Source organism: Dendropsophus ebraccatus, chromosome 4 (genome assembly GCF_027789765.1).
Source record: "Dendropsophus ebraccatus isolate aDenEbr1 chromosome 4, aDenEbr1.pat, whole genome shotgun sequence".
NCBI lineage: Eukaryota > Metazoa > Chordata > Amphibia > Anura > Hylidae > Dendropsophus > Dendropsophus ebraccatus.
Window position 1 is genome coordinate 75,295,221 of NC_091457.1, and position 576,716 is coordinate 75,871,936.

Genomic DNA, 576,716 nt, shown 5'->3' on the forward strand with positions numbered 1-576,716 from the left:
GTCGACTGTTCCACTGGTACCACTCCACCATTGTTTGGATGCCATGGATGACATTTGCACACCATCAACATGCATTACGGGTTCTTTCACTATAGTGGCACCATGGCCTGGGTGGCCTTGTCCTTCCCTTTAGTGGTTTGACCCTTATCTTGAGTGCATAAATTCAATAGAAAAGTAGAATTTTCCATCACTACATTATTCTGACCTCTATACTGCTGTCCAGTGTGCATGGGATGGCATCCAGGTAAAAATGTACAATGCCCTTGTATCATTGACCACATCTCTTATAAATTTGCTCTCTATTCCAAATAGAGCATCTGAAGATACAGTATAAATTAAATATTGCTTACACAGTTCAGTGTTTCATCCACTGTCTTCAAAAGTCTGCGCGTGTGTTTTTCATGATTTGCAAGAAAGAATAAGGTTCTTACGTGGCCTTCAGCGGCATTGAGTTGAAATAATGAATGAAGAATTTGGACAGACAGCCCCATGGGGCCACATTCTGAAAGATTTCTAAGGCTCTAACCCATTATTTTCAGATTCAAAGTGTCAAGTCCCTCCCGCTGAAGTTCAATGTACAAAACTAGCGAGGAGAGACGCTGCCCGTCTGCCTCACACTGTGACCTACCTGATCTGGGTCACCTCGTATGGAGAACGTAGCCTGTGAGACAGAGAGAAATAAGTAATTAAGATGTATCTAGGACAACATGTACTAAACAAGTAAGAAAGAACAAACTTACAAGTAACACACAACATCAGCATATGGCTCATATTATTCTGCTGTCTTATTTCCCTGGAAATAGGAGCAGAATATTTATATTTATATACATCTATCATAATATTTACCTTATGCAAGAATGGTATATTTGCATGAAAGCCCAGATATATTGATGCATTCATGACTTTAAGGAAGAAGGAGTATACTACTTTACTATATACGGCCTTAAAGAAATATTATATATACAGTGGTGCCTTGGATTACGATCATAATTCGTTCCGGGACCACGCTTGTAATCCAAATCCACTCTTAAACCAAAGCAAATTTTCCCATAAGAAATCACTGATATGCAGACAATTGGTTCCACACCCCAAAAATAATTATTTATTATTCTGAATAACATGTAAAACAGGTGGAACAAACATTCAGAAACAGCAGAATATGTGATATTATAAGTTACTGTACAGTAATGGAGAGGATGGGAAACACAAGGACTGATAGAGACTGCAGGGAGCATGAAAGAATGAGCAGGATAGATGTGGGCACATACATGCAGCACTCTCTGTCCGGGGAGAGAGGGGTTACAGCTATAGAGAGATTACCTCCACAGTCCTGTCCCCTGATGTAAGCCCCAGCCTGACGTGGATCTGCCATGATTTGGAAGGTGAGGGAGAATTCCATAGTCGGACTACAGTGCTGTAGACCCCGCTATGCAGACCATGCCCCTCCCTCACTCACGCTCCCACCCAGCACAGGGAGCTCTTAAACCAAAGCAATGCTCTTAAACCAAGTCACAATTTTGAAAAACTGTGAGCTCTTAAACCAAAACACTCCTAAACCAAGTTACTCTTAAACCAAGGTACCACTGTATATATATATATATATATATATATATATATATATATTGTGGACATTTGACGGGAAAAGTGCTCGAGGGGATGTACATCTCACCCAGGTTAATACATAGCGTGAGATGGTGAGTCCAGGAGGCATCGGTGCTCAGCAGTGTTATGCTGCTGAGCTATTATTTATTATTGCTGGGCCTGGACTTACATGGAATGGCAGGTAGGTTTTGGTAGTGGGACTTGCCATTCCCTTCCCCCCGATCCAGGTCAGGTTTTGGGGTCAGGTGGTTCTGACCCTAATCAGCCTGACAAGGTAAAAGCCCTGCAGAGGATCCAGTGTTTGCTCTCAGCCAGGAGTGATCAGCCTGGGTGTCTGTTTGGGAGCAACCTGGGAATAAAGCCTCTGCTGGAGCTTGTGTATACCCTGCGGTATCCAGGTGAAAGAAAAGTGTTAGATAGGTGAGCTAACCTGTTAGTAAGCGCCCAGATGGGCAAGACCTTTTTGTTTGTTTTATTCTTAAAGCACGGTGCTGCTGTATTTTGTTTGATGGACTGTTTATGCTGCAAATAAACGCCAAGCTGTTATTTTACAAGTCCAAGTCTTCTGTGAACTGTGTCCAAACACACCATCCCCCGGGAAGATCCCTACAATATATATATATATATATATATATATATATATATAGCTTTATAGAACCACGAGAAAAATAGAACAAGAAGGAATAACGGGGGTATGAATTTACAGGTACATAAGACATGGGACATTAGGGAAAGATGTATTTGGATTTAAAGGAATGGGGGATATCTAGCTTATAAAGGTATCACAGAAGCTAGCAGTATTAGACACTTTAAAGCGTATCTGTGGTCTCAAAGGTTTTTAAAAACTTTAATAGTTGATTTTAGTGTTCTTAACCCTGTTATAGAGCCCCTGAGAGTCCCCTTCATGGGGTAGACACACACAGAACTTCCTTTCTCCTTTTCCTCTGGCCAGCCAAAACACATATTCCTCTCTGTTATGCCATGACATAGTGCTGGAAAAAGGGCACTGGACTAAATAGGCTGGCATTGTGTTGGGCTGATGACTTATACAGTACAGTACTATAAAGCATGCAAGGGGAGAAGGAATTACTGATGCACTGGGTTTGCAAGGTGCTATGTGAGCAGAAAGGAAAGAAACAGCAGCATCACCATGACAGGAGGGTCACACTAAGCACTGAGCTGCTACTGTTGATGCTGCTGAGAAAGTAAAGTTAGGGTGAAGGGTTACACTGCAGCACTGTGGACATACAAAAGTAGGTATACCGGTTCTGTATTTAAACAAGAAACAGCTTTCTGTAATTTGTCTTCCTTCTGTTACTGGAGAATTATGGGAGGTTGTTGAAATGACAGTGTCCATTTAAAGGTAAACTATCAGCAGGTTTGTGCAAACGAACCTGCTGACAGCTTCCTGCAACAGTATACCTCATCTTTCCAGCACTGGTCTCCTTTCCTTAGTCGGTCCGGTCGTTTTCAATAACTTTAATCAAACAGAAATATGTAAATTAGTGCATTAGGAGCACTGGGGACATTCCTTGACTTGCATGAACCTGCTGATAGTTTCCCTTTAAAAATCATATACAATAATAATAGTGTTATGTGGAAACCTGTATATATGATTTATAGAAGTAATTAGTATATCTTTATAGCTTCATAAGTACAAATCTATAATATCTACAAAAAACAACAAACTGCAGACTGCTTGTACAGTTGACCGAAACTATTTGCAATAACACCTTAAACAAACTTTACTATAAAGCAAAAAAACTACTGAAACTTTGTTTCTTTTTATGTGTTGGGGTAGGCCAAAACCTTTTTTTATTAAATAAAAATATAAAACTGATAAAATACTCGAGGACCTTGCCTTTGAAACAGCATACATCTGTAGAGGTCACCGAATGCCAGCCACCAATTCAGCATGGGCATGTCCTAGTTGTTTAGACTTTCGGTGCCCCTTGACTGACAAGCCTCCCCTTGGCAAGGCCCTCCCAAATGCCCCGAGCTGTGACAAAGATAATAAATAACATAAATGTATAAAAATGTATAAATACAATGCCAAAAAGTTTTAGGTTGGAGTTGGGGGACCTTTCCTTCTTGGCACGTATGGTCTAACTGCAATGGACCTGCCTACCCTACTAACTATATACTCCCTTCCAAACAAGTTGCCCCCCCCCCCTGCCCTCCCCATGTGACTTAGCTCACAGAGCCTAACTTTAATAAAGGAGAAATCCATCGAAAATTGTTATTAAAGTTTTATATTGTCCCCTAAAAGTTATACAAATTACCAATAAACATTTATTACGAGAAATGCACATAAAGTGCTTTTTTCCCTGCACTTACTACTGCATCAAGGCTTCACTTCCTGGATAACATGGTGATGTCACTTCCTGGATAAAATGGTGATGTCACTTCCTGGATAACATGGTGAAGTCACGACCCGACTCCCAGAGCTATGCAGGCTGTGGCTGCTGGAGAGGATGACGGCAGGGGGACACTGAGGGACACAGGGCACTGGAGGGACACTGAGCATCCCTCTGCCATTATCCTCTCCAGCAGCCACAGCCCACACAGCTCTGGGAGTCTGGTCGTTACATCACCATTTTATCCAGGAAGTGAAGCCTTGATGCAGTAGTAAGTGCAGGGAAAAAACACTTTATGTGAATTTCCCATAATAAGTATATATTGGTGATTTGTATAACTTTGGGGGGCAATCCAATACTTTAATAAAAAATTTTAACCAGACTTCTCCTTTAACTCTACTAACTTCATTAAATGGCCAGACCCCCAGTCAGAGGTGCTTGCTGCCCAACGGGCTTTCTAGACGATATACATGAACCTAAGTTATATGGCTTTTAGTAGTAATTGCTATGTAGCTTCATAAGTAAAAAAGCTTTATAGCTTCATAGGAGTGAGAGGAAAAAGCCTTTATGAGAACTATGGGCTTATGGCTCAATAGTAACATATGACTATAGATACCTGTATATGGCTTTAGAGGAACAAGAGCTATGTACATTTATACAAATGGTTAAAGCTCTCTTCACATTAGCTTAGGAAAACTGTCAGATGCTATTTACACCCCAAAGTGATGACTTTGTTAAATAGGTTTTAGGTCAAGGAGGCTCATGGTACCTTTCATAAATCTGTCTATCCATAATGGAGAAAAACTGCTTTTATTATCTGGTGCAAAGTGTCAAAAAAGCCTTCCCAAGCCCCTGAAGTGCTGAGGGCTGTAATATCTTCTTGTTCACCCATGTCAATCAAGGGGACACAGGGATTGGAGGGAGAGGGAGGAGGCATTACTGCTTGCGGCCTTTCAGGAGCTTGGGAATGCCTCCTTGACTCTTAGAACCACTGAATATAAACATTTTAATTTTATGAAAGCACAGACAGATATATTAAAGGTACCACATGTTTCCTTAACCTAACAGCTATATAACAGTATCAGCAGCTTAGAACCTGACCTGCAGCCGACACATTACTCTTAATAACAGAGTTATGTTAGCTATTATTGATCAGTCTCTGAACAGCTTGATAGTTCCCATTGATGTAAAGGTTTTTATTGGGGTTGTATAATTTTTGTGGCAAGAATACCACTGGAAATATGCTATTTCTGCTGTCAAAAATACTGAAACCCTTAAATAAATAGTAATATGAAGCTTGACATGAGTAATGTATATAAATTTATAGATGCACAGCATTGGACATTATAAGAACAAGGGGGTCAAACAGGACCAGGACCAAGGATTCCCTCTCAGGACCAGTGCAGGTGTGAAAATTGCAAGGTTATTCAGTGTGCTTATAACGTTTGTACCAGATACCATGCTACAAGTATCTTCACTTAATGGTGAGTTTATTTGCAATGCGTTTCAGCCAATCCCTGTAACAAGATGGCCTTTCTCAAGCTTAAACTTTAATAGCAATGAAGCTCCCTTTAAACTGTTACAAGTTAAAAAAAAGCAGTTGATCACTTCCGTGTTGCCTGGTACAAAGGAGCGGCACAACAAGTCCCATAATGCAACATGAACATACTTAGAAATAACTATATAACCATATACAAGTGGCATTATTAAGGAGGATAATATGTTTTGTTATGTTTATTAGCCGATCCAGTGTGTTGGGTTGAGACTTAGTGGAGATTGGGACCACAGTGAGGAGTCTATATGCATTGCTAGACAGTATCGGCTCCAGCAGCGGTGCATGCGTCCTGCCTTTGGAAAGTTCAAGAGCAGTCGAGTTAACTAGACTGAACACTGCGCAGCCCGTACAGCAAAGAGCCTGCGCTGCGTAGTCAGGAGTAGTCGCGCAGACATCGCCAGCATGTGTGTGGTGAGCTATACGATTCATCACACACCTTTTGGAAAACTCATCCTCCCGATATCATGTAAAGCTACATGATGCACTCTGAATACCCTTGCAATTTCCACACCTGCACTGGTCCTGAGAGGGAATCCTTGGTCCTGGCCCAGTTTGGATCCCTACTACTACACTTCTATACACCATTCTACTGGTGTCCCTGACCTGGCTGCAGTGTATTTCCTATGAAGCCTACAATAGAGGTGTACCTATTTTATAGCACAACCCTACTAGGTGAGTGGTTATAATCTAGACTTCTCACCTTTGAGTTTCTTTTTAAATTTAATACACTAGGAGCACCCCAGCAGGTGATTGGGGGCAGGGCCTAATTAAACACTGGCGTACGAGTATGCTGGTGTAATTAAGTGTCCCTTGTGTACCCTGGGTGTATGATTTAACAAGAACAAGAGATGTAATATTTTATGTCAATGGGATATATACTGGTATAGTAACTAGACCTATATAGGGTTTATAGCAGAATAGAATATAGGAGCCAATATGGCCTCTATTGATATATTCAATATGGCTGCTGTTGATAGAGGTGTGACAAATCTCTCATCTGGACTTCAGCTAACCATTACAATTCATTATATGTGATTTTACCGTAGCCAAGAAGCCCATTACACATCATCATGTTAGATGCCAAGGGGTGATAACAGACAACTTCAAAAAAGATTAACTTTTTATATTCCCCTATTAAAATTCACTGGCCCGAACAGAGGCGATCAATAGCTAATTTCTATTTCCATAACAGAGCAGCACATAATGGACATGTCGTGTGTTTGTGCTTTTATTTTAAAAAGTAATTACTGGAAGGACATTCATCTAATAGATCAGATTGTGAGGAAAAAAAATTCAAATCATTCCGACAGGTTGTTTATGAAAGTCAATACAACATGCTTATGGTAAAGTGACAGGATGGAAAGCAGATTAACAACAACCTTTTCTAGCTGAAATGTATGTTAGGCTGAGCATGGAATGCCTGAGCAGGAAATATTCCCATTTTAATAAAATGAGCAGACAAATATTGAAAACCAATTAAAAAGGAACCTGTGTGAATCAGACCTTTCTTCTTCACTGCTGTCCTCTTGGTACGGAGTAGAATAAATGTTCATAAGGGTTACTGAGACTTATATTTGATATCTCCAATTTCCTAAAGATTGGAGGAATTTTCATCTATTATTAAAAGTCAATGTCCTTCACTCCTCATATTCAATCCATTTCATGTTCCTGTCTCCTGCATCTAAAAAACATCTCTAAAATAGCCTTAAAAATGATCCAATAATGAGGAAAATAAAAATAAAAATAAAGACCTATACTTAATTTCCATCAGGGGATTTGAACCAAAGAATGGGCTGCTGGCAGATCTTTAGACAGGTGATTTACCTTTAGACCACAGCTCCAACATACAGTATTTGGGGTCAGTTATTTAACTATATCTGAGTGTTTTTTTTAGATTTAAACTGCCTATAGAGGACGGATCTGCAATCAGAGACATTGGCTGAAAGATGAGTGAGCAGGAGGCCGGGCAGCATTGATTATATGAAGAAGAGGGAGGAGAAAGGAGTGGTGAAGTGTGCCAGAGTTGATTAAACAACTCCTGTTTTACCCTTTATTACAGTAGGAGACCTGAGATTGTACATAATCCACCAGGTGGTTGTGCTAGTTCAGCAAACAGGTGTGATGGTGATAACTTCTTTGTGTTGTGGCTGGCTGTAATCCCCAAATGGTCGGTGACCTTCCGGGTTGTGATGGGTCCCTTGGGCTCTTGTCACAGTAGTCCTGAGTGGCAACTGACCCACCCAGACTATCGGCACTACTACTCACAGAAAAGGGAAAAATTACCCAAGGTGTGCATCGAGTGTGTATGGGTGCTGATGCGTATAAATGATGACAGAGTCCCAGTGATATCAAAAATAGAACAGCGTTACTGTGCAGTCTTTCAATAGTACAACACACTTTAGTAAAATAGATAAATCTTCACACAGACTTTAGTGCTTAACTTGGTTGTGCTTGAGGAGGTGCTTGAAGTAGAAGAGAAGAGAGGTAGTTGTAGCGTTGCTTGGAAAATTAAAAGCAGAGTAGAGGAGAAGAGTTTGTTGAGGGAGTCCCAACCCAGTGTAGCAATGTACTCTGCTGGAACTTTGAAAAAATATACTGTAGTGAGACGTTTACTTGTACCTGTGTTTAGACTCTGTCTGACCGCCTTGTGCCCCACAGTGTCGAGTGACCCATCCTAATAGGGTGATACAAGCCCCAGTCCTGGTTATCTGGGTGAAGCTAAGTTTCCTGGGGTATCCCAGTTACTTGCACTGCCACATAGGATACATAGATCTTCCTTGGTAGCTTTGTCCTATCCAGGCTAGTTCCTCTGTCTCTTAGAATACTCTCCTGCACCTTTTAGACTGGTTCATGGCATGGGTCAGGATGTTCCTAGACTCTTTTCCCTTTCTAGTGCTTACCACTGCATAGCAGAAATAGTACAGTATATAAGAGAAACAGATCACTGATCTCAGGGAGACCAGCCAAATGACAACACTGCCGGCTGCTAGTGAAAGTGCTCAATGCAGTGAAGTCTTAGGTGTTTTGCCCCCTGGGAAACATGAATAAGCAAAAAAAGAGCCCGTGGAGCCTCATCAAAGAGTCTCAAAACACAGGACTAGCCAGATATACCTCCAGGAAGGACCCAGCCAAGGGGCAGCTTCTGTTAGGAAACCACCAAAACCACCATATTAAGTGGCCCTATAAGAAAATGTAATGACAAGGGGAAAAGGGTCCTTCCAGGAGGGATATCTGGCTAGTCCTACATTTCGAGATTCTTTGATGAGGCTCCACAGGCTCTTCTTTTGCATATAGCAGATATAGTAGAAATACTGAAATAACTGGTTGTTTATTGCTGGGTTCACACTACGTATATTTGAGGCTGTATGTTTGAGGCTGTATAGCAACCAAAACAAGGAGTGGATTGAAAACACAGAAAGGCTATGTTCACATAATGTTGTAATTGAGTGGATGGCCGTCATTTAATGGCAAATATTTGCTGTTATTTTAAAACAACGGCTGTTATATTGAAATAATGGAAGTTATTTACCGTTATATGGCGGCCATCCACTCAATTTCAACATTGTGTGAACAGATCCTTTCTGGGTTTTCAATCCACTCCTGGTTTTGGTTGCTATGAGGACCTGACATGAGGACCAAATACAGCCTGAAATATACATAGTGTGAACCCAGCCTATAGCTGCATCTTTACACACTCGTCTTAAACTAGACTGCACTTCTCACTTTCTCCCACACAGAGCCAACCAACTCCTTCTCCAGGAGGGAGTGTCTGTTGAGAGCAGGGATAGGCAGAGAAAGAGGAAGTACCTCCTACAGGTCCACAACGAACCCATGACACAACAACAACAGTAACCCCTTACCTTCCTCAGATTAAATAACTAGACTTAGAAGTAATAGTGACACCTAGTGGCAAAGCTTCAAAGTACTCTTCATCACCACTCAACCTGGAGTGAGAACTTTGCAATGGGTGCCTAAGGCACTTAAAAGTGGGGCACCACAGAAGGACTAGTCCTGCCATGCATAACAGGTTCACCACTCTCATAAACAGACAGACAGTTGCTTGTTAAAAGGGGCCTGTTTAAACCCAGTTATTGTTAATGCAGGGCCAAACTAATGATCTCTGGATTGTTCATATGTCCCTTTATTTACATAATTTTAAACTGCATATCCTGTTTACACGGAGAGACGTGTAGTGATTTTTAGGGACAGCAATTAGCCAATATAGCTGGTCTTTTACATATGCCAGTAATCAGCCATTTTTAGACAATAATCGAACCTACAGTATTCCTATAAATGACCGCTAATTTCTTAGATTGGTGCTTTTTTAAAGAGCCACTGTGCAGTCAGGGCCAAATAAACCATTGTTATATTATTCATGTAGCCTTTTACTTCCATCTATTATGAGCCGCATATCACCTATTACACTGAGACATGTGCAACCAACAAAAGAGAATTTTTTTTACAATGCTAAAACCATGAGAACAGCTGAATTGTGATTTTGCGTTCATTGGCTGATCGTTGGGCCTATTAAACAGGGCAATATCAGACAATTACTACCCCTTTCAATAGAGCCCTTAGGACACCTCTTGTCAATTACAGTGCTACCTGTCCAGTCTTTACAGTTTTCATCCACTTCTTTTTTAGCCAATGAAGGACAATTGCCCCAAACTCCGCTTATCCGCATATTTGCATGTGGTATCCCACCACGGGTGTTGCTATTGGTTACACCTTTCATAAAAGCCTGTACTTATTGTAAGCCAGTGGTGATTAATTAAGTGATAAATTTTCGCCACTAGATGCCGCTATTACAGATGTGTGTATTTAGATGCTGCACAGATGAAGTATGGAAAGGGTTATTGTTTATTTGTATGTCACATGGATCTGTAAACCTATAGGAGTCTCTTCTTCTGTCCTATCATCTCTCACTTTACTTCTTCTCCTGTGCTATCATCTCTCACTTTACTTTTTCTCCTGTGCTATCATCTCTCACTTTACTTCTTCTTATCCACTCTTCACCCACTCACAGCGCCCTTTAGATACGCTGGAGATAGGAAGTCACATGGGTAGAGGAAGTGTGAAGGTCTTTTGAGTTTTAGGGGAAGGACACAAGCTGGAAAGCTCCCTACAGTGGTCCCTTAGGACTCCCCGTATGGGTAAGAAGCAAGACAAGATACAGCTAACAGTTTCTCCTCAGCTTACTCTACACAACACTATGCAGTGTTAAACTCCTACAGGAAAGGACAAGTCAGAGATCATCTCAACCCAGGCCGTAGACTAGGAAAATCACAGTGCAGGACAGTATCCACTAAAGCCAAAGAAAGCTAGAAACTGATCCGGATAGAGCAAAGTTGCTAAGAACGTAGGAACTCTATCTCGCAGTGCGGTTGTCAGCAAGGAAACCTCAGCCGTACGCTCATCCCAGGTAACAGGGTCTTGTGTCACACAAGGAGGACGGTTCAGCCGACACTGTAGGGAATAAGGTGGTGCAAAGACCCAAAGGTCAAAACAGAACAAGTATTTTCTTCTCCTTCTAAAGTATTCTTCTACCTCATCCTCCAACATCCTGGCAGAGCACAGTACTACTTGGGTTGGGACTCTCACAACATCCTCCTCTCTGCTCCTCTGATTTTTTGTATCTATTAACACGCAACTCAGGCGGCACAACTGTACTCATCTCTATACTCCTATCACAGAACTGAATCCTGTATTACCAAGTGTCCTACCGAGTGTATTATCAAGTGTTTTATCAAGAGAAACGTATCCTGCCTATGTACAGCTGAAAAATCTGCTGCACCTCAGTACTTTCAAAGTAGACTAGAGAATACTTATGATAAAGAGACTCTATGATTCTTCGCCCCACACTGACACAGTGTACACTACATCCTTGGGAGACATTTCCCCTTTCTGTGGGTGGTGGTACCGATATTCCTGGAGGGTCACTATACCACTCCAGCTCACTGTGATAACCCAAGGGACCCCGTAGCAACTCGGCAGGTCACTGACCACAGGGGAAGAAGGTGTAACCGGCACTGGTTTCACAACACAACATCTCAGGGTCCGGCTACATCTCGGCCAACCACCACCTAAGTGGCGTCACACCTCACCATCTAGCAAGTGACCGGTCGTTCCTCCGACATAACACCTCCGGGGCTCCCCACAGAATAGGTGTCATGAACAGGATACAAGCCTTGTTGCTGTCTACTACTGCTAGGCTAAAGAACTGTGTATGGTGTGTGATTTACTGTATAAGGATTGCCAAGAACTGTGTGTTCTTTTGTGACTTGCATTGACAATAAAGACTAAGCACCAAAACACCTATTGCCCTGAAGATAAGTGCCCCAAAGAGAATTGCTCTAGCAGTACATGTAAAAGTGTGGGAGCTCTCCCTGTTGTTTCGGGACTGTATCCTGCATTTATTACATACGCCACAACTTTTGAACAGCCCGCCAGCCATAACGCGGGAAAGCTGCTCCAAAGAGCGGTAAGACTCTTCCAAAACCACGTCAAAGTTTCAGCACTGCCCCCTAGCGGAACCCAGGAGTATCAATTTGTTTCTGGGAGGACCCCTGATGGTGAGACACCTCCTTGCTTGCACTTCTGGCGCGGCCATTACTGTGGAGGCTGACGCCCATGTACGCCCCCTGCGCTCCACCGGAAGTGACGACTTCACCTTCAGTTGCGACAAGATGGCGAGCGGAGAGCAACATGTGATGGACGCTGAGACACAGGTTATATCAGAGATTGTGGAAGTCCTGGCCTGCTGGTCAGCTGCCTCTGGAGAGAAGCGAGTGAATACTGCAGCAACAGTTCCTGCCATCACCGGTCCAGCACAGTCGCTGAGACCTCCGGCTATGCAGCCGATCCCCTGAGGGGAGATACCAGGAGGAGAAGGAGAAAGCCATTTCTTCAGGATCCGGGCCCCTGATCAAGACAGTAAACCATACTCCGACTTTACTGATATTGACGAAGGTGAGTATGTGGCAGAAGCTGCCTTTAATGATGATGCATGGCTATCCCGGCGCCACTGCCCTGTTTCAAGACTCCGGCCCCAGCAGAGCCACTAGGCCCCAAGCCTCCTGAGGCGTGACCACCTCCACTACCTCCACTGCCACAACGAGCTCCCAAAGATAAGTCACAGCAGCTCCTGGACATTCTAAGAGATGTTATCCCGGCTAAGCAGCCACCCTTCTGTCATCCGGCGGCAGAAAGGGAGAACACAGTGGCAGTGACAGCTCAACCACCGCAAGCCAGCAATACAGCTACCCGGCGGGTAACCGCATCAGAGCTGGAGAAAGAGTTCATCCGAGGATTTGACCAACCACGCCCTGGTGAGAAACACTTGGAGAGGCGGAGAACCACTGTGATATCCTTTGAGGAAAAAGGCTTTGGGGTCATCCAAGATTCGTCACCGGGCAGTCAAAAGATCTTATATATATCCCTGCAACCCGCCATAACTTAAAGGAGGGTGAGATCATTGACTATATGCCATATACATTTGAAAGGAAAAAATAGGCAGCTGCTGTTATCAGACCTAAGTTTAACATTCAGGAGCCGTTTAAGCCCACTGCATCACAGGACTGGAACAAAACCTGGGTAGCTTATCACCAGCGGAAAGCCGTGGAAGAACAAATTGTTGTGGCTACTATCACAGGTTCCAAAGCTCCACCATCAACAAGGCAAGATGTCAGGAGGAGACCCGCTGCTGCAGCCACTGCTGCAACTCCTGCTGAAGCTATGACAGGGGTCTGCACCGTGTCTCAAGTACAGCCCCAGGTCACTTAAAATGTTGCTGTGACCACAACTCCAACACCAGTCACCACTAGAGCTACAGCCTCTACTATGACCAAGGAGTGTATTTTCTGCAAAAGAATTGGACCCAGGAGATTGCATCCGGCTCAACCCAAAAAGAAGTCTACAGCTGCATCCCTGGCCTCTCGACGCTCTCAAACCTACTAAAGAGTGTCACCCAAGACACTGAAGAGGACGCTATGCTGTCCTTTGGGCAGTTCGGCTGAGCTGCTCTGTTGAGCCACGTTGGCTCCTATTGTTCTGTGTGTCCCCAGTTGCAACCATCCCTGTTCAAGATCCCTGTACCCGGCCTAGCCATGATTCCCCTTTTCTTTTCCCCACTTTCTTGTGAGGAACAAGCCTCGTTTTACAGAACTGATGCATCACAGCACCAACTAGGGTGTAAATGGACAGATGCATCCAGTACCAGATTTTGTTGTGGACAATTGTATTATTGCCCAAACCAAAAAAGTTTTAATTGTGCACTTAGAGTTTTATAATATATAACAGTATTTTATAACCCATGCTGTGCCTTAACAAACGTCCAGCCTTTTCCTCAAGGGGTTAAGCCATGGTTGGCTTTTCTCAAGTGGGGGGGTATGTGGTGTCCCACCACGGGTGTTGCTATTGGTCACACCCTTCGTAAAAGCCTGTACTTATTGTAAGCCAGTGGTGATAAAATAAATGATAAAGTTTTGCCACTAGATGCCGCTATTACAGATGTGTGTATTTAGATGCTGCACGGCTGAAGTATGGAAAGGGTTATTGTTTATTTGTGTGTCACATGGATCTGTGTACCTATAGGAGTCTCTTCTTCTTCTGTCCTATCATTTCTTACTTGACTTCTTCTGTCATATTATCTTTCACTTTACTTCTTACGCACTCTTCACCCACTCACATCGCCCTTTAGATACACTGGATATAGGAAGTCACATGGGTAGAGGAAGTGTGAAGATCTTTTGTGTTGGATGTTGTAGGGGAAGGACGAAAGCTATAATGCTTCCTACAGTGGTCCCTTTGGGCCCTGGCCATCTGCCAGGTTCCCTCACGCTAAAGGGTCAGTCTTAGTCAGGTCCCTGTATGGGTAGGAAGCAAGATAAGACACAGCTAACAGTTTCTCCTCAGCTTACTCTACACAACACTATGCAGTGTTAAACTCCAACAGGAGAGGACAAGTCAGAGATCATCTCAACCCTGACTAGGAGAGTCACAGTGCAGGACAGTATCCACTAAAGCCAAAGAAAGCTAGGAACAGATCCTTATTGTTAAAGTTGCTAAGAAGCTAGGAACTCTATCTTGCAGTGCGGTTGTCAGCAGGAAAACCTCAGCAGTCCGCTCATCCCAGGTAACAGGGTCTGGGTCTTGTGTCACCCCAGGAGGACGGTTCAGCCGACACTGTAGGGCATAAGGTGGTGCGAAGACCCAAAGGTCAAAACACAGGCACAAGTATTCTCTTCTTCTTCTTCTTCTAAAGTATTCTTCTACCTCATCCTCCAACATCCCAGCAGAGCACAGTACTACTTGGGTTGGGACTCTCAAGACATTCTCCTCTCTGCTCTACTGATTCTTTCTATCTCTCAACACGCAACTCAGTCGGTACGAATGTACTCTTCTCTATACTCCTATCACAGAACTGGATCCTGTATTACCAAGTGTCCTACCGAGTATACTATCAAGTGTATTATCAAGTGTTTTATTAAGAGAAACATATCCCGTCTATGTACAGCTGTATAATATACTGCACCTCAGTACTTTCTAAGTAAACAAGAGATTATTTATGATACAGAGACTCTGTGATTCTTCGTTTCACACTGACACAGTGTACACTACATCCTTTCCCCTTTCTGTGGGTGGCGGTACCGATAGTCTAGTAGGGTAGCTACACCACTCTGGCTCACTGTGATAACAACCCAAGGGACCCACGGTGTAACCGGCACTGACGTCACCGCAACATCTCAGGGTCCGGCTACATCTCAGCCAACCACCACCTAGCAAGTGACCAGCCGTTCCTCTGAAATAACACCTCGGGGGCTCACCACATGCATATCTGTGCAGCAGATTTATCCAAGGGTGTAAAATATACACTGGTTTAAACTGCCCACAGCAACCAATCACAGCTCTTCTTTCAATTTACCAGCACTGAAAGCTGAGCTGTGATTGGTTGCTGTGGGCAGTTTACACCAGTGTATATTTTACACCCTTTGATAAATTTCCGATCTATGCACAGTGATCACTAACTGGGGCATGAAGAATAAATGTTGATGCTTTCAATTTACTCTATGGCATGCCACCTCAATAATAATAATATCTGTCCTTATGTCTTATATCTGGTGAAGAAAATACAGAAAATTGGTCAGCACATTCAATAGTAGTGTAGTGTAACTAGAGGTGCAAACATAAAAGTACAGCAGCACTCTACAAACACTAAGATATTTACATAACATAGATATTTTTTTATTGCAATACTGCTATGGAAAAATTAAGGTTCTTAGCATAGCATTTGATCAAATAGTTTGTACCATTGCATCCCGGCAAGGTTACCTCAGACATGGGATGGACCCTGCACTATAGATATGCCTCTCTTGGGCTAGCACTAAGCCTACAAATTCTAGGCATCTAGGATCCAGTTTTTCCCAGCATAAATCACCCATGGGGGATGGGTGGGGTGCAAGATCAAAATGGGAGCAGCCACTCCCTCCACATCTGGTAGTGTCTGGTAGTTCTCCAAAATCCATGACTGAAGATATTTTACTGAGGACTGCAAAAATTACAGACACATTTTATGCACTCCTTCTTCCTTATAAGTTCACAGTTACTGAATGCCCAGTTCTAAGTGACATCAGGGAAAAAAGGAATCTCAGATACATTTATCTGGTTTCCTCCATATGACCCAGTGGCTTCAAGCCTCACTGATGTGAAGAACAATCAAAGGAAGGAAGTGGACTGGGTGGGATCAGGCATATTCCAAAGTGGAGCACGCTGGATATTTTGGAATTCACAAACTCCTGGACTGACCTGTATCTTTTGTTCCTTTGGGGTCCTGTGACGGTTGGATTATTTTTTTCTATTTTTAACATTTCAAGCAGATTGAGACTTTTTGGGGGCTCTTCCTATCACACAGGTAAGTGGTTTGATTTAATATGAAGCATGTTGATTTATTCTAATATTGACTCTTTGTTTATCTACAGTATACAGTGACCATGAGTTGTGAGGGCTGTATCTTGCCCTGTTCAAACACGACAACTCTTTTTTAGCGCTTCTTTTAGGGTGCCTTCACACCTACCGTATCGCAGTAGAAAATCCGCTGCGGATCCGCAGCAGATCCGCAGCAGTTTTAACTAAATTAATGAACACAGCATTAAATACGCACTGTCAAATCCGCTGCGGATCCGCAGCAGATTTGTAAGTGCGGATTTAGTGCTGAGTTCATTCATTTAGTTAAATCCGCTGCGGATCCGCAGCGGATTTTCTACTGCGATACGGTAGGTGTGAAGGCACCCTTAATGTGTATTTATGTTGGCCATCATTCTGATGGTTGGCCCTTTGGTTTCTGGTACGGCTGCCGATTCTTGCCACTGAGAATCATTCTCATTAGTGATTGCAGAGATAACTAAGAGATTCGCTAATCTGCTCATCAGTCGGCTGCCTTTTAACTAAGTGTCACTCCTCCCGGGTGCTGGGAGAAGCTGGATCCAGTCCCATAAAACTGGGAGAAGTTTCCCAGGACTGGATTCAGCTTTTCCAGTGACCATGGGAGGAGTGGCACGGAGCGGCATGGATCGGCACTGAGTTAAAAAACAGCAGGCTGATAAGTCGACTACTGAACTAACAAAGCGATTTGCTTCGTTATTACTATTACTGTATATTTGCTCATCACTAATTCTACTTTCTATGTGAAATACAGTGCTGGAGGGTAAACTAAGCATTACATGATCTTTAATCTCAGAATGTTTCAATGATTTCATTGGCTACATGTAGAGCTTTACAGATGGATCCCAATCACAAAAACGGCAGTGGTCCAGTAAGGGAAGCCCCATCTATGAATTCAACAAGCAGAGCATAGAAGGAAGGATTGTCCAAGAAGCATATTAGGCTGGACTTGTATTGGGCTTTTTTGAAAGAACAAAGGCAATGTGGTTTTTCAGGTTATGTGGCAGCACAAATCACAACATATTTTATCCAATGTATTGATGTTCTACCAACTTTTAGACAGATTATTTAATCATAACATTTGGAGGTACTGGCCCCAATGAATCTTGCGAACAAGATTATATATATATATATATATATATATATAGTTATGTAATGCCATTTGGGCATTCGGACTTTCCCCAGTTGCCTGTAGTCAGAGGAGGCCCACAGCTTTTGTTAGAGTGCAGGACATGTGAAAAATAAGAGAAAATATAGACTCAATAAAAAAGGAACTGGTGGATCCTGGTGTAAAGTCATTCAGCTGTAAAGGGATGTATTGTCTTATTCATTGCAAGCTAAATAGACAATCCACCATGATCATGAGTATTCTCACAATAATTTGGATTTTCAATCCTACTGTATTACTCCAAGGCCCAGATTTATCACACTGATTTATTTTTCATTTTGTGAAACAAAGTGGAGCTATGATTGGCTGCTATCTATCTGAGGCAGAAATCAGACACATATTTTTTTTATCCTAGACGGATATATCTGAGTCAGATTGTCACATATAGTCACCATGTACGTGTGAACACACATGGAATGCATTCCAATGCCCTGTTTACGCAAGGATTTTTTACAGCTGTTATTTAATACTCGAAATAACGGCCATTGTTTTGAGTATCAAATGAGGGCTGTATAGTAATAAAAAAAGACTGTGTGAACAAGACTTTATACTGGTATCATAATTAAATCAGGATATCACCCTTTTGGAAATATATGGTATACAATAACCAACCAAAGCCAGTTGGGCCATCATGACTTGCTGATTTCAATATAAAGTACAAAAGCAGATGGCTTTGACCTTGTGACTTAGACTAGTGAAGTGACCAGACCCAGAGCAGTAAAATCACTTCAGTCTGATCCTGTGACAGTGTCAAGTGTCACCCATTGTCTGGGTAAAGCAGAGAAAATATTTATGGAATCATTCTGCTGTCTGGTCTTCAAGCAAGGCTAAATCATTAGTTTCAGAAGTACAGTACATAAAGGAATATATATATATATATATATATATATATATATATATATATATATATCTCACAGTGCTCCTTCTAATATTGTTATTTTGCTAAAGGGGTATTCCGGATTTGGTAAAAAAAATAAAATTTGAATTGTTATTGTTTGTAGATCATGTATTAGAAGACTATGCAGGTTGCCTGTTATCAGTCATGCTAACAGTTCTCTCCATATCACAGTCAACTGAACTCCCACAATGCACTGCTCTCTGAAAACAAGAAATTACCAGAATTCTCAATTTATCTGTAGATAATTAAATTATTAAGAGAAAAGTAAAGAAAAGAAAAGTGTTTACAAAGTGACAAAACATTTTATGTAGATTCTGACTGGAAAGTTGTTAAAAAGGCAAGTTACTCTTTAAATTGCTTGGAAAGCCTTAACATTACTGATATCAGAGAGATTGGTAAAAGAAAGCATAACAATATAAAGTCTCCTGGTATAGCAATTATTCACTAAAGGTTACACAAGGTCTGGGACACATCCTGCTTTTGTTTGAAAAGAACAGAAACAGGATATTTAATATAACGGAGCTTGAATAGATTCAGAATCGGAGAAACCCAGCTTCTTCTGAAAAGAAAACACCTGAAAATTAACAGGAAAAACTGATTAATAACTGATTCATACAATTACTAAGGGTCCTTTTAAAGCAAAAGATGTCTGACAGATTTTTTCAGTCAAAGTTAGGAACAGACTATAAACAGGGAACAGGTCGTAAAGATAAGACTGAAATTTTTCCTCTTTTCAAATCCACTCCTAGCTTTGGCTAAAAATATGTAAAATACTCTGTCAGACATCTTTTGGTTAATAGGGCCTTAAGTAAAGATTTATATTTATAATATATATATAAAGTTACTCTCCAACTGTTGCATATACATGTTGGGATTTGTAGCTTTGTAACAGAAAAATTCACCACCACCCCTATTGAAGACCATTAAAGGGAAACTATCAGCAGGTTAGATAAATCTAATTGGCTGATATCTCCCTCTTGGCCTTGAGATGCTAAGGATGAAGTTAAGTCTTTTGATGCAACTATTAAAAACACAGAAATGGTGCCAAGGATAAAGTTAAGAGACTTACCTTCATCTTCAGCATCCAGTGCACAAAGGGGGCATATAAGCAGTTTAGATTTGTCTAACTTGCTGATAGTTTCCCTTTACAGCATATTGTATGATGACTATATTGATAAAAAGCCTTTTATGAGCTTTGTTAAAGAGAATGTGTCATTACAAAATGTCATAGAGGGAGATTTATCAAACATGATTTAAAGGGGTTGGCCACTTTATAGTAAAATAGGTCAGTACAAAGTATCAGTAAGTGTACTCAATGTAAATACTGACAGCAGCTCCCTGTGTACCTCAGAGCTAAAATCAGACTCCCCTTCACCAGGCTGTGCTGCCCTGCTCTATTTTGTTTCAGTCCATAAAAGGCTGACATGGAGGAGCATGTGACCATGCCCGGTCCCCTGTGTCCTCCATAGACACATACAGGCTCAGTAGTGGACACTGAGGGGCGGGGCATGGTCACATGATCCTCCATGTCAGCAATCTTATGGACCAAAACACCACAAAGCAGGGGAGCACAGCCTGGAGGAGGGGAGGCTGATATTAGCGTTGTGAGGTACACAGGGAGCTACTGTCAGTATATACAGTGAGTACACTTACTAATACTATACACTGAGCAATTTTACTATAAAGTGGCCAACCCCTTTAAAGCAGACGTGTCAAACTTAGGCCCTCCAGCTGTTTTAAAACTACAATTCCCATCATGCCTGGACAGCCTAAATTAAAGCTTTGGCTGTCCAGGCATCATGGGACTTGTAGTTTTGCCCCAGCTGGAGGGACTGAGTTTGTGAAATTAAAGTGAAATCGGCTCAGTTGCCCCTAGCAACCTATCAGATCTGACCTTTCATTTTCCAAAGAGTCTGTGAGGAATGAAAGGTGGAATCTGATTGGTTGCTAGGGGCAACTGAGCCAGTTTCAATTTACACCATGTTTGATGAATCTCCCCCATAATGCTTAAATAAAGTTTATTGATAAGATACCATTTACAAAAGCTATTGCTCAGAGTTTATCCTTCTCTTGCCTAATGACTACTGCTCAGGTCACAGAGCATGCCTAGAAAACACTCTCATTCTAGTGAATAGGGTCTGGGCCAGACTGTTGTGTCTATGTCCATACTAAGTACTTTAGCACTACGTGCTAAAATCGTATTTCTAAATGTTGTTAAAACAGTTCAAGCGAAATGGCTGCCCTGATAATTTTGTTCTAAAAATGGAATTTAAAATTTTTTTAAAATTTTAAGCTGCTAGGTGTATGTTAAGAAAATGATGACTGGTCTCAACACGTAACAGAACCATACAGGTCCTGACCCCAACTCCATTTGAGATCATATGATCTCCATGACTGTGTCTAGCACGATTGCAATCCAAGATGACGGCAAGTTCAAATCAATACCTGACAAAACATATGGATAAGAGCAATACCATTTTTTTACAGGAGACAGTTAAATATCAAAAGGCAACACACAGCCTTAAAAGATTCTTTTATTTGTATGAATCTGTTTGACTCGATTCCAGCCATGTAAACCGGCACCAGTATGCTTGACAGCTGGCTGACTTTTACAGTAAATGCTGAACAACGAGAGCAGTAAATGTGCCCATATATCAGGTAAACATTACAGGTTACAAGCAGCTTGTTACAGCTAAACTGTGATAGCGGTATCATTTTAGACCAGATGGCAGCAGACAAGCCAATCATTTTCACTTGAAAAACTTTTCAACTTTAGTTTTCATTAATAGTTGCGCATATTACAGAGGGATATATACCGTATATATGTCAGTTTAGGCTAGGGCTACACAGCGACTTTGCTTGTGCAACACAAAGGTCTTATAGGTAAATAAAGGTGCTATACTGTGCATCATGGGTGACAGTTTACTGGGTACTAACCCCTTAGTAACCATGCATATGTGTTTTTAAGGCGGTCACTAAGGGGCTTTAGGAGCTGGGATCATGTGAGCTTGAATGCCATGACAGCTGGCCTCCTGCGCTAACTAGGAGGATTGGAGAACTCTCATGTTGTGATCAAATGAAGACCATGGCATGTAACTGATCTGGAGGTCTCACTTACCCCATCCACTGTCTGGTAACATGATCACCAGCTGCTGATGTGATATTGTCCTGTTCGTTACCACCCCAAATTTTGAAATAAAAAAACTATGAACGGTGTCCATCCGCCTCCAAAAAGGAAACAAAACAGCATAAAAAAAATTTATGTTTTGGAAAATGACACCAATAAAAACTAGTAAAACTTAAAACAAAAATACATAAATTTGATATCAATAATATAAATCGTACTAACCCAAAGAATTAAACTATAGTGTTATATTTCCTATTTCTTTAGTGGAGAGCCATTGTAAAACGCTAAACCACAGCCATTGTAAACACAGCCGGTATTGATCATAAACATTCATTCCGGACGTTGTTTTACAACACCGACTGTTGTTAGCGCTTCTCAGTACGTGCATGCTCGTATGCCACTTATTGTTCCCGTACTTTAATTTGGCTAGGGGAACGCCGAAGGGCTGCTCTATCTCTCGCTTGTTATTTGCCCCTGCAATTGAGCCTTTGGCTCTTCGCATGCAACAACATTGCATGGGCCATTACCCAGGTATCATTAATGGCATAAGGTAGGATAGGGTAGGCCTGAACGGAGATGATCTTATATTATTTATGTCCAACCCCACTGTTGCACTGCCCCGGTAATTGACCTTATTGAAGGATTTGAGCAATACTCAGGATTACATATAAATTGGGACACATCATTTTTTATGCCACTTGATTCTTCCTAATGGTGGCAGTGGCTTCGGGTCTTCGTGTAGTGTCCTAGTTCAAATATTTAGGTGTTGTTATTAAAAAGGTGGTGGCCGGGGTCGACAGTAATGCGGTGAGTATACTGCACCACACTTCGGGGGGAGGGGGTAACACGGGGAAGGGGGCCATTCACTTAAATAACACACATTACAAAGTTGTATAACTTTGTAATGTGTTATTTAGTGAATAAATGTATAGTGCCGCACTACTTCCTTAAAGTGTGGGTGAAGGCTGGTATACTGCTTAATAGAGAACATCCTTTGCATTCTTTTTAGGCCTATGCCAATAGAGGGAAACATAGACCAGACTCTCAGGTTTGGAATGCTGCTAAGCGACTAGCAAAATACACAGATATAATGCTGGACATATATACATTTCAAGGGTTTAAATCATTCCAACAACTGTAAGGGTGCCTTTACACAGAGAGATTTATTTCACAGATTTTTGAAGACAAAGCCAGAAACAGACTATAAACAGAGAAGAGGTCATAAAGGAAAGACTGAGATTTCTCCTCTTTTCAAATCCATTCCATTCAAATTTGCCAGATACATCTCTCTATGTAAAGGCACTCAAGATTCTTTGAACCAACCTAGGCAACCTTTTTGATGAATATTTGTGCCATGCTATATCAGTTCAGTTTGATGTACCGAGAAAATCTATATGTAGATACCCTCTGATGGGGTCTTTAAGACTCATGGATCCGGAGGAATCATTTCTACCTTGTACACACATCTAATGAATACCAGGCTACATGGAAAATGGACTTAACCACAGTATGACTTAATAAAATGGGTCGCTGCGACTTTTGGCATATGATGTGGGATTGTCCAAGCATTAGTGCCTACTGGAGGAAAGTGGTGGCTCTGGTAGGAAAGGTTCTGGGTCAATCTGTTGTATTAGAACCCAAGGGATGAATGTTAGGCATATTTGATGAGACACAGTTTATGCATTATGAAAGAATATTTCTACAAGAAGTACTTTTCCTAGCTGTAAGGCTATAGCTGTTTGGGAAATGGATCCCTGAACACCCACTGTGCAAAAATGGAAAGCACTGGTAAACACAGCTTATGAAAATCTAGTGTTTAACTAGTTTAACTAGTGCCACAGGGTTGTTCCTCCAGGCAAACTTTTTTGATAGGCAAACATGGTATGCTATGAACATAATCACAAGTTGTGCATCTAGCAGGATCAGGCATGGGACTCTTTTATTTTGTTACTTGATTTATTGTATGTAATGGTTTCTTGAAGGAATTTGCATAAGTCAAGATTGACTTCATTTTTTTCCCATTTGACTCCATGTACATTGTAAAAAAAAAAAATCTTTTTTCTGTAAGGGCTTAGTCACACATCCCGTATATTGTGGGCCCTGTGGACGGGGAAGCCCTGTAATGGAATGTCTCCCTGACCAGCATAATATATCAGTATCCCGCCGGGAGAGGGGACACTTTTTGAAGGTCTTTCCTGTCTGTAGGGCCCATAATTTATAGAACGTGTAAATAAACACTGGTAAACAGGGGTAAGGGAAAGTAACCAACACATTGTACATTTTTGCACAGCGCCCCTGCTTTGATACTACTCAAATGCACAGCAAATTCAATAATCCAGCACTACTATTGTACCTACGCTAAAAAAATGTCATCCTTAAGTCACCATACCCTTGAGCTTCCTTTCTAGGAGGGAAGGAAATCACATAGAGATAGACATAGTAATACTGTACTCGAAGAGTGGTCACCCTGAGAAAAAGTATAAGGTGATTGCTATGTGTCTATGTTGCTACTTAAAGTGTACCTGTCAGGAACTGTGGCACATGTAGCTACTTAAAGTGTACCTGTCAGGAACTGTGGCACATGTAGCTACTTACCATCAGAGTATCCATTTTAGGTATCTATTGAGACACAGTACCAACCCAGTGTGGCAGTCTCCATGAATACTCTAACCTCTGGCTGCAAATGGATTACACGTCGTAATGGGTCTAGACTTTGTTATATGTAAATTTTTTGTCCTATTACAGACATTGGCAATCAGGGGCAGATTAAGGGTACAATGGGCCCCAGGCTGTTCAGAAATTGTGGGCCCCTTGTTAACCATGATGGAGCTTGTGGCTCTGCAACCTGGATGGCCACATGCTGCAAAACAACAACTCCCACCATGAACTATCAGCAGGACATGGTGAGGGTTGTACTTTTAGTAGGTTAATCTCACCTTTCCTGGTTCCTATTGTGGTTTATGCTCTGGCCTCTTCTACTCTTCTACTGAAACTTTGCAATGGTACAGGTTTAGAATCAGCCTGTGCTATCAAATATCAATATGCTATCAAAGTCTATACTGAGACAGCCTTCTTTTGCCTTTAATACAAGTCACATGTACGAGACCAGTTTAGGATAGGAGACTGTATCTGAATATCTATTTGTTATCTGCAGATCATTAATGCCTATAGTACTATGTCATCACATTAGTACATGGCCATCAAAGACATATTTGAAATATCATAAACATGAAAGAAGTCTCCAATAATGTAAACCTATGAGACAGTGTGTTTAGAATGAATAACAACATCAGAGTCTTTGGGAACTACAGATTATACAAAGACAATGAAACTTTGGATACTGAATTCTTCTAAGCATACAACAAAGAAGCCGGATGTGATGGAAGGTAACGGCCATTCCAGAGTTTCCTGTTTTTCTTAACTAGTGGAAAATGAAAACAGGATGTGACCTAGCTGTTGGCACTGACCTTCTACCAGCACCTGGAGTGAGATAGGTGTGGGGCAGATGAGGGCAGGGTCAATTCATATCATTGAACAGCATCTACAGACAGAAGTAAAAGACTAGTCACGTTCCGGTATGGCTGGTGAGCGCATAGTTTTGGAAAATCGCAACTGACCTTACTGTAAAAGATTCATGACTCATATAGTGACCTGGTGACACCGGAAAAAGGTTTCAGATAGGAAACTTTCTAATGTAATCTGTTTGTATTAGACAAAGTGAGTCAGGAGCGTACAATGAAGACAGAGGGCTCTAGCGCAAAATCAAAATAGTTGTCCTTTCTCATATACGTCTTCAGCCACCATCAAACCAGATGTCTTATCATTGTAAGGCAGGACAGGGCTCCACAGCAAAAGTGAAATGGTCGTCTATCATCACAATTGTCTTGAGCCACCCTCAAAACAACCATACTCATATACTCATACTCATACAACCATATATATATATATACTGTATGCTATCACTGTATGTTCCCACTATTGGAAAAGACAGCCATCTATTAATAATGACAGTCACAAATAAGGATCACGATTATTATTTTTAGCCATCGTTATTAATAGACGGCCATCTTTTCTGATAAAATCCCATATTAGGACCACAACCTAAATCTAGTGTTTACATCCCCAAGGTGTCTTCTGTTACTAAGCTCATAAAAAACATTTCTGACCCACTGATTTACAAATAGGAAGTCTTAGAAATGATTCCCGAACTAATCTAAAAGACATAAATAGTATACAGGTGTAGATCGGCACTAGACTAGTACTGTGTCTTATACAACTGCAACTATAATGAGATGTGCAGTTCACAATGACTGAAGAAAAAGTAGCTTCACTCTCCATTCAGCTGAAGAAACGTTCCTTTATTCATATAAACGTATGCAGACGGGGTGCAGACGTGTGGGCAGATGCCAGCAAGGTGGAAGTCACAGGCTGTTTCGCTCTACAGAGCGCTTCTATGGACCACCTGCATTCTATAAAGCAAAACAGTCTGTCACTTCCACCTTGCTGGCGTCTGCCCAGCTTTTCGGCGGAGTACCCCTTTTATTGCGTTAAGTCATTACAATCTGTAGGCTTTTTAGCTACAAGGTATATTATAAAGGTAAAGTATTACCTGTAATCAGTTATATGAGTATTTAATGTATAGAAGCAAATGGGGTACATTGAAATCTCTGCATAATACCAAATTGCTTAACAGTTTGACCTCACACATTAGTTATAGCAGTAATCTGACATTCCACATGCTTAAAATGTACTGAAACCATAAAATGCTGAATTGTGAAACTGTATGAAGAATTCTGGAGCCTGAAAGCCAAATGTCTCAAAATCAACTAATCAGCGGCAGACACTGAGGAAGGAAGTATGGGGAACCGAGTGTGAGAGGACGTCAGTTTTGGGATAGTTATTTTTAGTTGTATCTGGAGATGGTACACATCTCATAGGAGTCATTCTCCATTTAAAACTGTTGCCAATATATGTGGGTTATATCTAGTGGCGCCGCAATGATGAGGCGACCTGAGTCGTCTGCCTCAGGCGGCGCCACCAGCTATTATCATGGGGGCGGGCCCGGGCGGCATTCAGTGGCAGATTATAATATGGGCGGTTCGGGCGGCCGCCCACATTATAATCCGCCACTGATTGTACCATGTACCGGAGACCCCCGCGCCCGGACAACATCTGTAATTAGATGATGGGAGCGGGGGAGACTGTATTCATAAGCGCCGCACTGTAATGAATCAGCCGCGCGGTGCTGTTACTACAGCGCGGCACTTATAAATACAGTCTCCCCCGCTCCCAGCATCTTATTACAGATGCTGTCCGGGCGCGGGGGTCTCCGGTACCGGCATTCCACGTCCGTGATCCGTCAGGATCACGGAACATGGGAATGCAGCCTTAGTCCCCCGGCTGATGTGCGGCTGCCGGGGGTGTCCCATCCTCGGCAGCGCGCACATCAGAGAGCTCCCTGTGCGCCGAAAGTCACAGCCACAGGCGCACGGGGAGCTCGCTGATGCGCGCGCTGCCGGGGACAGGACGGGACACCCCGGGAAGCCCCACATCAGCCGGGACCAGACCAGAGAGGCTCAACGGGGGAACGGATGGCAGGTGAGTTGTGTGCTGTTTTTTGTTTTTGTTTTATCTGCTGTGCAGGGGGGGGACCATATATAAGGGAGAGGGGAGAGGGGGACCATCTATAAGGGGGGGGGGAGAGGGGGACCATCTATAAGGGAGAGGGGAGAGGGGGACCATCTATAAGGGGGGGGGAAGAGGGGGACCATCTATAAGGGGGGGAAGAGGTTGACCATCTATAAGGGGGGGGGGAGAGGGGAACCATCTATAGGGGGGGACCATCTCTAAGGGGGGGCAGAGGGGGACCATCTATAAGGGGGGAGAGGGAAGAGGGGGACCATCTATAAGGGGGTGGGGAAAGAGGGGGACCATCTATAAGGGAGGGGAGAGGGGGACTATCTATAAGGGAGGGGGGAAAGAGAGGGACCATCTATAAGGGGGAAAGAGGGGGACCATCTATAAGGGAGGGGAAAGAGGGGGACCATCTATAAGGGAGGGGGAGAGTGGGACCATCTATAAGGGAGGGGGGAGAGGGGGACCATCTATAAGGGAGGGGGAGAGGGGGACCATCTATAAGGGAGGGGGGAGAGGGGGGACCATCTATAAGGGGGGGAAGAGGGGGACCATCTATAAGGGGGAAAGAGGGGGACCATCTATAAGGGAGGGGAAAGAGGGGGACCATCTATAAGGGAGGGGGAGAGGGGGACCATCTATAAGGGAGGGGGGAGAGGGGGACCATCTATAAGGGAGGGGGGAGAGGGGGACCATCTATAAGGGGGGGAAGAGGGGGACCATCTATAAGAGGGGGGGGACCATCTATAGGGGGGAAGAGGGGGACCATCTATAAGGGGGGGAAGAGGGGGACCATCTATAAGGGGGAGAGAGGGGGACCATCTATAAGGGAGGGGGGAAGAGGGGGACCATCTATAAAGGAGGGGGAGAGGGGGACCATCTATAAGGGAGGGGGGAGAGGGGGACCATCTATAAGGGAGGGGGGAGAGGGGGACCATCTATAAGGGGGGGAGGGGACCATCTATAAGGGGGGGAAGAGGGGGACCATCTATAAGGGAGAGGGGACCATCTATAAGGGGGGAAGAGGGGGTCCATCTATAAGGGGGGAAGAGGGGGACCATCTCCTAAAAGATCAGCACCCTCCTCTCCTGACATCCTCTGTGCTGCTGGGACTTCTCCTAAAGGATTAGCACCCTCCTCTCCTGACCTCCTCTGTGCTGCTGGGACCTCTCCTATAGGATTAGCACCCTCCTCTCCTGACCTCCTCTGTGCTGCTGGGAACTCTCCTATAGGATTAGCACCCTCCTCTCCTGACCTCCTCTGTGCTGCTGTGACCTCCCCTATAAGATCAGCCCCCTCCTCTCCTGACATCCTCTGTGCAGCAAGGGACCAAACATTATGTTTATTGGGGACAGCAGTGGGGGGGGGGGGGGCAGTAGTGGATTATAATGTGGGCGGATTGACGGGGGGGGGGGGGGCGTCATCCTATAGTTCGCCTCGGGCAGCAGAGAGACTAGAATCACCCCTGGTTATATCAGGCATTTGTAACTGATTGTTAGACAACGTTATATGTTGTATGAGGTAAAATGGACCAAATCTATGAAACAATCTAGAGAAGTATGCAGCACACCTCCATGTTTTTGAGGATGATCTACCAAACTGGCTACACAAATAGACCAGAAAGGTAGTCATGTTCCCACAACGTCTTTTTAGATTTAAAATAAAGTTCATGGTCCTTATTACAATTTCAAAATAACGGCCGTTGTTTTAAAGTAACAGCAATTATTTCCTATTAAATGGCGGCCATCCACTCAATTTCACCAGTGTGTGAACAGAGCCTTTCCGTGTTTTCAATCCACTCCTGGTTTTGGTTGCAAAATACTGAGCAAAAATACTGTGAGGGAACGTAGCCTTAAGCTACAATAAATCCACAGGTGACGCAGTTTCTTGTAGATACAGTATGTTACTGAAACTTCAGAAAATCTATCACCACTTCACCGTGGAAACATGTGACCATCTCAGTAAATCTGGGCCTTTCACTTTTGCATTAGCAAAGCACAGATCGGTACGTTTTGGTGTGGATTTAATTTGAAAAATCTGCTGCATTATCACAGCAGGCAACTTTGCCCTAAACCAGGGATGGGGAACCTTCAGCCCTCCAACTGTTTTAAAAGTACAATTACCATCATGCCTGGACAGCCAAAGCTTTTGCTGATGCAAACAACCTCCAACTCCAGACTACACGGATTATGGGGCGCAGGTCCAACTTGAGATCGAGGCACAGTGAGTAATAAAAATATATTTTATTGTATTGTGGAGACTCAACGCGTTTCGGAACCGCACCGGTTCCTTTCTCAAGAGTCATGAGATCATGACTCTTGAGAAAGGAACCGGTGCGGTTCCGAAACGCGTTGAGTCTCCACAATACAATAAAGTATATTTTTATTACTCACTGTGCCTCGATCTCAAGTTGGACCTGCGCCCCATAATCCGTGTAGTCTGGAGTTGGAGGTTGTTTGCATCATTGTTTCCTGTTGGATATCGGGAGTGGCTGCGGTCCTTGATATATACGCTGCAGAGTGTTGTGCCTCCCTTTGCACAACCACATCAGGTGAGGGTTGCCGTGCACCCCTATCCCTTTTTCACCTTGCCCTTCTGATCCTCGCCATGGAGCGCTGTCGCCCTTTGTTTTTTCTAAAGCTTTTGCTGAGGCTGTCCAGGCATGATCGGAATTGTAGTTTTGCAGCAACTGGAGAGAGGAAGGTTCCCCATCCCTGCCCTAAAAGCTAAGTAGATTTTCTGATTTTGGTTTTGGCAAAAAACTCAGCTTATCTGCACTGTGTAAATATACCCTGGTTGTTCAATATATTCTGCAGCACCACCTACTGAGATAGTAATTAATACACAGCTCCCTGTGTCCAGGCAAATCTATAAGTTGTCTGTTGATTGCAGCATCTAAGTAGTTAAATGTCAGGCGCTGCAGTCATATTACCGACTTGACCCCACCTGACCCATGCCATAAGTGTTTGTCATGGGTCAGGAAGGGGTTAATAGAAGTAATGCCCCAGGCAATATATATAAGCTAAATACCTTGACAAACATTAGCCCGTTATATTATAATTGATGTTTTGATGTGACTGATTATTCCACTATTTGAAAAGATATAGACATACTTAGGGCCCTATTACACCTACAGATTATCTGACAATTTTTTTTTAAAGCTAAAGCCAGGAATGGATTTGAAAAGAGGAGAAATTTCAGTCTTTCCTTTATTACCTGATCTCTGTTTATAGTCCATTCCTGGCTTTGGCTCAAAAAAATCTGTCAGATAATCTTTTGGTGTAATAGGGCCCTTAGGGCCTATTCAAACGTTCTGTAAAACACAGAAGTTACGGAGGGGTTAACTTTGCAGTGGAGTCTATTGCCGTTTAGATTGATGTATCAATACAATGCCGCGAGCGGGAAAGTGTTTAAATCTTCACGGCACTGTAATGAAACATCCACGTGGCTGCTACATTACAGTGCCACATGCTGTGACCTGTGACAAGATAATTTTCTGCACAAAGTACTAGGCATCAGCCCACTGTTACCACATCTTCCTCCTGCTATTCTGATTTCTCCAGGATTATCAAGACTATTTAACCTTAATTCAGAAGGAAGCTTGCAGCATGAGTTATGAGATCTGAGTTTAAGGGGAAACTATCAGCAGGTTAGACCAATCTAACTGCTGATAGCTCCCTATTGGTAACAGGGCACCGAGGATGAAGGTGTGTGTGTGTCAGCTGGGGGTGAGCCAGATTGGTGTTCTGCCCCACCCCCAATGCTCCAACGGTCTTACTAGACCCTGAATTGAACTACAAACTGCATCAAAACTCTGCTGAGGATAAAGGTAAGAGACTAATCTTCATCCTCAGTGCCCTCTGCGCAAAAGGTAGCTATCAACAGGTAAGATTAGTCTAACCTGCTGATAGTATCCCTTTTATTGTAACCAGGCAGAGAATGTTTGGATAAATTGAGGGGACAGAGATTATCTCCATATCTTCATCTCAGAGATTTATCTCCATAAAAAGGGGAGGTATGTGGTGTATTTGCCTTTAGAAAACTTTAACTCCTAAAACCATGTTTCAAAATAACCATTAAGCTTGTGTCAATTAGGCTAGGGCTTAGGGTTATATAATATATATTTGTTATATATTAGTGCTGTTTTAGGCCCACTTCTGAACTCTGAGCCTCCACAGAACTACATATCCCAGTCACAAAGCATCCAGTATACAATGCACCTAGTGCAACAACCCTACAACTACAACCCCCAGCATTTACTGACAGTCTACACTATCCCCCCCCCCCCCACCGCACCCACACTGATCTAGATTTAACTCTATCTGCTACACCCTTGTGCCTTACTCAAAGGGGTTATCCAGCGCTACAAAAACATGGCCACTTTTCCCCCTACTGTTGTCTCCAGTTGCACAGAACCATTGCAGAGGCACATGTAGCCCTTATGGATTCATATTACAGACCCCTAGGCATTGTATTGCCATATGGTGCCTCTATGAGAAGAATAAATTCATAGTATGACATGCAGTGATGGTACAATATAGGCCGATAGAATCTATGGGTGCCATATTACACATTTGTACTACATATATGTTTAAAGTATGGATTTGCATAAGATGTAAGGAATGTATTTTTAGGGGGGGGGGGTGTATTAGCAAAAACACATTTTTTGTGCCAAATACTGGAATACTGGAAACTGTTTAAAGAGATGAGCACCTGCTGCAGTATATGATGTGCATACAGAGTAACTGAGGATATAATTTGGACTGACCTCATTATGCAGCAGCCCTCTAATAGTATGTGTGAGCATCTGTCTCCAGAGACAGATGGCATTGTGAGATCCCATAAAATTAGTTGTATGGCTTACAAACCATACTGGTCCCCTCGTATAATATTCCGATAGGTGCGTGCTTTTATCCGAAATTGCGTCCACTAATTGATTCATGGGTTGGCAGAGATTAGTCTTGTTGTGCTTATTCAAGTGATTTAGAATGGCTGTCTAGTTTATTTCCCATTGCACTTGTGCAAATAATAATATTCATAAAGTAATGCAAACCTGCAATCACTTAAAGCAGCTGTCCTTTTAGAAAATAGCTTTGCGGTTACATTAAGCATTTGTTTTCCAACTGATAAAATTAGGCTTGCTTTTAGTTTTCCTTCCATGTACAAATAACCATTTATCCTGGTTTTCTGTGCTGTTGTCTAGCAACCGCTTATAGTAGAGACAACTTTTATTGCTTCTCGGGATCGAAGACAGAGGGGTCAGAATTTGGCCATACCTACAGGCATTAGCCTCGGCTTAGCTATTTACGCTGGTTTTAGGTTATCGTGTGGCATAAAATGCATTAAGCTGCCACAAAGAAGACTATAAAACATGGATTTGTCCATGCTGTTTTCACCATAATTCAGGCTTTGTTCTTCTCTTTCTTGAATACATCATAACTCTACTATTTATATAGAAACTGCGGAGAACTGAATGGTTCCATCTCTATATATACGCATACAAGCTTTATGTGCAGTGAGTCACCTATTCCAATGACTGTGTTGAGTATTGTATATATCAGTACTAATCAAACCTGGTTGGTGAAGCCAACTGGGCTTGGGGGGCCCATGGTGAATATCCTCGACTCTTATGAAGCAAAAATAGGACCATGGGGCCAAAGAGCATAGATACACCTGAATCTAGACTGACTGCCACCAAATCCAATTCAAAAGCTACACTTATCAAACATGTATGGCATCCCATTTAGATATGCCATATCAGAAATGTTTGTGATATACATTCTTTCAAGGAAGTGTCATTATGGACAACCCTTTTATAAAGTCCTAAGACCCCCTAGCAAAAAGATAATTAGCTGATAATTTCCCCTGCAGATACAGGGCTGTTGCATAGGGGTCATTTAATCAAATACATGGATGGCACAAGTCCACTGCTTGTTAGTGGCTCTCAGCTTTGGCTCAATAGGAGTGTCCCTCTGTGATTTTCTTATACCTTAAAGGGGTTATCCAGTGCTACAAAAACATGGACACTTTCCCCCTACTGTTGTCTCCAGTTCAGGTGTGGTTTGCAATTAAACTCCATTTACTTCAATGGAACTGAGTTTCAAAACCCCACCCAAACTGGAGACAACAGTAGGGGGAAAGTGGCCATGTTTTTGTAGCGCTGGATAACCCCTTTAACAGGGCACAATGACAGCAGTTTTTCTGGTAGGACAACTACTATTGGCATTCTAAATGACAAATGAAGCTAGGTCAGGGTTCAGAAGTAAATACAGACCTGGGACAGCAAAAAACGGCGAAATCCCGCCTTGCTCAGTGTCCTGCAGTGTCTGAATGGGAGGGCACGTGCACCTCCGCTTCTTCCTCTCTCCGCTCAAAGAATTAACATTTCCTCCCTTTCAGACACTGCAGGGATTCCGACGTTTTTGCTCAGAACTGGGCCTTAACGTGGAAAAGAGTACTGAATTTCCCAATAACAGGTCAATTGTCAGTCCTCTTTTGATTTGTTATAGGAAGATGACTTTTGTGCCTCTCTAAACATATAATTAATGATTAGGAAGCAGCACTTAACCCACTTTAATAAGATGCAAATGAATGAAAATAGGCAATGATAATGTGAATTATAAAATGTTTACTCCCAGTCCCATATCTAAACTACATGAATCTTAATCAAAGCACCAGACCCCCTCTGATTGTCCTTTTAATTAGCTTTTAGGCTTTATTTTAATTAATCTACATATTCCACACCTTTCATTTGCATCTTATTAAAAAGACCGCACAGATAACAGTATGTTGAACAGGAGATGAAATGTGATAGCAAGTAATTTAGAAAATATAATTACAAGATCAGATATCTTAGGATATTAATATAGTGAGGGATTCAACAAGGGATGGTCACTTTATTACTAACAAATGACATAGCTGATTGAATTACATCCTTATATCCTGCCCTATTCATTTTCCACCTTGACTATTGCAGCACAAAATGGATTGTACACAAACTGCTTGTCTGTTTATCCTTATCCACAAAACTCTCCTTGCAATTTTTACTTATTTTTCCACTTTCACGTCATGCCGTTCCATCTGACAAAGGCCTACCGTCATTGTCTCCCCTTACTGCAGCCCCACAATTCCATTTCTAAGACTTTTATTGTGCTTCTCCAACATTATAGAATAAACCATCTCAGGCAACAACCACCTCAGCTGCCGAATTTCATAATACCTGGATGCTTTGTGGTCCTTTCCTGGCATTCAGTGATCAGTTACTCTATTATACTATTACTTGTTGAGAACTCTCTTGGCTTCTTGACTAAAGAGCAGTCACAAAAAGTGAGACGCTCTTATTCTGGAGGACCAGTATTGCACTACAAATACAACCAATAAACTTGATTTAACACTAGGTATAGAAATCTTCTACGTCCTGGATACTCAGACAGATATATAAAACATAACAAGCTTCTACTTATCCTAGCAGCTATCTAAAAGTGTCTGCTGTGGCCCAGGGTGCTGAGTGGGGGTATTTCCGGGCACTTGTCATAATGCCAAGAGTGGTATGACATACACACACACATACCCCGGACACACGGGCACTACACTTGAAAAAGGGGTAGTCCAAGTGGAAAGTAAAGGTGCAGGTGCAGTGACACAAAAATAGGACAGAGCCCATACAGTATCAGGTTGGGTAAAACGAGCCCCAGGCCTTTACTATTGGGTGTAGCAGACTTCCCAAGACCTCCCAGGAGAGCTGTAAGTTCTTCATTAAGATACTTCAGCTTGCTTGCTCTTTGTCTTAGTGGGGATCAGTTCCTTGCTTGGGTACTGTCCTAATAATATAGGAGAAGGATCCCTGGGGTTGATAAGGTGTACCCTAGAGAATGGGTACCCCTCCTGTGGGTTTAGAACACTGGAGTATGTTTCTGGAGTTGTCTTAGTCCCTCCATACCACTACTGACAAAAGACCTCCCACCAGTAAACCCTTTGTGCTCCTACACGAAGTGGTAGAAAAGAATGAGAAACCTACCCAGGAGGAAAAAAACTTAGTGGACCACCCATACCAGGACACTACATGTCCACAATTTGGGGTTATGTTCACATACTATACTTTTTATAAAAAGAACGGCTGTTGTATATACGTAGTGGGAACATTGCCTGGAAGTGAATTGCAGATGATAGATTCCCTTTAATTTTCCCTGTGGAGATACTGCAGGGGGATTTTCTGCCAGGTTTTTCCACAGGTTATAGATGATAGATGTGATCAGATTATTCTTAATAGAATGTACGAGTAGAAACTACCATACTTTGCCCATCAGCTTGATGCATGCCAGTTCCAATGAGACAATAATCAATCCTATATGGAAATAAAAAATATCTGCAGTAGCCACAGAAGTGGCAATGTTTCAGCCCTCAGTGTCGTTGGGTTTTGCCATGCCTTACCGGTATCTGACTTTTCGGGCATACAAATAAATAGGAACCTGCCTAAGAAGTAGGCATCTACTTTAATAACCCTTGTCCATTAACATATAGTACTGCATTCTAAACTATAAATAAAGGGCTTTTTAAAGGGGTCTGGAGAGGACTTACACAAAGGAGAGAGAGCCTGGTAGAAAACTCAAAAAGGGGACGCCATGTTTCTGCAGATATATCTGTTTGGTTCCATTTTTGTAGGAATCCTTGTATTAGGTTGTAATAATTTAAAAGCAAAGCTCTTTTTACTAGGCAAGTGCTTCTCTATTAAACACGCTTCTGCCGTCAGACTATTAAAAGCCGCCTCTCTATGTTGAAGCTGTAGCCACTTGGCAGTTTGCTGAATTGATTGATAACTCCACATCATATTTAACATTTCAGGTTCAGAACAGTAATTAAAAGGTGAATCCTATTAAGCACAGACTGTATAATAGCTGAGAGAGAATAATTTCTTCAGAGAATTATCTTTGCTGTTGAAATTAGCAGTCACACTGAAGAAAACGTCCTGGATTACCTAATGCTCATAGGAAAATTTCACTTAGCATAATTATAGAGAGCTGAAATCCTGCCAGCTCTCTTCCCACTCTCTTCATATCTTACAGAACAACGTCAGGAAACCACAGCTCAAAAGACATACTTTCACCTTTCCAGTTACCCCCAACAGTGGGGGTATCACCAACACTCATCGGGAGGTAGTGCACATTCTCTTTGTATTTTAGACACCCATTGTTTTACTATTCTATATAAAACAGCCCATTACTGGAAGAAGAACTCATAAAATCACAATGCTTTTCTTATGCTTTGTTGACCTTTTAGCACATTTTTATTAAAGAACTGAACATTGTGGGGTTTTTTGTAGCATGTAATTAGATCAACCTTTACCTTTAAAGGTCTAGCCACTTGTACTATGTCAAAGCACAGACTTACAAAGCATGATGAAAATCTGACAAATTTTAGTAACTGAGATGACTGAACTATTTTAAGGGCTGGTCTAGAGTAAAGTGGTTTCACGCTTTCATCAGAGCCCAACTGAAGCCCTGGTCCATAGAAAGTGCTTCATTAATAAAAATATATTGATTGTTTATCATAGAATCTTTAATGAAATAAGTCCACTTGTCTTTCTTCCCCAGGTTTGTGTATGAACCCTCTCTGGGAGAAACCAATCTTCTCATTAATGCAATGGCCACCTTCTGCTGAGACTTAGCTTAGGTATTATCTTCGATAATTTGGACGCATCGCATTATTTGGGGACAATTTGGTGACTTCAATCTGTAAACGTCAATAGGCTGCTGACTCATGAATCACACAATTAATGGAGGTGGCCAACATTTGACAAACCATTCGTTTTTAAGGCACAAAATCAGATTTACTTCTGTACACAGCAAGTCTAAGAGGTTATTGTATGCAGTACACTTGATCTTATGAATATGGCTAGCCCTAGGTTTGTGTGCAACCTTAAGGGCCTCTTACTTGGGCCAATTATCGGCCAGGAGAGTTTCTTGCGGCCAAAAATCGGCCTGTGTAAAAGTAAAAGCAATCAGCAGAGGTCCGAGAACATGCCTGATCCTCAGCTGATCATGTCTTTAGAGCAAGCTTTAAAAGTTATTGTTATAAGACACACATTTCCCTGTGTTAATAATAATGACAAAAGCAAACATATGGCACACATATGAATATATCCCTTCTGTCAGTTTCCAGATCACACAGCAATGCATACTTACCTAGTGCACTGCTACTGTGATCCAGCATCCTGTTCTCCAGCTCTCCCATCCAGCCACTGTATCTTCAGACTGCTGCCTCCTCCGCTGTATTTGAAAGCCCTTTAACAATGGGCCACATCTCATAGCTGAAATGAACTAATTTGCTTATATACCCTCTGCTATCTTGATCTTTTGTGGGCCTAATAATTACTTGGTGGATGAGAACATAGGAAAGAAAAACTAATGATGTTACCGTACTGTGCTAAAAGATGAGTTCTGTCTACAAAAACTAAAACATAATCATATGGAAGATTATGAAAGTTCACTGTCTTTGGCTATGTTTACAGGATGTTTTTTTCTGTTTTTTTAATCCCCTCCCCTATGCACAACACAAGGCACTACGCATATAGATATATATACAGTATATGTTCTGTGCTTTACTGGTGGTGCACTGATAACCCCTGACCTCTGCATGGAGCTCTGCACATTTTCCTACTTGATTGCCAGCTGGAGAACAGAGGTCAGAGGTTATCAGAGCAGTGAGGCAGAGATTTCTGTCTTCTGCTTGTTAACCTTTTTTTGTGTTGCAGCATGTAAGTAAACATTGGGTCACTTACACACTGCAGTACATAAGGGGTTAGGCAGAAGGACACACACTCTTACCTTCTCCCCTGGGCCCCCTTTCTGCACAGGCCCCATAGCAACTGCCCACCCTGCCTCTATGGTAGCTTTGCCACTGTTTGGGCCCCACCCTCTTTTTCCAGGCCCCTTGTACTGTATATTATATACAGTACTCAGGGGAATGAGGCTGCCCAACACAATCCTGGTGTCCAGCAGCCTCTGGAGAGAGAGCAGTGATTGCTGTCATTGCTCGTTTTGCTTCTCAAACCCTGAGCAGTAATAGCAATCACCGCTTACTATGCTGAGGCTGCTGGATTCTGGGATCATGTCAGGCAGTCTCTTATACTGTATGTACATGGTATTATATTATACAGTATACATGGTATTTCACTTTCCTGTTGTCATTTATATCTGTCCAGTGGCCCTTTAAACTTACAATGGAGCCACCCAGATGGAGGTTGCTGCAAGTTAGTCGGGAAGTGATTAGAGGGAAACTCAGAAGTGAACCAGAGCTTGATATGAAGCATGATGTGGCGTGACTGCTTCCAGGTTGTCTTCCCCCTTACCTGATGTCAGGAACAGCAGAGTCCAGTGTCGGACTGGGGTACCTTGGACCCATCAGGGAATTTAATTCCAGGGGCCCACCCTTCATATACCAGATATAACCAGCGCCAAACCTTCACTTTACTATAGCGAGTTCGCATGAGTTTGCATTGTGTATATGACCATCAATGCCAGTTCACTGCTAGTAACTTGTCAGTCACTCTGTGACCAGGAAAAGTCCCATGAAAGTAACAAATCTCAGGCAGGCAGGGGTGTTTGGGAACATAATAACAAAAGTATACTTACTCGAGCCCGTGCCCTCGTAGCGCTTCCTTAACCCCCTTAAGGACTGAGACAATTTTTGTGCTTTCGTTTTTTTACTCCTCATGTTTAAAAGGCCATAGCGCTTCCAATTGTTTTTTTATTAAATACATTTTCATGCCGCGCATGTTTGTGTCCTAATCACATTCTGCGGCATACGTGCGTTTTTATGTTACATTTTTGGCTGGTTCCGCTTTCATCTTTTGAAGAAGTCGTCTTTTATCTGCCTGGTCCGGGTCGATGTCCCTGCTACGATTTCACACAAAAAAAAAAAAACATAACAGAAAAATGTCCCATGGGTATTGCCACTCCATTCTCCACTGACTATGAGCTAACATCTGGTCACAGCGTTTTTGACCCGCAAAAATGCCATATTTCTGAAAAATGCCTAGTCTGAATCCGGCCATATAGTACATGAGAACATACCCCTCTCCCAAAGTTATTTACAGGATAAGGGATAACAAGACCCATAGAGAATTATTGGAGCACCGTCCCCACTGTTTATTTGAGGGGAACATGTTCCCCACAATTTCGTGACCACTGGGACCCCTACCAATCAGCTTGATATCGTCTATCCGGTGGATTTTAGGGGGGGGGCAGGTACCTAGGCCACATCTGGATGTATGTGTGTGGGGGTGCAATACTTTCCCTTGTCCCTGATAATGCCTACACACACAAGAGCCACCGGGTTGTGTATATATGATGTATATTTGTGTTGGTGTCCATGTTGCTATGATATGCTATGATTGGTGTGACCCTGTCACTTGAAAAAAACTTTTGACACACCTTGCAGATGTAGGTATAAACATTGCGATGCATGTTTTTTCTTCAAGAGTTCTACTATCCACTGCTCCATCCTACTTGCCCTGATTGTGCAGGTGATAGATCTGTGTAGCAGGCAGATGTCCAGCTTTATGACTCTGCAATATGTGATGGATCCCCAACTCCCAAGCATAATAAATTACTACAAGGAACGCAAAATAAAGACACGACACAATGAAATCAGGTGTCAATGGGTCCCAATTTTATTTAAAATTACATGACACTGAAAATGGCAGACCCCCGACTCACAAAGAGTCACCATCCAGCACTCAGGCGAGGAAAAAACCCCTGTGAGGGAAACCTCAAGGGAGCCATGGCTGGAGAGCTGCCCCTCCCCTGGGCTTAGAGGGTAATACCATACTATAAATATAATCTGGATGTGAGAGAAATCTGGCTGCAATATCACCTTATTGATGGCTAGGTGGCTGTAGCTCTTCTCCCTCACAGATCCAGGTCCACTTCTCAAGAAGGTGACGACTCGATGAAGGGGTAGTCTAAAGCAGACCACCCCTTTTCCCCTGCTAGAACCTCCAAATTCCATCAAGGGTAGGGGGCAGTAAAGTATACAAGCTCAAGGTCCTCTGGCGCATCCAAGATGGCACTGATCAGGGCGCGGTGCATTGCTTTATGGAACCTTCTTTATGACATAAGCGCTTGTCATCACAGTGCACGGTTACCATGGTAACTGCAGGTAAACACATCTAAAGCATTAACCCATTAATTACTGGTAATGAGCTTTACTGCAGATGTCACTAAACACACTTGTAACCAAGCAAACAGCTTATGGTTAGGCCACACTAAGATCACTAAATAATATGGTTTCATATGGCCCATAGCAACCAATCACTGCTGAGCTTTCGTTTCTCAAATTACTTTGGTAAAATAAAAGCTGAACTGGGATTGGTTGCCATGTGCAACTTAGACAGTCTAACCTGCCCATAGCAACCAATCAGAGCTCTGCTTTCATTTAATAAGAGCTTGTTAAGATATGAAAGGTGAGCTGTGATTGGTTGCTATAGGCGAATCTCTGGCAGGTTGATAAAGCTGCTCCATTGCTGAAAAGTTTATGATGATGATGATGATGACTGAAAACACATGGCATCAAGCTTCCCCATAATGCTTTGTAGTCAGCCCTTCCTCCATACCTCCCAACTTTTTGGAGGGACACTTGTGGTTCACAGAAATGTCTATACATTACAATTCACAGCCTTTCCTGTCACTCAGTTTAGAATCCACCAGTATATGGTTATATACAGCAGATTTGTTAACATGAAGGAGACTGCTGACAATCTGATGTAATTGTATGTTTGAAGGGCTGCCGAAGAGTATAATTAATAAAGCTGTTGAGATGAATAGGGAAGGAGGGGATCCCTACCTGGAGAGTACAGACAAGCAGTATGGCTGGCATGTAAAACTACACTTCCCAGGCTTTCATAGGAAATCTGTAATCACCCGATTAGTTGATCACTGGAGACACTGACTGTACAAAAGAGATTGTTTAAAAATAAAATAGTTCACAGTATTAAAGTGGTACTCCAGCAAAAAAAAGTTTCAATTATTTGTAATTTATTTCTATACAAAAAAAAAATCTGCAGTCTTTCATTACTTAGCTGCTGTATGTCCTGCAGGCAGTGGTGTATTCTTTACAGTCTGACACAGTGATCTCTGCTGCCACCTCTGTCCATGTCAGGAACTTTCCAGAGTAAGTTCCTGACATGTACAGAGGTGGCAGCATAAAGCACTGTATCAGACTGGAAAGAATATACCACTGCCTGCAGGACATACAGCAGCTGATAAGTACGGGACGGGTTTTAAATAGAAAATGTTTTTATTCTCTGGTACAAATAGGCAAAGAGGCTTCTCCAACCTAATAGCTAAAAGATAGAAAGTCTCCCCTCTCTTCCCTCCCTGCTTCATTGACACCTGCTGGTTCAAGTTTGGGATGGGGAGTTTTAGGGGTGTGCACAAAACGTGTACATACATATTACATACAAATATGCACAATGCATACACCCCTCATACACAGATAAAGAAATGCACATTACCTATATGCATACATAGTACGCGCACTATACGCACATCTAAAAAAATGCACATTACATATATGCATATATAATACACACATGCACCATACACACAGACTCACATAATATACATACTTTATATCCACACACAGATTTACCTCTGTTACAGGAAAGCACCGGGTACAGCTCACATGATGTCAGATTTGCAGCTCCACTGTGCAGGCTGCAGCTCCACTCCCTCCTCTCCTCCGGTGTCCCAACTGCCAGCAGCAGCATATAGAGCAGATGGGGGTAGCCTGAGAGGAGGAGGTGGTGGAGAGTCCCAAGGGAGAGGAGAGGGGCTGCCCTAAATCTGCATGCTACATGCTGCTGCCTGTCACCCTAATCACTCCCTGCCATTATATAATATTATGAAACCCCAGGTTACTCCATAGAGGCAATGAGTGACTGGGTGAAAGGTATGTGCTGGATATGTCGTCCTGGAGCTGCTAGACAGGGAGGCCCACCTCCTGCTCAGGGGCCCACCAAGGGGTAGGGCCCACCGGGGAATTCCCCTGTTCCCCTGTGGGCCAGTCCAAGCCTGGCAGAGTCTGATACTCTATGGGGGAGATTTATCAAAGGGTGTAAAATTTAGACTGGTGCAAACTACCCACTGCAACCAATCACCGCTCAGCTTTAGGCAGTGCTGAAAGGAAAGCTGAGCTGTGATTGGTTGCTGTGGGCAGTTTGCACCAGCCTAAATTTTACACCCTTTGATAAATCTCCCCCTATATGTCTGATACTCTAATAGGCATATGCTGCCCAGAAACCACATTTGTTTTTAGTATGTTGTCACACTTTCCAATAAATTACAAATTTTCTGACGTGGCATTATAACTACTTCTCATGTCAAAAATAGTCTTACTACTGAATTGCAAATATTCCTTTGCAATGACAGAGATAGTTACACTACTGTAAAAACTCGTAAAAACTCATTTCCAATGCCAGGCATTGTCACCCTACAGTAAGGACTCATTTCCAGTGCTAGGTATAGAAAAACTAATGAACTGTAAAGATTCTCTTCCAGTGTCAAATATAGTCACAACACTGAACTGTAAAGACTTTTTTCCCGTGTCAGATATTGTAAGACTCTTGGGCTATGTTCCTACAATGTCTTTTTAGGTGACATTACAGCTGTTACTTTACGACAGCTGTAAATAATGATCACGATCGGTATTAACGGCCATCATTATGAAAAAAACTGTTGTTTTTCGCCTTGAAAAGAAATGGAAACATATCCTTTTTAATTCTAAATATAGGTATACTATATCTGGCATTAGAAAGGAGTCTCTGTAGTTTGTATTAACACTCAAGCACTGGAAATACTCTTTCTTATTGCCAGATATTGTCACACTGAACTGCAAAGCTTCATTTTAAACACCAGGTATAGAAATACTTGTGAACTGCACAGATATTTTTTTAGTGACATGACAGTGATAATGACTCTCTTACAATGCCAGATATAGTAACCCTTCTGAATTGGGAATCATTATTTCCAGCGCAAGATATAGTGACACTTATATTAAATGTCCTTCAGTTCCTATATTTACTTCGATGTTAAACAATCCCGCTAGACAATTTAAAGCCAGCTGTATTTATTTTCCCTTTTGAGGATATTATTAACATTCCTCAATGCTGAATTTTTTAGGAATAAAATAATGGAGCCACAATGAGAAATTGCATATTATAAATATTCTCAGAGGAAAGAAAAGGATTACTGCCAGATTGAATAAATATCACAAATATTATCTTTATTTTCTGTAAAATACTCCTGGGAAATTCAAGAAATCCTGAGTACCAAAAAAATAAATCCATCAGTCTAGAGAAAAAAAAAGTCTCTCTTTTATAGAGCTTTAGAAATGGAGAATCCTAGATCTCACCTCTGGAAATGGCAGATTTATTAATTGTCTGGTTAGTCTTGGCGCACAGTAATACCACTAATAAAACCGCACCAATTTTTCCCATTGACTGCAATAAGCGGTCAATATTAGAGCATGTTTAACCTTCCATTAACCTTGTGTGGAAAAATCCAGAAGCCAATACTTTCCGTTTTATGAAGATGGGTTTATTATGAACCAGTCAGGTTTATTCAGCTTAATAGCCTCCGCTGGGAATTGTAAATGAAATGTCTTTCAACAAAAATTTCATGGCCGCCTCCACCGTTATTTTTGTAAATACTCTGCAGGGAATTCTCACAAAGGTAAATCAATTCTACTCTATGTACTCACAATAGATAGCAGATATATTGTTGTGTTTCCACTAATTTCCCTAAAATTGGGTTGCCACCATATAAGTCAGATTGCTAAAAATTCTATCCAGTTTTTTTCTCAGAAATTTGATTCTATGGAAGCTTGATATTACAGCACCAGTATTATCATCAAAATTTCCCCATATTCCTAAATGGCAGACTAGCCTCTTTATTAAGTTACTCCTATCCTGCCTCTATATCGGCTTCTGATTCCCGCTGTCTGCAGCCTCCGTAAACAGGGTGGATACAGCATAAGGACCGCCTGGAAAACTGGGATACAGCCTATGCCAATGTCTGTATCCCAGTTTTCCGGGTGGTCCGTAAGGCTGTATCCACCCTGTTCACGGAGGCTGCAGACAGCGGGAATCAGAAGCCGATTGTTCAGGTTAATACGAACCCAAACTTCGGCAAATTTGCTCATCTCTAGTGTATGTCCCTTAATGTATGTGGTACCTTTCTTTTAGCATTCGGTGCAGTAGTTTTATCTCATTCTTTCCCGTAACGTCATCAAGAAGCAGGAGGCCAGGCAGCAAACAGGGAGGAGAAAGTGGTGGCGAGGCATGCGTCACGAACAACCCACCACTACAAGTTACGGGAAAGAATAGGATTTAACTACTGCATCGAATGCTAAAAGAAAGGTACCACATACATTAAGGGACATACACCTTCAATGCACTGTCAGCACCTCGGGACCATCCCAGGTGCTGACAGATTCCCTTCAATTGCAAACCACACCTAAACTGCAGACAAGAGTCATGTTGTCTCTGGAAGAAAGTGGTCATGTTTTTGTAGCACTGGATAACCCCTTTAAGGCAAGCTGTATGATCGCCCTCTATGAAAGCTATAAAGTTACAGATTTTGCATAAAGGGCACGGGAGCTTTAGAAAGCCTCAGGCTGGGCTATATGTCATATTAAGAAAACTCTATTCATTTCTTTATTATGGCCTGACCATGTTTTGATACCCAGCTTTCCTGGATGCCCTGCTTGGATGCCCAGCTAGGTAAAATCTGCTGATGAAACTATAGAATTCTGTTGCCCATATCAGAGAAGATCTGTATTGCTGTAGGGGATCTAGTCTGTATTAGTTTAGTGGGTCTGGTGACAACATTTTTTGAAGAGTCTGACCTGAGAGCTGTATTTAATTTGGGTGTTATAATGGGGAATACATGCCCTACTTGTAATTCAGATTGCAGAATTGTGCTGTAGGTCTATGCATCCTTTATTACATCACAACACCCTGCTGGCTAGTACCAGGTGAATGGCTTTTTATGCTATTTTGTATTCTGCAATCTACAAGTACAACCAGATCCTTCCCTAAAAGTCACTCTTGTTTTATATCCTGAGTATTCCATGGATTGCACTGTACTACAAGGCATGGTGTCATCAAAAATAGAAACTGCGCTGATAAAGAGGTAGTTCGCAAAAAAAAAAAAAAAAAACTTTAAAATCAACTGGTACCAGAAAGTGCCTTTTTGATTTACTTCTATAAAAAATTTCTCAGTCTTTCAGTACTTATCAACTGCTGTATATCTTACAGGAAGTGATATTCTTTCCAGTTTGGAGAGCAGGAGAGGTTTCCCATGAGGATTTGCAACTTCTCTAGACAGTTCCTGTCACAGACAATGGTGTAAGCACAGGACACTGTATCAGACTGGAAAGAATACATCACTTCTTGCAGGACATACAGCAGCTGACAACTATGGGAAGACTTGAGACTTTTGAAAAGAAGTAAATTACAAATCTACATAACTTTCTGACACCAGATGATTTGAATGAAAAAAATAAATTGTGAAAACATGGCCACTTTCCTCTAAAAACAGCACCGCTCTTGTCCCCAGTTTGGGTGTAGTTTTTTGTGATTTTGCAGCTCACCCTAAAGTAAATTTATCACCTTGATTCTTTTTACGCTATACAACAAACCCCTGGATATAGGGACAATAGTTTGGAGCAGATCCTATTCACATGAACAATAGAGGTTTTTAGTCATGCTCTGTGGCCTGTGCAGCTGATGTTTAACGGGGGGAGGGGGGTAGCTGAGCTCTGAGCATCAGCTAATACAAAGACATTGTCTTATCTATAGATAAGACACCTTTCATAAGGCACCTTTCATTGCAATTCTACTTGTTATAAGGACACTACTGGAAGTCTCAGCTAGATGTGCTCACCTGATCTCCCCAACCATACTCTGGTTATCACCTGAGACATTCATACTGGTGTGTATAGGCATCATGATGTGCTGATATCCCTCCAATGCCTTATACAGCCAGCCTCTCCTCAAAATGAATAGTTACGGAGGACAACCTACTGCAGGATGATGATTCTGCTTGATATACATGTAAATAACCACTTTGTCTCCTTTACAGGCTGCTGAAGATCCAGCCATGATGAAGTTACTATTGCTTCATCAGCTGGTTATCATTAACATCTTCTGTCATGTGGTCTTGAGTACTAAAGGCACCGAACACCGAGAGAGTCAATACATCGAGATCAAGCACCGTGTGAAGAGAGAGTGGGTGTGGAATGAGATTACTACGCTTGAAGAGCAAACAAATATTCCATATTTAATAGGAAGGGTAAGAAAATAGAGGCAGTGATATATCATATGGTAAATAATCAAATAAACAACCTGGATCCAATATGAGCTAAGATCTATTCATATCCAACCAGTAGTATTCTATATTTAGAAGTTAGTATACAATATACTAAGTTTGTCGAAATAGCAGGCTTTTTCATTGGACACTCATACTATACAAGGTTTCATCATACACAAGAGTATCAGAAACTGAAAATTCAGCACAATAACCTATATCTTGCACACTAAAAATAAAATATGGACATTTCTACCTTTAACAAATGGATTAAAAAAAAAAAATTGCTTGGCACTGTAGAGAAATGACATCCACACAATCTACTTGGACTTCATTTCTATTTCCTTATTTTAATGAATATCGTCCATATTCGGACTATATCGGCCGTTACAGCCAATAATCGTCTTGTGTAGTAGAAGACAACGAGCACGCGACATGAATGATGTCAGTTGATCATTGTCTGTCGTTGTCTTTCAACATGTTGAAAGACAAATGCCTAAAATAGCAATGATCTGCTGCCACCGCACCGATGAATAGGAGCGGCGGCAGCAGACCACAGCTATCTACTATAGGCTGTGCAGACGATCTAGTGATCAAACAAACAAAACAAACAAGCACTGACAGCACGTTTGCTCCTCTGCATCTCCCTGTGTAATAGGGGCTTTAGACTGACCAATTCTGTATATATTATGCCCACTTTCCTAAGATGCCAGGCAACCTATCATTATGTTATTGATTAGGAATGGGGGGGGTGACGTAAACTTACAATAACATGGGGAGAACCTTCCAACTACATGTGTAACGCAGGGAAGACTTGTTTTTTTATGTTGCCTTGTGGTTGTTGGATGAGTTGCCCCCAAATTTTACACACTTATGTCATGTATTTCCTTGTGTTTGCACTTTTCGCAATGTACCTGACTATCACATGTTAATCCTGTAAAAAGAAACCAACAGCAGGTTCGTACAAGCGAATATATATGTGTGTTGGTTTGAGGGGCTGCCATCTAATGGTCATTTTGTGGTAAAAGTGCAAGAAGAAGTGTAATTACAGTATATTAAAAACATGACTTTGGAAAATAGGAGGTCTCCTGACTATCTAACATTTCTCAAGGCCAGAGGAAGGAAATCCAGTCTAGATCACTCATGTGAGGAGGTGTTGGGAGAAGCCTGACTCCCCCTTCTCTGGTCTAGGACTCAAGAAACCCCTTAGCTACACATGGAGCCACAAAACCCCAGCAGAGTAAGAAGTAAATATCCAGGAAACATTAGCCACAACCAAAGGAATGCCTTGTTAGAGTTCTAGTAGTTTATAGAGCTACACCTTCCTCGTAACAGTAAGTTTAGAGAGCTACATCTATAAGAGAGCTGCATCTCAAGTAGCCAGTACCTTGCAGATTTATGTGTTACAGAATGTTACTGCCCTTTTTGTGGAGGAATAGTTTGTGGACTGTTCCTGTAATGCTAGGCCCTACTACAGGTTCAACAAGTTAAAAAGGATGACACCGCCAAGTAGGCAGCCCTCTAGGACATCACTGACGTAGACGAGAGGGTAATATTGGGGAGAAGAATTAAATGAAGGCATGGAAGTGCATCTCCCATGGAGACTGAAAGGAGACCACGTTTATGCGCCAATATAAGAATAAATCAACCTTTTTATTTTAATAATGAATGTTTAGTAATCTATTTTGTTTTGATTTTCAGCTTAAATCCACTAAGCTAAACAAGGATGCACAGTACATACTGCAGGGAGAGTTTGCTGACACACTCTTCAAAGTTAAAAAAAACACAGGAGACATCTACGGCTATGAGAGGCTGGATCGGGAGGAGAGAGCACAGTATACCTTGTCAGCTGTGCTTGTAGATACAAAAGCCGGGAAAACTATAGAGCCGTCTGCGATGTTTACAATTAGACTCATTGATATAAATGACAATGCTCCTGTTTTTACACAAGAGTCTTACAATGCATCAGTCCCGGAGATGTCTGCTACAGGTACGTACTCCAATCACCAAAGTACAACAGAATAAAGCTAGAAGAATGCTGAAATAATACCATCATACAAAGCCTTAATGGTAGCATCTCTGGTGGCCCAGGTGTAGTTACACATATTTCACTCTCAGGTTACATTAGAGCAGTAGTGGATTATAATAGGGGTGTTTCAGGTGGCAGCCCGGGGCCCTAAGCTTCTGGGGGGCCCATGACCACCCAAAACGACTTATACGTTCAGTGGTGTACTGTCTCCTGGTTACACTTCCGCCATGATTTGCAAAAAAAATCTGTTTTTTTTTATGGCAATTTTGCACAAATCAGGACGTCATGACATTATTTATCCTATACTACGAACGCCAGGCTAGTGCTGCCATAGTTACAGTGGGGTGGGGGGGCCCAGGCCCCAATCCCGGGGCCTATGGTAAAGTTAATCCGCCCCTGCATCAGAGGCCTTTGGGAAACAGTCCCTGGACGGCTGCCAAGTTTGCCTCTTCTTAAAACAGGCTCTGTCAGTTAGATAAAACCTTGACCAATGACCTGGTGATATTTTTTGTGGCAGATGATGCAAAATGTGTTTTATAAGCAAGGCAACATTGTAGCCTATTATATTACAGTGTTTCCATTTATGTATACTAGATGTCTTGGTGACCACGATTACTGCTGTAGATCCAGACGATCCCACAGTGGCTGGACATGCCAAAGTAACATATAAAATCATGCAAGGATATGAACATTTCAAAATCAATGAAAATACAGGTGAGTGAACACATAATGGTGGGAGAGGGATTTATTTATTTGAGAAGTACATCATTTGGCTATGTTCAGACGCTGTATGAGGCCGGCCATTCCGTGACCCGGCCGGATCGCGGACTGGCCAGTCTCATTAAAGATCATCCCGGCCGGTATTGCGATACCGGCCGGTTGATCTTTAGCGCCGCTGAGTTCTGATGCAGGCACATCCGTGCGCGCCCACAGTAGAACTCCCCACTGCACACCATGTAGCATGCGTCCGGAGCTGCTCGCTCCATTGTGAGCACTGACAGGGTTTTCTGCGGCCGCTATTCAATGAATAGCGGCCACAGAAAACTGACATGTCAGTTGTTTGCGGCGCTGCTAGAGATCCCGGCCGGGAACAGGTAATGTATATTTTTGTATTAATCATGCCCGTTGCTGCAATTGGCAACAAAGGCCGCACTTTTACGAAAATATACGTTGTGTGAACATGGCCTTTATCTGTGAACCTAATATCATATAGGAAGGTCATATTAAAGTTTTGAGTGATTTGAGGGATGTAATTCAATATTTTGATACTGTAAACATCTAAATTGGTTTCTATATTTCTATAGGTGAAATCTATACATTGAGTTCTTACCTAGACAGAGAGACAAAAGCTAGTTATGAAGTCATTGTGCAAGCCAAGGATTCTCCAGGACTTAGCGGAGGATTTTCAAGCTCGGCTACAGTCATCATCCACTTGAGTGACATCAATGATAACTTTCCAACTTTCAAAAAGAGTAAGTAAACCCCGACATTTAATCCAAAAAGCTGGGGTGTCATTAAACGACTTGGATGCATAAAACTTTGAGGCAATGTTCCCACACTGTCAAAATTATGTTTTTCTTGGACAGACATCATTTAACGAAAAATAAGGACTGTTATTCCGCAAATAATGGCCATTGTTTTGAAAGTGGCGGTTGTTGTGAAATAACGGCCACTATTTGGGTGAAATTCAGGCCATCCAAAAAACGGCTGGCCAACCAAAAAAAAAAAGTTGCGTGGCTGTGGCCTAAAGTAGAAAAGTGTACGCCAATTATGTTAAGCAAAATTCTCATGGATGACGATTTATATTCTTGGTCTATCTGCATGACTTTTTACACCAAAGACAAATAGGCATATTATTTAAACCAAATTGTGTTATTATATTTTTTTTTCAACTACACAAAATAGAATTTAAAAACAGCATAAGGGGGTTGCGAACATGTTGGTGTCTGGGCAGCACAGGTAAAGATGTTGTCCATTACCAATATACTAAAGTGACCAGCACAATAAGATATAAACACACATAACTTGAATCTAAGTTATATTGAAAATAGGATCTTCACATCATAGAGTAATCAGTAACAACTAATGCTATGTTTACACAGACAGATTTATCTGGCAGATCTTTAAAGCCAAAGCCAGGAACAGACTATAAACAGAGCATTGGTCATAAAAGAAAGCCTGAGATTTCTCCTCTTTTCAAATCCACTCATGGCTTTGGCTGCCAAAATCTGTCAGATAAATCTCTCTGTGTAAACACACCATAAGCCATAGCAATTGTAAACATATCCATTCAGTGTTCACCCATAGTGCTGACCTAGTATAGATAACTTTTCTACATAACTTAGTTATAATCCCACCTTACTAACCACAGAAAAGTTTTTTGCTTTTAAGAAAAAAAAATTCCTACCAACAACATGCAATTATTCTTCAACCTTTTATCTCTGAGGCAGGCAGAAGAATTGGAGGTGGCTGAACTGAACTTCACCATCTCACTGTCAACCTCCAGTCTCCAGTTTTCTTCTTGTTTCTGTGTCATCATGACCCAGCAGGAACTACCCACTCAGCCAGTCAGTGGTGCTGCAGTAGAGTTTTACCTCAGTCACTGGCTGGTTAAACTTCTGAGTGAGGCAATCTCGCAGGACCAAGAGCTACAGAAGACTGGCAGATGACCATGGTTGGCACCACTGTGCTGCGGGTGCACAGGGTGTCATGGCTGTGGCAATTTCCCATGGTCTGGACCACGGCCTCAACGCTTTTGCCTACACTGTGGTTCCCGAGGACATGCAGGGGTCCAACGCCGCTGTTGCATCGGCCCTGCAGGGCGCCTTATGTCTTTTCACTCCTGTCCGATCTCCTTTGTGGCGGCATGCTCGTCCCTGCACCTCAGGGCATACGCGGCCAGCTCAGTTAATTTTAAAGGGACAGTGTGTCCCTAACTGGTTAGTTGCAACAATCACCTCCACTATAAATTGCACCTTCTGACCTTCCTGGTTGGAGCCTCTGCATGCTTCCATAGTGTGTGGTCCCAGCTCTTCGAGACTTCTGCCGGTGACTCCTAACTGTGACTCCTACCCGTGATTCCTGCTGTTCCTGGTTCCAGCCATCTGTGGTTTCTGCCTGTGACTGCTATTCCGGCTCCTGCTGGGTTCCAGCCTGCATGCCTACCTGTCTTCAGCTGCACCTCGCCCGTTGCTGCTAGCAAGACAAGAAAGGGGTAGTGACCTGGGGATCACCCCACTGCCGCAGCAAGTCCATCCTGCCTTGCGGTGAGCACTGCTGTAGACCAGCGGCCCCTTAGACTCTGCTCCCTGGTGTGGCTTACGTCATTGCTAGCAGCGGTACAGCGGATCCACAACTCCAGACATTACATTGCAACATGCTTTTTCTACCAGTAGATCTGTAAGCAGCTATATGCAAATCCTATACAGATATACAGTTGTCACATAAGAAAAGTTTTAAAAACCTAAAGGAAAGTTCTTTAGGATGTTAATGAACTTTTACATCCATGTATTTCACAGAACTGTACACATTTAATGCCTCTGAGGATATGAGAGTTGGAGAAGTGGTTGGAAAGCTTTCAGTAGATGATATTGATGAACCACAGAACAGAATTGCCAAGTACACTTTTATGAAAGGAAAATATGAACAATGGTTTCAGATAAAAAGCAATGCACAGACCAATGAAGGAATAATCATCCTGACAAAGGTAGGAAAAGTCCTCTCAGCCCATATCTTTGACCATCACTTCCCTTTACTGATGTTAAACATGTCCCTCTCATTTCAGCCTTTGAACTATGAGAGTATTAAAGAGTTCAGAATGAGCATTGAAGTCACCGATCCCTCCATTGACCTACGAGTGGCAAAGCAGCAAAGGCCAAGTAGCACCACAGAAGTTGTTATTAATGTCTTAGACGTGGATGAGCCCCCTGAATTCACCAAACCCTTCTACGTGTTCCAAGTGAAAGAGGACATCAAACAGAATTATATTGGTTATGTATCAGCTACAGACCCCGATATTGCCAAAAGGGCTGTGCGGTAAGGCCAATTTTGTAAAGTAAATTGTATAGTATCATCCAGTGCAGTAATAATTTAGTTTTACACAAACAAAAGTTGCTGGATGTCTTATACCACATTCACATTGACACCTAAGAAAATCTGTGTCTTCATCTTAATCTTCTTCCAGAAACACATATCATCAGTCTAATTCTTTTCTCTGGACCCCAGCAGCAATACTAGGGTACCATAGAATACTAAAGTATCATAGAAGTTGTGACTGCTGCCCCAGTGTCTTAAATATATATACACCTCTGCATAGCAGCAATTTAATAGTTACAAAAGTAGGCATACCCTTTCAATTCACTGATCTTATCATCTACTATCTCTACTTGTCCTTTATATGCTTAAGGCCTATTTACATGGGCCAACGGTGAGGAGCAAACGAGCGCTGTTAGTGCTCCTTTGCTCCTCGTTCCCTGCTCACTGACGCCGCTATTGCACGTGGCAGCAGCGAGCGTGTGAGTCCGGGGAGGGCTGGGGGGAAGTGCGGGGGGCTGCCCCGGTGATCGCTAGATCTTCCGGGCAGCCCATAGGATATAGCAGCGGTCTGCTGCCACCATTCCTATACCACGGAGCGACGGCAGCAGATCGTTGCTATGTATGTTGAAGACATGTTGAAACATGTTCAACATGTTGAAAGACAAACAACTTCAATGATCAGCCAACATGAACAATGTCAAATGATCCTTGCCTTCTATTCCACGGGACGATTATCGGCCGTGACGGACGATATCGGCCAAATACGGCCGATAATCGTTCCGTGGAATAGGGCCTTTAGTCTTGGGGTGGGGTTTTCCCTGAAAAAGACAAGCATTTCCTTTCCGGACCCTAAAGAATGATGTGAACATAAAACCCTACCGACACTGATGTTCCTTTGCATTGCTAAATATTCATCAATGAATCAACCATTACAGATTGGATTAACATCTGGGTTATAGGCTGAAGTGACTGCATAGCATGTCAGTAGCCACAATCATTTTGTAAAATATTCCTTCCTGTCACTTTTAGGTATTCTGCCAAAACAAGCAAAGATGACCCAATTGTAGTGAAAGAGGAAAATGGAAGTATTTATGTTAAGTCGCTCGACAGAGAGACTAAAGCATGGCACAATATAACTATAACAGCTGAGGAAATTGGTGAGCATTTTATTTTTGTGTATTGGGTGTACTGCAGTCATTTCAGTAGCCTCATTTATAGGGAATGCAGTGCAATGTCACCAGCAAGTTATGGTAACTGGATGCAACTAAAGGCCGTATTACACAGCCCAATGACTTACTGTAAGTGAGCGCAGATCAGCTAGATTGGCACTCACTTACTGAGCCCATATACGGCCCAATCATCATGCAGCAAGGACTGCACAGACTTTGTTAGCGATGTCCGTGCAAACCTTGTAAAATAATACATTTATGCAAACCTCTCCAAGCCGCCTTTTCCTGCTGGCTTCAGACTGAAGTGACAGGCCGCTAAGCCAGTCATTGGGACAGTGCCCTGGCCAGTGATTGGCTTAGTGGCCTCTCACTTCAGCCACTGCGAGGAACGGGCCAAAGCCAGTATGACATCAGGGAGGATGTATCAGGTTTTTTTTTGTTTATTTAGCACAGTCAACAGTCATCAACCGCGCATCGCTATTACACGTAGTAATGATTATAGGTCATGACCAAAAAAATACAATCAGCCAATGATCACTGTTATCGGCTGATCATTGTCTTTATTACACGGAGCGATGATCTGCCAAATCGGCCTGATTTGGCAGATTATCACTCTGTGCCACAGGGCCTTAAGACCTAATTTATATAAAAGCAGGAAAGGTTGCAAACAACTTTGGTTTATGGTTGGGACAACTGTGACAACAGTGCGCTAGGTCATGGTAAATGCTTAAAAGTGTAGTGAAGACAGGACCATAAAAGTGAGGCCCTTGGCTACATGACCACCCCAATAATAGTGCTAATATGAGGAGATGAGTCTTCAAGATGTAGTAGCACTAGTAGAGGGGAATAGCCTCCTGGGCGATATCAGGAAAAGAGCTCTTGAAAGTTCCATTGAAGACAGTAAGGGTATGTTCACAAATTGGGCGGAATTCCGAGGCCCCATTTGCTCAGTGTTAACATACTCTAAGACAGAAAAGCAAATGTACATCATTTCAATGGTTAGATATTTTCTAACAATAACTCTTTGTTGCAGACTCTCCAGCTAAGAAAGCATCATCAGTAACCGTTTACATACAAGTGCTGGACGTCAATGACAACGCTCCTGAGTTTGCCGAGCCCTATGCTCCAAGAGTGTGTGAAAATATAGCTAATGATTTCGTAAGTGGTTGTGAGTTGCCTGAGCACATTATATATTCCTGCTTATTGATAGGAGTCAGTGGCAGTGCAGTGTAATTCAATGGTTCTAAAGGCCCACTGTTATACAGAATGGCTACATAGAGGCATATATGAAAGGTATAGATGTATATATAAAAGATTCCATTTGTCTTTTTTTCTTTTAAATTGCTAATATCAAAACAAAATGCTTGAGAATGCTATTGAGCCGAAAAGTTGCATCTGGATGCAATAAATGTCACCATTCACATTTGGAGTGCTGTCTCGGACAATTTTTTTTTTCCTCTTAAATTGCTGTCATCATCCTGAGCTTCCAGAACCATAGGGGTCTAAGGCCCCCAGACCTATTCTGGTTATGAGTAGTCTCTTTTATACACATGCATCTTCCCAAATAGTCTTATACTATTTGCCTTGCATTAGGTTTGTTTTTGGAGGGGTTGTCTACCTACATAAGGGCCAATAATAAAACAAATAGGTAAGGTACAGAATGACCTTTTTTATTATTTTACACAATTCTGAAAACATCTGCTTTAGCCATGTCCTCATCCAGAGTCTAAATTTTATGTTTTTGTCCGACTTTTGTACCCTCAAGTCTGGGATGTCCCCCAAGCAGGCAGGCATAGAATCCTTTGGAGCCAATAAAGGGCAACGACACAAGACCATGGAGCTCAATATCTCCATGTACTCTACAACAAAATCATAAAGAAATATCCACAATGTAAACATTTGCACTAGTACCAGTATATGTGTGTAAGTGCCACCAGCAGAGGCCCAATCAATGTTTCTTTTCATTATTGTATGGGGGAGAAAACAGGACAACCCCTTGTAATTAGGTTTGTGCTTCACTGCTGCATTAGGTCTTCTGTAAAGCTTAACAGAGTAATAAAACCTAATTCTATTTGTTGATATCCTTGTAGGTCATCTTAACAATATCTGCAAAAGATAAGGATGAAATGGTCCCGGGGACGAAGTTTACATATTATTCAGCAGAAAAAGAAAACAATTTCACAGTGGTGGATAATCACGGTATTGTGCTTTTTTCAACAATTAGGCTTCAGTGCACAAACAGACAGAAAACTAGAGGATGTGGTTTTGTAAATGGAGAATTTTGAATCTTATACTATGGACAATGGGATCTCAATGGGGCTCCTAGGAACTGCTGGTAACCTCCATCTACAGTGGTGCAGCAGGCATTTCCCTTTGTAATACATTTGTCCCAAGTTCAACTAGAACAGAGCTCAGCAAATGGTGAATTTGGAAACCTTTTCTTAAGACACAAGAAGGAAGGGAAAGAACAGTGAGAAGTATGAGAGAATTATATTACTGAGCACAAGATGAGTAAAATATGATGGTATCATCATAATCTCATTTATATAGTACCAACAGGTTCCTCATGGCAGCTGTGTGATGAAAAGATTTTGTCAATGTTCATTACTAATTTCTTGCTAAGCCAAAATGCACACTCTTAAAGGGATTGTTTAGAAGTAGATGCTTAAAGTGTTCCTAGCATTGAAAGAAAAATGTTGCAGAGACATATAGCAATAAGAAAGTCCAACAGCATCCAATATGGTGAAAGGTCCTCAAATCTTTATTACACATCAAAGTACAGAAAAGTGATGTTTCCACCATGCCAGGTCTTTATCATGCCCTGCCAGGTCTCTATCATGCTAGGATGCTGTTGGACTTCCTTGTTGCTTTTAGTTGAACCAAGCCTTCATTTTGGGATTGTTTGTGTTCTAACCTGGCCTGTTGAATATTTTCCTATGGCGCTGTTGGACTTCGTATTTTTATCATATGTTGTGGAGACATGTCAAAAGTTTTGATTGTTCAGACGCTGATATTCCCCCCAATCTACACAGCTGAGTACATCTTTCTCCAGGTTGCTGTGATCTCTATCTCTCTGCACAAAACGATTTCCACAGACTTAGAAGAAGATCACAGGGAGCGAAACATTCAGTTGTGTACTTCTCAGTTATATCTATAGATCACGGGGAACACACAGACCGACCAATCAAAACTTACACAGGAATATTGACTATGATGAGGAGTAACCTGTAGCCAAACAGCTCTGGCGGTGGCTTATCTCTCACAATAAAAGGGATCAGGCAGTCAAATTGGGTCACTTAGTGAAGTAGTTGTTTAGTCTTTGTAGATAAACCAACATCACCTTTATGTTTCACTAGACTGGTACTGTATAAAATCTTCAGCATTATCTCCTTAGAGAGTCATCAATAAATATCACTCTCATCCAGTTCTTTAAATTCCAAGACTGATTTTCTTTGGCCCATTATAAAAAAGTTTTTTTTCTGTATAGGTGTTAGTACTGGATTTCTTTTGCCATTTCTATATCTAAATCCTATTTTATTCAGAAGATTTCTTACAGTTCTGTTATAAACTTTGACCCGTTTCTACCCATTTGTTCTTTATTTGTTTTCTTTCTATTTACAAGACATACCGCTTTGCGTTTTTCATCCAGACACTGACATTTTTATTGGTCTGTCTGTATATTTTCTTTCAGACCCGTTCCCTTTTATGCATACTTGCACCAAATTTTGCCTACAGCTGACTAGGAACAACTAACATCTATTGCCCCAATCCATGTTGGATTTCCATCTTGAAGGAGTTTTATAATCTTTTCCTTTTTTCAATGGACAACTCTCCTGTTGGGGTCATGTTTTCTACCAATTAGATTAGCCCACAGCACAGTAAGGTCTGTGAAATTAGTTACCATTTACTATCATTTTATCTTTTGCAGATAATACAGCAAAAATCATTGTCAAGAATGGAGCATTTAATCATGATATTGCCAAGTTCTACACCCTGCCAATTGTGATCTCTGATAATGGGACACCATCCCTAAGCAGCACCAATACTCTGACCATCACTGTCTGCAAGTGTAATGAAAATGGGGAATTCACATTCTGTGAGGAACCTCAAATGCTTGCTGCAGTATCGTCGTCAACCATTATCATTGTCTTATGCAGTCTGGCACTAATCCTTCTGTGTGGTAAGTTCTTATGTCAGGTTTAATGTCACTTTCGGCTAGTTTGACACTTATATTTGTTCCTTTAAGTGAGCATTCGGCTGACTATTCAGTAAAAGTAGATGTTTTGGAACTCTCTTTGATGTAACTACCATACTGTGCATGGGATATAAGATAATTATTTCAATTAGTCATAATCGTTTCCACTATTATTAATATTATTATTAATATTATCTTATAGTGGGTTTGTATTATGTTAAAATAACAGCCATCATTCCATTTATGGGTAGGTTCAAATGACCAAATACATTCAGTGTTGGAAGTAGTGCTGGCTACTATAGCCATCACATTCTATGAAAATACATCCTTAGAGGACAATAGTAGGATTCTCTGGCCAGGGCATCTCCATTGTGAGGTCTTGTTTTATAGTGCAAATCCTAAAAATATCAAGTTTAATGAAGATTGTGATATTTCACTTACTGTGACGATGACATCTTGACTTTGATTTCATGTTTCATTATTATAGTGCTTGCAGCATTTCTGATACTGAGGAGAATGCGCAATAATGGCCCCTTGATGTTAGTCAAGAACCCTGCAGAAATCCATGAGCAGCTAGTGACCTACGATGAGGAAGGAGGAGGAGAAATGGACACCAATGGATATGATGTATCTGTGCTCAACTCTGTGCGTAGAAACATGGTTAGATCAAAGCCAGACATGGAGGCTTATCCCAGCATGTACGCCCAGGTCCAGAAACCAGGCAGAAATGGAGATATGTTTTCCATGATTGAAGCAAAGAAGGATGATGCAGACAATGATGGAGAATGCCTCCCCTATGACACTCTTCACATATTTGGCTATGAAGGCTCAGAATCGATTGTAGAATCTCTCAGTTCCCTGGAATCTGGATCATCAGATTCTGAAATTGACTATGATGTATTGAATGAATGGGGACCCAGATTTAAGATGCTTGCTGACCTCTATGGCCTTGAACACCTGGAAGAGTTTCCATATTAACATGCTAAGTAGACACCCGAAAAATATATTCACCCATACACTTACATTAATAGAACATCTACATATTCTGATACTCAAACTACAGATGGGAACCACCAGTGAGGTGGAGAACAACTGGGTTATTAGATGGAGCCTCCATTAAGTAAAACATTAAAGCATACCTATTGTTACATGAAAAAAATCATTCTGTGGGCAGCTATAGATGTATATCAGGTTGTGTCCAATGTGAATTTCTGGGGTACTGTCCTCTCTTTTGCATCATTTCTGTAAATGTACATTTTACCTTTATAACTGTGCTGAGTGTCCTGTGCTGTATGTTCTAGCCAATCCCCCCCTTGTTGCTCCCCCTCTCACAGAATGTAATTTCATACAGGCATGAGAAGAGAATGCAGCTGCACCTCCCTCCTCTCTGTCTAGCATTTAGTATTTATTGTTTTACTAAATTGGGGACTGAGAGTGCATCTGAACATTTACAGACATACTGCAGGAAGGGGAAGAGGAGCTATAGGCTGCAGGAAGGCTAGAAAGATGCCAGTCTCCCTAATATATATATTACAAACATTTATATAGTCACATGTACTACTGAATTATACAACAACATTACAACAATAGGTACACTTTAAGAAGGATTAGGAACTTGCTGAGGTTAGTCTAAGATGGGATTTGGAGGTACAGAGAGTCATTTTCACCAAATAACTGAAATTATATGACCAAGTTCTGTACAATGACAATGCGCTGGCTGGTATGTGTACAAATAGGGTACAACCCACCATGATTCTAATATTATTTTTCAAGTTTAATGGCTATTCCCACATTCCTACATTCCCTTTTGCATGTTGCTTGAAGATTGCTCCATTTTCTGGTGTGATTGGTCCTCTTCACCAGGTACAGTAGGGCTGGCAACAGATCTGCTGTTCTGTGCTGGGCTCAGCTACACCAACTCCGGACAGCTCCACAGTGAAGTGTGATGGATTACTGCAGAGATAAGGTGGCAAGCAGGGGAGCCTGTCCACACACTGATGGGCGCTCCCAGATTCGACAAGGCAGTAAATAATCAGCCCAGCCACTGCTGATAACACAGAGGGGGTCAGGAACATAGACAACCGCTATAAACAGAATCAGACACATCAGAGGGCCTAGGAGGGAGCCAGAGCTAAAAAGGTAATAAGAACCAATGGTAAACTTTCTTATCTTTTAATTACCTAATATTTTAGATACACTTATGGAGATGGGAATACCCCTTTAAAGCCAATTTCTCAAAAGCCTTAGAACATTTTCTTTCATATTTTCCCCTTCTTTAGAAAGTTTTTCATCCTCAAAGTGCATATTTTCTTTGGCTGTATGTAATGAAACGGTGGTCACCCTGACAGACCGTCTGATGGTTGCTAAGCATCCTGTAATGTTGAAGCCAAAAAAGTTCAATAAGGAGATACTGATAGAAGGAAATAAAAATAGGTTAAGCAAAAGTGATAACTTAATGCAACAACGAAAGCAAAGAATTGGTATTATAGGAATGAATACCATTTAATGTTACTAGGTAATCAATTAAAGTAGACCCATTACTACCATATAATTAATATTATGGGATGAAGCAATATCATTGAGGCCAACATATTTTGCGGTCTACATGACTTTGTTGAAAGGCCTACAGTATTTAAAGCAGATGGAAACAATGAACAACCTTTGCAACTTTGTATGTATATAGGATATTTTTTATTTTCTCATTTGTATGTTGGGTAGTTAGCAACATTATAAATGTATATTCTTCTATTGTAATACACTGCATTATATACACCCTGATAGTTTCCATGGAGAACAGAACTAATCCTCTGGTGTAGTTTATAGTACCATCTGCTGGCTAGGACTCGGCACTGCACCACAATAACTTTTTTATTTCTATTATACTAAAAAAGCTAATAATAACAAACAAAACCCAAAGCATTTATATTTGTATATACATGGTCTATAGGAGAATGTGAACTGGAATCCATTGTTCTTGGCCTTAGTGATGTGAAATAGATGACAAAAGGGAAGATGTCTCACAGACAGGGCTGGCTTTGTGCGATCACACATCATACCTACCTGATAAAGGGGATGCCACTATTACCATGTCACCTAAGGGAGATGTTGTTTTTGATAGGCCAATTTCCACATCAAACACAGCTCAGTGTCATTGTCCAAAATCCTGGTTCTATAGACAGGCCACTTCTTTAGTTTTTGCGCAGTTCGGCTCTGATGTTCATATTAAAGTCCCCTCCATGTTGCCAGCAGCACAGAGAGCTTCTTTTTCCGACATAGTAATTTATTAAGGATTGTATAGCAGTATCAGTACAGCACTGTTATTAGATTACTTTACATATGGCACTGTTATTAGATTACTTTATGGCACTGTTATTTGGTTGCTGTAGGTTACTGTTATCTGAGTACTGTACTGTGGTATTTATTTGACGTCAGTGGCTGTTGTTACAGCCATGTCATTGGCTGTATTAAACCAATTAAAGTGATATTGTCACCCCCTTTCCATATAAGAAGTTCTCAGCACCATTCCTAAGCTTTTGTTGTGGATATCTCATATCTTCCTGTATAAAGTAATTCTTTGTGGTCTCTCCCCTCAAAAATGCATGTTATTGTTGGTGAACAGTGCAGTAGGGGCGGGGCTTAACTGCTGTGGAACCTTATATCTCCACCCACATTGGCACCATAGGCGTCCAGGCTCTGCCCAGGCCCTCACGTTGAATTGGGCCGACCTAGATGCCTAAGCCCTGCTCCCTCTGGATCGACCTATTCCAATGGCTGTGAGGGGGTGGAACTTAGATCAGATGACGTCATGAAGGGGGTGGGGCTTACAGCACCAATGTGTGCAGAGATATGGGGTTCCACAGTATTTGAGCCCTGTCCCTACAGCACTGTCCACCAACAATAACATGCATTTTTGAGGGGAGAGACCAGAGAGAAGACGGTAAGATATGAAATGTCCACAATATAAGATTAAGAATGGTGCTGAGAACTACCACGTGGAGAGAAAGGCGCTGTTGCACATCGCATGGCTTACAATAATGCCACATGATACACTATTGCCACTTGTATAAGTATCTCAAATAGAGAGCGAGAGAAAGAGACAGAGAAAGATAGATAGACAGACAGACTTGGGACATGTTCACACGTCCATAGTTGCAACAGCGTCATTATTACGGAGCTTACGTTGTGCTGAAGGCTGATAGAATCCCGGCCTGAGTGTATACACATAGTATACACTCCAGCCAGGATCTCTAGCGGCGCCACGAGAAACTGACATGTCAGTTTTCTGCTGACGCTATTTATTAAATAGCGGCCACAGAAAATCCTGTCAGTGCACACAATGGAGCGTGAGGCTCCGGCCGCACGCTCCATTGTGACCAGTGGGGAATTCTGATGCGAGCGCACAGGGATGCGCCCGCATCAGAATTCAGCGGCACTAAAGATAATTCAGGCCAGGTCACGGAACCTGGCCAGGTCACGGAGTGTGAACATAGCCTTAGGCTACATTTACTCAGAGAAATTTATCTGACAGAATTTTGAAACCAAAGCCAGGAACAGACTATAATCAGAGAACAGGTCATAAAGGAAAGGCTGGAATTTCTCTTTTTAGATCCATTCCTGGCTTTGGCTTCAAAAATCTGTCAGATAAATCTGTGTATGTAAACACAGCCTTAGTCAGGTAATGATTATATAGGTGACCATCACAGATACAGTTATGTAAAGAGTAAAGCACCCATATGTCCACCACATGGGTCTTCTAAGAATGACAGCAAGCAGAGATCTTAATAAATGCTAGGAACTGATACACAAATTTTATTTTCATTATGCAATGAATAACCTTTATTTGATAAAATAGTAATACCCCAGTAACACCTCTATAACTTTCAGAAAAGTGTTAACCCTTTCCGTTCAATTTTTATCTCTACATTTTAGTATATATTACCGGAACCAAGACTGTGAAATATGTGGTTAATACCTAGAGTGCCATTGGTAGGCTATTCCAGGGAAGCATTCATTATGCACCATATAAAGTTCTTTATAGGTGCTGTATACAGTTTTCTTATGTATACGCAATGCACATTTGGGTTATACAGCTGTAAATCCCTCTATAAAAACCATGCACTTGGCTGGAGGGTAAGACCTGTATATCGGGGTCTTGATTTACTATACACCAAAGACCTCATTAAGTGCAACTATCGTCCAATTTACTGGCACTTTTATTAAATTCTTCCAAAATTAATGACCTGTGCAGCCATATTTTCCGTTTTATATTCATCCTCTTACTGAGAATTGTCAATCTGCTTGAGACTATTAACACTATATATTCATCTCTTCTTCCTCAGGGATACTTATGTGATTAATTACTTGAATATAGCTCTGCTAACCATGTTCCCTTGACATTTAACCACTGTAAGAAGACTGAGGCACAGATATAATGAGATGAGGTATCTTGTCCAACACAATGACATAACGTATAGTGCTGATCTCGCCCCCGCATTTTACACAACATGGTCTCAAAACCTAGTGGAATTGTATATACATGTTTGGATACTAACTCTTCTCTTTATCATATAGGATCATATTAATGTTTTATGTATTACGTTTTCTTAATGTACAATATCTGTACAGCAGGAGTGTGCAGAAAAAGAACAGTTTGGCTTTTTTTGTATTGTTTGTAGAAAAAAAAATTAAAACAAAATGTAGAAGATCTACTTTGAAGTTATTTAGTACATGAGACACACAGAGAAAGAAGTAGAAACAAAACATAGTACAGAATCACTGCTCTTAAAGAGATTATCCAGAATTGGGAAAAAAACACAGCTTCTTTCTTGCAAAAAAAAAAAAAACAGCACCACACCTGTCCTCGGGTTGTGTGTGGTATTACAATTCGGTTGCATACTCTTCAATGGAATGTTCTCTTCATGTTAATACATTAGAATCAATAGAGCTGCGTCATAGAGGGTTGGGGTTTCCTCCCACTGGAGGCGGGCCCGTCTGTCTCCAGTGCTTCACCCCCCAGCCGGTGCTCGAGAATAGAACGGCGCCGAACACAGAAACCGGGCCGCGGTTCAAAAAAAGGACTGTATCGGAAAGAACCACGGCACTTCGGTATTTGCAAGAATAAGTGAAAAGTTTATTTTTAACAAAACGATATACGGTATTTTACTCCGACCATACATAGAAAGTATAAGAGCTGAGACCAGGTGCAACGTTTCGGTCCGCTATGGACCTTCCTCAGGCAATAGGGTCTCTTGAAAGCTGTATGCAGGGAGAGAGATCAGGGAGAGAGAGCCGTGGTTCTTTCCGATACAAGATTTATGGGTGAAGAACCCATTTACCACTGAGCACCGGCTTCCACATTTAAGGCAGAGGTGTGCAGCACTGATCCGATATATACCAAAAAAAGGACTGTGGCATTGGCTTCCTCACGCCGTTGCCGTTCTATCCATGAGCAGAACTTAAAGTGAATATACCTGATGGTACATCCGCTTTGATTACTGTGTGTCACTTACAGGCTGCAGCACAGAAAGGATTAAGGGGGAGGTGCTCAGCCACCAGGTGTTGTGCCTATGCTTTTAACTATAAGGGCTCCTAAAAATAGAGTGCATCGACAGAGCAAGAAACCATTGGCTCCACGCCATGCCAGTCATTTTGCCTCCAGTCACAAGAGGCTGCTCCCTCCCCAAGCTCCCTGGCTTGCAGTACCTCAAGTAAGAGGAGACACTGGGTGACTGTCCAGGAACAAGGTGAGAATGTGTCTGTGTTATTTTTTATTTTTACAAAGGGGGATTACTTGCTGGAAGAATTGCCTGGGGAGGGGGTGGGTTAAAAACTACAGGAAGGAATTACCTACAGGGTCTTAGTACAGGGGTGACTGCCTACAGGCAAGGGGGCTTACCACATGGACCTGCCTAAAGAGTGGGGTACTATGTACAGGGGGGATTACCTAGGTGGGGTGGGGATTTTTTCTACAGGGGTATTGACTACAGAGGAGGTTAAGGGTCCTATTACATGAAGCGATTTTTAACGACTAACGATAAACGATCGCAAACAACATTGTTTATCGTTAATCTGAAATCGTTTACCATATTACACAGAACGATAATAGTTAGTTACGGTTGTTACTAAGATCGTTATTGCGATTGTTACTATGATCGTTTATTCCTTCTGATCCAGCAAAACAATGGTCAATGGGCAATTACACTGAACGATTAGTGAACAAATGCGGAAATTGAGCGAATGAATGTGGAATTACAGCAAATGATTAATAGTTTTAGGTTCAGATCTAAATCAACGATCAATGACATGCGACGATTTTTCAATCGTTGTCCGCAATTACACAGAAGGATTATCGATTAAATTCGAATGATATAACGATTTTTCACACGATAATCGTTCTGTGTAATAGGGCCCTAACTAAAGGGGGGGGAGGTACTACAGGCTCAAACACTATGAAAATAGTATCTGAAAAATTTTCTATTTATTTATTTAAAAAAAAATCTACATTTAAATTGAGAATCATTCAACATGTTAAAAAGGAAATCTGAGACTATTTTTTGGGCATATCGCCCAGCCCTAGAACAAAAAAATTGGGAAACTATATAATATGCCAAACATCTAAACAAACAATCACAATAAGGTTTGTCCAGAACAAGCCCAGATAGAAATATCATACCACAATAGGAATGGTTACCACAGGGAACCACCACACTTTTGCTGGAAAAGCTTTGTCAGTATATTGAGTATTTGTATTAGACATAACCAATGAGGCAGTACTAGTAGTTCTGTAGATTTCTAGGCCACAACAACTTTACAGACACAAATCAACATAAAATTAAACAATCTGACCACTTCCCTGTACTATACAGTCAATCATCTCAAGATACCTCTGAGAAGAATATTATGGGATATTCAGAGCTGTTCAGAGCAGTTCAGGGACTACTGACCAGAGTGGAACCAGCTTGGGAAAGGACCACACTGAGTGAATAAAGAAGCAAGCATCAGACTCGCATCTAAAACAGAAAGAGGAGGCACTCTTGAACATATTTTTGAACATGTATCCTGTGTATAAATTTAAAGCAAATCTGTACCAGCATGTAGCCACCCCTAAACCGTGTTGTACAGGACCTCACACCATGTTCTGTCTCTGAGGTAAGGTATGGATGCTGTAGGCCATGCCACATTGACTCTCTGCCTCACTGCGCCGCAGAAATAAAATTGGTTTTCCTCCAAAATAGCAGCCCCGGGAGAAAGGTCAAGCGCTGAACCAGAAATGGCGTGAGGACTTGTACAACATGGTATTGGCGGTTTGGGGGAGGCTACTTGCCGATACAGATTTTTTTTAAATGCCGCCTGGTTTCCACGCTTGGCGGTGGTCTTTTCCAAAGCACCAGGCCGCCCGAGTGTGACAAAACCCCCTCTCTTCTGTGACATGGCTGCATTAGAATCAACAGTGGCACTTTAAGGTGGAGCTGGAAGCCTAAACCTTGGCCAGCAGCAAAGGTCAACCTTTGTTGCTAGAAGAATAAGCAGAGACAGCACTCCATAACGCAGACAACTTACAATGCAAAAAGGAGCTTGGACGGTGAAACAAAGTTAATGATTAAAGATGAGCGAGTAGGTTGTGCAATGAAGAGAGGCACAACACTCCGAAACATGTGATCCAACCAAATCCCATGTGACCGCAGCTCCTCCTATGTGATCCCTCCAGAATATTTTAAGATACCAAAAATGTCCTCCATTCCAAAACTGGTGGAGAGCAGCAGAGTCACTTATTGATTCTATTTGGGCTGTATACATTATTTTTAATGGAACTCAAGTGTGGGGTCTGCTGCATTATTGAGTGCTGTTAAAGCAAATGTACTATCAGGTACATTGTTTTTTTTGTACATTAGTTGATCAGTGCTGGCACAGGGATCACAATGGCGTTTTCCTTTTTTGGAAACACTACCCAGTTACCTTGGCTCGGAGCACTGGAGGCAAGCCCGCCACTCCCAAGTGTGACCATATCCCCTCCCCTATGTGATATGGCTCCATTAGAATCAACCAAGCTGCAAGTTGAGCTGCGATACCAAACACGACCTATGGAGTGTTTCTGTTTCTGAATCACATGCAAATAAACACTGCTCCTTTATACAGCCCCGCGCCGAATCCCCCCGCTATGTCTTTGAATAGAGGAGCTCACGCACCGCCGCTCTCCGCTTGAAGAATTGACATGTCGCAGAGGCGAAGAGAGCGGAGGTGCGCAAGCCCTCCCATTCAAAGACATTGCAGGAGGGATTTGGCGATTCCGTAGTGTGAACGGGCCCTAAGAATCAGGCATCACACATACAGATTGCAAACTTTTAGTAGTAATTTTTCGTCAACATTCCTTTTGATAAATGACATGAAGAATCACCAAAACTTCTTTGTTTTGAAGAAGCGGAGCTGATAACAGCAGGGTTTCATGCAAGATAAAGCAATTAACATATGCTACAATTCCACTGATAAGCATGTAAATCAAGCCTGACTGGCAATTGTCGTCATTTCATAATGCCATGACCATAAATCAACACATGGTGGCAGTGTTCTCTATGTCTCCCTTCTCTGTTGTAGTTTAGAAGTGATTGAAATATGACAGAAACCAATCTAATCAATCATTGCAGCAGAGCAGCCATTAAGCACCACACAGCAAACTCATGCCATTTTACATTTACGTTTCCTGCATACTGATATTATATCATCTTCCTGGCTTTCATTTAATTAAATCTCCAACAATGTGACTTTTATATAATAAAGCAACAAACTTTTTATGTAGCATTGGTGCTATAAAACCCAATATTCTAATACATCTTTCTTCTATGTACATTTATTGCCTTTTTGTTATAATTTATGTAGTTTAACATATTTGTAAAATAATAAAGATATTTTTCTACCTGGAAACCATCAGCAAGCAAGCTAGCTGAGGACAGATTTTATTGTAATTTAATATTTGAGGCACAACATTTTCTACTAAATATCTGAAGACTGGCAACTTCTAATCCTGCATGTTCAGGTTTGGAGGAACCCAAGCGTGCTTGAGGTTCGCCCATGTCTAATGCTGAGTATAGTCTTTCAACATAAATAATAGATCTGTCAAAATCAGCTGACCATTTGACCATTTCTAGGCCACGAAATGATACCTTTGAGTCACCAAGGTTAGGGTACAACATTAACACTTACACTGCTCTATAGACAGGATACAGGTGTATGTGGTGTACACCCCTAGTATAGTGCCTGGTGTTGGCAGGTTTTAGGACTTTATAAAGAGAGTAACAAATCTGATGACCCAATAAAACCTTATATGCTATGAAAATATATAAATTGTTTATTATGCTTTGTTTTTGTTTCCTATCCTGCGTAAATTATCCTGTGGCTATTGAATTATGTCCATTACTCTAGAATGACCAATAGGTGGCACTGTATAACATAGATGGAAAAATAAGATAAAAACCAGGTAGTATGTATAACTAATAATAAGAGATGCATTCTTTGTGATGTGGTCTGATTTTACATAGCACCTAATGTTCATTAAAGATTATCCCCCTGATCCCTAACTAATGCAAAAGATGGTGCAAAACTTTAAGCATGATTTTACCTTTGTAAAGAGGACACTGAGGGGTGATTAACATGTTCTGTGCACAGCCTGCAATTACAGACTTTGTTTCCCATCACCATTATCTATTATGATGCCGGAGGCTCCAAAATAGTTTAAAGGCATACTATTAGCTGGTTAGATTAATCTAACCTGCTGATATCTCCCTATTGCGCAGGAGACTCCGAGGATTAGGGTATGTCTCTTACCTTCAGCCTTGGCGCCATTTCTGGGCACTTAGTTGTTTAAACCTTGGTTCAATGAGGCCAATAGGAGCAGTGCCCCGCCCCCATAGCAACAACCCAGACCAACCTAGGCCGGCCCGCTCCATTGATTATTATTAGAAGCCTATATCTAGCCTGCTGATAGTTCTTCTTTAAATCTTTGCGTTACTGATAGTCAGTTCCGTAACACATTTTTACATAATTGCAGACAGGCTGTGCACGGGATGTGTGAATGACCCCTAAAGATCCCCATACACTCTACACCTTTGTCAGGCGTACCCGATGTGAGTGACAGGTTTGGCCATCAGTTTGAGGTGTGTAATGCTCTTCACAACCAAGCATTGACAGATGAAATAGGGGTCTGGCGAGATTCCCAACCCCCACCCCACCCCCACCCCCAGTGCTCCAAATCCCCATATTTAAATATTGATTAAAGTGAAGATTTTGCAAGAACAGTGTAGAGCAGTCATGTCAAACTCTGGCCCGCGGACCAAATCTGGCCCGTGGAGCCATTATTTTTGGCCCACCAGGCAATTCAGAGTTTGAATTACATCTAGCCCACCATGCTACAATATAAGAGACTATGGGGGAGGGCTGGCTACTATATGAGACTACTGGGGAGGGCTAGCTACTATATGAGACAACTGGGGAGGGCTGGCTACTATATAAGAGACTATGGGGGAGGGCTAGCTACTATATGAGACTATTGGGGAGGGCTGACTACTATATGAGACTACTGGGAAAGCTGGTTACTATATGAGACTATTGGAGAGGGCTGGCTACTGTATAAGAGACTATTGGGGAGGGCTGGCTATTCTATAACAGACTATTGGGGAGGGCTGGCTATTATATAACAGACTATGGGGGAGGACTGGTTACTATATGAGACTATTGGGGGGGCTGGCTACTATTTGGACACTATTGGGAGGGCTGGCTAATATGTGGGGCAATTTTGGTTGGGTTGGCTACTACAGTGCTAGGAGACGCACACCACTGACAGTGCCAGGAATGCCGCACGCTGATCTGACAGTGCCAGGATGGCATCATTTGTGCTTTAATAATTATCAAGGTTGGCCCACGACTTTGTCCAATTTTTTAATTTTGGCCCACTATGTTTTTGAGTTTGACACCCCTAGTGTAGAGGATATGAAAATTACCTTCAGTCTCAGCATTCTGTGTGACAAGAAAACATAACAGCAGTTTAGGGTCTTCTAAACTGTTAGTTATCCTCTAAGGCGCACACTGTTGGAGTAAAAGTAGGCAGAGTGTAACTGAAGCAAAGATTTAAAGGGAGAGAGTAAGACATATGACATGATGTGGAAGATTGGACATGTTATTACCAACCACACCTGACATGCACAGATTCCAACAATATATTTGTGTGTGTGTGTGTGTACAGTATATAAAAGATTTATACGTAATAGTAAAATACCATAATGTGCTTGAGTCCCTTGTGAGAAAAGCATGTTACAAGACCATAATAATATTTTTATTTTATGTATTAGCAGACAGGTCAGATGTGCAAGGTCCCTGAAGGGCAGTATGTTACATGGAGTGGCTCTAGACCACTAACTTCACTGCCTGCAAATGACAGCTGGAATGCAAGGCAGTCAGGACTGGAAAGGCAAACACTTTGCTGGTACTGTTATATGCTTCGAAATAGGGCCAGGTGAGTATGGCCTAAATCACCATCACAATTAATTGAACATATAACCTAGATTATGCTTGTTAAATGATTTTGCACCTTTTATGAGCCACACACTTTTTAAGCAAGCCACACCCATATGGGCTTGGCAAACTGCAGAATTAGTTTAAGGTTATGTTCCCACAGCGCAAGAGACCGGCCGGCGCACATCAGAACCCTCCACTGCACATTATGGAGCAAGCTGCCGGATCCGCTCACTCCACAGTGTGCACTGACATGGTTTCCTGCGGTGGCTAATATGTCAGTTGTTTGCGGCGTCGCGAGAGATCCTGGCTGAAGCGTATACTATGTGTATACGCTCCAGCTGGGATCCCATAGAGGAATAGTCACTGTATGTTTTTGTGAAAAGTACAGCCGTTGTTGCTGATTACATACGTTGTGTGAACATAGCCTCAATTTGTTTCAGTGCTGGTACCCTCTGACCTCCCTGATACAAATGTCTTCTGCCCAATTGGTGGTCACCGTGCCAGACATAGCCACAACCAGACCAGAGCTGGAGACATCCCTGGTGTCAGGACCACCAGCTGCTGCTAGGTGCATAGAGTTTAGATAACTTTCTATTGGGATTTGCAGGCCACAGGGGTATAACTGGCTCCAAAACATGACAGTCATAACTTGCTTTATAGAAACTGGACATATTAGGAGTCAATATGTAACAGTGGGATCCTTCTCCCCCCTCCCCCTATAGTGCCCTCTTATCCCCCCTCCTCCCCTCACTGCAGATGCTGCTCCCAGGGTGTTGCTGCAAGAAACTATAGTGTCCCAGTATGGGTGGTTTACTAAGTTATTTACCGCCTTTCTGAAAGTACCTCTGTCAGGTATCACATCACACTAAAGGCCCTTTTTCACAGAAAGATTATCTGACAGATTATCTGCCAAAGATTTGAAACCAAAACCAGGAACAGACTATAAACAGAGATCAGGTCATACATGAAAGCCTGAGATTTCTCCTCTTTTCAAATCCATTCCTGGCTTTGGCTTCAAATCTTTGGCAGATAATCTGTCAGATAATCTTTCTGTGTAAAAGGGCCCTTAGTGTCTCACTTTTCCCCCTGTACACACCTGCAGTATGTAAAGGTTTAGCTTAAGGGTACAAACCCACACACCGTATACGCAGCTTATTTACTGCTGCGATACCCAGCAAATACGCAACAAACACGCAACAAACACGCAGCAGATTAGATCTAAATAACTGGACACAGCATCAAATCGGCACCACCAAATCTGCTTCAAATCTGCTGCGTTTTTGCTGCGTATCTGCTGTGTATACGGTGTGTGGGTTTGTACCCTAAGGGTACAAACCCACTTGACGTATTTGCTGCGTGAATCAGTCTTAAAAATAAGCAGGCAAAACCCAGGTTGGCTTTATACGATTGTTCTGCATTAAAATACGCAATTGCGTATTTTTGAAGCGTGAAGCTTGTTGTTAGCAAAGCATCAGTTGTTAACAACCTGTGTGAAAAACGCATGTAGCTTCACGCTTCAAAAATACGCAATTGCGTATTTTAATGCAGAACAATCGTATAAAGCCAACCTGCGTTTTGCCTGCTTATTTTTAAGACTGATTCACGCAGTAAATACGTCAAGTGGGTTTGTACCCTTAAGGACAACTCCCACAATTTTTTTAGCTTATTTAACACACATTACAAAGTTATATAACTTTGTAATGTATGTAAATAAGCGGTCTGACCCCCTTCCCCCACTTTCTGAAAAGCATGCTAAAAGGTGGCTTGACAGTGAGTGCAAAATGGTGCAAAAGATCATAACAACAGGCAATACAGGAGGCCAGAGGTGCAAACACACAACAGCTTGAGGAAAGTCTATGACAACACGCAGAATCAATACAAAAACTCTGAAAGAAAAATAAAATTATTTCTCCACTAGTTTTAGCCAACTCCAAGATGCCTTCCAAGACAGATCACTCTGAGAACTATGGAACCACATAAGCACAAATAAGAAAACAACCTACACATTCAAGATAACAAGGACCTACAAAGATATCGCAAAGGAAAAAAAAAACAAAAGTCCAAAACAAAAAAAAAAATAATGACAAAACAAAAGACTATGGAGTAAAAACTCAAAGATTTCCAATCCTCTGCATACACAAATAATAGTGCATGAAATAAAGGAATCTGATTCATAAGGTGTAACAAACAGACATGGGCTTAGGTGGAATTCTACCAGAGAGAATTGACTACAGCCACCATAAATATAGATTTTAATAGTAAAATGTGCTGAGTGCCAGCGTCTCCAATGCACGTCTGCACAGAGAGGATTTTGACGGCGTATTCTGCCACCAGCAAAAGATAATAGTTGCACTTTAAATTTGTTCACCAGAGGAGGCAGTAGGCAGCAAAAGCATATGTGTAAAAATGTAAACGGGTTTAACGCTTTGATTGCCATTACCTAAATAACAGTAGAAAAGCACAAAGCACATAGTAAACACTTCGGCCAGGATCCCTAGCAGCGCCGCGAGAAACTGACATGTCAGTTTTCTGCGGCCGCTATTCATTGAATAGCAGCTGCAGAAAACCCTATTAGTGCACACTGTGGAGCGAGCAGCACCAGTCGCGTGCTCCATAGTGTGCAGTGGAGAGTTCTGATGCAGGCGGGCAAGGATGCGCCCACATCAGAATTAAGCAGCGCTAAAGATCGTCCGGCCAGGATGATCTTTTCAGAGACCAGCCGGCCATGCTCTAGCTAGTCTGACTGCGCTTTTAGGCTGGGTTCACACACTGTATACTTCAGGCAGTATTTGGTCCTCAAGTCAGGTCCTCATAGCAACCAAAACCAGGAGTGGATTGAAAACACAGAAAGGCTCTGTTCACACAATGTTGAAATTGAGTGGCTGGCCGTCATATAACGGTAAATAACTGCCATCATTTCAATATAACAGCCGTTGTTTTAAAATAACAGCAAAAATTTGCCATTAAATGACGGCCATCCACTCAATTACAACATTATGTAAACAGATCCTTTCTGTGTTTTCAATCCACTCCTGGTTTTGGTTGCTATACAGCCTCACAAATACAGCCTCAAATATACATAGTGTGAACCCAGCCTCAAAGGGGTTATCCAGCACTACAAAAACATGGCCACTTCCTTCCAGAGACTTCCTTCCTTCCTTCCTTCCACTCTTGTCTCCAGTTTGGGTGGGGTTTTATAACACAGTTCCATTAAAGTGAATGAAGCTTAATTGCAAACCACACCTTAACTGGAGAAAAGAACGGTGCTGTTTCTGGAAGGAAGTGGCCATGTTTTTGTACCACTGGATAATCCATTTAATGTTCTAAGAGGTGTGCCTCCTATGTGGATGAATCTGCTGCTTTCCAGTATAGAAACTGTGAGGTGTTCAAGTTCACTCCAGTGTCCAGCCTCACAATGGCGCCTAAACATCAAGGACACCCTACATGAGGACAGCTCTTCCTTTCCTCTGGGTTACTTAACATGCCATAGACCTTTATAGCTACTATAGGCAACACTAGCATGTGCTGCTCCTGCCAATAAAGCCTCTTTGGATTTTTTTAGATATGAGAGGGGAAAATTCTTTTTCCTTTATTGAACAAACTCAACATTAATAAATATTATATGATCCTTTAAGATAACCATTTCCCTCCCATTAAGTCTTCCTGTTTCTCATGCGCCTCGGAAGGGAAGAATCAGTTGATGAATCAGATTGTTAATGTATTCTGTGCCTTCTTTCATCTCCAGACTTCTCATTGATTTCACATGTAAAGTACTGTTTTACGGGAAGAAGCGGAGGGATCCTTTGTCATATAACATCCCCCCCCCCATCCTTACGCTTTAATCATTGGCAGCACACACCGAGCACATTCAGCCTCAGTCTATTTGCATTGTACACACTACTGGTTCCCCCCCTTTAAATCAGGGACATGATAGGTTTGCTTTGATCCTGTCTCCAGGAGGGCAGTGTCCATATTGAATTTAAGGGGGGAGTTTAGTCTCGTACATTTCCACAAAGGAACACTGGAAACACCTTTTTCCCATCTGCTCTTGTCATTTCTTTCTATGCCAGATACTGCTTCTTCCTTCTACAGCCTGGGACTAAGCTCCATGGGGACAGGAGAAACTGCTCTTCACTGCTGGTAAGAGAGATGTTGATTTTGATAGCTGGATTACGTGGATAATCTATTGTGCATGAAGATTGTATACTGTAGGCCTTAAGATGGTAGGATTTGGCCGGTTAACCCTTGCAAGGCCTCTGCAGAAAGCAAACATCCTTTTCTATACAGTGATGGCTGTAAACATTCATAGAATGCCATAAACAATGAAATGCAAATGTAGGACCTTGTGGAAGGGAAGGTTTAGAAGCACACGCTGGATGATCTAGACTCCTATATTGCATTATTTCATGCATCAGTGTTTGTATACACCTCCCTTTTTTCTGATTTTATGTTAATAAAGTTCCATCATTTTACTAAGCTTAATGATTTTCAAAGATTATATTTCTATTTCTTCCCATTATCAAAATCACTGTTTGCTGTTAGTGTAAGGTGACAACTCCAGACATGTCTGCTGCCAGAAGTTTAAACGTGGGGTTCTGAGATCCAAACAGTCAAGTTGTCAAGGCAACAATACCATGCCAGCAGCCAGGAGGGGTCTTTTTTATCCCCCTGCAGAGATAACATGCCACCTTTACATGTGACTGTACCAGCCAATCACGCGACTTCTGCCATGGTCACATTACGGTAAAGAAAGACCTTAAAGGACAACTCCGGCATGTTAAAAAAAAAAAAACTGAATTGAAGCTCCAGTTGGTGGCTTCATTTTTTATTCACTTCCTGGTTTGGGCTTTCCCATGATGCACTTTGTCTCCTGTGATGTCTAACTGCCTCTACAGAACTGCTTACAGCTTGCTCAGCCAATCAGAGCTTAGCAACCAGTGTCATCTGACAAAGGGAGGCTGGCCTAACAGGGCTTAGACCCGCCTCCCTCTTGATGATGTCATTGTCACAAAATGGCTGCCACAGAGCAGCCTAGGGTCAACAGTCATTAGATAAGAATGAGTTTACTTCACTTCCTGGTGGGGGGTTGAGAGGAGAAAAGATAGGGAAGGGGGGCAGATAGGTGATTGAAGCATATTACAAAGTTATATAACTTTGTAATGTGTTTCAATTACTGGGGAAACGCTTTTCGCTCGAGTATCACTTTAATAGGAAACCTGGCACAGATATCTGAAAGTCATGTAAAATGTTTTAGTATTATAACCTAATAAAAATAATGCTGGAAAACACCTAATACTTACAAAGTATTTTTCACGATTGAGGGTTTGCTAAAATAGTATCTAGTCTAGACAATTCACTGTTAGCTAAACCTCACAAAATACTGCATAGACTAGATACAATTAAAACAAACCCTCAGCTGTATTAGGTCATATTAGGTCTGCACAAGTCTTTAACCACTGGATGTACACAAAAATTTTCCCATTCACTGGCAACAAGAACCAATCTGGCAGATTGCAAAAGTATTGATGCATCAAGTAAATAAAAAAGTTGTAGAATTTTTTAAAAATACAACTGGTATGTAAATCAGAGTAAATCAGGCGGAATACCATGGTGGAACTTTCCACCGCGTAATCCCGCCCGCCTCAGTGTGCTACAGCCTGTCTATGGGAGAGCGTGCGCTCTCCCATAGACAGGCTATGGCACACTGAGGCAGACAGGATTCCGCGGCACAATTACGCCTGATTTGCTCAGTGGGAACATACCCTTAAAGGTATGTCCCTTTTGTGCACAGAGCACTGAGGATGAGGTATGTCTCTTACCTTCATCCTTGGTACCATTCCTGTGCAGGTAATAGTTAGATCCTTATGCTAATTGGGCGATTTCGAGCACAGGGGGAAGGGCTACTACCCCCAGAGCACCAAGCTACCCCTGTTACCGTGTGGGGCACCCCCAGTGCTCCATACTGCTCAGTTACCGTAAGGATATAATTACTAACTGCATGGGAATTGTGCCAAGAATGAGGGTAAGGGACATATCAGCTAGCGAAATACATGCTATCTCCAGCCAATTTTAGTGGGCTCTGCCACCATAAACTTTATGTTCATTAATTTCCACTGCTTAAATGGTGCCAACATGTCCAACTGTACTGAGATTGTCACCGATCATATCATTTCAAGAGAAAACGATAATTCGTCAGTAGTAATATCGTCATGTAAAAGGCAGTGTTCTTTATCCATTTTAATAAATAAGTCCCTTGAGGCTGAAAGGTGTAAGCCTATCACACTTTTGTTTCATTTGGATGTATCTTTTTAACATAGATTAATAAAGAACACTACCTTTTGACCAGATATTACTACTGCTATAGTTTTCGGTATTGGTTCCTGTTTTCTCCATGCATTTGTAAATATGGGAAGGCGTGGGTGAGCTGCTGTTTGTTGCCTGTCAGTAAGTTTTCTGTATTCATATCAGTTCCTCATAATTGTATTTCCTGTCTCTAACATGCACATTAGGAGCAATAGAGTCAAATTACATGTTAGTATGTGTTTGAAGTGTATTGACTGCTCTTTTAATTTAACTATGGCAAATTGCAAACATTTTCAAATGGGTTGTTGACTTTGGATAAAACATCTTTGATAGATTGGTCCCCCAACAATAAGCTGTAACCAATGGGAAAACCCAATAACAAGTATTCAATCTACCTGCACCCCTGTAAGAGGGGACATTTACACAGTGGGGGACATTTATCATGCTAAAAGTTTTATTTTTTTTGTCGTAAAAGGGGCAGATGTGAATAAATTTTTTAGCAAACACCTGTTTTGTGAATACATTTTCGCAATTGGCCCCTCTACGCTCGCTGGGGAGGGGGGGGGATGGGGGGAGCGGACTCTGGGTGCACTGAATTTATCATTTTTCTCACAGAAAAATGATGAGGAAACCTATGCCAGGTCTGGGCTGGCGTAGGTTTCATTCTGTGCACACAGGGGATTTATGTAGAGGCAGTGCGCCATTACATAAATCAACGAAGCATCAGCACAGTGGGGACATTTTTAAGCCCCTTCTAAAAAACGCCACATATAATAAATGTCCCCCAGTGTCTATTTGAAATCAGTCAACTATGAGTGTAATCCATGGATTCTTTGGGTCCTCCAAAGTGGGAGATTTTCACAGTAGCTGTTCTCTACTTTGAGTAATAGATAATGACCCTGGCGGCCCAGTGATTCACAAACTGAGTGACCCACTGGGAATTTGCCCAGCTCAGCAGATTGTCCATCCAGGCATGTAGATGAGTGTGCTAAATTGGAGATCTTTCTTCTATTTACTCTGAATTTTCTAAAATGGATACTTTAATAAATTCATCGCATGATAATATTATGTGTTCTGATCTATTTCTTGTCTTCGCGTTTTTCAGCCCAGAAATATAGTTAATTAACCAAATAGAACGGAAGAGACACAAACCTTGAGTGACCTTCCAGCTCTTCTAGCTCTTACATGTCAATCAAGGTGACATGCACAAGTAAGTGTACTACTTGGATTATAGCAGTTGTCTGGAATACAATACAAGTAGGGGCAATCCCACAAGCAAAACATCGAGGACACTTCAAAGGGGATTCGTTAATAAAAAGAAAAACACAGGAAGAGGGGGAAATGGGGGTTATCTATCTATTATCAATTCATTTAAAAATATCAGTGGAGGTTACACAACATCTTAGTTGTAAATCTGGATAATCTCCAGAAAAGGGTGGCTAGAAAACACAGCGAAGGTTTGAGGCATAAAGACGGGTATACAAACAATGTGTGATCATAATTGTTTGACCATGTAACCTTTCTTATGAATGCCCTTCCACTGAAGATAACTTCCTAGTATACTATGACAGTGAAAAGTGGTAAAAGGCCCATGTACTGTTCTCATTGTAATGATGCAATATATCATTAAGTCTGTTGGGTAGATCCGTAACTGACTGAGACACATTGTGAAATCGCACCCATAGTTCATCACCTCAGCATTGATGCAGTGGTCAATAGACACATGTGTGAACAACAAATTATATCACAATTTACCCCCCCCCCCCCCCAAGCTGTTGCAGAATCACAATTTCTCTTTAAATAAAACCAACTTTTAAACTAAATAAACCCCCAGTGATCATTAGCTATTGCTGAGGAGAAAGGGGCCAACTGCTGTGGAAATGTAGTATTACAACCAACCATTGATTTAATTGGCCGATTGTAGAAGACTGTCTGTCTATATCACAGACACTTTATGTAAGGCCTCTCTGCTCCTAAACATAGAAGCCCTGAGCAGGGGACTCCACTCTCTGGTATCCAAATGCCCTGTCTGGAACTATGGAGAAGGGTTGTCTTCCTGAGACAGCCCTGTTAATGGAATCCTAGACTGGCTAATTTGCATTATTGACATGTGTCTGCCTTCAATGTACCACTTCTATTCTTTATAATCACTTTCTAATAATGCCAGGGGAATGAGGGGAAGTGAGCGAGAAAAATCTGTAACAAGAAGAGTGCCCATTACAATGAAAAGACGAACACACAATAAACAAGACAAATTCCCTTCAATCTTAAGAAGCACAGGCCCCCTCCTTCATCTCCTCTCAGCACTGGATTCATTCTAAAACTTGTTTTGGAGCTTAATGTGATAATTCCCAGGGTGTAGAAGACAGCAAAAACCAGCAGATGCCAACTTATCCCTCCGAGTATTTCTAGCAAGAAAAGCTATTTTTTCACGTAATTAGTAGGGTAATTTTATAATGGAATTAATTAATGGCAGCACTTAGCAGCTGGCATGAAAAAATTACAAGTGTAAGGATTTGCATTATCTGTGACTCGTAATGTCCAAATGGGCTTATAAAATAAGAATAAATTGCTGTACAAGAAAAATAATTGCAAAGACATCCCTGTCAAAGAGAGGAGTCACTCTGAATAAAAAGTAAAAAGACTCAACTTTGACTTTGATGACATCATGTATGTCTATGTTGTTAGCTCTACTAATCCGTTCAAAGGATACAATCACAAATGATCCCCAATCACCATTGATGATGTTTGATCACAAATATTTGTTGCTCTATTCAACTTTTTTGCTTCTTACTAACATTCCTGAGACACTCGAAAAGGTCCAGGAAGCTATAAGGAGATGTTAGACTGGGTCCTCAGATTTATAAAATGTTAATCCTATTTCAAACAATAATCTGATGAATTAGGGGAAACCCCCGACTGTTAGAAGAATCTAACCTGCTGATATGTCCATATAGTGCACAGAGTGCTGAGGATGAAGGTAAGGTTCTTAACTTCATCTTCATGAACCTAATATTGGAGGTGCACAGTGGCTGGATAAAGTGCAAGGAGTGCCAATACACTATCTTAGAAAATCCATATAATCATAGCCAAAGAAAAAAGTCTAAAAAAAAGTGCACATCACAATTTAAAATTATAATTTACTTTATTGAAATAGCAGACTAAAAACAAACTGTATACAGAATGTAAAAATGGCCCGAGAAGGAGGCTTACAATGTATTGCCTTCCCTCAACCACCTCCCCTCAATATCACATAATCAAGAGACAGGGAAAGTGTGCACCATGCTTCATGCACTGGAATTCAAAATAACAAATGATGAATACATATAGAACATACATGCATCAAGTGACAAAGTGCAGCAAGTACAGTGGTAAAGTTATACACTTAATTATATAAGCACAATAAAAACAGGTGCAAAAAACAACCTCACCAATGGATTGTAATAAACCCAGTAAAAGGATGAAGAGTGGTCCTGGCACGACCCTTCCCCACGCCCCTCGTCAGTATGAACCTGACTCCATTAGGGGTCTTTATTATGTGATATTGAGGTAAGGAAATTGGAGGAGGCAATACATTGCATGTAAGCGTGTCCTTGGCTAGTAAGGTAGGGTTGATATTGTGTCCCTTCTCTGGTAACTTTTACATTCTGTATAGTTATTATTATGATTATTATTATTATGATAGTTCATTAATAGAGAGCCCTTAATTCCAGAGTGCTATACAAGCGATAGGGGTAACAAACAGGAACAATTCAAGATCAAAACACATTACATGAAGGCAAATGGCAGACTGGTACATGCGGAAAGAGGACCCTGACCGGGAGGGCTTAAAATATATACAGTTTGTTTTTAGTTTGCTATTTCAATAAAGTATATTTTAATTTTACATTGGGATGTGCATAGTTTTCTCTATCTTAGGCTTTCTTCTTTGGTTATGATTAGAGATGAGCGAACCTGACGGATTTCTGGTTCGTACAAACTAGAAATCTCAGCATCTGACTCCCACTGTCTGCCGTCTCAGTGCAGCGGGTGGATACAGCGTAAGGAACGCCTAGAAAACTGGGATACAGCCTATGCTATAGGCTGTATCCCAGTTTTTTAGGCGTTCCTTACGCTGTATCCACCCGCTGCACGGAGTCGGCAGACAGCGGGAGTCAGATGCCGAGATTTCTGGTTCGTACGAACCAGAAATCCGGCATGTTCGCTCATCTCTAGAGATGATCTTATCTTTATCCTCGGCGCCATTTTCGCCATCCCTCACCAAGTGCACCAAAACAGCTCATTAACATAGGAAATAAACTGCTAATATCCCAAAAACTGTGCCGAACTTCATCCTTATTGCCTTGTGCACTATATAGACATATAAGCAGGTTAGATTTTTCTCACGAAAACAGTGTCCCTGGCCAACTGTTTCTACACAGTAAGGTCACAAGTAACTTGATCTTGACCTTAACTCTCCTGCATTACAGAGTGCAGAGACAGCCAGGGAAACTATTTACATGAGCTCTCCAGGAGCTTTAGGTTATACCTCTGTATTAGGGATCTAATTGCTATGGATGGGTAATTACAAAATGAAAGTACTGTGATCATTTCATTTAACTTTATACAAAAAGAAAAAAAAACTTTTACAAAAATGAAAAGGTATTAATAATACCTTATTGCTTTATCACAATTGGCTCCACTTAGAAAAAGTCTTATCAACCATTTATGCGATTGAGCCCTAGGAATTAAAGTTCAGCTTCATCTTTCGTGTTTATCACCAGTGTTCTGAAGCATAACCAGTGTTATCTTTGGGAACAAATCGTTTCAGACAAAGTGGGGGAATGGGTTATCAAAAGGCTGGAAGGAGCAATTAAAAATATCTACCTCTAGTCAAAAATGAACTCTCAAGGTTCTTTCTAATCTCGCTGTTCCTGTCACTCAAACAACTGATAGACACATTTCTAAATCAGAAAGCACAATCTTTCTATATAGCCTGAAGATACTACTCTATATAAAAAAAGAGCCAAAGAAAGAATGCTATAAAAGGGCCAAAGCAGGTAGAAATAGATCATTTAAAATGTATTGAGGACAATGAAGAATAAAATAATAAAATATATAGGTTTTGGTCTCATGTAACAGTAGAAATGACAAGGTACTATAGGTTATACTGTCTACAAGAACCTGCTGGAGTCTATGGTACTTCTATCTTAGGTCTTTACATGCCATGTCTATGGGGTCACATTTTTTGCCGATTCTGTCATTTGATGTCATTTTTTCAGTAGGGGTTACTTAGGAACATTGAGAAACACTGGTCAAGGTGACATAATCCAAGTAATTGTTGATCAGTCAATGTAAGAATCAACCCACTAAATGTTAATGTTGTAGGTCTGATGCCGTGTTTATACTAGGACAAAAGTACACATTCGGTGCACTTTGTAGAGATATAATGGAACACTTGACCAAAGCTCATCTGTATACTAGGTGTTAGCGTCGAGTAGTGGCAAAGGGCAGTAAGACAGGACAGAGACAGTGAGCCCTAGCTGAACCCGCCCACTGTCCCTGCCTACTTGCCACGGACAGCCCTAGGCGGCTGTGGACAACCACAAGGACAGTCCCTACACTGATAAAATGTAACACACAACAGTGACAGACAAAACAAACACAATGGGCCAGAGTAGACAATCCAGGTCAGGAGGCAATCCAGGTAACGTCGGGAGGCAAAAGTCCAAAATCAAGATTTTAAAAAATAGTCAAAGTCCGACGGTAAGGTCAGGGCAGGCTGCAAACAGGGAAGTCAGGAAACAAAGCCAAAGGTCAGAAATACACAGACAATAGCAGAGGTATAAGCTGTAGCAGAATATAACTCAATAGCCAGTATTAGACTGCTGGAGTATCAGACTACTTATAATGGACCTGGAGCCTCCTGAATCCATCTGTGCAAGTAAATCCTTTCAGACAGAGGTACCTGTCCATCAAGAGAAACAGCATCAAACAGCTAAAGGAATCCAGAGCAGAGTAACTCCTTCATTGCCAAAACCTGACAGGCAAAAGGGGTGGGGCTAAATAAACTGAGACAAGTCCAAGGCTCAGGAGACAGTGCCTTCTGCGCCGCACAGCTCGAATAGAGGAGCGCAAAGGCACTGTCCTGACACTAGGCTAATGCATACACTTTTTAATTTTTTTTATTCTTCTGCTTACTAGTAGACTTTCAATGAAGCACAAGATGAAAATAAATTAACAACGAAAAATAATTCTGCCAAACTGTAACCACTTATTAACCATACTGCTATTAAATTAAAATAAAAACACTATATACAGACTGCTATGCCTGCATACAGTGATAGATACCAGCTCTATACAGTCTCAGAAGACCATCTAAGACAGGGGTGGGGAACCTCCGGCCCGCGGGCCGCATCCGGCCCCTGAGACCTCCCGATGCGGCCCGCGGCTCCCCTGTGACACGCGCTGCTCTGGAGGAAGGAAGGAGCCGGCGCACACAGCATCCTCTGTGACAGCTGCCGTGCTGTCTGTGTCGGCTCCTTCCTCCTCCAAAGCGGCGCGTGTCTTCAGTCTCCTGCGGGCCGCGCGCGATGACGTCATTTCATCGCGCGCCGCCTGCAGGAGAAGACCGGCACAGAGGACCTGGGAGAGAAGAGGACCTCGGCGGAGGTGAGGTGAGTGGGATGTTTATTTTTTTTTATTTGGGGGTTAAATAGGCTACCAGGGACATGACTGATGGGGGGGGGACAACTAGGCTACCAGGGACATGACTGATGGGGGGGGGGGACAACTAGGCTACCAGGGACATGACTGATGGGGGGGGGGACAACTAGGCTACCAGGGACATGACTGATGGGGGGGGGGACAACTAGGCTACCAGGGACATGACTGATGGGGGGGGATAACTAGGCTACCAGGGACATGACTGATGGGGGGGGGGACAACTAGGCTACCAGGGACATGACTGATGGGGGGGGGGGGACAACTAGGCTACCAGGGACATGACTGATGGGGGGGGAATAACTAGGCTACCAGGGACATGACTGATGGGGGGGGGGACAACTAGGCTACCAGGGACATGACTGATGGGGGGGGGGACAACTAGGCTACCAGGGACATGACTGATGGGGGGGGGGACAACTAGGCTACCAGGGACATGACTGATGGGGGGGGGGGACAACTAGGCAACCAGGGACATGACTGATGGGGGGGGGGACAACTAGGCTACCAGGGACATGACTGATGGGGGGGGGGGAATAACTAAGCTACCAGGGACATGACTGATGGGGGGGGATAACTAGGCTACCAGGGACATGACTGATGGGGGGGGATAACTAGTCCACCAGGGACATGACTGATGGGGGGGGGGGGGGATAACTAGGCTACTAGGGACAAGACTGTTGGGGGTTAACTGGTCCACCAGGGACATGACTGTTGGGTGTTTACTGGTCCACCAGGCATATGACTGTTGGGGGTTAACTGGTCCACCAGGGACATGACTGTTGGGGGGGGGATAACTAGGCCACCAGGGACAAGACTGTTGGGGGTTAACTGGTCCACCAGGGACATGACTGTTGGGGGTTAACTGGTCCACCAGGGACATGACTGTTGGGGGTTAACTAGGCTACCAGGGACATGACTGTTGGGGGTTAACTAGGCTACCAGGGACATGACTGTTGGGGGTTAACTAGTCCACCAGGGACATGCCTGATGGGGGGGATAACTAGGCCACCAGGGACATGCCTGATGGGGGTTAACTAGGCTACCCGGGACATGACTGTTGGGGGTTAACTGGTCCACCAGGGACATGCCTGATGGGGGTTAACTAGGCTACCAGGGACATGACTGGGGGGTTAACTAGGCTACCAGGGACATGACTGTTGGGGGTTAACTAGGCTACCAGGGACATGACTGTTGGGGGTTAACTAGGCCACCAGGGACATGACTAATGGGGGTTAACTAGGCCACCAGGGACAGGCCTGATGGGGGGTTAACTAGGCTACCAGGGACATGCCTGATGGGGGGTTAACTAGGCTACCAGGGACATGACTGAGGGATTAACTAGGCTACCAGGGACATGACTGTTGGGGGTTAACTAGGCCACCAGGGACATGACTAATGGGGGTTAACTAGGCCACCAGGGACAGGCCTGATGGGGGGTTAACTAGGCCACCAGGGACAGGCCTGATGGGGGGTTAACTAGGCTACCAGGGACATGCCTGATGGGGGTTAACTAGGCTACCAGGGACATGACTGATGTGGGTTAACTAGGCTACCAGGGACATGCCTGATGGGGGTTAACTGGTCCACCAGGGACATGCCTGATGGGGGTTAACTAGGCTACCAGGGACATGACTGGGGGGGTTAACTAGGCCACCAGGGACAGGCCTGATGGGGGTTAACTAGGCCACCAGGGACAAGACTAATGGGGGTTAACTAGGCTACCAGGGACAGGCCTGATGGGGGGTTAACTAGGCTACCAGGGACAGGCCTGATGGGGGTTAACTAGGCTACCAGGGACAGGCCTGATGGGGGTTAACTAGGCCACCAGGGACATGCCTGATGGGGGTTAACTAGGCTACCAGGGACAAGACTGATGGGGGTTAACTAGGCTACCAGGGATATGCCTGATGGGGGTTAACTAGGCTACCAGGGACATGCCTGATGGGGGTTAAGTAGTCCACCAGGGACAAGACTGATGCGGGTTAACTAGGCTACCAGGGACATGACTGATGGGGGTTAACTAGTCCACCAGGGACATGACTGATGGGGGTTAACTAGGCTACCAGAGGCATCACTGGGGGGGTTAACTAGGCTACCAGGGACATGCCTGATGGGGGTTAACTAGGCTACCAGGGACATGGCTGGGGGTTAACTACAATAGCAGGGGCACTAGGCTAACAATACCTTGCCTTGCCCTGGGTGCTGCAAACCCCCGCTACTAACTGCCGCGCACGGTATGCGGCCCTCGAATGATTTTATTAATGCCCGACCGGCCCTCGACATGGAAAAGGTTCCCCACCCCTGATCTAAGAGATTACAGTGCAATTGCATCCAGTTACTCACAGGTAACATCTTCTCTGATCGGAGTTGGTCATTTATGCTTTTGCGCAACAATCTGGCATGGGCTGCTTGGATGATTTCTTCAGGACCTGATGGACAAAAATTTTTAGACTCTGCACTTTTTCAGCCTTCTGCTTACCTTTCCTCCCATCTATAGTGCCCTAAATAGTAATAATTCTCCCTGGATGTCCCGAACAGTAAAGTAGGTTGGCAGGTCATCTCAACAACTGGTATATTCCCCCTGTATGTTTCTCCCTAATGTTTTTTCCAGAGATAAGCCCCTAGTAGTTAGTTTCCCTCTGTAAATAGGCTCTCAGTAGACAGTGTCTCCCTGTAGATAGGCTCCCAGTAAGCAATGCCACCCCTGCAGATAGCCTCAGTAGGCAGTGTCCCCGGTAGGTAGCCCCCCATAGACAATGTTCCCATATAGATATCCCCAGTAGGTCGTAGACTGCCCCAGTAAGTGCCTTCCACTGTAACTATCCCCAGTAGGCAGTGTCTCCTGTAGATTGCCCCCAAAAGGTAGTTTCACTCTGACTTTATTGCCAAAAAAAACCAAAACACTAACCAGGGTTTCCCTGCAGCAGTCACTGGCACTCATTGACCATCTTCAAGGCCTCAGACAGCTTTCTGCCTGCAGCCACTAGAGGCCGGGAGTGTCTCTTCCTCTGGGACACACCATGAGAGCATCATGGAGAAAGAGATGCTCCAGGCCTCTTCTAGTGGCTGCATGCAGAAAGCTGAGGCCTAAAAGATAATTTCCGCTTTTCACTGCATCACGTTAGAACAGGCCTACATTGAAAAGTGCTGCTCACCCACATCATCCACATGTGTATGGGCATCTGGGGAGCACCCATACAGTTTAAAGGGATTCAAGGGGGTGGTAAAACCATGAAACAGCTGAGGTGAGCTGTTTTAAGGCTACTAAGGCTTCAATACAACAAAATGGTAAGTACAGTACAAGAGGGACCTATTAACTTCAACATACTTCATTTATCCCTACAGAAATTCAATTAAACCAGAGTAACCCTTTTCTGGAGTATTTTGGTTACATCCGAAGCAGCCATGACCCTGCACTTCCTGTGTCCCCATTGGTCCTGGCCGGAATTGTTATTGGACTGGTTCTCTTTCTGTCCTGTATTACTATCATCATTGGAAGTCTGAGGAAAGATGGAGGTGAAAGAGACTGGCACCTGGAGAATATGAGCTATGGTAAGCAAAGAGTCAGCTCGGCTTAAAAAAACTGAGCTGGATAGTCTGTTTATTAACGGACTCTAACTGATGCAGACAGATGCCTGATTGATCCCCTTGACTTGAGTAGGGGTTTGGTGGGTTTCTTTCTGGTGTCTATTTAGTTAGTTATTTTAGTGGGGGGGGGGGGCGGGAATACTGCTTGCAGCCATTTCAGAACCCTTGTAAGGGTGCGTTCACACCTACAGGATCTGCAGCAGATCTGCAGCAGATTTGATGCTGTGTTCAGTTATTTAAATGAAATCTGCTGCAGAAAATCAGCTGCAGATCCTGTAGGTGTGAACGCACCATAAAAGTGTAAAGCTAACCCTATATTGTTATTTCCAATGTAATTGTCGTATGCTAGCTGCATATGAGTGCTGTGAACTGTCTACTCTGCTGACATCTATGGGGACATTTATCAAGACTGGCAGAATCGTAGCCAGTCTTAAATAAGTCACACACCCTTTTCTCAGCCGGATTTACTAAGAGGCGCATACACGCCTGGAGCAGGTGTAGATTATTGCCTGGTTTACGCCCGTTTCCAGGTGTAAACTTTGATAAATTAGGAACAGGAGGAGGCCACGTCCCTTTCCTGCCTTGCCCAATCTGTTCACTTATTTTTACCTCTACAATAGTGGTATCACCTCCTCCTACCCACGGTGCAAATTAGGAAAGTATGCTGGGGCAGAGGCTTGGCTCCTGCACCTGCAACATTGCAGTCAGTGACCACAAGCACAACTCCCAGTTGTCTCTAGTATTACACACTACATAGACCATATAAATAGCATGTTTTTTGTCAAGTGTGCTTGTGTTTTTATTTTTATATGTAAAGTGCGCTTGTGGTCTACTCATAGGTATATGTAAGGTTTACCTAATGTCTCACACAATAAGATGGTGGAAAGGTGCGTTTACTTGACATCAAGGATGTCACATTTAGGCTATGTTTTCACAACGTCAAAAATAGAGAAAAGGCGCTCAATTTTGATTTGTAAAAAACAACCGTCTTTGTCGCGATTTAACTGACAGCAAGGGCAATGCATTAAAGTCAATGGAAAGACGGACGTCCAATGCGCACAATGTATTGAATGACGGACGTTTTTGCTGCGGATGGCAAAATAATGAACATGATCATTATTTTCGGACGTCTTTTGCATACAGTGGACATTTTTAATTAGTTGTTCACACCGTTTTTCACCGTTCTTTCTCCGTCTGGGGAGGCCAGACATCTAAATGACGAACGTCATTTTAGACTCAAAATGACGGACGTCATTTTGACCGGAGCATAGAAAACGTTGTGTGAACATAGCCCTAATGAGCATTTAGAGAAGTTGAAGTTGAACAGTCATTGCATATTGACTGATGTTGCTTCTCCACGTGTTGATGTATCTACTGTGCAGCTTTGATGTGGGCAATTGTGGTCAAGTAAACAACTATGTTTACCACGTCTTATACAATGTCTTACAGATGGAATCTCCTATGCAACATCTTCATTCGGTGACTTGCGATCTGTTTGTACAGGGGACATTTCTCCAACCATAGAATTTGACTCATACCTAGAACTTAGTGCATCTTATCCTGATTATCCGCCGTGGTAAGGAAAAATTTGTCTTCTTTAACAAAGCATTAGGTAATGTTTGCAAATCTTATTATAAAAAATCATATATAAGCCTATGTAATTATCCAGGGCAACATCTGATGCCAAGCCCTACGTGCATAACTATTAGTTAGGCACATATGACTGATAATTATGTCATTAATATCTGTCACTGTTTCTGATATGTAGAACTTTATCTCTGTCAACTCTGTCATACAACCTCTGGGATAAAGAGCCATATCATATTAGACACCACATCTGCCCATACAGCAGATGGATGTTCTCCAATCATGTCCTACAGGGAGCTTTAAGTTGCTTCGTACATGTGTCAAAACTATGTCACTCCCGCTGCCAAAAACTACAATTCCCCTTATGCCTGGACAGCCAAAGCTTTGGTGGTCCAGACATGATGGAAATTGTAAATTTGCAGTATCTGGAGGGCCGCAGGTTTGACATTTACAACCATACCATCTTAAAAAGGTCCGTTGTAGGCCGAAAGTTTGAAACATCTCATGTTACCATTCTATTAGTTACTTTGGCCTACAGTCAGGGTAATAGCTGTAGGAGGTTCTGAAGAGGCCCTGGTTCCTGAGGGGGGCCGAGAACTAGTTTTGCCATACCAGTTGTATTATAAACTGCATATGTAGACAGGGGGCCTGGTGTAGATCTTCCAGGAGGTTCATGTTGTGCCTCTGCCTGCACTAAAAAATACCCGGTATAACATATATGGCAGGTCTTCTACTATTAAATTGTCCAGAATTACTGGGGAAAATTGTCATCTATTAAGTGTCATCTTTCATGCAGCTCTTTCCTGTATAACATACGGCCTTAGAATAAGACGTTAATTGGTGCAGGTAGATACCAGGATGTTAATTGTTTAATCGACTTAACCTTAACGTTTGGAATAAATAGTGCATTCGATTTTTTTATAGTTCAGTGAGACGGAGAATGTAGCATTTAAGTAAATCACAGTTGACAGGCAGGATAAATGGACATCACGCTAATATGTCCTATTAAGAGAATAAATGAAATCCCGGTGTGGCTGGTATTTTAGCGCTCATCTGCTTTATTTAATGTGAAATGGACAGGGAAAGATGAGATGCTCAGACAGAATATTTCTTGTTGCCCTTCACGGCGAATTTAGTTTCAGTTAGGAGGTCGCAGGATTTAATATAAGAGGGATTTTGATGGTTGGGTACAGCGGCCACATTAACCTAATGATAGGGTGAATGGAAAATTGTAGGTCACAATGACCTTTATAGAGATTTTATTAGTATTATTATTTATTTTAAAGCACCATTAATTGCAGGGCATTGTACATATAAAAAAGTGGTTTAAGAACAAAAAAGACAAAAACAGTACAGTAAACAGACAGACAAGACAAGTACAGTAAACATTAACTAAATGAGTGGCAGACTGGTGGCAAGAAATGAGGGTAATTATCAGCTAAACAGCTTCATATTGCCCTGTTTATTAGGGGTAGTGATCAAAAAGCCGATCGGGTCATTTTGACGTGCCAAAGAATCATCTGCCATCAGTGGAACAACTCCCTGTGTAAGGGTGGGTTCACATTGAGGAATTCTCACAGATAAACTCTGCGGAATTCCGCCGGCTGTACGCTGATTCCGCATTCCGCCGAAAGAATTGACATGTAATACTTTCTCACATTGCTTCTGATCTTCCCCCCAACTAACCTCTCTCTGTGTCCTCTTGTTCTTGAGCTCAGTTTTTTACTAAAAACACTTCCCTTCTGAAATTTAGTCCTTTAACCCTTTCCCGCACGAGGACGTAACTGTACGTCCTCGCGCGGGTGTAGGCGTTCAGAGCGGGGCCGCGCGGCGACCCCGTTCTGAACCGCGGCGGTCCCGGGTGCCGCTTGTAGCCCGGGACCACCGGTATTAGCCGTGCCGATCGCCGTGCCCGCTAATACAGTAATCAGATGCAGCTGTCAAACATGACAGCTGCATCCGATTACCGGCTGCAGCACTTTCCTGGGGTCTAGTGGGGGAGATCGCTCCTCCGGAAGCGATCTCCCTGTCTGATGCCGGCCGGGGACTCGTCCAAGATGGCGCCGTCCCCGGCTCGGCACTCGTTTGTATTCGGCTGCAGCAGCCGAAAGCAAACGAGTGCCTATCTCATTGATCTTTGCTGTATATCTATACAGCAAAGATCTCAATGAGAGATCAAAGTGTATATACTAGAAGTCCCCTAGGGGGGCTTCTAGTATATGTGTAAAAAAAAAAAAAAGTGTTGTTATTAGTAAAAAGCCCCCTCCCCTAATAAAAGTCTGAATCACCCCCCTTTTCCCAGGTTATAAATAAAAGTAAACAAAAAAATAAATAAATAATCATGTTTGCTATCGCTGCGTGCGTAATCGCCCGATCTATTAATTAATCACATTCCTGATCTCGCACGGTGAACGGCGTAAGCGCAAAAAAATCCCAAAGTGCAAAATTGCGCATTTTTGGTCGCATCAAATCCAGAAAAAAATGTAATAAAAAGTGATCAAAAAGTCGTATATGCGCAATCAAGGTACCGATAGAAAGAACACATCATGGCGCAAAAAATGACAGCCCCATAGACCAAAGGATAAAAGCGCTATAAGCCTAAGAATAGAGCGATTTTAAGGAACGTATATTTGTTAACAATGGTTTGAATTTTTTACAGGTCATCAGATACAATATAAGTTATACATGTTATATATCGTTTTAATCGTAACGACTTGAGGAACAAGTCAGTTTTACCCCAGGGCGAATGGCGTAAAAACACATTCCCCCCAAATAAAAGAAATGCGTTTTTTTTTTTTTCAATTTCACCACACTTTGAATAATTTTCTGGTTTCGTAGTGTACCAAATGCAAAAATTCAGCATGCCATTGCAAAGTACAATTAGTGACGCAAAAAATAAGGGCTCATGTGGGTCTATAGGTGTAAAAATGCAAGTGCTATGGCCTTTTAAGCACAAGGAGGAAAAAACGAAAACGCAAAAACGAAAATGCAAAAACGAAAATTAGCCTGGTCCCGAAGGGGTTAACATACTTACAGGTTTCAATCTTGTCCCCCTTTCCCTTCTTTCCTCCAGACTATACAGATTCAAATCCTTAAAGTGACACTGTCACCCCCTTTGTGCATTCTGACATCTCTACACAGGTGTAAAGGGTAAATTTAGCGTTTTTCATACCTTATTTCATATCATACGTCGTGGTGCTTGTTCAAGTAAAAAGTGTCCTTTTATCAACTGCAGATTGTATTAAGTGGGCGTGGCCTCGCGGCATTAGCGCCACTTAACCCCGCCCACAATGGCCCGGTTGGCCCCGCCCCCTTGACGCCCATTGGTTGTCCAACGTAAAGGGGGTGGGGTCTAGACCTTTCGGCCAGCCTGTTCCAATGGCCGGCGAGGGGGCGGGGCCAACTGTGCCGTTGTGGGCGGGGTTATGTGGCGCTAATGCCGCGAGGCCACGCCCACTTAATACAATCTGCAGTTGATAAAAGGACACTTTTTACTTGAACAAGCACCATGACATATGATATGAAATAAGGTATGAAAAACACTAAATTTACCCTTTACACCTGTGTAGAGATGTCAAAATGAACAAAGGGGGTGACAGTGTCACTTTAAGTCTTCCCTGATATGGTTTATGTCTCACACCCTTCACCATTTATGTGGCCTATCTTCCCATTCTATTTTATCAATGTCCTTTTTTTAGGTGAGGATATTGATAAAATAGAATGGAACTTTGTGAAGGATCTTTAAAAGAGCACTGATCGCTGAGATTGATGCTCATTTACAGATGGGCTTAGGCCATCTAATAAGGCAGTTAAAGTTTATCTGTTGCAAAAAAAATAAATCAACAAGGGTTGTGATCACAAGCAGTTTTGCAATATACTCACTTTGTTCTATCTTTTTCTATGTTTTCTATGTTTAAATCAGCATTATATGCAGGTGTATATCAAATGAGGGCAATAAGCATAGGCTAATGATATGATTAATATTTGCTAATTATATTATTAACTATGCATGCTTAGAAGGAGACTATGCTCTATGTTATGCAACAATTCAGTTAGTAAAATGTCGCGGTGTGGTTACAGATGTTTTGGTGCTTTGACAGGAGAGCTGACCATACCATGCAAGCACCTCCAAGATTCTCTGCTACTGCATGTGGATGCGCAGTATCTGTACACATGTGCAGTGAAGAAAGACACCTAGCAGCCATATGTGTAACATTGACTTAAACTTAGAAGATGACTATATTGTAGAACTGCAATCACAACCCTGTTGATTTCTTTAGAATAAAAATCATGACAGTGCCTCTTTAAAAGACAAAAGGTTATTAAAGAAGCTGTATAGATGGTATTGGAATGGCAGCATGGTTATTGTAGGCTTTTCATGTTGCTTTAGAAGGTTTCAAAGGTAGTGGATGGTCCGGTGTTGTGGCAAGTTCCAAACTACGTGAGATGCACTTGGAGGATTGAAGGTTATGTGTTGGGAGATTATCGCAGAGAGGTGTAAAGGGGACATGTGGTGGACATTGTTGTATAATTTTTGCAATGTAGCCAGGTGGAATGTGACCTTCAAGGTAGAAGAGGATTGGTTAAGAAGGATAGAACTGTTGGTCCGTTTTCAAGGTTTGTATGTAGTATTGCAGCTCTCCTCCTTTGGGGTCAATCAGTAAAGATGCAATTCCACACACAACCTGAGAAGAGACGTGGTGCCGTTTTTTGAAATAAGGTATATTTCTGTAACCTTGGTTAACCTCTTTAACTTTTTTTTTTTTTTTTTTTAAACCAAGGGATATGTTCATCTTCATATACATGACTGGAATTTTACCTTATTGTTGGTTGTATGTCTAGCATGAGGCATTTTGTGCACAGCCATATTCTGGATCTGTGTTGGATTATAACATGGCCCCTATAATCTGATGGTTTTATATGGAAGTCATGACAAAAAAAAATAGTGACATGCCCCAACAGATATTTTCGTCTTGTAGGGAGGAATACGGCAGTATACAGTATACAGTATGATCATAATATTATAATAACATTGACCAGTATGGGCCTGATATGCTGCTGTACATAGTATGCACACTAGATAGATAGATAGATAGATAGATAGATAGATAGATAGATAGATAGATAGATAGATAGATAGATTGATTTCCAGGATTTCCATTTGAGGGTGGAGTTGCATTTTCCTAAACCTATTAACAATATCATTCCATGTCATTGTTGGAGACAGACATGTTCTTCCTCCTGCCCTCAGAGGTAATGTTCTTCAGTTCATCAGCCTGACGTGCGCTGATGTTTGTTCGCCAGACATTTACTCACTGAGAACAGGCATCTTTATTTGTTTTGCAGAGTCTATGGAGCATCTGCTGGCATGAAGTAATCATCTCCTGTATTATCCTGCAGCATATTTTAGACACACAACATCCTAATTGCTTTTAGACGCCTGTCCTGGATAGCTTCACTTCTAAATTTACTGTCCATCTGCTTACAGCTGCAGACAGAGCTGCTTTTAATAAGATCATGAACAGAAAGGCGAGGAGGCAACGGCTGCATCTCAGCTATACACAGGGTTCCTCTAAGGATGTAGAAAATACATCTAAAAGCAGGTAGTACACTGCCAAAGAGGAATTGCTGCTGCTATCTCCACCCTCCTATGATAACAGATTTCCAGTGAATAAACGTAAATAATTGCCTCATTAAGAGTTATATAATTGTCTAATATACCCGTATTTTCCATACGACTGGGCGTATAAGACGGCCGCTAACTTTTCCAGTTAAAATATAGAGTTTGGGATATACTCACCGTATAAGACTGCCCCTCCCTCAATGCACACCAAATAAAAATTAATAAAAACCATCAGACAGCAGCGAGATCTGAGAGGCAGAGAAGGAGATACAGTAATTCCGGTAGGATACAAGGGCGGCCAGACGGGTGATAGAGGTGTTTTTTTCTGAACACAGCGCCACTCTACTGTATCTCTTTTTTAACATAACCCGGATGCCTGCAGCTTGCACTGCTCTTGATACGGTCGCAACATTCATCGGGGATGCAGCTGTTTTTTAGCTCCACCAGATGCGGTGACCGCAGATTCTTCAGTCTGGTTCCGAGATTTCTCAGCACCCGCCCAAGCGTATACCCAGTGTATAAGACGATCCCTGACTTTTTAGAGGATTTTCCTGGGTTCAAAAGTAGTCTTATACGCAGGAAAATACTGTACTTCTTCACAATTTTCAAGATTTGTGCTTACTTTCATTGAATATGAACCTTGGTTTTTTAAAATGACAGAATGAAAGTTTGTCATGTTTGTGTGATGAACTCTTAGGTGTAGGGTTTATAATAGTCATGGTACAATTATCAGTTCCAATCTGCTGCTTCTCTTCACAAAGCAATCATACTATGTTAAAGGAGTATTCAGAGCTCAGACTTTTCTGGCATTTGTACAAAATATGACATAAAAGTCTGACAGATTCAGAACACAACAGATACAGTTACCGGTACTACTACCTCCATCGGGAAGGAATCGTTAGAAGGATAGGTGGAGTATTGCACTTGTAGTCCACACTTCTATTGATGGTGCGCACTTGTCAGAAGTCATGTATCATATTCGCGTAAGACAGAAAGAAGAAGAGATGCAAGGGCACTCACCATTCTGTGCGATAGTCTTTATTGTAGTGTGAACTTCAGTTTACATACAGTAAATGCAGCAGGCGGCGAGGATGCAATGCTGAAAGTGTTTGGCACACTGAGATAGAAATCCCCCTTTAAAACCTTAAAGGGGTTGTCCAGGATATTTTAATAAACTAGCATTGCATTGACCTCTGCGGGTGTTGCATATTCTACATACACTTCTATTTTTTATTTAGAGAACTTACTGTGTTCTCAGGCTTAGTCACATGACCACTCTGCCTGTGTTTACTTCCTGTGATGTCACGTTCCCTTTCTGTTTCCTGTTCCTGCCAGTGAGGAAATAGTGAGTCATCAGGTGGGCATGGTTATGCATCCACATTTCTCTAGCCACACCCCTTACACCTAACTAACATCTAAGGTCAGAAGAAACTGCAGCAGTAAGGACAGCATGACAGACTACAATCTCTGTACAGCACTGCAGCATAGGTTGGAGCTATAAACAGTAAATAAAGGAAGTATGGGGGTAATTTATCAACACTTGTGCTAAGGAACAGGGAAGCAGTTACCCATAGCAACCAGTCAGATTCTAGGTTTAATTTTTTAAGGCCTTTTTAAAAATGAAAGAAGCAATCTGATTGGTTGCTATGAGTAACTGCTCCCCTGCACAGGCTGTGATAAGTCTTCCCCTATATTGTTACTATTGTAGTGTAAGGATGTACAGTGTTAGGGAAGTGCTGCTGCTGTGTAATATGGAGAGGAGAGAGGAGACTTCACCTTATGACAGTGACCATTATATCTATAACTTGCTGAGGTAACATAATCCTGGTTCAATAGGAAAAAAATGTTGGACATCCTCTTTAAAATGTGTCTGTCTTCTGTAAGATCCAATGCACTACCTAGTGGTGGTTGATGGCAGCCAGAATGTCACAATTTAATTCTACTGAGTAAATTAATTAGCTTAGTAGTAGTAGTAGTATTTATTTTAAAGCACTCATGATTCTAGAGTGCTACGTTTAGCAGGCTGCTTACTTTACTTGGCTGGTTTGTTGAGGGCAGTTTAATCTGAACTTCTCTGATTATGGCCCTGAAGTTCTCGTATGGTTGTCCTAATCACAGTCTACTGCAAATCATGTTCCACCTGCTAAGAACCAGAGGGCTTAAACCTTTGCTTACTTGATCTACTATTGTCTTCCTAAACCGTACTGTGTATCTACTGAGCAATAATTTATTTGAAGAACCATATCAAGATTCCTGGGCAATAGAAAGGATATGTTTCAATGTGTATTTCTTTTCTTCTAGCTATGAAGACTGTGTTGGGCCAGGGATCTTGGGAATACACCTCCCAGCAGATGATCCACCACCATATTCCTTACAAGATCCAAATCTTAGTGATGGGTTCTCATCACTTCATACCAGCACTGAAGAGATTCCGCTGAGTTCACAAACTAACACGGAACACTTCCAGGTCTCCTCAGCAATGTCTACTGTTGACCTACGAGTTGTTCCACCAATCCAAAGTATGGCCAAGAGAAATCTTCACCTTCCTATAATACCAATTGACATGCTGAAAGACATCTCATCACCAGGCATTGTTGTGTCAGAAGAAAACCAGCAATGTCCTTAGTTCCTTAGTAGCACTGTGTCTTGTCTGGGAAGAAGTTATTATCTTTCTTATGTAGCAACTATACACTTGTGTGACATTGCAATTCCAAGTATTCCTTTTTAGAAGTGCAATTAGTTTATATCTAGCAATAAGCACGTGCAATAGTTCAAAAAACAAATGTTATTACACCTTATTGAGGGCTAATAAGAACCAAAACTGTCCAATACTATTTGCACAGTGTCACGGATTAGCCTCTGTACGCCATCACAATGGAAGTGAATCACAGCCATCATTACGTGACTGAGGTGTAGACTTTCAGCTTAAAAGGAGAACTCTGGGAATAATGTAAAAATCCAGGGCAGGCAGGTAAGTATAGAGAAGCACAGTGTCATTGCAAATGGATCCCCGCCAGCCTGCTGTAGTTCCCAATTTTGTGACTGAGATGGAACACCTGCAGTCACTGACTGACTGAGCGGGTATTTCCTGCTGGTTCGTGATGACACTGGAATCCGGGGGAAACTGGCAACTGGAGCACAGGGATGGGTAAGTGTAGTTTCTTTATTATGTTACTACCACATCCTGCCGTTCTGGATTTTCACTTTTCCCCGGAGGTCTCCTTTAATTCAAAAGGTTTAAGAAACATATTCCAATACTGTGAAGGAATTATTAATATTTTATTGTCCTACCATTTTTTAATGGCTCAGAAGTATTTGGATGAAGACAGAGAGGTTTTATGGTCCAGTTTGGCAGGTTACCTCTTTGTTTTATGACATTTTAAGGAGATAGAAGGTCTAGTGTTCATTCCAAGTGATGCAGGCTGAAAAAAATAATTCTATAGAATGATAGCAGAAACTTACCGAGTGGCCAAACCGACTGCCATACTTAGCCAACACCAAAAGGTCCAGAAGAACACAGAAACAGCTACAGTCAACATCTAGACAAGTCAAGAAAACTGTTAGGGTGGGTTCACACGTACAGGATCCGCAGCAGATCTGCAGCAGATTTGATGGCGCAGATTTCATGCTGTGTTCAGTTATTTAGATGAAATTTGCTTCAGATCCGCACATTAAATCTGCTGCGATACGGTATGTGTGAAGCTACCCTTAAAAGGGGTTATCCAGTGCTACAATAACATGGCCACTTTTGCACCACTCTTGTCTCCAGATGGGGTGGGGTTTGAAACTCAGTTCCATTGAAGTAAATAGAGCTTAATTGCAAACCACACCTGAACTGGAGACAAGAGTGGGGCAAAATTGGCCATGTTTTTGTAGCGCTGGATAACCCTTTTAAGATGTACCTGTCGTGATTGCCTGCAGTCGGATCAGTGAAGATTTCCTCTCTTAATCCAGAATTTTGGGGCTCCATGTATATGAACACATAATGAGATATTAATTCACCTGACCACCATTGGATCAGAATGTGGGTCGTGGATTATAGTCTCATTGCATGTTTGTGTTTATGGACATCTGAACTTCCAGATTAAGACAGGAAATCTCAGCTGATCCAGCAGCGAGCTGCCATAAAAGGTACACTTTAAGGTGGACATCATTACCAGATATGATAATTATCAAAAATATTGTCAAAGTCTTCAATAAACAGAGGCCTTTATGATTGGCATACAGAGAATGTATGCTTCGATTCAAACCAATGGTAACACTAAGGAACAAAAAGGCCAGGTAAACCATCTTAAAAAAAGTTCTGCTACATGTTAAATTTTCTTTTTAAAGTAAAGACTTGAAACAGCTGAAAAAAATTACATATCCCTAAAATAGTTTCTGATTCATTGAGGTGGTGTACAAAGACTTTAAAGGGCATTCAGGCCATAGGATAAAAATCTATTGTGCCGTGTCCCTTACATAATAAAAAAGGCATACTTACCTTGCTCCGGTGCCCCGCTGCTCCCCTGCAGCTTGAAATTGGCTCTATCCTGTCCCTCAATCTATTCCTCTTCCCTCTAAAATGAGAGTTCAGGAGCAGGGACTGCTGGTTCAGCCAGTCACTGGTTGCATCAGTACCCGTCTTGGAAGAATGATGAAGATGAGAGGACCAGAAGAGCCTGGAACTTCTGGGAAACAACACAGGATCAGGACTAGGAAAGTGTGTTTTTTTTCTATTTTGTAAGAGGATTAGCACAATATTATTTTTAACTTAGGGAAAAAGGAATACCCTTTTCATGATAATAATTTTGTCACTGGACTTAACCATATAAACACAATAATTTTATACACATACACAGCCACACACAATTATACATTTTTACGGTCATCTAATATATATATTGTCATGTTATCCTTCCACATGGTCATCTTATATACGTACACGCTATTTTTATACACTTATGCCATCTATACATACACATTTTCTGGCTACCAAAATAATGGAGGAGAAAAATAAAGGATTTATTAACAAAACAGGCTCTTGTGTTATGGTTATGGGTAGAAGTGACCGGGGATTAGCAGGAGAGGGTATGGTTACAGAGGCTAGAAAGGAGTCCTTAGCTTAGATTAGTCCAATAGCTGCACAATGTTTCTGATTGATCCTAGAAACATTGCTCTCCTATGGGGGCATAGTTCATAGGGACATAGTTTTGACCACATACATTTCTCTACACATGGGAACACAGCCTAATCAACACCAGAAAATTTACATAAACTATAGTAGATGGCAACTCTTAATAAATGATGGTCATCTTACACGAAACCATTTTCGGTGAACTGTAAAATGCTGGAAATGTTTAACCTATCTCAGTTACTAAGGTCCACAGCAGGGATATGGAACCTTTGGTCTTTCAGCTGTTGCAAAACTAAAATTCCCATCATGCCTGGACAGCCAAAGCTTTGGATGTTCAAGCATGGTGGGAATTGCAGTTTTGCAACAGCTTGAGAGCTTAAAGTGTCGTTATAACTGTCGTTATAACTTTCGAAAGTGTCGTTATAACTTTTAAAACCTAAAGCAACAGTAGATTTGCAATTTACATTCATTTTTTTTTTTGTTATTATGGAAAACACGGCACTTCCTGATTTGTTCAGAGTCTAAACACTGGAAGTCCTGTGTATCCCAGGCCATGTGAGCGCTCACAGAGAAGGTAGTCATGTGATTGATGGACGCATTGAGCCGTGACTCTCTGTTCTGGCCAGGACTTCATGTATTTAGTTGTTGTTGTTGTTTTTTTTAACCAGCACAAGTCTAAAAATCTGCCTTCAGGAGACTGGACCTGGCTTTCTTGTAAGTATAGCTTTGTTTTACAGCATGATAACAAAAAAATAATGAATGTATATTGCAAACTATTTGAAAGTTATAACGACAGGTACACTATCCCCTTTCCTGATCTATATAAACTAAGGGCTGTATTACACGGGCCAACATTTGCTGTAAGCGAGTGCCGATCTGCTAGATAGGCGTTCGCTTACCGAGCCTATTACACAGCAGGATGATATTGTGCAGCAAGGGCAGCCCTTACTGCATATATAGAAATGAATGAAGTTTTACTTACATCTCTACCAGGGCTGGCCTTAGGGGTGTGCGAGCAGTGCAGCCACACATGGCGCTGTGCACTCCCAGCAAAAAGGGGGTGCCACCTGCGGCCCCCTGAGGCCATTAAACCGGCCCTTGCCTCAGCACAGCAGCCTTGCTGAGAGACAGGACATAGAAACAGACATGTGACTGCAGCCTGACACCATCCCCCGCCCCCCACAGCGTAACCCAGCCAACAGATGTCCCTAACCCCCGCCCCCCCCTCTCGACGAAGATAGATGAGCAGTGTTATCCTCCTCCACCTCCTCCTCATGGGCAGACATCCTCCACTGCTACTTCTGTGTGGGTGAGTATACTATGTATCTGACTGTGTGTTAGTGGAGTGAGTGTGTGTGTGTGTTAGTGCTCATGTATGGCTGAGATAGAAATAAAAATCCCAGCATGCTCCTGTGTGGCTTTGGTAGGACAACAGCTCCCAGCAAGCTCCGGTGTGGATGTGGTAAAACAACAACTCCCAGCATGCTCCTGTGTGGCTGTGGTAGGACAACAACACCCAGCATGCTCCTGTGTGGCTTTAGTAGGACAACAACTCCCAGCATGCTCCTGTGTGGCTGTGGTAGAACAACAACTCCCAGCACGATCCTGTGTGGCTGGGGTAGAACAACAACTCCCAGCATGCTCCTGTGTGGCTGTGGTAGAACAACAACTCCCAGCATGCCCCTGTGTGGCTGTGGTAGAGCAACAACTTCCAGCATGATCCTCTGTGACTGTGGTAGAACTACAGCTCAAAGCATGCTCCTGTGTGGCTTTGATAAAACTAAAACTCCCATCATGATCCTGTGTGGCTGTGGTAGAACTACAACTCCCAGAATGATCCCGTGTGGCTGTGGTAGAACTACAATTCCCAGCATGATCCTGTGTGGCTGTGGTAGAACTACAACAACCAGCATGCTCCTGTGTGGCTGTGGTAAAACATCAACTACTCCCAGTATGCTCCTGTGTGCCTGTGGTAGAACAACTCCCAACATGGTCCTCTGTAGCTGTGGTAGAACTACAACTCCCAGCATGCTCCTGTGTGGTTGTGGTAGAACAACAACTACTCCCAGTATGCTCCTGTGTGGCTGTGGTAGACAAACAACTCCCACCATGATCCTGTGTGGCTGTGGTAAAACAACGCCAAGCTTGATCCTGTGTGGCTGTGGTAAAAAAACAACTTCCAGCATACCCCTGTGTTGCTGTGGTAGAACAACAAACTCCCAGCATGATCCTGTGTAGCTGTGGTAGAACTACAGCTCCTAGTATGATCCTGTGTGGCTGTGGTAGAACTACAACTCCCAGCATACTCCTTTATGGCTATGGTAGAACTACAACTCCATCATCCTAAGCCACCCCCAATGCTCCTCCCCCAGACCAGAGACAGATGAGCAGTATGATCCTTCACTCCACCTCCTCCTCATGGGCAGAGACATTGTCATCTTCCTGCGGCAACGGCTCCCTGCCAGGGCCAGGACAAAAGGTAGGCTGGAGTAGGCAATGGCCTAGGGCACCAAATGTCAGGGGGCGCAATCTGGATGGTTAAGTAATTAATCTACTTACTCATCCATGTTGCCCCTGCAGGGCCAGCATCAGCAGCCCCCACCCGCCCTCTACACTATAACTATGAGTGCTCGTAATGAGCGCTCATAGTTACATGTGTGGTGCTCGACCAGTACTTACTAGGTTGTCCCTGGTGACACCACTCCTGTTGTGGTTGGTTGGTGGTGCAGTACAGCTCAGCCAGTGATGAAAATGTCATGACACCAGTTCTAGTTCAGCACACAGGTGTGGCGGCATACCTGCTTTTATGTTATGGCTGGCTAGACTGTTCCCCTGAAATGGTCGGTGACCTGCCGGGCTGTTATGGGTCCCTTGGGCTCTTGTCACAGTGGTTCGTAATGAGAAGATGACCCACCTGGACTGTTGGTACCGCCAGTCTCTGCACTGCAAGATAGAGTTCATAGAGCTTTGTTACGGTAGCTTTGCTCTATCCGGGTTAGTTCCTCTGTCCAAAGAGACTGCCCTGCACTTTTCAGAGAGGTTCACGGCGTGGGCTAGGGTGATCTCCAACTTGTCCTCCTGTTGGGGTCTAACACTGCATAGTATCTGTAGTTACAGTCTCAAGAGGAAAAGTCTCTGGATTCTCCATACACTCACTAACAAAACTCGACCTGGTTAAGTTCAGCAGGGATGCCTGTTCTGTGTGTATCCTAAACTGACATTATACTTCTTCTCCCCAAACGACTTCTTCCTATAGGGTGTGTAAAAGCCCTTGTGAGTGGTGGAGAAGAGAGTGTGGGGAGAAAGAAGTATACAGATAGGTCAAAAAGAAAGAAGCATCTACAAAGAAACAGTAACCCTATAGTGACTTCAGCTGTGCAATACATAAATACAGATTCATAAATAAAATACTGACATCTAGTGGTGAGACTCATAAACGTCTTCATCACCACCTTACAAGGTGTTATAAGGCTTTTGCGACAGGTGCCATACAAGGAACACCCGTGGTGGGACATCAAACATGCAGCAGCCCCAAAAGAGCGTGAGCCATCGGCTCCCTCCCTGTCAGTTGCACTTGTGGCCGCAGGCAGTGCTTTGCCTGCGGTCACAAGAGGCCGCTCTCTCCTTGCTGTGGCGGCGCTCGAGTCACATTACTGGAGCGCCGGGACTAAGGATGGTCCGAACCTGCCGAGGTTCGGGTTCGTATGAACCCGAACGCTCGGCAGCAGATTCCCGCTGTCTGCCCGCTCCGTGCAGCGGGTGGATACAGCGGAAGGGCCGCCTGGAAAACTGGGATACAGCCTATGGCTATGGCTGTATCCCAGTTTTCCTGGCGGTCCTCCCGCTCTATCCACCCTCTCCACGGAGCGGGCAGACAGCGGGAATCATTGCTGAGAGTTCGGGTTTGTATGAACCCGAACCTCGGCCAGTTCGGACCATCCCTAGCCGGGACCACAACGGGGGAGTGACCTTGTGTGACCGCAGGCAAAGAACGGCCTATAACCAAAAGAGTGCAGAGGAGAGGAGATGCCTGGACTCAGGCAAGTATTAGTGATGTTGTTTTTTTTGTTTGTTTGTTTGTTTTAGAGGATGCCAGGTGCCTGCTATATGGGAGGAGGGACACATAGGGGATATATATACAACTGGGGGTATACATACAACTGGGGGAGCACACATTGGGCCTATTTAAAACTGGGGGAGAAAACTGGGGGTCTATATAAAACTGGGGGAGCACACAGGAGTTCTATATACTACTTGGGGCAGCACTCAGGGTGTCTATATAATACTGGGTGCAGCGCACAGGGGGTATATACTACTGGGGGCAGCATTGGGACTACTACATTGGGACTGCACAGAGGAGCCTTACTACTATACTGGGACACAGAGCATGCCTAACTATTAAGTGGGGGCACAGGGACACCTTAAAACTATGGGGGCACAGAGAGGTGTAACTACTATATAGGGTTACAGGAGACCTAACTACTGTATGTGCTGGACCACAGCCGGGGGAACATTTTAAGGTTGCCCACGCTAGAGAGAAAAAGAAAAAGTGAATGACTCTGATGAGAGAAGACGCCCCCTGTGAGTCACTGGATGTAACTGCACTCTGTTATAGAGTCTGTACTGATAGTGGTCATGGTGTGGCGGTATTATTCAATCATATCAATGGTGATATCTTTCTGTTCTGTTCAGAGGCAATGTGTAATCACTGTATGGTTGTAAGAATGTTATAAAATAACTACTGTATGTATTGGGGCTCTTAATACAGTGTGGGGGTTCTTTCAGGGCATTATACTGTGTGTGGTGACCAATTATGATAACACTGGGTTCATGGTGGGGGGCACCATTTGCCTTCTCTGCCTTGAGCACCAAAATTCCTTGTCCCGGCCCTGCCGTCCATTACCACACTGTTCTGTTATATATATATGGCCACTAGGTGCCTCCTTTCCTGTGCTCCATGCTCCCTCTGTGCTGATATTTGGTCTTTTCTCTGTTCAACATTTTAACGACCAAGGACGTAAATATATGTCCTTGTGTCGTTAAGGGCTTTCAAGGGGGGCTGTGCGGTGCCCCCCCTCCTAACCTCTGTGATCCCGGGCGCTATCTGCAGACCGGGAACTTGGCTATTAGTGGGCACGGTCCAATCGCCGTGCCCGCTAATTAGCTTTTTAAATGCAGCTCTCAAAATTGACAGCTGCATTTAAAATGCTGCCTTTCCTGGTCGCAGGTGGTCTAGTAGAGGGATCGCTCCCCACGACGTGATCGCATAGGAGCGATCCCCGCATCTCTGCTGGGCCGGGGTCTGCGACGTAATGGCGCTGATCCCAGGTCGGCATTCTATTGCTTTCGGGTGCAACAGCCGAAAGGAGTAGAGCACAGATTTCAGGGATCTATGCAGTATATCTATACTGCATAGATCTCAGGGAGAGATCAGAGTAGTGAAACAAGAAGTCCCCCAGGGGGAATAACCCTAACTAAGGGGAATTCTAGTATGTGTGTAAAAAAAATTTAAATAGATTTTATTAATAAAAAAATCCCCTCCCCTAATAAAAGTTTAAATCACCCCCCTTTCCCCATTTTATAAATAAAAATAAATAAATAAACATGTTTGGTATCGCCACATGCGTAATTGCCCAAAATATTAATTTATTTCATTCCTGACTCCTCACAGTAAATGGCGTAAGTGCAAAAAAACCTCCAAAGTGCAAAATTGTGCATTTTTGGTTGCATCAAATCCAGAAAAATTGTAATAAAAAGCGAAAGTACAGATCATGGCGCAAAAAATTACACCTCACAGCCCCATACACCAAAAGATACATTTATTTTTATTAAAAGGTTTTAATTTTTTAAAAGCCATCAAATAAAATCAAAGTTACACAAGTTACATATTGTCGTAATTGCACTGACTTGAGGAATAAATATAACATGTCAGTTTCACCCTAGTGCGAACGACGTAAAAACAACCCCCCCCCCCCCCAAATAAAAAAAAAATGATGTCTGCCATTGCAAAGTACAATTAGTGTTGCAAAAATAAGGGCTCATCTGGGTCTCTAGGTGGAAAAATGCACGCGTGATGGCCTTATATACACAAGGAGGAAAAAATTAAAATGCAAAAATGAAAATTGGCCCGGTCTTCTAAGGGTAAGTAAGGTAGTTCGAGTAAAATTACCATCAAATATCTATCTATCTAATCATTATCTATCTATCTATCTATGGCTGCGTTTACACAGACAGATTTTTCTGACAGATTTTTTATGCCAAAACCAGGGACAGACTATAAAAAGAGAACAGGCCATGAAGGAAAGATTGAGATTTCTTCTCCTTTCAAATCCATACCTGGCTTTGGCTTCCAAAATTGGTCAGATAAATCTCTCTGTGTAAACGCACCATATCTATCTACTATCTATCTATTTATTATCTATCTATCTAATCATAACCTGTCTATCTATTATCCATTATCTATCTATCTATCTATCTATCTATCTATCTATCTATCTATCTATCTATCTATCTAATCATTATCTACCTAAGTACCTATCTATCTAGTATCCATTATCTATCTATCTCTCTATCTATCTATCTATCTATCTAGTATCCATTATCTATCTATCTATCTATCTCTCTATCTATCTATCTATCTATCTATTATCCATTATCTTTCTATCATCTATCTATCTATCTATTATCCATTATCTTTCTATCATCTATCTATTATCTATCTATCTATCTATCTATCTATCTATCTATCTATCTATTATCCATTATCTATCTATCATCTATCTATCTATCTATCTATCTATCTATCTATCTATCTAATCATTATCTATCTATCTATCTATCTATTATCTATCTATCTTTTCATATGCAAATTACACCTAGCAATGATCTGGTATCTGATTGGCTGTCTGGTTTCTTTATGACATCACAGAGTGACATCAGCCACACATGATGACATTCATGAATGATAAGGCGCCGATGATCTTGGAACTCTTCAGAGTTGGAATAGGAGTATAGGTGTAAGTATCTCCCCCTCCCCTCCCCCACCCTATGCTAAGCCCTCTGCCCCTCTAAGCCTGGTGTCCCCCAAATCTCACAAAGTAGAGAACTAACATTGGGGAGTGATCCGCTAGATCCATAAAAAAACAAGAAACCGTGCTAAAAGCTCTTGTTGTATAACAGAGTATCACTTTGTTTTCTTTGAAGGTAAAAGCCTGTTCACACTGTCACAGTCTCTATGTATATCCATTGCAGTCACCAGGACACCATGTGTCAGCCTGTAGGGGGCGCTGTACCCATCACAGCCACATTTACTTCCTCCAGTCTCCACAATTTTTCATATTTCTCACCATAAAAATAATTGATGGATTAGAGATTGGGGAGATTTATCATGCTGTCCTATAGTAAGATGCTTTTCACTGACCCTAGCAACCAGAGCTCCCATAGCAACCAATCACAACACAGCTTTCATTTTACCAGAGCAATGTGAGAAATGAAAGCTGAGCTGTAAATGGCTGCTGTGGGCAACAAGGACAATCTTACTGTAAGATAGAGCCATAAATCTCCGGCAAGGTAACTGCTGCGTGTTTCTGGTGCTGCCCCCTGCTGGTCTCCCTCTGTTTCTGCTGTGCTGCAAGTTGTTTGTCATTACAATGACACTAAGTTACTTTTCCCTGTTTTCTTGCTACAGAAATGGTGTACAGTGTGCGACTTGCACTGTAAGTATCATCCTCTACCTTCCTCTGCCATCCACCATCTTCCACCATCCTCCGCTATCCACTATCCTCTGGCCCCCTCCATCCACCATCTTCCACCATCCTCCGCTATCCACTATCCTCTGGCCCCCTCCATCCACCATCTTTCACCATCCACCAACCTCCGCCATCCTCTTCCATCCACCCGCCATCTATCCTTCCCACCATCGTCCTGCCAGTCTCTCCACCAGCCTCTCTGACATCCCCCCCCACCATCCTCCCCGCCCTCCCACTATGCTCTCTGTGATCCCCCCACGCTTCCCGTTTGTCCGCCATGTAAACAATAGCATTCTACAACCAACATGGGGAAAGGGTTGGGTGTTTTACTTATATTGAACTTCTCAGTAAATCTCATGTTTTTTTTTTACAGCTGATGATCCAGAACCCTGTGTCGAGGACCCTGATGAGCTGTGAGTATCAACTCCCCCACCACACACACACACACACACACCATGTGTGTGGTAACATCACAATGCCCTGCCTCATGGGACCACATATGCCCAATGGCCACTTATCTACTAGTACCCTATGCCACTTATCCCCTTATACCCCAAGGCCTGTGTATCACTAGTTGTGGAAGACTTGTTAATATGTTTCGTATTCTGGTTTCTCCTGCAGATGGCTGTTGGTTTTGCCTCCGTACCCTCAGGTCATCAGGTATAGTGGAGTCTTCCTTGTAGAAGGAAAAAATTCCAAACTCTGAATATTTTCTACAGCTAACCCTATATAGCTGCTAAAAGAGATTACTAATCATCGTTCTCTTCTTTCCTCTATAACAGGATTGATAAGTCCAAGATTGACGAGGACAATGGACCTGACGAGGCCTGAGTATCACTCTCCCTTCTACCCCCTCTTCCCCCATGCCCATCTCTCTTCTTATACCCTATGGCCACTTATCTCCTTATACCCCATGGTCACTTATCTCCTTATACCCCATGGCCACTTATGTCCTTATACCCCATGGCCACATATCTCCTTATACCCCATGGCCACTTATCTCCTTATACCCCATGGCCACTTATGTCCTTATACCCCATAGCCACTGATGCCCTTATACCCCATGGCCACTTATCTCCTTATACCCCATGGTCACTTATCTCCTTATACCCCATGGCCGCTTATTTCCTTGTACCGCATGGTCACTTATCTCCTTATACCCCATGGTCACTTATCTCCTTATACCCCATGGTCCCCTATGTCCTTATACCCTATGGCCACTTAACCCCCTTATACCCCATAGCCACTTATCTCCTTATACCCCATGGCCACTTATCTCCTTATACCCCATGGCCACTTATCTCCTTATACCCCATGGCCACTTATCTCCTTATACCCCATGGCCACATATCTCCTTATACCCCATGGCCACATATCTCCTTATACCCCATGGCCACTTATCTCCTTATACCCCATGGCCACTTATGTCCTTATACCCCATGGCCACTGATGCCCTTATACCCCATGGCCACTGATGCCCTTACACCCCATGGCCACTTATCTTCTTATACCCCATGGCCACTTATCTCCTGGGTAGTGTGGGTAGTTGTATGAATCACTAGTTGTAGAAGTCTTGTCAATATGTTTCTTCTTCTGGCTTCTCTTGCAGATGGCTCTCCTTGGTGCGTTCAGCTCCTTATGCTTTCAGGTATGGTGGAGTTTTCCTTGTAGGAGAAAAAAAATCCAAACATCTGAATATTTTCTGTAGCTTCCATTTATGTTATGTTATCCTAACCAGTTTTGTTCTCTACCAGTGGTGGCTGTAAGAAAAAGACCTGGCGGCCCACTCTGGAGACTATCAGGTAAGACCCCATACTTTTTTATCAGTCATCACACTGTTTGATCCTCTTACATTGACAATAGAGACTGGGATAATGTCTCCCAGTCTTTAGATAGTTAGATATAAAATGATATATGTTTTATGTACAATAGAGGGGAGACCAAAAAGGACTTTGAAAGAGAGCTGAAGAAGGAACGCAGAGAGCAGAAGAAGGAGCGTCGAGCTCTGAAGAGGGAGAGGAGGCTGGCTATGTAAGTAGAGAGATGCAATAGACTAACATACAGACACATTATAGATCACACCACCACACCTTACTGCCCCAATAGAAGACACTGATACAAAACCTATCTGCACACACTATATATTTGCACACACAGGTGCCATCTAGTGGTGCCAGTCATGGGGCATATCCTGCTGCACAAAGATGCCACCAGATGTGAAACGCCTGCTGGAGAGTCGGTCAGTGCACTCCTCCCCCGGGGTTCTCTAAAGATTCTTAATGTCAGCTTTCTTCTTGTTATTCCCTAGGATAAGAGCCTTCTTCTGCTGCTGCCGTCCGAACATCGTGGACTGAACTGTGAGTATACAAGATCCTTCCTGTAGTCATTCCACACTATACCGCCCTTACCTACTGCTCAGAAATGGAAGACAGCAATAGAATTTACCACCCACACAAGAGATATGATCAGCCGCTGAGTGGTCGTTTTCCCCCTCCTCGGCTGATCGCTGAAACCTTTACCCCTGCCGATTATTGGTCGTATGTTTTTAGCAACACTCCTTGCCAATAATTGGCCCGTGTAAAAGGAGCTTAAGCCCAGCACATTGTCCTACACTTACACAATTAGGCTATGCTCACACAACGTATATTTTCGTAAAAGTACGGCCATTGTTGAAATCGGCAACAACGGCCATACTTTTTATGGAAATATACGTTGCCTTGTTTTCTATGGGATCCCGTCCGGAACGTATACACATAGTATACTAGTATACGCTCCGGCCGGGACCCCTAGCGGCGCCGCAAACAACTGACATGTCAGTTTTCTGCGGCCGCTATTCATTGAATAGTGGCCGCAAAAAAACATGTCAGGGCAGACTATGAAGCTCCATAGCGTGCAGTGGAGAGTTATGATGTGGGCGCGCATGGATGCGCCCGCATCAGACTTCTGCGGCCCAAAAGATCATTAGGCCAGTACTGCGGTACCAGCCGGGATGATCCTTTCAGAGACCGTCTGTTCCGTGACCCGGAACGGCCAGTCTCTTACGACGTGTGAACATGGCCTTAGAGTGTTGCTTGTTTGCATTTTAAGGCTGGGTTCACACACAGTACAACTATTTGGTGTCAGTGAAGTTCATCCCAGCCGGTACCGCAGTACCGGCTGGATGAACTTCATTTCTGTTGCAGACAATTTAAAGTGCGGCCAGGGGCTGCACTTTCCATTGTGTCAACTGTCAGTGTTGTGCGGCCGTTATTCAATGAATGGCGGCCGCACATAATTGACATGTCAGTTTTTCCCGAGGCCGCTAGGAATCCTGGCCGGGATTCCATTAACTTGCAACTTGCAACAACAGCCATGATTAATTGAAAACTTACGTTAAGTGGATACTGTGTTGCTGGGGCCATTAGAAGCTGCTATACACCATAGACCATATAGAGGCAGGAATTAGTAGAGGGGTGGAGACTGTATGGAGTGCCCAGAAATGGACGCTCTATAGTTATGGCTGGTTGCCCCCCACATATCGGCCATTACTGTGTTGTTAGAACTTGTGAAATTTTTTTTTTACAGCTTGTTCAGTTCTAGTCTGTAGGAAATTATTAATTTCTCCATCTCGATAAAGAGCCATGAGATGTGAGCTGTAATAGAAGTATAAAGTATCCTTTACCTCTTTGCTTACCATCATTGTTTGGTGTATCTCTGCTCCATGCAGGTTTATAAAAATCTTCACCATCTGGCATCGCCATCTGCAATTATCTGGCACATTTAAAATATCAGTTTTACCATCCATCTGTACCATCTGGCATCTTTACCATCTGGCATTTTTAACAACTGGCATTACCATCTACCATCTGGCTTTACCATCTTTAACATCTGGAATTACCATCTGCCTATAACATCTGGCATTACCATCTTTACCATCTACCATCTGCCTATAACATCTGGCATTACCATCTTTACCATCTACCATCTGCCTATAACATCTGGCATTACCATCTTTACCATCTACCATCTGTCTATAACATCTGGCATTACCATCTTTACCATCTACCATCTGCCTATAACATCTGGCATTACCATCTTTACTATCTGCCTCCTCTCCGCATCTGGCAGGCACTGCTAATACTGTGCTGAATATACATTGGCTGGCAAGCACACAGCGCTGGCCCATGAGTGATGGCCGACAGTCTGTTTACATACACATGTACTTCATCCGCTCTGGATTTCATGCTGCTGTAAAACCTTTAACAATTGGTTGTTAATAAATCTTTAACTTCAGCTGTATCTTGTGTTACTTGCATCGACGCTGCTCATATTAAACTTAGTCTCATCATCTAAATGAGGGAAGGGGCAGAGCTGCCTTTTCCATTGTGCAGGAAGCTGTCACCCTTAGGGACGTATTACACAGCACGATATTTAGGAGCAAGCGAGCGGCAACCTGTCAGGTCAGTGCTCGCTTGCTCCTCATTCTCCGCTTGCTGTCAGTGCTATTACACACACCGACAGCAAGCGGCATAGAAGGGGAGGGGGAGCTGACGGAGGAGCTGCCGGAGGTAACCCATAGAAGATAGCAGTGGTCTGTTCCGACCGCTCCTGTTACACAGGACAGGGGGCCATTAAAGGCTGATTGTTGTTGCATGAGCTTTTACACAAAACGATTATCAGCTGCAACGGCCGGTAATTGGCCAGGTAATAGTACCCAGAGGGGGCCCCAGGGACGTCTTAACAGAATTATGGGCCTGTGGGCAGAGCCGGAGTACCCCTTTAAGTCTAAAGGCTACAACAATGTAGAGCCCAATCACAATCCGACATGTTTTGGGCGTTCACACGATCTTACTCATAGATCATCTTTTTTTTGGGGTGCACATTTTTCTGGTACAATCTGACAGTTAATAACTTAGTATTTTCTGGACTGTCCCTGTAATGATGTAGTGTAAGTTTCACTGCAAGTTTGCAGCGAAATCCGCTGCTGATACCTCTCCTGTCAGTGTCAATGTGCTTACATGTAAGTAAGTGCCGCCTCCATTAACCCGGGCTGCCTGGAAGATACTTTACCTACTCCACTATCTGGCCGCATCTGAGGCTCCCAGAGGTCCCGCACAGCCAATCAGTGCACGGCCCCGTGACAGTCACTGATTGACTACGCAGGACTTCCGGGAGCCTCAGATGCGGCCGAAGCGTGCAGCAGGTAAAGTATCTTCCAGGCGGCCGGGGGATAATGGTGGCGGCATTTACATACTCGCCGGCCCCTGCACTGTAACTATGAGTGCTCGTAATGAGCGCTCATAGTTACATGTGTGGTGCTCGACCGGTAACTTATTAGGTTATCCCTGGTCATGCTACTCCTGTGGTGGGTGGTTGGTGGTGCAGTACAGCTCAGCCGGTGATGGAAATGTCATAATGCCAGTTCTAGGTCGGCACACAGGTGTGGGGGCATACCTGCTTTTATGTAATGGCTGGCTATACTGTTCCCCTGAAATGGTCGGTGACCTGCCGGGCTGTGATGGGTCCCTTGAGCTCTTGTCACAGTGGTCCGAAGTGGGGAGATGACCCACCCGGACTGTCGGTACCGCCAGTCTCTGCGCTGTGAGATAGAGTACATAGAGCTTTTTTACGGTAGCTTTGCTCTATCCGGGTGCCCTGCACTTTTCAGAGAAGTCGTGGCGTGGGCCGGGGTGATCTCCAACTTGTCCTCCTGTTGGGGTCTAACACTGCATAGTATCTGTAGTTACAGTCTCAAGAGGAAATGTCTCTGGATTCTCCATACACTTGTGTCACCAACTCACTAACACAACTCTACTGGACTGTCCCGGAAAGGGACCCTGGCCTAAGCCAGGCCCTGGTTAAGTTCAGCAGCGATGCCTGTTCTGTGTGTATCCTACTCAAAGAAACTGACGCTACACTTCTCCCCAAGCGACTTCTTCATACAGAGTATGTAAAAGCCCTTGTGAGTGGTGGAGAAGAGAGTGTGGGGAGAAAGAAATATAGAGATAGGTCTAGAAGAAAGAAGCATCTACAAAGAAACAGTAACCCTATAGTGACTACAGCTGTGCAATACATAAATACCGGTTCATACATAGAATACTGACATCTGGGGTGAATCTCATAAACATCTTCATCACCACCTTACAAGGTGCTATAAGGCTTTTGCCACAGGTGCCATACAAGGAACACCTGTGGTGGGACATCACACATGCAGCCATCGGCTCCCTCCCTGTCAGTTGCACTTGTGGCCGCAGGCAGTGCTTTGCCTGCAGTCAAGTGAGGCCGCTCTCTCCTTGCTGTGTCAGCGCTTGAGTGACGTCACTGGAGCGCTGGGACCACAATGGGAGAGTGGCCTCTTGTGAACGCAACTGGGGGAACACACATATATAATATAAAACTAGGGAGAGCACACATTGGGTCTATATAAAACTGGGGGAGCAAACAGGGGGTCTATATAAAACTGGGGGAGCACAGGGGGTCTATATACTACTGGGGGCAGCACACAGGGGGGCTATATAATACTGGGGGGAGCACACAGGGGGTCTATATAATAGTGATAATAGTATAATAGTAAATCTGATGCCGAGAGTTCAGGTTCATACGAACCAGAACCTCGGCAGGTTCGGACCATCCCTACTACAGACCCTACTGTTTGTACGGGGCACACTTGTAAACATGCTCTGTTACCTGTGCAAAGGCCATTCCACGCTGACCTGCTATCATTTTTGCTATCTACTGGTGTCACCTGTTGCTAGGAAATATTGGAAGCTTGATTTCAGGATACTTTTATGATATATTGTAAATTGAAAAATGAAAGGAGAGATCCTGCAAAATAAAAAAAAGGGAGGAAGGCAGAGGGTGTGGGAAACTAATAAATAAAGTAAACTTATACATCTTCGAGCCCCACTCCCGGGTCTCTGTCGGGCTGTGACGTTGCAGCTGAAAGAGCTAGGTACAGGAAGAACCCAAATTCCAGCTGAAAATTGCATCCTGTGGCTGTCAGTCTATGGAGGAACAGAGACAGGTGAATTTACTTTGTTTATTATTCCCCATCAGACCCCCCCCCCCCCCCGCCTTCCTCCTATTTTTGAATATCTTGAATGTGACATGCATGACCTCAGTAAAACATTCTAATTAATTGCTCTACATTCCATGCTTTAGGATTTCTGCATGGAAAATCCACAGCATTAACATGGGGAATGGTTACTGCCTCTGTAGGTGTGGAATCCAAACTCATTATCATTCACAGCAATTCTGGAAACACATCAGACATTGTTTATTCAGTAACATCATTTATGTTTGACCTGTCTCAACTACTCTGATGAATCGTAGTTATAAGGTTTGACACAAGTGTACTTTGTTTCTTTATTACAGCTGTGCAATATAGTGCTAATGTTAGTCTTAAGGCCCATTTAAGTGGCCATATAAAATGTATTTATTACAAACTGCAGTATGGGCAGTATATGAAGAGTTTCAATGTATCTAAATCTGTATTAATCTGTATTTGCATTTATTTTGCATCTAATTTTCAAAGTGTAATTCAATTTCCTGTGTAGAAGAATGTGCACTGTATAGAAATATTGATCCTTTATAGATTTAGTATCTAGTATCTTCAATATCTGTAGCAACGAACAGTTGCTACAAAGTAACTATATAACTAATACACATTGCAACTGGAGTCTATGATACTTTCTCAGAGTATTTTAAGTGAATTCCCAGTGAAAAATGACAGCTTTGGCTCTGCTAAGGGACAGCCTAACTTTCACTTTTGCTTCAGCCTTCCTGGCCTGTTGATTGACACAGAACATGTCCTATGTGGCTGAGCAAATTGCACACACCCAGCCAATGTTACAGAGGGAGCTGGAGGCAGAGCCTGAGAGCTGTAACTTCCTCATGCAGAACTTAGCAGGAAGGAAAGCCACAAGCTGAGCTCTAATAACATGAGCATTGCAGACAGACAGAAGCTCTACCAAGATTACATCTCCCACTATGAATCCAGGAGCCATGAAGGCAATGTGACATTGTGTGACCAGAGGCTGGAGTGCAGGGGGGAGGCTGAGTGCTGGGACTCCCCTGCACTACTGGCTGAACCCTACTCCCAGCTGATCAGACACAACTTACAGAGCAGACATGAGCAGCACAGGGTGGAAGTACTGAGGCGGATGATGAAGGGGTTTGCAATCCTGGAGCTTATCTGTGTCAATTTATTTCTATTGCCATGGAGGAAAGAGATCAGGACACTAAAGGTAGGAAAACAATGAGATGCAAAGGCAGCCGGGAAGGGGGGGGGGGCACATAGAGGGGATATTGCAGCATCTAAGTAAAAATCATGTGTTATTCTGATATTTATTTATTTTTTAGGCCTGGGCCACACTGCAACTTTTACTTATTGAGCTATAGTTGTAACCAAAGCAATACACTAAGTTATGTGTAACCTTGTGAACTACAGCAGTCACTATCCAGCACTTCAAACAGTGTCAGTGCAGGCCCTGGCCTTACACATCAATGGCAGCTGTTGCAAAACTACAACCCCCAGCATGCTTGGAAAGCAAAATGCTGGAGAGCCTCACTTTAGGAACCACTGATAATGAAAGCTGTAAATTGGCCTTAAAGTGGTCTTCAATATGGTATTGGGGTTGTAGAGGAATAAGGCTATATTACATGGTCTAGAAAAGGAAGCAAGCGCCGACCTGTCAGGTCAGCAATCGCTTCCTTCTTGTTACCCACTCGCTGTCTGTGATATTACATGCACAGAGAGCGACCAGGGGGAGGTGGTGTGCGACGAACTGGGGGAGGGGCTGCCCGGATGATCCTTAGATTAACGTAAGCTTGATTTTTCAACCTGATTGTGATCTTTTTTATTACGCCAAACTATTATTGCCTTGAAATTGGCCAAGTACAGCCGATAATTATTTGGTGTAATAGGGCCTTTAGGAAATGTGGCCCTGTTTATTTTCCAAAAACCTGGCCACACCTGTCCATTTGTTGTGTCTGATATTACAGCTCAGCTCTATTGAAGTTAAGAAGCTGAGCTGTAATATCACACAACCTGAGGACAGGTGTGGCATTCTTTTGGGAAGCAAGCTATACACAGACAAAAGACATCCACATATTTAAACTGCAAACTGTAAGGTATAAGCCCACTTGCTACTTTACAGCCACCCACCTCATTCTAGAGGGTCCCTAACCTAAAAGGTGTGGCATTGTGTGATGACCACCTCAGCACCTACACCCCCTGCTGTCAGAGTAACCCCCTGGATGTGGACCATGTAACTGCAAAGACACAGCAACAATGGAGATTTTTTTGCTCTGGTACCAAAACTTTATGCATTTGGCCCAGGCGTTCTTCAAGTCGGTCTGTCAGCTGCAATTCTTATTCCAACTTCTCATACTGTTAGGGTATGTTTCCACTACAGAATATAGGTGGAACTTTCAAATGGAAGCCGTGCAGCGGACTCTGCTTGAAGTTCTGTCTGTCCCATTGACTCAATGTTATTCTCAAGCTCAATCTGCCGACCGCCCAAAGAATTGAGCTTGTAAATATCATTGAGTGGATGGGACAGGCGGAGGTACAAGCAGAATCTACTGCACGGCCTCCGCTTGAAATTTCCTCCTGTATTCCGTAGTGGGAACATACTCTTAGGCTATGTTCTCCCAGCAGTATTTTAGCTTGAAATGAAGGCCATCTATTGATAATGACGGCTGCAAATAATAATTATGAACATTATTTGCGGTAGTCATTTTGTGCTAAAATCTAAACGTAGGAATATAGCCTAAGGCCATGTTCCCACTCTGTATGAAGATAGGTCGTTGTTTGACCTGGCCAGGTCAAACAGCGGCCCGTGTGTGATGTTTACCCAGCCGATACTATAGTATCGGCCGGATAAACATCACTTTATTTAAATTGGAATGCGGGCACACACTTCAGCCATTGAGCACAATTAGCTGAGAGCCGTACTTTACATTGTGGGCACAGGCTATCTTGTGCGGTTGCTGTTCACTGAATTGCGGCCGCACAAAATAGACCTGTCAATTATTTTGTGCAACTGCAATTTGCATGAATGAGGCCTTAGGCTGTGTTTTCTTGTATGTGTTCAAATATGTTCAAAACATGGTAATATCGGGCAATAGTTCAGAGATTTATCAGCAACATGCACGGCTATTGGGGAGAAATTGGGGCGTGCTTTTAAACGCACATCTGGAAACACATGCTTCTTCCGCATGGTTACCTCAAATTCTTACAACTTGTGTACCCCTTAAATTAGTTCTTTACATATTTTTTTACATTTATCTCTTTACAGAAAAGCTTGGTGTCAAAATAGTTGCCATTACCATTACTTTCTCAAAATACACTACTTCCTAGAAATTTAGTTAGTAAACAAAAAAATTATGATGATCGCATGCAGCCGAAACCACCTCCATGCGTTCATCAGCATGTGGCAGTGCGGCGTGAGGTTTAGTAGTGCACATTTAAGAAACTGTAGGAAAGACTAAACAAATATAGCTGAGGCTGGGTCCACACACACAGCATTTTGGACTTTATAGGTAATGTTTCGAAGTCCCACAGAAAATGCAAGAAGTGCTGGCCATGCATGCACACTGCCACTTTACCTATTTGTCCTTTATTCTCAAGTTTGAAGGGAGAACCCCGCAGTGAGACCCCCACTAGCAAGCAATTTTTTTTCCAGATTTTCATTTTGGGATAATGAATTGGGTTTAGCTGCAATAACAAACATAGTCCAAAAGAAGAAGAGACTTTTCCTTCTAATTTCATACAGTGCCTATAAACTGGAAATAATAGTTGTACAAGTTCAGACAAGTGCAGGAGACCAAAATATTATTTTGTTCTACATATTCACTTTTGTTGAACTTCATGTCTTTCTGTAGGATTCATTCACTAAAACATAATTTCCACTTACTTCTGTATGTTTGATAATGTGGAATCTCTGATGATCTGATACCCCACCTGCCTCATTTACATGCGCTTCCTAATGACAACATGTATTGGTAAAAACAAAACATGACAGCCGATGATGACGCATATCTAGAGCACATCAGTGGAACTGAAAAACATCTTTTAAAGGGGAACTCCAAAGGAAATGTATTATCCCCTTAAATTTCTTTTAAATCAAACTATACGAACTTATAGCTCACAGACATAGTTTTGTGAAATTCCCTTCTACAAGTATAAGACGTGATCAATGAAGTTCTGCACTGTCTCAGACAATATAATTCAGGATGTGAGTAGTGCACGGCAGAGGATTCAGTCTTTAGGTGCAGCTGCGTAGGTCTACACTAGCAATGAGCTTCCAGATGTCAATATTTTCCCTGCTTCTATACCTTCTTTCAACCTTCCATTTGAAAGATAAATTTTCATTGTAAAACCTACCCTCACATACAGTCCACCACAGTGGCAGCACAGTGTTCCCCTAGAAAACAGTGCCACCGTAAGGACCTGCCTTCCCACAGTTGCTATACCTGCAGCACCCAAAAGGGTGTCACTTCTTTGGGCAGAGGGCGGAAATTGGATGCAAATTGTAGTTTTGCAACAGCGGGGAAGGGGGGTGCTCAAATTGTGTACTTCTTCAAAGGTTTCCCAGCTCCCGGCATGATATTGATGTAGCAGTCAGTGAGGGGAACTCAGGGAGGATAGAGGTTATGCTGAATAAATAAAGATATATTCTGTCACAGGTCAAGTGGTAATAACTCTCTCCCCCTTCCTAAGGCAATTACTGCCACAGAGGCTAAAGGTACTCCGGGCCAGGGGGCTTTTCTGGCTATGGCCGGGGAGGAGGTGGATGAGGGCAACAGATCGCGCTGCCTGGCCACTTCCTACCCACTTCCTGGTTTCTCACGCGGGCTTGAGACATGATACTTCAAGCCCGGCCAGCCAGAAGGAAATTCCCAACTCCTGTACACTACATTGATACATCATGCCAGCAAGGAAACAGTCCATTACAGGGCTTCTTCGTACACAGGGCCCATAATTTACGGGACGTGTGAATAATCCATTAGGCTGTTCTCCCACACAGTATTTTTGCTCAGTATTTTGGTCAGTATTTTGCAACCAAAACCAGGAGTGGATTGAAAACCCAATAAGGCTATGTTCACACACTGTTAAAATTGAGTGGATAGCCGTCATTTAATGGCAAATAACAGCTGTTATTTCAAAACAACGGCCATTGTTTTAACATAACGGCAATAATTTCCCATAAAAGGATGGCCATCCACTCAATTTCAACAGCGTGTGAACATAGCCTTATTGGGTTTTTAATCCACTACTGGTTTTGGTTGAAAAATGCTGACCAAAATACTGAGCAAAAATACTGTGTGAATCAGATTTAAAGGGATTTTCCACAGAAAAATAATTCATGGCCTATTCATAACTTAACTTAAATGTGATTTGCTGTCAAGCTACCTTACCCTTTATAATTATTTTACTTATGACTTTTATGAATACATTGCTCATGGTACCTATTAACATATGAATACCTGATGTTTCGTAAAGTCTTTTTCACACAACCATAAGAGTTTTGCAGAATAAAAAGATGTAGATCCATGTTTATTAAACATGGTGTAAAGTGAAACTGGCTCAGTTGCCCCTAGCAACCAATCAGATTCCACCTTTCATTCCTCACAGACTCTTTGGAAAATAAAAGGTGGAATCTGATTGGTTGCTAGGGGCAACTGAGCCAGTTTCACTTTACACCATGTTTAATAAATCTCCCCCATAGTCCGTAAAAACATCCAGATTGAATCTGTATTGCATCTGTATTTGTGAATCCAAAAGGAAAAAGGAAGTGCTCTTAAAAAAATCAATCAATCATAAACATAGTTTATACACTTACTATCCCTCCTGAGTCTGTTTCCGTTTGAATTTTCCGCTGTTTGCAGGTCCTTGAAGCTCCAGTTGGTATCTTCATTTTATTTTTCTTCCTGGTTTGGTCTTTCCCATGATGCACTTTGGCTCCTGTGAGTCTAACTGACTCTGTAAAACTGTTAGATGGCTTACAGCTTGTTCAAACAATCAGAGCTGAGCAACCTGACAAAGGGAGGGGGGTTTAACAGGGCTTAGACCCGCCTCCCTCTTGATGATGTCATTGTCACGAAATAGCTGCCACAGAGCAGCCTGGGGTCAACAGTCATTAGGTAAGAATGAGTTTACTTCACTTCCTGGTGGGGGGTGGAGGGGGGAAAAGATAGGGAAGGGGGCAGATAGGTGATTGAAGCATATTACAAAGTTGTATAACTTTGTAATGTGTTTCAATTACTGGGAAAAAGCTTTTTGCTTGAGTACCCCTTTACTTAAAAACAGAATGCTTGAAATAATGTCGCAAGCCTATCCCAACCCTAGAACACCCAGGGGTTGCCAGGCAAACAAACCTCAAATATAGACAGTGTAGTGATGGAATCTGTATGCCGTCTACATTTTTGACAGACCCATCAACTTCTATGGGTGAGTCTGTTCCGTAATTACGGACTGCATAAGTGAATGACCTGTTTTTACCATGAAAATCTATGGGATCAGCTAAGTCGCTGTGTGGAGGCTCCATAACTACCCCTGAACCTCCAAGAAGAGTGGGATGCCATGCCTCAGCACAGTGATTTTCAACCTTTTTTGAGCCGCGGCACACTTTTTATACTTAAAAAATCCTGGAGCACACCACCAACCAAAATGGCACAAAATGACACTTAAAACAGTACATATTATACATATAGTTAATAATATAGATTCTAAATGTATTTATACTCACTCAGTGTGAAACCTGAGCCTGTTTTCTTCTCCCCCCTGCTTCTCTCCTGTGCTTCTCTCCCCCATGCTTCTCTCCAACAAACTTCTCTCCCCCCTGCTTCTCTCCGCTGTTTCTCTCCCCCATCCACATGTTTCTCTCCCCCCTGCTTCTCTCCCCTGTTTCTCCCCCATCCCCAGGTTTCTCTCCCCCATTGTTTTCTCCGGTTTCTCTCCCCCCCCCCCCTTCCTCCTCACCTCCTCCGAGATGGTCGCGGCTGCTGTCCACCTCACCTACTGGCCGCCCGTAGGGCCCGGACGTGCTCCTCCAATCAGCGGAGACCGGGAGCGTGGTGCGCTGCGCAGCGCACCACGCTCCCGGTCTCCGCTGATTGGATAGGAAGAGCACGTCCGGGCGCTACAGGCGGCCAGTAGGTGAGGCGGACAGCAGCAGCGGGGCGATCTGCAGGGGCACCATAGTTTGTGGAACTTTCCCTGCGGCACACCTGACCATGTGTCGCGGCACACTGGTTGAAAATCACTGCCTCAGCAAACATAAGTCAACTTGTGAACAGCATTAGATGTTGTCAAGCTGTAGTTGATGCTCAAGGGAACATTACAAGTTATTGAGACATTGACATTTTATGTTGGGGTATACCCACCACTGGTTCAATAAATAGTGTGAGATGAGGAAATCACTATTGCTGCTTCTACTTAAACGCCCTACTTACATATTATAATATCACTGTACAAGTTTCCCCTGAAAGCCAAATATCTTTAACTTCTTGTGAGTAGTGTATGTAGCCCTGCAAAGACATTGGGGCTAAATCACGAAGCTGATGGATTTCTACTTTGTAGACTGTAAATGTGGAGTTTTCAGCTTCTGCCCACAACATAAAAGTGGGGGTGCAGATATATAATAAACATTGCTTACTTTTCCATTCAAATGTTTTTTAAGAGAAAAACAGCCCTTTGGTTTTCATTGTGACTCAGTTTTATGTTTTTATTATTATTATTGTACTAGATTCTTGTTTATAGCAAGTGTTGACTACATTACAAGGAAACAAAAGCTGCATTCATGCTGATATAAACGGCCACTTGTGTGAAATACAAAATAAAATCTGTCCATATAGTTTAAACATCTATAACATGGAGAAACCAAACTTTGTGTGCTATGATTTTAGCCGCTTTTTAGTTATTATTCTTTATTATCAGCCACAACAGACTAGCGCTGGCTCTTTGTTTGACATGATTGACAACCTAAAGATTCATGTAGTTCTAGGCCAGAGATCCACTGTGAATTTTAGCAGTGCTGTAAAATTTTAAAGGGCTATCCAGTTTTAGAAAAACATGGCAACTTTCTTCCAGAGACAACACAACTCTTGTCTCAAGTTTAGGTGTGGTCTTTAATTGAGCTCCATTCACTTCAATTCAGTTGCAAAACCGCACCCAACCAGGTGACAAGAGTGGTGCTGTCTCTGAAAAAGAGTGGCCATATCATTCCAACGCTGGATAACCCCTTTAGCTATTGCAGTTACACGTATATGTACTTGGTTGTATGCAATCTTGTGTACTACAGCTGTCACTCAATAGATACTATCAATCTTCTAGCACTAGAAAATGTAACCGTGTAAGGGGTGATTAAATGGGTTCTCAAGAGAAAAAAAAGTTTTTAAATAAAGTGGTGAACCAACAAAACACAGTAATCACTGAACTCAAGGAGATCAGTGAAAAAATTCCAATGAAGTGCTCAATCAAGAGTCTCCACTGAGGCCCCAAAAAATTTAAATATGCAAAACAAGAGTCCATGGAGCCTCGGTTGCGAGTCTCAAAACACGGGATAGCCAGATATCTCTAACCTGTTGCCACGGGGTGCCTCCATGATGGGGAGAGCACCACACCACCCTGATAGATAGCCTTTAAGTCCCACTCGGTTGTGAGTATTGGAACATAAATAGGAAAACAACAGGGTGGCCCCTTTTTGTCAATGTCTAACTCAAGGGGTGAGTAAGGCAGGCATCCATCCACAGACAGCCGTTTCGGGGTATTTGCCCCTCGTCAGTGTGGAGCAGGATTCTGGCTGGTTGGGGCAACCAACAAAACAACCAACCAACAAAACACAGTAATCACTGAACTTAAGGAGATCAGTGAAAAAATTCCAATGAAGTACTCAAGAGTACCCAGAATCCTGCTCCACACTGACGAGGGCCAAATACCCCGAAACGGCTGTCTGTGGATGGATGCCTGCCTTGGCAAGCCCTTGTCATGATCGCAATACTTGTACCTTGAGTTAGACGTTGACAAAAAGGGACCACCCTGTTGTTTCCCTATTTATGTTTTAATACTCGCAACCGAGTGGGAATTAAGAGGCTATCTATCAGGGTGGTGTGGTGCTCTCCCCATCATGGAGGCACCCCGTGGCAACAGGCTAGAGATATCTGACTATCCAGTGTTTTGAGGCTCACAACAGAGGCTCCACGGACTCTTGTTTTGCATATTTAAATAAAGTGGTGTCTAAAAGTTATGTAACTTTATGGCACCAATTGAGTTAGAAACATTTTTTTCCCTTCGACGTACCTCTTTAAATGGAGAGATATAAGCAATTATTTAATACTAACTTAGACAACCTTTTCATATGACAGCTACCATAGAAATGACATGATTAAGGCATATCCTCTGCTGTACCACATCATCTTTAACCATTTTAACCAGTGTCACGTCCTTGCCTGTTCAGCTATATTCACTTTGTTCTGCTATTTTGTGGGGATCCCAGAGGTTAGCCACTCATCAATTACACACTCTTGTCCTGTCATGAGGTAAAAAAAGTACTTTTAGCCACTGTGGAGCTGCAAGTCTCATGATTTTTTGCATTATGACTTTTGTGCATTATTACTTTGTTATATAGTATCTGAGAAAGTTGAAAACTTTCCAAGGCTCCTGAATGTCTGGAAAATAGGTCTAGATTCGCATACACCATACATGCTATTATTGCTTTTGAAGATGGCTGATTACAATATAATTTTTATTATGTAAACATATTATTTTCTTGCAGAAATTTACGGGGAGTTTTGTGTATTTTGTTGAACCTGTAATCCCAGAGGATATCATCACGCAAATTCTCCAACGAGTGGGTTACTCTATAGCATCAGACACAGAATATACCATCAGAGGCAAAATAAACACAGAGGAGGCTAAGCGGACTGCCTTTGAATTGTACCTGGCCAGAACTAATTGTAGAAAGTTGCTTTGGCTCATGAATGAAGACAGATTTGTTTCTGTAAGTCTTCTGGTCAATGGACCCAGCACTGAAGCACACAGTGCAAATAAACATACTGGTCTTGGTGGGGAAAATACCTGCAAGATCACTGGTGTCCATGACATTGATAGAGTGAATAATCTACATTTTCAAAGCAATGTCACAGGTGATAATGACACTACAACAAAGGTTGCTGACCTGACCATAAATCATGAAAGCAGTCAAGATGTCATCACTGATATTTCCAAGAAGGATCCATGTTACTATATCAGACACACAGACAGTGATGAGTTCCTTGAAAAGTACAGTGATCTAAACTTAGCCCAGAAGCCAATTTTCCCATTACACATAAAACAAAACAAGCCCAAAGAGTGGGCAGCACCAGCTGTAGAACCCAACATTAAACCTCATATCCCAGAAACCATTGCACCAGAATTTGGATCAGTCATATCTGAGAGCAAAGACATTGCCGAGGTCACTTGTGACATGCATGGTGACAATATTGATGTAAGGACTTTTACTGATGAACTAGAACCTCCAAAATCTCTTATACTTCATGAATATCCTGCAGAAGTCATTGTGCCCACTAAGCAAGAACGTGTAGTGACAAAACTGAAGATGCAGAACGTGGCTGTAGAGTCACTGGCATACCCTGTTGAGGAAACATTACCACCAGATTCAACAAAGTTTACTAACAGCAGTGATTTGGGTAGAAAGGAGGTAAAATGGGCATTCCTGAATACTAAGGAGGGCACAGAGAGCTTTGCCAGCCCAATATCTTCTGATTTCTCCATGTTGAATATCTCCAGTAAGTCAGCTATCTGGACTCCAGGTACAGAGAATAGGCTCAGAGAGCCACCAAACTCCACATACATTCCACCAATAGGGCCCAAAAGTGAGTTTATGGGATTGACAGATATCAAACCAGAAGATGATCACTTCCAGATCCCTTCTCCACCAGGAGGTACCCTTCTGGTTAATGAGTTCAAAATTCTCGAGGATACCAAGGAGGACTATGTGGTGATAAGTAGAAAAGATCATCTCCAAAAATGAGTTCTATCATTAAAAAAAAAAAAAAAAGTTTTAATTTAGATGAATATTCCAACGCATATATTCCAATCCAATTTGATTGCAGTTTTAATGACGTGCAGGACATCTAATAGCCTATGGTCGGCACTGTTTTTATTTTGTTGATTTTGGCATTTACTTAAACAATACCTATATTTTTAACAAAGCTAAAGCAAATGTACCATTAGGTACATGGCTTTAAGATGTTTACGTGAATAGACCAGCTCAGTCCTTTTATTGAACCACGGCTGGTTTTAGCACACAGCGCCAGTCTATACTAGGGCACCTGCCTGGCCTGAAGCACCATTGATTCTAATGGAGCCACATCACAGAGGAGAGGGGTTTCGTCACATTGGGGCCCGGCAGGGGGCGCCTCCAGTGCTTTACGGCCCGGGAATAGATCATCACTGTGCGCAGGAACTGGGCCATGGTTCAAAAAAAGAAAAGCGGCACTCTATTCATGTAAAAATCTTAAAACCCATGTACCTGATGGTACATTCGCTTTAAAATAAAATTTGGTCAGTGGTCTAGGTGTTGAGATTCATCACCAATCACTGGAACGTTGGGGTAGACATATTTGGCTGAGCTCTGCTTATTTTCGCAGACGGCCACAAAGCTCAGCAGTCTGTGTTCTGACCCTTTATTTCAGCAGTGCCTTAGCACGTGGATCACACTGATCAAAACTTGTCACCAGGACAGGCCAGAAATTTGTAGAAAATATTGGTATCCTTTCAAGGAAAACAAAGATCATACTGTGTTATGTCTAGTGGACTAACTGAGGTATATTGAAGTTATCTTTTCAGTATATTAAAACAGTACTGAGAAGGTACCATTGTTCCCCACAGCATCCAGTAAAGTATTTTTTTTCTTCTAGTAAAGTTTTATAAATGAAAGGTGAACTCTGATTGCTGTATGTGTAAGGACCATACTCTAAAAACTATTGATACATGAGGCGCTCTGGAGTCAAACACCCTTTAAGAATAAATGAGGCTGTATTTAAATATGCAATATCTCGAATGAAACTATATGGGTGGGTTGATTTTATCCTGTGAGGGACCAATGATGCTTATGGGGGTCCTAGACATGTAGATACTCATTAAACACAATGTGAACCATCTGCTATGTTAATGCTACAATAAACTATCTTTCTAATGAAAATGCTGTCAGTATTGTTTTTCTGATTCCTGACACTCAAAGGACTAATATATTTATATAAATATACAAGTGCGATTAACATGGTCACTTGTTTTTTACTTCTTTTAAGTACAGTGACCCCTCAACTTACAATGGCCTCGGGTCACAATATTTTCAACATACAATGGTCCTTTCCGCACCATTGTAACTTGAGACCAGATTCAACATAGAATGCTACAGACAGTCAGGACCTGCGGCACATATGAATAACTAAATGATTGACCAATAATTGTCTATTTTACTGGTTAGACCCCAGTATTACTGGTGTGCATGCAGTGATAAGCTGCCTAGTACCTCCTCTCTATAGTACAGTGAGATAATACATTTCCTGTACTGCTCTTTACCTGTTCCAAGATGAGTTATGGTCTCAGGATACAATATTTTCAACATACGATGGTCATGCCGCTACTAATTCATATTGTAACTTGAGGGACCACTGTATATGGCAATATTGTCTTGTACTAATCTAATATTACAGTCTGTAATATACTTGCAGGTTTCTACTATAAACAGACTATAAATTTATTGTCAGACTTGCCCATAATTACTTAGTTGACATCCTAAATTATAAAGGTTATTAAAGGGGTTATCCAGCACTACAAAAACATGGCCACTTTCCCCCTACTGTTGTCTCCTGTTTGGGTGGGGTTTTGAAACTCAGTTCCATTGAAGTAAATGGAGCTTAATTGCAAACTGCACCTGAACTGGAGACAAGAGTAGGGGGGGAAAAGTGGCCATGTTTTTGTAGCGCTGGATAACCCCTTTAAAGAGGTATTCCCATCTGGGGTAGTTATGCCCTATCCAGAGTATGCACAGGAAAAGCTGAATCCAATCCTGGGAAACTTCTCTCAGCTTTTCAGGATTGGATCCAGCTTTTACTGGCATCCTGGTAGGAGCGGTAGGAAGCAGAGCAGCGCTGAAAGGCCGGCGACTTGTTGAGCAGAGCGCAAATCAAATGTTTTGCTTCGTTTAAATAAGTGATTCGCTCATCTCTAATTGCAATTATTAAGCAAAAGCCAAGAGCAGATTATAAATGAAGGACATGTATAAGGTTAGGGTTACACTGACTTTTTGCAGCACCACAAAAATTCTAACTATATCAATACATTGGGGGAGATTTATCAAACTGGTGTAAAGTAGAATTGTCTTAGTTGCCCCTAACAACCAATCTCCCCCATTGAGTTGAATGCAGCTGCCACTCAATAAATCGGGTGGTGAGGCTGTTGACCAACTGCCACAATCATTAACCCTTTGAGGACCAGGCCCAAAATGACCCAGTGGACCGCGCAAATTTTGATCTTTGCGCTTTCGTTTTTCCCTCCTCCCCTTCTAAGAGCTCTAGCACTTTCATTTTTCTATCTACAAGGCCAGGTAATGGCTTCGTTTGTTACAGGAATAGTTGTACTATGTAATGGCGTCTTTCATTTTACCATAACATGTATGACGGAATCCCAAATATATTATTTATGAAGATATAAATTGGTGAAATCGTAAAAAAGAATGCAATATGGTAACGTTTGGGGGGTTCCTGTGTCTACGTAATGCACTATATGGTAAAAGCGACATGATACTATTACTCTATAGGTCAGCCCGAACACAACCATATGCAGGTTTACGCAGTTTCTCTGTTATTTTTTTTTTTTTTTAAATGAAATCCTTTTTTTTGGCAATTAATTATAAATAAAATAGCCCTATTGTGACACTTATAACGGTTTTATTTTTTCACCTATGAGGCTGTATGGGGTGTCATTTTTTCCGCCATGATCTTTAGTTTTTATTAATACCATATTTGTGAAGATCGGATGTTTTGATCACTTTTTATTAATTTTTTTTTTATATATATAATGTAACATTAAATTGGTAATCCACGCACTTTTTTCCCTCTTTTCGTGTACGCCGTTCACCATGACGCTTGTTATATTTTAATAGATTGGACAATTACACACGCTACGGTATATTATATGTTTATTTATTTATTTTTATATGTTTAACACTGGGGGGTCCCGATCGGTAAGTGACAGGGGACTCCACCTGTCACTCACACTTAAACTCTGCAGCGTGTCATTACAGGTGAGGTCGCGGCTGCTGATTGCAGCCACTGCCCACCTGCTATGAAGCGCGCTCCGCTCCAGAGCACGCTTCATAGCCAGAGAAACACCCAGGACGTATAGTTACGCCCTAGGTCGTCTGGGGACTCAAGTTTTAGATGTAGGTAAAAACAAGAAAATTTCTTATTGTTCCAATGTTTCTTTAAACATAATCCAGCCAGACAATATGTGCATTAGAGAAATTGCATTGTAGTATCGCTATGTGGCGATGTTTCGGTCGGATCCACCAACCTTTCTCAAGCCTTTATAGCTGTGTATATGCTCAATGGTAGACGTGGTGTCTGCTGGTTGGCCGATGCAATGGACATATACTATCGACAATACATATCAGTCAGTAGGACACACCACACACAGTGCTATTCTCATCTGCTCTTGTTGTTGACTGATAAATCTTGTAATTGGTAAGCAGAAGCTGGCAGGAGCCCTGCATCTAAGGCTGGGTTCATACTACGTTTTTGTAATCAGTTTTTTTTCATCTGTTTTTTGCAAAAAACTGATGCATTTTTGTGCATCCGTTTTTCCATTGACTTCCATTATAAAAAAAAGGATCAAAACGGATCAGTTTTTTTAACTTACACAAAAACGTAGCTGACTCTACTTTTGTGTACATTAAAAAAAACGGATCCGTAATTTTTTACAATGGAAGTCAATGGAAAAACGGATGCACACAAATGTATCCATTTTTTTGCAAAAAAACGTATTGCAAAAACGTAGTGTGAACCCAGCCTAAGGGTGCCATTACACCAGAGATGGGGAACCTTCAGCCTTCCAGCTGTTGCAAAACTACAATTCAAAGCCAAAGCAACAGCTGGAGGGCCAAAGATTGCCCATCGCTGCTTTAAACAGAGATTTATCTGACAGATTTTTTAATGGTGCGTTTACACAGACAGATTTATCTGACAGATTTTGGAAGCCAAACCCAGGAATGGATTTAAAAAGAGGAGAAATCTTAAATCTTTTCTTTATGACCTGTTCCCTGTTTATAGTCTGTTCCTGGCTTTAAAGATCTGACAGATAAAACTTTCTGTGTAAACACACCATAAATCAAAGCCAAGAATGGATTAGAAAAGAAATCAGTCTTTACTTTATGTCCTGTTCTCTGTTTATACTTTGTTTCTGGCTTTGGCTTAAAAACATCTGTCAGATATATCTGTGTGTAAAGGCACCCCAAGATTCCTGTCCACCACTAAGCTTTGTCTGCATTACTACTAAGCCATCCATTTACCCCTGCCCGGGTTCTGAATTACATTGCTCTTCTGATTGTAACCCCTGCCTGGACCAGTATTGATAAGGAGCCTCCTTTTCCTCCAAGGTTGAATCTGCAGCAACCATAAGGAGGTTGGGCCTGCTGGGAACTTATAGATGAAGGTTTAGGAGCTGGCCGCATACAGCACTCCAATCTGACAGCTGGCTTCTCTCCTGCACGGGGCTGTGTGAACTATACAACTTTCTATAACCAATAACGTACTATGCTGTAAAGTGCAAGGAGGGTGCTGTGCTGGGGAAAAGCCGTCTCAAGCTGTTCATGGACTGGCCCATGTACACCAGCCCATCTGGCCTTTGTCTGAATTGCCATATGGGCAGGTTGGTTAAAATTTTGTAGCGCTACAAAAAGTCCAAGTATAGCCCTCACCTAGCAAAGAAAGAGACTTTTCCTCTTTCTAAATCCACTCTTGGTTTTATATTGAAAAATTGCAGGTACAAAACCTGAGCATGTAGACACATTAAAGATTACAGTATTTGTGTCTAGATTCATTTCCCAGAAAAAACATTACCAGAATAAGCAAGAAATGCTGAGCGAGAAACTGAAACCTACAGAATTGTCAGTGCAGCTCTGGTGCATAATACAGGATGTAGTATAAGATAATGTATGTACAGTGCACCATTCTTCAGCCTTATAACCAACAATTGGAAGCTTCAATAAAACTATTTTAGTTGTAAAATATCTACGTGTTCAAGCTTTGTACTTGTATAACTTTAAAGCCATGGTGCTGTTTATAGAACTGTTGGGACTGTACCTTCCTGGTCTGTGGTGAGGGTGAGTACATCAGACAGGTTTTACAGAGCTGGGTAAACGCTGTGGTAATTTATAGTGTTTTGGTTATTTGACATCGTTTTGCTATCATCGTAGGATAGAAACAAGACTAGTGCCCAAAAGCTTTTAAACAGATGTTATGTTTATGTAGTTCTATGGTGAAGGCTTTTCAACACCTTCATTAATATGCACAACAAGATTTATGGAACAAGGGGCCAAGCAACTTCGGGGAAACTATAGATCAGACATGTAAAATTCTCATCAGAAAAAGCACAACTTTATTAACTGTTCAGAATTTTTAGTCCTCCAAAATTCCTTATATAGAAGACGCAATAAAGAGAAAAATAAGTATGCAACTACAGTTTCACACACTTATTTTAACCTTATTGTCGGCTGTTTTTCTGTTAATTTTTCAGCCTTTACAGCTTTAAAAACGTAGGTGTGTGTACAAAAAAAAAAATAGCGGTATACCAAGTGTTTATTTGTCCAACAGTGATCATTCCCAATCCTTCCATACACTTGTGCATTTGTCTCAGTTGAACATTCATGTGGTATTAGTTAGTGTGTTAGGGTCCATTTACACAGAAAGATTATCTGACAGATTATCTGCCATTTGAAGCCAAAGCCAGGAATGGATTTGAAAAGAGGAGAAATCTCAGTCTTTCCTTTATGACCTGATCTCTGTTTATAGTCCGTTCCTGGCTTTGGCTTCAAATCTGTCAAATAATCTTTCTGTGTAAATAAACCCTAAGTTATAAGCTGCTGCTACATTTCTCTGGTCACTTTTCTCTCTGACATTAACTGCTGAACCCTTCTCTGCCGCTACATTTGTAAGGGACAAGGCGGGAGGCCCTCCATACACAGTCAGGAGGTTTTGACACCTTTGAAATATAACTACAATTTACGGATGGCCTAAAGTGAAGTCTCCTAAAACCACTACTTTATTTAGGCCAGAATTTCTGTTCCATTACATACAGTGGCCTTCTTTGAGAGGATCAACCCTCTAAAACACCATTATAATATCCCACTTTAAACTACTGCACAACTTTCAGATCTCATAAGATGTGATTCAGATGTTTAGGCCCAGTCCCTGGCCTATGGAGTTTTACATATATGGGGCTATAATCTGTACATACCTAAACTTAGCTGTGATTTTCATGACTGAGAGGGGTAAATCACATTTAAAACCTACTGTGATCCCACAGTAATTACAACTCAGATCTAACAAAGTTCTGATGTATTTTATTGTACAATGACTGAACTTTTCTTTAACACATAAATAAACATTGTATGGAATGTACAAACAATATCAATGTAAAGATTTAAAATAAATGGACTAAAAAAAACAAAAGAATGGAAAGTTAAATAAATAAATAATATGGTTTCTGTCCTAAATCCTATTAGGCGTAAAAGACGCTGAGGCAAAGAGATTGGTCCACCACAGTACCATCGAGAAGAAATACTCCCTGGTAATGGTCTGATTTATCACATCTGCTGCCTGCATGGCGGCCTGCAGCTACTTTATTGCTGCATCATGCTGGTAAGCTGGCAATTGTTGTCAGATAATCTTTCCTTTTAGTTTTCTCAAAACTGCTTTCTCAATACAAAATGGCTGCTTGCATTATGTATCGGCAAGTAACACATTGTAACCTATGTACATGAGGCATTAAGTGCTTGTATCAAGTAGCAAGAATCTTTCCACGATTCTCTTCATAATGCTGAATCATCTCCTCCATATTCTTATCTCCATCTATCACCTGAAAGAGAGAGGAGACCAATACTTAGAATGCTGCACACATGGGAAATAAAATGCAGTATGTAGGGAACCTGAAGAACCTGTGTGTCCATCACATGTTTGTATGCACTACATGTAAACCAGGAAAGTTTCTGCTAAATGACAGCAGGCAGATAACTCAAAACCCATACAGAAGGTATGTTACAAAATTAGATAACTTTCCAATACACAATGAATTCATTTTTTTCTCCTAAAACAAATAAACCCCTTTAAGCAAACAGTGTGCTAGTAATACTATTATGTGGCTTTTGCACCTTGGCTAACAGAAGCAACTAGAAGAGAACATAAAAGTTTGATGAAGGCGAGAGTAACTTACAAGAACCGGTGCCGGCACTGGAAACGAGCTCTGCTTAAAAAGCCACTCTTCATAGAGGCTGTGTATGGCATACAGGTATTCCTGGAAGAGAAATAAAAAAACATTTACACCTCGGGCCAGGGCTTTCAGTGCTGCTTGTTATTAAAAATAGATGTGAATAAGAGCATCAGCCGGATATACAGGCCTCTTATCTATTCCCAGTATACCGTGCACTCCATGACCATGCAATTCCCACCACCCCAGGCTGACCTGAACCCTTGAATTTTCCCCTGATCATTAGCTCCTGCCATACAATTCCCTATTATTAGGTATAGTGAAGTGTACCAGTCTGTCACTCTGATCTAGTTACATGGCAACTACCTGCTCCATTACTGCTCTCAAAAGGGCCAAGACCCCTTTTATTCATGGCGCTGCTTAAAAAAATAAAGAAAATCAACACAGTTACTATGTCGGCTTCCACAGAATAATAGGACTTTAGAAAAGGCATATGCAGGGTCTACAGCAAATAGGTTTGCAATTCAAAGGAGATTGTTCACTTTTTTGTGAGCTCAAAGCTCTTCGAAGGTGTAAGGTCTATTATTTAACTACTGCTGCATATATCAGTGCTGTTTCTAGCATCGATATGTGCAAGCACATATCATGACATATGAGACAAATGAAAGCACACAAGCTGCAGATGATCAGTAGAGAAATGTTGTTTCTAGTTAAATTATTACTATCATTTAAGAAAAAAAAAAACAGTCGATGGTTTGGCCTTCAGTTAGTGAAGGTGTATGGCAACCTTAAAAGCTGATCTTCAGATATAGCCAGAGATCAGCTATCACTAAGGGTCCTATTCCACGGGCCGAGGAGGGCCCGATCAACGATGTAAACGAGCTGCGATCTGCTAGATCGCCGCTCGTTTACTGGGCCTATTCCATGGCCCGATGATCGTTGAGCATCATACATTACCTGTCCAGGCTTCTCCGCGATGTCTTCATCCCCGGGTCCCGCGCACTCTATCTTCAGAATGGCCGGTCAGCTAACAGGCCACACTCAGCCAATCACAGGCCGCGGCGGTCCCGGCCTGTGATTGGCTGAGCGCTCCGTCAGCTGACCAGCCATTCTGAAGATAGAGCGCTCAGCCAATCACAGGCCGGGACCGCCGCAGCCTGTGATTGGCTGAGTGTGGCCTGTCAGCTGACCCGCCATTCTGACGATAGAGTGCGCGGGACCCGGGGATGAAGACAGCACGGAGAAGAAGCCTGGACAGGTAATGTATGCTGCAAGGACAACGATAACGATGTCCTTGCAGCCCTCGCTCAACGATCATCGGGCCGCTCGTTTACATCGTTGATCGGGCCCTCCTCGGCTCGTGGAATAGGACCCTAAGCCCTGTTAAGCCAGCCTCCCTTTGTCAGATGACTCAGGTTGCTTAGCTCTGATTGGCTGAGCAAGATGTAAGCCATCTAACAGTTTTACAGAGTCAGTTAGACATCAGGAGACAAAGTGCATCATGGGAAAGACCAAACCAGGAAGTAAAGAAAAAACAAAGACACCAACTGGAGCTTCAGTTCATTTTTTTTTTTTTTTATCAGGGCCAGAGTTGTCCTTTAAGGCAAAGTTTTACATCTGGTTAAAAATGGATCTGTCTTGGAGGTAAAGCATCGTGGATGAAGTTTGTCCCCATGAGCTACCGCCAGTACTGTGAGTCACTGATCAACTGGAGATAAAAGGAGAATATGACATTAGAATAACTTGGCTGCTTTTTACCAGAAAGAGAGCCGCTCTTGTTTATAGGTGGTGTATGGGGGAGGACCGGAGGGATAACTGTTGGCCGGATTATTGAAGCTGTATGCATACCTTACATTTTTTCTACAGAAGAGACTGAAGGCAAACTGAGAAAAATAAAAAGGTTCCCGGCAATGGAGTTTAGTACTAATAAACCATACACAGTGGAGTTAGGCTCCAAGGAGATCTTACCAATGGTATCACCCGCTCTTCTTCTCTACACCTCATCTTTAGTCTCTGATAACAGGTTTCAGGGGATGTGCGAAGGTAAACTGCAAAAGAAAATGCGCCAGATTTATTGAAAGTGTTTTCCCAGCTCTTCCTAGTTTGGTACGGGGGTGGGGGCAAAGATGGGATGCAGTAGTGATGAGCTAAACCAGCTTGGCATTGCTGTGCTTCCCACTGAGGTTACATGTGTCTGCGGGCACAATCAAAGCCCTTGATGGGTGTGACCTCAGAAGGAGAGAGGAGAGTGTGGGAGTGAAAAGCGATGTTTGCACAAACTTTTTCCCCCAATCAGCTTTTGGCTGCATGTCTTCTGTTACACAGAGAAAAGTGTGGCCGACAGCGGACTTTTTTTTTTTATATGTTTAAAATGAGCAAGAAGCTGGCAAGTGAGCATTTGCTAACTGCTAGCTCTATTGCATGGGAAATATCTGCCTAATTTGGTGCTTTAGTCCATTTAGCGCTGTTCTGTGGTGCTGAACAAACTCAACGACAGAGGCTCTGAACTGAGCCCTGGTAAATGTGTCATCCTAGCCTAACTATGTCTTTTCTAACACACAGTATTCAGAATGATAAAAATGGCTGTGTATTTACTGCCGCCCACAGTGGACACATTCCAGGTGTACCATGCATAGGAAACATAATCGGCATTCTATTACAGGAGCGCAGGACTGATGGGCTCCTATAGCTCTTATAAATCTATCACATTTGCCTGCTGTTCTTCTCAGTAACAGTAGTTCAGTTTTTCCAGTCTACTGTTTCAAATGTACAATGCTTGGCATACTCACATGACTATATCACCTATCAGACTATAAATGCAAACAGATGCTGGATAACCTAATAATCTCGTCGACTTCAATGGGTACAGAACCTTTCGCAAAAAAAAAAAAGCCTGAAATAGATGTTGACACAAAATGTTCTACAGATTTGACGACCCCTACTTCTTGCTGGTCAGTCTACTTTTCTGGTCTTAAGAAATTCATCAAACACTGGATTATTGGATATTCAACTGAAGGAATGTTACAGTACCAATGTGAAAATATGTACCAGACTGCCCAGCATGACCGCTTACTTACCTATCAGGTCAACAGAAAGGTCAATATTCTTTGTGATCCAATTAAACCACTCAGTTAACACTACGTATTCCACTTCAGGCATCTTTCCACTGCAAAATACAAGAGGGCAGAGGTGGTGAAGGGTTATTGTTTCCTAAGACATTTACTACAGCTCTCTGTGCACCGATCTGCTCCCCCCATTTCATGAATATTGAGGCAGCACTCCACAGTGACGTCAGTCCAGCTGCGGGTACATACGTGACTTAGGTTTTTGAAGAGGCAGCAAGGGCTGTAGTGCCAAAACCAGTGCACCAAACCGCCTAATTACCATATTAATAAAATAGAGCATTGTAGGAAAACGGCACAGAGGAAGATGGTAAGAAAATACCTTCTCCCTTACTTTCTTCTGCACTCTCGGAACGTAACAGGAGGTTAGATTCTTCTAGTCACATAGTAGTCATCAGAAGTGAATAAGGAGGTCTGGAGTTTCCCATATAATGGATCACTCAGTAAAGGAACTTGCTAAATAAAGACAACAACAAAAAAAAGCTTCCTCTTAAAGAGACCTTTGAGCTACTAAAACATCTAGTTGGCAGCATTCTGCTCCCTGTTCTGCTTTCTGGTGCTCACCTCTGGCTTCTGTGTATCTCAGAAATAAACCTTCCTAGATAAGGGGGGCTGCAAGTCGTGATGATTGCATGTGGGTGAAACCATGCCTGCAATGTCCAATAACTGCAGACGGGCAAAATTTAATATGGGTAAAGTTAGACTTCTAAGGTTAAGAGGTAGCTTCACACGTACCAACTCACAGCGTTAATAAGGCTGCGAGTCGGCTAGGTCCTGGCAGATCTCTTTCACTACATAAACGCAGCGGTCTGAATGACCGCTGCGTATATGTAATTCTGCTGGCCGCTTAACCCCTTCAGCTGCCGCCCGGTTCCCGCTCTGTATACATTACCTGTCCTCGCTGCACGGGGTCCCAGCGTACTGTTCTCCCGCCCCCGGCTAATCAGTGTGTTGCCCTGCCGCAGCCACTGATTGGCCGGGCGGGAGAGCAGTACGCCGGGACCCCGTGCAGCAAGGACAGGTAATGTATACAGAGCGGAGTGGGAGCCGGGCGGCAGCTGAAGGGGTTAAGCGGCCGGCAGAATTACATACACGCAGCGGTCTTTCAGACAGCTGCGAGTATATAGTGACAGTGATCTGCCAGGACCTAGCCGACTCCCAGCGTTATTAACGCTGCGAGTCGGTACATGTGAAGCTACCCTGAAAGGGACGCATAAAATGAGCTTGTTTTTTAAAAGTAAAAAAAAATAGATACAGTATAGCCATAGGCTGTATCCATGTTTTCCAGGACTCCTTAGGACTGCATCCAACTTCTTCAGTCACCAGTAATCAAATGCTGAGAGTTCGGGTTTGGATGAAACCAAGTATACTTGAGATTCACTCATCTCTAATGAATTGAGAACACTAGAGATGAGCAAACCTCGAGCATGCTCAAGTCCATCCGAACCCGATCGTTCGGCATTTTATTAGCGGTGGCTGCTGAAGTTGGATAAGGCCCTAAGGCTATTTGGAAAACATGGATATAGTCATTGGCTGTATCCATGTTTTCCAAACAACCTTAGAGCTTTATCCAACTTCAGCAGCCCTACGTCCGCATCAGTGCAACCAAATGGAACCAGAGTATTTCACAAGGTACCAAAGCTCCATGAGGCCTGGCGCCTCGAAGGGATTACACATACATCACTACCTGCTTAGTGCACATGTGGTACTTTTTGTTTTTACAACGTTTTTTAAAAACCTCAATAGATATTAACTTGGTATGATAGCAGCTATAAATTACGAAGTTAGAAACACCGGCAGAATTCTTCAAGGGAAAAGCTAAGAACGAAAAAACCTAGAGCTGGGCAAGTAAAGGGCATACCGCTTGTGATTTTGATTATTAACATACAATGCCTCTTTACTGATACTGTTTGTAAGTATGATAAAACAGATCTTTTTATGATTATTGACTAACCTGGTGGTGATCTATACAGATGCTTCTGTGCTTACATTGGTTTACATAAGTGCTGATACAACAAAGATCTTGGGGCAAAAACCCTGTTGGTGTCCATTGAGCTACTGAATGGATCAAACGAGTATAGTGTTCGGCTGTGTTGGTGTTACAGTGCATGACAGCACTTTCTGGTAACGAGGCATGCACCTGTGTCAGGATAGGTTCTTAACCTCCAAACATAACATACGTATGTTCCTCAGCTCTGACAAGATTTATTTTTATAACAACAAACAACCACCACAGATGAACTGGATAACAAAGGAAAAATACTCTACCTTCTGTAAAGGTTTTCCACAAATATGTACTTTGCACTATGGATGGACCTCTCCATCATTTTTACTGGAGCATACTGCAAAAAATTACACAGATAAAAGTCAGCGTGTCAATGCAAACCGGTCAGTAAACTAGACTTCCCTTCCCTTTACTAAGTGATTCATGGATATACAAGTGCTAAAACTGGAATTTTGCAGCAGGTGTGACAACATAAAAACTATTCCATAAAGTTATTCAACAAAAACATTTAGCACCTGTCTACAGAAGAGGTGAAATGTCTTGGATCACTGGGACCCCAACTATGAATGGGAAGGGGGTTTTGAGCCCCCTGTTGGTCCTTACTGTGGTCGGTGGTAATCAATACTGTGGTATGAATCCTTTAAATGTAATTGTGGGTTGCTGGACTTGTGTAAGGGAGATCTATCTTCTTTAGTGCTACAACTAAGCTAATATACTTACTGATGGCTTGGTGTGGGTATCCAACATGGTGAGCTGAACATAGGTCTGCAGTGTTAACCCCCATCTTGTTGGATCCACATACATTAAACCCTAAAAAAAAAAGAAAATACAGTGAATGTGGATAAGAGACCAGACGCAGTTTAGACATTTTTTATATACATTAGTTTAATAGCTCTAACTTTTTTGGTTGTGGGGCTACAAACATGATTTTTATTTGGGTATGTTCACACATACTGTATCCGTAGCGGATTTTAAGCTGCGAGTGTGCAACAAAATCCCCCGCGGATACCTGGCCATTCACTTCAATGGGATGACATACTCGCAGCGGGATTGTCATAGCCAGCAACCTTAACCCCCGTGGCCTGGGTACATACTTTACTGGGTCCCTGCTCCGGCTTGCTTTGGGGACTCTAGGCGCTCAGCCAATCAGTGCGTGACCCACCGCAGCATAATGACTGGCTGAGCGCCGGGAGTCCCTGAAGCAAGCCAGAGCGGGGACCCAGTAAAGTATGTACCCGGGCTGCGGGGGTTAAGGGAGCTGACTTTGACTATGACAATCCCGCTGCGAGTATGTCATCCCACTGAAGTGAATGGGCAGGTATCCTCAGCGAATTTCGCTGCAAACTCGCAGTATAAAATCCGCTGCGGACACGGTACATGTGAACGTACCCTTAGGGTAGCTTCACACATACCATATCGCAGCGGATTTGACTAAATGAATGAACACAGCATTAAATACGCCCTGTCAAATATGCTGCAAATCTGCTGCGGATCCGCAGCAGATTTGATGCTGTGTTCATTCATTTAGTCAAATTTGCTGCGGATCCTCAGCAGAAAATCCACTGCTGTACAGTATGTGTGAAGCTACCCTTAGGGTGTGTTCCCACATACAGGATCTGCAGCAGATTTGATGCCGCAGATTTGAATCTGAAGCAGATCCACAGCAGATTTCATGGTCCAGATTGGATTTGCCTTGAATCTGCAACTTTAAATCTGTGCCATCAAATCTGCTGCAGATCTTGTACGTGTGAACCTACCGGATCCGCAGCGGATTTGACGCTGCGAGTTAGCAGCGAAATCTGCTGCGGATCCAGTACTGTGAATTTGAATGGGTCCCATACACGCAGCGTATCCACTGCGTGTATGGGACCGGTCCCTTTAACCTTTGCGCCGCCGTCCGAAAGCTTGCCCGCCCGCAGCCCCGGCCCGAGCATACATTACCAGCTCGGTGCCGCGGCTTGATTCAGGCTCCCGGATCCCCTCGCTCCTCTTCAGCCAATCAGGGCTGCCGTGCACACAGCCGCGGCACCTAGCTGGTAATGTATGCTCGGGGCGGCAGGCGGACTGGGGGCCGGGCTGCGGGCGGGCAAGCTTTCAGCCAGCGGCACAGGGGTTAAAGGGGCCAGTCCCATACACGCAGCGGATCCGCTGCGTGTATGGGACCCATTCAAATTCACAGTACTGGATCCACAGCAGATTTCGCTGCTAACTCGCAGCGTCAAAGCAGCTGCGGATCCGGTAGGTGTGAACGTACCCTTAAGCTATTTTTTAAATTTTAATCACATAGTGTTGTTTACATTGCATTTTTGCAGTCCATTTAATGGATCTATTTTTAAAATATTACTTTTAACTCGCCCCCCCCCCCAAAAAAAAAAAAAAAAAAAGGTAAACCATGGTTTTGTATACATGAAATTTATGTCAATAGAAAAATGGATTCAAATGGATGCACACAATTGGATCAGGTTTTTTTTCCATGAAACAGGTATGTTAAAGGGACTGCTAAATATGCAATGTGAACCTACCCTTACCCTAGAACAGACCACTTGTGTTTATCATTGTCCACCAATAATTTTGATATTCCATCAATCAAGCTATTTCGGTGTAATTGGTCTGGTCTAGCAGCATGACAATAATTGGCAGGGGTGGTCTTTGTTGAGGAAGGGGTTATTTTAGGCATACAGTATATTTTACCATTTTGTAATTTTTATACTCTTTTCCACTGTAACCAGCCTAGTTTCAGTGTCTGTCACTATTAGGACTCATCTAGGTCTAGTTAGACTAAGAAAGTCTTCACTGTGGGAACATTTATTAAGACTGGCATACTCGTACCATCAGGTGAGCCAGGGATATGGCTGGCATACGCCATGGAAAAGGGGCGCCAGGGACGCATGTTAATAAATGTAGCCCTTGGAGCTTACGGCCTGAAATTGCACCATACATAACTCTGCAGGATATAAAAACCTGAACAGCAGTCTTTAAGGAGTTAAAATACTCTAGAAGAGAGACATCTATATGAAAGTAATGATCTACCCAACCATGAGGGCCGGTGTTCCTACACAGGATTCCTGTCTTCCAGAGACTCTACCTATAAAGAAATATGATTGTACAATAACTCACCAGAGGATTGTGGCCTTGGACGTTTCTCCATTTTGCTACAGGTTCTGTCAAAACCTTAGAAATAAATGAATGTATTAAACACTCGGCAAACAATCACAGCAGCTCTCTATGATACAGAATATGTCTTCTCTATCTATATCTGTAAGTATAGCTCTAGAGAGAACAAGGCAATGGATTTTTTAAGTAGGGCTTGTTGATATTCCAGTCCGGGCAGCTAGTCTATTTCTCTGTATCACCACTGCCCATTCTACTCTTTGTAATGATTGCTCTATACGTAATGAGTCTATCTGCAGACTCATCACAGCTGGGCCCATACTAATAAATTCTAAGGCAGCACAAGTCTAAAAGACCCTCTCACAGGGGCCGGTTATCAGCAGCAAGCTTTGTGCAAACAGATGTGCAGTCAATAGCAATATGTTTTAACAGCCGCACAAACGATACAGAGATCAATCGTGTGGCCCGGCCATTTGATTAGTTGTGCTGTGTAAAAGCACTGCAATTGAATACCAAGCTGTTGAATAACTGGAAAAAGTCGGTGATAATGCCTCTTAATCCTGAGTATTTGTTTCCAATGGATTATGCGCATGTACTTAGTCAGACAGAAAGTTTTCGGTACCTGGGAATTCAGATAGCTAGAGATATTCATCAAATTCATGTTTTGAATTATAGATACAATTGAGAAGATGATGTATGGCAGAGATTTCCATTATCAAGGGCGGACAGAATTATTCTGCTGAAATCAGTGGTTCTCCCAAGATTGCTGTACCTATTCTCGGCAGCACCAATTTGGTTAGAAGATAAGGAAATTAGGAAAATTAGATCTTTGTTTAACGCTCTCATTTGGGGAAGAAGAGTAAGGCTGAAATTGGAAAGGTTCCAGATATAAAAAAGTATTTCCTTACATCACAGGTCTATTGGCTTATAAAGAATGAGCATAGTCATCTCCTGAACTCCATAGAGTATGATAAGAAGTTTGAGCATATGGATATTTTCCAGATTTTAGAAACCGGGTGCTTAGAGGAGAAAATGTTTCAGGGGAATGTAATGATAAAATCTTTAGTTAAAACTTGGAACGAATTTAAAAAATGTTTACAACTGGAAGGGGTCCTGGACTTCGCACCTCTTTGGGGTAACTATAAGCTACCAGAGGTAAATAAAATGGGGGGATTAAGAGCTTTACAGATTGCTGGGATTAATATAGTGGAAGACATCAGAGCTAGGGGAGGAGGTGTGAAGTCGTGGGAAGAGGTTAAGGTGGAATTCAAGATTAAGCCCCAGAGTTGGTTTGAGTTTTTCAAATTAAAGGATGTCCTGATGTCCACACAGAGAGAATGGTAAGATTTTTGCCGGGTCACATGTACTAATAGAGAATATAAGGAGTAAAAAGATTAAAAAGAAAGAGCTTAAAGTGGTGTACGAACATTTGAATAATGAAGAGGAGGTATGGTATAGGAATAGGGAGAAGTGGCATAGAGAGATAGGTCAGTTAGAAGAAAGTCAGTGGTTGGACATAATGAAAAATGTTAAGTTTAAGTAAGCTGCGGAATCCGTGGCCAGTGATCCCCTGGGATTCTGTAGTGTGGACATACCCTAAAAGTGTCAGTGATCACCGGGGAGCATGGAGAGGTAAGGATAACATTTAATATTCTATTTACACTATTACACGTAGTGATGCGCAGTTGACAATTTTTAAACATTCACATGTAGAAGCTGCATTGTGGAACAATACAGTTTTCTTAATATTACACAGACAGACCTGTGCTTTATGCCAACGACAACCAAGTAGTTTACCCATCGTTTAAAAAGTGTATTACATGGTGCAATGACTGTGTGACATTCGTTCGTGCAGTCCTTTACCTCAACAAAAAATGGTTTTTAAACCTGCTTGAAAAAGGCCATCAGCTGACTGACAAGTGTTTCCTGCAAATCAGCACAGGCTGATCACTAGGCCTATTCCACGGGGCAATATCACCTATTCCCTCTACTCGATCTGGAAGAACACACACCATTAGTTACAATAATTCAATCTTTTGAGGATTCAATGTTTTATGTCAGGAGCTGTATAACCTACAGGTCCAAAGCAACAGATGGCTCATCCATTTGGCACTAGGCCAATCCATACAGATGGGTGCAGGTCTGTGTATGAGACTAATGGTGCGTTTACACAAAGATTTATCTGACAGATTTTGAAAGCCAAAGAAAAATTTGAAATTACTACTGTGGTAGACTCAGAGGATGGTGCAAAATTATGTTTATTAAGTGCACAAAGAGTATATACAAGTATTACAAATCTGTACAGTAGAGGGTATAAGTAAGAAATTGGGCTAAGGTTTCTGTTGCGAAGGTAGCCCTGTAAGACCCTGCCTAGCATAGATGAAAACCGCTGGGTCAGACGTCCCTTAGCCAGACAGAGGATGCCCCTACACTAGAAAACCGTCATCAGGCTGTCAAGATAAACTGCAGTCAGGTATTGGTGTTAGGGGAAATACAGTATTGCCGTCTGGTGAGGTAGAACGAATCAGAACATGCATTTAAAGGAGGACATTTAGTCTAAACAAATTTTGGAGAGACAATTAATCAGGGTTGTTCCTCTTCCAACGTGTTTCCCCTATGTGGTGTGCATAGGTTCATCAGGGAGTATTGTGGAGATAGTGTATATATATGTTGTCCTCCAATGAAAGTCTGTAGTATCTCTAATGAGACGCTGTATGGATGCTGAGAACAAAGATGGAGGTCATTGCAGGCTGTGTCACACACTGCTAGATAATAAAATTAAAGGTCTTGTAGAAGCACCACTATGATAGGTAGCATCGCTCTTATTGGATAATCAAGTTAAGCTTTAGGTGGTCAGCACTGTAGGTACATGGTGATGACTGATGGTTATGAGTGAAAATTGCAGCCACTGTATATGTATGCCAATGGGTAATGGTGCGTTTACACGTAACGATAATTGGCCCGATCGTACGATTAACGATGTCTGAGTAACGATTTTTTTTTCATAACGAGCAGCGTTTAAACGGTACGATATAACGTACGGAAAATTCGCTTAACGTACGGAACGCTTAAGCCTATCTCACACATTGGTTAAATCGGCGAACTACTGTTCACACGGAACGATTTGCGAATTTTTTTGCGAACGACGAACGACGATTTGATAACCTGTTGAAAGATCAAAATGAGCGATGTATCGTTCGTCGTTTGATCGTTCGTTGCGTTTACACGTACGATTATCGTTCGAATTCGATTGCTATCACGCAAATTTGTGCGATAATCGTTACGTGTAAACGCACCATAGGACAGGTAATGGATCCCAGAGCTGGGAAATGCAGTGCAGGTTCCTTTAATCAGCTCACAGGTGCAGGCTACAGCCTTTTACTGATGATGTCCAGGGAGGTGTTGATTGTAGGGATATGGGCAGCTGGATAGGGTTAGGTGTCCCCTGTCCAAATAGCAGTGGAGGAGTCCAGTGGAGAATGATGTTCAGAAATGAGACATCCTCCTGGGGCGCGAGGTCCGTGTCATATTTTGGAAGCCAAAGACAGGAATGGATTTGAAAAGAGGAGAAATATCAGTCTTTCCTTTACTGACCTATTCACTATTTATAGTCTGTTCCTGGCTTTGGCTTTAAAGGGGTTATCCAGCGCTACAAAAACATGGCCACTTTTACCCCTACTGTTGTCTCCAGTTCAGGTGCAGTTTGCAATTAAGCTCCATTTACTTCAATGGAACAGAGTTTCAAAACCCCACCCAAACTGGAGACAACAGTAGGGGGAAAGTAGCCATGTTTTTGTAGCGCTGGATAACCCCTTTAATAATCTGTCAGATAAATCTCTCTGTGTAAATGCATCCTAAAGGAGACGTCTAGCAGTTTAAAAAAATCTGGCAGGGGCAGGGGTGAACATAATAATCAATCATTACTTACCTCTCCCCCTGCCCACAAAGCACCACGTGACAGGCTCCAGGACCCTTACCGGAAGGCATCCTCCACCCCCTTCCTGAGTTCTGACGACGTCACGACATGGGAGAAAATGCCAGAACCAGCTGATCGATTGCCCGCCCAGCTAATCAGTGACTGAAGCAGTGTTCCATCCAAGTCACTGACCAGACAAGCAGGCAGGTTATCAACCAGGTCATGACGTTGGCTGTGAAAGAGATCCCGGAGCGGCATTCCAGTGTAAAAAGGCGGAGAGGTGAGTAATGACTTCTAATTATGTTCCCCCTGCCATCTAAATTATTTTTTTTAAAACCCCTGGACTTTAAAGGATGGATTCTTACAGCGACAGCAAACATGGCTCACCACACGCACACACATTATAAGGGTGTTTACATTTTTTTTTTTTTTTTTTTAAAAAACCCAAAAAACCAAAATCCCTTACTATACGACATTTCTGTCTCATGACACAGTGGCCTTGTAGGAGCATTGAAGAAAGAGCATCATGGTACAGAATTACCTCAAGATTAGCCGTATTGGAGAAATATTCTAGACAGCTGGTTTTTCCACTTGCAATGTTTCCTTCCACACAGATCTAAAATTACAATAGATAAAAAAAACATATGAAACATACTTCTATTCTGATATATGAGCACTTAAAGTGTAACTGTCATTTAAAATACTTTTGCAGAAATCAATATTACAAGCAATTTTAAGAAATTCTGTAATAGGTTTTATTAGGCAAAAAAAAGCCTCTTTCTGTACTAAAACAGCTGTTTCTCAACCTGGTGAGATAATATTACAAGATGTGGTGTTTTGCAGGGCGGCCTTTTCTCTTCTCTTTGCTTCCTTACCCCGCCCCCTCGTGCCCTCCATAGACCATAATGGACACAGAAATCCTGCTTCTTCTGAACCTATTACAGAAATTCTTGAAGTCTACCTGTTGTTATAACTTTCAAAATGTAACATAGTAACATAGTAAATAGGGTTGAAAGAAGACAAGAGTCCATCAGGTTCAACCTAGGAAAATCCTACTGTGTTGATCCAGGAAGGCGAAAAACCCCTATGGGGCAGAAGACAAACGCCCCACCACAGGGAGAAACTCCCCCCCCTCCCCCGACTGCAATGGCAACCAGAACAATCCCCGGATCAACGTATCACCAGAAATCTAATGCCCATAACTTGTAATATTATATTTTTCAAGAAAATCATCCAGGCCTCCCTTGAACTTATTTAATGAATTGGCCATGACAACATCATGTGGCAGAGAGTTCCACAGTCTTACCGCTCCTACAGTAAAGAACCCGCGTCGATGCTGATGATGAAATCTTCTTTCCTCTAGACGTAGAGGATGCCCCCTTGTCATTGTTACAGACCTAGGAGTAAAAAGACCACTACAAAGATCTCTGTACTGTCCATTCATATATTTGTACATTGTGATCAGATCGCCCCTAAGACGTCTTTTTTCTAGCGTAAATAACCCCAAGCGTGATAACCTGTCCTGGTACTGTAACCCACCCATTCCCTTAATGACCTTTGTTGCCCTCCTCTGCACCCGCTCTAGTTCAGCTGTGTCCTTCTTATATACCGGTGCCCAAAACTGTACACAGTATTCCATGTGTGGTCTGACCAGTGATTTATAAAGAGGCAAAACTATGTTCTCATCTTTAGCATCTATACCTCTTTTGATGCACCCCATTATTTTATTAGCCTTGGCAGCTGCTGCCTGGCACTGATCACTAAAGTTGAGTTTACTGTCCACCAATACCCCCAGGTCCTTTTCGGAAGTAGTTTTACCCAGTGTTTTATTATTTAGCACATAACTGTACTTATTATTTCTATGGCCCAAATGCATAACCTTACATTTATCCACATTAAACTTCATTTGCCATTTCTCCGCCCAAGCCTCTAGCTTCTCCAAATCCCTCTGTAATATGATATTATCCTCCTCTGTACTGATTACTTTACCCAGTTTAGTATCATCTGCAAAAATGGAGATTCTACTCTGTAGCCCCTCTACAAGATCATTAATAAAAATATTAAAAAGAAGTGGACCCAACACTGACCCCTGTGGTACCCCACTAGTAACTAAAACCCAATCTGAATATGTTCCATCAATGACCACCCTCTGTTTTCTATCACACAACCAGTTACTTACCCATTTGCATACGTTTTCCCCGAGTCCCAGTATCCTCATTTTGTAGACCAACCTTTCATGCGGCACAGTATCAAATGCCTTTGAAAAGTCCAGATACACAACATCCACAGCCTCCCCCAGGTCCAGTCTATAACTTACCTCTTCATAGAAGCCGATCAGATTAGTCTGACAGGACCGATCCCTCATAAATCCATGCTGGTGCTGCGTCATAAGATTATTTTCATTAAGATACTCCAGTATAGCATCTCTTACAATCCCCTCAAATACTTTACCTACTATAGATGTTAGACTTACAGGCCTGTAGTTTCCAGGATCACTCCTTGACCCCATCTTGAATATTGGTACCACATTAGCTATGCGCCAGTCCTGTGGAAGAATCCCTGTCGTAATAGAATCTTTAAATAATAGGAATAACGGTCTGTCCAACACAGTATTTAATTCTTGCAAAACCCTAGGATGGATACCTTCTGGGCCCGGTGACTTATGGATTTTAATGTTTTTAAGGCGTCTTCCCACTTCTTGTTGTGTTAGGCAGGTGAGATTTATGGGAGGATTAACATTATCCCTAGTCATGTCGTCTGTTATGGGATTCTCCTCTGTGAATACAGTAGAGAAGAATGTATTTAGTAGATTGGCCTTTTCCTCTTCCCCCTCCACCATTACACCCAGATTATTTTTGAGGGGACCAACATTTTCGGTTTTAAGTCTTTTGTTATTTATATAGGTGAAGAACATTTTGGGATTTGTTTTACTTTCTGTGGCTATCCTTCTTTCTGTTGCTATTTTTGCTTCTTTTATTTGCGTTTTACACATTCTATTCTTCTGTCTATAGTTGCTCAATGCTTCCCCACTACCTTCTTGTTTTAGTAGTCTGAATGCTTGTTTCTTATCATTTATTGCACCCCTTACAGCTGTAGTTAACCACATTGGATTTCTCTTATTTCTACTACGTTTATTCCCATATGGTATGTGTCGTTCACACGATTTACCCAGGATGCTCTTAAATATGTCCCATTTCTCTTGTGTACTTTTATTTCTGAAGGCATTGTCCCAGTCTATGTTCCCAAGGTCCTCTCTTAGTTTTTGGAAATTAGCCTTCCTGAAATTTAATGTTTTTGTAGCCCCTCTGCTAATCATTTTATTGAAGGATAATTGAAAACTTACTATGTTATGGTCACTATTACCTAGGTGACCCCCCACCTCTATTTTTGATATTCTGTCGGGCCTATTGGTTAAGATCAGGTCCAGAAGGGCCCCCCCTCTTGTTGGTTCCTCTACTAGTTGGGAAAGGTAATTATCTTTTACTATTTCCAAAAACACGCTTCCCTTCCTGGAGCTGCAGGTTTCTGCTTTCCAGTTGATATTTGGGTAGTTAAAGTCCCCCATAATAATGACTTCCCCCTGCTTCGCTGCCGCATCTATTTGTCTTATAAGAAGATTTTCTGATTCTTCCACTATACTTGGAGGTTTATAACTCACTCCTATAAGAATTTTATTATTCTTTGTCCCTCCCCTTATTTCTACCCAAAGAGACTCCACATTATCATCACATATATCCTCCCACAGAATAGGCTTAAAGTGTCACTGTCGTGATTTTTTTTTTTGCAGAAATCAATAGTCCAGGCGATTTTAAGAAACTTTGTAATTGGGTTTATTATCCGAAAAATGCATTTTTATCATGAAAAAGCAGTTTGAAGCTCTCCCCCCTGTCTTCATTGTTCTCCTATGGAGAGAGCTAAAGAAAAGACCAAAACAGGACAACAAAGAGTTAATCTACAAATCCCTCACGGGATATCTCTACTGACCATCACCAGTGACCTATCTGAGCTCGGATTACAGCTGTCACCCAGCTCCGTGCCTGTAATCCTCTGTTATCTGCTTTCTGCTGCCGGCTAACTCCCTCCTTCCTCCTCCCCCCTCCCCTCTCCCTAGAACAGACAGGGGACGTCTCCTGCAACAAGTCACAATTTTCAGATTTTTCAGAGTGGATGAAAAAGAGGAAGGAGGGGGGGACCTGGGAAAAGGCTTTTTACATGCAGATAATGGCAGATTTGGCTAATAAACCCAATTACAAAGTTTCTTAAAATCGCCTGAACTATTGATTTCTGCAAAAAAAAAAAATACGACAGTGACTCTTTAAGGCATGATTTAACATATAGACAGACCCCTCCCCCTTTCTTATTTTTACGGTCATTTCTGTATAGACTATAACCCTGGATATTAACGGCCCAGTCATAGGTCTCGTCCAGCCATGTCTCGCTTATCCCCACTATATCATATTTCTCTTCAACCATTATGAGTTCTAATTCCTCAGCTTTATTAGTGAGGCTTCGAGCATTAGTATACATACATTTAATATATTTGTCCATATTCCCTTTCCTTTTATCACTAGTGACTATTCTAACCCCTCCCGCCGCTCCACCCCCAGTTCCATAATCTAGGCCCAGCTCTCCATCTACTCTGTCTTCACTTACTATATTGTAGTTGCCCTCCCCCCCGGTCCCTAGTTTAAACACTCCTCCAACCTCTTAGCCATCTTCTCCCCCAGCACGGCTGCACCCTCCCCATTGAGATGCAGCCCGTCTCTACCGTAGAGCCTGTAACCGACCGAGAAGTCGGCCCAGTTCTCCATGAACCCAAACCCCTCTACCCTACACCAGCTCTTGAGCCACTTATTTACCTCCCTAATCTCCCGCTGTCTCTCAGGTGTGGCTCGTGGTACAGGTAATATTTCGGAAAAAATCACCTTGGAGGTCCTAGTTTTAAGCTTCCTGCCTAAGTCCCTGAAATCATTTTTAAGGACCCGCCACCTACCTCTAACTTTATCATTGGTGCCAATGTGCACCATGACTGCTGGGTCATCGCCAGCCCCTCCCAGTAATCTGTCAGCCCGATCCGCGATGTGACGAACTCGAGCGCCAGGAAGGCAACACACTGTTCGACGATCCCGGTCTTTGTGACAGATTGCCCTGTCTGTCCCCCTAATAATTGAGTCCCCCACTACCAGTACCTGCCTGGCCTGCCCTGAACTCCTGTTTCCCACCTTACTGGAGCAGACACCCCCCTGGCTTTCAGAGGCAGTGTCCTGCTGCAGCAATGCCACCCCTGAATCAACATCCCCCTCATCCGCCAATTTGGCAAACTTGTTGGGGTGTGCCAGATCAGGACTGGCCTCCCTCACACTCTTCCCTCTACCCCTTTTTCTAACTGTGACCCAACTAGCTGCCTCTTCCTCCTGTACCTCCATGCTATCACACTCTCCCCCATCTACCCCTTGGAGCGCTTGCTCAGTGAGAAGCAGACCCCTTTCCAGTTTGCCAATGCATCTCAATCGTTGCAGCCGCTCATTTAGATCCAGGATCTGGGCTTCCAAACCAGCAACATGCACACATCTCCCACAATGGTATGCACCCTCGATCGGTTGATCAAGGATTGCATACATCGCACAAGATGTACATTGGGCCGCATTGTCAAACATGGCGCTCATTTATATGGGGATATTATGTATAAAGAAAGAAAAAACAAACAAGCAACAAAAGCAAACAATGTGTTCAAAAGCAAATAAACAATTTGTTTTCCTCTAAAACTCCCCGAATCTAAAGTCCCAGAATATTAAAGTCCCACACTTGAGACAAAAACACACTTCAGATCAAAAACTCGCACGCTCCAAAACTCGCTCACAATACAATATAGAAGTACTTAGCTTGCAGAGTTTGTTGCTTCTGGCTCCTGTAAATCAACAGTAGATGTGATATAAAGCCCTTTAACCCCTTAGCAACCCATGACGTACCTGGTACGTCATGGTGCCGCGGGGGGTGTTCAGAGCAGGGTCCCGCCAGGACCCCGCTCTGAACAGCACCGATCCCGGCTGCAATCTGCAGCCGGGCAGTGCCTCTATTAGCTGGCGCGGGTCCCGTTGCCGCGCCGGCTAATTAAGCACTTCAATGCAGCTGTCAAACCTTACAGCTGCATTGAAGTGCTTTATGCACAACATCCCTGGTGTCTAGTGGCACGGATCACCCCCGCGATGCGATCGCGGGGGGGAGATCTGTTCTTCTGGCCGGCCCGGGCCTCAGCGTCGGAATGACGCTGATCCCGGCTCGGCAATAGATTGCTATGGCCTGCAGCAGGCCATAGCAATCTATGACCGATCTGATGGATCTTTGCTGTGTATATACACAGCATTGATCTCTATGAGAGATCAGTGCTGTCTACATACAAGACCCCCAGGGGGGCTTCTAGTTTATGTAAAAAAGTGTTTTTATTAAAGGGGTTGTCCGGCGAAAAAAAATTATTCACAGAATAACACACATTACAAAGTTATACAACTTTGTAATGTATGTTATGTCTGTGAATGGCCCCCTTCCCCGTGTCCCACCACCCCCACCCGTGTACCCGGAAGTGTGGTGCATTATACTCACCGCATGTCGTGTCGTCCACGGTCTCCGATCGTCAGCAGTGACGTCTTCTTCGGGAGCTTGGCGGATCTTCCCGAGTGCCGGCCGCCCTCTGCAGCGTCATCCGAAGCTCAGCCGCGATTGGCTGAGCATAACTGTGCTCAGCCAATCGCGGCTGAGCGGCTGATGACGCGGCCACGTCATCAGCCGCGATTGGCTGAGCACAGTTATGCTCAGCCAATCGCGGCTGAGCTTCGGATGACGCTGCAGAGGGCGGCCGGCACTCGGGAAGATCCGCCAAGCTCCCGAAGAAGACGTCACTGCTGACGATCGGAGACCGTGGACGACACGACATGCGGTGAGTATAATGCACCACACTTCCGGGTACACGGGTGGGGGTGGTGGGACACGGGGAAGGGGGCCATTCACAGACATAACATACATTACAAAGTTGTATAACTTTGTAATGTGTGTTATTCTGTGAATAATTTTTTTTCGCCGGACAACCCCTTTAATAAAAAAATCCCCTCCCCATAATAACAATGGTTTGAATTTTTTACAATCCATCAGATAATATAAAAGTTATACATGTTATATATCGTTGTAATCGTAACAACTTGAGGAACATGCATAATAAGTCAGTTTTACCCCAGGGCGAATGGCGTAAATGCAAAACTCCCCGAAATCAAAACAAATTCGTTTTATTTTTCAATTTGACAGCGCAAATGATTTTTTTCCGGTTTCGCAGCATATTTTATGGAAAAATAATGGCTGTCATTGCAAAGTACAATTTGTTTCGCAAAAAATAAGCGCTCAAATAAGTCTCTAGGTGAAAAAATGCAAGCGCTATGGACTTTTAAACATAAAATGGAAAATGCGCAAAAACGAAAATTGGCTTTGACCTTAAAGGGTTAAAGGGGTTATCCAGCGCTACAAAAACATGGCCACTTTTCCCCCTACTGTTGTCTCCAGTTCAGGTGCGGTTTGCAATTAAGCTCCATTTACTTCAATGGAACAGAGTTTCAAAACCCCACCCAAACTGGAGACAACAGTAGGGGGAAAGTGGCCATGTTTTTGTAGGGCTGGATAATCCCTTTAAGGCTATGTTGACATGCCATTTTTCATAATGCAATGATTTGCACTGAAGTCAATGCAAACAATGGCCATTGTTTCACACAATGTATTGAAATAATGTTCATGTAATTTATTTCTGGAAGCTGTCCATAGACTACAATACAATTTTTCATTAAAAACAAGGGCCGTTGTTTTGAGTGCCAAATAACGGCCGTCGTTCATACATAGTGGAAACTTGGCCTAAAGTTACAGGCCCAAATCTGTAGGCTGCAATAATCTAGAGCCTGGTGACAATATGCAGTGACTGTCTGAGCAAACAGTTCCTGCACAAAGTCCTCATCTTGGACATAGAGAACAAAAAGATCGCTTTGGCGCTATAGGGGGCCTTTAAACAAATGTGGCACGGTGCTGCATATTTTAGAAATCAGGGAACAGCTGATACTTACTGTGCTTTTAGCTTTGGGAATCAATCGATTACCTAGAAAAAGAAAATAAATATTAATAAATTCCAATCCTATAGAGGACAACTATACTTAGTTATTAAAGGCTACAGTCAAGTGCCACCTTATATTAGGATAGATACAAAATACTTTTGCTTTCTGGAAACGGTTATGCTATTCAGAGCATCTCTGACAGGAGGACTCCGCTTCTAAGGATTTCAATAAGAACTGTGTAATGCCTCATTTTACTTGTATTCTAGCCATAGTTTTTCCCATACATATCTTTTAGGGTGCCTTCACACCTACCGGATCCACAGTGGATCTCACTTCTGCGGATTCGAAGCGAGAACCGCTGCGGATCCGGTATCACCCCTATGATAGCACATATTCGCAGCGGGATTAACATCCCGCTGTGAATATGTTCTTTAACTCCCTGGTGCCCGCAGCCCCGCCGTCGCATCCCCCCTTCCCCGGCGGCGGCACATCCCTCCCATCCCGGCCACATCCCCCCATCAGCCCATATCCTGCCCGCCGCCGCGAGCATACATTACCTGCTCGGCAGCACGGCTGCAGTGAGGCTCCTGGCTCCGGTCCCGCTCAGCTGACCTGAGCGGGACCGGAGCCGGTGGGCGACGGCGGGCTGGGGGTGGGCTGATGGGGGGATGTGAGGGATGCGACAGTGGGGCTGCGGGCACCAGGGAGTTAAAGCACATATTCACAGCGGGATGTTAATCCCGCTGCGAATATGTGCTATCATAGGGGTGAATTGATACCAGATTCGCAGCGGTTCTCGCTTCGAATCCGCAGAAGTGAGATCCGCTGTGGATCCGGTAGGTGTGAAGGCACCCTAAAGGGGTATTCTGGTGGGAAAAAATGTTTTTAAATCAACTAGTGTCAGAAAGTTATACAGTTATACAGAATTTGTAAATAATTTCCATTTAAAAAGTCTTCCAGTACTTATCAGCTGCTGAATGTCCTGCAGGAAGTGGTGTTTTTTTCCCAGTCTTACAAAGTGCTCTTTTTTCAAACCACGGCCTGATTCCCGCGCGTGGTGCCGGTCTATTACCAAGCAATGGCCCAGGCTGAGGCACTGGAGAGGGGCCGGCTTGCTCCCAGTGGGAGGAAACCCCCCTTCCCATTGTGATGCTGCTCTATTAGAATAAATGGAGTCGCATCATAGAAGGACAGGCCAGCCCGCCTCCAGTGGTTCAGCCCGGGTCAGTGCTCGCTAATAGATGGGCCCCATGTGCAGGAACTGGGCTGCGGTTCCAAAAAAAAAAAAAAAAACTGACACAGGGATAGAACGGCGCCATGACGGGGAAGCCGGTCCCGCGGTCTGTTTTTCGAACGGTTCCCCCGTACGGCGCCGTTCTTTCCACGGTTACCGTCCGGTGCTTAAGACGTAGGCCGGCCCGCCCCCAGTGGGAGGGAATTCCCTCTACCATATGACGCGGCTCCTTTGATTCTAACGGAGCAGAGAGTGACGCATGCGGAGGCGCACGAGCCCTCTCATAGACTATAGCACACTGAGGCAAGTGGTTCTCTCCGCCACATTTACTCGGTGTGAACATACCCTAAGGGTAGTTTCTCACACACCATATCGCAGCGGAGTTTATGCTGCGGATGCGCAGCAGATCCGCAACAGATTTGATCTAAATAACTGAACACAGCACAGATCTAAATAACTGAACACAAATCTGCTGCAGATCCTATAAGTGTGAATGCACCCTAAGGGTACAAACCCACACACCGTATACACAGCAGATACGCAACAAATACGCAGCAAATACGCAGCAGATTTGTTGGTACAGATTTGATGCTGTGTTCAGTTATTTAGATATAATCTGCTGCGTTTTTGCTGCGTATTTGCTGCGTGTTTGCTGCGTATTTGCTGCGTATCGCAGCAGTAAATACGCTGCTTATACGGCGTGTGGGTTTATACCCTAAAACAGAAGCAGATGGAGCCAGCAATGGGCAGGTACTTGGCAGTTGGCTCTGAGGTACAATGCATGATGGGAAATGTAGTTTGCTGGCTGGCACCATCTTGGATATACATCAGCTTTTAGAAAAACCTGTAGCTCGGAAACGGGGGCAGCTAGAGAGAGGGGATATGGCAAAAATACACAGGGGGCCTTAAGTAAGACCAGCAAGATTTGAGAACATTTCATGTTTTAGCTCTTTACTGGAATACCCCTTTAAAGCAGTTCACAAAAAATTATTATTGTCATGTCACACATTACCAGTATAGTCATGGTATACGCTGGGAAATGGACAGAATACCGCAGCAGACAGGCAGGCGAATCCACTAAATACTGGGCTCGGTCCATGCATAATGCTTGGTGCACAGGCGGCCAGTACAGGATGGCACTGGTGCACAGGCGGCCGGTACAGGATGGCACTGGTGCACAGGCGGCCGGTACAGGATGGCACTGGTGCACAGGCGGCCGGTACAGGATGGCACTGGTGCACAGGCGGCCGGTACAGGATGGCACTGGTGCACAGGCGGCCGGTACAGGATGGCACTGGTGCACAGGCGGCCGGTACAGGATGGCACTGGTGCACAGGCGGCCGGTACAGGATGGCACTGGTGCACAGGCGGCCGGTACAGGATGGCACTGGTGCACAGGCGGCCGGTACAGGATGGCACTGGTGCACAGGCGGCCGGTACAGGATGGCACTGGTGCGGTACAGGATAGCACTGGTGCACAGGCGGCCGGTACAGGATGGCACTGGTGCACAGGCGGCCGGTACAGGATGGCACTGGTGCACAGGCGGCCGGTACAGGATGGCACTGGTGCGGTACAGGATAGCACTGGTGCACAGGCGGCCGGTACAGGATGGCACTGGTGCACAGGCGGCCGGTACAGGATGGCACTGGTGCACAGGCGGCCGGTACAGGATGGCACTGGTGCGGTACAGGATAGCACTGGTGCACAGGCGGCCGGTACAGGATAGCACTGGTGCACAGGCGGCCGGTACAGGATAGCACTGGTGCAGTCCCACACAGCAGCAGTCAGTCAGCTGTCATGCTGACATGCTAAGACTTGTAGGACCAGCGGAACCTGTGTGTGTACAGGGCGCAGAGGCAGGCGCGGTATTTACCTTGCCCGTCGCTGTGGAATAGGCGCTTCATTGCGGGCCGCAGTGTGTCCGGTGACCGCGGTAGCACAAACCGCAGCCTGCCGCACAGCTGGGCCGTCATTGCTGGGAATGACATGTCTGGTGAGCAGGCCCGCTGCACATGGACGGCGCATCCGGCTGACAGAAACTCCCCCGACATCGTCACACCCGGCGGGGAGGAGACGGGGCTGAGAGGCCGGCCCAGAGCCCGTGCTCCGGTGTACGGTCACCGGAATCTTCACGTGGCGTAAGCGGCCGCTATTACTGTTACGTGAGGCGCTCAGCCTGCAGGGACATGACCCGGAGCAGAGCCCCCCAGGAGAGCCCGGGCCCCACACCTGCCGGTACATCACCTAACGTCTCCCTATTGTGCCCAGTCAGGTGGGGGGAAGCCCAGACGGCGCATCACCCTGTGCCCCACACCGGCTACACATCAGGGGCAAGACCCTAATGCTCAGCCCATTTCTGAAGGGCTGTGACTGAACTGCAAGTCAGCAGGGCCTGCATGTCTGAGGCTATGTTCACACAAGGCTATGTTACTGCACTCAGCCAGTTCCTGTTTCACAATTGATTTGTGGGCACAGACTAATCAATTAGCCATTCACTCCAATGCAATGTGCGGCCGCGCTTCACATTGCCTTGTGTGAACAGCTGATGTTTCCAGACGCTGTTCAGTGAACAGAGTCCAGAAGTAATTGACAGGCAAATTATTTTAAAGTGACTGTACCACCAGGCCCAGGCTGAAGCACTGGAGGCGGGCTGACCCACCCTTAGTGGGAGGAAACCCTAGCCACTCTATGACAGGGTTCCATTGATTCTAATGGAGTCATGTCATGGAGAGGCTGGAGTTTCTTCCCACTAAGGGTGGGTCGGCCTGCCTCCAGTGCTTCAGCCTGGGCCTGGTGGTACAGTCACTTTAACGCCCGTTCTAAAGATCAGGGGTTAGAATAAGGCTAGGCTCGACAACGTCAAAAAACGTCCGTTTTTGATATTTTAAAACGTCCGTTTCTGCCTTTATTAACTGACTGCCATGGCAATGCATTGAAGTCAACGGGAGGACGGACGTCCAATGCACACAACGCATTGAAAAATGGACGTGTGCATTGGACGTCCGTCCTCCTAATGACTTCAATGCATTGCCATTGCAGTCAGTTAATAAAGGAAAAAAATGACGTTTTTTTGATGTGTGAACCTAGCCTAACGATGTATGAACACAGCGGGCGACATTGTATTGACTTCAATGCAATGCCGCCCCTGTAGTAAAGAACGGATGCTGAGGCAATTGCAATCAGCGTCCGTTCTTTACTTAAAAAGAACGTTGTGTGAACATAGCCTATATCTGTTTTTGCACAACAGAAGCTACTATGGAAGTCAATGGGTCAGGATTAGAGATGAGCGAACCTCGAGCATGCTCGAGTCGATCCGAACCCGAACTTTCGGCATTTGATTAGCGGTGGCTGCTGAAGTTGGATAAAGCCCTAAGGCTATGTGGAAAACATGGATATAGTCATTGGCTGTATCCATGTTTTCCAGACAACCTTAGAGCTTTATCCAAGTTCAGCAGCCCCAGCTAATCAAATGCCGAAAGTTCGGGTTCGGATGGACTCGAGCCCGAACCCAGTTCGCTCATCTCTAGTCAGGATTAATCGGGTGACACACCTCCTATGTGTTCTTGCAGATCTGCAAATACAGCTGCATCACTGATGCCACACCGGTGCTTTCTCTTGGATATCACTGATGCCACACCGGTGCTTTCTCTTAGATATCACTGATGCCACACAGGTGGTTTCTCCTGGACATCACTGAAGCCACACCGGTTGTTTCTCCTGGACATCACTGATGCTTCCCAGGGCCCAGAAATACACTAATACCTTAGTATCCCAACAGGATCAGGGGAGAAAACGGTCAGCTGGCGGTTAAAGAGGTGTGCGGACACCAGGCCCGGATTAGCAGTCTGGCACACCGGGCAAATGCCTGGGGGGCCGCCTGGTCTGTATAGTTAAATTTTTTAATTAATATAAACAAGTAGGGCAGAGGCCCGCGCCGCTGCCGGACACTGTGCGTCCGCTTCCAGACTCTGACGGAAAAGGGGGGGGGTCCCCACACAAGGGGAGCCACAGTCACTGACAGACACTAAAGGGGGGGGCATCCCTGAAGCAAACGGACACTTTCAGCAGCCGCGGCCTTCAGTATCTGTTAGGCTAGGTTCACACTGCGTTTTTGCAATCCGTTTTTTGCAAAAAAAAAAGGATGCATTTGTGTGCACCCGTTTTGATCCGTTTTTTCATTGACTTCCATCCGTTTTGATCCTTAGTTTTACAATGGAAGTCAATGGAAAAACGGATCAAAACTGATGCACACAAATGCATCAGTTTTTTTTCATCCGGTTTTTATCAGTTTTTTGCAAAAAAAAACGGATGAAAAAAACGCAGTGTGAACCCAGCCTTAGTGGCCGCTGACAGTGTCAGATGGCTTTGGGGCACTCTGTCCCTTTCAAATCCCTATTGGAATCCGGTCCCAGTATTGGCTATTTCCACATACAGGGAGCTTCTGGAGCTGGCGACCTCACACACAGCTCAGCTGCCTGTCCCCGAAGCTCTCTACGCCAGTCCCAAATTCTTATTCGGCCAGTTTCTTATTCACAGGATTTTTCTTTTTCCTTTTTTAGCTATTATTCTTACAGAAAAATTATAATAATCATAATCTACCCATAAATGAGGTGCCCTGAAGGGAATGGACATAAATATGGCCAAAAAGACTCCACGGTTGGCAGAAAAATGGGCATCAAAGTGAAAACACAAAATTGTGATTTAAAATTAAAATTGACTTTTGGCCACTGATCTCACACTGCCAGCATCAGGGATGTCCCGCATCAAACCCAAAACAGTCCAGCCTGGCCCAAAGTGGTTCTGGGTGTTGAAACGGGCATTAAAGTGAGCAGATGGACATTTTTTTCTTGATTTGAATAACTGGTGTTTTCAAAGGGTTAAATGAGTTTGGGCCACTGATCTCACACTGATAATACACAGAGAGGGATGCATCAAACATAATACACAACTCCAGTGCTCCTAGCGGTCTAACTGTACAGTGGAGAAATTGCCAAACTGCACGGTCACCGTACTGAGGATGAAGGTAAGAGACATAGCTTCATCCATGGTGTCTCCAGTGCAATAGGTACATATCAGCAGGTTAGATTCGTCTAACCTCCAGATCGTTCCCTTTTAATGTTTATGACTACAGATGAGCGAACCGGGTTCGGGTTCGAGTCCATCCAAACCCGAATGTTCGGCATTTGATTAGTGGTGGCTGCTGAAGTTGGATAAAGCCCTAAGGCTATGTGGAAAACATGGATATAGTTAGTCATTGGCTGTATCCATGTTTTCCAGACAACCTTAGAGGTTTATCCAACTTCAGCAGCCCCAGCTAATCAAATACCGAACGTTCGGGTTCGGATCGACTCAAACCCGAACCCGGTTCGCTCATCTCTATGGACGGCCTTGACACAGAGATATTTATGAATTCATAGTAAAATATTATCAGATGTTTAATTTCTTTCAATTTCAGTGACAAAAACTGCCAGTTTTCATTTAATTTCAAGCTGAGCATCCTTCTCTGTGTAGTATCAGTGTGATGCAGGGTCCCCCCTCTCTGTGTATTATCAGTGTGATGCGGGGTCCCCCCTCTCTGTGTAGTATCAGTGTGATGCGGGGCATCCCTCTCTGTGTATTATCAGTGTGATGTGGGGTCCCCCCTCTCTGTATTATCAGTGTGATGCAGGGTCCCCCCTCTCTGTGTATTATCAGTGTGATGCGGGGCATCCCTCTCTGTGTAGTATCAGTGTGATGCGGGGTCCCCCCCTCTCTGTGTAGTATCAGTGTGATGCAGGGCCCCTCTCTGTGTATTATCAGTGTGATGTGGGGTCCCCCCTCTCTGTGTATTATCAGTGTGATGCGGGGTCCCCCCTCTCTGTGTATTATCAGTGTGATGCGGGGTCCCCCCTCTTTGTGTATTATCAGTGTAATGCGGGGTCCCTCTGTGTATTATCAGTGTGATGTGGGGTCCCTCTCTGTGTAGTATCAGTGTAATGCGGGGTCCCTCTCTGTGTATTATTAGTGTTATGCGGGGTCCCTCTCTGTGCATTATCAGTGTGATGCGGGGTCCCCCCTCTCTGTGTATTATCAGTGTTATGCGGGGTCCCTCTCTGTGTAATATCAGTGTGATGCGGGGTCCTCCCTTTTTGTGTAGTATCAGTATGATGCGGGGTCCCTCTCTGTGTAGTATCAGTGTAATGCGGGGTCCCCCCTCTCTGTGAATTATCAGTGTGATGTGGGGTCCCCCCTCTCTGTGTAGTATCAGTGTGATGCGGGGTCCCCCCTCTCTGTGTATTATCAGTGTGATGCAGGGCATCCCTCTTTGTGTATTATCAGTGTGATGCGGGGTCCCCCCTCTTTGTGTATTATCAGTGTGATGCAGGGCCCCTCTCTGTGTATTATCAGTGTGATGCGGGGCCCCTCTCTGTGTATTATCAGTGTGATGCGGGGTCCCCCCTCTCTGTGTATTATCAGTGTGATGCAGGGTCCCTCTCTGTGTATTATCAGTGTGATGCAGGGCCCCCCTCTCTGTGTATTATTAGTGTGATGCGGGGTCCCCCCTCTTTGTGTATTATCAGTGTGATGTCGGGCCCCTCTCTGTGTAGTATCAGTGTGATGCGGGGTCCCCCCTCTCTGTGTATTATCAGTGTGATGCGGGGTCCCTCTCTGTCTATTATCAGTGTGATGCAGGGCATCCCTCTCTGTGTAGTATCAGTGTGATGCAGGGTCCCCCCTCTCTGTGTAGTATCAGTGTAATGTGAGGTCCCTCTCTGTGTATTATCAGTGTGATGCGGGGTCCCTCTCTGTGTATTATCAGTGTGATGCGGGGCATCCCTCTCTGTGTAGTATCAGTGTTATGCGGGGTCCCCCCTCTCTGTGTAGTATCAGTGTTATGTGGGGTCCCCCCTCTCTGTGTAGTATCAGTGTGATACGGGGTCCCCCCTCTCTGTGTATTATCAGTGTGATGCGGGGCATCCCTCTCTGTGTATTATCAGTGTGATGTGGGGTCCCCCCTCTCTGTGTAGTATCAGTGTGACAGGGCTCCAGACTAAAAAATTTACCTAGGAGCCATTGGCTCCTAACCTGAAAAATTTAGGCGCCAAATAGAATATTTGGTCGCCAACATTTTAAACCATGTAAAATTAATGTTATGTTAAATGGGACTTACTGTGTGCAGAGGCCGCGGCAGCCTCCTCCTTTAGATTCTTTCTTTTCTTAGTTTGAAAACGTTCAACATGGAAACTTGCAACTTGACAACCATATACAGTCTGACGCAGTACTTCAGCCTCACTTGGCTAGCCTTTTAATGAGGCTTACTCTTCTGAACTTGAACTTAAAGGGAACCTGTCGACCCCCGTGCCGGGGTGACAGGCTCCCAACCCCCCGTTAGAGCCCCCTATATTCACCTCATGGCGCCGGGTCCCGCTTCTGAAGATGGTCGGGTCACGGAGATCTCAGCCGCTGCAGCCCGGCGTGCGCTGAGAGATGAGTCCAACGCTCATAGAGAATGACGGGAGAGTCCAGCGCTCCGTCATTCTCTATGAGTGTTGGACTCATCTCTCAGTGTGCGCGTCGGGCTGCAGCGGCTGAGATCTCCGTGACCCGACCATCTTCAGAAGCGGGACCCGGCGCGATGAGGTGAGTATAGGTTCTAACGGGGGGTTGGGAGCCTGTCACCCCGTCACGGGGGGTGACAGGTTCCCTTTAAAAGCTTGCAACAGTCTATACATACTGAGCTAGACTTATGACTGCAGCCATAGTGACCCCCCACAAGATGTGTATATAGATAGATATATCTCTCACCTAGTGACTAATGCAAGTGACCCCCTACAATACAGACACCTGAGGGGCCCTGATAATAATAATTGTGCATATATCTATCTCCCAGTGTCTGCAGCCAGTTTGCCCTACACTTATAGATGGCCCCCTCCCCTTATAGATGGCCCCCTCCCCTTATAGATGGCCCCCTCCCCTTATAGATGACCCCCTCTACCCCCCTTATAGATGCCCCCTCCTCCCCCCCATTATAGATGCCCCCTCCTCCCCCCCATTATAGATACCCCCTCTTCTCCCCCCCATTATAGATACCCCCTCTTCTCCCCCCCATTATAGATACCCCCTCTTCTCCCCCCCATTATAGATACCCCCTCTTCTCCCCCCCTTATAGATGCCCCCTCTTCTCCCCCCATTATAGATACCCCCTCTTCCCCCCCCCCCATTATAGATGCCCCCTCTTCTCCCCCCCTTATAGATTCCCCCTCACCTTATAGATGCCCCCTCTCCCCCCCCCATTATAGATGCCCCCTCTCCCCCCCCCCATTATAGATGCCCCCTCCTCCCCCCCATTATAGATGCCCCCTCCTCCCCCCCATTATAGATACCCCCTCTTCTCCCCCCCATTATAGATACCCCCTCTTCTCCCCCCCATTATAGATACCCTCTCTTCTCCCCCCCATTATAGATACCCCCTCTTCTCCCCCCATTATAGATACCCCCTCTTCTCCCCCCATTATAGATACCCCCTCTTCTCCCCCCATTATAGATGCCCCCTCTTCTCCCCCCATTATAGATACCCCCTCTTCTCCCCCCCATTATAGATGCCCCCTCTTCTCCCCCCCTTATAGATACCCCCTCACCTTATAGATGCCCCTCTCCCCCCCCCCCATTATAGATGCCCCCTCTTCTCCCCCCCTTATAGATGGCCCCCTCTCCCCCCCTTGAAGATGGCCCCTCTTCTCCCCCCATTATAGATGCCCCCCCTTCTCTTCCCCCCATGCTAAGCAATATTTAAAAAAAAACAAACACACAAACTCACCTGACAACCCGCTCCCCCGGCGATCCTCTTCTTCTTTGGACGCTGTCCCCGGCTGATGCGCGGCTGCCGGGGGTGTCCCGTCCTATCCCCGGCAGCGCGGCGCGTCAGTGAGCTCCTGTACGCCGGGGCTGTGACTTCTGACACAGGAAGCGTCTCTGACGTGCGCTTCCTGTGCCGGAAGTCAGGGCCCCAGGCAGCTCACTGATGCGCCGCGCTGCCGGGGATAGGACGGGACACCCCCGGCAGCTGCGCATCAGCCGCGCATCTTAAAGAGACAGCGCGCCGCCGCCGGGGCCAGTCGCAAATGGCGCCCAGATTAATAAATCTGGGCGCCATTTGCAAAAAGTCAGTCGCATTGGCGACCATTTTGGTCGCCATCTGGAGCCCTGTGTGATGTGGGGCCCCTCTCTGTGTATTATCAGTGTGATGTGGGGCCCCTCTCTGTGTAGTATCAGTGTGATGCGGGGTCCCCCCTCTCTGTGTATTATCAGTGTGATGTGGGGTCCCCCCTCTCTGTGTATTATCAGTGTGATGCGGGGTCCCCCCTCTCTGTGTATTATCAGTGTGATGCGAGGTCCCTCTCTGTGTATTATCAGTGTGATGCGTGGCATCCCTCTCTGTGTATTATCAGTGTTATGCGGGGTCCCCCCTCTCTGTGTAGTATCAGTGTGATGCAGGGTCCCCCCTCTCTGTGTATTATCAGTGTGATGTGGGGTCCCCCCTCTCTGTGTATTATCAGTGTGATGTGGGGCCCCTCTCTGTGTAGTATCAGTGTGATGTGGGGTCCCCCCTCTCTGTGTATTATCAGTGTGATGTGGGGTCCCCCCTCTCTGTGTATTATCAGTGTGATGCAGGGCCCCTCTCTGTGTATTATCAGTGTGATGTGGGGCCCCTCTCTGTGTATTATCAGTGTGATGCGGGGTCCCCCCTCTCTGTGTAGTATCAGTGTGATGTGGGGTCCCCCTCTCTGTGTATTATCAATGTGATGCAGGGCCCCCCTCTCTGTGTATTATCAGTGTGATGCAGGGTCCCCCCTCTCTGTGTAGTTTCAGTGTGATGCGGGGTCCCCCCTCTCTGTGTATTATCAGTGTGATGTGGGGCCCCCCCTCTCTGTGTATTATCAGTGTGATGCGGGGTCCCTCTCTGTGTATTATCAGTGTGATGCGGGGTCCCTCTCTGTCTATTATCAGTGTGATGTGGGGTCCCCCCTCTCTGTGTATTATCAGTGTGATGCAGGGTCCCCCCTCTCTGTGTATTATCAGTGTGATGTGGGGTCCCCACTCTCTGTGTATTATCAGTGTGATGTGGGGCCCCTCTCTGTGTAGTATCAGTGTGATGCGGGGTCCCTCTCTGTGTATTATCAGTGTGATGTGGGGTCCCCCCTCTCTGTGTAGTATCAGTGTGATGCAGGGTCCCCCCTCTCTGTGTATTATCAGTGTGATGTGGGGTCCCCCCTCTCTGTGTATTATCAGTGTGATGCAGGGCCCCTCTCTGTGTATTATCAGTGTGATGTGGGGTCCCCCCTCTCTGTGTATTATCAGTGTGATGCGGGGTCCCTCTCTGTGTATTATCAGTGTGATGCGGGGTCCCTCTCTGTGTAGTATCAGTGTGATGCAGGGTCCCTCTCTGTGTAGTATCAGTATGATGCGGGGTCCCCCCTCTTTGTGTATTATCAGTGTGATGCAGGGCCCCTCTCTGTGTAATGCGGGGCATCCCTCTCTGTGTATTATCAGTGTGATGCGGGGTCCCTCTCTGTGTATTATCATTATGATGCTGGGTCCCCCCTCTCTGTGTATTATCAGTATGATGCGGGGCATCCCTTTCTGTGTTTTATCAGTGTGATGCGGGGTCCCTCTCTGTGTAGTATCAGTGTGATGCGGGGTCCCTCTCTGTGTAGTATCAGTGTGATGTAGGGCATCCCTCTCTGTGTATTATCAGTGTGATGCAGGGTCCCTCTCTGTAGTATCAGTGTGATGCAGGGTCCCTCTCTGTGTAGTATCAGTATGATGTGGGGTCCCCCCTCTTTGTGTATTATCAGTGTGATGCAGGGCCCCTCTCTGTGTAATGCGGGGCATCCCTCTCTGTGTATTATCAGTGTGATGCGGGGCATCCCTCTCTGTGTATTATCAGTGTGATGCGGGGTCCCCCCTCTTTGTGTATTATCAGTGTGATACGGGGCATCCCTCTCTGTGTATTATCAGTGTGATCAGTGGCCCAAAGTCAATTTTAATTTTAAATCACAATTTTAGACATACAGTGGTGCCTTGGATTACGAGCATAATTAGTTCTGGGACTGTGCTTGTAATCCAAATTCACTCTTAAACCAAAGCAAATCTTCCCATAAGAAATCATTGAAATGCAGACAATTGGTTCCACACCTCAAAAATAATGATTTATTATTCTGAATAACATGTAAAACAAATGAAACAAACATTTATAAATAGCTGAATATGTAATATTATAAGTAACTGTACAGTATAGCAATCAGTATGTGGAGTATAATGTATAGTAAGTGCATAAAGCTAAAAAAAAAACAGCCGCAGTTTGTACAGTAGATAGAGAAAGGGTGGATGGATGGATGGATCCCCATAATGCACGGAGCATTAAGAGACTGCAGGGGGCATGCAGGAATGACCAGGAAATATGTGGGCTCATAATGCAGCACTCTCTGTCCGTGGAGAGAGGGGTTACAGCTATGGAGAGATTACCTTCACAGTCCTGTCCCCTGATGTAAGCCCCAGCCTGAAATAGATCTGCCATGATTTGGAAGGTGAGGGACACTTCCTGGGTCAGAGTACAGGGCTGTAGCCCCCACTATGCAGACCATGTCCTTCCCCCACTCGCGCTCCCACCCAGTACAGGGAGCTCTTAAACCAAAACAATGCTCTTAAACCAAGTCACAATTTTGAAAAATTGTGAGCTCTTAAACCTAAATGCTCTTAATCCAAGTTACTCTTAAACCAAGGTACCACTGTATTTATGTCCATTATTTTCAGGGCACCTCATTTATGGGTAGTTTATGATAATTATAATTTTTCTGTAAGAATAATGGCTAAAAAAGGAAAAAGAAAAGTCATGTGAATAAGAAACTGGCAAAATAGGAAGTCAACTTCAGCCACTACAAGGACCAGAGCCTCAGGAGGAGAAAACCGCTGCTGAGGAGCCATGTGAGAGGTTAGTGGCCTTTTTTTATGTTATTTTTTTGTTACACAGGGGGCTTTAGACAGGCTAGAAAGATAGGAGACATATATGTGGTATCCCACCACGGGTGTTTTGTGTCTCTCCTTTGCACCTCTCAAAAAAACTTCTTACTCTAGGTTAAGTGGTGATGAAGGTATTTTTAAGGTTTCACCACTAGATGTCAGTATCTTTTATATGTGTATTCTTATGTATCTTGCACAGGTGAGGAAGGTAACAGGTTAATGTTTTCTATGTACCATGTGTTCAGTTATAGCCTATAGGAGTTGCTTTTTCTCAGCCTATTATCTTTCTTCTTTCCACCACTCACAGGGTAGTAGATTACTTAGCCCCTATAGGAAGTTGTTACTTGGTGGGGGAGGTGTAGCTTCAGTCTTACCCAGATTCTCGTAGAAGGACACAGAGCAAATTTCCCTACTGTAGCCAAGTCAGGGCCTGGCTTAAGGCAGGACCCTTGTCCGGGACAAGAGTTCAGTTGAGTCTAGTCTGGTCAGAGTCTAAGAAACGTGTGTACAGATGCAGCTAGAGATAACCACTTCTTCCAGTACTTCTACTTTATCTACTATGCAGTGCTAAACACTACAAAGGGAGAAGAGTCTAGGAACATCCTAGCCCACGCCGTCAACCAGTCTAAAAAGTGCAGGGCAGTATCCTAAGAAACGGAAACTAGCCTGGATAGGACAAAGCTACCAAGGAAGGTCTACGTATCCTATCTTGCAGTGAAGGTAACTGGGACACCCCCGGGAACTTAGCTTTACCCAGATAACCACGTCTGGGGCTTGTATCACCCTATTAGGATGGGTGACTCAACACTGTATGGAACAAAGTGGTCAGACCAAAGTCTATACACAGGTAAAAGTAACTTCTCACCCTACAAGTATTCTCTAAAGTTCAGGCAGAGTACATTGCTACATGTGGTTAGGACTCCCTCAACAAACTCTTCTCCTCTACTCTACTTTCAACTCTTCAAGCACCGCTGCAACTACCTCTCTACTATACTCTACTTCAAGCACCTCCTCAAGCACAACCAAGTAAAGCACTAAAGTTTATGTGAAGATTTATCTATTTTACCAAAGTGTATTGTACTACTAAGAGACTGCACAGTAAAGCTTTACTATTTCTATATTTCTGGGACTCCATCATTTTTTAGGTACACACCAGCGCCCATACACACTAGCCACACGCATTTTGTTATTTTTCCCTTTTCTTTGTGTGGCAGTACCGATAGTTTGAGTGGGTCAATTGCTTCCCAGGACTACCGTGACAAGAGCCCATGGGACCCCTCACAACCCGGAAGGTCACCAACCATTTGGGGATTACAGCCAGCCACAACACAAAGCAGGTACTAACATCACACCTGCATGCTGGATTAGCACTGGCGTCACAACACTAACATCTCTGGCTGAGCTGTACAACAAAACCAACAACATACATCAATTAATAGATAGATATCCAAAAAGTAGTAGCGCTCCCAAGTAAAGTAAGAAAAAGGTGATTTATTCAGCTAATGAAAAAAAACAGCAGCAACCTTTCAATTCAGTCCTTGTGAACCATTTTAAATCCAGTAAACACATAGCCAGTGGGTTGGGTTTTTATATGCATCAAACCACACATAATTATATTAAGTATAAATCATCAATAGAAAACAGTGACAGTGTAACAAACATAATGAGGAACACAGTTCCATACAGGGGCGTAGCTAATGTCTCCTGGGCCCTGGTGCAAGAGGTCAACTTGGCCCCCTCCCTACCTTGACCAAGAAATGCTATTGGTATAATCTCGAGACTGATATTACCAATAATACCAGGATATAGGAAATATTATCACCATAGATATTACCGCCATACTGTCACTTACCAAATCCTGTATACTGAGACCAATATTACCAATAATACCAGTACAAGGGGAAATATTACCGCCACACCACAACCACTACCATCGTCACCATATTGTTACTGACCAAATCCAGTACACTAAATCCAATAAAAAACTGTACAAGATTACAAGTAACAAATAACACTGCCACATACTGACTAATACCACCACATAGTGACTAACACCACCTCTGCTACTGAATGACTAACACCACAGCTGCTACTGAATAATCCACTGTACACAGATCACTATCACCTGATACAGTCATATAGAGGTGGACGCAGCTCTACACAGGCTGTATACACCAGTGATTTTCAACCAGTGTGCCGCGGGGAAAGTTCCCCAAACTATGGTGCCCCTGCAGATCGCCCTGCTGCTGCTGTCCGCCTCACCTACTGGCCGCCTGTAGCGCCCGGACGTGCTCCTCCTATCCAATCAGCGGAGACCGGGAGCGTGGTGCGCTGCGGTGGGCCGTGATGCACGCATCCAATCAACGTGTGTGCTACGGCCCGCCGCAGCGCACCACGCTCCCGGTTTCCGCTGATTGGAGGAGCACGTCCGGGCCCTACGGGCGGCCAGTAGGTGAGACGGACAGCAGCGGCGACCATCTCGGAGGAGGTGAGGAGGAAGGGGGGGAGAGAAACCTGGGGATGGGGGAGAGAAACAGGAGAAAACAATGGGGGAGAGAAACATGGGGATGGGGGAGAGAAACATGGGGATGGGGGAGAGAAACATGGGGATGGGGGAGAAACGGGAGAGAAGCAGGGGGAAAGAAACATGGGGATGGGGGAGAGAAACAGCGGAGAGAAGCAGGGGGAGAGAAGTTTGGTGGAGAGAAGCAGGGGGGATAGAAGTATGGTGGAGAGAAGCATGGGGGAGAGAAGCACAGGAGAGAAGCATGGGGGAGAGAAGCACAGGAGACAAGCAGGGGGGAGAAGTATGGTGGAGAGAAGCACAGGAGAGAAGCATGGGGAGAGAAGCACAGGAGACAAGCAGGTGGGAGAAGTATGGTGGAGAAAAGCACAGGAGAGAAGCAGGGGGAAGAAGTATGGTGGAGAGAAGCACAGGGGGGAGAAGAAAACAGGCCCAGGTTTCACATTGAGTGAATGTAAATACATTTAGAATCTATATTATTAACTATATGTATAATATGTACTGTTTTAGTGTCATTTTGTGCCATTTTGGTTGGTGGTGTGCCCCAGGATTTTTTAGGTATAAAAAGTGTGCCGCGGCGCAAAAAAGGTTGAAAATCACTGCTATACACCATATACATTACAGTGCAGTTACATCAGGTGAGTCACAGGGGACATCTTCTCTGATCAGAGTTCTTCCCTTTTCATCTTCTCCATCTGTCCTGGGCCATTATGAGAACTTCTCCGAGCCACGAATCCACAGAATCTTCCAGACAAACATATTAGGCTCCTCACTCTGACACCATCCTCATCTCAAACTGCATATCTGTATTGGCCCCTTTACACCCTCATTTAGTGGGTAGGCTGACTCTATGTGATCCCCCTTATAGTATATGCCCCCCTCTGTGTGGTCCACTATAGTACATGCCCTATTGCATACACCCCCCGTGTAGTTCTCATTATAGATGCCCCCCCCCCATGTATCCCCCTTATAGATGGCCCCCATGTATCCTCCTTATAGATGGCCCCCATGTATCCCCCTTATAGATGGCCCCCATGTTATCCCCCTTATAGATGCCTCCCCCATGTGTTCCCCCTTATAGATTGCCGCCCATGTATCCCCCTTATAGGTGGCCCCCAATGTAATCCCCCTTATAAAGTCCCCCATGTATCCCCCTTATAGATGACCCCCATGTATCCCCCTTATAGATGGCCCCCATGTATCCCCCTTATAGATGGCCCCCATGTATCACCCTTATAGATGTCCCCCATGTATCCCCCTTATAGATGGCCCCCTATGTATCCCCCTTATAGGTGGCCCCCATGTAATCCCCCTTATAGATGACCCCCATGTATCCCCCTTATAGATGACCCCCATGTATCCCCCTTATAGATGTCTCCCATGTTTCCCCCTTATAGATGACCCCCATGCATCCCCTTTATAGATGGCCCGCTATGTATCGCCCTTATAGATGTCTCCATGTATCCCCCCTATAGATGGCCCCCTATGTGATCCCCCTTATAGATGGCCCCTATGTATCCCCCTTATAGATGGCCCCCAGTCTGTGCAAAAAAACTAATGTTACTTGATGTTACTTTCGGCACAGTGGGCGCTTGTTATAGATGTTCGCTGTGCCGGAAGTACTTCCCCGTCACACACAGAGGTCACTGGTGATGTGCTGTTGGGGGCCCGTCCCAGCCTCCCTCTTGTAATCGCAAACAAAACCCTGCTTACGGTCACAAGGGGGAATGGGAGGGGGGCAGTGCGGTGGCAAGAGGGGGCCTCGCGGGTTGCCCTTGGGGGCGACCGCGGTAGCTGCACCACTGGTTCCATATACAACAAGTACATGCTAATGTAATAATGTGGAAACATATATAAGTGCAAAATACATATAAAGTTAGTATAATTACTAATTAGATCAACTTATGAACACATGATAGATTATGCTCACCAGCCAATGGACGCCCCACAGGCCTGGTCCTGTGTTCCACACTTACATCGCTGGTTTCCTTCCTCGATGATCTGTACTCTTTTGTTTATGCTTTTCTTCATCCATTGGCTGGTAAGCATAATCCATCATGATATGTGGGGTAGGAGTGCCAGGGCTGATTTTCAGTGCCAGTCCGGCCCTGGCAGACAACAAGGTTAGAGGAATAGGGATTCCTGTCATAATAACAAATCACGGCTCTAGGGTGTTCCCCACAGTGAAGAAAGGCAGGGGCAGGGTGACTGGACATGCCGCGCTAGACGGTGTTACAACTCTGAGCCAATTCAAACTGGCTGGCACTGAGTTCTAACAGGACAGAACGATGAGAGCTGCACCAACTGCAGGGACGCCTCTCTAGGCCGCCCTCCCGACCGCTTACCCAGCAGCCGCCAGCCATAGCATTCATCTGCTGCCGCTGCTTCTCCCCACATACTTCTGCTGGACTGCCCCATCTGCCCCATCTCCTGCCAGCTAGCACTGAAGCACGGGTGCACAGAGTCCCCACAACTGGTGTAGCTCTGTCAGAGGCCAGTGCAGCAGGTTCATATGGCTGCCCTGCTCCTGCCTCTCCGCCGTGGGGAATCCATTTAGAGCGGGGTATTCCCACTCCTTTAGGGTGGGACACACAGTGAGGAATCCACACTGAGAAGTTCTAGCAGACATTTTCACCTGTCCCATAGACTCCATTCTATGGTCGAGAAAATTCTGCCATCCGCCGAAAGAATTGACATGTCAATTCTTTCAGCAGACGGTGGAATCCACCTGTGCATAGAATGGAGTCTATGGCACAGGCGGAGGAGCAATTAACAGAATCTGACGGAACTTCTCTGCGCAGATTCCTCAGTGTGAACTTATCCTTACACTATGTAGTGGTGCAAGATGCATCAGTTAACACTCTTTGGGCTGGGTGCCCTGCACCTGATCCATGCAGTGTATAAATCATTTAAAAGTAACCAATCAGCACAATTGGGCTGATATGGTTCCCAGCTGCACAGAATAGCTCTGCTGTGCAGCTCCCCAAAGCTACTAGCTAGCGATAGCTTTACAGCGGAGAAAAAGTAGTTTTATTCTGGGACACAAGGTCAAGATGGGCGGCAACTAGTCATCTGGGCTCTGTGGGGATGATTGACAAGCAGAGAGGCCACCAACTGGTCTCCCCGCACTGTGCGCTGACAGGCAGAGAGCGCGGGCTAGTCACAGGCTGCTCCCCGCCCCTCTTCCGTCCTTGCGCGGCATAATAAAACTACAATTTCCCCCCTATGTAAAGCTACTACTGTAGACGTGGCTGGTAGCTTGGGGAGCTACACAGTAGATCTATACTGTATAGCTGGGAAACATATCAGCACAATTGTGTCAATTGGTTCCCTTTAACCCCTTAAGGACAGAGCCTGAAATGGCCTTAAAGGGAACCTGTCACCCCCCACTAGAGCCCCTTATACTCACCTCGTTCCCGAAGTCCCATTCCTAGAGCCGATCCGGGAACGAAGATATCATCGCGGGAAGCCTGGCGCATGCGCTGCTGAGATATGTCCGACGCTTATAGAGAATGAATGGAGCTGTCATTCTCTATGGGCGTTGGACTGATCTCAGCAGCGTCGGACTCGCCTCAGCAGCGCGCGTGCTGGGCTTCCCACAGTGATGTCTCTGTCCCGGGACCGGCTGAAGAAGCGGGACTTTAGGAACAAGGTGAGTATAAGGGGCTCTAGCGGGGGATTGGCCAGGCTCTGTCCCGCAATGGCGGTTGACAGGTCCTCTTTAAGGACAGAGACAAATTTTATGAATATGACCTGTGTCACTTTATTCATTAATAACTTGGGATGCTTTTACCTATCCGGCTGATTCTGAGATGACCAGGCTCATTTTTAAAAATCTGACCTGTCTCACTTTATGCGCTTATAGCTCAGTGATGCTTTAACGGATGCTAGCGATTCTGAGATTGTTTTTTCGTAACATATGGTACTTTATGTTAGTGGCAAAATTTGGTCACTGTCTTGTGTTTTTTTTTGTGAAAAACATCAAAATATCATGAAAAATTTGCACTTTACGAACTTTGAGATTCTTTGCTTCTAAAAAAAAAGTCACATGACAAAAATAAGTTAGTAAGTCACATTATGAATATGTCCTCTTTATTCTGGCTTCATTTCGTAAACATATTTCACTTTTTTAGGGTGTTATGGGGCTTAGAAATGTATCAGCAAATTATGAAATTTTCATGAAATTTCCAAAACTGATTTTTTTTAGGCACCAGTTCTTTTTTTAAGTTGATTTAGGAGGCTTGTATATTGTAAACCCCTATAAGTGACCCCATTTTGGAAACTAGACACCTTAAAGAATTAATCTAGGGGTATAATGAGCATTTTAACCCTACAGGGGCTGGAGGAAAGTATTCACAATTAGGCCGGAAAAAAATGGATAATAGAAATTTTCCAATAATATATTTGTTAAGATTAAAGTATCTCATTTTCATAAGCAACATGAGAGAAAATGCACCCCAAATTTTGTAACGCAGGTTCTCCTGAGTACAATGGTACCCCATATGTGGGCGTAAACCACTGTATGGGCACACAGCGGGGCTCAGAAGGGAAGGAGCAACAATTAGCATTTCCAGTTCAGATTTTGCTGAAGAATTTTCTGAGCGCCAGGTGCGTTTGCAGTTCCCCTGTAGTATCAGCAGAATAGAACCCCTGCAAAAGTCACCCCATTTTGGAAAGTACACCCCTCAAAGAATACATCTTGGGGTGTGGTGACCATTTTCACCCCATAGGTATTAGAGGAAAGTATTCAAAACTAAACCGTAAAAATGAAAAAATTGAATTTTTCCAATAACATGTTTGTTTAGTTTGAAATTTCTCAATTTCACGAGGAACAGGGGAGAAAACTCACCCCAATATATGTAACGCAAGTTCTCCTGAGTAGAACGGTAGCCCATACGTGGGCATAAACCACTGTATGGGCACACAGCAAGGCTCAGAAGGGAAGGAGTGTCATTTTAGTTACAGGCAATATGTGGGTGTTTACTGGCTATCTGGGGTGGTAATGGACAATCTCAGGGTGTTTACTGGCTATCTGAGGTTGCGAAAGGGAATCTGGTGTGGTTATGGGCAATCTGGGGTGGTTACGAGCAGTCTGTGCCAATCTGGGTAGGTTACGGGCAATCTGGGGGTGTTTACTGGCTATATGGGGGGGTACGGGCAATCTGGGAGTGTTTACTGGCTATCTGGGGTGGTTACGGGCAAACTGGGGGTGTTTACTGGCTATCTGGGGGTGTTTACTGGCTATCTGGGAGTATTCACTGGCTATCTGGGGTGGTGACGGCAATCTGGTGGTGTTCACTGGTGATCTGGGGTGGTGACCGGGAATCTGGGGTGGCGACGGGCAATCTGTGGTGGTTACGGGCTGTCTGTGATGGTTACAGGCTGTCTGGGCGGGTTATGGGCAATCTGGGGGGGTTACGGGCAATCTGGGTGGTTACAGGCAATCTGGGGAGGTGACGGGCAATCTGGGGTGGTTACAGGTAATCTGGGGTGGTTACGGGTAATCTGGAGTGGTTACAGCTAATCAGGGGCGGCTTTTGACTTTGGTGACAGGGGTAAAAAAAGTGCCGGCACCATTTGGAACAAGCCCCATGCTCTCTGCCACCTCCGGTGGTGGAGAAAATGGAGCTTTGATCATTTTTAGGAATCCATCACTGTGAACAGAGTCTGTTCAGTGATGGCGGCGGCCATCTTGGATCAGATGGCCACCCAGGGAGGGGAGGGTCAGTGACCAGGTCACTAGGGTTAATTCTGGGGACGGGGGGGGACATGTTTTCATCTCCTCTCACTGTGGATTCACTGTGAGAAAAGATTAAAGCGTTCAGCTGCGCTGGCAATGCCCGTTACCGGTGGCCGCCGTTATACTGGTAATAACGGCAATCGGCGGTAAGGGGACTGGCCGGGACTGACCCCACATTCTACCCCAACCCCTCAGCTACCTCCGGTAGCTGAGAGGAGGGGGCTGCGGGCATTACCGGGGCCGCTGCACTATTCTGCGCCATCGCCATAAAGAGCTGATGGCAGCAGAATAGAGCCCATTAGTGAACGCCGTAAAAATCCGTATCGGCGGTCAATAATAACATAATACATGTATTCTCTGGGTCGCTACAGTTACGGCGATACCACATTTGTATAGTTTTTTTTTAACTATTATCACTTTGGCGCAATAGAAACTATCTTCCTAGCAAAAACCCACAAAAACTGTCGCCACATTGCAAGATCCATAGCGTTCTTATCTTTTGCGACAGAGCTGGTTTTGGGCTTATTTTTTGCGGGAAGATCTGTAGTTTCTATTGATACCAAGTTTTATATGTATATGACTTTTTGATCTCTTTTATAACGTATTTTCTAAAGCAGATTGATAAAATACAGCTATTCTGGTACTGTTTTTTTTATTATTTTTTTACAGCGTGTGTCGTGCGGTGTAATTATTGATTTAGTTTTATAGATTGGGTCGTTACGGACGTGGCAATACCAAATATGTATAGGATTTGTGTTTTTGATCACTTTTATGTCAACTTTTATTGTGTATTTGTGTATTGTGTATTGTGTTTTACTTTTACACTAGTGTACATTACTGTACACTAGTGTAAAATACTTAGATCACTGATACAATACACTTCAGTACCTAATGTACTGCAATGTATTGTATCATGCCTCATGCTGACAGGCAATAGCCACGGCCACCCCTGTCAGCATGAGTCATCTCCATGGTGACCCAGGGGACCTTCATTAGGACCCCGAATCACCATGGAGACCACCATGACACTGGACGACACCGCGGGACATCGCAATCGCGTAAGTGAACCGCGGCGCCGACCGGGACACACCGCCACCCGTTAGATGTCGCTGTCATGCTTTGACAGCAGCATTTAACGGGTTAAACTGCTCGGAGCGGAGAATCCTCCGCTCCGGGCAGTTACAGGAGGGTGTCAACGGTCTCACTGACTGCTGATCACCCGCCCTGCTGCCGCCGCCAGGCTGTAATTTATTCCAATGCGCCTGCCGTTAACCTCTTAAGGACCATGTCGTACCGGTACGTCATGGATCACTGTCACCTAAGGACCCATGACGTACCGGTACACGGGTCCTTTAAGAGGGCGCCGCGGCCGGCCGGGTCCCGATCGGGGGAGATAGCCTGCTATAATACATAGCAGGCCATCTCTCCCTGTCGGCATGGAGGGTTGTTAACCCCCCCCATGCCGACGATCGCCGCTATTGGCTGATAAGCCCATAGCGGCGATCGGAACCTTTCCGGGCCATCGGTGGCCCGATGACCCGGAAAAAAATGGCGGTCGGTGCTGTCCGAGGACGGCACCGACCGCCATTACTGTAAAAAGTAATGGTGGTCACGGTACCACCGTCCCGATCGCCGTGAACGGCCGGCCGGCCGTTCACGGCGATCATAGTCCCCACAAGTAATAAATAACTGCTCCGGACCCCTCAGCTAGGTAGCTGAGCGGTCCAGAGCAGGTATTTGTACATTACTCACCTGTCTCGGGGTCCTGATCGGCGTCTTCCGGGTTCCCGGCGTCCTCTTCATCTTGTCGGGTCTTCGGCTTCTTCCGTGAGTCCCGACCGGCTTTTTTCGGCTCCAGCGTCGTCTTTTTTCGTATTTTTCCGGCTCCAGCGTCGTCTTTTTTCGGATCTTGCGCTCTGCTGCCCCCTAGCGGCTGATAAGTGTAATACACGTATCAGCCACTACAGGGATGTTCAGAATGTAGTAAAAAAAAAAAAAATTTTCCCGATTTTTTTTTTTTTCTATTTTCCGCACCCTATCGCCGCTGAGTGTTGATCAGCATCGCACGAAAGTGCGCTGCTAATCAGCAACTCCTCCTTTTTGGCGTAGGGTGGTTTTTTTTTATATCCTACTGCCACGGTCTGCTGATAAGTGCCGAACATAAGTGCGGCATTTATCAGCAACACCATTTTTGGCGTAGGTTTTTTTTTATACTTACTGTAAAAAACACGTAAAAAAACACTACATTACACCACACTACACTACATTGAATAAAGTTTTACACTACACCACTACATACCCCATATACCAATCCCTATATAAAAGTGGCCCCCGGCGTGTTTTCGGTATCCGTTATTATTGCCTCCGACACTGAAACAGCCAGTGAGGATGAATGGGGGGTCCTTCTTTCCTCCATTCATCCTCATCCTCCTCATCATCCAGTGACGTGTCTGGGAGTAGCGTAGCGTACGCTGCCCCCCAGACACGTCTTTTCCGCCAGTACCGTCCCAATAAGAGATGACTGTATGGTGTGAAATTCTACACACTCTGTGAGCGTACCTCAGGGTACACTTACAGATTTAGGGTACGTGCACACTGCGGAATGGCGAAGGATAACCCTTCGTGCATTCCGCAGCTGGCACCCGCCGGCGGACTGATGCAGGCGCGCGTCTCCGCCCGTGTCATAGACTCCATGTTATGCACGGGCGGATTCCATCATCCGTCATTCCATCAACACGTTGGACGGAGAGTGGAATCCGCCCGTGCATAGAATGGAGTCTATGACACGTGTGGAGACGTGCGCCTGCATCAGTCCGCCGGCGGGTGCCAGCTGCGGAATGCACAAAGGGTTATCCTTCGCGATTCTGCAGTGTGCACGTACCCTTAGAGTGTATGAAGGAAGAGACACCCGAATCCAGCCCCCAGATGCCCACTCCCCCCCCCCCCCCATCCTCAGAGTTAGTGGGAAGGTCGTTCGGGAACTGATCTTCCCACTGCTGGATAAAGGTTACCACCTGTACGGGGATAACTTTTATACCAGCACCCCCTCTTCTGGTCCCTCGCTGAGCTACTGTAGCTTGCGGCACGATCCGTAAATATCAGAAGCAGTAATAGCGCCCTAATATTTAGCAGCCATGGAGCGGACCCAGCGCTTCTGGATATGAAGGACCCCGTATCGCACCAGGACAACATTTTCCAGGTGACGTCCCCCACACTGGAAAACAGGAGACCCCAGAAGAAGTGCAGAGTGTGGCGTAACAGGGGGATCAGGAAGGACACCATTTTCCAGTGTGACACCTGTCCTGATCACCCCGGCCTCTGCATACTGGATCGCTCCAAGGCGTACCACACGTCATTGGGGTTCTACATTTTCTAAATTCTGTCCCTTATTCCTATTTCAGGGGTCACCCTGATCCAGGGTTATTCTGATCGCCATTATGGAGTCGGGAAGGAATTTTTCCCCTGTGATGAGGCTACTGTCGTCTGCCTTATGAGGGTTTTTTGCCTTCCTCTGGATCAACACAGGTTGAATTTGATGGACTCCTGTCATTTTCAACCTTATAAACTAATAATTGGCCTAATACCCCCAAATAAATTAGAATTGTCCCTTTTCCCCAGCTAAATAGGTATGGCCGCCATTCCCATTAGAGGATGCCATGATGCAATTACAAAGCCTCTGTGCGGCCAGGACAGTAGAAACCCCCCACAAGTGACCCCATTCTGGAAACTACACCCCATAAGGAATCTAACAAGTGGGGCAGCGGGTATATGGCCCCCAAGTGATGGCCACATTTGGGACGTGAAAATGAAAAAAATGGTATTTTTTATTTTCACGGCACATGTTCTACACATGTGCCCATCACTAGTGGGGTCCATATGCTCACTGCACCCCTTGTTAGATTCCTTATGGGGTGTAGTTTCTAGAATGGGGTCACTTGTGGGGGATTTCTACTGTCCTGGCAGCACAGGAGCTTTGTAATTGCGACATGGCCTCCATCCTCCATTCCAGCCTCTAAATAGCGCTCTGTCCTTTTGGTGACTTGCCCTGTGCCCATATGGCACATTATGTCCACATGTGGGGTATTTTCGTGTAGGGGTATTTACCCTACACGTTTTGCTTTTATTTTCTTTTTTAACCCCTTGTGGAAATGGAAAAAAATCAAGGCTAGACCAACATTTAGTGTAATTTTTTTTTAATTTTTACTCTAAATCATTGATCTTGTCTTGATTTTTTCATTTTCACAAGGGGCTAAAAGATAAAAAAAACACAATGTGTAGAGCAATTTTCCCTGAGTACGGAAATACCCCACATGTGGACATAAAGCGCCATGCGGGTGCAGGGTAAGCCTCCAAAGGGAAGGTGCGCCATTTGGTTTTTGAAGGCTGGATTTGGATGGAATGGATTTCGAGGGGCCATGTTGCATTCAAAAGGCCCCTGTGTTGCCAAGACAGTTAAACCCCCCCACAAGTGACCCTATTATGGAAACTACACCCCTCAAGGAATGTAACAAGGGGTGTAGTGAGCATATGGACCCCACTGGTGACGGGCACAAATGTGGAACAATGTGGCGTGAAAATGAAATATAAAATTTTTTACACTATAATGTTGGTCTAGCCTTGAATTTATCATTTTCACAAGGGGTTAAAAGAGAAAAAAAAACACAAAATGTGTAGAGCAATTTCCCCCGAGTCCGTAAATACCCCACATGTGGACATAAAGCGCCATGTGGGCGCAGGGCAAGCCTCCGAAGGGAAGGAGCGCCATTTGGATTTTAGAGGTTGGATTTGGCTAGAATGGATGATGAACGCCATGTCGCATTTACAGAGCCCTTGTGCTGCCAAAACACTGTAAACCCCCCACAAGTGACCCCATTCTGGAAACTACACCCCTCAAGGAATCTAACAAGGGGTGCAATGAGGATATGGACCCCTGGATGACGGGCACATTTGTGCCATGAAAGTGAAAAAATTAAAATTTTCACTTTCATGTCACATTGTTCCACATTTGTGCCCGTCACCAGTGGGGTCCATATGCTCACTGCACCCCTTGTTAGATTCCATGAGGGGTGTAGTTTCCAGAATGGGGTCACTTGTGGGGGGTTTCCAGTGTCTTGGCAGGACGAGGGCTCTGTAAATGCGACATGGCCCTTGAAATCCATTCCATCCAAATCCAGCTTCCAAAAGCCAATTGGCGCTCCTTCCCTTTGGAGGCTCGTCCTGCGCCCGCTTGGCACTTTATGTCTACATGTGGGGTATTTCTGTACTCGGGAGAAACTGCGCTACATGTTTTGTGGGGTTTTTTTTCCTTTTATCCCTTTGTGAAAATGAAAAATTGAAGGCTAGAACAACATTTTAGTGTAAAAAATACTTTAGTCTTTTTTCAAGCCATATTGTTCGGAAAATCTGTGAAGCACCTGTGGGGTCCAAATGCTCACCGTACCCCTTGTTACATTCCTTGAGGGGTGTAGTTTTCTAAATGGTGTCCCTTTAGGGGTGTTTTTTAGGTTTTGGCACCCCAGAGCCTCTGCCAACCTGAAGTGGTACAGTCAAAAATGACCAAAAATAACGGAGCCATTGAAATTCACTAGGCGCTCCCTTATATCTGAGGCTTGTGGTTGCGTCAAATAGTGCAATACGGCCACATATGGGGTATTTCTATAAACTGCAGAAACGGGGCAATCAATATTGGGGTGCATTTCTCTGGTAATAAGCTTATAATTATGAAAAATATTGGATTACAATAAAATCTCTGCACAGAAAATTAAAATTTTCAAATTTCTTACACACTTAGCTTTTATTTCTGTGACTCCCCTAAAGGGTTAAAAAACTTTCTGGATGTGCTTTTGCAGAGTTTAGGGGGTGCAGTTTCGGAAATGGGGTGCTTCGTGGGGCTTTCTAACACACAGGCCCCTCAAATACACTTTAAGGCTCGGTTCACACGTTGTAAGAGTGCGGCTGTATTTGCGGCTGTAATTGTGCGGCGGTATTTTTGGTGGTTCGTGTGTATGCTTGGAAGTATAGGATATGCGGCTGCACAGTGCACACTATGTATGAATCTACGGCCCTATCGTAAACGGACCCGTAAAAAATGAACAAGACCATTGTTTGCGGCTGAATATGCGGCCGTGGATTGACAGGCGGTCCGTACAGAGTACTTCAAAAATAGCCGGCAATGATGCCGAATGCCGATGCCTCTAATAGTTAATATATTAAATTAATCAAACACATTTTCTTTGTAATCAAGACACTTTCGTTGATCAATAATTTATTTCTAACGAATCCATCATTTTGCAATTAAATATACTGTTAAAAAAAATAGATATATAAATAAATGTATATTTATCTATATATTTATTTTTTGACAGTATATTGAATTGCACAATGATGGATTCGTTAGAATTAAATTGACCAACGAAACTGAATTTATTTCAACGAAAATGTGTTTTTTTAATTAAATATTAATTAGTACAGGAAGCTCTATAAGCCGTTAATTCATATGCCGGCAATAGAGCATTCTGTACTAATCATCACTTTACTTTAATGAAAACATCAAATGTTTCTTCTAATTATGTTGTGACAATAACATTATTAGAAGAAACATTTAGAATTATATGTGCGCTCAGCTGATTGGCTGTTCGGCTGAGCGCACATATAATAAGCCGGTCCGCAGCACACTGACTTCATTGTGCTGCGGACCAGCGAAGAGGACGCATCGGGGTGAGTATAGAGCTCTCCCCACCCCCTCCCCGGCACTGCACCCCTCCCAGCAAGGAAGGGGGGTCACTTAACCCCTTCCTTGCTGGGATGGGTGCAGTCTGACATCAGTCTGGCCCCCAGGGGGTTAAGGGGGATGCAATACATCCTCCCTTAACCCCTTGGGGGCCAGACTGTAAGCAGCGATCTGTAAAGATGCTGCATACTGTAAGGAGCACAACACCGCTCACAATGATGGGTGTTGTGCTCCTGTTTGTGTGTTTTTGTGTGTTTCTCCCTTTTTGTTTTTCAGATATCGGTATCCTGGGGATTACGTCGGATTCCATGGACTACGTCGATGACCAGCGTTTTTTTAATGTTTTTTTTAATAAAATGGTCAATGAGGGGTGTGGGGGTGTTTTTATTTGAATAAAAAAATTTGTAAACTTGTGTCTTGTCTTTATTTCTTTACTTTATAGACTTAGTAGTGGAAACCGTCTAATAGACGGAATCCATTACTAAGTTGGGGCCTAGTGTTAGCCGGTATAAAATGGCTAACACTAACCCCCCATTATTACCCCAGTACCCAATGCCACCAGGGGTACTGGGAAGAGCCGGGTGCCAGTGGTCCCGGAGCGTCAAAATTGGCGCTCCTGGACCGGGCGGCAGCAGGCTGGTAAGATTTAGGCTGGGGAGGGCCTAAACCAATGGCTCTTCCCACCCTGGTGTTACCAGGCTGCTGTCGCTTGGTTTTTAACCCGGCTGGTTCTAAAAATAGGGGGGACCCTATGCGTTTTTTTTTTTAAATAAATAAATAATAAATAAAAAAACGCATAGGGTCCCCCCTATTTTTATAACCAGCCGGGTTAAAAACCAAACGACAGCAGCCTGGTAACACCAGGGTGGGAAGAGCCATTGGTTTAGGCCCTCCCCAGCCTAAATCTTACCAGCCTGCTGCCGCCCAGTCCAGGAGCGCCAATTTTGACGCTCCGGGACCACTGGCACCCGGCTCTTCCCAGTACCCCTGGTGGCATTGGGTACTGGGGTAATAATAGGGGGTTAGTGTTAGCCATTTTATACCGGCTAACACTAGGCCCCGACTTAGTAATGGATTCCGTCTATTAGACGGCTTCCACTACTAAGTCTATAAAGTAAAGAAATAAAGACAAGACACAAGTTTACAAATTTTTTTATTCAAATAAAAACACCCCCACACCCCTCATTGACCATTTTATTACAAAAAACATTAAAAAAACGCTGGTCATCGACGTAGTCCACGGAATCCGACGTAATCCCCAGGATACCGATATCTGAAAAACAAAAAGGGAGAAACACACAAAAAACACACAAACAGGAGCACAACACCCATCATTGTGAGCGGTGTTGTGCACCTTACAGTATGCAGCATCTTTACAGATCGCTGCTTACAGTCTGACCCCCAAGGGGTTAAGGGAGGATGTATTGCATCCCCCTTAACCCCCGGGGGGCCAGACTGATGTCAGACTGCACCCATCCCAGCAAGGAAGGGGTTAAGTGACCCCCCCTTCCTTGCTGGGAGGGGTGCAGTGCTGGGGAGGGGGTGGGGAGAGCTCTATACTCACCCCGATGTTGTCTCTTCGCTGGTCCGCAGCACAATGAAGTGACTGTACTGCGGACCGGCTCATTATATGTGCGCTCAGCCGAACAGCCAATCAGCTGAGCGCACATATAATTCTAAATGTTTCTTCTAATAATGCTATTGTCATAACATAATTAGAAGAAACATTTGATGTTTTCATTAAAGTTAAGTGATGATTAGTACAGAATGCTCTATTGCCGGCATATGAATTACCGGCTTATGGAGTTTCCTGTACTAATTAATATTTAATTAAGAAAACACATTTTCGTTTAAATAAATTCAGTTTCGTTGGTCAATAATTTAATTCTAACGAATCCATCATTGTGCAATTAAATATACTGTCAAAAAATAAATATATATATAAATATACATTTATTTATATATATATTTATTTTAACAGTATATTTAATTGCAAAATGATGGAATCGTTTACATTTAATTATTGAACAATAAAAGGGACTTTATTAGACAGAAAATGTGTTTTATTAATTCAATATATTAACCATGAGACACATCGGCTATAGTGCAGAGGATCGCAAACCCCGGTACTAGCGATTCATGTAAACTGTTTCCCTGCTTTCCCAGATGCATCCAGAGGTGTTTCCATCACTTTCTTAACATTTTATTTGTTATTTTTAGTTGAACCAGATTTCCAAGTAAATGACCGTATGTTTTGAGCCGCATGTCTATTTTTTCCCACGGCCGGAGTTTCATCCGCACATTTACAGCCGCATAAAAAATACAGCCGCACAGTTACAGCGTGTGAACCCAGCCTAAACCTGAACAGTTCCCTAAAAATATCTGATTTTGAAATTTTACTGAAAATTTGGAAATTTGCTGCTAATGTTTTAAGCTTTCTATTGTCTATAAAAAATGAAATATAGTTTAATAAATGCCGCCAACATAAAGTAGACATGTTGCTAATGCTATTTAATATATAATTTATGTGGTATAACCATTTTCTGTATAAGCAGAAAAGTTTTAAAGTTGGAAAAATGCATTTTTTCACAATTTTTCACGCTATTTTGAGTTTTTTCATAAAGATTCGTTATAAGTATCGACTCCAATTTACAAGAAATGTGAAGTACAATATGTCACGAGAAAACAATCTCAGAATCAGACGGATAGGTAAAAGCATCCCGAAGTTATTAATGAATAAAGTGACACTGGTCAAATTCATAAAATTTGCTCCGGTCCTTAAGGCCATTTCAGGCCCCGTCCTTAAGGGGTTAAAAGGCATACGCATCGGAATAAAGCCCATTAGTGGCCGCCGTGAATATACGTGCGGCAGTCACTAAGGGGTTAAAGTGTCACTGTCGTAAAAAATTTTTTTGCAGAACTCAATAGTCCAGGCGATTTTAAGAAACTTTGTAATTGGGTTTATTAGCCGAAAATGAATTTTTCTCATGAAAAAGCAGTTTGAAGCTCTCCCTCCTGTCTTCATTGTTCTCCTATGGAGAGCGCTAAATAAAACACCAAAACAGGACAACAAAGAGTTAATCTACAAATACCTCACCCGTTATCTCCTCTGACAGTCACCACTGATCTTTCTGAGCTCTGATTACAGCCTTCACCCAGCCCATGCCTGTAATCCTCTGTTATCTGCTTTCTGCTGTCGGCTTACTCCCTCCTCCCCCCTCCCCTCTCTATAGAACAGACTAAGGGTGCCTTCACACGTACCATATTGCTGCGTTTTTAACGCTGCGTTTTAATTTTCACTTGATTTTCATGTGAAAATCAAAACTCGCATGTAAAAATCGCACCAAAAACGCAGCGATAAAAACGCAGCGTTAAAAACTCAGCCGTACGGTACGTATGAAGCTACCCTAATGGTGCATTTACACAGAGAGATTTATCTGACAGATTTTTGAAGCCAAAGCCAGGAACAGACTATAAACAGGGTGCAGGTCATAAAGGAAAGACTGAGAGTCCCTGTCTTTTCAAGTCCATTCCTGACTTTGGCTTCCAAAATTGGTCAGATAAATCTGCCTGTGTAAACGCACCATGAGCACGTCTGATGCACCAAGTCACAATTTTCTGATTTTTTTGCAGTGAATGAAAAAGAGGAGGGAGGGGGGGACCTGAGAAAAGTCTTTTTAAATGCAGATAATGGCATATTTGGCTAATAAACCAAACTACAAAGTTTCTTAAAATCGCCTGGACTATTGATTTCTGCAAAAAAATAAAATACGACAGTGACTCTTTAAAACATTAGCAGCAATTTTCCAAATTTTCAGTAAAATTTCCAAATCAGATATTTTTAGGGACCTGTTCAGGTGTATTTGAGGGGACTGTATGTTAGAAAGTCCCACAGAGCACACTGTTTCAGAAACTGAACCCCCCAAACTCTGCAAAAGCACATCCAGAAAGTTTTTTTTAACCCTTTAGGAGAGTCACAGAAACAAAAGCTAAGTGTGTAAGAAATTTGAAAATGTTAATTTTCTGTGCAGAGATTTTATTGTAATCCAATATTTTTCATAATTATAAACCTATTAGCAGGGAAATGCACTCCAAAATGTATTGCCACGTTTCTGCAGTTTACAGAAATACCCCATATGTGGCCGTATTGCGCTATTTGACGCAACCACAAGCCTCAGATATAAGGGAGCGCCTAGTGAATTTCAACGCCTCCGTTATATTTGGTCATTTTTGACCGTACCACTTCAGGTTGGCAGAGGCTCTGGGGTGCCAAAACCTAAAAAACACCCCTAAAGGGACACCATTTACAAAACTACACCCCTCAAGGAATGTAACAAGGGGTGCGGTGAGCATCTGGACCCCACAGGTGCTTCACAGATTTTTAGAACAATATGGCGTAAAAAAGGAAAAATTCTTTTTTTTTTTACACTAAAAGGTTCTAGCCTTCAATTTTTCATTTTACAAAGAGATAAAAGAAAAAAAAAACACCAAACGTGTAGCGCAGTTTCTCTTGAGTACGGAAATACCCCACATGTGGACATAAAGTGCCAAGCGGGCGCAGGATGAGCCTCTAAAGTGAAGGAGCGCCAATTGGCCCTTGGAAGCTGGATTTCACTGGAATGGATTTCAAGGGCCATATCGCATTTACAAAGCCCTTGTGCTACCAAAACACTGGACACCCCCCACAAGTGACCCCAATCTTGGAAAATACACCCCTTAAGGAATCTAACAAGGGGGGCAGTGAGCATATGGACCCCACTGGTGACGGGCACAAATGTGGAACAATGTGACTTGAAAGGGAAATTTTTCAAGGAGTCCATATCCTCACTGCACCCCTTGTTAGATTCCTTGAGGGGTGTAGTTTCCAGAATGGGGTCACTTGTGGGGGGTTTACAGTGTTTTGGCAGCACGAGGGCTCTGTAAATGCGACATGGCGTTCATCATCCATTCTGGCCAAATCCAGCCTCCAAAATCCAAATGGCGCTCCTTCCCTTCAGAGGCTTACCCTGCGCCCACATGGCGCTTTATGTCCACATGTGGGGTATTTACGGACTCGGGGAGAATTGATCTACACATTTTGTGTGTGTTTTTTCTCTTTTAACCCCTTGTGAAAATGAAAAACTTAAGGCTAAACCAACATTATAGTGTAAAAAATGTAATATTTCATTTTCACGCCACATTTTTCCACATTTGTGCCCATGACCAGTGGGGTCCATATGCTCACTACACCCCTTGTTACCTTGAGGGGTGTAATTTATATAATGGGGTCACTTGTGGGGGGTTTCAACTATCTTGGCAATACAGAGGCCTTTTAAATGCAACATGGCCCTCGAAATCCATTCCAGCCAAATTCAGCCTCCAAAAACCAAATGGCGCTCCTTCCCTTTGGAGGCTAACCCTGCACCTACATGGTGCTTTATGTCCACATGTGGGGTATTTTCGTACTCGCTCCGAGCAGTTTAACCCGTTAAATGCTGCTGTCAAAGCATGACAGCGGCATCTAACGGGTGGCGGTGTGTCCCGGTCGGCGCCGCGGTTCACTTACGCGATTGCGATGTCCCGCGGTGTCGTCCAGTGTCATGGTGGTCTCCATGGTAATTTGGGGTCCTAATGAAGACAAGACAAGATCAATGATTTAGTGTAAAAATTAAACATTTTTTACACTAAATATTGGTCTAACCTTGATTTTTTTCTATTTCCACAAGGGGTTAAAAAAGAAAACGAACGCAAAACGTGTAGGGTAATTTCCCCTGAGTACGAAAATACCCCACATGTGGACATAATGTGCCATATGGGCACAGGGCAAGCCACCAAAGGGACAGAGCGCCATTTAGAGGCTGGAATGGAGGATGAAGGCCATGTCGCAATTACAAAGCTCCTGTGCTGCCAGGACAGTAGAAACCCATCACAAGTGACCCCATTCTGGAAACTACACCCCATAAGGAATCTAACAAGGGGTGCAATGAGCATATGGACCCCACTGGTGACGGGCACATATGTAGGACATGTGCCGTGAAAATTAAAAAAAAACTTTTTTTTTCATTTTCACGGCGCAAATGTGCGCGTCACCAGGGGGCCATATGCCTGCTGCCCCCCTTGTTAGATTCCTTATGGGGTGTAGTTTCCAGAATGGGGTCACTTGGGGGGGGGGGGGGTTCTACTGACCTGGCAGCACAGAGGCTTTGTAATTGCATCATGGCAAGTCTCTAATGGGAATGGCGGCCATACCTTTTTAGCTGGGGAATAGGGACAATTTAAATTTATTTGGGGGTATTAGGCCAATTATTAGTTTATAAGGTTAAAAATGACAGGTGTCCATCAAATTCAACCTGTGTTGATCCAGAGGAAGGCAAAAAAACCCTTGTGAGGCAGACAACAGTAGCCTCATCACAGGGGAAAAATTCCTTCCTGACTCCATAATGGCAATTAGAATAATCCCTGGATCAACGTGACCCCTGAAATAGGAATGAGGGACAGAATTTAGATAATGTAGAACTCCAATGACGTGTGGTACGCCTTAAAGCAATCCAGTATGCAGAGGCCGGGTGATCAGGACAGGTGTCACACTAGAAAATGGTGTCCTTCCTGATCCCCCTGTTACCCCACACTCTGCACTTCTTCTGGGGTCTCCTGTTTTCCAGTGTGGGGGACGTCAACTAGAAAATGTTGCCCTGGTCAATACGGGGTCCTTCCACTGGCGTAGCTACCATGGGGGCAGGAAAGGCGGTCGCTATGGGGCCCGGTGTAGCAGGGGGCTCGGGCCTCCTTGTGAAGACAAGCGTCCCAATGATGCTCCCCGGACTGAGAGAGTACGCGATCCAACAGCGCCTCCCCCCCCCCCACACACACGCGTTGTCAGGCGCGTGGGCAGTCCAGAAAGGGGCAGGGGGGAAGGGGCGTTGCGGTGTCGGGCCGTAGAGGGGCGGTGTGGGGCGCGCGGAACACGCATGCTGGAGAGGGGTAAGCAGGCTGCAGAGGGGCGGTGCGGTGCCGGCGGCCTCCATCCGCTTAACAGCGCCGCCGCTGAGCTGCCCCAGAACCTTCCACTAGGCGTCCCTCTCCCCTTTCGGCCAGACTTGGAGCTCCCCGGTCTCTGGAAGCAGCCGCAGGGACCACAGGAAAAGATGATCGCGCCGCTGCAGGTCCTGGAGCTGTACAGGGGATCGCGGGGTTAAGTGCAGACCTCCGTACCGCTGTACAGCTGCAGGACCTGCAGCGGCGCAATCATCTTTTCCTGTGGTCCCTGCGGCTGCTTTCAGAGACCGGAGAGCTCCACGTCTGGCCGGGAGGGGAACGTGTGTGTGGAGGTGAGAGGAGGAGGAGGTGTATGTGCCCTCCTGCTCCAATCACCCCCAGCTGCACCAGTTACCCTCAGTGTCTCCCCTCAGTCACCCCAGTCCCCTAATTTCCCCTCAGTCACCCCAGTCCCCTAATTTCACCTCAGTCACCCCAGTCCCCTAATTTCCCTTCAGTCACCCCAGTCCCCTAATTCCCCCTCAGTGTTCCCCCTCAGTCACCCCAGTCCCCTAATTTCCCCTCAGTCACCCCAGTCCCCTTCAGTGTCCCCCCAGTCCCCCCATTCCCCCTAATTCACCCAGTCCCCCTCAGTGTCCCCCCCATTCCCCTAATTCCCCCAGTCCCCCTCAGTGTCCCCCCAGTTCCCTTCAGTGTCCCCCCCTCAGTCCCCTAATTCCCTGTCAGTGTCCCCCCATTCCCCCTCAGTCACCCCAGTGCCCCTCAGTGTCCCCCCATTCCCCTAATTCCCCCCAGTCCCCCCCAGTGTCCCCCCAGCCCCCTTCAGTGTCCCCCTTCAGTCACCCCAGTCCCCTAATTCCCCCTCAGTCTCCCCAGTCCCCTTCAGTTTTACCCCATTCCCTTTCAGTGTCCCCCCAGTCCCCTTCAGTGTCCCCCCTCAGTGTCACCCCAGTCCCCTTATTCCCCCTCAGTCACCCCATTCCCCCTCAGTCACCCCAGTCTCCTTATTCCCCCTCAGTCACCCCATTTCCCCTCAGTTTTCCCCATTCCCCCTCAGTTTCATCCCAGTCCCCTTCAGTTTTACCCCATTCCCATTCAGTGTCCCCCAGTCCCCCTCAGTTTCCCCCCAGTCACCCTCAGTCATCCACTACTACACCCCATATCCACTATACCTCCACTACTACACCCCTTATCCACTATACTTCCACTACTACACCCCATATTCACTATACCTCCACTACTACACCCCTTAGCTCCCCAACACCCCCCCCCCCCTTCCCCATACACATACTCACTTTGCCCGACGCAGCATTCCATTATTCTCCCAGCTCCATGGTGCATGAGTGGTATGCCGGGGAACTGCGCCAGGCCAGGTGAGTGTGTGTCTGGGAGGGGAGGGGGGGGGCCCCATACAGTTCTTTGCTATGGGGCCCCATGAATCCTAGTTACGCCCCTGGGTCCTTCATATGCAGAAGCGCTGGGTCCGCTCCATGGCTGCTAAATATTAGGGCTTTATTACTGCTTCTGATATTTTTGGATCGTGCCACAAGCTACAGTAGCTCGGGCAGCGAGGGACCGGAAGAGGAGGTGCTGGTATAAAAGTTATCCCCGTACAGAAGGTAACCTTTATCCAGCAGTGGGAAGATAAGTTCCCAAACGATCTTCCCACTCACTCCGAGGATGGGGGGGGGGGCGCACCTGGGGGCTGGATTCGGGTGTCTCTTCCTTCATACACTCTAAGGGTTCGTGCACACTGTGGAATGGCGACTGATAACCCTTTGTGCATTACGCAGCTGGCGGACTGATGTAGGCGTGCGTCTCCGCTCGTGTCACATTCCATTCTATGCACGGGCGGATTCCGCTCTCTGTCCAAAGTAGGGCTGGGCGATTAATCGAATTAATTCGCCCAGAATTTGAGAATCGATTTGACTTTTTTGGAAAATCGAAAATCGATTTTCCAAAAAAATCATTGGATTTGGGCGCGCGGGCGGGCTGCTCGCATCCTCCAGCTACTGAAACAGCGTGAGGAGCGAGAGCGCCCAGCAGCGTCCTATGTCCCCGCCTCTGACCCGCCCCCATAGCCGGACGTGTACGCGCGCTTCCTCCCGGCCGCACATGGAGGTCCCCGGAGGAGGCTGCAGATACTGAAGCATCGGGTGATCGCTGCGGGTGCTGGAGCTGTACAGCAGCGACACTATCACCCGATGCTTCAGTATCTGCAGCCTCCTCCGGGGACCTCCATGTGCGGCCGGGAGGAAGCGCGCGAATATGTCTGGCTATGGGGGCGGGTCCGCTGCGGGGAGTAGTGCGGGCGGGAGGAGAGCGCAAGTGCCGGTGGTGTGCGCCCGCGCAGAGCGGGTACACCAGGTATGTTCCCTCCTGCCCCGGTCTGCTCCATGCCCCTGCCGATCTGCCCTATTCTCCCCCCGATCTGCCCCATGCTCCCCCCAGTGTGCCCCATGCATGTCCCCCAGTGTACCCCATGCCTTTCCCCCCTAGTCTGCCCCTTGCTCCCCCCAGTGTGCCCCATATTTGCCCCCCCAGTGTACCCCATGCTCTCCAGCCCAGTGTACCCCATGCCCTTCCCCCCCAGTCTGCCCCATGCTCTTAGCTATGTCCCTGACCCTCATCTTTACCTGTACTACTACTACACCCCTCATCTTTACCTGTACTACTACTAAACTCCTCATCTGTACCTGTACTACTACTACACCAGGCTCATCTGTACCTGTACTACTACTACACCCCTCATCTTTACCTGCACTACTACTACTGCACCCCTCATCTGTACCTGTACTACTACTACACCCCTCATCTTTACCTGTACTACTACTACACCCCTCATCTGTACCTGTACTACTACACCCCTCATCTATACCTGTACTACTACTACACCCCTCATCTATTCCTGTACTACTACTACTACATCCCTCATCTATTCCTGTACTACTACACTCCTCATCTGTACCTGTACTACTACTACTACACCCCTCATCTTTACCTGTACTACTACTACACCCCTCATCTTTACCTGTACTACTACTACACCCCTCATCTTTACCTGCAACCCTACTACTACACCCCTCATCTGTACCTGTACTACTACTACACCCCTCATCTGTACCTGTACTACTACTACACCCCTCATCTGTACCTGTACTACTACTACACCCCTCATCTTTACCTGTACTACTACTACACCCCTCATCTGTACCTGTACTACTACTACACCCCTCATCTTTACCTGCACTACTACTACTGCACCCCTCATCTGTTCCTGTACTACTACTACTACACCCCTCATCTGTACCACTACTACACCCCTCATCTTTACCTGTACTGCTAATCCTCTCATCTGTACTACTACTAATACACTAGTACATAGGGCACATATTTGGGAAAACTACTTATATGGGGCACACAATGGGCTTGTCTACTACATAGGGGCACTGGAGGAGCACTGTTACACTGGGAAGCAATATGGTTGTTGTCTCAAACGTCTATAAAATAGTTTCTGATGCTGCAGGGAGAAAAATGTCCTGTTTGTTTAGCAAAAAGAGAAAATATCGAGATTTAAATCGAGAATCGTCCAAAATTTTAAAAAAATCGAGATTTTATTTTTTGGCCATATCGCCCAGCCCTAGTCCAAAGAATGAACGTGTTCATTCCTTGGACGGATGACGGAATCCACATGTGCATAGGATGGAGTCTATGACATGGGTGGAGACACGCGCCTCCATCAGTCCGCCGGCTGGTGCCAGCTGCTGAATGCACGAAGGGTTATCCTTCGCCATTCCACAGTGTGCACGTACCCGGGGGCTCGGTTCACACGTTGTAAGAGTGCGGCTGTAATTGTGCGGCGGTATTTTTGATGGTTCGTGTGTATGCTGGGAAGTATAGGATATGCGGCTGCACAGTGCACACTATCTCTGAATCTACGGCCCTATCGTAAACGGACCCGTAAAAAATGAACAAGACCATTGTTTGTGGCTGGACATGCGGCCGTGGATTGACAGGCGGTCCGTACGGAGTACTTCAAAAATAGCCGGCAATGATGCCGAATGCCGATGCCTCTAATAGTTAATATATTAAATTAATCAAAGACATTTTATTTGTAATCAAGACACTTTCGTTGATCAATAATTTATTTCTAACGAATCCATCATTTTGCAATTAAATATACTGTTAAAAAAAATAGATATATAAATAAATGTATATTTATCTATATATTTATTTTTTGACAGTATATTGAATTGCACAATGATGGATTCGTTAGAATTAAATTATTGACCAACGAAACTGAATTTATTTTCAAGAAAATGTGTTTTATTCATTAAATATTAATTAGTACAGGAAGCTCTATAAGCCGTGAATTCATATTGCCGGCAATAGAGCATTCTGTACTAATCATCACTTTACTTTAATGAAAACATCAAATGTTTCTTCTAATTATGTTATGACAATAACATTGTTAGAAGAAACATTTAGAATTATATGTGCGCTCAGCTGATTGGCTGTTCGGCTAAGCGCACATATAATAAGCCGGTCCGCAGTATAGTCACTTCATTGTGCTGCGGACCAGCGAAGAGGACACATCGGGGTGAGTATAGAGCTCTCCCCACCCCCTCCCCGGCACTGCACCCCTCCCAGCAAGGAAGGGGGGGTCAGTTAACCCCTTCCTTGCTGGGATGGGTGCAGTCTGACATCAGTCTGGCCCCCCGGGGGTTAAGGGGGATGCAATACATCCTCCCTTAACCCCTTGGGGGTCAGACTGTAAGCAGCGATCTGTAAAGATGCTGCATACTGTAAGGAGCACAACACCGCTCACAATGATGGGTGTTGTGCTCCTGTTTGTGTTTTTTTTGTGTGTTTCTCCCTTTTTGTTTTTCAGATATCGGTATCCTGGGGATTACGTCGGATTCCATGGACTACGTCGATGACCAGCGGTTGTTCTTTGAATTTTTAAAATAAAATGGTCAATGAGGGGTGTGGGGGTGTTTTTATTTGAATAAAAAAAAATTTAAACTTGTGTCTTGTCTTTATTTCTTTACTTTTTAGACTTAGTAGTGGAAGCCGTCTAATAGACGGAATCCATTACTAAGTTGGGGCCTAGTGTTAGCCGGTATAAAATGGCTAACACTAACCCCCCATTATTACCCCAGTACCCAATGCCACCAGGGGTACTGGGAAGAGCCGGGTGCCAGTGGTCCCGGAGCGTCAAAATTGGCGCTCCTGGACTGGGCGGCAGCAGGCTGGTAATATTTAGGCTGGGAAGGGCCTAAAACAATGGCTCTTCCCACCCTGGTGTTACCAGGCTGCTGTCGTTTGGTTTTTAACCCGGCTGGTTATAAAAATAGGGGGGACCCTATGCGTTTTTTTTTTTTAAATAAATAATTTAAAAAAACGCATAGGGTCCCCCCTATTTTTATAACCAGCCGGGTTAAAAACCAAACGACAGCAGCCTGGTAACACCAGGGTGGGAAGAGCCATTGGTTTAGGCCCTCCCCAGCCTAAATCTTACCAGCCTGCTGCCGCCCGGTCCAGGAGCGCCAATTTTGACGCTCCGGGACCACTGGCACCCGGCTCTTCCCAGTACCCCTGGTGGCATTGGGTACTGGGGTAATAATGGGGGGTTAGTGTTAGCCATTTTATACCGGCTAACACTAGGCCCCAACTTAGTAATGGATTCCGTCTATTAGACGGCTTCCACTACTAAGTCTAAAAAGTAAAGAAATAAAGACAAGACACAAGTTTAAAAAATTTTTTATTCAAATAAAAACACCCCCACACCCCTCATTGACCATTTTATTTAAAAAATTCAAAGAACAACCGCTGGTCATCGACGTAGTCCATGGAATCCGACGTAATCCCCAGGATACCGATATCTGAAAAACAAAAAGGGAGAAACACACAAAAAAAACACAAACAGGAGCACAACACCCATCATTGTGAGCGGTGTTGTGCTCCTTACAGTATGCAGCATCTTTACAGATCGCTGCTTACAGTCTGACCCCCAAGGGGTTAAGGGAGGATGTATTGCATCCCCCTTAACCCCCGGGGGGCCAGACTGATGTCAGACTGCACCCATCCCAGCAAGGAAGGGGTTAACTGACCCCCCCTTCCTTGCTGGGAGGGGTGCAGTGCCGGGGAGGGGGTGGGGAGAGCTCTATACTCACCCCGATGTGTCCTCTTCGCTGGTCCGCAGCACAATGAAGTGACTGTACTGCGGACCGGCTCATTATATGTGCGCTCAGCCGAACAGCCAATCAGCTGAGCGCACATATAATTCTAAATGTTTCTTCTAATAATGCTATTGTGATAACATAATTAGAAGAAACATTTGATGTTTTGAGTAAAGTAAAGTGATGATTAGTACAGAATGCTCTATTGCCGGGAATATGAATTACCGGCTTATAGAGCTTCCTGTACTAATTAATATTTAATTAAGAAAACACATTTTCGTTTAAATAAATACAGTTTCTTTGTTCAATAATTTAATTCTAACGAATCCATCATTGTGCAATTCAATATACTGTCAAAAAATAAATATATATATAAATATACATTTATTTATATATATATTTATTTTACCAGTATATTTAATTGCAAAATGATGGAATCGTTTACATTTAATTATTGAACAATAAAAGGGACTTTATTAGACAGAAAATGTGTTTTATTAATTCAATATATTAACCATGAGAGACATCGGCTATAGTGCAGAGGATCGCAAACCCCGGTAATAGCGATTCATGTAAACTGTGTTCCCTGCTTTCCCAGATGCATCCAGAGGTGTTTGCATCACTTTCTTAACATTTTATTTGTTATTTTTAGTTGAACCAGATTTCCAAGTAAATGACCGTATGTTTTGAGCCGCATGTCTATTTTTTCCCACGGCCGGAGTTTCACCCGCACATTTACAGCCGCATAAAAAATACAGCCGCACAGTTACAGCGTGTGAACCCAGCCTAAATCTGTAAGTGTACCCGTGATCTCTTATTGAGAAGGTACTGGCGGAAAAGACGTGTCTGGGGGGCAGCATGCGCTACGCTACCCCCAGACACGTCACGGAATGATGATAATAAGGATGAATGGAGGAAAAAAGGATCCCCCCCATTCATCCTCACTGGCTGTTTCGGTGTTGGAGGCAGTAATAGCTTATGCCTCCGCCGCTGAAAAACACCCTGGGGGCCATCTTAATATGGAGATGTTAGGAACCGGACAGCAGGACAAGACAAACAGTGAGCCCTAAGCTCAGCCCCGCCCACTGTCCTCTACCTATTTGCCACAATCCGCCCTAAAATGGCGGCGAGCAACTGGGCGGCAGTCCCTGCGCTGGCTAGGTGGGACACAAGGACAAGACAGACAGACAAAACACAATAACGAATGGTCAACAGTCCGGGTCACAACAAACGGGCAGCAAAAGTACAAAATCACAATCCGAAGGCAAAGTCAATATACAGGCAGTATGGTCAGGGGCAGGCAGCAAACAAGAATAATCAGAAAGGCAAAGCAGGGTCAGAATCAACAGAGCAAGAATAGAAACACAGAACCAGGCAGAGACAAGCTCAATATCTGGCAAAGATATCCCAGACTGAGGTAGTTATATAGGAGGCCAGGGTTCTGATCCAGAACATAATTGGACCATCCCCCTGAACTCCAAGCACAGACAGCTGAGAACAAAACAGATCCACTGGCAGGAAGACCTGTCAGTCACAGCAGAACCAAAACACAGATTAATCCTGACCTGGCCAGACAGAACTCAGCAGGTAAAGTCGGGTGTGTCTCTCAAGGTGAGCAAATAACCAGTGTTCACACACTACAAAACAAAACACAGAAACAGAATGCAAGAAAATCAGCACCTTCTCGGCCGCACAGCATGAGCAGAGGGACGCATGACGCTCCGCAAAGATACCATCCTGACAGGAGATTAGTATATGGGGTATGTAAATGTGTAATGTAGTGTAGAACTTTATTTCATGTAGTGTGGTGTAATGTAGTGTTTTTAAGTTTTTTTTTACAGTAAGAAAAAATATACCTACACCAAGAAAGGAATTGCTGATAAATGCCGCACTTATGTGCGGTACTTATCAGCAGACAGTGGCGGTAGGATATAGGGGGGAAAAAAGACCCTAAGCCAAAAAGGAGGAGTTGTTGATCAACGGCGCACTTACGTGCGATGCTGATCAGTACTCAGCGGCGTTAGGGCGCATAAAAAGAAAAAAAAATTGTAAAAAAAAAATAAAAAACTTTTTTTTAACCTAAAGCAACTGATCAGTGTATAATATACACTGATCAGCCGCTAGGGGGCAGTAGAGCGAAGCTGCCGAAGAATTCCGAAGATAGACGACGGAAGAGCCCAAAGAGCCGATTTCCGGAGTTAGACGACGCAGACCGGACGGGAACCAAAGTTAGACGACGCAGAGAAGAGGACGCCACGGGACTGCCGATCTTCGCTCCGGACGCCCAGATCAGGTGAGTATAGTGCACCTACACTATACACACCTGTTCTGCACCCCTCAGCTACCTAGCGGAGCGGTGCAGAACTCGGTGACACACTTTTTTAACTCTTTGATCCCTGTAATCGGCCAGCCGGTACTGGCTATACATTATAGCAGGCCATCTTCCCAGATCGCTGTGTGTGTGTGTGTGTGTACCTACAGCGATCGGGGAAACATCGGGCGTTAATGTATGCCCGTTTGCGTTAAAGCCCACCCTGCGGGGGCGTACATTTACACCCAATGTCGTTAAGGGGTTAAACACACTTAGGCTGCATTAACACGTTCCTTGTTCCACATGGAACACAGACGTGGAATGCATGTAACTGATTCTCCCCCCGCCCAGGCAGTATCTGTGATAAGATGCTGGGAGCAGGGGAACAGATATGCGCCGCAATGTAATGAATCAGCCGCGCGGCTCTGTCATTACAGCATGGCGCATATCTGGCAGACATTTACAGGCATTCCACGTCCGTGTTCCGTACAGAACGTGTGAATGCAGCCTTACATTGTTCCCTATGGAAACACACAGCTTGGATCTGGAACTGCTCGGTTCTGGAACAGCCTTCTGGAGCCAATTGTGTTCTGGGACAGAGGTATGACTACTGATATTGATGAGGCCATAGTAAAAATCTTTGTTGCCCATAGCAATCAATCAGAGTTCAACTTTCAAATAATTAAATAAAAGCTGAGCTCTGATAGGTTGTTTCAGGATTTTTTTCTAAAATAGGTTGAGCTGCAGTTTTAGGCTATGTTCACACTACGTATATTTGAGGCTGTATAGCAACAAAAACAAGGAGTGGATTGAAAACACAGAAAGGCTCACATAATGTTGTAATTGAGTGGATGGCCGTCATTTAATGGCAAATATTTGCTGTTATTTTAAAACAACGGCTGTTGTATTGAAATAATGGAAGTTATTTACTGTTATATGGCGGCCATCCACTCAATTTCACCATTGTGTGAACAGAGCCTTTCTGTGTTTTCAATCCACTCCTGGTTTTGGTTGCTATGAGGACCTGACATGAGGACCAAATACAGCCTCAAATATACATAGTGTGAACCCAGCCTTAACTACTTATCAAGGATACCTTTTATCCTACATGTGGGTAGTGCCAGTGCTGGGCTGAGCTATGGGTCAGTCACTTTAGTCACTGTTGGTGCTTCCTTATTCTGGGAGTATGTGGGAGGACCCAGCACTCAGACCATCATGTGCTTTATGCTCTGCCTGTGATTAAATATAGTGTAATTCTTAGTTCTACCACTAGATGTCCCAATAACCAAAAGAATGATCAAAGCCTGTATTATTCTATTTGTATGAGGTTCCTCGGACTGACTTTATATGTCTGCAGCTCCTGTTCATTTCCATAGACCATGTTACAGTTCCAATGTGACCTCTAAAGGTTCCCATACACTTTATAATTATGTATTGCAGCAGGTTCAGTTGTCAGTATAAAGTATATAGGTGTATAAGTGTAAGTGTAAAGTCTTCCGAGACAGACAGAGGGATGGTTGTCAGACGTGATGAAATTTCAATGCCCAATCCCTTTGTTCCTGGAGAGATAAGCCGCCACCAGAGCTGTCTGGTGCTGCTTACCCCTTCCCATAGAGGATACAGGAATGTCCAGCCATGTGAAACTTTTATGTGTATGGGGGGGAATCATTCAGCCATCAGATGGCTACTTTAAGATGATGGGCACTCACTTTTTTTTTTTTTGCCTTTTTTTTTTTTTTTTTACTTTAAGGGTGCGTTCACACCTACAGGATCTGCAGCAGATCTGCAGCAGATTTGATGCTGTGTTCAGTTATTTAAATGAAATCTGCTGCAGAAAATCAGCTGCAGATCCTGTAGGTGTGAACGTACCATAAAATGGTAATTTTACATCTCAAAAAAGTGTCAAACAAAAACATTTTCCCAATAAAAATGTTACCCCATTTCTCTTCAGCACAGTAAGCTGCTCTCACCTGTTCAGAACGAAATCTGTCAGATGGGCGGTTTGATGGCTCAGTCTCCAGCCTTTATATCTCCTCTGCTGAACGATTTTCTAAGCTTATTTATGACCAAATCAAAGTAGGCTTCTTTTATACAGGCCAATCATCATCAGGCAGGAGATTTGTTTAACTCAAAATACTCATTTAAAAGCAAATCATTTTTTAAATGAAAAGAATAAAATTCCCAGCTGCCTCTGCTCTGTTGGTTCCCACTAGTCCTGCAGCAATGAAATCGTGTACATCATTACATGAATGCTGCAGCCTGTCACAGTACCAATATGGCACAGGAGCAGATCCAGCAACATTTCCAGCATGTCTTCGCTGTGTTACACAGATAACACCCACCTGCAGTAGCTGGGGCGAACATTACCTTGATCTGGAGATCTGGACCATTAAATTTCTCAGATACTTCAGTCAATAGAACTGTGGTGGTGCAGCGGTGCTCCCCTCCTGCCAGCAGAGAGACTGACAGGGCTGCATTTAATTGTTTGCAATCCTGATTAGAGCATGTACAGTTAAAAAGCCAGCGTCTGATGGCCCAGGCTGACAAGCAATGCTTCCAGAATTCTGGGCAGTTTCCGGATGCACATCCAAACCTATCCTGAATTATGGATGCCCCCAGAGGGTTCTATGGGACTTCCATGCCAGAATTCTGGACATTTTCAGGACATGTGTCATAATTTCCAGGCCCATTTTCAGGCACAGTCCCCCTTCAGGAAAAATCCTGAAGGGTGTCTGTGCCCAATAGAACCCTATGGGTCTGGAATTGTTCCTGATATGTGAAGGGGCCTAATAAAGCTATTTCTTGGTAAAGTTGACTTCAGTGGAGCACATTATTATATGATTATATGATTATTCCATCAGATGAAAATTCCTAACAGAAGAGGCCACATTACATAAATCATTTAGCAGATGAGTCAAGCAGGATATGGATATTTTGGGCACTTCCTCGCTTACCCTATGAGTTCCTCTTTTTAGTGTCAGAGAAATGAAGTGCGGGTGCAAAATGCTGAGCCCTCTGCTAAGAAACATTTACCAGTAAGGGTAGCTTCACACGTACCGGATTGGCAGTGGATTTCACGCTGTGAGTTTGCAGCGAAATCCGCTGCGAATCCTGGTAGTGTGAAGATCAATGGGTTACATACCCGCAGCGGAATTTTCATTCCACTGCAAGTATGTAACCCAGCCCATTTTACCCCTCGCCGCCCGCAGCATACATTACCTGCTAAGCGTTGTGGCAAGTGAGGCTCCCGGCTCTTGTTGGTCCCGCTCAGCCAATTGGTGCACAGCTGCAATCCGTCCTGTGTGAAGCCACCCTAAGGGAAAAGGGGGGTGATTTGGACTTTTATTAGGGGAGGGGATTTTTTATTAATAAAAACACTTTTTTACTTTTTTTTTTTTACATGGACTAGAAGCCCCCCTGGGGGACTTGTATATAAACAGCACTGATCTCTCATAGAGATCAATGCTGTGTATATACACAGCAAAGATCCATTAGATCGCTCATAGATTGCTATGGCCTGCTGCAGGCCATAGCAATCTATTGCCGAGCCGGGATCAGCGTCATTCCGACGCTGAGGCCCGGCACGGGCAGAAGAACGGATCTCCCCCCCCCCGCGATCACATCTGCAGCTGCATTGAAGTGCTTACACGTGCAGCCAGGCAGTGCCTCTGTTAGCCGGCGCCGGGATCAGCGCCGTACAGAGCGGGGTCCCGGCGGGACCCCGCTCTGAACACCCCCCGCGGCACCATGATGTATCAGATACGTCATGGGTCGCTAAGGGGTTAAAATGTTATTACATAAGCAAAGTTAGACAAATTCCTAATATACACTAATTATGGGCAATGCACTTATAGTTCTAGTTCCCTCAATTTAGTGAATCAGGCAGGCTTCAATTTCTCAAAACAAAACGTGACGTCACAAACCCTCGGTATACCTGAAGGGTCCAGCAGGGGGCGCAGTATATGTAGTGCAATCCATCCACCCCCACCCCCCATGCTGCCCAATGCCTGTGCATCTCCCTCCCCGTGCCCTCATCTCCCTCCCCGTGCCCTCATCTCACTCCCCATGCTGCTGGTGCTTGTGCATCTCCCTCTCCGTGCCCTCATCTCCCTCCCCGTGCCCTCATCTCACTCCCCATGCTGCTGGTGCTTGTGCATCTCCCTCTCCGTGCCCTCATCTCCCTCCCCGTGCCCTCATCTCACTCCCCATGCTGCTGGTGCTTGTGCATCTCCCTCCCCGTGCACTCATCTCACTCCCCATGCTGCTGGTGCCCGTGCATCTCCCTCCCTGTGCCCTCATCTCACTCCCCATGCTGCTGGTGCCTGTGCATCTCCCTCCCGCCCTGCTCTGCCCGGTGCCCTGGGTGAGCAGCAGACAACAAGCACGACAACGGGCAGCCCGAGGAGGGAGAGTGATGCATGGGCATTGAGCAGCATGGGGAGGGGGGGCGGGGATGATTCTACTACATATACTTTCAACATAGACTTCTACTTCTATACTTTTTGAGAAATGCCTGCCTGATCTACTAAATTGAGGGAACTAGAACTATATGTGCATTTTCCATAATTAGTGTACATAAGGGTCCATTTACACAGAAAGATTATCTGACAGATTATCTGCCAAAGATTTGAAGCCAAAGCCAGAAACAGACTATAAACAGAGATCAGGCCATAAAAGAAAGCCTTCCTGTTTTCAAATCCATTCCTTGGTTTGGCTTCAAATCTTTTTGTGTAAATGGACCCTAAGGAATTTTTTCTAACTTTTCTTGTGAAATTACATATTAAAAAATAGATTTTGCCTGGAGTTCCCATTTAAGGAAATTAAGTAGAGATGAGCGAACCAGGTTCATCCGAACCCGAACAATCGGTACTTGATTAGCGGTGGCTGCTGAAGTTGGACAAAGCTCTAAGGTTGTCTGGAAAACATGGATACAGCCAATGACTATATCCATGTTTTCCACATAGCCTTAGGGCTTTATCCAACTTCAGCAGCCCTCGCTAATCAAATGCCGAATGTCCGGGTTCGGATGGACTCGAGCATGCTCGAGGTTCGCTCATCTCTAAAATTAAGGCATTTTGGGGCAAAATGTGCTGCCCAGTGTCAGAAAGTTTGATCTTAGCCCCTAGATGACCCAGGGCCCGTATGTCACGGCATTGCTAGGGAAGTTCAGAGGGGGGTCACACGGCGGCTCTGCTCTGAACCGCCGCAATCCAGGGTGCTTTATGCAGCCCGGGACCGCGGCTATTAGCGGGCACGGTCCGATCGCCGTGCCTGCTACTTACCTTTCTGAATGCAGCTGTAAAAGTTACCTGGTCAGAAGCAGTGCATTCTTACCAATCTATAAATTTCTGTGCAGTAAGTTTCCAGAGCTGTAGGAATGATACAAGGATCGTTGGTGCAGCCATGTAAAGGCACTGAAGACAAGCGCCAATTCTACTGATTATTTGCAGCCAACAAGGCGCACTAGCTGTAAATATGGCAGCTGTTGCCTGGCACTGGTCACTAGTGGTAAGTTCACTGTCTGCCGATACCGCTAAGTTCTTCCTGGGAGCAGTTTTATTACTTTGCACATAGTTGTACATTGTTGCTGGCCTCCATATACAACAATCTAAAACTGGGCAAAGTGGAATAGCATCTGTAATGTGAGAAGCATGCATCCCCCTCCTACCTATATGCCATGTGTAGGATACTGTACTGTTATGTATACCGTTAGTCCGTCACTTTCCCAGGCTCCTGAAAGACAAATGGACCTCTGATGTGTGACTGGGTAGAGAGGCTTAGGCTGGCAGCCGGACGCATCGTGTGTGTGTGGGACCCGGGAGCGGAGCTGCAGCAGCCTGCGGGTTGTGCACAGGATGTGGGCTCCGGCAGTGCAGGGGTTAAGGCTGCTAACTTTCACACATGTTGCACTTTTTCTCTTGCACGTTTCCGCGTTGTCACAGTTTCCGCTCCCCCTTTTTCTTCCCAAAAACACAAGTCTCCTGCCCCGCACACAGCATGGATGACCCGGAGAGCGGCGAGCAGCCCCCGGCCACCAGGTCCGTCCTCAGCGCCCTCATCCCGGGCAGGGGGTTCCTGGCATCAAGGAAGGGACAGCTGCTGCTGGCTGAATGGGTGAGTGCCGCGGCATCCTCCTCCTCACCATGCATCCATAGGACTAGTACCCCTACCATGCATCCATAGTACTACTACCCCTACCATGCATCCATAGGACTAGTACCCCTACCATGCATCCATAGTACTACTACCCCTACCATGCATCCATAGGACTACTACCCCTACCATGCATCCATAGGAATAGTGCCCCTACCATGCATCCACAGGACTACTACCCCTACCATGCATCCATAGGAATAGTGCCCCTACCATGCATCCACAGGACTACTACCCGTACCATGCATCCATAGGAATAGTGCCCCTACCATGCATCCATAGGACTACTACCCCTACCATGCATCCATAGGAATAGTACCCCTACCATGCATCCATAGGACTAGTGCCCCTACCATGCATCCATAGGACTACTACCCCCTACCATGCATCCATAGTAATACTACCCCCTACCATGCATCCATAGGACTACTACCCCTACCATGCATCCATAGGAATAGTGCCCCTACCATGCATCCATAGGACTACTACCCCTACCATGCATCCATAGGAATAGTACCCCTACCATGCATCCATAGGACTAGTGCCCCTACCATGCATCCATAGGACTACTACCCCCTACCATGCATCCATAGTAATACTACCCCCTACCATGCATCCATAGGACTACTACCCCTACCATGCATCCATAGGAATAGTGCCCCTACCATGCATCCATAGGAATAGTGCTCCTACCATGCATCCACAGGACTAGTGCCCCTACCATGCATCCATAGGACTACTACCCCCTACCATGCATCCATAGTAATACTACCCCCGACCATGCATCCATAGGACTAGTACCCCTACCATGCATCCATAGGACTAGTGCCCCTACCATGCATCCATAGGACTACTACCCCCTACCATGCATCCATAGGACTAGTACCCCTACCATGCATCCATAGTACTACTACCCCTACCATGCATCCATAGGACTAGTGCCCCTACCATGCATCCATAGGACTACTACCCCCTACCATGCATCCATAGTACTACTACCCCCTACCATGCATCCATAGGACTAGTACCCCTACCATGCATCCATAGTACTACTACCCCCTACCATGCATCCATAGGACTACTACCCCCTACCATGCATCCATAGGACTACTACCCCCTACCATGCATCCATAGGACTACTACCCCCTACCATGCATCCATAGGACTACTACCCCCTACCATGCATCCATAGGACTACTACCCCCTACCATGCATTCATAGGACTACTACCCCTACCATGCATCCATAGGACTAGTGCCCCTACCATGCATCCATAGGACTACTACCCCCTACCATGCATCCATAGTACTACTACCCCCTACCATGCATCCATAGGACTAGTGCCCCTACCATGCATCCATAGTACTACTACCCCCTACCATGCATCCATAGGACTACTACCCCTACCATGCATCCATAGGAATAGTGCCCCTACCATGCATCCACAGGACTACTACCCCTACCATGCATCCATAGGAATAGTGCCCCTACCATGCATCCATAGGAATAGTGCCCCTACCATGCATCCATAGTACTACTGCCCCTACCATGCATCCATAGTACTACTGCCCCTACCATGCATCCATAGTACTACTGCCCCTACCATGCATCCATAGTACTACTGCCCCTACCATGCATCCATAGTACTACTGCCCCTACCATGCATCCATAGTACTACTGCCCCTACCATGCATCCATAGTACTACTGCCCCTACCATGCATCCATAGTACTACTGCCCCTACCATGCATCCATAGTACTACTGCCCCTACCATGCATCCATAGTACTACTGCCCCTACCATGCATCCATAGTACTACTGCCCCTACCATGCATCCATAGTACTACTGCCCCTACCATGCATCCATAGTACTACTGCCCCTACCATGCATCCATAGTACTACTGCCCCTACCATGCATCCGTAGTACTACTACCCCCTACCATGCATCCGTAGTACTACTACCCCTACCATGCATCCATAGGACTAGTGCCCCTACCATGCATCCATAGGACTACTACCCCTACCATGCATCCATAGGACTACTACCCCCTACCATGCGTCCATAGTACTACTACCCCCTACCATGGTCCCCTACACAGCTGGTACCCAGCAGGTTATCTATACCAATCAGTATACGGCACCCATCAGTATACATGCCCTAGCTGTATATCTGTATCGAGTAGTATATCTGTATCCATCAGATAACTGTCCCCATTAGTATATTTCTACCTATAACTATATCTGTACCCATCGGTATACTGTACATGCCCTAGCTGTATATCTGTACCCATCGGTATACTGTACATGCCCTAGCTGTATATCTGTACCCATCAGTATACTGTACATGCCCTAGCTGTATATCTGTACCCATCAGTATACTGTACATGCCCTAGCTGCATATTAGGTTCTGGTTGCAAAATACTGTGTGACAACATAGCCTTAGGGTGTTAGCCACTCTATGTACATATGTCTGGAAGCTGCTTTTCTGGTATCTGAGCAACTAAATCCACCACATGACTACACTCTTTTTACCACTAAATCCTTCCCTGTCCTGGGGAGGGGGTGGTCTCACTCTGTCTAGTTTGCCCTAGACTAATCAGGATCCCATCCTAGTAGGTTTTGACTTTTTCACATGTGGGAGTTGTCCGGTCAGAATAAACTATGTATTGGGAAGTTGGTTTACTAGGGCAGCTCTGTGATACCTAGTGGGTATGATGCATGGGTCCCAATAATTAGAACTAGACCCCTGCATTATACTTACTGGGTGCACATTGTTGCCTCAGAGACCTAGATCCAGGCCGCAATTGTGTCTCTCCATCACTGAAGTCAGATCGGCTGGGAGAGTGCCCAGACAACCTCTACCACATTCACTTTTCGTCTTTATAATCTATATAGCAGATAATTCTACGGACACTTTCATCACAACAGACTCCTAGCCTAGTCTATGGGGGGGTATAACAAGCTAATGATCTCTGATGTGACGTCAGAGACAATTCTACAATATCTCTCGATGTTTGTCACTATCTGCCTCTCCTCCTGTGTGGGCCCAGCTCTGGGCTGTGACCCAGTATTATGTATAGACATAAAAACATATCTATACTGTGCAACTATCGTTACATACCACACAGTGCAAAAGATTGATCAAGGTTGAAGCAAGGGGAACAGCATTGTAGTTGCCCATGTGACCAGTCAGAATTAAGATCTTAAAGGGGTACTCCGGCCATAACCTAAAAATACCCCCGGGCCGGGGTACCCCTTTAAAGGAGAAGTCCAGCGAAAATGTTTATTAAAGTATTGTATTGCCCCCCAAAAGTTACACAAATCACCAATATACAACAGCCACAGCCCGCACAGCTCTGGGAGTCGGGTCGTGACATCACCATTTTATCCAGGAAGTGAAGCCTTAATGCAGTAGTAAGTGCAGGGGAAAAAGCACTTTATAAGCATTTACCATAATAAGTGTATATAGGTGATTTGTATAACTTTTGGGGGGCAATACAATAGTTTAATTAAAAAATTTGCTGGACTTCTCCTTTAATTTTACAGTCCTTTTGTGGCTTATATAAGAGGCCTCTGTGGCTTCTCTCTGCTGCATCTCTGATCTGTAGCTTTCCCTTGTCTTGGCTGCTGAACCTCATCAAACCTCCTTATTATCCTGAGTAATAATGCAGACAACATGTGTCCCAAGGAGGGGAGCATGCAGGAGTTCACTCCTTCCAGATGGAAAATGCATCCTCTCGTACACATTCTCGGTGGACCTGAGGGCATTAGGGGCTGGGGGATTAGACAATGAGTGACCACACCCAGCCCAGCTGTGGCTTACCACAACCCTGTAGTGACTGCTGGTTACATTTGTTCTTGAAAAAGCTGGGTGACAGCTAGACAGAAGAATTGTAGTTGCTAGGGATTTCTAGGATATGGTGAGCGGCCATCCAAGCTGAGGGTTAAAAGCTGCAGAAATCGAATGGGATGACTTTACTGATATTTGACTGTGGTTATTGCTTCAAAGAACATGGGAGGGCCAGTCTGATGGAGTCCTTCCACTGGAGCGCTGCCAGTTGTGATATAATGCAGTTCATCTTGTGTGTCTCATGCTGTGCAGATGACTTCATATGTAAGCCATTGAGAGCAGTCTTTTGTGTTGCTGAGATGAGTGTATTCTTCTAGAATCAAAGTACACACAATATGTGCTGCATCTCACTTTATTTTTTTAATGTGTGTACATAAAATAATACATGTGTTATGGTGCAAGTTTAATCTTTAAACTGAGCAGACTTAATTTTTGAGTTGGGTTAGTTTTATATCCTCATGATGTTATTCACATTGAGTTGTGGGATACTGGGATACCTTGATATTTTTAGTCCCTGCTTTGGGTGAATAATGGCATAATCTGTGCACCTGCAAAGTGGTGAACCCCTTCTATTGCAGCAAATAGAGAGATCGGGCACTCACCAATTCGGCCTCAAGGATTAATTTTCGAGTATTGCATATCTATCTACAAGTTATGCAGGACGCGTTTCGGCGCTAGACTTTTTCAAATCCTGCATGATTTATGAATATGAATACTATTCTTGAAGCAGAATTGGTGAGTGACGGATCTCTCTATTTGCATGACCTAGGTACTAACAGGGATTTTATAATGCAAAAAACACTTGTAAGACTAGTGAGCAGCCTAGAGTTAACCACAAACGGTAAAAAGTATAGATGGTGTTGTCAGCATTAAAGAGGTTATCCAGCAAAAATCTTTTTCTTTCAAATCAACTGGTTTCAGAAAGTTATATAGATTTGTAACTTACTTCTACTTAAAAATCCCAAGTCTTCCCATACTTATCAGCTGCTGTATGTCCTGCAGGAAATGTTGTTTTCTTTCCAGTCTGATACAGTGCTCTCTGCTGCCACCTCTGTCCGAGACAGGAACTATCCAGAGCAGTAGCAAATATCCATAGAAAAATTCTCCTGCTCTGGACAGAGGTGTCAGCAGAGAGCACTGTGTCAGACTGCAAAGAAAACAACCTTTCCTGTAAGACATACAGCAGCTAATAAGTATAAGAAGACTTGAGATTTTTAAATAGAAGTAAATCACAAATCTATATGACTTTCTGAAATCAGTTGATTTGAAAGAAAAAGATTTACACTGGATATACCCTTTAAACTCAGTAGTGTAACTTGCTTAGTAGCTCCAGACAGAAGCCTCACTGAATGGATATCCTAAATGCTGATTTCAAACATTGCCCTGATGGCGTGTCCAGGGTTAACATGTCTTGTGTCCTATATGTTATGTCCCTGAGGGTCTGGAAGCTGTATAACAGTATACCATGAATATTCAAGCAGTGTGCCAGGAATCCTTCCTCCAGGGTGAGCCAGGTCACCAGCTGTCCTACATCTGTGGTGGTCCCAAGTGTTGGACATAATGTGCTGCATGGTTCTTCCACCTCTCCTCTTTTTCTGTGAATTCAGTGGCTTCACCCCGCTCGAGAAATTCACTGTCAAATATTACCTTTTCTTGTCTGCTCATCACATCATCTTCATGATTTTTCCCTTCTTTGCCCTGGAACTCACTACTCCTATAGCTGTATCCATGATTTTAAAATTCCCTTGGGCGGCATCCAACTTCTGCAGGCTTGGGGAATCAAACACTGAACATTCAGGTTGGAAGAACGTTACTGAACCTGAACATTTTGACAGGTCTGCATAACACTACCTGCTGCCATATGCACAGCTTCTTTCCTCCCTTCCCTCCCTATCCTTCTCTACTGTTTCCTACCCCCTACCCTTGTACATGGTCAGCCATTGAGGACAGGATCCTCTCTCCCCTGTATCAGTCTGTCACTTGTGTTTATTACAATAGCTTTTTTTATCTTTTATATACGCTATACATTTAATCCTTAGACTAGGGAGAGATCCCTACCCTGTCCAAGAGGCACAATTTATACACAGAAAAGTGGAGACAAGCTCCAGATGCCTATATTAACCTTGGGGGTTTTAAAACTTAACTTTTATTGATTTTAATATATACAAAAGATAGTGCTCAATTATACATTACACCAGTGAAAAAGTGTTTTAAAATATGTGTGAGTCGACATACATTTAATCCTTTGGTATTTCATTTGTAGGTGGTGTCATTGATCACATTCATCTGTTATGTGGCATCGACTGCTGTGGGTCTCATGACTGTTCCTCTCATAGAGTTCCTCTGGGCTCTCTTCACATTTTTTGCTTACTCTACAAAACTAAATGAACAGCTCAAGGGAATTTTCTGGCCATTGCTGGTAAGTGTCCTGACATCTGGGCGTTCCCATTCTACAGTTTTGCTTCCCCTCCAAGTCTGGGAAAGATTAGTGTACTCTGAATGTTAAGAAGTTGCATTTACTTTCATGGTAGGGTACATGGTGACATTAAGTGATACGATACAGTCTCACATAATGTTGTCACTTTTCCAGCCTCACAGACTGCATTTATTCCCCCAATCCCTGTACAGAACAATGTAGAGTTCTTTTCTATGAAAAATGACTATGTAGCTGTAGCCTAAAGGCTCAGGCACACATACAGGAACCCTGTACAGCAGCAGACAGAGTCCTTATGGTCATGGGTTCTCCATGTGCCGCCCTATGGTGCCTCTGTGGACTTTATATCCGCCCTAAATGTAATGTTGTTGGTGACTAGAAACATCTATATTACATCCAGTAATACAGTACTACGAACGTAAGGCTATTTTCACAGTGCGTTAACTGTGTCCATGTGCTTAGTTAGGGTATATGCACACTGCAGAAATCACGTAGATAACTTGCCAGGATTTCGCCGCTCCTCCCTGCACGCTCCCGCTTCACTCTCCGCCCTTCCCTTGGACTCTATGCTATGCAGATTCCGCCGTCCACCCAAAGAATGAACAGGTTTATTATTCGGGCGGACAGCAGAATCCGCCTGACCATGGAATGGTGCCTATGGGACCTGCGAAAATTCAAGTGGGAGCGCAGGGAGGTTGAGCGACGGAATCCGCGGCAAGTTATCCACCTGATTTCGGTAGTGTGCATATACCCTTTAGGGTAGTTTGCAGTGAAATCCGCAGTGAATCCTGGTAGTGTGAAGTTCAATGGGGTTACATACCCGCAGCGGAAGTTTCATTTCGTTAAGAGTATGTAACCTGGCCCCTTTAACCCCCCGCAGCCCAGAGCCTGCAGCATACATTACCTGCTCAACGCCGCGGCTGCCTGTGAGACTGCAGTGCACTGATTGGCACGAGCGGGACCGACACGTAAAGGCACCCTTAGGGTGCCTTCACACCTACCGAATCCGCAGCAGATCTCACTTCTGCGGATTTGCAGCGAGATCAGCTGCGGATCCAGTATCAATTCACCCCTATGATAGCACATACTCGCAGCGACGCAGATAGCACATACTTGACATCCCGCCGACGCATCCCCCGCCGCATCAGCCCATCCCCGGCCGCATCCCGCATCCCCGGAGGCATCCTGCAGCCGCGCCGCCGAGCAGGTACTGTATGCTCCCAGCGGCGGGCTGCAGGATGCGGCCGGGGATGGGGGGGATGCGGGCTGCTGATGCGGCCTGGGATGGGGGATGCGGCGGGGCTGCGGACAGCGAGGGTTAAAGGACATATTCACAGCGGGATGTCAATCCCGCTGCGAGTATGTGCTATCATAGGGGTGAATTGATAATGGATCCCCAGCTGATCTCGCTGTGAATCCGCAGAAGTGTGTCTGTATTATGCCCATTTCTTGTGGTCTGTAATACAGAGCTAATGTTATGGCTGTATAATATTTATTTTTAAAGCGTCCTTGATTCCAGAGCGCTATACAAGCAATAGGGGGTAACAAAAAGAACATTACAAAATCAAAACATGTTACATGAATAGGGTAACTGGTACATGGGGATGGAGGTCCCTGCCAGTGAGAGCTTACAACCTACAAGGTAAAGAGAGGGAGATAGAAAGTAAATGGCAGCCAGTCAAAATGTGGTGCAGAATTATTGTAGGTTTTAGGGTAGTATAAAGAGATGGATTTTCAGGTTGGTTTTGAAGGTCTGGACAGTGGATGAGAGAGATGTGTTGGGGTACTAAGTTTGAGACTATCGAGGAGGTTTGGGCAAAATCTTGGAGGTGGTTGTGTGAGGTACAAACAAGGGCAAAAGGAGGGGGTAAATACGAATACATCCGCATTTCATCAGTTTCATCTCGTTCTTTTTTTAGGATCCACAGGGACAGCCAAACAATATAGTCAGCTATCTCCAACAGCACCTATAAAGAATGAATGGAGTGGCAATGTGTATGGGCATCCTGTCACTCCATTCTGATTGGAGACTTTGGGTGGGTGTCCATGCAGTCCGACCCCCACATTTGGTTGACCAGCTGTTGCATAACTACAACTCCTATCATGTCTGGATAGTGAAAGTCATATCTTTAGTTGCCCATCCATGATGGGAATTGTATTTTTGCAACAGCTCATGTGCCGAATATTTCCTATTCCTGCCCTATCCTATAAAGATGGGAACAGTAATGCTTCTCAAAACTAAGTTTGTTAATTTCTATCTAATCTGGGAAACACTGTGTGAGCTAAGTACATCAGTAGTGGAAATGTCTCTCCTTTACTGAAGATTTGCCGCTGTCTTAGGCCAAACTATTATCGGCCTAAATGGGCAGTAATCGGCCAAGTATGGACGATAACTGTTTTGTGTAGTACGGCCTTAAGCCCTAGCAATAGCCTCTCACTGCTGCTTATCTCTCTCTGAACCAAAGGGAAAATCACGGCCGACCACAGCTGTGGGATATATTGGATTTGTTTGCTTTTACAGCCTCTAGATATGATCAAGAATTTCTGTTTTTTGACAGCAAGCATATATTAAAATGATGAGAATTTGGAACACAGGGAGGGGGGTATTAGGACATTTTATACATTGTCCTTAATTCATAAATGTTCTGTAGTAAGATACGCCAAACTTGTTAAGAGGTGACAGCCTATTAATAAATCTGACCTCCTTTGGCTGTGCCTGTGCAATATATACCAGGTACAAACACGTCTAGGTTTCCTCTATAATTAATGGACATTGTGAATTCTATTGCCTTTGTTGGCCACAGGACTACATGCCCTGCTCACATTGCTCTGTCACTTTAAAAATGGAGGTACAACACATCGCAGTTTTGTGCATGTAAAGATTGTGCAAAAATATGATGTTTGTATGAGAGAAAACTGAATGACATGATTTAATATATTCCCCCTAAAGTGTATTGGAGAACACTTTATTACATATTGACTATCATTTTACGTAAAAATTTTAAGCTCCGGTTACATAGCAACTATTACATGTTCCCCTGAGAAATCATGGAGGTGAAGGTGGTGCGGCACTGCCGGTGACTGATGGTAGTTTCCTGCAGTGCCTATTGTAAGTCAAAGGCCTAGCAAATAGAAAGAAAATAATTTTAGTGTTCCTTTGGCTAGGAATTAGCAGCTGAAATTAATAAAATAAATGTGTATGCCGCATTCTCCTGTATCTGGACCATATATGTAGGCCTAGATTGTCTTCTCTGCTCCCTGGGTTGGGGGTCCTTTAAGACTAAATATTACTGTTACCCTGTGACAGATTTTGGAGCTGGTGATTTATAACACCATTAAATGTTTGGATTATAGTGCATTAGCCTACCCTGTGCCCCACCACGTGTCTGTGCATTAACCCTCTCATGTGCTCTCTCCTAGGACTTCATCCGCTGTGTCTCTGCTGCCGTCATTTACTTTGTGATATCACTTGTGGCTGTATCAAAGTATTCCTGTGCAGGATCAAAAGCTGCTGCGGTGAGTTCTCAGGTCACATATTAGCTGCCATCACTTGTCAGTGTATTTTTTGGATTCAACTTTCAGGAAATGTAAACTCAATGTTGCTTGTCCATGAACAGAGGCTTGCTATTGTGTCTTCATTGCTTGCTGCTGTGGTGGTCAGGACCATAGTTACCATTTGGCACTGGAGGTCTAATGCCCATGGTGGCGCTCTGCAGTTGGAGGGGTGGAGTATGGGGCAACCTATAGTAATAAACATAACACATTTTTTATTTAACTCCCTCAATGCTACTGAATTTTTAATAGTAAAGGATGCTTGGTTAGTGCACTAATCTGCACAGACAACTACATCACTAGGGAAGCACTGGTGCTGTTCTGGCAGCTAAAGCAAGAGCCTATTTCCATTTGGAAATACATTGGAAGGGTATGGCCATGTATACCGTGGCATACCCAAGCTGGGTCATTTCGGTTAATGGACCAAATGGGAGCTACTAGTAATTATGTTTGGGGTGTTTCCTGAACTTAAACTCTTATACCGTTGGTATATATTTACAGAACCTTTTTGACAGGTTGCCAATATATACCACTTAATGTACAGACAGAAACGGCACCATGCCACTCCTCGCCACAATTAAACAAGGAACTGACTGACTCTTTTTATATGCTGAATAAGTAAGGGAGATTCTGAGCAAAAATCCTGAACAATAATCAATTTATCTGGAGCATAGGCCTCTGGATTTTATTGCCTATGGCTGCCACTTTATGATCTGCGGAGGTGTAACCACAGAGACTGGACAATCCTAATTCTGAAGGTGATGCAGCACTTATTTAGCGCTGTGCTCTCTAAGTTTTCCCTTCACAGCAGTTCCTGGTCAGAAATCAGTGATTTCTTAGATTGTGACCAATTGAGGAAACAGATGGCATCTTTTTCTAATAAGATCTATTACAAGGGTTCCTGGCTTACGGTAGTTTATACTACTGATATATTTAGAAATGTATTTATTATAAGAGAAGGCTTTTAATCTATATAATATGGGATCACATTAAGGGTGGTTTACACCAGTTGTGACATTGTTATAAGTCTTAAGTAATCTTAATGGAAACCTGAAGGTCAAAAAGATGTTTTAATCAATGTTCTGGTCCTCATGTGACATCATGTTATCCTCCACTTTTTTCATTTCCTAGGTACTTGGGTTTATTGCAACAATTGTTTATGCATTTGACTTCTACATCATCTTTAATGATCTGATCGAATTTCTCAAGAAGGGAGATTCTGCAGATGAGCAACCTCAGAGACAGAAGTCAGATGGTATGTACATTATCCTTTGAGGGCATCCCCAGCCTACAATATATTTATTTAGCATATAGCTTCTCAAATGTAAATTATTATTTTTTTGTGATAGCCTATCCATAGCTGGCCACAGTTATGGTTGTCACCTGCTTTCTTAGGATCCTGAAGGGCAGATCTGCCTGTTAAAGCACTGATGCCTGACCAACACCTGTATTACTATATACAGATTTACCATTCAAGAGTCTGGCAGAGCTGAATAACGCATTCCAGGATCTGCAGTGTCGTGTTGGGAGTCACTCTGCTTTTCAAGGAACTAGTATCAGTATGAAAGAAGTGAACTGGGTGAAAATTCCAATAGAAAAAGCAGCAAGAGGCAGCACTCCGATCAAATCCAAAAAGGCATGGTAGGGTTTATTCACTCATGTGAAAGCAACATTTCTCATTGAGGGTTAAGAAAGACTTCAATGAGAATCTGACTTTTCACTTTCACATATGGTAGAATTAACCCTACATTGCTTTTTCTCATTACGAGCACAGAGATTTCTTGTGTAAAAAAAGAATGTGACCTCCATTGCGACCCTCTCCGCAGAGGCTTAGGCTGTGGCCTGTCACATATTTCATTAGACACAGGATGTATAAGGCCGAAGAGGTCTGATCAGGAAATGAGGATACTGTGCTGAAGTCAAAGCAGATTGTACTAAGTAAAACAGGAAGTATTCAATTATAAGGAAAGCTTCTGCCAGTGGTCATTCTACTCTGAACAGTCAATAAGAAAAAGATTCTGTCAAAATGATCTTCTGGTCTGTCACAAGACACATGGAAATGTTGTGTGAGATCTTCACCCACCCCTGACATCTATAGTAAAAGGCCTCAACAGATGGATTAAAGGGGTAAAAATATTTTTCTTTCAAATTAACTGGTTTCAGAAAGTTTTATAGATTTGTAATTTACATCTATTTAAACATCCCCAGTCTTCCAGTACTTATAAGCTGATGTATGTACTGCGTGATATTATTTCCAGTCTGACACAGTGCTCTCTGCTGCCACCTCTGTCCATATCGGGTAGTGTCCAGAGCAGGAGAGGTTTTCTATGGGAAGTTGCTACTGCTCTGGACAGTTCCTGACATGGACAGAGGTGGCAGCAGAGCGCACTGTGTCAGACTGGAAGAAATACATCACTTCTTGCATGCCATACAGCAGCTGATAAGTACTGGATACGGCATACCCCTTTAAATGGCTTGTAGGAGAGTTCAACCCCAAAATGGAGCCAAACTGCAATATAAGCCTATAGTCCATAGACAAGTGTGGTGCCATTTTTGGAAGGAGTCAACCGTGTTTTATTTCCTAAAGTTACCTATCTTAAAGTCCTGAGGTGCGCACCCACTCACTCCTGCAGACATAACTGCATGACTTTACAGAACAGACAGTACTTGTCTCCATTGTATTAGCATTTATGTACAGGGCTACAATAAACTACTATACAAAAAGTCCTAATGATAGATGTCAATTAACCCTAAACAAACGGCCACTGTTGTGCTTTCTTCCCAGATGAAAATACAGACTCTGACTCTGACTGATGGGCCTAGTCGCTGTCCTCCCAATGAGAAGTGGAGATATTTTCTTTCCTGCCCCTGTGGATACTTGCGGTGAACACTGGTCTCCACACGTGATTATTGTCCCATCTCTGCATAAGAGTTCTGGACTAATTGTATAGAATATAGTGCGGACTAATGAAGAGGAGATGGCAACCAGCAAGATGATTGTGGATCTCATTTACTCCAATGGAAGTTACATATATGGACACCGGTTAGCTGAGGGGACACTGACACCGATATCGCCTGCACAGACAGTGAGAACGTTCGATTCCAGTGTGATTTTATTCTCAGTAATTTTATATTCCCAGAGCACTTTCACATTTCCCCCTTTTCTAGTTTAAGGGGATGGAACTAATGACAATCTATTTTATATAAAAGTGCATAACACCAAGGAAGATAAATGAATAGCAAGGGAAGTCATAGGATTCCTAGGATAGGATATAGTATTAAATCATCCTACATTTTTAGCTGAACCTCAGCGTGCTTTGCAAATACAGTATATGTTTAGATGGACGCACAAGTGCTGCTGCCAATGTGTGACACCATTCCTTGTCCATGGGAAGATCAATCGGCATATGGCAGACACATTGGAATGAATGTCACCAGCAGAAACCTAGTATTGTAATAGAAGGTCAATTACTATTTTAAGCTATGGCTTTATGAATTAAATGAACATTGAAAAGCTGTTTACTACAATGTACATTACTATAGCTGCCAAAAGTAAAACCAGACAGTGAATAATATACTTTAAGGAATTGTCCAGACATTCACTCAAGCCTGATTTGACGTCATGTTGTGGAGAGAACTGTCTACCAAGCAGAGTGTCTGAAGGCCTATTCTCAATAATAGGAATCATGAACAGCAACCTGTCCAGTCATTGTGCTATTGCATGTCTCCATTTCCAATGATCATGCAGGAAAGTATGACTGGATATCCCTTCAAGATCAGTCATTATGATACATTTGAGGATAGAGGTGCTTTTACACCCTTCACCAAGGTAGGTACAAAATTTACACCATTCTGGCCACTAATCTTCAAGTGTACCCAGTTGTAGGGAGCCAATAAAACAATGGTAGCAGTATGCACACATTCTCTACACTACAAGTGAAGCTGTGTTCAGACACAAGTATGTTAGCGTCTTTATTATACCTGGAGCCCTTGTGATCCAAATGTCCAGTCACCATGGGGTTTTATCCTGATTGCGGATGGTTTGTGCGTTTACAAAGACAGATTTATCTGACATCATTAAAGCCAAAGCCAGGAACAGACTCTAAACAGAGAACAGGTCATAAAGGAAAGACTGGGATTTCTCCTATTTTCAAATCTAATCCTGGCTTTGGCTTCAATAATCTGTCAAATAAATCTCTCTGTGTAAACACACCCTTAAACCCAGACTTTGATCGGATTGCTGGATATTCATTATCCAAGAAGGAATTGGACCCCAACATGTAAATGAAGAAAACCATAAAATCCCAGATTTACTAAAATTGTCAATCTTACAGATTAGGGTTTTAGTGTCTGATCCCGCAACATTTACCGTGTCTGATTGCTCTTAGTGTACTGCGGTGTTTGTTTGTTTTTTTACTTGTGACTACTTGTGCCATTCTGCATCAAGGGGTACTCCAGTGAAAATAAATTGGGTTCAAATCAACTGGTGCTGGATAGTTATACAGATTTGTAAATTACTTGTTTAAAAATGTTAAGCCTTCCAGTACTTGTCAGCTGCTGTATGTCCTATAGGAAGTGGAGTTTTCTGCTGCCACCTCAGTCCATGACAGGATCTGTCCAAAGCAGGAGAGGTTTTCTATAGGGATTTGCTACTGCTCTGGACAGTTCCTGACATGGATAGAGGTGGCAGCAGAGAGCACTGTGTCAGACTGGAGAGAATCCACCACTTCCTGCAGAGCAGACAACAACTGATAAGTACTGGAAGGAGATTTTTAATTAGCTTTTTGTTTTCATAAATCTAAATCTAAACCACTGAACCACTGATGGTAAGTTCCTTTAAACTTGCCAGGAATGACTTTTACCTGTGAAAAATTATACTGAAAAGCCTTGTACAGTGATCAAGGGAAACTGTCCAGTGAAGAATCAAATCTGTGAAGGAATGGGGTGCAGACATAAGATGTGGCATATGCAATAAGCCTTGTTACAGCTGACAGCTTATATTCCACTTGAAAAAATATATATTTTTGCACTTGAGCAATTTTGTACAATAAAATGCTTACAATTTTACTGTATCTGCGTATTTCTATGCTTCTACAAAGTAGACCATGATATCCATCTCCTGGGTCCCAGAAATCAGCTGTAAGGGTACCTGGCAGAAACTATTTAATCTCCCTACAATGGACTGTGTGGTGCTGCCTCTCTCTGTAAGTGTTCTCCTTTACACAAGTATCCTAAATGAGCGACTGTTCTATTTTCTATTTCTATTATCTCAGAATTCCCTAAGGCTGCGTCTTCACATATGCATTTAGAACACAGTGGAAATCCCATTCCCATTTCTCCCCCAATAGCCACATAATGTTGGAGAGCTATTGGGGGAGAAATGGTGGTATGGTCTCCACTGTATTCTGAATGTAAATGTGGAAAAAACTTCTATCAGAAACTTTCTAAACTAGACAATTCCTTTACATCGGCATTGAGAAAACAAAAAGTACACCCAACTGTATTTGATTCTTTATTACACGTTACAAAAAGTACTCTGGTCTCCAGATTGTACCAGCACACAAGGAGGAACACGCATCCAGTCTTAAAGGAGAACTCCAGGCAGCCTTGTTAAAAAAAAAAAAAAAAAAAAAAAAAAAAAGGCAAGGTTAAAACAATGCAAGGTTCTTACCCATGTTCCCCCCAACACTTTTCATGTGGTTGTACTGTAGTCTCGCTCCTCTGATGCAGTTTGTGTTTGCTCCGTATCTCTTGCTGTTCTTCTTTCCATGCACTGCTATCAGACTACATTACTCAGTAGTCTTTGCGGTGCACGTTAAAAAAAATAATCCTGTTTCTCCCAACCACGCCCCACTTCACATCTGCATCTTCAGTCTGTGCTCAGCAAACAAACTGAATGTGAGACAGTGATCACATGATTTGTCTCCTGAGGTGGGTGGGGAACAGAGACAGAGTGGATGGCAGGAAGGCCAGTTTTCTTCACTTCCACGATGTCAATCAATTACCAGAGCGGCAGAACTGTGCAGACACTAATACATAATATTGAGACATCTATATAATTTTCAATGTATTTTTTAATAGGAAAACATTTTCCCTATCCGGAGTTCCCCTTTAACTCTTTACAATAATAAACAAGTATCGGATGATTGACAAGTGCAGATCGATACAAAAGGCACACGAGGTGAGACAATTCCAAAAACTAGAAAATAGAAAAAACCAAGGCATACACAAAGCGCAATGATTACATCCAAGAGACATGTACCTTCATACAAAACATAGATTACAAAATATTATATATAAGCACCATGTAAAATGCTGTTATGTATCTGCTCCACACAGAGGGGCAGTATCGCTATTATACATGTGATGCTGGCTGGTAGGGGGCGCCGTTACTTTCCTCAGTGCTACAGGGAAAGCTAGGTCTCCAGCCATCTGAGAGGTTGATATGAATGTTTTGAATAAACCAGTCCACTGCAAATGAATGACAGATTTTACACCAATACTAGTATCACAACTTCAAGATGGCTTATCGTTACATACAACAAACTTTAAAGAGCATTTCTCTTACGTTATTACAATAGATTTCCTGAAAACACAAGTTCTGCTATTTCATTCTGTCTTTTCTAACTAACCTCGGTCTTCATTAAGGGTTGTGAAAGGATCTGAATGAAACGTACTGTGTGTGTGTGTGTGTATATATATTATTATTAATATATATATATATATATATATATATATATATATATATATATATATATAGGCAAGGACTGATAGACAGTCTGTACTAGCAAAAGTACAGCACCGCACTGTCTCTTAAGAGGAGGGTGGCACAGCTGGAAGCAAGAGATGCCTCTGCAGTTGACGTCATGGCACAGAACGGCAGCACTGGAATGCTGCTGTGCAGTAATGTCAGACTTCCAGTGGCTGAGGTCCGTTCTAAGTAAGCTTTGCCAGAGTACCTCTTTTAAGGCTATGTCCTACACAGTAATATGATGCCAAATAATACACTAGGATACCAAAATACTACCGTAATCTTGAGTAAAAAGCAAATCTGAACAGGTAAAAAAAAAAAGTTTCTCTCAAAAACAGGTCATGAGCATGATTATTTTGACAGTTCTAATTATGGCCATTAATCTATACAGTGTGTGCACTGCAATCCATTTCTTATTGACTTCAATCAAATGCACCATATTAAAAATATGGCTGTATTTTTACCTCAGAATTACGGCTTTATTTTGATATTAAAGTTTACTGTATGTGAACATGGCTTAAAAAGGGGTTGTCCAGCGAAAATTTTCGTTTCTTTCAAATCAACTGATATCAAAGTTATATAGATTTGTAATTTACTTCTATTAAAAAATACTCCAGTCTTCCCATACTTATCAGCTGCTGTTTATCATGCAGGAAGTGTTGCTTTATTTTCAGTCTGACACTGCTCTCTGCTGACATCTCTGGCCGAGACAGGAACTTTGTCTCGGTTTTCTATGAATCCCCATAGAAAACCTCTCCTGCTCTGGACAGTTCCTGTCTCGGCCAGAGATGTCAGCAGAGAGCACTGTGTCAGACTGAAAATAAAACATTTCCTGTAGGATATACAGTAGCTAATAAATATGGGAAGACTTGAGATTTTTTATTAGTAGTAAATTACAAATCTTTTTCTTTCAAATCAACTGATGTCAGAAAGTTATAACTATTTTTGCTGGACAACCCCTTTAAAGCTGTACACACAGACAATATAAAAAGGATATTGACACCACTGGGGATTTTACTGAAATGCAAGTAGTAACATTCTCTGTAACGGAGTTTTATAAAAAGAATAAATCCTATTGAGTGGAATCTGTCCAGACCTAGTCAGACTGCTTGAGCCCCAGAGCAAAGGTCTAAACGTCCCCTAACATTATCAAACTGCTCAGGAGAAGATGGCAGTGTCTGTAGGCCAAGACAAGGACAGATTGCATTTTAATGGGATTTTCCACCTTACCCCATACAGCAATAGATTGAGGCTGCAGCAGCTGTCCCACACTCTTAACAAAATCCATGTATTTCAGTAAAAAAAAAAAAATTATATTATAATATATATATATATATATATATATATATATATATATATTATATGTGTCCACAACCTTTAAAAAAAGGATTGCTCAAAGCTTTATTAAAGCAACCAATTTTCTGTCTAGGTCTTCCACCACCATAGTGTGCACCAATTCAAGCAAACATTTCTTAGTTTTTTTTCAACCAAAACCAGAAGTGGATTGAAAACACAAAACTATGCAAATCTATTATAATTTTAACCTGTCAGTTCCACTCCTGATTTTGGCTACAAGTACCGACCAAAATATGAGGTGTGAACATAGCCTAAGGCCCCGTTCCCACTGAGCAAAACTAGCGAAATTGTCCACCGCTGAATGCCGTTAGACTCCTGGGAGGCGCGCGCTCCTGCCCTGTCCGCGCCGAAGAAAAAACATGTTCATTCTTCAGCGCGGACAGAGCAGGAGTGCGCACCTCCCATAGACTCCCATTATGAGCGGGAGGCTAATGGCATTCCGCTAGTTTTGCTCAGTGGGAACAGGGCCTTAAACATATAAGAAGCTGGAAATATTTGGTCCTGTTTTTCAGACAACATCCTGAAACCATAATTGTGCACACACAAATAATGAGTAAAAGACACTGTATAAGCCAGCCTAAATATCCACTCCAAGTCCTGCAGGCCTAGGCCTTATTCATACCTCAAACAACTCTGTCTGCAATTACATACAAAAAATAGGATCAATGTATTTCAATGGCTCCATTCATCGTTGTGTACAGAGCTGTGATCCCTCAAAAAAAAGAAAAAAAAAAAAAAAAGGGACAGGCCCTAGTGAAGACTGAAATTCAATAGAACCCTATGGGATCCGTATTTTTGCGGATGCAATAAGAATCTGTTCTGTAAATTTTCAGCATGACTAAAATCCGTGGCATATTGTTTCCACAGAGTTAAAAAAAAAAATCTGTATTTTGTGTGCAGATTCTGTAATAAGTATGTGATGTGTAAATCCACCTTGAAAAAAAAAAACAATCCTAATGCGCTCTGAGCTAAAACAAAGGGGTCACTTTTCCCCAGAGAACACACACTTGGTACAGCGCAGCCCTCCAGCTGTTGCAAAACTACAATTCCCATCATGCCTGGACAGTCAGAGTCAAAGCTTTGGCTGTTCAGGCATGATGGGAATTGTAGATTTGCAACAGCTGGAGAGCTGAGAGTTTGACATCATTGGTATAGAGTATGTAACCAGTTTAAGACACTGGCATTTGGGTTTAATCATCATACCATCTTCTGACAGGTTATCCAAGACTATACGTTTAAATCTCATGAGAATTATGTGTTAACACTTAAAGTGCATGGAAGACTGTCAAACCACAAAGACTACGGGACGGGAAGCAATATGATCAGCGATGAATGTACGTATATGACTAAGTGACTAGAAAGATAAAAAATAATGAAATATAAAACTAAGACTGTAAAAAGTGTATAATCAATTCAGAACTGCCCCTATATCTTCAATACTATGCCTGCTGCCTGTTTTCTCTCTTAAAGAGGATGTCCCACCAGGTACATCCTCTTTAATCTGAACCGACGGATCGAAAGGCACAGTCACGGGGAAGCCGGTGCCGCGGTCCGTTCTTCGGACCGCGGCCCAGATCCCGTGCACAGTGCCGTTCTATGCACCGGAACCGGCCGGTGCTCAAGCACTAGAGGTAGGCCGGCCCGCCCCCAGTGGGAGGGAATTCCCTCCCCTGTATGACGCGGCTCCCTTAGAATGAATGGAGCCACGTCATACAGGGGAGGGAATTCACTCCCACTTGAGCACTGGCCGGTTGCGGTGCATAGAACGGCGCCATGCACGGGAACCGGGCCACGGTCCGAAAAACGGACAGTGGCACCAGCTTCCCTGTGACAGCGCCGTTCGATCCGTGGGTTCAGATTAAAGAGGATGTACCTAGTGGTACATCCTCTTTAAGGAGCCCCGCTTTTTGCTCAGTAATTAAACCAGTTAGAATCATAGAGGTCAATGAAGTTAAAAGGAATCTGTCTGTGGCAATTCACTTTCCAAACTGCTGACACTGTAAGATAGATATTTGGACCAGGAGACACATGGTACCTTTCATATATCTGTGTGTGCTTTCATAACCTAGAAAAATGCTTTTATTCTATAGTACAAAGAGCCAAAGAGGCTTTCCTGAGCTCCTGAAGAGCAGTAAGCTGTAATACTTCCTTACTCCCCCCCTATACCTGACCCTGCTTGGGACTCAGCTTCCAGGTGTCAATCAAGCAGGAAGGGAGAGGAAAGGATGCATTCCAGCTTGCTATGTATCAGGAGCCTTGTACCAGACAATAAAAGCATTTTTCTACATCCTGAAAGCACAGATAGATATATGAAAGGTAGCATGTGTTTCCTTGACTTAACAGCTAACAGTGTCAACAGTTAGAAACATGAATAGCAGCTGACAGATTCCCTTTAAAGCAAACGCACCAGCAGTAAATTCGCTTTAAGATTTTCACATGGATAGAAGTGCGCTGGTGCGGGGAAGCCGATGCCGTGGTCCTTCTTTTGAATTGTGGCCCGGTTCCTGTGTAAGGCGCCGTTCTATTTCCGGGCACAGGGCCAGGGGTGAAGCACTGGAGGCTGGCTGGCCTGCCCCCAGTGGGAGGAAACCCCCGCCCCTCTATGATGTGGCTCCATTGATTCTCATGAAGCCGTGTCATGGAGGAGCGGGGGTGTCCTCCTACTGGGGGCCCTGTCCCCAGGAATAGAACGGCGCCTTATACGGGAACCATTCCGCGATTCAAAAAAAGGACCGTGGCACTGGCTTCTCCACACCAGCGCTGTTTTATACATGTGAAAATCTTTAAAGCGAATGTACTGCTGCTACATTCGCTTTAAAGAGTCATGAAAGTCATAGTCATGTGCATTTCATTCTTGCCCCATTGATGTCAATAAAAAAAACACATAGCATCGATAAGTATGAATTTTCCTTCAACTGCTACGGAGTGCTGGTCATGTGTAGGGTTTAATCTGTAGTGCTATGAAAAAGGGAATGTCGCTGATCCCTGCAGATCCGACCTCTGTAACCCATGGCTGCTGCTGAGGAAAGCTATGTCTAGCCATACATGTAGTATTATGTTCTAAGAAATCCAAAAAGGAAGGCCAGGTAGTGTGGACCTATTTACACAATGAAAATTTGCTTTTCTTATCTAAAATGTGACTTTTTTTTTTGCACAACTACAGTTAAATAAACCGTAAAAATAATAATAAGTTACATCTCCTTCACAAAACCAAATTGTCTATTAATAGTGACATACTTCATTTTTAACAAACCAGGTATAGTTTATCTTTGTTTCTCCAGCTTTTTTTCCCCCCCTCTCCTTTTAGGACAGGGGTGATGACTAATCCTTCAAATTAAGAGCAGATTATAGTAATGATAAATTCCCTTTAAGCTGATGAACAGTGTTAAAATATTGCTTAAACTGTAACTCTCATTCCATAGTGTATTGCATATGTATAGTGGTATCATATTGCTATGATCGCTGTGGTATAGAAAAGCAGTGAGGGGCAATTCAGTTGTACAGATCAAAATGTACAGATCTTGTAAATAAAGAAACAGCGTACTTATTTAAAATCAAATCCCCTATTATGTGATCATAAAATGTTAAAACTGATACCTGATCCTTGTTAATCTACCAGGGGGATAAAAGCGAAAATGAACATTTCTGCATGATGTCTCCTCCTGCCCAGTACTCTGGAAGCTCATTGTTATCACAGGGATTTCATTTATAGTCTGTGACACAAACAGCTGAATTCTGATTCGGATTGGGCCAATCTAAATCCAGCCGACAAGTCATTTTATGTCCTTATGTGGGGACATATACGGAATAGCTTCTCTAACTAAAGGACTTGTACCCTTAGCCTTCAGTAACATATGATGGGATTAAGATTTTTTTCAATCAACTTGTGATTTTCAGAATATTTAAATTAAGTTAAATATTAACAAAAAAATTAAAAACCGTCATTTTTTTCTTTACTACTATCCTGAAGCTTCAGACTTCTTTTCTGCCACCTCATCCATCACTCCTGCATTAGTCCAAGTGTTCTAATAATGATCAGCGGAAAACCTAATTAAATAACAGGATTAGAAGGGATCTAGTTAAAAGATAAGGACAGAAAAATCTCATCATCTGTCAGAGGGAAGGAATAGTAACATGCTGGGACTGAGGTCACTGGAGAGCTGCTGGTCCCAGGTTTTGGTCCATTATCCATATAAGAACAATCCATGGCAGGATCTAAGACATTCACTACTCGCACAGCGGCCCATCTACCCTTATAAACATTAAGACGGGAATGTGGTCATGCCATTTGGAATCTTCTGAAATTCTGTCTTTGTTCCCAAAAAACTCCTTTGTAAGGTACACCTGCTTCCAGGCACTCCCACATCAACAAAAGAACCATTCACATGGATGGAACCCTCCCACAAGGTCCCAAAAGATCAGGCATCCAAGCGCTGGATCTCAGGACGGCAGTCTACGTCTCGTGACTCGCTGCGTGCCCTCATGTAGTCGCTGGATTGACGCATGTTCTGGGAACTACTGCCAAATTTCCATTTTCTGAATGCCAAGTAGGTGTTCACAGAATAGGAGATAGTGGCCAAAAAGCCAAAAACCTATAAATTTAAGGGAAAAAAAAAAAAAAAAAAGTTGAGAATGCTGAAGTTAGTAACATTACCTCATTGCACTGGACCAGATGTTTGTCCCACAGGTTGTTCATTTTAGACAATCCTTTCAATAAGATTAGATGGGCCTATCAATGGCTAGTTCACAGGGTATACCACTGCCCCCCCCCCCCCCATATCTACTGTGATCTGCTCATTTTCTCTGCAGCGTCACTGCTGGTGAAATCAGACCATTTCTATGTAATTCTATGGGCTGTCTGGGTCAATCGAGGACATGCTGAGATTTCCAGACTGACACACTCTTTGTAGCAGTTTTCCTCTCCGAGTCCCTCTGAACAAGCAGTCTGATCTGCAGACATGTTATAAAGCTGGATGAGCTAAGCAGATGGATACAGTATTACAAGAGGAGATTCATTGTAACTCATTGAAATCCCTGCTTATTCTGAGCTTAGGAGCCCAGTAGGTGGTCCTAACTAATGACTGGAAGCTATACATTTGTACGCCTGTTCATACAGAGTAAGATCGCCTACAGGACCCCTAAGTCCAGCATAAGCAGGGAATTCAAAGAATACATTAGTTACAAGAAATCTTTTCCTTCCCACAAACTATGGAGCAGATTTAATATTAAAAATGCAGCAGAACTCTGGCACTGTTCGTTCACACTGACGTACATGTATTTAACCACATTATGTGCTGTAGAAACTTCCACTGCGTCTAAAGTGGTGTGGGCTTGTGAGCTCTGGTGCCATTTAAAGGGAACCAATCAGCACAAAGATCTATATGACGCTTAAAGTGACACTGTCACCTCCTTTTTGCGAGTGGGCGGGGCCTTGCGGCATTAGTGCCACTTAGCCCCGCCCACTGCGCCATCGTTGGCTCCGCCCCCTCGTCAGCCATTGGAACAGGCTGGCCTAAAGGTCTAGGCCGCACCCCCTCTAGGGCGGCCCACCAATGGGTGTCAAGGGGGCGGAGCCAACGGTGTTGCGGTGGACGGGGTTAAGTGGCGCTATTGCAGTGAGGCCCCACCCACTTAACACAGTCTGCAGTTGATAAAAGATCACTTTTTTCTTGAACAAGCGCCATGACGTATGATATAAAATAAGGTATAAAAAACACTAAATTTACCCTTTACACCTGTGTAGAGATGTCAGAATGCACAAAAGGGGTGACAGTGTGACTTTAAGAATGTTGCTAATATTGCTAATCATACACTGCACAAACATCTCACTATTCCCTGTATCCCTGCCATCTTACTTTTATTAGCTCTAGTGCTATATGTGAATCGGTCTGCACTGGGCGTCTCAGAGAGGTGATAACGTAGTTGGACAGACCCAGGACCATGACTAGTTAGGGACCACCCTGAAGCCTAGTTCAGACCGATTTGCATACAGCGCAGGATTTCGTAAAAGTAAGATTGCAGGACACAGCGGGCAGGGATACAGGGAATGGTAAGATGTTTCTGCAGTGTATGATTAGCAGCATTTTCAAGCTTTATATTGATTTTTGTTGATTGTTTCCCTTTAAGCCAACTAATAGGTGTTGGAAACTTTGACAAGACAGTGTGGCGATGCACCAGAATTAGCAATCATTTGAGCCACTACAATAAATCTGGCACATTCAGACACTGTTCAGCTCCTCCTGCTCTAGAATATGCCTGCATGATTGGACTGAATTTACACGGCAGCACGTTCCCTCATTTAAAAATGTCATACGGACTCACATTGCAGGAGCTCATCTATACTTAGAAACAAGCGGTGGTCTCAGCACTAAGACCTTTAGCTTTTTTTTTTTTTTTTTTTTAAATGAGTGTAACTTTTAACTAGGAATTTCCTAGTACAGTACTAAAACCAGAAAACCTCTTTGAATTTATAACAGGAGATATAACTTTCTCAGACTCCTGAACAGCAAACCACTGCAATCTAGTAAGAAGTCAATGAAAGCAGAGTCACAATGCCTGTGAATGGACCATGTTGTCATCACCTAACGTTCTGAGAAGGGCAGATGTCACCGCATTATGAGAACTTGGTACTAAGAGTCAAAATCATATCAGAGACAAAAAGGCACATAGCTATATATTTAATAGTATCCTTAACTTCAACTATTGAGTGCAGCTCACTTGCTATTTGTAGATGTTTCTAAAGAAATGATTACAGGTGAATACCTACACAGCCACCAGGTGGCAGCAGAGACCGCTGTGTACGGCACATTAGGGGACATCTGTTATACTGGATAAGCGCTCAGCATCTGTTGCCAAGTAACAGAATACTTCCAGAGTGTAGTTAACTATTAATGCACCAAACTCCTCAGTGATAAGTTCTTTCACGTTTCAGGAGTTGCCTGTTGCTGACTACTTTTAATATCTTTATATCTTAATATAAAGATTCCACTGCTATCCAACAACTATAAAATGCAGTAGAAAAGCAATGAAATGCCCTGTGCTGACAGTGTTGCTATTGCACAGACATTAATAGGTTGACTGACTAGTCCTACCCATACCGCCATATAGATGAGCAGACGGGTTGCAGGAAGGGTTAAAGCACATTCCTTTTTGTCTTTTCACTGGAAAAACTTCAGAAAGTGATTTTCTTACCGCTGCTGAAATTTCCGCCCCAGATTTGTGGTTTAGAGATGCCAAAATTACAGAGGCAATGAAGAAAAACAGAGTGCTCAGCCCAGTGTTCACCAAATCCTAAAAAACAAAAAGACATAGGAGACAATGAAAGAATGCAGTGTTTATACCCGAGAAGCATTGTCCAACACAGAAGACAGCAATACGTGGGCAGACGTGGCAGAACAGGGTGCCAGCGCGCTCACATTTCATGCCAGAATTTGTCCTCCCGGTGGTCAGCACAATGTGACAACGCAGAAAAGAAATCCAGAGGTAAACGGGAGAAGAGACCACTGAAGGTCTGAGCTTGGATCATCACTTTTCAGAATGCAGTTTAGAGAAATCTATAGGTAGTGACACATGGGAAAGCGCTCTATAGCTGTGTGTGTGATCCAAGATCAGTCTCAAGCAATGTTATATGATGCTGCAGATCCACGTGAGAAGATCACATCGGTGGAGTCTTGTTTCCTGCATCAATTCCAGAACCGTTTTATATAGAGAATTCACCACTCTTTGGCACTACCCAACTCTACCAATGTGATCAAATATAAAAGCCTTGAATCCTGCCTCAATTGTCGAGCAATAGGGTTCTGCAGAGACCTTTGGCACAGAGATTTCTATGACAACATTCATAGCACTGATGTGAATGGACCCCCTGACAAACCTTCTAACCAATATAAAAAGAAAGGAATTTGTGGTGTTATATGTCAGCCATTGAATTTTAGGAACGTAGATAATAATGGGTGTTTCTGCTGTAGACTCCATTCTGGTGCTCGCTTTCCAACATGTGTAGCTATGATGGATTGCAGCAGGCATTACTGTGTGGGGTGATTCATACTAGACAGAACTGTCATGTAGAGATCCACAGGTTCCACAGCCTCCAATAGGGAGAACATGGCTAGGATACAGCATGCTGCTTGTTGTATATTACAACCATAAAAACCTATTGCACAATCATATCTTTTTTGCACATCATTAAACGCCCACTGCTGGTTGCTGCCACTTCTGTGAGCTCCTGGCTTAAGTTATCTTCAGCATGGGGCCCCAACGGGAAGCAGACACATGCCTTCCATTATATTCATTAACAGGCTGGGGCAATGAATCCCTGAGAGCTCATCATCAGTTTATGAGGAGCACAACCAGATACAATGACATGCATTAGCTCATCCACAGAACATTACTATAAAAATGTGGGGACAAAAACAAAGAAATGAAAGCAGAGTGCTGTATACTGAGAACGCCATGCCCTTCCACAGGCGACAGAAATATTACACACATGCCTAAGTGCAGTCCTCTGAATGCTGCCCACATCACAGGCACCGACCATGACGTGTTCAGCGGACATGAGAATAAAAGACAAGTCAGCAGAAATCCTAAGACCGCCAGCCTGCTCCTCACCACTCTCTGCAAAACAGAACCCAATGTACTGCAGAGCCGAGACTTCCTGCTCAACATCTGGGCTCACAGCACAGAGGGATTCAGGATGGAGCTCTGCGTAAACAAACTAGTGGGATCATGTCAATGGGCCGTGCAAACAAAGTTTCAGCACAGCATAGAGAGACATTCTATAACATATTAGCGGCCATACTGCCCGTTAAAGAGAGTCTTTAATTTTCATGATTTCTACAGCGGATTAGGTCCAGGGGAAAAAAAAAAAAAGTTTTTAAGTGTCATCCATGAATGGCAGAACAGGGGAAAGGCAAGATCCTATCCAGTGACTGGTCTGATCTGCAGGAAGGATAGAGAACATAATGGAAGCCTTCTGGGACAAAAATTTTATTTACTCTGGATTGTAGAAAAAGTCATCAACAAAAAGGAGGAGGATCTATCCATATACTGTATGTGTGTACATATATACGAGGGGGGACATAACTAGTTATATTGGGGAACCAGATCTAAGGTAATGCAGCAAAAAGTGGTCGACCTTTGTGTTAATACTGGTGAAATGTTAGTGGCACTCGCATTTACTCAGAACCCTAAAATATTTTATTTGTTAGCCCTAAAATATTTTATTTATATAAAATATTTTATTAATTATTCTAAAGAGTTGGACATTTTCCTTAGTTCTTTGGGTTGTTTAATGCAATGCTTAGAGCTGAAAATGTATCAGCCAAAATTGATCTATGGATTATTAGAGATGACATATACAAATCTGTGAGGTAATGTTGAATGAAGAAAATACATGTAAAAAAATAATTTTTTAGTTTACCACAAAAAACCTCTGGGTACCTGGGGCCAACCTGGGGTACAGTCTGGGCAGATCAGTACAAAAGTGTAAAGATGTAAAGAGGTAAACTCCCCCTTTTAGTTTCAGCAAAGTGAAGCCCCTTCTCATTATACTTAAGTAGAGGATAATTTTATTAATTACCAAAATACCCAATAGGTGGATGGATCCAACTGAATGACCTACATGATCACTAGATTGAGGTTTTTGGTGTTTTATTTGGGGGGGGGGGGGGGAGACCATGCAAAACTATGAACTGGACACCCAAAATGCAGCACATTGGAGAGATAGAATGGATACAGCAAAACGGGTTGTCCAGCAGAAATTTTAAAAGGGGCAGACTTGGCGGAAAAAATAAATTAGCAGTCAAGGATGAGACACAGGAAATGGAAGTTGGGGTTAAGACAGGAATGGAAAGTGGAGATCAGTGAAGACCTGTTGAGCATCAGAACAGAAGGGGGATCATTCTTTCCCAGAGTGATGCATCTTGACCACACACACTAGAATGTATAAGGGACAGAAGAAAACCATGTAGACTTTTATATATAGTATAGTGAATGTGAGAAGGGCTTTCCAATGACTTACCGTCAGGATCCAGTTGATGTGAGGGACACGCTCGTGCAGAGACAAGCTAAACATGAGCAGCAGCACACCGGTCACCACAAAGGCGCTACAGCTGACAAACTCAAAGAAATACAGGCCTTCACATGGCGAGCACTCCATGATAGTCTCAATGCAGATGAAAGAGAGGAGAGACAAGACCTAAAGAGCAAAAGAAACAAAATAGGTCTGTTAAAGACTCTTTATTTTATTTTTTTTTTTTGGGGGGGAAACCCCTTTTTTTTTTTTTTAAAACTGTTTATTTAATTTTTTAAATTTTTTCTTATCAAAAAGCAACATAACAAGGATCAATCACAGAGAAATGCTTAGACATCTATAAGAAGCACATATCAATGTAGAAGGAGTACCAATTTTTCAATATTGACAATATGGTAACGGACGGACAAGAGCGGCCTAGTAAATGGGTACATATTACTGCTTCTCCTCTCAGTACTCAGGAGAGAGCACCTGTTCGCCAAAGGTGAAATGGCATAGCAAATCTCTGTAGTCAGACTATGTATTTTGAAACAGAAACACTGAAAAAACTGAACCAAACATACATACAAACATACAAACAAACAAACCCACAGACAGGGGGGAGACAGGGAAGAAACATTAGGAAGAGGTTAGGATGCCCAGGGTCGTGTCCCATGGTTCCCATATTTTCTCAAACTTTTCTACCCTATTGTCGTTCAGTGCAGTCAAGTACTCCATCCGCCTGATATCCCTAATCCTCTGGACTAGCATATCTCGGGATGGGGCCTGTGTATTCTTCCACATGGCAGGTATCGCGCATTTGGCCGCTGTAAGGATGTGCAGGAGGAGTCTGGCTTCAGGTTTTCTCAACCGTTTAGGTGGGACATTGAGTAGGTATGTCAGGATATCTAGTGGAAGTCGTGTGCGCAAGACCGAGTGTAATAAGTCTCTAACTACTCCCCAGTATTGTTGTATTAGCGGACACTCCCAGAATATATGTATCAGCGTGCCTGGCACTTGGGAGCATCTCCAACATAGGGGAGACGTAGCCGGGAACAAGCGGTTCAGTAAATCAGGAGTATGATACCAATGCATGAGGAGTTTGTATTGGTTCTCCTTGTAACTGACGCATGCCGAGGCCTTCGCCGCTTGGGACCATATAATTTGCCATAGTGTGAAAGGGATGCTTCTCCCCAGGTACGTCTCCCATTTGGACATGTAGCTCCAGCCTCGGGAAGGGTCATTAGGAGGGAAAGCTAGCAAGTTGTGTATACTGGTGATCAGTCCACTAGTAGACGTGTTTAGTTTGCACAACCACTCAAAGGGGGAAGGCTTGGAGAAAGGCCTGTCTCCGCACAGGGATGTTGCATATTGGCAGAGGTCGTCATAAAAGTGACAAGCCCTCGGGGGCAAGTCATATCTATCCTGAAGCTTAGAAAAAGGTAAGATAGTCCGCTTTAGAGGGTCTATGATGTCAGCAAAGTGGAAGGTTTTTGCACGTAGCCATGGGTCGACTGCTTCTGCCACCATACTGTTAGGAATGGCGGGGGTGTACAGGAAGGAGGTCAGGGGGGAGAATCGAGACTGTAATGCAAATTTATCCTTAGCCTCCACCCATATTTGTCTAGTCAGTCGCATGGGGCCTAGCATATCTCTATCTGGGATGTCTAGGAGGGGGTTCCAGATTAAGACCCCTGGATGAATGGGCGCCAGCCACAGCTTCTCAATCTGCGTCCATTTCGTGTACGCCCAAAGAGACGTCCACGCTGGGACTCTGCGGAGGTGAGTTGCTAAGTAATACCTATGGACATCTGGGAGTCCCAGACCACCATGTTCTGTTTTTGCTGTGACAATCTGAGCTGAAATTCTATGACGCCCATTCCTCCAGATGAATTTTAGGAGTACCTTCTGAAAAGAGGACATGAAGTTTTTGGAGATTGGGACAGGTAGGGTTTCGTACAAATAAAGAAGCTTCGGGAGGATGGACATTTTTACGGCCGCTATCCTTCCCAGGAGGGATAAGGGGAGAGAGTTCCATTTAGAGAGAAGCGCCGTCACTTCTTGCAGGAGTGGCGGGAAGTTAATTTTGAATAAGGTGGAGAAGGAGGAGGTTATGTTGGTTCCCAAGTACCGAAGGGCACTGTTTTTCCATTTGTAAGGGAAGGAGTATTGTAACGTCTCAGTCAGGGAAGGTGGAAGATTAATTGGCAAGGCTTCCGTTTTTGTCTTGTTGATTTTATAGCCCGATAACCTCCCATACTCGTCTAGGATGTTGTGTAAGTTAGGGAGGGAAGTATGGGGGTCACGTAGGGTCAACAGGATGTCATCCGCAAATAAAGATAATTTAAATTCTTTCTCATGGATCAGTATCCCTTTAACATCAGGGCTTAGTCGTATGCGAGCTGCCAGTGGCTCTATACAGAGGACAAACAGCAGGGGTGATAGGGGGCACCCCTGTCTGGTCCCATTATGTATGGATATGCGAGGGGACATGGCATGGGGGAGGCGCACTTCGGCAGTCGGGGAAGAATACAGGGAGCTTATTGCGGAAAGGAAGGGCCCGGAAAATCCAAAGGTTTTCAGTGTGGCCATCAGAAAGGGCCAGCCCAGCCTGTCAAAGGCTTTTTCCGCGTCTAGGCTCAGGAGGAGCCCTCCAGTCCTGGTTTTATTAAGGACGTCAATTAGGTCTATGGTTCTCCGTGTGTTATCCCCCGCCTGACGATTAAGCACGAAACCCACCTGGTCCTTATCAATGAGTTTCGGAAGGAGCGCTCCTAGTCTATTCGCCAGTAGTTTTGTGAAAATTTTAAGATCCGAGTTTAACAAGGAGATGGGTCGGTAACTGGCACAGTCTGTAGGATCTTTATTTGGTTTGGGCACGACCGTTATGTAGGAGTCAAGCATTCGTTGTGGAACAGGGGAATCGGAGAGGAAAGAGTTAAATAGGGGCAGGAGGTGCGGGGATAACTCAGTCGTGAAGGTCTTATAGTACGAGTATGGGAGGCCGTCAGGGCCTGGGGATTTCCCATTAGGGAGTTCCTTAAGTACCTCCGCAAGTTCCTCATGGGTGATCGGGCTGTTCAGGGTTGTCAGGTCCTCTGGTAAGAGGGTTGGCAACTGACAGGAGAGCAGGTAGTCCTGAAGGGCCCTCGCTCTGTCGTCCGGGCCGAGTGGTAGTTGGGAAGGCAGAGAGTATAGATTAGAATAGTAGTCAGCGAACAATGATGCCATACGTACTGGGTCGTATGTCAAACCCCCAGTGGGATCCTTAATGGCAAATGGCGAATTCATACATCTATTATCCCGGAGCTGGGCTGCTAATAGAGAGTGCGCTTTATTGGCTTTTTCGTAGTATTTATGTCTCGTGTAGGTCAGTAACTTTTCTACCTTCAGTATCGCCAAATCTTTCAGTTTTGCACGAGTTTCCACTAGCTGCCGGAGGATACGAACCGATGGGGAGGAGATCATTTGGGTCTCCAGTGTTCTGACCCTTGAAGCTAGGTTCTGCGCCTGAAAGTTTGCATCCTTCTTCAGCTTAGCGGAGAGTGCTATACAGTGCCCTCTAAGAACCGACTTATGGGCCTCCCACAGGGTTGCCTGTGAGGGCACACTGCCTACGTTTAATTGAAAGTAGTCATTGATACATTTTCTCAAGGAATCTCTATGGGCTGATTGTTTCACCAGGAGCTCGTTAAGGCGCCAATGGCAAACCCGACGAGGGGAATGTATATCCTTGAGATCTAGGACCACCGGGGAATGGTCTGACCAGGTAATCCCCGGGATGTCAACATGATCAGTCAGTCTCAGGCCCAAGATATTGCCAAAGAAAAAGTCAATGCGGGTATGGGTTAAGTGTGGGTGGGAGAAGAAGGTGAACGTCTTCTCGTTAGGGTGCGTCACCCTCCACAGGTCAAACAGGTCATGTCTCCTAATCAACTGTCGGAATTTCTGAGACGTGAGGCTTACTGTCTGCGGGGTGGGGCCAGGGGTCTGAGGGTGGCGGTCTGTCGAAGGCGAGAACGGGACGTTAAAATCTCCTCCCACCAGGAGGGTTGGAGAGGAGAGTGTGTTTGCCAGGGCGCTGACTTTATTAAATACTGTCGCTAGAAATTTCACCTGACCCGTGTTAGGGCTATACACATTACAGAGGATCACCGGGGAACCCTGTAGGGTACCAGCCAAAATAATGTAGCGGCCTCCTGTGTCTACATCTGAATGTGTGACCAGGAATGGGCATGATTTGGAAATCAGGATCGCTACCCCTGCCCTCTTTCTGTCTAATGTTGCTGAGTAGGTTGTCGGAAATTGATAATGGGCAAATTTGAATGTGCATGACCTATCATGGTGCGTCTCCTGGAGGAATACTATGTCCGCTTTTAGAGCTCTCAGCTCCCGAAGAAGAAGACGCCTCTTAACGTTTGAGTTGAGGCCCTTTACATTAAACGTAATCAGACGCACCATGACAGGGCACGAACAGATAGGATATCTCGCATACCTTGTGGACTACCAAGTGCGGGGGCCCGATAGGGGTAGGGCCGGTCCCATCTCCAGGCATAGGGAACAGCTGGGACTCGGAGGAAGGATACCTCAGTTCTAATAGAGAGGGGGGGAGGAAGGACAAAACATGAATACCACATAACAACATAAAAACACCACAGCCAGCAAAACAACAACAACATTTCTATTGTTTATGTGACCGTCAACTCAGTCGGACAGTCCCTATCCAGACAACCGTAGCAAATGTATTATATTAAAGGCCCTCTGAGACCCTATAAGGCCACCCAGGGGCTAGGAGGTCTGAGATAGGAAGGGGGGAAACGAGGCAGATGCCCCAGCTAACAGACACTTTACTGACTAAAGATTTGTATATACGAAAAAGTAAAAGGAAACACTCTTTCTACATCCAGCTCAGAGCTAACCCGCAATAAACAATAAAATTAAAACAGAATTAAGGCAGTTAAATGACAACTTGGAGAAAGTAAGGGGGGGACCCCTTTATGGTTAGGGAACATCCGCCATCAGACCTATCGATATCCAGTTCAGCGGGGGTTGGACCTCGGGGGGGATCGGAGGTCCGGGGGGGAGCGCAGCTGAGAACCCCGCTTTTTTCTTTGGCGAGTTGAGGACCACACTGGTCTGGGGGGAGGTGGTGGGGGGATCAGCTCCCAATCCGGTAAGTCTGGCATCGGAACATCCAGGGCAGAGCAGAACTGTTCCAAGTCCTCTGCAGAGCGCAGGGTCAGGGTCGCTCCATTTCGCCGGACGTTGAGGCTGAAGGGGAACCCCCAACGATAGGGGATATTCCGATCCCTAAGACATTGTAGCAATGGACGTAGTAATCTGCGTTTCTGGAGCGTCACCCACGACAGGTCAGGAAGGAGCTGAATGTAGGTTCCACGGAAGCTAATATCATTCAACTCTCTGGATTTTTGCATAATGGCTTCTTTAAGCATGAAATCAGTCACACAGCAAATTATGTCCCTTGCTTGGGAGTTTCCAGCTCTAGGTCTGAGGGCTCTGTGAGCCCGGTCTAGCTTTATCTCGTGGTCCCGTGGTGTACCCAGGATTTGATTAAACAAAGCCGAAAGAATTTCTCTCAGGTCTTCAGCATGTGGGGATTCAGGGAGGCCCCTAACGCGTATGTTGTGCCTGCGCCCCCTATTATCAAGGTCTTCTAGGTGGCGTTGGTAGTCCCCCAAAGCATTATGTTGTGCCAGAACGGTGGACTGTAGGTCCATTATGTAGGATCTGGTATCATCATGTTCAGTCTCTAGGGAATCCACCCTGTTTCCCACCTGCTGCAGGTCATGGCGCAATGCTGCTATTTCCCCTCGGCATGCTGCTTTAACTTCTTGTATTAGGGCCTTAAAGTCCTCTTTGGTGGGTATATTATTAAGGTATTTACTCAGGGGGTGGTCAGGGGCCATAATGTCCTCATCAGACTCTGACTGCCGCGACCCCCATGTCCCTACAGTTCCTGCATGGGGGGACTCAGTGTGCTCCAGTGCCTGTGTGCTGTCCTCAGAGCCCGTAGAGAACCAGTCTGGGGGGGAGGAGGACGGTGTAGGCGGGGGGGTCACTCTAGGGCCCTTGGTCTTATGTGGGGGCCTGGGCGGCAGTGGAGGTTGCTGCGGCGGGGCAGGAGGGACCGGGTCCTTTAAAGAGGCGGCCGGTTCCTCGGCTGTAATGGCGGCCGCCACGTGTGGGGCCGGGTTACCTCGGTCCTCGCCGCCGTCACCAGATGCCAGGCTGCCGTGGTCGGAGGCAAGATGGGGTGAGTCCAGGGCTCTCTCGGACGTCTCCACTGCCTCCGAGTGCCGGGTTGGAGAGGGAGGATGTTCCGCAAGCCGCTGCAGCGCCTGGCGCCCTGCCGGCGCCATCTTGGAGTGTGCGGCGGCCTGGTCCGAGACCAGGAAGGTGTCCAGGGGACCTGAGATGACGGCTCCCGGAGCCGGAGGCTTGGTGGCCGTCTTCTGGGAGCCTCTTCTGGTCATGGTCAGAGTGTGTGGGGTCCCGATAACTGCGGGTAAACTGCCTGGCGGGTCAGCTCTGAGCGGAGCTCTGAAACGTGCGTCCGCTCACTCCGGCATCTAGACACGCCCCCCGTTAAAGACTCTTTATACCTCTGATAAATGCAACTGTATAGACATAGGGTAACAGCTGTCATCCATAGAATGCCCTATCTGAGGGGAATATCTGGATATCTTGTTATATAACTGCAGATACCAGATGTTAACCATTCTTATAACTATTTTTAATTTTAGGTAGAACTTGAGGTGGCAGAGACAGAAGTTTTATGTCTGGAGTTACGGGTCCTTGTGAAGTTTTTGTTTCTCTAGGGAATGTCTGGAAAGGACATTCACTGATACGTCACACACACACACACACACTAGGGGAGAAGTGTCAATCCTACAGAACTGTCACAGCCTGGGTTTATCATTTCAAGATAGCACATTTCACCATTGAAGATGAATCCCATCGTGGGCGCCCTACAACCTCGACAGACCCAGCAACAAGCTTATGTCCCTGCCATCTCCACTTCTACCAGAAATTAATTAAAGTTATAAAAATGGTAAACATCTGATATTTCCAGAATCACAGTATTTGCACATAAGATATCAAACCATAAAAAGAAGTGGCGAATATATATATATATATATATATATATATATATATACACACACATATATACACACACAGCCCAACAGATGCCAACAATTTCCCCCTTTCCCCTAAAAGTGTTTTTTTAGTTTTGTTGTAAATGCTGCAAATTTTCGGCATGTCATTTCTACTGCTGAGAATATGCAGTATTTCCAACAAGGTGAAATAGTAGCCTAAAGTGGCTACCAAACTTGTCATTTTGATCATCTGCCAACAATTACACAACCTTGAAATGTAAAAAAAACAAAAAACACGAATGCCAATTTTGCCAATGTACATAGGCCTCTCGTATGTCTAACCATTACAGAACAAAGATGGGATTTCTCAACATTTGCGTTTAGCACACTATCCCATTCTATATCATAATAGAAAAAGATATATGTCTTTGCAAGGAATAAAAAAAAAACTGGTTTCACACTCCTTATAAATAATATATGGTCTGCCTTTCAGAAAGACCTCCCGAAGGAGTCTCCATCACAAAGAATTAAGGTTCCCTGACGAAGGAAGCAAAAAGTCAATATTTCCCTTCTGGAGTGTCAGAAAGAATACATCACATCAGCGAGAGACTGACTACCCGCCTGTCATCTATAGACACAGCCACTAACCTGGAAGCTATCTGAGGTGCCACAGCAAAGGTCTGAACACTTCATATACAGGCGGCGGGAAGTCAATGTAACATTTATTGGGCTACTTGAGAGTGCAAACTTAACACGTTCGTTTCTCACAAGGAGAAGTTCCTGTGAAACGCTCATCAAAGTGTTATGGGAAATAGTAGCAACATTTACCATAGAGGTGTATTAAGCAGTGCTCACCAGCACAATGTAGCCTCCTAACAGCTGGAGGGTCCCAAGCTGCAGACCTGGACTGGAGAAGTAATCTCTCCATACTTCACCTTGTAAAGGGGGCTAGTTTAGATTAGGGTAGCTTCACACGTACCGGATTCTCAGCGGATTTGACAATGCAAGTTTGCAGCGAAATCTGCTGCGAATCCTGGTACCATAAACTTCAATATGGTTACAGCACAGCAGCACTGATTGGCTCATGGGGACAGACGGGAGGCGGGAGCCTTACATGCAGCCACAGCACCGAGCAGGTAATGTATGATGTGGGTGGCAGGGGGTTAAAGGGGCCGGGTTACATACTCACAGTGGAACGAAAACTTCACAGTACAAGGATTGGCAGCGGATTTCACTGCAAACTTGCAGCGTGAAATCCCCTGTGAATCTGGTACATGTGAAGCTACCCTTTAAGGGGTAGTGCGGTGCTACATATTTATTCACTAAATAACACACATTACAAAGTTATACAACTTTGTAATGTGTGTTATTTAAGTGAATGGCCCCCTTTCCGATGTTGCGTCACAGATGTGGAGACAAGTGTTCTTGACTTGTAACTTCCTGACACTTCTTACATAGTCTGTGGATATGCCATAAATGTTACTGAGATGGAATACCATTTCACAGGTCCGGCCACTGTCTGGGATAAGCATTTATAGCTACACTAAACATTTCTAATGCAAACTGCAAATGTTGCAAGGAAATACACAAAGTTGTAACATAAACATGTGGATCAAACATGACGGGGAAACTACTGTCACTTCAGGTGACTGAATCACAAAACTAAAATCAGTGGGGAAAATGTGAACCCTTATAATTGGCTAATTCTCAGAGAGACTCAAGCAGGCGCGTGATGAGGGAGCGTGGACAGGTAAGCATTTATTGCTGGCACGGCACCTAATTAGTTAAATGTGGTTGTCACTACATTCTGGCAATGAAATGAAAATCTGCTGTGAGAATGCAGAGCCATAGACTATAATGGTACAGAGAATTGCAGTGGATTTCACTGTAAAACTTGCAGCATGAAATCCGCTGTGAAATTGTTACATATGGGGGTGCTCTAAGGGTACGTTCAGACTGAGTAAATCAGTGTGAACATACCATAAAAGGGTGAAAAAAAAAAAAGTTTGGAAATTATTCACTGTATCATAATCTGCCATCTAATGAAAAGTAAGTACTTTGTATATGGAGTAGACATTTTTCCCCCAGCTAAACCTCTTTAGTGTTATAAGTGCAAATCCCCTGCATTTCAGCACCCCATATGAGTTTACATTGGCTCTTTATTTCACCTTCCACATCTAAAAAGACAACAGACTAGGTAGGAAACTCTCACTATGGATCACGTTACCAGAGCATGAAAAGAAAAAAAGTCCTGCCAACATGACAAGCATTGTAGAGATTCGGGTGGACAGTCCTACACAGGGGGGTATAACATGAGCCATAGTTGATGGGACTTATGTAAGGTGTGATGTAAATGATTCAGCCCACACCATCTTGTTGTATTCTAATGTCGATGGCCTAAGGCACTCTACAAAAGAGGATAAGTGAACGCCCTATGGAAGGAGAGCATGCCGATAAACTTGGTTATCCGGCTCTACTGCTGGATTTCATGTAGCATCTTCCTCTGGTAAATTCTGTGAAAACTCTATATTTTAGCAGATTTACAAAGGCTGTATCCAACCTTGGCACTATTCTGTTCAGTTTAAATATCCAACCATTTTTTTTTAATATGTTGAAATGATTGTGTGACCTTAAAGGGGCATTTATTCACATTAATGCAGATACATAGAAGTGGACGGGCGACAGCCTGTTTCGCATGCGTTCCTGCACGCTTCCTCTCGGCATTGATGTAAATAAATGCTTTACTGCTTTTATGAAGTACAAGTGGTGAGTGCCTCATCTTTCTGCCACCTGTTCTATGCATACTTTGTTATATGGACTATACTGGATGATAGAACACCACCAGCAGTACAAGGGTCCTAGGAATAGTACAGGTGGTCCAGCTCCTCTGCAGTAGTGCCGAGAAATATGCCCATGGTGAGAAAATAACAGACTATTCTTACCTTTCCACAATCCCCCATCCTCCTACAGAATGTTCGGGTCCCTGGCTGAGCGATACACTTCAGAGACTGACTAGTCTGGAGGTGACAGCCCACTTAGCAGAAATGAATGCCCTTGTTGCGATCGAAAGAGAGCACAGTATGGATCTTCTCTCTCTCTCTCATGTATATTAGTCACAACTCAACAATACTCAGCGCAGGCCTATTAAAAATGAATAAATTAAACTACCCCTTATACCGTAACTTCCCCTAGTATGAGCTACTCCCAAGTGTTGGCACCTAGCTAAACCAGAGTTGTTCCTACTCTACTTCAAATCTCCAAAAGAGGACCTATTTAAACCTTTACTGCTGGAAAATTGACACAGCATCTATAAAGTATCAGAAGTCCTTCCAAGACCCAGAATCCCTTTCTGCTCCAGTGATCAGAGCAGGGAGTTGTGCAGGCATAATCCATGTACAGCAGATGGGTTATAAATATTCTCTCTGGATGTTTACAGCGTATGGTCTATTGATTCTCTGAGGAGGAAGGAAACCTGTTATTATGTTCTCAGAAGTTCCTTGAGAACAGCTCTCCTGTGTACCCGTCACTGCTGGCTTCATATACTGGTAATGGTTGTGGCTCTGCACAGATTCACTTTATTTCCCTGAAGATATATATTCCCATATTATAAGGAAACTGACTGTTCAGAATCACTAGTATTGCCCAGACACATAAATACAGTAGAATGGTGCCTATGTTTTTTCTGTCCAGGTCCATATTATATGTAAAAATTATTTTTGTTCTCCATTCAGTGTCCACGAGGAATGTCTGACTGATGGTGCCACCATGCCGTGCCCGCCCTGCTAAGTCCCAATGCCCCCTGGGTTTTCTTGCAGTAGGATTGACAAGTGGCATGCCTTCTGTAGCCAAATATATACCACTCCCTGAGTCTGTGTTCACACATTGCAGGTGCATGTACCATTGTTGTACATCATAAATACAGCTGCAGTACTGTGACAGTACTGCAAAGAAACTACAACATGTCAACACCGCCCAGCAGGTGCCATTGTAACAAGATTCCCAATATTACACCCTTCACTGTCAGTGGCTTTGGGGCGTATTCACATGTTTAGGTTTTTAGTTGCAAATACTGAATAGAAAGCCAATAACAGATCATAAATGTATAAGGCTTAGTTCACACTGTTTTTGTTGTGTTTTTAAAACCAGCTTGTTTGGTTTGATTGGTGTGCTCATTGAAAAGACTTGGAAGTACATCAACTAAAATAAGAAAAATACTTAATGTTTATCCTTCAATCATCCGCACGCAATGATCAGGAAATGTGCCCATCCCTCCACATCTCAGGAGGCTTATTTAGAAGAAGTGGAAAAGCTTGAAGTGAGCACCGAGGAGCAGACGGGTTCACTCCCTGGACAACACCCTCAATAGACTGTATAAAGTGGTATATATCCTAATCAAGATCATCTCTGATTCTTATGTCCCTTTTAGATATGAGCAAACCGGGTTGGGGTTCGAGTCGATCTGAACCTGAACGTTCGGTATTTGATTAGCGGGGGCTGCTGAACTTGGATAAAGCTCTAAGGCATGTTTTCCAGACAACCTTAGAGTTTTATCCAAGTTCAGCAGCCACCGCTAATCAAATGCCGAACGTCCGGGTTCGGATCGACTCGAGCATGCTCATCTCTAGTCCCTTTACAAAAGTTGGTGGGTATGACTAGAGCAGCATGCTATTATTTCACCACCGCTGCAGAATACGTTGTCCTCTTATGCGGTCAAGTGAGCGGTCGAGTTCCGTTGCCTGCTTGCTTCCATTGAAATAATAGGTACACTTAAAACGCTGCCACCATTGTTCTAGAAACCACAATGTAAGTGGCAGATTTGCCAGCCCAACAGTTTTACAGACCCCACTGACTACAGTCACGTTTCCACAAATGCGTTCAGAATGTGATCTGAATGCTATGAAAACCGCTAATACAAGAAACATTTTGGAGCTTTTGGGGGATGGGGTAGATTCTGGCAGACTTAAAGGAGAAGTCTGGTGAAAATGTTTTATTAGTGTATTGTATTGCCCCCTAAAAGTTATACAAATCCCCAATATACACTTATTACGGGAAATGCTTATAAAGTGCTTTTTTCCTTGCACTTACTACTGCATCAAGGCTTCACTTTCTGGATAAAATGGTGATGTCACGACCTGACTTTCAGAGCTGTGCGGGCTGTGGCTGCTGGAGAGGACGATTGCAATGGGATGCTCAGTGTCCCTCCAGTACCCTGTGTCCCTCAGTGTCCCCCTGCCATCATCCTCTCCAGCAGCCACAGCCCGCACAGCTCTGGGAGTCGGGTCGTGACATCACCATTTTATCTAGGAAGTGAAGCCTTGATGTAGTAGTAAGTGCAGAGGAAAAAGCACCTTATGTGCATTTCCCATAATAAGTGTATATTGGTGATTTGTATAACTTTTTGGAGGGCAATACAATACTTTAATAATCAGTGGTACCTTGGATTAAGAGAAACTTGGATTGAGACTGTTTTGCAAGAAGAGCTCACAGTTTTTCAAAATTGAGACTTGGTTTAAGTGCATCGCTTTGTTTTAAGAGCTCCCTGTACTAGGATGCACAGTTCAGGTACCAGAACATCAAATGCTGATTGCTAAATTATTACTTATAGCACAGGTGATTCTTATTAAACATTGGTTGATATAGAAGAACCCCCTATATACGAATGGTTACATTTGGTAGATAAGATCAGAGGTTACGAAAAGATGTATTTCTTAAATAGTGTTAAGGGAAAGAGAAGATTTGGAAAAATTTTGAATATTTGGTTAGATTCGTAGGTAACTGTTAAATTGTTTATTTTTTTTTCTTTTTCTTCGCCTCGCTCTACTCCCCTTGGATTCACCACAAGGGATAGGGTGGGAAGGTGGGGTTTGTCGGGAGGTAAATAGTTTTTTGTTTGTATTTGTATACAAGTCAATCTGGCTTATAGAGAATATGATCTGTTTATGTATTAGTAGGGTTTTCACATTGTTTAGAAACCCTATTTTGTTCTGCATGTTCCTTGTAACTGAATTTTTTTCTATGGAAAACTTAAAGCGACTCTGTACCCACAATCTGTCCCCCCCAAACCACTTGTACCTTCGGATAGCTGCTTTTAATCCAAGATCGGTCCTGGGGTCCGTTTGGCAGGGAATGCAGTTATTGTGCTAAAAACAACTTTTAATCCAGCAGCACTGTTTCTAACGGCCGGGGCTTACATTTGTATATGGATTAGGCTGGCACACCCTCTCAGTCCTTCCTCCCCACCCTCCTCATTATTAGGAATGATCCAGGAACATTAACTGCTGTTTGAGCTTTGCACAGGTGTATTAACGATCCAGCCCATGTTCATTATACACACAGGTGGGGAATAGGAAGCAATCTGCCTGAAGCATTCCTAATGATGAGGAGGGTGGGGAGGAAGGACAGAGAGGGTGTGCCAGCCTAATGCATATACGAATGTAAGCCCTGGCCATTAGACACAGTGCTGCATGATTAAAAGTTGTTTTTATGACAATAACTGCATCCCCTGCCGAACGGACCCCAGGACAGATCTTGGGTTAAAAGCAGCTATCCAAAGGTACAAGTTGTTTGGGGGGGGGGGGGTCATATTGTGGGTACAGAGTCGCTTTAATAAAGAAGTATTTTAACAAGTATTTAACTGGGTGGGAGGGGGAGTGGAAGTGGGGTAGGGGCATGGTCTGCATAGCGTTGTCCACAGCACGATACTCTGACACAGAAAGTCTCCCTCACCTTAGCAGATCCACTTTAGGTTGGGGCTTGCATCAGGGGACAGGACTGTGGAGGTAATCTCTCCATAGCTGTAACCCCTCTCTCCCCGGACAGAGAGTGCTGAAATACTGTGTCCACATCTGTCCTGCTCATTCCTTCATGCTCCCTGCAGTCTCTGTCCGCCCTTGTGTTTCCCATCCTCTCCATTCCTGCTATAATTTGCCTGCACTTACACTCAGCTATACGCACTGCTGCTATAATGTGCCTGCACTTACACACACCCCTTCCCCATTGCTGTCATGTGACCACACAGACCTCTGACAGCAGCCCTGCTTCTCTATTGTAGCCTGTTGTACTACGCTACTGCATTATGGGGATCTGCAGTACCATCCTGTATCTACAAACTGCTGCAGTATTTTTCAGGTTAATGCAGTTTTACCTGTTATTCAGAATTTGAAAAAAAAAAAAAAAAACATTTTTGGGGTGTGGAACCAATTTTCTGCATTGCAATTATTTCTTATGGAAAAATTTGCTTTGGTTTAAGAGCGATTCGGATTACAAGTGTGGTCCTGGAACGAATTATGCTCGTAATCCAAGGCACCACTGTGTGTATGTGTGTAATTATATATGTGTGATATTATAAGTTACTGTACAGTAATAAAGAGGATGGGAAACACAAGGGCTAACAGAGACTGCAGGGAGCATGAAGGAATGAGCAGGGTATATGTGGGCACATACATGCAGCGCTCTCTGTCCGGGGAGAGAGGGGTTACAGCTATGGAGAGATTACCAACACAGTCCTGTCCCCTGATGTAAGCCCCAGCCTGAAGTGGATCTGCTATGATTTGGAAGATGAGGGAGACTTCCTGGGTCAGAGTACAGAGCTGTAGACCATGCTATGCAGACCTTGCCCCTCCCCCACTCGCCCTCCCACCCATCATAGGGAGCTCTTAAACCAAAACAATGCTCTTAAACCAAGTCACAATTTAAAAAAACTGAACTCTTAAACCAAAACGCTCTTAAACCAAGTTACTCTTAAACCAAGGTACCACTGTATATAGAAGTAGATTAACATATATCAGATCAAGAATGTAAAAGCAAAGTTTTGATATTTTTAGGCGGCAATTGCACTTTTTATTTCGGTCAGGGTTAACCTGCAGTTCAGCATTTCCAGATCAGATTTCCTGCTTCAAGAAAGGTAAAGATTGTGTTTAATTTATGATGTAACTAAGATAAATCTAGCATTAGCATTGCTCATGCTGCGTTTACACAAAACGATTATCGTGCAAATTCGCACGATAACGATCAAATCTGAACGATAATCGTACGTGTAAACGATGCAATCAAACGACGAACGAGAAATCGTTCATTTTGATCTTACAACATGTTCCAAAATAGTCGTTCGCAAAAAATTTGCAGATCGTTCCGTGTAAACAGTCGTTTGCCGATTTAACCAATGTGTGAGATAGGCTTAAGCGATCGCAAAACGATCCAGAGCGAATTTCCGTACGATATATTGTACCGTCTAAACGCTGACCGTTGTGAAAAAAAATCGTTACTCCGACATCGTTAATCGTACGATCGGGCCAATTATAGTTTTGTGTAAACGCAGCATTAGATTTGCTAATTGGGGGGGAGGAAACTGGTGCAGGTGAGCATAGTCTATTACTTTTAACATCAACACTATATCAAAGTGACTATATTTTTGCAGCAGAATGGATCACAGTCAGAAAGTTGTGCCATAGACTTTAGGAGTAATCAGTATTGAAGCAGATTTTAATGCGATATGGTACATGTCAATGGACCCTTAAAGTGACACTGTCACCCCCTTTGAGCATTCTGACATCTCTACACAGGTGTAAAGGGTAAATTTAGCGGTTTTCATACCTTATTTCATATCATATGTCATGGTGCTTGTTCAAGTAAAAAATGGTTGGCCCGACATAAAGGGGGTGGGGTCTAGACCTTTTGGCCAGCCTGTTCCAATGACCGGCGAGGAGGCGGGTCCAACTGTGGCATTGTGGGCAGGGCCAAGTGGTGCTAATGCCACGCCCACTTAACACAATCTGCAGTTGATAAAAGATGACTTTTTACATGAACAAGCACCATGACGTATGATATAAAATAAGGTATGAAAACCGCTAAATTTACCCTTTACACCTGTGTAGAGATGTCAGAATGCAAAAAGGAGGTGACAGTGTCACTTTAAAGCATACCTGTCATTAAGTGTGCAGTTGTTCCTGTTTATGGAAGACCGTGCAGGAGTCCTAATCTGATTCAATAGGGCTTGTGCACGGAACTCATCCTACATGGTTGTACCCAAGGCCGGCCTTAGGGGTGTGTGAGCAGGGCGCTGTGCACTCCCAGCAGGAAGAGGGCGCCAACTGCAGCCTCCTGAGCCGCCTCCGCACAGCAAGAGACAGCAAGGAGAAATCTCCTCCCCTCGGAACATGTGACTGCAGCCTGGCCCCATCCCTCGCTCCCACAGAGTCTTCCAGCCAACAGATGCCCATAACCCCTCCCCCCTCCGGATTGAGAGAGATCAGCAGTGTGATCCTCCACTCTATCTCCTCTTCATGGCAGAGACATCCTCCACTGCTACTTCTGTGTGAGTATATGTATCTGTCTGTGTGTTAGTGGAGTATGTGTGTGTGTGTTAGTGCTTATGTGTGCCTGAGTAAAACTACTAGTCCCAGCATGCCCTGACAGCCTGTGTAGAATAGGGATGTCACGATACCAAAATTTTGAGTTCGATACCGATACCAGCTTTCGGATTTCGATACTCAATACCAATTCGATACTAAATAAAAAGTTTGAGAAAAAAACACGTAAAAATACAAATATAATTTCCCTTTTCCCTGACTACAGATATGTTCCCCCCATGCACAACATTTTTATTTATGTGACTTCTTGATCACTTTGTTACATTTTATAGTTCGGACAATTCACATGTAATGGATACATGTATGTTCTTTTTTTTTTTTTTTTTTTACTTTTTTTTTTGAAAAAAAAGGGAAAAGGGGGGATTATTAGAACCTTTATTTTTTGTTTTATTTTAAAACACTTTTTTTTACATTTTTTATTCCCCTCTAACCTCAAGCATACCTCCCTGTGCACAACAACTCCCAGAATACCTTCTTGTGGGGAGTTGTAGTGCACAGGGAGGAATGCTAGGAGTTGTAGTGCATAAGAAGGTATGCTGGGATGTTTTGAAAGGCTGCTGCCGCGCAACTGCAACTCCCAGCATACCTCCTTGTGCACTACACCTCCCAGCATAACTCCTGGTGAACAACAACTTCCAGCATAATTCCTTGTGCTTTGCAACTCCCCACAAGAAGGTATGCTGGGAGTTGTAGTGCACAAGGAGGTATGCTGGGAATTGCAGTTGTGCAGCTCCTGACACAACTCTGTGCAGCATACATTCTTGTGCACTACAACTCCCAGCATGCCTCCTCGTGCACAAAGAGGTATGCTGGGGGATGTAGTGCATAAGGAGGTATGCTGCTGGGAGTTGTAATGCATTAGCAGCCTCCTGGCACAACAACTCCCAGCATGCCTCCTTGTGAACAACAACTCCCCACAAGAAGGTATTCTGGGAGTTGTTGTGCCACTGTATCGGTGGGCCTCGCGGGAATGGAGGGGCGGCGACAGGATTGTGGACCCGGAGGTTGGGGAACTGGCTGGTGTAAGGGACCGCTGCCGCAGCACCGGCGGGTCCCGTATTTGGAATGGTTGAATGACTGCTGCCCGCGGGATTGCGGGCCGCAGTCATTAGCAGTGAGGGGCCGATCCATATGCAGCAGACTCGTGCTGCATATGGAGCGGCTCTGCAGGGGTTAAATGCCGCTGTCGGTTATGACAGCGGCATCTACCCTTTAGGGCAGGGGTACTCAACAACTTTTAGTGAAGGTCCACTTACCGGGGTCTATTGTCAGGTGAAGGTCCGAGCTGAACATCAGTAGGAAACGTGTTTTGTTACTTTGTCACAAACGTTCAACTATTTATATACAAAATTGCTGCTTATTAGCGGGAAAATTGGCATTTTTTTCTCTCTCACCAGGCCTTTGATATTAGGTACAAAGGGGGTGACTGCCCTGGTAGTATATAGCCCCCCTGTTGCTCCCCCAGTAGTGTATAGCCCCCCCCTGTGCGCTCTCCTTCAGTAGTATATAGCCCCCTGTTGCTCCCCCAGTAGTATATAGCCCCCCTGTGCGCTCTCCCCCTATAGTATATAGCCCCCTGTGAGCTCCCCCCAGTAGTATATAGCCTCCCCGTGTGCTCTCCCCCTGTAGAATATAGCCCCCTGTGAGCTCCCCCCAGTAGTATATAGCCCCCCTGTAGTATATAGCCCCCTGTGCGCTGTCCCCCAGTAGTATATAGCCCCCTGTGAGCTCCCCCCAGTAGTATATAGCCCCCCTGTGCTCTCCCCCTGTAGTATATAGCCCCCTGTGAGCTCCCCCCAGTAGTATATAGCCCCCGTGAGCTCCCCCCAAGTAGTATATAGCCCCCCTGTGAGCTCCCTCCTGTAGTATATAGCCCCCTGAGAGCTCCCCCTGTAGTATATAGCCCCCTGAGAGCTCCCCCTGTAGTATATAGCCCCCCCATGCGCTGTCCCCCTGTAGTATATAGCCCCCTGTGAGCTCCCCCCAGTAGTATATAGCGCCCCTGTGCTCTCGCCCCAGTAGTATATAGCCCCCCTTGTGCTTTCCCCCTGTAGTATATAGCCCCTGTGAGGTCCCCCCTGTAGTATATAACCCCCTGTGCGCTCCCCCCAGTAGTATATAGCCCCCTCAGTAGTATATATCCCCCTGTGAGGTCCCCCCTGTAGTATATAGCCCCCTGTGCGCTCCCCCCAGTAGTATATAGCCCCCTCAGTAGTATATAGCCCCCTGTGAGGTCCCCCCTGTAGTATACAGTCCACCTGTGCGCTCTCCCCTTGTAGATGCCCCCCAGACAGAAAAAAAAAATAACAAAAACAACTCACCTAGCACCTCGTTCCCCGCTGTGGCTGTCCTCGTCTCTTCCCGTCGGTCCGGGCCCCGGCTGATACGCGCTCTGTAGGGATGTCCCGGGGATTCCCCAGCAGAGCGCGCATCAGTGACCTCAGCGTACGCCGCCGGCCTGCACTTCCGGGAAGGACAGGCCGCCAGCGTACACTGAGGTCTGTGGTGCGCGCTCTGCTGGGGAATCCCTGCGACGTCCCCAGAGAGCGCGTATCAGCCGGGGGCCGGACCGACACTGCCCCCAGCCCCACAGGCGTACTGACATCTAAGGACAGTACGCCTATGGGGCGGGAGGCAGTGCGGTGGGGAGCGGGACCTCCTAACCGCCCCGGGACGGACCGGATCCGGGGCGGTTAGGAGGTCTGACCAGGGGTCCGGACAGCTGGCCTCCGCAGTCCGGGTTCGGACCGCGGTCCGCCAGTTGAGGACCCCTGCAAATAGCCGGCACTAGTGATCGCTGTGTGCCGGCTATTTAAATTTGGCGCCGCCGGGAGCGGAGAGCTCGCGGGCGGAGGAGGGGACACCAGGGGGCAGGGGGCGGCACATAGAGAACACGGCCGGCGCTCAGGTAGCTGCCGGCCGTGTTCTCTGCACCATACTTCATGTTAATCTGCACTATTATGCAGATTAACATGAAGTATCGATACCAGGAAATCCTGGTATCGAACCGTTTTTCTGACCGAAATATCGATAGTAGTATCGATATTTCGGTGCATCGTGCATCACTAGTGTAGAACTACTAGTCCCAGCATGCCCTGACAGCCTGTGTAGAACTACTAGTCCCAGCATGCCCTGACAGCCTGTGTAGAACTACTAGTCCCAGCATGCCCTGACAGCCTGTGTAGAACTACAGCTCCCAGAATGCCCAGACAGCCTTGTGTAACTACAGCTCCCAGCATGCCCTGGCAGCCTGTGTATAACTACTACTACTCCCAGCATGCCTGTGTAGAACTACTACTCCCAGCATGCCCTGGCAGTCTGTGTAGAACTACAGCTCCCAACATGCCGTGACAGCCTGTGTAGAACTACAGCTTCCAGCATGCCCAGGCAGCATGTGTAGAACTACTACTCCCAGCATGTCCTAACAGCCTGTATGTGTATAACTACTACCCCAGCCTGCATGTTTATAACTACTACTCCTAGCATGCCCTGACATCCAGTCACCCCCAGCAGCCCCAGTTCCCCTCAGTCACACCCAGTCTGCCCCAGTCACAGGGGGAGCACTGTTAAACTGGGAAGCAATACTGTTGTCTCAAACGTCATTAAAATAGTATCTGCCACTGTGAGAAAAAAAAAATTCTGTTTAATTAGCAAAAAAATATTTTTAAAAAATTGAGATTTAAAATCGAGAATTGTCCAAATAAAATTTTTATTTTTTGGCCATATCGCCCAGCCCTACTAGCAGTATGCCCCTGTGTGGCTGTGGTAGAACAACAACAATTCCCAGCATGCCCCTGTGTGGCTGTGGTAGAACTACAACAACTCCCAGCAGGCCCCTGTGTGGCTGTGGTAGAACTACAACTCCCAGCATGCCCCTGTGTGGCTGTGGTAGAACTACAACAAACCCCAGCATGCCCCTGTGTGGCTGTGGTAGAACTACAACAAACCCCAGCATGCCCCTGTGTGGCTGTGGTCACAGTGTGTGTATAAACAGTGTGTGCCCGTGTAAGCAGTATATACAGTGTATGTATAAGTGTCTGTATTTATGTGTATATGTGCCTGAATGTTTGTCTGTGCTTGGGTGTATGTATGTGTTTGTACATATGTGACTGGATGTATGTGTGTGTGTGTGTGTGTGTGTGTGTGTGTATATATATGTCTGTAAGGCCTCTTCAGCTTCCTCCCAGCCCGTCCCCAGCTTAGCTCTTGGAGTCCATGTGCCATGAGATGCGATGGTGGCACACATGTAAAGTTCATAGCTTTTCTGGTGACTTCTCTAGCGATCTGTCATGTCCTCTCTCCGCAGTTCTACTGTACATCAGTAATACCGTAATAAAATATTATTGGGGAAGCTGGGGACATCTGTGGGATGTGACCATAGTAGTAGTAAGTGGCTGCAGTCTGAGAGTTTAGGATCCTATAAATGAGGCTGCCGGCTGCCCAGTAGAATTGTCAGTGCTGAGAGAAGAGATGACAGATCCTGTGCGGTGAGACACAGAAGTAGCTGGATAAAGTGTGAAGGTTACCATACTATCACCACCGCATCTCACAGTACATGGGCTCCAAGACATAGGCTGGGGATGGGATAGGCAATCAGCCTGGGGGGGGGCCTGTAAAGTGAAGCTGGCTCAGCTGCCCCTAGGGACCAATCAGATCCCACCTCTCATTCCTCACAGACTCTTTGGAGAATGAAAGGTGGAATCTGATTGGTTGCTAGGGGCAACTGAGCCAGGTTCACTTTACACCAGTTTGATAAATCTCCCCCATTGTCTCAGTAACGTACAGCTAATAAATAATCCATATGCCACCACTTGTGTATCCCACTTACAAGTATAAGATAACACAGAGAAATTGGTGAGAAAAGATGCCACATGAGAATAGGGAGTTTACTTGTTGAGGGACTGGTATGGCTGCCCATGTATCGCCCACTGCCACATGCACATGCCAGAAGATGCAGTTACTTGTTTCTGGCAGCGTCACTTTATAGAAAAACTTCACCGTTGTACGTGGGAGTCTTCTCCTGCATTGGACAGACGGATAAAGCCAGAGACACATCAGGGGATCCTCAGAGGAGAGAAGGTGCTGGACGAGACAACAATCTATGTTTAGCTGTAGAATGAGGCTAGGGACCACTGTTGCAAAACTACCACTTATCAAGCTTTAGCCTTGGCCATCTTGGCATGATGGGAGTTGTAGTTTTGCAACAGCTGGAGAGCCAAGGCTCCCGATCCCTGCACTAGAAGGTAAACACTTGCATGTTGCATGCGGTCCAGTGCTTGGCTGATGCTGACAGGCTGGAGCTTCTGCCCATGACACATGCAGACACAGGAATTCAGCACAAGATGAATGTGTTCCTGAGTGTAAAGGAGCAGGGCATGGGCTCAGATGGATCCAACTACACATTCCTCGTCTGGGCCACTCTTCCCTTTGTTCAACCACAAGCCATTTATTTCTGGAACACAAGAGGTTTTCCTCCTCCAGCTGCTGGAGAGTTTAGCGCTGACTTGTCAATGTCTTAAATGCACAGACAGCAACTTCCTGTCACAAACATTACGGACAGCGGCTGGGTGACAGGCAGGCTTCTGCTCTAACATGATAGTGATAAAAAACCTAATGCAGAAAGAGCATCTAGAACACTGGACTCTACTCAGCACAACACCTACATAGGTTAGTTTTCTATTACAGGTGTGTAGGCTAATTTTCTATTACAGCCAAGTGTCCTAACCTGGCCACAGGTGACCCAAACTGACAGCCAAAAGAGGGATCTATGATGAGAGTTCAGGTCCGTAAACCCACAAGCTGGGATACTTGGACATAATGCACTTGGGTGAATGCACTTGGGTGAAAACTGGTCCTAAAGGGGTTATCCATACATGACTGCTTTCCTCCAAAAACAGCACCACTCTTGTCCTCAGTTTGGGTGTGGTGTAGCAGATTACTTCCATTGAAGTGAATAAAGCTGATTTGTAATAACACATACAACCTGGGGACAGGAAAGGCACTGTTTTTGAAAGAAAAAAAATTACAGTACTTTTGCATTTTTTAATCCTGGAAAACACCTTCACTCAAACTGGGTTCCTTGAAAAGAAAAAGCCCTCCAAAAGCAGGATCTACAAGACCCCAATTATATCTTAATGATTTCAGACCAACTCTTCGACTTGGGACAAAGATGATAAATTCTATGGAGGAAACTTACCACATACTAGGGGGCTCCTTTCTTGTATATTTTGAGAATGAAGGGTCCTGGGAGAGGGGGATATCCTTGAGTTTATGAAGTTTCAAATGGGAGCTCAGAATTATGCACCTCAAAGTTTATTTGGCTTGTGATGAAATTCCTGTTAATGTTGTCACCAAGTTTTTACAGACTTCTACTTTCTCTGCTGAAAAGCACATTTCACTTTCATTTTAAAGGGTTTTTCCTGTTTTTTTTGTTTTGTTTTTTTTTTGTTTTTTTACAAAATCCCCAGCGTGAGGGAAGAGAAAAGAAAAAAGAAAAACAGAGAAAAATCCAGCATCGCCAGCATTTCAGAGTACCCCACTAGCTTCAGTGGTGAAGTGCAAGAGGAACTGTACATGACCTTTGTGGCTAGTCACTAGCTGTACAGTGACTAGGAAGGGGGAGTGTATGGTTGTTGGTTTGTTTTTCAGAGAGCCATCAAAAAAGCACAAGAATGTCTTTCAGAGGACCTGTGGCCTCTGTGAGAAATGAGCACCATCAACATCCATCTAGAAACACTGCTCCACAGATCTAAGGGCTTTTTATTTAGACCCCACAATTACTGGCTATTAGAGCCTATAGGCTGTGCACCCAATATGTATATTAAGGCCCTATTACACACACAGATTATCCGACAGGTTTTTTTAAGCCAAAACCAGGAATGGATTTGAAAAGAGGAGAAATCCAGTCTTTCCTTTATGACCTGTTCTCTGTATATAGTCTGTTCCTGGCTTTGGCTTCAATGATCTGTCAGATAAATCTGTGTGTAATATGGCCCTAAGAGCCCAGCGTCAGCTGGGTGGTCAACACTGCTCCGTTCTTGTATGTTCTGCATTTATGGATGATCTTGGGCTGGGGGAAGGATACATCACTACAATATGCACATGTATTAAGTAGGCAGCCCAGTAGAAACCGGTGAGTAGGCTGGGGAACATCCCAAGGGCAACAAAGCACCCAATTTACATGCTTTTAAATAAATAAATTATACAAAAATGGTGGGACAGGTAAGCTGAGAACCATGTATACAGGCAAGTAGATGGCTCTCTGCTAGTTTGTTTTTTTCCTTTATAAAACTAGCTAATACCATTCCACACAGTATTTTTGATAAAACTTTGCTAGTACTTTGTAGGGAGGGTAGATGTTGTTCACACAGCATGAAACAAATTCGCCTCAGTTGGGGCCAAAACCTTTAGGACCTATTCTTATCACCATGATGAAGAGGCAGCAGCACAGCAACACTAGTGCTGGAGTTCCCCTTTAATAAGTAATGCTGAGGGGCATTATTTTAGTTCACTGACCCCAGATTTACATTTTGCTTTGCTGACAGGTCAGAATGCTGACTGTAAAGGGACCCCTTGAACACGGCTTTCCAAACAATCCCTGATACGAGGAGGAATTTGCTTTCAACATAAGCTGTAATTGTTGCATTTTTGTAGCCTGGGAGTTAATCTAGAGCATATTCATCATCAGACATAGGAATGCTGCCCCATGACTTTACATTCTGACCCCTAAAAAGGGCACAGAGTTCACAAGTGCTATCTAACTCCAAGCAGGCGGCAATAACACTGTGCCCCATAAGGAGACAAGAAGAAGAAATCCACAATGAGACCAAGGCTAGAGCTATATACTGCACACCATGCCGTAGTGACACCCAGCCTATGAGGCTAGCTCTAGTGTCCCAAGTAACCATAGGTGGCCCATCTTACTGCTGCTGTCAGCACTGCAGGAAGCCAAAGTCACTATGCGGCTAGAACATGAAATCCAGACCAATTATCCATCAGGAGAAACTCTAAATAAAAAAAAGATGTCATTCATTACCATGCAGCATTACGTATGTGTTGGTTGATCAAGAGTTACGAGCCTCCACTACAGTATGATACCATATACTCTGGCAAACTTGGTGGGCTGCTGCACTTCCATCCCTCTCATACAAAAGCTGTAGCAGGGAGACTGCAGCAGCATCCCCTTCAGCTAGAGATCTTTAGGGCCCTATTACTGGACGATGATCATTTGAAAAATTGTTATATCGTTTAAATTTAAACGATAATTATTCTGTTTGTATACATCGCTTGTGTCATTGATCACATCTTTTAAGCGGACCATAAAATCGTTAAATCGTTCGCTAATCTTTCTGTGGATATGTGCTCTTAATATTCACTACATTTACACATCGTTCGTTCTTTGGCTGGGATGAAAAAAGTAAACGATTGTAGTAGAGATGGTAAGTAACGACCATGGTTCTGTATGTTACGGGGAATGATTTCAGGTCGTTCCCAATCGCTTATCAGTAATTGTTAAAAACAGTTTTGTCTAATAGGCCCCTTACATGTACTACTGATTAGTGGAAAATATATCCCCATAGACACAACCAGCGTCAGTGCTACACATGAAGGGCTGCTAGATGCATCCGTCTGTCCCACCGCTGTTAGGTAAAGATGTCAATGTCTCCTCTCCTTAGGCTTTTCATCTTCGTTCCTGTACTTCATCGCTCATGAGCAGCTTTTATTGGCTAGCCAAAATAAAGTATAACTCTTTAAATCTTTGTTGACACTAAAGTATTTACTGCATGTATCTCCATTCTCTATGGTATCCGGGAAAGAGTTGTGACCCAAGATTCCAGAGCTGCCCTGTTACCCGTACATGTGGCATCCCTGACTAGTTCTGCTGCCCCCAGCTTTCAGGAAGGTGCCACTCAACTTTCCCAGAGGCAAAAGGAACTTGAAGAATTTATACACCTCTTAAACGGGGGAATGCTCTTTAAACCTGTTATGCCTGGTGCTGTCTTCCTTTATCCACCATCTAACCTGCAGTGAAACTTCACCATTCCATCGTAACATTCCATGTTTTGCCAACACAAAGTTGTAAATAAATGGTGGAGGTGTGCGGGACAAGGTCTGGGAAGGACAGCACCTGATCACACGCTTCCAGGGTCACCCTGTACCAGAGTCAATGACCTCAATGACAAATACAGCAGAAACAGGCGGGAAGCAGGAGTGGTTGGCACTGCCTCCTATCATAGATCAGGGCAGGTGCAGCACGCCCAGACATTATTACCTGTTCATAAACAAAGCATTGCCAATACGAATTGCCTGAGACCATCCCTAAATGTAATACACTGTGTGCCACCCTGTGACTATGCCAAGTACTAACAAGTCTATGCAGCCATTTGTTACATATGTGGGAGAAGGCAAATGACAGATAAGAGGGCTGATCACTTATGGGGGGGGGGGGGGGGGAAGGGGTGAAGCTCTGGGCAGTGGGGACCCCACACACCACCATCCATCTAGTAACCTGGTATGGGGGGGGGGGGTGAGCCCTGGGCAGTGGGGACCCCACACACCACCATCCATCTAGTAACCTGATATGGGGGGGGGGGGGGTGAGCCCTGGGCAGTGGGGACCCCACACAACACCATCCATCTAGTAACTTGGTATGGGGGGTGATCCCTGGGCAGTGGGGACCCCACACACCATCCATCTAGTAACCTGGTATGGGGGTGGGGCCCTGGGCAGTGGAGACCCCACACACCACCATCCATATAGTAACCTGGTATGGGGGGTGAGCCCTGGGGACCCCACACACCACCATCCATCTAGTAACCTGGTATGGGGGGGTGAGCCCTGGGCAGTGGGGACCCCACACACCACCATCCATCTAGTAACCTGATATGGGGGGGGGGGTGAGCCCTGGGCAGTGGGGACCCAACACACCATCCATCTAGTAACCTGATTAGGGGGGGGGGAGCCCTGGGGACCCCACACACCACCATCTATCTAGTAACCTGGTATGGGGGGTGAGCCCTGGGGACCCCACACACCACCATCCATCTAGTAACCTGGTATGGGGGGTGATCCCTGGGCAGTGGGGACCCCACACTACCATCCATAACCTGTTGCACATGTAGTGGGCTGTGCATGCCCCCTCCTCCAGCCCAGCCCCCCACACTCACCACTTGGCTGCATTTCAGGACCCCAAAGAGTGAGCGGATGTAGTCCACATCGCAGTGGATGCCCCTCCAGCCCCGGTTCTGGCGCACAGGCTCGGTGGTGGGCTGGTAAGGGCTGCTGGCCCCGGACACCATAGAGGCTGTAGATGCCTCCGCCTCGAAGCCATCCATGTCCTCGGCCACTCTCATGCCTGGGGCTCCAAGAGCGGATCAGTGCAGGGGGCCACACTTCCCACAATGCATAGCGATGGGCAGTTGGCAGACCACGTCACTGCAGTCCCAGGAGTAGGTTAGGAGCCCCTCCGTGATGCCCACATGTCAATCATCCACGCATCTGCAGCAACCTGTAGCGCGGCGACAACCATAAAGCAGCGGCCAGCAGTGCAGAGCGCAGTCGCAGAGCAGCGGCCGCTCCGGCTACAGCACCACACCCCCCTCCGCCGGGCTCCGGACGAGCTTTGCCCCAGCTCCGCGCTACCCTGGGCCCCGGTTCTCTCCGCGGTGACGCGCAAGTCGCAGCGCGATCCCGATACTGACGCGCTCTGCAGGTAAACGGAGCCCCAACCAATCGCAAGCGAGGCTCTTTGTGACGTCACAGTAAGGCTGATCACAGTAGCTCCGCCCATACGCCCAGCGTGACTCCTTCTTGCCCTGTTGGTAGGCAGCTGGCACGCCTGGAGGTTGGCATGTTCCAACCACGGGATCAGTAGTGATGGTGACAACAGGTTAATGGCAGTGGAGCTGCACTGGTTTCTCTCCACAGAAATTCATGGATTAAAGTTTTCGCAGATTTCTATGGACTTTAATGGGATTTTCCTCTATTACCAAGCTTAAACCTGTCGGTGTAATATTCTTCTCATAGGCGGTGTATGTCCAGCTATCCTTTATGTGTAGCGTGTGCATCAGTTATAAAATGTCGCACACCACATAAGAAATATGCACAAATCCACACTCGGAAAACTTGCAGCTAAGACTGCCCATAGCTTGTGAAAAAAGTCAGACATAATAAAGGAAGCTAGCCATGATCTGTCAGCAGGGGCGGCCTTGGCATTTCTGGGGACCCTCCCCCGGTAGTTCTATTATAACCCTTATACCACCATACAGTGATAACATTACCTCAAAACTGCTCTGAACAAAACAGAAAGATATCCCCAATGATACCGTTACATAATACCGACACACCATGACCATTATCAGTGCAGATCCTATAACACAGTGCAGTTACATCCAGTCACTCACAGAAGGCGTCTTCTCTGATCAGCGTCTTTTACTTTTTTTGTTTGTCCATCCAGCGTGGGCCACCCTGTAGTCTTCCCCTGGCTGTGAATGCTTTCTCCAGAATCTGCCAGAGAAACATTCTAGGCTCCAACACATACAGTAGTTAGGTCACCTGTACCCCTATACAGTAGTTACACCCCTTTGTGCCCCCACAGATTTAAGGTGTCCCTGTACCCCCATTTAATTAGGTATGCTCTGTGCCCCAGTATAGTAGTAAGGTATATAGGCACCTCTGTGCAGCCCCAATGTAATATAGACCCCTGTGTGCTGACCCCAGTAGTATATACCCCTTGTGTGCTGTCCCCAGTAGTATATAGACCCCTGTCTGGTCCCCCAGTATACTATATAGACCCCCTGTGTGCTGCCCCAGTTGTATATAGACCCTGTGTTTTGCCCCCAGTTATATATAGACCCCCTGTGTGCTGCCCCCAGTTGTATATACCCCCTGTGTGCTCCCCCACTTGTATATAGCCCCCCCTGTGTGCTCCCCCAGTGGTATATAGACCCCCTGTGTGCTGCCCCCAGTAGTATATAGCCCCCTGTGTGCTCCCCCATTTGTATATAGACCTCTGTGTGCTCCACCAGTAGTATATAGACCCCTGTGTGCTCCACCTAGGGCTGGGCGATATGGCCAAAAAATAAAATCTTGATTTTTTTAGAAATCTGGACGATTCTCGATTTAAATCTCGATTCTATTATTTTGCTGAATAAACAAAATTTTTCTCACAGTGTCAGATACTATTTTAATGATGGTTGATACAACTGTATTGCTTCCCAGTGTAACAGTGCTCCCCTGTGACTGAGGGGGACTGACAGGGACTGGGAGCAGCTGGGGATGACTGACGGGGACTGGGGCAGCTGGGGATGACTGACGGGGGCTGGAGCAGCTGGGGATGACTGACGGGGACTGGGGCAGCTGGGGGTGACTGACGGGTACTGGAGATGACTGAGGGGGACTGGAGATGACTGGGGGGACAGGGGCAGCTGGGGGTAACTGTGGGGTACTGGAAATGACTGAGGGAGAGCTGGGGGTGACAGAGGGTGGACTGGAGATGACTGGAGGGGGACTGGGGAAGCTGGGGGTGACTGGAAAGGGACCGAGGGGGGGCTGGGGGTGACTGGAGCAGGAGTGCACATAGCCCTCCTTCTCTCACCCCGACACACAGCGTCCCGCTCCCCTATCAGCCACAGTTAGAGCTCCCTGGTCTCTGGAGGAGGCAGCAGGGACTGCAGCATAGTGTGATTCCTGGAGCTGTACCGCGGGATCTGACCCCACTGTACAGCTCCAGGACCCTCAGCGACACTATCACCCTGCAGTCCCTGCTGTCTCCTCCAGACACTGGGGAGCTCTAACTGTGGCTGACAGGGGAGCGGGACGCTGTGCCGGAGGACGCCCGCGTCGCATAACTCCTTACTGCCCGCCCCTCACCTCACAGCAGCGCTCGCCAGCCCCATACTGCCCCACTCCGGACTGTCCACCTGCCTGCGTACCGCATCGTCCGGCCCGCCCGCAATGATTTTTTGTGAAAATCGAATTTACGATTTTCTCAAAAAATCTAATCTTTTCAAACACTCTGGGCGAATTATTCGAATTAATTTGATTAATCGCCCAGCCCTAGCTCCACCATTAGTATATAGACCCCTGTGTGATCCACCAGTAGTATATAGACCCCTGTGTGCTCCACCAGTAGTATATAGACCCCCTGTATGCTCCATCAGTAGTATATAGACCCCCTGTGTGGTCACCCAGTTGTATATAGACCCTCTGTGTGCTGCCCCCAGTAGTATATAGACCCCCTGTGTGCTCACCCAGTTGTATATAGACCCCTGTGTGCTCCCCCAGTAGTATATAGACCCCCTGTGTGCTCCATCAGTAGTATATAGACCCCCTGTGTGGTCACCCAGTTGTATATAGACCCTCTGTGGGCTGCCCCCAGTAGTATATAGACCCCCTGTGTGCTCACCCAGTTGTATATAGACCCCTGTGTGCTCTCCCAGTAGTATATAGACCCCCTGTGTGCTCACCCAGTTGTATATAGACCCTCTTTGTGCTGCCCCCAGTAGTATATAGACTCCCCCCATTATATACAGCCTCTTATACTCACCTGGGTCCCACGTCTCCTCTTTTCACACTTGTGGCCCAAGGCAGTGTCTTGCCTGTGGTCACAAGAGGCAGCTCTCCCTTTGCGGTGCTGGTGCTCCATTGACGTCACTTGTGTGCCAGCACCACAAAGAGAGACCAGCCTCTTGTTACCACAGGCAAGACACTGCCTGCGGCCACAAGAGTGACTAACAGGGAGGGAGCACCTGTCAGTGGTGCTGCTGCATGTTACTATGAGGGCTCGTTAAAAGCGCTTGTAGTTACAGTTCAGAGTGCAGCAGTGGCCGGTCTTGGGCACCAGAGGGGGGTGTGGGGGCCCACCTGGACGTCGGGGGCCCTACGCAATTGCATTGGGTGCTTGGTGCCCAAGACCACTACTGTCTGTCAGCTGTAATTCACATTTCAAACTGCTGACACTGTTAGATGCTGTTAGGGCAGTCACATGGTGCCTTTCATATATCCAGCTGTGCTTCCAGGATGTAGAGAAATGCTCTGGTAGAAAAAGTCAAAGCGGCTTCTCCAAGCTCCTGAATAACTGCAAGCTGTAATAGCTCCAATCCTCCCCCTTGACTGACACCTGGAAGCTGAGTCCCAAGCAGGGTCAGGTATGGGAGAGGGGAGTAAGGAGGTGTTACAGCTTGCTGCAGATCAGGAGCCTAGGAAAGCCTCTTTGACCGTTCTTCCTATAGAAGGATAGTATTTTTCTATGTTCCAGAATCACAGTCAGGTATATAAAAGGTACTAGGTGTCTGCCTGACCTAACAGATATCTAACAGCAGTTTGGGATGTGAATTACAACTGACAGATTCCCTTTAAGATTAAATGCTGCTGCAAATATATTTTTCACTAGGCAGGCTGGGGACAGGCTTGATTCTGAAGACGGCGGACCACTGAAGGGAGGAGATATCAGTGCACTATGGTACCTGGGCCAAATACTTGGATACAGTGTATCATATACTAATTTTCCCCACTGTATTTATGACGAATGCCACTTTCCAATTGTCTCCCCTTTATTTATTGGAAACTCCTTTTATATGAAAATGAGTAAGATGTTAACCATGTATGCATGATGATGGTTTGCTGAATTGCCCCAGTGCGCTCTCTCCTTGCAAGGTTGATGTACTAGTATGGTCCGTATTGTTACCACTGTATCTGCTGGCTGTGATGAGTAATTAAGGACCTCCCTCTTCCAGCACAGTAAGTGTTCCCACTCAGTACCCATACATAAACTACATGATTTATTAGCTACTATATGTCATGCAGGAAATGTTGTTTTCTTATCAGTCTGACACAGTGCTCTCTGCTGACCGAGACAGGAACTCTCAAGAAGAGGAGAGGTTTTCTATGGGAATCCCCATAGAAAACCTCTCCTGCTTTAGACAGTTCCTGTCTAGGACAGAGGTGGCAGCAGAGAGCACTGTGTCAGACTGATAAGAAAACAACATTTCCTGCATGACATACAGCAGCTGATAAGTATTGGAAAAAGGGGAAATTTTGGCAGCACATCTATGACTGTTCACACTGCAGGTTGCACGCTGATTGTGGCTTAAAGTCACACTGTCACCCCCTTTGTGCATTCTGACATCTCTACACAGGTGTAAAGGGTAAATTTAGCGTTTTTCATACCTTATTTTATATCATACGCCATGGTGCTTGTTCAAGTAAAAAGTTATCTTTTATCAACTGCAGATTGTGTTAAGTGGGCGGGGCCTTGCAGCATTACCGCCACTTAGCTCCGCCCATAACGTCACAGTTGGTCCCGCCCCCTCGCCGGCCATTGGAACAGGCTGGCCGAAAGGTGTAGACCCCACCCCCTTTACGTTGGCCAACCAATGGGCGTCAAGGGGGCGGGGCCAACGGTGCCGTTGTGGGCAGGGCTTAGTGGCGATAATGCACTTGATAAAAGGACACTTTTTACTTGAACAAACACCATGACGTATGATATGAAATAAGGTATGAAAAACGCTAAATTTACCCTTTACACCTGTGTAGAGATGTCAGAATGCACAAAGGGGGTGACAGTGTCACTTTCAGTACAGACAAAAAACAAAAGGTGCAACAGCAACCCACAGGTGAAAGGGACTATCGTATATACTCCTCCCAGCGTACACACGGTAAACACCTGCTCTGTAGATTTTAAAAATTAAAATATAAAACATTTTTTTTTAGAAAAGTGAGGATCTTAGCAAACTATTTGACCAAACAGAGATCATTTGGTTCCTATCTGCCCAGTTGTAGGCTTATTCAGCCCAGGAGAGGCCATTGCTAGTGTGAAAATGCTAGAGTAGGGTCCATGTCTTGAGGACGCCTTAACGTGGTGACATGGTACACTTTGTTAGATCAAATAGTTTGCTAAGATGCTTACTTTTCTAAAAAAAATGTTTTATATTTAAATTTTTAATATCTACAGAGCAAGTGTTTACCGTGTGTACGCTGGGAGGAATATATACGGTAGGCCCTTGCACCTGTGGGTTGCTGTTGCACCTTTTGTTTTTTTGAAAAGTATGGGAAGACTTAAGATTTTTTAAAAGAAGTAAATTAGAAACTATATAACTTTCTGACACTAGTTGATTTGAAAGAAAAAGGTTTTCAACTGACAAAGCATCTTAAAGCATCTTTTATTTTCCCACATGTAGAAACCATTATTAGGTTACAAACCCACTTGGCAGGTCTGCAGCGAGTCTCCATGCTGCGTTTTTGCAGCGAGACTTGCTGCAGATCCCGGCCCTATACTTTTAATGGCAGACAAACACGCAGCAGGGATGTACATCCCTGCTGCGAGTTTGTCTGCAGCCCACCCCATTAACCCCCCGGCCGCCGGAGCTGATACTTCACCTGATCCCGGCTCCGGCGGTTCCCGATGTCTTCAGCAAGCCGGAGCGGGGACCAGGTGAAGTATATGCTCCAGCCAGCCGCCCGCAGCCCCGGCCGCCCGATCGCCCCCCCGCAGCCCCGGCCGCCCGATCGCCCCCCCGCAGCCCCGGCCGCCCGATCGCCCCCCCGCAGCCCCGGCCGCCCGATCGCCCCCCCGCAGCACCGATCGCACGCCCCCCCCGCAGCACTGATCGTTGCTGCGGTGGGGCGTGCGATCGGTGCTACGGGGGGGCGATCGGGCGGCCGGGGGGGCGATCGGGCGGCCGGGGCTGCGGGGGGGGGGGCAATCAAGGCCGGGGCTGCGGGGGGGCGATCGGGCGGCCGGGGCTGCGGGGGGGCGATTGGGCGGCCGGGGCTGCGGGGGGCGATCGGGCGGCCAGGGCTGCAGGGGGGCGATCGGGCGGCCGGGGCTGCGGGCGGCTGGCTGGAGCATATACTTCACCTGGTCCCCGCTCCGGCTTGCTGAAGACATCGGGAACCGCCGAAGCCGAGATCAGATGAAGTATCAGCTCCGGCGGCCGGGGGGTTAATGGGGTGGGCTGCAGACAAACTCGCAGCAGGGATGTACATCCCTGCTGCGTGTTTGTCTGCCATTAAAAGTATAGGGCCGGGATCTGCAGCGAGTCTCGCTGCAAAAACGCAGCATGGAGACTCGCTGCAGACCCACCAAGTGGGTTTGTAACCTTAAAGTGTAACTGTGATTTAACTGTCAATTTGTAGAAATTGTAGTACAAGCGATTTTAAGAAACTCTGTAATAGGTTTTTGTAACGCCTGGAGTAGTGGATCCACTGGGCCGTCACCAGCGATGGCACTAACCTCACCAGGGAGCGGAGTCTAAGGGGCCGCTGGTTTTCACCAGAGCCCGCCGCAAGGCGGGATGGACTTGCTGCGGCAGGCGACCCCCAGGTCGCTACCCCTGGCTTGGTTGCTAGTGACGGCAGGCGAGGCGTGGCAGGAGCAGAAGGCAGGAGAGAGTGCAGGCAGAGGATAGTAGACGTGCTCGCAGGTGGCGGACAGGACTCAGGAACAATGGGAAGGCAGCGGGCAAGGACTAGGGACAAGGACTGAAGACAGGAACAAGGGACAAGGACTAAGGTCAGGAACAACAGGGAGCTGGGCCAAACGCTATGGGAAGCATATAGAGGCTCCAACACCTGTAGTAGGGCAGGGTAGGAATTTATAGGGAGTGGTTGAGTGCAACACCAATTAGGGGCGGACTGGCCCTTTAAATCTGAGACAGCCGGCGCGTGTGCGCCCTAGGAGGCGGGGACGCGCGCGCCGGCCGGCACAGACGGAGACAGGAGCAGGACCAGGTAAGGCGCCCCCCGGGGCCGAACATGTAGCAGCGCCGGGTCCCTGCACAAGGACCCCGGCAGCTGCATGGGACAGAGGGAGGTCGCGGCGGCGGCCCGGAGCACGGGACGCCGCCGCGGCCGTGACAGTACCCCCCCCCTTTGGCCTCCCCCTCTTTCTAGCCTGCAGGAACCTCTTGATGAGATCTTGGTCCAGGATGTTAGCCTCGGGTTCCCAGGACCTCTCCTCAGGACCAAATCCTTTCCAGTCCACCAGGAAGAACCTTCTCCCTCTGACAGTTTTCATGCCCAGAATGTCTTTAACAGCGTAGACGTCGTCAGAGACGGCTTGTGGAGCAGAGAACGAAGACTTATCGGAGAACCGGTTCAGGACCACTGGTTTTAAGAGGGAAACATGGAAGGCGTTCGGAATCCGCATAGTAGGGGTAGGCGGAGTTTGTAGGTGACAGGGTTGATGCGTCTTAGCACCGAGAAAGGACCGAGGAATCGAGGGCCCAACTTGTAGCTGGGAATCTTGAGTCGGACATATTTGGCCGAGAGCCAGACTTTGTCACCTGGGAGAAAATTCGTGGCAGGTTTCATCTTCTTATCAGTATGGTCCTTTATGCGTTCAGAGGCTTTGAGTCAGGTCAGATAACAACTCCTCCACGGCTGGGACCTCAGAGGATGGAGAGAGAGGCAGAGGAGGATGAGGATGATGCCCGTAGACCACATAGAAAGGAGACTTGCCTGTGGAAGTCGAGTCCAGATGGTTATATGAGAACTCCGCCCATGGAAGTAGATCGGACCAGTTGTCTTGGCGGCTGGAAACAAAATGACGTAGGTAGTTACCCAGAATCTGATTGACTCTCTCCACTTGCCCGTTTGTCTGAGGATGATAGGCCGATGAGAAGTCCAGCTTCACTTGGAGTTGCGAGCAGAGGGCACGCCAAAACTTAGAGACAAATTGAGAGCCTCGGTCAGACACAATGTGAAGAGGAAGTCCATGCAGGCGGAAGATGTGTCGGAAGAACAACTGAGCCAGACGAGGAGCAGAGGGTAGACCAGGAAGGGCCACGAAGTGAGCCATTTTAGAGAAGCGGTCCGTCACCACCCAAATAACTGTATTGCCCGCAGATGGAGGTAGGTCTGTGATGAAATCCATCCCAATGTGGTGCCAGGGATGGTCCGGGACTAGCAAGGGCAAAAGTAGGCCGGCAGGTCTTTGACGGGGAGACTTATTCCTGGCACAGACTGCACAGGAAGCCACAAAGTCCTTGACATCCTGGAGGAGATTGGGCCACCAGTAGTGACGGGAGATCAATTGCCCGGTCTTTTGAGCTCCTGGATGCCCGGGCACCAAAGAGGAATGCCCCCACTTCAAGATGCGTTTACGGAGTGCGGGGCGCACATACGTCTTCCCGGGAGGCAGTCTCTGCAGAGCAGAAGTGGCAACTGGTACTAGGCGGTCGGGAGGTATTATGTGACGAGGAGATTCCTCTTGCCCCATGACATCGGATGCTCGGGATAATGCATCGGCCTTTAAATTCTTCTCGGCTGGACGGAAATGGATGGTAAAGTTGAACCGAGAGAAGAAGAGGGACCACCTGGCCTGCCGGGGATTGAGGCGTTGAGCCGATTGGAGGTAGAGGAGGTTCTTGTGGTCCGTGTAGATGTTAACGGGATGTTTAGCCCCCTCTAGTAGATGACGCCACTCCTCCAGTGCCAACTTAATAGCCAGGAGTTCACGGTCCCCAATCGTATAGTTCCTCTCGGCCGGGGAGAAAGTCTTAGAAAAGAACCCGCAGGTTCTGGTCTTGCCTGACGTGTCCCTTTGCGAGAGAACGGCTCCTGCGCCCACAGAAGATGCATCGACTTGGAGAGAAAACGGCCTGGAGACATCCGGGCGGACTAGAGCAGGAGCAGAGGCAAAGGCAGACTTAAGGCTATTGAAGGCTTGTTCGGCCTCTGGAGGCCAACGTCTGGGGTTCGCCTTCTTCTTAGTGAGAGCCACTATGGGTGCGACCAGGGTGGAGAAGTGAGGGATGAATTGCCGATAATAGTTGGCGAATCCAAGGAAACGTTGGATAGCTCTAAGTCCCACAGGGCGTGGCCATTGGAGGACAGCTGAGAGCTTGGCCGGATCCATTTGTAGACCCTGGTCGGAGACGATATAGCCAAGAAATGGAAGACTGCGCTGATGGAAAACGCACTTCTCTAGCTTGGCGTATAGATGATTGGCCCATAGTCTTCGTAGGACCTGACGCACTTGTGCCACATGAGTCTGCTGGTCCGGGGAGAAGACCAAAATGTCGTCCAAATAGACAATGACGCAGACATAGAGGAGGTCTCGGAAGATATCGTTCACGAATTCCTGGAAGACCGCTGGGGCATTGCATAGGCCGAATGGCATGACCAGATATTCGTAGTGCCCATCTCTGGTGTTGAAAGCGGTCTCCCATTCGTCTCCTTTACGAATACGGATCAAGTTATACGCTCCCCTGAGATCCAGCTTGAAGAAGATCCTAGCTCCACGAAGACGGTCAAATAGTTCGGGAATTAGCGAAAGAGGATAGCGGTTCTTAACAGTCACCTTATTCAAGCCCCGGTAGTCTATGCATGGGCGGAGGGAACCGTCCTTCTTCTGAACAAAGAAAAATCCATCGCCAGCGGGAGACGTGGATTTACGGATGAAGCCCTTCTGTAAGTTCTCCCGGATGTAGGAGGACATGGCTTCAGTCTCGGGCACAGAGAGAGGGTATACTCGACCACGTGGAGGAGAAGCCCCTGGAAGAAGGTCTATAGGGCAATCATAGGCCCGATGAGGTGGTAGAGAGTTCGCCTCCTTGGCCTAGAAGACATCAACAAAGTCTTGGTAGTCCTCCGGTAGTCCAGATAGAGGCTTGGCATAAGCAAGTGACCTCGTAGAGCACTTGGGTTGAGGAGACCTCAGATACAGATTATGACAGTCCTGGCCCCAGCTGAGAACCTCCCCAGTTCTCCAGTCCAGCTTAGGGGTATGTAATTGCAGCCAAGGAAGACCCAGCAGGATGTTGGAAGAGGAATGGCGCAAGACATAGAAGGAGATCCTCTCCTGATGTAAGGCGCCCACCTGGAGGACTAGGGGTGCCGTCTGGCAGTGCACAGCTTCGGTAAGAATCTCCCCCGTAACCGAAGAGATAGACCGGGGTTGGGCTAGCTGGATCACGGGTAGCCGCCATCTTTGGACCAACGAAGCAGAAATGAAACTGCCAGCAGCGCCAGAGTCGATGAGGGCAGTAGTCTGGAGAACTTGCCCTGAGGGTGTCTGGATGGAGACTGGCATAGTCAACCTTGGAGAGGTGGCATTCACACCTAGGGAGGCCTCTCCCACCGGACCTAGGTGCGAGCGTTTCCCGGACGCTGAGGACGTTGGGGACATCTCTGCCGATAGTGATCAGCGCCACTGCAATAGAGGCAGAGATTCAGGTCCAGTCGACGGGTCCTCTCATCAGTCGTCAGGCGAGCTCGTTCCACCTGCATAGGAACTTCTGGAGACGACTGGGACATAGGAGCAACGGGATTCTGGAACACCGGTGCCAGCCGAGGATGGCGACGGGGCAGACTCAGACGCCGTTCTTGCCGGACCTCCTCCTCTCTCTCGGAAAACCTGGTGTAGACTCTGGTAGCCAGTAGGATGAGTTCGTTCAAAGAGGTAGGCAGGTCTTGGGCAGCGAGCACATCTTTCACTCGGCTGGACAGGCCCTTTTTAAAGGTGGCAATTAGAGCGGACTCATTCCAGTCTAGTTCTGCCGCCAGGGTGCGGAACTGGATGGCATAATCACCAACGGAGGAAGTTCCTTGGGATAGGTTGAGGAGAGCAGTCTCAGCCGAAGACGCACGGGCAGGTTCCTCAAAGACAGAGCGGAACTCGGCCAGGAAGGTTCGGAGATTGGCGGCAACAGGGTCTTCACGGTCCCACAGTGGTGTGGCCCAGGCCAGAGCTCTACCTTCCAATAGGCTGATGATGAAAGCCACTTTAGAGCGCTCGGTGGCAAATTGACTGCTTAGAAGTTCGATATGCATGGTGCATTGGGTCAGGAATCCTCTGCACAACTTGGGGTCACCTCCATATTAACTTGGGAGAGCCAGTCGGAGCTTAGCAGAGGCTGCAGGAGGTGATGACTGCTGAGCGGTGGTATGCTGCTGTACGGCTGCAGTCAGTTGTTGGATCAGCTGTGACTGTTGTTGGATTTGTTGAGCCTGTAGGGCGACCACTCGGGCGACTTCACGGATATCAGGCACCTCGCCGGGATCCATGGTTGGAGCCTACTGTAACGCCTGGAGTAGTGGATCCACTGGGCCGTCACCAGCGATGGCACTAACCTCACCAGGGAGCGGAGTCTAAGGGGCCGCTGGTTTTCACCAGAGCCCGCCGCAAGGCGGGATGGACTTGCTGCGGCAGGCGACCCCCAGGTCGCTACCCCTGGCTTGGTTGCTAGTGACGGCAGGCGAGGCGTGGCAGGAGCAGAAGGCAGGAGATAGTGCAGGCAGAGGATAGTAGACGTGCTCGCAGGTGGCGGACAGGACTCAGGAACAATGGGAAGGCAGCGGGCAAGGACTAGGGACAAGGACTGAAGACAGGAACAAGGGACAAGGACTAAGGTCAGGAACAACAGGGAGCTGGGCCAAACGCTATGGGAAGCATATAGAGGCTCCAACACCTGTAGTGGGGCAGGGTAGGAATTTATAGGGAGTGGTTGAGTGCAACACCAATTAGGGGCGGACTGGCCCTTTAAATCTGAGACAGCCGGCGTGCGTGCGCCCTAGGAGGCGGGGACGCGCTCCGGCCGGCACAGACGGAGACAGGAGCGGGACCAGGTAAGGCGCCCCCCGGGGCCGAACATGTAGCAGCGCCGGGTCCCTGCACAAGGACCCCGGCAGCTGCATGGGACAGAGGGAGGTCGCGGCTGCGGCCCGGAGCACGGAACGCCGCCGCGGCCGTGACAGTTTTATTAGGCAAAAGAGTTTCCTTCTGTACTCAAAAGCTGTGTTTGGCAGCCACCACCACCCCACCCCCACTTTAGAAGAAGCAGGATTTCTGTGTCCATTATGGTCTATGGAGGGGGGAGGGTCTGAGGGGGATAAGTGAGCATGAAGAGGAGAAAAGGCAGCCCTGCAAAACACCACATCCTGCAATCTTCGCTCACCAAGTTTCCAGATCAGCACCGAGCTTTCGGACCTTTGAATCCAGGCTTTTATGTGGCCAGAGAGTCTTTAAACTGCAGGTGTATTTGTCTTCTCTTCCTGCTCACTCATCCCCCTCGACCCCTCCCCCCTCCATAGGTTATACTGGACACAGCAAAACTTGTCTTCACTTTGCTCCTCTGTAATAAAGATAGCTTTGCCTGATAATGCACAGATAAGTAGTAAGGCAAGGAGGCTGCAAAACAGCTTTTTTTTAGTACAGAAAGAGGCTTTTTACCTATTAGCAGCCACATTAGGTTCCTGGTTTCATCCTAGTTGGGATTTTTGAGACTGCTGGGATCGCTGTCACTTGCATCACAAAGGAACTCATTCACTGGTATCAGCGAGTCGTGGGTCACTGTGTAGCCATAGTCTTAGGCCCCGTTCCCACTGAGCAAAACTAGCGGAATTCTGCGGCGGACAATGCCGTTAGCCTCCCGCTCATAATGGGAGTCTATGGGAGGTGCGCACTCCTGCCCTGTCCGCGCTGAAGAATGAACATGTTCCGCTAGTTTTGCTCAGTGGGGACGGGGCCTAAAACATATACCCAATCTTCGGGCCAAATGATTGTTATATTGTTCGTGCAGCCACTAACATTGTTATTGAGCGCACATCTCCTGTTTACACGGAGAGATGTGCAGCGGATAATAATACATTTTACCACCACAGAAAAGAAGTGATTAGCTGCCGAGCAGGCATGTTTCCACTCATTGGCACTTTTACACTGACTGACTATTGGCCGAATGTGCCTTTCTAGGTACACTTGTTGCCGATCACCGGCCAGTGCAAAAGGGACTTTAGACACAGTCCACTCATAACAGACAGCAATGAAGCAGCCGCCCAAGATAAAATGCAAATAATAATTGCTCAGCTCCTGGAGCCACTTCCGGCTTTGGCACAATAACTGCAGTGGGAGTTTAAAAAAAAAAAAAAAAAACAGCCATGTGTGAAACCAGCATGAATTTACCTTGAAGTGTCTTCAAAGTCTCGCCAATGAAAGTGCTTGCATATCCAAAGAGTGCCACTAACTCTAGACAAAGGGATCTTTCCTCAAACTCCATTTTTTGGTGTAATGTCCCATCTACAAAGAAAACTAGAGAAATAATATTGCCACAATGGAGAAATATACAAATTGTCATGAAGAAAACAATTTCATGTTAAAAATTTTGTCCTCTAAATTCTGTAAATATTTAAAATAGCCCAGTTCAGACACAAGGGGGCGCCATGTTATAAAAAATGTATGTCTCCAAGTCATGTACAAAGAAAGATGAAGATGTGTCAATACGTTCTGATGTTTATTAAAGTGTGAGATGGTGCGCATAACTCTTAAAAAAAGAGAGAGTGCGCGTAACTTCATGTACCTTGCATAATGCAGGACATAACATTAGCCTGCTATCTAGTGAAAAGAGAAAGGTCATACTGTATGAGCAGTTTCCTGCCAACTATTCATCTGTTCAAATCGTCTGCCATCAGAATATTGCTCATGACATGCATGCTGCCGCACAACGCACTGTCCACAGCCTCTCCTGTCCCTCTCTCTACCAGGTATGGAGCTGCCTATTGCGGTGGACAGGTGCTGGGGAATAAAATTATCATACGTTTATTTATTTATTTTTTTCCCCACAATATTTTTATTGGATTTTTCAAATGTTATCAATAACAATACAGTTACATATCAAAGGGAGATATAAATAGGATACAATATAGTATGTTTGAAAACAATTTTTCTATAAAGAACAATAGAATCTAAAGAACAAAAATGAATGCTCTAGATATGTAGATAAAGAATCTATCTTTAATATAATTAAAGGAGAAGTCCGGACAAAATTATTTTTTTTATATGTTATTACTTATGGAAAGTTATACAAATTTTTCTATAAAGAACAATAGAATCTAAAGAACAAAAATGAATGCTCTAGAAATGTAGATAAAGAATCTATCTTTAATATAATTAATGGAGAAGTCCGGCCAAAATTATTTTTTTATATGTTATTACTTATGGAAAGTTATACAAATTTTCTAATGTACATTAATTATGGGAAATGCTTATATACTGCTATTTCCCTTAATTTAGTGTATCAGGAAGTGTTAGAATTCTCTCAGAAGCAGTGACGTCACGACGAAAGGTGTAATTCCTATGGAGTGTCCAGCAGGGAGCGCTCTATACTGTATATAGAAGTCAATGAGTACCATTGACTTCTATATATAGTGCGCCCCTGCTGGACACTATTGAATCATTTGATGTGTATGTAATGTAATGTTATGTACTGTACTTTGTGATTGAATACATGTATGGAATACTTTGGGGAGCAAGTGTCCTTGCTCCCCAAAGTATCCCATAAATGTATTTAATGAATACATTTGCAGGGCACCGAGCAGGGAGGGAGAGAAGTGCCATCTACCTCCCCCCTCCCTCCCTGCTCGGTGCTGGGAACATATACACAGTACTACTCCCCCATTATCTGCAGGTAATGGAGGAGGAGTACCTGTGCTATCTATGCCCATCATATCGCCGCCACTCACACAAAGGCCGCTCTTCCTCCTCCTGGCTTCAAACTAACTATCGCGCCGCTGACTCACCGCCGCCCGCGACGCTGACTCCCACCCGCCCGCTCCTCACACTATCCCGCCGCCAGCCACCGCTCTCTGCTCCTGCATGCCGGCCGCGTCAGGGTGGGGGAGGGCTGATGCGGCCCTTGTGTGAGCGGTGGCAATATGATGGGCATAGATAGCACAGGTACTACTCCTCCATTATCTGCAGATAATGGGGGAGTAGTACTGTGTATATGTTCCCAGCACCGAGCAGGGAGGGAGGGGGGAGGTAGATGGCACTTCTCTCCCTCCCTGCTCGGTGCCCTGCAAATGTATTCATTGAATACATTCTTGGGATACTTTGGGGAGCAAGGACACTTGCTCCCCAAAGTATTCCATAAATGTATTCAATCACAAAGTACAGTACATAACATTACATACACATCAAATGATTTAATAGAGTGTCAGAAACGGGCACACTATATATAGAAGTCAATGGTACTCATTGACTTCTATATATAGAGCGCCCCCTGCTGGACACACCCATAGGAATTACACCATTTGTCGTAACGTCACTGCTTCTGAGAGAATTCTAACACTTCCTGATACACTAAATTAAGGGAAATAGCAGTATATGAGCATTTCCCATAATTAATATACATTAGAAAATTGTATAACTTTCCATAAGTAATAACATGTAAAAAAAATTATTTTAGCCGGACTTCTCCTTTAAGGAACTCTGAGTACTCCTAGGGTGCCCTTTGCTGCCGCCGTCTGATACCAAACAGTATTACAAAAGTGTTTCATAACAGCTTCCCTCTCCTCCTGCGACATAACCTTTATGAGATAAAATTTCCATTTTTTTAATGAAATTTCTTGTGGAAACATCTTTGTTGCGGATTGCATCCAGCATTTCATACGTTTATTTTAATCCCTCCACCACCTATCCGATCCATACCTTGCAGTTCACATCTACATCAGAGGTTTGGCTTACTACAGAAATATAGAGCTGGAGGGATCCCATCGAATCTAATAGGTCCATTTGATTTCAGTCTGGTGTCTGTTTATGTAGCAGGATTTGAGTGGTCCCTTTGTAAAACGGATTTTGAAGCACTCCAAATGAAGTCACACTGCAGATGTGAACAGATCGAGAGTCGCAGTTAAAGGGGAACTCCAGATAAGAAAGACTTGTTTTCTATTAAAAGTACATTAAAAGGTAAATATATGTATCTATATAATGTATTACTGTATCTCTGCGGTTCTGCCACACTGGTAGCTTATAGAAATCCAGGAAGTGAAGAATAATGGCCTCTGTGCAAATCCACATTGTCTCCTGCTCCTTCTGCTCTCCCCCCTTAGGAGACAAATATTCCATGCCTCGGTCTCACATTGTGTGTGTTTTGCCGAGATCAGACTCATGATGTAGACGGGGCAGGGCATGATTTCACAGGAGGCACGGCTGGATCCCACAATCCCCTGAGTGATTCACCATCTCTGACCGGCCAGAAGCAGGTGTTCCACTGATTTCGCTGATTGTGCAGAAGTGTGCAGTGAAATTAAGGCTGTGTTCACACATGTTGGAGTGTCATTGCAGTACTGCAGCGTATTCACAAAAATTATGCAGTAACACAAGTAAATGCTGCTTAACGGCAGAGAGGATCAGAGCCTTATTGTGGGGCTCAACTTCAAAGATAAAAGATGCTTGATCATAATATGTGCGTGGAAATGAAAAGAAAAAAAAAATCAAAAAGTTCTTTACTTTATTCCAATATCAGAATAATCCAATATCAGAGTGCTGTGTGGTGTTACAGGTAGAGAATACAGCTTGCTGTGTGGTGTTACAGGTAGAGAATACAGTGTGCTGTGTGGTTTTACAGGTAGAGAATACAGCGTGCTGTGTGGTGTTACAGGTAGAGAATACAGCGTGCTGTGTGGTGTTACAGGTAGAGAATACAGCGTGCTGTGTGGTGTTACAGGTAGAGAATACAGTGTGCTGTGTGGTGTTATAGGTAGAGAATACAGCGTGCTGTGTGGTATTACAGGTAGAGAATACAGCGTGCTGTGTGGTGTTACAGGTAGAGAATACAGCGTGCTGTGTGGTGTTACAGGTAGAGAATACAGTGTGCTGTGTGGTGTTATAGGTAGAGAATACAGCGTGCTGTGTGGTGTTACAGGTAGAGAATACAGAGTGGTGTGTGGTGTTACAGGTAGAGAATACAACATGCTGTGTGGTTTTACAGGTAGAGAATACAGCGTGCTGTGTGGTGTTACAGGTAGAGAATACAGCGTGCTGTGTGGTGTTACAGGTAGAGAATACAGCGTGCTGTGTGGTGTTACAGGTAGAGAATACAGTGTGCTGTGTGGTGTTATAGGTAGTAACTGTGCTGTGTGGTGTTACAGGTAGAGAATACAGCGTGCTGTGTGGTGTTACAGGTAGAGAATACAGGATGCTGTGTGGTGTTATAGGTAGAGAATACAGCGTGCTGTGTGGTGTTACAGGTAGAGAATACAGGGTGCTGTGTGGTGTTACAGGTAGAGAATACAGCGTGCTGTGTAGTGTTACAGGTAGAGAATACAGCGTTCTGTGTGGTGTTACAGGTAGAGAATATAGTGTGCTGTGTGGTGTTACAGGTAGAGAATACAGCGTTCTGTGTGGTGTTACAGGTAGAGAATACAGCATGCTGTGTGGTGTTACAGGTAGAGAATACAGCGTGCTGTGTGGTGTTACAGGTTGAGAATACAGCGTGCTGTGTGGTGTTACAGGTAGAGAATACAATGTGCTGTATTGTGTTACAGGTAGAGAATAGAGCGTGCTGTGTGGGTGGGACCACAATTAAATCATAAATTACTGCAAATGATTCAGTAACACAATGAAACTGCAATGTGTGAACACAGCCTAGATGTTCTGCAATAGATTTGGGCGGGGAATAGCCAGGGAGGGGGGACTGTGATCAGGGGCGGTCTTGGCATTTCTGGGGCCCCAAGCAAAGTTATGTCTGGGCCCCCCCCCGACACGCGTTCCAAAACAATAGACCGCTGTGTGTTGCCCCCAGTAGTATATGCCCCTTGTGCGCTACTGCCAGTAATATATACTCCTTGTGTGCTGCCCCCAATAGTATATACCCCTTCTGTCCTGCCTCCAGTAGTATATACCCCTTGTTTGCTTCCCCCAGTAATATATAGACCCCTGTGTGTTCCCCCAGTTATATAAAGCCCCCCGTGTGCTCCCCCAGAAGTATATAGACCTCCTGTGTGCTACCCCAGTTGTATATAGACCCCCTGTGTGCTGTCCCCAGTTGTATATACCCCCTGTGTGCTCCCCCACTGTATATAGGCCCCCTGTGTGCTCCCTCAGGTGTATTTAGCCCCTCTTTGTGCTCCCCCACCTGGATATAGACCCCTGTGTGCTCCTCCAGTAGTATATAGACCCCCTGTGTGCTGCCCCCAGTAGTATATAGATCCCTCTGTGAAGCCTCAGTAGTCTATAGCCCCTCTGTGTGCCCCCCCTGTTATATATCCCCCGTGTGCTCCCCCATTTATACAGATCCCTGATGTGCGCTCCCCCAGTTAAACAGACCCCTGTGTGCTCCCCTCCCATATAGTATATAACACAATAAAACAAACACTTATACTCACCTGGGTCCGGGCGTCTCCTCTTCTCTTCACTCTTGTGGCCGCAGGAAGGGTTTTCCCTGTGATCACAAGAGACCGCACTCCCCTTGTCCTGGCGCCGATGTCACTGGAGCGCCAGCACCACAAGGACAAAGCTGCCACTTGTGACCGCAGGGAAAACCCTTCCTGCGGCCACAAGAGTGACTGACAGGAAGGGAGCCAATGTCTCCCGCCCTGTCAGTGCTGCTGCATGTAACTATGAGCGCTCATTACGAGTGCTCATAGTTACAGTTCAGATGGCAGCAGCGAGCTGGGCAGCGGCCCTGTCCAGCTGTCTTGAGCACAAGAGCGGGGCGTGGGGGCCCCCCTGGATGTTGAGGGCCCCAAGCGATCGCTTGGGGTGCTTGGTGCCAAAGACCGCCACTGACTGTGATGAACAGCTGAGGGAAAGCATTGCATTCTGGAACCTGTAGTACTGTGTACAACTGATAAACCAGGAAGCGCAGAAACACAAAACAGAACAAAACCCCCCAAAACAAATGGATTTTTGGTAGTTTCAAAACTGGAATAGATAGGTAAGTAATGCTTTAGGCTTCTGCAGAAGTTTCATTTTTTTGTTAACCTCTTCCCTTTTAAGGGTATGTTCACATCTCGTTTTTGGCAATATGGTTTGATCAAATTATATACCAACATCCTGACGTTGGTTTCTAAATGTAGTTAGTGTCAGCCATAGGTGTGAGGTGCAGCGCTCTTTTCTCTTCATGTCCGTAAGGAAATAAGTCTATTTTCAGTAGCAAAAATCCTTGTGTATGTGTAAGCCATGTACTATGGTGGGCTTCCCAGGATACAGCGAAGTTACGAACAAGGAAAGCGACTCCAACACCAGTTTAACCCTTTGAGGACCTGGCCTAAAATGACCCAGTGGACCACGTCATTTTTTTATTTTTGCGTTTTTCCTCCTCCCCCTCTAAGAGCTCTAGCACTTTCAGTTTTCTATCTACAGGGCCACGTGGGGGCTTGTTTTTTACAGGAATAGTTGTACTTTGTAATGGCGTCTTTCATTCCACCGTAACATGTATGATGGAATTCTAAATATATTATTTATGAAGATATAAATAGGTGAAATCGTAAAAAAGAATGCAATATGGTAACTTTTGGGGGGTTCCTGTGTCTACGTAATGCACTATATGGTAACAGCGACATGATACTATTATTCTATAGGTCAGTCCGAACACAACCATATGCAGGTTACACAGATTCTCTAATGTTATATATTTATTTTTATAAAATACTTTTTTTGCAATTATTAATAAAATGGCCCTATTGTGGCATATAACAGTTTTAGTTTTTCACTCAGGGGGCTGTATGGGGCGTCATTTTTTTGCACCATGATCTATAGTTATTTATTAATACCATATTTGTGTAGAGCGGACATTTTAATTTTTTTTTTTTATCTCTGAACAGGACCCAGTCACAAACTAGTATAGGTGCTCTTTACAGCAGTTGCGGGGTCCCAGCAGATACATGCCTCACATAGATGGTGTCAGGCCTCTCAGTCTTCATCTACTACAGTCAGCCCTCTCAAAGTGGCTGCTCCAGACTTCCCTCAGTGCCTCCTCCTTCTTCTTTCCTCAGGTCACATCTTCCAACTGTCAGGTTTGTCTCCCTTGACAACACAGCCTGTTTACTGCAAAACTGTGACATCTTGTGGCCAAATGCAGAAAGTCAGTTTAAAACTATACACAGTTACATCAGTTTTCACCCTCTCACGTTTATTGAACAAATGCAGCCGCAGACCGTATATATTTTTAAGAGCTTGATGTTTCTGAAAATAGCGGTTCGTGTTGGAGTAAATAAGTTGCACAGTTCTTTACATAAGATATTTAATCTAAAAGAGATTACCAAAGGTGAACATAAGGGGTGTGGGGGAGCTAACATTTTAAAGGGGCATTCCCATCTAAACTAACTGCTTATTAGTAGAGAGGAGTGTTTGATTTCTCTTCACAAAAGTACATGGATTTAAAGCAAGTCTGGCAGCTGTAATTCATGCTCCAAACACTGTTAGGACAATGAGACACATGGTATCTTTGATAAATCCTGCAATGCCTCCTAGATGTAAAGAAATGCTTTTATTTTCCGGTATAAGGAGTCATAGAGGCCTTTCCAAGCTCTTGAATAGCTGCAAGCTGGAATACCTCCTGTCTCCCTCCTCCATGCTTGATTGACAGCTGGAAGCCGAGTCTCAAGCAGGGTCCAGTATGGGAGGGGGGAGTAAGGAGATGTTACAGCTTGGTGCACCTCAGGAGCGCAGGAAAGCTATATGCTATACGTTACAAACATTTTTCTATATCCTGGAATCACAGACAGATACAATAAAAGGATCAGGTGTCTCCTGGGCCTAAGAGCTATCTAACAGTGTCAGCAGCTTGGAATTTGAATAGCATCTGACAGATTCCCTTTTGAGGGAATCTGTCAGCTCCCAAGCCCTATCTAAGGTGCTTACAGTGTGCTGTAGCTGGCAGTCCCCTGATGAGCATGGTACTTTTTGTTAATTTTCCGTGCTGAGGATTTTGCACAATTTCATATCTCCTACTGTACTGAAGAGACAAAGAGAAGTTGTTTGTGCCACACTCTGACATTGAATAATCAATGCTGCCCGGCCTCCTGCTCGCTCAGCTGTCAGACAGTGTCTCTGATTACAGATCAGTCCTCTGTAGGCAGTTTATGTCTGAAAGAAACACTCAGATATAGTTGAAGCTGTGGTCTAGAGGTAACTCTCCTTTCTAGTGACCTGCCAGCAGTTCTTTTTCTGGTTCAATTCCCCTGATGGAAATCAAATATATTTATTTATTTTTGTTATAATCATTATTGTATCATTTTAAAGGCTATGTTCAGACACAGTATTTTTGCTCAGTATTTTCCAACCAAAACCAGAAGTGGATTGAAAACACAGAAAGGCTGTGTTCACACACTGTTGAAATTGAGTGGATGTTGCCATTTAATGGCAAATAATTACTGTTATTTTAAAACGTCCGATATTTGCCATTAAATGCTGGCCATCCGCTCAATTTCAACAGTGTGAGAACAGAGCCTTTCTGTGTTCTTAATTCACTCCTGGTTTTGGTGCAAAATACTGACCAAAATGCTGTGTGTGAACAATGTCTTAAAATTGATACAATAATGAGAAAAAAGACATCTATTTAATTTCCATCTGGGGATTCAAACCAGAGGATGAACTGCTGGCAGGTCCCTAGACAGGTGAGTTACCTCTACACCACAGCTTTATTTCACACAAACTGCTTACAGAGGACTGATCTGCAATCTGACAGCTGAGCGAGCAGGAGGCCAGGCAGCATTGATTATTCATGAAGAGGGAGGAGTGGTGAGGCGAGCCAGAGTGTGGCACAAGCAACTTCTCTTTGACTCTTCAGTACAGTAGGAAAAGTGAGACTGTACATAATCCGCTGCATGGAAAATTACTAAAAAGGCACCATGCTCACTAGCGGACTGCCAGCTACAGCACACTGTCAGCACCTCAGGTAGGGCCCAGGAGCTGACAGATTCCCTTTAAGTCCTGCCAGGCATCCACTTTCTTAGGTCACTCATGCGCAGTGTTCAATTTCAGTCACATGATCTGTTCCATTAGTAATGGCAGTTGGTTTTCACTTTACGTGCAGCAAAGAGTATTGTGGGAAAGTGCAAAGGTAGTATTGCTGCTACAACTCTGTGTGTGCTGTGAAATGTATCAGTACCTGGGCTGAAGAACTTTGAAGGACATGGATACAGGTGCAGGGAATCGTCCAGAGACCACCCACAGCCAAATGTAGCAAAGAAAACTTGATTCAGCACCAAATCCATAACATTCTTCTCTTTATTCTGATATAATCAAGTTTTCTTTGCTATATTATAGGAAGTGTCCGCACTGTTAGGGTGGGTTCACAATATGGAATCCGTGCGAATAAGTTCGGCGGATTCTGTCGCTAGTACCCGTTCACGTCAGTGCGCATATCCGCTGGCTCCATAAACACCATTCTAGGGCTGGGCCGATTCCGCTGTCCTCCGAAAGAACTGACATGTCTATCCTTTTGGCGGACAGGAAAATCGGTCATAGAATCGGTATTTATGGCATGGGCAGATAAGAACGCCTCCGTGAACGGTTAGCCACAGAATCCGCAGGAACTTATCCTCGCGGATTCCATAGTGTGAACCTACCCTTGCATGGTAGCAGTGTCACAGTTCAGAGAGGAAACCAGGAAGAAATCAGATGCATAGGGAAATAAATGGTACAGCTATGAAAGCTACTAAAAATGGCATATTGTTCCCCTTTACACATATGTATGTGGTACACATCTGATTATACCTTCTTTGCTTCGTGACTCCACCCCCCCTAAGGCTACAGTATGTTCACACATTGTTTTTCGGCCAAAATTAGCCGTAATTTTGCCTGAAAATGGCAGCCGTTCAAAAATATGGCCAAAAAAGAACATTGTTTAAATAAAGGTGTACTCCGTTCTCAACTGAGAAATTAGTTAAGTTAGGGTGCCTTTACACAGAGAGATCCATTTCTGGCTTTGGCTTAAAAAAAATCTGGCAGATAAATCTGTTTGTGTAAACGCACCCTTGGTTATATTTAGTTACATTAATTTAGGAAACTTGTTTCCTTCTCCTAATATGCTGCTCCTTTCCTCCTACTGTTGACAGCTTGTTGTCTAGGTTACTGGCCACCACTCTGCGCTAAAAGCAGTGGTCTGGCTGGTGCTTATGGTATAAGCATATTTTCCAGTATATATAAGATTCATCTGTTTACATTTACACACATATATATATATATATATATATATATATATATATATATACACATACATACAGTGGTGCCTTGGATTACGAGCATAATCCGTTCCGGGACCGTGCTTGTAATCCAAATCCACTCTTAAACCAAAGCAAATTTTCCCATAAGAAATCCCTGAAATGCAGAAAATTGGTTCCACACCCCCAAAATGATTTTTTATACTTAATAACATGTAGAACAGATGAAACAAAGAATGAGAAACATCTGAATATGTGATGATATAAGTAACTGTACAGGATAGCAATCAGCATGTGGAGTATAATGTATAGTAACTGCATAAACCTGATAACACAGCAGCAGTTTATAGATACAGGGTGAAACTGCAGATCCCCATAATGCAGTAGCGTAGTACAACAGGCTAGAATAGAGAAGCAGGGCTGCTGTCAGCAGTCTGTGTGGTCACATGACAGCAATGGGGAAGAGGTGTGTGTTCAGCCTGGACCAATCAGGAGGACAGTGACAGAAACTTGTTTATACAGCAGTGTAAATGGCTGAGTGTAAGTGCAGGCACACTATAGCAGCAGTGTGTATAGCTGAGTGTAAGTGCAGGCACATTATAGCAGGAATGGAGAGGATGGGAAACACAAAGGCTGAAGAGAGCATGAAGGAATGAGCGGGGAATATGTGGGCACATAAATGAAGCACTTTCTGTCCGTGAAGAGAGAGGTTACAGCTATGAAGAGATTACCTCCACAGTCCTGCCCCCTGATGTGAGCCCCAGCCTGAAGTGGATCTGCAATGATTTGGAAGGTGAGGGAGACTTCCTGGGTCAAAGTACAGTGCTGTAGACCCTGCTATGCAGACCATGCCCCTCACCCACTCCCCCTCCCACCCAGTGCAGGGAGCTCTTAAACCAAAACAATGCTCTTAAACCAAGTCACAATTTTGAAAAACTGTGAGCTCTTAAACCAAAACGCTCTTAAACCAAGTTACTCTTAAACCAAGGTACCACTATATATATATATATATATATATATATATATATACATATATATAATGTATGTTTGACCACTGCTTTTGAGCAGAGAGGCAGACGGTCAGCTAGACAACGAGCTGTCAACAATGAGAGGCAAGGAGCAGTATATCAGGAGGAGACAAGTTTGCTGAATGACTGTATTTACCAAAAAAAATTAACTTGACGAATCCTTCAAGTTGAACTATGTTAGCTGAGATAGGAATATCCCTTTAAGCTGTAGAAAAACAAAGTCATGAGATATCAATCTACAGATAAATATTTCAGTTTGACATCCAACACACTAGTATTTCCGCACAAACTACACATGAAGATAAGACCTGTCTGTAATATTGTTAATGTAATTATTGTATTGTAGTGCATATTATAAAACAGAACCACACAGTAGAGGCTCCTGTGTGACTAGCTGGGGGTCACTGTAATAAGGGTAAGGGGTCCTATTACAAAGCCCAATGCCTACTTGTAAGTGAGCACCGATCCGATAGATAGGCACTCACTTACTAAGCCTATTACACTGCTCAAAAATCGTGCAGGACATCATTACTGTTGTTCATGCAGCCTTTCCCCCTAAACTGTATACATACCTCTCCAGGGTCTCTGGGGATTCCTCCCACTGGGGGCGGGCCGGCTTCACCCCTGTCTCTGGAACTGGGCCACAGTTCACAAAAAAGGAACGTTGAACTGGCTTCCCTGTGCTGACACCGTTCAAATCATGTGTGATTTTAAAGAGAGTGTACCTGATGGTACATCCTCTTTAACACTTTGTGGCACGTGAAGAATCATTTATTTTAACCTTTAGGCTATGTTCACACACAGTATTTCTGCCAGTCTTTTGGTCTGTATTTTTTTTTAAACAAAAACTATGAGTGGAACTGACAGGGCAAAATTATAATGAAAAGATTTGCACAGTTTCTGTGTTTTCAACCCATGCCTTCGTTTGGTTAAAAAAAAGACTGACAGAAATGCTATGTGTGAACATATCCTTATAATAAGTTATTGCCATGTATTTGGGGTACAGCTTCTTACCAAACAAAAGTTGAAAGCCAAACCACTGTTACAGTCATGTTGTTTACTAGTAATATTACTAACTTTAAACCCTCACTTTACAGATTACATACAGATTATCTACTGGTTTCCAAGGTTAGATCAGTCCCTGCTGGTTCAGTGTCTATACAGAGCCAGCTCTGTCATATCACTCAGTGAGTGTAGTTTTTACATAAAACAGCAATGTGACATAGAAAACTTTCTCAGAATGTATCACAGGGATTTAGCAATGTGTTCGCTATGATTTAGTGTTAGCTATGTGCTAGCCATGACTAAAGGGCTTACTGCATTAGTATGTTGTTTAGGTTATGCAGTATGCTCCTCTGTTGGTAGCTGCAGGTAGTCTTAAAGGAAATGTCCCATACATTGTTCATTAAAAGACAGACTTAAAATCCGGGATCAAAAAAAACTCTACTTCCTTCAAAGATATTGTTAGATGAGGCAGAAGATAATTTCTCCAGTGAAAAAAAAAAAAAAAAGTATATAGAAGAGGAATGATATTGGTAAGGAAATTGGTAAGGATATTGATAAGGAAAGATATTGTTAGATGAGGCAGAAGATAATTTCTCCAGTACAAAAAAAGTATATAGAAGTGGAAGGAACAGTTAGCTAATATTGCTAGTTATAAAAAAGTAAACCATATGAAGTCAGTTAAGGGAAGACTACTAACAGATGAGGCAGATATCAATTGCCATCTATCACATAGGAACAAAAATGAACAAAGAATTAAATTCATAAAATGTCAGGAATAAATGGTTTTTCAATTGAATGGTGTAAAGAATATAAAAAGGAGATTCTGTCTACTCTGGTAGCAGTTGTAGGTTATCTAAATCAATGCAGGAAGCTGCAATGGTTCTCTTCTCTCCACCCAATATCTCTGCCATCCAAAGATATTAAGTTACTAGTGAAAGTTTTGACTAGAAGGTTGGCAAAAATAAGATAAGGAAGATACATGGCAAGAGTGATGAGTAAGGACCAATTAATTTGTATCTGATATTGTTTGTAGACTATAAGAGGGGGGGTATCAATTGTTGTGCTGTATGTGTATAAAATGAAAAATAAATAAACAAACAAGGGCACACTATAACTTTCAGTGGTGAATGCAGGTATCCTCCTGCTATACATAATTATGCTGCATAGACTAAAGCGCAGTATACTTGAAGATCCAAGCACATGAATATTGTTTTCAGGCTTTATAACCTAAGAAAAGTGCCAGTTAAAAGACCATACATAAAATTCAATTTACAGTAGCAATACATGAGATTGAAACATTGATAAATGTAGCAACACACAGGAATTACCCCAGAACACAGCACAAGGGTTCCTTATGGTACATTGAGACACATAAAATACTCAATTGGTTGTTACCATTTATTGAAACTGCAAGTAATTGGTTTAATGGCCTGCCAACGTAGATGTTAAAATAAATAAATTAATATAAAATTCTTATGGGGTGGTGTAAGGCAAGACAAGGCGCCAAAAGTGGTTTTGTCTTAAGAAAACCTGCAGCAATGTTTTCCCGTAGTGCTTTGCATTGCAGATCAGTAAAGCAGGAGCTCTTTCTGCCTCTGGTAAGGAAAAGGCGAGCATTCCCTGTACAACAACCTGCAATAGAACATGCAGAAATGCTTGCCCTGCATTTCTCTACTATATTAAAAATAAAAGTCCATGACGAACAAAAGAAAAAATAAATCTTAAAAATAAAAATTGGGCCGGAAACAGACCCACTTTATTTATCTTGAGGCCTCAAGAGTATGCGCAGTGGGAATCTGGACCTTAGGACAGATAACATAGAGGTTTGCTGCTAGAGCAATTGCAAATAATATAATATATATATTTTATGTATATAAAAGTGACTGTTAATACAGTGCATAAATCCTCCAAGCGCCTCCTAGTGGCACATCCTGAACCGCTCTAGGCACTTGGAACTGACCAAACATGCTTTGTTTGCCCCATGTGATCGCCACCATACCCAACCCCCCAAGAACTTTTACACTGGCAGCAAATTTCTAAACTTAATTCCATTGCTGTAGCCTAAAGGAAGTAAAAGCAAGGGATTCCCAAAAACCGTTGGAAAGCCAGATATTAATGAACCTATCCGCAAAAGCATCCCGCAGGAAAGGAAGGGGTTAAACGTATAAGAGGTCAGTCACTCTGCTAGTTGTTCATATCCAGGCTTACAAACTAAACTTTCTCTCACTACAGCCAGCAGCACTTTCTTGTTTCAGTTTCAGATCTAACTTGCAAGATCCCTTCTCCATCCACAGGGCCGGCAACATGGCGACAGCAGATTGTACAACTGAGATCTTACTATCTGACCCATATAGGATGGGCTACAGCCTGATCTAAGTGCTTATGGGTGCAGAAACAGGTGCGATTCAAGCGGCTTTCTGCACTACAGGGGTTAACCAGGTGGAATATTTCAAGGCAAGCTTCATGTAGGGGGCACATAACACTGGAGTCAGGCTAGCAGTGCCCACCTCGATCCATGACAAAACCTACAGTATCCGCTGTGTCAGAGCAGCCTTTGTATCATTAAGTCCAATATACATTGTTATTATTTGGTCATTTACATAAGTGTTGTGTAATCGTTTGCTTCATAAGCTCATCAAGCCTCATTCTCCGTAGCGGAAGAATTAGCTAACACAGTGTCCGGCTGGCGGCTCATTCTGTCCAGCTCCTCCTGGACGTTGGTCAGTACGGGCTTCTGTCCTGTACAAAAAAGAATCAGCATAGAGAAAAATCACTAAACAATACTTGTACCAAACTAATATTCCTATAATTTATGCCAACTGAGATGACCAGCCATATCAAGTGTGGTGCTGTCATAGGGGGGGGCTATGCGAGTTATGTAAATATTGTAGCTGGTGGTACTATGCAGGTTATGCAACTCCATGGGAGTTCAGCACATTGTGTAAAACAGCTACTATCCAACCACTTTGGCAGGAAAAATCAGCGAACCCTTTAAGCAAGATAGGAATAGCCTGTTTTAGGAATTATTCAGACTCTGAAAAATATGTCCTCAGTTTGGGTGTGGTTTTGCATATCAGTTTTATTAAAGTGAATTGAACTGTATACCACACACAACCTGAGGACAGAGGTGGCACCAATTTTGTAATAAAATCTGCTGTGTTTTTCTGGATCCTGGATAACCCCTCTAAAGGCTGGCCTATTCTCGGCCTGCGGTACAGAGGGGTTTTCCTTATTGACACATTGCAAGCTCTGCATGTGCTGGCAGAGCTTAATATTAATGTCTCAATTGAGGAGCTCAACTTTGCTTGTAACATTGGGTAAATAAATCTTTTATGTCTGGATGCTCCAAGAATCTTACCTGGTTTCTTGGCAGAGCTCGGGGCAGACCCTGGCCCACCAGGACTCCCGGGAGATCCTGTCTTTTTACTCAACAGACTATTAAAGAAACTGGCCAGGACTCCTTCACTGGCGGCAGCATCTGTAAAACAAACAATGGATTATGAAACTATTAGCGCTCTAATTTATGTATTACAATATTATTTTAAAGAATGCAGTGTCCTATATAAAAGCCCTGGCTCATGAACCATATCCACACTAATGGGGACACATTCGAAGGGTAATGATTAGGGATGGTCCGAACAGAGTTCGGTTCGGGTTCGTACGAACCTGAACTCTCGGGAAGGATTCCCGCTGTCTGTCCTCTCCATAGAGAGGGTGGATACAGCGGGAGGACTGCCTGGAAAAATGGGATACAGCCATAGCCATAGGCTGTATCCCAGTTTTCCAGGCGGTCCTCCCACTGTATCCACCCGCTGCACGGAGCGGGCAGACAGCGGGATCTGATGCAGAGCGTTCGGTTTCATACGAACCCGAACCTCGGCAGTTTCGGACCATCCCTAGTAATGATACATGGCTTTTCCGCAACATAATACAATGCTGTGGGATTAGAAAATCTGCAGCATGTTTCTTCTGTGCTGACTTTTACCTACATGCAAATGTGCTGGGAAAATCTCATGGGCGTGTATCATACTGTAAAGCAGTGACTTGCAACCTTTTTTGAGCCGCGGCACACTTTTTATACTTAAAAAATCCCGGGGCACACGACCAACCAAAATGGCACAAAATAACACTAAAACAGTACATATTATACATATAGTTAATAATATAGATTCTAAATGGATTTAAACTCACTCAATGTGAAACCTGGGCCTGTTTTCTTCTCCCCCCTGTGCTTCTCTCCACCATACTTCTCCCCCCTACTTCTCTCCTGTGCTTCTCTCCACCATACTTCTCCCCCCTGCGTCTCTCCTGTGCTTCTCTCCACCATACTTCTCTCCCCCCTGCTTCTCTCCGCTGTTTCTCTCCCCCATCCCCATGTTTCTCTCCCCCCTGCTTCTCTCCCCCATCCCAATGTTTCTCTCCCCCCTGCTTCTCTCCCCTGTTTCTCCCCCATCCCCAGGTTTCTCTCCCCCATTATTTTCTCCTGTTTCACAGGGGCACCATAGTTTGGGGAACTTTCCCCGTGGCACACCCGACCATGTGTCGCGGCACACTGGTTGAAAATCACTGCTGTAAAGTGCTTGGCCTTTGGTTACCCATCCACAATACAGGATTGTTTCTTATTCTGAACTGAGGATTGATCCTCTTTCTATGGACGCCATCAGACCTTCCTTGAGTTGGATCTGGAGGCAGCTGGCAGTTTTTGACCACGTTTACACATAGTATTTTAGTCATTATTTTTAAACAAAACCAGAAGTGTGTTGAAAATACAGAATAGATGCAAAGGTTTCCATTATAATTTTCCCATCAGTTCCTCCTATGTCCTACATAGAAGAGTATTTAGAGGAGTACCTTGTGTAAGGAGATTACATAAGCACTGTATTACATAGCTTCCAATAGAGACCTTCACCAATGAATTATAAAACTGTAGGGCTTTAGAGACTAAGTTTAGACCATTAAAACACTTCTACACAGCAGTAACACATGTTAACATCAATGAATCAATTATTCACAAGTCCTAAAAATACACACGGATCAGTAAGACATGAATGCATAATCATGGAAAGGAGGAAGCAGAGAGAACCTATCACTTAGCATTAATGACAACTATATGTAATACCCCATGGAAAATATATATAAAAAAAAGCCCCCAGCTGCTTCAATTCCCCAGGAGAGAATTGGAAGCATCTTCCAAGTTTGCATGTTAATGATGAAGTAGGGACGTTCTAAGGCTAAGGCAGGGACTTTCTTAAGGTTGCCATACACCTTCAAAAACTGCCAGCCAAACAATAGTTATCTCTCCTGGTTCCCCATACACAGTAACACTTAGCAGAGATAAGCATTGCTCTGTTTTCTATGGGGAGGGGAGGGTTAACCCACAGCAATACTGCTCTGGCTAAAGCTTTTCTCTCCAAAAACAAAGGAGTCAAGCAACGATTTTTCCATTACATCTGAACCCTATCTTCACCGTCATCTTTGACACAGTTGGGAGATCACATACACCTTATAATGGCAACTAAAATCATGGCAGGTAGGGCCGACAAGAGTATAAAGTGTAGGAGACCTTTACTCCTAGATTGCTCCTTCATCAACAGGGCAGACTGGTAGAGGTTGTGAAAATCTGCCAAGCTCAGAGTGCATAGAACATTGTAAAATGAAGAGATTAAAAAAAAAAGAAAGTACATGAAACTTACTCTTAATATTGGGGTCTGGTTTTTTGACAGCCGTCATGGGTGAGGAGCTGGGTACAGTGGTGGGTCCAGTTCGACCTGGAGTTCGAGGGGAACCTGTGGGAGCTCTGGCTGGAGACTCCTGAAAGGAAAAAATGGTAGATGTGATTCCGTTTCTTGTTGTAGTCATTTGTAAAAGTGTAATAAATGGCATATTGTATCATACATTAAACAAGCAGAATACAACAGCCATTATCTGCAGACATGAATAGTTAAAATAAATATCAAGAGTTAAGTATTGCAAACTCTAAAAAAAGGATTTTCTTGTTTAGTTGCATGTTCAGGACCCACACCCCAGACCTTGTGACCATCACGCAGCTCTTAACCTCAGGCATTTAACTATTGGGGCTACGCTGGCATTTAGTCATCAATACATGACTAGATGAGAGGTATGGACTGTTCCATTGCCTGGAGATTTTTTTTTTCAATAACTATTGTGCAGAAACTTGGCTGAAAAATCCTACTAATAAGTGAGACCAAATAACCATAAGGCAATGCATATTATTCATGAATAATGGCTGTATTGAACATTGTACCGTATATCTTAAATATAAAATTTCTTAAAAGAAACACTTCTGCAAAGAATGATAACACTGTATTATATCTAGTGGGAGCCTGATGGGGCTCTTTATCAATTCTGAATAGAGAGCTGCTTTAAGAGAGTAGTCTTTTAAAGTGACTCTGTACCCACAATCAGCCCCCCAAAACAACTTGTACAATCAGATAGCTGCTTTTAATCCATGATATTGTCCTTAAAAGCAACTTTTACCCCAACATTCCCTGACCGCATCACGGCATGCCCTAAATATCATAAAAATACCACTGATTTCTGGCATGGGATGGGTTCATGTGCACAGACGCAGAGTTACTTGGGGCAGGTGATACAATATGTTAATCGGTAATGGAAGGTTGACCTGCAGAAAATCCCACAAGAGCTTGTTTTCCATTATATAGATCCCACTGAAGGGGTAGTCGTGCCCGTGAAATCTGTTCCTCTGATTATACATGTCATATTACTGTCAGCTAATGTCTATACTCACCGAGGCTCTTGTTGGAGTAGCCGGTTGCTTGGCCAAATAGGACTGCAAATTAGACAGCACATGAGGAAACAGTTAATAGTTTCAAAGTATAATGTACTTAAGGTTGCATTCACATGTACAGGATCCACAGCAGATTGGATGGTGCAGATTTGATGCAGTGTTCAGTTGTTTAGATCAAATCTGCTGCAGAAAATCCGCTGCAATGCAATGTGTGTGTAGCTAACCTAAAGAGGGTTTTCTAGGCAGAATTGACTGATGAGCTATCTACAGGACAGCTCAGTCACCGATCATCAGGGTGACAACACCTAGCACCTAGGCCGATCAGCTGTTCTCCTTCATTCACTGTTGCAGTGGTGACCTGTAATTGCAGCTCCCATCGACATCAATAGAAGCTGATTTATAGTTACAGTTTGCCACCACTACACAGTGAACTAATGCTTGGTTTACACGGAGCGATAATTCATCCGATTGTACGATTAACAATTTCGAAGTAACAATTTTTTTTTTATAACGATCAGCGTTTAGAAGGAACAATATATCGTACGGAAAAATTGTTTTGCAATCGCTTAAGCCTATCTCGCACATAGGTAAAATCGGTAAACGACTGTTTTTACAGAACGATCTGCGAATTTTTTGCGAATGACAATTTAAAAACATGTTGTAAGATCAAAATGAACGATTTCTCGCTCGTTGCTTGATCGTTCGCTGCGTTTACACGTACGATTATCGTTCGAATTCGATCGTTATCGTGCAAATTTGCACGATAATCGTTCGTGTAAACGCAGCATTAGACAAAATTATTCTGAAGTGCAGGTGCAGAACAGGTGTTAGCCCCCTGACAGTGACTAATGAGCTTTTCTGTCGATGGATGCACAGTGGAAAACCCCATAACATTTTAAATTAAACCGTCCAGTCAGACATTTTTTCAGGTAGGACAATGTGGGAGTAGTTGAGCTGACACAGTGAAAAGCCAGATGACAGTATTAGCTCAAAAGAGAAATGAGGTTCGTTACTAGAGAGAGATATCCCCATCATAGACTGTCTGATGTTTAACTATTAAAGTCAACATATATCTGCAAATAAGAAATGACTGAAATGACTTGACAGAAGTAACACTTTTCATACCTGCTGTTTCATTAAGAAAACCTGCTCATCTTCAGCTGCCACCTCCTTGTCATGGACCAACTGTTGGGAGGAAAGAATAGTGCACTAAAAAAGCTTTGTTCATGATGGCTATGTATACATGGGTAAACATATAAAGGGTACCCCTTACCTTTCTAACGGGTGGCTTTACAATGAAGCTTTCAAAGGCATCTTCAGGTTTCACGCTAGTGAAATTTTCATGCAAAATTGCAATTTTCTTCTCGTTGTCCCAGCCAGCAGGACTAATGAATGAACCGCAATAAAAAGTGTCAGCAACCCACAGATGGCACCACAGAGCCTAGATGAAAACTGCTGCTTACACAAAGTGTTCATAAATTCTAGTTTCATCTCATCCACTAAGCTTAGCACGCATGGTATTTCAATAACATGGAAATAATCTACAGTACAGTTTGGACAAGCTTTGGTTATACTGTGTCAGTAAATGTTTATAGCATGTCATGCAAAGCATGAGTTCTTCTGGTATCCAACCTGTATATTTACCCATGTTGTAATATGTTTGATCTAGATATTACACTGACTGAACCTGCCCTGTCATGTACAATACCACAAAACTACAATTCACAGTATAGGCATTTTTTAGCAGGTATCATAGTGCCTAATAAATTAAAGAAACGCTAAGCAAGCATTTAGCCAAAGCCATCTAAACTTGATGAAGGCAGATGCCTGTTATGTATTACATACATAAAGGTGCCAATACACAATCATGCTATGTTCCCACACAGTATTTTTCAACAAAAACCAGGAGTGGATCGAAAACACAAAACGGTTATATTCACACACTGTCGTAATTTAGTGGATAGCCGCAAATATTTGCCGTTATTTTAAAACAATGGTCCTTATTTGCCATTGAATTACGGCCATCTAACTTTTTCTTAAAAATATTTTCCTTGACAGTGCCTCTAAGGACCTTTAACATGGGCAGAATATTGGCAATGAGTGTTCCTAGAAATGCTAGATAATCGGCCTGTGCAAAAGTGACAGCAATCAGCGTGAAAATGCCTGCTTGTTGGCGAATCTTTTGTGCAGCACTAAAATTTACTGCTATTGACCGCACATCCCTCTGTCTAAACAGGGAATCAGCAGCCAATAGTAATGTATTTAAATGGCTGCACAAACAACAAAATGATTGTTTGTGCATCCCCGACTGTGTGATTAATCGTGCCTTGTAAATGCATACTTCTTTTAATGTAAAAGGACCTTTATAGTAGGCACACAGAATTCTTACATAAACACTGCATCCTTCTCCACTACCAAGGCAGGCGTGTTAAAGTGGAATCCATAGGTTTTATGGACAATATATTTGTACAGCAGATCCAAGTTCTTCTCTTCTTTCACTGACGTATAAATTAAGGCAGCTCCATCTGTCAGCCTCAATTAAGGAACACAATGGGCAGCAGACCAAACAAAATGACATGTACCCAGTGGTTCAATGCAAAATGTATACAGGTTTAGGGCATAAACAATTGGCAAGGAACATCCAAAGGAGAATCAGGAGTATTTTGTAAGTTCGAATTTTAGCTTCTTGTAAACAATGTATTTCTCAGCCATTTTTGTAGTAATTACTGTAAATTTAACAGAAACATATTGAGTGATGTATTGCAGCCAGCATTCAGTCCTTATTTGCATAGAAAGGTGGAGAGCCTATAAATACATTACTTATACTGTACTGATCCAATGATACACCTTGCAATATACTACTAAGGTGGTATTCACATGTCTGCAAATTTACGGACGTTAGTAACAGGGAAGGAATGCCATGGATTCTTTGCCCATCCAGCATGATGTGTCAGTATCATGCCGGCAGTGGGCAAACTCTTTAAATCGCAGCGGCACTATTGTGACAGAGCCACAGTGATTCAAAAAGTTTCCCCGCTGCCAGCACGATACTGATCATGCCGGGCAGGGAACAAATCTATGACATTCCTTCCCCGTCCGCAATGTTCGCGGACAAGTGAATGCCCCCTTAAAGTGGCCAAATACCTTCAATAACTGTCAGCCAAACGATCCTTTATCTGACAGTTAACTCTCCCCTACAAGTTTACCTATATTAGTTGTGATGGGTATACACCTTTAAGGGAAACTTAGAACAAAAAAATGTTTTGCTTAAAAAAAAAAAAAAAAATGGTTATAGAATAAGAATCTGAGAGAGGGTTGTCTATAAGTTGAAGTGTTTTGACACATTGGGAGTGGTTTATAAGAGATGGCCTGAAGGTTGGTAGGAGTATCCAATGGGTGGCCCCATTGGTCTAAATAGCTAATGCATGTTACTAACTGGAGGCATGTCTCTGCACTGTCTGGCACTGGCAGGTTTGATTGAATTGTGTCACACTGTGAAGGAACATGCCCCGGCTGGTGACACCCAGTCATCCATTTCTAGTAAGAATAACATAGGCACAACACAGAGCTAAAGGCCCTATTACACAAAATGATTATCGTCCGTTACAGCCGATAATCATTTGTGTAATAGACGACAACAATCAGCCGACATGAACAATGTCAGCTGATCGTTGTCTGTTGTCTGTCAACATGTTGAAAAAAAATAACGACTAAGGCCTTATTCACACGTTCCGTAATTTACGGATCCGTATTTCCGTATCCGAGTTAGTGCACATTGAAGTCTATTGGGCTATTCACACGATCAGTAGCAGAAATGGATGAAAATCAATCCGTAAAAAAAAAAAGGACATGTCCTAGTGCGGACCATGATTTTTTTACGGATCCTCTCATTGAAATCAATTGCGTACGGATTGTTTACGGATTGAAACATGTTTGGCATCCGTATTTCCGTATTCCCGTGAAAAAATACGGATGACTCATGGGTCACATGGTTCTGTCTCCTAAGCAACCGCTGACAGGAAGGAGGAAGTGCAGAATCACATGCCGGTGGGAATTGAAAGTGAAAGCAGCAGCACATGTGGTGGGACCCAGAAACAGACAGAGAAAGTGAAAGAGAAGATTAAAAATGGATGTGGAGAAGCTCATTCACCTCATAGAAGAACGCCCCTACTTGTGGAACAAAAGAGATGCATTTTATGTGAACCGAACAAGAAGGGACAAGGGATGGTCTGAGATTGCTTTCGATCTGCTGCCCTCGCTCTGTGTAATAGCGCCAGCAGCGAGCGGGGAACGAGGAGCAAGCAAGCGCTGACATGGTCCAGAATTGTTATTTACTAAGACATATAAGAAGAGGCCACAAGTGCTCTTTAAAGTGACACTGTCACCTCCTTTTTGCATTCTGACATCTTTACACAGGTGTAAAGGGTAAATTTAGCATTTTTCATACCTTATTTCATATCATACATCATGGTGTTTGTTCAAGTAAAAAGTGTCCTTTTATCAACTGTAGATTGTATTAAGTGGACGTGGCCCCGCCCCCTTGGCGCCTATTGGTTAGCCAACGTAAAGGGGGTGGGGTCTAGACATTTCGGCCAGCCTGTTCCAATGTCCGGCGAGGGGGCGGGACCAACTGTGGCATTGTGGGCGGGGCTAAGTGGCACTAATGCCGCGAGGCCCCGCCCACTTAACACAATCTGCAGTTGATAAAAGATGACTTTTTACTTGAACAAGCACCATGACGTATGATATAAAATAATGTATGAAAACCACTAAATAAACCCTTTACACCTGTGTAGAGATGTCAGAATGCAAAAAGGAGGTGACAGTGTCACTTTAAGGGTTCAAGTTGACAGTTTGTAGTTATAAACAGCGAATGCAGCTCTGGAGCATAATGGTTTGTAACCAGGATTTGTACATACAAATTTCCTCAACTTTTTTCCCTGTTTCTTTTACTGTAAATGTGTTTGTCTTTTTATATCTTTATGTTAGGTTTTTTCTTATGTTTATGTCTTTTAGGTGTAAAAGAAGTTTAACTGTAAAGCTCCCCAGAGGTGAAGCTTTTCCTGAAATGTTCACACTAGAAATCCATACAATGCACAAGACAAGACTAGCCATGGTATTTGTAATATCTAGATAGATCAGCTTCCTGAACACAACAGCTGTATATAGGTGGGAAATAAAGTCTGAGGTTAGTGATAGGATACACTGTAGGCAGAACCTCCGGATGTGAGACTGGATGAAGTCAAAATACTCATCTCTGTAGTCATGTTCTTTTTCCAAGACACTCACTGCATCACACTGGAAAACAAGAACATTCACAAGATTCAGATATATTCAAAGCTATGGACACCTTTGCACTGAAATGTTAGACCACCACAATGCTGTCAGATGAGATGCTTGTGAGAAGCCAGTGTTAGAGACAACAGCACGGAGGGGGGAGGACGTTCAGAGTTAGGAGACTGAGGAAGGCATCTATACAGGCCAGAGCATACAGGCTGTAGACAGGCAGGAAAGCATACAAAGGGCAGTTTGCAGAAAGGATCTAAGGGGTAGGGTGTAAATGATGTAACATGGAGAGAAAAGAAGTACAGTCATAGCAACTGCACAGGAGTAGGGGCAGACACACACAATCCCTAGGCCACATTCCTAACTTTATTTTATGTCGGGTGCAAAGACCCCTTTGGCACTTGATTCAACACTAATAATAAATGCTACACAGCTGGAGATTGTGTATCTGGGACTAGAAGCATGAGCCGCCATCAATTACAACTAACCTTAGTGCAAACGACTAGCACAGGAATGCCAAGATTGTGTGTGAGAATATTATCACCGAGTGGCAAAATAATATTCTCATCCTCTGTGCCTGATGAAGTAGGAGCTCTTCTCTGAGGGGACCCTGAGGAGTCTTCTGGTTCCATATATTCTTGAAACTCTTTAATGACTGTAAAGAGAATTACAATAAAAGTTTTTAAAAAAAAATATTCCCATAAAACAGTTGTCACGCACCTTTCCTGACAATCTGAACAGCGACATAATAAACACTCATAGCAATTTAGGTCCTTCTCACAAAATACACACTGGCAGCATATTGTGATCAAAGCCATGTAGTGACTTCCAAAGGAAGAGATACAGTACTTCCCCTTTAAGCAATGCAAATAAGTAGTCAATGCATTTGGGAATTTGCATGATCTCACAATGAAGACATTCACAGTGCACTTGTGTGTTCTAGAAACCACCAGCAACGGACAAAAGATGAGCCGATACTTCACAGAGCACAAGACACGTCATTGTAAGGATGGAAAGGGCAGGTGTCCCCTGTTCCTTCACAAAGGCAATAAGACACAGCCATGGTCATTTCCGAAGCTCCCTTCATGTTCAGTGGTGCAGCCACCTTGCCATTTCCCAGGAACTAAAGTTGTTGTAGTAGTCCAGGAGCACAGTGTAGCATGAACCTAATAAAATGTATATGGCTTCTTCCTCAGATGCATAAGAAATTGTAGTGTATAGTGACCTTTTATACTCTCACTAAGCAAACATGACATAAGACTCTCTTATTAGCAGCCAAGGAACGCGGCTATTGGTTGTCACAAACCGATTGTTATACTCAGCCAATCGCGGCTGAGTAGCTGATGATGCGGCAGAGGGCTGTCCTAAGATGACATCATTGGCACAAGATGGCGGACGGGGGTCGGCAAGAGGCAGGTATGTATAGAGCACTACACTTCCGGGTCTGGTGTGGGTGGGGGGAAACACAGGGAAGGGGCGATTCAATAACATAAATTACAAAGTTGTATAACTTTGTAATGTGTGTTATTTAGTGAATAATTGTTAAGCGCCGCACTACCCCTTTAATGCCAGCTAATTAACCATGTAAAGGCCACTGTCAAATCTGACAGCGCTGTTTAAATGGCTTGTACAAGCCATTATACTTACAGCCCTGGTCTACTGGCTCCCAGTGCTGTGTGTGTGCCTCTGTGATAATTTCAGACTGTCTGCAGCAGCCTGAAACAATCAAGCGTAGAAAACATGAATAAATGTAGTACATATGTATTGAATTGATGCCTAAGAGCACTGATGATATTGCTAATAACAGTACAGTACAGTTTCTGTCATAGTTATAATGGATCTGATAAAGTTCAGCCTCTCTGACTGTACACTCAGTCTCTTAGCTTACTTAGAGATAAGGATTATGATCAACAACAGTGGGTGGGCACCACCAAAATACCTGTACAGGGACCACAGGTGCAGTTAGGGTGTACTGTAGTTTGAAAGTCAAGATGGATGCTGCTCAGAAGTCACATGATCCTTCTACAGTAATGAAATATAGGTATGCAGCAGAGCCAAGATAAAACAGATCAGACTGCAGGCAAAATAATGGTGTTTGTGCATTATACAGGCAGAATAAAAACATCTGTTCAGCATGCACTATTCATGGCAGATGTCAGACTGGGGAGGAGACCTTCAGGAGATATATGCTTTAAAGGGGTAGTGCGGCGGTAAAGAATTATTCACAGACTAACACACATTACAAAGTTATACAACTTTGTAATGTATGTGAATGGCCCCCTTCCCCGTGTCCCACCACCCCCACCCGTGTACCCGGAAGTGTGGTGCGCTATACTCACCTGTCACGTGCCGACACCAGCCTCCGATCTTCAGCGAGTGACGTCTTCTTCGGGCAGCCCGCGAACAGCTCCGACTGTCCCGAATGCCGCCCGCCCTCTGCAGCATCATCCGATGCTCAGCCGCGATTGGCTGAGCATAACTGTGCTCAGCCAATCGTGGCTGAGCACAGTTGTGACGCGGCGGAGGGGGGACGGGCGGCAGCGACTCGGCCGTCCATCCGAAGATGATGTTTGGCACAAGATGGCGGACGGCCCTCGACACGGATCAGGTAATGTATAATGCACCAACACTTCCGGGTACACGGGTGGGGGTGGTGGGACACGGGGAAGGGGGCTATTCGCAGACATAACATACATTACAAAGTTGTATAACTTTGTAATGTGTGCTATTCTGTGAATAATTTCTGAGCGCCGCACTACCCCTTTAAGCTTTATATAGCATTTTAGTACATTTTTTTTTTCCAGCCAACACATTAAAAGTCACACATCTTTCTGTTATGATTTTTGTCTATGTCAGTCCCTCTCCAGGTTTTAGCTGCAACTAATAACCAAAATATTAGGCTTGGCTTAGGGCCGTATTACACAGCCCGATACTCTGGATAAATCGGTGCTCGCTTTCTAAGCCTATTACATGGCTCGATAATTGTGAAGCAAAGGCAGCACAGACGTTATTAGTGATGCCCATGCAGCCCTTGCGGTACATAGTAAATAATAAAGTATATACATTACCTCAGTCTCCACGCTCCCCGGTGTTCTCACCTCTGCCTGCTCGTCATCGCCACTAGAACTTTAGAGCTGGCCACTCAGCAAATCACTGGCCGAGACGGGACAGCGCCATGGGCAGTGATTGGCTGAGCAGTCTATCACTTTAAAGACTGGTGTAGAAGCTTCAGTGGCGGCAAGCGGGCAGAAGCGAGAATACCGAGGAGCATGGACAGGTATGTATAAATTTTTCTTAATACACTCTTCAGCCATCGGCCACACATTGCTATTACACATAGTGATGCCACCAGGCAGCCGACGATTTTAGGCAGAATCTGCCAAATTGGCCTGATTCTGCAGTTTATCGCTCCATCTAATAGGGCCCTTAGGCTGGTCAAACAGAGATTATATAGCACTAAAGTTTTTTTGTTTTTTTTACCAATCAATTTCATTGCAGAATGCCAAAGCATTGAAAAGTGCTGGCAGAAACTGACAATTATGTAACACCACACAGTACTACCATTACTGCTCCACAGCTTTCCCAGATTCCTGAATGACAAACCTATAAAATTACACCACAATACGAAAGAGGAGGGCGGAATGATATGTACAGTCTGGGCATTATATGGCAAGTCTTCTTTGTAACATTTTGTATTGTAAATGTGGACTGGAAAAACACTGGGGGAATGAGGGAATGCATTAATTTATAAGGTACATTTCTTCCAGCCTAAAGCCGGGTCTAAATAAACTAGAGAGGGTGGGCTGCATCCACCAACGTCACGTCCTCAGGAGACAATATGTACATAAAACCAGTTTACCTTGGGAGAAGGAAACAACTTCAGTACATGAAACAGACAACACAACAAGTATTTGTACAGCACAGGCATGCGATGACAGCTCCTGGCGTATCAATATTTGCTGGGAAATCACTACCTATTTATCTTAATACCTGTACTAACATTTGTCACCTAAGAATGTCCTATGAATGTTATGCCCTATGAACGAATGGAGCAGTAGTACAGGCTCGCTCTCATATTAGACAAAGCAATTCTTCGTTTTCACCGATTAGCGATAATCAATTGCAAAGGAGCGTGTCTAAATACCTTAAGAGCTTGTTTAGTGAACGACAAGCGAGAATTTTTTCTTTTAAAACGACAGGCACTTAGAGGAAAAGATAAATTGCTAAGAAAAGTTGTTAATGCAAGCGTAAATAAGAGAGTAATTGTGTTCGTAATATTCTGTGAACGACAAGAGTTTACACTGAAAGACTTTCGATTTTCAGGTCAGCTCAAAAGATGCGATGAACAAATTTTCATTCATCGTTTGATTGTGGCCACGTTTACACCAGAAGATTATCGCTTAAATTCAAACAATTTATTGTGCAATAATTGGCCCATGTAAAAAGCCCTTCAGTTTTAGGTAGCCTGGACGCAGATTAGCCCAGCCAAATCTTATGCACTCCCACAATCCTGTAGCAAAGATAAGACAAAGGAAGGTAAGAGCCCAAGGGAGGAAGCTGTGGCTTCTGCCAGTTCCCAGGATACTGCTCTAATCTACAGAAGCCAGAACCTAATAAAGCAGTAATGGGTATTTCTACTTTGTACTTATAATTTTGATAAAATATTCCTATTTGATGAATTCTAAAACGAAAATCAGAACCATTATAAAAGCTAAAAAATCCAATGAAAGGACATGCCTCCAAAAGTAAAGACACTACCTATACACGAGCCCTTGGCCACTATTTTAATTGGCAGTGATCTCCAACCTGTGGCAGTTTTCAGCACTATACTATCATGAGGCTGGTGGCCATGCTGGGAGCTATAGTGTTGCGCCAGAAGGATAACCACAGCTGCCCTGAACAAATAGGCAGATTTTTATAATGCAATCGATAGTTGGCACTAGAGATGAGCGAACCTCGAGCATGCTTGAGTTCATCTGAACCTGATAGTTCGGCATTTGATTAGCGGGGGCTGCTGAACTTGGATAAAGCTCTAAGGTTTTCTGGAAAACATGGATACAGCCAATGACTATATCCATGTTTTCCACATAGCCTTAGGGCTTTATCCAACTTTAGCAGCTACCGCTAATCAAATGCAGAACGCTCGGGTTCGGATGAACTCGAGCATGCTCGAGGTTTGCTCATCTCTCGTTGGCACCAGTCTGGTAACATGTTACCTGACAGCTGTTAACTCTAATGTATACCGTAATAAGAATTCAGAAAGATATTTCTAAGCATTTAAAGATCATTCATCATTGATGGAATTGTTCACACGTGAATGGATTCTTGCAACCACAAGTTACAAGTTATATTAAACATATAAAGCTACTCTGCAGTTGCTTAGTGTAAATTGGCCTGCAGAATGAGAGAAGCCTCCAGACAATATTTCTATATCATGTGTTAAAAGCTTCTCACATGTTTCAAGATGAGAACCATCTGCATCACATGCTGCACATCTGCTGGAACGTTCTCTGCAACTGCCAAGTTACGTGCGGCTCAGTACAAGCATTTGTGAAAGATACACCCAGGGTGCGAGACCCCGGGAAGCCTCTGCCACTCCCAGACACATAGGCCCTCAGGAATACAATGCTGGCTCTACTGACATGGGCCATGGCTGTTTCAGTACTGCGATTCTACAAAAAACACTAATTCGATCATCAGAAAAATCTCTCGCCACATACAGCCAGAGAAAGGCTGCATCATACTCCACTGCACAGGCATTCAGTAGGATAGGTCTCCTTTAGACTTTGATTATTAAAAAACATATACAGTATATTCACTGTGTTCCTCTAGATAGGAAAGTTACTACAAATGACACTAACACTTTGCGGTCTCCTTCACAGATCAGCAATTGCGGACAGACTACGGACCCAATCATACACCCTAGGGTCACCATTCACCAATAAACGGGTCCATGCATTTCGGATGACTACGGATGCATACCTGTGGACATGTGATTGAGGCCTAAGGGTGAAATTTCCACTCCAACAGACAATGGCTGGAAATAGTTTAGCTTTGTTTAGGTCAAAAGAAAAAGATCACGTTCCACAGAAAAGGAAAGAGAAGGAATATTTACACCTGTAACTTTACCTCCTATTATAAATAGCCAAGACAATGTTGTCGCTAAGATGGAAAGCTGCCAATTCTAAGGTCTTTGTTCACTCCTCTATTCTAGACAAACAAAACCAATCAAGTATCGATGTACTGTACGCTCAATCAGTAATGACAATGGGGGAAATTTATGAATGCTCCAGAGCGTAAAATTATTTTTTTTTATTGCACCAAAAAACAAGACCTACAGAACAATAGCTATCTAATGTGTATGGCTATCTTACAGCTGAGCGTAAAGCTGCAAAGTGCAAGCCATTAAGTACTGTTTCCTCAAATAGGAATGTGACAGACAACCATTTGTCAGGGAACACTACTCTCAAGGCATAAGTGCAGAGCATAACCCCAGCAATGTGCTCATCTTAATGTAAATTAATGTTTCATAGATACCACATTTGGCAGGGAATATAGTCCCCTACTTTGTAGGACTGCTGTTATCCTTACATTAAATTGATGTCCACTGAGTTGAAAATGAGCATTTACCCTGCAGTTCTTTTGACAAGAACTAAACCAGGGAAATTTCCCTTTGGCAGGACACATCATGATCAGCCAGACATCAGGCTCCTCCTTCATGGGTATAACTATGTTGTCAGTAGTGCAGGAGTTTTGAAAACTTATTAAAGGGGTTATCCAGGATTAAAAAAAAAAAAATCACACCTACTTTCTTTTAAAAACAGCCGCACTGGTCCTCAGGTTGTGTGTGGTACTGAGTGGCAAAACCACATCCAAACTGAGGATAAGTGTGCTGCTGTTTCTGGAAAAAGCAGCCATGTCTGTTCAAGGGCCCTATTACATAAGACGATTATGTTGCAGAAAATTGTTATATCTTTCAAATTTAAACGATAATTAAACGAGGCCAACGAAGTCCACTTACTTCCCCGGTTCCAGCGCCGGGTCCTGGATTGCATTGCTCCAGTCCACGCTGCCCAGCCACTTCCTACCCGCTTACTGGTCTCGGAAGCAGGCTTCAAACCTCACGACTAAAGCCCGCGTCAGAGACCAGGAAGCAGCCGGGCAGCGCGGACCGAAGTAGCGCGATCCGGGACCTGGCGATGGAACCAGGGAGGTAAGGGGATGTCGTTGGCCTCATCCACCTCCTCCCCGACCATAGGCGAAAAAGCCTCCCAGACCAGAGTACCTCTTTAATTGTTCACTAATCGTTCAGAGTAATTCCTCATTGTTCATTCTTTTGCTGGATCAGATGGAGTAAACAATCGTATTAACAATCTTTATAAAAAAAACTATCATTCTGTGTACTATGGTAGCAATTTTAGGTTAGCAATAAACAATCTTGTTTGAAATTATTTATTGTTAAAGGGGTAGTGCGGCGTTTAATATTTATTCATTAAATAACACACATTACAAAGTTATACAACAAAGTTATACAACTCGCCACCAATCGTGGCTGATGACGCAGCAGAGGGGGGCCGGCATGAGGGACGGCTGGAGCAGTCAGGCCAGCCTCCCGAAGAGGACGTCGTCAACCCAAGATGGTGGCTGGGGTCGACAGCAAATACGTAAGTATAATGCACCACACTTCCACCATAACTTTTGGGGGGGAACACAGGTAAGGGGGCCATTCACTTAAATAACACACATTACAGTTGTATAATTTTGTAATGTGTGTTATTTAGTGAATAAATGTTAAATGCCGCACTACCCCTTTAATTGTTGAAAATCACTTTGTCTAATAGGACCCTGAGGGTGGTATTACACGGGCCGAGCAGGGCCCGATAATACCTGTAAACGAGCAGCGATCTGCTAGATCGTTGCTCGTTTACTGGACCTATTACACGGCCCGATAATCGTTTGACAAGAGCTGCAAGGACATCGTTACCGATGTCCTTGCAGCCCTTGCTAAACTGGCATACATTACCCATCCACGTTCCAGGGCTGCTCCTGCGTCCGCTTCTCCCGGGGGTCCCGCGCGCTCTCTAGCGTCACAGCAGCCTGTCAGCTGGTAGGCCGCTCAGCCAATCACAGGCCGGGACCACCGCGGCCTGTGATTGGCTGAGCGGCCTATCAGCTGACAGGCCTCTGTGACGCTAGAGCGCGCGCGGGACGCAGGGAGAAGCGGACGGCAGGAGCAGCCCTGGAACGTGGATGGGTAATGTATATCGTTAGTCGCCGGCCACGCACCGCTATTACACGCAGCGGTGCGCGGTCGGCGCCCGACGAAAATAGGTTCTAACCTATATCAACGATCAGCCGATGATCGTTGTCATCGGCTGATCGTTGCATTTATTACACGGAGCGATAATTATCGTTTCGTGTAATACCACCCTAAGGGTCCACTTACACAGAAAGATTATTTGACAGATTATCTGCCAAAGATTTGAAGCCAAAGCCAGAAACAGACTATAAACAGAGATCAGGTCATAAATGAAAGCCTGAGATTTCTCCACTTTTCAAAACCATTCCTGGATTTGGCTTCAAATCTTTGGCAGATAATCTTTCTGTGTAAATGGACCCTAAGCCTTGATAACTCCTTTAAAGGAATTGTCAAGTTTTTGCAAATACATTCATTCAGCAAACTTTCCTTCTCTTGATATGACTTGCCGCTTATTTGTAATATGATAATATGACAGCGTATTATATACACACGCGCATTTATATATATATATATATATATATATATATATATATATATATATATATATATTTATTTATACACACACACACCAGCCAGATCACTGCTTTTAGAGCAGAGTTGTGGTTGTAAACCTAACCTTGAGCTGTCATCAATAGAAGAAAAGGACCCAGCAAGGTTAACTAGACAGAAGACACTTCTCTCATAAATGTCTTGGCTGGCCAAACCTCCTAATCTAATACCTGAACCCTTCTTTTGACACTTACTCTTTTGTTCCAGATCTCTAACCTCCTCAGGGGGAATCTTCAGCTTGTCTAGGTGCTCCCGTAATACGCTGGACCACTTCAGTAGAGATTCCATTATCGTCCACGGCCTGGACATGTCTACCACAAACACAGCCATTGTGTCACGGATTGTGTCCGCAGACAAAGCAAATTTTAAAAGGCCTTTGTGGTACAAGTCTCCATCTAAAATCCACACATTGCAGCGTGTAAGATCTGAGGGTAAAACACACAAGACAGTCATTGCATTATTTCCAAGCATCAGGTACATAACAAACAAAACCATCAGAGAGCTTGCAATGTGGATCTAATGCTGCTGCACAGCACCACAGACACTAGATAATGTGGATGACAAGAACTCCTAAGCTATAAAGGTCACCACAGTGGTTGTCACTCAGCTTTCCCAGAGGATAAGGACAATGCTGCAGTCATGTAGGAAACAAAAAATAAATTTGTCTGTTTTATTCAAGCAGCAAGTTAAAAAGATGGAACCGGTAATTCCTCAATGTGGAACAGTGCCCCCAACCCAGTAATCTCCAATGGTAATGAATTCTCATAACCTGTTAGCAGTGGCTGATGTTTAAACTGGTCTAGATGTGTAGATGCGGGAATACTTGGATGTGTAAGAGACTGTATACTAAGATATCTAGATCACCATATTTGCCTTCTAGCACAATTAGCATTTTCTCAGCTTCCGACTGACAGAACATGTATATACTCTTGTGTTTACACAGATTAGCTCATGTGCCTGGCAGCCAAGCAATGAGCTGGATCCTACAGTAAAAGCACTCATTGTTTTTGGACAATATCAACCATAATTTGTCACGCAGCTGCTGCTTGGCACTGGTGGGTGCCGTAAATAGCTGGCAATGTGCTGCAGAGAGACGCAAGCCACGTACAGCAAGCTGCAAATAGTCTGGCTCACTAAAATAGAAGCTGATGTGTCTGTATTATGCAAATGAAGTCTGCCATACAAATAATAGAAATGTCTGCAGTGACTACTACAGCGCAGTAACAGAATCAACATTACTTACAGCTAGTAACCAAACAAACCTCAATAAAATGTATGGTGGAAGGAAAGCAAAGATCATCGTCCCCTCCCTTCTCCTTTCCCTGTCTCAGCTCATAAGACATAAATGCACTAGTTAATTTACCATGTAGCTGACTGGACACATGCAGGAGAGATGGGGGAGATTTATCAAACCTTAAGGAACAGTGTTGCAGCTACTCATAGCAACCAAGCAGATTCCAGCTTTCATTTACCGGAGGACTTCCAAAAATGAAAGCTGGAATATGGGTAGCTGCTCTGCACAAGCTGTAATAAATGTTCCCCTATATATTTTCTTAATGGGTCAGTTACCTTAACATTTACGCATATAGCCCCCCCCCACCACCACCACCACCACAGCAGCTCCCCATGGCCTCCCCCGCACTTACCCACTCGCCGGCGGTGCATGTAATAGTGCCTGCAGCGAGTGGGGAGTGAGGAGCAATCGAGCACTGACCTTGGCACTTGCTTGCTCCAGGAGATTACCCCGTGTATTAGGGGCTATAAACAAGCATGTTAAGCTAAGCATTTATGTATTCAAAATGGGGGGGGGGGTAGGACTGCCAGACCCCTTTGGTGGCAATTTCCATGTGAACAAATCGAATCAGACAGCTGAAGTTGAGCATACCCAAACCATCTCTCCCCCAACATCATCCATTGGGAAAGAGTTACAAGGTCAAGGTATACCAGAAAAACTTGCAAAACATTCAGTCAAAACATGTCAGTTGTGGTCATGCAGCAGTTGGACAGCTGCAGTCCTATGTAGCGCCATGGGTGACTCATATTGGTAGCGGATGGAAAGAATGGGGAAGCACTACTTCTGTCAGCAAAAACAAAGTTTGAGTATCTATGAAAACGAACCACTGTTTGACAGAAATGCATGCAACCTCCATTGGATCAAAATAGAGGTCGCGCACATTTACATCAATGTGTTTACCTCATTACAATTAAGCCTGACAACTGCTGAGGCCGCACATGTGTTCGAGGCCCCACCTTGGACATACAGGCGCATCATTGGGTACATACCTAAAAGGCATATAATTTGCACCTCGCTGATTACACCCAGAAGAGAATTCTGGGGCAAAGGCAGACTGCGTTTGCAGAGAGACACAAAAATGGGAGGGCTTTGGCCTTTTTGGTCTGAACAGAGTCACCAGACGGTAGTAGCTGCTTTATGTGTAGAAGATGGCTCCTTCATAACTGAACCAAAGGTCTGTGACCAGTTTGTCCGATATTACACATAGGTATATGCCTCATGTTCAGCTTTTATAGACCTCACTGTATCCCTGGATAGGATCTCCCTGCACTTTTCGTCCGTTTCAGATCGATTAGATCTTAATGCCCCAATTATAGAGGCGGAAATACAGAGAGCTATTACACAATTGGTTCCCCGCAAGGCTCCTGGCCCGGACGGCTTCCCAGCTGAATAGTACAAACTGTACAAGAAGCTGCACAGCTCTAGACTGCTAACCCTGTTTCAGTATGCTCTTTCTCTTACTGTCCTCATTTTATGTTGTGATCTATGAAGCTGGGAAGGCTTCAGACCTATCTCTTATTAATTTGATTATTAAAATCTTGGCAAAGGTACTGGAGCAGTGATCCTGTCAGTAGTGGTAACAGATCAGTCGGGTTTCATGCCAGGAAAATCGACAGACATTAACATTCAGCAACTATATACCAACCTCTAGTTGTGCCATGATAATGCACTAGACAAAATCTGTACTATACCCAGTTGATAATATTGACCCTGGTTCTGTTCCTCCTGCTCATCTCTTCTTTTTGTTGATAGATTTGTTTACTTGGGAATATACATAAAGATGTTCACCCTTTTCCTGCTCTAAACCTAGACCCTACGGTGCAGGAGTGGCCCGGAAGCTGAAGGCATGGAATACCCTTCCATTATCCCCGATCGGCCAAATCAATATTTTCAAAATGGTCTTGTTACCTAAATTATTGTATCTTTAAAGGGCGGCCCTAATGTCCCTACCAAAGACCCACTTTTTGGCTCTGGATAAACTCCTGACGCCAATACACAGGTATCTACCAGAACTGTGTAATCTCCTGAATTTTCTGGGTGCAACATGGTCTTAAAAATTTGATACAGCTGTACCCAGAAGGAGTTCCATCTACATTTGCAGACCTTAAACACTTTAATTTCCCTCAGTCACACACATGCAGGGTACAGTTCAGGGGAGAGAGCATTGACTTAGATTATGGCGATATTGAAAAGGTACTAAGTAGGGACCCACTAGAGAAACCTGTATCCTCCCTATATCTGACTATAATGTACAAGCAGGATTTCCCGGTGGCCAAGCCATTAGCTAAGTGGTAGGCTGATGTTCCCTCACTTGAAAAATCACCACATTAAAGAACTGATGAGTCCCTGGAAAAAAATAATAATAATAAAATCGGTAATTTGTGCTAGGGATCGGGGACAGGTTGGTTAAGATGGGTAAACTCTTCTCCGACATCTGCAGGGGATGTGGAAGAGATAAGGGAGTATAGATACACATGATATGGTCTTGCCCAATTATTCAGGATTACTGGTGCAAGGTGCACCACTTACTTGATCAGAAGGTAAATCTCCCTGGATTGTGTGCCCCTGAGAATAGTCTCTAAAAGAACCATCTCTAGGCTTATGCATATTCTCACTGTGTATGCTGTGGTTATCTATTTTGTAAACCTTAGTTGAAATGTGTGTCATTGTAAACCATTAATGTCACTCACGGTAGTGAATGCTCGGTTTCTTTCTTTTTTCCATATTTTGTATCTGTTTTTAAAATTAAAAAGCTATAAACAAACACTTATCATGGATATCTGCACTTCTGTAGTACAAGAGAAATTCACCACTGACCTGGCAGCGGCTGCAGTGATAGGTACACTTTTAGTTAGAATTCTGGCATGGTTTAAGCCGCCTAATAGTTGGTCTAAACTGAAGTTGGCCACACACTTTCAATAACATCAGTAATTTCTCCTGCCCTCCCCATACACATGAACGTTCAGCATGGTCCTGTGTTCTTTATGGGGATGGGAGCTGATGGTGTGTTTACACACACACACACAGATTTATCTGACAGATTTTTGAAGCCAAAGCCAGGAACAGACTATAAACTGGGAACAGGTTAGAAAGGAAACACTGAGATTTCTCCTCTTTTCAAATCCATTCCTGGTTTTGGCTTCTAAAATCTATCAGATAATCTGTCTGTATGCACCTGTATATGACCCAATGTATTATATGAAGGTCCCCATGCACATACTAAACCAAAAAAGAAAGGGGAACAACCCACAAACAAAAGTGCAGGACCAAATGTTTGAAAATGTATTGTCTTTCTTTTATTTGAATATATATAGAAGCAAAAATTTACAAAGATATAAAAATATTGTACAGGAGCTGACACTTATCCAGATCCCCAAAGGAACAGGTGGTGATAAATGGAGTTACACAGTAAACCTCAAAAACATAGGAAATATATAAGATCAATTTACATTATTGGAGCACTGGGCATTGGGCATATATCTAACCAAATAATGTCACTCAATAGAATACAATACAAAATATAAGACAGATGTCAGACCAATGATTTGCCCACAAATCTTGTCCTTAATGTACAAACCACCAAACCACTCACCTGACGCGCGTTTTGCATATTTGCTTTATAGAGGGTGATAAAGTAAATATGCGAAATGCCCATTGGGTGAGTGGTTTGGTGGTTGGTGAATTAAGGACAAGATTTGTGGGCAAATCATTGGTCTGACATCTGTCTTATACACATTTTGTATTGTATTCTATTGAGTGACAATATTTGGTTAGATATATGACCAATGCCCAGTGCTCCAATAATGTAAATTGATTTTATATATTTCATATGTTTTTGAGGTTTACTATGTAACTCCATTTATCACCACCTGTTCCTTTGGGGATCTGGATAAGTGTCAGCTCCTGTACAATATTTTTATATCTTTGTAAATTTTTGTTTCTATATATATATTCAAATAAAAGAAACAATACATTTTCAAACATTTGGTCATGCACTTTTGTTTGTGGGTTGTTCCCCTTTCTTTTTTGGTTTAGATAATCTGTCTGTGTAAACGCACTGTGATAAATGTGGTATACTCTAAAGGCCCTATTACACTGAACGAATATCGGCGTATTCAGACGATATTGGCCGATAATCGCTCTGTGTAATAGAAGGCAACGATCAGCTGACGATGTTGGCTCATACAGATACGATCTGCTGCTGTCATTCTGAGGAACAGGAGCAGCGGCAGCAGACCACCACTATCCCCTATGGGCTGCCCAGGCGATCTAGCGATCACCCGGGCAGCCCCCCCGCAGCTCCTTGTGCCCCTGTACTCAATGAGCACTGACAGCGCTCGTTTGCTCCTCTAGTCGCCCCGTGCAATAGGGGTTTAAGATTCTTTAGTCTAAATTTTAGAGTTTCTAATTACATGGCTTTAGAGACCATTCTGTTTATATTCAGAAACTGAAAATCTATCCTGATCATGCTTTTTAACACACATGCTTGATTCCTCCTGTATCTTGCAGTGAGCACAGTAACTGTGTGAGTAGGACATGATCAGGACAGGCCTTTAGCTTCATGCTGGCTGACAGCAGGCAGATAATTTGAAAGGGAAGAGATAAGAAAGCAGCTAATGTCAGCATTAGAAAATGATTTTGTGTCACTGCACTTTCAATGCATTAAATAAAAAAATAAAAAGTTGTAAATGCAGGGGAAGTTCTTTTAATACAGACTGTCCCTTTAAACATTTAAACTTCACAGTACATTGTGTAGTACTACTTACCATCTCGGTCCTCATCATGGATGCTAAGATACAAATATTCCAGACCTCGGCCTTTCTTGTTATGATCAGCTCCTTGCAGTTTTGCCATAAGAGTTGTCTTTCCTGATCCATCTTCTCCTGCACAAACCAAAGGAGTATAGTAGATAAAGGCCACAGAGAAGTGGGGGAGATTTACCAGGCAGCCTCACAGTAAGAATTTGCCTTGTTGCCCATACCATACTTGTTTTTGTTTTTATTATTATTATTATTATTACTATTATTGTTTTTATTTTAAATTTCTGCTTTAAAATCTTAATAAACCCTGATAAAATAAAAACTAAGCTGTCATAGGCTGCTATGAGCAACAAGGAATATTCATACTTAAAAGAGAGCCATCTGTCTATTCTATTTTCAACTGGATTTAACGACTGGTGGGATCCCTATCTGGAGATATGGGGGGCAGTGGACCCCAGTTCTCTCAATAGGTGCCGGGTGGTAGTGTCAGAGATGTATAGGACAAGTACAGCGTATATTATGTTTTTTGTAAACCAATTTAAATTTGAGGTGACAATACTATGAATATCCATCCAAACCCCATGCAATGGGACAGCCATTGCTCTGTGCATACAGTGCATCTCCCAATTGGCTCCTACAGTCCATAGTACTTATCATAGGATTTGTTGAGACACCTCCCTGCACATTGCCAAATTTACATCCATCATTACCCATACATCAAAACTACAATGGATGCACAAAAAGATAGGACCTCACTTACCAAATACCAGTATATTTTTCCCACAGGGTAGCTTATTCCGTGCCCTGGTAGAAACGTCACTGAGAATAGATGACCTACACAAAGAAAAAAGTTGGGTTATAAACGGTTATGATGAAATGGGCAAATGCATAAACAAAAAGAATAGATATATTTTAGTATAGCAGCCACTGAACCTTCTCAACTTGTCAAATATTTGCAGGACAGACCTTGTGGCATAATAAAGCTGAGGCTGCATCTCTTTAAATAAGGAGGGGGGTAATAGGTCATATTTTATTAATCAGCACATCCGCAGTGCACCTCACTGGCTTCATGCTAATGTATAACAATACATCCCCAAGCTTTAACATGGACATTAAAGGGCACTAGGAAACCCGAAGTGTCTACTATCTAAGGAATGGGGATACTACTGCACCAAGCAAATACAGTACATTACTAGCAGTACACGGAAAAATACAAGCTCTTCCATAATTAAAAAAAAAAAATCAGGTTGGAATCAAATAAATGATGACGACAACTATACTGGATCCCATCCACCTCTCTTAGAAAGAAAAAGCTGGAATGGCCTCACAGATGAAGACGATCCAACTTTCCCAGGGATGTTCTGGCTTACAGTGTTACTCACAGACGCCATAAAAAGCCTCATGACAGAAAGTGGCGCAGCTTGACAAACCAGGGTGTGGTATTCTCCCAGGCCATGGAGCATTATAGTTAAGAGCTTGGTATAGAGTGTGCAGAACCGGGAACTAATATTAACAAGGGCTGTAAAAGATGAAAAGGGCTGGAGAGCTACACGAGGAACAAGCATAGAGATGTACTGACCTGAAGTTCTATTAAAGAGGATCTGATCACTCCATTGTAGAGAATACCCAAATTCCCCAGAATATAACAATACAATAATATCTTTTCCTAGAAGTCTGTGTTGTGTGATCCCTGTAATTTCTCTGGGAAGTAAAAGAACAAAACTGACAACCAGGAATACAATCTCTGCCAACAGGCAGTGTCCATGTCCAGTCAGTGCTTATAGTAGTAGGTTATATAGGAGGGACACTCCATTATACAGATTTATTACCAGAAAGAAACGCAAATGTTTACTAAAGGAGAGCACACCAAGTAAATGCTATTACACCCATCTTTTTTCTTTAACCCTGATAAAACATAGAAGACTTCCCATTCAAGACTTCTAAAAGGCTGGGTGACAACATGATCTGCTGCACAGAATAAGCCTGAGATTCCCAGAAGCTCTGCTGCTGTTCCCCCCTGGCACTGGGCGCTGGTGATGACAGGATGATGCGAGAGATATAGACGGGCATGGCACTCTATTAGAGCTGGCATGACTAAGCTGACAGCTCTGCACCGTATACAGCTCCATTTCACCGGTGAGGATTTACTGCAGACAAGCCGGCTGAGTAGCAGTGGCATAGAAGAAGGACCGAGAAGTTTTTAATAAGCGTGGAATATGCAGTTCTGTGCTATGAGATCATAAATCATTTCAACAGAACACAAGCCATGCTAACTAAATCTTGTGTGTCATCTCAGAGCTAGTAGCTGGCACCAGGATACACTATTACCAAGCCCTAGAGTTTACAATGCACCAAGAACTTTCACACCACACTGAGGATGGGTTCACACGTAAAGCTGCAGCAATGATTTACACTGGCCCTACAATATATACCTTTAATCCACCATTGTAAATTTACCTCCGGATTACCTGTTTGAGGAAAAACACTGACCACAGGGAAACCATAAAAAAGCAGGCTATCTACTGTTTACTAATCTTACTATAGTTTTATGTGATAGCCCAGAAAAGCTCAGCTCATCACGCATGACCTCAGGACAGGGATGGACTGTTTCTACTGGTCAGACATAAAAACGGAGACATAAAAAAAACCTGGAACCAGAAAGGTGGCTTACATTGTTATACCATCTCCAACAGCTAGGATATATCGATTTGCCTTACCTTATGATGTGTTTTGGACCCACTCCAGGTTTGGGGTAAAAACGCTATAATACTGTCTTGCTTTCCATTTTCTTACCATAGCATCTATGTCATCTAGGCTTCCCATAACGCTTTGGTCAGGGGCAGTCTGGTAGCTGACTGACTTGCCATTGAATTGTATCAGAATGGGTTTATATTTAACATATATGTTGTATATAGAAGAATCCATTTTATCATGGACTTACATTATTTAAAAAAAAATGTTATAATACAACTACTATGTTTTTGCATACAGTAAAATCAACCCCTTAATGGTGACAACTCTAATATCTCTCTATTGAGCAGGAGACGCCGAGGATGAAGGTATGTCTCTTACCTTCATCCTTGGTGCCCTTCCTGTGCACTCAGTCGTTTATGCCTCAGTCCGGTAATACTGTTAGGAGCACTGCCCCACCCCCCCTAGTGACAATCCAGCCCACTTCATTGATTATCATTAGAAGAGGCGGGCCGAACGGCGATATGGAGGCAGGGGAGTGCTTCTAATGGTGCCCTAGTGCTCCAAACATTCTTACCGGACCGTAGAATGAATGCCACAAAAATGTACTGGTACGTCATGGTGCAGTTACGGGTGTATGGAGCATGCTTGGGAGACTGGCTAGCTGCAAACCACATGGCTCCCCACTTCATTTAGCTATGACAACATCATTTTAAGGCCATTGTCCCACATAATAAGAGACCAGCCAGGTCATAGAACAACCAGTGTCAGAAAAGATCATCTTTACTGCTGCTAAATGAGAATGCAGGTGCATCTGTGCACGCCCACATCCGAATTCCCTGCTGCACACAATGGAGCGTGCGGCCGGAGCCGCACGCTCCACTGTGTGAACGGACAGGGTTTTCTGCGGCCGCTATTTATTGAATAGCAACCGCAGAAAACTGACATGTCAATTTCTTGCGGCGCTGCTAGAGATCCCGGCCGGAGTGTATGCCATGTGTATACACTCCGGCCGGGATTCCATAGAAGGCAGCACTACGTAAGCTATGTAGTAATCAAGGCCGTTGTTGCAAATATGCAACAATGGCCATGATAACTACGTAGCTTACGTAGTCTGAACATGCCTGCACATTGGTGGTGGTATAGTTGCACAGACTGGCTTCTTATAACATGTACTAGGCCTCCATGGCCACTGAGACTTATCTACTGCTGCAGTAGTACTACATTGATCCCTAAAATCAGTCAAGCAGATGCTCACAGAAGTTCGGTACATAAACTGGATATACTTATATCCATACTGACCAGAGGAATTAAGATAACACATATATATTTGATTGAACAGCTTAACCACGCACCCTGGTTTCACCCAGCAGAGTTTGGCTCAGTATTTCACATCAGTATTTGTAATCCAAAAACAGGCGTGGGTCCAAAATGTGCCTTAACACACAACATATCTGCAGCGGATTTCTCTCTGCAAATTTGCAGCAAAATTCGCTGCGGAAACTTGGCCACTGCGAGTATGTCAGCCCATTGAAATGCATGGGTAAGTATCCACAGCGGTTTTGCTGCTAATTCACAGCGAGAAATCCGCTGCGGATACGTTTTGTGTGAAGGCACCCTTAAGGTCCAAATCTGTGCATTGTTTTTTCCCCCTATATGTTTCCTATCTTGAACCAATAGAGGGGGGAAAAAAAAAAACACACGATGCAAAGAACTGTACCTTTTTCAGGGCCTCGGGATGGAGGTCACAGGATTGGAGTCCTGGTCCTTTTATAGTAGTAATCAAAACTTAATACAAAGATGTAACTGACATAAAATAGAATGGTACAAAGAACTAGAACATGGAGCGAGAGGTCCCTAGTGTAGAACTGGTCACAAACAGAAAGACTTTGCTTGCATGACTCTCAGCATGGTTTTCCTTCAGGCTATGTTCACACTGTTCTCTGTAGTCAGTATTTTTAGCCATAATCACAAGTGGAATCTAGATAGAGAACTATGAAGATTCCATTAACTATATTGCAAAGATCTGCACCTTTTTTTCCCACTGAGCAAAATACTATGCGAGAAACACCCCCCTCCCCACACACACGCATGCATGCACCCCTTTACCCTTAGGCTACGTTCACACAATGTAATATAATGGCCGTTGGTCTGAGTGTTAAACGACGGCTGCTCTATTACATGTTCATCCAGTCAATAATGCATTATCAGCTGTAGGACCATACTTTTCCACCATAGAAGTAGGGCGACTCCTTTCCAGTCTAAACAACTGGAGAAAGTTCTACCGGTCCCCTTCCATGTTACAGACTTGTCAATGACTCCATAAATCCTGGTACAGTGCTGAGCCCTACAGCCATCAGTATACACATACAGTATATACACATGTACAGCCTATGAGAGGAGCTATAGGTATGGAACAATATCACCTTGCAGAAGCTGCAGCTTTGTGCCAATGGATGGCGCTATTTATATTACATTACAGACACAGCAATATAAGACTGACATATATATATATATATATATATATATATATATATAGTGTATGTGTGTATTCATTTCCCAAATACACAGGTGACTTCGCAGAAACATGACTCCCTCTATGGCTTTACAGCTGATGGTGAACTACAAGTCCAAGAATGACAAACTGGGACTGGAATCGCCATCCTCCCCGCTTAGCAGGGCCTGGCTGTGTGATGATGACAGCTGTCACCCATCTCTGCCCCCATCCCCACTGTAATGCCGGAGGATGGCAGCCCCAGTAGCAGAGCTCAGTGTATTCCCCCCATAGCACCATATAACAGCCCCCTGCCGCCCGGGCATCCTCCTCACCATAGACTCTGCCCCTCGTCTTCATCGCCCCCCACTCCAGGTGCCTCCCCCCGGTCAGCGCCCAGCAGCTTCCTTTCCGCCGCCATCTTGCCACTGCGGCCACCACAAAGAATGACATCACCCGGTACTCTTCGGAGGACCTAACTTTGAGGTGACCGATCAGATGCCTGATTAGACACATAAAGCTTTCTGCTGCAGTGATCTCAGAAGGTGACCCGGCGGGAAAAAAACATCACTAGGAAGAGCTTAAAGTGTGAGATTTTTAACATAGAGGACGCTCCGGCAGCGCTCGGTATCAGGCAATTACTAGGGCAGCTTCAGCGTCTAGGTCTTCAGGACACGGGTGAAGTCATGAGTGGAGGAGCCGCCCTGATTCACCTGCTGCCATCTGCTGGTAAGAAGGTGACATTACATGAGATGATGTCAAGGCGTTCATAGTTCTCATGATGTTGCATCACTGTGGCTGGGTTTCACACAGAATTTTTGCTCATTATTTCGGTCCTCATATTGCAACCAAAACTAGGAGTGGATTGAAAACACAGAAAGGCTATGTTCACACAATGTTGAAATTTAGTGGATGGCCATCATTTTATGACAAATAATGGCCGTTATTTCAAAACAACAGGGTTTTTTTTAAATAACGCCAATTACTTGCCACTAAATGATGGCCATCCACTAAATAACGGCGATCCACTAGCCTTTCTGTCTTTTCAATCCAGTCCTGGTTTTGGTTGCAATATGAGGACCAAAATACTGAGCTAAAATACTGTGTGAACAGCCTTAGGCTATGTTCACATTTGGTATGAGACCGGCCGTTCCGTGACCTGGCCAGGTTACGGAACGGACTGTCTCAGAAAAGATGATCCTAGCCGGTACTGCAGTACCAGCCGGTTGATCTGTAGCGCCGCTGAGTTTTGATGTGGGCGCATCCGTGTGTGCCCGTATCACAAATCCACACAGCACACAATGGAGCGTGCGGCCGGAGCTGCTCGCTCCACTGTGTGCACTGACAGGGTTTTCTGCGGCCGCTATTCACTGAATAGCGGCTGCAGAAAACTGACATGTCAGTTTTCTACTGTGCCGCTAGGGATCCGTCATATTTTACTCTGGGCTTACAAATGTCCCCGGAGCTCAGGGGATTTATGTAAAGGCACATTGCCTCTACATAAATCCCAAGCGCACAGAGCCCGTCCGTGTGAAATTTTGGAAACTTATGCCAGCTTAGAGCTGGCATAGGTTTCAGTATCATTTTTCCGCCGGAAAAATGACAAATGCGGCACACACAGAGGCTGCGCCCCCTCTGCGTGCTGCCGCACCCCCCATAACGCCCCCTCTCCGCCCCACTGGCGAAGGTGGCGCAGATGGGGCAGATATGAAAAAAATATTCACAAAATTACCCTTTGTGAATATTTTTACGCCAAACAGCCCCATCTGCGCCTAAAAACGTGTTTTCGCCTTTTCATACATGTCTCCCTATGTGTATACACTCCGGCCGGGATTCTCTCAACCTGTAGCACTATGTAAGTACCGCAGAAATCATGGCCGTTGTAACAATTTCTGCGGAACTTACGTAGTGTGAACATAGCTTTAGGGTGTGTTCTCACATACAGGATCTGCAGCAGATTTGATGGCGCAGATTTGTTTCTGCAGCAGATCCTGTACGTGGGAACTGTTGGTGTGGATATTAACCAACCCAGGCATTGGATACATTAAAAAAAAACAAAAGTATCCATCACAAATTAAAAAATCATTTTTGTTATTAACTGTTTAAAAGTCTAAAAACACCACATTACACATAACACCTATCGCCTATGATATTGGCTGGTATAATGGGGTCCAAAGATGAAAAAAATATAATTCTGGTCACATTGCATTGACCCTTTACAATCAAAATATACAATCTAATAAAGCAATAATCATATGCAGATCATATCCAAAGCGGATTATGGCCGACGTGTTTCCCTGTTCAAATCAGATACGGTTTACCAGCTTAATTGATCTAAAAAAAACTCTCTTAGTAGGCTATCAGTAAGTGCACACTCAGGCCCTCCAGTTGTTACAGAACTACAATTCCCATCATACCTGGACAGCTCGAGGTAAAGCTTTGGCTGTCCAGGCATGATAGGAATTGTAGTTTTGCAATAGCTGGAGGATCACAGTTTGACAAAGTGCTGAGTTATTGTCGTATGATGCAACAGAGTAGGCAGCCGCTTATTTCTGCTTACAAGAGTGGAGTGCAGACTGCTGTGGTGGTGTTGGCAGCTGCCTACTCTGTTGCACCATGTGGTTCAGTGTATTGACAATATTGCACTTTATATCCTGATAACTCAGCACTTTATGTATTTATAGTCTAGCAGCACCTTACTGATATCCTAGTAAGAGAGTTTTTGAGATCAATTAACCTGATAAACCGTATCTGATTTGAACTGGATATGGTCCACTTTGAATATTGTCATGAGCATATGATTATTGCTTTATTGGATTGTATATTTTGATTGCAAAGGGTCATTGCAGTGTGACCGGAATTATATAACAGCTATTGTTTTATAAGAACAGCAATTATTTGCCATTAAATGATGGCCATCCAGTCAATTACAACAATGTGTGAACATTTCTGTGTATACAATCCACTATTGGTTTTGGTTGCAAAATACTGACCAAAATACGGAGCAAAAATACTTATCCAGGGGTATCCAGGCTAAGAAAAACATGGACTCTTTCTTCCATAAATAGCACCAATTGTGTCCTCTGTTTGCATGTGGTTTTGCAGCTCAGTTCCACTGAAGTTAATGGAGTCGAACCTGACTAATGGGGAGACTACCTACAGGGGGTGTCTGTCTAATGGGGGATGTTACCTATAGGGGAAGGGCATGGCTTACGTCGCATTCACACGTTCCATGTTCTGCACAGAACACGGACGTAGAATGCATGTAACGGACTTCTCCCCTGCCCGGGCAGCATCTGTTATAAGATGCTGGGAGGGGGAAACTGTATGCATATGCGCCACGCTGTAATGAAGCAGCCGCACGGCGATGTCATTACAGCGTGGGGCATATGAATACAGTTCCCCCTCTCCCAGCATCTAATTACAGAGGTTGCCCGGACGGGGGAGAAGTCCGTTACATGCATTCTACGTCCGTGTTCTGTGCAGAACACGGAACGTATGAATGCGGCCTAAAGAAGAGACTACCTACAAGGGAAAAATTGGCTACAGGGGTAAAATACATATACGGCTCAGGGAAGAAAAAGCGCTGCACCTCACACCTATGGCTGATACTAGTGCCCCTAGGCTAAATAAAAAACACATCAGAATTTTGTGTATAAATTGATCAAGCCATACTGCCCCATGTACCATCGTGCAGGTATCTGATACACATGGGTCCCTGCACTAAGTCCACACCATGTCAGTCAGTGGCCACCAACCCCACAAGCGTGCACAGTCAGGGAACAGGGGCCATGGGACGGCCCTGCGACCCCCATGCCACAGGACCAGACCCAAAAACACCACACCAGAACCCGGCCAGCACCGCCGGCGGAGAAGGTCGCCCCCAAACAGCACAAGTCTGGATGAGGTATTGCGCTCACCATAGCTGCTGCAGACAGAATGGGAAAAGACAGGAGGGATTAAAAGCATGTGCACTCAGGTGTCTCCTGCTAATTGCGGTCATGTGGGTCTCACCAGGAGGAGTGCAAAACACGGAGAAAAGAGAGAAACAAAATGCGGTTCAGGGAAGAAAAAGCGCTGCACCTCACACCTATGGCTGATACTAGTGCCCCTAGGCTAAATAAAAAACACATCAGAATTTTGTGTATGAATTGATCAAGCCATACTGCCCCATGTACCATCGTGCAGGTATCTGATATACATGGGTCCCTGCACTAAGTCCACACCGTGCCAGTCAGTGGCCACCAAACCCATGGGGCAGTATGGCTTGATCAATTCATACACAAAATTCTGATGTGTTTTTTATTTAGCCTAGGGGCACTAGTATCAGCCATAGGTGTGAGGTGCAGCGCTCTTTTTTCTTCCCTGAACCGTAAAATACATATACGTTACATACAAACAAGCCCTGGCTAATGGGGAAAATTACATATGGGGCCACCAGCATCATGGGGGAAAGTAACTACAAGGGAACCTAACTTATGAAACTATATGGTTAAACTATATACAAGGGGGGCATGACTACTGATAAAAACTACCTACAGAAGAGAGCCACTTTATGGGGGATATTACCTTTAGGGGTAAATCTACCTACAGGGGTGACGTGGCCAATACGTAATATTACCAATATGGAGGACCTGGCTACTGGAAAAAAAATTTTTTAAATACATACTGGGGAGACCTGGGGGGCACTCTCATAGGGAAAACTACCTACAGGGGGCAACTGCTTAATGGGGAAGTCCATCTACTGGTCTCTTACTTGTCACCTATTCTGTAGATAGGGACAAGTTAGTTTTATCTTGGAATACCTCTATAAAGGGGTACTATTTTGGGATCTGGCCGAGGAGGTGTCTGGCGTGTTTGACGCGGGCTCGAGACGTGACGTCTCAAGTCCGCTTAGCCAGTCAGTGACAGAGGCGGGATCCGTTTCGAGTCCACTCAGATCCCGCCTCTGTCACTGACTGGCTGAGCAGACTTGAAACGTCACCCCTCGAGCCCGCGTCAGACACCAGGAAGCGGCCGGGCACCAGGGACCAGAGCGCAGTGATACGTGACCCGCCGCTGGAACCGGGGAGGTGGGTGGACGTCGTTTCCCTCAGCCACCTCCTCCCTGGCCAGATTCCAAAATACCCCCCCGGCACTGGAGTACCCCTTTAAGGAGGGTGCCAGAAATATACAAGCTTGAGATGTTTGTTAGGCAGTTACGGCTAGAAGAGAATATTGTGGTGGTCTGGGATGGATGGCGTAAAAAAGGAAAAGTGAAATACTTCGATTAGAGAAGGCGTCACCTGTTGGTCACTAGATGTAACTGCACTGTAATCCCTTATAGGTTCTATATGATCTGTAAAGGTAATGACAGCAGTCATGTTTAGCGTGTATGGGCTGTATGTTTATGATGTATACATATATGCATGTACAGTAAGTGTATGTATATATCGTATGTATGGATGTGCAGTATTTTGTGTTTATGATGTATGCATATATGTATGTACAGTATGTGTATATGATGTATGCATGTAAACAGTATAAGGGAAATTTATCAAGGGCTTTGCACCTATTTTTAGGTGAATAATTAGATTTTTCATCTATTTTTGGTCTAAGTTCTATTTACAAACAAGTATTCAACAGGCCAATATTTTTTAGATGCGACTTTTTTTTTAATCTGCCTGTTTTGAGTATTCACCCAAAAGTTTGCATAATCCGGAATTAGCGCTCAATTTATCATTTGCGACTTTTTTAAAAGTTACACAAGCAGGTGCAGGCTTACGTCTGGCCAGTATCAGGTGAATATGCTTGCGCAATTTTTGCGACTTTGTGTGATTTCTTTTGCAACTTTTTATTTAGATACAATCACCATGGCAGTGCTACATTTTAATAAATCAGTCACAAGATATTTCTAACAAAATATACACCAATCCTGATTAGAATAGTTGCACTCATTAGACTCCTTATTAAATGTCCTCATATGTGTTTGTATATGATCTATAAAAACTAAATTCAAAGGACAGTATCTTCTGCATGCAAAAAGGTTTTTTTCTGCCATGTTGCATGTAGAGTATTATATATATTTTGTATATGCAATATTGCACAATAAAAAGACATAATGTTTGCATGAAGCTTATCCAGTGTATAAGACAAAGCCTCCAGCACTGACCTCCCCCAGCCTCTATCTCAGCAGTCCTGGACAGCATTGCACCTAACACTTACTTATGCCATGCTGCTTGAAGGCGTCAGCTGTATGTGTAGATATCTTCTCCCAGACAGAGTAAGGGCAGCCCCAGAAACATGTGCTGCAAGAAATTGTGAAATATACATAATGGAAGGGATGGGGGGGGGGGGGGGGGAATAAATGCTACAGTATCTCCCTGCAGGTCCCAAGTATGGCAGCTTGTATTCTGTAAATGGTGTTTAAATGCTCCATATTTGCTGATGATGCAGTACAGATAGAACTCCACATCAGTGGCGTAGCTACCATAGAGGCAGGGTAGGCAGTTGCTATGGGGCCCATGCATGAGGGGGGCCCAGGGGAGAAGGTAAGAGAGTGTGTCCTTCTGCTTAACCCTTATGTACTGCAGTGTGTAAGTGACCCAATGTTTACTTACATGCTGCAACACAAAAAAAGGGTTTACAAGCATAAGACAGAGATCTCTGCTTCACTGCACTGATAACCTCTGGCCTCTGTTCTCCAGCTGCGCAATCAAGTAGGAAAGAAACATGTGCGTGCAGAGGTCAGGGGTTATCAGTGCACGAGCAGTAAAGCAGATATATATATATATATATATATATATATATTTATATATACACACACACACATGCAGTGCTTTGTGTTGTGCGTAGGGGAGGGGGGGCCCTAAAGATATTTGCTATGGGGCCCCGTGAATCCTAGCTACCCCCTGCTCCACATCTATAGGCTGTTTGCATACAAATGGGCTGCACAGTAAAACAGTACTGTGAATGAGATTTCTCACCTGATGAAGTTGAGGGAATCACCTTGAAACACATTTTGTTTTTCTTGTATTTTTATTGATTTTTAATAAAACTCAATGTAAGTTTTAATATTTTAAATTCATAAGCTTTTTTTTTTTTTTTTACTTCTTTGGTATTAAAGAACAAGTCCGGCCAAAAGTATTTTTTAATATGTTATTACATAAGGAAAGTTAGACAAATTCCTAATATACAGTTATTATGGGACAAGCCAAAAAGACAGAAATGGCTGCACATCGCACCCATGGCTAACATGAAAGCTTATTCAGCTACATTTAAAACCAACATCAGAAGTTAGTATATAATTTGGCCAAACCATATTGCCTCATGTGCCACGTGCAGGTCTTCTGATACACATGAGTCCCTAACCAAAAAACATCACTGTGCCGGTCAGCGACCACAATCCCCGCAAAACGTGCGCAAGCAGAGAAGGGGGGCCACGGAATGGCCCTGCAACCCCATTGTCACAGGAACAGACCCTAAAGGGCCCCCCCGAACCCCGCAGGCGCCACCAGCGGAAAAAGTGGACACCAAGCAACACAAGTGTGAACAAGCTCTTACCTCTCTCCATTCCTCTGCAGGTAGAATGGGAGAATACTAGGAGATCAGATGTATCAGAAGACCTGCACGTGGTACATGAGGCAATATGGTTTGGCCAAATTATATACTAACTTCTGATGTTGGTTTTAAATGTAGCTGAATAAGCTTTTGTGTCAGCCATGGGTGCGATGTGCAGCCATTTCCGTCTTTTTGGCTTGTACTTATTATGGGAAATGCACATATACTGCTTTTTTCCTCAATTTAGTAGATCATGCAGACTTCAATTTTTCTAAAAAAAAAAAAAATGTGACGTCACGAACCGAACCAGTGCAGGACTGGGAGTAATTCCTATGAAGCTACCAGCAGGGGGCGCAGTATATGGTGAATTTACATTGTAATTGGGTTACAGTCATCCATAGCAGCTTGTTCACTCACCGGGTAGCAGAAAGAGGCTCCCTGCTCTGGTTCGGTTTGTGGCGTCACATTTTTTTAGAGAAATTGAAGTCTGCATGATCTACTAAATTGAGGAAAAAAGCAGTATATGTGCATTTCCCATAATAAGTGTGTATTAGGAATTTGTCTAACTTTTTAATAACATATTGAAAAATACTTTTGGACGGACTTCTCCTTTAAAGGAGCAGCACCCATTGAAATCCTGATTTTCTGTGTTTGGTGTAGACATGGTAATAAGACTCTGGCTGTTTGGTCCAATAGGAATATACTGTATTTTGGGTTGGTGCAGCTTTTCCAGACATGTTGGGCCTTGATATGGAGTTGTGCCTAAAATCTTGCAGAACAGAAAAAGGTGAGTGACCTATTTATTGAATTGGTTGGTATGGACAAGAGGGGCAGTTATATTTTTTATTACATTAACACAAATGTTGCTATTATTATTGTCTTTTGGGTGGTTTGCCACTGGAGAAAGTTCTCCAAATTCTTGTTAGTAAATCTACCATCTCCGGTATAGACAGTATTTGCAGTTCAAATATCTAGAAATGAGGAGGGTACACCGGTGGCTAAAAAATTCCCTGGTGGATTCCCTGGTGGGTCAGTCCAAGCCTGGATGTGGGGAGGGTTGGGGCTGTAATAATTATCTTTTATAATAACCTGTTTTAGAGTAAAGATAACTATTACGATCTGTAGGTGGCAGTATTTCACAGTGATGCTGCCTCCTGATAGCTTTGAATCAGGACAGGAGGACTCTGATCCTAGGGGCCCCTGCAATGAAGCTGTTCCAGGAAGATGCAAAGGTTTTGAAGGAAGGGGAAAGAGATGGAGGAGAGGCTTCAGAAGTCCTTCATCCTGACCCTACAACCAGCAGAAGAAGCTGTGACAGGGAACTCCTGAAGCTGCAGCCTCTCTCTCTCTCTCTCTCTCTCTCTCTGTTCTGTACACATGGGGAATCATTCTTTATGTGCACAGAGTAACTGATACCCTCTGTGTCCCCTTTTACTTCCCCGGAGGTCCTGGTAAACATTGTATCCCACTGCCTCTTTCTGTTCCTTCCATCTTCTCTACCCTAAAGACGTAACCTTTTACACTAGACTGTGCACTGACCAGAGGCAGCTTTTACAGTAGACTGTGGAAAGGCCTGGGGAAACGTTTGTGTATATTCTGACTGGGGGCAACAGTGACTGGGGAAACATTTTCATTTTCAAGCTGTGGACTGACCAGGGGCAAAGTGTACACTAGATTGCACACTAAGCGTTTACACTAGACTGTGTACCAACCAGAGGCAGCATTTACACTAGTTTACACTAGAATGTAGACAGGTTAAGGGCAAAGTTTACACTAGACTGTGGACAGGCCAGGGACAAAGTTTACGCTAGAACGTGCACAGGCCATGAGTAAAGTTTACACTAGACGTTGCACTGACTGGGGGCTGCATTTACAGTAGAATGTGAATGGATCAGGGGCTTAGTTTACACTAAACTGGACCGGCCAAGGGCAATGCACTGACCAGGGCAGCGTACACATTAGACTGTGCATTGACCAGGGGAAGCATTTACACTAGACAGTGCACTGACATATTCCTTATTGCTAATTGCTAATCTCCTACTCTGGACATAAGACACAACCCTCTCTTACATGTCATCTGGAAGATGTGGACTGAGTAGACATATGCTGCCTTAGCCTCCACTAATCTATACTCTTGACATTGATCAAAAATCCTAACTTGCAACATGGTAAATCACCACCCATCTTTCACAGATGGCACTCGGGGGCATATCTTATCTGGAGACTATGGTGGACAAAAAGAAGAACCTTTTTCCTTTAATGAACTTCAAACACATGAAATCATAGACCCTCACCTCTTCCACTACCTGCAGACCTATAGCTGACTTACCTAAGTGCATTGTGCTGCCTCCTCCTCCTCCTTGAATTAGGCAATGCCCCTAATTCCTTTGGACAAACAGTTGTGACTAGACCAATATGAAGGTGGAATTTCCATTAAGATCCTGTATAGTTGGCATTCTGTGGCATGGATTTTTGAGCAACCCATGCCGCTATGTCATCATCCGTTCCTGCTGCTCTCATTTACAAGCTCATGGTTAGACTACCACCTTGTGTCACTACTTGTATTGAATTAACATCCTCAGCATGCTAAAATTAAAATTTTCCCAAGATTACTTCTTTAAAAAGGCAGACCCACAACAAAACTTGGAGGCTGCAAAGGGGTAGAGGCAGTTATATAATTGACGGACGCATTGAGCCATGACTTCATGTGTTTAGCCTCTTTTTTTAACCAGGACAAGACTAAAAATCTGCCTTCAAGAGACTGGACCTGGATACTTATAAGTACAGCTTTGTTTTTTTCCAGCATGATAACTAAAAAAATAATGACTGTAAATTGAAAACTTGCTTTATATCACATCTACTGTTGATTTAGATTTTGAAAGTTTTCACGACAGGTACACTTTAAGATTTCTGTTTATATCATATAACTTTTAATATCACAAATTTCCAAATTTTTGATCCTGCAAATCACATGCTTTACCACCCCAGCTGCTGTCTCCAAGACATTTGTCTCCTCTGTCCTCATTATAAGGGTCTCAGTGTGGAGCCATACTGTAGCTTCATTGTTTCCTCATAGCCATTGATGGATGCCTATTACTAAGGTGACCAAGTTGGAATGCCTGTTGCTTTTCAGGACATGATAGGTTTCCTCCTCTCCAGTGTTGCATCTGTCATACAGCTTAGCTTTCCTGCATTTTATCAGGAAAGAACAGTCTTTATCTAGTAAGGCTGGGTTCACACTATGTTTTTGCAATCCATTTTTTTCATCTGTTTTTACAAAAAAAATGGATTAAAAAATGGATGCATTTTGCAAAAACGAATAAAAAAAAATTGTTTGCAAAAGGTAGTGTGAACCCAGCATAACTTATAAAAGATTTAAGATTATATAGGAGGCATAAGCATAGCAGAGGACTCCAGTACTGGCAGATATCAGCACTGTCTCATCTAAGACCAGCAGCGTTGCAATAATGATCAACCTGTAACAAGGCCCCCATAGTATCAGGTGCCAAGGCAATGTGGCCATTGAGGACCTTCAGGGTATGGCACCACCTACCTCTCCTTTGGCTATACCTCTGACCATATTCCTATACAAGGCTAGGCACCATTGTAGGAAAAAGCAGCTTGACATTAAGGGTGCCTTCACACCTACCGTATCGCAGTAGAAAATCCGCTGCGGATCCGCAGCGGATTTAACTAAATGAATGAACACAGCACTAAATCCGCACTTACAAATCTGCTGCGGATCCGCAGCGGATTTGACAGTGCGTATTTAATGCTGTGTTCATTCATTTAGTTAAATCTGCTGTGGATCCGCAGCGGATTTTCTACTGCGATACGGTAGGTGTGAAGGCACCCTAAGAACAGATTTGCCCATCTGAAAAGGGTAACCTTGCAGTTTTAAATGTCATTAATATTACCCATCCAATATTTGTGGGGGGGATTGGAAGTTTCCCACTATTGTTTTTTGTCAATGTAACTGCTCAGAATAATGACTCCAACTCAACCCAAATTCTTATAACAGGAAAAATAGAGAATTTGAAAATAATTATATAAGCCAACATAAGTATATAAAAAATAATAATATAAACAACCATCAGTATATACAGTCCACAGAACTTGGTTCACATATAACCCGATTTATCTATGAGTCTTAAAAACAATAAGAAAAAGAAGGAGAAGAAGAAGAAGACTATATAACAAAAGTAAAAATTATTGGAGCTAAAAATTTGGTGGCATTCTCCCCAAACCAACAGTAAAGCTGGTTCAGTGACAAGTCAAGCATCTGGGGAGGGCATACCCATGATGTGCTCTTCCACCAGATGTAATCACAAGCTCTAAAGAGTTTGTATGATAAACTAAAACACTTTGAGTGCTAAGCAGAAGACTGCCAAACCATTCTTCCACCCATGTACTGCCTCAAGTACCAAAGAAATTAAAGAGGAGCTACCCAAAACATCCTGCCTACCTAAACCCTCTTGGCCCACTTGGCTAGTCAGTGAATGCATTAATCCCTTCCTCCTAGTTGGTACATAGAGTCCTTTCCTAACTGGGCCACGGCAATCAGACATCCTCTTAAATAATTCCCTCATAGTTTATAGAAGCTTCCAGTTCTCTTTCTTACCGTCATCTTCGTCCACACCAGTGCTGACTGTGTCTGATGCTAGACAAGAAACTATAGGATTTATCCTGGAATCCTTATTTGCAATAGAACTGCTCTAACTCCTACAGAAGATTCATCAAATTCATGGAAGAATGGCCTGGTGGGATCAAGCCTGTTTACTTAGGAAAAGACATGCTTTAATTTCTGGTAAGACATTCCTATCTCCCGATTCCCGCACCTGGGGTCAGCCCATTGTCTGCTAATCCAAGCTATTGTTGCCTCCAATGAAGAGTATAGGGAATAAACTCACTATAATAATAGTTAGAATAAACAATCAACTGAGAGCATGTAACGCCTGGAGTAGTGGATCCACTGGACCGTCACCAGCGATAGCACTGACCTCACCAGGGAGCGGAGTCTAAGGGGCCGCTGGTCTTCACCAGAGCCCGCCGCAAGGCGGGATGGACTTGCTGCGGCAGGCGACCCCCAGGTCGCTACCCCTGGCTTGGTTGCTAGTGACGGCAGGCGAGGCGTGGCAGGAGCAGTAGGCAGGAGATAGTGCAGGCAGAGGACTGTAGACGTGCTCGCAGGTGGCGGACAGGACTCAGGAACAATGGGAAGGCAGCGGGCAAGGACTAGGGACAAGGACTGAAGACAGGAACAAGGGACAAGGACTAAGGTCAGGAACAACAGGGAGCTGGGTCAAACGCTATGGGAAGCATATAGAGGCTCCCACACAAGGGACAGGGCATGCTGGGATTTATAGGGAGTGATTGGTGCAACTAACCAATTAAGGGCGGACTGGCCCTTTAAATCTGAGACAGCCGGCGCGCGCGCGCCCTAGGAGGCGGGGTCGCGCGCGCCGGCCGGCACAGACGGAGACAGGAGCGGAGGAGAGGTGAGACGCCCCCAGGGGCCGAACTAGCAGCAGCGCCGGGTCCCTGCACAAGGACCCCGGCGGCTGCATGGGGCAGGAGGAGGTCGCGGCGGCGGCCCGGAACACGGGACGCCGCCGCGGCCGTGACAGTACCCCCCCCCCTCTTTCTTGCCTGCAGAAGGAGGCATCAGGCAAATCTTGGTATTCCGCCGGTAGGCCGGACAAAGGCTTGGCGGGCTCGGGTGACAACATAGAGTGACAGGAACAGTCCTAACCCCAACTGAGAATCTTCCCGGTTCTCCAGTCCAGTTTAGGGGCATGTAATTGCAGCCAAGGGAGTCCCAGGAGGATGGTGGAAGAAGAATGGGGCAGGACGTAGAAGGAGATCTTTTCCAGATGTGAAGTGCCCACCTGGAGGACTAGAGGTGCGGTCTGGTAGTGCACATGGTCGGTAAGAATCTCGCCCGTGACCGAGGAGATAGTCAGGGGTCTGGCTAGTGGGGTCAAGGGTAGCCGCCATCTCTGGACCAATGTAGCTGCAATAAAATTGCCTGCTGACCCAGAATCGAGAAAGGCAGTAGTCTGGTGAGTTTGTCCTGAGGGTGTCTGGATGGAAACTGGCACAGACAAACTTGGAGAGGTGGCATTCACACTCAGGGAGACCTCTCCCACCGGACCTAGGTGCTGGAGTTTCCCGGACGCTTGAGGACGTTGGAGACATCTCAGCCAAAAGTGATCCGAACCACCGCAGTAGAGGCAGAGATTCAGCTCCAGACGAAGTCTTTCATCAGGCGTCAGGTGAGCCCGTTCCACCTGCATAGGAATCTCAGGAGTCGACTGGGACTCCGGAACGTCAGGATTCTGGAAGACCGGCACCAGCTGGTGATGGCGACGGGACAGGCCTAGTCGCCGTTCATGCCAGACCTCCTCCTCTCTCTCAGAAAAACGAGTATCGACCCTGGTGGCCAGTAGGATGAGTTCGTTCAGGGAGGTAGGTAGGTCTCGGGCGGAAAGAACGTCTCTCACCCGACTGGACAGGCCCCTCTTGAAGGTGGCTATTAGAGCGGCCTCATTCCAGTCTAATTCTGCCGCCAGGGTGCGGAACTGGATGGCGTAGTCACCAACAGAGGAGCTCCCTTGAGAGAGGTTGAGGAGAGCAGTTTCAGCTGAAGAGGCACGGGCAGGTTCCTCAAAGACGGAGCGAAACTCGACTAGGAAGGTTCGGAGATTGGCAGCAACAGGATCATCTCGGTCCCACAGCGGCGTGGCCCAGGCCAGAGCTCTACCCTCCAATAGGCTGATGATGAAAGCCACTTTAGAGCGCTCGGTGGGAAACTGACTACTTAAAAGTTCAATATGCATGGTGCATGAGTCAGGAATCCTCTGCACAACTTGGAGTCACCAGAGTATTTGCTTGGGAGAGCCAGTCGGAGTGTAGAAAAAGCAGCAGGAGGTGGTGTGCGCTGGGCTGTAGTATGCTGCTGTAAGGCGGCAGTGAGTTGCTGGATCTGCTGCGACTGTTGCTGGATTTGTTGCGCCTGTTGGGCGACCACTCGAGCTATGTCACGGATATCAGGCACCTCGCCGGGATCCATGGTTGGAGCCTACTGTAACGCCTGGAGTAATGGATCCACTGGACCGTCACCAGCGATAGCACTGACCTCACCAGGGAGCAGAGTCTAAGGGGCCGCTGGTTTTCACCAGAGCCCGCCGCAAGGCGGGATGGACTTGCTGCGGCAGGCGACCCCCAGGTCGCTACCCCTGGCTTGGTTGCTAGTGACGGCAGGCGAGGCGTGGCAGGAGCAGTAGGCAGGAGATAGTGCAGGCAGAGGACTGTAGACATGCTCGCAGGTGGCGGACAGGACTCAGGAACAATGGGAAGGCAGCGGGCAAGGACTGAAGACAGGAACAAGGGACAAGGACTAAGGTCAGGAACAACAGGGAGCTGGGCCAAATGCTATGGGAAGCATATAGAGGCTCCCACACAAGGGACAGGGCATGCTGGGATTTATAGGGAGTGATTGGTGCAACTAACCAATTAAGGGCGGACTGGCCCTTTAAATCTGAGACAGCCGGCGCGCGCGTGCGCCCTAGGAGGCGGGGACGCGCGCGCCGGCCGGCACAGACGGAGACAGGAGCGGAGGAGAGGTGAGGCGCCCCCAGGGGCCGAACTAGCAGCAGTGCCGGGTCCCTGCACAAGGACCCCGGCGGCTGCATGGGGCAGGAGGAGGTCGCGCCGGCGGCCCGGAACACGGGACGCCGCGGCGGCCGGCACAGAGCAGAATAATTGAAAAGTAGAACCATTTGAGAACCACAGCAACTGAGCCGCTAAAGTGGAAACCACATAAAGTTTTCATGGCCGAGCAGAGGTAAATAGTATATATGCACATATGCAGACTGGGGTCGCACTGGGACCAAGAACATGCTTTTCATTGCCATGTTATACTTTGCTTCACATGTTCACATGTTTTAATACTGTACAAATAAAGGCAGATAAAACAAATGTATAACTTCACAACCTGTTACAGTACAAAGTGGAAAATTACTAGAACTCCCTATAAGCTGTCTGTGCCTTGAGGCAATATGTTGGTCCCAGGCAGTAAGTACGAGAAGGATCTGAGTTTGACATGAATCTTTTGGTATAGTCGGTGGTATAAACAGAATTTACGCTATGGGATAAATATTTAGCTTGCAGAAGGTTGGGCACACATATAGAGATTTATAGAGCTGGGCTGTGGAATCCAGGCAGAGAGGCTACACAGCAGCCACAGCACTGCTCTGACCTTATTGATAGGACTTGTACATAAGAAGATGAATTAAAATGCTGTTCTTGTAGCATAGGGTCTGGATTACATAACTGTGACCCAGCCAGGAGTGTTGACTCTCATGAATATTGTCAGTTGACATTTCCTTCTGACCGCACATTGCCCTTAGAGACAAAGAAATACTGCAGCATGTGAAGGGGTCTAAAAAGCAACCTATGAAATCTATAGGATACCTTCACTGAGTTCTAGGAATTAAAGAGCAGAGACTATATGCCAATATTTTATCTTCTAGCTTGTGTATTAGGAAGGACAATTTCTCTTTTTAAAAGATGCCCTGAGAAAGCTTGTCACGTCTCTACCCATCATGCAAGGGGAACAAGTGGCATTTATTGGTTGCGTTCACAAATGCTACAGTACCATTATTTTAGTTTTAGATTGTAAAAATGTATGGGATGAAAAAAAATCCACAGTTAAATAAAATCCCCTTTCTGGAGAGTTGTCTGGCTTGGCTTACATTCCATTGGCTTTCATATCCTAAGTAGAGATGAGTGAACCTCGAGCATGCTTGGATTCGGCCGAAATCGAACGCTCTGCATTTAATTACAGGTGCTGAAGAAGACCATATTTCATTACAACACCGTTACAAACAGCTGTTATTTGACAACGGCCGCTGTTACGAAATATGGCCATTGTTTTTACATTGTGTGAACATAGCCTAAGTGTCGGTTCACATGTAACGGATCGCAGCAGATTCCACACTGTAAATTTTGTAACGAAATCCACTGCAATTCCTGGTACTGTCATTTTGTATGGATTTACATACTCACAGTGGTTTTTTCATTCTGTTGTGAGCGTGTAAAGCCCCATTCACTACCTGTTTAATACTTTACCCTTTCATGCTCCGGCCTGCTTCTGTGGCTCCCAGTCCCTGGAGTCCTGCTCAGCCAATCAGTGGCTGCATAGGGACAACACACTGATTGCCTGAGCAGGACATGAGGGAGCCGGGTCTGAAAGGTTCCAGGACCCCCACCAGAAGGCATTTTGCCCCATGTTCTGATGATGTCACGACTCAGGGGAAAGTGCCCGTCTCAGCTAATGTAAACAGATCACTGATCTCAGTGTTTTTTACCCATAACATGGGTAATGTTTTTTTTATAAAGCTACTGAGAACATATAGATGAGATCTTATTGACAGTATACTTCCAGCTAATTCTACCTAATTGGCTAGTTACATTGTGTCTGCCGCTTTTCTCTCTCATTGCGTATAAATGCATTATGGTTAAATGTTTCTGGACGAGGCATACACTTTCTATAATAGCATGTAACTGGCAGATAATATCAGCAAAAAGCAAATTCTTTTCAGAAATGATCAGCATGATACAGCAGGAATATGACAACTGAGTCTCGCTTCTTATTTTACACGTTTCTAGACACAAACATGGGAAATACGTAGTGCTGTATTTCTAGTTTTAGTAAAACACTAACAAACTGATAGAACTGTACAGTTTCTAGGCCTGAGCTTTACATGCTCAATTGTAACAGTAATAAGGGCAATAACTATCAAGACCATGAGTAGTACCAAAGGTGTGGCCGTTCTACTGGAAAACTCCAATGTAGGTCAAACCAGCCATACACAGGTAACTTGACATTTTTGGTCCCAATGCAAAATGTATAAATGGACTCTGCGCCTATGTACAATAATGGTGTCTTCTTATGTGGCTGAGAAATATTTGGGTCCCCACATGCACCAGGGTAAGGGTGCAGCTGCTATCACCTCATATGATAGGACAATGGTGCGACTGCACCCCATATACCTTCTATATATATTTTAGCTGACAGTCATTAAGTTCAATTGACAGACATCTTCTACGCTAAACACCTATGGTGAACATGAATGAATGGAAAGGTCCATACTCAACCCAAGCGTAAAGGGAATCTGTCCGCACCCGGGCCCTACCTAAGGTGCTGGCAGTCCCCTAGTAAGCATGGTGACTTTTGGTAATTTGTCCGTGCAGTGGATTATGCACAATCTCAGGTCTCCGACTGTAATTAAGTGTCAAAGAGGAGTTGTTTGTGCCACACTCTGGCACACCTCACCAATCCCTCTCCTTCAGGAATAATAAATGCTGCCCGGCCTCCTGCTTGCTCAGCTGTCAGCCAGTGTCTCTGATTGCAGATCAGTTCTCTGTAAGCAGTTTATGTCTGATAGAAACACTCAGATATAGTTGAATTTTAGAGCCCAAATGTGTTGGAGCTGTGGTCTGTCAGCAGGTCGTTCTTTGGTTCAAATCCCCTAATTTTAAAGGCTATGTTCCCACACAGTATTTTTGCTCAGTATTTTGGTCAGTGTTTTGGAACAAAAACCAGGAGTGGATTAAAAACGGAAGTTGTTTTAAAATAACGGCAATTTTTTTTACATTAAATTCAGCAATTCTATGTGTCACATGACAGAACGTTTTTTTTGTTCAGTTTTGGCTAAAATAGGGCAGCATATTAGGCCGACAGATTTGCTTTCACAACGGTTAACTCTCTTATAAGTTGGAGTTATTCAATAATAAAGCAGAGAGGCCAGAAAGAATTAAAATTCACTGCACTTTACTTAACTGCAGCTCCCTCTATGGTACTATTTCACAACAGTATATTGATTTGTATTGACATGTCAATTCTTTGGGCAGAGAGGCGCAGAGAGGGAAGGCGTACAAGCCCTCCTATTCAAACACATGGAAGGCAGGATTCAGTGCCGAGTCTGCGCGCGGTGGTGGTGGGGGGGCACACAGAATCTCGGCTGTGATTCTGTAGTGTGAACAGGGCCTTATAGTAAGTAGGCTGTTGTGGGTACTGTTGTGGGTTATCTGCAGTATATGGTTTGGCATTCACGGTTTTCCAATACATTCTTGTGAGATTTGATGATTTAGGGTTGAAGTATTCTTATAGGGAAAAAAATTAAATAAGATAACATAATGGTACATGGGATTTAAATAGAACCTATGAGGAAAAAAGTTGGATTTTTGTAATTTTGATATCACTCTATATGGTGATTAAAAGGGGTAGTGCAGAATGTATAGTTTCTTTAAAGAAAGGTTACATAGCTGTGCACCTACAAAGTCACAAGAATCTGTGCAATTGCCATGCCTGTTCTCATAGTGACACTGTCATCCTAAGGTCAATGAACGCTGTATCCACCTGCTATGCTAATATGATGGATAAACTAGCCAACACTCCGGTTTGAACTAGTCTGAGGATGGAATTTGAGCCTTTTGTAATTGTACATAGAAATGGCCAGGCTGCACACATTTAGATGAAGTATCCCTACCCTGCCCTCATCTTACCGCATAATTTAGGAATGTCAGTAGTATCAATATGATGGTGATATAATCATGTCTATCAATGTAACTTGCAAGGCTCCAATTGCACAAGGTTTAAATATTACATACTGGACCATTGAGCTTTTCCTGCAGCTGTGACATAGCCTTAGGGCCCTATTACACGGGACGATTATTGTGCGAAAAATCATTAAATTGTTCGAATTTAAATGATAATCATTCTGTGTAATTTCCGGCAACGATTGAAAAATCGTTCGCAGGTCGTTGATTGTTGATTTAGATCTAGACCTAAAATTATCGTTAATCGTTCGCTAATCATTCACTAATTTTACGCTGTAATTCCACATTTGTTCGCTCAAGTTCCGCATTTGTTCACCAATCGTTCAGTGTAATTGCACATTGTTCATTACTTTGCTGGGATCAGAAGGAGAAAACTATCATAGTAACGATCGTAGTAACGATTATCATTCTGTGTAATATGGTGAACGATTTTAGGTTAACGATGAAAAATCTCGTTTGCGATTGTTTATCTTTAGTCGTTAATCGTTAAAAATTGCTTTGTGTAATAGGACCCTTAGGAAATGTTCACATGGGGTGGATTTTCTGTAAAAGAAAAAAAAATCCACAGTGTAGAGTGATTTTTAACAAATCTCATTCAAGCACTGAGAAAGAAGTCTGTATAGTGTAAATGTGCTGGATGATAATAATCAGGAAGAATTCAAAATCCGCAAGAAACCTTTTGTTTTTTTCTTTTTTCTAGACCTCTGCGGATCAGAATGGTGACAAGATGATTTTAGTGGTCTAACTGCTGTTACTGAGCCTCTGAGAGTCCCTTCTATGGTGCACAGATATTTCCCTTTCTCTTATTTTCAGGGGACAGGATGAGCTGAGCCGTTTGCCAGCAGTACACAGAAAGGTTCTATATTTCCCTTACTTCTCTAGCCAATCACAGCACAACACCATGAGATAGTGCTGGTAAAATCAGCATGCTGATTATGTTGCAGATTTGTGCTGCAGATGTTACTAGTGTTAGGTCCCATTCATAGGTTATAACCTAACATGGAATAGATTTCACAATGAAATCCAATTCAGATCTCAGATCTGCATCCCCTGCATATTATTGAAAAATTTCCAAATGGTGATCACAATGGCGACCAGAGGACCAAGAGGAGAGGTGCAGGAGACAGGAGTTCAAGTGGGATATGGATCTAGCCGCGGACGTGGTGTAAATCACGGAGGCTAATCCAACCAAGTTCTGTAGGAATATTTATTATATGGATAGCAACGCGTTTCAGCCTGTGTATGCTAACAGGCCTTTCTAAATAAAACAGTTGGCTCACAAACGTTTAAAATACCCTCCCTAGAGGTTATCACCTCCGGGTTGGTTACAGCAAAAAGGTCATATACAGCAACATCAGCCACAAACTGTGCATTCATTATTTGTATAAGAGCATTCACTGCATATAATGATAGTATTATCCTATCATATGAGGTGATAGCAGCTGCACCCTTACCCTGGTGCATGTGGGGACCCAAATATTTCTCAGCCACATAAGAAGACACCATTATTGTACATAGTTGCAGAGTCCATTTATACATTTTGCATTGGGACCCAAAAATATCAAGTTACCTGTGTATGGCTGGTTTGACCTACATTGGAGTTTTCCAGTAGAACGGTCACACCTTTGGTACTACTCATGGTGCATATAATGATAGTACCTCATTTAGGACCGATTTCAGGACCGATACACTCAGTCTAGAACGCACTACAGGTCCCATCGCGTCTTCAGTGAACTCCCGTTCTCGCGGGAGGATATGAAGTCACGTGTGGGGCGTCATTCTCTATGAACATTTGCGCATACTAGATACGCAAAGTGCGTAGGATCTCCGATGAATGAATAGTGAGTAGTACAGGGGACACCCTCATATGTAAATTTTTAAATGATAGCGTCCCTAGTATAAAAGCGGTTAGCGCATGTATAGTGTTTTAAGGACAGTTGGCATATGTATTAATAAATGAAAAGTATGAGGAGAGGGGAGGGGGGGGGGAAACAAGTGAATCTGATTGATTAACAAGATGTATCGGACTACATATAAACACATGATATTCTGATTATAAAAATTATGTAGATTATGTAAATTTATATGAATAAACATTGCAGTATACTGTATATTATATTATAAATACATAAATAGAACTATATAGTATAAATAATTAAATAGTATGGTCGCCATTGTAATCACCATTTGGAAGTTTGTCTATGCCCCTGCCGTGGCAGTGGGCCCCCCGGAGGAGCTGCGTTGACATCCAGACCTCAGCGATCCATAGTGTTGTGCCTATATCATAGCACAACCACCTCAGGTGTGTGCGATAACCTCCCACACTGCTACACACACTACCGAAAACGTTATTAGAGATTATTGGGGTTTCCACAACTAAATTCACATTAAGGGTGCTTTCACATGTACAGGATCCACAGCAGATTTGATGGCGCAGATTTGATGCTGCAGATCTCAATGTAACTAAATGACTGAACACAGCATCAAATCTGCTGCAGATCTGCTGCGGATCCTGTCAGTGTGAACGCACCCTGAAGCTTTGTTCACACACAGTATTTTTCAACCAAAACCAGAAGTGGATTGAAAACACAGAAAGGCTATGTTCACACACTGTTGAAATTGGCCTGCAAATAATGGCCGTTATTTTAAAACAAAGACTTGTTTTGAAATGCCGACTGTTATTTACCATTAAATGACAGCCATCCACTCAATATTAACAGCCCTCCTATTCACACATTCCATTTTTTTTACGGATCCACAGTAAAAAAAGGGACATGTCATAACTCGGACAAGATGACCGCATGGATTCCCCCATAGAAGTCTATGAGATCCGTGTTTATCACGGATTGCACGGGTGTCACATCCATCAGATGTGATGTAATAAGTGTAATCTAAAAATCTAAAACAGATCCATGAAAAACACAGACACGGATGCAATCACGGATGTTTTTTCAGAGGTAGATAGCTGACTTCATCCATGGACCTTGAAGATCATTGAACGTGTGAATAAGGCCTTACAGCTTAGGCAATGTTCCCACATTTGCAATTAGAATGCAACTGATTTGCATTTCTTCACCAAAAGCCTCATGATGTTGTATGCGGCCTTAAAGATGCAGTTCACAAAAAAATATTATTGGCCCCCCGGTAGGCGCTGGCACGTATACTCACCGCAGCTGATCGGTGCGGCTTCGTTTTGGTTGCGCATCGCCGTTTAAATAAGGCGCGTGCTCACATCCGCCTCTTCTGTGACTCCTCTTCTCTGTCCTGTGATTATACGCCGGATCTCACGCACTTTAATGCATTCTCTATGGAAGTGCGTGACTTCCGGCCTTCAATTACAACACAGAGAAAAAGAGTCACTACAGAAGCTGAAGTGAGCGTGCTGCAGATTTGAATGGTGCCGCGGGGCGCCAATCAGCTGCGGTGAGTATACGTGCCAGTGCCTACCGGCGGGGCCCACTAAAATCTTTTTGTAATCTGCTTCTTTAAACAACACAGAGGAGATGAATTGTCAACCAAATAAATGCTGAGGGTTTTTACAGTCAGTAAATCATTAAATCATGTGTCCTACTGTTTGACATTACCTGAATGACTATGCAGCTAACATAGTATGAAAAAAAGTTCACATTGAGACATTGTAGGGTCACATGATGTAAAGGAAACTGGTAACGTGCTAAGTAACAATAAACCACACACAGTGCAGCTTGCTATTTAAGTGTCTGTGGTTGGGATAATGCAATAACTTTACCAGCAGTCCTATGTAAAGACCCAGACTACACACTCTAATAAGAGTTTTTGTAGAGTACAGAGTCAGCGCTGCTACATCTGTTCATAGAAAGAGATGGACATATTTTCTGTATTCCCTGGAGTTGTGACACATACAGGGTAGTTGCCTCTTTAAATGGACTAAAGGGGACTAGACTCTTTCTATGCTTTTGAGGTCTTCAATACAGCAGATGTAGGGAGGGGAGTGAGTGTAAAAGGCAAGGAGAGGAGGGGGGATGGTGAATACCAGATTGTACCTCTGAGAGGGGAGCATCTGTCACTCTCCATCTTGCTCTCAGTCCTAGCCCAACCACTCCTGGTTCTGCTGCATCTCACACTCCCAGGCTTGGATACATCTACCAGGTATGTAAGCAGTTTTGGATGCAAGTGTGACTGCTCCTGAGCAACTAGAAGCTGGTTGTGGGGTATGTAGTAAGCTGGCTTGTAGCATGTGTGCATATAGGAGGAGATGTGCAGATAGTGCTTATGGCTGGATCCTTTGTTCTGTAGACCCTACTGCAAAGCTTACTGCAGCAATACCACTGCTGTGGCCAAAAAGCTGCTCCTGTACATAATGCTCTAATACAACCTGCTTTTTATACATTTGTGTATCGTCTCAAGAATAGGATGCATCTTTATTCCTCATTTTATGTATCCAACGTGCAGAAAGTAGATCAGTATTCCTGTTACCTGTTGTAGAAATATTATTACTGTCACCCTGTTCTAGCCCACTGGTGCAACACTGGGAACGCTTCCTTTGCAATCTACTGCCTCTAATCATATGCTTCACCTACCACTAGAGTGTCAGCTCTGCAGCCAAAAGCAATAATGTTGTAGTAATTATGTGAATACGCCCCTACCCTGGCATGGTGGCATTGGGCACATTATTGGTTTGTAATTAAACTAGAGAGGGAATCTCAAGGGTTAACTCATTGCAGCTGTGGATTCAATAGGATCTCTGGCTGTCAACTGATTTTTGAGGAACTATGATTTCCCTTTCTTCTTACAAACTGTACAGCAGATGTGTTGCGTGATAATCTCAGCAATCCTACAATTAACTTCCCCATATCTAATAATTGTAATTAACTCAATTTACATCTGGTACATCCGATTTTTTTTTTTCCCCTCTCCATCTGCTTGTAACAATGAATCTTAACCTTTTAAGGCTCTACTGGGTCTCCACCCTGAAAGGACAATGAAAGGGTTAAACAATGCGTATGAAATGCACATGTGCCATGGGAATATCCCAATCTCTATTGTTCTGGGCTTTAACCCATGCTCTGCTGGAAGGGCTCCTTAATAGTGACCATTTAGTTTGTCTGGTTAACCCGGTGAGGCACTTGCATGGTTAATATCCCCTTAATTCAAGACCTTTTATCAGCTGTGTCCAGTGAGGCATTTCCAAAATGATCTGGAGACTGCAGCGGCATTGCTTGGGTGATCTGGACAAGGTATTGAAGAAGATAAGTGCTATAGTTAATATAGATAAAAAAATATATATATTCAAATAAAATATATTCCTCTGTGTAACAAAGACTATTGGTCCAACAGTTGTGTGGCTGGGTTATATATGCAGTTTTTGTTGCAGCTTTCTTGAGCTAAAGTCAGGAGTAGATCTAACAGGAAAAAATAAATAAAATTTTTATATATAGATATCTCCTTTATGCTTTCCTTTTCCATCCACTTCTGGCTCAAAGATACTGCATGTGTGATAACTGCATGTGTGATAACAGCCTATCTGCAGGGTATTGGCTTTTAGCTGAGTATCTCCCGGCTGCCTTATACTGGAAATGGGCATAGGGTGGGGGTGCTTCTTTATGAAGCATGGGCATTATAATAGACAATTTTTGTACCCAAATCTAGATATCTGATTTATATTGCAGTACTGCCCCCATATCTGGATGTATCCTGTGGTTTCATATAATCTTTATATTTTAGCAGGTATAACCAATAAATGACTATCCAAAATGGCAACACTGATCTGTATAGGGGAGGTTGGTGGTGGTTCATTAGCTCCCCTTCACTAAATAAATATATATATATATAAAAAAAATTTATATATATAAATTATTATTATTTTTTTTTTACCTAAAGTCTCTCTTGTAAGACCCCATGGGATGGATGTGCAGGATATTGGTATCACACGCCTTGTATGTGGTGACAATGCATTTTGCTGTGAGTGTGCACCCATAGACATGCATATTGCATGATACAATTTGGGGCTGTGTGATGATTTTAGTGTAGGCTGTGTTCACACATGGCAAATATTTTCCGTTATTGGTATGTCTTGTGGTGATTTTGACACTATTTTGCTGCGCATTGGACAGTTGTGGTAAAAGCGCCAGTTTTAACCAAATCACGGCAAAAATTCCGTTATTTTATCACATTTGCGCAATTTGCTGAGAAATAGTGCATACATTGCATCATTAACACAAAATGTTGTGTGTGAACACAGCCTTAAGCAGAACTAATCTGGTCTGTGATGAGCCACTTCCCGGCTCCTGCTTTCAGTCCATCTGATGTATGTGCATACAGGACACTGCCTAATGGCTATAGATGAACTCCATCTGTCTTGTCTTGAAAAGAATGGAGCTCAGATGTGTAGTAGATCACTATGGTGACTGCAGAGACCCGTCATGTGGCCAGTTAAAACAATGCAGGGTGATAATTGCCGGAATATAAACCAGGAAAGCAGAGCAGGTTAGTGGGACATACTTTGTATCGTTTTTACTAATATATGGCTCTACCCATATTCATACATTAAGCTCTATATTGTTTTGGCTTGCACCAGCAATTGGTTCAGCAATGCCCCATTCCCCACTCCTTTGTGGGGACTCACTCCACAGGCAAAAAACTTTTGCAGTGGTCATTTGACATGATTGTGTGTACTTATATTTGCGCCCATTGTGATCCATTACTATATGGAGTGACACATTTAGCATTATAAAGAACACTGACTCAAACCTGCAAATATTGAAGTAGTTCCTGAATTTCCACCATAGCCATCCAGACAATTTTGCTTCCATGCTGGGTTTCACAGCCTTCCTATTAAATCTCATGAGCAGTCCATTTTACTTATGCTTAGGTATGTTGATTTGCTACTTATTGGTTATATTTTCTAATTTGTATACATTAAAATTAACTACAGATCATGTTATTACATTACACAATGCAGTCTATACAGGTTAAAAAAAAACAAACAGCTTCACTTAAATCCATTGGCTGTTTCCTGTACAGCTTGGCCCCTAGGTGGCAATAGCAAACGCTACCAATTGATAAAAGTTGTATTTCTGGAAGAAAGCAGCCATATTTATATAGTGCCATATAAAGATTCATAGGGATCACTTATAGTTTCTCCAGTAATATACAACTGACCTAAAATCCATGTAAAAGCAAATTGTGTGTTGATGTGAATAATGAATACAGCAGCATGAGGATGCCACATTGTAGAGGAGACTATGGCATCTTTATGCAGTCTGTACAAATAGATGTATGCACCCCAGTAATTGGTGGGCCTAACAGATGCAATAGTCATAAGTACACTTGCATTTTCATGGGACTCCTACATGGCACATTTGAGTGGAGAAATTCCAAGAAAAAAAATTAATGAGCTGCTTCCAGACACTCCCCCTCCACCCCCCTACTCTCCTAACACAACCCCACCTCCTGATGACTAGGCCCTGTTCACACTGCCAGTAAGGATTGATGTGCTAATATATTTTTTTTTTTTTACTCAGGATGAGGAGAATATAGTATTGTGTGTGTGTGTGTGTGTGTGTAGTTCTCCCAAATCGTGCAATAACCCACATCCTTATGTAGATATGTAAAAATGTTAGAAACTCTGGCTAAAATAAGCAGCCACTGAATGTTACAGATATAGGAAAATGGTTACAAGCTAGACCACCAGTGGGGAACCTCATACCACTCAGCTGTTGAAAAACTAGACTTCCCATCATGCCTGGACAGCCAAAACCAAAACTTTGGCTGTCCAGACATAATGGGAATTATAGTCTTACAACACCTGGGGGGGATTCACTGTTTCCCTACCACTGAACTAGATTATTGTGAAGTGCTGGTGAATTTGCATTTACAATCTAATATATAATGGGTGCGGGTGCGGGTGCGGGTGTATGTATAAAAAAAAAAAACAAAAAAAAAAAAAAAAACTTTGCAAACAGTGCCACACTCTCCACAGGTTGGCTGTGGTGCTGCAGCTCTATTTGCTTCTATGCAGTTACAATACTGTATGACCTATGTGGCAATGTTACTGGAAGAAAGCTTTTTGTCTTTTTCTTATCTGAGACAACCCTATACAAATAGACGTCTTTGATGACAAATGTGAAAAGAAAAGGCTATAGCCAGTCTGACAAACCATTAGGAAGAATCCAAGAAGCATAGTCCCAGTTCATCTCTCTCTCTCTCTCTGCATAAGGGAGAAAACCTGGCCCATCTGTCAAAATTTATGGCTCATTAAGGAAAGTAAGGAGTGGGGGTGTGGGTTACTGTAATGCTTCCATCTCTGGGACTTGCACACTTGTCCTCTGTGACACCTTGAGGCATTCATTTGGCTATTGACCAATTGTATTTCTGCATTCTGAGACTGCACTGGCTGCAAATTATGTAATGTTTTATGTTGTGAGGAGCTTGATAAGAATACTTCTGTCGTAATCTACTAACATTCTGATATCTTCTTTGCTTGTCTTTGCAGTTATAACAATGGGGGCAAAATTGAGTAAGAAGAAGAAGGGATATTGCCTTGGTGCTGGAAAAGATGGAGAGTCTACAGAAACAACAGAGGTTGAACAAAAAGAAACAGAGACTCAGGTGGGACAAAAAGATGCAGCAGAACCAAATGGAGAAAATCCCACAACTGACCTAACTCTGAGCAATGGTTCAAGTGAAGAAAAGAAGGCCCCTGCAGAGAAAAATGGCATTGAGGTTCCATCTGGTGAAACTACCAAAGACGATCTAAATAAAGACCAAAAGTCTGAAAGCAAACCTAGTGCTGAGCAAAAGAAGGTAGAAGAGCCTAACCAAGAGCAAGACAAGCACGAACCTGCCAAAAGTTCAATTGTATCTGAGCAATCTGCAGAAGACAGTGGAAAAGCTATGGAGAGTGAACCTGAGGAGAAATTAAAATCTGATGACAAGGAAAAAGAGTCTTTGGCTAAAGATGAACATACTCAGGAATGCAAGTCGGTAACAGAACAAAAAAGTTCAGACCCACACAAGTTGGTTACTGAAACCTCGGCTGCTTTACCAGACCAAAAAGAGGTGTCAAAACCAGTACCTGATCCAGAGACTAAGGTGACAGTAGAAAAGATGGAGAAAGACCTTTCAGAACAAACAACAAAAGAACCAACAGATGTTATGAAAGAGCCACAAAATCTAAATGAAAAAGTGGAACAAATTGTTGTTGAAACTGTGTTGCTGGAGGCAGTTCCTGCACCAGTAGTGGAGGTAGCAAAACCAGAGCCTGGTAACAAGGTGGTAGAACCAGAGCCAGCTGAAGTCTCCTTGCCTGAAACTCAGCTGGTCACGGAACTGATAAAGCCTGAACCAGATATTGCACCAGAACCAGTGACTGAGTCTTTGGAGTCCAAGGTTTCTGAAGAGCCTATAGCGCCTGTTCCAGAGGTTGTGTGTGTAGAGCCTATGGCAAATTCTGAAATGGTGCCTTGTCCTGAGCCTGAACAGTTAAGTGAAACTAAGCAAGATGTAGAGTCTTCACTGAAACCACTGCCATCGAATGAAGTGCCTGATCAAACTAATCAAGATGAAGATGTCAAGAATGATGAAACTTTAGGTAATGATGACCTGGTCACAAATTTAGTAGAAACCCATGTAGCTACTACTGAATCTGAACTAGCAGAGCAGCCATCTGCTGAGAAAATGCCTGATCAGGATGCTACTGTGGTTAAAAATGGCCCCTCTGAACAAGCTGCAGAAGAAATGCAGGAAAATAAAGTCCAGGACACCATCTCCACAGAGCAGGAAGTACTTAAGGAAATGCAAAATGAAGTTAAGGGAGACGAAAGTATCACTGATAAACCAACAGATCTTGAAAGTCTACAGAAAGATTGTAAAGATACAGAAGTTGCCTTGGACACATCAAAGAATGTGAATGACCAAGTCGCCTCCGAAGATACTACAGTCCATGACGCAACTCAAGATAAACATTCTGAAGATAAAATAGAAAATCACGAAATACCTGCTGAAGAATTATCACATGAACCATCTGCACCACTTATTGTTGAAAAGCATGGCGTTGGTAATGGCTTACCCCTGAAAGAAGACGTGAAGGAGCATCTAGAGAATGGATGTGACACAGACCTTCATGAGCTTAATGGGCAAGTTGAAGGTCATGAAATTGTTTGCAGTGAATAAAAAGCATGGGTTTTCTAGCTGTTCCAAGGTGTTGCAAAACATCCACAATCTGATGAACTGTATACATTGTCTGTGACCAAATCCTTCATGAAAAAAAATTAGCATATGGGAGCAAAATAAGATAAACACCCCGACCAAAATCTTTTATTAGTGACTCAAATTGTACGATTCTGCCAAATTTATTATCACTTAACTTATTCATTGGATCTCCTAAAAGAAATAGGAGTGGTATTTATATTAATGTTTTCTATTTGATGTTCCAAAAGGCCAAATGTAAAACAAAAAGTGCCCAATGCCCATGAAAAATATTTCTTGTGAGCTTAACCTGATGTTCAGATTGTCTTAACGCATGAACTTCACAATGTTTTCCACAAATAAAATGTCAAATTTAAAAAGTTTATGGTGTGCAGCTGTTTATTTTCTGAGTGTAAGTGTGAGTATTGATATCTGGGCTGAGAACATAATACTGTGATATTATAATGGGCTTGAATTTTGGGTTATTAATAGTTGTAGTGAGAGCAATATTTTCGGATGAGAAAATGGAGAATATGAAATGTACTAAAATATCCTTCGGCTGGTTGCATACATCAATTTTTGGAAAACTGCCAATTCAGTTTTTGATGCAGTGGTTTTTTTTATTTTTTGAGGCAAAGCTCTATTTGTCATTCCTTTCAAATTAAATTAACTTCTGTCTTTGACTAAAAAAAAAAAATACAAAACCTGCAGCATCCCCTCCCACAATTAAACACTCTTTAAAAAAAAACAAAAAACCTCCTTACATATGACATTCTTAGTTTAAATACATTAGAAAAGAACTACAGTGGTGCCTTGGATTTTGAGCATAATTTTGTTCTGGGACCACGCTTGTAATCCAAATCCACTCTTAAACCAAAGCAGACTTTCCCATAACAAATCATAGAAATGCAGACAATTTGTTCCACACCCTAAAAAGGATTTATTATTTTGAATAACATGTAAAACAAATAAAACAAACATTCAGAAACAGCAGAATGTGATATTATAAGTTACTGTAAAGTAATGGAGAGAATAGGAAACACAAGGGCGGACAGAGACTGCAGGGAGAATGAAGGAATGAGCAGGGATATGTGGACACATGCAATCAGCACTCTCTGTCCGGGGAGAGAGAGGTTACAGCTATGAAGAGATTACCCCCACATTCCTGTCCCCTGATGTAAGCCCCAGCCTGAAGTGGATCTGCTAGGATTTGGAAGGTGAGGGAGACTTCCTTGGTCAGAGTACAGTGCTGTAGACCCTGCTATGCAGATCATGCCCCTCCTCCATTCGCATTCCCACCCAGTACAGGAAGCTCTTAAACCAAAGCAATGCTCTTAAAGAGGACCTGTCACCCCCCCGTGCCGGGGTGACAGGCTCCCGACCCCCCGCTAGAGCACCTTATACTTACCTGATAGCGCCGGGTCCCGCTTCTTGAGACGGTCTGGTGACAGAGATTTCAGCGTTTGAAGCCCGTGACTGGTGAGTCCGATGCTCCGTCATTCTCAATGAGAGTTGGACTCATCTCAGGAGCACGTGCACCGGGCTTTGGGCGCTGAAATCTCCGTCACCGGACTGTCTCAAGAAGCTGGACCCGGCGCTATCAGGTACGTATAGGGTGCTCTAACGGAGGCGACAGGTTCCCTTTAAACGAAGTCACAATTTTGAAAAACTGTGAGCTCTTAAACCAAAACACTCTTAAACTAAGGTACCACTGTAATCTTTTTTTAGTAACAAAAAAAAATGCTGCAGCTAGATGTTAGGTGGCAGTCAATAGGGAAATATAGAATGCTACTCTGTTTTAGAGATACAACACCACAAAATCCCCCTGCATAAACACAACAATTAACACCAATAAAAAGAATTGTCTGGAGAAATTTTCTCAGTATTGGGGGTGGGTGTGTGTGGGGGGTGATCATGGGGGTATACTTTTAGTCAAGTTGGGAGAGGCCACGTCAGCTCAGTTGTCATCCTTTTCTTCCTCCTTGTGTATGATCACTGTAGAAGAGGAAAGACTTCGCATAATGCAGTCAGGCATAAAACTGTTCCATACATATCCATGATCTCAAGTTAACCAATAATGCTGGTTAAAGGGGTTATCGAGGATTAAAAACACCACAGCTACTTTCTTGAAAAAAACAAAGAAGAAAAAATAAACAGCGCTACTGTGTGTGGTAATACAATTTAGTTCCATTCAATTCAGTGCAAGGAAGCTGCAAAACTGCACCCAAATTGAGAACGAGGACTGTGTTTTTTAGGCCTGTTCAACCATTTTAAAATGTACCTGTTACAAAGTCTACTGACCCGATCAGTGGGGAATTTCTATCTGCGGACAGAAGTTTGGGTATGCTTTGATACGAACATGCTGAGACCGCAGTGCGTGCAACCCCATTTTAATCCAATGAGGGTTGCACACATTTCAGTCTTGACATGATCTTATCCGTGGATTCCCGAACCTCCGGCCACAGAGGTATTCTCCACCTACTGGTTCAGTGGCCTTTGTGACCGGTACGCTGTATCATCCATTTGACTAACCAAGTCTGTGTAGGTATTTTGATACCTTGATGGTGACATAACCTTTTGGATTTTTTTTTTTTTTTTTTTTTAAAAGGGAACCTGCCATTTTGTATGTCTAAACTACAAGTCATGAGGGTGGTCAACTGCAGCAGCTTCTCCCTGCCCTACCAGCCTTTACTTATAGCAGTCTCCCCTGTTTGGTCATAGGGAGAGGCTACTGGGGCCTGCCTTGATGACATCATAAAAATGATGACATTCACTTTTATTTATAGTAAGTTGAATTGTCATGGTTTTTCTTTTGCCTTGTGTTTTTTTTTTTTTTGGGGGGGGGGGGGGGGGGGGGGGGGTGCATGTGTAAAGAAGGCCTGATGCTGGTGTAAAGTTCAGCCTGATAGCAGGTCATATACGCTGTGGCAGTATAGCAGTTTGTCTAAATATGACCTTCATAGGTATTGCCTGGTTTTGATTTCCTCTTCTAGTTTTGTGACTTCCCCCTCTAAAGTTGAGCTTCTCACTTTTAGGCTGGGTTCACACTACGTATATTTCAGTCAGTATTGTGGTCCTCATATTGCAACCAAAACCAGGAGTGGATTAAAAACACAGGCTCTGTTCACACAATGTTGAAATTGAGTGGATGGCCGCCATATAACGGTAAATAACTGCCATTATTTCAATACAACAGCCGTTGTTTTAAAATAACAGCAAATATTTGCCATTAAATGGCGGCTATCCTCTCAATTTTTTTAATCCTACCAAGAACTTAAAGGGAATCCGTCAGCTCCCGGGCACTACCTGAGGTGGTGACAGTGTGCTGTAGCTGGCGGCCCCAACTAAGCATGGTGCCTTTTTGGTAATTTTCCATGCAGTGGATTATGTACAATCTTATGTCTCCTACTGTCACAGAGCAGTTGTTCGTGCCACACTTGTCATGCATCCTCCTCCCTCTTCATGAATAAACAAGGCTGCCCAGCTCAGCTGTCAGATTGCAGATCAGTCCTCTGTAGGCAGTTTATCTCTGGAAGAATCTCTCCTCCCTAATGCGTTGGAGCTGTGGTCTAGGGGTAACTCACCTGTCTAGAGACCTGTGCTGCCAGCAGTTCATTATCTGGTTCGAATCCCCTGATTGAAATTATATAGATGTCCTTTTTTTCTCATTATTGTATCATTTTTAAGGCTATGTTCACACACAGTATTTTTGCTCAGTATTTTGCAACCAAAACCAGGAGTGGATTGAGAACACAGAAAGGCTCTGTTCCCACACTGTTGAAATTGAGCAGATTGCCATCATTTAATGGCAAATATCGGCCGCTGTTTTAAAAAAAACTGTAATTATTTGCCAATTACGGCCATCCACTCAATTTCAACAGTGTGTCTACACAGCCTTTCAGTGTTTTTAATCCACTTCTGGTTTTGGTTGCAAAATACTGAGCAAAAATTCTGTGTGTGTGAACATAGCCTTAAAAATGATACAATAATGAGGAAAAAAAAATCTATTTAATTTCCATCAGGGGATCTGAACCAGAAAATGAACTGCTGGAAGGTCTCTAGACAGGTGAGTTACCCCTAGACCACAGCTCCAACACATTAGGGAGGAGAGATTCTTTCAGACATAACCTGCCTACAGAGGACTGATCTGCAATCTAACAGCTGAGTGAGCAGGAGGCCGGGCAGCATTGATTATTCATGAAGAGGGAGAAGGATGCATGAACAACAGCTCTGTGACAGTAGGAGACATAAGATTGTACATAATCCACTGCACGGAAATTACCAAAAAGGCACCATGCTCACTAGGGGACTGCCAGCTACAACACACTGTCAGCACCTTAGGTAGTGCCCGGGAGCTGATTCCCTTTAACGACTGTTGTGTTGGGAATGCTTGATTTAAACTGCTGTATTTGTTACTTTAAGGCCACACAGGATGGAAATGCTGTGGAAAATCTGCAACATGCGCTTTTTTTCCAGAATTGCTGTGGTGGATTTGGGATAGGTTTTTTTTTAAATACGGTAGAATGGTGCAGATTTTCCATTTGTGAAGAAGCATCAGAAAACTTTAGTATACCCACCATATATAAATAGTGCCCAAATGGGCACAGTAAGAATAAGACTTTTGACACAGGGACATAACAAACAAAAAAAGAAAAAAGTCCAACAGCACTGGAGGACATAACCAAGGTATCCCAGTTTAAAAGGAGGATGCGTGCTGATGTTACCTGCAATGCCAGTGCAGGTGTTACAACATGAAGAGAAGAGATCCGTGGTATTTAAAGAAGGCTTAAAACTATTTTTGCACATTCAAGAACAGACAAAGCAGCTCGAAATGAGCAAAGCAAATTTTTGCTAAATTCACTAACAATTTGCCATCTCTGTGTCATTTCAGTCAGTGATTGGCTGAGCAGAGAGTGAAAGCCCACTCAGCTAATCACTGACTTCCTGACAAGGGACAGAGACACGGACAGCGATTGGCTGAGCGGGCTGTCACCCTTTTATTTTGAGAGAGAACGAGCCAGTAGCGTGTGCAGTGTCCCAGAACAGGTCCTCTTATCCTCACACTTTTATTGTGACCAGTCCTGTTCTGGAAAGCTATGGTTCACTGCAAACTGTGTGTATGGTGTCACCCCTCTCAGTGTTCAGGTCTGCTATTCCATGCATTTCTTGTATGCATATTCAGGTATCAGTGCCTAAGGGTATTATGTCGCCCCCCAGTGTTTAAGTATGGTACTTCTCATGTATATTTCACTGTATATGCCTAATGGTGTGATGATGCAATGGCTGGATGTCACGTGACTGCCCCTGCTTCCATGGTAACTCCAACGGCCATCGAGCTTTGGCTGGGGAATACCATGTGACTTCCTGTTCTACCTCAGTCTATTCCCTACCACAGAGGGGATAGGGTGGGTGTTCTCTCTCCCCTGTCAGGAGAGAGATACATGTGCTTTGCTTCTCCAGTTCCACCAGAAGTGTTCCTGGCTATGTTCTATTCTCAAGTCCTCAAGATTCTCATCTATTCTCACGATCTGGGTGCCGTTCTTCAGTCATTCCTCTCATCATCATCTCTGATTATCAACAGCAAGTATTCATCTCAGTCTCATTCCCCCCAGCATCTTATCCTCAGTATCACCGGATACATCCGGATTGCATCCGGAGAGACTGTTGCTACTAGCTACCACCGTTACAATAAATATACAACTACCGTTGTCTCTGAACCTTGGCATTGATGTAATTATTGGTGCTCTGACTAAGGACAACGAAGAATCGCATGCCCAGCCTCTGCATGGTCAGGAGCCCAGTTCTCAGCTGTGTTACCCTCGTGCCGAAACCGTGACAATCCTCTGCTCAGCAGCTACTCCGGCTCCGGCCAGTAACTATACCTATCAGCAGAGAGGCCCCTAGGGGCTTGGGCATCGCACGTGTGGCAGCACATTTTATTTCCTGTGTTACATTAATCACGTCCGTCCCATAACTACTTTTATTATCCCCAGTTCTAAAAACATTTATATAGATTAGCCAGCATATGGCTTGATAGTTAGGATTGTTCCTCTAGTTTGACCCTAACCAAGGGCAACATCTGCCTGGAGTGTGCCTGTTTACCCAAACTCCACAAACATGCTGAAAGCTGTCTTTTTATGAGAACTGATTATTGTGTGTGTCTGAAATAAGAATTAGATTGTAGACCCCATTGGAGCCAAATGTGTGTACTGTGCTTATGTCAGCAATAATTACTGTGAGTGTCCCATTTATGTGAATTAATTTATGCTGTAGACTCATTTTTTTCTTGAAACTATAGGATGTTTTTTTTTTTTTTTTTTTTTTTTTTAATTGATCTAGAATGTAGCTAAAGTAATACTTCAAAACACCCCTCCACCCTACTGCATCTTGAATGGGTTATTGCATACAGCCATTGTACTGTAAGAGCAATTTCATAATTCTAAAAGACTGAGCAAGACATCTGAGGGAAGAGACCCTGGAGAGAGCAAAAGAATCAAAGGAAGCTTAACCCGATGGTCTGTTCAAGGGCCAGACTAAAACATGTCTTCATAGGAGCTAGGCCAAAATTCTATAATGGGGATATGTTTATCCAGATAACCCAAAATATTTACATAGTGCAGACAACGGAACAAGAAGAAAAATAAGGTTAGGTTCCTGTTTAATAAATGAATGCGAAAATAGGTGGGATTTTGAAGTCTCATTCCCCCCAGCATCTTATCCTCAGTATCACCGGATACATCCGGATTGCATCCGGAGAGACTGTTGCTACTAGCTACCACCGTTACAATAAATATACAACTACCGTTGTCTCTGAACCTTGGCATTGATGTAATTATTGGTGCTCTGACTAAGGACAACGAAGAATCGCATGCCCAGCCTCTGCATGGTCAGGAGCCCAGTTCTCAGCTGTGTTACCCTCGTGCCGAAACCGTGACAATCCTCTGCTCAGCAGCTACTCCGGCTCCGGCCAGTAACTATACCTATCAGCAGAGAGGCCCCTAGGGGCTTGGGCATCGCACGTGTGGCAGCACATTTTATTTCCTGTGTTACATTAATCACGTCCGTCCCATAACTACTTTTATTATCCCCAGTTCTAAAAACATTTATATAGATTAGCCAGCATATGGCTTGATAGTTAGGATTGTTCCTCTAGTTTGACCCTAACCAAGGGCAACATCTGCCTGGAGTGTGCCTGTTTACCCAAACTCCACAAACATGCTGAAAGCTGTCTTTTTATGAGAACTGATTATTGTGTGTGTCTGAAATAAGAATTAGATTGTAGACCCCATTGGAGCCAAATGTGTGTACTGTGCTTATGTCAGCAATAATTACTGTGAGTGTCCCATTTATGTGAATTAATTTATGCTGTAGACTCATTTTTTTCTTGAAACTATAGGATGTTTTTTTTTTTTTTTTTTTTTTTTTTTAATTGATCTAGAATGTAGCTAAAGTAATACTTCAAAACACCCCTCCACCCTACTGCATCTTGAATGGGTTATTGCATACAGCCATTGTACTGTAAGAGCAATTTCATAATTCTAAAAGACTGAGCAAGACATCTGAGGGAAGAGACCCTGGAGAGAGCAAAAGAATCAAAGGAAGCTTAACCCGATGGTCTGTTCAAGGGCCAGACTAAAACATGTCTTCATAGGAGCTAGGCCAAAATTCTATAATGGGGATATGTTTATCCAGATAACCCAAAATATTTACATAGTGCAGACAACGGAACAAGAAGAAAAATAAGGTTAGGTTCCTGTTTAATAAATGAATGCGAAAATAGGTGGGATTTTGAAGTTCTAAACCCCTTCTGCCTATAGGGAATTTTCTAAATCTATGTTTTGTCTAGCTTTAAAGGAGTACTCCCAGAAAAAAATTCTTTCAAATCAGCTGGTGTCGAAAAGTGCCAGAGATATGTAATTTACTTCAATTAAAAAAAAAATCTCTAGTCTTCCAGCACTTATCTGCTATTGTATTTCCTGCAGGAAGTAGTTTATTCTTTCCAGTCTTACACAATCTGCTGCCACTTCTGTCTGTGACAGGAACTGCCTAAGAGCAGTACCAAATCCTGATGGAAAACCTCTCCTGCTCTCCAGACTGGAAATAATACACCACCTTCAGATATTCAGCAGCTGATAAATTCTGGACGACTGGAGGTTTTTTAATAGAAGTAAACTACAATTTTCTGGTACTAGTTGATCTGAACGAATCTTTTTTGCTGAAGTACCCCTTAGAGGCTAGGTTCACACTACGTATATTTCAGTCAGTATTGTGGTCCTCATATTGCAACCAAAACCAGGAGTGGATTGAAAACACAGAAATGCTATGTTCACACATTGTTGAAATTGAGTGGATGGCAAATATTTGCTGTTATTTTAAAACAACGGCTGTTATATTGAAATAATGGCAGTTATTTACTGATATATGGCGGCCATCCACTCAATTTCAACATTGTGTGGACAGATCCTTTCTGTGTTTTTAATCCACTCCTGGTTTTGGTTGCAATATGAGGACCACAATACTGACTGAAATATACGTAGTGTGAACCCAGCCTTTAAAAGCTGTATTTAATGGCAAAGTTCTGCTTGGACAACTCCTGCTTGTAAAAGATATGAGTCGGTTCATAGTGCATACTTCACGTTTGGAAAAATACACAACAAAATTCAACAGTAGAAATCCATGGCATAACAGATTTTAATTTTCCTCACTTATTTTTCATCCACATAAAAAATGTAAATCGCAGTTTACTGAATATACCTACAGAAAACTGTTGGTCTTGTATTACACGTGTATTCCAACGTAAAATATGCATGAAAAATAGACTGCCCTATAGCAGACTTATTAGAAATAATAAGCAGATCAGACATGCTCTTTATGGCTGCAGTGCTTGGTCTTCTGGCGTAGAACACAGAGCTCAGCATTAGACCTTACAACACTTTGTTCTGCGCAGTCATTGCTTTTTACAGTAAGTGACTTCACTGATAAAATATAGGTGGTGACTGGCCTTTAACCTGCAAGCAATGATTTATATGAAAACCATTAATGGTCTATTACTCAGTGTACTCTGCAGCAGCCCGTCTAGACAAAATCACTGCTATATAAATTATTTTACTAAAATCTAGAAAAATGAAAGGTCACATAGAGGAAATATATTGCAGACATCTTTTATACAGCAGAAAAACAAATAATTGTACCATCCTGAGGGCTTAGTTCGATTTATGCGGCTGCTATATCTAATCTCACATATGATATATGCATGGATAATACATGAGTCAGTGCTGCTCCTTTAACTGTTTGTATTTTTTCGCTAAGTCAACATTTTTTCGGCCCTTCTGAAAAGGATATGACCACAAAATAGCATTCCAGTGGTGGCCAAACTTTTCCACCCCGTCCAGAAGATTTGCAATTTCTCTTTGGGTGAAATCTTTACGTGTTGCCCTCTGAGGTTGGTTTTGGTCAGGAGTCTTCTGAGGCTGCAAGATATGGAGATTTTTAAAGAGAATGTACCATCAGTACATTCGTATTAAGTTTTGCACATGGTTCAAAAAGAGGACCACAGTAACGGCTTCCCTGTGCTGGCCCCATTCTATTCATGTGCAAAACTTACTGATGGTATATTCACTTTAGTTCTTAGATTTATCTGACAGATTTTTCAAGCCAAAGCCAGGAACATAAACAGAAAACAGGTCATAAAGGAAAGACTGAGAATTACTCTCTTCTCAAATCCATTCCTAGCTCTGACTTCAAAAATCTGCCAGATAAATCTCTCTGTGTAAACACACCATTAGCAGTGATCTGCAACCTGTACTCCTCCAGTTGCCAGTAAACTACAACTCCCAGCATGAACTGACAGCTGGAAAGGCATAGACTGCAGTCCAGTGAGCTACAGCTCTCATACTAAAAAAAGCTAGAAATGCATGGCGATAACCAGGTAGACAGTGGGATGTTATATGAGTCACAAGTGAGGTCTGAAAAAACTAGTGTCTTCAGCAGGGTGCACAATTATTTAGGTTCCATCAGATGTAAATAATTGTAAAACCTGTTCAGACTAAAAGTAACCTGTCCTATCCTCTGCAGGTTACATGATAAAAAGAACAGTTTAGGACAATGCACATAGATCCTCAATATGTCTGACAATAGTGGTACTTCATGCCACTCAGACTGACCACATACTTCCCTGTATCTAGTTTATCCTGTATGAAGGAACAGGAACACACTGTTTTAGTAAATATCTGTGTCCTGTGATCTGAAGAGGTAGCTACAGGTATACAGGCGGAACCATTATAGTAAATGAGATATCTGGAATCTGTGTAGAAATTGAGCAGTCTCTATCACCACCCTAAGCTTTTAAATAGGGAGGAATACTGGATTGTAGTACTAGGTATATGAGTAGTGCCCCAGCACAGGTGTGCCACTAAGTTTTATTGCCCCTGGGCAAAGTAACTCACTCAGGTTTTCACAGTGGGATAAGTCAAGATGTATTATGTGTTTTCCCCACTAGGTGTCGCTGTTGTACTTATTGTATGTATGGTATTGAGCACGAGTGAAGAAAGCATTGGGTTAACTGTTGGTCGTCACATGTTTGTTTCCCCCCTATCATAGGACCAGACCTGTTTCCCTCCTTTTCTTTCCTATCTCCTTTGTTTTCCCTTATGCACACACAGCCCCACCAATCACTAGGAGGGTTAGTTTGGCCATATAAAAGGGAGGTTAGTTCTTGGTGGGGGGAGGGAGGTTGTCTTTTGTCAGGAGTGTTGGGGAGGGACAGAGAGAGAATTTTACTAAGCTATTAACCACTGCTAGCATGCAGTGCTAGACCCCTCAGGAGGAAAGGAAGTCCTTTTAGGATCACCTTGTCCACACCAGAGATACTCTCAACAAGACACAGGGCAGCATGCCTGAGCTAGGTACTGACCCCAGTAGGACAAAGCTGCAACTTGCCTAGGTATCCTACTGTAACGCATGGCTATTCTGGGAAATCCTGGGAGGTCTGCTGAACCCAGCGCAGGGACCTGGGACTTTGTACTACCCTAGAAGGACAGGTATCCTGACACTACAGGGCGTAAAGCGATCAGATCAAGTAAAAGATCTATACATGAGTACGAGTATCTTCTCCTTCTTTCATTCTTCACTACGCTATCCCAGCAGAGTACACAGCTACATTGGACAGGGCCCTCAAGACGCTCCTCTACTCTCACTTCTACAGTTACTAGTACTTCTACCTAGTACTTGCCTCCTTTTGCAGTTACTGAAGCCTTATTGTTGTATTGCATTGAAGATTTTAAAAAACTGATGTTTTCTGGACTTTGCCTACCATTCTACACCTACACACCAGGTTACACTCAAGCTATCTAAACCTGCGGAAGCCGTGCCTGTCTGACCAGAGGTGGGAACCAACGCCACTCCAGGCTACCGTGACAAGTGCCCAAGTGACCCCACACCCACAGAGCTGACACAACACCGCCAGTGCTACCTGGCATACAGCCCTTAGACTGGGATACCACCCTGGCACGCCCGCCTATGCCACAAGGTGTAAACAAACAATAGGATGGTATTTTTGTCAGTTCATATTTATGTGTGACTACATAATTGTAATGTTTTTCCTACACTTTGGGATAAAAACGAAGGTGGTTTCTTTATGTCGCTTGGTTAATCCCATATGGTATCTATCCACCCTGTGCGACTTGCATTACCAGATGAAGTCTTTTTCACCCTTGATATTAATGGGGAAGAACAAAACTGCAATAAGTTCAGTGTTGCACATTCTACAGTAAAAACACAGTTGCAGATTTTTGTTTTCACATTTAAATAATTTGCAGAATTATATGTGGGAGTGCTGTAGAATGCTACATTGGAAATTGGTGTATCCGACTTGCATGCAGGTAGATACAATGCTACTCTTGTCCATGGGCTGTGTGTTGAATTGTGATGGGGTTCCCCTGGAGGATGAATATCACTTGAGGAATAGGATACTAGGTTATTTACAGTTTTATGTAGAAATACAATTCTATACAGCCTTTAGATTCACATCTGGGCATTTAGGGATGTATAACTTTCTATAAGCATATATGTACTGTACCTGAGCTCCCACAGCAGGAGGCTGGTGAGTTATCTCTTGTCTTTTAGGAGGTGAGTCTCTATCGCATTCTGTTTCTAAACCTGATTATATTATTGAAAGAAGAAATCCAATTAAAACAGCAATAAATCTTCCTGGTGTTTATCCAGTGGATATTGACTGAAGAGAGTCAAGTGTTGGCAGCATGACAGCAAACTGTTAAATTATTTGTACTGCTTGGCTTATGTTTTTCTGATATAAGCAAAAGTAAGTTTAGTCATTGATACACAGTGGTGGAGTGATAGTGTTAGTCACCAATGCTGAACAGGGCATAACTTAATTTTTTGACATTTTACGGGAAAAGTATCAAATGTTGTTTTTATTGTAAAGCTAGCTATACGCATTGGAGAACCCCCCCCCCCCCCCCCCCCGTTCTATGTATGGTGACAACTAGGGGTGAGCGAAATTACATTAGGAATGAAGCACTTCCCTTTGTTAGGATTGGCCAGCAGCTTGTCAAGCTGTTCCAGTTTCCCAGGACTGGATCCAGCTTTTCCCAGCACCTGAGGCAAAGCGGCACAGGTTTCAAAGCTAGCAGCCTGACAAGCTGCTAGCCGGTCCTAAAGAAGCACTTTGCTTTGTTCTTTCTGTAAATTCGCTCATCCCTAGTGACCACCCAACTAACGGTATCTGCCATCAGCAGATGTCAAAATAGAAGGGTTGGAATTTTGGATACAACATGTGATAAGGTTATAGACATGTCCAATCCTTTTGTTCTCAGAGAGTCTTCAATGGCGTTTTCCCTTCTCCCCATCCTGAATACATGCATGATCAAGCATGCACATGTATATGCTTATCGGGACAGAAAGCATACCGGTTGTTAGTTCAGAACAACCAGGAGACAAGCCACAACCAAAGAGCTGAAACTAACGGTAACATTGGGCAGCTTTTATCCGCAACATGCTCCCGGCCCCCTTCTCGTGTGCAGAAGTATCAGCACGGATGGGCAGATAGAGGAAGTGCAACACCAGAGAGCCAAAAAGGTAGGACCTTACCTGCTCTCTAGATATCACCTTTAACCATCTTGAAATTAGTGTTCTGAATAAGGGGCTACATATTGACCTCGAAATCAGGTGGACTGGTTTCAGACAGATTGGTTCTCAGACAAACAACTGTCTAGGAGAGAGGGCTTGTTAAAGGGTTTGTCCTATTTCCCTCTTTTCAGATCAGCCCCCTGTGTCCCGCCATCACTTCCTGGTTTAGCACAGCGGGAGTGAGGATGCAGTGGTGCTGAGTAGAGATGACGAATGAACAAACAAACTCAAGCATGCTCGTGTTGTGCTCATTTCTAGTGCTGAGCTGAATGAACTCGGCACTGCTGTGTCTCCATCTACCACTATATATGCCTCCAGGGACAATCCAAGCCCTGAAGACATGTAGGATGTCAGAGGAAGACCTAGTAAAAGTAAAAACATACCAGCTACCGACCACCCGATACCCATGACTGCCTGACCACCGCTCTTATAGCTGAGAGCAGTGGTCAGGAGTAATTTCTGTCCGATTGTAAAAGAACCAGATGTCACTACATTCATGTCTATTGTAAAGCGCTATAATAATTTTTTCATATAGGAACACGCAGCAGTGAATGTTCTTGTGTCTGTAACAATCATGCCGGCTGACAAGGACAGGGTGGTGGTCGTCATGGACACTTACAAATATCTTGCAGAAATCAATAGCCATAGAAATCAATACCTTTACACGCTGACCCTAAGTTCAGTATTAAACATAGGATTGATGACCTATTGGCAGACACAGGGCCAATTCTAGCTTTTGTGCTAGGCATAAACAGAAAATCATTCATCTCTGCAGTGTGTTGGACAGACATAGTCTTCTCTACTCCATCCTTGGGGTAATGCCATCCTTGGGGTTTAAACAGTACACATTTTTGGACTCACTGTATAGGCCCTGGTATGATGGCCCTGTTGGCATTGTACATACACTGATTTGCTGATTTTCTTCTAGTACCACCCTTCCTTGATAGAAAAGTGAAATCCAGTGGTTTTATGAGACTCTCCATAATGGAAAAGAAACTCATGCCCTAACATTGAGCTTTGTGTCATTATTCATAGTACTCACCTTGCAGACAACATGCCGGTTTTGTTAACCTACTGCTTTTTTGATTTGCTTTTCTTATAGGGGTCAGCAGGATGCCTGTAATACATAATTGACTTATGTCAACACTAGAAGCACCACATGAAGCTACTTTAAAGTTGGAGGGGGTGGGGGAGCAGTTCAGGACTCATTTACAAAAAGTTTTTCTCCCTTTGGAGGACCTGGCATGTCCATGTCTATTTTATGCACTGGTTTATGGAAATTCTTTTCCTCTGTGAAGGTGTTGCAGGAAAATTAAACTAGGTGATAGTCCCAGCAGAGGATGCCTCTAACAAAACTGGGTGGTCATTTTGTGCCAACCTGTATTCACACAATAGCGTGAATATGGGTTAGAAAAGTTCTCTTGCCAATTTATAGTCATTAGTCTCCAATTTAATATTTAATATATTTATTGTGGATTTGTTCCCTAAAACCAATCTACTGGACTTGGCTGCTGGGAGGACGCAATGCTATGTCCGATGTGCCCAGCAGTGGACGGGTAACTGACCAGGCTCACTCGGGTAATTGTAAAAAAAAAAAAACATGCCAGATCCCTGAGTGAGTGCTGCTTTTAATTGTAACACAGTTAAATAGTATGACAAAGCAGAGAACCGTTTGCAGGGTCGGTCCTATGAAGAATATTTTTCTGTGGTGGGCCCACAGTACTCCAGTCTGACAGTCATCCATTAAAAAAGTGGTATATACATAGCAAATACAACTCATTACGAATCTGATATTTTATGACAATCTTAAAAAGCTGATAAGTAGTTATTGTTATTGATATGTACACTAGATCCTATACTTCCTAAAGTTAAGTAGGACAATAATAAAGTCTACAGAATACACTGGATGACCTCCTCTGAGACAAAAGGAATGAGCACCATCAGTAATGGACACAGCAGTTTTAGAAAGCAGTATACAGAAGATATTTCAGTCAAATACTGCCACCTACTGGATTTTAAAGAGTTACATGAACTTTTTCTTCATAAGCACATAGTAATAAAGGGGTATTCCTCAGAACAGGGACATGACTCTCTCGGCTGAAAGGCGTGACAGGTCAGCACATGCACCATTAATTCTTTATGGAGACACCAGAGATAGCGAAGGGTTGTACTCAGGTATCTCCAGTTGATTCATAATAAATAAATGGTCAGCCGCTCCATTCCGCTGTAAGAGTAAGGCCCCCATTCTAAGGATTTGCAGGAGGCCCTAGCGCTCAGACAACCCACTAACAGAAAATAGGTTATTTGCTGGGATACCCCTTTAAATGTTAGACAAATATTTAAAAATAAACATAATTGCCAAAACTGTGCTATAGCTAAAACAAACAGATGATATCAAGTTAGGACATTAAAAGGGGCCATGCACCTGAGATAGCATAGACAGGAGTTTGTGTGTGTTCTCAATAGGGAGAGGGAAATAAGCCAGGTTAAACAGTTAGACACTGCTGGCAACATCCTATTTCCTTTTGAGAGCAAATAATCGGGCGTGTTGAAATGTAGCTGCCCAATCCTTATCACACAGCATCTGCAGTTAAAGGGTAGTTGAGACAGCCGCGTGGCATATTGATCCATGATGTCAGGCGGGGATAGAGTCCACTACATTGCTTTCCTGTCCATAGGTTCCGTGTTACACGGAATGTGAGAATAAGCCCTTATTCTCAGTCAATTGAGGGTGCCCCAGACACAGCTTTTTTTTTTTTGGGGGGGGGGGGCGTTTTTGTGACTTCGGAAAAAAAAAGCCTACAATACTGCTAAAATTATCTTGGCATTTTTGACTTGTGATTGTGCAACTGTTTTGGTTTTTTTTTGGTTTGGTCAATTTTGACCCCCAAGTGTATATCATATTGTTTTCGTAAATGATTAATTCATAATCCAAAACTAAGTTGTATCTATAGGCAGCTCACTGTTGGGTTTATTTATATTCTGAACGGTCGCTCCTCCTCTTCTTAGTGGCCTCAACAGCATATCTGTAAAAACATAATATGCATTTATTAACATTAAATGTCCAGAATACTTTTTGTTGTTATTATGTAAGATATGTAAAATTATAGTTATTATAGAAAAATGTACTGTATATATTTTTGTATTCCTTTACTACGATTAATGTTACAAGGTGTCTGTAGTGGGCCTTTAGGGACATCTCAGAGTTGGGTCCCCTATAAATATAGAATTGATTTAGGGATCTTGAGATATATATAGATATTATATATGTTTCTATTTTTAGGTCTCATTCTTACAGGCCCTAATGGCCCGCATTCCAATTAAAATGTAGTGATGTTCACCCGGCCAATTGGCGAGGGTGAATATCACAGACAGCGGCTGTTCTGTGACATAGCCGTGTCACACAATGGCCGCTGTTTTTTACATATGTAAACATGGCCTCAGATCGATTTGTCAGTTTATGAGAACCCACAATGGTGCAATATTTAAGGGAAAAAAAGTCTATAAAATTGGCCATGTGTCAGACAAGGATTGAATAAGTCTGCCTTCCAGTGTAGAGTTTAACAGCTTCTACCATGACAAAGAGATGGATGGATTGTGAAAACATTCTTGACAAATGCTGTACACTGTACTTTTAGAGTATATAAGCGCTAGCTCTCAAACATCATTCATCACCGTATGTCTGCACAGAAGAGATTAAATATTTTGCTTAAGGTGTAGAAGTATTAATCACTTCTGTGACATCTACTCTCATTCAAACACCTTTATCTAGTCTTCTACAACTACAACACCTGTGGGATCAAATACAGTTAGGCCTACTGGTGCATCACTACAATTCTGTGAATATTTAAACACTTTTTGCTCTCCCGGCCTCATATTGATACATGATGCTGGGAGATGCCCTGTGCGGCCTCGCACTCTGTAGGGTCTGTGGATGACAGAGCGTGATAATAAGGCCTAAGCATGGGTTCACAGGCTGTGTTTCTTCTGTGTTTTCACTATACTTCAATACTATACAGTATATATATAGATATAGATTAAATCTGTTAAATTGAATGGTCCAAAAGATGTATAATATAATGTTATCATAGTGTAACGTAAATTACAATCTTCTATATTATGCATATTATTGTGTGTGTATGTATGAACACCCAGGCTATGTTCCCACATGTTGGAGTTTCATTGCAGTAACACAATAAAGGACAACTGGATGGCAATGCAATGATTAATTACTGCAATCATTGCACTGAAATCATTCACTGCAAGTTATGCACTGAAAATGCATATGCAAACACTGCCCCATTGGGATTACAATTGTGGCTCAGTTTACAATGCTGCTAAATCGTATGCCATGTGCACTTATTAGTGGCAAGGAATGATCTAATTTATTTAATGCCAATAATTATAGTGAATGATGTAAACATAAAGCAGGAACTAGCAGTGTCTGGTAATCCAATTGGAACATTGCAGTATGTTGCACTTCACTTGTTTGCGATACTAACACTAGCTAGTCGTTCCCCCTATGGGGACATAACGTATAGTAGATATAAAAAAAAATCATGTTATGATGCTATTCCATCTGGCTATATTTGCTGTTAAGTGAAAATAATCATAGTTTCCTAGTATATTCATAGCATACTTGTCATTCAGCATTTGTAATCACTGCACTAGACATCAGGCAGGCCAAAATGGGATGAAACCTAATGTGACGTACAGCAAAGATCAAAAATCAGGTCAATTACCAAACATGTGGCTGTCCACACAACAAGTTCCAGTGCATGTCTGTCCGGGAAGGACGTATTACAAGTGAGCTGCCCCTGCTGGGGTGTCTAGACATATTCCTTACAGTATAGATAAGCAACCATGGTAACTGACGACAATGACTTATAATAGCAGGTGGATATTTACAGAGTGTAGTATGACTGACTACTATTCATTGCCGGGCTAGGAAATAACCCCTAGGACATGTCTGGATATATCCACTGATATATTAAAAGCATCAGCTCAAACAGAACATGCTTTGTTTTAATAGCATAATCACATTTTGACTTTACCCATTAGAGATATGATTAAAGAAGGAGGCTGGCTTTCTAATATTCATATTAAAGAAACTATCAGATACCCTAAGGCCCAATTCACTGTTTCTGTATTACAGACAGTTTATAAGCAATAAATATAGTGCTTTCATGAGACTCCTCCTCCCTATTTTAGGTTAAAAAAAATTCAAAACCTGTATAGGGCACCCCCTTAGGTAGTTAGATAAGAAGGTCACTAAACAGGGCTCACACTCCAAAAGAGTTGTATGTGGGTGGTATTTGTTGGCATATTGTCAGAAAGGTATGCCAATGTTCACTGAAGTATACCTGCACCAGGCCCATTGTGCTCAGTGGACTGAATATAGCCTCCTGCTCTTTTAAAGGGAAACGAACAACAGGTTAGAAGACTGTAACATCCTGTTATGTTCCCATAGCACATGGGACACTGAGACTAAGACTAAAGGTAATTACTTTCATTCTCAGCTTTGTTTTACCAAACTGTTTACCTTAATCAATATGTAAATTAGGCGGTTTGGTGCACTGGGGGTAGGACAATTACCTTCATTGCACCAATCCACCTCGCCGATCCACCCTACCTCACTGATATTCATCCATCACTCTACAATGACATCACTATTCTCCTTCGATAATAGTTATAACATTAAAGTATTTTTGTCAAGCTCATGTTTTTTTTCCCCCTATTTTATTACTCTTTACAACTGTGTTAAATAACATTATCCCTACTTTTGTGCACTGTTGTATGTCCACTGCCAAACAGTAATTTCCTATATTCTGTTCTATAATGTTCTTCTGCTTGTAGAATAACTCTGTGACGAAAACACAAAGTTGGGCATCCCATCAAGATCTTGCTGCAATTCCTGCTATTCATGACATGCTCTGTCTCGAGACAGCCTGGAAAACAGATGGGAGACAAACAAATAAGTAACATTCACATGGGACATAATGTACCATGCTGTATTACAGAATTGCCTTCCCACTGAGCTATACAAAGGAGTACTAAAATGCACTGTAATAATCCTAATGTAGCTGTAGCTTCCAAGATATTAGGCCCTATTCACATGTCTGTGTTTATGTCCACAGTTGTGGACCTGCAACTGCGAGCGGAACACGGCCAATAGATTCACATGTTCATGAATATGAATGGGGCTGTGATCTGTGAATAAAAAAAAAGCACAGGACCTAGTGCAGACTCAAATTTGCAGCATGGATCGCAATTTTCTATGTAGTGGTCGGTGACCCATGGAGCACTACTAGTGCAGTCTGTGGTTGCGGGTTGCACTACAGACATGTGAATGAGGCCTTACACTTAAAGCGACTCTGTACCCACAATCAGGGCCGGTTTTAGACAAAATGTGGCCCTGGGCAAAACTAAAGTGGGGCCCCAAAAATACATATATACATCCAGCAGGTACTGTGCATAGTGTGCAGCAGCATATCCCCAGGCGCAAGTTTTTATGCAAAAAATTGCACGTTAAATTAGGTTTGCCTGCCTTATGGAGTTTTCACTCAAAAGGCGAAAGAAAAAACTAAATTTGCTCATTCCTGTGCAATTAAGTGAGTGCATGCAACTTATTAAGACAATGACCCATTGCCCCCCCCCCCACCCACATGTATATATGGATAGATAAGCCACAAGAAGACAGAGCAGGGACTACGGCTTCCTGGGCTCCTTAAACAAAGCGTACCGTGTGCAAGGTACTCGCTCACGTGTTGCTCGTTGAGACAGCTGTAAGTCCAGCAATCATAATAATATCCAGTAGAAATACAACGGCACTCACCAGTGTCAGCGAAATCGATGCTTTATTACAGGAAGAGATATACAACAATAGCGGGAGCGTTCCACAGAAAGGAGGTGTGGAGCGCTATTGTTGTATATCTCTTCCTGTAATAAAGCATCGATTTCACTGACACCGGTGAGTGCCGTTGTATTTCTACTGGATATTATTACATATATATGGATAGACTGACAGATAGGAGATAGATAGATAGATAGGAGATAGATAGATGATTGATAGTCAGTCAGATAAATAGTCAGACATATGCTCCTACACATATATAAACACAGTATTACAGCACACAGTATGCACATCACCCATACATAGAACAATACAGATAGACAATATCACCAATACATAACACATCACACATAGCACTGCACAATGTACGCATAAACACAGCATACTTATCCAAGCTGGGTGCAGTCTACAAGGGGTTAATCAGCAGGCTGATGTAAGGTGGCTGAGGGCTGTCTGTCTCACTTATGTGCAGAGGTTTGCACAATATTGTCCCTCCCTTCTTCCTGTCGTTCCGACTGCTGTTGATAACTTAGCAGGAAGCTGCAGAGCATCACATGAGGGGAGAGGAGGTGGGTCAGATGTTTTTTAAGGTGGCGCTGGCAGCACAGACTGTGTGTAGTAAAACACCCCCCTCCCCCTAGGGACAAACAGCACAGAGCTTCTCCAGGACCACAGCACACTTTGCCGATCGGCATGTGACAGGACTAGCATCAGGAGCCACCGATCATTAGCAGGCAGGCTCAGGGGGTCGCAGCATCATCCGAGGATCCCTGTCACAGCCTGAACATAGCGATCGGCAGGTGACAGGGAGATGCTGTGTTGTGAGAGGGGGGCAGCGCGATCGGGGCAATGCGATGCTGTGTGTGTGCCCCTGTAGGTCCGATGTCTGATTGATCAGAGGGGAAGCTGCGCGTCTCCTCATGCTGCTGGCTGGCTCGAGCTGGCTACTCTCACTCTGCGTGTGGGGCCCCCCTGGGACTGGGGCCCTGGGCATTTGCCCTGTTTGCCCCCCCTAACGCCGGCCCTGCCCACAATCTGTCCCCCCAAAACCACTTGTACCTTCGGATAGCTGCTTTTAATACAAAATCTGTCCTGGGGTCCGTTTGGCAGGTGATGCAGTTATTGTCCTAATAAACTACTTTTATGGTGCGTTCACACCTACAGGATCTGCAGCTGATTTTCTGCAGCAGATTTCATTTAAATAACTGAACACAGCATCAAATCTGCTGCAGATCTGCTGCAGATCCTGTAGGTTTGAACGCACCCTTAGGGTAGCTTCACACGTACCGTATCGCAGCGGATTTTCTGCTGTGGATCCGCAGCAGATTTGACTAAATGAATGAACACAGCATCAAATCTGCTGCGGATCCACACCAGATTTGACAGTGCGGATTTAATGCTGTGTTCATTCATTTAGTCAAATCTGCTGCAGATCTGCAGCAGAAAATCCACTGCGATATGGTATGTGTGAAGCTACTCTTAAACTTGCAGCCCTGTGTCAAATTGGGTGGCCTAGAGTGTCTGTGCCCTAGGATTGCAAAACCCCCTGTCCCTCCTCATTACTAGGAACACCCCCCGGGCAGGATTTTTCCTATTCATCACCTGTCTGAACACTGCACAGGTGCCTTAACGATCCAGCACATGTGCTCACACAGGTGATAATTAGAGATGAGCGAACTTTTCAAAAGTTCGGTCCGATCGGACTTTCGGATTTTTTCAGAAAGGTCCGACCGAATTTCGAATTTCTTCGGATTTCATAGTTTAAAGCATCTATATGATACGGGGGTAGTGTATTTAGTTGAATTTAGGGCTCTACATGTCAGTAACATGATTATCTTTTCGATATCTCAAAGTCAATTTTTTTTTTAGACTTCAATATTCACCATTACATGGTCTATGCAGGAAACTCACCATTACAGGGTCTATGCAGGAAACTCACCATTACAGGGTCTATGCAGGAAATTCACCATTACAGGGTCTATGCAGGAAACTCACCATTACAGGGTCTATGTAGGAAATTCACCATTACAGGGTCTATGCAGGAAATTCACCATTACAGGGTCTATGCAGGAAATTCACCATTACAGGGTCTATGCAGGAAATTCACCATTACAGGGTCTATGCAGGAAAAAGGTCACAAATGCAGTGAAGGAGCAGCAGTAGTCATTGGAGGCCAGTGGAGGTCCAGCAATAGTCATTTGAGGCCAGTACAGGAGCAGCAGTAGCCAACATGGAGGCCAGGCAGGATCAGCAGTAGCCAACATGGAGGACAGGCAGGATCAGCAGTAGCCAACATGGAGGCCAGGCAGGATCAGCAGTAGCCAACATGGAGGCAAGACAGGGGCAACAGTAGTCAACATGGAGGACAGGCAGGATCAGCAGTAGCCAACATGGAGGCCAGGCAAGATCAGCAGTAGCCAACATGGAGGCCAGGCAGAAGCAGCAGTAGCCAACATGGAGGCCAGGCAGGAGCAGCAGTAGCCAACATGGAGGCCAGGCAGGAGCAACAGTAGTCAACATGGAGGCCAGGCAGGAGCAGCAGTAGCCAACATGGAGGCCAGGCAGGAGCAGCAGCAGCCAACATGGAGGCCAGGCAGGAGCAACAGTAGCCAACATGGAGGCCAGGCAGGATCAGCAGCAGCTAACATGGAGGCCAGGCAGGATCAGCAGTAGCCAACATGGAGGGCAGGCAGGATCAGCAGTAGCCAACATGGAGGCCAGGCAAGATCAGCAGTAGCCAACATGGAGGCCAGGCAGGAGCAGCAGTAGCCAACATGGAGGGCAGGCAGGATCAGCAGTAGCCAACATAGAGGCCAGGCAGGAGCAACAGTAGCCAACATGGAGGCCAGGCAGGAGCAGCAGTAGCCAACATGGAGGGCAGGCAGGATCAGCAGTAGCCAACATGGAGGGCAGGCAGGATCAGCAGTAGCCAACATGGAGGCCAGGCAGAAGCAACAGTAGTCAACATGGAGGCCAGGCAGGGGCAGCAGTAGCCAACATGGAGGGCAGGCAGGATCAGCAGTATTTAACATGGAGACCAGGCAGGATCAGCAGTATTTAACATGGAGGCCAGGCAGGATCAGCAGTAGCCAACAGGGAGGCCAGGGAAGGAGCGGCAGTAGCCAACATGTAGGCCAGGGCAGGAGCAGAAGTAGTCAACATGGAGCCCAGTAAAGGCACAGCAGTAGCCAACATGGAGGCCAGGGCAGGAGAAGCAGTTGTAAGGGGGTGACATGGATGAGGTCCATGGACAGGCGAGAGGTAGCAGGGCGGCAGCAGCAGCAGCAGGGATGGTGGAATGACCAGTACGGTCTAGTTCACATATAGGCCATAATAGAAGCAGAAAAGGTCCTTCATCTTGGTGACAACACGACCAAATCCTACTCTGTGGTATCAGGAGCAGGTGTAACAAAGTCCTTATCTATCCATGTGGCATTCATTTTGATGAAAGTCAGACGCTCCACACTATCACAGGACAATCTGGTTCTCCTGGGACTGACAATATGACCTGCTGTGCTGAAAACTTGCTCGGATAACACACTGCTGGCCGGACAGGAGAGTATGTCCAAAGCAAATTCAGCGAGTTGTGGCCAGACATCTAATTTTCCCACCCAGTAGTCCAGGGGTTCGAGGACGTTAGGTGGCAACGTAGAGTCCAAAAACACCTGGACTTGCTGTTTGAGGTGTGCCGCCATGTCCTGCTGCTGTGCGGGCGCCCCTGTTACCCCGGCCTGTGGCTGCATGAAAGCGTGCATCATGGACATCAGGCTCAGACTGGTGCCGCTGCTCATGCCACCCAAGCTGCTGGAGGAGGATGCGTAGGAGGCAGCGCTGCTGGTGTGGCCCTGGTGGGAATGGCGTGAATGAGAGTGTCGTGTTCCAAAGGCTGCCACTAACTGTGCACCCAGCTCCTCTCTATAATAATTCATTTTTTCCTCCCGTTGGGAAGGGTGAATGAATTCACACAGCAATAGGAATAAAAATGTCAGCTTACCCTTCCTTGGCCGTGATAATTGCAGGTGTGTGTGGACCTCTTTAGTGTGAAGCTCATGATGGCAGTATTGCGGGCCGCAACCCGAAGATTCCAATCACATGAATAGGTTCCATCCACGGCTTGGTTAAAACGTAGAAAATTTATTTGAACATCACAAAAAACAAAACAAATAAATAAAAAACACGCCACAGCATGTTTTTTATTTATTTGTTTTGTTTTGTTTTTTTGTGATGTTCAAATAAATTTTCTACGTTTTAACCAAGCCGTGGATGGAACCTATTCATGTGAATAAATTCACACAGCTTGTTGCGATACCATGGGTCCAGTAGTGTGGCCAGCCAGAACTCGTCCCGTTGATGAATCCTTTGCAAGCGTAGGTCGGCCCGAAAGCATATCAACATGCGCTTAGCCATGCCTCCGTCTCCACAGCATACTGCCAATGGGTACTGCCTCCATGCTCCTCATTCTCCTCATAGCCCTGCATATCCTCCTCTGGCCCCCCTCTGGTCTGGCAGGAAGGCTCATCTCCTCCTCCACCCGTCTCCCCTAAGAGTTCCTGTGCGTTCAGGTCCTTCTCAACTTCCTCTCCCTCCTCTTCCGCCAAGCCTTCCTCCAGCGACCCAGGCTGTGACAGTGGCAAGACCTCTTCCCCCTCGCCACTGAGTCGCATCAGCATCAGCTCCAGTACATGAAGCATGGGTATGATGGCGCTCAGTCCTGTGTCTTGCCCACTGACCAGAAAGGTGGCCTCCTCAAAGGGTCGTAGCAAGCGGCAGGTGTCACGCATGAGCTGCCACTGGCCGAGCTCCAGGTTACACAGGGGAGTCGCTGTGTCCGCCTTCATTAAGAGGAAATCAGTCAAAGCCTTCCTCTGCTCATAGAGCCGGTCCAGCATGTGGAGGGTGGAGTTCCACCGCGTGGCTACATCGCAAATGAGACGATGGTTGGGAAGACCATTCCTCCGCTGCAGGTCGAGGAGGATGTGGTGAGAGCGACTTGAAAGGCTGAAATGGTTACACAGCTTTCGAGCCATTGACAGCACAGTCTGTAAATGGGATGAAGACTTTAGAAAGTGTGTAACTATTAGGTTTAAAACATGTGCTATACACGGGACGTGTCTCATACCTCTTCGACGCAGCGCTGAGAGAATGTTGCTCCCATTGTCACTCACCACCGTCCCAACTTTAAGATGGCGTGGAGTCAGCCCCGAGAGGATTTCCGTTTCGAGCAGGCGGTGCAGCTCTTCCCCTGTGTGTCTTCTTTCACCCAGGCAGGCAAGGTGCAGCACAGCGTGTCCCTCCGTGCTACACCCAAGTGGTACAAGGGAGAAACACTGGCGGTTGAGGAGGTTTTGGACGTAATAGAGGAGGTGGAGGAGGACCGCGATACAGGAACCCAGCTGTGACAATGGGGTGGTGTCATCGCCCTTCCCTGGCCAAGTTGCTAGGGGTCCGCTGGCCATATTACATTTACCCACTGAGCAGTAATGGACATATACTGCCCTTGCCCGTAATTACAGCTCCAGATGTCTGTGGTTAAATGTACATGTCTGCTCACTGAATGGCTCAGCGAGTCAGCAACCTTTTCGCGAACATAGCTATACATGGCCGGGATAGCTGTGTTGGAAAAGTAGTGTCGACAACTTTAAATGGCAGAGCCTGGAGCACCAGCAACTTGGCCAGGTGGGTGTTCAGCTTGACGGCTGCGGGATTGCTGGATGCATATGTCTGCCTCCGGTGTAGGGACTCCATGATGACAGGCTGCCTACTGCTAGCAACACAGGGGCCACCAGCCGAAGAAGGGAGTGAAGACACACTCCCTTCCACAGAGGAGGTCTGACTCCCCTGACTACTGCTGCTTCCTGCTGCTGTTGACCTGCAGCCATGGCGCTGGTGCCAGGATGGCAACTCTTGCCTCTATTAATGCGCCTGTCGCACAGGCGACAGATGACGACATAGGTATCCTCCGGGCACTTTTTAAAAAACTGCCACACAGGCGAGGTGTAGAGTCTAGTACCGACAGACTGCGAGGATGGGCGGGCGCTGCCGATACTAGGACCTGCAGTGGAGGAGGTTTCCCCAGTGGTCATCTGCTTGTCCCGGCTACGCTTCCGACTTGTTAGTTGACTACTGCTGCCTGTCTTTTTAATTGTGGCGGGCCTGCTGGTGGATGGATTCCCGGTTGACGAATCCGTCGAATAAGCCAAATCCTGCCGTGGATCCCATGTAACATCCAATGTAGCATCATCCTGTTCCAGAATGATGCTATCATCCTCATCAGGCTCCTGCCCATCCCTCTCTCGTCTACTGCCTACTGCTCTCCTGACAGGCCTAACATGGGCCTGCTCTGATACTGCCTCCGACACAGCTATTCCCTGCAATTGATTGTCCCCTGTCTCTTCGTCCACGTGCTCATCATCATCAAAGAGCAGTTGGCTGCTCATAGACGCCAACAGTGGTGGGTCAAAAAATAGCGGGATATTGCTGAGGATGTCAGATGGAGGACGTGGGGGAATTGCTGCGTGCCCGTGCCAAGTCAGGGTCGTGTCCGAAGTACCCACAGATACCTGGCTAGCTGTCTCACTACTCATCCTTGTGGATCTCGAAGTGTGAGCCAGCCACTCCAGGACTGTGGAATTAGACGTGTGGACACGACCCTGGTGTGACAAAGGAAGCTCAGGCCTGCCACTGGACCCTCTTCCTGCACTACTTCCTCTTATGCCCCTTGAGCCAGACTCTCTGCCCTGCCCTCTGCCTGAAGCGCTTTGTGAGGTTTCCTGCTGCCGCTGTGCCATGCCTTTATATTCAAATTATGATTTCTACACTTGGTAGATGAGAACAGTATTTTCTGTAATATATAGGACTTGTGTGTATATATATATATATATATATATATATATATATAGGACTTGTAATATATAGGACAACTGTAGAAATTGTCTATACAGTATATATAGCAATTTTTTAAGATATAATGCTATACACCTGAACCAGGTATTTTAGTCTCTTAGGATAAGACGGATGTGATATACACACTTTCAATCAGAAGGGTCCAAGTATGGAAATTGGGTATATAGCCCCTTTTTAAGCTACAATGCTATACACCTGAACCAGGTATTTTAGTCTCTCAGTATAAGACGGATGTGATATACACACTTTCAATCAGAAGGGTCCAAGTATGGAAATTGGGTGTATATATATATATATATATATTGTGGCATGGTGGGGCTGTAAGAGGCAGTTCTATGCCTCTGGAGTGGGAATTGGAGTTCAGGTGGAGCTCCTGGTCCAGGTACTCCACTCCAGTCCAAGAGCTAATGAGGCTCTGAAACCACCTGGTGGAGCTCTATTAGAGACTCCAGAGCTTTCCAGGTGATGGCTCCCAGGTGAAGACTCCCAGTGTGGGAGAACACAGGCAGTGCTAGGCCTGTGGGAGCTGCAGACAAGAAGTCTGGGTAAGACTAGTGGAGCTGGTGATATTGAGCATTAGGCTCATAAGTGACAGCTAGGGAAGCTGTGGTGTTAGTCAGTGGCTAGACGGCCTAGGTTTTATTTTATTGGCAGTGTTGCCTATGTCTTGTGTTTTTTGAACGGATAAATAAAGCTGACTGAGGTCCGTATAAAGCATACAGCACTGACTGGACTGCAATTTGTGATGTGCCAACCGTCTCAGGCCCAGGAGATGGCGATCCCAGCGAGTGAGTAACCCCCAGATTGTCACAATATATATATATATATATATATATATAGTAGTACACAACAGCAGCTTGCTTCCTCTCTCTCTCTCTCCCTCTACACACTGCGTGGTGCGGTCATGCGGTACGCTCCTCTTAAAGCAATACCGATGTCACACAGGGGGTGGGCTAGTTCAAGATCCCTGCTGATTGGATGTGTCCCGGACATCATGGGAAAGCACTTTTCCTGCCCGGAACACTTCCTGCTTTCTAGAATGGCGGCTCAGATCGGACTCAGATTTTTGGGAAAATCCGAACCGGATCCCATACCGGGCGAACCAGTTCACTCATCTCTAGTGATAATTAGGGGAAATTGTTCTAGGGGCATTCCTAATAATGGAGAGGGTAGGAAGGAGGGACGGAGGGGTGTGGCAATCCTAGGGCATGGGTACTCTAGGCCACGCCAATTTGACACAGGGCTTGTATAAAAGTTGTCTTTTAGGACAATAACTGCATCACCTGCTGAACAGACCCCAGGACAGATCTTGGATTAAAAGCAGCTATCCAGCAGGTACAAGTAGTTTTGGGGGGGGGGGGTCAGAGTGTGGGTACAGAGTGTGGGTACAGAGTCGCTTTAAGTGTAAGAGCAATGCAATTCTGCTAATATAAGGCTAGGGCTACATGGTAAATCTGACTGCGTCAGGGAGCGTGTGTCCAAAAAATGCCATGTTGCAGTGGATACTGTCGCATTTCACAAGTGTTCACAACCTCAACCAGTTTCAAGAAGTCCATCTTGGCTTTTGAATGTAGTGCCTAGTCACTTATGGTTTTCAACGCAACCCCATTTACTATGTAGGAACATATCCTTATTCCTACCCGCTCTGTTTACACACTTATTGACCAACTTTCAGTGCCTCCACCTCTCTTTGTTTCTAATGTGGAGACATAAATGTGAGCACGGTGGCTCAGTGGTTAGCACTGTTGTCTTGCAGTGCTGAAGTCCTGGGTTCAAATCCCACCAAGGGCAATATCTAAAGAGTTTGTATGTTCTCTCTGTGTTTGCGTGGGTTTCCTCCCACACCCAAAAACATACAGATAGGTGAAGTGCTGCGTAATCTGTGTGCGCTATACAAATAAAAACATTTAAAAAAAAAAAACTTTAAAATGTCTTAAAATTACCTGAACAATGCATTTCTTCTAATGGACGCTGAGTATCCAGAACACTGCTAATCTCCCTATCAATTACATCAGCACATATCATCATGGGGTCTAAGAAAAGGTAGAAAAAATTATATATCAATGATCATCTAATTTTCAGTCAATCCATGCTGTTAGTTTCCCTGTTAGGGCCAGTTCACACTAAGCAAAAGTGGAGGAAGGTCAAGCAAAGCCTGCGCCGAAGATGCCGCTTGAAATTCTGTCTGTCACATTGTTTCAATGGGATTTCTTGTGTGTCTCCACTCTCCGTGCCCTGTAGGGAGCTATCAGCAGGTTAGATACTTTTAAACTGCTGATCATTTCCCTTTAAAAACTAAAGTAGTAGTAAGAAACTGATGCATGTTATTCAGGACTCTTGGAAAGGTGGAAGACTCTGAGAGTTGTAGTCACTGTGAGAACAGTAAAAGAAGCCTTGCATTAAATACATTTTTTTTCAGCTTGACAGTGAAAGACACTGGGTCAATAGCCCTATTTTATATTAGAAAGAAATCATGTTTAATAACAAAGCAAAATAATGGGTAGATACTATTGTAACATACATGTCATTCCTATATACCTGCGCCTGGCAGAACAATGCTCACTTTGTCCATGGCAATCACCTGTTTCCAAATCTTAGCTAATTCCAATGCTAAGACTCCACAGTACACAGCCCCCCTCTGCTTAAAACCTGCCAATGCAGGTGTGACTGCCGTTAACCCAAATATCCCATTCCTGTGAGGGTTATCTGTGAGAAGTGAGGTATTGAGGTATTTTCAAGAGTTTATTTCCATGCACCTTGCAGGCCCATAATAAGGGATACGAAAATTTACAGTAATAACAAGGCACTTCATTATCTCTGCAATCTGCCCATCAGCCGGCTGCCTTTTAACTCATTGTCGCTCTGTGCCACTCCTCCCTGGATACTGGGAAAAACTGGGTCCAGCTTTTCCCAGCACCCGAAGTGGAGCAGCACAGAGTTAAAGTGACTGTACCCCCAGGCCCAGGCTGAAGCACTGAAGGCGGGCCGACCCACCCATAGTGGGAGGAAACCCTAGCCCCTCTATGATTCTAATGGAGTCACGTCATGGAGGGCTGGAGTTTCTTTCCACTAAGGGTGGGTTGGCCCGCCTCCAGTGCTTTAGCCTGGGCCTGGTGGTACAGTCACTTTAACGGCAGTCGGCTGATGAGTGGATTGCAGAGATAATGTGCCTTGCTTAATTATTACTGTAAATTTGCTCATCTCTACCCATAACTGTAATATGTCTTATCTATTACCAAGTGGCAATTTGACCATAGGGTGCTCGTAATTTATAACAAGATTCAATTGTCACTACAGGATGAGCTAGGCAATGACTCCAGTTCAGCCACTATTGGGTGACTCTAGAGTGGCACAATAGTTATGCAACATAAGCCTTCATTGGAATGTACTGAGATACACATTTGCCATGTTGGACTATGAATTTCTTTACCTAGAAGCTTGTGGAGTCTGGCTAAAGTTGAATGTTTGGATGTGTTTAACCTGTAATAAATAAAAACAATATAAGGATTGGTAAATCCAGCTCTTAGTGGACTCATATGCTGCTGAATTATCAGAATTTTCTGGTTTCTGAAGCACATTTCTCTCTCTCCTAAATGTATTGTATGTGTTTATTGCAGTTTTAGGGTATAAACCCACACACCGTATACGCAGCAGATATGCAACAAATACGCAGATTTGTTGGTACAGATTTGATGCTGTGTTTAGTTATTTAGATCTAATCTGCTGCGAGTTTGCTGCGAGTTTGCTGCGTATCGCAGCAGTAAATACGCTACATATACAGTGTGTGGGTTTATACCGTTAAGACTGAAACATTTGGGCTAAGGATGTGTTCACACATGAAGATTCAATATGACTGCATTATTTAATTGCAGTAAATGATCATTTCATTGCATTGCACTGGATCATTGTATTGCAGTAATTAATTATTTAGTTGCCGCCCTTCAGTGCATTAATGTAATGAAACTCCAATGTGTGTGTGAACATATCCTAAAGGCCCATTCTAAGATGAGATGTGTGGCTGATGAAAGATGGATGCAAAGAATCATCTAGTGTTTATTTATCATCTAGTGTTTATTTAAGGGTGGTCAAGCCTTGTAAAAGGCCCTTAATGGTGCGTTCACACCTACAGGATCTGCAGCTGATTTTCTGCAGCAGATTTCATTTAAATAACTGAACACAGCATCAAATCTGCTGCAGATCTGCTGCAGATCCTGTAGGTGTGAACGCACCCGGGGGCTGGGTTCACACTATGTATATTTGAGGCTGTATTTGGTCCTCATGTCAGGTCCTCATAGCAACCAAAACCAGGAGTGGATTGAAAACACAGAAAGGATCTGTTCACACAATGTTGAAATTGAGTGGATGGCCGCCATATAACAGTAAATAATGGCCATTATTTCAATACCACAGCCGTTGTTTTAAAATAACAGCAAATATTTGCCATTAAATGATGGCCATCCACTCAATTACAACATTATGTGAACAGAGCCTTTCTGTGTTTTCAATCCACTCCTGGTTTTGGTTGCTATACAGCCTCACAAATACAGCCTCAAATATACATAGTGTGAACCCAGCCTTATAAGGGTATAAACACACACACCGTATACGCAGCATATTTACTGCTGCGATACGCAGCAAATACGCAGCAAATACGCAACAAATACGCAGCAGATTAGATCTAAATAACTGAACACAGCATCAAATCTGCACCATCAAATCTGCTGCGTATTTGCTGCGTATCTGCTGCGTATACGGTGTGTGTGTTTGTACCCTTAGGGTACAAACACACACAGCAGATACGCAGCAGATACGCAGCAGATTTGATGCTGTGTTCAGTTATTTAGATCTAATCTGCTGCGTATCGCAGCAGTAAATACGCAGCGTATATGCCGTGTGTGTTTGTACCCTCAGGGTATAAACCCACACACCATATACGCAGCAAATACGCAGCAGATGTGATGGTGAAGATTTGATGCTGTGTTGTTATTTAGATCTAATCTGCTGCGTATTTGTTGCGTATTTGCTGCGTATTTGCTGCGTATCGCAGTAGTAAATGCGCTGCATATACGGTGTGTGGGTTTGTACCCTAAGGGTGCGTTCACACCTACAGGATCCGCAGTAGATCTGCAGCAGATCCGCAGCAGATTTGATGGTGCAGATTTAATGCTGTGTTCAGTTATTTAAATGAATGCTGCTGCGGATCCGCAGCAGAAAATCAGCTGCGGATCCGGTAAGTGTGAACGTACCCTAAAGGGTATGTTCACACTGAGGAAAACCCGGAGGACTTGTGGTGAATTCTGCCGCTCATCCCCGCATGCTCCCACTTCACTCTCCGCCTGTGCTGCCTACGCCTCAAGTCCTCTGTGTGTTTTCCACAGTATGCACATTTCTTAAAGAGGATGTACCACCAGGTACATCCTCTTTAATCTGAACCGACGGATCAAAAGGCACAGTCACGGGGACCGCGGCCCGATTCCCGTGCACGGCGCCGTTCTATGCATCGGCACTGGAGGTAGGCCGGCCCCCAGTGGGAGGGAATTCCCTCCCCGTGTGATGCGGCTCCATTAGAATGTAAAACAAAGCTATACTTTTCTGAAATCCAGGTCCAGTCTCCAGAAAGCAGCTATTTAGACTTGTGTTGAAAAAAGAGACTAAACACATGAAATCACTACAGAGAGTCACGGCTCAATGTGTTTATCAATCACATGACTACCTTCTCTCTGTGAGTGCAGATGACCTGGGAAACACCAGACTTCCTGTGTTTAGACTCTATGGCCCATTCACACTGAGCAAGAACGTCAGAATTCCGCCGTGCTCAGTGTGCTGCTTTGAGTGAATGAGAGGGCGCGCACACCTCCGCTGCAGCCGCTCTCTGCTCAAAGAAATGACATGTCATTTCGACGTTCTAACTCAGTGTGAACGGGGCCTTTAAGTCTTTAAACACAGGAAGTGCCGTGTTTCCCATGATAACAAAAAACGAATGTCAATTGCAAACCTGCCTTATTTATATCACATCTACTGTTGATTTAGATTATCACGACAGTGACACTTTAAGCCAAAACTAAGAGTAAATTTAAAAACAATGAGAAATATAAAAGGACCTAAACTTCTCCTTCCTGCTGGATCTACCTCAGACTTTGGCTCAGCTTAGGTCCTTATTACTTGAATGAGGTTGGGTTGCAATCATAGACAATAGCGGAAAAAAAGCGTCAAACTCCTAGATGCCAGCGCTGCCTCAGAGGAATCACAGGAACGATGATGGTAATATTTTCATGCACAACTATCTGAGGAAGAAAGCTTATGCTTTTGAAACGCGTAATACTCTGTGCGTATTCTAAATAAACTTTTTAAATATTACCATCATCGTTCCTGTGATTCCTCTGAGGCAGCGATGGCATCTAGGAGTTTGACACTTTTTTTCCGCTATTTGCCTGCACTTCTACGGACCCCTTTGGGAGCATCCCGGTCTGTCTTTCCCAGCTAGCTGCAGCCCTGAACACAGACGCCAAGTTGAAACAGGACACAGTACCCCACAAAGGGGTGATATGCAACAAGCCCAAGGGGCTTTAAGGTGAGCCTCCATCTACCTTTCCATTTACCCATTGGTACCTACGGTATCACACGAGGCGCCGCCTCCCGCCTTTCGGTTTTTTTTTCCTTTATCCAATCATAGACAATGCCATAGACAAGTGACCCCTTTTTTAAAGAGGTTATCCAGCGCTACAAAAACATGGCCACTTTTCCCCCCTCTCTTGTCTCCAGATTGGGTGGGGTTTCAAACTCAGTTCCATTGAAGTAAATGGAGCTTATTTGCAAACTACACCTGAAATGGAGACAAGAGATGGGGAAAAGTGGCCATGTTTTTGTAGTGCTGGATAACCTCTTTAAAAAAACAGCACCACTCCTGTGTCTAGTTTGGGTAGTGTTTTGTAAGGGTGCGTTTACACAGAAAGATTTATCTGACAGATTTTGGAAGCCAAAGCCAGGAATGGATTTAAAAAGAGGATGGATCCCAGTCTTTTCTTTACGACCTGTTCCCTGTTTATAGTCTGTTCCTGGTTTTGGCTTCAAAGATCTGTCAGATAAATCTGTCTGTGTAAACGCAGCATAACTTAGTTCCATTGAAGGGAATGCAGCTTAATTGCAAACCACACCTGAACTGGAGACAAGAGTGGTGTTGTCTCTGAAAGAAAGTGGCCATGTTTTTGTAGCGCTGGATAACCCCTTTAAGGGTACAAACACACACAGCAGATACGCAGCAGATTTGATACTGTGTTCAGTTATTTAGATCTAAACTGCTGCGTATCTGCTGCGTATCGCAGCAGTAAATACGCAGCGTATAAACCGTGTGTGTTTGTACCCTAAAGCAGACATGTTATTTAATCCCATTGGACTTTTTAAGAGAGTATAGATATCTGCAGACATTAGATAAAGGTGGTTAACCATGACCTCCCCTCCTCCATTAACATAAATTATTTTTGCCTGAAGTCTCCTTTGAGTAAAATCCTGTCACGGTACAATGAATATAGATAGTGCTTAAATATTTAGATACACAGTATTGGGAGCTACTAAATTAAGACAGATGGGACAGAAGGAAGCACAGGAACTGAGATATGTGTTAACAGCTTTTTGACACAAGCAGTTTTAGTTAGAGTCTAATGTGCAAAATACTGTACCTTAAAATTCTGACAGAATTCGCTGGAGGACTAGTCTCTTCATCTTCCCCTGACAGCTCTGTGTGTGGTAGGGGGAGATCATTATGTAAGTTCTCTATCACATGGTTTGGTAGAATTTGAGTGGCTGCATCCCTGGAAGTAACATTATTTCTGGAAGAATCTGGCCTGCTGCTCCGATCTTTGCTTAGTAAATCTGCACAAGTCTCTTGAGCAATATAGCTGTCATTGCACATTTTACCAAGACAACCTGATGTTGATGCAGCCAATTTCTGTAGTTTGGTCATGTCTAAAAGTATATGCTCTGTTACTTTTTCCTAGATAATAAAAAAAATTATGTAACTTTTGAAGAATGGGCAGAATATTACCTGTTCTTTGAGCGAGGCACACATCAGCAAGTGACAAAGCTGGGCAGATGCCAGGGCCCCCTGCACTAGCTGGGCATTCTGTAACTGCTTCTTTGTGGCTGCACTTTTGAAAACTTATAGAACTCATTAGAAAATTGCTCAGGTAACCATTACCCAAAATTCTATTATTTTTGGAATGTCTCCTTTTAACATTGATAGTACGTAAGCTTAAAGAATTACCTGACTCCATACACCCATATTACTCCTAAAGCTGCCTTCACACTGCATCTTTTTTAAGTAAAAACGCCAATTAAAAGGTCATGGCGTTTTGTTTTGTTGTTTTTTTTTTCTTTGCAAAAATGCCAGCGGCCAGATATTAGCTGATAGTCAATGGAAGTTTATGATCTGCCTTGCACACATGGCGTTTTTTTTCATGGTGTTTTTCTCTCCTCTCTGGCTCTTACGCGGCTCTGTGGCAGCTTTTGCAAAACACAGCATGCTGAGGGTTTGGGTTTTTTTTTTCAGCAAATTATTGATTTTTTTTTCCCATAGACTTCAATGGAAGTCTTCAGCTCCACTAAAAAACGCCATAGCTTATTCATATGGCGGTTTTTAGGAAGGAACTTAAAGGACAACTCCCGCGGGACCCCAAAAAAAAAAAAAACACAGACACACACAGACACCATACTCACCATCTCTCCGGTGACGATCGCCGCTCGATTCGCCCGCCGTCCGCCTCTCCGTCGCCGCCTTCCGCCATCCAGCGATGTCTCCAACTTCCGGGTCCAGGGGATGGAAAAGGCTGCCAGTGCGCTTGCGCACCGGCAGCCTTTTCATTGGCTGGAGCGCATCACATGGCTTCCAGCAAGCTCAGCCAATCAGGGCTGAGCAAGCTGGAAGCCATGTGATGCGCTCCAGCCAATGAAAAGGCTGCTGGTGCGCATGTGCACCAGCAGCCTTTTCATCCCCATTCACTTTGCATGAAGACGCCGAGGAGGAAGAAGACCCGGACCGCCCCTCGGCTCTGACGTCGTCGTCACCAGATGCCGCCCCGGAGAAGAGGACCGTGACGATCGTAATAGGTAATGTATAAATTCCTTAACTTCCGGGGTGGGGGGTCGGGGGTCCGAAAGTGGGGGAAGGGGGCCAGGCCGGGTATTTAACCACATTACAAAGTTATATAACTTTGTAATGTGTGTTAAATGAGCAAAAAAAAATTTTTGTGGGAGTTGTCCTTTAACTTAACCCCCTGTGGGCCAGAGTGTGGTCCAGGGGGTGACAGTCTGGTCCACAGGGGGTTATATGAACTGTGCTCCATTCGGGGGGATTAGGGGAGGGTCATCAATGTAGTCTACCAAATCTGACATAATCCTCTCAATACCATCTTCAAAGATGGAGCCTTTGAATCAATGGCTGTAGCCGGGACACTGCTGCAGCCGCTGATTGGCTGAAGACTGATTGGCTGATTGGCTGCTGATTGGCTGAAGACTTCCATTGAAGTCCATGGGAGAAAAACTCCACAGTTTGCTGGAGAGAAAAACACCATAAAAAAAAGCGCCATCTGTGCAAAGCAGATCATAAACTTCCACTGACTCCCAGCTAACATCTATCCGTAGGCGCTTTTGCAAAAAATCAAAAACAAAACAAACAACAACAATGCCATGTAGTTTTTATTGGTGTTTTTACTTACAAAAGAGGCAGTGTGAAAGCAGCCGTATAATGATATACTTCATTATAACGGTCAGTAATCACATGCATTATAACATTATTTTATAGAATAATGTAAAATTCTAACATGTCAGTGATACTCTGTGTTCAGTATGAATTCTTATTTCTGAATGCATATGAGGAAACACAGCGCAAGACCAATGGGAACAAACAAGCTTATTGTCATTGTAATTACAAACGTATGTCCATCCAAACCTCATCATACTGTTGCTGTAGGTATTGTATTCTGTGAAATATTTCTTCAGCTTTTCCCCTGTATTTATCCAAATAACTGTTGCTTTGGTTGTTGTCACTTGATAAAAAGAGACTTGCACTTGGGATATGTTCATCTACATTCACTGACAACATTTCAGCTGTGTATAAAAGAATTGTGAGTAAAATATAATACATAACTATAACATGTAATAATATATAATTAAAAAAACATTACATGTGCATAGATAAGAAAGAAGACAGTAGTGATAATAGCAACAGCTGTTCCCATGCCGTTTACAGCACTGGGAAATTGTATGAACTTCTTTTAAAGGAGGTACATTAGGGTCTGTTCACTCTTCATTTTTCATTTGGAAAATGTATCCATATGCTCCTATGCACTTTACAAGGCATGATAAACCATGTGTCCAGGCCGCCTGAACAATACAGCCAGTAACATTAAGGGTGCCTTCACACATCCCGACTCGCAGCAAAAAACTCGCTGCGAGTTTCTGCTACGAGCCGAGGTCCTGGAAGGCCCCTATCACTACATACAAGCAGTGGTCTGAAAGACCGCTGCGTGTATGTAATGCAGCCGCCCCCTTAACCCCTTCGACTCCCGCACCGCTGTCTCCATACATTACCTGCAAAAGGACGCTGGTTGACCTCAGGGTGATCAACCAAAACACAGCAGAGACACCATCACGTGTCTCAACGTCAGTGTATTCTAGAACATTGCCCCCTGGGAAATCAAATATGCAATATGGGCTTTTCCTTTGTGTGACCGCTCATTGGCTGATCTCTGACGCTTTAACACTGGTTGATTATCAGACGAATGGTGTTTCTAGGAACGTTCATTAGTGATGATTGGCCCCAGCTCTGCATTTGGCCTGTGTTCTGCATTTGATTACTGGAGAGTGAAGAAGTTTGATGCAGCCCTAGGGCATCTTGGAAAAGATGGATGCAGCCTATGGCTATGTTCACACAACGTCAAAAACAGAGGAAAGGCGGCCAATTTAGATATTTAAAATGGTCCGTTTTTGCCGCGATTTCACCGACTGCAATGGCAATGCATTGAAGTCAATGGAAAGACATCCAATGCACACAATGCATTAAATAACGGACGTTTTTATGGCGGACGACAAAATAATGAATATGATCATTATTTCCGGACGTCTTTTGCAAACAGCAGATATTATTTAATAGTTGTTCACACACAGTTTTTCTTTTTCCAGCGTTCTTTCTCCGTTTTTACTATTAAATTCAATGGTGTTTTCAATTTTTAAACTAAAATAATGTGCAAACACCAGTCATTGCACTAAGGGAAGGCTAGGCAGCTAAATGACGTCCGTTATTTTAGACTCAAAATAACGGACGTCATTTTAAACGGAGCTCAAAAGATATTGTGTGAACATAGCTTATGGCTGTATCCATGTTTTCCAGGCCGCCTTAGGACTGCATCCAACTTTTTCAGCCACTGGTAATCAAATGCAGAGCATTCGGATTCAAACAAACCCAAGTGTGCTCAACATTCGCTAATTTCTACTTCTGATACATGAAAGATTCAGTAGAAGACAACCCTATTTGATGCTGACTAGGTTCATATTTCTGGGAGGTTAATTCCCAAACAAACTCACTGCTAGGGCCTCAACATGAGACAACTATTGGATGGTGTAGAAGGCAGAGGCCAGCTGATGAACAAGAAAAAGCTCATTAGGCTAGGTTCACACTGCGTTTTCAGCATCCGTTTAACGCATCCGTTTTTTGCAAAAAACGCATGAAAAACGGATTGCAAAAAACGGATTCATTTGTGTGCATCCGTTTTTCCATTGACTTCCATTATAAAAAAAAACGGATCCGTTTTTTTTGGCGGACCAAAACGGACAAAAAACGTTGCTGACCCTATTTTTCTGGACGTTAAAAAAAACGGATCCGTTAAACGGATGCTGAAAACGCAGTGTGAACCTAGCCTTAGTCAGCAGATTGCAGGTACCATACAGCCCTAATAATCATCATCATTAGTCAGCGGATTGCAGGTATCATACAGCCCTAATAATCATCATTAGTCATCATCAGAAAATTTTTGTGTGTAAACAGGAGATGGACTGCCAACAAAGGCTACGTTCACATTAGCGTTTGACCATCCGGCACCATTCCGTCTACCTTTTTCGTTTTAGAGTAAGTCGGATCCGTTAAAATCCCCATAGATTCCCATGCTATTTTAGTGTGCTCCGTTTGCCCTAATTGTGCTCCGTTTGCATGCAATCCGTTCAAGATCCATTTTTTTGAACGGAAGAAAAAATAGTGTTTGCTGTATTTTTCTTTCCGCTTAAAAAAACAGGATCACGAACGGAAAGTGCACTTCCGTTTTTTTTACATTGTAGTCAATGAGGACGGATCTAAAAGGTATTGCCGTTCACATCCGTTTTTTTTCATCCGTTTTTGCTCTGAGCATGCGCAGAAGCAGCAAGAAACCAAAGAAGAAAAATAAACGGATAGAAAACCGGATGCTCACTAATGCAAACGGATGCAAACTGATGTACAAAAGTCATTTTTTTTAAGCCAAAATACAAACGGACCATTAAAAAAAATTAACATTTTGCAATCCGTTTGCATCAGTGTGCTCATCAGTTTATGCTCATCCATTTAATTAATATAGACGGATCCGTTAGAAACAAAGAAAAACGCTAGTGTGGCTGAGCCCAAAGATGGAAGTGACCGGCTGCACAAACTATCCAGCAATAGATTATGCTGCTATTTACTCCTAAAAGTTGTGCCGTGTGAAGACTCCTTTCAACAAGCACCAATCGACTTGTACATAGGTGACTAGCATTCAGCATTCGTGTCAGTAGGCCCCCATACACAATAGAGAGTTAGCTGGTTCCGTCAAAATCATCACAGATGGACAAATATTCAATGATGTGCATGTGGTCCTTTAAAGAAACACTTTAGGCAAAAGAAAGTTTCTGACGGACAGTGAAATGCTTTAAATAAACAGTTTCCTTTCATAACTATAATGCCATTCTAGTCCCCTGTGCTTGGGAGTGCTCACATCCCCCAGCTACTACCTTGTGGACTGAAAACCTATTTGCCTATGCATCTGTATGATACGCTCTTTATCTCATCACATAAGGAAAGTGACTTCTCATATGAGCAAGCAGCTAGGCTGCAATGGCTCTGTAGCTGGGAATTTAAAGTGACTGTACCACCAGGCCCAGACAGAAGCACTGGAGGCGTGCCGACCCACCCTTAGTGGGAAGAAACTCCAGCCCCTCCATGACGTGACTCCATTAGGATCAATGGAACCCTGTCATAGAGGGGCGGGGGGTTTCTCCCACTAAGGGTGGGTCGGCCCGCCTCCAGTGCTTCAGCCTGGGCCTGGTGGTACAGTCACTTTAAGTTGCTTGGTAATAGCATCATCGCGATTGAGTATTTACAGCATGTCATTGCTGTGAAGGAAGAAACAATAGAAATCTCACAGAGTGCTTCTATAAATACAGCTTCTATAATTTGGATGTACTATAACTACATTTCTAATACCAGGATTATACACATCTTGTTTCGAGTTTAGGTATAGAGCAAAAGTTTTATACCCCTCTTTTCTATCAGACACAAGACTAGTGTTGGGAAGGTAGCGGGACATGCAGCCCCATAGCACAGCAGCTGTCGCTTGACCCCTGCTTAAAATCACAAACATTTTTCAAATCTTACTTATACGTCTGCAGTTATGAAGGACAAACGTTGACGCTTTGTGTAATTCGTCGTTCTGTGACTCAGCCAGCACCTGAATCATGAGAGGAAGTCCTTTGCTTTTCAGTAGCTCATACTGATTTGCCTCTGTGGAAGGAGATACTTGTTAAAAAGAGATCACATAACTGTTCTGTGCTCGTATTTAATCATTGCTCCACTGCTGTGTAAATGTTTTTGTGCCTGAGCCCCTAACGTTAATGTTTTCAGTAAACAGCGCAGCATGCTGGTCAATAAAATATGAATGTAGAGGAAAGAATAAAAACGTATCAAACCATAGTTATTTCCTACTGAGTTTTCCCAATAGCCTCTGATATGATTTGTAAATACTCTGGCATTAAGCAGAGGAAAATGTAAAATGCATATAAAATAGTGCTGTGCAATTTACTTGTCATGTTTATGTGGGTAATGATACTGCAAGGGTATATTCACAACAGATTTGTATCTACATCCCAATGCATATTCTGTGTCAATCTACTGATCAATCTACAAATCAATAATGTGGAAATTAGGGAAGGTAGCCACATGCACATCAGCCCTTTAAAATAAGGGTGATCCATGGTAAATCTATAGAAAAATACAATTGTCTGTCTTGGATTTCAGTCAGATTTTCTCTTCCAAACCTGTTACAGACGCCACGGACAGTAGTATCAGTCACTTGAACAACTATTATCTGTGGACGGGATATTATTTCAGAACACATACCGCAGGCTTCAGTGAGGTGGCCGATGGCAAGTACAATACTGAACTTGTCTTCGGTTTCAAGAGTTCCACCAGATAAAAGCATCATAAGACTTGATACAATGTTGTGCTTTGACAGGTGATGCACAGATTTAGCTGGAGAAGAAGTATAATATAGTGTGAATGCTAATATTGATTAGTATCATGTGTATTATGTTACATTGCACATCCCCTAACTTTTTATAGGATTATTGTGATTGTATGCTATATCAGAGATGTAACCTATAGCTCCTGGGCCCCAATCAAATCTGTAACAGGGTCCCACTCATACTAGAGAATTTGTTGTTTATACTACTAGGGTCATCTACTGTTCCAGAGGGGTCTTTGAGTCCACCTAGGCAGAAGGGCCTGGTTGCACCTGATGCTTCTGTAACCCCTATAATTATTTATTTTTAAAGCGCCCTTCATTCCAGAGCTGTCCCTGCTCTACTGTTATGGGATTGGATGAACCTTCAAATCACTATGTATATCATATTGAGTGACACTATACCTCATCTTTTGTTGATACATGTGTGTTTTCATTGGGATTGTTTTGCTTTGTCTGTGATACTAATTATTGATATGTAACAGTTGTTGTTAATTGAGTTTGCTGTGTGAATATCAGGAGGAGGCAAGTTTGCTAAATGGAAGTAGTTGTAAAAATATAAAAGTTGATGAGCCTTACAAGTTTACCTATGTCTGTTCAGATGGGAATACCCTTTTAATGCAATATCAATATCAATATAGCATAATCGATATCTATATAGTGTAATACCATGTGTAAAGAAAACTAACTTTAACAAAAATGTGAAGTCTTTTTCGCTTACAGTTTTCTGCAATACAAGCATCCAAAGTCTTTGTAGCCGCTATAGCAAGTCTGAAATCTAAAGTTTTTCCTTGGAAACCATTTACAAGGTAGGAAAGGAAGTCAGCCAATTTATCCAGCCCTCCAATAGATGCAAAGTAGTCCTGGGCATATCCTAATACAACAGAATGAGTTTTGAATGAAAACAATTAATGAAGCTATTCTGTCACTTTTACATCCTGCAACATTTAAGACATATATATTCCATTTGCTTCCCTTAAAGGAGAAGTCCAGCGAAAATTTTTATTAAAGTATTGTATTGCCTTCCAAAAGTTATACAAATCACCAATATAAACTTATTAAGGGAAATGCTTATAAAGTGCTTTCTTCCCTGCACTTACTACTGCATCAAGGCTTCACTTCCTGGATAACATGGTGATGTCACGACCCGACTCCTAGAGCTGTGCGGGCTGTGGCTGCTGGAGAGGATGATGGCAGGGGGACACTGAGGGACACAGGGCACTGGAGGGACACTGAGCATCCCTCTGCCATCATCCTCTCCAGCAGCCACAGCCCGCACAGCTCTGGGAGTGGGGTCGTGACATCACCATTTTATCCAGGAAGTGAAGTCTTGCTGCAGTTGTAAATGTAGGGAAAAAAGCAATTTATAAGCATTTCCTGTAATAAGTGTATATTGGTGATTTGTATAACTTTTGGGGGGCAATACAATACTTTAATAAATATTTTCGCTGGACCTCTCCTTTAAAATGAATTGCGTGCAGGCAAAAGATGACAGTAACACCACAGACTTACTACAATTGGCAACTGTGAAGCCAATCAGGGAACATATAGGACGAGCTATCTCATGTTGGGGAGACTTCCTAAGCCAATTAATTGCTTGAGGAAATACTGAGCTGCAAAGTTTCTGGTTCTCTTCTGAAAGAGAAACACAAAATTAATAACTCATAGATTGAAATGCAAAAATTGCTACATTCACCGCCATTGCCCTTCATGGTTGAATAAGCATTATTCACTCATCTGTCAGGAAAAGAACTGTGCATATAAATTACTCTTACCATTTTGTGGATTATTGACACAGGAACACAGTGCGCTGCAGACAGACGACCACAGCTGATATTGGGGATTTGTGTTTCCACTGGCCAGAACCATGTTGCATGTCAACATTTTGCTGCAAATGTTTTGTAAAAAAACAGAATCTACTGTATTATTCAGTGCAGTCATAACATTTGATCAGATGTGAAGGCTACATTTACATAATTTACCTAAAAATACGGAGAAGTATATCAATACATCCTGACTCTCTAGCAATACTCTGGCCGGTCTCTGAAAGAAAAAGCAAACCAGTAAAACAGTATTGCAGATACACTAACCCTGTCCAATATTTACAAAGAATAAACTCATATTAGGTTTATTAAATTTATCACAGGTACATACATGTGGAGCATCATTAGACATGGTTATGTAACTTTATACCACCTATCGGCAGGCTTTCTTTGTCCCAGTATATTGCAACAACATTTTGTCATAATTCTGAACAATGCCACAATTTAAGCCACTCCCTTTTGCCTATATGCCATGTCAATTTTAAAGCTGGAAACAAAAAAGTGTTTTAAAAGTCATAATAAGTACAAGGTTTTTCATGGGATAACCCAGAAGATATGACACTGTGATACAATATAAAGTAGTCAGTGTAAAGCTTGTATAATATGCAAATGCTGTGTGCCCTCAAAATAACACACAGCTCCCCCAGATAACACACAATCGTCTCAGAAAGAAGCCTCTTCTAAAGATGATGGACAAGAAAGCCCACAAACAGTTTGAAGAAGACAAGCAGACTAATGGCCATATAACACAGCACGATACTAAGGAGGAAGCGAGTGGCGACCAGTCAGGTCAGCGCTTGCTTCCTCCTCATTTCCAGCTTGCTGTCTGTGCTAATTCACACAAGGACAGATATCGGGAGAAGCAAGAGGGACCGCAGAGAGTAACGGGAGGTGGCGCATTAAAGAGATCAGCGAACTGCCACCGCACCTCCTATTTCAAAGAAGCTACAGATCTTTGTGATTGTGATTTTTCAACATGATAGACCACAATCAGCCGACATCATGCATGTCAGCTGATCGTGGTCTTTTAACATTAAGCTATTACACCAAATGATTATTAGCGGAAACGGCCTGTAATCAGCCAAATACGGATGATAATCATTGTGTGTAATAGGGCCTTAAGGTCATGGATTACTGGAACCAGGTCCTGTGGTCTGATGACACCAAGTTAAACCCCAGATGGTGTCAAGCGTGTGTGGCAGCAACCAAGTGAAGAGTACAAAGACAAGTATGTCTTGCCTACAGCCAGGCATAGTGGTGGGAATGTCATGGTTTGGGGCTACATGAGTACCCCCAGCTGTGGGGAGCTACAGTTTATTGAGGGAACCAAGATTGCAAGCATGTACTGTGACTAAAGCAGAACCTGATCCCCTCCCTTTGGAAACAGGGCAGTTCTCCAACCTCTGAGACGACCACGTCTTGCTGAAGAAACTAAAGAAAAGGGTAAAGGTGCTGAACTAGCCAAGCATGCCTTCAGACTAAAAACCTATTGAGCATCTCAATAGGGAAGGTGCATCCTCAAAGGGAAGGTGGAGGAGCGCAAGGTCTCTAACATTTGTGAACAATAAGGGGTGCTGGGCCCCCAAAATGCCTAAATATACCAATTGGTTAAAATTCTACTTTTAATGATATATACTAAAATAGTAGTATATATTATATTATATATATAATGGCTTGAACCTTGGGGTCTTTTAGAGGAGCGTATCAGGAAAATCACTCCAGGGGTTAGGCAGTGTAGCCACCCTATACAGATCTTGCCTTTGTTCCTAGTTCTAGCCTAGTGATACATGCAGCCCCTTATACAGGTTTGGGCGTTTTGAGGTTAACCCTCTCCTGTAAGTAAATTGATTTTGATTGTAACCCCGACGGGGGACTAACATGACTCTTGGTACTGCCTCCATGTTATCTTAAAAATTGGTTGTAAGTATTAGCCCACACCAAATTTATACTGTTGTATAAGCTGTAAGCTGACTACTATGGTATCACAGTGTCATCTTTAGTGTTATCCCATGAAAAGATATAATAAAATATTTACTACAATGTGAGGGGTGTACTCACTTTTGTGAGATACTGTAATTCTACAGGCTTATGCATGCAACTGTAGTTGTGAGAGCTGTAATTAGGCACCTATAAACTTATATGGGCTCATACTGCATTCTGAAAAGCTCTGCAATGAACAATACCTTCAGAGGATAGGTCCTTGATAACAGATTGGTGGGGGTCCAACCACAAAAACCTTACTGTTTGGCACCAGATCCTCTCCACTGTTTACTAGGAACAGCTCCATACTCTTGGTAGTGACAGCGTCTAGTACTGAAACATCCAGTACTGAAACATCCTGAACCCTTCTGTCACCTGATCAAGCAGGGTGCTGGGAATTGGATGGTCAACTGTCATGTGACCATTAAATGACAATTCCGGGCTGCGATTTATTATCTAAAGATGTTCTATTAGGATATATAGAGGCCCCAGATAATGTGGCCCTTTGAAGAAGTACAATTTGTAATGTGGCCATTTGTGCAGAAAAGGGTATACATCTGATCTATGTAAACCTTCTGGTACATAATACTGGAGATATATTAATTTATATCACATTGCATTATAAGAGGAGAAAAACATGCATGCGAGAAACTACACAGTACTTCTAGTCATGGCTGTATATGTAGAAGAATTACTAAACTAAATTGCACATAGGTATAGTAATAAAAAGTGACTTTATTAGAAGCTAAAATAGGGACTCACTGTTATTTGAAACTAAGACAAGGAATATAAAAACACACATCCGCTTTAGGTTTATGGAGGACTGCTCATCCGATAAGACTGTGTAGACATCTTCAAAGAGTGCTGACGTACACAATGTTTGCTGACAATACACTAAAATGGGATTAAGAAGACATGAAGGTAAATATTTGGTAATATTTTACTGGTCACTTATCAGGAATAGTAAGGCGTAAGACATATTTACCGTTGTTCTCCGCCAGAACTGCTAGTGTATATAAGGAAGCTTGTTTTAATATGCAGTTAGTGCTGGATTTTGCAAGGTTATTGAGAAATAGTAGGCCACCAATTTCTCTGAAGTAGTCACATGCATTGCCTGTATAAAGAAAATGCAAACCATACAGTATATAAAGGTAAACTCTTCTGCTATCTCAAGGATTCTTTTATAGTCCTTTTATGGTTTGGAAAACCATTTGAGAAATGGTGAACCTTCTGGATATACAATGAACTGGTTTCATCGCACTGGTGAACCCCTCCATAACTGGGCCAATGTACAGTATGTTTCCCTGGAGCACTAATAAAAATAAAGCATTGCAGAATACCCACTAGAATCAATATAGTTCTCCGTTTGCAATGCAGAAGGCCTAACAGTAGCTAACAAGGCTGATAGCCTTGTAGGATTCATGTATCTGAATCATATTAAAATATATATATATATGTCCCTTACTGTTATCCTGGCAAATAGCACGAACAGCCACCAAGGTCTCCTTCTGGGAGTCTGGATTGTCAATCTGAAACTTCAGACACTCTAGTAAGAGGTTGAGATCAGTCTTCATTTCTGCTAAAAACAAAAATATTGAAAGTCATTCCTCAGTTCTGTCCCTCACACATTTCCTTTCAGTCACTGTCTGAATTTATTCCTAAATATGCCAAATATTTCAGCCACCAATATTCCCACTTTATGGGGTATAAGGATATGTTCACATGCTGCAGATTTTCTGCAACTGATTATACATACATTGATTTGTTTGTGTGCAGAAACACTGCACATTTTCTGCAACTGATCTGCAGTGTGTGAACATACTCTAGCACATTAACACACAGTATTTTTAGGAACACTAGTCTTACCCAATGAAGATACTTTCTTTCCAAACTGGGAGGATTCTGTAGTATCCATGTTCTAGTGTAAGATACAGATATAAAAGTCATTATATGATGGATTAATACTTTAGTCATGTAAACCTATAGCGGGACTGTAATCATTAGAGGAAAGAGGCCCATGCCTATATGTTTATATATACATGAGACCAAATTGTGATGTGAAAGCGGCCGAAAGCCATTATACAGTAGTGTGAGACTAGTGCACAGAAGTGTAAAGCTAGTATATAGGAATATAAGTAAGATGGTATACCTATATGTATGAGAGGCTAAAATACCAGAATATATGTGCAAGATGGTGTATATACAGGTGTGGGAGGCTAGTATACAGAAACAGGTGATTGGGTATTAGGGCTAGTATACAAGTGTATAAGACTGGTGATCAGGGGTGTGACTGGTATACAGCATTGTGAGGATGGTGGTATATAGGAGTCTGAGATGGTATACATACAGGTGTAAGAGGCAAGTATAGAGGAATACAAGACTGGTAATCAGAGCTGTGACCAGGGCCGTATTAACAGCTGCTGCTGCCCTAGGCACTAAACCTGAAGACGCCCCATCTTGGGGAGCATGGGGGAGCCTGGTTTCGGCCACATGCTTTTGTCTACATGTAGAAACTATGTCTGAATCACGTTTATCATGATTTTTAACTGCTTAAAACATAAATTTCCACATAGAATCAATGATTAGAGCCGTCTGCATATTGTCTGAAGGAAATAGGTAGTTAATAGCTCCAGGCGTCACAGCGATACCAGACCTGAACAACACTGCCACACCAGACTTGATCATACCTCCCCCCCTCAAAAAGACACCATATTTACTGGCAAGTCTGACCGGGAGGTGGGAGACTAAAAAAAATAAAAACAAAAAATAAGTTGTTTTCGCCCCCCTGCAAGGTGCTGCCCTAGGCACCGCACCACGGGTGCCTAGTGGTAAATACGGCTCTGGCTGTGACTAGTATACAGCTGTGTGAAACTGGTGGTATAAAGGGATGTGAGAAGCTAGTATGCAGGAATAGGAGAATGGTAATCAGAGCTGGACGGGTGGTATATAGGAGTGTAAGAGGGTATACATACAGGTGTGAGAGGCTAGTATACAGGAATAGGAGACTGGTATAAAGCAGTGTGAGGCTGGTGGTATACAGGAGTGTGATAGGGTAAATATACAGGTGTGAGAGGCTAGTATACAGGATTAGGGGACTGGTATATAGAAGTGTGAGAGGGTAAATATACAGGTGTGAGAGGCTAGTATACAGGATTAGGGGACTGGTAAACAGCAGTGTGAGGTTGGTGGTATACAGGGGCATAACTACCACTATAGCAGCCATAGCGGCTGCTATGGGGCCCGCCGCATCAGGGGGCCCCATGGCCTGCTCCTGCAATACACTGGGCCGTCATCATTTGCAGCACCGGGTGGCCCTCCTGAGTTTTACAAATGTCCCTTTAACTGCAAGCACTGCTGACCAGAGCTAGCAGTTATGTAGTTATGACTTCACTTGACCGTTTAGTGGTCATTCGGGGGGGGGGGGGGGCAATCAAAAGTTTGCTATGGGGCCCAGCCATTTCTAGTTACGCCCCTCGTGGTATATACTGTGGGTGTGAGAAGCTATACGTACAGGTGTGAGAGGCTAGTATACAGGAATAGGAGTTTGGTATACAGTAGTGTGAGGCTGGTGGTATATAGGACTGTGAGAGGGTATATACAGGTGTGAGAGGCTAGTATGAAGTAGGGGACTGGTATACAGCAGTGAGAGGTTGGGGTATATACTGTAGGTGTGAGAAGCTATACATACAGGTGTGAGAGGCTAGTATACAGGAATAGGAGTCTGGTATATAGAAGTGTGAGAGGGTAAATATACAGGTGTGAGAGGCTAGTATACAGGATTAGGGGACTGGTAAACAGTAGTGTGAGGTTGGTGGTATATACTGTAGGTGTGAGAGGGTATACATACAGGTGTGAGAGGCTAGTATACAGGAATAGGAGTTTGGTATACAGTAGTGTAAGGCTGGTGGTATATAGGACTGTGAGACGGTATATGCAGGTGTGAGAGGCTAGTATACAAGATTAGGGGACTGGTATACAGCAGTGTGAGGTTGGGGGTATATACTGTAGGTGTGAGAAGCTATACATACAGGTGTGAGAGGCTAGTATACAGGAATAGGAGACTGGTATACAGCAGTGTGAGGCTGGTGGTATACAGGAGTGTGAGAGGGTATATACAGGTGTGAGAGGCTAGTATACAGAAATAGGTGTCTGGTACAGCAGTGTGAGGCTAGTGATATACCAGAGTGTGAGAGGGTATACATACAGGTGTGAGATGCTAGTATACAAGAATAGGAGTCAGGTATACAGGAGTGTAAGAGGGTATACATACTGGTGTGAGAGGCTAGTATACAGGAATAGGAGACTGGTGGTATATAGGAGTGTTAGAGAGTATACATACAGGTGCGAGAGGCTATACCACCAGGAATAGGAGATAATCAGAGCTGTTGCCTAGTAACTACCAGTGAGTTCTAAGCTGAGGCAGATGGCCTGAACTACTGAATCTAGTACAAGCAGAGAAATGGGTGTTTCCCAGAGCAGCCAATCAGCTTGTAGCTTGTGCTGCAGTGTAGGGATGTAAGCAGCTAGCAGTCATGGCTACTACATGCATCCTCCATACCAGTTTTTGCAGTACCTTTACTGGCAGAGAGGGTCTCTACCTTACCCTGCACCTGCAGGAAAGCAACAGTTCTTTCCGAAAGAGGTTGTCCGGGTTTAGAAAAAAAAGGCCACTTTCCTCCAAAAAGTGCACCACTCTCGTCCTCAGTTTGGGCGAGGTTTTGAAGCTCTGTACCATTGAAGTGAATGGAGCTAAATTGCAATACCAAACACAACCTGAGGACAAGGAAGTAGCTAGCCCTGAATAACCCTTCTTTTCTTTCTTTTTTTTTCTAAATATTTTATTGGTTTTCGGCATTGTGACAAAAATAAATATTTTGTACAGTATCTCTTGCACTATATTATGAGAGGATGTTAATTACTTAACATAAGATAAAAGAAAAAATTACATTTAACATAACATAAGATAAAAGAAAAAATTACATTTCTGTAGTGTACAAATCAAACATAAAATGTCCCAAAAAGAGTCCCTTAGTATGTTCCATAGAAGTTGAGAGAACTTTACCATATGCATATAAATTATACTTTTAGAATGCTGTTAATAAAAGGAGGCTATATTATCCAATAATAGAACAGTTTCTTACTCGTACCTGATACCAGAATATCTTAAAGAAAGACAATAGACTGAGGAACAAGACAAAGAAAGATAAATAATATAAAATAGAGAGTAAAAATTACAAAACACATAACGTAAAGCACAAGACACACGACCAGCCCGCCTCCCCCGTCTGAAGTCAGAGATAGGAGCTCAATGAATAACATATTTTCAATTATTGGAAGCAGGAATTTTGAGTTTTCCTGGTGTATTAGCGGCATCAGCTTCCATATACCATTTTGTGTTTTTAAAACAAGACATGAAGGTGATGATTTCAGTGGGAGATAATAGTCCAGCTATTATTAACCTCCATGTTTTTAAAAAAATTCTTTAGAGATGAATTCGGACTATGTAATGCATTGATTTTCTCCAAATGGAGGAGATGTATTACGGTATCTTTGACTTCAGAAATAGTGGGAATAGAATCCTTTATCCAGTGTTGTGATATACATTTCATAGTAACAAGTAAAACAATATGGATTCCCTGCGGTAAAAATATGCGGGTTTCTTCACCATCAGAATTCTTTGAATGATAATGGAAAATACATGGGAGTGGATCGTTAGGTAGCGCAATACAACAAATGGAGTCTATTAGTTCCCTGATCTCTATCCAATATTTATGTAGTAACCCTTCTTTTATATCCCATCCGGGCAGAGTACAATGCTAACTGCTGTATGTAGTGGATGGTTATAAATGATGAAACACATCAGTATACAAAGGGCTTACAGGCCTGTATATCACAGACCACTTATGCAATAAATGGCTATTGTTATGCACACTATACTATGCACAACCATTAGGGTGGGGTCACGCATAGATTTCACGCTGCAAGTTCACAGTGAAATCCGCTGCAGATCTCTTCACTGTCACTTTCAATGAGAGCACATACTCGCAGCGGAATTGTCATCCTGCTTAACGGCTCAGCAGCCCGATACACACATTACCAGTCGACGCTCTGGCTTGCTTTGTGGGTTCCCAGCATCTGGACGTCCTGCTCAGCCAATCTGCTGCAAATACATTATGTGTGAACCCACCCTTAGGGTACTTTCACACGTACTGTCTCGCAGCGGAAATCTCACTGCGAGTTTTGCAGCGAGATCCGCAACGAGTCAAGGTCCCAGCAGACCCCTGTCAAAACATACTCGTATGTAGTGCAGCCGCCCCCTTAACCCCTTCTGCTGCTGCTCGGCTCCCGCGCTGTCTGTTTATACATTACCTCTCTCCTTGCCGCACGGGGTCCCGACTCTCCCGCCCAGCCAATCAGTGTGTTGCCACGCTGCAAGTATGTAGTACTGGGACCTGCCAGGACCTTGACTCGTAGTGGATCTTGCTGCAAAACTCGCAGCGAGATTTCCGCTGCGAGTCGGTACGTGTGAAAGTACCCTTAAAGTGCAAATTTTGGAGAATACTCAGACCCCTGTTTTTAACAGATATAGTAAAAATCATACATCCACACATAGAGATGAGGGAGGGGGCTGCCAGTAGAATGCTGGCTTTCTATGCTGCTTCTCGAACAAGGGTATTTGAGTTTCAGCAACAAATGTTATTCCTTGTATGATAAAAATGTATGCAAATTTCTAATATATTTCTAATATAGGTGGCAACAGTCTGATTTATTTTAAAGGGCAGTGTCAGCTACTATGTGGCCGGGGCACTGCCCCAATTGTTGTTTTCTGTGTGGATGGTACCAGGGCCGTATCAATGCTCTACAAGGGTTGGCAGCTGTGCTGTGTATTTGAAGTACACATGAACAGATAGCTTCTTTAAAGGGATACTCTAGCAAAAATCTTTTTCTTTCAAATCAGCTGGTTTCAGAAAGTTATATAGATTTGTAATTTACTTCTATTTGAAAGTTTTAGGTCTTCCCATACTGCTGTATGTCCTGCAGGAAGTGGTGTATTCTTTCCAGTCTGACACAGTGCTCTCTGCTGCCACCTCTGTCCGTGACAGGAACTGCAGAGAGCAGCAGCAACTCCCCATAGAAAACCACCTCCTGCTCTGGACAGTTCCTGTCTGGGACAGAGATGTCAGCAGAGAGCACTGTGTCAGACGGGAAAGAAAATACCACTTCCTCAGGAAATACAGCAGCTAATAAATTCTGAAAGACTGGAGAGTTTAAAACAGAAGTAAATTACAAAACTACATAACTTTCTGAAACCAGATTTTTGCCAGAGTACCCATTTAATAGGGGTGTAGAATAATTTACTGATGAGCTTAATGGTGCGTACACAGAGAGATTTATCTGACAGATCTTTGAAGCTAAAGCCAGGAACAGATTATAAACAGGGATCAGGTCATAAAGGAAAGACTGAGATTTCTCCCCTTTTCAAATCCATTCCTGGCTTTGGCTTAAAAATTCTGCCAGATAAATCTCTCTTTGTAAACGCACCATCAGGGTTGATGGTTGTGAAGCACAGATTGCAGTCACTAGGATCCTCTACACCAGTGCTTCTCAAACTGTGAGGCAGGCCTTACTAGTGAGGCGCCCCCTAGTTGTTGTTGAGGCTCAGCAGGGGAGACAGTTTTCACACTCTAAGGCTGGGTTCACACTATGTATATTTGAGGCTGTATTTGGTCCTCATGTCAGGTCCTCATAGCAACCAAAACCAGGAGTGGATTGAAAACACAGAAAGGATCTGTTCACACAATGTTGAAATTGAGTGGATGGCCGCCATATAACAGTAAATAACGGCCATTATTTCAATACCACAGCCGTTGTTTTAAAATAACAGCAAATATTTGCCATTAAATGATGGCCATCCACTCAATTACAACATTATGTGAACAGAGCCTTTCTGTGTTTTCAATCCACTCCTGGTTTTGGTTGCTATACAGCCTCACAAATACAGCCTCAAATATACATAGTGTGAACCCAGCCTAAAGCTGCACAGTCCTTTCCCAGACTACAATAATCTCTGGTTTAGTAACATTATTGACTCTTTTGTGCCTGGGTTAATGTTATACAGAGTTTAGAAGACAAATCAAGGGTAGACTGAGCAATAGTTTATTTTTCCATGGACTTCCACCACAGATGGTTAGGCTAAGGTATCCTATTGGCCTATTTAGAGAGGCCCAGGCATCACTTTGATCTTTAGGGGAGGCTCCAGTACAAAAAGTTTGAGAAGCGCTGCTCTACACAACCATCACTTCACCTTTTTATGTTTTCCCCAATTATTTAAGAGGATTATTGTCCTCTCAGAAAGTACGACTCTGAACAACCCAGAGAGCTTCGTAAGGTTTAGGACATTCTGAGAGTTGTAGTTCAACAAAAAGCTAGTTATTCACAAGGGAGTTGTGGACACAGATGAATCCTGAATGAAAGAGGGTTGGCATGTGATTCCTCACTGGTTCTTCACTGGTGGCCCCAGGATCAGATCCACTGGTGGGCTCTGGGTACCAATAACAACATTTACAGTAGTTTATGAAGAGAGCTTTTATTGAAGTCATTTTTATTACAACATGTCTAATGTAAAGAAATGCAACAATGCTAATGTAGAGACATTAACGTAACATGTACAACTATTGGTAAAGGGCCTACAACTGGAAGGTGGCGGAGGTTTGTAACATGGCATTGTAAATAAAGGTGTTATTAAATATGACAAACTGTTTAGTTATTATTTTTATGGCTTCCTGTGCAGCAGCACCTAAAATGAAAGGAGAACAGAATAAATTGATTAGGATCATAAACCTAACTAAAAGTACAAACCATTTGTTAAAGTAGTATTCCAGGATAGTACAACTCATATCAATAGTTGGTCGACGGGGTGCTGACATCCGACTCAGTAGATTGCTGCCCACATTACAGTGAGAACAGAATCAGAAACTGTTCTCTGGCTCTGTCCTCAGTTTGGCAGCCACTTCAGGGTACAGAAAGCTCAGTTTCTATTTAAAGAGGAACTATGAGCAGGTTAGACGAATCTATCCTGCTCATAGCTTCCTATTACGCACGAGGCACAAAGGAGGAAGGTGTGTCTCTTACCTTCCTCCTCGGCACTGTTCTCGTGCAGTTAGCAGTGTAATCCTTGGTCCAGAGCACTGCCCCATCCCCCACAGTGCCGAGCCGGCCAAGTCCTTCTAATGGTATTCATTGACTCTGCACTATGGGGACGAGGCAGTGGTCCTAACAGTGCTCCGGACAGAGGATTACACTGCTAACTGCACAGGAAAGTCACCAGGGAGGAAGGTAAGAGAAATAATTTCCTCCTTGGTGCCCCAAGCGCAATAGGGGGCTATCAGCAGGTTAGATTCTATCATATCAAATTCTATCTTTTTTTTTCTTTTTTTAATGTTTTTAATGAGTGTGTGTGTTTGTGTAGTACAGCTGTGTCTGTGAGTATGCAAGAGCACGAGAACTGTGTGCAGTTTAGCTAAGGTGTGTTAGTGTATATAATGTCCATACTGCTGAGCTACGCATGTGTGGACATACAGTATTGTCATTGAGAGTGTAAAAACAAAACCAGTGCTCAAAATAATAAAAGTACAATGCAAAAGTGGTACAGAACAGACATTAGAGAGCAAAGTGGGGGAACCACATGACAGAAGAAACATTAACCCTTCTAAGGAAAGAGCTAATTTTCGTTTTGCACTTTTTCCTCCTTGTGTTTGAAAGGCCATAGGGCTTGCACTTTTTCACCTATGGACCCATATGAGATATTATATTTTGGTTACTTTGCAATGACACTTAATTTTTCCATAAAATATACTGCAAAAACGGAAAAAAAAATATATTTGTGCTAGATTGGTGCTCGTTTACTGGACCTATTAGAGAGCCCGATAATCGGGCAATAAGGGCTGCATGGACATAGTTAGTGATGTCCATTCAGCGCTTGCACAAACACCTGATACCACACCTCCCCTCTCTCACATCTTCTCTCCTGTGCTCTGCGGCTTCCCGATCCCGGCGGCAGAAGCGTATAAAGCGGCCTGTCAGCTGACAATCACAAGACGGGCCTGCCACGGTCTGTGATTGGCTGAGCAGCCTGTCAGCTAAGGTATCAGGTGTCTGGGCAATTGTCAGCCATCGGCCGCACATTGCTATTACATGTAGCGATGCATGGTCGGTGCCCGACGAATTTTAGGTCCAAACCTAAACCAACAATCAGCTGATAATCGTTTCATCGGCTGATCATTATTTCTATTACATGTAGCGACAATTATGGCTCCGTGTAATAGGGCCGTTAGTGCCTGCAAAAAGCTGCTGTAATTTTTATTTGCATTGTATCCAAAGCAGGGTGCACCTTTGCATTTCATTTTGCATTCTTTGAAGGTGTTGTCTATTTTTGTTTTATGTATTCTATGATAATATTACCTCCTAAGAAGGAAGCAATGGTGTGAGGTTCAGCAGCTCCATATCGGCAGCTGGAAAAGAAAGAAATTGCACACAGTTAACATTGCACTACAAACAGTCATCAGTTTGTGACCTACTTCTTGCAAGACAGTTGTCCAGACCAATCTCATCACTTTTCAAGCACAAAAGAACCTGAATGTCTGCTTAGCCGGAGGGACTTGATCTATAGCTAAATTTAGCCAGTTCACTCCTACCGTCTGCTTTCAAGTTACTCTTCTGCTGAAACCACTACAGTGAAAAACAGTGTTTTTATGTGCTGGTCTGATATGGTCAAGAGTTTGACTTTCTGAAGGACAGAGTTACATCACATAGCTATTGTTGCAGACTTTCCATTCATTAAATGAGATGGATACTATCACTAACAATTTGGTACAATGCTGTTATGTAGCAAATGTAAATCTGTCATTGAATGGATAATGAATAATGAAACCATGATTAGGACTGTTCTTCTATTTAAATTTCCCATAAAGTTTCAGTGTAATAGCCTAGGGGTATCAATTCCCCTGTATGCTGACAAGTGATGAATGTAGAGATAGTACTGCATACCTGCCTTTCCCTGTAAATGAGATAGGTACATATGAATGCTACCTTTATGTCTCTCAGTAACATCTGTTCGTACATACAGTCTCCGAAATAATATAATAGATACTGCCTTACTCTATAAATTGCTGTAGGCACAAACAGTACTGCCTTCCTGGCTCTCCCCATAAATGATGTAGGTATAGCTAGTACTGCCCACGTTTCTTGCTGTACAAAATATAGGCAGACAGTGCTACCTCCCTGTGTCTCACTATAAAAGATTAAAGCATTCGGAAAGACCCTTTCAATTTCTTCACATTTTGTAGAAACAATGCAGTTTCATTGCAGTACCATAGTATTTTCACTGAAATTACAACATACTGTGACAGTACTGCAACTGTACTGCAATGAAACTGCAATGTGTGAACGCAACCTTGAGATGTTTCTACAGCTTGATTGGAGTCACCTGTGATAAATACAGCTGACTGGACATGACTTGGAAAGACACAGCCCTATGTATAATATCAGATCTCACAGCTGACAATGCATATAGGAGCAAAACCAAGACATGAGGAGTAAAGAACTGGCCGAACAGCTCAGAGATAGGACTGTGTGGAGAAAAAAAAAAAAAAAAAAAATCGCCTCTGCCGCACAGCCGCAATTCTGAAAGGAGTTTGGAACAGCTAGGACTCTTTCTCTCTACCTAGAGCTGGTTGCCTCACTACACTAAGTAATGAGGGAAGAAGGGCCTTGGTAAGAGAGGTGACATATGGCTAAAGGCCCTATTACACAAAACTATTATCATCCGACATGTATGATGGGTGCAACATCAGAAATATGAGCTACTTACAATTCCTGGATATAGTCATCCTTTACATTAAGTGATAGTCCGTATTCCTGGAGAAAACCATTTAGACAGGTCTTCAGTTTCCCAAAATCACTGTCTACCTGATAGTTATAAACACCTAAAAAAAGAAGTGGAAAACAAGATGAATCCTTGACCATTATATTTCATGAAGTTTCAGTAACAGACATTAGGGTATGCTAAGTGAATAGTGGAGATGACCAAGTGTAATATGTCTGATTTGCTTGTACATTTAGCAAGACTAAACTATGTGTAAAATGCATCTTCTGCAGCTCTGAAATTCTGTATTAGTTATATAGCAAAGAAAAGTGCCATTTGAATGTTTATAATATTCTCACCATCCCTTATCCTCCCTCTTCTTTTTAATTTTGTCCAAACTACTCCTTTAAATTAACCATTATACTCACATGGTTAGACGTCCCTATTAAAGTTAAATTACTATGGCAATCATAAGGAAAATATTTGTAAGCACACATTAAAGTAAATGGCCCAGATTTATGAAGGCTGAACCAGCAAAAAGTTGCCAGATTATAAAGGGATGGTATTCAGCTTGCTATGAAGGAGCCTGGATTTCCTTGCCCAGAATTTACTACAATGTACACCTGCATACGTTCCTTAAATAGGTATTTATAAAGGGGTTTTCTAGACCAGATGGACCCTTTAAAAATGTAGTCACAGCTGAACATTCCAGTAATTCCATTCCATTTTATAAAATGACATTTACCTGGATATCTTCCATGCTGTTTATGGAACCTGTCCACTGCTCTCAGCATCAAATAGAAGACAATTTCATTATCTGGATTCTCCATGAAGGAAACTGCAAGAAAACAGTTTTTCAGCATACAACAAATGACGTGATTTAAACAATTCCTCCCCAAAGTAATTATTTGATGATAATGTTTCCTTTAACCCCTCAGCACAAATTTACAAGCATAGGCTGGGTTCACACACAGTATATTTCAGTCAGTATTTGATAAGTATTTTGCAAACTTAACCAGAAGTGGATTGAAAACACAGATAGGCTATGTTCAAACAATGTTGAAATTGAGTGGATGGCCGCCATTTAATGGCAAATATTTGCGTTTTTTTTAAACAACGGCCGTTGTATTGAAATAATGGAAGTTATTTACCGTTATATGGCGGCCATCCACTCATTTTTCCCATTGTGTGAACAGAGCCTTTCTGTGTTTTCAATCCACTTCTGGTTGAGGTTGCAAAATACTGACTGAAATATACTGTGTGTGAACCCAGCCATATACTGTATGTCTGGAGGTCGCTGCATCTTGGCGCAACCCCACAAAAATGTATGTGAATGAGTTAAACTGTTGCTGTGTGAAATTGTACAGTGACAGTTTACCTCAAAGAGATCCAATAACTTTTTTTTGTTTTTTATTCCTTCATATTATTGCTACTTAGTTTTAATTTTGTTTCTTAATATAATTATTTTGTGGCCGCATTTTGTATTTATTTCTATTTTTCTTTATGGGCTCATGCCGGATCTTTTAAAAAAAGTTGAAGTGTACCTGGAAGTTCCCAGCAGGAGATCACTGTTTATTACTAACTGGCCCTATCACCCTGCCTAAGTCTACTTATAAAAATACAGACTGCCTTTGCAGTCTGTATCTGTCACTTCACCTAATCCTCCGTCCCTGGGTTGTAGAGTCTGGTGCTGCCATCTTGGTGACCTCACTGCGTACCAGCACTGGAACAATGTAACGTCACCAAGATGGAGGCGTCCAACAGTACAGCCCAGGGACAGAAGATTAGTAAAGTGTTAGATATAGACTGCAAAGGCAGTCTGTATCTTTATAAATAGTTTAGGCAGGCTCTCTTTAAAGTGACATCAGTCAGAGACCTATCACTACTTGCCTCAGCCGGGGCTGGCTGCAATGGGTCTGTTTAAGTCTATTCGCTGGGATGGTTAAAGAAAAGTATGCATCAGGCAATACTCCCGATATATACCTGCAACATGATGTTAACAGAGACTTTAAAAAACAGGCATTCTTCTAGAATTGACAAGACAAGTGGCACAGCTTACTTTATTTAAAGCACAGGTGTTGTTTTGAAGGAACTTGTAGCAGTCGGCACTTGCTGGTAAAAAAAATTTCATTTATTGATAATCTTGATAAAAAGTCATCACAAAAGTCCATATAAGTCCATGGAAATGCATACAGGACACACAGTCTGACATGTTTCTGGCCTTACCGGCCCTTAATCATAGATAGTGTGTATGAGGCCAAGCAGGGAATTTATGTGAGAAAGGGAACCTCCCCTCCCACTCCCACCTGCTGGCTAATTTATGCTTCACATAGATAAACACTGATACAAAACTAGTATAAAATACACATAAATACAAGTATTTAATAGTTTAGTAAAAGATCCATTCTATGATTTAAGCCATTTGGAAAAGATGTAGCTAGCATAAGTATCCAATACCCCTCCCGATTGAGTAATTTTTGTCTTCTATCTCCTCCACGGTCGGCGCCGGACACTCTTTCTATGCCAGTGATACTTAGTGCAGACACATCACCTGCATGAATGGAAGATATATGTTTTGAAACATTAGAGGCATTTCTGACATTATTGTGGGTTTCTCCATAAATATGTTCTCTTAATCTGTCTTTCATTTTTCATTTAGTACAGCCCACATATCCAATGTTACAAATCTGGCATTTAATAAAGTATACAATCCAGGTGGTGTTGCAGTTAATAAAAACATTTTTCTTCCATTCATGCAGGTGATGTGTCTGCACTAAGTATCACTGGCATAGAAAGAGTGTCCGGCCCCGACCGTGGAGGAGATAGAAGACAAAAATTACCCAATCAGGAGGGGTATTGGATACTTATGCTAGCTACATCTTTTCCAAATGGCTTAAATCATAGAATGGATCTTTAACTAAACTATTAAATACTTGTATTTATGTGTATTTTATACTAGTTTTGTATCAGTGTTTATCTATGTGAAGCATAAATTAGCCAGCAGGTGGGAGTGGGAGGGGAGGTTCCCTTTCTCACATAAATTCCCTGCTTGGCCTCATACACACTATCAATGATTAAGGGCCGGTAAGGCCAGAAACATGTGAGACTGTGTGTCCTGTATGCATTTCCATGGACTTTTATGGACTTTTGTGATGACTTTTTATCAAGATTATCAATAAATGAAATTTTTTTTACCAGCAAGTGCCGACTGCTACAAGTTCCTTCATTATCATTTACTCTGGATCCAAAGGTCCATTGGTCGTGCACTACCCAGGTGAGCCGGTTACCACTATCTGCTCCTACAGGTGTTGTTTTACAACGGTCATTGTCATTACAACCAACCTCTCTCCGTTTTATAGCCTAACATATTCGTAAATCACTCCATTTACCAAATCTGCTTCAAATCTGCAGATATGCATGTATCCTTACCACAGAAAAGCAGCTCTAAAGTCTTAGCCACTAGGTGTCTCCCTTCCCTGCAAGCAGCTGTCCACCACTTGCGTTAAGGGGTACAGGTATTAAATGTATTTATTTATCGTCAAAAACGAATTACTATATTAAACCTTCATTTCATACTTCTAATGTATCTTAATACTCCTGTAAGGCAACAAATATATTATTTCACCTGGTGGAAAGCAGGTCATAAACCTCCCTCAACTGCAGCAATGTCAAAAGACCTGCATCACCTGCCATCCAAAGACAGTGGGCAGTTGTTAACAGGTGAAACATAACACTATTATAAGTATGGAGTCGATCTTCGTCTTCTTACCAATGTCATCCTTTTTAGCAGTGTCCAGTCCATATTCCTCTGCTAAAGATCTGCACCGGACAACTCGAAGGAAAGCACAGTTTCTGCCTGGAAAAGAAGTAAACAAACATAAAACCTAACAGAATCACAACCTGATAATGTAATGTTAGTGATGCTGCACTGGCCAGTATAGTTAAAGCACAAATTTCATTTCCTGGTAAAAATGTCACTCTGAAATAGAAAGTTACAGCACCAACATATTCTGCAGCACTTTACAGCATGGAGAGAAATATAGAAGCATCATTACATTACAGAGTAGTAAACTACTGAATGATTCACTAGTGGGAGAGGGGACCCTATACACAAGAGGAATATTTACTGGTGACAGTGTCAGAAAGATGATAAAAACTTACAGAAAAGGCGGATATCTTTTTCTGATATGCTTTCTTGAGGCTATAAAGAAAATGTAATGTTATAACATGAAAAATAAAATTCTTTGTAGGAAATAAAACATCCAACAATTTTGGGGTCAAGAATACAAACATAAAATAACCACAAAGAGTGAACAAACACTGGATTACAGACTTACTCTACCAATGGACTGGAGGAGTTTGGAAACATAGTTTTCCACAGTAGCAGCATCATTTTTGGCTTTCTCTCGATACCTATAAAAAATAGCAAACCTAAAGTAACAGGCTAATTTTTCAGTGGTTTAATTTTACTGAAAAACACAAGGGCCCAGATCTACAAAAGCAGTCTAAGGCTGGGTTCGCACTGTGTTTTTGCAGTCCATTTAATGCATATTTTTTATGAAAAAAATGGATGCAAAAAGGATGCAATAGTGTGTTTTTCGTTTTTACCATACACAGAAACCACATTTTTGTTTACATTAAAACTAACCATTTAAAAACTGATACTTTAAACGGACTGCAAAAACAGTTTAAAATAAAAACACAGGCAATAACGTTATGCTCCAAATGCTTTTAATGATATTTATCAGGTGGTAGGCTTGTGCTTCTACACAGCTGCCAATATAAAGAAACAATGCTGCAGTGTAGGTTAAGGGTAAGGAAAGAGCTACATGATCACTGACAAACGTTTTTTTTTTTTCTTTTTTCATAAAGTTTCAGGAATGACTTTGTAGCATATAGCACATTAGAAAATAATTTCAAGAAACTCACACATTCTGTAGCTTAATGAACTTATCCGAGTCCGCAATCATATCTGGGATTGTTCCTCGCAGGGGCAGATTCCCTTTCCCTTCAGATGCTGTAAACTCCTTAACGGCTCGAGCCAAAATCCAAAAATCAGAAGACTGGGAATAAAGAGAAGGGGAAGGGGTCAAAATAAATCTGAAAGCTGATACTAAGGTCCTAAAAACATTGTGTTTTTTTATAAAATTAAAAACTTTTCTCGTTTTTCTTTTTTTTCATCATTAGCTGTTGTTCTTACTGGCACCATGTATGCATAGATCAGACCATTTGATCTATTTTATTACATTTTTTTGGGACGAAAAAAAAGTCAATTCTGGTATTTTTACATTAACACCATTGACTGTGCACTTTTGAGAACATTATTAATTGCTGAGTCAGGCAGGCACAGGTGGCCTTGCAGAGTCCTCAGGCTGCCCCAAAAAATCCTCGTGTTTGCAGGAAGCTGACCCGAACGACTGCACCACCAATGTCATGCCGGTAGGCCATTTATACACTGCCATCAATTTGGACAGCAGCATCTAAATGGTTAAATATCCAGCATGGCAACTGCTCTGTGATAGCTATAAGTGGTGGCCCCAGCCAGAAGTCACTGTGTATGGAGCCCCTCTCCATGCCACCTAACGGCCCCATGATAAAAATATATGGATAATTAAGAGGTCAAGGGAAGGTTTATGCTTTATGGGTGGTCAGAGGTAAGTAGTAAGCCTTCATTTACCTTTAGCGACAGAGTGGATCATCTTCAACAGGCAGCTTACAGCCCAGGCTTTCTCAGGCTCTCTCCTATACATAGCACAAACCCAGACCCTACATACCTATCAGGCTGTTATCAGATAGATTTCCCCCCTGACAACAGACAGTGAACAGCAGAATGCAGACATGAGACACCTAATGAACGGAAGTTGTAGATGAAGGGTAATTGAGGAAATGTTACTGAACACAAATTAAATGGGCTCTGTTGTTTTTGTCTCCTGAGGATAGGCCATCAATTATTTTTCCTGAAAAATTATTCTGTGTGTCAAAATATCAGACGATCTTGATTACTGGATGGTCATAGAAAAGCAAGTTGAACAAGTAGTAGATTCATAGACCTCATGGATTATCAATAGGATTAAAGGAATTTCACTGTATTACCGATTTGATTTTAAACCCTTGAGTTTCACCTGTTGAGTGAGGTTTGTGCACCTCTCGTCATCAAAAATCTCCTCAATGTTGCTGAGGACCTGAAGAAAACAAAGGCAAAATGTTATTTACTATTTAATAGGTATGTATATTTAGCCACCAACTTGGAACCGTGACGTAGTGGAAATGCAGATGGGCAGTGACCCATCTCCAAATTCCAGACTACTGCACTCTTTAAACACTTCAATATAGAAGTGGTTGTGCTTCTTTCAGAGGCGGGAAAACCTCTGAAAATAACTAATATACAGTGATTTCAAAGACCCCAATACCTGGTAACTTTCTTACAACATAAAACATCTAAGAGAACATGAATATTTACCTTTGTTGTGTTTAGTGCAGTATTCACATTCTTCACAGCTTCCTCAAAATTCTCCTCATCTTCAGGGACTCCATTCTCATTCTTTAGAATGCCTGTGGCAACAGATAATCAGGTTAGATCCAGGGACAGTCTATGAAAAAAATAATGTTAAAAGAAAATCTTACCTTGTCTGAGAAGCTCTCGGAAGGCTTCTTTTTCTTCGTAACTCTTTGGTATCTGTCCAGAGTTCTGCCAGAAAAATCAGGTGGTCAGAGGAACATGAAAATGCTTGAGAGATTGCAGAGACCCAACAAGAACCATACCTCTTTACGCCATTTCTCTAAGTACTTGGCCACCACAATAACCCATGGAGTGTGACTGTGGTCCTAAATGTGGAATAAAAAGCAGCAACATATAAATACATCTGTACAGAATAGCAAAAACAGATTTTGTGTTAACACTTTATTCTGAGCATTCTTTCCAGTTTTTGCTACTTTGCTAGGATCTCTAAAGGTGCCATTAATACTGGATAAAAGAGGATCTCCTAAAAATGACTCCCCTTACCTAAATACAAACCCACTGGCAATCATGCTATGGGTGGACATCCAGCAGTTGAAGCTTCGGAGATCAGTGACTGATGGACTATCCTGTTCATAGCCCTTCAGTTCATTTTACTTGGACAACCCCTTAAATAGGCATACCCAGTGACTAGTACATGCCATCGGTGGAAATCTATCCATAAGAATGTTAGAGAAAATTGAACTTAATTCCTGGATAGTTCAGTGGATTTATGGTTGGCTGAAGGATAGAAATCAGATGGTTGTTGTTAATTATGTATATTACGAGAAGAGACTGGTTACAAGAGGTGAGCCCTAGGGTCCAGTTGTTTTTAATATATTTGTAAGTGACATAGGAGAAGGTTTGGTAGGTAGTTTGTCTGTTTGCTGATGACACAAAAGTGTGCAATAGGGTTGATATTCACGGAGGTATCAGTGATATGAAAAATTATTTCGCTTTGTTAGATATTATGTTCCAAACAATGGAAACTGCAGTACAATGTTTCCAAATGTAAAATAATGAACATGGGGAGAAGGAATCCTCTGACCGAGTATCAAATTGACAGTTCTGTGTTGGCAAACACTTCAGAAGAAAAGGAGTTAGGAGTAGTGTTTTCTGACAGCCTCACAGGTGTCAAGGTGTCTGCTAGATCGCTGCTTCTTTACTGAGCAATTAAACAAGTCGACTATTAGGCAGCAAAGGCTGCACGGACATAGTTAGCGATGTCCGTGCAGCCCTTGCCTCTAGTGTAAAATAATAAAGTATTAACTTACCTTACCACGTTCTCTGGTGTCCTCAGAGGCCTTCCCCGGTGTCTGCAGCTCTGCCTTCTGTTCTGGTCTCTAAAGCGATAGGTCACGGTAGCTCAGTCAATCACTGGCCGCAGCCTGTCTCCGCCAATGATTGTCAGTCTGTCAGTTTAGAGAAAGGAACACAAGGCAGAGTTGCAGACACCGGGGAAGGCCTCAGAGGACACCGGAGAAGGCCCAAGGACACCAGGTAACGTGGTACGGTGAGTTAATACTTCATTATTTCATACTTTAATCATCAGCTGTCGGCAGTGCATCACTATTACATGTAGCGATGCGCGCCTGATGATTTTAGGTCTTACCCTAAAGAAACGATCAGTCGATGATCGTTTCATTGGCTAAGCGTTCTCTCTATTACACAGAGTGATAATCGTCTGAATTGTCCTGATTCAATCGATTATCGCTCCCTATAATACAGCCTTTTGTGTAGTAGTGTCTCTTGGTACTGATGGGAGACAGCGATTGGAAGATTGGACACTTTAAGTAGACTGAATTCAGTAAATAAATGTACCAAAGTACCTTTCTCTCCATACGGTCCAGGTCATATAACTGGAGATGTTCCCTGAGCTCAGTGAAGGGCTGATCCAGCCTCAGATCCTCTAAGGCATTATCAGGATGGGATTCTATAACTAGAAAAAAAAAATCAAAGAAATGGAATAAAGTGTTTTTCCTCCCTGGACTGTCCTCAGTGAAGTCCTAATAGTCTATTTAGCAGAACTAACCTGCTCTCCTATACACATCATGGGTTATAAGCACTGACTGCACCTGTTACAGACTACACAGAGTGGTTGTCATGTAGCTATCCACAGACCCAGAAAGTCAATCTGTAGATAACTGGGTGTCAGCAAATAATGGCAGCCAGCAAAACTACTAATAGGTGGAAATTCTCTTTAAAGTAGTTGTCCGGGGGAAGAGTAAAGATTATCTACCCTCCCACCCTTTGTCACCTTGCTAGGACGGTATACTTCCAAGGCAAGGATGTCAGGTACAATATGGGGAATCTCAAATTACCTTAAGTTTTTTTTTTAAATGCCTGGAGGTAGTGTAAAAATAATAAAAAGGATAGATTCCCCTACCCAGAGCCCTCATGTTAACAGTCCCAGGCCCCACTTGTCAACACTTCTTTTTGCTTCCCGATGATGCGTCATCCTACAGGAGCTTTTCTGCTGTGCCAGTAACTGGCCAAAGTGGTAACAAGTGGAGACCAGGAGCTGTTAGCGGGGTTCAAACTATCCTAAGGCTGGGTTCACACTACGTTTTTTTTTCATCTGTTCTTGAAAAAAAAAAAACCTGATACATTTGTGTGCATCCGTATTGATGCGTTCTTCCATTGACTTCCATAAAAAAATAAAAAAAATAAAAATCGATGTGTTTAGATCCATCTTTATAATGGTAATCAATGGAAAAACAAATCAGAATGAATGCACACAAATGCATCCATTTTAAATCCGTTTTTTTTGCAAAAATGTATGAAAAAAACGTTGTGTGAACCCAGCCTTAGCCATATATATATATATATATATATATATATATATATATATATATATATATATATATAAAATAAAATGTCATCCACAGTCAATGCCATTAATACAATATGTATGTACCACTAGATTCCTACCTATTTCACTTGATATAGGACTAAGTCCACATCTAAACAGGGTTCCAAATTGTGTTCTATTACTTTTGTATTTGTTTCTGAGGCATTTTCTTTTAGATTTAGCTATGTTTATATTAAAACTAACAATCAAATATTATTATATTATATAAAATCAAGAGTGCAATGAACACATAGAGCGTAATAATTTTTATTAATAAATTCCCTTATTTCCATCCCTTATTCGTGCTCTCCCACTATCATTACTAGTTGTTAAATATCAGAAAATGTGTACAAGCATGCTTGGCATGTTAGACAGCTACAAGCTCTTACCGGTATGTTCTTTTACTATAATCCTCATGTAACCAACAAAACCATATGACCGGCAAATCAAGAGAGGAATATTAGCGTTCCAGAGTGTTTCCGCCAAACGCAACAACGTGCTGGAACAGATTAAAGATCAGGTAGATTAGAAGCCGAATAGAAGTCATAGTGAAGGTGCAGCAAAGTGGGTGCCAGCAGCAGGAGGGCAGGCCTACCTCTCTGACAGCTGAGTGGCGATCACTAATGTGAATCTGCAGAAGAAGGATGGATCGTTGTCTAAAAGTTGGTCTGGATTCTAAAGAATTAGAAAAAGGAAAAAAAAAAAAAAGTTAAAGAAATAGTCCGCTGTTTTTGTTTTGTTCTTACTGTGGCCCGGGCAACATGTATACTCGCGTATACTCACCCAGGCTGAAAGCATTCCCGCGTTGTGGTGTTATTCCCATGCTGTGACGTCGTTCAGGTCCCACTTACGCCCTTCTCCTCTGATTTTCCCAAGGCTACATAAACCAGGACTCACTGGATTACTTGCATCTTTGTGAGTGCTATCATAGAGATGCATAGAAGACAGTGGCTTACGGCTCTTTAAAAACACTACCTTAGCCTTGGGACAGTCAGCGGTGGATTCACGTCCTGAATGGTGTCCGAGCACAAGAATAGAACAATGGTCTCCACTGCGGGAATGCAATCAGCCTGGGTGAGCATGCGTGCAAGTTTACTGCCAGGGTCACAATAAAAAAAAAATAAAAACTGGGGGCTGCTTGTTTAAAAGTGAATCATCAATATTCTACAGTAAAAATCTCTTTTCATCTATATAAAAAAAATAGAGAAAATGGTCTATAAAGGCTACTGATCTAGGGTGAGAAACAACTGCACAGAGCTCTATTACATTGCCCTTACAGTACTTACAACTATGTGGTCTACAAACCTCAGATACAAAATTGCCTGTGACATCTTCATTCAACTCTTGCAACAGTTCTGTGGAGGCCTGAGCTCGGCTCTGTTACAGAAAAAAAAAATTATCAGTTAAGAACGGAATAGTATAGGTTTGGCCATACAGATACAAAGAAATAAGACATCTATATATGCAGGAACTAAACACAATTCAAATGGTCACAAGAAAACATAATTTCTTCTACAATCAAGACACATGTCCATCAAAGGAGGGGGATGAATAAAAGAAATAGGTATGGATATGGGAGGAGGAGGACCACGCAGTCACCGGACTTGAGGTATATCCCGCACTATAGCATGTTACTAGTTTGGAAGCTGGTTAGGCATTGTCGCTATTACTGTGTATATGTGTAATCACTGCAGTCGACCCATACATCAGAGATTTCATATACAGTATCTCTACAGCACTGTGCACTTTAATATATACCATCATTGCTGCTATACATGTTGATTGGACACTAGATCCTATAGCACTGTGCACTTTATAAATTTTTCCCTTGTTTGGGCGCCTGACTAATTTTACTACGCTTCCCCTCACTGCTCAATTATGTCCTGGTGATCTCTGTGGCCCACCTATGTCATCTGTACAAATCTGTCTATATCATGATTTTGGAATTTTAAATATGTATTTTTCTGAACTTCACATGAATTATCAATAAAGTGTATATTGTTTATCATATCTTGTTGTGAGCTATCAGTCTTGTAGGAATTTTTAGATTAATGCATATGTAGAAATATAGAATTTATGTTATTTAGCTCTAAGAACTTGTCTCCTTTCCCTGTAATATGCAGTCAACTCTCTGTTGTTAGGGGAAATCTGTCTGTAGCTACAGCCCCAGGAAGACAGAACTCAGGAAAAGGGGGCGGGACATGCCATGTGCAATATGCCATAGCATAGCAGGTAACAGAGCAGTCAGAATATAGAGGTGGACACAGAAGAGACCGGGAGAGGGGGGAGATAAGAGAAATTGATAAAAGTAGTAATGGATGGACCGAGCCAAGTTATAAACCAGTGCTGACCTCCAAAAAAAGATAGATCCAGACTGTTTGGTCTATTAAAGTGAATGATCCCTTTTACAGATACTGTTTGCCAGTACCCTGACATATACCTTGGACATTGCCCTAAAATGTGACATGACGAGAGGCTCAATACAGACGGAGGGATGTGCAGTGTGAAAGCTAAAAGAAATCAAGCTGAATTTTTCACATAGGTATAAAGAATAATTTAAATGGGATATCATTCTTCAAAGGAGGGATGGATTTGGGAGGCTATTATGACTCAAATTAATCTTAGATTTTGCCTTACCTTTCCAATACTACCTTTGTGAAGGAAAAAGCTAAAAAAGAAAAAGAAATAATTTATGCTTTTCTAGGAGGCTCAAGGCCCTAACTTATTACAGACCTCAAGTTCACACTACAGCAGCTCTATGTACAGGATAATTAATTAATAAGGATCTGTTCTCTTGACAAACCTTGTTTGTTTTAGAATATTATCAGAATTGGCCCACTACTACCCCCAGCCATCTGCTATAAAGTGTAGTACAGAAGGTCTTTAGAACTCCAAAGGGCTGCTAGAGAATAAATAAGCATTATACAGGTTCTGTGGACTGTGTGTAATACAGTGTAATACTAGGTGTTTTGTTTTTTTTCATACATTTTTACAAAAATGCATCAGTTTTTTTAATGTACACAAAAATTAGGTCAGCTAAGTTTGTGTATGGCATGGGTCTCCAAACTGCGTCCCTCCAGCTGTTTCAAGACCACAATTCCCATCATGTCCGAACAGCTTAAGCTTTGGATTTGGCTGTCCAGGCATGATGGGAAATGTAGTATTGCAACAGCTGGAGGGCCGCAGTTTGGAGACCCATGGTGTATGTTTAAAAAAATGTATGCATCTTGATCCTTTTTTTATAATGGAAGTCAATGGAAAAACTATCAAAACGGATGCACAAAAATGAATTCATTTTTTGCAAAAAAGTATGAAAAATGTAGTGTGAACCTAGCCTGACAAATAAGAGTCTCGAATGGGTGCCCAGAAAGTAAACCCTTGGTCATAACCTCAGCCTGCATATAGTGGGGTATTGACTAGGACTTTAGGGGGTTGCCATCACCTAGAAGCACTGTGGAGTTAGGACCTGCTCCAGATGCCCACTATTAGAGCAGTATTACACAGCCCGATGACTTGATGTAAACTAGCATTGATCTGCTAGATTGGCACTCACTTACTGAGCCCATATATGACTCCATAATCGCACAGCAAGAGCAATCTTTAGCAATGTCTGTGCAGCCGTTGCCTATTAAGTGTAAAATAATAAACTGATACATACCTCTCCACGCTCCCTGATGTCCTGCCCACTCCCTGCAGTGTCTTAAGTGACAGGCTGCTCAGCCAATCACCGGGATAGTGCCATGGCAAGTGATTGGCTGAGCGGCATGTTACTTCAGACACTGCGGGAAGGGGGCTGAAGCCAGCAGGACATCAGGGAGCATGGAGAGGTATGTGTGTCTTTATTATTATTTTACACAGTCATCAGCCGTCGGCCATGCATCAGTATTACACGTACAGATTTTAGATCAAGACCAAAAGACACAATCAGCCAATGATTGTTGTCTTTATCGGCCTGATTCGGCAGATTATCGCTCTGCATAATAGGGCCCTTGCAGAGATCTATCAATGTGCCAGATTGTTTTCAAGAGGAGGTAAATGTAATCTGCAGAACTTTACTAATATCAGGACATATTTTTACCCATCAGATATAAGCAATGTATATTAGAGTATTTCTAACAGAATTTTAGATGTTATATAAAATAAAGCTGGTTGTTTTCAAGAACTTACTTGTTACCAACATCCTCTCCACTGACCACATTACCATCCACAATGGTGAAGGAGCCAATACCTGCAAAGCATATGATGTGAAGTCAAGGTCTAACAACCATAGGTTTAATGGAACCTTTTTAATATTGAATGGAGTTGGCCACTTTATAGTTACGTTATTCCATGTGCACTGCACACCTATCCTGCTCTGTATGCTGAACAGCGATTCTATCCAGAAGATGACCAAGCATGGAGGAGCCTTTGACCATGCTTCTCCTTCAGCATCCTCTACTGAGCCCATATATGCCAATGGAGGAGGCCAAGGGAGGGGCTTGGTCAGAGGCTCCTCCATGCTTGGCCATCTTATAAACAGAGGGGAGTCTAATATCAGCGTTGCGAGCCATACAGGGAATGGTCAGTAACTGCAACTTGTGATAGACCAAAAAGAAAACTTTTACTACAAATTTTAAGGGGCCTGTCATCTGTTTGAACTTCAATTTGAACTGCATTACACCTAAGCAAAGTAAATGTTGTACTGCAATGTTGTACCCAAATGTGGATGCAATCACAACCTGACAGTCACCAAAAAAAAAAAAGCAAAAAAAAACCACACAGTGTGGCACAGCAATTTCTGTTTGTGTGACCCCAATCAAAGCCATTGTGTAGTATCTGCATAAATCTCAAAAGGATCTTCTGTGACTCTCAAATGGCAGTCATGGCTACTTTGGGTCACACAATGCAACCCCATTTGCTCTGCTTAGCTATGAGAAAGTAGAATCTACATAGAGCTACACAACGATCTTTGGTCACACGGCCAAACCTGCTGTGTAGCCTTAACCGTATGGATTATTCTTGCTTCTATAGAGCTAGGTTCTGAAGATACCAATACTGTATATCATATAAAACACAGGTCACGTTACGTTCCTCTCCGCACTGAAGACCATAGCTCTTTACCCACCTGGCAACACTAAGTTCTTTAGGATCTCTGTGCCAGTGGCTGTGGCATTTATCAGGCAAACATGTGCTGATTCCAGAGCTTCCTGCCCGTGATCGCCCCATAACCTACAAAAAACAGACAGATCAGTGCTTTGCTTTACATGGGTAAATTCCCATTTGAAAGTGGAATACAATAGTAATAGTGGCCATACCTCCCAAGTGTCCCTCTTTTGCAGGGACAGTCCCTACTTTTGACCCACATCCCTCTGTCCCTCTTTGCCCCTTACATGTCCCTCTTTTTAACCTAGGAATTATATTTGCATTAATAAACTTTCTAGGTTGCTCTAGAAAATGTCTGGTTTCTTACTGTTTAATAGACCCAAACTTGCATAGCATTGCATCATGTGGTGCAAATTTGATCATTGTTATATTCAGATGAATCATGTGACATTTTGGCCCCTTTCACGCATCATTTCACACATGCAGTTGATATGGCCCCATACACATACGAATCTGTTTTGAGGACATGATCTGTGCCGCAAAAAAATAATTAAGTCATTATGGGTCCGTGTCACCCATGTGACAATGGGTCCTTGCAAATGCGGGCAGTTACTGAAATACATCTGTAATGCTGTCTGCGGTCCCTCTTTAGCCATCCAAAAAGTTGGGAGGTATGATAGTGGCTGTTATAATCATAATGGGGCAGATTTATCAAAGGGTAAACAGATGTAACATATAATGAGAACTATGGAGCCACCTCTCAGCAGTCATATGGATACGGCTCACCTGGACACTTGCGTGGAGACCTCAGTGCTCAGCATGTGAAAGAGTCAGAGTCCATCAGATCAACAAAAAGATGATACAATGTGGCACTCGCTTCAGTTTATTCAGCCATATACATTACAGTGATGCACAATAAAAGAAAGGCCTTTCTTTATATGGCTGAATAAACTGAAGTGGAACTGAAGCGAGTGCCACATTGTATCATATTTTTCTTGATACACAGATGTAAGCTGCCTACAGCAACCAATCACAGCTCAGCTTTCAGTTTACCATGGCTGAAAGCTGAGCTGTGATTGGGTGCTGTGGGCAGCTTACATCTGTGTATATTTTATAAACTTTTATAAATCTCCCCAATCAGTCAATATAGAACAGTAGCACGTAAGAGGAGTAAGTGGCAGAATATAGGCTGGTAACTAACATCATACCTCTTAACTTTTAATGAAAGGAAAAGGGGATACCCTAGAGGAAGAGTCTTTTGGTTAGCCATGCCACTAACCATGCCCATTGTCTGCACAGTATATTACAGGACGGGTCCTGGTATATAAGAGCAGTATATTACAGGTGTCTAAATCCCATACCGTACAGGGACCTCGCTGGGTGCGCACACACAGCTCTCCAGGCAAGCCCCGCCCCGGCGGATTTCATTGGCTGCTCCACTCCGGGCTTCCTAGCAGTCAAAATCAGACCCTGACGGACCCCAACCTTAATCCGAACGCTTAGTATTAGAGTTGGGGGGCGGATTAGGGTTACGTCCCACCGATGTGTCATCTTCTAACCCTGCATACAGCCCCAACCTTAACCCTAACCCTCCTGATTAGCACCAACCCCGAGGGTTAGGGTTGTCTTGTGGGCAGGGGATAGTTAAGTAGTTTAGTAGAAAGCCATATCCAACCCTTAACTCTAAAACTAAACATTCGGATTAGGGTCAGGGGTCTGGCAGGGTCCGATTTTGGCTGCTAGGAAGCCCGGAGTGGAGCAGCCAGTGAAATCCGTCTGGGACAGGGCTTGCCTGGAGAGCTGTGTGCACGAACCCAGCAAGGTCCCTCTACAGTATGGGATTTAGTCACAACCCTCCCAGGGGGGGCAGATATTCCCTGGTGCACCACTTCTCCCAGGAGGGGCAGATATTCCCTGGTGCACCACTTCTCCCAGGAGGGGCAGATATTCCCTGGTGCACCACTTCTCCCAGGAGGGGCAGATATTCCCTGGTGCACCACTTCTCCCAGGAGGGGCAGATATTCCCTGGTGCACAACTTCTCCCAGGAGGGGCAGATATTCCCTGGTGCACCACTTCTCCCAGGAGGGGCAGATATTCCCTGGTGCACCACTTCTCCCAGGAGGGGCAGATATTCCCTGGTGCACCACTTCTCTCAGGGGGGCAGATATTCCCTGGTGCACCACTTCTCCCAGGAGGGGCAGATATTCCCTGGTGCACAACTTCTCCCAGGAGGGGCAGATATTCCCTGGTGCACCACTTCTCTCAGGGGGGCAGATATTCCCTGGTGCACCACTTCTCCCAGGAGGGGCAGATATTCCCTAGTGCACCACTTCTCCCAGGAGGGGTAGATCTCTCCTATTGCCCCACTTCTCCCAGGAGGGGCAGATATTCCCAGGTGCACCACTTCTCCCAGGAGGGGCAGATATTCCCAGGTACACCACTTCTCCCAGGAGGGGCAGATATTCCCTGGTGCACCACTTCTCCCAGGAGAGGCAGATATTCCCTGGTGCACCACTTCTCCCAGGAGGGGCAGATATTTCCTCTTGCACCACTTCTCCCAGGAGGGGCAGATATTCCCTAGTGCACCACTTCTCCCAGGAGTGGTAGATCTCTCCTATTGCCCCACTTCTCCCAGGAGGGATAGATATTCCCTGGTGCACCACTTCTCCCAGGAGGGGCAGATATTCCCTAGGGCACCACTTCTCTCAGGAGGGGTAGATCTCTCCTATTGCCCCACTTCTCCCAGGAGGGATAGATATTCCCTGGTGCACCACTTCTCCCAGGAGGGGCAGATATTCCCTAGTGCACCACTTCTCCCAGGAGGGGCAGATATTCCCTAGTGCCCCACTTCTCCCAGGAGGGATAGATATTCCCTGGTGCACCACTTCTCCCAGGAGGGGCAGATATTCCCTAGTGCACCACTTCTCCCAGGAGGGGCAGATATTCCCTAGTGCACCACTTCTCCCAGGAGGGGTATATCTCTCCTATTGCCCCACTTCTCCCAGGAGGGATAGATATTCCCTGGTGCACCACTTCTCCCAGGAGGGGCAGATATTCCCTGGTGCACCACTTCTCCCAGGAGGGGCAGATATTCCCTCTTGCACCACTTCTCCCAGGAGGGGCAGATCTCTCCTATTGCCCCACTTCTCTCAGGAGGGGCAGATATTCCCTGGTGCACCACTTCTCCCAGGAGGGGCAGATATTCCCAGGTGCACCACTTCTCCCAGGAGGGGCAGATATTCCCAGGTGCACCACTTCTCCCAGGAGGGGCAGATATTCCCAGGTGCACCAATTCTCCCAGGAGGGGCAGATATTCCCTGGTGCACCACTTCTCCCAGGAGGATAGATCTCTCCTATTGCACCACTTCTCTCAGGAGGGGCAGATATTCCCTGGTGCACCACTTCTCCCGGAAGGGGTAGATCTCTCCTATTGCCCCACTTCTCCCAGGAGGGGCAGATATTCCCTGGTGCACCACTTCTCCCAGGAGGGGTAGATCTCTCCTATTGCCCCACTTCTCCCAGGGGGGGGGGCAGATATTCCCAGGTGCACCACTTCTCCCAGGAGGGGCAGATATTCCCAGGTGCACCACTTCTCCCAGGAGGGGCAGATATTCCCAGGTGCACCACTTCTCCCAGGAGGGGCAGATATTCCCAGGTGCACCAATTCTCCCAGGAGGGGCAGATATTCCCTGGTGCACCACTTCTCCCAAGAGGGGCAGATATTTCCTCTTGCACTACTTCTCCCAGGAGGGGCAGATATTCCCTGGTGCACCACTTCTCCCAGGGGGGCAGATATTCCCTGGTGCACCACTTCTCCCAGGAGGGGTAGATCTCTCCTATTGCCCCACTTCTCCCAGGAGGGGCAGATATTCCCTAGTGCACCACTTCTCCCAGGAGGGTAGATCTCTCCTATTGCACCACTTCTCTCAGGAGGGGCAGATATTCCCTGGTGCACCACTTCTCCCGGAAGGGGTAGATCTCTCCTATTGCCCCACTTCTCCCAGGAGGGATAGATATTCCCTGGTGCACCACTTCTCCCAGGAGGGGCAGATATTCCCTGGTGCACCACTTCTCCCAGGAGGGGCAGATATTCCCTGGTGCACCACTTCTCCCAGGGGGGCAGATATTCCCTGGTGCACCACTTCTCCCAGGAGGGGTAGATCTCTCCTATTGCCCCACTTCTCCCAGGAGGGGCAGATATTCCCTAGTGCACCACTTCTCCCAGGAGGGTAGATCTCTCCTATTGCACCACTTCTCTCAGGAGGGGCAGATATTCCCTGGTGCACCACTTCTCCCGGAAGGGGTAGATCTCTCCTATTGCCCCACTTCTCCCAGGAGGGATAGATATTCCCTGGTGCACCACTTCTCCCAGGAGGGGCAGATATTCCCTGGTGCACCACTTCTCCCAGGAGGGGCAGATATTCCCTGGTGCACCACTTCTCCCAGGGGGGCAGATATTCCCTGGTGCACCACTTCTCCCAGGAGGGGTAGATCTCTCCTATTGCCCCACTTCTCCCAGGAGGGGCAGATATTCCCTAGTGCACCACTTCTCCCAGGAGGGTAGATCTCTCCTATTGCACCACTTCTCTCAGGAGGGGCAGATATTCCCTGGTGCACCACTTCTCCCGGAAGGGGTAGATCTCTCCTATTGCCCCACTTCTCCCAGGAGGGATAGATATTCCCTGGTGCACCACTTCTCCCAGGAGGGGCAGATATTCCCTGGTGCACCACTTCTCCCAGGAGGGGCAGATATTCCCTCTTGCCCCACTTCTCCTGGGAGGGGTAGATCTCTCCTATTGCCCCACTTCTCCCAGGAGGGGTAGATCTCTCCTATTGCCCCACTTCTCCCAGGAGGGGTAGATCTCTCCTATTGCCCCACTTCTCCCAGGAGGGGTAGATCTCTCCTATTGCCCCACTTCTCCCAGGAGGGGTAGATCTCTCCTATTGCCCCACTTCTCCCAGGAGGGGTAGATCTCTCCTATTGCCCCACATCTCCTAGGAGGAGCAGATATCTCCTATTGCCCCACTTCTCCCAGGAGGGGTAGATCTCTCCTACTGCCCCACATCTCCTAGGAGGGGCAGATATCTCCTATTGCCCCACTTCTCCCAGGAGGGGTAGATCTCTCCTATTGCCCCACATCTCCTAGGAGGGGCAGATATCTCCTATTGCCCCACTTCTCCCAGGAGGGGTAGATCTCTCCTATTGCCCCACATCTCCTAGAAGGGGCAGATATCTCCTATTGCCCCACTTCTCCCAGGAGGGGTAGATCTCTCCTAATGCCCCACTTCTCCCAGGAGGGAGAGGAATGAGGGGAGACACAGGGCTGGGAGCAGGAGACATGACAGGAGGACCGAGGAGCCTTCTTATCAGTCACATGACGCCGGTTTCCTGACGTTTTGCCCTGTTGTGCCCTGTGAGTGAGGCTGGGCATACAGGCCGGGAATGCAGCAGGTATGGGGCAGAGCAGGTAGCGCCCAGCCCGGGGCCGTACTCAGTACAGTGGCGGGGCACACATCCCGGTACAGTGCATGGATGAGGGGCGGTACCGCTGCATCCGGGAGGCAGGTTCCTGGCACAGCTTCCTATCTATGCACACTACCGCACTCGTACACACATAGAGCAGTGCACAGCACAGCCCAGGTCTGTACACAGCCTCCAGGTGGATCATCCTAACCATGCGACACCTCCAGGAGCCTTACCTGAGCTGCCGGTCATACTTCTGTTCCTTCACCACTGCTCCCTGCGCCATGATTTCCCCCGGAAGAAAAAACATCCAGCCTATCCCGCTGTCAGCCAGCAGATGGCGCACGCACACACATTATCTGATCGAATGTCCTGAGGACGACGATAGCCGGCAGAGGGAGCTTAGACGTAAAGTTCAGACAGAGTATGCTGACTGTCGGCCAGTAGATGGCGTATTGAGCAGATATTACCTACTGTCGGCCAGTAGATGGCGTAATGAGCAGATATTACCTACTGTCGGCCAGTAGATGGCGTATTGAGCAGATATTACCTACTGTCGGCCAGTAGATGGCGTAATGAGCAGATATTACCTACTGTCGGCCAGTAGATGGCGTAATGAGCAGATATTACCTATTGTCGGCCAGTAGATGGCGTGCTGAGCCCGAAATCTACTCTCGCTTGGTACGGCACAGGTCACATTCATGAGCCGTCAGTGTGTGTCACCCTGGAGGCGGGAGCTGGTGTCTTACGGCCAGTTTCTCATTCTCGGGATCCTTCTTTGTTATTTTGTATCCCTTTTTCATACAGAAAACATATATTGTAATTTACATCGGAATCAGGTGCCCTGAGAGTGTAAAAGCTGGCACCAAAGAGGGCAGATGGGCATTATTTGCCTTTTACAATAAGGAACTGCTGTTTTCAAAGGGTTTGGGCCGCACTGATGGTACACTGCCACCACACAGGGAGGGATGCCCCCCTCAATAACACTGCCACCACACAGGGAGGGATGCCCCCCCTCAATAACACACTGCCACCACACAGGGAGGGATGCCCCCCTCAATAACACACTGGCACCACACAGGGAGGGATGCCCCCCTCAATAACACACTGCCACCACACAGGGAGGGATGCCCCCCTCAATAACACTGCCACCACACAGGGAGGGATGACCCCCTCAATAGCACACTGCCACCACACAGGGAGGGATGCCCCCCTCAATAACACTGCCACCACACAGGGAGGGATGCCCCCCCTCAATAACACACTGCCACCACACAGGGAGGGATGCCCCCCTCAATAACACTGCCACCACACAGGGAGGGATGCCCCCCTCAATAACACACTGCCACCACACAGGGAGGGACGCCCCCCTCAATAACACTGCCACCACACAGGGAGGGATGACCCCCTCAATAGCACACTGCCACCACACAGGGAGGGATGCCCCCCTCAATAACACACTGCCACCACATAGGGAGGGATACCCCGCCTCAATAACACACTGCCACCACACAGGGAGGGATGCCCCCCCTCAATAACACACTGCCACCACACAGGGAGGGATGACCCCCTCAATAGCACACTGCCACCACACAGGGATGGATGCCCCCCTCAATAGCACACTGCCACCACACAGGGAGGGATGCCCCCCTCAATAGCACACTGCCACCACACAGGGAGGGATGCCCCCCTCAATAACACACTGCCACCACACAAGGAGGGATGCTTCCCTCGATAGCACACTGCCACCAAACAGGGAGGGATGCCCCCCTCGATAACACACTGGCACCACACAGGGAGGGATGCCCCCCCTCAATGGCACACTGTCACCACATAAGGAGGGATGCCCCCCTTTAATAGCACACTGCCACCACACAGGAAGGGATGCCCCCCTCAATAACACACTGCCACCACACAGGGAGGGATGCCCCCCCCTCAATAGCACACTGCCAGCACACAGGGAGGGATGCCCCCCCTCAATAGCACACTGCCACCACATAAGGAAGGATGCCCCCCTAAATAGCACACTGCCACCACACAGGGAGGGATACCCCCCTCAATAACACACTGCCACCAGACAGGGAAGGATGCCCCCTCAATAACACACTGCCACCACACAGGGAGTGATGCCCCCCTCAATGGCACACTGCCACCACACAGGGAGGGATGCCCCCCTCAATAGCACACTGCCACCACACAGGGAGGGATGCCCCCCTCAATAGCACACTGCCACCACACAGGGAGGGATGCCCCCCTCAATAGCACACTGCCACCACACAGGGAGGGATGCCCCCCTCAATGGCACACTGCCACCACACAGGGAGGGATGCCCCCCTCAATAGCACACTGCCACCACACAGGGAGGGATTCCCCCCTCAATGGCACACTTCCACCACACAGGGAGGGATACCCCCCTCAATAACACACTGACACCACACAGGGAGGGATGCCCCCCTCAATGGCACACTGCCACCACACAGGAAGGGATGCCCCCCTCAATGGCACACTGACACCACACAGGGAGGGATGCCCCCCTCAATGGCACACTGACACCACACAGGGAGGGATGCCCCCCTCAATGGCACACTGACACCACACAGGGAGGGATGCCCCCCTCAATAACACACTGCCACCACAAAGGGGGGGATGCCCCCCTCAATAACACACTGCCACCACACAGGGAGGGATGCCCCCCTCAATAACACTGCCACCACACAGGGAGGGATGCCCCCTCAATAGCACACTGCCACCACACAGGGAGGGATGCCCCCCTCAGTAGCACACTGCCACCACATAGGGAGGGATGCCCCCCTCAATAGCACACTGCCACCACACAGGGAGGGATGCCCCCCTCAATAGCACACTGCCACCACACAAGGAGGGATGCCCCCCTCAATAACACACTGACACCACACAGGGAGGGATGCCCCCCTCAATGGCACACTGCCACCACACAGGGAGGGATGCCCCCCTCAATAACACACTGACACCACACAGGGAAGGATTCCCCCCTCAATGGCACACTGCCACCACACAGGGAGGGATGCCCCCCTCAATGGCACACTGACACCACACAGGGAGGGATGCCCCCCTCAATGGCACACTGACACCACACAGGGAGGGATGCCCCCTTCAATGGCACACTGACACCACACAGGGAGGGATGCCCCCCTCAATAACACACTGCCACCACAGAGGGAGGGATGCCCTGCTCAATAACACACTGTCACCACACAGGGAGGGATGCCCCGCCTCAATAACACTGCCACCACAAAGGGAGGGATACCCCGCCTCAATAACACTGCCACCATACAGGGAGGGATGCCCCCCTCAATGGCACACTGCCACCACACAGGGAGGGATGCCCCCCTCAATAACACACTGCCACCACACAGGGAGGGATGCCCCCCTCAATAACACTGCCACCACACAGGGAGGGATGCCCCCCTCAATAACACTGCCACCACACAGGGAGGGATGCCCCCCCTCAATAACACTGCCACCACAGAGGGAGGGATGCCCCCCTCAATAACACACTGCCACCACACAGGGAGGGATGCCCCCCTCAATAACACTGCCACCACACAGGGAGGGATGCCCCCCTCAATAACACTGCCACCACACAGGAAGGGATGCCCCCCTCAATAACACACTGTCACCACACAGGGAGGGATGCCTCCCTCAATAGCACACTGCCACCACACAGGGAGGGGGACCCCCCTCAATAACACACTGCCACCACACAGGGAGGGATGTCCCCCTCAATAACACTGCCACCACACAGGGAGGGATGCCCCCCTCAATAACACTGCCACCACACAGGGAGGGATGCCCCCCCCTCAATAACACACTGCCACCACACAGGGAGGGATGACCCCCTCAATAGCACACTGCCACCACACAGGGAGGGATGCCCCCCTCAATAACACACTGCCACCACACAGGGAGGGATGCCCCCCTCAATAACACACTGCCACCACACAGGGAGGGATGCCCTCCTCAATAACACTGCCACCACACAAGAAGGGATGCCCCCCTCAATAACACACTGCCACCACACAGGGAGGGATGCCCCCCTCAATAGCACACTGCCACCACACAGGGAGGGATACCCCCTCAATAACACACTGCCACCACACAGGGAGGGATGTCCCCCTCAATAACACTGCCACCACACAGGGAGGGATGCCCCCCCTCAATGGCACACTGCCACCACATAAGGAGGGATCCCCCCCCTCAATAGCACACTGCCACCACACAGGAAGGGATTCCCCCCTCAATAACACACTGCCACCACACAGGGAGGGATACCCCCCTCAATAACACACTGCCGCCACACAGGGAGGGATGCCCCCCTCAATAGCACACTGCCACCACATAGGGAGGGATGCCCCCCTCAATAACACACTGCCACCACACAGGGAGGGATGCCCCCCCTCAATAGCACACTGCCACCACATAGGGAGGGATGCCCCCCTCAATAACACACTGCCACCACAGAGGGAGAGATGCCCCCCTCAATAGCACACTGTCACCACACAGGGAGGGATGCCCCGCCTCAATAACACTGCCACCACATAGGGAGGGATACCCCGCCTCAATAACACTGCCACCACACAGGGAGGGATGCCCCCCTCAATGGCACACTGCCACCACACAGGGAGGGATGCCCCCCTCAATAACACACTGCCACCACACAGGGAGGGATGCCCCCCTCAATGGCACACTGCCACCACACAGGGAGGGATGCCCCCCTCAATAACACACTGACACCACACAGGGAGGGATGCCCCCCTCAATGGCACACTGCCACCACACAGGGAGGGATGCCCCCCTCAATAACACACTGACACCACAGAGGGAGGGATGCCCCCCTCAATAACACACTGTCACCAGACAGGGAGGGATGCCCCGCCTCAATAACACTGCCACCACATAGGGAGGGATACCCCGCCTCAATAACACTGCCACCACACAGGGAGGGATGCCCCCCTCAATGGCACACTGCCACCACACAGGGAGGGATGCCCCCCTCAATAACACACTGCCACCACACAGGGAGGGATGCCCCCCTCAATGGCACTCCAGCCTGACCTAAAGTGCTTCTGGGTGTGAACGCTCATTAGAGCGGGCACATGGGCACCTTCTACTGATATGAATAAGCAACCGGTGCTTTTAAAGGGTTAACGGAGCTTTAATGGAACTGAGTAGCAAAACCCCATTCAAGCTGGAGACAAGAGTGGGCCTGTCTCTGGAAGAAAGTGGCCATGTTTTTGTAGTGCTGGATAACCCCTTTAACCTGCGGGACACAGATTGACAGTGGGAAGAAGCCATTGGCTCTCCTGCCCTGCCAATTACTCTTGTGGCTGAAGGCAGCATTCTGCCTCCGGCCACAAGAGGTCGCTCCTCCCCACATGTGCCTGGAGCAGGGAGAAGAGACAGCCAGTGTGTGCTGTAGGTGAGCAGGTTTTTTTTTTCACAGGAGATTCCTGCACCAGGGAGAAAGGGAAGAGGATGTAGCAGAGCTGAGCCTGCCAGCTGCAGTAGCAGAACTGAGATGGACCAGAACTGAGTTTGCCAGATGCAACAGAGCTGGGTGTCTAATCACAGTGCACAAACAATGCATCCAAGCCTGCTACACAGTAAGCCTATTACATTATCAGAGTGTTTGCCCAATAACAAATACAGCTCTGCTACATAGTAAACCTATTACATTATCAGAACGATGGCCTTATTATGAATCCAGCTCTGCTACATGAGCCCTAAGAAATCTCATAAGAAATCTACTTTTCCTACATAGTAAACTTATAGTGGACTGGAGAACCTGTGCACCCAGCCATCTCAAGCAGTCTCTTTTTTTGCAGCCTGGACCTTTCAGCGGATCTTACAAGACTTGCAGGACCTGGCGACTGAGTGCGCCTCCCGGGTGCTGCAAATGGGACCGATGTCTACATATAGGGAAGGTATGCCAACTAACAGGGATTGCCTACATGGGAAGAAGCGATTAATTTACAGTATGATGTGTACTCAGGGGGAGGGGTTAACTTAAAGGGGGATAGCAAAATGGGGGGGGCTAACAGGATTGCCTACAAGGAGGATTAACTACCAGGGGAGATGCCTACATAAGGGTAGAGGGGGGCTATCTACCAGCGGAGATGCCTACATGGGGTTTAACAACCAAGAAAGATGACTATATAGGAAGAAGGGGGGGGGGGAATAAGTACATAGTGGGAGGGGGAAAACTACCAGGCTACACTTAGAATACTAGATACTGGTAGGCATTCTACTGGGGGATTACTACATGGGTTTTTATTTCCAGGGGGGTGCCTACCTATCAGGGATAATACCTACAGGGAATTAGCTACGTGGGTTATACTATCTACTGGGGAAGGGAGGCTACCTGCACAGGTACCCCTAACTACTATATGTGCTATGCACAGAGGGGCCTCACTACTATATTAGGGCACAGAAGGGTCTAAGTACTATATTGTACAGGGGGGGGGGGGGCAATATACATGTGAAGGAGGACAATGGTGCATGAGTGAGGAGCTTAATGTTTTTCTGCCGATTCTATGGTGAGGAGTCTTGGCTGAGAGAAATCCTTATGATGGCCCAAGCTGGATGGAGAAAAGGAACAGTGAGCAACTGCAATTGAAGAAAAAGCCCCCTGTGATTCATTCGGAGAAGACATCCCCGGGGAGTCACTGGTTGTAACTGCACTGTAGTCACTTAGGCCTTATTCTATATGGATATGCGCCACACTGTGATAAAGCAGCCGCACGGCTCTGTCATTACAGCAAATATGCGCCGCATATTCAAACAGTCCCCGGCTCCTAACATCATATCAGGATGCAAAACAAGAAACGTGGGAATTAGGCCTTACGGTGTGCAGAGCCTGTGTAGAGTTAGTATCTGCTGCTATACAGTGACTTTATGAGGTGATTTGTATGTGTACGATGGATTTTATTCAGTAGCAGTGGTGACATTCGTCAGTATGTCAGGGTATTATTTGTCCCTTGTCAACTGGTACTGTTGGTATTATTCATCTTATATACAGGATTTGGTCAGTAACAGTATAGTAGTATTTATTAGTGGTCATGGTGTGGCGGTAATTGTTGCCCCTTTTATACTGGTATTAATCGGTATACTGGTATACACAGTAAGGTATGTTCACACAACAGTAAGTAATGTTCACACAACATATTATTTCGTATTTCCACTGCCATTGTTGCCAATTGCAACAATGGCTGTAGTTAATACGAGAAAATACGTTGGCTCGGTGTCTATGGGACCCTGCCGGAGCGTATACACATAGTATACGCTCCGGCCGGGACCCCTAGCGGTTCTGAAAACAACGGCCGTAGAAAACAATGTCAGTGCTCACTATGAAGCGTGCAGTGGGAAGTTCTGATGCGGGCACGCATGGATATGCCCGCATCAGAACTCTGCGGGCTGAAAGATCATCCGCCCGCTACTGCAGTACCGGCTGGGATGATCTTTTCAGAGACCGGCCGGGTCACGGAACGGCCGGTCTCTTAAGCCATGTGAACATGGCCTAAGGCTGGGTTCACACACAGTATATTTCAGTCAGTATTGTGGTCCTCATATTGCAACCTCAACCAGTAGTGGATTGAAAACACAGAAAGGCTCTGTTCACACAATGTTGAAATTGAGTGGATGGCTGCCATATAACAGTAAATAACTGCCATTATTTCAATATAACAGCCGTTGTTTTAAAATAACAGCAAATATTTGCCATTAAATGGCGGCCATCCACTCAATTTCAACATTGTGTGAACAGATCCTTTCTGTGTTTTCAATCAACTCCTGGTTTTGGTTGCAATATGAGGACCACAATACTGACTGAAATATGCTGTGTGTGAACCCAGCCTAACAGAGTGATGGTGATGTGTATGGTGGTAATTTTTGCACCTTATATACTGGTACTCTAATACGATACACGTTATAAACATGGGAAATAGGTTTACTGTATGACTACACTTGACAGCTTAGTGATCAGCTGGGGGGGCCCAATCAAAAGTTTGCTATGGGGCCCAGCCATTTCTAGTTACACCCCTGGGTTTTAGCAGTCAAGACATAGAGGCAGACCTTGTGGCTGCTGCAGGGCTTGCTCTAGTATGGCCTCATGTTTAATGAACAGGGCCTTTCCAATGTTACTCTCTGACTCTATGCTGCAATTGACGTAACTCTATGCTGGGTGGTTGTCAAGGTATTCCTTTTTGCGGGAGCAGAGGGCCATAGGCCTGAGGCACCTGCACAGGGATAAGGTCTCCACAAGTGCTGCAATGTCAGCACAATAGCAAGTGGTCAATACTGCCTAGCCTATTACAGTTTGTAAGCCTCTGAAAGAGGACTACATTTTTTATCTTTGCTATGTGACCAGTGCATTACTACTGAACTGACAAAACCACAACAGTTGTGGTTGTGTATAATGGAGCGATTTTTAGGAACATATATTTGTTAACAATGGTTTGAATTTTTTACAGGCCATCAGATACAATGAAAGTTATACATTTTACATATCGTAACGACTTGAGGAACATATATAACATGTCAGTTTTACCCCAGGGCGAACGGCGTAAAAACGAAAAAAAAAAAAACAAATAAAAGAAATGCGTTTTTTTTTTTCAATTTCACCACACTTTGAATTTTATTCTGGTTTTGCAGTGTACATTGCAAAGTACAATTAGTGCCGCAAAAAATAAGGGCTCATGTGGGTCTCTAGGTGAAAAAATGCAAGTGCTATGGCCTTTTAAGCACAAGAAGGGAAAAACGAAAACGCAAAAATTTAAATTGGCCCAGGCCTCTAAGGGTTAAACTCTAAGTGGTCTGATTACTTATATGATGCAGTTGGAGCTGTGGCTTACCGACTCCACAGCTCTGTCGTGCACAATGGGGAGCTATCAGCAGGTTAGATTCGTCTAAACAGCTGATAGTTCTCTTAAATCAGTTTTTTGTTGTTTTTTTTAGCTCCATTCATTCACTAAATCCGACACAGGACTTTCATGTTGGGCTATTCCTACCAGACCATAAAAATGGACATTGACAAATATAAAGCCCCCACTGTAAAAAGATGTATTGACAATCAAAGTTACTTATTGACATTAACAAAAATAATTACTAATGAAATTCTATCATTTTACCACAATCATATCTCATCCTAGCAACCAGCACTAAAGGCTCTGAGTGTAATAGAGAAGATCTGTTTCTAGTGAATTCTTATAAGTATCCCAGAGCCAGAGATATAACAAACTATATGAACTAAATGAGACGATCTTCTGAACGACTCTTTTAAATGAACTAGATCATAGTGAACTAATCTCCCAAATGAACTAGGTTTCCCATCACTAGTTGAAAACTTTTCAACTGTCCATTAGCATACATGTGACCCACATACTGTAGACCCTTATGTTCCCAGTCCTACCTGCCTCCAAAGTGAAAAATTTCCCTTAAATATCTTTTTAACTTTTTACTATGTATTGTATGTTTGTGGTTACTAAAGTTATTAACCAAGTAGAAGTTTATATCTTAGGAAAGTACGTAACATGGTCGATCTCTATCATGCAGCCCAATGTAGTATTGCTGATGTCATTGGATAAACTGTGTCTTTTGTAGTAATACTCAGGGCCAGATTAAAGGGAGGGCACCAGGGGCACGTGCCCCGGGGCCTCCACCACTTAGGGGCCCCCACCAGCTCGAACCCTAGCAGAACGGTGCTGCTTACCCAGGATATCAGGCCATGTAATAGAGCCCTAACACAGTGGGCAACAGCGCGCAGAAAGTGCTGTGTTCTCACATTGCATTTTTAACACAAACACAATGTGGGAATACACTCTGATACTTAGTCCACCCCCCCTCTGCTCCTGTCTCTAGGGCCTGGCATCTTCCCTGTAGTGCAGCCTCTAGTGACCATGTGCATAATAGAAGAGGATGCTGACCCATACAACCAGGATCGAGGAGGGGTCTGTGCTAATTCACCTACAGTAAGCAGCCATCTGTATAGATGGCGGTATAGTTTATTTATTTATTTATTTATTTTTGGGGGGGGGGAGGATTGTCGCCCGGGGCCTCCAGCAACCTTAATCCGGCCTTGGTAATACTTGTCCTTAGCAAATCAAGAAATCTTGAATCAAGAAATCTCAAGTGTTCAGTTTATCTCCAGACCTGGGCCGTTAGCAGTCTGTGAAGCTTCCAAGTACATGGGGGAGGAAAACAAGCATTTGAATCCCACTTTGTTATTTTTATTGTTATTCAGTCTGCCTGTATTCCCTTTTATCGTTTCTTTTGGTAATTTATGCTATATGTATGTAGAGGGTAATTGGAGAGCTGAAAGACCATTTAAGATCTTACATTTCCTATTTTTTTAACTAGAAATTGCTTCCGACCTTTTAGTTTCCACAGCCAGCTAACCATGTTTTATTATGCATTTAAAGGTGTGCTATGTGTTCAGCCTGCACCATGGGTAAATGATCCAGGTATCACCAGTCTTGTATTGTGAGGTCCAAGTTTCCGCTGTGTAAAAATTGCTAACAAGTGCAAGCCTCCTGCAGCAGCCACTTCACGTGGAAAGTATTCCATACATGTGAGGACTCCAGGGAGTGTAAACACACACTTATTCATGCCACAACCAGGAATAAATATGTCACAGCCTGAACCCTCTTCTCAGCACGTGGGATGTAGACTCTGATATTAACTGCCTGGCTGCTGGCCTGAAGAGGGGTCACAGAAGCTGGCGTTTGTGAGGCACTGCTAGACTCAAGTGCTCGTCTTTCACATATGACTGCAAACTGTCAAAGGGCAAACAAATTAAAGGGGACCTGTTCCAGCACTCGTTTTGTGATTTTATCTAGTTGCCAACAGCAGGTATAGCTTTTGCCATAGGAATGAATCTTGATCTGGGTGCTTCTCGTTGTTTGTGTTACTCCTGTTCCTATGTTAATAAAAGCAGACCTCTTAGCAGCCTGTTTGTAAATGTGAATGGGGCTCAGGTGCCCAGGGGGTGTTCCCCAGCATAGTAAGAGTCAGCCAGCTCATCTCCCCTTATTTAACCTGCAAGAGTAGATATAACCTTGGGCTCTTGCAGTGCTGTGGAATACCCCCTGGGCACTTGAGTCTCATTTACATATTAATTTACAAGTCCGCCTTAATGGACCCCTGTAACTTATACACCTGCCAGTGATATTGGTAAGCCAGTCTTTGTGTTTGCGGTCACTCACTGTCCTGCCTGTTTTTGGTAAAGTTAGCATTAGATTTGTTATCATCTGCTTTTAGTTTTCTAGCCCACTTCTGTCTACTTGTTTCTGTGGATTGTATTGTCCTGTTATATGTGGTGCTTACTTGATTGTTGTTTGCATTATCCTCCAAGTGCTATCACCCCTATCATATGCATTGATCCTTAGTGAGTACTTACCCACTAATCCAGCAAGTACAAGAACCCTCACCTGTTATATCCTTGGTGTCATTCACTTTCTTGTGACTTTGATATAAGCTTATATTCTTTGCATAATTGCTAGTGGGTGTTCCTATTCTGCCCTGCCAATTTTATGACCAGGAAAGGCAGATGCTAAAGGTGAAGTTTGTTTCAGCAGTCTAGTGGTCTGCCAGCATCATTGCATCTGTTACTATGTGGCCAGTGCCTGTCATAACCAATAAGCACTTTACAGTGTACAGATGAAAAGCTTGCATGACATGGCTTACAGACTGACCCCATAAATCGCCTTACCAATCATCGCACTGTCTTACACAAAAATGTTGCTTATTTATGTCTCATATAGGTGGAAACAGCTCAGCTTTTATTTCTTAAATTGCATTGGCTGAATGAAAGCTGAGGTGTGGTTGGTTCCTATCTAAGACAAAAATCAGACATGTTTTTCTCAAAGTTATAAATCTGGACAAGTTACTTCACCAGCAGAATAGTATAATATAGGCAGTAACTGAGGATCATTCTTAGATAAGTAATATAATGCATTTTAATTTCTTATATAGATACGTAGATTATGTATGAACTATAAGAATGATGGAAATGCCATCTAAACATATTTAATGTTTTTCTGTTGCATTTTTGCCCGTTTAGTCAATATTTTTTATATGTTTTAAAGGGACTCTGTACCCATAATCTGCCGCTTCCCCCCCAAGCACTTGTACTGTCAGATAGTTGCTTTTAATCCAAGATCTGTCCTGGGGTCTGTTCGGCAGGTGATGCAGTTATTGTCCTAAAAAACTATTTTTAAATTTGCAGCCCTGTGTCAAATTGGCGTGGCCTAGAGCAGGGTTTCTCAACTCCAGTCCTTAAGACCTACCAACAGGTCATGTTTAGGATTTCACAGGTGATATAATTATAGTCAGTGCACCAGTAATTGCCACAACTGCTCGTTGTAACTACCACAGCTGTTTGTTGTATGGTATATCCGCAAAACATGATCTGTTGGTGGGTCATGAGGACTGGAGTTGAGGAACACTGGTGTCTGTGCCCAGGTTTGCACCATCTCTTCGTCCCTCCTGGCAGGTTTTCTCCTATTTATCACGTGTGAGAACACTGCACATGTACTGCATCATTAAGGCACCCATGCAGTGTCCAGACAAGTGATGAATAGGAGAAATTCTGCCTGGGGTGTTTCCAATGGTGAAGAGGGCGGGGAGGAGGGACAGATTGGTGGTACAAGCCTTGGGTATAGACACTCTAGGTCACACCAATTTGACACAGGGCTGCAAGTTTAAAAGTTGTTTTTTAGGACAATAACTGCATCACCTGCCAAATGGACCCCAGGACAGATCTTGTATTAAAAGCAGCTATCCGAAGATACAAGCGGTTTGGGGGTGGGGGGCAGATTGTGGGTACAGAGTTGCTTCAAAGATAGGTGGGGATATAATTGACTTACCGTTATTTTATACTTATGTTTTAAGGTTGTTTGTTAATAAAATACTTTAACTAACTTTAAATAATTTATTAATTCCCAGGACTATGTTATGTTGACATATTTAATAGCATGGTGCATGCGGATTTAATGTCTATTTCAATACTGTGGTTAAAGGGGTTAATCCGCTGAAGAGCCTCGATGTCCACAGGTGTTACATATGGCATGTAAAATTGGCATGTCCGGCCTTGGCGAGAAAGTGTAGGAAAATCTCGAGGCTGGGGTATTGCCAGGGAAAAATCCAGAGAGACCCAGAGTTTATGCCAAGAGACTGGGGGAGTGCCACTTAGAGGGTATACATAGTAACATAGAGGCTATTTTAAGACCCTTATGCGACATACCACTCTGGAGAAATCCCCTTCCCTGAGCTGGCGCTGGGTTATTTATAGTGGGCTATATTTCTGTGACAGCACCTTACATGTCACAGCTCTATGAGGTGGGCATACACAGTGACTGCCTAATGTGTAACCCATACAAGATACACTATGTGGACAAAACTCTTAGGGCCCTATTCCACTGCATGATTATCATACGAAAAATTGTTATATCGTTCAAATTTAAACGCTAATCATTTTGTGTAAATGCAGGCCACAATCAAAAGACCAATGAGAAATCATTCATCTGTTGATGGTTGATTTTGTGCTGGCACCCTAATCACTAATTAGATGGCGTAAACGATCATAATAATGATCATAGTAACGGTCGTAATTATTGACTCGTTCTTTGTAATATGGTGAACAATTTCAGGTAGCTCTTATTTGCAATCGTTTATCATAAAAAAATCGCTTCGTCTACAAGGACCCTAAGGGGCCTATTCCAGGGGAGCGATAATCGGCCCCATTCGGCCGATGATCACTCTGTGGAATAGAGAAAACAATCAGCCGATGATCGTGTCATCGGCTGATCGTTTATTTAGTGACAGACCTAAAATCATCGGTCCCCCACCGCGCACTGCTACGGTGCAATAGCGGTGCGCTGCGGGCGACCGACGATTTGAGAAGCGCAGCATACATTACCTGTCCGGGCTTCTCCTGCGCTCCATCTTCCTCCTTGGGTCCCGCTCGCAGCATCAGCAGCTCCGGAGCGGCCTGACTAAGCAGTCAGACCGCTCAGCCGATCACAGGCCAGGACCGCTGCGGACAGTGATTGGCTGAGCGGTCTGACAGCTCGGTCAGGCCGCACCGAAGCTGATGCTATGCCGTGGGACCCGGGGAGGAAGACGGAGCACAGGAGAAGCCCGGGCAGGTAATGTATTGCTTCAAGGGCTGCAAGGACATCGGTAACTATGTCCCTGCAGCCCTCGCTTGATGATCATTGGGGCCGTGGAATAGGCCCAGTAAACGAGCACCGATCTAGCAGATCTAGTTTACATCGTTGCTCGGCCCATGGAATAGGGCACTAAGTCATTCAATTGAGGTGTTTGCTTCAGTACCATTGCCATAGGTGAATGAAAACTGCTTTTACAAACATTTGTTGGAGAATAATTTGTTGTAAGCGGTCAATCACATGTTCTTTGCATGGTCCGCAATTACAAACGATGAGCTATGGAACGGACTTCACAATGATGCCAGAAGCTCCGAAAATATTGTGAGAGCTCTGCGTGGCTGTTTCAGGACAGTAGCGTGAAGATTTAGGGTAGCTTCACACGCATCGTATCGCTGCGTTTTTAACGCTGCGTCTTTAAGGGTACAAACCCACTTGACGTATTTGCTGCGTGAATCAGTCTTAAAAATAAGCAGGCAAAACGCAGGTTGGCTTTATACAATTGTTCTGTGTTAAAATACGCAATTGCGTATTTTTGAAGCATGAAGCTACATGCGTTTTTCACACAGGTTGTTAACAACTGATGCTTTGCTAACAACAAGCTTCATGCTTCAAAAATACGCAATTGCGTATTTTAACGCAGAACAATCGTATAAAGCCAACCTGCGTTTTGCCTGCTTATTTTTAAGACTGATTCACGCAGCAAATACGTCAAGTGGGTTTGTACCCTAACGCTGCGTTTTTGGTGCGATTTTTACATGCGAGTTTTGATTTTCACATGAAAATCATGTGAAAATCAAAACGCGCATGTAAAAAACGCAGCGATAAAAACGCAGTGTTAAATATGCAGCGAAACAGTACGTGTGAAGGCACCCTTAAACTGTTTCAGAGCTTCATGCAGGAAGTTCCAAATTCTGGTCCATCATCTATGCATGGACCGTAATTGTGACATGCCCCCTAAAGAATAGTAAACGTAGGAGACAGCACTTCTTGTGAAAAAACTTGATTTTTTATTCACATCAGACGTGACGTTTCAGCTGGTACTTCAGCCTTTCTTAAGTGCTGTCTCCTACGTTTACTATTGAATTGAAGCCGAACGGAAGGGTCCTGTGCGGTGAGACGTGCACTCCATCTAAATATTCTTATCATTTTTTTCCATTTTTGATTTTTAAATGCCCCCTAAAGAGCCCACTGAATTTCAGTATATTACTGTAATAGGCCATCGCTGCAACAAGTCAGATCTTACAATGCACTGCAAGTGGTATTGTTGTATAATAGAAGCCTTGGATGGAGTGGTGTAAAGCATACTGCCACTGAAACTTTTCCTGTAGAGTGACAAATTACACTTTTCTATCTGTCAATCTGATGGCCAAGTTTGGCGAATGCCAGAGGATGCTATCCATCTGACTGCATTGTGCTAACTGTAAAGTTGGGTGTAGGAGGGATAGTGCTATTTTTCTAACTATAACTGCAAAGAAGGGACCAACTCCATATTAAAATGGGATGTCCTAAAAGTGTGTACAGATGTAATGCAAAGGTGTCCCAATACTTTTGTTCATGTAGTGTATGCCCCATAATTGTGACACTGTAGTGCCCACATACGCCTAATGGAGTCTTTACAAATTTTACTGTATTTACTATCAGTATTTTGGAATATAGCCACCAATGGCCTTACAATATTTCCGCAATAAATTATTTGCACAGCTATTTACTTAGGGTGCGTTCACACGTACAGGATCTGCAGCAGATTTGATGGCGCAGATTTGAATCTGCAGCAGATTTGATGGCCCAGAGTTATTTTGCATTGAATCTACAACTTCAAATCTGCGCCATCAAATCTGCTGCAGATCCTGTACGTGTGAACGCACCCTAAGGGTACAAATACACACAGCAGATACGCAACAGATACGCAGCAGATTTGATACTGTGTTCAGTTATTTAGATCTAATCTGCTGCGTATCTGCTGCGTATCGCAGCAGTAAATACGCAGCGTATATGTGTGTGTGTTTGTACCCTTAGGCTGGGTTCACACTACGTATATTTCAGTCAGTATTGTGGTCCTCAACCAAAACCAGGAGTGGATTAAAAACACAGAAAGGCTCTGTTCACACAATGTTGAAATTGAGTGGATGGCCGCCATTTAATGGCAAATATTTGCTGTTATTTTAAAACAACGGCTGTTATATTGAAATAATGACAGTTATTTACTGTTATATGGCGGCCATCCACTCAATTTCACCATTGTGTGAACAGAGCCTTTCTGTGTTTTCAATCCACTCCTGGTTTTGGTTGCAATATGAGGACCACAATACTGACTGAAATATACGTAGTGTGAACCCAGCCTTAAAGGGAACCTGTGAGCTAGAACAGACATCTCATGCTTTTTACATGGTTACATACCTGCATTAGTGCTCAAAAGTTTCCATACACTGGCACTTTTTTTTTCCTGCTTTCTTGTCCTTTTTCAGAGAATATAAATGACAACACAAAAACTTTTTTTCCACTCCTGGTTAGTTGGTTGGGTAAAGCCGTTTATTGTCAAATTACTGTATTCTGTACTCTATTTTTATATCATAATGACAAAACAAAAAAACATCCAAATTACCCTGATTCAAAGTTTACATATCCCAGTTCTTAATACTGTGTATTGCCCCTCTAACAAGAATGACAGCTTGGAGTCTTTTGTAGTAGTTGTGGATGAGGCTGTTTATTTTCTCAGATGGTAAAGCTGCTCATTCTTCTTGGCAAAAAGCCTCCAGTTCCTGTAAATTCCTGGGCTGTCTTGTATTAACCACGAACTTAAGATCTCCCCAGAGTGGCTCAATGATAATGAGGTCAGGAGACCCAGATGGCAACTCCAGAACCTTCACTTTGTTCTGATATCCAAGGAGTTGATAATGCAGATAAAGCATTGTTCAAACTGTGATTAACAATTGGAAAACAGGGGCTCTGTAAAAACCAAGCCTCAATCATGTAGACCATAAAAAATTTGAAGCTAAAGCTTTAGCTATCCCTGCATGATGGGAGTTGTAGTTTTGCAACAGTTGGGGAGCCACGGTTCCATACACCCCCTCTCCTAGGGCAACGTTAGAAGTAAGCAGGATAATACACTAGCTTGTAAATAGTCCCCTAGAGAGTTGTGGTTTTAAATGATTTTAATCATGTATTGTATGGTATTTGGTTTATGTGAATACGTGAATAAAATATACGTATTTTTTTATGTGAATACGTGAATAAAATATACGTATTTTTTCAGTACTTTGTTACACAGGGCCTTGCACCATGCACCTGAAAGGAGGAGTTAAGACATGCAGGTGTGGTGAGCTGAATTACTCTTTTAACAGGGCAATGCATGGTCCATGTGTTTTTGTTTGACATTAACATTAAAGTGTCACTGGAAATCTCGACTCTTTTACATCAGTCAGACCCTGTCTGTTTTATGAAGGGGGGGGGGGGGAGGGAGATTAGTCGGCAGCAGAGAACAAAGGATTACACAGTGGGAGCTGGGTGAAAGCCAGCATTTAGAGGTCAGAGAGCTCAGTGCTGACAGAGGCGATAGCCCATTATGTAGCTGTTAATTAACTGTTTGTTGTCCTGTTTATGTGCCTCATCTCACTCTACCCCTCCCCTCTCAATAGAAAATCATGAAGACAGGGGAAGAGCTTCAAACTGCTTTTTCATGATAAAAATTCATTTTCGGCTAATAAACCTATTTACAAAGTTTCTTAAAATCGCCTGTACTATTGATTTCTGGAAAAAAAAAACACAAAAAACTTAAAACGACAGAGACTCTTTAAAGCGACTCTGTACCCACAATCTGACCTCCCTAAACCGCTTGTACCGTCAGATAGCTGCTTTTTATCCAAGATCTGTCCTGTGGTCCGTTCGGCAGGTGATGCAATCATTGTCCTAAAAAACAACTGTTAAACTGGCAGCCCTGAGCCCAACGAGCGTGGCCTAGATTGTGTATACATTAGGCTGGCACAACCTCTCTGTCCCTTCTGCCCGCCCTCCTCATAATTAGGAATGCTCCAGGCAGATTGTCTCCTATTCTTCAGCTGTATTAGCCCGGCACATGGGCTGGATCGTTAGGCCACCTGTGCAATGTTCAGACAGGAGTAAATGTTTAAGTGGCATTCCTAATGATGAAGAGGGTGGGGAGGACGATTGGAGGGGTGGTGCAAATTTAGGGCACAGATACTCCCTTTGGGCACGGGGCTGCAAGTTTAAAAGTTGTTTTTTAGGACAATAACTGCATCACCTGCCGAACGGACCCCAGGACAGATCTTGGATTAAAAGCAGCTATCCGAAGGTACAAGTGGTTTGGGGGGGGGGGGGGGGGGCAGATTGTGGGTACAGAGTAACTTGAAGTGTCAAAGAGGGTTGGCCAGAGAACTTCAGTGCCCTGGTCACACCTCTATACTTGTGGCAATAAAAAAATATTGTTTGGGGTGATTGCAGCCGTGGACATCTACAATAGAGGTATGAATAGTCTCGCTGCTTACACAGCTATGGCACCATGTCTTTTCTAGCTGACAGAAGCCCTTTAAATTGCAATATTATTCCAATTAAAACCTTAAGGCTGTGGGGAAATCAGCTGCAGTTTTATTATCAGTGCATGTTATAATACAATGTGTGAATGGTAGATTTATGCTGGGTAGATTTGTTCTACAATTTTCCCATTTACCTTAATGTACTGATACTCAGACACAGAAATATCTGCAACAAAACTGTAGTGTGTCAGCATAGCTTCAGTGATCCCTTAAGACCAATTCATGTGTCACTCTAAACATTCAGAGTTATTAGCAGCTTGGTGAGTAGAGACAGTCACAGGGTCTGGGCTGCATCTGCCCAGTCACACGGGGGTAGTACAAGACAACTGGCACCAGTTAAAGGTTAGAGACAGTAAATTCATTTCAATGTAAAGTGGGTTATTCCTGCCTGAGAAGGGCGTATTAGGACAATAGGGGGACACCATTTTTTTTATAAGCAGGATGCTTCATTAATAGAATAAAGCTGCCCATACATAACAGACCCACGTTGACAAATTAAATTATATTCAGTTGAATCCTACACAGTAAGTTAATGGTCTGGCAGGTTTTGGCATTCAGCCTTGAAGGGCAAAAATCAGCTATGCTTAATACTTTTCGGCTAGTCCACACCTTCTGCCTGAGGTGTGCTTCAGTCAATATGGGATACAATTTTCCTCTGATCTCGTGATTGGTGGGGGTCCTACTGGTCAGACCCCCACGATCACTGGGTTATCCTGTGTCTCTACAGTCTCTCGATGGAAAAAAATATTTCTTCTAATGTATTACTGAGCAACAGCAAAAAAAATGTCACTGGTCTGCAGAAAGGTAGAGGAGAGGCGTGAGATGCGGTATAGGATACAGAGCATGGAAAATCTCATTCACTGACCCCGCAATCTCGCACAGCCCTCCACCTGCCAACAGGCGGACATTACGCCAGCATTTTTTTTCCAGGAAGGAAAACATCTCATCTTATTTTAGACCTGCAGAAATACTTTCCCTCCTAAGACAGGTGCAGCAACACATTTAGATGTTGACGCTGGAAATAGAAGCTGGTTAACAATGATGGGTTGCATGCTATTAGAATGAAGTTGGATTTAGTGGGGGTGAGGGGTAGGATCTTCCATACTGCCTGGCTCATACTCAGCATTCTGTCACTACACAAGTGTCATGGGAGTATGCCTGGGATAGACCTAGGGCTAACCTAACTATGCAGGCCAACACAAGCATCTCTACATTCTGCATTTAAAGAGGACCCATAGGTTCTCTTGCCGTGCCTGTTTCAGCGGTTTCACATACAACTGGGTTTTGTAAATGCCTTTGCAGTTTTCCAAACCCAAGCCATAAGTGGATCCACCAGAAAGAAGAAAAATAAATTCTTCCTTTGTGTTTCCTTTTCCTTTAGAATCCCCTAGCTTTGACTGATAAAACTGCCACAAAAAGAGCTGTGTGAACCCCGCTTAAAAGTGTCACTGTTGTTACAACTTTTAAAATCTAAGTGAACACTAGATGTGATATAAAGGAAGTTTGCAATTTACATTCATTAATAATTTTTTATTTATCATGGAAAACACAGCATTTCCTGTTTCCTGTTGTTGTTTTTTTTGTTTTTTTTTTTTAAGTCAGAAAACAGGAAGTCTTATGTATCCCAGGCCATCTGAGCGCTCACAGAGAAGGCAGTCATGCGGTTGATAGACACATTGAGCCATGACTCTCTGTACTGGAGGGAATTCCTGTGTTAATGTTAGTCTGTTTAGTGTTAGTGTTAGCCTGTTTTTTTACAACCAGCACAAGTCAGAAAATCTGCAGACTGCAGTTGGATTTCTGGTAAGTACAGTTTTATTTTACGGCATAATAACAAACAAACAAAAATAATGAATGTATATTGCTTTATATCACATCTACTGTTGATTTAGATTTTGAAGGTTATAATAACAGTGACACTTTAAAGTAACAAGAATTCCCAATGGGTGTTATCATCCAGTTACTTTACTGGGGCAATATACAGAAATAATTGTATTATTTATTACACCAGGAATGGAGTTGAAAGCCTTACTACAACTATACAGTCTGTTTAATCACATAATAAGTAATATTTAGATAATGGAGGTGCATATCTTATGTCTTTACACACATTATCAAGCTGGAACAGGTATTGATGTCCATTGATTTTATTTGGTTTTAAAGGGAACCAATCACAAAGATTTCACTCATAAAGGTACTTGCAGTGCCTTATAGATGTGCTAATACTCCTTCCTATCATATCTTCTTTTCCTGCTTTGGTAGCGGTAAATGCAGGAAATTTTTATTTTATTGCAGCGAGCTGGGTATATAGGTCCCCATTTTCTAGGCATCGGGGCAAAGACAGGGTCGTAACTAGTCATGGCTATCTGCCTGTCAACTCTGAGAAGGTGATTGACATGCAAAGATGCTGATCACGCTGCTGGCAGGCCCCGTCATCCCCCCTATGCTTACATAGCGAGGATTTACGCACTTCACACACCAGAATAAAAGACCTCTTTTCTGTATCTAATGTTCTTGGAGCAGGCAAATGAGATATGGTAGGAAAGAATATTAGCACATGTATTGGACACTGCAAGTACTTTGATGAGCAAAATCCTGGTGATTGGTTCCCTTTAAGGCTAGTTTCACACGTACCGCATCACAGCGGATTTCACGATGCGAGTTCCACAGCAGAATGAAAATCCTCTGCGAGAATGTAGATTCATATGAAACTATACAACAGAGCATCGCAGCAGATTTCATTGCGGAACTCACAGATTAAAATCCGCTGAGATGTACGTGTGAAATTGGCCTGTCCCATATAGCTGCCAGATTGAACCAAAGCAGAGTACAAAAAGTATAAACTGTGCGGACATTGCTAGCAATCTAACAGATTAGTGCTCACTTACCTGGCTCATCGGGCCGTGTAATACGGCCCTAACATTGGATTTACAATTTAGACCGACTGTTGCACACTGCTTGCGTGACACAGCAACAAAACTGCAGCAACCCCATACAAGTCAAAGGAAATAACTGTAAACTGATTTTTGGTGGGTTAAAGAGGATAGCCATTTAAAGGAGAAGTCAGGCAATGGCTGAAATCTAAAAGAGGGCAGGGGCAAACAACCAATGCTTACTTACCCCTCCCCGTGCCTGCAATACTCCACATGACTGGCCCTGGGACCCCTGTTGGAAGGTATTTTCCCCCAAATTGTGATGATGTCATGACTTGGGGGGAAATGCCCATCCCAGCTGATGGACTGGCCGCTCAGCCAATCAGTGACTGCAGGGGGGTGCTGCCCCAGTTATTGACTGGCTGAGTGGCCAGCCCCTCAACCGGGTCATGACGTCTGCTCTGGTGGAGGTTCCGGAGTGGAAATCCCATACTGGAGAGGCACAGGGAGAGGTGAGTTTTTTATGTTGCCCCCTGCCCCTGCATTTAAAAAAAAAAAAGAAAAAATTACATGACCGGTCATTGAAAAAACATTTGACACTTCACAGAGACATGTGAGAGATTTTGATCTGTTGTGGACTCAGACCCCCATCGGTCTCTAGTTATAGCAGGGAGAGGTGAACATCAGAACTTTTGACATGTCTCTGTAAAATGTTTTTTTTTCTTTTCTTTCTTTCTGATAAGACAGACACTTTAAACTGTAAATACATTGCTTCAACCTAAGCCATGCAAACATATTGTGATTGGCATCACTGCAAATGTAAAGCTAGCCTTACCAAACTACATACAGATGATGCTCTCAGTCTGTCACAGTCTATTATGTTTCATTACACATGGATTTACAGGAACCTGTGTAAAGAACCAACTAACTTTATTACAAGTTAAGCAGGATAGCTTCACATGTGTGGTATACTAAAAGGCTGTATGGTGGTAGCAGAAAAAGAGCGCCAACCATGTGTCCATTTTAAGGTCCAAAAGAGCAGGCAGTGAGTCACCTCAGTTTACTTTCAGTTTTTCGGAATATTTCACAGTAGGGAAGTGTCTTGTAATGAAGGAGATGACTGAGTTGTCTTCTTTCATGGTAGTAGGATGTGAGAGTCAGGACATGGGACAGCAGCAGCCATCTCGGTGCTTAGTAAGCAGAGAGATGCGGGAGAATGTTTTACCACAACCCAGACACCTGTATCTCTTCACTTCCGAATGTGTCTGCAGGTGAGCCCGCAGGTTAGATCGGTCTGCAAAACCACGTCCACAGTGATAGCAAGAAAATGGTTTCTCACCTGCATAAAGCAGAAAATACATGACATAAAATGCACAAAATAAAGGGTATGGCATCAGTATTCACAATGCTTATGACAATGTTCTTATTAATAATGAGGGAACCATTCGGGCATACACTACACCGCCGCTGAACTTAGTGTTATACTGGATGCGGCAGTGATGTAGCATGGGTTGGCAACTCCCGAGCAAGGCAAAGTATTTTCCCCCCTGATGCCTCTGCTATTGTAGTTAACCCCTGTGATGCCTCTGGTAGACCTAGTTAACCCTCAGTGATGTCCTTGGTAGTCCTAAATAACCCCTAGTGATGTCCCTGGTAGTCCTAGTTAACCCTCAGTGATGTCCCTGGTAGTCCTAGTTAACCCCCAGTGATGTCCCTGGTAGTGTAGTTAACTTCCATTGATGACTCTGGTAGTTCTAGTCAACCCCCAGTGATGTCCCTTGTAGTCTAGTTAACCCCCAGTGATGCCTCTGGTAGTCCTAGTCAACCTCCAGTGATGTCCCTGGTAGTCCTAGTGAACCCCTTAGTGATGTCCCTGGTAGTCTTAGTTAACCCCCATTGATGTCCTGGTAGTCAAATTTAACCCCCAGTGATGTTCCTGGTAGTCCTAGTTAACCCCTCAGTGATGTCCCTGATAGTCCTAGTTAACCCCCAGTGATGTCCCTGATAGTCCTTGTTAACCCCCAGTAATGCCTCTGGTAGTCCTAGTCAACCCCAGTGATGTCTCTGGTAGTCCTTGTTAACCCCCAGTAATGCATCTGGTAGTCTTAGTCAACCCCCAGTGATGTCTCTGGTAGTCCTAGTTAACCCCCAGTGTCAATGTTTTATTGCATCAGACACGGGAGGGACACAGGCCACATCAGGAGATTTTAGTGGCTGAATGTGACCTGGCTTAAATGGTCACTATCCATTTAAAAAAAATCTTCCCTGCAGTGATGGTGAACCTTTTAGATAGAGGGGGAGATTTATCAAAGGGTATAAATTTTAGACTGGTGCAAACTGCCCACAGCAACCAATCACAGCTCAGCTTCCAGCTCTGGTAAAATGAAAGAGGAGATGTGATTGGTTGCTGTGGGCAGTTTGCACCAGTCTAAAATTTACACACTTTGATAAATCTGGGGCAGAGTGTCCAAACTGAAACCCCAAACCCACTACTTTTTTGCAAAGTACCAACACAGCTATTTAACCTTAGTAATGTACAGAGCAGGGACTGCCTTCATTATGAAAGGAGACCAGGCTTCCCCGCAGCTCTATGCACTGCTGTGTACTGCATGACCCCTTCCATAGGCATGTGGTGGAAAACATACATAGCTAAACAGCTGGGTAACCTCCTTCTTCCCCGCAGTGCAAGAGCTGATGAATGGCATCATTGTGCTTGTGTCAGGTAGAGGTCACATCTTTCTGTCAGTGTAAGCTACGGGCCCATGGCCTGCACTGGCAGTTTTCAGGTGTATGTGCACATTCATATACACCTGAAAGAAGCACTCACTCACCATAGGGTTCTGTGAGGAAAATTGTGTCATAGATTGGCCACCATGGGCCTAGGGAATTCTTAACATATTTGTTAATCCCCCTTTTTAATATACCAGAAATCACAAATCAAAAGGGGCACTAAAGTCTTGGCAACTGGGTGTCTCATTTATGGCAGTCTGCTGTCCACTGCATGTTGCTTGGCTTAATTCATCTTCACTAAAATAGACACCAAAAAGGAATGCAGGAGGAGGAGGTTGGTCTTAGCTAGTGTTTTGTGCAGGAGAGGAAAATAGTCAAGGCTTACTACTTATATCTGACCACCCATTAAGTTTCTGACCACCTTAAACATATTCCCTTGGGCTATTAGCGTAGCGCGCTGGAATATGCATACAGGAGCAGAGACATCAGTCTGTTGCTGATCTCTCTGCTCCTGTAGTGAGTGAGCAGTCATGCATAAAATATTTGCATGGTTCCTCACTGTGCAGGGGCAGCCGAAGCTGCGTGATATTATCATCTGCCACCTGAGGCGAAGTCTTCACTTTGCCTCATAGCAGTGGTGGCCCTGCATGTGGAGAGAGAAGGGGTTGCTCATGCACTGGCTTTGCAAAGCGCATCGTGATCAAAAATTAAAGAAATAGTAGCAGCACAGCAAGGAAGGGCTTACATTAGGCACTAAATGCTTCTACTATTAAGGTGGTAAAGCCCCCCCTTCCCTGCCGCAACTGTGCACATATAGCAGTAGGTTCACTGGTATATACACAACTGACTAATGTCAGTGTACAGTATTAGTAAGTAATATACAGTAAGAAAATTTACTAATACTGTACACTGAGCAATTTTACTTTAAAGTGGCCAACCCCTTTAATTTACTTTTCATGAATAGTGTGGATCATCTAAAGCAGGCAAACAGGTTCAGCTTGCAGGTACCTAACCAAGACTCTCTTCTTTCCTGCACACAGCACATGCTAAGCCCCATTCCCACTTCCTGCTAAGCTAAGCCCCATTCCCACTTTCTGATCTAAAGACAGACATCCTCTAAAAACAGGCAGAGAACAGCAGATAGAAGGGAAGTTGCAAAGACTTTAGAGCTTTTCTTCTGGGGTAAGTAGTCATTTTGGGTATATTGACTCCTTTACAATTATGTTACAGATCACATATGCTGTCAAATGGAGGGAAGTCGAAATGACAGTGACCATTTAAGAATCAAAATAACACAACTGGTGTAAACTCTCACTCTCACACTTGGGAAAGGAACTTTTTTACAATTTACACTTAAAATATAATGTAAGGGTCTCAAATGAATTGAAAACAACTAACTTATTATGTAATAAAGGTTATGATCATATTCTATACACTAGCAAAAGGGTGCTCTAAGTGGGGCCTTGGCTCCTATAGGAAGTAATTCCTATGAATTCCCATTCGTCTAATAGTCGACGCACATAAATGTGCCTTAAGGTGGACATTTATATTAAGGAGAAATTTCACTTGTGTATTATATTGACATTGCATGTAAGACACTATTGCATCCACATATAAATATATTTTCTTATTCCATCCTCTTATCACATGAAACTGTGACCTCCTCAAGACAGGAGGCAGACTTTACTTCATTTTACCTGTATGTGTTCGTATATGTCCTTGTAGAAGCCAAGGTCTAGAGAAGGCTTTGCCACATATCCGGCATGCACATGGCAATGTATGAGTACGGATGTGCATCTTTAAGGCACCCAGGCTGCTGTAGGCTTTAGAACAATGTGGACAACTAAAATAGCGACAGTTCCGTACTTTGTTAGCAGTGAATAACCTGCCTGGTTTTGGAAAGTCTAAACGTCCCACAGAATCTGAAGCATATGGTACTGCCCCTTGTGGGCAGGAGTTGCATGTGGCCTTATTGCCAGGCAGAGAGCATCCTTCATCTAATGTTCTATTTCTTGGCAGCATGCTTAGGTTGTTCAGATTGTCTTTGAGAGGTAATCCATTTGGCAATATCAGCAGAGCGTCACTCATTCTAATTTCCAGTGGGTTAAGTAGTGTTTTATTAAAGTGATCCACGTCTCCTGTATCCACTTGGATCTGTGATGTAGCTTGCTGTGTTTGCCACTTGTCTGGAAAATCTTGTCGCGGAATAGAGGAGTCCTCATTTTCATATAGAGGCAGTACCAATCCTGCACCAAAAACACACAATGCGATTAGTCTCCAGAGAATAGGAATACAGACAATTATCATATCTATCAGTGGTGGTGGTGGGATTTAAAGGGTTGAGATTAGGGACTCATTTTTTTTTATTATAATCTGCCAACTATCACTTAAAGGGGCTGTGTAATTAAGGGAACTACAGTGGTACCTTGGTTAAGGAGTAACTTGGATTAAGAGCATTTTGGTTTAAGAGCTCACAGTTTTTCAAAATTGTGACTTGGTTTAAGAGCTCCCTGTACTGGGTGGGAACGGAGTAGAGGAGGGGCATGGTCTGCATAACGGGGTCTACAGCTCTGTACTCTGACCCAGGAAGTCTCCCTCACCTTCCAAATCATAGCAGATTCACTTCAGGCTGGGGCTTACATCAGAGGACAGGACTGTGGGGGTAATCTCTCTATAGCTGTAACCCCTCTCTCCCCAGACAGAGAGTGCTGCATGTATGTGCCCACATCTGCCCTGTTCATTCCTTAATGCCCCCTGCAGTCTCTGTCAGCCCTTGTGTTTCCCATCCTCTCCATTACTGTACAGTAACTTATAATATAACATTCTGCGGTTTCTGAATGTTTGTTTCATCTGTTTTACATGTTATTCAGAATAATAAATCATTATTTTTGGTGTGTGGAACCAATTGCCTGCATTTCAATGATTTCTTATGGGAAAATTTGCTTTGGTTTAAGAGTGGATTTGGATTACAAGCACGGCCCCGGAACGAATTATGCTCATAATCCAAGGCACCACTGTAGGTCTAAACTAAGGCATTATGTAAAATTAAATTATTTCAAATGTACAGAATTTCTGAAACTGTCTTACTTGAGAACTATGGCGAGATTTATCAAACGTGGTGTAAAATGAAACTGGCTCAGTTGCCGCGAGCAACCAATCAGATTTCACCTTTCATTTTCCAAAGAGTCTGGGTGGGTTCAGACTACGGAATTTATCCGCGAGAATACCGTAGTCTGAACCTGCCCTCTGAAAGGAATGAAAGGTGGAATCTAAATGGTTGCTAGGGGCAACTGAGCCAGTTTCACTTTGCACCATGTTTGATAAATCTCCCCTTATAAGTTTACTAATCCCCCCCCATAAGCCTGCATTTTTTTGCTAAGCTGCCGACCTTGGTTACAACCCACTAAGGTGGGCCAGGCTTGCTCAGTCTGCAATCTCCAGGAAGCACTAGAAGTTGGCCCCACGAAGCCTGCAAGCAAGGGGGATTATGGGGAAGTGTCTGGACTGTCGCACTGCAACAGTGGGGTCCTGGTTTAGAGAGGAAACTAGGGAGTGATTAAATCCATAGGGGGAAAAAACAATAGTCATATGTTATTTTTTATTATTATTATTTATAGATCATCAATAGCACATTTGTATTACTATACATACATATATATGGCATAAACCAGGGCACAACTTGATAAATCTCCCCCTACATCTTTATAGTCTGGGGGAAAAGGGGGACATGATCAAAACCTTTACATACAGTATGTTAAAGCACTAAAAAAAAAGTTCAAAAGGGAAGTGTTTTTAAAGCGACTCTGCACCCACAATCTGCCCCCCCCCCCCCCCCAAAAGCACTTGTACCTTCGGATAGCTGCTTTTAATCCAAGATCTGTCCTGGGGTGCGTTCGGCAGGTGATGCAGTTATTCTCCTAAAAGACAACTTTTAAACTTGCAGCCCTGTGCCCAACGGGCGTGGCCTAGATTGTGTATGCATTAGGTCGGCACAACCTCTCTGTCCCTCCTGCCCGACCTCCTCATCATTAGAAATGCTCCAGGCAGATTGTCTCCTATTCATCACCTGTGTCAGCCTGGCACATGGGCTGGATCGTTAAGGCACCTGTGCAATGTTCAGACAGGAGAAAATGTTCCAGTGGCATTCCTAATGATGAAGAGAGTAAGGAGAAGGGACAGAGGGGTGGTGCAAAGTTAGGGTACAGATCCTTCCCTTGGGCACGGTGCTGCAAGTTTAAAAGTTGTCTTTTAGGCCAATAACTGCATCACCTGCCGAACGGACCCCAGGACAGATCTTGGATTAAAAGCAGCTATCTGGCAGTACAAGTGGTTTGGGGGGTCAGATTGTGGGTACAGAGTCACTTCAATAATAATAATTAAAAAAAACCTGAACACAAGGACATAATCTGAGGTTAGTTGGGGAAAACTACACAAGAAAAAAAAATACTTTACTGAAAGAGTAGTAAATGCTTGAAACAAACATCCAGCAGATGTGGTTGGTAAATCTTCAATAACGAAATGTAAACCTGCCTGGAATAAATGTATATCTATCCTAAGATAATAAGAAGGGAAATACTAATAAGGCAATATTCTATGTTTTTATATAAAAAAGAGAAAGAAGCCGTTTTCTCTAATAAGATATATTACTTATACTATTAAATTATGCAAAGTTTGTTGAAAGGATGGTAACGATTTAACATATAAAGTGTTAGTATATAAGGGCAGCATTTTACTCAAAATAAATAAGATTGTCACAGCCTTATCCCAAAGGGAGTAGAGGAATAAAGCTGTCTTTTATCCTTGTCTTTTTGGGATACATTCCAAAAAGGAGAAAAAATGAAACCACAAACCGTGACTGAATTGCTGTTTGCCTTATAGAGATATGGCCGTTAATCTGACAAGGCCACCTCTTAATAGAAAAAAGAAGTTTTGACTGTTATTGCATGAGAAACTTAATTAGCAAGATGAATTAAAGTTTGATATTTTAAAAAAATTTTCACCACTGGTTGTGCTGGATCCATCTTCTTTTTCCTTGGAAAACTAAATTAGTGCCTGAGCTGCTGCAGAACATCCTAGGCTTGTACATTAAAATGTCATAGTGGCAAGCATGTTTGACAAAAGAATTTCCAACCACATCAATCTTTTGTGTATAGATAATTAACACCCCACGGTGGCACAAACCCCACTCATGTCATCGAGGGATAGTCTATTCAGAGTGAGTGTGAAGAGACGGAGTAAGCTGCAGGTGCATGTGGTATCTGCTCCCAGTGAAGTCACACGTCTCTCCAGCTGCACCTGCTCCTCCACTTAGATAAAAAGGAATTAGTTCCAGTACGAAATCCCAGTACAAAAGTATTTCTAACAGGCGAGAATTCACAGGGGTCGCACACTAACAAGGTAAAACATGCACATATCTGATATGTTGTGAAATCAGTTTTTGTAAGTTCTTGGTCCATGTTTTATTAATTCACACTAGGAATTTTTTTCTTTATCCATGGAAATCTCTATGTTTTCTTAGTATTTGCGAAACAACATTGTTGTTTTTTGTGGTTTTTTTTATATATGAATTTAAAGTTTAATACATTTCAGTAGCCCTTGAGTGACTACAAATGTAAAGTTTTTTGGTTCTCTGACCACAGGTGCAAAGATTTTCCCCGGATCTGTAATATTTTTGGGGCGGAAAGCTGCATATATGTGAGCAGTTATTTCCCATTTAAAAAAAAAAAATGTAAAAAAGATTTGTAACATCAAAATACGATGCATATGGTGGGCGATAAATTCATTAAGCGCCCGCAAAAGAATAGTCATAATTTTAGTCATCCGTTTTATTAAGACATGTCTGATTTTTTACCATAATTTGAAGTTCCATGAGTTAAGGAAGCCGACCAGATGCTGAGAAATTTGCTCCATTTTCAAAAACCCATAGGATTATTTCAAATGGTTGTGATGTAAAGGATATGATTGTATGTACTAATCTGTCATCTACAATTCATGTACCAAACTGCTGACTCTGTAGATAGCTGTTAGGGTAAGGAGACACATGGTACCTTTTATACTTATGTCTGCGCTTCCATAAGGTAAAAATAGCTTTTGTTCTCTGGTGTAAAGTGTGAAAGAGGCGTTCTTAAACTTACAGTTAGGGTATAAACCCACACACCGTATATGCAGCGTATTTACTGCTGCGATACGCAGCAAACTCGCAGCAAAATCGCAGCAGATTAGATCTAAATAACTGAACACAGCATCAAATCTGTACCAACAAATCTGCTGCGTATTTGTTGCATATCTGCTGCATATACGGTGTGTGGGTTTATACCCTTAGGGTACAAACCCACACACCGTATACACAGCAGATACGCAACAAATACGCAGCAAATACGCAGCAGATTTGTTGGTACAGATTTGATGCTGTGTTCAGTTATTTAGATATAATCTGCTGCGTTTTTGCTGCGTATCTGCTGCGTGTTTGCTGCGTATCGCAGCAGTAAATACGCTGCTTATACGGTGTGTGGGTTTATACCCTAAGTCAGAATGCCTCCTTGCTCCCTCTCCCAAACCTGACCCCACTGGATTGTCAGTCAGCTGGAAACTGAGCTCCAAGTGAGGATAGGGATGGGAAAGGGAAGCAAGGAGGCGTTTTGGCTTGCTGCACTTCAGCAGTTTTGGAATGCTTTTTTGACACTTTGCACCAAAGAGTAAAAGCATTCCTCTACATCCTGGAAGCACAGCTGAATATATGAAAGGTACCATGTGTGTTGATGACCTAACAGCGTCAATCATTTCAAATGCGAATTGCAGCTGACAGATCCACCAACAGAGCCTTTCTGTGTTTTCAATCCACCCCTGGTTTTGGTTGCAATATGAGGACCACAATACTGACTGAAATATACGTAGTGTGAACCCAGCCTTAATCCTGAACAGTAAGCTTTCACTGTGGCAAATTTCCTTCAGTTGGAACACTTCATTTCTAGCACCATAAAGATATGTTACTGTAAGTAATGGTAAAATCACTTGGATTATCACTTGTATACAATAATCCACTAGTGTTTGGCCAGCTAAGGCCTTCAAGGCTACTCTCTAATCACAACAGATTGCATAAGAACAGTAATATGTATATATACCAATATGAATAGCACATGGTACCATTCTTTCTTGTTAAAAAAAATAGAAATGTTACATCAACTACAAAGTGACTAAATAATTTATAATAATGGCAGGTGAGGAGAAGAAATCATTGTATTAACACTATGTGTAAATATATCAATACACTATTATGATCATCCATATACAGCAGTTTATAATCTATACAACTAGAAATAAATGGAATAAATATTAAGCAATGATACATATATAGTATGACTATAGTATTATATATAGCTACAGCACCAGATTGCCTTGCTTTATTTTTGAACAACTGATGAAGGGCTAGAGTCCAGTATAGGTGATTAATGTGGTGGCTCTGCTGTTCGTGTTTTTGGTTTGCAACTTATCCAGAAATCACAGACAGCCAATATTCTTTACAGACAAAGTGGAAATCACAATGATTATAAGTAATATATTATGTAAGTAACTTAGTAAACACATTAGCTGCATTGACAGACGAGTGTGAAATGATCACATTGTAGAGTGCGATTACAATCTCTATAATTTGAGATTCTAAACATTTTTTTTAGGTTCTCAACTTCCCAGTAGTAGCGTTTGCTCTATATGAAAGGAATATATAATAAAAGAATAAAAGATTCAAGTTTTGAATTAGGCATTAAATACAATAAACCTCCATCTGCCAGTATGCTAAGTTGAGGTCTGGGTACCCTTACCTGCCTGTGCCTCCAGCAGTTGTCCATAATTGGGGATCCTGTGGCTGCAGGGCTTCTTTACCAGGAAAGACCTGGGCATCCTCTGCCACTTTTCCCAGTGTTTCTGTGTCCCAAGCCCAGGATAGTCACAATCTGGGGAGACATTCTCTGGGTACATTACCATGTGGCCTCCACCACAGCCAATAGATAGCTGAGACAAGTGCAGTGGGCGAGGTGAGAGGAGGACCCCTCCTATGTTTCCAGCTGCAGCAGGTGCTTATAGAGAATCTCCTGGCAGAGAGCAGCTGAGAGGGAGGGGGTGTTTGCTGACCCTCCCCTGGGTTCTGTGTTATAAGCTGCACAGGATTTTGGTATATTTTACTTCTAGCAATAAAGACAGTTTAAAAATATTAAACTCTTTGTAGCTCAGTGTATTTTTTTTTCAATACCATTTGTTTCTAAGCTGAAGTGTATATTTGTACTTTCATTTTACTGTGTGTGAACATAGCCTCAGATTTAACCTATGTAAATAAATAGCTGAATTCTACAGCATCAAATCCACAGCAGACTAACTACCTGTAAACCCTAAATATGCTGGAATAAGTGACATATCACTTATTTTGAGAACAATACTCAAGAATAGTGTTCAGCGGACCTGTCAAACTGTTTGGGTTTGGCAACATTCCTGAACCCGACCAGTTTGACAGGTCCCCTCAACACTACTAAGGAGTCAATGTTGGAAAAGCAGGGCACAGATCAGCCCCACTGAAATGGAGCTAATCTGCATCCAAAGATACGTCTACTGGTGTGTTTACACAGACAGATTTATCTGACAGATTATTGAAGCCAAAACCGGAAACAGACTATAAACAGAGAACAGGTCATAAAGGAAAGACTGAGATTTCAAATCCTTTCCTGGCTTTGGCTTAAAAAATCTGACAGATAAATCCGTCCATGTAAACACACCATAAAATGTCCAAATACCCTGCAGAAATACCAGAATACCCTCAGAATTTCAGGAGGGACTGTACTCCACAGTATTCACACCTTGAGTGAATTGTGCTCCTGTGTTACATTATCTATTCAGATTTTCATTCTTTAATGTAAGCAATGGATGTTTCCATTCACTGGCTACATGCACAAATATAAAAAATTATGCAGGCAATGAAATAGTCGGCCCCAATACCGATCAGTGTGGCTCAGGTAAAGTAAACACTTGGGTCAGAACAGTGGTGTACCAATATAGCCAAAAGAGTGTGTTTTATGAAGCAGGTAAGAAACAGATATTAGGCGCTCACTGCAACAGCAAAACCGTGACTGTCTTTATTGTTGCATGATGTCCAGCAGGGAGGGGGGACAGGTGTATCAGCGGGCATGTATAACCCCCGGGACAGCTGTTTCATGCCATGCTGCGCTTCTTCCGGGCCATAAAATCACGATTGCTGGAGGATATGTGCTTAAATACTATTGTGATACAAACATACACTGTACAACAGTGATACAATGTTATATTTAAACAAAATCTACAGGCTGGCATTTAAGTCATTGCGCTTATTCAGAACTATCAGGCCGGTGGCGTTTAACTTTGAAATGCAGTAGACTTCTTTAATCAGCAATAGCCTGTACTGATCGTGACCGTCAGGTGGAGGGTTAACCCTTCCTAGCCCTAGGAACCTCACACAGCCCGTATCGTGAAACAGCTGTCCCGAGAGTTAAACGCACCCACTGATTCACTTGTCCTCCCTGCTGTACATCATGAAACAATAAAGAAGGTCACAATTTAGCTGTTTTGGTGAGTGCCTAAAATCTGTTTCTTACCTGCTTCATTAAAAATACACTGAAGGAAAAAAAACTTCATATCTTAAAAACAGCATCATATCTGTTTATAGAAACATTAGAGGATAACTCCTGAATCAAGTCTTCTGCTTGTGACTGATCCATTTTATACACTGGGGGGAGATTTATCAAAGGGTCTAAACTGCCCACAGCAACCAATCACAGCACAGATTTGAGGGCTGGTAAAATGAAAGCTGAGCAGCTTACATGTATCACTATGGGTGGCTATAAGGTCAAACCAAGGAATAGTTCCCCCAATCTGGTATATACGGCAGGCCACTAAAGGGCACATATATCAAACCAAATGCCCAGGGGGAAGTCCCTATGTTGAACGATATATCTCAATTAAACTTCCCATGTTTCCATGTTGGCCAATATACGCCACGTGAACACACTTTAAGTGAACTGTGCACCCATGTTAGATTATCCAGATTTTCAGTCTCTAATGTAAACAATGGATGTTTCCATTCACTGACTACATGCAGAAATATTAAAAAGTATAGTAGCAGAAAACTAATAAGAGGAAAAAAAAAAAGCATCATTTCTTTTCACACAAACATTAAAGAATCACTCCTGTGCGGTACCGAGACGATGACCCCGGCAGTCGTAAATAAATGTAGGTTGCAACATGACAACATTCACTTGTATGAATGAAGTGGTCGTGTGACCGGGTATCGCCATGTAGCCCCAGCCTTAAGAAAAGACCTATTGGCATGAGATTCAGCAAAATTATTAAGAGGTGCAGGACTCTGCATGAGCACCACACTTCGAAATCTAACACTTGTTCTGAACTGGTGCAGATTTCAGCTACATCTTACATCAACTCTGGCATGGCTGGTGTATAAGGGCAAAAAGCTGAACATTTTTGGACAAACCGAGGGCCTTGTGCAAATGTTTGTGACATTTTTATGTTAAAACAATGTAGTAGGGGGTTTAGAAATCTCCCCAAATGAATACATTTTAAACTGGGTTGACCTTATGACCAACCCTCCTATATGCATCAGTTATGCAGTGTGGTTCCTTTATGAGTGTTGTCCTACTGCCATTTATGCAGTTCTCTCATACCTCTTTGGTTTTAGAAAATCAACAGCATTCAGAAAGTCTTCAGACCCTTTTGTGTGTATATATATATATATATATATATATATATAATTTTACATTTTGTTATGTTGCAAAAAATCATACCCCCCCCCCCCCCCCCCCCCCAACTAGTCTGCACTCAATGAAGTCTGGTGAAAATGTGAAAAACAGAATTGTAAGCATTTTTTAAGGAGAAAAAACTAAAATTTTGCATGGACCCTTTGCTATGAGACTTGAAAGTTAGTTCCCATTTCTCCTTATGATCTTTGAGATGTTACTACACCTATTTTGGAGTCACCTGTGGTAATTACAGTTGAATAGACATGATTTGGAAAGACACAGCCCTATGTATAATATCAGATCTCACAGCTGACAATGCATATAGGAGCAATAACCAAGCTATGAGGAGGAAAAAACTACCAGTAGAGCTATATATATATTATATATAAAACATGCTGGTGCTGCTAGTTCTGTACGAACCCGAACTCTCGCCATCGATGTCTTCCACCTTCGTGGAGAGGGTGGATACAGTGGGAGGACCGCCTGGAAAACTGGGATACAACCATAGCCATAGGCTGTATCCCAGTTTTCCAGGCGGTACTCCCGCTGTATCCACCCGCTGCACAGAGTGGGTACACAGCGGGAATCATTTATTTATTTATATACAGAGCAGTAGCTGTATACAGAACTAGCAGCACCAGAATGTAAGATATATATATCTATCTTACATGCTGCTGCTAGTTCTGTATACAGCTCCTGCTCTCTGTATGTATGTATATATGTGTGTATATATATATTGTAGACATGTCACTGGAGAAGTATTTGAGGGGAGGTACATCTCACCCAGGCTAAGGCATATGGTGAGATGGTGAATCCAGGTGAGCTCTGTCACTCAGCAGTGTTATGCTGCTGAGGGTTTTTCCATGTTCCGGACCTGGATTTACTGGAATGGTGGGTAGGTTGGTAGTGGGACCTGCCATTCCCCTCCCCCGGTCCAGTTCGGGTGTTGCAGGCAGGTGTGCCTTGTTAAGCTTGCAGCAGGGTAAAAGCTCCACAGAGCTAGAGGAGATTGCTCTCAGCCAGGGTGAACAGCTTGCATGCTGTGTTTCCTGGGAGCAAGGAGTTCTATCACTGCTGGGGCCTATTCACACTCCACGATACCGCCTATGGAAGTGACAGATAGGTGACCTGTGTTAGTAAGTGCCCAGACGGGCAAGACCTTTTTGTTTTGTTTTATTATCAATGCACGGTGTTGCTGTATTTATGTTGCTGGACCGTTTATGCTACAAATAAACACCAAAGCTGTTTTTAAGTCCAAGTTTGCTGCCTGAACTGTGTCCTAACACACCATCCCCCGGGAAGATCCCTATAATTGGTGGAGGATGCGGGCAAAACGGTTGCTAGGGGCAACGGTGTGCATCAACTTGGCTACAGCTACTCATGTCCTGGGTGAAGGCTGCTGCTTCACTCCAAAAACAGCCAAGCAACATGGAGGAGATGATGAAGCAGTTAATGCAAGTGAGTTTGCAGCAACAACAGGCTCTGACAGACGCTAACCTGCGCCATGAACAGACAATGGCTGCACAACAGAGACTTATTGAGCACCTAATAGCAAAGCAGGAGGCGTCTGCAGGTGCTAATCCCCAGCTGGTGGCCGCAGCCGCGCCAGAGACTTTGTCTGTGAGAAGAGCTGTGCAGCGTGCGCTGCAAAAGATGACTGCGGATGATGATATTGAGGCCTACTTAACTGTCTTTGAGCGGGTGGCTGAGAGAGAGAAGTTACCCTCCACTGAGTGGGCAGAAGTGATTGCGCCTTATTTAACAGGCGAACCTCAAAAGGCCTATTATGACCTCAGTGAGCAAGAGGTCAAAGACTATCCTCGGCTAAAAGCAGAGATACTCGCCCGACTAGGAGTTACTGCTGCTGTCCGTGCCCGAAGGGTCCGCAACTGGAGCTACAGTCTGGACAAGTCAGCGAGGTCCCAGATGTACGACCTGATCCATTTGGCAAGAAAGTGGTTGGAGCCAGACACCTCTACTCCTGCCCAGATCCTAGAGAGGGTCGTGATGGATCGCTACCTCCGTGCCCTTCCTGCTGATCTACAACGCTGGGTGGGACAAGGCGACCCTAGGAGTGCCGACGAACTCGTCAGCCTTGTGGAGAGGTTCCAGGCGACCGAGGACTACCTCCGTGATGTTCCTGCAGCACCGTCACCTCCCCGGAGTGCCAGATCTGTGCCATCATCTGGTAAGAGACTTCCATCTATTGGGGGAGTGTGGAGGGGTGCTGATAGAGGGAGGAGCGCTCAGGAGGTAACTCAGGGGCAAAAGACTGGTGAGGGTCCCCGGTGGCTAAGTGGCCCTAAAAAGGACTCCCTGCCAAGGAGACCAGGCCCTATCCAGTGCTGGAGATGCCATGAGACGGGACATGTGTCTGCCCATTGCCCTCTTACCACTGAGCCCATGGAGTGTGACGCTAGCCGGCGTCAGTCGCTATTTGCGGAACCATCTCTTGTTGCGGTCACTGGACTAGAGACTGAACCGCAAGTCTGCAACATTACTGTCAATAACTTCCCTGTTAAGGCGTTGCTGGACTCAGGAAGCCTTGTCACCTTGGTGCATGCCAGCCTGGTGACTGGGGACTTTGTGCCAAAAAGACATATGAGTGTGGTGTGCATACATGGCGATACAAAGGTTTACCCTATAGTACTGGCTAATGTCGGGACTGAACTAGGCGCTGTACAGTATGAAGTGGGTGTGGTTAAAAATCTTATGCATAATGTGATATTGGGGCGTGATTTTCCATTGTTCTGGGCTCTATGGGGAAAACAACAATCCCCTGAAAGGAGTAAGGATACCCCTAAGTCTATTGCATTACCCATGGTAAAAGATAAAAATGTACAGGATGAAAATGCTTTTCCTTTGCAGGTCCTGGCTGGTGAGGAAGAGGCTCCTCCCACTGCGCAGAATGTTCCCGACTTAGAGGTGTCTAGGGATAATTTTGGTACTGCACAATTACAGGACCCCACTCTCAAAAATGCGAGAGAGCAGGTCACTGTTATGAATGGGGTACCTCAGGAACCAGAAGCTGAGGAAAAGTTTCCACATTTTTCTGTGACTAATGATCTCTTCTATAGAGTCACTAAGATTAATGATGAGGTTGTGGAACAGCTTCTGGTGCCTAAGTCGTACCGGCGTCAGGTACTGGACATGGCCCATAATCATGTCCTTGGGGGCCACTTGGGGACAGATAAAACGCAGGAGAGAGTCCTCCAGAGGTTTTATTGGCCTGCGATTTATGCTGACATAAAAAAATACTGTGAGTCGTGCCCCACTTGTCAGCTTAGCGCCCCAGTGTCGCATTTCCGCAGCCCGTTGGTTTCGCTCCCCATCATAGAGGTACCGTTTGACCGCATTGCAATGGACTTGGTGGGTCCCATTGTAAAGTCGGCAAGGGGACACCAGTACATTTTGGTGGTCTTAGACTACGCAACCCGTTATCCTGAGGCTGTACCCCTAAGAAACACTGCGTCTAAAACAATTGCCCGTGAGTTGTTTTATATGTTTTCCAGAGTGGGGATCCCCAAAGAAATCTTGACCGACCAAGGTACTCCGTTTATGTCAAAGGTAATGAAGGACCTGTGCAAACAGTTTAAAATTTCACACCTTCGTACCTCTGTATATCACCCACAGACGGACGGGTTAGTGGAGAGGTTTAATAAAACCCTGAAACATATGTTAAAGAAAGTAGTGGAAAAAGATGGTCGGGATTGGGATCACTTACTACCTTACCTAATGTTTGCTATTAGGGAAGTGCCCCAATCATCCACAGGGTTCTCTCCCTTCGAATTAGTCTATGGTCGTCACCCTAGGGGTTTGTTGGATATAGCGAAAGAGACCTGGGAAAGTGAGTCCACCCCATACAAGAGTGTTATAGAGCATGTAGCACAAATGCAGGACCGTATAGCCACTGTAATGCCCCTAGTAAGGGAACACCTCCAGAGGGCGCAAGAGGGCCAAAGTAGAATTTACAATCGTTCTGCGAGAATCAGGACATTTAGCCCAGGTGACCGAGTACTCATTCTTGTTCCCACAGTAGAAAGCAAATTCTTAGCAAAGTGGCAGGGTCCCTATGAAATTGTAGAGAAGATCAGTGAGGTCAACTACAAGGTGCACCAACCAGGTAGAAGGAAGCCTTTCCAAGTTTATCACATAAACTTGATCAAGCCCTGGAAAGACAGGGAATCCTTGGTGGCGACAAAGCCTGTTGGTCATCTGTCACCACCAATCCCTCCGGTCAGGATTGGTGACACCCTGTCAGTATCCCAGAAGCAGGAAGCTAAGGAATTCCTGCAGAAAAATAAAGACAAGTTTTCTGACCTCCCAGGGCGTACGCATCTCATTAGTCATCATATTGAAACTGAGCCTAGAAGCAGAGTAAACCTTAAGCCCTATAGGATACCAGAAGCACGGAGGGAGGCGGTATCATCTGAGGTAAAACGTATGCTTGACCTAGGAGTCATTGAGGTGTCCCAGAGCGAGTGGTCCAGCCCGATTGTGTTAATCCCAAAGCCCAATGGAACTTGGAGGTTCTGTAATGATTTTAGAAAGTTAAATGAGATCTCCAAGTTCGATGCCTACCCCATGCCCAGGGTAGATGAGTTGATCGAAAGGATGGGTAATGCTAGGTACATAACTACCCTCGATCTCACTAAGGGCTACTGGCAGATCCCACTCACTCCTGAGGCTAGAGAGAAGACTGCATTCTCCACCCCTGATGGGCTCTTCCAATATGTAGTGATGCCCTTCGGGTTACATGGAGCCCCTGCCACTTTTCAGAGGTTGATGGACTTGATCCTGCGACCACATCGGGACTACTCTGCTGCCTACCTCGATGATGTGGTCATTTTTAGCCCTGATTGGGAAAGTCACCTCTGTAAGGTCCAGGCGGTGTTAGATGCCATAAGTGATGCGGGGTTAACCATCAATGCAGAGAAATGTGCACTAGCCTTAGAGGAGGCCAAATACCTGGGATACATTATTGGGAGGGGGTTAGTGAAACCACAACTGAATAAAATTGAGGCAATACAGAATTGGCCCAAACCCCTCACAAAGAAACAGGTCAGAGCTTTCCTGGGTATTACGGGCTATTACCGTAGGTTTGTGCCAAACTTTGCCACAGTTGCAGCCCCGCTAACTGACCTGACAAAGGGTGCGAAGTCCGCAATGGTGACATGGACTCCAGAGGCCGAGAAGGCTTTTCAAAGCCTTAAATCTGCCTTGTGTCAACAACCTGTACTAGTTACCCCTGACTTTAGGCAAGAATTTCTGGTTCAGACAGATGCCTCCAACACAGGGTTAGGTGCCGTCCTCTCACAGGTCGTGAATGGCGAGGAGCATCCAGTGATGTACTTAAGCAGGAAGCTATCCCCGGCCGAGAAAAACTACGCCATTGTTGAGCGAGAGTGTCTGGCAGTGAAATGGGCCCTAGAGTCCCTGAGGTACTACCTGCTAGGTAGAAAATTTAAGCTAGTGACCGACCATGCCCCCCTAACATGGATGAAGGTTAACAAGGAGAAAAATGCGAGGGTAACTAGATGGTTTCTGTCCCTCCAAAACTTTAATTTCACGGTGGAACACAGGCCAGGAAAGTTACAGGCAAATGCTGATGCCCTATCAAGGGTACACTGTCTGTGGGGACAGAATGCTCAGCCCTCCGGTCTGAAAAAGAGGGGGGGGATATGTAGACATGTCACTGGAGAAGTATTTGAGGGGAGGTACATCTCACCCAGGCTAAGGCATATGGTGAGATGGTGAATCCAGGTGAGCTCTGTCACTCAGCAGTGTTATGCTGCTGAGGGTTTTTCCATGTTCCGGGCCTGGATTTACTGGAATGGTGGGTAGGTTGGTAGTGGGACCTGCCATTCCCCTCCCCCGGTCCAGTTCGGGTGTTGCAGGCAGGTGTGCCTTGTTAAGCTTGCAGCAGGGTAAAAGCTCCACAGAGCTAGAGGAGATTGCTCTCAGCCAGGGTGAACAGCTTGCATGCTGTGTTTCCTGGGAGCAAGGAGTTCTATCACTGCTGGGGCCTATTCACACTCCACGATACCGCCTATGGAAGTGACAGATAGGTGACCTGTGTTAGTAAGTGCCCAGACGGGCAAGACCTTTTTGTTTTGTTTTATTATCAATGCACGGTGTTGCTGTATTTATGTTGCTGGACCGTTTATGCTACAAATAAACACCAAAGCTGTTTTTAAGTCCAAGTTTGCTGCCTGAACTGTGTCCTAACACACCATCCCCCGGGAAGATCCCTATAATATATATATATATATATATCATGCTGCATGATATATATATATATATATATATATATATATATATATTATATATACATACATACAGAGAGCAGGAGCTGTATACAGAACCAGCAGCACCACTCCTGTATACAGCTCCTGCTCTGTGGATAGATAGATAGATAGATAGATAGATAGATAGAGAGAGAGAGATAGATAGATAGATAGATAGGAGGTCCTGCTGTATATATATATATATATATATATATATATATATATATATATATATATTACAGCAGGACCTTTATACACAAAACAAAACAACTAGAAACGCCAGCACATACAGTTGACTATTAGTTTACAGAGCCTACCTTCTGCCCTCTATCAGGTCAGGTGTCCGATCACATGACCCATGACATCACCACAGGTCCTTCATACTCAAAGGTCCTTTTCCTACCTACTCGGCTGTAGGGAAGACTTGCAGGAAGACGTGTGCCCGGGGACCCCAGTATGTATCGGCGGGCCCCTAACTGTCACATGCGGCCTCTAGGGGCCCAGTCCCCTCTGTTACTACCCTTTTTTTTTTTTTTTTACTAACAAAAAAAAAATGTAGTAACAGACGGGAGTGGGCCCCTAGAGGAGCTGTGGGCCCCGGCACTTGCCCTAGTCAGCCGGGTGCTGATGCCGGCCCTGGAGCTCAGAGACAGGACTGTGTGGAGGACAAAACATTTCTGCACTGAAGGTTCACAAGAGTAGAGTTTGGAACAGCCAGGACTTTCCCTAGAGCTGGCTGCCTCACCAAAATGGGTAATTGGTCAGAAAAGGGCTTTGAGAAGAGAGGTGACCAAGAACCCAATGGTCACTCTTGCTGAGCTCCAAAGATCCTGTGTGCAGATGAAAGAACCTTCCAGAAGGTCAACTATCACTGCAGCACTCCACCAATCTGGGCTTTATAGCAGAGTGGCCAGGAAAAGAGCCTTTCCTCAGTAAAGACACCAAGAAAGCCTGATTCAGGTTCGCAAAAAAAACATCAGACTCTTAGGCTGTAAGAAACAAGATTCTCTAGTCTAGTAAAATCAACATTGAATTTGAATGTTGATTTCGAATCGCAAACTGGTGTAAAGCTGCAGTGTCCCAGAACGCAAGGACTACTGCTCCTATCGTGCTCATTTCTATCACTTAGTCCATGCTGGTTCTGGTAACTGTGCACACTGCAACTGCTGCTAGTTTTCCCCCTGATATTCCCTGGTTATGTGTATTCTCATGTATATCTTGGTATATATATATATATATATATACTCTTGTGTATTATTATTACCTTGTACAGTGGTATGCAAGGCTGTGGATCACGTGCCAGTGCCCTGTAACCATGGTTCCTCCAATGGCCGACTAGTTCTGGCCAGGAGCAACCACGTGACTTCCCACTTCCTGCTGACAAGAGAGTTCAGCCCCTGCTTTCAAGCAAGGAGGTTGTGTTGCTCTGTCCTCTCCCTCAAAAGGGGACAGAAGCGTCTCTGCAGCCTTTTCACCATAAGAAGAGTGACTGATTCTGCTGCTGCGTTCCAGTAAACTGCTGCCTGCCTATACAAGTGTCCGGAGTCATCTTCTCTCTCATCTGGGTGTCGTGCGGATATCTCTCTCATCTCTACAAGTACCCACAGCAAGTATTACTCCCAAGTTCGTCCACCCAGCAACGCTAGTTTCTTCTCATACTACTACTCCCAACATCCGGCACGTATCTCCGCAGCCTATGCAGCATCACTCCTGCACTAACTGTCTAAGCCTGCTATGTACCCGGTTGCAACCGGAGGAACTCGTTACTACAAGTTACTTCAACTTTAATAAAACCGCTGTTACTGAACCCTGGCATTGGTGTCTACTAACTGGTGCCCTGACTAGGTGCAGCGAAGAATCGCATGCCCATCATCACCCGCAGATTCCACAGACCGGCTCTACAGCTGTGCCGCCCTCAGGCCTATACCGTGACAAGTATAAGCCCTGCAGCTGCCCGCTCATAACATCAGCACTGCGGAAGTGGCCCCCAGGGGCCAGGGCATCGCAAAGCCCCTAGCAACCAATTCCACTTTTCATTCCTCACAGATTCTTTGAAAAATAAAAGGTGGAATCTGATTGGTTGGTAGGGGCAACTAAGACAATTCTACTTTACACCAGTTTGATAAATCTGGGCCAATGTCTAGAAACTTGGCACAGTTCATCACCTAATACCATCTCTACAGAGAAGCACGGTGGCTGGAGGCAGGATCAGACTGGGGGGATATCTTTTATCTGCTGGGACAGAGAGACTGGTCAGAGTTGAGGGGAAGCTGAATGGAGCAAAGTACACATTGCATATACATAGAGATATTCTAAATGAAAATCTGATTCAAAGTGCTTTGAATCTCAGACTGGGCCAAAGGTTAATCTTCCCCCTGACCCTACGCATACAGTTAAGACAACACAGGTGGGGCTCTGTGAATGCCCTTGAATGACCCAGCATGACTTAAATCCAATGGAATTTCCGGAGAGACCTGAAAATGGCTGTCCACCGACGGTCCTTATATAACATGACAACTAAGTACTGAGTAAAGGGTCTGAATGCCTATGTCACTGCAATATTTTAGTCTTCGTTCAGGGTAATAGCAAACTTTGAAAGGCAACTATCAGCTGACATGCATGTCGGCTAACCATGGTCTTTTAAACATGTTGAAAGATAACAATTTGTGCTGCAATGGTCTGCAGCGAGTCGCTCCGTGTAACAGAAGCGGTGGAAGCAGACAACTGCTGACTTTAATGGGTCACCCGAAAGATCTAAGGATCGTTTGGACAGCCCCTTCTGCTGCTCCTTGTTCACTGTCTTTGCGTGCAATGGCACAGTGCAGCGAGCGGGGAACGAGGGAGAAGGGAGCACTGAGCTAACAGGTGAAATAGATTATAAAAGGTACTGTAATCCACTGCGGATCCGATATGTGTGAAAGTAAAGGGACACATGCTGAATGATTTTTCCATATGGAAAACCATGCTAATATCTGCAAATATATACTATTTGAAAGGATGACCTTGGTGTTGCAGACATATTGTGAAGGTATGTAGTAGAGTAAAGGTAATCTGCACAGGGCTGTAACTGTGGAGTCTTTGATCATACTCAAGTGTTTAATAGGCTGGTGCACAAGGTCCCTGGGAACGGTCATACTGGTTCCTTTCTCTCCTCTGTGTGCTGCAGGTAACACTTAGAGATATGGGAAGTTTACCTAACTGCACCTAGGTGAGATTGTCATAGGACTGCCAGATACCTCAGTGCAGAGCCAGGAATGCAGACACATCTATGTCATTATCAGCCGCATGTCTGACTATTCTCCCAGCAATTCAGAATATCTTCATTGTTTGCCTTTAACTTATCCACTCTATGTAAATATTAACAGGTGCCTCATTGAAATAGCTGGTGGGTAGGGGGGATGGAAGATATGTTTTACTTATTGAAGAAATAAATGAATTGTTTTAATCAGACATGAGGAGGTAGTAAAGTGGTATACTCACCTTACTGAACTGATCATGGTTAAATGTTTACGTCTCTATTAAAGAAGAGTGCGACTCGAGCATGCTCGAGTTGGATCGCTGAGCCTTTGACTACCGGTGGCTGAAGAAGTTGGATGCAGCCCTAATGAGTCCAGAAAAACATAGATACAGCGACAGGCTGATTTTTGTCTCAATAAGCTTGATATATCTGGGCTGCTACTTTGTCTAATTTCTGCTTTGGCTAAGACTTTCCTTGTAAACTCTGTTATCAGGTATTGACCTCACTGAGGGTGAATAATGTGGATCACCAAAGTCAAGAATACAGTTTATTAGCTTCAATGAAGGAACAATCACCACATTTAAGGCTATGATTACCTTTTCATCTGTAAGTACAGCTTCTGTGCAGGCTTAGGCCAGATTCACATGTTCCATAGATACGGTCCATGCACAGCCGTGCCAGTAAAGTAGGATGGAGATTTAACTTATTCGGAGCTCACAGCAGGATAATGATTGACGATGTCGGGAGTTTCAGTCTGTAGCATACAGTACATGAACTGACTGTATCTACGGAATATGTAAGAGACTTCCATCAGTCACACCATTTCCTGTTCTAATGAGACTTACAATTTAAATTTCCAGTTTGACAGCATATCCTCAGAATAGGCCCTCAATGTCTGATTAGTTGGAGGCCAACAAACCCGGACAATCAGCTGGTTGCTGGCAGCCGTATATGTGAGATATACACTATGAAAGGGTAACAGATAGCTCCATTAATTTTGTAGTGGTGGCACCAAATTACTACAGCTCTGATCTTATTCAGTTCAATAGGAGCTGAGCTCCAGTAACCCGGCACTGGACCTACGCAATAAATGGCACCATCAGCTTTTGGTCCTATTCACAGAGTATACACAGGGGCTGAAGCTCTGCCAAGCACCTAATCATATGCAAAGTGTTGGAACTGTGATGATCAGACATTGTTGGTCTACCCTGAGAAGGATAGGCCATTAACATAAAAGTTACGTGTGTACAAGGCCGCGATCCGTGCAGATCCATGCTGTAATTTGGAACGCATTACATGGCCCGGACCGCTATGGTAATGAAGTGGGAATGTAGCAATCCGTGAAGCATGGAGCACTACAGGTGCACATTCGTAGTGTGGGCCTCGGTCGCAGGCTGCACTATGAGTGTGTGAATATAGCCTAAAGCTGGACTTATATGAAGTATTTTGTCAGTATGTGAACCCCATTTTGGTAAGCATTTTTAGGCAACACAAGGAGTGGATCTAGAATAGGATGTTACTCTTTATTATAGTTTTTTTCTGTGTCTGTTCAACTTCTGGTTTTGGCTAAACATGATGGGGGAGATTAATCAAACACTGTGTAAAGTGAAACTGGCTCAGTTGCCCCTAGCAACCAATCGAAAATGAAGCTTCACTTTACACCATGTTTGAGAAATCTCCCCCATTGTCTATAATACTAGGTGCTTCTGCCTAAGGCTAGGTTCACACTGCGTTTTCAGCATCTGTTTAACGGATCCGTTTTTTTTTGTTTTTTAACGGTCACAAAAGTAGTGTCAACAGTACTTTATTGTGCGTCAAAAAAAAATGCATCTGTTTTGATCCGCTTTTTTTTATATAATGGAAGTCAATGGAAAAACGGATGCACACAAATGCATCAGTTTTTTTGCAAAAAACGGATGCTGAAAATGCTGTGTGAACCTAGCCTAAGGCAAAAATGCTTAACACTGTGCATGCACACTACAAACAAAACCCTGTGTAGTCCCATAGCCTTGTTTTGCCCATTTTCCCTCTCTTTTACTGTACATAGACTACAAAGAAGGTGACCGCTAAGCTTACATGTAATGATTTTAAAACATGAATGATCGTTTTTTGGAAATGTCCGACACTCCATGTAGTGGCATCTATATTGTCAGATATTTACCAATATCGTTGATATGGTTTTCTGTATGCCTGATTATGGATCCTTTTATGCATTTAGACAAGACAAACAATACTGGAAGAAACAAGTCTCAGATTATAAAGTCTTGTAAACAGAGCTCAATACATTGCAGGATCAGACTACACTCAATGTTTGCTTATACTCTATAAACATGGTGAAACAGTGTACACAAAAAAAGTGTGTTTTTTTTAAACTATTAAGAAGTTGCTCAACTATTTACAACACCCGACCCTGCCCAATCAAAACTTCTGACGTGCCCCTAGGAGATTTCAATAATATATTTCAAATGACAGTGCCATTTAGTGTATAACCTGTATTCCTTTTTAGGCCACATTCACACAATGTATTTTTTGATTAAACAAAGGCTGCACAAAATAGATTGTGCAGACAATTTAAAGTACGGCTCCGGCCGTACTTTACGTTGTCTGCTATGGCTAATTAGAGTGTGGGCACACCCGAATCTGCCCGCATCCTTATGAAAAAGAAGTCATGTTCTCCCGGCTGGTACTGCAGTACTGATCGGGTTTAACATCTCAGACAGGATGTTTTACCACGTTTGGACATGGCCTTTTTCTTCGTTAGTTGCTTCAATCCCTGGCTGATGCTGTTCTCTGTTGCAGACAGCGGCAGTGATCAGTTTCAGACAGTCACTGGCCGAGTGGGTATTTTCTCTGTCTAGATCAGACTTATTTACTTTGAGAAGGCGAAGAAAGTCATTCCGCTGCAGACAATAATCATGCCAAACACTGATTCATATGTTGTACCTGGGCTGATATGCCTGTCTTGCATGTGCATTGCATGTGCATAGGAATAAACCTGGAGACCTCCAGGCAGCAACAGCAAGAAAACTTTACAGTACAAAATCCATTAAAGGCTGATCTTTATTGTAGAATACAGTAAAATCGCATGGGTGGTAAAAAAAAAAAAAACGCTCACTCTAGACGCATTTTGGCCATAAAGCTGTGATCAAGGCCTAATGGTCGAAAATGTCTAGCATTAACTTTTTTTTTTTTTTTTGACCACCCATGTTGTGATTTTATCTGGATTCTACAATAAAGATCAGCCTTTAATGGACTTTGTACTGGAAAGTTTTCTTCTTGTTGCAGTTTTTTTTTCCTTTTAGGCTATGTTCACATACATATTTTTGCTCAGTATTTTGCAACCAAAACCAGGAGTGGATTAAAAACACAGAAAGGCTATGTTCACACCTTTTTTTTATGATTTTATTATTTTTTTCCATACAAAATTGTTGAAACTTAGTGGATGGCTGTCATTTAATGGCAAATAACTGCCTTTATTTTAAAACAATGGCTGTTTTGAAATAATGGGCATGATTTTCCATTAAATGACAGCCATCCACAAAGTTTTAAGAGTGTGTGACTATAGCCTTTATGTGTTTTTAATCCACTCCTGGTTTTGGTTGCAAAATACTGTGTGTGAACATAGCCTTAAAGGGAATCTGTCATCACTTTTATGTTGCCTAGACCATGAGTCATTGGGATGGTCCCAGCTGATTTCTCCCTGCCCCATCAACCTTGTTTGATAGATCTCTCCCTATACCCAAACAGGGAGACATCTATAAATCAAGAATGGTGGAGAAGGGACCACCCCAATAACCTGTGATTCAGGGGACATAAAAGGGATGACAGGTGTCCTTTAAGACTTTTTATTTTACAAAAGTTGCAACCAAAATAAAAATCATTTTGATAACAGGTAAAACTGCTTTTTGATATCATAATGTAATAAATAAGACAACAACACAAAGGTGGAATGAAACTGCATTTTACTGAGAAAAATGGTTTTGCTACAAATACATAATAAATTGTTTTAACTTCCAAAAAACAGTTATTTATCATCAAAACTTCTAGTATTCAGCATGTTCTGCAAAATAAAACAAGTAACAGAGACACAGTGTAAGAACTACACACAGACAGACAATATATTCACATGTGCAAGTCCTCCTTACATCCACACAATCTGGAGGATACAGGGCTCTGAAAAGAAGAATTTGTTGCAATATGCACCCCATCCCTCTGCCCACCCTTTAATACAGAGACCCCACCCCCCACCCCAACCCCATGACCTGAAAAGATCAGGTGCATTAAAGTGTCTGGATTACCACCACCAAACTTCAGGTTATTGTGCATTGTATGCACTGCTCCGTGAAGTGAGAATGAAAGCTTTTGATTTACAATTGGTCACATACCCATGAACTCTATCAGCAATAATGCAAGGGCTATTCAAAGCAAAGTAACAGGTACAGCATTCAGCTAGTTACATTCACAAACATATAATCCGTAAATGGCCACCAGTCCTGCTGATCAATGAATCTACCCCCTGCTTGAGTTATTCTCATCCCATTTTAGGTATATGGGGAAAGCTAGGTGAAAACCAATATGGGTGCCACTACAGCCACCACTTAGATTGACAGCCAGACTCTAGAACAACAAATCTGCCATTTTTTTTTAACTTGAACTCCATCATTCAGGACATTCCTTTTAATGCTCACTGTGGTTTTCATCCAGAAATGCTAATCATGCAGAGATGTTAGGGTTAAACATGGAGGTTGTCTGGAAAAGCTAAACCCTTAAATGAGTTGTCAGAGGATAGTCATGGGACAAGAGTAAAGGTAAAGTAAGCAGATGCTTTTTGTGTCTGGTATTGCACTTTAGCCCTATTCAAGGGAATGAGACAGTGCCGCAAACTATATGCAGCCATTGGTGCTGTTCATTCCTTTAAGAACTTAAGTCTTATAATACAAAATATTCTTAGATTTTTATAAAAGAGAAAAGCCTCTTCTCAGTTTTACATGACTATGTATCTGCAGTTTTGTGAATGTAACCAGTCGACCATCTTTCATTTCAGAATGAGTGGTCCCTTACAACCTTTGGCTAACCAGCAAGTTACACTTAATCACCGTCCAACAATGGCTGGCATCCCAACTTCATTTTTAACCTCTACAATTTTATTACAGTTAAAGAAATGACCACAGACAAATCAAGAACAGTAGAAGACCCACGGCAATGATAAGACGTATTTGCATTGTTCAGTTGAGGTAAGAGATTGTTTCTTTGTGTACACTTAATGTTGCTGTGCCCAGGACTGTACCACGCTCTAGAAAGGACTAGAGTAGGCAGGCCAAACTTTGGCCTCTTACCTTAGCAAAAATGACTTTACTGAGAAAAAATACGCATAACTAACACACTGTATAAGACTTCAGCAGATTATGCCACACATTAACCCCCTGTCTACCTGTAAACAGTCAAAGGAAAACATCAAGGTAAAAGGAAGGAATAAAACTCAACCTCTGCTGCTCTCTATGGTGAATCATGGGTACTACACAGAATGATGATTTGCAAGCATGGGGAGGATGAATGCGAACAAACATGCAAGTAGCAGAATAGGGCACTGAACAGATCCAAGACCATACTCTGTGTCTGATCAGCAAGTCACAAAATCTACACAAAAGGACTTTATGTATATTCAGACAATGGTGCACCATCAGAGCTCCAATGGCAATTACACAGGCAGAGCTCATCTTTAAGGTCTATGTCTGTTTCCAAGGGCAACCTGCAGCATTTTAAAGCAGATATGGGTTTAACAAAAATTACTGTAACCTGTCATGTGTAAGGGATATAGCATGAAACAATGATGCCTGAAATTACATTGATATGTTAAAATTTGGGTCAGAACCCTCCTTGTATCATCTATAAATAATGGGCTCTAAAGCTTAGCTTTACTGCATTGAGGTGCATGGACCTGGGCTGCAGTGTCACCCACAAGCTATGGACACTTGTTAGTCAGTCTTTCTTCATGTAAACCTCTTTAAGAGAGTGACTGCTACACCATCAGTGCTCAGGCAGGCCATGGTACTGTGTTATACCCATTTTCCTTTCAGCCATCAGAAAGCATGAGGAAATGTGCTTGTCTATGACAAGACAGTCAGAGAATGCAACAGGCAGACAGCAATATCTCAATTATCGTGCAGTAAAAAAGAAAGTAAAGATGTTACCAAAGCTGCAGGGCGGCAGCGGACAAAAAATAAAATAAAAATAGAGCCCTAAAACAAATACAAAAACAAGTGGGGTGCAACAAATGTATGCAGGTACAGATGGCAGAAAAACACAAAACATTTTGCCATGTCCAGGAATTTTAAAATGAAGTTTGTGTTCGATTAAATGATTTTATATGGATAGTTGAATGGTCACTATGGTGAAGTACATCTTATTAATGCTAGAAAACATCGTGTGGAAGGAAAAGGTAGGGAATCAGCCAAGAGATGACCTCACCTAATACTGAATGCAACTTTTTGTATGTCAGAGGGTGCCCCCTCCCTGTGCATGGACTGGTATCAAACAGGCAGATGTGTAAAACATGGGGCCTAAGGTTTTGAAGCTCTACGAAATGAATAAGTGTTAAAGGAACACTCAATGCAGAGTTTAATACCTTACCAATACCTTATATTGCATTCAGGGCCTGGGACATTGTGAATAACACAGGGAACCAGATAGCACCATAAGAGATTCCCAGTGTCATGCTTGACATCTTCTGGCCCTTCCTTAATGTAATACAGTATTGGTTTCGAGGGTGTTCCTCTGCACCTAACCACTTCTCCAATATGAACTAGCTGTCCCAGTTAAAAAGATAGTTGAGCCATGTATGGGGGCTACTAATGACTAGGTAAAAGGGGTCACTATCACTCCAAAAATAGTACATGGTTGAGTGATCCTTTTCCATCAAATTGGTGCAGGTGTTAAAAAGATATAAAAGATGAATCAATCTATGTTTTTAGATGCTTTACATAACCTATGTGATTTCACTCATAGGCTTCTGTGTGTCCTACTAAAATCAATGGAGAGAGAGATACTCAAATATGTGCTTAGTTAAATAAGAACAATGATTCCAATATACCTTATACGGTGGGGGTCCTAGTTCCTGGACCCGATGTTTGACATACTTACCTTAGAACCTCCTGTCTCCTGAAACGACCTTAGGCTGAAAACACATATAATCCACTAAGCCAAAATCCAGAAATGGAGCAGGAAAGATACACTTAAGTTCCATAAATTTTGGATCAACTCCTAGCTTTGGCAAAAAAAAAAAAAGGCTTTAAAAACTTTACATATGATTCCAGCCTCAGGCGGAGTTCTCTAGTTGCAGCTGCCACATGCAGATAAGATGGTGCTTCATCCACAAGTGGCGGTCACTGTGCGGGAACCTGGCCTCAGCAGATCCTGATTACTTTAAATGGGTCTGTTCGTGTTTGTGTGTATGAGCACAGAGAAACTGACATCACCCACCGGTAGAAGGACATGGTAAGTGTTTGGCAGCTGCTAGTATTAGTATCTAGAAATGATGAGTTTACATTACATGGTCATTTCTTATGAAGATGCTACTGTCAACTTTGAAATGGTTTAAACAATAAAAACAAATGATACATAGTACCATAAATAAAATACCCAACAATTCAGGGCTCATTATCCTATTGCCGTACCAGATTCAACCCTACCTACCCCTAAACCAGACCAAAGAAATAAAAATAATAGTCAGGTCTTAGGTTCCATAAAAATACTGTTGCAAAATACTAATGCAAACACAGACAGATGAAGAGTAAAGTGATTTCCTTAATTTATATTACATCATTTTATACACTATAAAATAGCAAAGCTTCACACTAATGCATTAAAAATGCCAAAACCAGTTATTTATCTTATTAAAAGCCAGTATAAAATGTGTTATCCCTTATTCTCTGGGTAACCCGGTTCTAAAGCACTGCAGGAGTCACACTACCAATGTCTGACTACTGGGAACTGGATTGAGAAGATTTCTGGCCAGCAGATGTGCAAAGTAATACAAATTCCACTGAATGGCTTTTTACATAGACATTGTAGGCTCTTTACTTTCCAATGATGCATTATTATTAGCTATTTTTATTGCCAGTGGATGCATCAGTCTGTTAGTAGGAAGCACAACATATAATGCAAACTAGTAGTGTTCCCTTATCGCTCACTGCAAAGGGTGCAGGTATAAAGGAAGTAGTAAGATGAAATATACACAGCTGCTGCCTTCCGAAAACAGTGGCACGCTTGTCCATTGGCTGTGACTGTTACTGCTGTTCAGCTCCACAGAGCTGCAAGACAAAGCCCATTGAGAAAGGTGGTGCTGAAAAGGTCCAAGCACTGACCAAGAGGTGGATTCAGAGAACATGGCCCTGGAGAATGAAACTTTCAACTGTACCGAGTTCGGGATAGATAGGAGTACAGTGATTGTGAGTCAGGATGCTGTATCGCACCACCTACACCTAGCCACATTCACCATGAAAAGGACACAGCCATGTGGGATCAGAGAAGAATGGGGACTGTTAGAAAAGGTGCAGCACAAATGGGCCATATTACTATGTAGGGGCCAAAAAGAGAACATATTGTTACATGCTGGGCACAAGAGGGGTGTAGTAATATGTGGGGGCACAAGAGGGACCTATTTCTTTGTGGGGGCATAAAAAGGGCTATTACTATGGGTTTTTTTTTCAGAGAAGATACCTTCTGTAGTCATTGAAAGTAACTGTACTGTAATCACATCGCAATACAGTCTGCAAAGCCTATGTGGGGCTGGTATCTACCACTGTATGCAGAAAATAGTGGCTATTGAGTAACTGGTATTTAGCAACAGTATAGTAGTATAATCCAACCACAATGTGGTGCTAATGATTATAACGGTGGTATTATTTAGTAACAGTATACTATTGAGACATTATATGGTAGTAATATGTGGTTATAGTTTTGTGTGTCCCTTGTATAGTGGTATATTAGTATTGGCCTTAGTGTACTGGGGCTTGTATAGTAACAGTATGGTGATAATACATTACGCCCAAGATATTAAAATCACCCAGTTGGTAAAAATAGAGATGAAAAAGAGAATTCCTGCAGTGCTCTAGCGAGTTCCCCAGTGTTCGCCACTCAAGAACTCCAGACTATGAGTCGATCACCCAGAGAAAAAAGGTAGCAGCTGCTGTATCCATACTTCAGGATAGCACCACTTTGAGCTAATATCACACATTATTATACAATCCATAGTGGCTGGAAATTATTTCCTACAGCCAGGGACATATTCTAAACTGTCCAATGCTGATGTTCGGACATCCACACCATCAATCTTGTACAGGTTTGATGATGGTTACAGGTGGAGTTACATATCAACCCCCTAATAAGGATGCATTGTACACCAGGTATTTACCAGTACTTCCCCTTGCCCACCTTGGAATTTACAGTCCAGAATAACCAATTCACCCAAGTATAGATACACCCATCCACCCACAGTGGTACAGCAGCTGCATCAAGGTGGAAGCTTCACAGAATTTGCTAGTTTCAATCCCTGCCAGAATTCAACCTGGTCCAAAATTTAGAAAAAATAACCTATTCTACCATATTTTAATAACCATCAAAAAATGTTCCCCATAGAAGGGTCACATTTTATCTTCTTGGACAATATTTTTCTACATTTTAATAATTTACGTTCTAGTAGAACTTCAAACTGGTCTGATTACCCAGTAAAACATGGTGAATGAACTTTGCAACCATTTTTATTGTTTCATTGCATATAAAATAAAAATGAAGCGGCAATAAGTAAGGTGACAAAAGTTACACAGCTGCTTAAAGGGGATCCATCATCACTATCATGCAGCCTGAACCACAAGTAATCAGGGCAGTCTCCGAGGGCTTTCGCCTGCCCAGCTGGCCTTGACTGACAGCTCTTTATACCCAAACAGGGAGAGATCTGTCCATCTATCAATCAGTGGCTAGTGGCTCAGGCGGCATAAAGGAGAAGGTTTCCTTTCATTTTAGATGCCGCAAAGCAATACAATAGTTGCAGACATTATACATATCCTTAATGCAACAGAAATCCTATGGAGTTTATCATATACCCCTAGCTTACACGCATTGTAAATCTCATTTTAAAACATTAAACTAATATGTAAACATTGAAAATCTCAACTTTGTATAATATAAATAAGCTAATGCTTTACTGAAATGTAAAGGTACCTTGTCCTCTTATCCTGTCTCTACAGGTTGAATGGGTTTAATTTCTTTACTGCTCCCAATAGATCTATAGAAAAATGTTTAATGTAAAGAAAATACAAAGTATATACGAAAAAGCTCCACATCTATACGTAAATGGAGGCTGGAACAAATACTTAACAGTGGCATCGATTACCCATAGATTATGGGATTCATTGTAAGCTTTTTCATGGTGACCCTGAATGTATGTCATTACAGCCTGTAAGTGACAGATACTACTTTTAGGCATCAGTTTAATACATCCATCACCCACAGGGTGTAGTGTTTAACAGACAGCTCATGAAAAGCTTGGCCAAACAGCATAAAATGACATTACTTACTACCCAAAAGGCTACTATTTACTAAAAGTAATTTCAGGGGAGCTGACGGGTCCTATTTAAATGTCTATAGATCTTTCCTCCTGTCTTCATAAAGGAGTTCAGAATTACAGCAATAGCTACAGTATATTATGTTTGTAAATCTCCCACTGTGTGCCATACTACAATCTCTAAACCATGGCCTCTGGCCATAACGCCCTCTCCTGCCAATCAACCCTACCTGCATAAAGCACAAAGGAAAATTGTAGTGGACTCATCGACAAAGATTGTTTTTTGTGAGCCAGAGAAAGACAAATCCCAAATGCCAGCAGTTCTTTGCTGAGGCCTAACCTTCATCCAATCTGCTTTTCTATTCATTTGTTATTTACTCATTCAGATTCTATGTTTACTCTTCTTTTCCCTTTTAACCCGTCTCCTATGTTTCAAATATAGTTGACACTTTCTTTTTACTTCTTCAAAAATATTTTTTTATAAAATTAACAATATAACTAGAGAAGGGGTATTGGTTGGCACCTTGTGCCCGCTTCCCTATCTGATTGCACCAAGACACACATCTGGCCTAACAATTTAACTTGGCAATTCCTAAAAGATTCCACCTTACTAATAAAAACACTACTAGAGAAAGGCATGGGGAAAAGGAAAAGTGATTAGCTAGTTTTGGAAGGAATGTACAAGCCTCGGTCGTGGGTGACAACACAGGGAAACCTTGCATCTAACAGAAATCTTCAGTTTTCTGACAGCGACAGAGCGAGTGCTGCTTGTAACGCGGCTTCTTCATCAATACTGTAATCCTGGAACAAAAAGATCAAATTGAAGCTAACACCATGAAATGAGCATGCATTAAGAAAAGAATTAAGGCCAGGCTCACTTGCAGCACTAAAGGGGCCACATTACTGTGCAGGGAAACTACATACAATTTACCACACATAGCTGTGGTTTTGCAATGCAGATATTGGTAGCATGTCCAGGCTGAACGACCTCTTGTGTTTCCTCTGCTTTCTTTGGAGATCAGTTTACAGTTGCAGTAAAGTGTAAAGGAACAATATGGTCGTTTGGTAAGGAAATTAGATTTTACATAGGGTAACTTAATTTACTCCACATACCAGGTAACAAACTGCTTGCGAATATACATACCACAAATGTGTCATAAGAGAATTTATGTCGGTGAAGAAGGTGCTGAAGAAAATTGGCACTCTTGTAGCTGGGATCCCCCCATGGCATTGCTGAACAAATAGGGCAAACCTAAAAACACAAGTTATAGAAAGTTTTGTTACAGAAGAAATGTGCATGAACTGTGGCTGTCATAACCTCAACCAGTAATTACATATCTAACACTATGTTCATGCAGTTAGCAAAAACACATGTATAAATTGCTTGGAAAAACAGCCTGCAAAACAGCTTGGTTTTCAGCGTTAGTTTTTAAAGTGTTGGCATTTTTGGAAGCTGTTTTCTAAAGGTTTGAAGACAAAGGAGGACCCTGCTTCTTAAAGAAATTCTGATAGAGATAGATAAACGTAGCTGCAGGAGAGTCTAAGTATGTTCACATTGGGGCATGTAGGAATGGAAGAAATAACGACACACCATGAAAAAGGGTCAGCCTGGTTGAGTAGCACCAGAACCTTACTACTCGACAGGGAGTAAAAATAAACTACAGTGGTCTCTCAACATACAATATTAATTGGTTCTGGGAGGACCATTGTATGTTGAAACCATTGTGTGTTGACTCCATAACTCTATGGGAAACTGGTAATTGGTTCTGAAGCCCCCAAAAGGATAAATGGAGTTTGATAGGCCATGGGTAATAGATGTGACATACATCAGGAATCATATAATTCACATAGAGATAAGGCCCGCCAAAAAAATAAAATTATATCTGCAGCTGTTTACAGTCTGTGGACTGACTTAAGGCCCTATTACACAGGACGATCATCTTGCGAAAAAAATTTAAGCGATAATCTTTCCATGTGTATGCAGGCAATGATCAAACGACTCGTATGTCATTGATCACATCTTTTGAGTTGACCATAAAATTGTCGTTAATCGTTCACAAATCTTTTAGTGTATGTACACATTGTTCGTTATTACAATCCTTCGTACACTTACGTACTAAAAGTATATGAATTATCGTAATAATGATTGTAATTACAATTGTAATTAATGGCTATCGTTCTGTGTATTATGGTGAATGATTTCAGGTCGTTTACAAAAGCGCTCATTTGTGATAATTTATGGTTAATCAGAGAAAACTAAAAACCGCTTTGTCTAATAGAGCCCTTAGACCAAGGCTTAAAATAATAGTTACCCTTTTACTCTATGTGTAGTTCTCCACACCAGCTTAGATGCTGCACATTGTTGTATCTGTATAACACTTGTCTGTGTCGTCTTTCTGCTCAGTTTTAGCGATGGACAGTGTCACCTAGGTGGAGCTTCACAGCAGTTGGGCTCCATCTCTTCTGTACGCACAGTGGTAGTTAGGCTCCATTTGCCAGGTGGGTAGAGGACCTAACTGCTATGAAGCCCCGCCAAGGTGACACTGTCCATATAAGAGAGGGGGCCCAACTGTCATGAAGCTCCGCCTAGGTGACACTGTCCACCCATAAAATGAAGCGATCATAGAGCAGAAAGAAGACACAGACAAGTTTTATACAGGTATGTCTTGAATGTGCAGCATCTAAGCTTAGGGATGGTGTGGAGAACTGCACATAGACTAAAGGGACGGGGGGGGGGGGGGGGGGGGGTGAAAGTATCACTTTAAGTAATGAGATAGGACACCATTTTTGTTAACAACGCTGTGACTGCCTGGGATCCAGCCTGGCACACAATGCTTCCCTCCCTTTCTTCCTGACAAGGGGCATTGTACTGTCCTGCAGTTTCTTTCAGATATAACTGGCACTACACATGATCTCATCTTGCACAGCCTTCACACAATCACAGTCCCTTGGGCAGATGCTGCTGTGAGTGTGCTGCTGTTTTCAGCCACTGGTCTGCATAGTAATTTACAGTGCATTTGTAGGTAGCTGGACACCACCTTCTTACAAGTCAAACATCCCAGGACAGCGTGACAGATACTGACTATTCTACAGACTTCTACTGCTGCTGAGATGTAAAGATTTTTTGAGGGCAAAAAAGTGATGCAGAATAGGTGTAGAAGCTTTTAGACACATCAATGGCATATGTCTGACATGAAGTAAATTTAATGATGGACATGGACCAGAAGAGTAAATCCACGAACAAATTCAGACAAACTGCATATATAGACCCACCATAGACATGAAAATAATTAAAAGCAGCCCCCCCAACTGCCCAAAAAATTCCCACAAAAATAATGAGTCTCTTGGTTACTATTTGCAAACAGCGTAAACTGCCTCACCACGATAAGGTGGACTCATATCGAGGCAGACCCTACACTGTATGTACACTATGGCCTCTCCATGGCATATAATACGCCTATGCTCTGGGCATGCAAGACCCGTCTAATACCTGCAAAAATAATTGCACCACCACAATTATTTTTGCAGGTATTAGACGGATCTTGCATGCCCAGAGCATAGGCGTATTATACACCATGGAGAGGCCATAGTGTACATACAGTGTAGGGTCTGCCTCGATATGAGTCCACCTTATCGTGGTGAGGCAGTTTACGCTGTTTGCAAATAGTAACCAAGAGACTCATTATTTTTGTGGGAATTTTTTGAGCAGTTGGGGGGCTGCTTTTAATTATTTTCATGTCTATGGTGGGTCTGTATCTTGCTGTTGCGCTGAGCTGTTGCATTTTTCTGTGTTTTTGTGTGTTTGCAATTTTAGCCATGGCAACGTGCTCCTGCCTAGTGTGAACAGTGTTCTATGAGAGCTGACCAATTTTTTCCCTTTTTAAACTGCAAATATAGGCATATTTTGTAAATTCCCCCCTTGGCTTTTTATTAAACAATCAGGGGTGCAGCAAATGTATATGGCCAAGCCATATGATTTAAACGTGTATAAGTATTTCCTAGTGAACTAATAGCTGCATCGATATATTAGATATGGGGTGGCTACGTACTATTAGGCTTAGGGCCCCATAGCACAGGACAATTATTGTGTAGATTAAAGAATAATCGTTTTGTGTGTGTTTGCAGGCAATGATCAAAAAATCAATTGTGTCGCTAATTGCATCCTTTAAGCTGACCCTAAAATCATTAGCTAAATGTACACATTGTTCACTCTTTTGCTCGAATCAGGAGTAAACGATCATAACTAACAACCATCGTGTGTTGTGTGTTATAGTAAACGATTTCAGGTCTTTCCCAAAAGCTCTCCATTGCAATAGTTTATCGCTAAAAATCGTTTCATCTAATAGGACCCTTAGACAGATTGCTTAATTTCTCTAGGGTTATGCAAGTGCACTTTGATCTGCAAACAGGAAGTGTCTGAGAAAAAGCAGAACTGTCTGACAGATGGTAAAACATGGATCTTGTTTTGCACAGTATTTCAAAGCCACATATGCATGAGGTTTTGTCTTTTAGTGCTGTCAAAGATCTGCATCACTCTTACACGGCATTGAAAAATTAATTATGGTACATGCCATATTGACACTATAAGACAGATCAAGTTGTGCCAAATTTATTAAAAGAATATTCCTGTCTTTTGGAAATAAATATCCTGCTTGGGTGGGGAAAAACTGAAAAAACAAAACAAAACCCTCTTACCTAGCCCCAGTCCCCCGCAGCGCCTGTTTGACTCATACGGTCCCCCAATGTTCTGTCTTGGTGCATAACTTCTGGCTGATCCAATCACTGGCCACACTGGTCCTGCTCTGACCACTTGCCTCTGGGGCAAAAAGACAGAACATCGGGGGGACCAAACAGAACTGAATGGGAGCTGCAGGGGACCTAAGTTAGGAAAGTTTTTTTGTTTTTTTTTAATGAATCTTACTTGTACCTTTTTTACTCAAACTGGCATACAAAAAAGCAGATCTGCTTCTCAGTGTTTCCCTCTCTCAGAAGTTGACCATATCATGTGTTGTGGTTACACTACCTCTTCCAAATTGGTTACAATCATTAATTTAGTATGCTTGCAAAATAATGTGCCTATAGTAGTCAAAGGATGAACAGTTGCATGAGTACACTATTTTCTAGTCATGTGGTTCCCACCTTCAGTAACTACTCTTAATGATTCTCAATCTCCTGGTAAGGTTAGTTTTTATCCTGAATAATAAGACGTACCACTTTGTTGGGATCACTTCTGTGATTCTCCATGCAGTGTTTCACAAGTTCTTGCTGGTCCAGGTTTCGGGCTCCACAATATGGACAAACAAAGGTGGAACGGTTTGGAATATTACTGGCAAAGAAAGAAAAAAGATGGTGAACAGATGAGAAGGTAGCTGTCAAGTAAGTCTCCAGGTAAATATGCATTAATATTTAAGTCAGTGATTTGGGCATCAAAAGCTATGTGGAGATAAAAAGCTGTAAATACATAATGTATTCTTACATTATAATGACTTTCCAGTGACCTTATAGATGACCACAGATATCAGATTACTGTAGTCCTGGCAAACACTAAAGGCCTTATTACACAGTGATTATCTGTCAAATTAGGCAGATTTCACCCTGTGTAACAGCAAGTGATCAGGGGATAAGTGAACAAATGCTCCTTCATCAGCTCATCTCTCACTTTAAGCCTGGAGTATGGCTGGGAAGCCTACACATATCACTTACCAAAATCAGATGACTACTCAATTGTACTGTTAATAGGAACGTTGCTGTGACAAGCTCTGCATCATTTCTCACTAACATAGATATGGATCATATTTAGGGATTCCTGATAACATTTGTCTATAACCCAAAGAAGTAATAAATGAGAGTGATCACCTTGGAATAGGTTGAGATGTTGGGACTACAGGAACAAACTTTGGACAGTTGGCCATCTGTTCTTGGACTTTGGCACATGAAGAAATGTGGGATCGCATCTTTGCGAGGGTCACCTGTAAAGACAACACACAAGTCTTTAAAGTGGAACTTTTTTTTTTTTTTTTTTTTTATTCTCTATTTCAACCACTGTTAGAAACAGAATGGTGAAGACCAATTCTCCAAACAAAACAGTAGATAATGTTACAATAACCAATTCAGTCATTTGCTCTTTTTTTAAAAATTTGCAAAAGGTAAGCAATTTTAATAACACTCAACATACTTTATTAGTCATATTGGTCCCCCTTTCCTGCCATTGTACACACACACACCCCAGATTGAACTGACAGCTGGACGATGTGGAGAAGATACTGTCTAATCAGCTATGAAAGCAACAGACTAAGGTCACTTCCGTTTTAACAAAAGAAATGGTAATTCCCAGTTGTCTATTTTTTCCTAGATATTTAAGAAACATAACAAAGGAACTGCACACACTGCAGGATTCAAAAAAAAAAAAAAAAAAGAATTGTTCTAGAATTGTTATTTTATTGACACATATTTAAACTACATTGTATAAGTCAGTACTCAGACACATAATCAAACTACAAAGTACAGCAACACCATTACGAGGTTAAAATGAGGTCATGTTTTGAATTTAAACCAGCAGGTTGTCGAGTGTGCCTAACCTAAATATCCAAAAAGGAGTTCCTATTGAAAAGTGTTCGCTTATGGGTAAAATACTTTTTTTCATACCCATAACCTGTAACATAGATGTTTCCCCTCCATATTGTTCACAAAAGTTTCTGGGTAAAAAGGACACATTAACTGCACTATTTTTAGCATCTGAAATATGCCCTCTTATTATCACTTTCAAAACTGTTGTGCAGCCTACATTCTGCAGGTTACATTGTGTGCAGGTGGCCGCATAGACTAAATACTTTATATTACAATTATTATAGTTAGTTATTTTGTACACATTACCATTGGCACACAATGTAACTGTTTTGCAAACAGACATATGTGAACATGTGAGACATCTTACATGTCCACAAATGGATGATCCTACTGTATCCAGCCAAGTTCTACTATTTACCATGTGCCTGATATATAAGGAGGGGGACAGACTTGAACCCAATATGGGCGTTCTCCTTGACGCTACTCTACCTCCATTCTTAGTGATAATAAAGCATCATCCTGCCAAAGTATAGGGAGATGTTTTTATATACTATTACTGATCAAATTAAATTGGCGGCTATATGTTGTACAAAATTACGCCCTCTTGTTTTTTTATTTTTTCTTACTGTTCCCCTTTTTTCTTTAGGCTATGTTTCCACACAGTATTTTTGCTCAGTATTTTGCAACCAAAACCAGGAGTGGATTAAAAACACAGAAAGGTTATGTTCACACACTGTTGAAATTTAGTGGATGGCTGCCATTTAACAGCAAATAACAGGCGGTGTTTTGTAATAATGGCCATTATTTGCCAATAAATGACGGCCATCCACTCAATTTCAACAGTGTGTGAACATAGCCTTTCCGTGTTTTCAATCCACTCCTGGTTTTGGTTGCAAAATGCTGAGCAAAATACTGTGTGGGAAAAAAGCCTTTAGCCTATCCCCTCAATGTTTAGATTCTTGTACAAACATGTTTGTCCCTGAACAGTTTCTTTTAAGATGAAACCATTCTCCATACGAGACGTTGTTAACAACATGTGGGGGGTGGGATGATGTAGCCAGCGAGATTGCATTACCCGCACAATCCTTCCTATAGAGGGAAGCCTGTATCCTATCTCCAGACCCTGTTAAACAGATTTCAATAAACATGACATTGTTTCCTCCATAGTTAGCAATAAATTTAAATCCATAATGGTTGTTATTAAGATATTCAGTAATTTCCCAGAAATGTCCTTCACTTCCTTTCCATCACCAAGTCATCTATGTAACGACTGATCCACTAGATGGAGTAGCAAAAAGTATCCTCCCAAAATATGTAATCCTCTTCAAAACATGACAATACTATATTTAAAAGGGTTGGAGAGAATTTGGCTCCCATACTCACTCTGAGTTACTTCTTTTTCTACAAATACTCAAACTTGTAAGTGCTACTGTTTGAGGGATTGAAGGGTAAGAGCTACCACATCACATAGGGCGAGGTCATAAAAGTACAGTGGTACCTCAGATTATGAGTAACCTTGTTTACGAGCAATTTGAAAGACAAGCTCACAATATTAAAAAGATGTAACTCTGTATACAAGCAATGCTTTGTATCACAAGCTCCCCTTTAGGCTGCCATTAAGATACAGTGCACAAAGATACAGCGCAGGATCCTGACCCTGAGGAAGATGATGGAAGAGGCAGGAGCAGCCCTGGGTGCTGGGTAGATGAAGGACACAGGAATGGCCGGAGCGCATAGAACAGGCAGGAGTGGCCCAGGTGCTGGGCAGATGGGGGAGGCAGGAGCAGCCTGGGTGCTGGGTGGATGAAGGACACAGGAATGGCCGAAGCGCATGGAACAGGCAGGAGTGGCCCAGGTGCTGGGCAGATGGGGGAGGCAGGAGCAGCCTGGGTGCATGGAACAGGCGGGAGTGTCCCCGGGTCGATGAAGCAGGAGCAGCATGGGTGCTAGGTAGATGATGGAGGCGGGAGTGACCCAGGTGCTGGGCGCATGGAAGAGGCAGGAGCGGCCCTAAATGCTAGGCAGATGGGGGAGGCAGGAGCGCACATGAAGTTGTAAAGAGGGGACGGGAGTGGGTGCGGGGAGGAGGCAGGAATCAGGATCCAGGGGTCCCTGCAGATCTTTTAACCCTTAAAGGGGTTATCCAGCGCTACAAAAACATGGTCACTTTTGCACCACTCTTGTCTCCCATTTGGGTGGGGTTTTGAAACTCAGTTCCATTGAAGTAAATGGAGCTTAATTGCAAACCCCACCTGAACTGGAGACAAGAGTAGGGGAAAAAAGGGCAATGTTTTTGTAGCACTTTAAGTGTCCGTGGCACTCAGCTGTGCGAGAGGCTGGGAGTCAGGTGTTGCTTGCAATCAGGGTCCCGAATTGTGTACAGTAGCACAGTTGTCCCCTTAGTTGTAGAGTTGTGGAAAAAATCATTTGCATTTTAATGAATCTTTATGGGAAAATCTGCCTTGCTATACAAGTGATTTGGATTACAAGCATGTTCCCACAACAAATTATGCTTGTAATCTAAGGCTCCACTGCAGTTGAAGAAAATGATCCACCCAAGCTGTTTAACGTATGGGAATGGTAATTTGATGATAGTATGACTTACCTTCTTACTGCAGCCTCTGCAGGGAGCCTTGTATGAGGACAGCTGTTTGTCTACATTGGAGGCCTTCTCCACCTTCTTTGGGTCAAATGGCATACGACAGAGGGGGCATAGGGGTGATGGGACCTGGAGACATGGCTGCAGGCACTCGCCACAAAACCTGAAAGAAGACAAACCCTAGATCAGATACTAATTTCCTGACAACATAAATTACACAACATAGTGATGACGTCATGATTTTTTACAGAATTCAGCTCATATCAATGCAGCTCCTCCCACTGAAAGAGACAAGCTCCAATAGCAGGTACAGTCACCACTGAATGTGCAGTGCTATATCTTGTGGAAAATGAAGAGGCCTCAGTCCTTTCAGTCAGTTTATCGGTGGGGTGCCGAGAGTTGAACTTCTCGGCACCTGAAAACCACTTATGTTGCCAGTGATCTCTCAGCAATAATCTGGCATACAAGGTAAATACGTAAGCAGTGACACAGGCAAACTAAAAAATGTCAAAACTGATGCAAATGCTGATGTAGGGAATGTGCACAGCATAAAGTGGAACATACATATATTCCACATAAACAAATGCTTAATAATTTTCCTGTGCTTATTTGAAATGTGCGTCCATTTTACTATAAACTGCACATATATCCTGGTCATTCCAGGTCTATCAAGCACAGGAAAATGATAATTACTACTTACCAGTAATTTGATTAGCTGGAGACCATGACAGCACCAGGACAGGGGCCACCCCAAGGTCAGGAAGCCTGCAGAGATAAAAAGGCGGAAACGTCCAACTATCTCCAGTGTTTGAGACAAAGGGCCGCCTCATACCATTAGTGAGCACTTACAACACCCAACACCACAACTTTTTTGAAACACCACATGATCCAACACCAATTCGGAACAGAACTAAAAGGTTAAAATAAAGAAGGTGCTGTCATGGTTTCCGGAAAATCTAATTACCGGCGGGTAGTATTTATAATTTTTTCCCATCGCCCATGACAGCACCAGGAGAGATTACCGAGATAAAATCCCTAGGGTGGGACCACCGCGTGAAGTACCTTGCAACCAAAGGAAAGCTCAGCAGAGGAAGACAGATCTAGGCCGGAATATCTGAAAAAAGCAGAAGTGGAAGACCGAGTGGCAGCCCTACAGTCCATTGCCTCAGTAGAAGCTCCTGCCTTTTCTGTCCATGCTAATGCTACCACCCTAGTTGAAAAGGCCTTAAACCCCACCAGGACTGGCCTTTCAATAGTCACATATGCTAGAGAAATGGCTTCACTAATCCACCTAGCAATAGTTCTGTTATTTGATGCTTTACCCTTATTCTTGCTTGAGAACCAAACCAGAAGAGTAGGATTTCCTAAACTACTTGGATACAGGCAAAAATCACAGTAAGCCGTCAAGATTTCTTCTTGCAAACTATAGAAAGCAGAAGAGAATTTGGGCAACAGGGTCAGATCAGTCCTCAGCACAATTCTGTCTTCCAAAATGGTGGTGTAAGAAGGGTATCCTGGCCGTCAGATCCCCTGCCATCAGCTTGTTATCCCCTATCCTATAGACCACATGCTCAGATGAGAATACCCTGTTACATGTTAGATGTTTCATCGGCAAACAGAACCAGGACCAGACTCAATTTCCAATGGGGGACATTTGTAACCCTAACTGGCAAGGACTTTTGCACAGATTTAAGGCACCTAATCACCCAAGGATGGTGCGCAACCTGAGTCAGCTTTTTATATGGACTGACACTTCACCTCTTACAGAACTCCCTGCATCATAAATCATTATAATGCAGTGTACTCCGAAACAGCTAAAGTACTACGCTACTGAACTTACAGGGCCTGAAAAGAAGATCAATACAAGAAAAGAAATACACAGCCCCCCAGATACAAGGTCCGCATCTATCAGACGTTTGTATCATTTCCTGTGGATATACCCAGGTAGTAATACTCTTTTAGGGCACAATAACACATACCATGCTTCAGTTGCATGGCATAAAGCCAGGAGTAATGCCAAAAACACTCAGCATCAACCATGCTGCAAATACTGTGCTGTGTGGATGTCCCCATAAAGATGTCTGCCAGTACCAGGCACTGGACTGACAGAAGTACACAGGAAGGGGCTACAAGAGGACAGTCATCCTTTTTTTATAAGGGATAATAGATGCAACAATGAAGTTTGCTAAGAACTTTCTTTTTAAATGCTAGCAGAAGACATAACAGTGCAAGAAAGGAGAACTATCTATCACACTGCACATCGGTTACAACATTATCGGCTCATAGGATACTTCAGCTCACCCTGACCATAACAGGATGTCCAGACACAGTGATATAACACTACATGTTATAATAATGTTACTTGCTTTACATTCTCAAACATACAGGCATCACATTCGGCAGAAACATAAGTAGGGAAGAGGGGATTCATCCCCGGGCACCATGCTCATCATCCAGATATATAGCGGTCACATCAGCATGGTTTCTGCATTGAGGAAATACCATACTCCTAAGTTCACATTCAGCATCTATTTATCAACAAAAAGATGGAGAAATAAAGGGGCAACCTCTCTATCAGGCACAATGCAATTAGAATTGGGAGCCATACCAGGCCCACAGCAGGAAGTGCTACATTCAACCAAGATGCCTCCATGTATTATGTACAGCAGTGGCCTACAAACTGTGCTTCTCTGTGGGAATACAGCCCACTGCATTATCTAACAACTGTCATAGGATGAAAATCAATGTGCAGAACAATTTAAGACCCTGTTCACACAATGCAGAGCAAAAATCAGACAACAATCCACATCCCATGCATGTGAATGGGGTTTCTGGAAACCTGTTCACATGCAATATAAAATATCCAAATAGTATGGCAGAAAGTTTTGCTGTGCATCCTGCATTCTGGTACCTGACATGTTTTGCCTTCAGGAGCTCAGGAAAGCATCTTTGACTCTTCATACTATAGAATGAAAGCATTTTCCTAGGTTATGAAAGCACAGACAGATATATGAAGGGTACCATGTGTATCCTTAACCTAACAGAATCTAACAGTGTTAGCAGTTTGGAACCTAAATTGAAGCTGACAGCTAAAAAAAAAAAATTCACACGGTAAATTATGGTGCACAATGCAATCTCAATGCAAGCAATGCAACATATTTTCAAGTGTATTCTAACATACAAGATGCTAATTAAAAATATGCTGTGTGAACAGGGCCTCGTATAGATTAATCTGCCATAGCCCTAAAAGAATGCTTAGCACAGCCCCTGAATGGTATATAATTGTACAGTTATGCAGAGGTTAATCTCTCATGTACTTAGCAAGAGTGAACAAATCCTCCCTTCTCTTGCATCAAGCAAAAATTAATGAAAACAGGGCAATGATGGAGAAATCTGCTTAATGGAGATGATAAAAATAGAAAAGCAACTATACTCACCTATCCTGATCCCCCACAGAAGCCATTCCAATGGCTTCCGATTCCCACTTCTTGTTTCCTGTGCAGTGTTGTCCCATAGGAACTGCCCCCCAGCCACTCGCTGACAGAGGTGGGTCACCACTGGAGCCAGTGGCTGGCTGAATGAACATTTTCTGTGTATCCAGATGGGGACTGGAAAGTGGAGGCCAGCGGGGTAGTCATTGGAACAAAGAGCACTTTTTTTGGATGACTACATTAAGAGACTACCATTGCATACAAAGCATGATATTCAGTGACTTAGAACAACTACTGAACGGTGTTTTCCAGCTTGTGGCTCATCAGCTGTTGCAGAACAACTCCAAGCATGCAATGACTGCCTAAGGGCCCTTTTACACGGAAAGATTATCTGACAGATTAGCTGCCAAAGATTTGAAGCCAAAGCCAGGAACGGGCTATAAACAGAGAACAGGTAATAAAGGAAAGCCTGAAATTTCTCCTCTTTTCAAATCCATTCCTGGATTTGGCTTCAAATCTTTGGCAGATAATCTGTAAAATAATCTTTCTGTGTAAAAAGGGCCCTAAGGTTGTCTGGCATGCTGGAAGTTGGCCTAAGGTTTCCTCCAACATTTTGCACTCAATACCCCATAATAACAATGTGAAAACAAAACTTTAGAAATTCCCTCCTAATTTATTAAAAATGAAAAACTTTGGGTTTGCTATGATACTAGAAATCTAATGGTGTGTTTACACAGAGATTTATCAGACAGATTTTTGAAGCCAAAGCCAAGAATGGATTTGAAGAGAGGAGAAATCTCAATCTTTCCTTTATTACCTGTTCCCAGCCTGTTTCTGGCTTTGGCTTAAAAAAATCTGTCAGATAAATCTCTCTGTGTAAATGCACCATTACTCTGAAGGCCCTATTACACAAAACTATTATCGCCCGTATTCGGCCGATAATCGATGTCGGTTGATTGTTGCAGTCGTTTGTCTTTCAACATGTTGAAAGACAAACGACTTAGATAGCAGCTATATGCTGCCGTCGCTCCGTGGAAAAGGGGACCGCTGCTATCTGCTATGGGCTGCCCGGATGATCTAGCCATCACCCGGGCAGCCCCCCCACAGTACACACCCGCTCGCTGCAGACGTGTCTTATAGTGCCAGCAGCGAGCAGGGAATGTGGAACAAGTGAGCGCTGACAGCCCTTGTTTGCTCCTCTCCGTTGCCCCTTGTAATAGGGTCTTCAGGCCTCCCATTTGGGCGGGTTCACACTATGGAATTCTCGCGGACAATGTCCGCGGAATTCCGTCAGCTGTCCGCCCGCACATCTGGGCGCCTTTCCGCCGGCTCCATAGACACCATTCTATGGGCCGGCGTATTCCGCTATACGCTGAAAGAAGTGTCATGTCACTTCTTTCAGCGGATCGCGGAATACGCCGGCCCATAGAATGGTGTCTATGGAGCCGTCGGAAAAGCGCGTGCCCGTGCGGGCGGACAGCTGACGGAATTCCGCGGACATTGTCTGCGAAAATTCCGTAGTGTGAACCCGCCCTTTCTCTGAGAGGTTACCACACCCAAATTGGAGTCATCTGTGGGAAATAAACTTGAGTAATGGTGCGTTTACACAGACAGATTTACCTTACAGATCTTTGAAGCCAAAACCTGGAACAGACTCTAAACAGGGATCAGGTCATAAAGGAAAGACTGGGATCTATGCTCTTTTCAAATCCATTCCTGGCTTTGGCTTCCAAAATCTGTCAGATAAATCTTTCTATGTAAACGCACCCTAACATGATGTAGAAAGACACATCTCTGTCTATAGAAGACCTTACAGTTGCTTAATGTATATTAGAGCAAAAACCAACCAGTCATCTGGGCTGGACCAAAGGTTCACCCCAGGCTGTAACCAGACAACCAAGACAATACAGGAGCAGCCTAAGGATAACTCTACATCTCCTTGACTGGCCCAGCCAGAGCCCTAACCCAAATTCAATCAGACATCTCTGGAGAGACCTGTAACCGGCCGTCCACCAACAGTCCCCTTCCAACCTGACAGAGCCTGAGGGGATGTGCAGAGATAAAGAGCAGAAAATCCCCCTAAAGCCAGGTATGCTAAACTTATGGCATCATATCCAAGTGCTAAAGCTGCTTCAACTAAGTACTGGCTAAAAGGTCTGGGTACTTATGTCAAACAATGCAGTGTTTTATTTTCAATAAAATATTAAAGAATTCTAACATTCGGTTTTCACATTGTCACTATGGTGTATGGAGTGCAGATTGATGGGGGGAAACTTTTTCTTATTATAGCACAAGGCCACAATATTACAAAATGTGAAAAAGGACTCTGCAAATCCATTGTATATGTTGAAGATTCCAGCCAATATGGTCTTCCTAGCACCCCAGAAAAAGACAACATTGACCTATTTACAGATGCAAAGCATGTCATCCATACTACTACTACTACCTGCACCTAGATCCATGTCTCCTACCTGATGTCTACAGACAACTCCCGGAGCTGTCACTATTACAGCAGAGGCTGCAGAAGCTCAGAGGGGCTGTGACTATTGCAGCAGGGGCCGTCACTATTGCAGCAGGGGCCGTCACTATCCAAGGATGTCACCCCAAATGGGGGATTCTGTCCTCCACCCCCTACCCCAGAACACTATAAAGGGAAGGCATGCTGCTTATAGTCACACTAATTCTAGCTAAATACTGAAAAGTTGTATTTTTGTTCTCATGTTTTTACTGAATGAAGATTTATTTATATTATTTTCCCTTTGTTTCTACAGTACTATTAGTAATCCTGCCTGTGATGGTAATGTGGCAAATGTTCGGAGGGGATTTCTATGGAACAGCAGTGTGCCCCAACATGTGACTGCAGCTGTTGCTACACTACAACCCCCATCATGCCCCCCATCCTGCTGGAGAGCTCCGGATGTCCTAATGTAGAATAGGAGACAGGATGTGGATGGACTATGCTCCACCACCCCTGCCCCCTGATGTAGGATAGGAGACAGGATGGACTATGCTCCACCACCCCTGCCCCCTGATGTAGGATAGGAGACAGGATGGACTATGCTCCACCACCCCTGCCCCCTGATGTAGGATAAAAGACAGGATGGACTATGCTCCACCACCCCTGCCCCCTGATGTAGGATAGGAGACAGGATGGACTATGCTCCACCACCCCTGCCCCCTGATGTAGAATAGGAGACAGGATGGACTATGCTCCACCACCCCTGCCCCCTGATGTAGGATAGGAGACAGGATGGACTATGCTCCACCACCCCTGCCCCCTGATGTAGGATAGGAGACAGGATGGACTATGCTCCACCACCCCTGCCCCCTGATGTAGGATAAAAGACAGGATGGACTATGCTCCACCACCCCTGCCCCCTGATGTAGGATAAAAGACAGGATGGACTATGCTCCACCACCCCTGCCCCCTGATGTAGGATAGGAGACAGGATGGACTATGCTCCACCACCCCTGCCCCCTGATGTAGGATAGGAGACAGGATGGACTATGCTCCACCACCCCTGCCCCCTGATGTAGGATAGGAGACAGGATGGACTATGCTCCACCACCCCTGCCCCCTGATGTAGGATAGGAGACAGGATGGACTATGCTCCACCACCCCTGCCCCCTGATGTAGGATAGGAGACAGGATGGACTATGCTCCACCACCCCTGCCCCCTGATGTAGGATAGGAGACAGGATGGACTATGCTCCACCACCCCTGCCCCCTGATGTAGGATAGGAGACAGGATGGACTATGCTCCACCACCCCTGCCCCCTGATGTAGGATAAGAGACAGGATGGACTATGCTCCACCACCCCTGCCCCCTGATGTAGGATAGGAGACAGGATGGACTATGCTCCACCACCCCTGCCCCCTGATGTAGGATAGGAGACAGGATGGACTATGCTCCACCACCCCTGCCCCCTGATGTAGGATAGGAGACAGGATGGACTATGCTCCACCACCCCTGCCCCCTGATGTAGGATAGGAGACAGGATGGACTATGCTCCACCACCCCTGCCCCCTGATGTAGAGGTGTACCGACCCCCACCCACATCCTACAATGGGGGAGGGAGGGGTCCTTGTCCATCTCCACCGATGATGGCTGCAGCCTGACATCGCCCCCAGCACCCGCCTCTCCGGCCCCTGGTTACTCACGTGTGACCGCAGCTCCCGATGGCCACCGGCTTGTAATACACCTCCAGGCAGATGGGGCAGCCATACTGCGTCTCCAGGCTGTCTGCAGAGGACGGGGACGACTGGTTCTGGTGGCTGTGGTGCTGCTGCCGGTGCTGCGAGGACGACGACACCAGACTACGGAACATTGCCATGACCGCGACACAAGCACCGTCACCTCCGCGGCTTCAGCAGGACATAAACACTAAACGTCATCACTCTACGACGCCGTGTGACGTCAGCGGTGCGACACCCGTCACCATGGAGACCCCTCTGTCCTTGGAGGCAATAAACTACCTTATTCGCAATAGATACAACCAGAGAACTGTGAAATACAGCATATTATATCATATGAAAGCAACATAATTCAATGACTGCCAAGAAAGGCATAGTAGTCCCGTGACAATCGCTCAGTGATGGGGAAATCCGCCATATTAGGTGCTGGCAGACATGGTGGGCGAGACTTCTACATGGACTAAATGTTATGTTTTCTGCCAGGAGCATGAGAAGTCACCGACGTCACTAATGTAAAACTAATTAAGCCCTTTATTTCACTAAAACTTGTTCCTAACTGAGGCTGAGTTATTGGGCGTCATCGTGCGTGTGACGTCATCTGGCCGCGCCGGAAGTCGCTGTCAGCTGCTGGAAGTGCACGCTGTTTAGGGATCTGCACTCTGCAGGCATGTGTGAAGTAGAGTACAGGGACTATGTGGATTTAAAGAAAGAAGAGAAAAGTGAGAGGTGAGAAGAGAACATCTCAGCTTTAGGGTCCATTTACACAGAAAGATTATCTGCCAAAGATTTGAAGCCAAAGCAAGAAACAGACTATAAGCAGAGAACAGGTCATAAAGGAAAGCCATTCCTGGCTTTGGCTTCAAATCTTTGGCAGATAATCTGTCAGATAATCTTTCTGTGTAAATGGACCCTTATAGTCATTATTCAGGAGACTAGAAAAGCTGAGTGGCAGCCATTGTGGCCTCTTGCTGTGCATTTATGGGCTGCCAGCCATCTTTTCCATGTTTTTGAGCGCACACAGGATTTATGGCAAACATGAAAGAAGTACATCATACGCTGTCAATGACTGTGTTCTGATTGTGACTTCTATATCCACAGGTTGGGGCGGACATGTATGAAGTGCAAGGAAGGCTCTGCAGTCCTCATCATACGTGTGGGAGATGCGTTCTGCAAGTAAGAGGAAAAGACCAAGCTTTGTATACTGGAGAAATCTACCTTGCAGTCAAGTAATGGCTGCACTGGTTACTTGTGTATAGGCCAGTGCTTCTCAAACTTTTTCTACTGTAGCCTCACCCAACAGACCAAAGCAGTGTCTGAGCCTCACCGTCTGCAGTGGAGGTCTATTTAAAAGCTGACAATGATACTAAGGTTACCTTTCATCTGTCCCCTAAGCTCTATATACCAATAAAGCAAGTACAAAATAACTTAAAGTGACTGTACCACCAGGCCCAGGCTGAAGCACTGGAGGCGAGCCGACCCACCCTTAGTGGGAGGAAACCCTAGCCCCTCCATGATAGGGTTCCATTGATTCTAATGGAGTCATGTCATGAAGGGGCTGGAGTTTCTTCCCACTAAGGGTGGGTCGGCCTGCCTCCAGTGCTTCTGCCTGGGCCTGGTGGTACAGTCCCTTTAATAATGTTGCTAAAATTGATTTTGTTGCAATAAGCGAAAAGACTCTTCCCAGCTGTTCCTCACCAACAACTAGGGGCGCCTCGCAATTTGAGAAGCACTGGTGCAGGCCATATGTTCTTGCATGTCCCTGCATGTCTTCAGTAAGTACTGGCTCATTGCATTTTTCTATATGCTTGTTGTAGATGTTGGGCCCCCAGCACGCATTTTCCCTGTGCCGGAAAATAGGTCCAGAAATTGTAGGGCATGTCCTGCACATACACACCATAGAACTATGGGGGCATCCGGAATTACAGACCACTCCAGATGCGCGTCAGGAAATTACTTTTTAAGCACTGCTTGGCAGCCTTGGCCAGCTCCGTGGCAAGTGCCATTGGGTTCTGCCGCTGGTCCTTTAATGGCACATATGCATGGTGAGGCCTCTATTTACTGCGCCTGTGTCGGGAAGATGTCCCAAAGAAGGAGCATTTGGGGCGTCTCTCAGCTGCTGGGAGCACGCCCTCGGCCTTCCCTTTATGCTTATTCATATATGCATAGTGAGGCCTCTATTTACTGAGCCTGTGCAGGAATTATGTCCCATCGGAGACAGGCTGCTTCCCATGTATTTGCGATTCGGCCTGGACATATTCCCTGCACAGGCGCAGTAAATAGAGGCCTCATGTTAATTTGCATAGTGGGAGGGCCGAGGGGGTGCTCCCAGCGGCTGAGAGATGCCCCAAATGCTCCTAAGCCGGTCATTAGCATAGTGGCAATTAGGGACTATGGGCAGAATGCGGAGTAGAAGAAAGGAATTAACGGCAATTGACTTATAAGGCAAAGAGCTTCTGGGGCATATCAGCAGGTTAACTGGGCAGAATCTGCTGATTGTGCCACTTTAAATGTCGCACAGTGTTTGACAGGCCAAGTAATCATTGGCTTCTGGCCCTGTAAATCACACCTGTGGCCACAACAGCTCTCCCAGTGTTGTGGTGCACGAATGATGTCACTTTTGCGCTCACAGAGCTGGAAGAGAGAAGCAGAAGCCGGAGGTAAGCACAGCTGCCGCAGATCAGTTTCTTTATCTCCTCTGTTTCTACGGTCAGGAAACACTGATGATTTTCTGAAGCCTCTTGAAAGGCTTCCTGATTTAGTGTTTTCTGACTGTAAGAACGGACATGGGCACAAGGCCTGTGATTTGCTCTTATAGCCCCTTCCTTTCTGTTGATGTAGATCCTGTTTCAAGGACTATTTTGTACACAAGTTCCGAGCCATGCTGGGGAAGAACAGAGTTGTGTATCCAGGAGAGAAGGTAAGGGTGGCTGGAGGTGTAGTAGGTACCTAGTAACAACTGTTCTAGCTATCCATGTGTAGGCAAATTTGTCATAGAGATGAATATAGTGATGACTATACCTACAGGAACCCACAGTGATACTTAAAGGGGTGGTGTCACAAAGAAAACTAGGTCTATACTGATGCATTATGTTAAATATATTTTAAATGTACAAGCATTTCTGAAAAGTATAATTTTAATGATATAGTCACTAATCCCTCCCATGTGCTTCTTTGTCTTAATCTGTTGATCTTGGTTACAGCCCACTGGGTTTCCACTAAATTGGGTCTATCTCCTCATCTGTTCCATTAGTACTGGCAGTTGGCACATGGTATCATGGACCCTGACCAAGATGGGTTCTCCTTATGTGTGTTGGGCAATAAAAGACTTTATTGAAGTTTTTTTTATACAGCTTGTTGGGTATTCTTAGGGCCCTATTACACCAACAGATTATCTGACAGATTTTTGTAAGCCAAAGCCAGGAGCTCCCTAGGCTGTTCTTCTTTGACACATTTGCACAGCTTGAATAAAAACATTTTTTTTTTTTTTTACTAAAATAAAGACAAGCAGACACATTTGCAGTGACACCCAAAAAAGTGTGAAATCTAAAATGTCTATGTCATCCAGTGTTAACAACTTGTCTCTATTTAAGGTTCTCCTGGCTTATTCTGGTGGGCCTTCTTCAAGTGCCATGATCCATCAAGTCCAAGAGGTCAGAATTTTTAGTACTGTTTTTACATTATCTTTTATCACCACTAAATTCGTCCAGATTTATTACATCTATCTAATCATTAGCCAGTGTAGGTCACAGAAGGGAGGGTGTTTCGTCACAATGGGGGCGGCGGGCTTGCCCCAGTGTGCTGGGCCGGTGCTCAGGAAACAACCAGCACCAAGTGCGGGAACCGCATGGTGTTTAAAAAAAACGGACCATGCCACCGGGATCCTGGTGTCGAGCAGCTAAGTTTAAAAAAAAAAAAAAAAAAAAAAAAAAAGTAATGTACCCGATGGTATATTCACTTTAAAAACACATCTTAGTTTCATTCAGAACCAGATGTCATCTCTGTCTGCTATTGATGGGAATGGTGATTATTTTGTTAAATCTATCACTATCAGCAGGTTCCGGCCAGTGAACCTGCTGATATGAGCCAGCCTCTATTTACCTCCGGATTCCAGGGCTGTCATTTATTTTCCTGTGGGGCCCAGTATAGTGTAGTTCTTCGCTAATTGTTCATAAGCTAATTAGCTGTTCCGAAGCATTTGGGGCGTTCCCCATGCTCCCGGAGCACGAGCACGGCCGCCCTAGCCTGCCTCCTTCCGGCCCGCCTACTATGCATATTCATATATGCATAGTTAGTCTGCTTGTAACGGGCTGCTTCCTGCGCATGTGGCGTAACAAGCGGCCTGGCTATGCATATATGAATGTGCATAGTGGGCGGGCTGGGAGGAGGCAGGCTTGGGCGGCCATGCTGGTGCTCCGGGAACATGAGGAACACCCCAAATGCTCCAGAACAGCTAATTAGCTTATGAACAATTAACGAATGACTACGCTATACCGGACCCCACAGGAAAATAAATGACAGCCCTGGAATCCGGAGGTAAATAGCGGCTGGCACATATCCGCAGGTTCACTGGCCCGAACCTGCTGAACCTAAGGATTATATTGATGCAGAAACACCTGTTAATGTGCTGGTTCATAGTATCTCTGCAGACTTATTCCGAAACAAAAGAAACAGGTAGGGTCTGCGGTTCCACAACATGGGATGCACAGTCCTTGAGGGGTTCTGCACTCACCCAAGAGTTACCCAGAAAAGTAAGCGAAGGACAGCATCTTCTCAAAAATGTGTTATTTCTTTATTGTGCCTGATTGCATAGTAGTGTGCAATGTTTCAGCTCTTTATCTCAAGCCTTTTTCAAGTGTAAACTTATACAAAAAAGTTCCATCCTTGACTATCAGTTAAATTGTGAAGTAAAAAGGGTATTGATAGGGGTAAATATTCCCCTTAGATAAAAATATATAGAACCCTTTAAAAATCATATATTTGGGGGGCGTGGCCTGACTATGGAGGAGTGAGCACGCATCTTCTGTGGGCTCCCACCTCAGAGCACCAGACAGCTTATTAAGCACCCCAAGATTACCGAGCTTCACCCCAAATGGTCGGTGGCCGTAGGAGGACCAAGGCAGGCACACTTATACCTAAGCCCCGGCCCGCCCGGGGTAGCCTGGACCGGTTCTTTTCTCCCGCCGGTCGCGGCCTACCTGCAAGGCCTGAAGCCTCCACACTCCCCGGCTCTAGAGTAACGAGAGCGGCCGCCGCCGCAGCAGCAGCAGCCGCGGATCCGTCCGTGCCGGAACTGCAGTACACCCCCGCCGGTGTGAGGTGCCCCCCGGTGACGGCGGACATAGCGGTGAGAGCCCCGGCCCCGACAGCCCCCGCTCTGGCCCCCCCGAGCCCCGGCAACAGACAGACACAGGGCACAGCCAGGCTCACCTCCCGGCCCTCAGACGCGGCTTCCACAGCTCACCGGAGCCGACCGCTCGTCACTGCTGACACAGTGCCTCCTGGCCCCCACCTCGGAGAAGCGGTGCTCAGCTGCCTCCCCCGCACGGGTGCGCTGCTGACGGGCTCCTGTCTCAGGGACGTGACAGAGGCAGTGTCTCCTGGTCCCTACATTGTGGCTGCTGCACTCCTGGAGCCTCATTCTCTCCCAGCAGTGATTCCTGGTCCCAGCCTTAGTGCAGTGGTGTCCCCTCGTTCTGGACAGAGGACAGCAGAGGTGGCCATAAACCCTGCTTCCTATAGGGACATAGACTGTGCCTCCACATCAGGTCCTATCCTGGCAGCCACCATGTCTTCCCTGTCCCCTGCTGCACTTCCCTTCGCCTCCACTAGAGGCAGCGAGCCGCACCATCCTAGCTCTGCTGCATCAGTTAACCCCGTACAGGATGGCACAGAGTGGGATTGGAAAGAATATATGAAAATGCTGCCCACACGCTCGGACATGGAAAAATTTGTGGAACGCCTGGAAACCTCTTATAAGCAAGAGCTTACTTCTCTCAAGTCTGACGTGCATGCCTTGGAGGCAAAAGTTTCGGATATTGCTGCTGACCAGGTTTCCTTGACCACCACAGTGGATGATGTCCAGGCTACCCTTGCTATTCAGGAGAGGCAAATACGTCATCTTTATAGGCTTCATGAGGACGTGGAGAACCGCGGTAGGCGGAATAACATTCGCATTAGAGGACTTCCTGAAGCAACTGGAGCCGCTGATCTTGTCCCGTCCCTACAGGACTTGTTCGCATCTATCCTTAAGCGGCCGCCGGGGGCGGAGTTTGAGATTGACAGAGCTCACCGCACTCTGGGTCCTGTTTCTACTAATGTCAATCGGCCACGAGATGTCATTTGCAGGCTCCATCACTACAGAGTGAAAGAGGAAATTATGAGAGCGGTGCGCAACATGGACTTCGTGGATTTTGATGGGGCCCAATTGATTTTTCTTCAGGATCTCTCCAGAGCTACTCTAACACAAAGACGGGCCCTAAAACCCCTGCTGGAACTGCTAAGAGAGCGTGAAATTCAATACTCTTGGGGGTTTCCTTTCCAGCTGGTTGTCCGTAGAGGCGGGAGAAGATTTGAGTTACACACGCCTGAGGATTTGCCTGCCTTCTTGGTTGCACTGGATCTGCCGCAGATGACTCTGCCGGATTGGGATCCGGTCCCGCCGATAACACCGAACAGGTCATCTCGCCCTGTTGACTTGGCGGCTTCCGGGGACTGAGGACGCTTTGGAGGATAGTGGCCATGGCGTCTGGTTCTTTTGAGGTGCCTCACTGACGCGGGTTGTATCTTTGCCTGTTTCCTAATAATGCGTCAGACTTACTGCTTATTTGGTTATAATAACATGGCTGTATAGTTATGCCGGTTTCTATGTGTGCGGGTTCTGGGGGTGGGGGGTTGGGGCTCTTGGGGAGCTTGCTCAGGTATTTGTTTGTGGGGTGTTTCTTCATCTAGCATATCACATATAGTTGTTGAGTGCATTTATGGTATATACTTAGTTTACATTCTGGTGTTCTGTTACGGGCTTACAGACCTTCATCTGTCAGTCCGTCCCTCTCTAAACTAGACGCTTGACGCGTTGCTGTACCCAGTTGGGTCTGTCCTGGTAGTGTAGAACTACCTGGAATCGGAGGTTGTCTCTCTTGATAACCCCCTTTTTCTGGCTGCTGGTTCGGTCTTGCTCTTTTTTCCTAGACATATTCTCTTTGTCATCTCTTTCTTTTCTTCTTTTCTCTGCTCCCTCATATTCTTTTTCTACCTTTCTTCTTCTTTTCTCCCTCTGGGGCGGGGGGTGGTGGGGACATGGCGGGGGCGGACGTCAGACTTGCTTCCATTAATGTTAGGGGATTGAATGTCCCGCAGAAACGGTCTCAGATCCTCTACTCCATGCACAGACAGAAGGTACACATTCTGCTACTACAGGAGACCCACTTTCAGACTGCCCATGCTCCTCAGATGCGGCTCAATTACTACAATGTGTGGACACATGGTACTAATTCTGACGCCAAATCTAAAGGAGTCTCCATAGCACTGCACAAAACCTTGTCACATAAATTGCTTGATTCTCTGACGTGTCCTAAGGGGAGATATGCTTTCATTAAGATAGAGATCCAAGCACGGATTTATACTGTTGGAAATATTTACCTCCCTAATTCCCGTCAGGGCAGTACCCTGAGGGCTATTCTCCGAACGGCCTCTACATTTATAGAGGGCGTGTTGATTTTGGGAGGGGATTTCAACTTGGTGATGGACCCTTCCTTGGACACCTCCTCCGGCAAAACAGCGGTGCCACGCTCTGATTATGCGATTGCACGATCGGTCCTCGGTCTCCATAGCTTGGTGGATGTCTGGCGCATCCTTCATCCTAAGGATAAGGACTTCACACATTATTCAGATGCTCACCGTACTTATGGCAGACTGGATATGTTTTTTGTCGCTCAGTATGCCTTAACGTTTAACCCCACGGCTTCAATAGGCACTGCCTTGTGGTCCGATCATTCTCCCATATTTTTGTCATTGTCTTTGCCGGGGATCGTGCCTAGGGAATGGTCGTGGAGATTGAATGAATCGCTCCTCCGGGATGTGGTGTGTAGAGCGGCTGTTACTCAGACCATAACTGATTTCATTCATGATCACGCTGATGATGACACTGCCCTACCAATGCAATGGGAGGCCCTGAAGTGTGTTGTCAGGGGAACCTTGATTCAGCAGGGGGCTCGGATCAAAAAGGACAAAGGTGCTAAAATTGTTAAACTGGCTGGCAAAGTAGAGGCTTTATCTAGGGCACATAAACAAAATGCTACCGATGAAGCACTGACGGCATTGACGCTTGCTAGGGAACAATTGAAGGACCTCCTCAACAAGTCTTCCTCCTCTCAGCGGGAGCGCTATCGCAGCTTCCTTTACGAACATGCCAATAAGAGTGGTAAGACGCTGGCTAGACTGATTCACCCAAGGACACAGGTCACACACATTCCTAGCCTCCTTGACCACACTGGTACTGCCATACACAATCCCAGAGAGATATCTGATCTCTTTCGCTCCTATTTCTCATCTCTGTATAACATTAAAGGGCGCTACTCAGAGATGCCGGCAAAGGACTTGGAGGCTAGGATATCTGCATACCTGTCAGACACGAAGCTGCCTAGTATGTCTGCAGAGGTGGTCGAAGACTTGGAATCTCCTTTCTCTGAAAGTGAGCTCAGAGGAGCCATCACTGATGCGAAGGGTGGAAAAAGTCCGGGACCGGACGGCTTCACCGTTTGCTTCTTCAAAACATTTCGAGATCTGTTACTGCCACTTATGACTAGGTGCTTTAATAGTATTTCAGCAGCATGCCCATTCCCCCGCCAGTCATTGGAGGCACATGTGGTGGTTCTGCCCAAGCCGGGCCAGGATCCTAAATATTGTAAAAATTACCGTCCCATTTCACTCATTAACTGTGATCTCAAACTTTACTCCAAGATGCTGGCCAATCGTTTAAGTCTTTACATCCCCCGCCTCATCCATGCCGACCAGGTGGGATTTGTTCCGGGCAGGGAGGCAAGGGACAATACGCTAAGGACTCTCACTTTGATGTCTTGGGCCCGCCGTACGGGGTCCCCTTTGTGCCTACTTTCCATCGATGCAGAGAAGGCTTTTGATAGGGTACATTGGGGATTCCTGCGGCTGGTCCTGCGGGGAGTGGGACTCGGCCCGCTTTTAGTGGACAGAATCATGGCGTTGTACTCTGCTCCCTCGGCTCGAGTGCGGGCTAATGGTTTATTATCTAGCTCGTTTGAGATTCACAACGGTACACGTCAAGGTTGTCCCTTGTCTCCCATGCTTTACATTCTATCAATGGAACATTTGGCAGTAGCCCTCAGGCATAATCCTACGATCCGGGGTGTTGTGATTGGGCAGGACCACCACAAGCTTGCATTGTATGCGGACGATCTCCTGCTCTATATTTCATCCCCTACTACGTCTCTCCCCTCTATTCTGCAGGAGTTCCAGAAATTTGGTGACCTCAGTAATTTTAAGGTGAACTTGACTAAAACTGAGGGGCTTAATATCTCCATCCCCCAAGCTGTGTTTGATACGGTTAGAGCTTCTTTCCCTTTTCAGTGGCACACAGATTTTATTGTTTACTTGGGAATTAAGCTCCCGCCGGCCCTGAGTTCCCTTTTTGATCTGAACTATACGCCCATGCTGAACAGGGTCCTCTCAGATATGACATCCTACTTCCTGAAACCGACCTCGTGGTTTGGAAGGATGGCCATTGTGAAGATGGATATTCTTCCCAAGCTACTGTATGTTTTCCAAACTGTTCCTATCGTGGTCCCGGTGGCCTTCTTCAGGACTCTGCGCAGGGCTATTTCCAAATTTATCTGGGGAAACAACAAACCCAGGATTGCATACTCCACTCTTACTCAATCCCGGTTTACGGGTGGCATGGGTTTGCCTGATCTACGTCTCTATCATGAGGCAGCTGTCTTGCGCGGAGTCCTGGATTGGGTACATTACAGGGGCTCCAAGAGGTGGGTGGACTTGGACTTCTCGATCTGCCCGATTGCGCCCTCTCTCTTGCCCTGGATCACTTTGGGGGACCGTCGGTCCCTGGCAGGCCTGTCATTTTTTGCTCCGCATGTGTTGTGCATTTGGGATAAGTGGGTAACAAAACACAGATTGTCAGTGGTTCCGGGACCGCTCTCCCCGATACTACAAAACCCTTCATTCCAGCCGGGCCTGCAGACGCATAGATTCCTTTTGTGGGAAAGGTCCGCTTGCCCTAGAATTCGAGACTGTATGACTGGTGGAGCTATCTCCTCTCTGGTGACCCTTCAGGCTCAGTCTCCGGAGCGTCTGCTGTCCTGGCTGGAATATGGGCAGTTAGCCTCATTCGTACAGGCTCTTTTTCCCAGGGGTTCATACACCCCCACACTCACGGATTTTGACAACTTGGCTAATTCCGCCTCTCCTATCCTGCATTGCATATCCGTGCTGTATCAGATTTTGGTTACTATGGCTAATCCTGACAGAGCTCCTTTCTTTGATAAATGGGAACGCGACTTGGGTGTTCCTTGGGACGGTCAGTCTCTCCAGAAAACCTGTGAGCTTACTCATGGCATGTCCATGGCTGCTAAAGCTAAGGAGAAGAATTACAAAATCCTTTCACGGTGGTATTACTGCCCGGTCTCCTTGCACCTTATGTTCCCTGAGGTGTCCGACAGGTGCTGGCGCTGTCTTACTGAGACCGGTGACATGCTGCATATATGGTGGGCCTGCCCGGGTATCCGAGATTTTTGGGACAAGATCATTGTTATCTATAATGCTTATTCTGGAAAGACTGTCGTCAACTCCCCACAACTGACCCTGCTCTCGCAGATCCCAGGTTCTCTCGCTACAGTTAAAAAAGGAATTTTGAGACATTTTCTAACTGCAGCTAGAATGGTCATCCCCCGACATTGGAAAACACCCGTCATACCCTCGATAGCAGAATGGCTGAGTGAGCTACGGGAATTGGGTAGAATGGAAGAGTTGATAGCAGAGGTTCATGGGCAGTCTGATAAATTTGACAAGGTGTGGTTTCCATGGCGTTTGTTCATGGACTCTGAGGCCTTCCCTGCTCTTGTGCGTTGATGGTGGGAATCTCCGGCTATAATAGTTCTCTACTGGTGGTTACGCAGGGTTCTGGCGGCTGTCCTCCGTCTGTCCCCTCGCCTCTTTCCTGATCTTTTCTTTCTCTCTCTTTTTCTGCCTCCTCTTTTTTCTTCCTAAATTTTGCATCACTTTTATTGAAAGTATTATTTGGTTGCAGCGGCGCTACCGCGTTGGTGGTGCTTATGTTTAGAAATGTTAACATTTGGTTGATCTTTCTCTTACTCTTTTATATATATGTAAAATGAATGACACCATGCGACTTGCAGGTCGCCCTATACCAATGTTTGCTGGTTTTGTATTTACTGTATGCTGTGTGGTTGTCAATAAAATCAGATTACACATAAAAATCATATATTTTAGCAAATAACCAATTTTGCCAACTAACACATTGGGGGAATATGTATAGTCCGTGTGTGTGTGTGGGGGGGGGCAGGTTCTGTTCCCATCAGATTGATAATTGAAAGTGGCTTCACTCCATTATTTTTTTGGTATCTGGTAAGCCATTTCCATTGCTTTTGAATTGCTTACTTCTGCACCTACTGTGTGCCAACAAAATGCAGGCTTTACTATAAAAAAAATCCCCAGGTAATTCATTTTCGGTGGCTATTCAGGTTCTTTTAGGGAGATGTTGGGTTTCAGATTTTTTGGAGCTAAGTGCGGTGCACTAAAACATTGACGCACAACCTGGTAAAAAGAGACAGAAAAATGTTACGTTTATGTCCCTTAGTGAGTTGATTTCTTATATAAAACATCAATGAACTGGTTATTTCATTGTACAGTTTTTTTGGGGAGGGGAATATACATAGACATATATGTATATATCATTTATATAAGGTGTACAAACTGCTCTGAAAGAAACAATACGGAGGAACATCTCAGAGGATTTTTTGCTCCATGTCAAATGTAATAATTAATACTTTTTTAATGTCATATATAAAAATCATATAAGTTTTAAGGAGCTTGGAGCTGTGCTGGCATCTTTCTCTTCAAGCAGTCATACTGTAACAGCGTATTATTATTGTGCTTCATCTTTCTTGCTTAATTCACGCATTCTCTTTTCTGTGTGGGATTGGAACCTTGATTGTGTAATAGATGGAGGTTTACACTCTCTTAATATTATGTCTGCAGGGATATACTTTGCAGGTGTGATTTATGCTCCATTTGTGTCTTTTCAGGGCTTGGGGCGTGACACTCCAAAAAAGTTGCGTTTTATACCCGGTATCCTGTTCATTGATGGTGAGTGTAAAGAACTGAAGAGGCATGTGTTAACCTCCTCACTGTTTTCTATAAATCAATGTACAGTATATGTCTAGCCAGTTTGTATTTCACTAGCCAGTGTGGAGCTAGCTAAAGGATCTCATTACATCCACTGTATTGTGGGTCTCATCTCTGCTGCTGGTAGCTGTATATTTCTTATGTTTCTATTACTTGTGCAGTGACCTTTTTGTATTACTTGTTGTATTACAGAAGGTGCAGCGTGTGGTCAGAGTTGGAAGCAAAGGGAACAGAATGTTTCTGAAATTCAGCAGGTTTTGCAGAAAACCAATTTTCCTTTTCACATTGTGCCCTTGGAGCAGGTAAGACTTCATGAGCACATGAGGCGCAACTGTATGTCGGTTAGGAGATCAACACATATTTTTAAAAGAAACAAACACTTTTGCATATCCATCTATCATCTGAGGTACTCTGTTTCTACAGCTATTCTAAGGCCCTATTACACAGAGAGATTATCATTTTTCAAAAAAATTGTTATCACTTCAATTGAAGTGATAATTTTTCTGTATGTTTGCAGGCAATGTTCAATCTACTAATGAAAAATTTGTTTGTGTGGCGTAGATCGCATCTTTTGAGCTGACCATAAAATTGTTAACCGTTTGCTAATCGTTTACAAATCTTTCGGCGTGTGTACACATCGTTTGTTCGTAATCCTGATTGTTCGTATACCAGAGTGTACGAACGATTGTAATTGCGATCATAACTAACGACTATTGTTCTGTGTGTTATGTCGAGTGATGACAGGTCGTTCCCAAAAGCTCTTATTTGCAATCGTTTATCAGAGAAAACAAAAATTCGCTTTGTCTAATAAAACTCATGCCAGATTAGACAGCATCGCTAAAGGTGTGTATGCTATGCTCATTTGGTAGGCATCTGGAAATTGGCTGCACGGATATATGCATATCCATGCTGTCAGTTTTCCTTAAATACTTCTTGATGCAAAAAATTATATACGTTGAGGGAATTTACTAACACCAGCATCTCACACACCTGTCCCTGGTAAAATCACTGCAGCCGTATCATTCAGATTATTCATTAGGAGGTGTACACCACCGCAGTGTTTGCCCCGCAGGCCACACTTTTAAAAGTAGGCTAGTTCCCGAACAAACCTAAATTTGGTTACAATAAACCGGGCCCATAGCAGCCGCCACCTTTCAGTAATGACTGACTAAAGACATCACTGCGATGCTGGTCATTTAATGGTTTAGATGCCATGATCAATAATTTATTATTGCTTATAATAGACTGTAGGGGGGCTTATAAATTGCAGTAAAAATAAAAAAAAAATATATAAAGAAATATCAATTCCTTATTAAAAATTCAAATCGCCCATTTTCCAAAAAAACCCAACATATTTTGTATCACCACTTGTGATAAATACAGCATTTCTTTCTACTAGGGATGGTCTAAACCTGCTTCGGTTCGGGTTCGTACGAACCCGAACTCTCTGCAATGATTCCAGCTGCCTGGCGGCTCCGTGGAGAGGGTGGATACAGCGGGAGGACCGCTTGGAAAACTGGGATACAGCCATAGGCTGTATCCCAGGTTTGCAGGCAGTCCTCCCGCTGTATCCACCCGCTGCATGGAGCGGGCAGACAGCTGGAATCTGATGCAGAGCGTTCGGGTTCATCCGAACCTCGGAAGATTCGGACCATCTCTACTTTCTACTATAGTTATCTCTCCTTTCCTCCCCATACACAGGAAAATTTGGCACAATTGAGTTCCTGTGTTCTCTATGGGCAGTGGAGGGTTAAGCCAGTCAAATTGCCCTGGCAGCAGCATATTGGTTGGCTGCCTTTGAACTCTGTGCCGCTCCTTTCCAGGTGCCTGGAAAAGCTGGATCCAGTTTCCCAGGACTGGGTCCAGCTTTTCCAGGAACCCATCTCCCTGCCTTGACTAACTTACGTACAGGGCTGGAGACTCAGCCCTGTATATCAGTCAGTCAAGGCAGGCAGGGTCTGGGGACAAAGAGGAGTGCATGCTGTGGCTCAGTGTCACTTCAGCTTACAAGGAAAAATGCAATATTATAAGTCTGCAAATGGCCGTCAGCAAAGACAAAGTCATCTTTTGTTTTATCTCCCTATCACACTTCTGCCTGTGTCTGTAGCTCTGTACCTGGTATGGACCTGACTGATTCCCCTTAACCATGCACCCAATAACCGTGCAAAATAAAAAGGATAGCTCCTCAGTTACTGATAGATGGGTTGAAGACATCAGGCACCCCTGTTGATCAGATGTTCCATGCCTCATACTCAATAAACTTGTCTCTGTCTACTGTGTAGCGGTGGCAACCTGAGCTCCAGTTGCACATCACCACCACTATACAGTAAATGGAGACCAACTCTGTTCACTGTGTTTAACTTCACACAAAGTATGCAGAAAAAGAAGTGCCATCCAGCACCCATTCGGTTAAATGCTTGAGCTTTATTTTGTGAAGTCCACTAAATAAAGCTCAAGCCTTTAACTCAATGGGTGCTGGATCATCCTACTTCCTTTTAGGTGCACTGTGTAGTGTGGGAGGAGCGATCTAATTGCATCTAGTTTGATCCATTTGCCATAATGTATTGTCCCCTCAACTGTGAGTGTTACTTAAGTTAGTATTCATATTTGTCTGTAAACAAAAAATGGCTATTCACTGACAGCAATCAGAGTTTTTAAAAATGGTGAGAAACTGAAAGGGGAAAAATATATACAGTATATTACAAACTTGTATTCAGTGGTGAAGCTTTATTTCTCGCTTGTATCATTGGGGGACACAGTAGACTGTGGGTATAGCCTGGTGCAACTAGAAGGCGACACTAAGCAAAGAAAAGAGTGTTGGCTTTTCCCAGCCAGGCTATATCTTGCCTGCAGACACTGAGCGAATCAGTTTTAGCTTGGTGTCCATAGGAGACAGACACTCCTGCAGTCTTCTGCAGGTTTCTGCTCTTTTTTACTTGTCTCTCCTCTTCAGTGTGGTTGTTTTTTTCCTACTGTTTTCATCTCATTCCTGCCCTTTGTCCATTCCCATCCCATAGAATGGTCTCTTCATCACCTGACTGTAGTCTAACCTTAGTCTTGGGGACCTGATGGCCTATGTGGCATAGGTCTCCTACTACCTTGTTGCCTCCACCCACTTCACTTCTTGATCTCTGTACACCTGAATTTGGTAGTAGGTGTAGTCTTCCTATCTATGTTGGCTTCCCAATCACCATTCTCTTCAGGGTGCAGTATGTTAGCCGGTTGGTTGTGCAATGTTTTTTTTTTTCTTCTCCCCCCACTCCTGGGGGACTGCTTTAGGACCTCCCACAATCTGCTGTGTCCCCTTATTGATACAAGTGAGAAAATTGGATTTTGTGAGTACTCACCGTAAAATCCTTTTCTGGTTGAAGTTCCCACCCAGTTCTCTCTTTTACTGGGCCTTGAGCGTTTAAAGATTCTGCTGGAAGGTGTCCTTTCTTCCCAGTTAGACCATCAGCAGTTCTCATTCTAGATTTATTGTGTACCTTCTGTTGCTTATGTACAAACGGATTAGCTTAGTGCCTGCAGGTGGGTATAGCCTGGCTGGGAGGAGCCAACCCTTTTTTCTTTGCTTAGTGTCGCCTCCTAATGGCACCAGCCTATACCCACAGTCTGTGTCCCCCAATGAACTTCAACAAGAAAAGGATTTTACAGTGAGTACTCACAAAATCCCATTTTCCCTAAAATGTAAGTTGTAGTTACGGTGTACCAACTTCTAGCATTTCACGAGAAACTTTTTAATATGGCTGAGAACTTTCTATCATCCCTCCTTCTTTCATCCATAGGTTTTTACACTACCGCAATCTGTTCTACAGTCAGCTTCTCCAGGGAACCCTGAACACATAGGGAATTATAAGCGGGCAGTGAACAGCTTTCTTGGCCAGCAGAGGGCACATAAAGAAGATGAGCTATCAGGCACTGCTGGTGAGCTGGCACAACTTTGTGTTACGGAGTATGAATGCGGCAACACTTTGCCTAATGACGGCACATACAGCCATCCTCCAGTAGAGCTCACCTCTGCACTTATGGAAATGTTTAACTCTGCCAGGACTCTGACTGCGAAATTGGAGCTACTGCAATCTCTCCGGTGAGCTGCATGCTTTACTGCTTGTTGTATAGCATCTAATACCTGTGCATCAAATACTGAAGATTATGTCCATAATGTTATTACCAGCTATGGTGTAAGTGCTGAATCTGTAGTACTGCTTGGCATAGATCACCATATAGACTCTGTTCAAAGCTTTGCGGCCCAATAGGCAGTGTCATTCCTCAATACAAAAGCAGGAAATGTCATTTTAAAGATACAGTATCACTGTATTAATTCAGAATGTAAAGATTCTTTAACTCAGCAATGCTACCACCTACTGGCTCCTCCTGTTTGGGGAAATGTATATATGATACATTATAGAGACAGGAGAGTCTGATTTCTAAAATGTAAAGTGGCCGAGCCATTTCTACTTCACCCCATGTTTATCAATGGAAATGGCTAAAGATTCAAAGCTAAGGAGATAGATATATTTGGCTCATTATATATTATTATTTTATTTATTTTTATTTTCTTCTGAGCATCGTTGGCTGCCCAAGTTATGGACTTCACCAATGTGAGTTTCTCACCTCCATTTGTTTAGTGTTTGACATGCTATGCTCTCTTTGTCCCTTATGCCTGTTCTGTAGGAGTCACCTTATCCTACATGTGGCACGGACTTGTGGATACTCCAAGGTGATGAGCGGTGAGAGCTGCACACGTCTTGCTGTTCATCTGCTTGCTAACATATCTTTAGGACGTGGGGCGTTTCTACCATTGGACACGGTGAGAATCTTTAGTGCAGCCATAGGTGCTATACATCAGTGGTATGCAACTGTTTGAAGTATGTCATCACAATATCATGATTCTCTTGGCAGGGTTTCTCTGATGATCGCTATGGAGATGTTGTCATTGTCCGGCCCATGCGGGAATATTCCCTAAAAGAGATTTCCTTCTATAATAGGCTCTTCAATGTACAATCTGTCTTTATCCCCACAATGGAAACTAAGGTACAGATGAGTTTTTTTTTTGTTTGTTTTTTGAGCAGTAGAGTCTAAGGTCCCAGGATGGCTTCTCTTTCAGGGGAAGAGTGGCTAAGATTGCATGGTGGCTTTTTTCTGGAAGGTGGGAAGCTAAGTTAAAAGTCTTCTATAGGTGTGTTAGGGGAGCTAAGGTTACATGGTATGGCTTCTCCTGTAAGATGGGTGCAAAGGTTGCACAGTAGCTTTTCCTTAAAGGGGCGACCATAAGTCTCCTAGGTTTTTTTATTTTTCCCATGGATGCTTCTTCTAGAAGGCAGTTGGACTTAAAGGGTTACAGTGTGGCTTCTTCCAGGAGAGAATTGGAGAGTTAGGCTTGGTTCACACTGCATTTTTGCAGTCCATTTAACATATTTGTTTTGTGGTAAAAAATGGATGCAACTGTATGCAAGGTGGTTGACCTCCTTTTTCTGTATGTTAAAAGGTGAGCTTAGGATGCAGTGTACCTTTTTCTGGAAGGCTTTATATATAAATATGGCACAGTTTTTCACATTAATGGGTTTCAATGTATGTTTTAGGCTCCTGAAAACAGCAGCATCCAGCACCTCTCTGAGTCTTTTATCACCAAGCTGCAAGAAGACTTTCCATCTACAGTTAGCACTATGTACAGGTGGGTACACCTTAGTTTTATGATCAATCAGAACTAGTGCAAGTGAAATGTTGAAATATGGTGTGGGATGTTTGGAAAAATGAAAGTTATAATCTGTCCGGTTGCTATGACATTAAAGGGGTTATTAAGCGATAGAAACGCATGGCCACTTTCTTCCAGAGACAACACAACTCTTGTCTCCATTTCAGATGTGGTTTGCAAATAAGCTCCATTCACCTACACCCACTCTGGAGGCAAGAGTGGTGTCTCTGGAAGAAAGTGGCCATGTTTTTGTAGCGCTGGATAACCCCTTATAATTCTCTTCTTTCATTATATACAAAGAACATACAATGAATGGGTTTGGGAGATGTGTGTGTATTATCTGTTTTTTTATTTTAGGACCAGTGAGAAGCTAAATGTTTCCAAGAAAGAGCATGCAGAAGAGAATATCCAACAAGAAAAGTGTCTGATCTGCATGTGCAATTTGGACACACGTGTTGGTGAGGACTTTTGGATATTTTCATTTCTTAAACAAGACACAGACTATATTTACCCCTTGCTTTACTGATACTGTCCTTGTTGCAGCAAAAGTGATTTTCCTACTTATATTGTTTTTTTTGCCAATCTAGTATATTTATGGGGTGTTCTTGTGACAGGTGAAGCCTCTGCCTTTTGTGCTACACAAGTGTCTCAGAATCTCTCTCAAAGAAGGCCAAAGAATGACACAGAACCCACAAGAGACCTTGAGAAGCAATGTTGCAGCAGTGAACAGTGTTGTGAAAGATCTACGTCTTGTTCTAGCAGGTAAAATTTGTTTTTCTTGCTTTTTAAATGTATCTGCTGTACATCTGTCTTGTTTTAAACTTACAATAAATATATGTTGCTACTAGTGTTCCCAGGACACAAGACTTCATCCCTTTGTTATGCTACAGCTGCAGAGTGACAGTCAAGGATGTGGTAAGTGGATTATGTTTTCTAGAAGTAGACACCTGACACTTTGTAAAGCTCTGGTTGACTTTTTTGCAAACATTGGTGCATTGCTAATGAAAAACATTTATTTGGTTATTACGGAACATAATGGTATCCTCAATTACCTTCTTGAGTTATTGCCCATTAATGTTAATTGAGCTATTCACATTGATTAGTGGATTACGTGTATGCAGGAATGTGTCCCAGGAGGGTCACAGGAACCACTGAAAACCACAGAGGAGGGTCGGCACAGTCACAATCAAACCATTGCATGGTGGTGTGACTTAGTATTCTGTTTATTGCAATGTGTTTTGGTCTATTTTAGCAAAAAGAGGTTACAATGTGGTGCTTCTCTTTTCTGGGAGGTACCAGCGGTGAGGGTTGTGCTGATTCTATATAGCATCTGAATAGAAAAGTGGAGCCTTATACTCAGATTTGGACAGGATTTGAGGTGAGCACATTTATTTGCCTTCACTTTCCATAGAATACAGTGGGAAATTTTAATTACCTATTTCCCTCATTAATTAATCAAAATGGTGCATCCCAATGGGTGGAGAAGTGGCAAAATGCAAATCAGGGGGATAAGGAGCTATGTGGTAGGATTTCCCTGTGTATTATTTAGCCCAGCATAAAGAGGATATAGCGGTTTATAAGATCTTAATCAGCTAGAGGAGGGCATAACTGCTTGTAATTTGGTTCATCTGAGTGGCTCACTGCATAGTCCTAACCACCAGCACACCAACCACACAGAAGAAACTGTGAATTATACTCACCAATAATTCTCTTTCTACGAAGTCTCCACGACAGCACACCTGAGACTGCCTCCTCCTGATCAGGGACAGGAAAAACACCAGAGAGGTTAAAAACCCCACCCCTTCCTCCAAACACCAGTGTATTTTAAAGAAGAACACCGAGAAGGAAGACGTGAATTATAATATTAAATGAAAACCGTAACCAAGTGAATAGGGTGGGATGTTAGGGTGCTGTCGTGGAGACTTCTTAGAAAGAGAATTATCGGTGAATACAATTCACAGTTTCCCCCCTCGTCTCCACGACAGCACACCTGAGAACTAACAGAGAAACACATAGGGTGGGACAACAGCACTAAGGACTTTACGTCCAAAAGCCGTGTCATGAGCAGAAGAGACATCTAGACGATAATGCTTAGAGAAAGTGCAAATTTGTCCAGGTAGCTGCCCTACAAATTTGTTCAACTGAGGCTGAAGCCTTTTCTGCCCAAGAGGTGGACATTGCACGGGTAGAGTGGGCCCTAACTGAAATAGGGGGAGTCTGTTTCATGACATTATAGGCTTCAGATATAGCGAGGCGAATCCATCGGGAGATGGAGATCTTAGATGCTTTTTTCCCTTTGTTCACCCCTGCAAACTGGACAAAGAGATTCTTATCTACCCTCCAGGACTTGGTAGCTTCTATGTACTGTAGTACAGCCCTTCTAACATCCAAGTTATGAAAAGACCTTTCTTTTTCATTTTTTGGGTTAGGGCAGAAGGAGGGGACCACAATATCTTGGGACCTGTGAAATGATGTCACTACTTTAGGTAAAAAGTTAGGGTCTAATTTAAAGACTAGTTTGTCATCCAGAATTCTCAAGAAGGGTTCTTGAATGCTGAGGGCCTGGAGTTCACTTACTCTACGTGCCAACGTAATAGCTACCAGAAATATAGTTTTTAAGGTAAGTTGTCTGAGTGAGATGGAATCTATTGGTTCAAAGGGGGGGCTAGATAGACCAGACAGAACCGTATTGAGATTCCGTGGGGGATGAAAATTCTTGATTCTGGGTCTGATGCGTTCTGCCGCCCTCAGAAATCTAGTTACCCAGGAGATGTCACACAGCTTAGAATCGTATAGGGCACTTAGAGCAGATACTTGCACCTTCAGAGTACTTGGGGCAAGACCAAGATCCAAGCCTGATTGGAGGAAGTCTAGAATGAGTGGGATATCTGGAGAGTCAAGGGAGAATTTTGGACCACACCAGGAAGAATATTTTTTCCAGATTTTTAAATAAATTTTCTTGGTAGAGTCCTTGCGGCTGAGGAGAAGGGTGTCAATAACCTTTGTAGAGAATCCCTTCCTTTTTAGTATGGATTTTTCAGTATCCATGCTGATAGGTGCATCCTCTGGACTGAGGGATGATGGACCGGGCCTTGCATGAGAAGGTCTTGTTTTGCTGGAAACAATATGGGATCCTCTATCGCCAGGCTTTTTAGAAGAGGATACCACACTCTTTTTGGCCAAGCCGGTACTACCAGTATTAGCGTGGTCTTTTGAGACCTGAATTTTGCTAGCACTCGGGATATTAGTGGAATCGGAGGGAATGCATATAGAAGTCCCTGCGGCCACTGTTGATTTAACGCATCTATCCCTGCTGGAGAGTCCCTTGGATTGAGGGAGTAGAACCGTTTTACCTTTGCATTTTTCTTTGTTGCAAACAGGTCAAGTATCGGAAATCCCCATTTTACCTTTATCATGTCGAAGGCCCAAGGGGCTAGGGACCACTCCCCTGGGTCTATGGTCTGACAGCTTAGGAAGTCCGCTTCTAGGTTCCAAGACCCTTTTAGGTGAACCGCTTTGAGGGATATTAGGTTTTGTTCTGCCCACTCGAACATTTTCTGTGCTAGATCTTGGAGTGGACTGTGACGAGCCCCTCCTTGATGCTGAATAAATGCCACTGTCGTCACGTTGTCGGAATGTATCAGAACATGATGATTTTTTGTGAGATGTTTTGATGCTTTTAGTGCCTTCCATACCGCCATTAGCTCCCTAAAGTTTGAGGATCTTTCTTGAATCGACTGGCTCCATGTTCCTTGAAGCGACAGACCGGGTAGATGAGCTCCCCATCCTGTCGCACTTGTGTCGGTCGTTATCTCGATTAGGTCGGGTTGATGCCAGTGTACTCCCTTCTCTAGATTTTCCTTTAGAAGCCACCAACGAAGAGACAACTTCGTGTCTTTTGGAAGACAAATTGTTTTGTCGAGGGACGTTTGTTTCTTGTCCCACTTGGACAGGATTAACTTCTGGAGTGGCCTTGAGTGGAACTGGGCCCATGCCACCGACTGGATACAGGATGTCAGGTGACCCAGAACTGACATGGCTAGACGTATCGGGCAAGTTTTTTGAGATACAAACTTTCTTATGAGACTTTGAAGGTTTGATTGCTTCTCTGCTGGCAGGAAGGACATCTGGAGACGGGAGTTTAGCAGGGTCCCCAGGAAGACTTTTTCGTGACTGGGAGTTAGATTTGACTTTTCCATGTTCAGGATCCACCCCAGAGATTGAAGTAGTTGTAGGGTTCTCTGTAGGTGGGTCTGTAGGATAGACTCCGAGTCGGCAATCACCAGTATGTCGTCTAGGTATGGGATGATTACAATCGCTTCCTCTCTGAGAGTCGCCATCACTTCTATCATGACTTTTGAGAAGATTCTGGAAGCAGAGGAGAGACCAAATGGTAGACACACAAATCAGTAATGAAAAATCTGTTTGTTGACCTTTACTGCGAACCTGAGATACTGTTGGGATGTCGGATGTATGGGCAGATGGTAGTAGGCATCCTTTAGATCTATCGTTACCATGACTGCCCCTTTTTTTTTTATTAATTGTGATGCTGTTTTCACAGTTTCCATTTTGAATTTTCTGTAGGTCACAAATCTGTTCAGTGGCTTTAGATTGATGATCGTGCGTGATTTTCCATTTGGTTTTTGGATTGAGAACAGACTGGAGTAATGACCCTGACCTATCTGATTCTTTGGAACGGGACAAATTGCGCCTAGTCGGATAAGCTCTTGAACAGTCTGATGGCCCCGAGTTGTTAACACAAAACGAGAGGGGGGGGGGGAGAGTTGAACTCTATTATATAGCCTTGGTTGATTATTTGGGTTATCCATGTGTTTGGGATTAGAGCACTCCATGTAGGGCCAAAATGACGAAGTCTCCCCCCCCCCCCCCACCACCTGTATGGCGTCATTGTTTGGTAGCGGACTTATCTTGGTTGGGGTTAAAGAAAGCTTTTTCCCTTACCCCCCTTATTGTAGGACCAGCAACCTGTTTTACCCTTATTATTTTTCTGGGACTGGTCTGATCGTGATTGGCCAGGAAAGGAAGATTTAGTAGATTTAGGCTTATCTGTAGAAAGAACTTTCTTTCTATCCCCAGCCTTTTCTAGAATTTTGTCTAAGTCTGGACCAAAGACAAACTGACCGTGGAACGGGAGGGAACACAACTTATTTTTAGAAGCCATGTCCCCAGTCCAGGATTTCAGCCATACAACCCTTCTAGCAGAGTTAGCTAGGGCAGAAGCTCTGGCCGACATCTTAACTACTTCTGCTGATGCATCAGCCAGAGAGCTAGTAGCCATTTTAAGGACTGGTAGAGACTCTAATATCTTAGCTCTAGGAGTTTTGCCCTGGAGATGTATTTCTAGCTGGTCTAGCCATACAATTAGGGTTCTGGTTACGCAAGTAGATGCAACATTCGGCCTTAGCATAGTTGTTACTACTTCCCAAGTCTTTTTTAGGAGACTCTCAGCTTTACGATCCATGGGGTCCCGCAGCTGGGTAGCATCCTCGAATGGAATCGAGGTGTTTTTTGCAACCTTGGCCACTGGAATATCAATCATTGGTACTGTATCCCAATCTGTACTGTCCTTTTCTTCAAAGGGGTAACGTCTTTTTAACCCTTTGGGAAGGACAGAGCTTTTTTCTGGCTTAGCCCACTCGGATTTAATCATAGCATGAATATTTTCATGTACTGGGAAGGCAATAGGTTTACTGGAAGCAAGACCACCAAATATTTGATCTTGAATAGTTTTTGGCTTTTCCTCCTCTGTAATATTGAGGGTATCTCTAATTGCTTTGCTTAATTCCTGAGTGTCCTCTGGACTAAAATATTTCCTGGGGACAGTAGGTTCCTCCTCTACACACTCCCCTTCTTCCACATCAGAGGTAGGATTGTCACGGTCAGAATTATACAAATCTATAGCGAGATTATTATCTTCATCCTCAGAATCAGAAATAATAGGTTTCACACGTTTCCTTTTAGGAGGAGTGGAATGTTTTGTGGCAGATGGACCCGGTTTAGAAGCAAGTGCTGAACGAATCTCATTGCGAATCAAGGTCTTCATTTTTAATAACTGAGGCAGAACATCTGCTACACAGAGGATTATTGCCCACAGGATCCAAGTCTGTACCACATACTGCACACCTCTTTGAGGAAATAGGATTTTGTGCATTTGGATCCTTGCCATCCTAAAAAATAGGAGGAGAAGGATGAGCATATATAATATCCAATATCAGCAGTAAGGCTTGCTGAGGCCATACTCACGATCCGGACCGGTGATTCCCTGTCAGAAGCTGAAGTGGCAGGAGAGCTCATCTTGCTGCCTTGCTGCTGCAGGAAGGAGATCTGACACTTAGTGTATAGGAGCTCCCTTAGTGCTGTAAAATGGACTGCTTCTGACCCCTTGCTTGGACAGGAGTAGTGTTCATTCACTCAGCACTATTGCTGTTTGAATACTGGCGCCAAATAAACGCTCATGTGACCTGGTGCCGATCCGGAAGTGAATCGGCGTCCCCTTTGTGCTCCGGTCTCCTGCCGAAGCCGAACTTCCGGTTTTCGGCCGCGCATCGGAAGTGACGTTCCGCCGCAGCATGGACGTCACCAGACCTTGGAGGGTAGGCGTTAGCCCGACAATCGTAACCGGGACGAAGCAGGCCTATGCGGGCGTCCCCTGGATTCAGCGTGAGGCCTTCTGCAGGGGACGCTGAAAAGTGGAGCTGGGAAGCTGCAAATCAGCTACCAAGCAAGCGGTGGGACAGCCAGAGGAAGGGGAATGATCCGAATCTCGCCCGATCCTCTCCACCGTGAGTAATAATAAAAACGCCAGGACCACACAGAGCCCTAGCACCTCTCGGCTCCTGCTACTGAAAGGGACAGGAAAAACACTGGTGTTTGGAGGAAGGGGTGGGGTTTTTAACCTCTCTGGTGTTTTTCCTGTCCCTGATCAGGAGGAGGCAGTCTCAGGTGTGCTGTCGTGAAAATGAGGGGGGAAAGCTATATTTACTCCTGTTGCTTCAGCTTGTAGCCTCTTCTCCGTAATACACAGGACTCCTACGTCATGCATTGCTGCTAATTAACTAACATCCAGCATGAAGACAGTACAGATCTCCAATGTTAACATTCTGTACACTCTTGCGTAGCTTTTAAAATAGTGAGAATTGTTACTTAGTGAGGAAATTCCTTAAAAATGTGTGTATTTATATATACACACACCCATACATGCACTGTTTTCTTGAGATTTCCTAGGAGGTGATGGGTCCTTTTTAAATGTAAAAGTCAAAAGGCACACATCCTCTAATTCAGGAATGGATTTGAAAATGGGATAGATCCCAGTCTTTCCTTGAAATGTTCTCTGTTTATAGTCTGTTCCTGGCTTTGGCTTTAAAGATCTGTCAGATAAATCTGTCTGTGTAAATGCACCCTTAGCTTTGGCTGTCCAGGCATGATGGGAATTGTAGTTTTGTAACCGCTGGTGGGCCTGAGTTTGACACCTGTGCTTTAATTGGTGAGTGATAATTAAAAAATAAATAAATATATAAAATAGCTCCTGTATCAGACCTTTGGTATCTTTATCAATGACAATAACTAGCTATGATCCACTTATACATACACAACCATGAAGTAAAATGTCTTATGTTGGTGTGCCCCAAAATTTTCCACTTTTTCTAGCTGGGATAAGTTTTTAGAGTAGTGACACTTTGTGGTTCTCATTGGAAGTGAAAGTGTTAAAACGTTCTCTGCTTTGGAAACACCTTTTTTATTAGAACAGTTTTTACAATAACCTCAAATATGTTAACAATTAAATATGTATGCATGGACTTTCAGTTATGCTAGGAGTGCAGTTCCCATTATACCTACAGCAGTCACCAGCATATCTACAGTTTAGAGGTGAAACTACTATATATTCCTTAAGCAGTTTTATTTACATTATTAGGGTGTGTTCACACTAAGTAAAATCGGCAGAATTCCACGGTGAATCCCTCCTGCCTCAGTGTCTCGATGGGAGGGCTTACGTGCCTCCACTCCTGCCCCTCACCGTGCAAAGAATTGTCATGAATTTGCATGTACAGGATCCACAGCAGATTTAAAGTTGCAGATTCAAAGAAAATTCACAGCTTCAAATCAGGGCCATCAAATCTGCTGCAGGTCCTGAACATGTAAACACACTCTTAGGGAATGTTCACACAGCACTGAAATGCTGCAGATTTCCTATTTAACATCAGAGTCAAATCTGCATCTGTAGCGTTTCAGTCCTGTGTGAACATAAAATCTTTATTACTTTTCACATTCTAACCAGTTTCTCTTATTCCTTTCCTCTTGTACCAGACATCAGTGAGTACCTTTCCTCCATATGTCCTACAGGAGGCCAAGCTCAGGAGCCGCAGGTAAGTGCCGCCAACTTCTTTTCTGTAGACCACTGTCTGAGAAATAATGGGATCTACAATGTTACTGTGAATATCTGCACATTAAACAAATGAAGGATCTTTATTTCTAGAGCTTTAGCCAAGTGACATGACTGTTCCCATAGCTGCTGGACATTGGCTGAATACAGGATCTATTGTAATAATTAAGATTGTAACAGTGTCTCTCCTGTGGCACATGTGTAGGCTTTTCCCTACTGTGACACTGATGTCCTATCTGGCATTATGCAGGGTTTTTTTTTGTGTGGAAGAGCAGACTGTGATGGGGCAGAGATATTGAACTTATCAGCCTTTTATTTGTCTTTCCCATATCTGTTGTTTAGGTTGGAGATAAGAAACGAGATACAGGAATTTCTGCTGGATTAAAGCTTTGAGGACATGTGACAAGATCTCATATGTAATATAAAGGTCCCAACCATTGGCAAGAGGCACCACAGGCCAACATTTTTATTTTTTAATTAGATATTTATTTATAAAAAATAAACTGTTTTTATCATGTTCTGTGCTACTATAAAATAAAGAAAACTTTACATAAAAAAATCTCTGTAGTGCAGAGAGACCCTTTTAAAATATATGGTATCATTATATAGATGGATATAAAACAAAAAAATCTGGCTCTGTATACTATGGCAATCAATATGTATGTTTACTTATAAAAGAATCCTCTGAAAATTGAATAAGATGTTTTACATAAATTGTGGACTAGTTCCACTACAAAACTGTGATGTGACATTTTGTAAGGTTAGGTCATCAATATAAGATTGGCTAGCTGCTGCGGTGCTTGTACTAGTGTTGTAGCCTTAATGTTTCCATGGCCTGCAGGCCTTCTCATTCCTTGTGAATGTCCTATTTTCACAAAATGATTAAAATGTGTCATAAAAGTTTACTAAACACTCAGCCAACAATGCACAATCTGCGGTTGCTTGTGAGGGAAGGTCAAAAACAATGTGAAATATCATTTTTGTCTTAGAGAGGTAAGGGCAGACTAGATGGGTCATGTAGTCTTTTCTGCAGTCTATTACCACCTAGTGGTAGCAAAAGGGTATGTGGAAGAAACTAGAGATCATGCATTATAACTTTATCAAGTAAATTAGAAAAACATGCATTTATTCTGCAAACAACATACAGTGCTGACTAAGGGTCCATTTACACAGAAAGATTATCTGACAGATTTGAAGCCAAAGCCAGAAATGGATTTGAAAAGAGGAGAAATCTCAAGCTTTCCTTTATGACCTGATCTATGTTTCTGGCTTTGGCTTCAAATGTTTGGCAGAATCTCTCTGTAAATGGACCCTAAGTTTCTCTGCTGGGTTGAATTGACAAAACAATGACCACAAAATGTAGTTTATTTCACAGATGCCATGTTTAATAATAAAAAAAACAAGTAACTCAAAGTTACTTGATTTGATTTTGTTCAGGAAAGCAGAAAATGAACCTGCCTGGGTGGTGTCCTGCTCAGTGATATTGCACATCAGGGGGTCCTCTTTGGTGTGTAGCTATGAGGGGAAGCACAGACTGGTCCCCTCCAATTAGTGTATGGCAGACATCCACCAAGGCATTCTCCACAGTGAATAAAATAAAGTTTACAGTATATAAATAGCTTGTCACAAGTCATTCCAGAACTTCAGTCAAAAGTTCCAAATGTCAACTTTAATAAAAATCAGTCTTAAGAAGAACTTTTTCCCCAGCAAGATCCTTGCAGTACGACACAGGATCTCCTAATATTAAGCAGCAATACAAGATGTAGTAATGTAGATGAGGGCTGTTCGGAGATTTTCTTAGGACTGTCATAAGGCAGCATCTCACACTTAGGCTCTCTGCCCTCTTGATGGTGGCAGCAGGAGACTGCATCAGTGTTTGAGGTTCTGAGTTTAGGAAGAAATGTTGACCAAGGCTTTTCAGACTTCACCTGTTGCCTTCTTTGCATTGGACTGGTAGTGTCGACATTCTGCACTTAATCAAATAAATAAAATTTTCCTTCCATGGAGCAGGTTATGCTCCTCCTACTTCATGTCACATTCCTCTTCATTCATGTATTTAATCCAGTAAACACCATACTTAGTCCTTCTCTACTGTCCACTTGATCATGGTTTCTGGAGATCGGTATAAGAAGATAAGCTTGGCATATAGTTCTTCTTCCAACTCCAGCTCTCCGCGTTCCCGCACCACATAGATATCCTGACAAAGCTTTAGAATCTTATCTACGCAAGGCAGCTCCTCAAACATAATAGAATGGGAAATTTCGCTGAAGAAACCACGCACAAACTTGCCAATTACCAGGACAATTGAAACGTACAGACCCATAATCCTGCAGAAGACAAAAGGGTGAATGTTTACTATGTATTTTAAGGCAATAAGAAAAATAAAGAATTGATCCACAGTATGCATAATAGAGCCCCTTAAAGGGTAGTTGGTTAAATGCACAACACAGGGTTGTATCATGAAAGTACAATATCTGCATTCTATAGACACAGATTAACTTTATATTTCGATTATGACTGACTGTGTGCAGACCATGAAGTACGGTTACATTGCAATGATGGCGCAGGCAATGAAAAATCTTAAGTCCAAAGCACTTCTATTGAGCCAGCTCAAAACCATAACAAACAAAAAGAAGAGGGTAGCAAAGTTACCAGCTCCTTGTCCCAAGAGCCACAACAGTCCAGTCCATGCAATGTAACAGCATCCCAGGAGGCGGTTTAGAAAAAAACAATAGTTATTGTAACTTTGTTTGTGCCATGAAATAACTTATTTCTACACCGCCTTCTAGGATGCTGTAAGCAATGGATTGCCATTACAGCTATGTATTACTTGACAGAAAACCTATGGGCAGAGTATAAATGGGAAACAGTGGCAGAAAGTAATACAATTTAATAGTGCTGGGCAATTAATCAAATTCATTCAATTAACTCGCCCTTAGGACGGCTATTAAAATTTTTGCGAAAAACGGGAATTCAATTTTTGTCTCCTGTTCTGTCCCACTCATTTTGTTTTTGAGGAGTGTGCAGTCGACAGTGCAGGAATTGACAATCCTGAAAAAAAAAAAAAAATCCAAGTAGCAAAAATTTCAACATTGTGTGACTATAGCCTTTCTGTAGAGATGTGTCACAGCCTCGGAGCTTACCGGGGATGAGATGTGAAGGACTTGATTCCGCGCTGAACGGCATTCGACACGATTATCGTAGATGTTAATATTTATTGTCTCATAAAAACAACACGTTTCAGGGTCTGTGCCCCTTTCTCAAGTTAAGAGACCATTTGTACTATAGCCTTTCTGTGTCTACAATTCACCCCCGGTTTTGGTTGCAAAATACTGAGCAAAAATACTGTGTGGGAACATAGCCTTAAACAGTTGTTTTTTTGTGGACCAAAAAAAATATCCTACAAAACTGTAGTTACACAAAGATGGGGGTGTGGTGAAGACAACAGAATCCACTCCACCAGAGCCACTTTAAAACAGCCTGTTAATGTTGCTTTATTATCCCTTGTTAGGCCGTGTTCACACAATGTAAGTTCCGCAGTAATCACGGCCATGATTAGTATGAACCTTACGTTGTGCTGCAGACTGAAGGAATCCCGGCTGGAGTGTTTACACACAGTATACACTCCGTCCGGGATCTCTAGTGGCGCCGCAAGAAATTGACATGTCAGTTTTCTCCGGCTGCAGAAAACCCTGTCAGTGCACACTATGGAGCGTCTCATACAGCGTCTGAACATAGCCTAAGGCTGCATTACACTTACCCATATCCAGCTAGGAAGCCAAGGCTTGGGGGACTGACTTTGTCATTAAATATAACCATTGGGAGGATGTTGCAGTCTTTCTTGCAGTCCTCCAGATTGATCACCCACCACTCAACATAGCTGTTGCTGGAGTTGCCATCACTTATTCGTTGACGATTCAAATGCACCGTAACATTGAGGTAACTTTCTTCCTCATCTAAGCAAAGAAAAGAATTGGATTTACTTGTTAGAACTGCAGAGTGAGTGAGGCTGCAGACAAAGACCCAGATTTACTAACTAAAAAAATGGTGTACATGTCTTGGACTGTGTGTGTGTGTATTATACATAATATGCAAATTTCTTTTCTGTGTTTTGGCAAATGAAAAATTCAATTACCAACTCCCAGCTAGCAAAGGCTAAAATCATGTAATCACCTAGTATTTCTTACACATCCCAAAAGGTTTTTACCAACTGGTAAGGTTATGCCCCAGGACCATGGCCTTTCATTAGAATAAAGTGGTGGGTTGTGTATGCATACTGTTACTCTATTCAATTTCTATGGGAACCTTGGAAACATCCAAAAGTATGTATGTGCAGCCTTCTGCTTGCCCCACAGACAGAAAACACATTTTATTTTCGAAGTAGGAGTTGTTTTCTGGCATATGGGGGTTTGTCCCTGCTTAGCCACTGCCACTTGCCATCTTCCAAAAGATTTTCATCCCTAGGTTCAATCCTACTTGAATCTCAGGTTAACATGCAATACCTGGATGTGAAGAGGTCTGTTCTCACCTATTTAGAAAGGTATTTGCTTACTGACTAGATGGATTCACACTACAATTATGTATAAAAAGTGGATTTAAATCTCTGCTTTCTGCTGGCTTTGGCTTAAAAACTGGAGCAGTTTTACAAAAAGCTGCCATTTGTGAGAACAGCCTAACACGTAGCAATGTTTCAGCTATTCCAGCAATTCTTGAATGGCTGAAATATTGCAGGAATCTTTTCTCTTTCTTATATGTTCAGACTGCAGGTCAAAACAAATACCTGTTAGGATCCTCCTCTCACTATTTTATCAACAACTCATTGGATCAGCAAGTCTGTCCACCTGTCATGTTATCAGGTGCTACACACCAAAGATTGGACTTATTTCTATAAATGATCTGTTTGCGATGTAATACCTGGCTGCAGCTGTTTCACAGGATTTGCCTCTGGTCCATTTGGAGCTCGTATGTACTTTGGAAACAAGTGTGGGACAGAGCTGCAAAGTTAAGTGTAAATGATAAATTATTGTAATCAAACACTGTGCATTCACTTTCATTCAGTAGCAGTGAGTGTGCACTTACACTGGGTCAACTCGCGTGCCTTCTAGGAGGTCTGCCAGCTGCATGCGCACTTCACTTCCTGTCTCCAGATCCTTAGTATGTTTTTCTGATGTGTGCTCAACAGTGCCCCCCTTTGCCAAATCCCTAAAATACACAAAATTTGCAATGGATTTACCGTTCTACACTTTGAGTCAGGAAGTGTGATGGTGAAAATGTAATAGTGTAATAAAAAAAATTATCGGTTTATTTAAATAAAGTATTTCTTTCTAATCTTCCATTTTATGGTCTATATTTTAAAAGTATCCCGTTAAAAGTAAATGAAGCTAATACTTCCTGATCTGTAAGAGGAGGCTGTGGCAAAGTTAGTACAGCATTACAGAGAAAGGTGACACCAGTAGATAGAGGAGACAACACAAAGCTCAAAACTCACTCTCTGCGGAATGACCTCTTCAAAAGGTCACCGACAACCTCAAACAGCGATCCATAGTATCTGTGACGTCACAGAGGATTCTCACTCAGGACTACTCTTGCAAGTGCTATACGCGCCACCAGCCGGGGCGCTCGTCTTGCGAACCAAAAGGACTCTTACCATTTGTGGAAACAAGAGGAACTTACTCCATCGATACCTACTCCATTGACGTGAAGGACTACAACTCTAAGCATACCCGCACAAACGGACTAGGTAGGTGTCTACGCTTATGCAATACTAAGTGCTAAGAAATTTGCTTTACTAGTATATACCTTCTATGTAGCGCGGCACAACACTTTTTCTTATGTTTAAAATACTTATAGCAAGTGGGAGCAGAAGCCACTGGTTGTAGCACGCAGCAACACGGACACTAATTACAATTAGTGTATCTTTGTATCAGGAGCGCGGTTGTTTTACTTTGTATCTGCATTTAAAAGTCCAATACAGCCATGACCTTAGCTTATACACGAAAAACCTACTGACAGTTCCATTTTAAGAGTAAGACAGTAACACCCAGTTTGGCAATATTTAATCTTACAGTTTTGTAATCTTAAGTAGAAATACTGGATTTTTACATTCAATAACAGTGACCATTTTTGCAAAAGTGACAAGAAGTGCAGCCCTAGTAGTTGTCCTCTCTGAATTACATTTACGGAAACTAAACGGTGAGGTGATATAATAGTACACCGTTCATCTCTACATCTGTAATGTAGAGATGAACGTTTGCTTTCTAACCATATGTACAATTTTCCTGTTTTGGTGAAAATCTAACTTTGCAGGAAATTAGAAAAAAAATGAAAAATAGTAAAGACACTAAAGGAATAACTGTTCACATATCTATGAAATACCTCTGGAAATCCCAGGTAAATCGAAGTGTAACGGCAGATGATCCAGTCTTGAGCTCCTTCTTCATCTGCTCTCTGCTCGGTGGACTGATCCCCCATACAGAGCCAGAGTTTCCCTCTATTTGTGCAGTCACTATGTCCTCATAACTGTACAGGGTAATGAACTGCATGGCAGTCTGAGGGAACACAGGAGATGGTCACAAATTACAGGTATATTGATCCATAGAATAATAAAAACAGTAAATATTGTCATCACGTCATGCAAGCATTAAAGGGGTATTCCCCCCCAAGAGCTTGCCGCGGACGTTCGCGCGCGGGGGGGGGGGGGGGCGGAGCTTGCCGGAGGAACGGGGGTCGTACATTGCTACGGGGGTTGGTGTGCCGCGGGTGAGGCTATGCCGCGGGTGAGTGAGGGATGCCACGGGTGGTGGGGCGGGGGGCTGTGTGCTGCGGGTGAGTGCTGGACGGTGCGCTGGGAGGCTCTGGACATAGGGGGTGAGCTCTGGGCTGGGGGTGACCGGGTGGCTGCTGTTAGAGAGGGAGACAGTGACAGCTGCGCTGATGACTGTCTCCCTCTCTTCACAGCAGCCACCCCATCAGTGTTCTCAGTCACTTCACTGTGCTGGGACTGAGGACACGTGATGCCGTCTCGAAGGTCGGGGCCAGGAGCAGGGAGCGTGTTGGGTTGGACTGAGGTCTGATGATTCTATGCAATCCGTGGGGGGTGAATGCAGCTGGATAACAGCAAAACTGTGCAGAATCCTTAATACATTGATATTGGAAAGATGGAAAGCTACGGGTGGGCAACATATTAATGCAAAAATAATTTTGGGGGGAATACCCCCTTTAACTGCTTACCGGCTGCCTATCAAATTCACTGGTGAGCTTCTCATATTCCTGAGGAGTAAAGGGCTGGATAGATTGTTGCTGAGCGCTCATGGTAAAGAGGGGCTGTGGAGAGAAGTTCAGAAAATATTTTAGTGTACTCTATAAGGTCCATTGTGCCCAGAGTAGATTCAGTGTTATCATTAGAGATGAGCGAGCATGCTAGTCCGAGCTTGGTACTCGTTCGAGTATTAGGGTACTCGATAGTATTCGTTACTCAGACGAGCATCTCGCCATACTCGAGACAATGGCATCTTTCTCTTCCTGGATGTTTGGCGGCTTTTTCTCAGCCAATTATCATGCAGGAGAGTCTTTGGGACCTGCTAGCATCACGTGGAAACCCTACATGTCGATAGCAGTGATTGGCTGACCAGATCAGATGACCTGGGCATATAAGAATCAGGTCCCGCGATGCTCGCTTCAGATGCAGGCTGGATGTGCTTAGGGAAAGAGCTGCTGTCTGTCAGGGAGAGTGTTAGGGTGGGGAAAATAGTGTCTGTTAGGCAGGAATCATCCACAAAGAACCCAACAGTCCTTCTAAGGTCTACAACTACATTTTTTTTTACCTCCTTGTCGCTGCTGGCTGGGACTTGTAGTGCAGCTACCGCCATCTTGGCTGCACACTGTGCAGCACGTGGTCCATATAGACCCTAAAGACATTTCCCAAAGTCCTCTCTGTACTCGTTTTTGCTGCTGTACCTTGGCTTGCTGGGATCTGTAGTGCAGCTACACCTATCCTGGCTGTGCAGTGTAACAGGTGCTCTAAAACAAACCGTACCTGGTAAACACAGACTCCATAGACTACACCAAAAGTCCTCCCAGTTGCACCTAGTTGGGTGCTTTCCTAACACGTGCCATCACATGTGCCTTGCCCATCTTTGTCTGGGTCAGCAAAATTGTATTGAGGGCCATTACCCGGCTGTTGCCCATAATTTGGTGTATACATTCTGCCCCTGCTATTTCCTGTCCATTTCCGTGTTGTTTCCATCATTTTCTGAGGTTTCCAGGCAATCTTCCCTGTGCAGAACTTTGGTCCTCTGCAAAAATGCTTGAGTTTCCCATTGACTTCAATGGGGTTCGTTACTTGAAACCAGCACCCGAGCATCGGGAAATATTCGTCCTGAGTATCGGACGAATCATCCCCTTCTAAAATACTAAAGAAAGATTACCAAAGCCACCAAAGTACTACAAATAGAAGATAGTATGTCAGAGGTAAGTCTTTTTTCTGATTTTCATATATACATTGTTTATGTTTTCTTTAGGTGCCTAGTAATAAGTGGATGATGTGATGATTAATGGACTGTTTGCCTACATACATGACATAATAATGTGTGACTGTTCATCTGAAAAGGGCTTGTACATAAGCTGAAACGCATCCTGTGTTGATTGTATTCTCTTTCATGTGCTAATAAACCACAAGCATATTATAAGAAAGTGAGTGTTGGGATTCATGTATTACTAGCACCACAACCTATGCAAACCCGCGTGTTTTATTGGATTACAACAGGAAGTTAGAAGGTGCATGGAATGAAAAGTTGTCAAATACAATTCTCCATTGAATTACATTCACTTCTCTTCCAGACCCTTGCAGTCCTCTGATTTCCAGTGCTATATACACCTGCTTGTTTTGCATACCTCATATCCTCCCAGCTTGAAGGTTACAGTCACATCAATAGGATGGTTGACAACTCCCACAACAGAGCGCACCAAAGACATGAAGAGCAAGGGAAACCAAATGATGCAGATGAGGAAAACAATGATTAGACCACCCATGCCGTACTTCACCATCTTCTTTTTCTTCTGTCCTTTAGGTTGCGGGTATTTCTGAAACAACAAATTGTCGATAAGTTTTATATGTTACTGTGTGTGTCACTAGAAATCTAATACAGAGTTTCGCTGTAATTTGTTTAAATATGTTTGTGTGCCCATGAAATTCTGTTGCTCAAAATAAACAAGTAACATTTCAAATTGTCTTGGTTGAGGCTGTGTTCACACATGATGTTTACTTTGTGTTAATAATGTATTTATGCTGAGATTTTGACATTATTTTGATTTTTGCCACAATTTAATCAAAATAGCATAAAAAATTGCACTATTTACCAATATTGCACAATTTGCAGCAAAAGACATCATTTACGCAAAATAAATGCCACGTGTGAACGCAGCCTGACAATGTACCCCTTTGTGTAGGTGTTTCAATGCTTATGGACAACAACCCCTGTTTAGTATGATTGTACAGTTATATTCTCTTCCATCTGTCCCCTACATCTTGCAAACCTGCTAAATGTATGTGGCTTAAAAAAACCAAATTGGTTAACACCAGTGCTTCTCAACTCAAGTTCTCAAGTACTTCCAACAGGTCATAATTCGAGGATATCCCATACACAGGACACCTGATGCATGAACTGGAATATATCACCTGTACAAAAAGTAAGAAAATCTTTAAAACATGACCTGTTGGGGACTGGAGCTGAGAAACACTGCTGTACACTACACACCCTTTAATTCAATAATCCAGCACTCAAACCAGTAGCTACACAAAGCTCCAAAATAGTCATTATAACATTACAAGTACTGAAAGCAGAGGCAGCATTAATATAACAGGTGCTTATTATCAGCGAGACATATCACTCAATTTAATCCCAAGCAATAAACTGCAAGGTATATTCCAGTACTGTCAAAAAGTAAAGGTCCTTTACCAATTATGCACTTAGACTGAACATTGTGACTCATAGTAACATCAGTTTAACAATGAAACAGATTTTCCTCTGCTATAAAAAGGGTGTGACTGCAAAAGCAAAAGCGACTTTCCGTTCTTTGAAAGTGCAACTAAACCTATACAACGTGAGTTGCACAATCTCAAATTGATGTCTTGTTAGCATGACTCCAGGAGGAAAAGGAAAAAAAAGTTGACATTGGTTTCACACACCAAAGCCAGAAGTGGATCAAACAACATGGAAAATATAAAGGAGCACTTTTACTTCTCTTTCCTATTGGAGCCACATCTGGTTTTGGCACAATAACTGCAGTGGCAGTTTTCCCAAAAAATTGCCATGTGCAAAACCAGCATGATAGAAATTAGACAGCTCCAGCTAGAACTCCAAATTCCTTCAGGAATGGTGACAATAAGCCATAAACTGGTGTCAGCAACCTGTGATTAGTCAGAGTAATTATAGGCAGCCAGGGGTCACACCTTCATCTGCACTCATATTACAGGAATTGAGATAATTATACCTTCTGCCCATCTGAGTAATGCAATAGAACTTATCTTTTTTTTTTATAATTAGTGTTGCTTAACTAGGGAAAAAATGTTAGACTGTGATCACTATAAAGTGTAACTTTACACAAGTAAGTAGTTTATGTTATGCCCCAGTTAGTGCACTGCTGATCATATGACCAATAGTCAGCTGCAGAAAAGTAGAAGCACTTCATAGGGCAGACTTCTGGCAAAAATGTACCACGCTTTGCATCCCTAAATAGTTATGCTCCCCTAGGGCTGGTATGCTCAGGGCGCAACACGCGCAACACCTATATTCATTTTAGAACAACTACAGCCTCTTGAAGTGGGAAAGCTTTGATTACCGTATTTTTCGGACTATAAGGCGCACCGGATTATAAGGCGCATTATCAACGAGCGCCTGCTAAAGTGTCTAGGTTTATATATAAGGCGCATTGAATTATAAGGCGCACTGGATTATAAGGCGCATTATCAACGAGCACCTGCTAAAGTGTCTAGGTTCATATATAAGGCGCACTGGATTATAAGGCGCACCGGATTATAAGGCGCACTGCATTAAATTAAACACAGCTCAGACCGTAAGACAAACTTTATTCAACCCTTTCACAATAGCTGCTCTATTTCCATGCTCTACTGCATGACTTATAGCTTTAATCTTAAAATCTGCATCATAAGCATGTCTCTTAACAGGGGGCATTTTTGGAGTAGTATGTATAATAATGGCTGAAACACAGATATTCAAGAGGCTCCTGCACACAGAGCTGGTCATATCACCGCACTCAGTGAGGCTCCTGTGTGCTATGGCACACTGAGGCAGACAGGATTCCGTGGTGGAGACTTACTCAGTTTGAACTTTAACTCAAGTGAAGTAATAATTCACATATAAGGCGCATCGGACTATAAGGCGCACTTTCGATTTCTAAGAAAATCATAGTAATTTATGTGCGCCTTATAGTCCGAAAAATACGGTACATTTTGGACAATGCGTATGTGAAGGAAAACTAGAGAATCTTGAGATATGCTTTATTACATTAAGATCAATAAGTTTGAGTTCTTTTTCAGGAAAAATACGCCTGTTGGTGAATTTATTTAAAGGATACATGTTCTTTGAAATCCTTAATATAAAAAATGTATAGTTTAGATGCTCCAGTATAGCAACGACTGCAGGATAAATGTAGTATTACATACCAGCCATCAACATAACATTAAATCATGGCCGGCCATGTCAGCTTATTTTAGACTGGATATCCTAGAAAAGGGACTTCCCTCAATATTCTGTAAAATAGCATACTGCATATAAAAGGTTCCTACCTTTTCAGTTTCGCGGCTGCATTTTATAATAAAGATATTGGCATAAATGTCCTCCACACACATCCAGTTGGACAAAGAGAGGGTGGTATCAGTCCACACCCAGTCCATTACAGCCCGCAGCTCCACTAAGAATGGGACTAGGCGGAATCTGCAATAGAATGCAGTTTGTTAAAATTGATTTTCACCATTTCAATAGTCAAAAGGCCGACATCTTAATTTAAAGACGTCTTACCCCTGAAAGAGGAAGAGGTTTACATGGTTGTACTTCTTGGTCAGAAAATTGCCTAGAATGCGGGTTGGGTAACCACAGCGGATTTGATAAGCAGAGAGGGCAAAGTAGATGCATTTCACAAAATACCACAGCTGTGCCACAGTGTTCTGACTAAACATCCTGGAGAGAAAGGAAAATAAAACAACCAGTCACATAAGGGTATGTCAATTACAAAGTGTACAGATAACTCATGACTGGTGCTTTATATTACCTTTCAGTAACTGCAGGTAGGATGAAAAACATCCAAACATGAATACCAATGACCAGTATGACCTGGAAGATTAACTTCCCAAGCACTGTTTTCCGAAGGTACAGAGCCCGATCTATTACCATTGTGGAAAACTGAATCAGAAGCATAACAAGGAAGGCCTCAGGGACCTGATCATCTGAGAGTGATGATGTTATGTCTGCAGCTGCTGAATGTTTCTAGAGGGGAGACAAGACAGTATAGTTAACAAGTAGAGATGAGTGCAATTCGAGCAAGCTCAGATCCATCCAAAGTTTTGGCTTTTGAATACCGGTGGCAGAAGTTGGATGCTGCCTGGAAAACATGGATAAAACCATAGGCTGTATCCATGTTTTACAGGACTCCCTAGGGCTGCATCCAACTTCTTCTGCCATAAGCAATCAAATGCCTAGGCTTCTGGGTTTGGATGGAATTGAGCAAGTTCACATTTGTTCTTCTATATTCACAAGTTATCATTCATGACCAGTGATTATTACAATGAAACTGTAGTCACTTACTCCAAATGCCCAGAACCCAAAGACTATGATGACAAAATCCACCACATCAGCAAGGAACATAAGAGCATAGACATCAGTGGCTGCTCTGTACTTTGTATGAAGAATGTCATGGAAGAAAGCTTTCACTGGCTTGTACACTTTCTGCGCTCTACAACAGGAACATGTTTACAGTTAATCTCATAATAATGTAGTATAGTTTTCAGCACAAAGATTTTTAAACATAAGAAACGATCGTTTTACAAGGTATTATGCTAGTAATCTTAGTGGTTTCATACAAGGAAGCTATGTTTTCCCAATACTAGTTTCATGCCCTGAATAGGTTCTCAGTGATCAGTTCTACATTTTGTTCAGCCCTAAGTTTGATGCTAGTCAAATTGGTACAAATAGGTTCTTTACAAGTGACATAATTTGCATTATATAAGTTTAACTCAAAATGAGCATCTGGTATATTCATAAACCAGCAAGGAATGATGCAAAATACAAAGTAACTACTTACACACGGATGAAGAAATTCTCAAACTTCACTCCAACCATCTTCATCCTCACCGCTGCTGGCTTCTTTTTTTTCTTATCAGAATCTTGCTGCTTCTCCTTTGCTGAATCTAGGACAAAACTAGATATTAGGTCCATGCCAGAACCCAGCATCCCAGAAGTCATACATTTCAATGTTTTAATTGAATATTATGAAAACATTTTCAGACCCCATAAACATGAGCACCCAAAGAATTGTGGTCCAAATGTTCTTAGTATAGGAACAATGACATCTACATGGGTCTTTATCACAATGAACGCAAAGCACAAACCACCAACTGCAAAGCAATGGTATCACTAGCATGAAGCTGCCCACCTTTGTCTGTCTCGCTTGCCTGTGAATCTCCTCTTTTACGGCGACGCAATAATGAGCTGGTGCTTCCCCTGGGATCTGGATCCGTTGATAACTGGATTTCAGTCTCACACAATTTTTCCTTCTGAGGCCTCTCGACAGGTTCTAAACCCTTCCCATCCCATAATCCATAGCTCTGAAAAAGTAAGAATACATCATGTTACTTAGAGAAAGATGAATAAACTAAAGCAGGCAGTGCCAAGTTTAGCTATGTACACACGTAAAGTGCATGTAGGAACATCTGTTTTTTGTGATAGATTGATAGATTACAAAAAGATTTTTCTAGCTGGCATGGATTTATTATGTATATCAGACATTAACTGCTGGGATACTTTTAGATGTTGACAGGGTGATGGGTGATTTTTTTATGATAGTACCGTAGATATAATAGATTACAGTAATTCTTGTTATGGCTCCTTAAATGACTAGATACACACCTGTCCATGATATACCTACTTATAATACAGTTAGCTATGTATGCAAGCAATAGTGGCCTTATTGGAATTCATCAAAGATGGTCACAACAACTGCTTTACCATGAGCAGAGATCGATGAAAGAAAAGGGTGAGAAGTTGGATCAGATCGTATTTGATGTAGGAGTCGCTCTTCTCCAGCCCAAGAATGCGAGGAGGGAAAAATGGTTTCCCATCATAGCGCACAAGTACTGTATCACTATTCCATGGGAAGAAGCCAAACTGACATAGGTATTTTATCACCACCATTATCTGCAGAATGAAAAGTACAACAAAGGTTGTATTAATGCAAAGAACTGAATAAATGTGGACTTCTTTTGCAGACCAGCAGACAACTGCTAAGTTGATGAGCTTTCAACCTCCATATATATATATGCCCATACACAGTCAGTGGAAGGAATGGGTTATTTCTACACAATTGTTGGACAAGGAATCTCTGATACGAACTAAAATCCATTACGGCTTATCCTTCTTTTAGGGAATGGTCTGCCACATACATAAGATTTTTAGGGGATCCTTAAAAATCAGCAAGGTATGTCAGAAAAACAAATTCTTTGGCCAGCTCCAACTGGACAAAGTTATCTGATTTAGTATCCATATACTTAGTATACGTATGGGCCAGAGAACTCAGAATGCAGGCCGACATATCATCACAAATGTGCAATATTATGAAACAGTATTAACCAGTTATAAATTTATGCCAAAAATTATTACTGACATACCTCTGTATAAACAATAGCAGTCATCCAAAAACGTTTGCTTGGCCGATGTATGGCCAGCATAGCCCACAAGAAGACCAGGACTGGGAGGAAGAGCGAGATGAGTGATGCGCTAACCATGTTGTTAAGGACAATGATAAAGTAGCACAGTAATTCTGAGTGTGCTGCCACCAAATGGTAAAGGGCAAACAAAAACCTTAATGGCCGGCTCTGTGACCTGAAGAAATGCTGCGAGTCTGAAAGTTCAGGGAATGTGAGTGGCCTGTTGTATGAAAAATATAATATTGACAATTTAAGATGCTTGGGGGAAAAATAATTAAAATACACCACAAAAAACCTGGTAGGACAATACTGCAGATACAATATGACAGGAATGACTGCATCATTATCAGTGGTTACCTGCAAAGAAGTAGTTCGCTGGCAGTGCGAGAGCGTTTTGTTGGTTGGATTTCCAGAGAACTTTTATCTGATGGACCATCCTCCCAGCCCACCTGCTCCATACTGTTAGTACGTGTGTTGTAGCCTGTACTGACTGGTGTGATTTTGTCTGTACAGTCTGCCATGCTGCTTAGGCCCTCCTCTTCCTCACAGCCACTAAGAATAAGAAGCCATTATGAACAGGGCCATCTTTCTCGATTTATACAGAATGTTTATATTTATACAATTACCTTGAACCTATGGTAGTCTGTGAATCGAGGGTAGTTCCTGTGGGCAAAGAGGATACACCAGGTTCTTTTTTGTCCTGTCCAATTTCATAAAGAGATGAGGGATCCTTTCGAGTCACGTCCTCACCCTACAATAGATTAGAAACAGAGTGAACTAGTAGTTTGCCTTCTTAAATAGCAACTCTATTCTACTGTAATAACTGAAATCACCAATTTAATAGTTTTGTTCCCTGGAGAATTGCCACTGCTTCCCTTTTTTTAGGGTCTTTTAGCCTTATTTTCTTTAGTTTGTAGCTATAACGTTTGGGGGGTATGAAGTAGCAGAACATATTCCCGAGAACACCCTCCACCAGTTTACTTACTTTTGACAACCTTTGAGTTAAAATGTATCTTTCGACCCACAAAACAGTGGACATGTCCACATACTGCTTTGTAAGAGTGCCCAGCCAGTCTATGAGACCATCCAACATGGCAAGAAGGAGGACCCAGAGGAACTTCAATATGTCAAGTATTCGTTGTACTACATTACTTCCACCTGAAGAGACAGAACAAATCAAAAGAAAACATAAATGCAGAGCAAAACACAGCCAATAAACCAACAACTATCTTTAACATTAGCTCAAAACAGTCATAAAAGCAACACATCAGGCTCAAAGCTGTCATTTCCTGTAATAATTTGCACAAATAATTTGTGATGAAGTAATCCATGAGTTCAGGATTCTGTGGAGTATTTAATCCTGTTCTTAATCATTTTTAGGCTCCATAATCTTCCAATGAAACCGCGTTCTTGAGGCTTCTTGCTTTGTAAAAATTTCTACATCTGATCATGAAATTAACTTTCAGACTTAAATTTTAAGACTGGTTTAACTACTGTGTCTTAGGAGAGAGATCTAGGAATTTGGTGCAGAGACAAAGAAAACAGTAAGCGGCTCAAAACTGTATTAAGCAGTTGTCGTCACATGTTATTAGTGGCTTCTGATCATACAATCTGGAGTATGTGCTGACATAGTAGTGGGATAGTTATTTATGATAGAATGAGATGTAAAATTCCCTTAGAATGAAGCTTTGCATAAGAACTGCTATTTTTGGCAAAGGCTAAGTAGTAGCTTTTATTTTACATTATGTGGTGTTTTAAGCATGGAAACTTGTAATATAAAAATGTGTGAAGGACAAGTGTGAAGTAATCTTTACATCCACATCTGTTGAAACATAAACGGGTTGCTCTGGATTAGAAAAAAATAATAATAAAAATAAGTTCAGATTTTTATCCATACCCAGCACCACTCTTGTCCATGGGCTGTGTCTGATGTTGCAGCTTAGTCTCACATTCAGTTGAATAGAGGTAATCTGCAGTGGAGTGGTGCTGGTTTAGAAAAATGCTCATCCTGGAACACTACTCTAATTGATAGGAACTAAGAAAATAAGCAAACAGTTGCCAGTTGCAAAATTTAGAAACCGTTGCAGCAGCCAAAGACCTTCTCAATACAGACTGTTGCATTCTCATGCCAGTATGAAGGCAAGTTATAGGCCTCTGACTAAAGGCTTCTGTATACTTGATCTGTCCCTTTGCCAGAGATGGCAGACAGCTGCAGAAATCCTGCAATTTATAATTCAGTGCATTGAAAATGCTCTATTTAAAGGGATTGGGTAACTAGGAAAACTAGGTCTAAATTATGAATTAAGTGCAATGAAACAAGCATTTATGAAACTTTACTTTTTGAGAGCTCCGTTACTTGTATGTATGTGGTAGACATCTGAGTCTAACAATTTTGCTTTGTGCTACGACCTCTTTAGGCAGAAGAGCAGATCTGCTTGTTCAAGCATCTTAAATCTGCTAACAGAATTCTAATAACTAAATAAGAATATAGCTTATAAAGATATTACTATTCTGCTCACCCTTGTCCTCATCCAGAACCTCCTCTTCTATTTCAGTTGATGGTTCCTCCTGACTCATATTTGCAGACTCTCCTCCTAGAAACCGAAACAGACTAAAGATTAGACTTCAAATAAACACATAATACAACTAAAATCATACAAAATCAAAGTCTATAGTTTATTGTAGATGTCAGTGAGGAGAGTGATATGGGGTAATAATGAACTGCACAGGAACCCATTGGGTTTGTCAGGTGCCCACCTTATGTAAAGCTATATTTAATGTTTGTCCTGAATTGCTTTGTTCATGCTACACTGGTATGCTTTTATTTGCAGGGAATGCTGCACTTAGTGTTGTATTGTTTTGTTATGAATTCCATATAATGTGTTAATATGTTTGTGTTCACTGCTGTGGTCTGATAACATGGCAGCAGGGAATATCACATCCGCATAGGCACTATGGCATAGGTAGCAGGGGCTAGTATGGAGAGCTTGCTGTGTAGCTATGGTTGGTGTGAGACCATGATTATAAGTTATCTGTGGAGAGACATCCTGTGTGACCAGAAGCCACTGCAGGCAAGCATAGCATGGTCTAAACCATGACAATTCAATTATTTTACGTTGTGGCTGCATACGTAAGCCCTGACCTGTAAGACTGCCAGGGGGCAGTTGAGGTTAGAGGTTTTCTCTAGCAGGAGTGTGACATCCATAACATCTGAATAAATGGCACTAGAGTAGCACAGAAACTGTCTAGTAATGTGTCCTTGGCAGGGCCCTATTTACCACTAGGCACCCGTGGTCCGGTGCCTAGGGCAGCACCTTGCAGGGGGGCAGCACCAGGGAGCAGGGGGACAGAAAAAACTATTTTTTTTTTTGTTTTTATTTTTTTAGTTTCCCTCCTCCCGTTCAGACTTGCCAGTAAATCTGGTGTCTTTTCCAGGGGGGTGGGGGGTATGGTGGTATTGGTCAGGTCTGGTATCGCCAATAGGTGCGTGTAGATGGGGCGTCTTCAGGTTTAGTGCCTAGGGCAGCAGCAGCTGTTAATACAGCCCTGGTCCTTGGGGCTAAAGCCTAGAGCAGAAGCTGTGATATTGAAGCCTTGGTTCTAGTGTGAAGACAAAAAATGTGACTGTGGACAACTATTTTCCTTGCTCAAGGGACAGTGACAGCGATCTAGAGACTCTGCTGTACAGATCTATATACTGTAACTGTAAATATGCCTGTATGCCTTTGAGTGAGAACCACCAAACATGAAACATGTATAGGTTTCTCGTTGCTGCCAAGCTTCAAGGGAATATGTCAGCTGTAATAAACATTTCAAACTGGTGACACTGTTAGCTGTTTAGTTGAGGAAACACATTATACCTTTCATATGTACATCTGTGCTTTCAGAATATTGAAAAATGCTTTTATTTTCTGGAAGAAAAAGCTCCTGACTAGCTGCAAGCTTGAATGTCTCCTCTCCCTCCTCCCTGCTTGACACCTGGAAGCTGAGTCCCAAGAGGGTGGTCTCCACCAAGTCCTTTGCAGCACCACCACCATCAGCCTGTAAGGGTCATCACCCTAAAAATTAAGGCCCTAACTACAAAGTCACCACTGACATTTGACCGCTTAAATATCTATGCCATCAGAAACGTAACTTTTCGGGGAAATCCTATCCACGGCATTGGTCATCAACAGTTATTTAGCAGATTCCTCCCAAATGGCACCCTTGCAGATTAGCTGTTCTGCACAGCCCCCACTGACAGTAAATCCAGGATTCAGAGCTAGAAGCTTTAGTACCATACACTGTGTAGTGGTGACAGGAAGATACTGCTCCTCTCTTCATTGGGAGCTGTGCCACCACTACGAAATGTACGCAGCTGAGACCTCCAGCTCTTTACACAAATTATTTCCCTGAAAAAATGACTTTAATGCATGTATTTTGAGACCTGTACTACAGCTGCAACAACCAGACCTCCCATAAACTGCCCTAGTGATCCAAGTCCATTTCAGCTGACCTGCAGGAGGTCGGAGTGGTCATATACGCTGCTTAGTTACAGGCCATAGCAAGTTATTTAGGATTAATTCCACGTAAAGGATCACCTTTTTCCTCCACTGATGCTCCTTTCTTCATCACTTGTCTAATCTTCTCTGTTTCAGACCTTTGTCTCTGGTGTCTTTTTCGTTCTTTTAGTGCAGTCTTGGCACTAGTGACCCAGGCTTGATATGCCAACTACAGAATGCAAGAGTTATAGTATACAGCTTAAAGACAGTCTAGCAGGTAAAAACATACAAGTGCATACAACATGCGCCAAAACAACAAACAATGTACAGTGGTACCTTGGTTTAAGAGTAACTTGGTTTAAGAGTGTTTTGGTTTAGGAGTTCACATTTTTTCAAAACTGTGACTTGGTTTAAGAGCATTGCTTTGGTTTAAGAGCTCCCTGTGCTGGGTGGAAGCGCGAGTGGGGGAGGGGCATTGCCTGCACAAGGTGGTCTACAGCTCTGTACTCTGACCCAGGAAGTCTCCCTCACCTTCCAAATCATAGCAGATCCACTTCAGGCTGGGGCTTGCATCAGGGGACAGGACTGTGGAGGTAATCTCTTCATAGCTGTAACCCCTCTCTCCCCGGACAGAGAGTGCTGCATGTATGTCCCCACATCTGCCCTGCTCATTCCTTCATGCTCCCTGCAGTCTCTGTCAGCCCTTGTGTTTCCCATCCTCTCTATTACTGTACAGTAACTTATAATATCACAGATTCTGCTGTTTCTGAATGTTTGTTTCATCTGTTTTACATGTTATTCAGAATAGTAAATCATTATTTTTGGGGTGTGGAACCAATTGTCTGCATTTCTATGATTTCTTATGGGAAAATTTGCTTTGGTTTAAAGAGTGGATTTGGATTGCAAGCACGTCCCGGAACGAATTATGCTCGTAATCCAAGGCACCACTGTAAAAGTATGAAAAGTTTACCAGCATATGTATAACCCATAGCAAAAATCACATATATGACACAAAACAATGTTTGTTAATAGCTAAACTGTCCAGCTTCATGGAATATACTTCAAACCAATGAAAAAAAACATTAATGACATGTTTTTAGACCTTACCAAGCTGATGACTTGGTAAATGACAGAAACATGGCCTTAAAGCGGTACTATCAGCAAGTTCAGCCGTATGAACCTGCTGATATGCCGCAGTAGATCATTACCTAAGAAGTGCAGGGCTGCTACTAAATCTTCTCTTCTCCCCCGCATTCCTTGGATAACTCCTAATTGCCCCTATGCTAATGAGGGGTTTAGGAGCATTTGGGGCAAACAAGATACAAAAAACACAGCAGTGAGTGTAGAAAAACAGGCTGCACCTCAATGTATAATAAACAAGAATATGAATAAAGTTTATTTTACACAACCAAACAATAGACATTTAAAAACACCTAAAATCATAGACTGAAACAAGCACAGAACCCAATAAGGCTCAATGTGCAACCTTACACCCCCCCCCCCCAACAAAGAAGATGGCATAACCAAGAGCTGTCTTATAAGAAAGATAAATAACCCACTAACAAGTGGAACAAAAAATGTGTGTATATGAACCTATAATATTGATGCAAACAATGTGATACTAGAAATGAGTAGACTGAATAAGGAGATAAATGCAGGCAATATGCCAGTCACACCCAAAAATCAATCCACAAAAAATATGGTATTGATATAAATAAATCCAATATCACATAATTGTGGATTGATTTTTCGGGTGTGACTGGCATATTGCCTGCATTTATTTCCTTATTCAGTCTACTCATTTCTAGTAGCACATTGTTTGCATCAATATTATAGGTTCATATACACACATCTTTTGTTCCACTTGTTTGTGGGTTATTTATCTTTCTTATAAGACAGCTCTTGGTTATGCCATCATCTTTGTTTGGGGTGTGTGTAAGGTTGCACATTGAGCCTTATTGGGTTCTGTGCTTGTTTCAGTCTATGATTTTAGGTGTTTTTAAATGTCTGTATTGTTTGGTTGTGTAAAATAAACTTTATTCATATTCTTGTTTATTATACATTGAGGTGCAGCCTGTTTTTCTACACTCACTGCTGTGTTTTTTGTATCATGTTTTTTGGAGTTTAGTGGCTAGCACTCAGCTAGATTGCATTGGTGGTGCCCGCAGAGGAGGTTTTCAAGTTCTAGGAGCATTTGGGGCGTCACCCTAAGTGCCGAGCACCAGCTTGGCACGCCCAGTCTGCCTCCCCCTGTGCTGCCCCCTCCATTGCCGCTCGCTATGCACACATGAATATGCATAGTGGGAGGCACAGAGCAACCCCTCGGCCCGCCCGGAGTACCCCCCTCTAGTGCCGCTGTGCGAAGCAACCCCCTTCCGTGCTGCCTAGCCCGCCCCCTCCAGTGTCGTTCAGCTGACAGCCGATCAGGAGCCCAGGAAAGTATGCTGCTCATTGCCAAAGTAGAGCAGCATATTTTCCTGGGCTCCTGATCGGCTGTCAGCTGAACGGCACGGGAAGGGGGCGGGCCAGGCAGCACAGGAGGGGGTTGCTCCAGGCGGGCCGAGGTGTTGCTCTGTGCCACCCACTATGTATATTCATGTGTGCATAGCGAGCGGCAATGGAGGGGGCAGCACAGGGGGAGGCAGACTGGGCGTGCCAAGCTGGTGCTCGGCACTTAGGGTGACGCCCCAAATGCTCCTAAACCCCTTATTAGCATAGAGGCAATTAGGAGCTATCAAAGGAATGCGGGGGAGAAGAGAAGATTTAGTAGCAGCCCTGCACTTCTCAGGTAAAGATCTACTGCGGCATATCAGCAGGTTCATACAGCTGAACCTGCTGATAGTACCGCTTTAACAAGAGCGCTGTCAACCGATACATTGGAAAGCATTATAAAATGCGATGGATGGTGGTTGCTTCCAGTATAAACAAAATAGAAAAGAATATTAATAAAAAAATATACAGGTAGACAAGTACATAAAGTAAGACATGAAAGCATCAGGATAGAAAGTTCAAAGCTGAAAAAAAAAATAGGTGTCAATGTTTGTAAAATAACCATAGAGATGAATGAAATGGGATTTAGCCAAATGAAAACCAGGAATAACACTTAAACAAAAACTAGGATACCAGAGCTAAAGAAAAGCAATTTTCTATTAAATTCCATTAAAAAAAAAAACATTTAAATGTATCCGTAAAAAAAAAAAACAACTGATCCGTTTTTTTTTTGTTTTTTTTTTTTTTAATAATGGAATTTAACGGAAAACGGACCAAAACGGATGCACACACAAGCATCCGTTTTTCATCCGTTTTTTGAAAAAACGGCTGAAAAAAAAAACGGATTGCAAAAACGTAGTGTGACCCAGCCTAAATGTTTTATTAAATAAAGCAGATGACTTGTATAGGCAAAGTATAACATGTACAAAGCAGAAGGCACTACTGAGAATACAGAGTTATATAACTCAAAGCTTGGATGAGGAGAGATGCAGCATCTAAGTAGTTGAACTCTCCCAATGTCAAAGTGCTGATGGACTGTAACTGCAACCAAAGACTGAACAGTATTGCTTGGCAGCATTATGCTGGCAGGCAAAATACACTGCAATAAAGTAGCAATACAGTGTACTGTATTCAATGATCAATAATTGCATGGCCCCTAGAATATGAAACTACCCCAACCTATTGCATATTCTTCACATTTACTTGGAAACCAGGGCGCAAGGATGGCAACCCCTATGACACACTATAAAGGAGAAAAACACCTATACAGTATTCCCTATACATGGAAGTGGAAATGTGTGATCTGATTTTTTGCTATGAGCAGAATGATGCTTTGATTGTGGAAAATGTTTGTGTCTTAGCCTGATCCCACCTGGAAGGCACTCTGCTTAGGTGGTCTCTGCTCCTCAAGTGCAGACTCTTCTTCTTCCTCGCTGTCCGACTCAAATAAATAATAATCTCCTGAATGCAGAACTGCCAGGGAAACAAACACATAGATGGGCAATAAGTACTTGCCAAGAAAATAGTGCATCTCTGAGGTTCTGGTTATCTTGGTGTCTCAGTTTCCAATTTAATGGAGCCAGTTTCATTATGAAATGTATCCTAATGTATCCCCATATAAGACTTGGGCTTATAATAGATCTGTAAAATGTAAAATTTTTTAAAAGCATAGTGCAGCAAACTATATTTGTGCCATCGAATGAAACGGAGGCTAGTGGTAGCACTGGAAACTAAAAAAGGTGCATAACAAAGCTGTGTACAGGTAAGGATTATGGGACATGGCAAGACATGAGTCTAACTTTTAACTGGGCATAGAGTCTTCAGGCTTTGCTGTGTTTGTATCACAAAAAAAAAAAAAATGACAAGCTGAGACGATATGTTAAGTCATGTTGGAAAAGGAGACTATGATATAATGTCAGTTAGTGATAATATTGTGTGTACTTAAATCAGGTGTATCGTTATTGCAGTTTCACTGAGGTATGAAAAATATACATAGTTTTGATAATTATTGACCTTTTTTTAAAGCTCTTGGCAGGGGGAAGAGGAATATTTTTCATAACCTTGGGCAGTGCTTTTTAACTACCTGAAGCATGATCTAACCAAGGGCGGCTCCAATGAATCTTCTTTTTGGATGAGCCCTTCTTAGCATCATCCTCTCCTTCTGGAAATCAAACAAAGAATCTTTATCAGTCATATAGCTCTACTATTCAGTAAATATACCCTGCCTGGACATACAAGCAAACAGTGCTTATAGCCAAAGCTGCTTTGCTGCTTGTACCTGCATTTTCCTGGTCCCGTTCACTCTGCTTCCTTCCTTTATGATAACGCTCCTGTTTAGCTCGAATTCTTTCCATTCTGTAAAGAACAATGAGTAGCTCACTAGTCAAACAGATCTACAACCTTAAAGCTACGTTCACACATAATTTTTTGAGACTTATTTGAGCCTCATAGAAAAAGCAGTTTTTCAGGCAAAAAGAACAAACAAAACTCTGAAAGTTTTTTTTTTTACCCTTTTTTTTTTTTATTTCTTTTGTAAATGAGTCATTTTTAAAGATGGCTCTTTGTAAAAGACTTTTTTGGACAGTTATGAACAGCCTGAAAAGTGGTTTCTATAACAGTTACAGCATTATAATTGAATGGTGGAGGATGTTTTCAGGTTGAAATCAACCATAGTCTTCTTGAATCTTTGTTTTCACTAGGTTTTTTTTTTAGATTTTTGAGCTGTAAAAGACTCTTTACAAAAATGTCAAACTGAATTTAGTGTTAAAACATCCTAGTTTACATTTCAAAAACAGCCCATAGTAGGTGCAGTCTCAAAGTTGGTGGTTAACCCCTACATAGGGAAATGCTTAAAGGGTGACCATCATTCCGCTTGTGCGGCAGGATACTCTTTTAACCTCCAGCAGTAGGTCCGCTCCTAAAGCAAGAAGTCTTTGAATTTTTGTATGATTTGACATTAACTACTTCTTTCATTTAGAATTTTCTTTACGTCCAAAAAATGTAAACAAAGATGGATATGCTCTGCAGGTTGTAAGCTCTTATTTAACCATGTTAGAATAAAGGCTTGTTTACTGCCCATAGCAATTGATCACAGTATAGTTTTTCGTCTAGTGAGCTTAAAAAAATAAACTTCTTTGTGATTGGTTGCTGTAGGTAACAATGAGTTATATAGCTCTTCTCCAAATGCTGAATAAAGCCATGTTTGCGACTCCCTTTGCACATTGGATTGTTTATACTGTATAGGTCTTTCTTATCATAGGTACTTACTGTTTTTTGAGCTGACTGAGTGATCGTCTCTCTGTTTCATGGCGAAAATCCATGTTTTTCCTAATACTTGCCATGAAGAGCTCAAATCCTCTGCAGAAAAAAAAAAACTATAAAAACAAGCTATAAGTTTTCTTACAACACTGTGTATAAACTTATGACAGACAAAGGAAAGTGTGCTTTATGAAAGGAAAGACATTTCAATGTGGTTTTACATAATAGAATGTATGTTTTATATCACTACTACTTAGTGTACAGACCTGGAGGCCTGCAGGGAGGAAGCTTTAAGGTCGGAAACTACGTGTAAGAAGTAGGAGCTGAGGAAGACTCTTCTCTGCAGAAGGAGAAAGAAAAAGCAAATGCTATCCCAGATGATACCGGCTTCTTCTACGGGCAGTGGACAGTCATGACCCTTGTCTATTTCTTTAGCTAGAGATAGAAATAAGAAGTAGTCAATGGCAAATCATACACAAATCTGATAAAAAAGGATTTGGGAATACTCCTCCTCCTTATATAAAAGAGAGTCAATGAAGTCACCTTGAATTCTTCTTATTCAACTTATCTACAATAATGAATGTGTAACTCTATATACATGTTGCACAGGTCTGCAGGATTTGCAGCATACCATTCTCTGTTGGCTCAATATCAGAGTCTGTCTTGGCGATTTTCATTTTATTATATGAAACGTTACACCAGGCACCAAACAGTAAATGAGAACACCAACGGTCTTACTGCATTGCTAAGCTGCTAGCGGCTTCCAAGAGCAAACAACAGATGTGTACATGGAGCTCTAACTGTTGTACAAGATGTAACTCCAGGTCAGCACAGGATAAGTGGAGCAAAGCATTGACAAAGTTGTTTCATGTCTTATATAGATTATACCTGTATGTGAACAGCAATTATTCCTACACCCAAATATCCAAACAAAATTTTGCCCAATATACCTCTATATTAAAATTCTATCAGTAGGTTTGAACTATTTTTGCAGTTGTTACTTTCATTGGAATCATTGGAATTAGAATTTTTATGTCAAAATGAGTATAATTTACAGCATCTCTGTCGCTTTAAAAAGAGTGAGATGACAAAAGTTTTAATTGGTATGGATCCGGGTTTTCAGACGCTGACAAATTATTAGACACAGCCAGGAGAAGCTTTATGCAAACTTAAAATGGAGAAAGTATCTTACAGTAAGGGTATGTGCACACTAAGGAAATTTGACGAAAAATCCATCTCGAAATTCGCCGCTCGCAGACTGCGGCGGGCACGAGCTTCTCCGTCCGTGTCATAGACTCCATTCTATGCACGGGCGGATTTTCCGTCAAATTTCCTGAGCGTGCACATACCCTAATACTGAAAATTCAGCAAGCTGGGGAGTGAAGCTGTCAGCCAAATGTTCCTCTTTCTAATGATCAGTGTTGTTGTAAACAACCAGACCTCTTCTGATTTGATGGATGCATTGAGCCCTGACACTATGCACTGGAGGGAACTTCCTGCGTTTGGTCTCTTTTTTAAGCCAGCACAAGTCTTTAGTCTAAAGCTGCCTTTAGAAGACTAGACCTGGACACAAATAAGTATAGCTTTGTTTTAGAGCATGATAACTAAAAAAAACTAATGAATGCTGGTTTAGATTTCGAAAATTACAATGACAATTTATCAGACATTTGATCTCATTAGGCTTTTGATCTGGTTTAGTGGTACTCACGATTGTAGTAGCCCTTCACAGTGCACACCAGACTGAATAGCTGTATAACCCAGCAAAAGTTGTTCTGCATTTGTTGAACAAACACACAGGACAAGAGCTGGAAAAAAGGGTAAAGTGATGAGGTACTAAAAAGAGCAAAGATTACAGAGCAGACATACTGGGGCAAATCTGTTTCATTCATTAATGCATATACAGTATAAACTTGTGCCAAAAGTTTATACTGTGTATGTAAATACTGTAACTGCATATTTGCTAGGTTCACACCTGCATCAGGGCCTCCATTTGGGCCCTCTGTTGCAGATTCAATTCAAAAATTATATAACTGGGGGAGAAATGCCTGGTGGAAGCGGCAAGCACATTATTGTAGGGTTCATCAGGCTCTGTTGGTGTCTGCTGTGCAGCAGATCTGCATGCCCCATATTTTTGTTCTGCTCTGAGAAAAAGCATATAGATAAAAAAAAATAATTATATGTTTAGGATGCAGATGTGAACACAGTCTTAGATTAGGTTCACATCATGATTTTGCAATCTGTCTCACTGTATCAGTTTCCAAACGTACAGAAGAACGTGACCATGTTTTTGAGTACGCTACAAAATGTAAAAAAAAAAAAAAGTATCCATGCCACATTACCAATACCCCATAACCCCCTGTGGAGGCACATTTTACTGTTCATGTTTGCACGCAGTGGCTCATTGTATTAACAAAAATTCTTCCAATAACTGGTGAAATATATAATAGAAACAGGGCAGTATTAACAGCTGCTGCCCTAGGCACTAAACCTTAAGACGCCCCATCTTCACGCACCTATTGGCGATACCAGACCTGACCAATACCACCATACACCCCACCCCCCTGGAAAAGACACCAGATTTACTGGCAAGTCTGAACGGGAGGAGGGAAACTAAAAAAAATAAAAACAAAAAATTTAGCTTTTTCTGTCCCCCTGCTCTCTGGTGCTGCCCTAGGCACCGGACCACGGGTGCCTAGATGTAAATACGGCCCTGAATAGAAACCTTCTCCAGCACGCTGCTCTTGTAGATTTCTACAGTAGGTATTTTATGCATATGACAAGCAAAGCAAAAACATGGGGGAAGAGATTTTAGATGATATGCTTTACAAATGCAATGTTTTCTGTACATCACATGCATCTATCACTGCAAATAATATGCAGCTACAATGGACTCGTTTACCATTTATTCTGACAATTCTATTAATGTAGCTTACCTAAGAGAAGCAATCAAAAGTAAAAAAAAAAAAGAAAAAAGGCACAACAGAGCTGACCACAGCAATTGCCTGTGGCTAAAAAGAACTCAAGAAATAACAAATATGCTGAATTTTCTGGCAGAAATGTTTGGACTTATAAACAAGGACAATGACACCTGCTTATACAACAACTGTCTAGCAATGATGAGAAGATCTGGGTCACTGAAGCTTTTTCAAGCTGAATAGAAGAAAAGAGTTAAAGGGGTTATCCAGTGCTACAAAAACATGGCCACTTTCCCACCTCTCTTGTCTCCAGTTCAGGTGCGGTTTACAATTAAAGGGAACCTGTCACCCCCCGTATCGGGGTGAAGGCCGCCAAACCCCCGGATACTTACCCCATCTAGCCAAGTCCGGCTCCTGGAGCCGGTCCCGGGACGGAGATATCCTTGTCGGAAGCCCGGCGCACGCTGCATAGATAAGTCCGATGCCCATAGAGAATGAATGAAGCCGTCATTCTCTATGGGTGTCGGACTCACCTCTGCAGCTAGCGCGGCGGGCTTCCGACAAGGATATTTCCGTCCAGGGACCGGCTCCAGGAGCAGGATTTGGTGAGATGAGGTAAGTATCCGGGGCTTTAGCGGGGGGTCGGGCGGCCTTCACCCCGGCACGGTGGTGACAGGTTCCCTTTAAGCTCCACTTACTTCAAAGGAACAGAGTTTTAAACCCCACCCAATATGGAGACAAGAGAGGGGGAAAAGTGGCCATGTTTTTGTAGCGCTGGATAACCCCTGGATAACACACTGCTGTACACCTAGGATCTATTATAATTTATACCTTATGTCTGATATGTTAAATTGTTGATTTAATTTAGAATTACAGCTGATATCCATTAACAAGGTCAGTGAGTCAGTAAATCACAGCTGCTGAAGTCATAGGTTGGGATGTTGCCCATCAAAGCTACAAAAACAATGAAAGTAGTTTCTGGGTAAAGGTTAACTCTTACCGATAACAGGTTCTTGGACAGTATGACTGTAATGTTATAGATGATTAAACAGTCCCATAACACCAGTCTGGCTTTCACAGGCTTCTGAAGGAGTGCCGTGCCCGAGAGGAGGAGATAAAAGCAGGACATCAAGTAACCGAGTCCAAACACGCTGATTCTAGTGGATCCTGTGATAAACACAATTGCCAGGACGAACCAGAACAGGTAACGGAAGACCACTACTTTCAGCATGTCCAGATAGGACCTGTAATTAAAAATATAACAGTTTTACTAATTTTACAGCATTATTTTGACACACTACTTTGCTTAACTGTAAAGCACTTGTACCTTTTAAAACTCTTCCTGCCTAGCTAGTTGGATGGGAAAAAGTACATATTGTTGCATTTTCAGGGTGAAACAGTTTGTCAGTGACTTTGTCAGCTTAAAGCGCAACTATAATTTCAGTAGCCAAAAAATGAAATTCCTCAAATAAAAAGCCCATGTGTTACCTTTTAAAAAGAGCCATAAAAAGAGCCATAAACTGCGTTGATAGTGTGCACGCTCGCTGAGATATCCCCAGTTGTTTGGCTCAGAAGAATAAATTAATTTTTCTCCTGGCTGAGAGAAAGTGGGCGTGGCCTGTCCCTCATCTCCCTGGCTGGGTCCCTCCAGTCACTGAACAGCACCTTAGCAGATGTATCACACATAGCAGGATTAGATACAGCCCCAGCATACAGTATCACAATGTAAGATTAGATACAGAGCCCCAGCAGATGGTATCACACACAGTGGGATTAGATACAGTCATCTGCTCTCATTACACTGTAGGATAATGTCAGCCATGGAGGTGGGGGCACCTGCTGCAGACATCTGATAGTGAATGCTATATGTACTATGGAAGGACTACAGCTGTGTTGTGCTGGGACTTGTAGTCCTCCCCTCAGTGACTCACCCACTTTCCCTCATGCAGTACATTGGAGTCATGGCTGGGATGTGCCTCCTTGTTGAAGCACTGAGTACTCGTCCCTCCATCCAGCTCTTCCCCTGCACTGCTCCTCACACACAACACCCTCAGCTCTGCTTAGTCACCTCTGTGAGGGGAGGGGGAGAATTTGCTGCTAGGAGGTGGGGGAGCAGGTTTTGTTTATGTTTCTCTCTGTGTCAGGGCTGTTATCTTATCCTCCTGTCACAGTCCGTACACTCAGGACGGATCTGCAGTGAGGGGGCGTGTCCAGCAGGAATGCAGAAATAAGTCAGAGCCAGAGAGGGCTTAGAGGGGATAATCAGCCTTATGTATTTAAAAAACTGTTCATTTTAGGTTATTAATGTATATTGCAAAAAGTCTTATCATGACCTAAGCTAACTAAAACTGAATGGTCAAAATATTTTATAGTTGCGCTTTAAGTTTACAAACCATTGCAGCAACATCTGGGTTAAGGCAGATGCGCATTCCATATGCTGGAATCATCACAGTTTTTCTGGAATACTTGAAACAAGTAAGGATCTAGACTGCAACATACAATGGAGCTTCCTAAAAGGAATACTCTGGACAAAACACATACGCTGCCTAACAGCAAAATGGTCTGGGCTCCCAACAATAACCAATAAGAGCACAGATTTCATATCTCAACAAGCACTGTGATTGGTTGCTATGGGAAAGCCAAAAAGTTTTGCTATTAGACAATTATTATTTATTCCCCCCAGTGTGTTATGCCTGGTGCAAAAGCTGAATGGGGCAGAGCATGAAAGCAATTTGCTCTAGGGTGTTGTTTGCATGTGTATCATGCAATGTCCTCCTAGGGCTAGCACTGTATGTATTACAGTATGCACATTTCGCTCAGTGTTCCTATAATGGATGACTGAATATGGAACTCACCGACAGTTGATAAAGTTTGGGACCAAGTTAGGTCTGGCACCAGGAAATTCTATCTGTTCTGTGTTCTCTCCAGCAACAGTGTACCACTCCTCCTTCTTTTCATTAACAAATACCTTCCACTGTTGGGACACACACAGCAGCAAGAAAAAGTCACCTGGAATAAAAACAGGAAAGTTAAACAATTGAATCCGGTAACTGACCTGACCAGAACATGAAGATACAACAGAAACTGGCAGAACTTCAAGTAACTGTATGAAGCTGCCTGATCTACATGTGTTTAATTTACTTGGTTCACTTACATTGAATGTTCAAAGCTTACTTTGAAGTTGATCATTATCCTACAATGAGGAGTCCTGGCATCTTACTAAATACATGTTCAATAACTATTTGGCCAACTTTGCATACATAATATCACAGTGGAGAGTGTATAAGGACACATAATGATTTAAAAGGGAAAACTAGACCTGGAACATTCGGTCTTCTCTTTATCTTATATAAAAAAAATTGGAGGGCACCTGTGATCATAATATAGAGGTGCCCTAATACTCATATTTACACCCCTGAGCCTGATACACTTGCTTGCACTAGCACATGCTGTACCTTTCATAGAAACCGCTACCAAAAGTACTGCATGTGGTAGCATAAGTGCTTGTAAATGAAGAAGATGCAGCACTCACTTGAGCACCATGGCTTCCTCCAAACAGCTGATCACAGGGATGCAAAGAGTTGGACCCTCAACTATTTATAACAACTTATAGAGTAACCTCAGGTTACTCTATTTAGAAAGCTCAGATAACCTATATCTGTGCCTAGTCATTAGTGTTGCTACTGCAAGATCATTATGACAACACGTCCTGTTCTTCAGCACTATCATTAATGAAGGTGATTTTAATATACTGACTATAAATCACCATCAATATCCTCATACACATAACATACCTGCCACCATCCAAGTCAGTTAGGATGTGAACACTGATAAAAATAGAGATTTGTGTAATGTGTATCTTTTAGATTGGCAGACCACTGTCAGGCACAAGCTTGGTGTTTGGCTGGTGATCAATAAAATGAGCCTTTGTACAACTCAATTTATGTCAGTGAAAGGTCTTAGCAGCCATTCGCTTACATGATTGTCGGTCACACATCTGGGAGATGTGCGGCCGGCTAATGATAATTTGTGTTATTGCACAATCCCGATCAGGTGAAGAATGTGTATTTGCTAGTTCACCAGCTGATTATTGTGTCGTTTACAAAGGAAAATAATCAACCAATGTAAAAGGCCCTTTATAGCTATCATTAGAAGTATATTGGTTGTTACACTATCAGCAACATAGAATTCATTACTATAACTTACTGATTAGGTTGGTAGCATTGGGAGGTGTGTAAAAGTCTGGAAGAAACATCCATTTTATCAAAGCAGAGTTCACAGGAACAAACTTGTCCCATCTCCAGGGATATTCTGTCAGTAAAGAGTTGAAGGACATGGTAACTATTAAGTTGGAAAGGATCAGTTGTGATGGAACATTAGTGCCAAATTGCAGCGAGCACTTACCTATGCAAAGCACAGGGGGCATACCCAGACAAAGCAGATACTGCCAGATGAGGAAGAAGATTAGAAACAAGCAGTACTTCGGCCACACTTTTGCAATCTTCCCTCTCTGCCGTCGGGTTAAGATTACAATCAACCAACAACCATGGAAGATAACCATGAAGTTCATTCGCTGGCCAATTACATTCACAGTTAAGAGAAAGCAGATCTGAAATTTCAGAGACATAAAAGCTAAAACACTTACTAATTTAAGGCTATGTTTACATACTGTAAAAGATATGGACGTATTTTCAATGTAATAATGTGCTCCATTTAAGTCAATGGCAAATTGGTCGGCAGTGCACCACACCGTATAGAATAACGGCTGTAAATGATTACCACCGTGCAAATAATGAACATATTATTTACCACCTGTTTTTGCAATTTCGTTTTTTTTTTTTTTTTTTTTTACATCTGTTAACACATTGTTAAAGGAAACCAATCAGCACATTTGTGCCAATTGAGCTCCCAGGGATGCTAACATATCTCCTACCATACTGGAGGTTGCATGTTCTGTGGCTCTATGGTTTTGCAAAATGATCTTTGTCGTGATTGAAAGACAAGGAGGCCTGTTAGAAGCTTCTAGCAGGCCTCCTCGCCTGTCAATCACTGTCGCAGAACCCAGATGACAAGTCATGGCTCTCTTCCGGAACCACACGCCTGATTAAAGGTAATTTTGCAAGAAATAAAGTCATGGAACACGCAACCCCCAGTATAGTAGGAGATGTGCTAACATCAGCTCTGCAGCGTCCATGAGAGCTGAATTGACACAAATAGCTAATGGCCTTATAAGCTACAAAATAAAATATATAATGTAAGGGAAAGCAAGAAAGTCCTTTTAGTGTTTTCATGCAAGGCCTCACCTCCAGCCCAAACTTATAAAAGAAATAGTTGATGAAATATTTGATGCAGTTGAGGAGACTCTTATCCAGATGGTTTCGCCACACATCAGGAAACACAGTCTGGTTGCGTGGTACTTCCAGTTGGTAGCGTCGACGGTAAAAGGTTTGGTGGCGGTACACAATGGCCTCAAATGTCAGCAAGACTAGGATCTGCAAATGATTCTGTGGATACAAGAATATAAAAGATCTAGCTTACAACTAGCTTATGTACATGACTTTGTTGTCTGCATTCCTATTTATGTTTGGTTTTGTGTTGTACATGGCCGGGACACTCCACTTTTGCCATTGTCAGCTTGATGCTTTTGAGAAAAGTTGGCTCTTTGTTTTAATGTCAGGAGTGTCACATGCAATGCTGTGATTTGCCATTATTCTGTTACAGCATATCAAGGTGGCAGGTGCGTCATGCTTGGTTTTTTCCTATTATTATTCATTTTAAAAAAGCAAAATGAAGAAAAAGGACAAGGATTGGCTGTCACACATCTGGTAAATTTTTTTTCTATGTGTTAAAACGCTCCTGATAAGCTAATAACAAGATGTCCTGCTTCTGGGACCCTTACATTGAGGACCCCTACATCTAGTGTTTATATCTCCTGTGGTGGTGCTACCGCGAAACTGAATTACACACATCCCACTAAATCGATGTGCTACCTGTGTAATGCAGGGATGTGCTGATCTTCACTAGTAGATGAATGTCCCGGATATGGGGCAACATTTTTTAATATGAAAAGCCTATTTAGGTGTTTTAAAGATTTTCAAGATTAGGCAACTCCTTTATATCACAACTAAGGCTTGCTCTACAAATGCTCATATCAGAACAGAATATATATGGGATGCTAAAGAATGGTGGAGATTTTGCAAATGAATATTTCAATTAGAGTGTGGTGTTATTGTAAAGGAAAGACAGACTTTTCCTTCTTTCAAATCCATTCCCGATTTTGCATTTAATAATTAAGATTAAAAGCTTGAACATATCCTTGGGTAAACTTATCCTTTGAATTTATACAACTCAACCATAACATTAAAAGATACTGACAGTAGAAGGAATAACATTGATTATCTAGTTACAATGACATCTGTAGGGGTGGGATATATTAGGCAGCAAATACATAGTGAGTTCTTGAAATTGATATATTGTAAGCAAAAAAAAAAAAAGTGAACGTGATTCTTGATATGTAGTGGTTATACCAGTATTAGGAAGGAAGACTGAGAACTGTCAAAGGGCCTAGGACTGATAAATCACATTTTGTTACACCTCATATGGCCAGACAGGTGCATGTGCTTCTTTTACCAGGAAAAGAGATAAAACCAGGATGTACCAGAAACTGAAAGCAGCTGGTGGAGGCAGCTGTTATGCCAGATATAGCTAAATCATTGTATATTTACAAAGGTAAGTAACTGAAACAACTTTTGAACACAGATGTTCAACTGATTTTTATTATTCATCTGTACCTGGATGTAGCCCAAATTAGGATGACCTTTGCGGATCCCAAACCAATTAGCCGGGTCAACTGGTCCACGGTACAGTGTTGAGTTCAGGATCTCTTCCTCCAGGAGACTGGTGCCATTAGGAAGTGGCTAAAGAAATATTTAAAAAATGATGTTATCAATTCCATAAGCCTGAAGTATTCGAATCATTCTCAATTTAGTCACTTTAGTTTACAGTCTTCTGATGTGGAATGCCAAGAACACATACACTGTAGGGATGAAGAACTTTCCTGACTTCAAGAAATACAATCAATCAAATACCAATACATGTCATTGAAGTTCAAAGCTTCTAAAGTCTTAGAACTTCTAAGCATAAAATATTGAAGTCTGAAATAGTCCGCAGAACAAAGTAAAATATACAAAGTGACCACATCTGGTACACAAATATTCTTCTTTTGTTAGGTTGTACAGCTGACAGATTGGCCATAAGACCTATTCAACATATTGGTTGCTGTCTCTCTACATCATTTAGTTCTGATCATTTCACCAAGAAAATCTTATCAATAAAGAATAAACATTGACACAGTACAGTATTTTTAGGGTGACATAAACAGCCTTATTTATGTCCCTATAAACCCACTGAATCTGGTGGCAAATTGCAACTACTTTTCTTTAGCTGTGATAATTTTGCCTCATGGTTAGATGGCATGTGGTCCTAAAATGGTCTGCAAGTCTTTAATAATGGCAGATGCAGTTGTCAGAATTAATAGAGGTAAATGTTATGTGTAAGGATCATACAATCTTCCTCTACCATCATGTACTCACCTGTGTGCAATTCACAGAGTAGTCCTCAGGATTTACTATGGTGAGTTGATAAAGCATCTTGCAGACAATGATTATGGATGTCCAAATGGTACAGAGGCAAGAAGCCATATGATGGAAACGTGAAAATGGGACTGCAAATGCCCACAGAATCACAAAAAGGAAATTCATCACAGATACCTAAGGAAGGTCAAAACATATATAAAACCAAGTTTCATTATTCTGTTGTTAGAGTAATGACTTGCATTATATTAGTATCCATATCCATAGAATTAAAAGGAAATAAATGAAAACTGTTAATTTAAAGAATATATAAAACAACTACACCCACAACCACCCATCCCCACCCTTGCCAGACTACATGCATTATTTGTAGTTCTGGAAAAAAGTAGTAGGCTCTCAAGATTGCTCATTATTTTAATAGATACATGAACAAGGGCAATATTAAACAGAATAAGAATAAAAATACTCACTAAAATGTGATAGAAGTAAGCTTTAGGGTACAAACCCACTTGCCGGATCTGCAGCGAGTCTCCTTGCTGCGTTTTTGCAGCGAGACTCGCTGCAGATGCCAGCCCTATACTTTCATTAGCAGAGAAACTTTTGTCTGCAGCCCTCCCCATTAACCCCTCTTGCCGCCGGACATTATAAATTACCGGGTCCCCGTTCCTGCTTGCTTCGGGGCTCCCGGTGTCTTCACGGCCCGCCCGGCCAATCAGTGCGCTGCGGCAGGGCAGCGCACTGATTGGCCGGGCAGAACGTGCCGGGAGCCGCCGAAGCAAGCAGGAGCGGGGACCTGGTAATGTATATCCTGCCTGCCCCCCCTGCAGCCCCGATCGCCCCCGGCCGCATGATTGCCCCCCGCCCGCATGATTGCCCCCCGCACCCCCCGGCCATACGATCGCCCCCCACAGCCCCCGGCCGCATGATCGCCCCCTGCAGCCCCCGGCCGCACGATCGCCCCCCGCAGCCCCCGGCCGCACGATCGCGCCCCGCAGCCCCCGGTCGCACGATCGTGCCCCGCACCCCCCGGCCGCACAGGCTGCGATCGTGCGGCCGGGGGCTGCGGGGGGCGATCATGCGGCCGGGGGCTGGGGGCGATCGGGGCTGCAGGAGGAGCGGCCAGGATATACATTACCAGGTCCCCCCCCTCCTGCTTGCTTTAATCCCTGGGTGCGTGGCAGGCAGGTAGTCATCTGGGCAGCTCCCTGCCATGTGTTTAAGCTAGCTTTAGGCTATGTTCACACACCGTCATAATGAAGGCCGTTTTCATTGGACGGCGCTCATTTAACGGCAAATAACATTATTTACCTTTAAATGAAAGCCGTCTAATAAAAGCGGCCTTCAATATGACAGTGTGTGAACATAGCTATAAGGAGTATATTATTCTATTATAGCTATATATATTATTTTCTTACTCTATTTATTGTTGCCCTTGTTCACTTATCTAGTAAAATAAGAAGAAATAATCTTGAGAGCCTACTACTTTTTTTCCCATTAATTCATTTTTTTCCCTCTGGGGTGCAGGAGACCAGTAGTGCACTCATAACCCATTAATAGCCAATACCCATTACGCTTTCTTGAGTTAGTTTGAGCACTCACCAACTATTATTACATTTGTAGTACAGCTTACCTCTTGCAGGGCCACCCAAATACTGTACAGAGCCACAAGCTTCATCACATGGAGCTCAAGTAGCCGCCACAGGAAGACTTGCACCTGGTGTAGAAGCTCTGAGAACTTGTAGAACAGAACGGTAAGACGCTGAGCAACCAAGTCCCACTTGCTGAGGGAGGCTAGCATATAAGGAAATGATAAATCTATAACAGCGGTATCCAGTTAAACAACAGTGAGTACATCAAACATTCCTTACTTACTAGATTTGTAACATGGCACAGGGAATGTATGAAAACTAAAGCATCTACTGACATTAAAATTGACAGTACAATCTACTTACCAGAGGCAAAAGTTTGTGCACAAAGAGGCCTAATAAAATTTGTGCAAGGTTTTCCTTGTGTAACACATAAAGACCTATATACACGGGACACAACTTGCGAACTTCAACCATTTTATTTATAAATAAATATATAAATAAGATCTATATAAACACTTCTGACTAAAGCAAGACCAATTACTTTATTTCAATTTTCTGCAACACTAATAACTCATGTCATGTCATACTGATGATACTAATCATGTATCTCTGGAAGACTATGTTTTTTCTTAATTCTATTCCAGTAACAAACATACACATAGGTATTCAGCACAGAGAAACACATTACAACCTGACATTATACACCCAGTCTAGGAGGCACTGTGCCAACCCTACATACAGATCAGCCTTTGTTTTACATCTCCATGTACCTTAGGCAGGAAAGAATTGTGTTCAGTGAGTGAATAGGATAGCTATTCCTGACATGATGGATACACCCTATTCTGAACAGTTATTTGTTTCTGCCTCATTTGGTAACAGTTACTGTCTGTAACTGTCTTTGATCTAGATGTTTTCCTAAGCTACATGTCATTTATTCTGAATGTATTGTTTGTTTTTTTTTAAACTCTTTTTATTGAAGGAGAAAGAACAGACACAAGTAACAAGTCATATCACAACAAACTTGAACATGACAGCTCAGCAGAGCAGATATAGATGCACCTGTGTCCATAAACAGATACGAACACTGAAATAGGGCAGTAAAAACCAAGGTACATAGGTATAAAGAGTAACAACACCACACAGAACAGTAAAGAAAAAAAAGAAAAGCACCGTGAAGGACATCTCTACACAAAAACGGCATAAAAGTACCTTATTCATCACCACGAGGTGAAGGAACATTACGCTCGTCCATCCGCACAAACCTACTAGGTTGAAATGCAGTCAGAGGCGACTGCACCACCAACCCCATACTTTGCTGAATTTCCCAGAACACCCTCTATGTTTGTATATAATAAACTCATAAGACAATACGGAATTGACTATTTTTTTCCATTTACTCACTGATGGGGGTCTGATGTCCATCCATCTCATTGCTATCGTCTTTCGAGCCATAAACAAAGATTCTCTTAGGAAAATCCTGTGATAATGCGGCCATTCTTCTTCATCTAATAAGCCCAGTAGACACACTTTGGGCATACATGGCACCGTAATACCTATAATTTGCGACAATTGGGTCGATACTTCTGACCAAAAGGCGCCAACATCTGGACAGGCCCAAATCATATGCCAGAAGTCTGATTTCGGGCAGTGGCACCTGTGACATTCCCCTGAAGGATACCTGCCCATTCTATGCATACGTACAGGTGTTAGATAGCTCTGATGAATGATAAACAACTGAGTCATCCTGATGTTAACGACAGGAGAAACATACAAATGGGAGGACATCAGACCACTCATCTTCAGACAGTTCACCCAAAGCATTGCGCCATCTATCTTCCACTGGCAGAGGGTTATTCTCTATACGGTACTGAATGAGAAATGAGTATAATGCAGAAATTAGGCCTCCAGGTCCCCGAGACCTGAACACCCCAATAAGAGGATAATCAGAGAAAGGCAAAGAAGACCTTGGGAACTGGGCACGGAAGGCATGTCTAAGCTGTAAATATCTGTACAACGACCCTCTTGGTAAATCATATTTATCTTGCAACTGCTGAAAAGAGCAAAATGTTTGATCCCTGCACACATCCCCCACCTTACAGATTCCGTGTCGTATCCAAAAATGAGGTTCCAATTGCTCAGAAAAATGTGGCAGATTAGGGTTATACCACAATGGCGTCTCCGTCATCACTCCCTGAAACCGTAGTAACTTTTTAACAGCACCCCAGACTTGTGAGGCTAGGTTATGCAGTGGTAGGAGCTTAGAAGGTTTCAGAGCCCCCTTCTCTAGAACGGGCCACAGATGTTTGAGGTCCAGAAAGTGAGCTAAATGATGTTCCCTGTTTGGTAGAATCTCCGCCTCCACCCATTTCCCAAGATACCGCAATTGTCCAGCTAAATAATATAAATAAGTATCTGGGAGGGACATACCACCATAAGCCTTGGGTCTCTGAAGTGTTAGTAGACTTAATTTGGACCTTGAGGCACCCCAAACAAAGGAGGGGAAAAGGGAGTGGAGACTTTTAAAGAAAGACATTGGGACCGGGGCAGAAGCGTGCTCCAACATGTACAGGCATTTTGGTAGAATAACCATCTTAATGAGTTTAATACGCCCTGGCACTGCAAGAGGAAGAGTCGCCCAGATCTTAAACTTAGCTTTTATGAAATCTAATAGTGGATACACATTCATAGTGAGATCCTGGGAATATTGTCTACAGATCGTAATACCCAAATACTTAAACTGGGCCACAACAGGCAACCCATGGGCGTTAGCCGCCCAAAAATCTGGACATAGGGGCATAAATACTGATTTAGACCAGTTCATATATAAACCGGAGTATCGGCCAAAGGAGTTGATGAGGGAAATCGCCAGAGGGAGGGTAGTAAGAGGGGAGGACATAAAGAGAATAGTGTCATCAGCATATAATCCTACCCTATCTTCCCGGTCACCATTGATAATACCTTTATACAACGGGTTCTTCCTTAACCTCAGCGCCATAGGTTCAATTGCTAAAGCGAATAATAAGGGTGACAGTGGACACCCTTGTCGGGTGCCACGGGACAGCGAGAAGTATCGGGAATACACACCATTCACCATAATACGTGCTTTTGGAGCTTGGTACAGTAAAGACACCCACGAAAGGAAATTAGGGCCAAACCCAAATCTGGCCAACACCTCTAAGAGATATCCCCATTCTACGGAATCGAACGCCTTGGCCTAACGAGGCCAAGGCCCAGTCCGCACCCTTTGCACCCTTTACATCCACGTAAATACGCTTTAAATGTTTCCTACAAAGTGTTTTTGTTCTCGTGAGGGTCATTAGCTAAAATAAACTGGGATATCTGGTCAGGGATCCTATCATGGGAGCCTATCAGGGACAGCCAAAAGGGATGCATCCTATGGTTCCTCGCTCTAGGCGATCCGGTAGTATTAACATATAAAAGCAACGCTGAATGATCGGATATTCCCCTCTGAGTATAGGACACCCTAGACACGGCAGAGGCCATAGACGGCGTACCCAATGCATGGTCTATCCTAGACAGGGAGTGTCTACTCGCTGCATGACATGAATAATCTCTCCTATTGGGATGATGGTGCCTATATATGTCTACCCACCCCAGTTCATCCAGTAGTGATCTCAAAGGCGAAATAGACTGAGAAGTTACTGGCAGTCCCACACTGTGTTTATCCACGAGGGGGTTAACCATCATATTAAGGTCACCTACACAAAGCACCCTAGCTTGCGGGTATGTGGCCGCAAAAAATGCAGCCTGATGCAACACACGCAAGGAAGCATGCGGGGGATTATAGATGTCCAAAATCACATACGGGTAACTGTCTATGTATGCAAAAACAAACACGAACCTCCCCTCATTATCCCTCCGAACAGCAATAGGATCCCACTTCAGAGACTTGTTAATTAACAAGGACACCCCCCTGGAATAAGAAGTATGACATGCATGTTCAGACCACTGGACCCATTGCCTCCTCATCCTATGAGATGTGTTAGGTGTAAGATGTGTCTCCTGGAGACATAAAATGTGAGGGTTAAACCGTCTAATATGTGAAAAAACCATAACTCGCTTCCTTGGTGTCCCCAATCCTCTGACGTTCCACAACATTACCGTAATGGACGCCATATCTTAACCCAATACCAGTAATAAACAGTAGGCACCATCCCTGATGAGAGATGTCCATTCTGGAGAATAGCATAGACAATACTATACGGTGTGTGGAGTATAGAAAGTAAAGATAAAAGGTCACTGCCCCAGTGCTTAGTAACTAGATCTCCAAACCGTGGTGACAAAACATACTGAACTCCAACCAATAACAGAAAAAGCAGAGATTGAGACATCTCCGTCGCACTAATAGTCATGAAAAATCACAATACGGGGGAAGAATCCCGCAATACCATATGATGTATATAGCAACACATTATAATGAAGATACAAGGGGGAAGAAAAAGAAGATAGGAAAGACTGGAGCATCAAACATAGCGTAGTAACCCCTATGTTCCAGATCCGAAACACAGGTGCCACTACAAACCATTGGGCAGATATAACTGAGTGTGCTGGCAGAGGACAGAATAATCCAGGGCTGAGAAGGAACACAAAACTTTTGCAACCATAAACAGAGTTAAATATACAGACAGCATGTGAGGCTCCGGCGCCGCCTAGTGGTAGCTTTCGGATAACAATGACACATATAGACTACACATCCACATATGGGAGAAACAGAAGTGGGAAAATCACGGACAGGGGGAGCAGACAAAAATAACAACTAAGAGATAAAGGAAACAGCTCCAATGCCAAGCAGAAATAGACAGGGCCACAACCGGAGCAACCAGCATATAGTAGGCTCCGCAACTAGGAACACAGAACCAATAGAGAATACAGTGGTACCTTGGTTTAAGAGTAACTTGGTTTAAGAGCGTTTTGGTTTAAGAGCTCACAGTTTTTCAAAATTGTGACTTGGTTTAAGAGCATTGCTTTGGTTTAAGAGCTCCATGTTCTGGGTGGGAGCGCGAGTGGAGGAGGGGCATGTTCTGCATAGCGGGGTCTACAGCACTGTACTCTGACCCAGGAAGTCTCCCTCACCTTCCAAATCATAGCAGATCCACTTCAGGCTGTGGCTTACATCAGGGGACAGGACTGTGGGGGTAATCTCTCCATAGCTGTAACCCCTCTCTCCCCGGACAGAGAGTGCTGCTATACTGTGCCCACATCTGCCCTGCTCATTCCTTCATGCTCCTTGCAGTCTCTCTCAGCTCTTGTGTTTTCCATCCTCTCCATTACTGTACAGTAGTTTATATCACATATTCTGCTGTTTCTGAATCTTTGTTTCATCTGTTTTACATGTAATTCAGAAAAATAAATCATTATTTTTGGGGTGTGGAACCAATTGTCTGCACTTCTATGATTTCTTATGGGAAAATTTTCTTTGGTTAAGAGCAGATTTGGATTACAAGCACGGTCCCGGAACGAATTATGCTCGTAATCCAAGGCACCACTGTATATCCGAAACAGCACCATCATCTCAGTCAGTTTCCACAGTGTGAAGGAAAGCAAGCACAGCGTGCCCAAAGTATATAGCAAACCGGAGGCTTCTCTGGAACAGGTACCGGTAAACATGCCTCAAAACAGCCGTAGTGGCTAAACACTCCTGTACGTGGAGACTGATAGGACAAATAGCCAGCTACAGGCGGTTAGGAGAGCGGTCGTGCTGGCGATAGAGCCATTCCTCCGCCTCTTGTGGAGTCCCAAAGAATACCGCTCTATCACCATCTACCACTCGGAGACGTGCAGGGTATGCCACCGAGTAAGGAATATTTTTCTCTTTCAGCTTGCGTTTCACCGCCATGTATGCCGCTCGTTTCTTCTGTAACTTCGCTGAGAAGTCAGGGAAGATGGAAACAGGAGCACCATTATACGCAATCTCTGGCAGGCGTCTAGCATGGCGTAGGACCAAATCACGGTCTGTGCTATTCAGAAGACGGGACAAAAATAGTCTAGGGGGAGCCCCTGGCTGCGGAGGCCGAGCTGGCACTCTGTGAGCGCGTTCAATGGCAAATGCAGAGGAAAAGGTTACCTCGGGCAACAGGGAAGTCAGCCACTGAGTTGTGAAGGCAATCGGGTCCTGCCCCTAAGCTCGCTCCGGCAGGTCGAGTATCCGCAGGTTGTTTCGCCTGAGGCGATTTTCCAGATCGTCTGCCTTTTGGCGCCAACCCTCTGCCTGGTGTTCCAACGCAGTAACTGCTGCAGGGATCGGCTCCATCCTGTCCTCCAGACCGGATACCCGATCTTCCACATGGCGGACCCTCTCTCTTAGCGCCTGCATGTCATGTCTCAGGAGCCCCACATCTATTTTCACCTCCTCGATCTTCCCTGTAAGGGAGGTAGTGCTTGCTGCAATAGCCTCCAGTACGAAGGTAAGCTGTGCCGATACCTCTTTAAGCGTGGGTCCTGGCTGCTCCTCTCCATCAGAGGCCTCGCTGTGCTCCGGGCTCGGAGCCTGTGAGGAGCCTAAGCCATCTTGGGCCTCATGACGGGCATACTCCGCCAGCCGCTCCGCTCTGGTGGGGCTCATCTTGTTGGTGATCGATGCCGCCAGTCCTCTCCCCAAAATGCAGGTAACCAGTGTTCAGTTCAGGATAATGTATTAGCAGGGTTCTCACGGAGCAGCTCTCACATGCGTCTGCTCCCCTCGCTGCCTAGGCCACACCCCCTCTGAATGTATTGTTTGTAAAACTACAAAGATGCTATCCATTTATGTGCCAGCATAGGCCACAAATCAGACCTGTCGCACATAATATAGTCAACAAACCAGGTGAAAACAAAAATGTAAACATTTTCACCACAATTGGATAGTCAAATGAAGACAGAGCAGTGTCTTCACATAGGAAATAATGTAAATGTGTTTAATTGGTTCCAGCAACCACCCGTAATTACCTACAATACTCATTTACTACATTGAAAAGTACCCAGTTTAATCTCTACGGTACAGTACAGAGCAGCACTATACTGCACATTTTAAACAAGAAATGTTCAACAAAACCAGCAATTCTAGTACAGTAGTCACCAACTGCTCACTCATCCTTTACTGTATAGTGACCACCCCCACCCAGCACTGTAACTGAAAGGAGATGGTGGTGAACTGACTGTACTACTACTGTACTGTATATGCACTCAAGCAGTTCTATAAAGTACTGTACTGTATGGGAAGCCTCACCAGTGCTAAACCCTCACCAGGTACAACCCACAATCCATGCTTGCAAAAACAGTCAGATACTGAGCAAAGTTTGAAATCTAAGTGTTACTTCCAGGTAAATTTTCATTAGAATACCGTAGTATTACTGTACTTCAAGTAATACTACGTGTTTGAGAACCAAGCAAGAGTTTGAGAACCAAAGCAAACAAACTTTCCTTGAAAATACAGTTTGAGTTCCAAGCAGTTTGAGAACCAAGGTACCACTATATATCACACTCTCCTCTCTTGTATCTGCCCCCTCCCCCTGTTCTACACAGGATCTAAAGTAAAAGTAAAATGGAGCTTCACTTTAATCTGGATATTCCTTGCTATATGGCATCTACAGCTGCAATTTTAAAGATAAGATTCTCAGAAGTAGCTTCAAGCTAGTCTGCACTTCAGAGGGTTGTACTTAAGGTAGTGTGGTGGCATGATCCTGGTCTTATTTTAAAGTCAAGGATCTTTAAAACAAGACCAAAATCATGTCTGACTGTTACACAGACAGAGATATGATCCATAGTATCCATGATGTATCAAATACTTACTTTGCTCCTGAGTTGCTACCCTGCCATAAGGTATTAGATACACCCCTGTCACAGAAAGGGTTACATCCCATTCATAGGTGAAGATCCTGGGCCTAAATACAAAATGTGCAACAAAGCCCCTTACCTACAACAGCAGTATTTAGAATGCTGTTGTCCTCATATCTTGCAAAGAGGCCAATTTCCCTTGCAATGACTGAACTGTAATTGGGTTTGGCATAATGGTTCATACATTGGGAAGTTATAAAGTTTTACACCTTACTGAATGCTCCTTAAAAACGCAAGCATCTTTTCCACTTAGGTTTTTCCTTAGAGTGGTTAGTCAGGTAAAAAAAAAAATCAGATACTTTCTTGCAAAAACAGCCCCACCTCCATCCTAAGGTTGTGTGGTATTAAATTCACCTTCATTTACTTTACATTTGCAAAGCCCAAAGTAGCATTGAGATGCTCCACAGCATCAAAGTCTCTGTACTGCAATGCTACTCCATAATGCTTAGTATGCCATGTGGAGGGCAGTTCAGAAAAACATTTTGGCACTAAAGCCCTCTAGAAATAATCACTGGGGTGGGGTGGCATGATTCTAAAGGTCCTCACCTTCAGGTATTACTTCATCTTCTGCACACTCCTCCTCGTCACTGGCAGAGGCTGCTGTATCCTCTTCTTCCTTTGCTTCACTACAAAAGAGATTCAATCATGACAATACATGATAAGTTGGTGGTCTTAAACCAGAGAAAACAAAGCTGCATTTCTTTTTCCAGAAACAGTGCTACTCTTCCTTATTTGGCTATGTTCAGACATTGTCTGTTGTCTTCTTTACCTCAACTTCTTGTGTTGTGTACTTATTGTTATGGACATATTTCTGCTGTACACTCTAGCTAGGAATTTTAACAAACTTACTTTTTCTACACCTTGACTATAAACCTGCCCTCTACACCTACAAAAGCCTCCAACTATGCAGGGAGGAGACAGATATCGCAGAGTTCCCGGCTAGTTTGTTTTTTAGTATATTTAGCTCAGATGATATTTGGGATAAAGAAACCTGACCACACTTTATCCTATGCCATTTAATAACCATTATGTACTGGTTAAGTAGTCTGATGTCTATCAATTTACACGCTTACTCAGGATGCAATGGGAAAACAGACTTGAGAAATGCCAAATGTGACCACCACATGACCAGAACAGATTCATCATTGGAAGTAAACAACACAGATTCCAATTCAAGTTTTTAAAGTTTGCTTAGAAATCCTTGTCCCAGAACCATTTTCAATTTATGAAACAAACTTTTCTACATCTGCTACATCTGTTCTTTTACTAATAGTGGGAAATTAAAATACAAGGTATTTTAGAAAGCTGTATAACGTTTCTCTATATTATGAATAGTAAAAGAAGTCTCAGTACTCACTTGTTCTTATAAGCTGCATTTGCTAATGATGAAGCTCGAGCAATATCTGTGATGTGCATGAACGGCCTATGGAAGTAGTGGAGTTGAAGAATACAAGCCAGGAGGAAGAAGCCAGGTATAAGGATACTGGTAAAAAGTTCAGACACACTGAACTGCTCAAGCCCCATAGCACTTAGTCTAAATAAAACAGAGAAAATGTGTAAGAAAACATTCAGAGTTGGTAAAGGGTTTGTATAGGTTTATATCTTTAAAAGGGACACTCCTGTTCTTGGGCTCTGTACAGTATAGCAGCTTAGCTTACTGAGGCCAAGTTGCCATATGGTACAAAGCCCACAAATAATATTTGTTTTGTTTAGGGTAAATACTTGAACAAACTAGTGAAGTATAAAACATATGGTAGTTGAGTTTTCATATAGCAAGAAAAAACACATACTGCTCATCTGTAAGGGAAGTCAGATTCCTCCAATACACAGGAAAATCTTCAAATTGGTAAGTGTAGATGGCGATGAGGACAAGCATTGTGTAAGCCACCACCAGCCACCAAAAAAAGTTTAGCAGCTTCCTCCACAGTGCGTAGTACACCTAAGACAATACAGACAAGGAAGTTACTACTGAAACTATTGCTCACACTATCCTGTGAGTAATATCTGTGATATGGTTTCTGTGTAAAATAATTAGTGGGTCACAATTTACAACTATTATTTTCCAGCAGTTGTTCTATACTCTTTATTATGTACTAATTCGCCATGTGCATTATTATTTTGAGTTGATTTGACACTAAAATGGTGTAAATTGGAAATAGTAAATTCTACAGTATCCCATTAACAGGACAATGATTTTTATTTCTGTACCCACCTGGAAGATGATCAGGCAAAGAAGGAAAAGGAACAAATAGACTATTTTGTAAACCACAAGGCGTCCAGCAAAGCTGACCACTATGAACATCCCTCCACAGACATATATCCAGTACTTGGCATAGAAGCTCATCACCTGGTCTCCAAAACATTTAAGCAGGTTCCTCTCTGTGGACTGACCTGAGATGACAGAGATATTAAACTGCTGTTTCATCTAAATAATATACTGAGCAAGAAACAATGCTGACAGTATAATAACTCACTGGTTTCCGGCACAGACACTTCTACAAGAGCAGCTGTCACCCTTTTTCGTTTCAGGAGTTGTTCAGTGACAAACTGATGGAGAAGGAGCCAGAAAGTCAAAGTGTACAGAAGCTGTAGGGAGAACAATGAAGGAGGTAATTTATGTGTAGCATGAAGGTATGCAACCTGCCGGACTCGCTCATTATAAGCATTAAAAGGGGTCTTAAAGGGTTTTTCCAACTGAAAACTAACTTGTCCCATATCCACAGGATAGAGGACAAGTAAGAGATCGCAGGGAGTCTGACCTCAGTACCCCATAACAATCTCCATATCAGCCCTCGGCTCCTTTGTTTTGAATAGAGCCACAGGTACAGCATGTGACCCGCAGCTCTATTCATTCTCTATGGAGCCACCGTAAAGAGCTTGAGTACTGTACTCGGCTCTCCGGCAGCTCCATTGAGAATGAAAGGAGCTGTCACAGAGAGTCGAGCACTTGGCTTTTTCCAAAGGCTCCATAGAGAATATCCGTACCCTGTGGATAGGGGACAAGTTAGTTTTAAATTGGAATATCCCTTTAAGGCCTGATCAGAAGAGTTTCCCCGGCAATAGTGCAGCAAAGCATCACACTTCTGTATCTGCACATTGATGCTAAGCATAATGTGTTTCCCCACTAAAATTGTTATCTCCTATCCACAGCATAGATGATAAATATGCGATCTCACTGCTTCTTGTGAATTCAGCAGCAGTGCGCTTGTGTGACCTCCCCCTGTGAATGGAGGGGCGGTCATGCAAGCACACTGCTAATATATTCACAGGAAGCACACAGGAACCCCGTTTTTGAGATGACAGGGGGTCCAAGTGGTCGGACCCCCAATATTTGCACATTTACAAAATGACCATTGTTTTTTTTTTTTAAACATACATTAATTGACAAGGACAGATTATTATTAAGATAATACTAAAAATCATGTATAGACTGCACATTACAATAAAGATACTGACCATGGCTCCTAAGTTCAGACACGGGTAAGGGGCCCGGACAAGCCCCAGCTGTGAAAGCCTCATAAATCCTAGCTGTGTGGGTAGCTCATTCTCTAGGTCCATGCTCCAAACATACTGCAAACTGCAGAGGGTTACTGCATAGAGGAGGATGAAGGGGGAACACAGCATAGCAAACTGACGTCGGCTGCGCACCATCCATATGAGACAGGCCCAAAGCAGTAGAACAAATGTCAGCCAGCTATGATAGGTGATGCTCCATACCTGGGGGGGATAATATGCAAGATATATCACACAACATACACAAATGTCAAATCTAATTGTAAAACATAATATTTTAAGGAAATCACATCCAATTTTTACTTTCCATTATTTCCTTGTATGTACTGCCTAAGGGTAAGTTCATACATAATTAATCAGCTGCGAATTTAACAAATATTTACGGTAGCTGAAATCAGCAACTTCAAATACATAGTGGATTACATACTTGCTAACATACCCTAAAGTGCATTAGAGAAGAAGCTGACCAATGTTAAAGGGAAAACTGACAGCACAGATATGCATGTATCCATGCTGCCAACTTCCCATTTCCAATCAGTGGGTACTTACCGTCAGCGCTGCTCTGTGATCCGGCATCTTCATGATAAATCCTCCTTATGCTCAGGCTGACAGTATCACAGAGGTGTGTCTGTGCTGTATGGCATGGGTGCAGATTGTTTTCCATGATGAGGCTGAATTACAGAGCAGCACAGACAGTAAGTACACACCGCTTGATTGATTGGCAATGGAGAACTAGCAGTACAGATATATGCTATAAAGGAACACTCCAGGCAAAACTCATGTACTGTGTTATAAATAGTGCAATGTGTGAGGGGGAGGTAAATGACAAATGGATTAAAAAAATATATACATATTCTAAATATAATAATAATAAAAAATAATAATACACTCCATTATTCATGCACTGATCTGAAATGTCCTGCCCAAGGTGTAATATAATGTACTAATGTATGATCAAATTGTGCCTTTAACTCCTTAAGGACAGAGCCTAAAATGGCCTTAAGGACCGGAGCAAATTTTATGAATATGACCAGTGTCACTTTATTCATTAATAACTTTGGGATGCTTTTACCTATCCGTCTGATTCTGAGATGGTTTTCTCGTGACATATTGTACTTCACATTTCTGGTAAACTGGAGAAAATACTTATAAAGAATCTTTATGAAAAAAAACCCAAAATAACGTGAAAAATTTTGAAAAAATGCATTTTTCCAACTCTGAAACTTTTCTCCTTATACAGAAAATGGTTATACCACATAAATTATATATTAAATAGCATTAGCAATATGTCTACTTTATGATGGCGGCATTTATTAAACTACAGTGGTACCTTGGTTTAAGAGTAACTTGGTTTAAGAGCATTTTGATATAAGAGCTCACAGTTTTTCAAAATTATGACTTGGTTTAAGAGCATTGCTTTGGTTTAAGAGCTCCCTGTATTGTGGGAGCGCGCATGGAGGAGGGGCATGGTCTGCATAGCGGGGTCTACAGCCCTGTACTCAGACCCAGAAGGTCTTCCTCACCTTCCAAATCATACCAGATCCACTTCAGGCTGGGGCTTGCATCAGGGGACAGGACTGTGGAGGTAATCTCTCCATAGCTGTAACCCCTCTCTCCCCGGACAGAGAGAGCTGCATGTATGTGCCCACATCTGTCCTGTTCATTCCTTCCTGCTCCCTGCAGTCTCTGTCAGCCCTTGTGTTTCCCATCCTCTCCATTGCTATACAGTAACCTATAATATCACATATTCTGCTGTTTCTGAATGTTGGTTTCATTATTTTTACATGTTATTCAGAATAATAAATCATTATTTTTGGAGTGTGGAACCAATTGTCTGCATTTCTGTGATTTCTTATGGGAAAATTTGCTTTGGTTTAAGAGTAGATTTGGATTACAAGCACGGTCCTGGAAGGAATTATGCTCGTAATCCAAGGCACCACTGTATATTTAATTTTTTTTACAACAATAGAAAGCTTAAAACATAAGCAGCAAATTTCGAAATTCAGTAAAATTTCTAAATCAGATATTTTTAGGGACCTGTTCAGGTTTAAAGTGTATTTGAGGGGACTGTATGTTAGAAAGCCCCACAAAGCACCCCATTTTAGAAACTGCACCCCACAAACTTTGCAAAAGCACATCCAAAAAGTTTTTTAACCCTTTAGGGAGAGTCACAGAAATAAAAGCTAAGTGTGTAAGAAATTTGAAAATTTTAATTTTCTGTGCAGAGATTTTATTGTAATCCAATATTTTCCATAATTATAAACCTATTACCTGAGAAATGCACCCAGATATTTATTGCCCCGTTTCTGCAGTTTATAGAAATACCCCATATGTGGCCCTATTGCGCTATTTGACGCAACCACAAGCCTCAGATATAAAGGAGCGCCCAGTGAATTTCAATGGCTCCTTTATATTTGGTCATTTCTGACTGTACCACTTCAGGTTGGCAGAGGCTCTGGGGTGCCAAAACCTAAAAAAACACCCCTAAATGACACCATTTAGAAAACTACACCCTTCAAGGAATGTAACAAGGGGTGCGGTGAGCATTTGGACCCCACAGGTGCTTCACAGATTTTCCGAACAATATGGCGTGAAAAAAGAAAAAATTATTTTTTACACTAAAACGTTGTTCTAGCCTTCAATTTTTCATTTTCACAAAGGGATAAAAGGAAAAAAAAAAACACAAAACGTGTAGCGCAGTTTCTCCCAAGTACGGAAATACCCCACATGTGGACATTAAGTGCCAAGTGGGCGCAGGACGAGCGTCCAAAGGGAAGGAGCGCCAATTGGCTTTTGGAAGCTGGATTTCACTGGAATGGATTTCAAGGGCCATGTCGCATTTACAGAGCCCTCGTGCTGCCAAAACACTGGAAACCCCCCACAAGTGACCCCATTCTGGAAACTACACCCCTTAAGGAATCTAACAAGGGTAGCAGTGAGCATATGGACCCCACTGGTGACGGGCACAAATGTGGAAAAATGTGACATGAAAGTGAAAATTTTCATTTTTTCACTTTCACGGCACAAATGTGCCCGTCATCAAGGGGTCAATATCCTCACTGCACCCCTTGTTAGATTCCTTGAGGGGTGTAGTTTCCAGAATTCGGTCACTTGTGGGGGGTTTACAGTGTTTTGGCAGCACTAGGGCTCTGTAAATGCGACATGGTGTTCATCATCCATTCTAGCCAAATCCAGCCTCCAAAATCCAAATGGCGCTCCTTCCCTTCGGAGGCTTGCCCTGCACCCACATAGCACTTTCTGTCCACATGTGGGGTATTTACGGACTCAGGGGAAATTGCTCTACACATTGTTTTTTTTCTCTTTTAACCCCTTGTGAAAATGAAAAATTCAAGGATAGACCAACATTATAGTGTAAAAAATGTAATATTTCATTTTCACGCCACATTGTTCTACATTTGTGCCAGTCACCAGTGGGGTCCATATGCTCACTACACCCCTTGTTACATTCCTTGAGGGGTGAAGTTTCCATAATGGGGTACTTGTGGGGGTTTCAGCTGTCTTGGCAACACAGGGTCCTTTTAAATGCAACATGGCCCCTCGAAATCCATTCCAGCCTCCAAAAACCAAATGGCGCTCCTTCCCTTTGGAGGCTTACCCTGCACCCGCATGGTGCTTTATGTCCACATGTGGGGTATTTCCGTACTCAGGGGAAATTGCTCTACGCATTTTGTGTTTTTTTTTTATCTTTTAGCCCCTTGTGAAAATGAAAAAATCAAGACAAGATCAATGATTTAGAGTAAAAATTTTTAAAAAAATTACACTAAATGTTTGTCTAGCCTTGATTTTTTCCATTTCCACAAGGGGTTAAAAAAGAAAATAAACGCAAAACGTGTAGGGTAGTTTCCCCTGAGTACGAAAATACCCCACATGTGGACATAATGTGCCATATGGGCACAGGGCAAGCCACCAAAGGGACAGAGCGCCATTTAGAGGCTGGAATGGAGGATGGAGGCCATATCGCATTTACAAAGCTCCTGTGCTGCCAGGACAGCAGAACCCCCCCACAAGTGACCCCATTCTGGAAACTACATCCCACAAGGAATCCAACAAGTGGTGCAGTGAGCATATGGACCCCACTGGTGACTGCCACATATGTAGAATATATGGTGTGAAAATTAATAATACAATTTTTTTCATTTTCACGTCCCAAATGTGGCCGTCACCAGGGGGCCATATCACCGCTGCCCCCCTTGTTAGATTCCTTATGGGGTGTAGTTTCCAGAATGGGGTCACTTGTGGGGGGTTTCTACTGTCCTGGCCGCACAGGGGCTTTTTAATTGCATCATGGCACACCTCTAAAGGGAATGGGGGCCATGCCTATTTAGTTGGGGAAAAGGGACAATTTTTTATTTATTTGGGGGTATTAGGCCAATTATAAGTTTATAAGGTTGGAAATGACAGGTGTCCATCAAATTCAACCTGTGTTGATCCAGAGGAAAGCAAAAAAGCCTCGTGAGGCAGACGACAGTAGCCTCATAACAGGGAAAAAATTCCTTCCCGACTCCATAATGGCGATGAGAATAATCCCTGGATCAACGTGACCCTTGAAATAGGAATAAGGGACAGAATTTAGAAAATATAGAACTCCAATGACGTGTGGTACGCCTTGGAGCGATCCAGTATGCTGAGGCCGGGGGGATCAGGACAGGTGTCACACTGGAAAATGGTGTCCTTCCTGATCCCCCTGTTACGCCACACTCTGCGCTTCTTCTGGGGTCTCCTGTTTTCCAGTGTGGGGGACGTCACCTGGAAAATGTTTCCATAGTGCGATTCGGGGTCCTTTATATCCAATAGCGCTGGGTCCGCTCCATGGCTGCTAAATATTAGGGCTTTATTACTGCTTCTGATATTTTCGGATTGTGCCGCAAAAGAGGGGGTGCTGGTATAAAAGTTATCCCCGTACAGGTGGTAACTTTATCCAGCAGTGGGAAGATCAGTTCCCCAACGATCTTCCCACTAACTCCGAGGATGGGGGGGGGGCATGGTGGGGTCTGGATTCGGGTGTCCCTTCCTTCAAACACTCTAAGGGTACGTGCACACTGCGGAATGGCGAAGGATAACCCTTCATGCATTCCGCAGCTGGCACCCGCTGGCGGACTGATGCGGGCGCGCACGTCTCCGCACGTGTCATAGACTCTATTCTATGCACGGGCGGATTCAGCTCTCCATCCAACGTGTTCATTCTTTGGATGGACGATGGAATCCACCCGAGCATAGAATGGAAAATATGACATTGGCGGAGAGAAACGCACCTGCCCGCATCAGTTCGCCGGCGGGTTCCAGCTGCGGAATGCACGAAGGGTTATCCTTCGCTATTCCGCAGTGTGCACCTACCCTAAAACTGTAAATGTACCCTGAGGTACTCTCACAGAGTTTGTAGAATTTCACGCCATACCGTGATCTCATATTGAGAAGGTACTGGAGGAAAAGACGTGTCTGGTGGGCAACGTACGCTACCCCCCAGACACGTCACTGGATGATGAGGATGAATGGAGGAAAAAAGGATCCCCCATTCATCCTCACTGGCTGTTTCGGTGTCGGATGCAATAAACGCGTATGCGTCCGACACCAAAAACACCCTGGGGGCCATTTTTATATGTGGATTGGTATATGGGGTATGTAGTGGTGTAGTGTAAAACTTTATTCAATTTAGTGTAGTGTAAAGTAGTGTTTTTTACGTTTTTACGTAGTGGTGTAGTGTAAAACTTTATTCAATTTAGTGTAGTGTAAAGTAGTGTTTTTTACGTTTTATTTTAACAGTAAGCATAAAAAAAAAACCCTACGCCAAAAAAGGTGTTGCTGATAAATGCCGCACTTATGTGTGGCACTTATCAGCAGACCGTGGCAGTAGGATTTAAAAAAAACATCCTACGTTAAAAAGAAGGAGTTTCTAATCAGCTGCGCACTTACGTGCGATGCAGATCAGCGCTCAGAGGCGGTAGGGTGCGGAAAATTGGAAAAAAAAAATTGGAAAAAAAAAAAAAAAACATTTACTACATGCCTAACATCCTATAGCTACTGATAAGTGTATTATATACACTTATCAGCCGCTAGGGGGCAGTAGAGAGCAAATTCCGGAAAAAGCCGATGTTAGACGACGAGGGACCCGAACGATGCCGAAGCGGACCCGACGAAGATAGCCTAACACCCGAAGACAACACGAGGACGCCGCGGACCCGGAAGAAGCGATCGGGACCCCGGGATCCGGTGAGTATCGCCCAAATACCTGCTCTGGACCAGGTCCAGGTCCAGTGCAGGTATTTTACATTTTGGGGGACTTTTGAGGGATTTTTTGGGGGACCTTTGTAGTAATGGTGGTCGGTGCTGTCTCGGACAGCACCGACCGACATTTTTTTCCGGCTCATCGATGACCCGGAAAGGTAAAATCGCTGAAAGGTAAAATATCGGCTGATCTGAATTGATAAGCAGATAGCGGCGATCGTCGGCACGGGAGGGGTTAATCACCCCCCCCGTGCCGAGAAGCTAACGTTATAGCAGGCCATCGCACACGCAGCGATCGGGGAAACCGCGGGCGTACATTTACGTCCATTTGCGTTAAGGCACAGGCTGCCAGGGCGTAAATGTACGGCCGCAGTCGTTAAGGGGTTAATGTTTATAAAATGACAGCAAGCCTTAAAGGGGTAGTGCGCCAAAATAAAATTTCTTTCAAATCAACTGCTGCCATGAAGTGCCAGAGATTTGTAATTTACTTCTATTAAAAAATCTCAAGCCTTCCAGTACTTATCAGCTGCTGTGTGTCCAGCAGGAAGTGGTGTTTTCTTTCCTGTCTGACACAGTGCTCTCTGTTGCCTCCTCTGTCCATGTCAGGAACTGTCCAGAGAAGGAGCAAATCCCCATAGAAAACCTCTCCTGCTCTCCAGGCTGGAAATAATACCACTCCTGCTGGGCATACAGCAGCTGATAAGTACTGGAAGGCTTGAGATTTTTTAATAGAAGTAAATTACAAATCTCTGGCACTTCATGGCAGCAGTTGATTTGAAAGAAAACATTTTTGGGTGCACTACCCCTTTAAATATTTTTCATAGGCACTGAAAATTGTATAGTATTGTGTTTAACCCCTTAGTGACCAATCCAATTTGGACCTTATTGCTAAAATGAATTTCTTCATTCTTTTCATCATGGCAACAGTGCAATAACTTTTTAATTTTTTTCAAGACAGGTTGTACTTTTTAATGGAAGCATTCTGGGTTCATAAAACTTACTGATTAAACGGTATACATTTTTTTGGAATAGGATAATGAAAAAAATTTCATTATATTATTATATTATATTTTGGTCCCTAATTTTTTGCATTTTAAATATACGCTATTCACACTTTATTAAAATATTGTTATTTTATTATTTGGGTCAGTAAGATTACAGGGATACCAAATTAATTTAGTTGTTTTCCAACTTTTTATATATTTTTTTTAGTAGAAAGAATAATAATTTGGTTCGCCACATTCTAAGACCTATAAAAAAAAAATTTCTTGACGGAGATGACTAGGGGAATTTTGCAAAAAACAATGTGTAGGTTTGTTTTTTTGTAATATTTTCAGGTACAAAAAAGTTTTTGATCACTCTTTTTAATTTTTGGAAGGCAGATCATCCAGTCCAATAAAGAAAGAAAGATAGTCATTTTCTCTTTTTTTTAAATTTAGTAAGCATTCACCATATCGGATAAATAATGATTACGTTTTATAAATCAGGTCATTGCATTTTTTAATACATAAAATAAAGAACTAACTAAAAATAGCTATTTTTATTCTTTTGTGACTAGAGTTTTATCTAGTCACGGCAGTAAGTGTGGGAACCAGGCTGTCACGTCAACCACAGAGGTCCCATGATCCCACATGAGAGACCGTTTGCCAGGCTGCTGCCATAAAAGGGGGGCGGCCCAACCCAAAGCCCCTTGGTGGCCACCATTAAAACACATATGGGCAGTTGCTTAGTGGGTCAAAATGAATTAAAAAGATTTGCAGGAAGTGTTTACCAATAAA

General features: G+C 43.7%; 14 protein-coding genes and 3 long non-coding RNA genes across 25 annotated transcripts in view; 8 read left to right on the top strand and 9 right to left on the bottom strand.

Moving 5' to 3' along the window:
• The first annotated feature begins 16,168 nt into the window (after nucleotides 1–16,168).
• CDH5 (cadherin 5) lies at nucleotides 16,169–59,085 on the top strand. Of its 2 annotated transcripts, none has more exons than XM_069966029.1 (12): nucleotides 16,169–16,423; nucleotides 46,422–46,631; nucleotides 48,348–48,636; nucleotides 49,270–49,389; nucleotides 49,980–50,147; nucleotides 52,194–52,381; nucleotides 52,460–52,710; nucleotides 53,740–53,867; nucleotides 54,913–55,037; nucleotides 55,970–56,078; nucleotides 57,808–58,059; nucleotides 58,562–59,085. In XM_069966029.1, the coding sequence occupies exons 2-12, from the start codon at nucleotides 46,440–46,442 to the stop codon at nucleotides 59,050–59,052; spliced, it is 2,313 nt and encodes a 770-aa protein (XP_069822130.1). In that variant the 5' UTR covers nucleotides 16,169–16,423; nucleotides 46,422–46,439; the 3' UTR covers nucleotides 59,053–59,085. The 2 variants fall into 2 exon arrangements, with proteins under 2 accessions (XP_069822130.1, XP_069822131.1); XM_069966030.1 differs by lacking the exon at nucleotides 16,169–16,423 and adding an exon at nucleotides 20,135–20,157.
• A 15,476-nt stretch (nucleotides 59,086–74,561) lies between these two features.
• Nucleotides 74,562–99,400, top strand: BEAN1 (brain expressed associated with NEDD4 1). The gene is made up of 5 exons (XM_069966031.1): nucleotides 74,562–74,718; nucleotides 77,987–78,091; nucleotides 86,932–87,138; nucleotides 88,624–88,750; nucleotides 96,686–99,400. The coding sequence occupies exons 2-5, from the start codon at nucleotides 78,067–78,069 to the stop codon at nucleotides 97,008–97,010; spliced, it is 684 nt and encodes a 227-aa protein (XP_069822132.1). The 5' UTR covers nucleotides 74,562–74,718; nucleotides 77,987–78,066; the 3' UTR covers nucleotides 97,011–99,400.
• An 8,221-nt stretch (nucleotides 99,401–107,621) lies between these two features.
• On the top strand, nucleotides 107,622–111,392 carry LOC138789722 (uncharacterized). The gene is made up of 7 exons (XR_011362774.1): nucleotides 107,622–107,661; nucleotides 107,870–107,908; nucleotides 108,031–108,896; nucleotides 109,003–109,050; nucleotides 109,181–109,279; nucleotides 109,557–109,605; nucleotides 110,955–111,392. It is a non-coding gene; the product is annotated as an uncharacterized lncRNA (long non-coding RNA).
• A 3,718-nt stretch (nucleotides 111,393–115,110) lies between these two features.
• On the top strand, nucleotides 115,111–126,438 carry LOC138788290 (uncharacterized). Its single transcript, XM_069966032.1, has 2 exons — nucleotides 115,111–115,473; nucleotides 124,009–126,438. The coding sequence occupies exons 1-2, from the start codon at nucleotides 115,168–115,170 to the stop codon at nucleotides 125,263–125,265; spliced, it is 1,563 nt and encodes a 520-aa protein (XP_069822133.1). The 5' UTR covers nucleotides 115,111–115,167; the 3' UTR covers nucleotides 125,266–126,438.
• Nucleotides 126,439–131,862: 5,424 nt separating this feature from the next.
• Nucleotides 131,863–156,519, bottom strand: TK2 (thymidine kinase 2). The gene is made up of 10 exons (XM_069966033.1): nucleotides 156,069–156,519; nucleotides 152,973–153,004; nucleotides 145,418–145,492; nucleotides 140,967–141,020; nucleotides 138,570–138,659; nucleotides 138,113–138,186; nucleotides 135,800–135,888; nucleotides 134,691–134,770; nucleotides 132,729–132,809; nucleotides 131,863–132,374 (listed from the first exon to the last, which is right to left on the bottom strand). Exons 1-10 carry the CDS (start codon nucleotides 156,244–156,246, stop codon nucleotides 132,297–132,299), a joined length of 831 nt encoding a protein of 276 aa, XP_069822134.1. The 5' UTR covers nucleotides 156,247–156,519; the 3' UTR covers nucleotides 131,863–132,296.
• On the top strand, nucleotides 156,208–217,713 carry LOC138788292 (CKLF-like MARVEL transmembrane domain-containing protein 3). Its single transcript, XM_069966034.1, has 6 exons — nucleotides 156,208–156,430; nucleotides 202,635–202,771; nucleotides 208,924–209,079; nucleotides 212,515–212,610; nucleotides 213,778–213,901; nucleotides 215,432–217,713. Exons 1-6 carry the CDS (start codon nucleotides 156,382–156,384, stop codon nucleotides 215,458–215,460), a joined length of 591 nt encoding a protein of 196 aa, XP_069822135.1. The 5' UTR covers nucleotides 156,208–156,381; the 3' UTR covers nucleotides 215,461–217,713.
• Nucleotides 217,714–222,505: 4,792 nt separating this feature from the next.
• On the bottom strand, nucleotides 222,506–257,932 carry CMTM4 (CKLF like MARVEL transmembrane domain containing 4). The gene is made up of 4 exons (XM_069968499.1): nucleotides 257,415–257,932; nucleotides 230,772–230,948; nucleotides 227,945–228,043; nucleotides 222,506–225,345 (listed from the first exon to the last, which is right to left on the bottom strand). Exons 1-4 carry the CDS (start codon nucleotides 257,598–257,600, stop codon nucleotides 225,172–225,174), a joined length of 636 nt encoding a protein of 211 aa, XP_069824600.1. The 5' UTR covers nucleotides 257,601–257,932; the 3' UTR covers nucleotides 222,506–225,171.
• A 13,645-nt stretch (nucleotides 257,933–271,577) lies between these two features.
• LOC138789724 (uncharacterized) lies at nucleotides 271,578–277,963 on the bottom strand. The gene is made up of 3 exons (XR_011362776.1): nucleotides 277,856–277,963; nucleotides 273,674–273,845; nucleotides 271,578–271,759 (listed from the first exon to the last, which is right to left on the bottom strand). It is a non-coding gene; the product is annotated as an uncharacterized lncRNA (long non-coding RNA).
• Nucleotides 277,964–284,545: 6,582 nt separating this feature from the next.
• Nucleotides 284,546–315,729, bottom strand: DYNC1LI2 (dynein cytoplasmic 1 light intermediate chain 2). The gene is made up of 13 exons (XM_069966037.1): nucleotides 315,605–315,729; nucleotides 310,845–310,918; nucleotides 310,091–310,207; nucleotides 304,225–304,455; nucleotides 295,710–295,876; nucleotides 295,140–295,233; nucleotides 292,325–292,460; nucleotides 291,209–291,320; nucleotides 291,061–291,120; nucleotides 289,936–289,977; nucleotides 288,860–288,977; nucleotides 286,525–286,644; nucleotides 284,546–285,905 (listed from the first exon to the last, which is right to left on the bottom strand). The coding sequence occupies exons 1-13, from the start codon at nucleotides 315,688–315,690 to the stop codon at nucleotides 285,802–285,804; spliced, it is 1,461 nt and encodes a 486-aa protein (XP_069822138.1). The 5' UTR covers nucleotides 315,691–315,729; the 3' UTR covers nucleotides 284,546–285,801.
• Nucleotides 312,799–344,960, top strand: LOC138788294 (probable serine/threonine-protein kinase kinX). 2 transcript variants are annotated; one of them, XM_069966036.1, is made up of 2 exons: nucleotides 312,799–312,836; nucleotides 342,907–344,960. In XM_069966036.1, the coding sequence occupies exon 2, from the start codon at nucleotides 342,915–342,917 to the stop codon at nucleotides 344,583–344,585; it is 1,671 nt and encodes a 556-aa protein (XP_069822137.1). In that variant the 5' UTR covers nucleotides 312,799–312,836; nucleotides 342,907–342,914; the 3' UTR covers nucleotides 344,586–344,960. The 2 variants fall into 2 exon arrangements, with proteins under 2 accessions (XP_069822137.1, XP_069822136.1); XM_069966035.1 differs by lacking the exon at nucleotides 312,799–312,836 and adding an exon at nucleotides 338,466–338,561.
• An 8,320-nt stretch (nucleotides 344,961–353,280) lies between these two features.
• On the bottom strand, nucleotides 353,281–394,234 carry TERB1 (telomere repeat binding bouquet formation protein 1). 4 transcript variants are annotated; one of them, XM_069968502.1, is made up of 20 exons: nucleotides 394,158–394,234; nucleotides 391,685–391,736; nucleotides 391,284–391,394; nucleotides 390,804–390,932; nucleotides 390,581–390,712; nucleotides 387,998–388,058; nucleotides 387,791–387,903; nucleotides 387,528–387,650; nucleotides 386,737–386,889; nucleotides 385,895–386,026; nucleotides 385,154–385,279; nucleotides 381,446–381,603; nucleotides 379,179–379,492; nucleotides 374,933–374,982; nucleotides 373,446–373,535; nucleotides 363,527–363,694; nucleotides 360,710–360,772; nucleotides 358,789–358,863; nucleotides 356,677–356,756; nucleotides 353,281–354,070 (listed from the first exon to the last, which is right to left on the bottom strand). In XM_069968502.1, exons 2-20 carry the CDS (start codon nucleotides 391,731–391,733, stop codon nucleotides 353,870–353,872), a joined length of 2,328 nt encoding a protein of 775 aa, XP_069824603.1. In that variant the 5' UTR covers nucleotides 391,734–391,736; nucleotides 394,158–394,234; the 3' UTR covers nucleotides 353,281–353,869. The 4 variants fall into 4 exon arrangements, with proteins under 4 accessions (XP_069824603.1, XP_069824601.1, XP_069824604.1 ...); XM_069968500.1 differs by having other exon boundaries at nucleotides 391,284–391,397; XM_069968503.1 differs by having other exon boundaries at nucleotides 394,089–394,174.
• A 4,152-nt stretch (nucleotides 394,235–398,386) lies between these two features.
• NAE1 (NEDD8 activating enzyme E1 subunit 1) lies at nucleotides 398,387–422,007 on the bottom strand. The gene is made up of 20 exons (XM_069966039.1): nucleotides 421,812–422,007; nucleotides 416,133–416,236; nucleotides 415,196–415,256; nucleotides 413,666–413,696; nucleotides 412,334–412,405; nucleotides 411,624–411,703; nucleotides 411,418–411,527; nucleotides 410,007–410,116; nucleotides 408,444–408,506; nucleotides 408,306–408,369; nucleotides 408,142–408,233; nucleotides 407,804–407,863; nucleotides 406,611–406,744; nucleotides 406,019–406,094; nucleotides 405,843–405,882; nucleotides 405,451–405,537; nucleotides 402,427–402,519; nucleotides 401,688–401,802; nucleotides 400,280–400,329; nucleotides 398,387–398,615 (listed from the first exon to the last, which is right to left on the bottom strand). Exons 1-20 carry the CDS (start codon nucleotides 421,883–421,885, stop codon nucleotides 398,506–398,508), a joined length of 1,626 nt encoding a protein of 541 aa, XP_069822140.1. The 5' UTR covers nucleotides 421,886–422,007; the 3' UTR covers nucleotides 398,387–398,505.
• Nucleotides 422,008–443,961: 21,954 nt separating this feature from the next.
• SNAI3 (snail family transcriptional repressor 3) lies at nucleotides 443,962–453,846 on the bottom strand. Its single transcript, XM_069966040.1, has 3 exons — nucleotides 453,747–453,846; nucleotides 447,627–448,175; nucleotides 443,962–444,538 (listed from the first exon to the last, which is right to left on the bottom strand). The coding sequence occupies exons 1-3, from the start codon at nucleotides 453,823–453,825 to the stop codon at nucleotides 444,357–444,359; spliced, it is 810 nt and encodes a 269-aa protein (XP_069822141.1). The 5' UTR covers nucleotides 453,826–453,846; the 3' UTR covers nucleotides 443,962–444,356.
• A 22,179-nt stretch (nucleotides 453,847–476,025) lies between these two features.
• On the bottom strand, nucleotides 476,026–494,155 carry RNF166 (ring finger protein 166). Of its 3 annotated transcripts, XM_069966042.1 has the most exons (7): nucleotides 493,547–494,155; nucleotides 485,960–486,116; nucleotides 482,644–482,756; nucleotides 481,999–482,113; nucleotides 477,932–478,039; nucleotides 477,474–477,588; nucleotides 476,026–476,508 (listed from the first exon to the last, which is right to left on the bottom strand). In XM_069966042.1, exons 1-6 carry the CDS (start codon nucleotides 493,717–493,719, stop codon nucleotides 477,523–477,525), a joined length of 732 nt encoding a protein of 243 aa, XP_069822143.1. In that variant the 5' UTR covers nucleotides 493,720–494,155; the 3' UTR covers nucleotides 476,026–476,508; nucleotides 477,474–477,522. The 3 variants fall into 3 exon arrangements, with proteins under 3 accessions (XP_069822143.1, XP_069822142.1, XP_069822144.1); XM_069966041.1 differs by having other exon boundaries at nucleotides 476,504–477,588; nucleotides 493,547–494,154; XM_069966043.1 differs by lacking the exon at nucleotides 493,547–494,155 and adding an exon at nucleotides 486,654–488,995 and having other exon boundaries at nucleotides 476,504–477,588.
• An 88-nt stretch (nucleotides 494,156–494,243) lies between these two features.
• On the top strand, nucleotides 494,244–520,545 carry CTU2 (cytosolic thiouridylase subunit 2). Of its 2 annotated transcripts, XM_069966044.1 has the most exons (15): nucleotides 494,244–494,305; nucleotides 494,678–494,752; nucleotides 496,418–496,496; nucleotides 497,170–497,229; nucleotides 505,891–505,951; nucleotides 506,183–506,292; nucleotides 509,776–510,077; nucleotides 510,665–510,800; nucleotides 510,893–511,024; nucleotides 511,573–511,664; nucleotides 512,043–512,143; nucleotides 512,300–512,447; nucleotides 512,534–512,600; nucleotides 520,011–520,069; nucleotides 520,429–520,545. In XM_069966044.1, exons 1-15 carry the CDS (start codon nucleotides 494,247–494,249, stop codon nucleotides 520,469–520,471), a joined length of 1,524 nt encoding a protein of 507 aa, XP_069822145.1. In that variant the 5' UTR covers nucleotides 494,244–494,246; the 3' UTR covers nucleotides 520,472–520,545. The 2 variants fall into 2 exon arrangements, with proteins under 2 accessions (XP_069822145.1, XP_069822146.1); XM_069966045.1 differs by lacking the exons at nucleotides 494,244–494,305; nucleotides 494,678–494,752 and adding an exon at nucleotides 495,992–496,236.
• Nucleotides 520,546–520,581: 36 nt separating this feature from the next.
• Nucleotides 520,582–576,716, bottom strand: part of PIEZO1 (piezo type mechanosensitive ion channel component 1 (Er blood group)) — a 186,348-nt gene continuing 130,213 nt past the window's right edge. Inside the window, exons 12-51 of the mRNA XM_069966046.1 lie at nucleotides 568,639–568,899; nucleotides 567,657–567,768; nucleotides 567,395–567,573; nucleotides 566,973–567,121; nucleotides 566,540–566,716; nucleotides 565,729–565,808; nucleotides 557,391–557,551; nucleotides 555,761–555,937; nucleotides 554,960–555,085; nucleotides 553,472–553,672; nucleotides 552,573–552,777; nucleotides 552,375–552,479; nucleotides 551,024–551,177; nucleotides 549,169–549,412; nucleotides 546,962–547,058; nucleotides 545,520–545,688; nucleotides 545,263–545,352; nucleotides 544,274–544,350; nucleotides 544,079–544,156; nucleotides 543,368–543,468; nucleotides 539,605–539,734; nucleotides 537,544–537,618; nucleotides 536,010–536,182; nucleotides 535,651–535,775; nucleotides 535,382–535,576; nucleotides 534,986–535,244; nucleotides 534,327–534,515; nucleotides 533,755–533,926; nucleotides 533,404–533,509; nucleotides 532,908–533,055; nucleotides 532,375–532,589; nucleotides 532,125–532,283; nucleotides 531,893–532,040; nucleotides 528,979–529,167; nucleotides 527,317–527,409; nucleotides 526,462–526,634; nucleotides 525,166–525,288; nucleotides 525,001–525,080; nucleotides 523,847–524,042; nucleotides 520,582–522,413 (exon numbers count right to left, since the gene is read on the bottom strand). Of these exons, the coding sequence (XP_069822147.1) occupies nucleotides 522,164–522,413; nucleotides 523,847–524,042; nucleotides 525,001–525,080; nucleotides 525,166–525,288; nucleotides 526,462–526,634; nucleotides 527,317–527,409; nucleotides 528,979–529,167; nucleotides 531,893–532,040; nucleotides 532,125–532,283; nucleotides 532,375–532,589; nucleotides 532,908–533,055; nucleotides 533,404–533,509; nucleotides 533,755–533,926; nucleotides 534,327–534,515; nucleotides 534,986–535,244; nucleotides 535,382–535,576; nucleotides 535,651–535,775; nucleotides 536,010–536,182; nucleotides 537,544–537,618; nucleotides 539,605–539,734; nucleotides 543,368–543,468; nucleotides 544,079–544,156; nucleotides 544,274–544,350; nucleotides 545,263–545,352; nucleotides 545,520–545,688; nucleotides 546,962–547,058; nucleotides 549,169–549,412; nucleotides 551,024–551,177; nucleotides 552,375–552,479; nucleotides 552,573–552,777; nucleotides 553,472–553,672; nucleotides 554,960–555,085; nucleotides 555,761–555,937; nucleotides 557,391–557,551; nucleotides 565,729–565,808; nucleotides 566,540–566,716; nucleotides 566,973–567,121; nucleotides 567,395–567,573; nucleotides 567,657–567,768; nucleotides 568,639–568,899 (6,141 nt within the window). The 3' untranslated portion in view covers nucleotides 520,582–522,163. The remainder of the gene's footprint in view (nucleotides 522,414–523,846; nucleotides 524,043–525,000; nucleotides 525,081–525,165; nucleotides 525,289–526,461; nucleotides 526,635–527,316; nucleotides 527,410–528,978; nucleotides 529,168–531,892; nucleotides 532,041–532,124; nucleotides 532,284–532,374; nucleotides 532,590–532,907; nucleotides 533,056–533,403; nucleotides 533,510–533,754; nucleotides 533,927–534,326; nucleotides 534,516–534,985; nucleotides 535,245–535,381; nucleotides 535,577–535,650; nucleotides 535,776–536,009; nucleotides 536,183–537,543; nucleotides 537,619–539,604; nucleotides 539,735–543,367; nucleotides 543,469–544,078; nucleotides 544,157–544,273; nucleotides 544,351–545,262; nucleotides 545,353–545,519; nucleotides 545,689–546,961; nucleotides 547,059–549,168; nucleotides 549,413–551,023; nucleotides 551,178–552,374; nucleotides 552,480–552,572; nucleotides 552,778–553,471; nucleotides 553,673–554,959; nucleotides 555,086–555,760; nucleotides 555,938–557,390; nucleotides 557,552–565,728; nucleotides 565,809–566,539; nucleotides 566,717–566,972; nucleotides 567,122–567,394; nucleotides 567,574–567,656; nucleotides 567,769–568,638; nucleotides 568,900–576,716) is intronic.
• On the top strand, nucleotides 549,212–558,719 carry LOC138788302 (uncharacterized). The gene is made up of 2 exons (XR_011362571.1): nucleotides 549,212–549,372; nucleotides 558,329–558,719. It is a non-coding gene; the product is annotated as an uncharacterized lncRNA (long non-coding RNA).

Excerpts from the sequence above, each read along its gene's own strand:
- BEAN1 (XM_069966031.1), top strand. The coding sequence starts at position 78,067 with ATGTCAATCAAGGTGACATGCACAA. Across the intron at positions 78,092-86,931 it reads AATCAAGGTGACATGCACAA|AAATTCAATTAAACCAGAGT; the intron begins GTAAGTGTACTA and ends TTATCCCTACAG. Across the intron at positions 88,751-96,685 it reads TATCCTGATTATCCGCCGTG|CTATGAAGACTGTGTTGGGC; the intron begins GTAAGGAAAAAT and ends CTTTTCTTCTAG.
- CDH5 (XM_069966029.1), top strand. The coding sequence starts at position 46,440 with ATGATGAAGTTACTATTGCTTCATCAGCTGGTTATCATTAACATCTTC. Across the intron at positions 50,148-52,193 it reads CTTTCCAACTTTCAAAAAGA|AACTGTACACATTTAATGCC; the intron begins GTAAGTAAACCC and ends TGTATTTCACAG. Across the intron at positions 52,711-53,739 it reads ATTGCCAAAAGGGCTGTGCG|GTATTCTGCCAAAACAAGCA; the intron begins GTAAGGCCAATT and ends TGTCACTTTTAG.
- TERB1 (XM_069968500.1), bottom strand. The coding sequence starts at position 391,733 with ATGGATACTACAGAATCCTCCCAGTTTGGAAAGAAAGTATCTTCATTG. Across the intron at positions 387,651-387,790 it reads TGTCAATAATCCACAAAATG|AAGAGAACCAGAAACTTTGC; the intron begins GTAAGAGTAATT and ends TTTCTCTTTCAG. Across the intron at positions 379,493-381,445 it reads TACAGCAACAGTATGATGAG|GAAAAAGTAACAGAGCATAT; the intron begins GTTTGGATGGAC and ends TTTATTATCTAG.
- LOC138788290 (XM_069966032.1), top strand. The coding sequence starts at position 115,168 with ATGAGCATTGCAGACAGACAGAAGCTCTACCAAGATTACATCTCCCAC. Across the intron at positions 115,474-124,008 it reads AAGAGATCAGGACACTAAAG|AAATTTACGGGGAGTTTTGT; the intron begins GTAGGAAAACAA and ends ATTTTCTTGCAG.
- NAE1 (XM_069966039.1), bottom strand. The coding sequence starts at position 421,885 with ATGTTTTTTCTTCCGGGGGAAATCATGGCGCAGGGAGCAGTGGTGAAG. Across the intron at positions 400,330-401,687 it reads GATGACTATATCCAGGAATT|CTGCCGATATGGAGCTGCTG; the intron begins GTAAGTAGCTCA and ends TTTCTTTTCCAG. Across the intron at positions 398,616-400,279 it reads CATTGCTTCCTTCTTAGGAG|GTGCTGCTGCACAGGAAGCC; the intron begins GTAATATTATCA and ends CTTTCATTTTAG.
- CMTM4 (XM_069968499.1), bottom strand. The coding sequence starts at position 257,600 with ATGAGAGTGGCCGAGGACATGGATGGCTTCGAGGCGGAGGCATCTACA. Across the intron at positions 230,949-257,414 it reads TCCTGAAATGCAGCCAAGTG|GTCTTGTCTCTCCTCTCTTT; the intron begins GTGAGTGTGGGG and ends TTTGCTCTTTAG. Across the intron at positions 225,346-227,944 it reads GGGCGGAAATTTCAGCAGCG|GTTTTTGGCTTTTTGGCCAC; the intron begins GTAAGAAAATCA and ends TTAAATTTATAG.
- LOC138788294 (XM_069966036.1), top strand. The coding sequence starts at position 342,915 with ATGGGGGCAAAATTGAGTAAGAAGAAGAAGGGATATTGCCTTGGTGCT.
- TK2 (XM_069966033.1), bottom strand. The coding sequence starts at position 156,246 with ATGTCGGGGGAGTTTCTGTCAGCCGGATGCGCCGTCCATGTGCAGCGG. Across the intron at positions 141,021-145,417 it reads CCAATACGGCTAATCTTGAG|GTTTTGACAGAACCTGTAGC; the intron begins GTAATTCTGTAC and ends TTTATTTCTAAG. Across the intron at positions 135,889-138,112 it reads GTGGAAAACCTTTACAGAAG|TGGAAAGATGCCTGAAGTGG; the intron begins GTAGAGTATTTT and ends TGTATTTTGCAG.
- LOC138788292 (XM_069966034.1), top strand. The coding sequence starts at position 156,382 with ATGACCCGGAGCAGAGCCCCCCAGGAGAGCCCGGGCCCCACACCTGCC. Across the intron at positions 209,080-212,514 it reads GAATTTTCTGGCCATTGCTG|GACTTCATCCGCTGTGTCTC; the intron begins GTAAGTGTCCTG and ends GCTCTCTCCTAG. Across the intron at positions 213,902-215,431 it reads TCAGAGACAGAAGTCAGATG|ATGAAAATACAGACTCTGAC; the intron begins GTATGTACATTA and ends CTTTCTTCCCAG.
- RNF166 (XM_069966042.1), bottom strand. The coding sequence starts at position 493,719 with ATGGCAATGTTCCGTAGTCTGGTGTCGTCGTCCTCGCAGCACCGGCAG. Across the intron at positions 486,117-493,546 it reads ATCGGGAGCTGCGGTCACAC|GTTTTGTGGCGAGTGCCTGC; the intron begins GTGAGTAACCAG and ends GTCTTCTTTCAG. Across the intron at positions 477,589-477,931 it reads TCTCTTATGACACATTTGTG|GATTACAGTATTGATGAAGA; the intron begins GTATGTATATTC and ends TTTTTGTTCCAG.
- DYNC1LI2 (XM_069966037.1), bottom strand. The coding sequence starts at position 315,690 with ATGGCGGCGGAAAGGAAGCTGCTGGGCGCTGACCGGGGGGAGGCACCT. Across the intron at positions 295,877-304,224 it reads TAGAGATCTGGAACAAAAGA|TCATTAAAGAGTTTCAAGAA; the intron begins GTAAGTGTCAAA and ends TTCTCTTTACAG. Across the intron at positions 295,234-295,709 it reads TGCTAGTCGTTTGCACTAAG|TGTGATGCAGTGAGTGTCTT; the intron begins GTTAGTTGTAAT and ends CTTGTTTTCCAG.
- SNAI3 (XM_069966040.1), bottom strand. The coding sequence starts at position 453,825 with ATGCCCAGGTCTTTCCTGGTAAAGAAGCCCTGCAGCCACAGGATCCCC. Across the intron at positions 448,176-453,746 it reads ACTGCTGGAGGCACAGGCAG|GATTGGTACTGCCTCTATAT; the intron begins GTAAGGGTACCC and ends TTTTTGGTGCAG. Across the intron at positions 444,539-447,626 it reads ACATATACGAACACATACAG|GTGAGAAACCATTTTCTTGC; the intron begins GTAAAATGAAGT and ends TGCTTTATGCAG.
- CTU2 (XM_069966044.1), top strand. The coding sequence starts at position 494,247 with ATGTGTGAAGTAGAGTACAGGGACTATGTGGATTTAAAGAAAGAAGAG. Across the intron at positions 496,497-497,169 it reads TTGTGTATCCAGGAGAGAAG|GTTCTCCTGGCTTATTCTGG; the intron begins GTAAGGGTGGCT and ends TCTCTATTTAAG. Across the intron at positions 512,601-520,010 it reads GAGTGACAGTCAAGGATGTG|ACATCAGTGAGTACCTTTCC; the intron begins GTAAGTGGATTA and ends CTCTTGTACCAG.